This window comes from Stenella coeruleoalba (genome assembly GCF_951394435.1).
Source record: "Stenella coeruleoalba genome assembly, chromosome: 19".
NCBI classification, from domain to species: Eukaryota; Metazoa; Chordata; class Mammalia; order Artiodactyla; family Delphinidae; genus Stenella; species Stenella coeruleoalba.
In genome coordinates this window covers 47,578,378-48,011,763 of record NC_137165.1, presented here as the reverse complement: position 1 = coordinate 48,011,763, position 433,386 = coordinate 47,578,378, and the positions used below count along the sequence as shown (strand labels likewise).

Genomic DNA, 433,386 nt, shown 5'->3' with positions numbered 1-433,386 from the left:
CTCACAGCTAGAGCCAAGGTCCCTGAGATGAGAAGCCGCCAGGCGCTGGGAGCACCACACAGACTGCAGCAGGAGCTGGGGGTCCCCCTGGGGCACCCGAGAACCCCCCTCGGGGGACAGCACTCCCATTGATTCAACCTGCCCTCTTAAATATGGTGACCCTAATTAGATCAATCATCCTTCCTAATGGGCATCAGGAGATTTAAGAAGGATGATTGATTTAATGGGGGTCAGGCTATTTAACTGGGCTGATTGAATCTGTGGAAATCACGTGATTTGAGGGGCTGGTTTAATATATGGGAGTCACATGATACGAGGGTGCTGATTGAATCAATGGGAGTCACCTCATTTATGGGGACTGATTGAACAATAGGAGTCACGTGATCCAAGGGACTGATTGAATCAGCCCGAGCGCCGAACCCCCTCCAAGGAGGACAGCACCTATGTACACAACTGTGTACATACTATGTGTCCACAAAGGAACTTTGGCTATACAATGCACACACACAGCTGTGTACATAGCCCTCGCTCCCGCCATGCCCTCACTAGGCACTCACGGCTGCCGTCTCACAACCCTTGTTAAGGACAAATTATTCACCGGACACTTGTTAGAAAGTGCAAGAGAGACTTTATTCAAGACTGGCAAATGTGGGAAGAAACTGATTTCAACTCCCAGTGTAACAGGGACGAGTGAAGAGTGAAGGACGAGACAGCCCACAGCCAGGTGAGGATGCGAATGCAAATTACTAAGAGGAACCTAATTAGCTTCAAGCGTGGGGAATTCTTTGCTAAGACCGGGCTCAGGAGGCCAAGGATGAAGCCCGGGGAAGAAGAGGCGCCAGCCAGGGAGCCTCCAGAAGGGAGTCTCTACCGCCCTCACAACAGCCCCTTCCCTCCAAGTGGAGATTCACACAGGTAAGGAACCAGTTCAGGAACCTGCCAAGGAAAGGCCACGCCGTGGCCAACGGATCCAAAGCTGGAGACTGACGCCAAGTCGAATGGGCCAAGACTCGAAGGCGTGTCTCCTCCCTTGTGTGTCCCTTTGCGCCTCAGCCTCTGGATTTCCCTTTATCCCAGGCCCTGCGTCCCTCTCTCTCGGACTCTCACTGGCCTCTGCTCTGACGTTCTCGGCCGGTGTGAGCTGCTATCTTCCCAGGCCCTCTCCACTACCACATTCTCCATCTGCCTCCCTTCCCGTTGCCTGCATGGAATTTCCAACCATGAGTCCCACTCTCTGCCCTGACTGGCCACAGCCCAGAACAGATCTGCTGATTAGGTTGTGTGCCTTGTGTAACACACTTATGTGCTGTGTGCCTGTTTCTAAAGGCGATGAGTACAATGTTTCATGTCTTCTTCTTTCTTAAAAGAAAAATCCAAACAGCAAAATTAATTTGCCCTTCATGGACTGTGCCCTGCTGGAAGCTTTCCACAGGTGCCCCGAGAGGAAGGGGTTCTTGGAGGAGGCTGAGCCCCGCCGGACTGTCTCTGCCACTGCAGAGGGAGGCTCTCAGATAACAGGTGGGGGATAGTTTCCTGGAGGCCACACCTGAAACTGTCCTGCTTCCCAGAGGGATGGCCCATGAGCCCCCTCCTCAAAGCCCAGAAGCCAAGTTGAAACTGGTGTCCCCAGGACAGGGCCAGTTTTTCCTGTTTGTCCTGTTTGGGTACCCCAGGCAGCAGCCAGAAACCCAATATGCCAGAGCAGAGGGGGAGAGCAGAGGAGGGAAGGTAAACAGGAGACCCCAGGCAATACCATTCTGGGAGAATGTGGGGGCAGGGACACTGGAGGGGGCTGCAGACAAGAGCTGGATGGCCCAGCGCTAAGACCCTAAACACGTCCTCACCTGGTTCCAGAACCCTGCTCCCGCCTCCTACTCGGCGTCCTGTGCTGGAGGTACCTACCGCCACCTTTGGATGCTGGGTGCCCCAGGGCTCACCTCCTTGGGCGGTCTCTCCCCTCACAGTTAATGCTGTCCCCACACAGAGCTCATCTTCCAGCTCCAGCTGCTTCCTCTGCTGAAGACTCTCTCCATGGTCACCTGTCACGTGTCATGTGCAAATAAAGGCCCTCCATCGACCCCCGAAACCTCGTGCTTCCCATTCAGTAACAGGCAGTGTCGTTCTTCCAGATGCTCAGGCCAAACTGCAGTGTCACGCTCCACCTGGCTCTTTCTCACAAACCCCACATCCATCCTTGATTTCTTGCTGCTCTAATTTTATGATGTTTCCAAATCCACCACTCCTGTCATACGGCAGCACCACCCGGCCTCCTGCTGGTCTAAGCTACTTCACCAGGGCCCGGATTACGGTAAAGAGCCTCCCAACCTCCCCTGCTGTCTTCCTGCTGCCCACAGTCTTGTTCTTCACCCTCAGCCACCGAAAGACCTAGTCATAACCTTCTTCTCTCATCTCATTTAGAATGAAATCCAAAGTCTTCATGACACTCAGGAGGTCGGCATGCCGTAACCCCATTGTCCCCTCTATCCTCATTGCCCTGCAGATACTCTGGACTCTGGTTCCCCTCAGACAAGCACCCCTACCTCAGGGCCTTTGCACATCCCACCCATCTGCTAGAAAGCTCTTCCCCTAGGCATGTGCACGGCTGGCCTCACTTCATTCACACCAAAGCTCATCTTACTTGCTTGCCTATGATCTGTCTCCTTGCAAGAACCAAAGCTCCCAGGACACAGGGGCCTCATTTTCCTCCTGCTTCCCCAGCACCTGGGGTGATGGCTGGCACATAGTAGGTGTTCAGTAACATGAGTTATGAATAAATTAGTGAGTGGGGATGCTGCCGGCCACGACGTCTGGAGACTGTGTCCTGGCTGGAGGGGTGTGTCCTGAGCCACACCCTCTGTTCTGGACAGGTCCCCAGTGAGCCCCTGCCCCCACCCAACTACACAGACCACCCAGCTGCTTTCTCTGACCTTGGTACATGAAGCCCCCCCTGGCTTCTTCACAGACCCTCTTTTCTTCCATTCAAACCCTTCTTCTACCTCCCGGCCAAGCTCACTTAATTGTCCAAGCGGCTGGAGGACACTGCGTCACTGCTGTGTCTAGGGGGAGTATGGGGGAGCTCTGCAAAGGGGCTAGTGTTAGACAAGTACCAGCTCAGGGTAGAGTTCCATGCACCAGCGCCCTTTTCCAAAGGGTAGGGGGTCTTCCCTGTTGCACCTGGTGGGTGGTGGGTGGTGGATATTGACCAGGCAACAGCGAAGTTCCTCATTTGTCCTGGCCTCACTGGTGGAGATGGGACCCCCGTGGAACTGACTGCCTCAGGTGTTCTGTGCGCCCCCCACCCCTTGCCCTGGTGACTTGCTGTATCCAGCAAGCAGGAAGCAGCTGCCCTGTGCACAAAGAGCAGAGCTTTCCTCTGCAGTGAATCCTGGCGGGCAAATGCCAAGGGGGCACTCCTGCCAGCCTGGGTGCTCAAGGGTGATGAGCTGAGTCCGGCCGCCCCAAGGACACTGTGTGCTACTTAGGCCACTGACACTGGCTTCTGCACAAACAGCACATCGTGGGCATTTCATTACTGTCCAGTGGGTGCATTACTGTCCACTGCACCCCAAAGTGCCAAGTTCCTGGAGCCTGTTGGAGAGTTTGTCCTCTTCCGTGTGTGCCAGCCATAGTTCCAGGAGGAATACCGTGCAGCCTGGCGGGTACAATGTAGGGAAAGGGATTTGCATTTCCAGCCAATCACCCACCGTGCACCAGGCCCTGTGTGTGTGAATGATCTTGTGTGTCAGAGACCCCAGTGCCCCAAACGGAGCCCCAAGGCACTAAGTCCTCAGCCAGAATCCTACACACAGCCGCTGGCCACACCCCAGTGGTTGGCTGCCCCTGTTAAAACCACTTCTAGCTCCAGGCTCAGAGCACCTCGCTAAAGCCAGGGGTTGGGGTCCAAAGCCATCCCTGTTGAAGCTCATAGCAGGAGGAAGAAGAGAGCAAGAACCAATAAACCAAAGGAGCAGCCAAACACTACTAAGAGCTGTAGCACAGAGGGAGCGCACGGGCCCACCCGGCTTTGGCGTGATTCAGAGACCGGCTTTGCTCTTCCCTCTGCTGCCACCCAGCCCCCCCAAAGAGAGGCCGACCTGCAGCCAATCGGTTCCCTTCGACCTCAGCTCAACATTGGGGTGGGGGGAGGCAAGCAGCCCTTTGAGAATCTGCTTAAACGTGGGAAAAGCTTTCTTCTCAGGAAAATGCACGTGCCCAAGTTTGTGAAAACACCTGTAGGGGTACTCCAGGGATGCTAGGTAAAGAACTCCCTTTCAGAATCTAAATTTTAGATGAGGAGTGGTGTTGTTTGTACTCTATGGCCATCGAATCCTTGATTTCCTGAGGCCCAGGCGTGAAGAGCAAAACCTCCCAACTGAAGGCACCTGGAACCAGGATGTGGTCAGAGGGTGACAAAGCTTCCTGGGCTGGGACCAAAACAGAAATCCCAGAACAGACCCCTGATTCTATAAAAGCATATTTGATGTACTGGGGGCACTTCAAATCCATGGAAGAAAGGGCAGACGACTTTAGAAACAGTGTTGGGATGAGTGCTTGCTAGTTCAGCTTTTCCTCCTTAACGAACCACCGCAAATCTTAGTGGCTTAATGCAATCAGTTATTTGCTCGTGATTCTGTGGGTGGACAATTTGGGCTTTGCTCAAATAGGACGGTGACTTTGCTGGCTTCACCTGAGCTCCCCCGACCCTCTTAGTAATTGACACATTCCTCAAGCATGCAGCAGGTTAATGCATGTTCAACAAGCATGCAGCAGTTTGTCTCAGGCGCCTTCAAGCGACAGCTACTCTCCAAAGAGAGATCAAGCAGCCAGGGAGATCAAGTCCCATTGCACAAACACTTCTGTGCATCACATTTGTACCATTGCCTAAAGCAAGTCACGTGGCCAATCCCAGATCCAGGAGTGAAAAGATGGACCCCATCTCTTCATGAGAGGGGAGGCAAAAAGGCACGTGAGAGGGTCTCGAGCAATTTGTGGTCACGTGTTGTTTGCAATCTACCATACTTAGCCTTTTGAGGAAAGAATTAACTTAGAAACTTGCCTCAAATAGGACATTCACCAAAATGTACTCCCAATTGGAGTAAAATTTAAATATAAAAAATGAAACTGTGACAGTATTTGAGGACAGTATTGGTGAATATTTCTATGTCCTTGGAGGAGAAAAAACCCTTATGGTGAAAAAGTAAAAGTCAGAAACCATAAAGATAAAGTTATTTTGGCATGCATTCTTTTTTTTTTTTTTTTTTTTTGGCTGCATTGGGTCTTCGTTGCTGTGTGCAGGCTTTTACTAGTTGCAGTGAGCCGGGGCTGCTCTTTGTTGTGGTGTGCGGGCTTCTCATTGCGGTGGCTTCTCTCCGCTGTGGAACACTAGCTCTAGGCGCGTGGGCCTCAGCAGTTGTGGCACACGGGCCCAGTAGCTGTGGCTCGTGGGCTCCAGAGCGCAGGCTCAGCAGTTGTGGCACACCGGCTTAGTTGCTCCATGGCATGTGGGATCTTCCCGGACCAGGGCTCGAACCCTTGTCCCCTGCATTGGCAGGTGGATTCTTAACCACTGTGCCACCAGGGAAGTCCCAGGTGTGCCTTCTTAACAATTAAAATTATTCTTTTAAAACATCATGAACAAAATTAAAAGCCAAAATATAAATTGGAAAATTATTTGCAACACAAGTTTCAGAAAGAAAGATTTAATACTCTTTATATTTTGAGAGTTTATATCAGAAAGAAACGGCAAATGACATGATCAAATCTTGATAGAGGACACGGAAAATAATCACCAGCATTTTGTATGTTTTCTAAATGAATAAACAGCCAACAACACATGAAATATGCTCAACCCACTCTTAATTAAAGAAATACAAATTAAAACAAGGTGCCATTTTCACTTACTGAGTTGGCAAAGAGTTTTGTTTTGTTATTATTTTTTGTTAATAGGCAGTGCCCAGTATTATCAGTAAGTGATAGTGAGTAAAGAGGAGCTCCTGAACTAGGTCCCTCTGAGGATAGAGATCTCCTTGGTCCAACTCACAGATTCATTCCTTCAACCAATGTTATTGAGCACCTACCATGTGCTGGGCACAGCTTAGACTATAGAGCCTCCACTCAGAAGGTGACATTTGTGCAAAGATCTGAAAGTGAGAAGTGAGCCATGTGGCTATCTGTGGAAAAGGTCTCCCAGGCAGAGGAAACAGCGACATGAGCCCTGAAGATCCAACACATCCAGGGATCAGCCAGGGCCCAAGGGGCTCACGTGGAGCAGCTGAGGGAGAAGGTTAGGAGGACGTCAGAGGAGGTGGGGCATGGTGGGGCCTCTGCACGTCTTGAGGGACCTCACGAGCACCACATTGGCTTTTATTCTGAGTGCTGTGGGAGCAGAAGGGGAACAGGTTGACTTGGGTGTTAGCAGATCCCTCTGGCTAGTGCGTTGAGAATAGACTGGGGTGCCAGAGTAAAGTTTCTGCAACAACCCAGGTGAGAAGGGGTGGTGGGCCCTGAGTAACTGGTGAGATGCAAATAAGTGATCAATTCTGTACGTGTATTGGAGCTTACCAGGTAGGATTTCCTGATAAACTGGATGTGGGGTGGAGGGAAAGAGAAGATGACTCCAAGGTTCTGGCCTGAACAACTAAAAGGATGGAGCTGCCCTCCATGGAGATGAGAAAGCTTGGAGGAGCAGGTCTGGGGAGAGTATTGGAGCTCAGTCCTTGTCACGGATGTTGGAGTGGCGATGTTGAGTGGCAGGTGGACCCATGAGCCTGAGGTCACCTTAGCTGTGGTAACTTGATCTTGGAATTCCCAGCCTCCAGGATTAGGAGAAATAAATTTCTGTTGTTTCTAAGCTCTTTGATATCCAATTTTTTGTCTTCTTGATTTGACAAGGACTGAAAATGATGGAGTGACGCTTCCCCTCCTATTATTTTTTTGATTTCTTTTCATCGTTTTGCCTTCAGTTTTGGAATATATATATACGTATATGTATATATATACAAATTGATGAATATTGTATCCATATTACATATAGTAAATGTTAATCATTAAGAAATTAATTATTTATGGACTTCCCTGGTGGCACAGTGGTTAAGAATCCGCCTGTTAATGCAGGGGACACGGGTTTGAGCCCTGGTCTGGGAAGATCCCACATGCCACGGAGCAAATAAGCCGGTGCACCACAACTACTGAGCCTGCGCTCTAGAGCCCGCGAGCCACAACTACTGAGCCCACGTGCCACAACTACTGAAGCCCGTGCTCCGCAACAAGAGAAGCCACTGCAATGAGAAGCCTGTGCACCTCAAAGAGTAGCCCCCACTCACCACAACTAGAGAAAGCCTGTGTGCAGCAATGAAGACCCAACACAGCCAAAAATAAATAAATTTTAAAAATAATAAATTTATTTTTAAAAAAGAAATTAATTATTTGGAATTATATTTTGACCCTTTTATTTAACAAATATTTCTAGAGCACCACCACATTTTGGGGCATTGTCCTAGGCCCTTTGTCTCATCAGCAAAGTGCCACAGCATTGACTCTGCACTGCACTCTCCCATTTTTTTCATCGTGATAGTGTCACTGATGGCATACTTTCTCCATATTCTGTACCTTATGCCAGTTTTGCTATTTACGAAGCTATTTGTGATCAACTCTGAGGTATCATCTGCTTCTATGCCCTATGTCTAACTTTATGTGAGAGTATGTGATGCTTGCCATGTAACCTTCCTATAAATCGCAAAATATGTATTTTTAAAACTTTTTATGATAAAGCAGTAATTCTAATTCATGGTAGAAATTTTGGGAAATATGGAAAAACATGTAAGATAAAAAAAATTTTTAAAGCCTATGATCCCTGCAGCCCAAAATAGTATTCCCTCCTGGTATTTTTTTCTATATATACTTTAGTGCATTTTCCAACTTTTGCATAATGGACAGGCTGTCGCATTTGAAACCAGAAAACAAACATTTGCAGTTACAGTAGGGTTCTGTCATGCTCTTTGCAGGCTTGGCCAGAGAGAGGAAATGAGAAGATAAACAGCAGGATAGGTCTCCCCATTGTCACTGCTGCAGTGGCTCTGAGACGGAGACTTGATTGTTCTCAGGGGCTGCAGTACTTGGTGGGTCTGCTCCGCTGCACGTTTTCACCCTGCATTCCAGGCTGCCTGAGCTCTTGGCAGATTAAAAACAAACATAGCTGACATCTGGATGGTTTTGAAGTGTCTGCAGAGAAATGCCAAATGTGACGTTCACTCAGAATAATTCCTTAATGTTTTCTAATACCTAGTTCCTCGTTCCATTTTCCCCCGAATCTCAAATATATCTTTTTACAATTTGTTAGAAACAGTATCCAAAGAACCACAGCGTCCTCTAATGTCTGTGACATTTTACACTGTCTTTCCTTCCCAGGGCCTGTACGGTCCGGCGCGGGGAGCCCTCTGTCCTGCGCACACCAGTCCCCAGAATCTAAGCGCCGGCCAGCGCCCCTAACCTCGGAAGCAAGCTTCAGCCTCCATCAAGAGCACCGCAGAAGGGAGCAAGCGTCGGTGGTTACCATGGAATTCCAGCGTGCGGCTCTGATTAGCTGAGACACCTCCCGCTCGCCCACTCCGCTCCGCGCCGGGGGAGGGATACCCAGAGGCAGAGATTTCTCGGGGACTTCTGGGAAAAAGTAAGTCCTTGAGAACGAAAGCGGAAGCGGCGCGGCCCGAGGCCTTCTGGGAGTCGCAGTTCGTCGTCGTCAGGCGCTTTCGGACCCGCAGGCGGAGCCGCTCGGTTTCACGTGAGGTCCGTGCGGACTGGGGCCCTGCTGCCCCACCTCGTCTCCTGCCGGGAGCAGCGGGCGCTCGGCGCTGGGGCCTGGCGGGGAGCGGGACCCCGGGTTCCCTAGAGGCCGCGGGGGCCCAGGGCATTCCCTGTGCCGAGGAAGAGCGGAGGTGGAAGGAGAAAGAAATGTCAAGAAGAGAACTGCTTAAAGGGAAACTAAACCGAGCCAGAGTTTCCTTGCTGTGACAGCACATTTGGTGCAGTGGGCCAAAATTTTAATCTCCGGACTGCAGCCTGCGACCCCTAGACGGTGAGCCTTTGCTAAAATGTTTGCTTGAAGACCCGAAATTTGACTTGAAACAATTGTTTTTTGGGAGGACTTGTGGAGGACTTGCATTTATCCATATACTATAATCTACACCTTTCCAAGATTTTCTATTCTTAACACTTGCTGAAAATTATTTGAGTATGCAAACCTTGATTTAATTAAGAAAGCAAAGTATTGGCTTCCACAGTTTAAGTGACCATTCATTTGGGATTCTCAGAGGTTTGTATTTGTGAAAAAGAAAAAGGAACAGTTCTCTAGTGCCTTACCTCTCTTTGTACCACAACATCTCTTATGTTTATGATTGGTGAAAATGCTGTTGCCTCTAGTTAGTGATTCTACCCAAACGTTGACTGTGATCTTAGATCACCTTATCATACTGCCCTTCTGTTTTCAGCCAGTCTGATAACACCTCCCTCTAAGGCTCTGTGTGTCTTCTCTAGTTTTGTGTCTTGTTGTTTGTGTTGACTGGAGGACAGTAAGTCTTTGTCCTTCGACACAGACTTTTGGGAGACTCAGATTATATGCTTTTAAAAACTGATAGTGCTAGTGCTTTAAAATTTTCAAAATATTTAGGTGATGACAGTTTTGATTTTGTTGCATATTTTCTTTCCCCATGAGCAGAATTCTCAGTTTCTAAAATGTGTCTCAGCCCAGGAAAGAATTGTGGAGATCCTGTGAGATGCTGAGGTCTCCAGAGGCACTTATTCAGATGAGGGATAAATCTGTGCACTTTAGGGGTGAATGTTTAGGAGGAGTGGAATCTCTAAAATGTTGTCCAAGGAGCTCTCCTTAATGCCTTAAATTCTGCTATTCTGTTCAGAGTTGGACCTTCTCTCTTTTTTTTTTTTTGACATGGAAATATGTTTTTTGTTTTTTTTTTACCACAGTGAGAAACCTTACATTTATAAGGTTTCTCCCCAGTATGAATTCTCAGATGTTGAACAAGAGATGAATTTACAGTGAATGCTTTTCCACAAACTTTACATTTATAGGGTTTTTCTCCAGTATGAGTTCTCTGATGTTCAGTAAGAGATGAACTCTGGATAAATGCTTTTCCACAGTCATCACACATATAAGGTTTCTCACCGGTATGAATTCGTGTACGGATAAATGCTGTTATTCCTTTGTACATTGCTTTATCAGTTGCTGTTTTTACATTCCTCAGTGGCTTCTCTCCATGTGCTGTAGCTCTGCCATTTCTTCTTGTCACACTTTCTTTTTTTCTTTTTAAATTTATTTTATTTATTTATCCTTGACTGTGTTGGGTCTTCATTGCTGCCTGTGGGCTTGCGGGTTTTCTCTAGTTGCGGCGAGTGGGGGCCACTCTTCGTTGCGGTGCGTGGGCTTCTCATTGCAGCGGCTTCTCTTGTTGCAGAGCACGGGCTCTAGGGGCGTGGGAGTCAGTAGTTGTGGCATGCGGGCTCAGTGGTTGTGGCTCGCGGGCTCCAGAACGCAGGCTCAGCAATTGTGGTGCATGGGCCTAGCTGTTCCGTGGCATGTGGGATCTTCCCAGACCAGGGCCTGAACCTGTGTCCCCTGCATTGGCACGCAGATTCTTAACCACTGCGCCACCAGGGAAACCCCTTTTTTTCTTTTTTTTAATATGTATTTATTTGGCTGTGCCGGGTCTTAGTTGTGGCAGATGGGATCTTCAGTGCAGCACGCGGGATTTTTTTTTTTTTTTAGTTGTGGCATGCGGGCTCTTAGTTGAGGCATGCAGTATCTAGTTCCCCAACAAGAGATTGAACCCAGGCGCCCTGCATTGGGAGTGTGGAGTCTTAACTGCTGGACCACCAGGGAAATCCCTGTCGCACATTTTCTAATACTGCTATACATCCCCTTCATTATTTGTCTTTTGACTAGGTACCTGTCCATTCTCTCATTTAAGCTCTGTTTAGTCTCCAGATTACTGTGGTAGTATAGTGGACAAAGCCTAAATTCTATTTCTGACCATCTCATTAATAACTTCTGTATCTTTAGGTTATAATCACATAACCTCTCTAGTTCTAAACTTGTTTATCTTTAAATGAGAAGGTTAAACTTTTACATCTTTAAAACATTTTTTTCAGCTTTCAGACTCTTTGTGACATTGCCTATTGGGCCAACTTCTTTCCTACCACTTCTGCCTTTACTTAACTCTACTCCATTGACTTATTATTTTCCCAGATTACGAGACTGTAAATATGCATTCTAATTTTTAGTAAGGTTATTTATTTCCTCCTGAGTTCAGTTCCTGTAATCCCAACACAGAATATATGTTTTTATAAATGTTTTATTCCCCTCGGATTTGAAGAGCAGAGCAGATACCAAAGAGAAGACCATTAGAATATACTTTTGAGTGAGCAGTTCCATCACTGTCATCATGGAAAGGCTCAGAGGGGATGTGTTCAAAGAGTATTTATTTGAAGAAACCTGTGAATATGAGGCCAAGGTAGAAAAGCAAAAGGAGCACTCTGTAGACAAAATTTCAAAAAAATCTGTTGCCCAAACCACTGGTTTTCAGCAAATAATAGTTGGCCATGAAGAAATATCTTGTGAGGAAAATGGGCATACTTTTAATGAGTTTGAGAGAGGTTTTGATCTAAGATCTAAACTTATCCCACGGAATGTTACTCATTCAGAAAAGAAACTACATATATTTGATCCATTTGGGGAAAGTGTCAAATGGAACTTATCTCCAATTAAAAGTCAAAGAGCTTCTAAAAAGAAAACTTATAATTGTAGTGACTGTGGAAAAAATTTCAGTGACCGTTCAAACTTTTTTCGTCATGAGAGAATTCATACTGGTGAGAAACCTTATAAGTGTGATGACTGTGGAAAAGCATTTATCCAAAGTTCATCTCTTACTGAACATCAGAGAACTCATACTGGAGAAAAACCCTATAAATGTAAAGTTTGTGGAAAAGCATTCACTGTAAATTCATCACTTGTTCAACATCTGAGAATTCATACTGGGGAGAAACCTTATAAATGTAATGAATGTGGGAAAGCCTTCAGTGACTACTCATCCTTTATTCAACATCAAAGAATTCACAGTGGAGAGAAACCCTATGAATGTATTAACTGTTGGAAGTCCTTCACTGATATCTCAACTCTTACACAACATCAGAGAATTCACACTGGAGTGAAACCCTATAAGTGTAATGATTGTGGGAAGGCATTTAGATGAAGTACACACCTTACCCAACACCAGAGGACTCATACTGGGGAAAAGCCTTATAACTGTAATGAATGTGGAAAAGCATTCAGTGCCCACTCAACCTTTACACAACACCAAAGGATTCACACTGGAGAAAAACCCTATACATGCAGTGAATGTGGGAAGGGCTTCCCTGAAAACTCATCCCTTACTAAACATCATCGAATTCATACTGGAGAGAAACCTTATGAATGTTGTGAATGTGGTAAAGCTTTTAGCCAGAGCACTCATCTTATTCAACATCAGAGACGTCATACTGGAGAGAAACACTTTAAATGTGATAAATGTGGAAAAGCATTTGGTAACAGTTCAATCCTGATCAGACATCAGCAGCTTCACACTTTAGAGTCATCCTAACGATACTACAGTTTTGTGGACTACTTCATCCTTTCATGAGCCACTCTTACTTTTTGGTCATATGTCTCTTACCCATGCCACCCACTCTTGCTTACAATTAGAATTTCTAGGAATATTGTATTCCTGGGATAAAGTAAAACATTACATAATATTTTAAATTTAAGTTTCCCGTACTGACGCTGTTTTGTTAGGTGCATAGAGATTTAGATTGTTATGTGTTCTTGGAGAATTGGCCCTTTTTTCATACTTTAATGCCCCTTCTTATCCCGTAGTATCCTCCCTGTTCTGAAGTCTGCTCTGTCTGAAATTAATAAAAGTTACATCAGCTTACTTTTGATTAGTGTTAGCATGACATATCTTTCTCCATCTCTTTACTTTTAACATAATGTTTGTTACTGTTTTCTATTCTTTGTGTTTTTGTTTCCTTTCTTCCATCTTTTCTGCCTTCTCCCTCCACAATTTTCATCAAAAGTAGGCTATGACATCCCAAAGCACAAGGACCATCGGATGCTGCATGCGGTGGGGTGTGGGGGTCAGAAGGCACCTGAAGGTAAGAGTACCTCCAAACCTCACATTTGAAGTGTAGACTCTTTTCACAGTGGCTGTCCTGTGGCAGGATATTTTGCTATTAATTATAAACAAATACATAATTGAGCATTTTATGATTCCATTGTATCTCTTGTAGTACATTAATTATATGTCTTTTAAAAACATTTTATTGGTTGCCTTAGAGCTTGCAATATGTATTTTAAACTAAGTGCACCTTTAAATAAAATGACACTGCCTCACATGTAATGCAGGTACCTTATATCAGAAGTATTCCCATCCTTTGTGGCATTGCTGTCATTTGCTTCACTTGTGCATATACTATCACCCAATCACCCAATATGTTGTCATTATTATTGCTTTAAATAAACAATTATCTTTGAGATTTAAGAATAAGAAAATATGTTTATTTTACCTTCCTAAAATTTCCTCACTGACGCTTTTCATGTCTTTTTTTTTTTTTTTTGCGGTACGTGGGCCTCTCACTGCTGTGGCCTCTCCCATTGCAGAGCACAGGCTCCGGACGGGCAGGCTCAGTGGCCATGGCTCACGGGCCCAGCCGCCCCGCGGCATGTGGGATCTTCCCGGACCAGGGCACAAACCCGTGTCCCCTGCATCAGCAGGCGGACTCTCAACCACTGCACCACCAGCGAAGCCCTTCATGTCTTAATATAGATCTAAGTTTCTGAATAAATAAATTTTCTTCTGCCTGAAGAACTTCTTTTAACATTTTTAAGGACGGGTCTGCTAGCAATTAATTCCATTGGTTTTTGTTTGTCTGAGGAAGTATTTCTCCATTACCTTTGAAGGATAATTTCACTGTATGTAGAATTCTAAGCTGGTGAGGGTTTTTCTTTCAGCACTTTGAATATGTCATTCCACTACTTGCTTGCTTGCAGGTTTTCTGATGTGAGGTCCATTGTGATTCTTATCTTTGTTCGTCTATAGGTGTATTGTATTTCTCTGGCTTCTTTCAAGATGTTCTCTTTGTCTTTTTTTTTTTTTTAAAAGGTTGAATATATGCCTAGGAGTAGTTTGTTTGTGTTTTATCCTGCTTGGTATTCTCTGAGTTTCTTGTATATAAGAGTTGGTATTTGTCATTCATTTTGGAAAGTTCTCAGTCATTATTACTTCAAATATTTGTTCTCAGTTCTCAGTTTTTGTGCTCAGTTTTCCCTTTCTTCTCCTGGTATTCCAAGTACATATGTATTTCTTTTTTTATATATATAAAAATCTCCTTTCTAGGGCTTCCCTGGTGGCGCAGTGGTTGAGAGTCCGCCTGCCGACGCAGGGGACACGGGTTCGTGCCCTGGTCCAGGAAGATCCCACGTGCCGCAGAGCGGCTGGGCCCGTGAGCCATGGCCGCTGAGCCTGCGCGTCCGGAGCCTGTGCTCTGCAACGGGAGAGGTCACAGCAGTGAGCGGCCCGCGTACCGCAAAAAAAAAAAAAAAAAAAAAAAATCTCCTTTTTATTCTTTTTCAATTAAATATTCCTATAAATGCCAAGCAGTACATACACACAGAGCCAAGTTCTAAAGAACCAAAGAGTCATCCCTAGGTGCCAGAAAATAAGAAAAAACTCAAAGTCACAGCTGTAAGGGGGAAAGGTGGTACCAATAACCACAATACTATGTTGTCCCATGGGGTGCCATATCAGCTCTAGACCAGCGTGATGGAGACTGAACTTTTAACGACACAAGGATTAGGTATGTTCTAGTGCTGCACAGGTACAAAGCTAGAAATTTCCCCATAAAAACGATTTGTTCTTTGAATCTGTCATCCCTCTTATGGCCTCCATTGTTTGTGATGAGAAGTCAGATGTTAGTCTTATTGGGGTTTCTTAGTATCTGACAGGTCATACTTCTCTTGCTGTTTTCAAGATTTTGTCTTTGTGTTTCAGTACATATGTATTTCGTCTTTAATTTTGGCCCACAGTTCTTGGATGTTCTGGGTTTTTTCCTTCTTTATTTCTTTTTGCATCTCAGCCTGGAGATTTCTATTGACCTATTGACATTGATTCTTTCCGTGGCCAAGTTGAGTGTACTGATGAGCTCATTGAAAGATCTCTTCATTTCTGTCACTGTATTTTTTTCCTAGCATTTCTTTTTGATATTTTCCAGAGGCTCCATCTCTGCTAACATTACCCGTCTGTTCTTGCACATTGTCTCATTTTTCCACTAGTGCTCTTATTGTATTAATCATACTTACTTTAAATTCTCTGTCTGAAAATGCCAGTATCTGTACCCTATCTTAAGTCTGGTTCTGATGCTGGCTTGGTCTCTCCACAGTGTGCTCTTGCCTTTGGCGTACCTTGTAATTTTTTTGTTGAAAGCTGGACATGTTGTGTTGGGTAATAGGAACTGAGGTAAATGGGTCTTCAGTGTGAGGTTTCATTAACTCTACTAGGAGTTGGGCTGTGTTTAATGTTTGCTGTAGCCGTAAGTGTTGGAGGCTTCAGTGTCCTCTGGTGTCCTTATTTTTGCCTCTTGTTGTCTTTAGGTTTCTCTAGAAACTTTTCTTACATAGAGTCTGAGTCCTGGCATTCTCCCCGTTGTAATCCATTGTTCGTATACTGGAGCCTGTTGATGTGGTGGTAAGCTATTGGGTAGGGAAAGCATTCTGTAATCTAATAATTAAATCTCAGTTGTTTATAGTGAGTCTGAGTCCCTGGGCTTTGAATTTCAGAAGAATTTCTTAGCATTTTTCCCCCTTACCTTCCAAAACTAGGGCTTATAACAACAACATCTGGTTTCTTCTTCCCCACCCCTTGTCCACCTTCTAAACCGTCACTGTGTGGCAGGGCAGCGGTGGGGGCTCAGAGAGGAGGGAGAAGGTCTCAGAGTCCTGAGCTAGCTCATACTGGTGTGTGTGTGTGTGTGTGTGTGTGTGTGTGTGTGTGTGTACATGAGTGGGGGAGTAGCAGCACCCAGGAGAGCAGCCTGGCCACTCCCTCCCCCTTCAGGCTACAGATGGAAGACTAAGGCCCAGGGAGTGTTCAGCTTCATCTACCCCCGCCCACATCCCTTAAATTCCCCAAACCTCAACTGTGGGGGGGGGGGGAGGGGCCAGAGATATTAGCAGATACAAATGCAAGTCATTAATATGTCTACAATATATTTCATTTCTTGGTAATTCTAGCCTTTTCCCTTCTGTATTATAAATTTGGGAGCTTTTACTTTAGGTAGACTGAAGCGTTCCAGCACTTGGCCTTGCTGCTGAAAGAAATCTCAGCAAGAGGAGAAAAGATTCTCTCTTCTCCCTGTAGCTGCAGGGAGTCCGATTCTCTTCAGTCTGATAATAATGTCTTGTTTAGGTCATGTCTTGCAAAGGAGTCCTGTGAGATGTCTGGACTTCAAGGTGATGGATACATCCCATGAACAAAACCCTCACCCTCCCGACCCACTGTCGTTCTGCTGGTCATCTTACTTGCCAGCTCAAAACCCTAGTAATACAATTTAAATTAACATCTGAGGTTTTGGGGCTTCCCTGGTGGCGCAGTGGTTAAGAATCCACCTGCCAATGCAGGGGACATGGGTTTGAGCCCTGGTCTGGGAAGATCCACATGCCACAGAGCAACTAAGCCCATGCGCCTCAACTACTGAGCCTGCGCTCTAGAGTCTGTGACACACAACTACTGAAGCCCTCATGCCTAGAGCCTGTGCTCTGCAACAAGAGAATCCACCGCAATGAGAAGCCCGTATTTCGCAACGAAGAGTAGCCCCTACTCACCGCAACTAGAGAAAGCCTGCATGCAGCAACGAAGACCCAATACAGCCAAAAAATAAATAAATAAATAAAATTTTTTAAAAGAATCTGAGTTTCAAAAGATAAATACTTTTCTTATCTCCCACATGCAGAGAGGTAAAACTAAACCCAGCTGTGCTAGCTTTTAAAATTTAAGCAGAATTTGGAGAGCTGCCAAATTGTAATGTGATTGCTGGGTTGCAGCAGAGATTTGCCGCCTTGCTCAGATCACCCAGGGAAAGGCGCACGGGAACAAGAGGAGGTTCCAGGGCTTACTAAGCATGATCGTTACACTTCACGCCCTTCCAGAGTTACTCAACAGGACTGTGAATGCTGCCTTGCTGGGTGTGCCTGGGGAGCAAGGGGGGACAAAAATGCTGACAAGGATCTCCTCCTCCCTTTGGGGGCCTTCTGTCAGTCTTCAGCTCTGTTGACAAATACCTGCGACTGCACTTTAGAAGCAGATGGCACAGGACCTTTTGGATTCACTTGTGCCTTTACTGCCCAATTAGCCTACAAACAGTTGGGGAGGAGCTACCAGAATGGAACTCTTAGAAAATCAAATGGGCAAAGTTTGTGCAGAGATCAGACTGAAGTGACAACACTGCTCACAGCTAAGGACCTGTGACCTCAGACCCACAACAGATGGAGAGTTGGCTCTTCCCCAGGGAATGGCAGCCCTAGGAGACCTCAGGTACCCTGTTCCACTTCCCCTTGAACAGTTACTGCCCAGACATCTACCTTCTGCCTGGAACAGGCATGATACCTTCCTGTTGGGAGTCAAGTCCATCCGGAGTTGGCTGCTCTGAACACTAATATGGGCAGGGGGCAAACCCTCGTGCCTGCTGCCCCTGGAGCAGGGTGGCACTCCAGAGCTTGCACATGACCACTGTTGACCTATCAGTTATTTGTCCAGCAAAAATGGGTTTATTCACAATCAGCAAAGAATTACAACCACTTCAAGGGTCTGCAACCATGGTGAGCCACGTGAAGGTCCCAAGCAAAATGGAGAGGGGAAATCGTATAGCGGAGGGAAAGGAAGTTGAGAGGACCATAGTAAACAAAGAGTCATGGCTTTTCTTTGGCTGAGTTGTGATGGTCTCTCATTGGCTAAGCTCTTGCTAGAAAAGAAGAGGAAGTCTTTCTTCCTCCTGTTAGGCTCTGCTGTTGACATAGAGCATGAGAAGACATTATAATTTAATCCACAGGCCCACTTCAACTTGTACCAGCTGTCCCAACTGTTTGAAAACATCTTTTTCCATTGTGATCCAGTTTTCTTTTTCTGGAACTGTTACTGAGTTTTTTACTTATTTTTGCAACCTTGATGGATTTAAAGCACACAAGATGAGTATGATCTGGATGGCCTTTTCCGTATGGCTTTTTAAACTAAGGATGTTTTCAATGTCCATTTGTGTTGTAACATGTATCAGTACTTCAGTTTTTTCATTGTGATTAAAATTCATAACATGACATTTACCATGTAAACATTTTAAGTGTATAGGTCTGTGGCATTAACTACCTTCATATTGTAAAAATATTCTCACCATCCATCTCTAGAACTTTTTCATTTCCCCCAAGTATCCATTAACTAACTGCCCTCAGCCCCCGACAACCACATTCTTTTTGTCACTGAATTTGACATCTCTGGATACCTTATATGAGTAGAATTGTACAATACTTGTCCTTCTGTAACCAATTTATTTCACTTAGCATGGTGACTTCAAGGTTCATCCACATGTACCGTGTGTGAGAATTACCTTAGTTTTAAAGGCTGAATCATGTCCCGTTGTGTATATACTACACTTTGTTTATATGTTCATCCATTGATGGATACTTGGGTTGCTTCCACCTTTTGGCTATTGTGAATAATGCTGCTATGTGTATGGTTGTACAAATATCTGTTCCACTTCCTCCTTTCAAATATTTTGAGTATATACCCTGAAGTGGAATTGACAGATCATACACTAACTGTTTAAGTGTTTGAGGACATGCCATATTATTTTCCATAGTGGCAGCACCATTTTACTTTTTCCTTTATATGGCAGAATAATAGGGTAGTTTATGGATCTACCCATTTTGTTTATCCATTCACCCTTTGATAGACGTTTCAGTCATTTCTATCTTCTGGCTATTGTGAACGGTGCTGCTATGAATATTAATGTACAGGTTTTTGTTTGAACACCTGTTTTCAATTCTTCAGGGTCTATATCTAGGAGTGGGTTTGTTGAAGCTTATGGTAATTGTATTTTTTTTTATCTTTTTGAGGAAATGCCAAACTAGTGTACACATATGCTGCAGTATTTTCCATTTCCACAAGCAATATTTGAGGGTTCTGATTTCTCTACATTGTTGCTAACATTTGATACTTTCAGTTTTCTTGATTATAACCATTCTAGTGTTTGTGAAGGGTGATCACATTATGGTATTAATTTGCATTTCCACCATGACTATTGATGTTTGACATCTTTTATGTGCTTGTTGACCATTTGTATTTCTTGTCTGGAGACGAGTCTGTTCAAGTTCTTTTCCATTTTAAAACTTGAGTTGTCTTTTTGTTGATGATTTGTAAAAGTTCTTGATATATTCTGAAGAACAGACTCTTATCAGATATATCATGTGAAATACTTTCTTCTATTCTGTGAGCTGTGTTTTCACTTTCTGGATAGCACCTTTTGATGCAGAAAAGTATTTAAAATTGAGGAAATCTAATCTATCCATTATTACATGGATGTTATAAACTTCTGCCTTTGTTTATCTGTAACTTCCCACTCCAATGATAAGAAACCTGGCTTTTTGTCATTCATTGAATTCATTTCTTGTTCCATTCCAGATTACAGATATAGTAGTTTCACTATTAGCTAATACCCCCATGGGAAAGAACTTACAGAGTCCAGTATTTGTGTATGCTACATTTTGCCTTTGTTCCATGGATTCCGTTCTTTTCCGTAGTTACTTAGGTCAGTACCTTTTGCCCCACCACCGACAGTGAGTTTTTTTTTTCATACATTTCTAAATCAGTTAGATTCTTTGTCATATTCTCTATTCCATCCTGTGACACTCCCATATCATAAAAAAGCTAAATTTAAATATATTATGATTTACTTGTTAGGTTGTAAAAATCCATTAGAAAAGACTAATGCATAGTGGCAGGTGTCCATCACTAAAGTATCATATGTAATATTTCAACCCCCCACCCCATAACCTGTTTACCTTCTCTGTTTTACCTGTTCCAGAATGTTATATAAATGGAGTCATACAGTGTGTAGCCTCCTTAGACTGAATTCTTTCACTTAGCAATATACATGTAAGATTCATCCACGTTTTTTGCATGGATTGATAGTTTATTTCCTCCTATTTCTGAATAGTATTCGAAAACGTGTATGGGAGGAAAAATAATTTTCCCTTTACCCTCATAGGTTCTTGGTTGAGGAGCACCCCCTGCTGTGATAAAAGTCGTCCATAATCATACAGACAAATGCAAATAGATATAGTATCTTTTTTTCTTGCAAAATTTTAGCCGTGAGTCAGTAAAACTGAGTAATATAATCATCAGTTTATATAAAATAATAGGCTCTGAATTGTGTTTCTGGCAGATGAAACAAGAAAGATTACTTGCTTAGTGAGAACTAAAGCTTTTTACTAATATTTGTGGAGAAGACTTTTAAGATTTGGATTTGCCCTGATATGTAACCTTATGGAGGCTGTGGACCAAAGTCTGTAACAAAGGAACTTCTGGAAATACCATGTGTCCATCTTGGTGTTTTTTAAAGCCAATCTGAGTGGATAAAATATCCAGTTTGTCTACAGTTAGCCTTTTCCTTTTCAGTCTCAGATAGTGCTTTTAGTGAACTAGGTTACTTTCCAATGGTTGGGCATGCAAAGGAAGAAAGCATTGCACTTTTTGGGGGGGGGAGGGAGTGTTAATTGCACTTCAGGTGAAGAAATAAATGGCTCATACTTTATGACAGGAAGCAAGAAGCACAATTAAAAGAAAGGCACCCTCAAGTTACACTTATATCCTTGGATGTTTGCATTTAAAGACATGGTTCTCCTACCTCAACATAATAAAGGCCATATACGACAAACCCACAGCAAACATCATTCTCAATGGTGAAAAACTGAAAGCATTTCCTCTAAGATCAGGAACAAGTCAAGGATGTCCACTCTCACCACTGTTATTCAACATAGTTTTGGAAGTCCTAACCACGGCAATTAGAGAAGAAAAAGAAATAAAAGGAATACAAATTGGAAAAGAAGAAGTAAAACTGTCACTGTTTGCAAATGACATGATACTATACATAGATAATCCTAAAGATGCCACCAGAAAACTACTAGAGCTAATCAATGAATTTGGTAAAGTTGCAGGATACAAAATCAATGCACAGAAATCTCTTGCATTCCTAGACACTAATGATGAAAAATCTGAAAGAGAAATTAAGAAAACACTCCCATTTACCATTGCAGCAAAAAGAATAAAATACCTAGGAATAAACCTACCTAGGGAGACAAAAGACCTGTATGCAGAAAACTATAAGACACTGATGAAAGAAATTAAAGATGATACCAACAGATAGAGAGATATACCATGTTCTTGGATTGGAAGAATCAATAGTGTGAAAATGACTATACTACCCAAAGCAATCTACAGATTCAGTGCAATCCCTATCAAATTACCAATGGTATTTTTTACAGAATTAGAACAAAAAAATCTTAAAATTTGTATGGAGACACAAAAGACCTCAAATAGCCAAAGCAGTCTTGAGGGAAAAAAACGGAGCTGGAGGAATCAGACTCCCTGACTTCAGACTATACTACAAAGCTACAGTAATCAAGACAATATGGTACTGGCACAAAAACAGAAGATCAATAGAACAAGATAGAAAGCCCAGAGATAAACCCACATACCTATGGTCAACTGATCTATGACAGAGGAAGCAAGGATATACAATGGAGAAAAGACAGTCTCTTCAATAAGTGGTGCTGGGAAAACTGGACAGCTACATGTAAAAGAATGAAATTAGAACACTCCCTAACACCATACACAAAAATAAAATGGATTGGAGACCTAAATGTAAGACTGGACACTATAAAACTCTTAGAGGAAAACATAGGAAGAACACTCTTTGACATAAATCACAGCAAGATCTTTTTTGATCCATCTCCTAGAGTAAGGGAAATAAAACCAAAAATAAACAAATGGGATCTAATGAAACTTCAGAGCTTTTGCACAGCAAAGGAAACCATAAACAAGATGAAAAGACAACCCTCAGAATAGGAGAAAATATTTGCAAATGAATCAACAGACAAAGGATTAATCTCCAAAATATATAAACAGCTCATGCAGCTCAATATTAAAAAAACAAACAACCCAATCCAAAAATGGGCAGAAGACCTAAATAGACATTTCTCCAAAGAAGACATACAGATGGCCAAGAAGCACTTGAGAAAGCTGCTCAACATCACTAATAATTAGAGAAATGCAAATCAAAACTACAATCAAAAAAAAAAAAACTACAATGAGGTATCACCTCACACCAGTTAGAATGGGCATCATCAGAAAATCTACAAACAACAAATGCTGGAGAGGGTGTGGAGAAAAGGGAACCCTCTTAAACCGTTGGTGGGAATGTAAATTGATACAGCCACTATGGAGAACAGTATGGAGTTTCCTTAAAAAACTAAAAATAGAATTACCTTTTGATCCAGCAATCCCACTACTGGGCATATACCCAGAGAAAACTATAATTCAAAAAGACACGTGCACCCCAGTGTTCATTGCAGCACTATTTACAATAGCCAGGTCATGGAAGCAACCTAAATGCCCATCGACAGATGAATGGATAAAGAAGATATGGTACATATATACAATGGAATATTACTCGGCCATAAAAAGGAATGAAATTGGGTCATTTGTTGAGACGTGGATGGATCTAGAGCCTGTCATACAGAGTGAAGTTAAGTCAGAAAGAGAAAAACAAATATCGTATATTAACGCATATATGTGGAACCTAGAAAAATGGTACAGATGAACCAGTTTGCAGGGCAGAAATTGAGACACAGATGTAAAGAACAAACGTATGGACGCCAAGAGGGGAAAGTGGCAGGGGGTGGGTGTGGGGGTGTGATGAATTGGGTGATTGGGATTGACATGTATACACTGATATGTATAAAATTGTTGACTAATAAGAACGTGCTGTATAAAAAAGTAAATTTAATTTAAAAAAAGAAATAATAAAGACATGGTTCGCAGGACCTGGAGAACACAGCTCTTGCTGGTAGAAGGGCCTGAGGAGGGATGTAAGCATTTTAAAGAAGGAATTCTGGGGGCATATTATTATCAGAGGTGTAGGGCAATTTTTCTTCTTTCTTGAGTGTAGGACAGTTCATTTTCTAATGACCTGACATGAGAAGGAAGTAGAGGCTTTGATATCGGTGAGATGGGTGGGTGGGCTTTGAATTCCTCCTAGAACCACAGTTCTGTTTCTGTATCGATGAGATTAGTAAAGCAAGGATGGCTGCTTTTAATTCTTCAAAGAATTGCATATCCCACTCAATGATAACATCAAGAGGCTGACGTGCCCATTCAACTTCTTTTTTTTTGTTTTTTTGCGGTACGCGGGCCTCTCACTGCTGTGGCCTCTCCCGTTGCGGAGCACAGGCTCTGGACGCGCAGGCTCAGCGGCCATCGCTCACGGGCCCAGCCGCTCCACGGCATGTGGGATCTTCCCGGACCGGGGCACGAACCCGTGTCCCCTGCATCGGCAGGTGGACTCTCAACCACTGCACCACCAGGGAAGCCCTGTTCTTTTGTTTTGTTAAAGAAGTGTTCTTAGGCTCACCATGATCTTCCTTTGTCTTTCTTTTAATTTGATCATCTGGGAGGTTTCAACAGGATATTTGTTTTAGGGTGAGAACCTTTTAAAAAAATCCTTGCAAATATCGTCTTATCAGGTATTTGGCCAAAGCAACCAGTAAATTCTCCTGGCAGTATTGAACTCTCTTTTTCCTCCCAGGGAGTCTCCAAATGTATATTCCAAACATGACACAAATCCAGTAAGCCATTTTATTGCTTAACCATGGACAAAAAGTTGTCACTAAAGAGGGTAAAAAAGGCATCCCCCATGATCTAGTGAGTCACTCCCAAAGACAGCCAAAAGAAATAGACTAGATGAACCCCTAAGAGCTGGCAGCCTCCATAGGTAGGACATCAGCCTCAAGTGGGATGCAGCCCACATTTCTGGTCAGCCAGCTACAAATTCTGAGGCCCCAAATGTGACTATTGGCTGTCTACGGATGCAGGGTACACAAGCGGTGTTCCCCGCAGGAGGAAAGCCATAGAGAGAACATACTGGATCCAAGCCAAGCTCCCAGGACACCAAATAGAGCAAAAGGGAAAGCAGTGCTGTGCCTGGAGGGAAGGGACCCCAAAACTGAGGGTCATGCAAGATTACAACACCCAGGGAAGTAGTCCCTCCAAGTGTTTCCTCCTACCAGTCTAAATTTGGAAAGGAGACAAGGAGAGACTGTTACTGCCCTAAGTTGACCCGTTCAGAGCAGATATCTGGGAGGCTGACTTGGTCAGAATTTTTACCTTTTCTTAGTTCTTTCAGACATCCTGAGGTCCTGTCACAGCCTCTGGAGTGAGTGGTGTGTCCCAGCCTTCCCTTTGTTTTCGCCAAAACTGTGAGGGAGCAGAAAATTTTCCTCCGCCTTCTCAGGATTAGTGGCTAGGGCTTGTAAATTAAAGTTACAGAAGACAGCCAACCAAAAAAGTAACTAACGTGATAAATGGTGAAACTTAAAGGCTTATAAACCTAACTTAATAGGGGAAACAGAGAGGGTAGAATTGGCTTCTATGGGAAGAACAGATAGGTTTCTCCAGGAATACAAACGGGTATTTTGGAAAACAACGAGAAAGTTTGTGACAGTGTTTGTCTGTACAAGGATGCGTGATCTTTGTATCTTCTTCAGGGTCATAAAACACCCTGCAGAAGGATTTATGGTAGGTTTACTCTTGGTCTCTCTTTTGGGAAGAGAAGCCACTCTGAAGAGGGAATTTATGGCCATGGTCATTCTAAGAAGTTTCAGCTTTTATTCCGATAAGGGGAGTTTCAAGAAGGCTTTTTTCTTGCATGTGTTGAATCTCACGTATCTTCAGCTTAAACTGTTTTTATACCAACCATAGGGTTCCGCCTGGCTCTCCATACCTCCAACTTTGTTCTTCTTTTTCAAGATTCCTTGATCTATTCTGAGTCCGTTACATTTTCCACATGAATTTTAGATTGTCAATTTCTGCAAAACACAACCTGGGAATTTGGTAGGGATTCTTTGAATCTTTTGGTCTATTTATGGAGTATTGCCATCTTAATAGACTTAAGCCTACTGATCCATGAATATGGGATTATTTTGCATTAATTTAGATCTTTTTTAAAAATTTTATTTATTTTTGGCTGTGTTGGGTCTTTGTTTCTGCATGCGGGCTTTCTTTAGTTGTGGTGAGCAGGGGCTACTCTTCGTTGCAGTGTGCGGGCTTCTCATTGTGGAGGCTTCTCTTGTTGCAGAGCACGGGCCCTAGGCAGGCTCAGTAGTTGTGACTCGTGGGCTCTAGAGCGCAGGCTCAGTAGTTGTGGCGCACGGGCTTCGTTGCTCCGCAGCATGTGGGATCTTCCCAGACCAGGGCTCGAACCTGTGTCGCCTGCATTGGCAGGTGGATTCTTAACCTCTGCGGCACCAGGGAAGTCCCTAGGTCTTTCTTAATTTGTTTCAACAAGCTATTGTAGTTTTCAGTGTACAGGTCTTGTACTTCCTTCCTCACTTCCAGTGGATGCTGATTCAGAACATACATAACCTCCTGGAGAAACTTGCCCCCACCCTGCCATGTCCTGCCACCTAGCTGGCCTGAAACTGAGTCACCAAAAGATTTTGTTCTTTACTTGATTCTTAATTCCTTTAGAATTCATTATTTTACTCTCATAAATGTTTATTATCCTTGTAGTAAATCTTTGAAAAATAAAAATGAAATAATGTAATTTAGTTACTACATAGATGAGTGATGAATGGAGCACATATGATTATAATCTTTTTGGAATTATAAAGGTAATACACACACATTATAAGAAATTGAAATATCACCTAAGGAGAAGATATTTGCAAATCCCACCCCCAGAGGTGACTGTCATGAGTGGTTTGGTGCATATCTCTCAGGCTCTGTCTCATTCTGTCTCTATCTCTGTCTCTCTCACTCTCACAAAAGCAGATTCATTTACATCTACGTTGATTTCAGATGTATGTAGTCTTACAGATGGGATCCTGGATGCAGACGGTTGGTCTACGTGCATCCCACATAAAGAACCCTGAAGTCCCCTCTCTCCTCTGTCATCAGGTAGAGACCCTGCACCCACTTTCCCCAACTGCACAGCATTCATTCATCTATGTGGACCAGAACTGATAGATCATTTCCCCCTCCATGAACATTAGTGTTGCTTACAATTCCCCACTATTTCAACCAGTGCTGTGATGAATACTCTTGAAAAGCCATCTTTGAAAAGTTGTGCAGGAATTTCAGTGGGATCAACTCTAAGGATTAGCACTGGTAGTAAAGGGATATACCTGTGGAACTTTGATGGGTCTTGCACACTGTTCTCCCCTAGAGGACTGTGCATTCACTCTTCCCTCTAGGGGATCTGCTGGGGCCTTTGCTTCCCCACGTTGTCACCAGGGCTGGTGGTCACCAGACTAAAAACCTGCCAGTGTGATGGTGACCAACACTCTCTCCATAGAATTTATGTTTGCATGTGTCCTGACCTGAGTGGTCAAGCATCTCTAAGATATATTGGCCGTATGCATGGCCTCTTGTTGAAATTATGTGTGTTTGCTCTGTTTCTTTTTAGAACATTGATTTTTGAGAGATTTTTGGACTACAGGGATGTTCAACCTTTCTCTGGGCTTGGATCATGGGGAATGCTTTTCCAGTTTGTGATTCGTCTTTCCAGGCGTCTTTCTTGGTCGGTTGGTTGGTTTGCTTTTGCCACATGAGAAGCTAAGCATTTCCCTTCTGTCTTCTGGCTCCGGTGTCACACTTAGAACAGCAGTGTCTACCCCGAAATTATGCACATATTTACTAAAATCTTGTACATCTCATCTTTAATCCATCTAGACTTCCCTTTCAAATAACAAAAATGCTATTTCAAATAAAAACAAAAATTCACCAGTCCCCTCTTAAAATATGTGGGCAGACACCAAAACCCACCTTTTGTATGATTTCATTTATAGGAACCATCCAGAATAGGTAAAGAAACAGAGAAATAAAGAGGATTAGGGGTTGTGAGAGGGTGGAGGAGGGAAGAATGGGGAGTGCATGCGTTGGATACAGGATTTTATTTTGGGGAATGAAACAGTCTGGAACTAGACAGTGGTGGTGGTTGCACAGGATTGTGAATGTACTTAAGGCCCCTGAATCGCACAGTTTAAAATTAAAAAAGTTTAAATTTTATTATTTTACACTTAAAACACTTAAAGTACAGGGTGTCATAAATAATGTGAAAGAAAACAATAAAATTACAAAACACCCAAACACAAACAACGACACGGGAAGTAAAGTAAATTTCAGGTCGGGGGAGGGTTGATGGTATAAATCTGGAGCTGACAGTGATGGTGGTTGCAGATCTGGCTCTACCCATGGGGCTGGTGATTTCGGAAATGGCGCTGGGTCTCCTGAAGGTTCTCCCTGCAGGGGTGGTAAATTAACATCTGGATCTGGGACTCCTGCAAAAGCAGCTGCAGGTTCTCCCTGCCCAGGTGGTGGATCCTCATCTGGCTCTCGGTCTCCTGCTGGAGCTGTGAGAAGAGAAAAGATTACCCACAGACCTGCCTTTTCACGAGCCTTTCCAAGGACAGAAATCTTCCCAGAGCCTTCCAGAGAAGTCCCAGCCCAGGAACCCATAGCAGGATGTCTTCTTTGACTGCAGTCCACCAGATGGGTGGTCTGATGCCAGTCTTTGCTCCTGGCCCAACACCAGCCTGTAGGGACTCCTCCCTATGTAGCCCAGCACTCACCCCTCCCCACACACTCACACGCACCCAACCCCTTCTCTCCTTTGCGCTCTGCCACAGTGAGAGGCTCTAGGGCCTCCAGCTGACTCAGGCGAAGGTTGACACGGTGCTCCAGGTCAGAGCCAGATATGCTGAGCTGCATGTAAGCCGGGGACAGGACCCTGGGGAGTGGCCTGGGTGGTGTCTGGGCAGGAGGCCTTCATCTCTGGGTCCTGGTTCTGGAGAACCCTCCATGGCCACACTCAATGGGAGCCTGCGTTGGCCCTCGTTGGCAGTGTGGCGCACGGCCCCCTCTCTTGGGGAGATGGATTGGGAGTCCCCGTCGACCAGTCCTCGCTTATCTCCAGAGTGGGGCTCTGCAATGACAGTGACCAGCAGCCGGCCCGGCCCGGCCCAGCCCAGAGGTATCAGAGCCCTGTCCAGCCATAATCACTGATTCTTCTGCCCACTTGACCTCTGCTCCCCGATCAGGCACAGACATGTGTCCGCTCAGATATCCACCCAGGAGGAAAGACATACATTTGGAGGGCTTAGGGTAAATTTTGGGCAGAAGGGTGCTGCCCCAGCTCTCCACATCCTACCCAGCCAGCTTTAACCTGGGGTGTGGACATGACCGGCCCACCAGGCTTCTGACCCCTCATCAGCCTGCTCTTGCTGAGGCAGACCTACCCCACGTAAATCCCCCACCTCCACACATACAGGGAGGGGACACAGGGCTACCTGGGTGGGATCAGAGTGGTGGCCTGGCCTAGGCTGGCCTGCCCTGGGCCTCCGTTTGTTACCTTTGGGTCCCTCTGGGCAAATGGCCAAAGGCATCTGGGGTGAGACCTGACCTAATGTCTGGAGCGTCAGTAAAGGCTCTCACTGTGGACTTTCCTGAGACCATGTCCTCAGGATATTGGGACGCAGCAGAACATATCCGTTTGAGCATCTCCAACCAAGTGAACCGGGTAGGGGCTTCTCTAGAATGTGGGTGCCTAGTTACTCAGGTTCCAAGTTGTGTTGGGCTCTATTGCCAGGGAAGTGAGGTCGCTTCCTAGGGTCCCTTTACCCAGATTTCTTCCTTACACAGAGCTCCCCAAGGGCACCTCTGGGCTGCTGAGTGCTCACCGGCCCCCCATGCCATGTCCATGCACAGTGACACCAACACAGCCCACTCCACAGCCCTGGGGAGGCCAGGGTGCAGCCAGGACCCCAGCTGAGGACACAGCTGCTTTCAGACCTGGCTCCTCCTCCTCCCCAGTGATGTGGCCCTGACAAGCCATGTGCCGCTCAGGAACTCCCCAATCTCCCACCTGCACAGTGGAGGTCATTCTAGCAGCTACTTCCTAGGGAGTCCATCACGTGTATAGAACTATAAACACCTACAGTGCCTGTAAAACCCCTGGGTGGTATCACATGTAGCTCATGCAGAGACTTAGCAAAGGAAGGATTACGTAAAGGGCTGGCATAGCACAGAATACAACTGAAACAGGCCTGGGTCTGCTCTGGGATCTAGGGAAGGTCACTCCCCTTCCTGCCTGTTTCCCATCCCTCCTCCACCGTGGGAGGGTTGAAATTAAATAAAATTCAGACATCGTCCCCTTTGGCATACAACCTTCCAGGTTCTCCTGTTTTTTTTAAATTAATTTATTTATTATTTTTGTCTGCGTTGGGTCTTCGTTGCTGTGCGCCAGCTTTCTCTAGTTGTGGTGAGCAGAGGCTACTCTTCATTGTGGTGCGCGGGCTTCTCATCGTGGTGGCTTCTCGTTGCGGAGCACAGGCTCTAGGCGTGTGGGCTTCAGTAATTGCAGCATGCAGGCTCAGTAGTTGTGGCTCATGGGCTCTAGAGTGCAGGTTCAGTAGTTGTGGCACACGGGCTTAGTTGCTTCACGGCATGTGGGATCTTCCCGGACCAGGGATCAAACCGGCGTCCCCTGCATTGGCAGGAGGATTCTTAACCACTGCACCACCAGGGAAGCCCTCCTGTTATGTTTAGATTCAGGAACCAGTGTCTCATCTCAGCCTCTGTGGTGCCTCCTGGTCAAACGTCCTTGTGTAATCCCCACCCCTCCAGGGTGCATGGACATTGTGACTGGGTTCTAACATGAAGACTGATTTATGAAAAGTCTGTGACTTCTACTCAATCCCTCTCCCTTGCGTTCATTCTCTTTCTCTGTCTGTCAGTGCCTCTCTCTCTCTCTGTTTCTCTGTCTCTCTCTTTCTTATATGTATGTATGTATGTATATATTGTTAGGGCCCAGAGCAGGTCACTTCTAAATATGTCTTAATGACATATTAATTCTTTTGAATTAATGTTACTTAAGAAAAGACCCATGCAAGAGAGACACTTTGCATATTCTCTGTGTCTCCTGGAAAGCAGGAAATAAATCTCTCCTATGAAAGGTGCACCACCTGGGGGCTGAGGGCTGAGGGCTGCAGGCATGCTGCCTCCTGCAAATCAGTTCATTCTGGGAATCGTCTGTTGTGATTCCTGAGGTGTGAGGTAGCTTTGTGATGACAGAGGTCCTTATTTTTCTTTGTGGATTGCCTTTTTGTGTTGTGTGTTAAAACTCAAAGCTCATGATCTACATGACCAAACCCAAGCTCCTATTGATTTTCTTCTGTTTTCTTCTATAATTTTGAATAGTTTTGCATTTTAAGTTTGTCTATGAATAATTTTGAATGAATTTGGTGTAAGTTGTGAAGTTTGCGTCATTTCATGCCATATGGTGTCCAATGAATTGTTCCTTAACTAGTTTTAGAAAAGTTTTAGGACACTGTCTCCATTTCAGTTTGAATTTCTGCAGTTTAGTGGGTTCAGCCGTTCTACCAGCAGGGTGCGCTGTCTCCAGTGAACTGTGAGTCAGGTGCAGCCTGCCTGTCCCGCACTGACCACAGAGGAGACTGAGCCCGCCTCTCTGACTCACGGCGCACGCGCCCACCGCCGGTCTTGGCTCTGCGCGCAGCTGACAGAAGTTTGTCTCAGGCGCCGCCAGAGCTTGTGCAGGGGTGGCCGGGTCAGCGTCCCTGCTGACAGGAGCTGAGTCTCCTTTAGACTCGCCAGGGCTTGGGCTTCAGGACAACACGGGGCTGTGTCCATGCTGACAGGAGCTGCGTTTCCTGACGACCCAGGAGACGCCAGGAGGAAAAGGTGAGGAGAAGTGAGGAGAAGCTTCCTGTGTGTGTGACTGACTGCTGAGGGAGAGGTGTCCGTCTTCACGCCCCCCAGGAAGGGCTTAACGTGGAAAACTGCGTTTTATGTCAGGTTTTTTGTTTGTTTGTTTTTGTTTGGTTGGTTTTGGGTTTTTTTTGCGGTATGCGGGCCTCTCACCGTTGTGGCCTCTCCCGTTGCGGAGCACAGGCTCCGGACGCGCAGGCTCAGCGGCCATGGCTCACGGCCCAGCCGCTCCGCGGCATGTGGGATCTTCCCGGACCGGGGCACGAACCCGTGTCCCCTGCATCGGCAGGCGGACTCTCAACCACTGCGCCACCAGGGAAGCCGTGTTAGGATGATTTGTTTTATTTCTGTGAAAAATACCATTGGAAATTTGGTAGGGATGGCATTCACTGTGTACGTTGCTTTGGGCAGAATGGAAATTTTAACAATATTAATTCTTCCATTCCTTGAGAAGGGGCTATCTTTCCATTTATTTATGTCTTTTTCAATTTCTTCATCGATGTCTTAAAGTTTTCAGTGTGTAGGTCTTTCAAGTCCTTGGTTAAATTTATTCCTAGGTATTTTGTTCTTTTTGATGCAATTGTAATAGGGTTGTTTTCTTTCTCTTTCTGATGGTTCATTACTAGTGTTTAGAAATGCAATCGACGTGTGTGTATTGATTTTGTAACTTTACTGAATTCATGTATTAGTTCTAATAGTTTTTTTGGTGTGATGATGTAGAAAATTGAAACTTGAAAATCCCACTGTTTCTATTGCATCCAGATCATCCACAACACCAAAGACATAGTGGCTCCTAATCTAATCTTCCCACAGTGCCTGTAAATTCCATGTGGACTTTGGGTGAACTGGATCTGGGTAAGGCTTGGCCTCTATATGGAAGTTTGATGTTTTCTCTGCTCTTCTGGCATGGTAATGACAGGGCGTTTTGAAAAGTAACTTACTTCCCAGTAATTTCGAACATACAAACAACTTTACATACATAAAAACAAGTCATAGCTTGATCACGTATATTCCTAAATATTAACATTGACATTATTTAAAATGGAATTGTTTTCATAAATTGTTTTTCAGATCACTTATTGCTAGTGTACACATATAAGATAGATTTTCGTGAATTGATAATTTGTCCTATAATTTTGCTGAATTAGTTGATAGCTCAAATAATTTTTTGTTGATATAGGAAGTTTTATATACAAGATGTGATCTGTGTTCTGTGAATAGACACAGCTTTAATTTTTCCATTCACACGTGGATGCCTTTTATTTCTTACCTCAAGACTCTGGTTAGAACTTCCAGTACACTATTGAGTAACAGCAGTGAAGGCCAGCTTCCTGGCCTTGTTCCTGATTTCAGGAGTAAATCTTTCAGGCTTTAACATTGAGTATGATGTTTTCTGTGGCTTTGTGTACTACTCTTTTCCATACTGAACAAATATCCTTTTATAACTACTTTTTAAAAAAAACTTTATTGGAGTATAGTTGATTTTCAATGTTGTTACTTTCTGCTGTACAGCAAAGTGAATCAGTTATACATATACATATATTCACTCTTTTTTAGATTCTTTTCACATGTAGGTCATTACTGAGTATTGAGTAGAGTTCCCTGTGCTCTACAGTAGGTCCTTATTAGTTATCTGTTTTATATATAGTAGTGTGTATATGTCAATCCCAATCTCCCAATTTATCCTTCCCCCTCTTTTCCCCTCTGGTAACCATAAGACTGTTATCTATATACCAATACATCTGTGACTCTATTTCTGTTTTGTAAATAAGTTCATTTGTACCATTTTTTTGGATTCCACATATAAGCGATATCATACAATGTTTGTCCTTCTTTGACTTACTTCACTCAGTATGACAATCTCTTGGTCCATCCATGTGGCTGCAAATGGCATTATTTCATTCTCTTTTACAGGTGGGTAATATCCCATTGTTTATATGTACACATCTTCTTTATCCATTCCTCTATCAATGGACATTTAGGTTGTTATTCCTACTTTTGAGTGTTTGTATCATGAAATAGCACTGGATTTTGATTATAGCTTTTTCTGCAATAATTGATAGGATCATGTGGGGGGTTTTTTGTTTTTTTGTTTGTTTTTGCGGTACGCGGGCCTCTCTGTTGTGGCCTCTCCCGTTGCGGAGCACAGGCTCTGGACGCGCAGGCTCAGCGGCCATGACTCACGGGCCCAGCCGCTCCGCGGCATGTGGGATCTCCCCAGACTGGGGCACGAACCTGTGTCCCCTGCATCGGCAGGCGGACTCTCAACCACTGCACCACCAGGGAAGCCCTGATCATGTGTTTTTACTTCACACCTTTATTGTGGTTTAAATACGTTGCTTAGCTTTAATATGTTGAACAAGCTGAAATTTCTGGTGTAGAGACGCTTATGGCATTATCCGTTTAATATTCTTTTGCTTTCATGTTGCTCTTATTTTGTGGAGGATTCTTACATTCCTAAGTTATACTGATGTAGTTTTCTTTTTTTTTGATGTATTTGTATGATGTGGTTAGATTCGGCTTGGTGTTAGTGGTTTGGAGGGTTAGTGTTAGGGCTGAGACTTGCGGGGGCTGGGGCTGGGTTATGGTTTACGGTTATGACATATGTATGGTTAATGACTATTTTATGGTTTTGGTCACGGTTGTAGTTTTCTTTATTAAGGTTTATGGTTTTGGTCTCATTGTGTTAGGGTATGGGTTAGGATTGGGATACAGGTGGGATACGGGTATGGGTATGGGTTAGGTTTAGGGTATGGGCTAGGGTTAAGGTTAGGTCAGGGTTTAGGGTCAGGGTCCGAGTTTAGGATTGGGATCAGTGTCAGGGTGAGGATCAAGGTTGAGCTAGGCCATTGTTTTTCTGCCCCTCCAGCCCTGGGCCCTGATAGATGAATGTAATGTCTGCTCTGGTCACTCAACTGATTCAAATTGAACTCAGCTCAGTCAAGGGTACTTAGGGTCTCAGAGGTCATGCAGGGTTTCCCTCTACCCTCCCACCTGGGAAGGGATGCTGGCCCCACTCTGTCTGAGCAGCCACAGTCCAGCGCAGCCCTGACATGCAAGGTACTCTCTAGACATGTGTGGATTTATACAGGACTGGGTGCATCAAGCTGCCGGCCCATCGGTGCTACCTTGTTGAGGGCTGGTGGGGCCCTCTTGGGACTGGATGGACCCTCTGTTCCATCTGCATGAGTGTAAAAACAGTCAAGTCTCAGAACAGCCCTTGGCCTCTGAGCATCCAGGGAGGCATCCGTGGTCCTCCAGCTCAGGTCAGCCTTTGCCCCTCAAGCCCCTGTGGCCAATTACTGAGCCAGTTGTGCTGCTGGGTAATTGAACAGCTACCTGGTTATCCTAGACAGTTCCTTGGGATGTTTCAGTTCCCAGTATCCATGTGGTTGAAACAAATGCCTCCTCCCTCATTGCCTCTTAGCCTGCCAAGAGAGGTAATAACCCTCCAAACATTGAGTGTGGCCCTGGTCATGACAACCATACACAGACTGTGGCCCTGCAATCCTTCAACCTTCTGGTTGTAACCAAGATTGATATTCATATCCATTGAGAATCAAAGGTATTGAAGCACCACCTAGAGGGGTGGGATAGGGAGGGTTGGAAGGAGACGCAAGAGGGAGGAGATATGGGGATGTATGTATAGCTGATTCACTTTGTTATACAGCAGAAACTAACACACCATTGTAAAGCAATTATACTCCAGTAAAGGTGTTAAAAAAAAAAAAAAAGGTATTGAAGCATCTGGGACCCAGACAGTTTCACATTGAGGCCATATTGTTGGGGAGACATGTGCATCCCCGTCCCATACCCTGTGGTCTCTGGAAAGCCACCAACTGTGTTAGCGTGGTATAAAATAATCCTTGAGACTCCCACTGTTTCATTGAGTAATAATTTCTCTACTTTTTGTAGAGAGAAGAGACTGGAAAATGAGCAAATTTGTTCTTCATGGGTGGGTGATTAACGTGAACATGGGGCATGATGCCTGGGCTCCCACCTCCCAGGGACAGGAATGAGATCTCTGTGCCTTCCGAGGACACACAGGCTATTCTTGACCAATCTCTGAGATGTGTGGACCCGATGCCCAAGGCAGGAGCCCTGAGTTTCCCAACAACAACAAAGTTGCTTTTTCAGCAAGTGGGAGAGCTTCTTGCCATCCTGGGAGGACAGCAAGAGCACTGGAAGGGTGGCCACAGCCCCTGACCCTAAGTGAACCGTTTCCCTCCTTGGACTTCAGATTCTGTGCTGTGCAGTGGGCTGTCGGTGATGTGGAATCTGCTGCTTCCCCCAACCCAGCATCTATTCTCAGCATCTCAGCTTTTGGGAGTTACATCCCACCTGCTTCCAGTCCACACTTTTGCAGAGGGTTGATCCCATGTTCCACTCACCTCAAAAATGGGTATATGGTCCATGTCTAGCCAGTCCCATGTTCCATCCTGTTGTTCAAGGATGAGAATGTGACCCAAGCTGAGCAAAGGTCTTTAAAGCTGTGACTTTTCATGGAACCTAAAGAAGGAGAGACCCTTCCCAGTAGAATGGACATGAGTGGGTGTCAGCCTGGAGTTGCTGGAGGCCCCTGATGCAGAGATAGACACTGTAGCTGTGGATGGGGCCACCACAAAGTCACTTAGTAGGACAAAGGGACCAGGTCACACTATGAGAGTGTGAGCCCCTGTCCCACCAGGCCCAAAACCACTGCCATAACTGCCTCTTGCAAGTAGAAATACATATTTCTATCATTAAGAAATTTATTATTTTTACATCAGTAAGTGTGTCCTTGGAATCAGAAAAGTCCTAGCTTACACATCAGAATCAGTAATCCCTGAGACTCCCTCTCGCAGGGTGTTCTCATTCAGGGCGTCATGGTGGGTGGAGGTGAAGACACTGGGTGGGGTCAGATCGTAGGGGAGCTGCTGGACATCTCTGTTCCTGTTCCTTCCCTGTCCAGGAGAGGGAAACCCCAGCATAATGAGAGGAGAAACAGCAGGGGAAAGAGGTCCCTGGGTGGCTAATTGGTATGTTTGTATTTTCCTAATTTTAGAATCATTTTGTTAATGTGTTTTTATTACAAAATCACCCATTTCCTCTATATTTCCAGTTTGATACAATAGGTTTTTTTCTTATTTGACTTTTAATTTTCCCTCCCTTTTAGCTTCCTACAGACCTGTCACAATTAATGAACACATATTAATACCTTTTTATTAACTGAAGTCCATATTTTATTCTGGTTCCCTTTGTTCTACCTTTTTCTGTTCCAGATCCCATCCAGAGCACCACATGACATATAGTCATCATGTCTGTTCAGGCTCTTCTGGGTTTTGACAGTTTCTCAGACTATCCTTGTTTCTATGCCCTCGACAGGGTTGAGGAGGACTAGTCAGGTATTTTGTAGACTGTTCCGCATTGGGATTTACTTGGTGTTTTTCTCATGATTAGATTGGGTTTATGCGTTTTGAGGAAGTTAGGTCAGAGAGGTCAAGTGCATTCTCATCATTTTATGTCAAGGGAGCAGGCTCTCAAGGCAACTTATCACCGTTCATGTTAACTTTGGTCACATGGCTGAGGTCGTGTTTATCAGTTTTCCCTGTGAAGTTATTTTTCCCGTGTCCATACTGTATGTCTTATTTAGGAAGAACCCACACTTCAGAAGAGGGTTGGGTTACCTCCTTGATGGATGGCTGTGTGTCTACATCAGTTATTTGGAATTCTTCTGCATAGGACATTTCTATTCAACCCAATTCATAAGAATGTTTGTAATCATTTATTTTACTAGTGTGGGCACCTGAATAGTTATTTTATACTTGTGGTTATAATTCATCATTACAGTATTTGGGTGCTTAATTCATTCTTGCTTTGGATATTGAGAGCTTTTTTCATTGTCTTGTGGAATTATGTCAAATGAAAACATCTTGTAGGTTTTTTTTTTCTTGGTACTTCTTTACTTTCTGATAATTCAACATTATCCTGGCTCATATATTTAGTGTCTCAGTCCTAGTAGCAGCCATTTCTTCAAAGAGCCCTGATTCCTTTTATTAGAGGATGGTATTAAAAAACTTACCTTTGGGGACTTCCCTGGTGGTCCAGTGGGTAAGACTCTGCACTCCCAATGCAGGGGGCCCGGGTTCGATCCCTGGTCAGGGAACTAGATCCCACATGCGTGCCACAACTAGGAAGTCCTCAACCCCATGTGCCGCAACTAAGACCCGGCACAGCCAAAATAAGTAAATATTTAACAACAACAAAAGATCTCCCATTAAAAAAAAAAAAAAAAACTTACATTTGGAAGCTAAATGTACCCAGCTGATAATGCACTGAAATATGTATTCCAACTTATGTGTATACACCTAAGTATAAACATTTTTTTAAAATTTATTTTTGGCTGCATTGGGTCTTCATTGCTGCACGCGGGCTTTCTCTAGTTGCGGCGAGCGGGGGCTACTCTTCATTGCGGTGCACAGGCTTCTCATTGCGGTGGCTTCTCTTGTTGCAGAGCACGAGCTCTAGAGCACGTGGGCTTCAGTAGTTGCGACACGCGGGCTCAGTAGTTATGGCTCACGGGCTCTAGAGCGTAGGCTCAGTAGTTGTGGTGCATGGGCTTAGCTGCTCCACAGCATGTGGGATCTTCCTGGACCAGGGCTTGAACCTGTGTCCCCTGCATTGGCAGGCAGATTCTTAACCACTGCGCCATCAGGGAAGATCTATAAACATTTCTATATGGAACTGTTTGTATCCATGTTAAGCTAAAGATGAGTTTACATAAATGCCACCAACCTGATCCATTATTACATGGATATTGTAACCTTCTCCCTTTCCTTATCTGTAACTTCCTACTCCAGTGGTGAGAAACCTGGCTTCCACCATCTGTCATTTTTTGAATTCATCGCTTGCTCCATTCCAGATTACAAATACAGTGGTCTCAGCATTCTTAGCTCCTACCCCCAGGGAAATAACTTTATAAAATAGAGTCTAGGGACTTCCCTAGTAGTGCAGTGGTTAAGAATCTGCCTGCCAATGCAGGAGACACGTGTTCGATCCCTGGTCGGGGAAGATCCCATATGCCGCGGAGCAACTAAGCCCGTGCGCCACAACTACTGAGCCTGCGTGCTGCAACTACGGAAGCCCGCGCACCTAGAGGGCATGCTCTGCAACAAGAGAAGCCACTGCAATGAGAAGCCCGTGCACTGCAACAAAGAGTAGCCCTTGCTCGCCGCAACTAGAGAAAGCCCGCGCACAGCAACGAAGACCCAACACAGCCAAAAATAAATAAAATTTTTTTAAAAAGAAACAAAAACATAAAATAGAGTCCACTGTTAAGGTAGAGTCCACTGTTACCTTTATTCTACAGATTCCATTTATTTCCAAAGTTACCGAGGTCAGCACTTTTTGTCCCACCACCAAGAGTGAGGTTATTTTTTAATACATTTCTAAATCAGTTTTTGTTAAATTCTGTAATGCATCCTGTGGCACTCTCATATCCTAAATAACTAAAATTAAATATATTATGATTTATTTGTTGGGCTGTAAAAATTTATGGGTTTAGACAAATGCATAGTGGCAGGTATTCATCACTAAAGTATCATATGGAATATTTCAGTCTCCCACCCATAACCCGTTTACCATCTCTCTGTTTTACTTGTTGCAGAATGTCATAAATGGGGCCATACAGTGTATAGCACTTCAGACTGGATTTTTTCACTTAGCAATATATGTGTAAGACTCATGTTTTTTGCATGGGTTGATGGTTCATTCCTTTATATTTCTGAATGCTATTCCACTGCATGTATATGGGAGGGAAAATAATTTTCCCTCTATCTTTCTTTGTTCTTCATTGAGATCCCCCATGTAGTAATGAAAATGAAAGGCAGATGAACTGGAGAAAAACATTCAGAAGTTTAATAACGTGTGTACCTCCTATATGCATAAGAGATATTCAGGAAAACTGAGTAACGCCCTGAAATGGCCCAAGCCATCACCTTAAATACCATCTTCATCTAAAGATAAAAAAATGAAGGAAGGGTATGGTTGTTGTGCAGATTTAAGTCTTACCTTCTCCACTGATACGAGTTTCTTGAGATTTATTCATCCTTCCATTCTTGGTATGGAGAGAGAGAGCTTTCAAATGGAGACTTCCTTTATAAATGTCAACTTCCTTCACAAAAGGGCAATCTTGACTTGATTTTCAGAGATTCTTATGTGTCTTCTTTTTTAAAAAAAAGAAATCAGCTCAAAGTAATCCTTATGCCAACAGGCATATTTTGGGGTGGCATATTCTGCTCCCCTTGAAATGAATGTACCCCAATTTGCTTATGCATTCTTCTACTGAAGGACATCCTGGTTTCTTTAAGTTTATAGCCATTATGAATAGAGTTGCTGTGCTTAATTACATCCTTGTTTGCATTTGGACATAGTTCTTAAAAGCAGTTGTCTAAATACTGGACGCACGATGTTGGATCCTCACGTGAGCCTTATTAAGCTTTGGAAAAAACTTCTAAAATGTCTTTTAAAGTAGCTGTATATGCATTTCACCAGCAGTGAAGGAGAGCTCTTGTTTTTCCTCACCCTCCATCAATCAGTAGTAGTTTTTTTTTTTTCCTGAGTTTATTAGTTCTAATAGGTGTGCAGTGCTATCTCATTGTTGTTTTAATTTGCAATTCCCTAATGGTATATGATGTTATTTACTATCTGTATATCTTCTTTGGCCAGGTGTCTGTTCCAGTCTTTACCCATTTTTAATGGGGTTTGTTCTAGAATCCTTGGTGTAATTTGAGTACATATCTTTTATCAGTTATGTATTTTGAAAATATTTTTCTTTCAGTTTGTAGCTTGTCTTTTGGTTTTCTGAATAAGATATTTCATAGAGTTTAAAATTTTTTAAATCCATGTGCAAAATTTTATTTCTGGGCTTCCCTGGTGGCGCAGTGGTTGAGGGTCCGCCTGCCTATGAAGGGGACACAGGTTCGTGCCCCAGTCCGGGAGGGTCCCACATGGCGCGGAGCGGCTGGGCCCGTGGGCCATGGCCACTGGGCCTGCGCATCCGGAGCCTGTGCTCTGCAATGGGAGGGGCCACGGCAGTGAGAGGCCCGCGTGCCACACACACAAAAATATATATATATATTATTTCTTAGGCTTTTGAGACTCTGTGTTAAAATTCATCACCAAACCCAAGGTTATGTAGATTTCCTTCTATGTTTTCACCTATAATTTTTATAGTTTTACATTTTAAATGTCTATGGACAATTTTGAGTGAATTTTGGTGTAAGTTGTAAAGTTTGTGTCTACAGTCTTTTGATTGCATATGGTTTCCAATTTATTATTCTATAACTATTTTTGGAGAAGTCATGGGATATTTGGCTCCATCTCAGTTTGAATTTCCAAATTTAGTGGTTCTGCAGGCTCGCCAGTTGTGAGCGTGGGCTCCAGGGAACTGAGAGGTTGAGGTCTGCACTTCCCAGCTGGCCAGCAGGCGGCACCAAGCCCACCTCTCTGATACTTGAGGTGCATGTGTGTTCCACTGGTGGACTTGGCTCATGAAGGAACTTGGCTACTTGTGCCACTGATAGAAGCTCGGTCTCTTCAGGATCCACCATGGTTTCAGCTTTGGGACAACACTTGGCTGAGTCCATGCAGACAGATCTGAACCCAGTGTCTTCAGGAACCACCAGGAGGCACCACTTTGGGAGTAAAAGGTGAGGAAAAATGGGAGGAGAAGCTTCCTGTGTGTGCCTTACTGCTAAGGGCGGGGGTGGGGGGTTGGGTGTCTGTTTTCAGAGGACCCAGCAGAGGAAGGACTTGATGTGGAAAATTGTGGATTTTAGTTAGTTTTGTATGTGTTGTTGATGGTGTCCAGTTTTCTTGGCAACATTTATTGAGGGGACTGTCTTTTCCCCGTTTTGTGTTCTTAACTCCTTGTTCGTGAATTTACAGACAACATACAAATGGGTTTCTTTCTGTGCTCTCTATTCTGTTCCTCTGGCCCATGTGTTTGTTTGTTTTTGTGCCAGTACCATACTGTTTTGGTTACTGTAGCTTCGTAATGTAGTGTGAAGTCAGGGAGGGAGATGATTCCAGCAGTGCTCATCTTTCTCAGGATGGCTTAGGCTATTCAGAGTTCTTTGTTGTTCCATACATGTGGTAGCATTGTTTGTTCTGTTTCCATGAAAAATACCATTTGAACATTGGAGGGATTGCATTGAACATATACACTGCTTCTGTTGCTGAATTAAGTTGTATGGACCCCCCTCCTTGGAGGTCCATACGACTTGATTCTGTAACAAATTTTAGTGAGCCAGCCAGAGGGTGGCTTTGGATCTGCCATTCTATCCAGTAATTCAGCCAGGACTTGCTTGCTGACCTAGGATTGACAAAGCTGGCTAAATAACTGGGTAGTTTGCCCCAATCCTTGACCTCTGGGCCAGTGAGGGCTACTGAATCCAGTCTGAGATCAAAAAGCAGCCAAGGGTTAGGTAGAGTTCTCCCTAGGTAAAGACCGGTTCCCCACCCTTGCGTATCTATAGCAAGGATGCTTGCTACACATTGGGGTAGTATCCAGGGGACAGCTGGCACAGGGGGCCCTGACCCTACTTCAGCCAATAAAGCCAAGATTGGTTGTAGGGGTTGGCTGGTTGAAGGAAAGGATCCTGGCCTGGCTAGAGCCAGACCTCTGTCTAGAGGACTGGACTGGGCAACTGGTTATCTAAATATAGCCGATCCTCTAGTAGTGGGTGAGATTGGACAATAGGCTGTCTAGTTGGACTGGTTCCAAGCAAGGGGACTGGACTGGACGAGAAGCCCTCTGGAGGCCACCACATGGTAAGAACATCGCCTTGTTTTCTGTCTGTATCGTAAGTCCTAGTCTCTGTTCTTTATACAAGTGACGCTTCAGTCTCTGTTCTGTGTGGTCTTATCTGTCCTAATGCTCTTGGAAATCCTTGCTGCAACTGTGGGCACGGATCGAGCACATAAAAGCCACTAGGGCACTCACCACTGGAACACTCCTGTGAAAGGATAAGTCAGTCACAGACCAGGGTAGATGAGCACTGGGCACCCTGCTGACTGGAAACAAATGTCCGTGTAAGTAGCCACACTGTAAAACGCCCAAGCCACCCAGTCCCTGCTGTGTTCCCTATATCCTTTAGGATATAGTAAAATATCCAAGAGCACATCTTTTGTGTTGGTCTGTCTTACCCCAATTTGCCATCCCAGGGCAGGGTACCTGTCTCTGTCAGGTAGATCTCTCCCCACTACTGTCCATCACAGATCTCTTGGGATCCCTCCTCAGACGTGAACCCTTTAAAAATATTATTTTTGTCAGGTTTCAGGAAAATCGCTTTGCCTGGCTGGGGAAAGAAGAGGACCCCCAAATCATCCGAAGTCCTTGGGTCCTTGTAGCTGGTTGTATAGAGAACTGGACACATGCCAAATGAGTATTTGGCCTCCCTGCTCGATCACCTGTAACCAAGCATGGACAAGCCCTCTTTGAACAGTCTCCTGGAATGCTGGAGAGGCTCTCTGGGTAATTTATTTGGCTAGAGAACCCTTATTTCCCACTCCACCTTCACCCTATCTCCAGGGACTGCTTGCTGAAAGCACCCACCTATATCAGGTATCTCCTACAGCCCCACAGTGGGTCTGGGAATGTCTCATTGCTGACTTAAGAGGGGATCTGGGACTTCCCTGGTGGCACAGTGGTTAAGAATCTGCCTGCCAGTGCAGGGGACACGGGTTCAAGCCCTGGTCTGGGAAGATCCCACATGCCGCAGAGCAACTAAGCCCGTGTGCCACAACTACTGAGCCTGCACTCTAGAGCCCACAAGCCACAACTACTGAAGCCCGTGCACCTACAGCCCATGCTCCACAAGAGAAGCCACCACAATGAGAAGCTCGTGCACTGTAACGAAGCCCCCACTCGCCACAACTAGAGAAAGCCCGCGGGCAGCAACGAAGACCCAATGCAGCCAAAAAAAAAAGAGAGAGACAGAGAGGGGGGACCTTATAACTAAGGCCCTCTTAGACAGCATCTCCCCTCCCATACCCCACAAAGATTGGTTCACGTTTCAGAGCACCTAGATCACCTGGTGTGGGCTAATCTTGTGGGATCTGCATCGCCACCAACCCTAGAAGGAGGCCACTGGGAAGTTGGAAACAGACTAGAAATAAGGACTCCCCAGTAGGGGTAACCAAGCCTCTATCCCAGCGAAATCGCCACTAGGGTGCATCCTCTATAACTAGAAATTACCGCCCACTAACAGCTTCTTTTCTTTTGCAACACATGGCCCCAGTATAAACTGGTGGATGGAGAAAGTTGGCCAACTAATGGCTTTCTAAATTACAATACCATTTTTCAATTGGACCTCTGTTGCCAGCATTTGAAAAATATGGGATGAGATCCCCATGTCCAATTTTTCATGGTGCTTTGCAAAAACAAGGGCCTCCGTGAGAAATGCAACATTATCTCTAATGTCTCTCTCTCCTGGTACTGGAATCTCAGCCTGAAGATTCTTTTTTTTTTTTTTGCGGTACGCGGGCCTCTCACTGCCGTGGCCTCTCCCATTGCGGAGCACAGGCTCCGGATGCACAGGCTCAGCAGCCATGCCTCGCAGGCCCAGCCGCTCCGCGGCATGTGGGATCCTCCTGGACCGGGGCACGAACCCGTGTCCCCTGCATGGGCAGGCGGACTCTCAACCACTGCGCCACCAGGGAAGCCCCTGAATATTCTCTTGACTTCCTCTCTCTGCCAAGGGTAGCTTCTCCCCCTTCTGACAGTTCACCTGAGACTCCTGAGTCATCTACCCCTACCTGACCTGGTTCCCTGACACCTTCTACGCCCTCTAATTCACAACCACCCTACCTGGTGCCCTTGCCACCTCCCCGACTCTCCCACCTCCATCTCTCAGCATGCCTCCCTTGGGGACTAGTCCAGTTCACACCCATAGCAGCATTCAGTACCAGCCCCCTGGAAGCAATAGGCTATTCCCCCTTTCCGAGGTCCTTAATGGAGAGGGCAGACTGACCACTGCATGTACCCTTATCTTCCTCAGATCTGTGTAACTGGAAGGATCAATCCAAGGGTTTGAAAGAAGATACCAAGGGGGTCCTTAATTTAGTCTGGGGAATATTCCACACTCCTTTCCACACTTGGGTGGATGTCCAAACCCTCCTGAACATCGTATTCTCTGTGGAAGAAAAGACACTGATTATAACTAATGCAACTGAAGAAGCTGATAAGACCAAGCAAGATAACGCAGGACAGGTTCTATACCAGCCTTGAATCCAGGCCATTCCCTACATGGACCCTTGGTGGGACCAGTAAGTGGAAAATGGTCAGCAGCACCTCACACATTTCAGGGATTTGATTCTTAAGAGCATTCAGTTGGCTGGGAAGAAACCCCTAAATTGGAGTAGGGTTCAGGGAGTCATCCAGGGACTGAAGGAAACCCCCTTGGCTTTCCTGGAATGCCTAAGGGAGTGCCTTTGTGGGTACACGAAGGTGAACCTGGAGTCGGTGGAAGGGTAGGCCATTCTTAAGTCCCATTTCACTTCCCAGAGCGCCCCAGACATTAGGAGAAAATTACAGAAGTTGGAGATAGGGCGCACTACACCTTCTTCCTGGGGTGGAGTCAGCATTTCGGGTGTTCAACAACCAGGATCTGGAGGCAGATGCCAAGGAAACTAGACCAGCGGAACCCAACTGCCAGTATTCTGGCTTCAGTAATTCAGGGTCAGTCAACCTCCCAGTGATGATGGGGCCTCCCGCAGAGGGACCCTGTGACATCAGTGAGTCACCCCAGGTATTGAAGACCACACCCACAGTGGAGAGAAGGGCTCAAAGCCAGTCCGTAGGGAGGAGGGCCACGGGGAGGGGGATGCCCCAGACGTCTCAGAAGGAAGCTAAAGGGACCACTGTGTCCAGGCTCATCCTTGCCGGTCTCACACGTGAAAGAAGAAGAGGACTGAAGGGGCCCAGGGGCTCCTTGGAGAAGCCTTGGCTGACCCTGACTGTGGGGGTAAAACACACTTTCTAGTTCACTTTCTAGTCGACACAGGGGCCATCTACTCAGTCTTGAACACCCGACAAGGCAGAATGACCAAGGATAAATGTAAGATAATGGGAGTGGAAGGGAAGCCACAGGAACATAATTTTATAGAGCCCCTTGAGTGCGATTTGAAAGGGAGAATGTTATCTCACTCTTATATGTACCAGAATGCCCAATTCCCCTAATAGGAAAAGACTTACTATACAAATTGGGAGCTACAATTTATCTCTGAGACAAAAACCTTACCACTGAAAAGCCCAGAATACCCAAGGTGGATGACTAACAGTCATGGGCAGCTGTTCCTCATCAGCCACTGCACTGCAGGCCATCCTGGAAGCTCACCAGAGGACACATTATGAGCAGGAGGCCCTATATCAACGGTTCATCAGGGATTTCCCTGGTGGGCCACTGGCTAAGACTCTGTGCTCCCAGTGCAGGGGGCCTGGGTTTGATCCCTGTCAGGGAACTAGATCCCACATGCTGCAACTAAGAGTTCTCATGCTGCAGCTAAAGATCCTGCACGTTGCAAAGAAGATCCCACGTGCCACAACTAAGTCCCAGCACAGCCAAATAAATATATATATTTTTTAATGGCTCATCAAATCCATGACTGCCCCCAATTTCCGTAGTCTCCTTAAACAGGCGGTTGAAGCTTGCCCTATCTGCCTCCAGAATAAGGCCAACACAAACCCCCAACCAAGGTCAAGGGAGTGACCCCCACCCAGCATAGAGGCATATATCCAGGTCAAGACTGGCAACCTGATTTTACAGTAACGCCCTGGACACAAGGAAGTTTTAGATACTTGCTGGTTTTGACTGACACCTTCTCCGGCTGGATGGAAGCATTCCCCACCTGAACTGAGATTGCCTGGGAGGTCTCTAAGGCCCTGTTCAAGGAAATAATCCCTCAGTTTGGGCTCCCTAAGTCCATCCAGAATGACAGTGGGCCTGCCTTTGTTTCCCAAATGACTAAGGGAGTCGCTAGAGCTCTAGGAATTAAATGGGGTTTACACTCCACTTGGAGATGACAATCCTCAAGAAAAGCAGAATAGGTCTTCCCTGGTGGCACAGTGGTTGGGAGTCTGCCTGCTAATGCAAGGGACACAGGTTCGAGCCCTGGTCTGGGAGGGTCCCACATGCCACAGAGCGGCTGGGCCCGTGGGCCACAGCTACTGAGCCTGCGCGTCTTCAATGGGTGAGGCTGCGATAGTGAGAGGCCTGCGCACCACGATGAAGAGTGGCCCCCACTTGCCACAACTTGGGAGGGCCCTCGCACAGAGACAAAGACCCAACACAGCAAAAATAGTAAATTAATAAACTCCTACCCCCAGCATCTTAAAAAAAAAAAAAAAAGAAAAGCAGAATAAATCAAACCCTCAAAAGAAACTTAGCCAAACTATGTCAAGACAGTCATCAACCCTGGATCTCCCTTCTCCCCACAGCACTTTTGAGACTGCGAATAGCCCCTAAAGGAAAGCTCAGGTTAAGTCCATATGAGCCCATGTACATGAGGCCCATTCCTGAAGGACCCGGCTCCAAGACCAATCTTAAGGATATGGACCGGCAGAAATATACCTTACAGACAGGGGAAATAATCAAAGCTTTACATGCCTACGGGAATCCGGAACTGCCTTCCCCTTTAGACAGGGTTTTACATCCTTTCTCCCCTGGAAATTGATTTATTTGAAAACCTGGAAGGCTGGAAATCCACAAGACCAGTTAGACCCCAAGTGGACAGGACCTTATCTAGTAATCTGGACTACTTATTCTGCTTTACAGTTACAGGGTATAACTCCATGGGCCCACCATACCAGAGTGAAAACAGCACCTACACCGAAGGAAGAAGTTAGAGCCATCCACTCAAAGCGCCTATGAACCTGTCACAGACCTTAAGTTACTTTTCAAAAGGCCTAACTTACCAATAGATAAGTAATGCGGTGGGCAGGCTTAGTAGTTGGCCTTGTCATTGCTATTGCCTTACTTGGCTCCTGCTGTTCTGCCAAACTCCCTCCCTCTGGCAGAAATCTCCTCTGTCCATGCTGGATATCAGGGACATTAACGTTGGAAGCAGGATGAGTAGCCATTATTGTCTATTCTTTCTTATCTTCTCTGCTCTCTTACAACTGTCCACATGGAATGGGAACTCAGTGCAGTAGTAAATTTCTCACGGATTATAGCCTGTGGACAAAGTCTATCCCAGTGCTGGTCTGTCACCCCCAACCACAAAGTGATGCCTATGGATTAAAGGTATTACATTTTACCCCTAAGAATGACAGCCTAACTCTCACCTTGGCTAACGAGTCTGCTGAACCTTCCCCACTTGAAGTTCGTATCCCATCCATAATGCAGCTTCCCTGCTTGGACCTCACCCCTTGCACTAACATCTCTAACAAATACAAAGCCCTCGCTCTGAAGTGCCATCACTCTAACCAGTCTCTGTCTCGCTGCCACTGCCCGTCAGCAGCCCTTACCAAAGGGAGGGACTTGCGATAACACCGGGGGCTGCTCTGGACTCTGATCACTGCTTCTTCCATTACCCCACAATTTAAGTGCCCCGGGACTGACTCCTATGGAAATCTCACCCATTGGTGCCCTCTGCACTGACTCAATGAATACACACAGGGACCAGATGGGAGATGTATTTACTGGGGAGGGAAGACACCAGTTGTCTGGGGTTTAGTAAGTGGCCCTCCTGAGGTCTGAGGAAAAGCCATTAGGTCCAGAATCCCCCAGTGACCCCTGCTATGCAGGTGGGCTTCTCTCCCCAGACTGCAAGGGCACCCCCTCTTGGGCTACCCACTTACAGAGGTGGTTCAGTTCCTCAGAGGTGCACCAGGCATGCATGCCCCCTGGGTACCTGTTCCTTCGTGGCCCAAGAGTAAACCAGCTGCCGCATCAGAACAACCCCAACACCTTCCCTTTTCCAGGGTGGGCTCTAGCCTGCCCTTGCTTAGATAATGCCCAATTTGTGCACAATGCATGCTAGGCCAGCTAAGTTCGAGGAACCTAGGTATAACCATTCATAATGTCACCCAGCCCCCAGATACAAGGGCAATAGAACTCACTCTGGCAGGAGTAGGGATTGCTCTTGGACTGGCGGCCTCCTGAGGAGGTTTCGCATACCATGAAATCACGCTACAAAATCTCACACGGGCCCTTGAGGACTTGTCTAAAAATACAGGGGATGCCTTACAAGGACTCTGTACTTCTCTGGACTCACTAGCAAATGTTGTTCTCGACAATAGGCAAGCCCTTGACGACCTCCTGGCTGAGCAAGGGGGAGTCTGTGCAGTTATGAATGAAACCTGCTGCATGTATCTCAATAACTCTGGTCAGATTGAGGTCAACATAAGAGAGATATATGAGCAAGCTCAGTGGTAACACAGATATAACGCACAAAGTCCAGATCCAAGCTCCATCTGGAATACGGTCAAACAGAGCCTCCCCAGCTTAACCTGGTTTCCTTCATTTCCTGGCCCACTAACTGCTATCATCCTCCTGTTCATCTTCAGGCCTTGCCTCCTTAACTGCCTTGTCAACTTTGTTAGCAAAGGGCTTGAAGCCAGCAAACTTCAGATGACACAAACACAAGGGTACAAGCAACTGGGACTACAGCCTGGTGACCACCAGACATGTTTTAGGCAACACAGGGAACAGTTCTGCCCCTCTAATCCAGGGGAAAACTATGCCCATGTTCAGCAGGAAGCAGCTTCAGAAGGCAGAGCATTGCCCTTCAGCACCCCTCAAGAATGAGGAGCAGTAACAGAAAAGGGGGGCTTTTGTTGTCAGAGCTGTGCCAGTTCTTTGCTCAAAACCCACCAACCCCCGCTTGAACAGGAATTAACATGTATCTTTAAGTCACAGGGTCTGGAGACAGAAGAAGGAAGCTATAGGAAGAGATAAACACCAGACAGAACCAGCTGGAACAAAGGTGGCAACGAATCTGACCCCAACAGACCCTCAGTCTCATTCTGCTGAGTTTACTACATTGGCTACTAGATGACACACCTACTGGTGGCCCTAACTGGAAGATACGGACCAAGAAAGGATAAAAAGGGTGTGGCTCCCCTTTCCAGGGAAGTGCTGCCCCTTCCCTAGACTAATGCATGTGCTCCCCATCATTAGCCTCACTCCTCCTGCCTTTGTCTTTACTCTTTAAAATCAAATCCCTCTCACCACATGGGCAAGATGATCTGTGAACTAAGTTCCCACTTCTCCATTCCTTGGCCACAGAATAAAACTTGAGCTGCGTCAATCTCAGCTTCGGTTTCGTTCTTTGGCTATACAAACCCGAACTAGCATCTATTCTATACTTTCTTTTAATTCTTGTCCTTACACCAATAACAAGCATTATTGAAAACAGTCTCCTAAAAAGAAGACTCTTTGGGGAGTTTCCTGGTGGCCTAGTGGTTAGGAGTCCCAGCTTTCACTGCTGTGGCCCAGGGTTCAATCCCTGGTCAGGGAGCTGAGATCCCGCAAGCCACGTGGTGCAGCCAAAAGAAAAAAAAGACTCTTTGCAGTCTATTTATTACCCTGGTTTTGTAAATCAGAGGAGAGGGAATTCCCTGGCAGTGCAGTGGTTAGGACTCAGTGCTTTCACTGCTGGGGCCCAGGTTCAATCCCTGGTTGGGGAACTAAGATCCTGCAAGTCGTGCAGTGTGGGAAAGAAAGGAAGGAAGGAAGAAAGAAAGGGTTTTTTTTGCTGTTTTTTTTTTAGAAACAAAGTTTTTAAAAATAAAATACAATAAGGAAGGAAGGAATTGAATCCTTGTCAACTGGTGTCAAGCCAATACCACAACCATTATGTCTTTCTCAATAAGTGAAATACCATTAAAATAAATTACATAACGTTGTAAAAGTTAAGTCATAGGCAAAACTCCTGTGTAACACTATGGCATATCCATTTCATCTAGGCTCTCAGGATGCAACATCACCTATTATGGAAGAACTTTTACATCTTCATGATCACATGTTAATAATCAGTTTTTGGATAAGTTCTCTAGTCCTCTATATGATTTTACTAATATTGACAACTAAACTGACTCATACACGTACACTAGATGCACAAGTAGAGATAACCATTTACCAGCCACCATTCTAATCTTAACTGCCTTATCATCATTACGAATCCTTTACGTGATACGTGAAATCAATAACTCTTCCCTAACATAAAATCTACAAGTCATGAATGATACTGAAGCTACAAATACACAGATTATGAAGATTTAAATTTAGACTCCTCAGGACTTCCCTGGTGGCGCAGTGGTTAAGAATCCACCTGCCAATTCAGGGGACGCGGATTTGATCCCTGGTCTGGGAAGATCCCACAAGCTGCAGAGCAGCTAAGCCTGTGCACCACAACTACTGAGCCCACATGCTGCAACTACTGAAGCCCCCATACCTAGAGCCCATGCTCTGCAACGAGAAGCCACCACAATGAGAAGCCTGTGCACCGCAACGAAGAGTAGCTCCCGCTCTCCACAACTAGAGAAAGTCCGCGCACAGCAACAAAGACGCAACACAGCCATAAAAATAAAATTTTAAAAAGTTAGGGCTTCCCTGGTGGTGCAGCGGTTGAGAGTCCGCTTGCCCATGCAGGGGACGCGGGTTTGTGCCCCGGTCTGGGAGGATCCCACATGCCGCGGAGCGGCTGGGCCTGTGAGCCATGGCCGCTGGGCCTGCACGTCCGGAGCCTGTGCTCCGCAACGGGAGAGGCCGCAACAGTGAGAGGCCCGCGTACAGCAAAAAATAAATAAATAAAATAAATTTTTTTGACTCCTCTATAATCCCCACATCAGATCTAAAATCAGAATTATGACTAAGAGAACTCAACTAAGAGCTGAGTCATCTCAACTAAGATGACTAAGAGATAGTCATCGAATATTAGTTTCATCTGAAAATGTTTTACACTCATGAGCTGTTCCTTCTTTAGGCCTATAAAGCTATCCCAGGACGCCTAAATTAAAGAACGCTAATATTGACAGGACCAGGCCTATGTAGTGGAAAATGATCAGTAGAAGTCATTTTCCTGCATTCAAAGGCAGGACATAGGGAGATGGCTGAGGCTCGGGGTAAATCTGGAGCCTAAGGTGGACGTACTCAGCTCCAGAATAGGAACTGGGCCTCTGGGGTCCCAGACCACCCACTACTCCCTCCTGAGCGGGGTCTCGGGAACACCCCATGTCAGTGATGAGGCAGCCTGAGCACCTGTCACGACCTCGACGCTGTGTTCTGTGAGGGCCCCATGCTCTTGGGATCACACCCCACACTCTGCGGGTCGGCCCTGCAGGGTCCCTCTTGCCGCAGGAGCAGAGACCACCTAACAAGCAGCCCCCTCCCCAACCGGCAGGAAGAGGGGAGGGGAGCAGGGGCACCAGAGGAATCTCACTCAGACACCAGCATCCTAGGGGCGCCAGCAGGGACAGGGATGACACAGAAGGGCAGCCTGGGACCAGAAGGCACCACAGGCAGCTGGTCAGGTCCTGGCTCATCTGCACCCCCAGGTGCGCTGTCCCTTGTACACCCTCTCCCGAAATGCAGGTTCTTCAGATGCAAACAGGCAGAGCTTCAGACTGAAAGTCAGCTCTTCCAAACCTGACCTCTTCACAGCAAACTGCAGGATTGCACTCAAACAGGTGCCTTGGAGTCGACAACTCATGGACCAAAGTGGACGTCAGTGCCAGGGCTGTGGGAGGGGGTGCGGGGTGAGACTTTCGTGGTTATGGGATTTTGGTTTTACAAGATGAAAAGTTCTAGGGATGGTGTGATGGCCCCACGACAAGGTGAATGCACCTGATGCCTCAGAAACGTGCCCTTAGAATGGTGACGATGGTAAAGGGTATGTGATGTGTGTTTTATTTTTTCCTGATTCTTGACCTTTAAAAGTTCTTTGTATGTTTTTTTAAATTAATTAATTAATTAGGTTGTGCTGGGTCTTAGTTGTGGCAGGCGGGCTCCTTAGTTGTGGCTTGTGGCTCCTTAGTTGCAGCATGCTTATGGGATCTAGTTCCCTGACCAGGGATCAAATCCGGGCCCCCTGCATTGGGAGCACGGAGTCTCAACCACTGTGCCACCAGGGAAGTCCCTGATGTGTATTTTAGTTCACTTAAAAATAAAATAAATTTTTTAAATGATGTCTTGTTAATTGAGATTCCAATTCAACTCCCCTATCACAAATGTGTGAGGCCCAAGCACCATCCCCCACCTCGGGGGCCATCATGGTACCCTCCCATGGCACGTGACGGACCATTCTTAGGGGGGCTCATCTGTGCTACCTGAGCTCTGTCCAGAGGAACCCAGACAGTGTGACCCCCATGGATTAGATATGCTATGTGATATGCTGTGATATTAATATGATACCACCAAGGGTTACTGATCACTCAGCAGAACACAGAGCAGCAACCGGCTCACAGGTGCCTGTCCTCATATGAACATGACAAGATTAAGAGAAGAAAAGGGACCACAGGTTAATCAGGGCAACACCCTCAATTCAGATGTTGGAAATCTCAGAGGGGACAAGACACACTGCAGGCAAAGAGCAGATATGGCGTCTCCCCCTACATGTGAACCTGACCCATGTAGATGGGGTGAGACCCACACAAGCCCCAGACCCTCACCTGGGGTCACACATCCACACTCACCAGGGTTACCCCACCATCCAAGACCCTACACCTGGGGTCACACATCCACACACGAGAGTGACCCCACCTTCCCAGACCCTGCACCCAGGGTCACACATCCACACACGAGAGTGACCCCACCTTCCCAGACCCCGCACCCAGGGTCACACATCCACCTCGGTCAGGACACCATGGCTGTGTTGGGTGGACCCCCAATGTGTGAACAAGCCGGGTCCGCAGGACCTCCTAGGGCTGTAGAAAGAAGTGTAGGGTCTGTCTCCTCTCCCAACACTTGTCCCAAGAAGTCAGTCCCCTCCTGTTTTAACTTCGGTCCTGTGCTATTTTAATTGTTTTTCAAACTTTCATGCTGGGCTTCCCTGGTGGCGCAGTGGTTGAGAGTCCGCCTGCCGATGCAGGGGACACGGGTTTGTGCCCTGGTCCGGGAAGATCCCACATGCCGCGGAGCCGCTGGGCCCATGAGCCACGGCCGCTGAGCCTGCGCGTCTAGAGCCTGTGCCCCGCAACGGGAGAGGCCACACAGTGAGAGGCCCGCATACCGCAAAAAAAAAAAAAAAAAAAAGTTAACGGTAAATGATTTTTGATTCATAGGACTTTCTGAAGTTATTCCACAAATATTATAAGACATGAGAAATTAATGTAGGTATTACATGTGTCCTTTGAGGGATGAATGGAGAAGCAAAACACGGTCCATCCATTCCATGGAATGTTATTCAGCCTAAAAAGGAAGGCAATTCTGACACGGGCTACAGCATGGATGAACCTTGACAGCATTATTCTCAGTGACATAAGCCAGACACAAAAGAACAAATAATGTTTGATCCACTCACACAAGGCCCCTAGAACAGTCAGGTCCATAGAGACAGAAAGTAGGATGGTGGGTGCCAGGGGCTGAGGGAGGGGGAATGGGGAGTCAGTGTTTAATGGGGACAGTTTCAGTTTTGCAAGATTAAAAAGTTCTGGAGGTAGATGGCAGTCGTGGTTGCACAGCAGTGTGAATTACTTCCCTGAAATGTGCATTTAAAAATGGTTAAGATGGTAAATTCTATGTTATGTGCATTTGACCACAATTTTTAAAACTTAAAAAAATAAAAAAACAGGGCTTCCCTGGTGGCGCAGTTGTTGGGAATCCGCCTGCCAATGCAGGGGACACGGGTTCGAGCCCTGGTCCAGGAAGATCCCACATGCCGTGGAGCAACTAAGCCCATGCGCGATGGCTACTGACACCTGCACTCTAGAGCCTGCGAGCCACAACTACTGAGCCCACGTGCCACAACTGCTGAAGCCCGTGTGCCAAAAGCCCGTGCTCCGCAACAAGAGAGGCCACTGCAATGAGAAGCCCACGTAATGCAAAGCGAAGAGTAGCCCCCGCTCGCCGCAACTAGAGAGAGCCCGGGTGCAGCAACAAAGACCTAACTCAGACAAAAATAAATAAATAAAATTTATATTTTAAAAAAAACAGTAAATAGTCCATGAATGCAACAAGATGCACACTTTACTAATAACCCAGGGAATTAAAACCATAAGAAAAAATTATGCATAGACCTACCAGACTGGCAGACATTAAAAACACGGTATCAAATATCAGCAGGATGTGGAGCAATGGAAAGCCTGGTACATGCAACCAGTGGTGGGCATGCAACCACTGCTAAAACAATCTGGCCTCAGCGAAGTCCCTACACACAGACCCACACTGCTGTTCCCAGTTAAACACAAACCCATAAGCACTGCACCAGGACACACTGTCATGGACTCTGCAGCCCCAGGAGCCAAAACCAACCTGAAGGACATCACAAGCAGATGTAGAAATGAACTATGCACACTCCTACGAAGCATGCTCGTGTTCACCACTGTTTTCCAGCTGCCTTCCCATAACTTACTCCCCTCAAAAGAAACCCAAAACCCTTTGCTTTGTACAGCCCCAGATGGGTGACAAGCCGGAGTTCTATTCACTCTTGGGGTGACCATCAGTGGGTGCCCCCCTGCATATGTGCGACATCATGAATGCGTCTGTGAACTAACATGATCCTAATGAACTTGTGTGTGCCTTTCTCTTGTTGATCTGTCCTTGGCCCGTCTTGTGTATGGGGCCCCCGCCAGAGAACCCAAGATGGGCAGAGAAAAAGATGTTCTCTTCTCCTCTGCAGCGAGACCCTCCCTCGATATGTGGTCACCCCAGAAACCTGGTCACCCTGGATATCTGATTGGTTCCTCATCCTCCACCCCGCCCCCCCAGGTGATGTCTGATTGCAAGGATCCCGGTAGATCAGTTTAGCCAGAATCCCCGCTGACCCCCAATGTATACTCTTAGCAAGAGTCCATCTCTGCCCTCTCATTCTGCTCATTGGCTGTAAACCCCTTGCCCATGCTGAATTCAGAATGGAGCCTGGTTCTATACAGAGGCTTCTTTTCCCCCATTGCAGTAGCTCCTGAATAAAATCTGCTCTTGCTGTCTTCATCACCATCTGGCTCTAGTTCTCTCTGAGAGAGGACACAGCCGGAAGAGAAGACAGCGGTCTACACACCAAAGAGGGAGCCGCAGGAGAAACCAACCCTGCCAACACCTTGAACTCGGAGCTCCAGCCTCTGGAACCCATGAGACAATAAATGTCTGTCGTTTAACCACTCAGTATGTGGTGTTTGTTACAGCAGCCCCAGGAAACAGACACCATCCTCTGAGAGAAGTGGTGAAGAGCTGGTTTTGCACCTGAGCTCCACCACCAGCAAGCCACCCTTGGACCAGTTACCCCATCATCCATGCCTTGGTTTCTCATCTGTAAAATAGGATTGGTAATAGTGCCCATCTCAGAGCGTTGTAGGGTGGATTCCGTGAGCTAAAGTGTATGAGGTACTCAGAACTGGGGCCCACAATAACCATGCAGCGTGTTGGCCATCACCCCAACATTTTGGACCCTCTCCTCTGGTGAGGAAGTGTTCCCTCTAGTCTGGGGGAGGCCCACCCACCGGTACCATTTCCAGCTGTTAGAAACTCTTTGTTTACAGCTGTGGGGGATCAGAACTTGCCACCCCAAATATGCCACTTTGGCATAAGGGTTACTTTGAGTTGAGATGATTGAAAAGCAGCAAAAAAAAAAAGTCTGCCCTCCTCCATATGCCTGATCCCTTTGTGAGGATGTGCCCCTCCCTTTCCTGTAGCAGGAAGGGGAGAAAGAATCTTACCATCTGAGAAGGTACTGGCTTCAGTCTGCATGACGTCACTAAATGAGCTCTGTCTTCCATGATTTTCCCCTGTTTATTTACCTTCCCAAAACTTCCTGTCCCTAGAAACTGAAACCTGTTTGCCTTTGTCCCGTCAGTTCTCCAGAAACTTATCACCCTCTGTTAACAGGCACACAAGTCCCTAAGTCTGTCTTTTTGTGTCTCTGCTTCCTTTTTATGAAGGGCTCTGTAAACAGACATAATAAACCTTTTGCTCCTGTTAACCTGTTGTTCGTCAGTTTAATTTGCAGATCCCAGGTACAGAACATAAGAGGGTAGAGGAAAAGTTTTTCATGTCCTACACATCAGGTACACCAAGAGCCAACCCCCCAATGTTCTTGTTCTGCCTCAGCAGCAACAGAGACCAACCCTCTACCCATCTATGAGACACTCAGCTAGCACCCCTGCCTACATCTTCTCTCACAGCCTGTCCCGAGGCTCTCTCAGCTCATGCCTTGTCTTATAAATGTCCCCCCAGGTGTGAGCGTGGGACCACAGGCCACCTGGGGGGCATGTGACATTCAGGCAGCAAGTGTCCAGGTGGCTGGAGCTGGACTCTGCCACGCAGCACACACGGGAGTGATTCCATCCCTGTGCCATCAGCTACAATGGCCCGCCCATCCCCCATGCAGATTTCTGAAATGCTTGTGGATCAGGGCCAGGGCTCAGACCCCAAAACCCCACCCTCAGGACTCTGCAGTGTGGGATGGCTGCATCCTAGGGACCCCAAGTAGGAGTGTGGTCAGCCCCGATGCAGGGACACACACCTCTGCTGTCCATATTAGGAGAACAGGGGAGGTCTGCACCCCTCTAGACCACCCACCCCACTGGGCCCCCTTCACAGCCAACTGGAGAACTGACTGGCATCTGTGTCCTTCTGTATCCTGAGTTGGGCCAGGTCTCAGTGATCCCAGACGCAGGGGCTCAGGTAACTCCCGGGATCTCATGGGGATTCCCCATTTGCTTTTAAGGGAAAACCACTAGGTTTCAAATGAAGGGAACCAGAATTCACCAACCCAAAAAGTGCCCGTTTGGCATAAGCATTATTCTGAGGGGAAGGCCACTGAGAACCAGGAGACTCAGGAAACGCTCTAAGAACAGGGCACAAGCATTGTGTATGTAAAGGAAATTCACATTGATAAAGAAAATGCTCGGGATTCGCTGGTGGCGCAGTGGTTAAGAATCTGCCTGCCAACGCAGGGGACTCGGGTTTGAGCCCTGGTCCAGGAAGATCCCACATGCTACGGAGCAACTAAGCCTGTGAGCCAGAACTACTGAGCCCGCGCACCACAACTACTGAAGCCTGCGCACCTAGAGCCCGTGCTCCACAAGAGAAGCCACCGCAATGAGAAGCCCACACACCACAACGAAGAGTGGCCCCTGCTCGCCACAACTAGAGAAAGCCCATGCGTAGCAACAAAGACCCAACGCAGCCAAAAATAAAGAAAGAAAGAAAGAAAGAAAAGAAAAGAAAAAGAAAATGCCCATTTGTAGGGCCCTCTCCTTCTCCCACACCTAGACGAGGAGGCCGCTTAACAACGCTCATCAATAAAAGTCACCAACTTGAATCTGCATCACAAACCCCACTAAACACCCTTGTTCACTGTGCTTTCCTGGCCGCCTTCCCATTAAATACTCCCCCCGAATCCCTTCCTTCTGTCCAGCCCATGATAGTATTTAACTCCCCGGTTCTCACTGCCTCCTTGAGTAACACTGCTTTATAAACTCCCACACCTACATACGTCATTCAAAAAAAAATTTTTTTTTCTCTTGGGTCTTCCCTGGTGGCGCAGTGGTTGAGAGTCCGCCTGCCAATGCAGGGGACACGGGTTTGCGCCCCGGTCCGGGAAAATCCCACATGCCGCGGAGCGGCTGGGCCCGTGAGCCATGGCCGCTGAGCCTGCGCCTCCGGAGCCTGTGCTCCGCAACGGGAGAGGCCACAACAGTGAGAGGCCTGCGTACCACAAAAAAAAAAAAAAAAAAAAAAAAATTTTTTTCTCTTGTTAGTCTGTCTTTTCTCATTTTAACTTCTGGGTTCCAGATACTGGACCTGGAAGGGGAGAGGGCACCGGAGATGGCTGCCATCCATTGTGAAAGCCATATTGGCATCTTCAGGAATGGCGTGAGCCATTGGTAACCACGGCTACTGTTAGAAGTTAACTTACAACCTTACACTGCATAAACTATATTCACAATAAAGGCAGCAAATTCTCAAAACTCACCACTACTACTGTAGACCTCACTGGTTATCGTACTCCATGTACCACCGTCCCTGCTTGCTCTTACCCCTCCCACCCACAGTGCATGTGGTGGAAACGCTCTCTGGGGTTCTTCCTGACTCCAAGTTCAGGAACATCACATTGGAAACCTGAAACTGGCCACTGTGGAAATACCTGGGAACATCTACACCACAGAAACGGCAATGCCACAACCCAGCCTTGGTTGATTGTTTTGTTGATGGTCTAGACTTAGAAAGTGATGGGGAAAGTGTGACTCGTGCGACCAGGTGCACAGGTATGTGTCTGCGGTGCTGCACTGTAAAGACAGAACACTCTTCCGCATCTGAAACCCATGATGCAATTCAGCAGAGGCTGCTGACGTCAAGGAGGAAGGAGGGAGCTTCTACACACGTGGAGTTCGTAGTCTGACTCCTTAATTACAAGAAAATACCAGGCAATGTCAGAACCGCTCTCGTGTATCGACTAGGGGACCATGGGTGATGGGGAAACAGGAGCCGGGCAAACAACCACAGAAGCATCCCAGGAGGCCCTGGGCTCTCTGGAATCTATACCAGCGTCCTGTCCATTAGCATTTGTTGTGAATTGTGTGCTACGCATCCTGTATATCAGTTTACCTAATAAACGTATGTGCCCATACATGCACCTTTTTGGGGAAGACCATTGATAATAACTGTGTGTTACCTGTTATTACATGATATCCGCATATTATCATCTCTGTTATCTGTGTACCACTCTCCTTCACATCATCTTATTTCATAAACCGCGCACGCATGCTGCCTCTTCTTTCCTTGGAGAGCGGGGTCCTGAACATTGGCCAGCACACTCCTGCCCCCGACCCCATCACCAGCCCCTGGCAGAACCTGGACCCTCAAACATCTGCTGGACTCACACCCAAAACCCAGGTGTCCAGGGGTTTGGATTTTCCAGACTTTTACCTCGATTTCACAACTTGCCAAATTGGATAAACACGGCCACTTTGCACACTCAAGATGTCAGCGGGGGCAGTGGGCAGAGCTCCTGTGAGACGGAGGAAGAGGAACACAGTGTGTCCGACCAGCAGGTCCACAGTTACGACCACGGTGAAGCTGGGCACCCTCACGCGAGAACAAGACAAGGATGCTGCTGCTCCAGGATGTCTGCGTCCGGGCACCGTCACCACAGGAGAAAGGGTCACCCCAACAGACCTCAGCCTCACTCATGCCTGAGTAAAGGAAGGAATAAAGGAAGGAAGGAAGGAATGGGTGGTGACCCAGCAGGGTGTCCACAGGGACCCAAGCCCCTCCCCCAGAGAAATTCCAGAGTCCCTCCCAACAGGGAGCTTGCCTGACACCTGCACTGCAGGCCCTCCACACACTCCTTGACCCCAAACACAGGTTTGTTGAGTGAATGAACAAACGTCACCCCCACGTACAGTCACTAGAGCCCCTACGTTTTAAGACTGCCCCTGCACCTTAGAGGCACACAGACATTTCTATCTACAGGGTCCAGTGTTCCTCCAGGAGAATCCAGCTAAAATGTGAACTTGAAAGTGGAAAGGTCACCCCTTCCCTGTACCTGTCTTGTACCTCCCTCAGGCCTGCCCACCTGCTCGGCATCCTCAAGTGCACACACCGGATTGATTTGCCTGTGACTAATATTAGCGGCAGTGGTTCCAGAAGCGGGGGTGGTGGTGACTGTTCTATCACTAGCACGTTGCTTTGCAATTTTAATCCTCGACTGAGTGAAATAATTCCTGGGGCCTCATCTACCTTGAGACAGAACAGAAAACATCCATCCACAGTGCAGACAGATTTGCAAAGTAGGCAGGAGAACTCGGTTTCTACACAGCCCACCTGGGACTCACACTGGGCAGCATAAGAGCAAATCTAAATTCAAACCTCCGGCCTTAATTCTCCGAGAATAAAGGGCGACTTCCCCCTTTCCTTTCCTTAGGACATTTATTTTAGAAAACATGGGAATTCCTTCTCTGTCTCTTTGAAGTGTGTGCACATCTTTTAAAGACGGACATGCCTCTGACACTCTCACATCTCAGAATGTTTCCTGCAGAACTGGGCGTGTCTCAGAAATGTAATGGAGGAAAAAACCCTGACTCCCAGCTCCTGGAAGGAGAACCTGATTCCAGCGGGGCCTGGCTCCAAACACAAACTCGCCTCCATCATGAAGAAATCAGGGATTGTTTTATCTGGGAACATGGATGGAGCAGGTGGTCTCCGGTAAGACTCTTCCTTCTCTGCAGCCTCTCAGCGGGTCTGCCCCTGATGCCACCTGTGAGGCACACCCCACTGTGGTTTCATGCAGGTTCCAGAATAAACAGGGTCTTCTCTCCTGTGTTTGTGGAATGTCCTCTCCCTCCTGGCACAGGTCAGGGTCTGAGTGACCCGCCCCCCCCACTCCTGTCACAGCCTAGGATCTGAGTGTCCCCTTCCTCCTGTCACAGCCCATTGCCTTTCGACAATGTTGAAGCTGACCTGAGGTCCAGAAATCCCCTCACCCTCTGTGTCCAGGAAACAGCTTTCCGCAAAGACCCTTCCCCACAAAGGCTCAGCTGAGACTCAGGATCCCCCCTTTTCTGACCAGCCACACAGACCCAGTCCCTCCCTGGGCTCATCAGCCAGGAACTGACCCACTCCTTCCGAGGGTCAGTCAGAACAAGGGCTGGTTACACACACGATCCCATCCTCCCCATCCCAGCCTGCAGCCAACCACCGTCCTCTGCCTGGCAGAAGCCCTTCTCAGAGCACCTCCTGCGTCGGGGTCTCTGATCCACGTGCCATCAGGCTACCTTTCAAGCCAACCTCACACCCGGGCCTTTATAGCTGTGTTTGCACCCCTCCATGGAGAAACCTCCTTTGTCCCAACTATCCAGACGCTTGCAATCCTTGTTGGGAGTTATCCCTGTTGTCACAGTCCCTGCTCGACAGCAACAGTCCTCTAGTTTTATATTCCCCCTCTACAGTAATAATCCTCCTCTATTGTTATATCCCACCTCTATGGTAACAACCCCTCCCCAGAGAGTAATAATCCTCCTCTATTGTCATAGTCCCCCCTCTACAGTAACAGTCCCCCCTCTAGACTAACAGTCCCCCCTCTAGAGTAATAGTCTTCCTCTACTGTAATAGTCCCCCTCTATTGCCATAGTCCCCCCTCTACACTAGTAGCTCCACTCTAGTGTCACAGACCTCACTCTACAGTAATAGTCCCCTCTGTATTGTCATAGTTCCCCCTCTGCAGTAACAGTCCTCTATTGTAAAAGTCCTGCTTCTTTTGTAATAGTCCCCTCTGTACAGTAATAGTCCCCCCTCTACAGCAATAGACCTCCATCTATTGTAACAGTCTCACCTATACTACAATAGTCCCCTCTCGACAGGAATAGTTCTCCACTATTATAATAGTCCCCCCTCTGGTAAAAGTCCACTCTCTACAGAAACAGTGTTGCCTCTACTGTAATAGTCCCCCTCTACAGAATGGTCCCCCTCTATTTAATAGTTCCCTTTATTATAAGTCCCCCCTCTATTGTCACAGTCCCTCCTCTATTTTAACAGCTCCCCACATTATCATAGTCCCCCCCATTGTAAGATTCCCCCTCTACAGTAAGAGTCCCCCCACTACAGTAGTAGTCTTCCTTTATTGTAAGAGTCCCCTCTTCACAGTAATATCCCCCCACGTGGTCATAGCCCCCATTGATTGTCATATTCCCCCCTCTATCATATTAGTCATCTCTTTACAGTAATATTGCCCCTTGTACAGATATAGTCCTTCCTCTGCAGTAAGAGTCCCCCCTCTATTGGGATAGTCCCTCCCCCACTCTCACCCCCTTGTAATGGTCCCCCCTCCTCCTCACAATAATCCTTTTGAAATAAAAGTCTCCTTTCTAACCCAGATTTGATTTTATTTCATAGGCCTCAAGGGACTGCAAGGGTGACATACAGCAAGACACTTATTGCAGGGTCCAGGCGTGAGTGGTGTACAGGCACCTGTGGATGTATGTCCCCCATCATGTAGGGCACCTGTTGGTATGCCTGTGTCACCATTGCGGGGGCACCTGTGTGTGTGTCTGTCACCATTGTGGGGACACCTGTGGGTGTGTGTCTGCATCCCCATCACAGAGGAGACCTCTCCCCAAACACAAGTCACATGACACTAAGCGTGTCCTGTCCACTCCTGTCCCCATGTCCCCAGGCCTCTCCCCATAACTCAGGTCACCTGACCACTGAGTCTCCTGTCCCATCCTGTCCCACATCCCCCAGACCTCTGTTTCATCAGAATCTGGGTCACTTTGTAACAAGTCCCTCATCCTCCCATTTGCTCCCTCCTGAGGTCATGGGTTTATCCAGGGTGGGAGGAAAATCATCCCATCCCCGGGGACACCAGTCCTGCACTTGCCAGGCACTCACCACCTCCCAGGTACACAGATGTGGGTCACCCGTCCACTCCCTTGACTGCAGACCCCAGCTCTCTGGTTTCCAAATACAGATTCAGGTGTGCTCAGCACTACTGTAAACCCAGAACCGCCCAGGCAATCCCCACTCCCCAGCTGCAGCTCAACCTCCAGCCCTGGGCCAGTACCCCTGGGAGTAAGCTGGGTGCACCTGTGCACCCTGACGCCTTCCCCACCCAGCGCTTCCTCAGCTGCATCCACTCCATTCTTTGCCTTCTCAGTCAACATGGGACTCAGATGAGCACCAGGAGAGGATTTCACAAAATGCAGCAGCTGCAAGATGAGTTAAGGTTCCAGCCCCAGTGACCCGCCTGGAGTTCTCAGGCGAAGGAACGCATGGACGTGCACACAGCCGGCAAACCCGCCCGACGTTCCCGTCCTCCTCCTCACCTGGCCTCCCCGCGAATGCTCAGCGGGCTCCTCAAACGCTTGCTAGGCTCCCCAAATGCTCACGGGGCCTCCTGACCGCTCACCGGGGACCCCAACTGCTCGCCAGTCTCCCCAAACGCTCAGCGGGCTCCCCAAATGCTCACCCACACCGACCTGCCCGATGGCCCTGTCCCCGCAGCATAAGGACAGGGCAGGAGACCTCAGCCAGGAAGTTCTTCCCCGACCCCGACCTGACCTACCGACTCGGTTGGCGGCACAGGAGACGGTGGACTTGTCGCAGCCCCAGTGAGCCGCAGCCCCGGGGCTCCTGCGGGCTTAGCGGCTCTGACCCAGCAGGGTGCCCACCTGCCCACCCCACCCCAGCCCCGACTCCCCCGCCACCCCGGCGCTGGCAACAACGAAGCCGGCGAGTGGACGCCTCCCCACTGCGGGCCCCAGCCCTCCAGCCCCTCCTGCTGCCCCTCCAGCCCCGGCGTCCCAGGAAAGAAAGAGGAGCCGAGGCCTGAGGGGAGCGCGGACCACCCTCGACCCCCGCCCCACCTCGAGACTCAGTTCAGCCGTGCAGGCGGTACCCACAGCGCGGTCCAGCAGCAGCTCCTGCCTCCTCGCTCCGTCTCTCACCGCTGGAGCCTCCGGCGCTTCCGCAAACGCTCTGGGCCGTGATTGGATGTGAAACACCCACTCCTGTGAGGGCGTGGGCGGGGCTGCCTCCCGCAGCTGACCTATCCCAACCCCAGCGCGGGCAGCAAACCCCCCCCCCCCCGCAACTCTGGAGGAGACCCGCTGTGGGAGCAGCGCTGCCCCCAGCTGGTGGGGGGGGTCCCCAGATTCTCACGCCAGACAGTATGGAGGGACCAGACCCTCACAAGGGACGTGAGCGCTTTCTGAGTGTGACCATGGCGTCCAGTAGTCAGATGGCGGCATGTGAGGACGTCCTGGGTGTGACCTCGGGGTCCAATGGAATGTTCCCAAGATTATAGTTGATTATGTTGGTAAATAATATTCCATTTAAGCTCAGCTACAAGTTGCTTGACTTGTGTTCAGGCCTCTGATGGCCATAGCTGACATACAGCATCCCCCAGAATTAAAAAATACCAAATGCATGAAACCAGTTATGTATGAGCATAAGCTGATCTGATAGTCCATCCAGATGTCTTATTTAGGGGGAAAGAGTGGGCAATTTTAGGTGAGATGGCCCAGAAGTAAGAACCAGATGCCAGATATCATTCATTTATAGAAATCCCCATTGTTCTTGGGCCCAGAAAAGGGGAGAGGCACGTTTGTGGATGAGTTGATGGTTTATCAAAGTTTTCTGATTAAGCTCTCTGGTTATCGGTTATGATAAGCATGTAGACTGGAAATGTTTGGACAAATTGTGGTATGTACAATTAATAGACATATGTTGGGAATTCCCTGTCAGTCCAGGGCTTAGGACTCCGCGTTTTCACTGCTGAGGACCAGGGTTCAAGCCGTGGTTGGGGAAGTAAGATCCCACAAGCCGCACAGCGCGGCAAAAAAATAATAATAATAATTTTTAAAATAGGGGCTTCCCTGGTGGCACAGTGGTTAAGAATCCGCCTGCCAATGCAGGGGATACGGGTTCGACCCCTGGCCTGGGAAGATCCCACATGCTGTGGAGCAACTGAGCCCGTGTGCTACAACTACTGAGCCTGCGCTCTAGAGCCCGTGAGCCACAACTACTGAGCCTGCGTGCCACAACTACTGAAACCCACACGCCTAGAGCCTGTGCTCCACAACAAGAGAAGCCACCGCAATGAGAAGGCTGCTCACCGCAACAAAGAGTAACCCCTGCTCGCCGCAACTAGAGAAAGCCCACTCACAGCAACAAAGACCCAACACAGCCCAAAATAAAAACAAATAAATAAATTTATTTAAAAATAAATATATAAAATTTAATTTAATTTAATTTAAAAAATAAGCATATGTCTTATATCAATCACTTCAATTAGCCCTGTGAATATTCCATAGGGACTGGAATCTAATATGGATTAAACTGTTTAATGTGTCCTGTAATATCGATAGGCTGAAGTACATGCTTATACACATGAGGTAGATAATTAATACATGATTACATGATCATGTATTATGATAAAGCATAGGTATTGTACTTATATATGTGGAAGGGCATGTAATGCACAAAGTACAGTATAATATCTGTTTTTATAATGTCATTTTTAACACTTACACAGTACTTAAAGATAGTGTTAATGTCCCATAAGCAAATTGTTCAGGGAATAGTTTCAGTAGAATTTCAACTTTGGGAGCTGAAGGTGGAGCTGGAGCCTCTTCCTTGAGTCTTAGGGAGATATGTTGTTCTCCTTTTCTGATTTACAAAACCAGGGTAATAAACAGACTACAAAGAATCTTCTTGGGCTTCCTTGGTGGTGCAGTGGTTGAGAGTCCGCCTGCCGATGCAGGGGACACGGGTTCGTGCCCCGGTCCGGGAAGATCACACATGCCACAGAGCGGCTAGGCCCGTGAGCCATGGCCGCTAAGCCTGCGCGTCCGGAGCCTGTGCTCCGCGACAGGAGAGGCCACAACAGTGAGAGGCCCGCGTACTGCAAAAAAAAAAAGAGTCTTCTTTTTAGGAGGTTATTTTCAATAATGCTTGTTATTGGTATAAGGACAAGAATTAAAAGAATTAATAGAAGCTATAGAATAGATGCTAGTTCGGGTTTGTGCAGCCAAAAAATGAAACTGAAGCTCAGATTGATGCAGGCCAAGTTTTATTCTGTGGCCAAGGAATGGAGAAGTGAGAACTTAGTTCACAGATCATCTTGCCCATGTGGTGAGAGGGATTTGATTTTAAAGAGTAAAGACAAAGGCAGGAGGAGTGAGGCTAATGATGGGGAGCACATGCATTAGTCTAGGGAAGGGGCAGCACTTCCCTGGAAAGGGGAGCCACACCCTTTTTATCCTTTCTTGGTCCGTATCTTCCAGTTAGGGCCACCAGTAGGTGTGTCATCTAGTAGCCAATGTAGTAAACTCAGCAGAATGAGACTGAGGGTCTGTTGGGGTCAGATTCGTTGCCACCTTTGTTCCAGCTGGTTCTATCTGGTGTTTATCTCTTCCTATAGCTTCCTTCTTCTGTCTCCAGACCCTGTGACTTAAAGATACATGTTAATTCCTGTTCAAGCGGGGGTTGGTGGGTTTTGAGCAAAGAACTGGCACAGCTCTGACAACAAAAGCCCCCCTTTTCTGTTACTGCTCCTCATTCTTGAGGGGTGCTGAAGGGCAATGCTCTGCCTTCTGAAGCTGCTTCCTGCTGAACATGGGCATAGTTTTCCCCTGGATTAGAGGAGCAGAACTGTTCCCTGTGTTGCCTAAAACATGTCTGGTGGTCACCAGGCTGTAGTCCCAGTTGCTTGTACCCTTGTGTTTGTGTCATCTGAAGTCTGCTGGCTTCAAGCCCTTTGCTAACAAAGTTGACAAGGCAGTTAAGGAGGCAAGGCCTGAAGATGAACAGGAGGATGATAGCAGTTAGTGGGCCAGGAAATGAAGGAAACCAGGTTAAGCTGGGGAGGCTCTGTTTGACCGTATTCCAGATGGAGCTTGGATCTGGACTTTGTGCGTTATATCTGTGTTACCATTGAGCTTGCTCATATATCTCTCTTATGTTGACCTCAATCTGACCAGAGTTATTGAGAGACATGCAGCAGGTTTCATTCATAACTGCACAGACTCCCCCTTGCTCAGCCAGGAGGTCGTCAAGGGCTTGCCTATTGTTAAGAACAACATTTGCTAGTGAGTCCAGAGAAGTACAGAGTCCTTGTAAAGCATCCCCTGTATTTTTAGACAAGTCCTCAAGGGCCCGTACGTTGATTACAACATCGATCACTAGGAAGATTTACAGATGGCTTAAACTCTGTGTAATCATGTGGAAAATGCCAACTGTCTTAGTCTGGATTCCCCAGAAAACACAGCCTGAGGCAAAAGCTTATGGGCTACTAAAGTATTAGGGAGTGTGATTTCGGGGGGCAGGAATGAGGTACCAGGGGAGGGAGGCCAGGAAGGAGAGAGAGGCACTACTGGAGGACGATGCATCATTAAACCTGCTGCCGCTCAGTGTGGCTGGCTGCTCAGTCCTGGGGGACTGTCCTCCAAGAAGTCATATAACCAGCACCTTCCTCCCTTTTGGCAGCACAGGCTCACCTGCGTGTCAAGCTGGAGGTCCTGCTGTGTCAACAGGGAAGCCTAAGGGTAGGAGGAGGGAAGTGGTGAAGCAGACCCAGGGCAGGACCTGGTGTGGCCACATCAGCTTGAAATCATTTGCATCTACACAGAGATGATCAGTGAGTTTGTGGCTGGAAAGTGACAGATGAAACCCAGAAATTCTCAAGTGGTGCATGAGTGGTATCTGATAGGCCATCTGAATACTAATCCAAACTGCGACCCTAAAGAATATAAGAAGCAAAATGTCAGTGAGGCCTTAGAGCCTCAAGACAACAGCCCATCCAGAATGTGTTCAAGGATATTTACAACAGTAGTGTTTGTAAAGGGGAAAAAATAAAAATCAAGAACAAAAACTAGGGGAATTCCCTGCTGGTCCAGTGGTTAAGACTTCACCTTCCAATGCGGAGGATGAGGGTTTGATCCCTGGTCGGGGAGCTAAGATCCCACATGCCTTGGGGCCAAAAAACCAAAACATAAAACGGAAGCAATATTGTAACAAATTCAATAAAGACTTTAAAAAATGGTCCGCATTCCCAAAAAAAATTCTTAAAAAAAAAAAAGAAAAACCATTCAAACAAAATGGAGACTGGTTAATAAATGATGATATCTAAGACAATAAAAATCTACGGCTTATTAAAAAGAATGATGACGGGGGATAGTGGGGGGAGACAGGAAGAAAGGATTACAGAGGGACAGCAGGAAAGTTTTGGAGGTTGGTGACACATATGTCCACTATTTGCTATTGGTGAGAGTTGGCAGGATGAATACAGATCTAAAAACTGATCAAGGGGACTTCCCTGGTGGCGCAGTGGTTAAGAATCTGCCTGCCAATGCAGGGGACGTGTGTTCGAGCCCTGGTCCGGGAAGATCCCACATGCCACTGAGCAACTAAGCCCCTGTGCCACAACTACTGAGCCTGCGTGCCACAACTACTGAGCCTGCGTGCCACAACTACTGAAGCCAGCACACCTAGAGCCCATGCTCTGCAAAGAGAAGCCACCACAATGAGAAGCCCGCGCACCACCACAAAAGCTCCTGCTTGCCGCAACTAGAGAAAGCCCACGTGCAGCAATGAAGACCCAACACAGCCAAAAATAAATTTATTAAAAAACAAAACAAAAAAACTGATCAAGGGACTTCCCTGGTGGCGCATGGTTAAGACTCCATGCTCCCAATGCAGGGGGCCCGGGTTCAATCCCTGGTCCGGGAACCAGATCCCGCATGCATGCCGCAGTTAAGAGTTCGCATGCCGCAACTAAGGAGCTGGCGAGCCGCAACTAAGGAGCCTGCCTGCCACAACTAAGACCCCACGCAACCAAATAAATAAATTTTAAAAAAACCTGATCGAAATGTACCCTTCAAATATGTGAGGTTTAAGGAATTCCCTGGCAGTCCAGGGGTTAGGACTCCACACTTCCACTGCAGGGGGCACGGGTTCAATCCCTGGTCGGGGACTTAACATCCCGCATGTCGCGTGGACAAAAAAAAAAAAAAGTGAAGTTTATTGTATGTCAATAAAGCTGTTAAAAATAAAAAAAACTGAGAGTGGGGTGGGGGAAATGGAGAGATGTTGGTCAAAGGGTACAAATTTTCAGTTATAACATGAATCAGTTCTGGGGAGCTAAGGTACAGCATGGTGACTGCAGTTAATAATATATAATAATGTGTTATATAGTTGAAATTTCCTGAGAATAGTTATTAAATGTTCTCACCATACACACACACACACACGCACACACACACAAGATAACTATGTGAGGTGATGGATGTGTTAATTAGCTCGATTGCGGTCATCATTTCACAATGTATACATATATCAAAACATATTGTACACGAGCTATAGGACAGGGACTTCCCTGTTAGTCCAGTGGTTACGAATCTGCCTTCCAATGCAGGAAACGCGGTTCGATACCTGGTGGGGGAACTAAGATCCCACATGCCATGGGGCAACTAAGCCCTTGCGCTACAACTAGAGAGAAGCCAGGGCACTGCAACTACAGAGCCCACGCGCTCTGGAGCCCATGCACCACAACCAGAGAGAAGCCCGTGCGCGGCAACGGAAGATCCCACATGCCTCAACTAAGACCTGATGCAGCCAAAAATAAATAAATAAATATTTTAAAAAAATCTATAGGACATAAATTTTGAAAACAACCTTGAGACTCAGTGCTTCCAGATGCATCTAAAAGAAGAAAATGAAAACAGCTCTCAGCAATTCTCCTAGTTTAATTCGTTTTGAGTAGCAGAACTGGATGATTTTGATCCAAACCCCAGGATTCCAAGGAAACTGTTTTGACAGTCAGTTTACCATTTAGAGAAGCCGGTAATTCATAAACATACACACGTCATGATGATACCATCTCAAAAGACACAGCATCTAATGCGGCTCTACCAAGCTGTAGTGTAACTCCTGTGACCAGTAAAGAGTTTGAAAATGCTTTGACAGAAAGAGCACTTGAATGTAATATCGGCCAATGTTTTCCTGAACATAAAACGCTGCCATAAACATTCACAAAGAGCATGGGAATTGAAAAACCAGAAAGGAAATGAGTGATAGGTATCTCATGGGAAGGAGCATAAATTCCTTGCAAAGGCATAAGTGTTCTATAGGCACTTGTATCCCATCCAACTTTTACCTGACAACTGAGTTTACTTTGAATGACTTCAAGTAGTGAGCAATTTGCCTATCTCAGCAAGCATTCCATAATAATTGGAGTTTAGCTAACTTATTTCAACAATATGGTATATCTCAAAAGCCAGGGAAGTATATAAATGGTTGAACATTCAAGATTTAAAAAAAAAAAAAAAGCTTCAGGCCCAAAATGAAGTTGTTGAAGTTCAAGATAAGAAAAGGACACTCTTGTCTCTTTGACCAGGGAGAGTACAAAAACTGTCTCTCAAGAAAGACTTCACTGTATCACATTTATTACCTTGGTGAATTTTCTACAGGCCAGGTCTGACCTCTGAACTTGTAGACACAGAAACCTAGTGTTTCCAGCTCAAAGAGCAGATCCATCTTTCAGAGGAAAATATACACCATCTACTCATTGCATTCTGGCGTATAACACCAGAATGATCACTTACTTATCGCTAATGAGAATTTAACTGTCATCCTCATGATCAACTCTTCCTCTCCTGGTAGGCAAATATATATGTTATCAGAAAAAGTTATGTATGTAAAAACAAAATTAAAAATAATAAAAAGTATGTATGTATGTATTATTTCTCGTTTGATTTTTATTATAGTAAAATATAATACCATAAAATGTACCATTTAAACCACTTGTAAGTATAGAAAAAGTATTTAAAACTTGGAAATAGGTAGAAGAGATTGCTGGGTTTTCTTTCAGTGCAGTGTTGATCTTGACTTTGGGCTATTTTAAAATTCTGTAGGAGCAGAGATTAATTTACAGATTTCTGTCCATTAGTGATGCAAAGTGTCTGGCAAAATAGGAAACCTCAAAACATTACAATGCATGGCCCTGTTGGACATTAACCAATTTTGTATCTAGCAGTTTTATTCTTATATAAATATTCCTTTGAACTGGTTTTAACATCTTACTGGTTCCCTTATTAATTGTAAGTTGAATAAAATCTTTTTTTAAACATCTTTATTAGAGTATAATTGCTTTACAATGGTGTGTCAGTTTCTGCTTTATAACAAAGTGAATCAGTTATACATATACATATGTCCCCATATCTCCTCCCTCTTGCGTCTCCCTCCCACCCTCCCTATCCCACCCCTCTAGGTGGTCACAAAGCACCGAGCTGATCTCCCTGTGCTATGTGACTGCTTCACACTAGCTATCTATTTTACGTTTGGTAGTGTATATATGTCCATGCCACTCTCTCACTTTGTCCCAGCTTACCCTTCCCCCTCCCCATATCCTCAAGTCCATTCTCTAGTAGGTCTGCGTCTTTAGTCCCGTCTTGCCCCTAGGTTCTTCTGACCATTTTTTTTTTTTTAAGATTCCATATATATGTATTAGCACACGGTATTTGTTTTTCTCTTTCTGACTTACTTCACTCTGTATGACAGTCTCTATGTATGACAGTCTCTAGGTCCATCCACCTCACTACAGATAACTCAGTTTCGTTCCTTTATATGGCTGAGTAATATTCCATTGAATAAAATCTTTGATAAGCATATTTTATATTTACATGAGTCATGATCTTACCTTGTTATAAAAAAAAAAAACCTAAGGTGAAATTCACATAAAATTAACCATTTTAAAGTGAAAAACTCAGTGGAAAATAATATATTCACAATGTTGTACAACCATCACATGGATCTAGTTCCATAATTTTTTTTCTTTTTAATTTGGCTGCCTTGGGTCTTCATTGCTGCACGTGGGCTTTCTCTAGTTGCAGCAAGCGGGGGCTACTCTTCGTTGCAGTGACTTCTCTTGTTGGGGAGCACGGGCTCTAGGCACGCGGGCTTCAGTAGTTGTGGCACGTGGGCCCAGTAGCTGTGGCTCCCAGGCTCTAGAGCGCAGGCTCAGTAGTTGTGGCACACGGGTTTAGTTTCTCCGCAGCATGTGGGATCTTCCCAGACCAGGGCTCAAACCCCTGCATTGGCAGGCAGATTCTTAACCACTGCACCACCAGGGAAGTCCCTCCATAACATTTTTATCACCGCAAAATAAAATGCCTGATCCATTCAACAGTAACTTTCACTCCCTCCTCCCCCAAGTCCCTGACAAGTACCAATTTGCTTTTTTCTCTTGGATTTACCTATTCTGGATGTTTCATAGAAATGGAATCACACAATATGTGGTCTTTTGTGTCTGACTTCTTTATATTTGGCATGTTTCAGGATTCATCATCACCATAGCATATATCAGCATTCCTGACTTTCCTTTTCCTGGCTAAATAATATTCTATTGTATGGACATACCACAATGTATCCATTCATCCTCTGATGACCAGTTGGGTAATTTCTGTCTTTTGGTTATTTTGAAAAGTGCTGTTATGAACATTTATGTACAAGTATTTGTTTGAATACTGTTTTCAGTTCTCTTTGGTATATACCTAGGAGTGGAATTGCTGGGTCATATGGTAATTCTAAGTTTATGTTTCTGAGAATCCACTGAACATGTTTTCCACATGACTGAATCATTTTACAGTAGGTTTTATCTTTTTGAAAATAATACTTGGTAAGTTGCCAAATAATACTTCATAAGTTATCATGAACTTAAGTTAAATCATTACCTTAAGTTTGCTTATTGAGTATTAAGTCAGATCAGGTGAGCTTATTATACGACTTTAGGCTATTTTTGCATGCTGCCTCAATTTCTTGAGAACTGTTTCCCAAAATGGGACTATGGGCTTTGGGCTGTAATTCCTGTCCCCATTTCCATAGTTAGGATGGCCCAACCTAAAAGTCCAGAACACTTGGATTCGGTGAGCTAAGCATGTCTCTCCCCCACACACACCCCCATGTACTTCTATGACTAATTTTTCTAGCTTGCAATGGCCACCTCCTTGATTGACATTTTAGATATAAATCTTAGAGTAAAGTTAGAGTTATCTGGTTATTCTTCAAAGTCCACGCATTTTGCAACTATGAGCTAGGCACTATTCTGGATGTTGAGAATTTAGTTGTCAACTAGTTGTGAAAGTTGGTCTCTAGAAGCTTACCTCCTTAGAGTCAGATTTTGTCAGCCAGGAAGCCATTACATATCTGCTTCTCTGCTTTGGTCCAGAATATGTTGCTATTATCATCTAAATCTTAGAGGAAGAGTTTACTTCCAAACTCTTACTACAATCCCTAAGTACTGATGGCAGAAGAAAATTACATTATCCTTTCTTTCAAGATTTGCATGCTAAAAGGTGAAGGGGATGCGGTCTTGTATAGCATTTCCATTAAGTGGGAACACTTTGAATAAAATAACGGCCCTGCATTCTACACACAATGGAAATCGATGTGGAAGCACCAGGAAGCCAGTTGTTTAGTATTCTGTAGCGAGGCATCACATCGTACATTTGGCAGCAGCAGACAAGATACGCATTTTAAGAAACATCTATTCTTTCCCAGCATTCTCTTTGCTATTTCTTGAAGGTTAGTTAGCTCTTTTAAACTCATCTAATTCTTCAAAATCCTTAAATGAATATGAAAATCTTGATCAAGTAAAATTAGTTTACATATTTAACCTTTTTACTTTCTGTGCTTTCAAGTGACATTTAAGCATAAAAAAAAAAAAAAAGGCATTATGAAACCAGAAAGTTTTCTTTCACATTTCAAGGAAAATGTCCAAAGTTCAAATTAAGATATGAAATTAAACAGGGCACTAAATTTAGAAATATTAAAGATGAAGATTTTTTACTGCAGGGTTGGTACTCATTACATATTAAATAATGAGGCTGTATGTATGGGAATATAGAAAAATTAAGAAAAGGTGTTACCTGTGACACCCACTTTTTTCCTTGTAGATAAAGCTTCTTGCATTCAGAACATTATTTCTACAGCCTGAAGTTTCTGAAAACTTGGCCCAGATATTTCGTGTCTGTGTGAATGTGTAAATAATATTTAGCAACTTTTATTATTCATATTAAATAATACTTTTATTTGTCCCAGAGATGCCAAATATGCTTTAGACTTTTTGGTACTAAAACCCTAAAACATTCTTAATGGGTTTCAGATACAAGACCACCTATTATAAAGACAGGAGGGCCCTATTTGATGCTAATCGCTCTACTGGGACTTATGCACATGATACACAACCAACATGGCTGACACTTGGTCTTATAACTCTGATGTGGTTCCTATTCCATTGACCCCCTTGAGAGTAGATCCAACAACACAGTTCTTTTGGAATTTGTCTTTATGGTTAATGAGAAAATAGTAACAGCTTTACCGGGAATTGGTCCTTCTGGTCTACCACATCATTCCCTTGTACATAAATATTCTTTTGGTTTTAAAAGCCAATGTGCAAATTGAGTGAAGGGTACAAAGGACCTCTCTGCACTATCTTTACAATTGCCTCTGAATAATTTTTTGTTGTTGTTTTTAAGCCAATATACCTAAAAGAACTGAAAAAGGACTTCAGATAGTTGTATACCCATGTTCACAGCAGCACTAGTCACAACAGCCAAAAGGTAGAAAAAATCCAAGTGACCATCAAAAGATGAAGACACAGAAGTGGTCTATCCATACAGTGGAAATCTATTCAGCCATAAAATGGAATGAAGTCCTGAAACATGCTACAACATGGATGAACCTTGAAAACATTATGCTAAGCAAAATAAACCAGTGACGAAATGGAAAAATATTGTATGATCCCACTTACACGAAATATCTGGAGTAGGCAAAGTCATACAAACAGAAAGGAGACCATAAGTTACCAGGGGCTGGGGAAGGGGGCAGGTGGGGAACTACTGCTAATGGTTACAGAGCTTCTGTTTGGGATAACGAAGTTTTGGAAATAGTGGTGATGGTTGTACAATACTGTGCATGTAATTAATACCACTGAATTGCACACTTATAGGGTAATTAGAAGTTGGAAGCTGAGGATCAAAATTCCAGTGATATGCTGGTGAAGGGTTAAAAAAGATTAATTGGGGGCTTCCCTGGTGGCGCAGTGGTTGGGAGTCCGCCTGCCGAAGCAGGGGACATGGGTTTGTGCCCCCGTCCGGGAGGATCCCACATGCCGCAGAGCGGCTGGGCCCGTGGGCCATGGCCACTGAGCCTGCGTGTCGGGAGCCTGTGCTCCGCGGCAGGAGAGGCCACAGCAGTGAGAGGCCTGCGTACCGCAAAAAAAAAAAAAAAGAAAAAAAAGATTAATTGGTTAAAACAATTTAACTCAACAAGTGTTTAGGTTTCTATTATGTAACAAAATGATGGATACAACGATAAACATGGTTCCCAATCTTATAGAGAGAAGATAGCAAGATGATGAAACTTTTGCAATCTTCAAAGAGATGTCATTCAATTCTTTCAACATAGGAAATATTAAGCTCCAAATTAGGGACACTTTTATATCCACTCAAAAAGTGAGAACATTACATCTCAGGGGGCAGGATAAAACTAGACTTTCCAATCGCCAGGCTCAAAAACAAATGAAAATGGATAAGCATCACCCTGCAGCACAATCCTAACTTTACTGATATTCATGTTCACTCAATATTTTTTTCTCACCAAAATATCTTTTACAAACTTAACATGGTTCTTTTCTTGCATTTACTGCAAGTATCCTCAAGGAGTGGTTCTCAAAGTGTGGTGCATGGATCAGCAGCATCCGTGTCACCTGAGAACTTGTTAGAAATTAAAACTGAATCAGAAACTCTGGGGGTGGGGCCAGTAATCCGTGTTGGAACAAGCCCTGCAGGTGATTCGCATGTGTGCTAAGTGAGAGAACCATTGGTCAAAGCACAATAAGGCACAGCCTGTCACCAACCCCAAATCAGAAAGAATCCAGGGGAAAAAGCCAACCTGTTGCAATGTACAAAATGTTTTCTCACTGCTTAAAAACAGGATTAGAGGGCTTCCCTGGTGTTGCAGTGGTTGAGAGTCTGCCTGCCGATGTAGGGGACACGGGTTCGTGCCCCGGTCCGGGAAGATCCCACATGCCGCGGAGCGGCTGGGCCCGTGAGCCACGGCCGCTGAGCCTGCGCGTCTGGAGCCTGTGCTCCGCAACGGAAGAGGCCACAACAATGAGAGGCCCGCGTACCGGGAAAAAAAAAAAAAAAAAAACAGGATTAGAGAGGTAACATGACTTAGAAAGAAAAATGAAAAGTATCTGTGGCTTTTTGTTACAAACAGTAAAAGAACTGAAAAAAGTGATCTTTTAAAGTATGAGTTTATTCTCCAGGTTTTCTTAAATATCCACAAATTAGTGCTTTTATTGCAGCTATATCCAGAAGCTGGAAACAATTTAAAATATGTTCTTTTATCATACATTTAACACTTAAGAGATAGAATGGAACAGTATGAATTTTAGAGATGTTTTTCAATGATTCAACAAAAAGCATATGGAAATTGATAATTACAGAAATAATGATTAAACTCTAAAATAAAAACATAAATTATATAGAAATGAAAGGGTAAAAGGTGTTTCATTAAAAACAAACAAACAAAAAAAACAGTGGCTCATCACCTCTCCTGCTGGTTAGTAACCTAATGAAAACAATGAGTCAAGTATTCACTTCTCCATATTAAAACCAAGTGGTTCTAACCTTTTCATGCATGCCAGCTTTAGGTCAGAAATGCGAGCCAGGATTTTAGGTTCAGAACATCTCAAATATTTTACTGCCTTAAGCTAATGGATTCTTCTTTGTAACACGAGAAATTGGTAATAAATCTTAAGTTTGCTTGGACAGAAAAAACAATGGATGAGCAGTTAATCAAGTCAAGTGGGATTTGGTCACTGGGACACAGTTACAAATGGCGCCAAATCAGAACACACAAAAAGCTTAGTTTGAGGGTGAGCATGTTAAAATAAAAAACAAAGAAGAGGAGCATTTGAGATCTTTACAGAAACATATTTGGCCAAACAGTCTAGGTTTGGCAAGTACAAGGGGAATGAGTCCCTAGAAAGATGAAGTTAATGAGAAGCTAGATTCAAATTAGTTCCAACTCAATTTACAAATTAACAATGCAAAATGATTTTATTTTCCATCCTTTTCATTCAATAGAAAATTAAAAACTATATTCTTACTGCTAATGTAAACTTCTGATGTTTCTTACCTTGCCATATTTTTCGTTAGTTTTTAAAGATAAGTGATAGCAGATATTATTATTAATGTGACCAATACATTAAATTTCCAAAGAATAAAATTAGATTAATACTACGTTATTCCCCCCCCCCCCCAAAAAAATACTACGTTATTATTCACAATAGAGGTTCTACAACTGTCCCCAGCCCTGGGATCACGAAGTAGGACGATTTAGTGATCATTAAATGGAAAATGAATTGTGAAAACTGTTGTTTCCAGAATACCTTTCCCTCTCTATTTGTATTTAAAAAAAAAGATCTTATACTTTCTTCATTTAAACATATTTTAAATAACCTAACATTGTTTCCTTTTTCCATCTTCTCTGAAATCAAATTTTAAAACTTCTAAAATTTGCTCATAGTAAGTGATCTCAGATGTTTCTTTTAACAGTAAAACTACTTTAATTCTGTTTAAAAAAAAGTGTCAACACTATACCATTTGCCAAGAGGGTGGCCTGAAGTCTCTTTTTTTTGGTCATTTTTAATGCATTTTAGGTTGTTATCTAGCATGCATATAATGGAATTAAAGTTCCTATAGGAGAGAATGAAGTTGGAGCATTAATGATGTAATTACACATGGAAGTTAAAGCCACAAAGGAGTTATAAAAATGACCTTGTGTATTAACCTCTGTCAACACAATTAGTTCAACACCTGGTCAAGTCAGGGAAAGGGGGTAACAATAAGCTACTGTGACTGAAACTAGCTTGACACCAAAAAAAAAAAAAAAGTCTATAGCCTACCAGATAGCTCTGTACACACTCAATCTAGAGACTTTCTACCACAATACTAAAATACAAATTCTTCACAAGTCACAACTTTATTCCAAATGTTCTTATAGGTTCTATGCTGCTTTTTAAATTCTACTAAATAATCAATAGCTTTACAACAAAATTAATTTTATTTAAAAAACACTTAAATCACTATCCCACAAAATGTTTAGAAACACAGGTAACCATGGAAGGTAAACGTGCATATACTGCTTTTATTATTATAGTTATGGTTGTTAGCTGAATGAAAACGAATAGTAGCTAAAAAGGTTTCAAATGATAGAATAACGTATTTAGGTAAGTTATGACAATTTTTTGAGTACTCAGACAATAGAAATGTATTATATATTTTTGCACCAACTGCACATGCAAAGTTAACAATGAAATCGAGGAACTGAAGATCAAAAGGGGCCTCAAATATGTTCACTAGCTTTTAAATTTTAGACAAAAGAGCTGAGAATAGAAAAAAAAAAAACCCAACATATACCCCATAAAAGTCTTTTTCTTTTTTAATGACTTCCAATTTTAACTCTCTTCTAAAAGCATTAAGGGCATGGAGACACTTATTGTAGATTATGTATCATCTCCTCTTTGGCTATGAGGTGTGTGGTTTTGTTAACTAGAGACATCAATGAGTTCAGTTTCTGAGACCAGTCATTTAATAAATTATTTGGATCCTTGGGTCTCTGGAAGTTGATAATTCCTGCCAACCTGTCTACTTTAGCAAAGATGGTCTTGTTAACTACTAGATTCGAGAGAAAAGCCTCTGACTCCTGCAAGAGAGAGACAAACTGGATTAAGACAAGATAATTTTAATTATCAATAAACAAAATTTAAGGAAAGCATTCTCTACACTCTTCACTCAAGAATATGCTAAAATTCATTAATAGTTAGAAACTGCTGATTTCCTGCAATGATGTACTTATTTTACTAAGAGTCTAGGGAATGATTAGAATGAGTACACTCAAAGTCAGCATTCAGTTTGAACCTCCCGGCAAACTTAATGCTGTGGGTACTGCCCAAGAACCTGTTGCCACCAGCAATTTGGTCTACCTTCTACGTTTCCCCCTAAAAGGCAGTATTATACAGTTAGTTTCAGTTAGAAATGGTGGGTTAGAATATATGCTCTGCCACTTGCCAACTCTGTAGCCAAAGAGAAGGCACTTTACTTCTAAGGACCCAGGCACCCTCGTCCAGAAACGAGAAGAGCTAATGAACTAACTGAGGATCAAGCCCTCTAACCCCAACATTACACAATTCCTCCTTTTCAGCTAAACTGTCAGACTCCTTCTGGTGACAGAAATGGTTTTTCAGACCATTACTATACACTTTGCTTAACTCCTATCTCTTTGTTATTGTACATTTTACCAACATGAAAACCAGACCTGAAGATGATATCCCTCTAACATGTCCTGGGTCCTTTTCAGGTGAACTGCAGTCACGTCTCCCTCATATGTTTTATTTGTACAGTTCACTTTTGGGAACCTAGACATATTTATTACAGAAATATATACTTTATCTTCAAATTAATCACTGTAAAACTGCCATATTTAAGTGAAGATTTTAACTAGTATAAATAATAATAATGTAGCTATAAACTTGTTATTTAGGCTACTCTTTGGTATTCAAGATAGCTTGGGGAAACTTTCTATCACCTAAACTTAAAATTAAGTAATAAAACAAAATTGATTTTCTTGCTCAATTTTTACAAGTCAGTTGATTTTCAAAATGAACGGTTACAAACAACGTTTACTACTTACATCAACAGACAGATCCAGAAGTTGTGCCATCCTCTTCATCGTTATCCTCGTGTAATACTTGGCCATTATTCTAATATTCTGAGGAGAGAATATAGGGCACAGAGGACACAGCTGTCAGTAAGGCCAAAAGCCCATCCCATTTGTTTTCATATCCAAATAGGTTTAGTTAAAATGTCAAATGCTCAGAGCTTTTATTTTGCTATAGTCCACCACTGGAATGAAGCTGGTTCTAAATGTCAATAACGAAACTAAATATTTAGATATTTTGGCTTCTGCAGTTATTTTTAGTTATTCTGAGTACACTCTACAACTCTTCTAAAATATATATAGTCAAAATATAGGCTTAACTAAATTAGTTGTTAAAAGTTGTAACCGTACTAAAATATGTTTGCTAAATGCAAGAATCTAAAGTTAAGTTTTTCTAATTATGACACAAATGTTTAAAAGGCTAAAATTTTTAAAAGATCAAAATCATCTCAAAACGCTACCTTATCATCATTATAACTATGTAAAGATAACTCAGAATTAAACTCTTAATTTTCACTGGAAGTGGTGCTGAAGTTAGAGAGACGCCCCTTTGTTATTCTTAATGTTAATGTTATTAACAAAGCAGCAGCACTCACAAGGAAAAAGGGGGATGGTGGGGAGAAAAATGAGCTCATCTCTGAAGAAGCTGCACCTCCTCCCATCTCTAATCAGGGCTGAGGGCAACTCCAACCTCTCAGAAAGCATAAGAATCACTCAAGACTCCCCGCTTTTCCTTCATCCTTTAAATTTAACCAATGACCAAATTCTATTACTTTTCTTCTTTAAAACAGTTAATTCCATTCCACCCACTCTTCCTCAATACCTTGGCTACTGCCTTAATTCAAGCCCATAAAGCCACTTAGCTAGTCTCATCTCCAGTCTTTTCTCTCTCCAAATCCACTCTTCACACTTCCTCCCAGAGGAATCTTTATAAAATACAAGCCTGGTCATTATCCTCTCAGCTTTGTTACGACCCAGCCCTTTTCCGTACCTCCAACTTCCTTTCTCACTGAGCCCTTTCCTTGGAGGTCCTCAAGTTCCCCTGGTTTGCTGCCTCCATGCCCCAGCGCAGACCATCCCATCTGCCTACCGGGACTGCCCTCCCTTGTCTGCCTGCTGACTACATACTCTTCTCACAAATCTTACCTCCCACATCGATTCCTATGTATCCAGCCTGACCATTCTTCATGGTGGAACCAATCAACTCTCTCGTTGTGCTCCCCTCTAGTACATGTATACTTGTACCATAATACATAATTTATAAATGCATCTTCCACTGTGATTTATTTTTAAGCATTTTGAAGGTAGGGACCATGTCTTATTCTCCCATGTGTCCCAGCACCTTGTACAGTGTGTGGCATATAGAAGGCTCACAATAAATGTTTGTTAATGAATGAATGTTGACATAATTCAATTTGTAGTGACACCAAGAAGATCAAAGGTCAGGTTTAAGACATGCTACCCATTTCCAAAACTACCCAGCGAGTACCAGAAAGAAAACACTCCCTCCACCCCCATCCATCCCTCACATTCTTAAGAAATTCCTTCTGATTTATATGCTATAAAACTGGATTCTTGAGAGGTCCTCTCAAAATGCAGCATGCTAACACAGTTATCTTTTCTGAAAAGCTAAAAAGAGGTGGGGAAAAAAAGACAAGAGGGGTAAGATAAATTCTGATATGCTTTGGGAAATAAGACAATAAACATCTGAACAACAAAGTTACGTCACTACTACATTGGGCATAGAAAAAAAAGTCCTAAAGTGAAGAATTAAAGACATAACATCCAAAAGAAACATTTGAGGAATAAAAGTTTATGCTCAAATTTGCCAAAGTTTACTTCTAAATTGTCATCTCCATCATGCCAGATCCTTACATGTTCAACAACTCTGTTTTTCAAGTCTTTCCACCTTTTTTCACCTTCCTCTGTATAACCAAAAACATCAGTTGCAGGACTCTCCAGAGAACCTTTTCTTAATTCCATTCCATAGTCTTCAACAAGTGTGGACCAACGCATCAACTCCATTGTGGTAAAAAGCTTTAAAAGATCCCTGTAAATTAAATAAAACTTAATATATTCCAAATCTGTAAAAATTAAGTTGCGTCTAATAGCAAATTTTAAAATATCAACAAAGAGGATTTTTACAGTTTTGTTTGTAGAACAAGATACAAGTTATTACTTATTTTACCAACTTTACTACCATTTTTTCCACAGTAATTGTGAAAAGCACATTCCCCTACTTATCATTTTGCTATCTCCTCTATTGTATTTGCCAATCTCTGGACTAATTGTAAACTTACTAATGAAACAGATAAAAGAAAAATAGCTTAAAAAAAAAAGCACAATGGGCTTATGATAAAGCCTATGTCTGTTTTATTATTTATTTATTTATGGCTGCATTGGGTCTTCGCTGCACGCGCGGGCTTTCTCTAGTTGTGGCGAGCGGGGGCTACTCTTTGTTGCGGTGCGCAGGCTTCTCATTGCGGTGGCTTCTTTTGTTGTGGAGCACAGGCTTTAGGCGCGTGGGCTTCAGTAGTTGTGACACGCGGGCTCAGGAGCTGTGGCTCGTGGGCTCTAGAGCACAGGCTCAGTAGTTGTGGCGCATGGGCTTAGTTGCTCTGTGTCATGTGGGATCTTCCCGGACCAGGGCTCGAAACTGTGTCCCCTGCACTGGCAGACGGATTCTTAACCACTGTGCCACCAGCGAAGCCCATGTTGTATATAATGGATTTTCAGAAGCATCTACTTCTGAAAATCACAAAGTCGCAAACATTTATAAATGATAAAATTTATCAGATGATTAATTAAACAAAAGTGAGTTTGAAATAAGACTTCTACTTGATAAGTGGCTTAGAATGGAGTGTTATAACCTCACTGCATTAATTTCAAATGTAGTCCTAAAAAAACACTTTATTTTCTCTAGTTTCATTCTCTAATACAATCTATCAGTAACCAATTAAGAAGGATACACTTAGGTTAACCAATTTTCTTTCAAAACGGTGCTTCTACTGAGACATACTATACTAATTATAAAAGTACTTACTTGTATTTAGGAATTTCTTCTAACTTCTTGTCACCACTTATTCGGTGAACCAAATCTGACTGTTCATTGTCAAAAGGAGCCAAGATAACATAAAGGACAACACTTTTCAGGGCCTAAAAAGGTTGTACAATGCAACAGTTTACATACAAGACTAGAAACAAAATGGAAACTTTGGCAGAAAGTGAAAATTCATGGCATAATTGTATATACTCATTTTTAATACTGTATTCAAAAGTCAGGGGAAAAACCTTATCAGATTGCTCTTCATAGTGCTTTTCTTTAATGTTGACTTTTCATAAAACTATTATAAAACAAATGCAGCGAATCTTTGCTAATTTTTTTTCCTTTCTGGCTGTGCTGCACGGCTTGTGGAAATCTTAGTTCCCCGACCAGGGATTGAACCTGCACCCTCGGCAGTGAAAAAACAAAGTCCTAACCACTGGACCACCAGGGAATTCCCGAATCTTTGCTAATTTGAATTACTACCTGGGTTGGCTTTTTTTTTTAAACTGAAGTATAGTTGATTTACTTAGTGTTAGCTTCAGGTGTACAGCAAAGTGACTCAGTTTCTTATATATATATACACACACACACATATATATGTATATATATATATATTCTTTTTCAGATTCCTTTCCATTACAGGTTATTACAAGATATCGACTATAGTTCCCTGTGCTATAGGGTAACTCCTTGCTGTTTATTTTATATAATACATAGTGGTATGTATCTGTTAATCCCATACTCCTAATTTATTCCTCCCCCAAACTTGTTTTTTAAATAAATGTATAAAAAAAGGTTCTTATAACAAGTTAGCAGCAAAAATGTGGAATCCACATATAATCTATTCACAAACTTTGCAAAATAATTTTCCAAAGTAATGCTAGGTCTTTATCTGTGACCTTTGTTAGAAGGTAACCTGCTGTACATGTCTTAAATAGTAAGCCTACATTTCTTCAAAGGCCATAAATAATTCATCTGAATCAGTAAGGATAAAGTGAACTATCAACAGACTGAACAGAAAGCAGTACCACACAATTGCGTGTAATTACTGAAGTTAAAATTATTTCAAAAAATGCAAATTCTTCCTAATAAGTATCAATGTCAAGTTTAAGACTATATTCTTACCTGTTGCCACTTTTCACTTTCTGCCTGTATACAGGGAGTATCATAGATTGCTCTGTAGTGCTTACAAATAGACAAATAAGATCCTTCATGTTGATCCAGCTGAATCATTAAGTTATAGTATTTCAACTTTAATTTCTGAAAAAAGTTGACAAAATAAATCGGGGTTTACAGGGTTTCCCCCCAACATTTTCAAAGTAAACTTATAGTAAGAGATAGGCTTACCTCTGTATTTTCTTCCTGGAAAAATTTGGTGTTAATTTTCTTGCTGATGATTTGTGTACGAATGTAATCCTTCACAGCTAGGCAGAGCCGCATTTGCTCCAAAATAAACTCCACTCGCTCTTTCTTTTCCATTGACCCATACGTTTCTACCTAGCAGAGTAAGCCCCCAACCAAGATTATAATCTTTAGTAATACTTTTAAATTGCAACAAAATTAAATAGACATTAAAAATTCACACTTGATAAATAATATGAACCTTCACGCATATTGAGTGTTGATGGTGATATAAAAAGCTAGTTTCCTCCAGGAAATTACAATTTAAAAAAATTATTATATAGTAAAACGGATATTTTTCTTTTGGTGTAAAGTTCTATGAATTGTAACACATGCACAGATTTCTGCAACCACCATCACAATCAAGACACAGAACAGTTCCATCACCCGCATAACTCCCTCACATGCCCCCTTTACAGTCACACTCATAACCCCTGAAAACCAATGATCTGTCCTCTAATACCACAGAACTGTGTTTTCTTTATTATTATTCATTCATTCATTCATTCATTTTTGGCTGCATCGGGTCTTAGTTGCAGCACGCTGGACGTTCCATTGCGGCACGCGGGCTTCTCTCTGGTTGTGACGCACAGGCTCCAGAGTGTGTGGGCTCTGTAGTTGCAGCACACAGGCTTAGTTGCCCCACAGCATGTGGGATCTTAGTTCCCCGACCAGGGGTCAAACCCACATCCCCTGCATTGGAAGGTGAATTCTTAACCACTGGACCACTGGGGAAGTCCCCCAGAACTGTCTTTTCAAGAATGTCAAATATGCAACCTTTTGAGACTGTGTTTACTCAGCATAATGCTTTGAATAAGATTCATTCAAGTTGTTGTATAAATCAAACAGTTCGTTCCTTTTTATGGCTAAGTAGTATTCCATGCATGGATGAACCCCAGTTTATCCATTCACCTGCTGAAGAACAACTGGGTTGATTCAATCTTTTGCCTATCACAAATAAAGCTACTCTGAACATTAGTGGACAAGTTTTGTGTGAACATAAATTTTCCTGTCTCTTGGGTACCCAGGGATGGGATTGCTGGGTTATACAGTAAGCATATGTTTAACTTTATAAGAAACTGCCAACCTGTTTTCCAGAGTGGCTGCACCATTTTGCATACCGATCAGCAATCTATGAGAGTTCCAGCTGCTTTGCATCCCTGCCAGCTCTTGGTATTGTCAGTATTTTAAAAAACTTTTAGGTATTCTAATAGGCATGTAGTAGTATCTCATCATGGTTTTAATTTGCATTTTCCTAATGGCTAATAAGGAAATGACAATTCTAAAAATGAAAAAAGATATCAGTTGCAATGCTAACTATATAATAGTTGAAACCGTTATACAAAAAAGAGGCACAGGTCTTTTGAAAATTCAGATGACAAGGCTGATATGACCCTTCATGGGTGCAGAATGTAGAGTTACAGTAGATACCCACAAATATAACACAGAATCAATTATATCAAACACTATGAAAAAGTTTCTAATATAATATTTGGCATACATATGTTATAAATGATTTATAACATCTAGAATGACACTTTTACAAAGTAGAATGAAGTAAGGCTATTATTACTACAATTTGGTCTGAAATGTTTTTATTTCACTGTCTTGTCCTTCGTTATTTTTTTTAATAGTTAGTCAACATATTGTGTGCCAGGCACTGTGCTAAGCACTCTATGTACACTAATTCTCCTTTGTAATTTCTTAAGGAAAATAAAAACACACACAATGAACCATCAATGTTTCATTTTGACATGTTCACTCACTCTCCATGTGTCAATTACTTTGAAGCAAATCTCAGACAAGATATTATAAATATTTCAATATGTATCTCTAAAAGATAAACTGAAAAAAATATCATACCTAAAAGTTCTTTATATCACGAAATATCTACTCACTCCTCAATAGTCTCATTTATTTTTTTAATCAACTCAGGATCCAAATAAGGTTCATATTCTGCAATTTGTAGCTATGTTTCTTATGTCTCTTTTTTCCTTGCCATTTATTCATTGAAGAAATCAAGTCAATCATCCTATAGTTTTCTAGAGTCTGAAGTTTGCAGACTGCGTCCCTGTGGTATCATTTAACAGGCTCCTCTGTCCCTGGTATACCTTAAAAACTGGCAGTTAAACCTAGAGGCATTATATAACTGAGATTAATTTTTTGGCAAGAATACTTCACAGGGGATGTTGAATCGTGAGGCATATAGTCCTCCTGGTTGGCAAATAGAGTTGGGAGGCAAAACTGTGGAGCAAATAAAAAGATCAGTGGTTGCCAAGGGTTAGGGAGAGGAAGGGATAAATAGGCAGAGCCCAAAGGGTTTTCATAAGCAGTGAAACTATTCTTTATGATACTACAGTGCTGGAGACACGTCATTATATGTTTGTCAAAATCCGTAGAGTGTACAACACCGCGAGTGAACCCTAATGTAAAACTCTGTACTTTGGGTGATAACGATGTGTCAGTGCAGGCTCACTGACTGTAACTAACGCACCACGCTGGTTCGGGATGCTGATAGTAGGGGAGGTTGTGTGTTGTGGCAGCAGTGGGTAGTACTTCCCACTCAATTTGCTGTGAACCTAAAAATATTTTTTTTAAAAAGTCTTTTAATTGAAAAGAAAAAAAAAAAGGTGTGTGTTTGGCGGGGTGGGGAGCCTGAAGCCAAACAGAACTAGTGGTAATCCAACAAGTTACTTAACTCCTTTGAGTCACAATTTCCTTGGCTGAAAAGTGGGGATAAAAACAGTGTTGCATGTGAACATTAAATGAGATCAAGTATATAGAGAACATGTTTTAAAAAATGACAACAAACACAATGCATGCCATACAAGTTCCTTCCAGTATTATTTTTTTCCTTTCCTTTATCTAAAATGGATAAGGTACATAATTGAAAAGTTAAAATAATCGATTTAACTTAATGGGGAGCCTTTGATGAACTAAAATTATAAGCAAAAATTTGAGCATAGGGCTTTCCTGGTGGCACAGTGGTTAAGAATCCGTCTGCCAACGCAGGGGACACAGGTTCAAGCCCTGGTCCGGGAAGATCCCACATGACGTACAGCAACTAAGCCCACGAGCCACAACTACTGAGCCTGCGCTCTAGAGCCTGTGAGCCACAACTAGTGAGCCCACGTGCCACAAATACTGAAGCCTGCGCGCCTAGAGCCCGTGCTCCGCAACAAAAGAAGCCACCACAAGGAGAAGCCAGCACACCACAACGAAGAGTAACCCCGGCTCACCACAACTAGAGAAAGCCCGCGCAGCAATGAAGACCCAACGCAGCCAAAAATAAATAAATAAATAAATTTATTTAAAAAAAAATTTTGAGCATAGTTTACGTACATTTTTCTGATAGGAGAAATGGCTTTTCTCAGATTTCTTAGCACTCTATCTCATTTTAAGGCCTCTCTTAAAAACTGTCCTGAAACACAGCAAACTATGAAGGAGTTTTTCTTTGTTAAACCAATATAGACTAGAAGTTGACCACCAATCAAATATTCATTAAGAATGAAGCCAACGATGAACAGTAAATTCCTAAGGCATAAGTAAATGAACGTGAATTACTGGTTTTATTTAAATTCTAAAGAGAATTAAAATGTTCAAATAAGGGCACAAAGTTAAGACTAATTTGTTGAACCTACTTTTCTTCAAAACGTTTTTAGCAGTTAAATTTGGTTGGGACCATAATTACACAACTTCCAGCTACTTAAACAACCTCACACTCTACAGTACTCACTCTTAATCCTGGTGGTTCAGAAGAAAGTGATAAGGTGCCAAAATAAGCAATTACAAGAAAATATTGCTGACTGTTTTTTTTTTCTTTGCTGCGCCACACGGCTTGTGGGATCTTAGTTCCCCAACCAGGGACTGAACCTGAGCCTTCGGCAGTGAAAGCGCCAAGACCTAACCACTGGACTGCCAGGAAATTCCCAAAATACTGCTGACTGAATGTAAAATTTTACATACTCTAAAATGCAGCACCTTACCTGTAACTCTTGTAAAATGGAAGCTGCCTCTTTGACGTCACCGTTTTGCTCTTTTATAGTTGCTAATGTTTTAGTCAGCCGAGCACGCTCAATTTCAACATAAATCTACAAATACAAGAGGTTTATATTATCTAAATTCCTACAGAAACGTGTTAAAATTGAAAAGGTAGAACTGAACTATTATTCAAACAAGGTATTTCTCTTGCAGCTGTCATGCACTTTATCCTCCACATACCAACAGCATTGTGTGACATTTTACATTTCACAATCACATAATTTTTAAAGAAAATATCTCTATAAAATGTTATCCATATTTTGCACTTTGCTTTGAGAACTTCAGTATGAAATCACTGTGCTTAACAACTAACAGGACCAAAAACTAAATAAATGGCACAGAAAGTGCCTTTAAAAGAACTGATTATTTGAAAAATAACACTTTGCAAAGAGCGTATGCAGTCTATTATCTATAATTCAACCAATACTCTCATTCTGATTTCTCTTTAAATGCAAGGCTACTTTCTCTAAAGACATCTGATCTTGCTAAGTTAAAGTTACTAGCATTTTTGTAGCCATTCGTAATGCTAGTAGATTTATAATTTCCAACAAATTAAACATTAAAAATATAACTATAGCCTAACAAAGTCTAGGGAACTAATTTTCATGCTTGGGCTTGCTGACCCATTTAGCCTTTGCTCTGCAGCAACCCCTTTTCCCCACTCCAGTCCCAAATCCTTAATCTCCAATGATAACAAACTGCTTACACTTTCCTAAATGTACTAAGTGTTTCTCACTCTGATATCTCTGCATATAATTTCCCCTATGTCTTAAATGCCCTTCTCCCTATGCTCTGGCCCAGTAGAATTTCTATTCATTCTTAAAAAGCCAGCTGAGCCACCATAAACTCTCTGAGGCTTTCCTGGGGTCCTCAGCCAGTCAACCCCTACCTCTGTGCTGCAGGGAACAGCAAGCACATTGCTACTGTCATGACCAGCACAGTAACTATTTCCATGATTGATCTCTTTTGAGGTTAAAAATAGCGTCCTGCCCATTTTGGACCTCGCACAACACAGGTAGGTGCTCAATAAACGTTTAATGAACTAAACTATCAAAAGAGGCAGTAAGTTATATATAAACTAAGTTTTTGTCTTCAAACCACAAAAATCTACCTAGAAAGAAACGTATCTACCATAGCCACCATTTCATACTTGCCGTGTTTAGAGAAACACTAGATTGGGGGTGGGGATGGGGCACAGGCATCAAAAGAAATACAGATCGTTTCTGGCAAGACAGTCAAAGTTTGAAAGCTAACCTCACACTGTAAACGCTCTAAGAAACCTTAGCTATCCCAAACATAGACTTCTTGAGCAGGTCTAGGCCACGTGAAGAAATAACCTTATGTTTAATTATTACCAAATGTAAATTTGGGATAAGATCACTAATTTCTAGAAAAATCTGGATATACTAAGACTGTCACTATTTCAGTATATTCACTGGCATATGGGAAGACACTAGAAGGAGATGTATTTACAAAGATATGGGTTAAATTAAGATGACGACATTCTGTGTATTCCATCTTATAAACACATACATATGTACCTATATAAAATGTTTAAACACATAAGTATCTCTGAGTACTTACTGTGAGTTCTGCTAATAGAAAACTTACCTTTCCTTCTGTAACCATTCGTAGAGTATCAATTAATCGAAGTTTGATTGGAAGGTCTGTGATTTCCTCAACGTAAGTACAGCACTGTTGAACCATTTTTGCAACAGCCTAAAATAATAAAAACCATTCATAAGTTAAATTCATTCCTCATACAGGAAAAGGAACTATTTTATTGATGGAAGTGCTGTGGTCAAATCTGGTCTTCCCAAGCAACTCTAGATACTGAATTGCCGATTAAAAAAAAATATAAGAAATCAATTCCCCCAGCCCCACCCCTGCAACCCTTAGCTAAGAAGTACTGAATACTCAGTGACAAAGCAGTAAAGGTTAGGAAAACCTCAGGTGTAAAGACCTTACCCCTCTCCACTACAACTGGTGGGTGAGCTGATTACACAACAGGAAAGGTGGAAGAGGCATGTCTGGCAATGTCTGTTAGAAGGCTGGCTGGCTAGCTTTTTTACAGTCAAGAAGGAAAGTATGGAAGAAGTGGCAACAGATTAAGGGCAGGGAAAGGTGGGGGGAGAGAAAAGCAGAGTTTAACAGTGGCTGTGACAGTGGTGAAGCCATAAAAAAGAGTCGGTGGCAGAAGCAGAAGGTAAGACAGTTCCACCATCTGGGCGGGGAGCAGGAGCCACAGCCAGCCACGCCCACCTCAATAAAATGCGACACTGAAAAGCTCAGCATCTCTTGCCCACAGTTCCCTGACAGGTAGCACAAGCAGCTTGTACTACATTTCTTCCAGCACTAACAGTCTATGATCTAGGTCAGGGGTCAGCTGACCTTTTCTATATATGTTTATAAATATTTACACAGTAAGTATTTTAGAGCTTGTGAGCCATAGGATCCTCTGTGGCAACTACTCATTTTTATTTTATAAATAAATTTATTTATTTATTTTTGTCTGCTTTGGGTCTTTGTTGCTGCACGCAGACTTTCTCTAATTGCTGCGAGCGGGGGCTGCTCTTCATTGGTGCGTGGGCTTCTCATTGCGGTGCACGGGCTTCTCATTGCGGTGGCTTCTCTTGTTGCAGAGCATGGGCTCTAGATGCGTGGGCTTCCCTACTTGTGGCTCACGGGCTCTAGAGTGCAGGCTCAGTAGTTGTGACGCACGGGCTTAGTTGCTCCGTGGCATGTGGGATCTTCCCAGACCAGGGCTTGAACCCGTGTCTCCTGCATTGGCAGGTGGATTCTTAACCACTGCGCCACTAGGGAAGACCTGTGGCAACTATCCGGCTCTGCCTTTGTAACTCCACAGATATGCCATACATGACAAATGGGTGTGGCTCTGTCCCCCCAAAATTTTATTTACAAAGGTGGCAGGTAGGATTTGGTCCTTGGCCCATAGTTCACCAACCCCTAATCTAGATTCTAAACAGCATATCATAATCATTGATAATAATAATTAGGACTCTGTCATCAGGAAAATGTTAAATTACATTAAGCATATTTTAAGATAGCAGAAAAGTAAACAGAATATCTTGCTGTCAATTATATCTCAGTAAAGCTTTAAAAATAAATCCCATGGTATATCTTGCAAAGATTTCCTTGAAAAACATTTAATGTTCACATAGCTCAGATCAGACTTAATTATCTGAAAATTAGCTGTTTAGAGACTCCCAGGAGTCCCAGAAGGCGAAGGTTTTATTGTAAAATATAACTCCTTCAGTAAGTGCAAAGCTCTGGAACACCTAGTCTCTCACAAAACAGATGATCCCTCTAAAACTAATTATAATAATGATTTCTAGAAGGGCATACAACTTGATCATTCTAAAAGCTGTGCAAAAAATACATTAACAGAAACCAGATGGGGAAAAGAAAAGGAAACAAATCAATATTCTAATGATAAGTGAACATCCTGCTGCTCCCTGAAAAAACTGTAGGGAAGTCATTAGTGAAGTTACAGTTGGCGTGATGCTGACCCTCTGCACTGAAGTGATAGTGAGTTAGAAAACGTTAATCTTAAGCAATCTAGAAAAGGTTATTTTAAGAAGATTACTAATTTCTAACCCTGATAAAGCAAAAATGAAAAGTTTGAGGTAAAACATAATTATGAGAAAAGGAAAGAGATATTTGGAGTCCCTAAGTACTTTCCAGCTGTGAAGACATAACATATTAAGGCACAAAGAGCAGCTCTGGTTCCAGTTCTGGGGATGTCACTAGCCAGCTGTAACACTGACTCCAACTCTTTCCCCAAGAAGCCTTCCCTAATAAACTTAATTAAAACCTTTCTCTTCCTCTTTTCATACATCTTAGCATTTTTACTATTCTAATGTCACTTACTATATGTTGCCATGTATGCAAGTAATTTTTAAAAAATTTAAAAATCAATCTTGGGACATGTTAAAGATTGCTATGATTACTTGCGATTTATGTTCTGTACTAAGCTATAGGTTACTTACACATTTCTTCACATTCCAAAAGGCTTACATATAAAATTCAGTTTCTCTATTAGAAAAGTAACAGAGTAAACAGTCCCTCGACTAGTTCTAAAATGTTATGACTCTATGAAATTAAATCTGTATTTTAGGATATGTGCTTTGAACTTTATATTAATACTATATAAAACACATATTTTTGTTTATTTTAACCCAGGTTGCCCCAAGACTTCTAATTAAGTAGCCCTTTCAAAACTGTCCCATAGAAAGCAAGTCTCTTAGAAAATCAGAGGAGGATGATGGTTTATCCATGTTAGTCTCTCAAACCACAGAAATGAGCAGCAAAAATCATATTTAAATGAATTTCACATTCACATGTACTAGAGAGCCTCAATTAAATCTATGTTAATTCTTAACAGTGAATTTTATATGCATGTAAACTTATCTAAGAAAAAGGAAAAAAACCAATCACAGTAACTTTGCTTTTTGCAAAAAATAATTTAACCCACTCTAATATCAAGCTCACTCTCACAGCAGACTAATTAATAAAATAAGGGCTTTGGACAAGAACCCTGTACTTCTATTTTTTGGTTCTACTACTACCTTGTTTTACAATGTCATTACCTTTACCATTTGAAAGCAAAAAATAAAAACCCATAAGCTACTCGGAACAGCATTTTAAAGATGAAATATAAATGTAAAAAGTGGAGTCTATTTCTAAAGAGGATCATTTAAATACATCTCAAGCAGAACAGGAAAGCAGTAAAGAAAATCCAGCTTCACAAAAACACCAAAAGAGAACATATATAATCTTTAAACAAAATGAGTAGTCTGAAATTTTTAACAAAATGATGTCTGAAAATGGCCTCAAAAATAAGTTAAATAGGGGCTTCCCTGGTGGCTCAGTGGTTGAGAATCTGCCTGTCAATGCAGGGGACATGGGTTCGATCCCTGGTCCGGGAAGATCCAACATGCCGTGGAGCAACTAAGCCCGTGCACCACAACTACTGAGCCCACGTGCCACAACTACTGAAGCCCGTGCGCCTATAGCCTCTGCTCCGCAACAAGAGAAGTCACCGCACTAGAAAGCCCACGGGCGGCAACGAAGACCCAAGGCAGCAATCAATCAATCAATCAATCAATAAGAGAGAGTAGCCCCCGCTCACCACAACTATAGAAAGCCCACGCGCAGCAACTAAGACCCAACGCAGCCAAAAAAAAAAAAGTTAAATATTAAGTGTTTAATAAAGGCATGATTAAGTAAATTACGGATTATCGACTTGACAGATTATAACACAACCATTTAAAATAATAAATATGAAGGAGCGACATGGAAATAGAAGCTGCATCAACACTCTCAGAACAATTTTGTAAAAATATGCAAATATATAAAGATTAGAAGACAAAAATAAAAGCAGTTGTCATGAGAATATGGATAGAATTTTTTAAAACTCTCTAAATGTTGTGATGTTGATTTAACAGTAGATTTAAAACAGATTCATAGAAAGGTTTTTTTTTCTGAAAGTCCTTATTTAAATTTGAATGTATTTGTTTTTGATCAATCATGAACTCACTTGTTTTAACTGACTCCGTCTTTTTGACAAAAGCATAATATTTTCATTAAGTAAATCCCATTCTTTAGCCTCATAGCACATCTTCACTACTGCAACTAAGATACGGGATGTAGACACCATATCAGAAGCCTGTAAGAATGAAAATATATTGAAAGTTAATGGAAACAGTGTCAAATGAAATTAATGGCAATTGAGGTTTTCATTATAATCTACTCACAGTTCGGGTCTGTTTTTCCAAAGAGAGAAGGGTTTCAATGACTTCTTGAAGTCTTCCTTCCTAAAACAAAAGGTAAATGAACAATGAAAACACCAACAACACAAAACCAAATAACAGTCTAACATGAGATGTTTCTGACACAGAAAGACAAAATCAATAGCCTATTTTAGAGGAAAGAGACTACTGTTGTCTTTTTCTCCTTTTCATGATACTGCCTGCTTCTCCAGAGGATTCCAGAAGTCAGTGGTTCCCAACTTGGGGCCCACAAGCTACTTTTTTTTTTTAATAGATCTTTATTGGAGTATAATTGCTTCACAATGCTGTGTTAGTTTCTGTTGTACAACAAAGTGAATCAGCCATATGCATACATTTATCCCCATATCCCCTCCCTCTTGAGCATCCCTCCCACCCTCCCTATCCCACCCCTCTACGTCATCGCAAAGCACTGAGCTGATCTCCCTGTGCTATGTTGCTGCTTCCCATTAGCTATTTTACATTCAGTAGTGTATATATGTCAATGCCCTAACCCACTACTGGGCATATACCCTGAGAAAACCATAATTCAAAAAGAGACATGTACCCACAATGTTCATTGCAGCACTATTTACAATAGGCAGGACATGGACCCAACCTAAGTGTCCATCAACAGATGAATGGGTAAAGATGTGGCACATATATACAATGGAATATTACTCAGCCATAAAAGGAAATGAAATTGAGTTATTTGTAGTGAGGTGTATGAACCTAGAGTCTGTCATACAGAGTGAAGTAAGTCAGAAAGAGAAAAACAAATACCACAAGGTTTTTTTTTTTTTTTTTTTGCGGTACGTGGGCCTCTTACTGTTGTGGCCTGTCCCGGTACGGAGCTCCGGACATGCAGGCTCAATGGCCATGGCTCACAGGCCCAGCCACTCCGCGGCATGTGGGATCTTCCCGGACCGGGGCATGAACCCGTGTCCCCTGCATTGGCAGGCAGACTCTCAACCACTGCTCCACCAGGGAAGCCCCACAAGCTATTTTTAACATTTCAAAATGCCTAGGAGAAACTGACTCTAGAACAACAATGATTTAACACTCAAGAAAAACATCCAGTCTTTGTTTTGGATTCTAATTCATCACCTCAGTGTGGGAACACCTGTTTATCTTGTTCTGAAGAGACTCTTAACTGGCTGTCACCCGTGTCTTTGAAGAATAAAAATGGGAAAATAATGATTTCTTTATAAATTCACCAAAAGTATTTTAAAACATGAAGTTCTGAGGAGAAATAAAAAGGATATTTGGTGGTAAAAAGATAGGAAACCCTGGTTTAATTTTTCAATGACTTTAGAAATAAATTATAATTGTGCTTAAAGAAAACAAAGCCTACCTGAGATTACCCACGCATGCTATACCAAGTCATCAATTGACAATAATCTCCATCTCGTACGTAAAAACAAAACATTCTCCCTGGGGCATACATTAAGAAATGGGAATAACAAAATTCAAATAATATAAACCTAGATGATAATACACCAGGACTAAAATAAGCCATATTAGGAACCACACATTTTGATAAAAACAAAACCACCCCACAGCACAAAGATTGCATTAATTTAAGATATTGATATTACTAACATTGAATGAATTGGAAGTGATGAGGAGGGTTTCATTTATAAATCGCTTTTCTAACCCTAAAGGAAATTTATTTTTATTTTAATGACATTCATAGATGGTACATGAGTACTACTCTTTTACTGATGAGAGAAACTAAACAGCTTTTGAATTAAGGGCACAAATAATGTTTAGACTTTTCAAAATACTGTTCCCATATTTTCCAAGATAACTTTTAAGCTATGAATTTTCTAGGCAGCACAGAAAATGCACTGTATAGGCATTGTTTGAATTTATTTTAATTAAATCTAAAACATACAATTACTAACATTTTAACAATGTTTCCCATGCAAAGGGGAGCACCAGTTCTGAAAGCTGTATAGGTTTACGTGTACAATAAATGTTGGCTAAATGTCCATCAGAGCAGAAGAACAAAGAACAAATCTATAAATTCTCCAAAGTTAAAGGTTAATAAATCATAAAAATCAAAGAATCAAAACCTGTGTTGTTCAAAGGTCAACTGTAATTTCCATAGGGAAATGGTTACTACTTGGCAACAAAATATAGTGCAAAAATTGCTAAAATGCAAAATACTGTTTACTGATGGTCCCCTCTTGTCACTTTTGTAATTACTATTAGTCACATGATTGTGATCAACAGCATGTAGTTTACTGTATGGTATTTTAATTCAGAAATATGCATTTTAAAGAATTGCACCCTCCAATGAAGGAATCACATACCACTCTAGAGCTGGGGTCTACCAGTATCAACAAAACATTAAATGTCACCATCACCTTCTCAGAAAGGCGTTCTTGGAAAATGCTCTCTAAAGTCAGTAGTCACTCAGCACCTCCTTTAACACTCCAGCCCACTGACTTTCTGCTTTGCAATGACCCTGTGGACAAAGAATGTCACCTGCCATTTCAGTAAACAAAGGACGTTGCGGCTGTAAAACAGGATACTGGTCCTAGATAGTTACGATGCATGTCAAAGAAATGATTTCAGTAAGCCCAGGCTCCTGCATCTTCCCCTACAGAGAAAAACACTAAAATCATTAACTTCAGATGTCTGTTTTTGTGATTAGCAGTAATCTTTTGATGTTTAACTACATGTTTGTTTTTTTTCAGCCAAAACTCCTATGTATTCTGGCTCCTCCATCACCTCTTTGGAACAGTCCCTCAGAGCTATCTGAGTGGCTGCCTTTTTGGGCTATAGTTCTCAGTAATGCCCCAAATAAGACATAATTCTCCACTTTTAGGTTGTGTATTTTTTTTCAGTCGACAACCCCAAACTCTTTTCCATTTTAATGTTCACTGTCTTTCTAATCTCACTAGAATGTACTCTGTAAGAGCTGGGGCCATGTCTATACTGTTCATCACTGTAGTTCAGTGCTCTGCACCTGCCCAAGCATATAATGGTGTTTTGTAGATACTGTGTACCAGTATCTTTATACCTTTATACCTTGTACCACAGTTATTAATGTGCATGTCTTGCCTCCTAAGTGGTCTATAAGTTCTTTAGGGCTGGACATTGTTTGATTGTTTCCCTTACACCAACCTGCACACAGTATGTGTTCAATGGATTGACATTGACCTGAACTATTCACTTGATCTTGGCTTACAATTCCTGATTCTTACTGTTACAGTAAGTAGGATGTGACAAATTATATGGCTGACAATTCAGTGCTATCTGAAAAACGTTACCATCAATTTCATTAAATACAACTCCCAATTCTCTAATCATCCCACTTTTCCACCCAATCTTCCATGTACAAGCTCATGGCTAAACATCTTCCTCGTTCCTTTCCTATCTATTCACGTATCTTCCTTGAAATTCTACCTCCTCAATGCTGCCTTTCAATTCAGAGGAACAAGGTGGTCAGAGCTATCAAAACCAAGTTGTTAGAACATGTGACTTTTGTGACTCCTTTTTCTCATTAAAATAATCCTTGTCGGGGCTTCCCTGGTGGCACAGTGGTTGAGAGTCCGCCTGCCAATGCAGGGGACATGGGTTCGTGCCCCGGTCCGGGAGGATCCCACATGCCGCAGAGCGGCTGGGCCCGTGAGCCATGGCCGCTGAGCCTGCGCGTCCGGAGCCTGTGCTCCGCAACGGGAGACGCCACAACAGTGAGAGGCCTGTGTACCAGGGGGAAAAAAAAAAATCCTTGTCAATGAGGTAACTGACTAAGGAGTTTATTCAACATCAATACATGTTGGGTATCTGTATATTCTGTATGTTTGTGTCCTTTAACTCCTAAATGATCCAATCTTTTAATGATTTCTTAAACAACCTCAACAAGTAAGAAAAGGCCCATAAAAAGTTAACCACAAACAGTTGAAATGTAATGCCAATCCAATACTTTTAAATGACCTATTTCTTGAAGGGGTCTTTTGTCCAAGCTACTAACAATCAGTAAACTGTTTTACATTTCACCTCCTCTTTATTTTTAGTGTTAACCATGAGAAGAGGTTGCAGGTGACCAAATGAAATGAAAAGACATTAAGAGGAGGGAGAGGGACTTCCCTGTGGCGCAGTGGTTAAGAATCCTCCTGCCAATGCAGGGAACACGGGTTCGAGCCCTGGTCCAGGAAGATCCCACATGCCGCGGGGCAATTAAGCCCGTGCGCCACAACTACTGAAGCCCGCGCGCCTAGAGCCCATGTTCTGCAACAAGAGAAGCCACCACAATGAGAAGGCCGCGCACCGCAACAAAGAGTAGCCCCCACTCGCCACAACTAGAGAGAGTCCGCGTGCAGCAATGAAGACCCAACGCAGCCAAAGATAAATAAATGAAATAAATTTAAAAAAAAAAAAGAGAAGGGAGAAACGAAGGATATATTTGATTTAAGAATGCAAGTAGGGCTTCCCTGGTGGTGCAATGGTTGAGAGTCCGCCTGCCGATGCAGGGGACACGGGTTCGTGCCCCGGTCTGGGAAGATCCCACGTGCTGCGGAGCGGCTGGGCCTGTGAGCCATGGCCACTGAGTCTGCACGTCCGGAGCCTGTGCTCCGCAACGGGAGAGGCCACAACAGTGAGGCCCGCGTACCGCAAAAAAAAAAAAAAAAAAGGAATGCAAGTAGTCCCTAAATAACCATATGCCAAATATACACGGTAATCCAAAAGCAGGCGGTGGGGGTAGGGGTTGGAGGGGAACCTTCTGTGCATTAGAGCTGTTAAATACTACATCTTTACAGTTCAGAAAAGGCCCTCATTAGATTAATTTTTAACTCCCTAATGCCAGGGTGAAATAACAACTATTATCTAGAACTAGTATCACTTTTATTATCTCACCAATCTGATACAGGGTCCTCAAATACCAATCACAGAGGCAGTAGAATGTAATGGTTAAAAACAGGCTCTGCAGCCAGAATGCTTGAGTCTAAATTCCAGATCTACCACTGTGTTACTTTAAGAAAGACACTTACCCTCTCTGACCCTCAATTTTCTCTTCAGTGATATGGGCATAATAATATCTATAGTTCCTGCTGCATAGAGTTGGTGTTAGGATTAAGGCGATGATGGCTAACATTATTAGTCACTGTTGTTATTTGCTAGGTGAGTGTTAGGACACAGAAACAGAATTGTACTAGGTCAGGGACTTCCCTGGTGGTCCAGTGGGTAGGGCTCTGCGCTCCCAATGTGGGAGGCCCAGGTTTGATCCCTGGTAGGGGAACTAGATCCCGATTGCACGCCACAACTAAGAAGTTCGCATGCTGCAATGAAAAGATCCCGCATGCTGCAACTAAGACCAGGAGCAGCATGCATGCATGCATAAATAAATAAATAAATAGATAGATAGATAGATAGAACTGTACTAGGTCACAACTGTAGGAGATTCAAATGGCCTAGATTTGGCAAGTATACCACGTGGGGTTAGACTTCGGTCTGACTTTTGAAGGCTTCTGCTATATGTGGTATTCTCACCTGATACATTCTTATTAATTCTCTATACATATAATTTTTATCTTCGAGTGTCTTTCACATTAAAAATAAAAAATGTCTTAAGGAAAGTAAGCACAGAAGTGATAGTCTCTTAAAGAAGCCATGGGATGTAGCAAAAAGAACACTATACCTATTGCCAGGAGACCTCAGCTTGATCTGATTCTTCTATAGACCTTGGATAACTACTGAAGCTGCCTGAACCTTAGTTTTCTCACAAGCAAAGTGAAGGTAACAAAACTTCCTTCAGTTTTATTGATGGGCTCAAAATAAAAAACTAAAGAATGTATGCTAAAGTGTTCCATGCATTCCAATGTAGAAATGCAATGCTTTAAATATATTTTTATGATTGGCAGAATGGCTATAAAATAATATAAAATGAGGGATAGAAAGCAAAACAGGGAAACATACCCTAAAAAACCCTAAGACAGCTATCTAATCCAGAAGTTGAAAACTGCGGGTCTGTATTAAAAAATCCTTCTACCTTCCCATGCCCCAGCCCTCTTCCCCCTGCCCCGCCTCCCCACAAAGACAATCCATATCTACACCTTGTTTTGTTCGACAGGCACAGTGGCTTAAGAGAAAAATCAGGGCTTCCCTGGTGGCGCAGTGGTTAAGAATCCGCCTGCCAATGCAGGGGACACGGGTTTGAGCCCTGGTCCAGGAAGATCCCACATGCCGTGAAGCAACTAAGCCCGTGCGCCACAACTACTGAGCCTGTGCTCCAGGGCCCGCAAGCCACAACTACTGAAGTCCGCGCACCTAGAGCCCATGCTCCACAACAAGAGAAGCCACGGCAATGAGAAGCCTGCGCACCGCAAGGAAGAGTAGCCCCCGCTCGCCACAACTAGAGAAAAGCCCATGCGCAGCAACGAAGACCCAACGCAGCCAAAAATAAATAAATTAAATAAATAAATTTAAAAAAAGAAAAATCAAATGGCTTTAATTTTACATAGTTTAGCAGGCCCCAACATTCCCTGCTTCAAACATTTCCATCACCCACTTGACACCCAAAAAATCATTTGGCATTTGAGTTTGCAAATCTTCTCAACTGTCTTGAACGTAACAGCGATGTTCTAAATAAATGCCATACATTGACTGCTAGAACAATTGTAGCAGCGAAATATTTTTTTCTTACTGGCCTATAAGCTATTTGAAAGCAAGAGCTCTGTCCACTAATTTTATACCCCCATAAAGTCTAGCACTGACTGGGTCTTACACACAGTAGGCTATCAGAAGAAATTGGTAAGGGGAAGATTTTTTTTCACCCTAGTCTCAGTTCTTGGAACAACTGTACTCCTTTAAAGCAATTAGTTTCCTCCTTATGGCAACTATCAATCTATTAATTCCAAAGAGGTGGTTTGGGGCTGACTTTGACCTGTACATATGTTTTGTTTGATCTACATGGTATTGGCTCAAACAGTGCTTTAAAACAGATTAGTGTCCAGTTTCTAAATGTAAAGGCAATTCATATAAAAATCCATATTCCTGGTCTCTCCCTCAAATTAGAGGAGTTCATAAAGTGTGGCCTTCATTCGCAATTGGCAAAGATTAACCTAAGGTGCAGAGTTCCTACTCTCTTTCCTTGAGCAGGTGCTCAGAAGTTCAGGTTTCATTACACTTTGCTCACTGGGCAGGACACTTGGTGAGAGCAGAAGCTCTAGAATCAGTATGCCTGGGTTTGCATCCTGGCTCCACCACTTTACTAGCTGTATGACTTTGGAGCATGTGACTCAACTTCTCTTAGACTGTTTTCCTATCATAAAATAAGAATGATAATAATACCTACCTCACAGGGCTAAGGTGAGGATCAAATGAGTTAATACATGAGTGCCTGGCACTGCAGAAAGCACTCAATAAATGTCAGAGATTGTTTATCTGCCCTGCGCTGGAGGTGTTTGAGTTTTCCAACCTCTATGTAACAGGTGATGTTTCTTTTATGTAACTGGTGATGTTTCTTTATAGTAGCAGCTAGAAAGCTCAGAGATGAATTGATGGCTACCCTCCACTTAGGGTACTGAACCTAAGAAATACAAGTGTATCAACTTCATCATCTTTCCCTAACCTTGTCTTTTGTAAAGCCCCACTAAATTCTTTTTTGGAAAAAAAGGGAAGCATTGAAAGGGTTCCTTCTGAGAATTAAATGTGAAGTATTACTTGACACTCCTCCTGCCCCTGAATTTAGTATGTTTTAATGTACTTAGGTAGTAAGCTCCTTAAGAGACAAAAACAACCCTATTAGTGAATGCATCCCAGATGAATAGCAATACATGTTTGTGGCTGGATTGATCAAGGAATTTAAAGAGGCCTGAGCACAACCCTTAACAACGTTCCCTGATGAAGGTGATGCAACAACTATCCAAACCCTAGTCAGGCACCTAGGTTTAAATCCCTGGTTCTACCTATTGCTAATGTTAGGATGGACAGACAACTCTAAGCCTTGGTTCCTTTACATGTAAAATGATACACAAAGTTGCCTGACACACAGCATCCCATGTTGCACGATAAATGTTCAGATCAAGTAAAATTTCTATTTCATGGAAGATATGCAGCTGGGCTAAACTACTGTTAACGACCTCCATTAATTATGTTACTTTGTACTTCTGTGCCTGTTTGTCTTTACTCGTGCAGTTCCTGCTCCCAGGGATGACTCCTCCCCAGCCCAATCTTACTCTGCAAGGCCTGATACAAACGTCAGCTTCTCTGTAAAACCCTCCCTTAACCGACCAGTAAAAACGAACGGCTTCCTTCTGTGTTCCAGTAAGACTTTCATACTTGTATGGCACTCACTACCACGCGTAACTTGTGTAATTTGTTGTGTACACGGACTCCTTAGGGACAGGGGTCCTGTGTTAATCACCTTCGTCCCTATCCCTTTCCTGTCCCTTCTCCTGGCCAAAGGCCAAGCACATCGCCACGATGCGTACGCAACTTAACCAGAGAAACTGATTCGACAAGAGCAAGAGAACTAAACTCTCTGATCTAGCGTGAATGCTGACGCGGCCTTAATCCCTGAGAAACTACTCAAGTAAACGTGAAACAGTATCCAAGAAAAGGTAAAAAGTACTAATGGAGCCCCAACTCCTAAGGGAATGAAGTGACCATCTGTCCTGGGGAGGTTCTGGGAAGCTGTATGCACTAGCGTACTCCGGCTGCGGGGTCTCCCTGGTCAGGCCGACCTGAGATCTCCTACTTCTGCAGGCCTAGCTCGGGCCGGGCAGGCAACAGCGGGATGCGCGCTCCAGCCCGCAGGCCCCCTGAGGCCTAAGCAAGCTCGGCGCCGTGACTCAGCCCCTGGCTCCCGCCAACACCCAGCCGGCCTCCCCTCACCTTGGCCAGCTTCTCGCACTCCGGCAATCGCTGATCCACCGTGGCGCTGTAGTCCACCTCCATCTTGACGATGCGCCCATCTGCCCGCTCCAAGTCGCCGTCCGCCATGGTCCCTACCTGAGCGTCCGTTGATGTCCCCCTAATTCGGCACCACTAGTCACCCACACCGGAAGCTGCCGGCGCACCCCCTCAGGCAGTGCGTCGGCGGCCCGCGCGAAGGACCCCACGAGGCCCCTTGCGCTGGCCGCCAGGCAGGCAGCGCCGCGGACAGCCCTGGGGGGCGGAGCTGGGGCGCGAGGCTCGCTCGTGCACCCTACGTCCGGTTTTGTCTTTGCTGACAGACTTCTCATCTACAGTTTGCGGTGAGAAAAGCTAGTGTAATCGAATAGGCTATGATACATATTCTTACACCTCTGCTTTGAAATATTATGATTTCTCAGAGCCGTGGGCAAGCCGCTTAACTTTTCTTAGATCTCGGTTTTCTCCTGTCTATAGGAGCAGGCTGAAATAAACGCCGAAGAAAAGAGTTCTCAGGTTTCATCTGGTTGAGAATCTTGGCATAATCTGTGGGATCTCTTAAAGTTAATAAGAGAAGGTATGGCAGTGGCTGAGTAGTATAATAGGTAAATATTATGTTGCTAAGAAGAATCTTTAGAAGTTTTATTTGCTTTCCCTTTCCAAACTCTTATGAGCATCAAAAGAGATCACGTATATCCGAGCCGATTTTCCAGTTAGGGACCATACAAGTTTTCTTTATTATCATCCACACTATCTGGGTCCCTTTTTTTAAAAAAAGCTTAAGATCCTTGAACGTGAGAATGAGGCTGTGTGTGGTGTGGTCCAAGTGTCAACAGTAGCCTGGGAAGCAAATGGGAAATCTTGGAGCGGTCTACTGTTATGTTAGTGATTCTCAGTTTAATCAGCACCAACCTCCCTTTATATATGCTGAATAGACCTTTTTTTTTAAAAAAAAAACTGTTCTGGGGACTTCCCTGGCCGTCCAGTGGTTAAGACTCTGCTTCCCATGCAGGGTGTGTGGGTTCAATCCCTGGTCTGGGAACTAATATTCCACATGCTGCATGGCTTGGACAAAAAAATTAAAAAGAAAAAACAAACAAACTATTCTGGAATGAAAATCATGGATAATATAACCCATCTACACACATAACTAAAAAACAAACACGAAACAAGAAAACATCCTAGCTGTAAAGGAGAAACATTGCAAAATAGCAAAATAATAATATATTTCAAAATATAAAGGCTAAAACATATCTACAGTAGAAATACAAAGAAGTAGCCATTTGCTTGTACACATATACAATACAATAACTATAAATGCAAACATTACAGCTGCCACAGGTGTGTTCTTTTGGTTCCTCAAGCATAAGGGTGGCATGATTTTTCCAATATGGTGTACAACTTCTTGGTAAAGTTCTGACTATATTGAAGTATAATTTTCCATTGTTTTTCACATAGAAGAAGTCTTAGAAAATTTAGTGTGTATTAAAACTTCAAAAAAAAAAAAGCTTGGCATATGTTTAATGGAGTTAGGCCTCAGACACATAAGGAGGTGTCTGGCAGGACATTGAAAAGTCTGATGGAATGTGAGACGATATTTTATTGTGTAGGTTTGTTGCATTGCAGTTGTTCGGCATCCCAATTACATATTGATACCTTCCTCATCCACCGTGACTGTGACAACCCCAAATTCCCTTACAAGTTTCGAAAACACACTCTAACAGCTCGTTGAGACACACTAGGGTAAGATGTTTTCTGGCTCTACATTTGGTGGGCAGTTGCTTTGACTAGAGTAGACGAAAGGATTTGGAGTTCTACACTTTGTGCGAAAAGTTTGAAAAAACAAAAAGTAACAAAGGTGTGATCGACTAAACAGATTTATGGTTTACGGAACTCAAAAAATAAGAGTGTAAAGAAGGCAAATAGGTGGAGAAAAGTCAGCTCCACAGCAAACTGAAGGCCTTCCTCTCTAGGCTTGGAGGTAACAATAATGAAAGCCAACTGAAATCTAAGAAAGTGCTTGCAAAGGAAACAAAAATTTAAAGTGAAGTAAATAAAGAAGGAAACCAGTAAAAGTCCGAGCAATGGGCAGAGAAAATAGGTAAAATTCCTGTATTATAGACAGATTCTTTATAAATCTATTATTTGAGTGAGTCTGAGATTAAATATGTGGCTTTGTAAGAAAGAAATTGGTTTCAGAAGAGAAAAATTGGCAGTGGAAGAATAAGGAATCTAGGAATTCCCTGGCTGCCCAGTGGTTAGGGCTCCAAGCTTCCACTGCAGGGGGCACAGGTTCCATCCCTGGTTAGGGAAACTGCGTGCCACGCCGCATGGCCAAAAAAAAAAAAAAAAAGAATAAGGAATCTAAAATGAAGGGAGAAGTACTGATTGGAAAAAGTTTATTCAGAAAGAACCATGGTAATATATATTATGATACTAATTATTGAAAATAGTGTGCCTATATATTAATTGCTACATTGGTATATATATTTTTTCATATTTGGCATTTCTGGCACTTTCAGCTTATTGGCTGTGCACATATCTGACCCAAAGTTCCTGCCTTTGTGAAGTGAACATTCTAATGGGGAGGAAGACAGAAAATCAACATGTAAATATGTGCCAGGGATGATAGTGCTTGGGAGGTGGTCGAAGAGGGCATCGCCAGTGAGCTAAGACCTGAAGTAAGGGAGTCTTGCAGGTTGCTGGGGGATGAAGATTCCAGGCAGAGGCAGGAGCAAGAACCCTGAGCTGAGAGCAATCAGATCATGCCTGGCTTGTTTGAAAAACAGAATGAGTAAGGGCGAGAGTTGTAGGAGATGAGATTTAAGGCAATTTGACCATTAGAAGGACTTGGTTTTTAATCTGAGTGAGATGGAGAGCCAATGGGAGTTTGGGGCAAAGGAGTGGCAGGACCTGATTTACATAGTAAAAGAATCACTCTATTTCCTAAGAGACAGAAGCTGTTTTCTGCTGGGCAGAAGCTGGGAGACTAGTTAGAAAGTTTTTGCAATAATGCAGGGGGAAAATGATGGTGTCTTGGACGAGGGTGCAGGCAGTAGAAGTGGTAAGAAGTGGCTAGATCCTGGATATAATCTGAAAATAGAGCCAAGATAGGACTTGTGGTTGGTTATGAGAGGAAAGGGGTCAAACATGTCTGCAAGATTTTTGAGCTTAATCTCTGAAAAGATGGAGTTGCCATTTGCCAAGATGGAGCAGACTAGGGACAAGAAAGTCAGAAGGAAAAGGACAGGAGTCAGTTTTGGATATGTTAATTTGAGGTGCCTATTGGGTATCCAAGTGACAATGCTGAGAAGGCAAGTGGATATACAAATGTCAAATTAAAGGGAGTAATTTGGGCTAGAGGTTTGAAGTTAGGAGGCATTAACATACTGATGGTATTGAAAGTCGCGGGGCTTACATTACAGAACACTTCCTGAAATGTGTGTAAAATATTTGTTTGTAAAATATTTGTTTTTATTTATTTACTTATATATTTTTTTGGCTGCACCGCTTGCGGGATCTTAGTTCCCTGACCAGGGATTGAACCCGGGCAGTGAAAGCGCCGAGTCCTAACCACTGGACCACCAGGGAATTTCCAAAATATTTGTTTTTATAAATTGCTTATTTTAAAGGCAATGGGAGAACTTGATATTTTCAAGTCTGTTATGAATCATTTTGTAAAGAAAAATATTTTATCTTTTGGGTAAATGTCAGGTGAGTAAAGGCATACCTAAGTCATTGTATCCATTTACTCTTGCTGCTGTAACAAATAACCATGAATTTGGTGGCTTGAAACAAAAGCAACTGATGTTCTCACAGTCTGGAATCCAGAAGTCTGAAGTCAGTGTCAGTGGGCTGAAATCGAGGTATGGCAGGGCCATGTTCTCTCTGGAGGCTCTAGGGGACAGTCTGTTCCTTGCCTCTTCCAGCTTCTGGTGGCTGTGGGCATCCCTTGGCTTGCGGGGATCTCATCACTCCAGTCTCTGCTTTCATGGTCACAGTGCCTTCTCCTCTTCTGTGTGTGTGTGTGTCAGATGTCCACCTGCCTTTCTCTTACACAGATACTTGTGACTATATTTAGGGACATCCAGATAATCCACGGTAGTCTCATCTCAAAGTCTTTAACGTAACCACATCTGCCAAGACCCTTTTTCCAATACGGTAACATTTTCAGTTTCCAGGGCTTAGGGCCTGATGTCTTTGGGGGGCCATTATTCAGCTGCACTGTAGTCACCTACGCAATTTCTAAACTGGGGTTTTGATATAAATGGTTACATACTCTTAATAGCAAACATAATTCCTTCTTCTCTCTGGGGACATTTAAAATGTTCCACAAAAAGTCAAATTCCATGACGTCTCTATGGCACTACATAGCTAAGAAATACTATTTCTGGATCTGTGTTGACATCATTTGATGATACTAGGTCAAATATAATTTGGCATTAAAGAGTTACCGTAAGTTATGGTTGCACAGTTACTTCCTCTTAAAGGATACTCAGGGTCAAGGACAACGTCTTCTTTCATCACTAAAATTTCTCTCCAGTGAGTATAGGTTACAGATCCTCTCATAATTCATCTCAAAATATTCCAGTGTTTGCCAACTTCTGTAAAAACAGGTAATGCAATAAAAAGTGAAACCTTCATAAAATTTATTACTAGCTTATTTATTAAAAAAAAAGAAGACAAAACCATACGTTTGGCCACGGATCCTCCAGGGTTTTTTCCCATGTGAAGCAATTTGTACCACATCATTGTCAATTAATCTTTATTTTATGAGCATTTACTGCACAGCTGTAAGCAATTCCACATCAAAGGCATTCTCCGTATTTAATAGAGGACTGATAAATGGGTCTACACATAAGAATTGCTTTGGGACTTGCTTTGTGTAGTTTTATTAAGAATGAATTTAACATTTGCATAGGACCTAACAAGGTTAGACATACAAGTGTTTAAAACACACACACACACACACACACACACACACACACACACACACACAGGAATATATAGACATAGCCTCCTCTGGAATTAAATAATGTTTAATAAAACAAAAATTAATTGCAAAGTATAACTTTGGTTTTCAAAAATCGCCCTTAAAGAGGGGGAGGGGCATGTCAAAAGGACGCAGGAACCGACCTGGAAGAGCTACCAATGGCCAAAGCTGGACCAGTGTGAACAACAAAAATAACGTCGTATTGAATTATAACTCAAAGTAGAGAGGAAAAATGCCTGAGTCCACACTGATATAAGTAAATAATTGAATGAACACACAAATGAGGGAGAAAGGACACATCTCGCAGGATACCATATTGTGTGTGTAGATACCCTCCCCTTGAGGGGGTGGGGCTTAGCTCTGCTCCCTTGAGTGTAGGCTGCACTTCAAGACTGCCTTCCAAAGAATAGAGTATGGAAAGGGAAAACTAGTCACTTTACAATAGAAAAACTTGGTAGACATTACCGTAACCAAATGATCAAGGTTAAAGTTAAGTCCTTTATAAGGGCTACTTGGCTAATAGAAAGCAGAGCATGGGAATGAGAAGGGGACATCTTTATAGAACTGTGATATAACAGTTTTGTTCTGTTCCTTCTCTCCTTAGCTCTAAAACAAGTTGAAGTTCAGTCTCTTCAAAAGCTTCTTTGGAGTAGCTACACATTTAGATAAGATTAATGAATGTTACATAATGCAGTGATTCTCCACTGCAGCAGTTCCCCCCCTCCACACCCATCCCCATATTTGGCAATGTACGTGGGTGTGTGGGTGGGATTGCTACTGATACTCAGTGTGTAGAGACCAGGGATGCTGCTGAATCCTACAGTGATTCCCCCAGCAAAGAATTATCTGTTATCAAATGTCAATAGTGCCAAGGTCGAGAATCCTGAACTCATATGCATACACCTAATAGACCTTGATTGGGTACCCACAATATCCCTCAAACCAGGCTACACTTTACAGATGACACAATAGGACATGGCCCATCTCCTCAGGAAGGTTACCATCATGTTGGGGAATTGGAGAACAAGTGAAACACTTCAAGTAAAGGATATGACATTATATATATAAAGGCCACACTGGCATACAAACCAGAACCAAAATGAATAGTCCAGATCAGTGATCTGGGTTGTCTAGAAAGGTAAAGAGTTATCTAGAATGGCTCCACGTGAGAGATAGGATTCTCATTGGGCCTTGATTAACCCAGAGACTTTAGTGAGGAGGAAATAGGAAGATGGAAAGAACCACAATAGCTTACTTTACAAGTACCAGGGGATATTCCTGGAATAAAATAGGAAGTCACAAAGTCTGTTGATACACTCTTCTTTCAGATCCTAGTTACAGAACTAGAACTAGAGCCCTACAGTTTTTTTTTCCCACACAAACTGGGAAGAGGTTTCAATGTGGGGGAGGGGGTGAATCAACAGAATTCGGGTGAACACAATGGGTTGAACAGCTCCCCAGATGATTGATTGAGATGCACACCTCCCCCATCTCGCGTTCTGACACCCCCTGCCTTCAGAGGGTGTCACCCATCTGAGAATATATGCTGTCATAGACATGAGTAGGCTAATACTCTCTTCCTTTTGGTCGCATCATTCCTCACTGGTAACTTTACTCTTGGTTCTTCTCTTTGCCCTCTGCTCCCCATCCACACTTTTTAATATGTGATGATCCGTAACTGTAGAGTGTACGTTGTTAATGGAACATCGCTACCATCCATAGTGATGATAGCAACACCTTCAAGGCTCTTTGGAAATGGATATTGCAAACTCCGTCTGTTGAAAAGAAAACAAAGATACAGTTCTCGCCAGACTCTTGCTGACGAGGTGACTTAAAACATTTTAAAGCAAGGTGTCTGACCAGTAGATGGCGCCCTCCTCCCTTGTGTGAATGAGTTATGAATGAATACGCTCTCTCTTTGCCCTCCCCTCTCCCAAGCACTGCTGTGGAGAAAACCCATCGGTTCCCAAGTCCTATCCATATCTTTTAAATTCATTGTCTTTTCTTCATTCGCTGTCTAATTCAGACCCTCCCCGTTGTCTCCTTTAGAATTACAGTCATATAAACCTCTGGCCTCTGGTATCCTTCTGTCCCAACCCATCCAACACACTACCATCAGAATCACTTTCCAACAACACAGATTGTCAGTGCCCTGCTGCTTAATTGTGTCCTGAGGGAGGGAGTGGGAGAGGATTCTCTGTGAAGGCAGTGGCAAGAGCAGAAGGATCGAAGTAAGTGGAGCCCTTCTCTGAACAACAGAGTTTTTTCATTTGGCTGGAGCAGGGCCGGGGAAGGGTGATGGGGCTCTGTGGGAAAGGTAGATTCAGAGCCTCGATCCTCCCGCCAGGGAATTTTAACTTGCTCAGTTAGACCACAGAGAATCACTAAGAGGTGTTGAAGGCAGAAGGATTAGAGCTGTGCCTGAACAAGGGTCATGTGACCAGGCGTGCGGACTGACTGAAAAGGAAAAGTTCAGGAAAGAAGTCAGCTTAGCAGAGGGGAAAGGACAGAAGCATATATGTGGTAATTTGCAGTTTGCGAGATTCGGAGAAGTAGTTCCTCAACCGTAATATTCATCAGTAAAATACTTCATTATACAGAATCAATGTCAGGAAACATCTAGGAAAGCCAGGAATTTGTCCACCTACCCTGATGTCGTGTGTGCATATGCATGTGTGGCTAGCCAATACATCCCCTAGCTGCCTCTGGGAAGAGTTTTAAGTGCCAGAAGTGAAGCCACTACGCCGTGTTTTAGTGAGAAGCAGGAAAAAGAAAAACAGCTTGAGCATCCTCTGCGTATCACAGGCTTTCATGTGTTATTATTCAGCAGTACAGTGTCAGATTTAGATTTTCCACCTCGAGGAATTTGGTTTAGCTTCAATTAGTTGCTGTGAATCTTTCTGAGCCAACTCTGGGAAGCATTTATCTAGAAAATAGTTTTTTCCCTAGAATATAAGCTGGATAGAGGGTGTCATTTTTCTATCAGCCTTTGTATTATATTCACACAGTTATAATTTCTCTCCAGCCATCTGGATGATTTTAGCCACAGCCCACCATAGTTATATTGGTTAATTACTTATTACTTACAATTTTAAATACTATAAGATTGAGGCCATCAGTATCGCCATCCAAAGCCCTGTGAGGAGCTGCAGGATCTTAGAGCACGAATATTTTTTCTGAGGAAAGATGATGCTTGCAGGTTATTCTGCAGAGAGGCAACTGATGCATTTTTCATCCAGCAACTTTTCAGAAAAACAAGCTTAAAAACACCAGACAAATGAAAAACAGACTTCAGCAGTTACATGCAGCTTCCTGAGTAACTGAAGAATGTGCCTCTTGTGGTTAAAATGAGGGATCTGTTTAATATGGATGAAATACCAACACTCCAGGCATTTTCACTGACATTTCACTGTGACTTTTTGAACTTGGGAATGCTGACAGGAAAACCTATTCTTGCTGCTCTGCGAAGCCTGCAGTCAGACTGCAGAGCAGGGCCAGGAGAGGTAAAAGGCTATGCCTGGTTCATGTTCCCCGTGGTTTGTGTGTCTTTCTGTTTGGATTTCATTTTCATTCACATTGTTGGACTTTCCAGTTTCTGGATTCCTGCTCTGAAACCAGTTAGGAAACCAGGCAAGGGTTTGCTCTCCTGCTCCCAAATCCCATCGCCTCTCCAGCGCTGGACTTGCTTACTGGACCAAAGTGAAAACACTCTCGGTGGGCATTTGTAAAAACCTTCTCTAAAGGTCAAGGGGCACTTCTGTACCTTGGACCCAGAAACTACCCAGAGTGGCTGGACAGAGCACTGTGGCACCCGGGGTACATTTGAGAACAGATTCAAAGGGTAAAGGAGCCGAAGGGAGCCCCCTTTTCCGATCCTCCCCATCGCCGGCCGGCCTCGGCTCTCCGCGGCAGCCCTGCCGTCTGGCAGCAGCCGGGGAGAGACATGCTGTTTTGTTTAAATCCTCCACATTCTTTGCCATTTCCCCATTGGCCGGATGGGGCTACCCTCCCCGCCGAGGCGGCTGCTGATGTCAGCTTCGCTCGCGCTCGCTCCTCCCGCACCCACCTCCCCGGCCCGAGGCACACTGCAGCTCGGCGCCGACTCTCCGGCCCCGGCGAGGTGGCTGCAAACTCTCGGGCACGCACGGCGCTCGGGGATCCGGACTCGGGGGAGGGGACGCGCACGGAAGGCGCCAGCTTCCTCCCGCCCGCCCCTCGCAGCCGCGAGCTGAGGTCGGAGGAACCCGGAGCCCCAGCCCGGCAGAGCTGAGCGGCGGCGGCGGCTTCCCTTTTCTCCCCCAGCGAGCCCTGAAGCGCCTCGGGGACCGGCCCTAAAAAGAGCAGGAAATCTTGTTTACCGCCCAAGGAGCACAGCCGATCGAGCCTTTGTCTGGAAAGTCAGCATCTCTGGCTCCGTCAGCAATGTGTGCCTGGTGACATTAGCCTTGGGCAGACCGGCCGGAAAAGGGGGGTCGCCAGGTTCAGATCTGGTTTCAGAGGCGGATCGAGCGGGTGACTTTTGTGCATTCGTTTTAATTTTTGGAAATCTCTCTTATTTTTCCTCCCTCGCCCGCTGCCGGGCATGTCCTGATCTGGCGCCCGCTACTACTGCCCCGGGCTGCCGATCAGAGCGGTTTCCAGTGGGTCTCCCTCCCTCCCTGGCTGACTTTGCAACACCGCGTTCCAGGCGGATCGACCTCGGCGAGGAAGGAGGCGGGGGAGCCGCGAACACCAGGACCCAAGCCTTGACATGCTCTCGGGCGGAGAGGAGGAAGCCAGGACCTGAGCGCACCGCCGGGGCTAATTCGCCGCCCGGGTCCGAGCACGGGGCTCCGGGCGCTTTGCCCTGAGCCTGGGCGGCAGCCTTGTTGGTCTGGGGGAGCCCCCCTCTTCCCGCCTCGGGGGTCCGCGGCCGGCAGGACCATGCTGCTGAAGGAGTACCGGATCTGCATGCCGCTCACCGTAGCCGAGGTAAGCGCCGCGCCGGGCCCGGCCTCGCCCACTCCCCGTCCCCGGCTCCGGGGCGCCGCGCCTCCCGGCCGGCGGGTCCACTACGGGCGGCGGGGAAACCCTGGTGGAAAACTGCCTTCCAAACCGGGAGGCTGGAGGGGGAGGAGGAAGTGGAATTACTGCTTCCACTTGTCACCCCAGCAAGGAGGGCGGCGTTGGGTGGGGCGGTGGACTGCAGGTGGGTTTGGGGGGGGGGCTACCAGAATCCAGATTGCTGGGGATCAGAATGCGCCAAAGGGATTTGGTCGCCCCCTCCTTCCAATTAAGAAAATGAATAAAGCAAACCCAAGAGCCCCAAGCATGCCCTGGTAGCTGGGGGGGCAATCCGACCTGGCGTGGGCCCAGGTTCCCCTCCCGCCCTTCGCTGGAAGGTTGGGGTAAGGGAGAAGCCCTTCGCCCTCGGGATTTGGAGGGCCCGGGCCCCGCCTCGGGGCACCTCGGAACCCTCGGGGGGTCCGTTTGGGCTCGGACCCCTTGCCATCGCCGCCAAACTGGGCGCCTCTCCCGCCACGCCCGCGCTTCGAGGCCCCCGGACCTGGCTTCGACCTTTCTCTAACCGCCTGGGTCGGAAACTTTCTGCTTGTCTTGTTTCTTGGGCCGTGGGGAGAGCTCTCTGCGGGCGAGCGGGGAACGGCGGGGGCTGCGGAGCGGCCACAGGGGGGCGCTCCAGCACGTGGGTGCGGGCCCGGTCCGGGTTCCCGGGTCCCGCAGCTTCAGGGCGAGGGGAGGGTGCTTGTCCTGGGCTCGTCCTCCGCGCGCTGCTCAGGTTCCTTTCTCCCGAACCCCTCCCTCCCCACCCCCTTCCCCCACCCCAAGCCTCAAGCTCGATCTTTCAGGAAACGATGACTCAGTGAGGATTATTCAGGCCCCGGCTTTCCTTTATTCCCGCTCTGCCTCCTTATCTTTGGTGATTTCACAATTGCTTAGCGCTTGTCCAGGGACATCGTGGGAGCTTGAAGCCAATCAAGGCAATTTGAAACTTACCAGTGTGGTTTGGTGTGGCAACACACATGACACCAGCGACCCAAACCGTGTTTATGTTTAAATACAGTGCACTTAATCTGTCAGACATGTTACTGAGCCACTATTTGGGGAAGGGGCGAGGTGCTTCGGGAGAGAAAAAGGTGGGGACTTGTCTACATTTGTTGTCTGGAGCAAGTGTTAAGGAAGAGCCAAGTACAATCCAAGGCAAGATCAAAGTATGGTTCCGAGTTTACAAAATGTATTCTAGGGACGCTGGCTGCCAAAGAGATCAGCCCCCACCCCAATGATCAACCGAGCGGTGCAGTTCGTTGGCTTTGGAGGAGATAACATTTGAGCAAGTTCTTGAAGGAGGGATGCCATGTGGGTAGGCAGACCGTGTAAATCACGTGGAAAAGCAGCACACAATGCTATGTGGACGATGGGAGAGGCAAATGAATGAAACTGGTTAACCGGAGTTTTTCTAGAAAAGGTTATCGAGATCTTCTCACCCCTGAGCAGATGAGCTGGAGTAGTTCAGCTTGGAGGTGTGTCTGCTTCCACTCCATCTCCTCCTAATGCCTTTATTTATTGAGAGGAGTTTGGGATCTAGGGGCAATGCTGGTACTGCATGAAATGCCCCCCATTGCAGGTGATAGTCAAGAAAGTAACCAGCTCTAGAATCTTCTGTACTACCTACAAAATCTCTTTATTCTGTTATTTTCCCTCCTCAGGCTTTCTTGAACCCTCAGACACTGCTCTTTCTCCACATTTATTTTTGTACTGAAATAACTACAACTTTGGGGAGAAGTAATCATATTTGAGTGGTATAGGTGGAGACCCTTCCTTTCTTGATTGGCAAATGAAATGAGACTCGGCCTGTAATATAATGTATAATTATAACTTAATTAATGTGTAATTCATTTGGACCAAAGCATGATTCAGTGTCTGTAAGGTCATATTCGGAAGTAGTTTTCTTCTTTGTTAGTGAAGCAGAGGGGCAGTTTAGATTGAGCAGGGTTTCAAAGCGGAAGGATTCAGATTAACCAAGTCAGATGATGGATGAGGACGCGAGGCCCAGCTTGCCAGAGGTTAGACCCCTAGAGTCTGACTGGTAGTGAACCCCACAATCCACCATCCATCTTAGCACTGTGTCCTCCCAACCTTAACTCTGAAAACTGGGAAGGCATTATCTTCAAAGAAGACAACTACCATCCACTTTAGTAGACTTTTAGAAACCTCACTTTTGCTACAACTCTTGATTTGCTCTGGGCCTGATTCAGCCTACATGAAACTTCTAGGATTTGTCCCTGTTCTGACAACCACAGTTAATTAGTAGCAATGTCCATACTTTTAAAAACGAGACAAATGCCCTTGTTTTGGAGAGTCATCAAAAGGACCAACACTGTATGTCTATTCTTTTTCCCTGGTCTTATCTAGTTTAACTCTTCTTGGAGGGGAGTGTAAGGGAGACTGGTGTGTTATCCACATTTTGCAGATGAGTGAACAGAGATTCAGAAAGGTTAAGTAATGTGCGCCAGGCCACACAACTAGTTAATAGCCAAGCCAGAACCATGGTAAAACCATTAGTATTTGTTTCTCCTTACTCTGCTTGCCCGTTACTCATGTTTAATCTAGAAAAAAAAAAAATTCTTGAAAACAGAAAAAGTCAGCACTATCAACTAAATGAAAAATCAAAGACCTTTTGATTTGGTATAGAGTGTGCTAGTTTCTACTATTTCTCTCGCCTTATTTTAACTCATAAAATATTCCTTAGTTCCAGGAAAGAAGAACAGGTCTGGGAGATAAAGCAAGTAAAGCTGAATTACAGTCTAGATCAGTGTTGGTGTTTTGTTTTTCAGACATTCATATCAGAGTAAAGAATTATAAGTAACATCCCATGGATTTATTTTTTTTATTATTATTATTTTTTGCGGTACGCGGGCCTCTCACAGCTGTGGCGTTTCCCGTTGTGGAGCACAGGCTCCAGATGCACAGGCTCAGCAGCCATGGCTCACGGGCCCAGCCGCTCCGCAGCATGTGGGATCCTCCCGGACCGGGGCACGAACCCATGTCCCCTGCATCGGCAGGCGGACTCTCAACCACTGTGCCACAAGGGAAGCCCCCATGGATTTATTTTAATTTAAAAAACCCCACTTCATTGGAATAGTCTCCTCATTTATTTTCAATGTTGTTGTCTCTGAACTAAATATAAGCCCATTGGAAAGTTCTAAACAACAAAGGTCCCTGGGGGCCAATAGTTGCCTATGAAGAGACAGTTGTCATTGTCTTCATTTGAAACATTTGGTGATATAGATTCTAGAATTTCAGACTTGGAAGGACCATTAGAGATGGTCTAGAGTTGAAGCATTTCACTTTGTGGAGGAGAAGACTAGAGCTATAGAAGGTGCAGTTAGTTGCCCATCTCATAGCCAAGGGCAAGGTCTAGGCCAGAACCCGGGGCAAAGCTCTTTTGCTGGGATTCCTTGTTGGAAGGAAATATCCCTAAGCCGAATGTGCAAAGCAGGAGACTAAATCAGTCTCTAGTTGGAAGGTGGGTTGGAGACTCTGACCTTGTCTTCTTAGGGGAATTTTAGGGGTTGTCAGCTGCCCCTAAAGGTGGCCAGGAGCCTCTCTTTGAAGCTGCTCTTGTATAACAAGTCCACTGGTTTTCCTTAGATTGTATTTTTTTGGGGGGGTAGCTTTTGGATGTGTGGCTCAATGCAGATTATGGTGGAGTTCAAGGCCCTTCCCTCCTAAGCCACTCCTTGGTGCTGCCACTGGTCCCAGCATCCTGGTCCCAAACTGCATCTTCAGGGCTCCGTGGAGCACAGTCTGATCACTCCTCCCTGGCAGGTCCTTATCGGTAAGATAAGCATCTTCCAAGAGCTGAGCACAGCCCAGTATGATCTAAGGTGGGAATCTTTTCAACTTCATTGCTTGCTTTGGTGTTTAATACTTCCTTTTCTGACTGCATCAACATTAATGTCTGGGATTTACTTGTGATCTTCAGGGATTTTTTTTTTTTTTTGCTGTACGCGGGCCTCTCACTGTTGTGGCCTCTTCTGTTGTGGAGCACAGGCTCCGGACACGCAGGCTCAGCGGCCATGGCTCACGGGCCCAGCCGCTCTGCGGCACGTGGGATCTTCCCAGACCGGGGCACGAACCCGTGTCCCCTGCATCGGCAAGTGAACTCTCAACCGCTGTGCCACCAGGGAAGCCCGATCTTCAGGGATTTGACGCACGATGGAAAACAGAAACACTCCCCTCCAAGAAAAGAAGAAAGAGAGAGAAAAGAAAAAAAAAAACCCAACTTTTTAACAGAATATTATTTTATTCTTTGTCCTGGCAGGGAGCCAGCGCACTTTATTCAGGCCCCCCTGAGTCCCCAGAGAATTTTCTTGCGCACATTTCTGAGAACAGATTTGGGATGGGGTGATGCCATCTCTGGAATGACATAAATGAAGATGCCAAAATGCCCAACAGTGTTCCTTTTTGCTCCGTTTTAAAGCATTTTCATGAAATGCATCTGCAAACCTATTGGGACAGAAATTCTTTAAGGAAAGAGGGTTTTTTTCATATATAAATTTATTTATTTATTTTTTGGCTGCGTTTGGTCTTTGCTGCTGCGCGCAGGCTTTCTCTAGTTGCGGCGAGCGGGGCCTACTCTTCGTTGCGGTGCGCAGGCTTTTCATTGCGGTGGCTTCTCTTGTTGCAGAGCATGGGCTCTAGGTGCATGGGCTTCAGTAGTTGTGACGTGTGGGCTCAGTAGTTGTGGCTCACGGGCTCTAGAGCGCAGGCTCAGTAGTTGTGACGCACAGGCTAGTTGCTCTGAGGCATGTGGGATATTCCCGGACCAGGGCTCCAACCTTTGTGTCCCCTGCATTGGCAGGCAGATTCTTAACCACTGTGCCACCAGGGAAGGCCAGGAAAGAGGTTTTAAATTTGATATTTTCATCAACACTTTGTTTTCGGTACAAAGTGATATCCTTGAATGTAAAGGAGAAAAGACTCCTTGGATTAATCTCATAGACCTGCTCCAGGGTTCCTCATAAACATAATTTTGGAATTTTTTTTTTTAAGAATGAGCACTATTTTGACTTTTGTTTTTCCTAATTGTTAGCTTAGTTGGGAGGGACAAAGGCTGGGGTTGTGAGTGATCTCTGGGTGATCCCGTTAGCTTCTCTGGCCTGTTTCACAGTCATCAGGGAACAGTGTTGCTCATTGCTGCCCAGCTGTCTCCCAAAGCTCCCTTCTTGGTCGTGAGGGGCACCCGGGAAGTGGGGGGCGGGTTAATGGATCAGTGCAAACCTTTCACCACTAATAGAACAGACAAGGAGGAGCAGATGCTGTCTTCCTGGCTGGTCAGTGAAAGTGACTTTGTGGAGAAAGGACACTGCATTTTCCCTGTGATTTGGGTGTGAATGCCTGTCACATGAAACAGATTCTAGGCCTTGGGAGAAAAAAAAAACAAAAACACTATTGTTAACAAAACCCTAGTTAAAAGTGGGTAGTAATTAACTTTTGCTTTTCATTACAAAGGCAGGGGGTGAATTCCCAAGGCCCTTAAAAATCAACTTCAAAACACTGTATCTGATTGACTATAACTGATATTCAGGGAAAGTGAGGCATCTTCCTTTCAGAAAGGCTCTCATTTTGGTGAATGGAGAATACTATTTTTTATAGGTAGTTTTTTTTTAAAAAAATAATCTATTTTCAACACTTAACCTCTTTAAGATCTCTTCCTTGCCCCAGTGTCAATCAGGGAAGTGTGCGTGTGTGTGTGTGTGTGTGTGTGTAGGGCAGAGGGTTCACAAAGATGTTTTGTTTTGTTTTTTTAAATATAAAAGTGTGTGCACAGTGACAGGCAGTAAGTGTGTTTTTCAGGGGCAGCGATTACTGGAAAAGTACGTCGAGGTTCATTGCTTTGGCCGCCTCAGTGAGGGCGCAGCTGCCCTGGCTGGCCTCTGTGGATTCTGGCCTGCTTTCTGTCGCCTGGAGGTCTGTATGGTCAAGTAACTCTGAAAACTTTTTTGAAAACTAGCAAACGTGTCTGCCTCTGTTCAGAGAAGAAGACAAATACAGAAACCAGCTGATTTGTAGCAAGAAGTCAGGAAGGTTTTACAAATCTTTAGCAAATTGCTGGGAGACAAAATTTAGCAAATCGCTGGGAGACGGAAAAAAGAATTTCAGGTTGCAGACTGCCAGCTGCCTGCCCTGTGTCTCATGCTTGAAATCAGGAATTTTGTTGTATTCCCAAGTAGAGATTTTTTGTAGGCTACATGGCAGATGAAGTTGAAGTGTGTTATAACTATTAAAACTGGAAAACAAATTGTATCTGGAAAATGTAAAGTTTGAAAGAAGTATCTTATGAAAACTTAGAAGCAATTCATACAAACAGGATCTCGGGGTGCACACCTCCAGGGGGCGCCATTTACATGGAACCCAAACGGAACGGTGCAACGTGATAGCCCTGCAGCTGACCAACTGCCTTTGTCAGTCCTCTCAAGCTCCCCAGCCCCTGGTGCTGTCATGTGTTAAAACTTGAGAGTTAATAGCAGTCTTGCAGGTTTATAAGTGGATATGTTAACTCCTCAGCGACATCTTTCCTGACCACTCCATATAAAATAGTTTTCCCCTATTATTCTCTATCTTTGCACTTATTTCCTTCATAGCATTTATCTTTTTAAAAAATTTTTATTGGAGTATAGTTGATTTCCAATGGTGTGTTAGTTTCTGCTGTACAGCAAAGTGAATCAGTTATACATATACATATATACTCTCTTTTTAAGATTCTATCCCCATATAGGTCATTACAGAGTACTGAGTAGAGTTCCCTGTGCTATACAGTAGGTTCTTATTAGCTATCTATTTTATACACAGTAGTGTGTATATGTCAATCCCAGTCTCCCAATTTATCCCTCCCCTCCTTTTGCATTTATCTTAATCTGTACTTATTTACTTGTTTGTCATCCATCTCCATCACTATCTTTTCAACGTGTAATCCACATAAGAAAACACTAACAAGATCTTTTAACTTATTTTTTCTTTCATACGAAGTCTTTGAAATCCAGTGTGTATTTTCCATTTGCAGCACATTTCTTTTTTTTTTTATTAAATTTTTTTTTATATTGGAGCATAGTTGATTAACAATGTTGTGTTAGTTTCAGGTATATAGCAAAGTGATTCAGTTATACATATACATGTATCTTTTCTTTTTCAAATTGTTTTCTTTTAGGTTATTACAGAATATGGAGAAGAGTTCCCTGTGCTAGCACATTTCAATTCCCATTGGCCACTTTGCAGGGTTCAAGGGTCACATGTGGCTGGTGGCTGCCATATTGGATAGGGCAGCTCTAGTGCTTAAACCTTGGGTCTGGCACACAGTAAATGCTTGCTGAATGAATGGATGAGAAGAAGCTGAGAAAAATAGGAACCTTTTAGGAAAGCTGTCCCTAGATGTTTTCCTTCACACTGTTTAAGTTTTTCACTTAAGCTTTATACCTCTTGAAATTTTGCAAACTAGAGATTCTTTTTTATTAAAAACCTCCTCATTTTAAAATTCCACAGCAGTACCTCTGAGAAGTTTGAGGCCATTCACTCCTGGGAGTTAATGTAATCAGTCTGCCTTCCTCCAGATTCCTGGAGGAGTATATTCAATATCTATTGTTATATAAGAAATTTTCACAAACTTAGCAGCTCCATGTTCTTCTGGAGCTTGGAGTACTCTTCCAAGTTCACGTGGTTGTTGGCAGAATTCAATTCCTTGTGGCTGTAGGACTAAGTCTCCCCTTTCTTGCTGGCCATCAGCTAGGGGCCAGCTCTTAGAGGCCACCTGCTATTTCCTGCCATGTGGCCCTCGCCACAATGTGGCCGTTTGCCCCTTGGCCAACAGGAAAGCATTTGCTCCAACTTTGAACCTCTGACTTGTCTCTGACCTCTACTCTTTTTCAAAAAGAATGGTCTGATTAGGCCCACCCCCATTCAAGGTGAAGGAATTGTACATATACAGGGTGTGCACACTGGGAACCTCAGGGATCATTCTGCTTACCGTAGGGAGATGAGCTGAATTGAAAGTTTCTGTTGGAGGAAAGAAGTAGTTATTTCTCGTATCTAGGAAACTTAGGGATCTGGAAGGTTCAGGCTGGCCCTGGGGCAGCATGAAAGTGTTTATCACAAATACTTACTGAACTCTTACTCTGTGCCAGGTGCTAGGCCAGGTGCTAGACCTGGTGCCAGGGATGGAGCAGCAAACAAGGCAGACATGATCCCTACCCTCTTAGAGCTTACAGTCCAGAGAACATTGGAGAAGTTTCCTTGCGATCTTAAGATAGATTATGGTGATGGTTGCACAACTCTGTGTAAAAATATTAAAAACCATTGAGTTGGTATGTAAAATACATCTCAATAAAGCTGTGTTTTTTTTTTTTAAGAGGTATCTATGGATTTTTCCAGCAGAATAGACATCTATGTTCAGAGAGAGAGCCATTGACAGAAAGCACGGAAATTGAATTATGAGTACGAACACTGAAAAGTTATGGTCCCTGTTCTCAAGAAGATGACTCTGATTGTCCTGAATTTAGACAGCTTTCCAAAGGAGGTTGTTCTCTTCTGCAGCAGTGTGGGAAAAAAAAAATCTGCCAGATTTGGACTAGAATGACCACAGTTTAGGTCAGAATTTGATACTTAGCAGAAAAAACATAATCACAACTTGGAACAGCTACAGGGCTTTAGGGTACCAGGCGGTGGAGCGGGGGGACGGACATTCATTGACAGATTTCACAATCTTCAGGAACAGCCCCCCTCCCCACCCCTAATCGGGGACAGAGGCTGGCACCAGCCATCATTAATGGAAGGAACAGTAAGTACCTGGTGACCTTTCTGGCTGTGGTTCCAGGTGCAGTCCTCTGCTTTCTCTGCACATTGAGTGGGAAATGATGTGTTGGCAGAATGAATCCTGGAATATGTGTTCTGGAGGAGATGATTCTACATGGGAGTTGAGTCCTCTGCTTTATTCATCTCTGGCAGATGTCCTTGAGACTTTCTATCACAGGCTTCATTATAAAATAGACTAAATGACTATTTAAACTGTGTGTCAATAGTCTCTGTCTAGGATGGCAAAATCACGCCGCATTAGGCTGGGCAAGTCTCCCAGGATGACACAGAGTTAGAAGGAACCCCCCCCTGTGCCCAGGACACACTGTCTTGGCCACTAGCTTTACCCGTGACAGAGAAAGGAGTATAGGGTCACTGGCCACTTCCTGGCTTATGGCCTGAGCAACATTATACAATGCTGTTTGTTGATTTAGAAACACGAAAGCCAGTGCTCACCAAGATTTTGACATCAAGTATAAAGTGAGTCATTCTTTCATTTCCCAGCACTCTGACAAAGGGGCCAGCTCTTAAAACTCCTTTTTAGACTTTAGTGGAAGTCGACTTATCCACCTAAACAAGTAGCTAATGTAAGTTCTTGATCAGATTTATCCAGTGGTTCTTCACTTTTTTTTAATCTTTCTTTTTTTTTTTGCTTCTTTTAAGTTTGGGTGAAGCACGGCCTTCTAGAATTCCTATTGTTCCCAAGCAAAGAAAAAACATCATCATCCTTTAATTTCTTTAGAATTAATCTGACAATCTTTAGGGTGTTGTTTCTTTCCCAGGATGAATCACCTAGAGAAGTGAGATTGGCCAAACAAATGTAATTTGATGACAACCTGTAATAATGTTGCTTAAGCACCTAATCTAAGCAACTAATCTCCAAAGACTGCGCCCTGTCCCATGTCAGCTACACACACACACCACTTAGGTCTGATTATATTTGCCGTATTAAGGTCAGATCCAGATGTTTCTGAGCATTAGTTTGTGTATTTTTATACCCCAATTAACTGATCTGTGTATTTATTCAGAAGAAAATTTGTCAGCTGGGGTTAGAGAAGTCACCATGAACTTGGATGCTAATATAATTAAGTGATTGAAGCCTTCAAATGCATTAGGTCTTATTTGCTGGATTAGGAGTTCCCCAAAACTCTCCAATATTTTCTAGTTTTAACCGTCATGGTGGGATTTATTTATTTATTTATTTATTTATTTATTTATTCTTAAAACGACCAAGTTTCACTTATCTCTTGGCTCTCTGGCAAGAGTGTTTCCAACTGGCATTGACCGTTTATAGAAATGGTGTAGGACCTTTTAATAATTACTGTGCCCACGCTTCCTGAAAGGTATCGTGGAGGACTGAATAGTCCCTAGGAAGTGCAGGGTTACACTGTTCATTATGCTTACCTGAGCCATCTCTGTCTTCGTGTCTTACACAGATTGTGAAAGTTGCTTGCCCTGATTCTCTCTTTTTTAAACAATAAATTTATTTATTTTTTTTTTTGGGCTGCTTTGGGTCTTTTTTGCTGTGCGCAGGCTTTCTCTAGTTGCAGCGAGCAGGGGCTGCGGTGCACGGGCTTCTCACTGCGGTGGCTTCTCTTGCTGCAGAGCACCGGCTCTAGGTGCGCGGGCTTCAGTAATTGTGGCACATGGGCTCAGTAGTTGTGGCTCACGGGCTCTAGAGCACAGGCTCAGTAGTTGTGGCGCACGGGCTTAGTTGTTCCACGGCATGTGGGATCTTCCCAGATCAGGGCTTGAACCCATGTCCCCTGCATTGGCAGGTGGATTCTTAACCACTGCGCCACCAGGGAAGTCCTCACTTTGCTTTTCTGTACATAATAAAATAGCACTATGTGCCTCAGCGACGCATCCCATGAAACCTGCTTGGAAAGTAAGAGTTTTAAAAATTCAGTTTCTGTTTTGTATGCTTGGATTGCAAGCAGTCACATTCCGCATGCAAAGGAGGCAAAGAGAAATTACATTTGTCCAGCGCTTTCTTGTTTATTTAATCCTTGTAATGGTCCTGTGAGTTGCATATTAGCATCCCATTTTACAGATGTGGATCACAGGTGCTTGCATGGCTATTCAATGGTAGACCTGGATTCATGCCCATGCTGGTCAGACTTCCGAGCCCAGGCTCTTTGCTTTCCCAGTTCTGCCTTCCCTAGAATCCCAAAGCTGGAAGGAGCATTAGAGATTATTTAGTTCTATCCCAATACACACACACACACACACACACACACACACACACACACACCCCTTAAAGATTAAATAACTTGTTCAGGATTATCAAAGGAAATAGTTGGGGGGAGGTAGTTCTTCTGTTCCAGTTAAGCTAAGAGAGTGGTCCATAAGCTTTATCTCCTACTGAAGAATCAGTTTTATTCAAGTATTAAACCAAGTGACGTTCCTCAGTTTAACTTTGATAAATGAATCATACTCCTCTTTGAAAAGAAGTTTTGTAGTTCATGCTCTAAAAAGAGAACCACCCCTACACTTTGAGAAATTATTCCTTTTAATGGCAGTGACAGCCTTTGGCTTTCATAGACATCTTTAGCCGAGATGTTCACTGATAAGCACCTGTAGGTTTCTGAAAATTAGTATCTGGAAATAACAATGGGAACAGACAAGTGACACCATGTTTCTGGCACATTTCGTTGAAAACTTAAACCTCTTTCACATGGAGGTAAGCAAACTGGAGGGTATGAAAAATGATCAAAATGTATTAGTCAGCACTGTGTACTTTCCCTTCCTGCTGAGAAGGCGGCTCCTTGGAAACTTGTGTCTCACCTTTACTAGCATTGCCTCACAGGCAGTTTACAAACCACATGCACAAGTTCATATTGCTCCTGTAGAGTCACACCTCATGTGGGCTAAAATAAAATTTTTAACTTGATAAGATTATTATTCTGAAAATGGAGCTATAAAAGGCTTTTTTAAAATTAAAAATTGTCCTCCAAAGACATTTACCGTTATCAGGAATGTTCAAAACAATGAAAAAAATCCAAACAAACCTGTCTTAAATTTTACGGCAGAGATTCAGAGATGTTTTGCTCTGTGTCAACACTATGGAAATAAACATGTAATGCCCTAAAATGAACTATTTGAAGGGGAGAACACTTAATTGGATGTGTAATTCAGGTCAGTTTTTTAAAATAATTTTTAAAAAATTATGGTAAAACATATTACATAAAATTGCCATCTCAACTTTTTGGTTTTCTTCCCACACTGCGCGGCACGCGGGATCTTAGTTCCCTGACCAGGGATCGAACCCTCGCCCCCTGCAGGGGAAGTGTAGAGTCTGGACCGCCAGGGAAGTCCCCGTAACTATTTTTCTTAAACTTATTATTTTTAATTTTTATTTTATTTTATTTATTTATTTAGTTAGTTTTGGCTGTGTTGGGTCTTCGTTGCTGCACGTGGGCTTTCTCTAGCTGCTACTTTTTGTGCGGTGCACGGGCTTCTCATTGCGGTGGCTTCTCTTGTTGTGGAGCACAGGCTCTAGGTGCACGGTCTTCAGTAGTTGTGGCACGAGGGCTCAGTAGTTGTGGCACACGGGCTTAGTTGCCCCGCGGCATGTGGGATCTTCCCAGACCAGGGATCAAATCTGTGTCCCCTGAATTGGCAGGCGGGTTCTTAACTACTGAGCCACCAAGGAAGTTCTTAACTATTTTTTAAGTGTAGAATTCGGTGACATGAAGGGCATTCACATTTTTGGCCAGCCATCACCACCATCCATCTTCAGAACTCTTTTCATCTTGTAAAACTGAAACTCTGTACCCATAAACAATAACTCCCTATCCACCTCCCTGCAGCCCATGGCAACCACCATTCTACATTCTATGAGTTTTCTGTTCTAGGTGTCTGGTCAGCATTTTTTTCTTTCCTTTAAAGCATTGGTTATATTACTTTATCATTAAACTCATACATCATTTCCTGAAGCAAACTTAATAAAACTTGAATTAACAGAAGGTAACTAGAAATATTTTCTGAATTCTGCCTTCTTTCAAAGGAGGAAAATGACAAGATGGACCTGTATCCATATTTTGGGTGGCATTAATGACTCAATTTAGTGACCTATACCTTTGTAGCAACAGCTGGAGTGCCTGACAGTTTTAATTCAGGAGTCCTACTATATTGTCATTTAAGACAAAAAGTGCATTTTTGCTTGGAATACTTACTAAGACAGGAAGAAGTACCAGTGCATTTTAGAAGTATTTCCAACAACGTTGTCACTGACAAGTGTTCTTCAATTAAAGTAGAAGACAGAATATTTGATTAATGATAATGCTTTATTCCTGTACCAGGTGGAAACAGACATCAATTGGACTCTTTTTCTAAATAAAGAAGTACAGTTAAAATGTTAGCTTTTTTTTTTTTTTTTTTTAGGATTTGATAAATATTTAACTCAGGAGAAAAAACTAATTTATTATTATGATGGCTTATTAACAAGTTAACTTTGCAACATTTTCATTGTTGTCAATTCTCTTAGTGATGTCTGTAGGTAGAGTTTTCAACTCACTAGCCAACAACCTGGATTTCATTAGATTTTTTAGGATTATAGTCCTGCCGCTCTCAAGGAGCAGTTTGTGTCCTGCACTGTCCAAGAAAGTAGTGGGTTGTAGAAAAATGTTGGTCTCCAGTCTGAGAACTTTCCAGTGTGCCTGGGCCACCTTACAGATGTCTGTTTAATCTCTAATGCACCCGAAATAGTAGACATCTGCAAAACAAAGTCACAGAAAACAACACTCTTGTTAAAGTAGTAATTAGCAGTTTAACCAAATAGAAAAACAACACTGGATAGATGTTTAAGAAAACAAGACTTGTAATCACCTCCTTGTATGGACAGGTAGTTCTGAAGACAGGGGTTATCACTAAAGTTTGTATTTGAATCCCTGGACATGTCTTCTGAGATGTGTGAGTTCCCTGTGGTTTGTACCCTCTTGACATGGGCCTTCATCAGGAAAATTTTGCTGAGTTTACCCTGACCTGAAATAATGATGATGAAGATGCTGGAGCCGATGAAAAGACAAATAAAGCCATTCATGTCACCTAACATTTATCATCATTTTGGGCTATTTCAGCCTCCATTAAAGTGACATGGTGGATAAAAGTGGTTTTCTCAATGCTTGAAAAATGCTGTGAAAATAGATGGTTCTTTTGCTCAATGAGACAGGTTTAAAGATACGAAATAGAGTTATTTAATCCCCCCCCAAGTGCAAAGAGTTTGGTAACTAGAATTGTCTTTAATCATTGGGGTACAGACTGTACTGTGTACACTGGAGACCCGAATCCTGGACTATTGAAGGCTATGACGAATGCTTCTTTTTTGGATGTTGTGTTTTTGTTGCTCATAAAGAGGCATCGTGCTCAAAATGAAAAACCTTTAGATTCAGGCTTCAATAGTTCACCTCTTTGGGATTGTGTCTGATGGAAACTTGGATGCAGCTGACTGTAATTATGTTTTTTTCAGCACTATGACATATAGTGCTGCAGAGATGGGTGTTCTTAGAGATTTCTTGCCAAGACTGGCTGAAAAGGAGTTTGGTTATTGTTTTCTTAAAAAATAGTAATTAGGCTATTAGTTGTCCAAATGGAATAACCCCCTAAAGCCTTTTCAAGAAACACACTTCCAAAAGGGTCAAGTATATTTAAAATTAGCCATTATTTACATAGTGTTCAGCCTTCTGCCTTAGCTCTTTTAGGAGGTTTTTGTTTGTTTGTTTGTTTTAATGTTGGTTATATCTGTCAGAAACCATCTTTTTTTTTTTTTTTTTTTTGCGGTACACGGGCCTCACACTGTTGTGGCCTCTCCCATTGTGGAACATAGGCTCCGGACGCGCAGGCTCAGCGGCCATGGCTCACGGGCCAAGCCGCTCCGCGGCATGTGGGATCTTCGCGGACTGGGGCACGAACCCGCGTCCCCTGCATCGGTAGGCGGGCTCTCAACCACTGCACCACCAGGGAAGCCCAACCATCTTATTTTTTAAAGGGGTTCAGGAATGGTTCTCATATCAAAAACAGCCAAATCCCTGGCATCATAGGAAGCTTCATCATAGATTCATCTGTTTTTCATCTGCAGAACGGCTGCATTCAGTGTTGTCCTGGCCTTTGGACAGTCTCTTCTGTGGATCTGGAGAAGGAACTGCGCACGGGTCTTGCAGGCCTCTATCTTTGAGAATACTCAAGAGCAAAGGAAAAAGAAGCAGTTAGAAATGGTGGCCAGGGCTAATGGACTGTGCTTCTGGGATGGAGCCCAGGCCTATGTTTGTGACCACTGGGCTCAGGATTTGCCTTGGTGTCTCTCAGATCCCCAGATGAGGTAGAACCTGTTCACCCGGATGCAGACTCACTCGGCCCTGCCACATGCCACCCCACGACACACCTTTTGGGTGTGTCTCATCTTAAAGCTGGGTGATCAGCTTTCTTTCCCGTTGGTTGGGTCTTTTTGAATGGCAAATCAGCCGTACCTTACAAAGTTCATCTTTTAAGTCCTGGTAATCAGCCCACCTCTCACGGGGAGTATCATGCCTGAAAAGAGGCCTCATCACTTTCAAACATGATTTTCCTTTCATTTTCCTCCACCCTTTCCTTGGCATTTTATCTCCTGGAGCTAAAGTACCTATATTGCCCTAACTCGAGGTTTCTGGCTTAGGGTGGTGCAGTATGGTGAGGCCTTGCTGATTGATAGCCATGAATTGATTTAGGAAGACTGGATTTTCTTGTGCCTCAGTTTCCTCAACTTTCAATACCCCTCTTTTTAAATTTTTTATTTCTCATACAAGTTTAAAGGTTACAGTTATTTATAGTTATTACAAAATATTGGCTATATTCCCCGTGTCGTACAATACATCCTTGAGCCTATCTTATATCCAGTGGTTTGTACCTCCCACTCCCCCACCCCTATATTTCCCCTCCCCGCTTCCCTCTCCCCACTGGTAACCACTAGTTTGTTCTCTATATCTGTGAGTCTGCTTCTTTTTTGTTATATTCACTAGTTTGTTGTATTTTTAGATTCCACATATAAGTGATATCATACAGTATTTGTCTTTCTCTGTCTGACTTATTTCACTTAGCATAATGCCCTCCAAGTCCATCCATGTTGCTGCAAATGTCAAATTTTCATTCTTTTTTATGGCTGAGTAGTATTCCAGTACCCTTCTTTTTGCCTCCATGAGGGGCTGATCACATGACATACAAGCCCATTCAGCAAATGTAAGGGACAGTGATAATTGTCCAAGTGTGGATGCTGTGTGAATACCTGGTAATCATGCATTCCCTGAGCTGTGCATGAAATCACACGGTCTCACACCTTTAAATACCTTTATTTTAGAAGTCCATCTAGTACAATATTCATTTTTGGAGTCTGTACTTTCCAAATGCCCCGTGGGAAGGAATCCTGAGGTGTCCAGAGGATCTGAGTTTGTCCTGTGGGAACGTTATGTCATAGTAACACATGCTTAAGGATTAGTTTATTTCCAGCCCTGCAGAAGCTATAAATTGCTTCCTAAAATTTTATTCTCCAACACCGTGATGTTTATGTTGCTATGGTGGTATGTCTCTTGCTTGGGTGTGAAGGTTACCATTGGAAATAGATAGGCCAAAATAACAGCTTAACAGGTGGCTGTGCTTTGTGAAGTTGTTTGTAAAACTATTTTATGAAGTCCAGTGCAAGTAAATCACCCGACTGTGCCCTTTACTGTATTTTGTATTTGAGCACATTCTTTTTTTTTTCTTAACGCATTCTTCCTCTTTCCATTTTAAATATATATAGACTATTCCCCTTTTTCAAGCAGCACCAAGCTGATTTCCTGTAGTAACACAAGGCAAGATTCCAGCTCATTTTATTTAGCAGTGGACGTCCTTTCCTTATTTTCTGTAGTTGGAACCCTCCTCCTAAAAATAACCCTTCTTGTTTTTACTGTGCTTCTTTTTGTACCTCCTGTGCTCTTTATTTAAATAAACCTCTTTTTAATATGCCACTTGCATATATATGTACCTACACACATATATGTATACACATACATATAGGTATATATATTTCCCTGTAAGTATAATCCTTAGTGAATGTGGTAATAGAAATTGTTTCCATTGACCTGTCATTAAGCTGTCACCTGTTATTTATGATCATTTTCTTTGGAGATAAAATTTAGAGAGAACCTGAGTGTTAAACCAGTTCAGCTTCCTACCCACTGTAAGAATCTTCTATAATAATCTCGCATGGCAATCATCTTGCCTTTTAGCTTAAATACCAGCATGGCAGGGTGCTTGCTCTTCTGTGATATAACATCTATGATTGTCCACTTTGATGTGTTAGAAGATGCTTTTTTTTTTGGCTGAGCGGCTTGTGGGATCTTAGTTCCCTGACCAGGGATCAAACCCAGGCCACCAGCAGAGGAACTGGGGAGTCCTAACCACTGAACCACCAGGGGATTCCCAGAAGATGCTCTCTTATGTTTAATTGATGTCTGCCTCCCTAGAACTTTCATTTTCCTGTCTATGGTGACACAAACACAAGCCACTTCCACATGCTGGCTCTTTAAATATTTAGAGAAAACTATAATGTTGTCCTTTGGTTTTCTCTTTTGCTGGCTTAATATCCACAATTCCCTTAACAATTCGCCTTAGGAAATGGTTTCAGACTCCCTCCCCAATCTGTTGGACCTCCTCTGTTATTGCCCTTTCAAAAATATTGAATGCGGTGCTCTAGAGCAAGGGTCAGTAAGCTTTTTCTGTAAAAAGGCCAGATAGAAATATTTTAGAATTGCAGGCTATAAGATTGCAACAACTCAACTCTGACCTTGCGACATGAAATCAGGAGGAGACAATACGTAAATGAATGGGCATGGCTGTGTCTGGTAAAATTTTATTTATGGACCCTGAAATTTGAATTTCATATAATTTTCAAATGTCATGAAATATTATCCTTTTGCCTTTTTTCAACCCACGCATAGCTAGCTCGTGGGCCGTACAAAAAGAGGTGTGGGCCAGGTTGGGCTCAAGATATTATCGGAGGACCAGTACTGAAAATATGGGAACTGTTACTTCAGCACCTTATGCTATGTTGATGCTTTAGTATTAGCATTGTCATTTTTGGAAGCTGCATCAGACTGCTGGCTGACACGGTTATCAGTTCACCTTCGTCTTATCCACGTGATTCTTCGGGCAAAGCTAAGTGTCTCCATCCGGTGTGTCTGAGGCCTACAACAACAAGCAGCCTTAGAGTGATAACAACCATTACCGTAGGACTTTGAAATGTAAATGTGATGAATGGCATCTGCTGATTTCAAGTTTGACAAAACGGTTTTGGTTCTTGCTTTTGTTATTTACCGTATTAGCTACTCCTCTTAATTTAGTGCTAGGTGTGATAAGCATGCCTTTCTGTCTTCATCCAACAACACAGCGACTTTTCAGTCCAATCCAAATCCTAAAATATAGGTCATAGCTGCTCACCTTGGTTGCAGAAACCAGTAAGCACTTGGGTAGAGAGATGAAGCCTTCAGTTATATTAATAAGCTTAAGAATGGATGATTCTCCACTTCCTCATTAGTTTTAATTTTAAAAATAAGGTTCTCATGAAATTTTTTTGAAACAGTTTAACCAAGATTATAATTTACCATGCAGAGGAGAAAATTCAGTAAATGGCGAAGCCGATTTTTTTTTTTAGTGCCTAAATGTTTAATTAAAATTATATATTTCTCTATGTGGACATTTACTTAAGAAGGCTTTGCTTTTTCACAAGAAAGGGGAAAACACAGAGGGCAAATGTTTGTGGAACATTCTAGTGTGGCAGGATCACTGTGTTAATTATCTCATTTCATCTTTGCAGTCATCCTCCAAGGTGGATCCTAATATCTTCATTTTACAGATGTCAGAGAATCAGTGGCAGATTTGGATTCCAATCCAGGGCTCTTTGGCTACAAATTTCCATTTGCTTTCTCCAACACCATTGCTTTCCACAGCCAAAGAGAAGTTGACATTCATTCATCATCAAGTTACTTGTATTAATTTAGACAGTTGATTCTAAAATGGATATATGTTCCTGAATTAATTACTGGAATGATACATTTCTAGAGTATATATCCCAGAAACTGTGATATAAAATAAAAATATTGATTTCCTTAGTGGAAAAAGAGTGTTCAAGTTAAAACTATTTGCTTTTGCCGATCTTTGGTAAAACTGGAAACATAGATACAATTTTCGATGACCTACAGCGATTATAAATCTTGAGGGTAACCTTAATTGTTTTTAGAAAGCTTGTCTGTTTATCTAGACCGTATCTTGCAAAAAAGGCACTTCAAGATGTCATTATATGAATATTCAGAAACTAATAGAGTCTAGATGAGAATGTGTGATAATCTAAAGATATCATTTAAGTCGGGGCTTTAAAAATATATTACTTCGGGCTTCCCTGGTGGCGCAGTGGTTGAGAGTCCGCCTGCCGATGCAGGGGATACGGGTTCGTGCCCCCGTCCGGGAAGATCCCACATGCCGCGGAGCGGCTGGGCCCGTGAGCCATGGCCGCTGAGCCTGCGCGTCTGGAGCCTGTGCTCCGCAACGGGAGAGGCCACAACAGTGAGAGGCCCGCGTACCATAAAAAATATATATATATATATATATATATATAACTTCAAGTGAAGAACAAGCCTCATAAACAAGTTCCTTACAATTTCCTATGGTCTAATTCCACCTTATCCCAAGTCCTTAAAAGCAGATTTATAAAAGGGAGAGGAAACAACTTTTCAGAATAAAAATTTGAAGCTCTCAAAGTAAAATATATTGATATTTTAATTGTATGAAATTGTTATGTATGAAATTGTATGAAATGGATTCTTTAATAATAGCTGGTGCTGGGACTGTCAAAACCTTTGCTGAAATTATTCCATGAGGAAGCTGGTTTATGGCTTTCTGGAGCTGGTGGCCGCTCATGCTTTAGTTTATAAGTTCCTTGGAGGGTTGTGATTGTCATTGCCTCTATTTTAACTCCCCATAATTTTCTGTAATGGTATTTTGCACACTGAGGTTGCTTAGTTAAGGTTGACTACCAACTTATGGTCATTTAAATTCAAATCCAATTTTTGTGTTGATTGTGGTTTGAAAAACAGAAAGAAAAGTATATTTATTGCTCTTGTAAATGTTTTGTTTTTTTATTGAATATTGAATAGATATGAAGCAATACACCCACGAACCTATTGCCCAGCTTAATAAGTAGAATGATACAAGTTCATTGAACACTGTACATGCCCCCAGTGATCCCAGGCTCTCTATACATGTGGCATCCCAGAGGAGGTAGTCTTCAACAGCTTGCTGGGTTCTTTTCTATTAACTTTTTGTATTGAGATATAATTCACATAACATAAAGTTCATTCTTTTAAATAAGTATACAGATCACTGGTTTTAGTATATTCACAAGATTGTGCAACCATCACCGCTTTCTTATTCTAGAACATTTCTATCACTCGGAAAGAAATCCTGTCCCCATTGTCAGTCACCCCTCACTCCCCACTTTGCCTAGCCCTTGGCAACCATTGATCTACTTTCTATATTTATGGGTTTCCGTATTCCAGATATTTCATATAGATGGAATCATACAATATATGGTTTTCTGTGTCAGCTTCTTTCCCTTAGCATAGTGTTTTCAAGATTCATCCATGTAGCATGAATCAGTACTTCATTCTTTTTTATGGCCGAATAATATTTCATTGTATGGATATATCACATTGTGTTCATACAGTTATCAGTTGTTATCAATTGTTTCCACTGTTGGGCTATTATGAATAATGCTGCTATGAATATTCGTGTCTGGGCTTTTGTTTGAACAACTTTCACTTCTGTTGGATATATACCTAAAGGTGGAATTACTGGGTTGTATGGAAATTCTGTTTAACTTATTGAGGAACTGCCAGAATGTTTTCCACAGTTGATGCACTGTTTTATATTCCTACTAGCTGTGTATTAGTGTTCTAGATTCTCTGCATCCTAGCCAATACTTGTTACTTTCTGTCTTTTTGATTCTAGTCATCCTTAGTGGGTGTGCAGTAGGATCTCAGCATGGTTTTGATTTGCATTTCCTTAATGACAATCATAATGTTGGACATCTTTTCATGTGCTTATTAGCTATTTCTCTATCTTTGGAGAAATTTCTATTCAAGTTATGTGTCTTTTTATTGTTGGGTTCTAAGAGTTCTTTCTGTATTTTGGATGTTAGACCCTTATCAGATAACATGATTTGCACAAATTTTCTCACATTCTGTGGGCTCTTGTTTCACTTTCTTGATAGTGTCCTTTGAAGCACAACAGTTTTAAATTTTTATTAAGTCCAAGGTACTTTTTCTTTTGCTTTTGGTGTAATATCTAAGAAATCGTTCCCTAAGCCAATGATCCAGTGCCACAAAGATTTATACTTATGTTTTCTTCTAAGAGTTTTACCACTTAAGCTCTTACATTCACGTCTTTGGTCCATTTTGAGTAGATTTTTGAGTATGGTATCGGGTAGTGGTCCAAATTTATTCTTTTGCATGTGGATATCCACTTTGTCCTAGCACCATTTTTTTTTTTTTTAGCTGTGCTGCACAGCTTGCAGATCTTAGTTCCCCGACCAGGGACTGAACCCAGGCCCCAGCAGTGAAAGCGCCAAGTTCTAACTACTTGACCGCCAGGGAATTCCCAGCACCACTTTTTTTTTTTTTTAAAGCCTGCAGTACCTTGTATTCACATTTGGTCTCCCATCCAAGTACTAACCAGGCTGACCCTGCTTAGCTTCCGAGATCAGACGAGATCAGGTACATTAAGGGCGGTATGGCCATAGATTCCACATCATTTCTGAAAAGACTGTGTTTCCCCATTGTATTGCAGAGCTTGATCTTTTTATTTATTTATTTTTTTTGAGGTACGCGGGCCTCTCACTGTTATGGCTTCTCCCGTTGTGGAGCACAGGCTCCGGACGCGCAGGCTCAGCGGCCATGGCTCACGGGCCCAGCTGCTCCGCGGCATGTGGGATCTTCCCAGATCGGGGCACGAACCCCTGTCCCCTGCATCGGCAGGCGGACTCTCAACCACTGCGCCACCAGGGAAGCCCAAGCTTGATCTTTTTTACTGAACATTTTGATCTTGAGATTGATGCATATAATTCATTCACTTTTATGGCTGTAGAGTATGCTTTATATGAATCTGCCGTAATGTATTTAATTCATTCTTTGACCCATAGTGGGTTGTTCCCAGAGTTTTGCTTTTCTACACACTGTTGCTGGGAACATACTTAAACATGTTTTTTATTACCCACATGTGAGAGTGTCTTTCTAGGGAATATGACTAGGGGTGTAGAGTTATGCACATGTTTCCCAAAGTGATTGTAATATTTATGCTCCTATCAGCAATGTATAAGAGTTTATATCCAGGAAAACTCAGCTTTTAAACGTTCTCTTTGTTAGTGTCTCCTTGAATAGTTACTACCGAAAGGAAAGAAGTAGTATTTGCAAGTGAAATTTGCCTCTTAGGCTTCTACTATTTTATTAGCAAGAATTATTATTATTTTAAAATTTTTTATTTATTTATTTATGGCTGAGTTGGGTCTTCGTTGCTGCGCGCGGGCTTCTCTCTAGTTTGTCTAGTGGGGGCTACGCTTCCTTGAGGTGCGCGGGCTTCTCATTGCGGTGGCTTCTCTTGTTGTGGAGCACGGGCTCTAGGCGCACGGGCTCAGTAATTGTGGCTCGCGGGCTCTAGAGCACAGGCTCAGTAGTTGTGGCACACAGGCTTAGTTGCTTTGCGACAAGTGGGATCTTCCTGGACCAGGGCTTGAACCCGTGTCCCCTGCATTGGCAGGCAGATTCTTAACCACTGCACCACCAGGGAAGTCCAGCAAGAATTATTGTAAGCAAGCAAAAGGCCAGTAGTCGGAGAACCCAGTATCCAGTTAGTATCTCTTTAAATTTGTAAATATCAGTGTGAGGCTTAAACAGATCTTTGGCTCGTTGAGGTGGTGAAGCTTTTGCTAATAGTGAATAAGGGTGTGTGTTCATTAAAGCAACATCACACCAGCCTATTATTACTCTCTTACATAGGGTCTGGGACTAGTATAGTGTAGCAGTTGGCAGAATCAGGGTATCAAGGGGTGAGGAGAGCTGCTTCACTTTCTTGGAACCCGCATATTATAGTTATGCTAAGACAAAATTGTGTCCATGATGATGAGAAACATACCCTATCACATCCTATAGCATCATGTGGAAGGGTTGGCTGACACAAAGTTGGGTAGATGGTACTCAGAACATTGAAGGAGATGGAAATGCTCTCTGCTTGTGATTACAGGGAGTTACACCTGGAAAACACAACAGCTCTATGCTGGACCACCAGTGTGGTCCAGATAGGTGGGTGTCAACAGGGATGGCCATGAGAAGGTGAAGAAAGACCTCTAGAAGGCAGGTGGCTGGGGGGTGAAGGAAGCCTGCCTAGCAGCATCAGAAAAGCATGTGGGGAAGTGCTCCAGCTCAGAGTGGGACTCAGGGACAGGATGTCAGTTACAAAGCAGGAGTGAGGGTTGGGGGAAGAAGAGATGGGCAAGATGCCCCAGCCCTAGGGGCACTTGAGTAGCTCATCAGTTGCTGTATTCAAGAAACTGAAACTCAAATCCAAGAGAAATGGCAACTCAGTCTCAGGAACAAATTGATGTTATGACTAGTGGTATATAGACTGAATGTTTATGGTCTCCCCCACCCCTCACCTTGACGTTAGCCCCAGGATGCCTGGAATTAACCAAGTCCTCCAACTCAACTAGATACTAAAGTCTTGATGACTCCTCACTCATTTGCATCCCTGTAATTATGCTCCTGATCTCTCGTGACCTAGGGAAAGAGAAGAAATTGGAAGATAATAAGTACTGGTATTCCATTTCCTCAAATATTTATCTTTTCACTTAAATTTCTTTTCCCTTTTATTGTATTGTTTCCCGTTTACATATTTCTTTTTGGTTCCTATCTATTGTTTCTCCATTATAGTTTTCCTCTGCAGTTAGTTGGTTCCTGGATGTAATTTCAGAGTATTTGAGAAGTCGAGAATGATGGAGGAGAAATTGAAAGTGTAGGTACAGAAAGAGATGACAGTGGGGGAATGAAATTTATTGTTCCTTTTGTCCAATGTGAAGCCAAAGCTGGAGGCTAGATCATTCAGAAAGAGAATTCAGTGTTTTCTAAACTACCTGCATATAAGAATGACTTGGTGGCGTGACCTGATTCAGTACTTCTGAGGAGAGGATAAAGAATTTATTTTTTGTTTGTTTGTTTGTTTTTTGCGATACGCGGGCCTCTCACTGTTGTGGCCTCTCCCGTTGCGGAGCACAGGCTCCGGACGCGCAGGTTCAGTGGCCATGGCTCACGGGCCCAGCCGCTCCGCGGCATGTGGGATCTTCCCGGACCGGGGCACGAACCTGTGTCCCCTGCATCGGCAGGCGGACTCTCAACCACTGCGCCACCAGGGAAACCCAAGAATTTGTTTTTTTAGCAAACACTCCCCATGACTATAATAAACCAAATATGGGAATCAAACTTAAACCTTTTTAAAATAAAGCACCCAAATTGGACCCATTAGTTCGACTATAGAATTACTGAATATTTTTAGTATTGACAGAGAAAAACACTTTATAAAGTGCTTAAATTTATTTATTTATTTATTTATTTATTTTTGCGGTACACGGGCCTCTCACTCTTGTGGCCTCTCCCGTTGCGGAGCACAGGCTCCGGACGCGCAGGCCCAGCGGCCATGGCTCACGGGCCCAGCCGCTCCGAGGTATGTGGGATATTCCCGGACTGGGGCGCGTAACCATGTCCCCTGCATCGGTAGGCGGACTCTCAACCACTGCGCCACCAGGGAAGCCCATAGATTGTAAGTTTCTTAATAACAAGACCCATGTCGCATTCTTCTCCGAATCCCTAGGGTCAGCGCACCCTCTTTTACAGTGAGTCTAAGCCTTTCAGTGTGACATTTAAAAAAAATAATAAATTTATTTATTTATTTATTTTTGACTGCGTTGGGTCTTCGTTGCTGCGCACGGGCTTTCTCTGGTTGCGGTGTGCAGGCTTCTCATTGCGGTGGCTTCTCTTGTTGTGGAGCATGGGCTGTAGGTGCGCGGGCTTCAGTAGTTGTGGCAGATGGGCTCAGTAGTTGTGGCTTGCGGACTCTAGAGTGCAGGCTCAGTAGTTGTGGCACATGGGCTTAGTTGCTCCGCGGCATGTGGGATCTGCCCGGACCAGGGCTCGAACCCGTGTCCCCTGCATTGGCAGGTGGATTCTTACCACTGTGCCACTAGGGAAGTCCCTTGTGTGACATTTAAAGTCCTCCAGGACAGACTTCCCCCAGCCTCATCTTCTGCCCCTCCCTTGTATCCCATGCTTGGCCAAATGAAGTTAATTGCATTCCCCCAATGTATTATGTAGTTAACTTTTAATATCTCTTCTTTTTATTGCCTTGGCTCTCTTGAAAATAGAGCTAACGAGATTGTTGGCTATTAGAGTTACATGGGCATGGTTATATAATGGCTTCACAATGCCCTTAATAAATGAAATCTAAAATGTTACATCTTTTTGAACCCAGAAGCTCATTCTGACTTTTTTCTCTCTGAAGAATTATAACATTTTCTGAAGATCATGTTGTCCTCTTCCTTCTTCTGGATGTTATGCAAGGAACTTTGGTTGAAAATGATGAAGTCCCGACTTAGATAGGATAAATATGCAATAGTCACGTCTTTCGGAAGGAAAACATTGACTTTTAAAAATCATGCTTGCCTGAAAAACAAACCTGAGTGTTTTTTATATTTATGTGTAAAAATGTGCTGCCATTCTTTGCCCTCATTTGTATGTTGAAAAACGATTGCAAAATTGAAGGTACACCAACATCAGTGTCATGTGTGTTTAATATGGAAAATAGCATGGCAACGACTGGACTCTTTATGAACACAGGTACGAACTCTGAAAAACTCACTTAATTTTCCAAATAACGCTTTGTCCTTTTTTGTATGTAAATGTGCACCCCTTTTCATTATTCATATGTATTGCTATTTTATTTACAGTGGAGTTTTGCATAATTTCACCCACTGTCAAATTAGGTTAAGATCCTATATTTTCAGCTACAGATGCATAAACCTAGCGAAAACGAGACGGTCATGGGGAGCTGGGACAGATGCAGTGTATTTCTGCCTAGATTCTTTGGCCCCCAGCCTCTTGTTGAGGTTCTCAGGGTACAGGGATGCTGATGTACCTTGATAGGGTCCTGCCATATTTGAGAAGTAAGGATTTATAAATAGTCCCAACATCCAGGACCCCTCCTGGTTCCTAAGCTCAAAGTGGTGTCGGCAACGAAAGCAGAGGCAGAGTTAACAGGATCTGCGTATAGTCTCTTGGTTGCCAGCCTTCCTGATCTTCTAAAAGGCCCGTTGCTCCACAAATCTAGAGTACTGAAAGGCCTGGGTTGAATCTCTTCTATTTTCTATAAAATTCTGCGTGTCTTTTGAGGTGGGTCATATATCTTTGCACACTTTTAAAATAATTTCTCATCAGTTGTCCCCCTGAGAGCATACTTTTGTACTTGGCACCGTGGAAAAGGTCTCTCTAGTTTCCCGCAGACATGGGGACCCTGACTGCTTAGTCAATGGAATACGACAATGTATTAGGGGTATCCTTCCCTTGGGAAGTGCATGTCATAAATCTCACTGACAGATGATTCAGGTCTTAAGGCTCCTAAGCACATAACCTCATTATCAGGAGATGATTGTGTAGTAGACTAAGATCTGCTTATAGCCTTGCAGATTATTATAAAGCACCCCCCCAATACCTTTTTTTTTTTTTTTTTTTTGTGGTATGCGGGCCTCTCACTGTTGTGGCCTCTCCCATTGCGGAGCACAGGCTCCGGACGTGCAGGCTTAGCGGCCATGGCTCATGGGCCCAGCCGCTCCGCAGCATGTGGGATCTTCCCAGACCGGGGTACGAACCCGTGTCCCCTGCATCGGCAGGCAGACTCTCAACCACTGCGCCACCAGGGAAGCCCCCCATACCTATTTTTATTAGAGACTAAATTTCTAACTTGCTCAATTTGTTTGTTTATGGCAGCGCTGCTCTGCCAGTCCTAGGAGAAGACAATTTTACATTTAAATGGAATATTCTAACTTTGCTTAGTAAGTAATGACCTAGAAATTACAGTGCAGGGAAATGGGATTTCAGTGTTTCATGAAAAAAGTTCCTATCAGAAGAGCATCATGTTTTTCATTTTTTGGATAGGTAGGCAGATTTCTACCTGTTCCGTGAAACAGTCTTGTTAGAGGGGGAGGAAACGAAAAAGAAAGGCATTAGCGACCAAGGATGACAGTCATTTTAGGTTTTCTGCTTAATATAATCATGATGAAAATGAATGCCCTAGACCAGAGAAAACATACAGTACTGATGCCTTGGGTTGTGTTCAGAGATCTCTCAGCCTGTGAGAACTTCATGTTACTTGGGTCTAGCTTGGCATTGCAAAGTAACTAGCTCTTTTTATGCCAGCTGATCTGTAAGGGACAGAGGACCACACCTTCTTTGCCCAGATTAACACTGGGTTGAGAATTCAGTGAATTTAAGCGGAGATGGTGGCTTGCAACCACAACTAAAAGCTTGCTTAGAGGGAGAAGGAGAAAAGGAGAGGAAAAATGTGGAAGCAAGAAAGATGGCAATAGGAGGTTGGAAAAGGCTGGCAGCAGGTGCAGGGGATGGAGGGGTACTTGTGGTACATGTGGCGGAGAAGTAGAAGCTCTCTCCGAATTGTTCAATCAGCTCTGTTTCATTGGCACAGATTCTAGAAGTTTCCTAATTCTTGGGTAGAGCATAGATAGGGTGTATTTCGTACGAAGCCAGATTTATATCCAGCAAACATTATCTCAAGTCGCTGTGCCAGACTCATGCATCCTTCTCTGTGTCTTTGTCTCAAGTTTTGTGGATTCGGTACATGCTTTAGATCTCAGAGCTAGCCAGGCTTTCATGCTTGTTTGGGATACTTTCTAGTTTTGACTTTAAAATGGGATCAGGAAAATTCTGAGAAAGGGAAGTCCCTCTTTTTCTCTGAATTACAGAGTAAATGGACTCATGTTAAAAAATCCTTTTATTCCAGAATGATCCACCTCTGGCTGTACATAAAGCACAAAGTTATCAGAGACATTTTCCTTTGTGCTCTGTGGGCCTGACATGAGTCTGCCTTTGATTCCCAAGGGGGTGTCAGGAAAGCACTGCTTTTCAGATTGGAGGTATAAAAAGGTACTCCATGGAAGGGAATATATTTTATTGATCCATGATTAGTGAGTCTTTTTTATGACATGCTTTGTATTAAATGCGATTTGAAAACCTTCAAAGGAAGATGCGCAGGAATTACTAAGTCACGGCCTGTCGGCATGCCTCCGAACGCAGCCAGAAGCAGGGGAGCAAAAATCTCAGTGTGTAGCAAGATCTCCAAATTCTTGGAGGCACATGACGTGAATCCGTTCAATTTTCTGCTTGTGTTTTTATTTCCAGTGCATTTCCTGACATTTATGTATTTTCTCCTCATAGAAGCACTTATAGTGCCTTGGTACTCAGGCTTATTTTCCAGTATTTCTTCTGATCAAATCAGTAGTCCTCTACTTACATAGTCTGTATGCAGTGGAAGGAAAATCAGAAATGCCTAATGTGGGTCCTAATTCATAAAGAGCCTACTAAGAATCTCACCATCCATGAATAATGCATTGTCCATGAAGTTAACTAGAACATACTCAGCTCCAGTCCATTTGTGGGGAGGGGGCTCTTTTCGGGTCCTTCTGGGTGCACGGGGGAAGGTGGTACTTTGGGAGACCTCTGCACACCTCTCCCTGGCTTCTTCCCTTCCAGGTAGGCTGAGCCTAGGCTTTCTTCTTTATGGTGCTTGTGAGAACTTGGTAGGTGGAAAAAGAACTGCTAGTTTTTCACCCTGTGTTGGATTCATTCACACGTACAGCATAGGATCAATGTCTTTTATCTTGGTGCCAAAGACTTGGGGAAAGCAGATGGTAAATTTCAAAACCCATTTATGTTGTTCCTAACCCCTTTGTATAGCATGGCATTAGGGAAAGAACCAGGTTGCTCTATCAGATGACACCTTATCCAGGTTATGGCTGTTCTTAAATGGCTTTATGTGAAGTCCCACTCTTTTTGTGGTCTTAGAGAAGTTATCTTAAATCTTCCTGTGGCTTAGTTTCCCTACCTCCTTGAAATGTGGCAAAAGTACAGTGTCCATTGGTCTAGTCAGTATTTATCAGGTTCTGGGAATACAGTGGTGAGTGAGCCAGCAAATCCTTCCTTGATGGGGCCTACAGTCTAGAAGGGCCAAGGCAATTAGAGACCTTCCAGAGATAATAACGAGAGGCGAATTCCACATGTAGATGATACATGAGGCCCACAGGAAATGACCTCAAATTGAAGTTAAGATTCACAGTATGAGAGCTTAATATCTGTGAACGCTTGGAACCCAGCAAGGTGAGCTGGTATAACTTGCAGGAAGTATGACTCACTTGTGACTGTAACGAAGAAGGCTTAAACCTAATCATCTGAAGTACCTATATATACTTCGAAAGACTGAAAGGAGAGGCAAGGAAAAATAAAATAAAAATAAAAGGAGAGGCAGAGAGCAAAACAAAACAGCACGTCCCCAGGGCTGTCCCAGGAAGTGAGGAGGTCGTAGACCTTTGACATTGTCCAGCTATCATTACATAGAGTTGGGGGGAGAAAACAAAACAAAATAGGGTTTTGGGGATAGAATGAATTTGAATCCCAGTTTTGCCACTTCTTACTAGGTGCTTGACCTTGGACAAGTCACGTCAACCCTCTGAGCTTCAGTGTGCTCATCTTTTAAAGTGTGCCGAGACAGGGAACTATATTCAATATCTTGTAGTAACCTATAATGGAAAAGAATCTGAAAAAGAATAGAGATATATATACATGTATAACTGAATCACTTTGCTGTACACCAGAAACTAACACAACATTGTAAATCAACTATACTGCAATAAAAAAATAAATAAAAGTGGGCTGAGAAAGAGTGGTCGTGTGGTCGTGCCTCAGTGCCTTCTGTGGCCTGTGCACTTAGCAAATGTGGCTCTTCCCTAAGGGATGAAGCTCAGATTTGAACCCAGCAGCTAGGTCTTAATTCTGTTACTCCCAAGACTTCAGCATCCTTGCCTTTTTTTTTTTCTTTTTAAATATGGGAAAGAGTACAAGGAAGAGCTGCATTTTAATTGTATTACTGCTTAACTGCTAATTGTTTTGATAGATTGAAAAAAGTCCATTGATTCTTCGTGGAGGAGTGCTTGCTGGAGAGTGAGTCAGGCGTCTGCGTTAACTCGTTCAGAAGCTTTTTGTGGCATATTGATTTAAAAACCTCCCAACAAGATGGGAGGATTTTATTTAATAGAAATATTGTCAGGATGGCATTGAGATTTGGGTGTGGCTTTCAAATCAAGCAATACAAGTTGAATAAAGGTCTTTTCCCTAACAGACAGAAGAATCTTGATGGACTGGGGAAATACTCACCATCATCTTGCAGGGCTTTGCCTGGGGGAGGTAATATTTGCCTGGAGCACCCTCACCCCCACCAGCAGGCCTGCTGGGGAGAGCTGGTGAAATATGGTCACTAGTACTTTCAACCTACAGGGTTACGTGGTTTACCTGCGTTGAAAGAAATGGGTGTGCTCCCAACTGTATCTATGTGGGTTTCCATCCTGGGTTCTGGGGTCAAGGGCAAATAGGAGAAGGTTGCTAAAGAAAAGAAGAGAGTTTCTGTTGCTCCTTCAAAAGCAGGCTCCAGATTTGTATTCTCCAGCCTGGAAGGAATATGTGGTCTGAGTCTCACATGAAGAGAGTCGCAGTGTTCCTTCTTGAGTGTCTTGGTCCTTATTTGGATTCAGTGCTGAAACATCCGGATCAGTTTCACAGAAGAGGTTTTGAGTAGATTCTTTGCAGATCTGAAAGTCACACTTCTGTGAAACTGGTTTTAACACCAATCCAAACCCCACTGGTGTTCCTGTTACATTTTACAGCTATTCATATGCCCCTGTATAAATGACCTCTGCAGAGAAAGAAGAATCACTAGTTCATTGTGCAGGAAGGTGGGGCCCTCAGAAATAGCTACAGCTTCTTCAAGACCTGCCACCCGTTCAGAAGGTGCATTGCTTCACCAGAAATCCAGTTTACTTTAGGCAAAATTTTTCTTAAAGGGCCAGCTAGTGACTGTTTTTGGCTTGGCAGGCTACAAGGTCTCTGGCACAATCATTCAATGCTGCCACTGAAGCTCAAAAACAGCCATAGACAATAGGTTAGAGGGATGAGTATGAGACTGAATTTCAATAAAACTCTATTTACCAAATAGGCCATTGGTCCTCAACCTCTGGTTTGCTGACACCTGCATAGATCATCATAAACTTCCTGTACTCTTCGAAGTATGAAAATTATACTTTGGAGTAAGAAACTCATTTGAATATAAATACATGTTTAGAGTTTCTATATTGAAGTATCACAATGTTTTCTTACAACTTATTTAATTTTTATATAAATGTTCCACATTTATTTCCTGAAAATTGGATTTCTCATTTGCATTGCTTGGTAAGGGCACCCATGTTTGATATGAAACAAATTAATTGATAATGTTGGAATTCCTATGCACGTTGAAGTTCACTTTCGCTTGCCAACGACGTTCTCAGCACCGTGTTCCGTGCTTCTCTCCTTTGTAGCAAATGCAAGTGTGAGGTCCCTTTGACTCCTTAATACCATGGAGGTGCCATTCCAGGCCACTCTCTCCTAGTCCCAATTCCCCCCAGGAGAAGTTCTCCTGGTTGTCTGGAATGAGTTCACATTAATACGCAGGGCTTTGTGGCACTGTGAGATGCTGGCTACTTTACTCCTTTCCCACCATTTACAGTTTCTCACTATTAAAACCTCCTCCGACTCCTCTCACAGGAGCGTGTGATCCGGATTTGCCGGATTTTCAAAGTCTTCCTTCATTGCACGTGAACATTGGCTGCACCCGGAGCTTGGCTGCGAACTGATTATTCTCACCAGGACCTGTTAACACAAATTCCATCACTCCCAAGGCTAAAAATAAACCGTATTTAACACTTGGAAGCAAAATTCCAAGCAAATATATAATCTGATTTGATTGAATCTTTGTTGAAAATGTTCATGGTGGAATCAAATGCTTACTTTTAAGGTGGAAGATGGCATTCCTTCTGTGAACAGGTAGATAGAAATCAATTCCATCTATCAACTGATGTAATCACAGAGATTGATGGATGCCTCAGCATCTGAAATGGCACTATTTCATCTTGTTTAAGAGTGTTCCCCCTTAGGGGCTTCCTTGGTGGCACAACGGTTAAGAATCCGCCTGCCAATGCGGGGACACGGGTTCAAGCCCTGGTCCGGGAAGATCCCACATGCCGCGGAGCAGCTAGGCCCATGCGCCACAACTACCGAGCCTGTTGTCTAGAGCCCGCGTGCCACAGCTACTGAAGCCTGCGCGCCTAGAGCCGGTACTCCGCAAGAGAAGCCACCGCAATGAAAAGCACGCGCACAGTAACGAAGAGTAGTCTCCACTCGCTGCAACTGAGAAAGCCTGCGTGCAGCAATGAAGACCCAACGCAGCCAAAAATAAATAAATTAATTTAAAAAAAAAAAAGAGAGAGAGAGAGTTGTCCCCCGCCCCCCCCCCCGGGAATTCCCGGGCCTTCCAGTGGTTAGGACTCAGTGGTTAGTACTATGATCCCACAAGCCGCGTGGCCAAAAGAAAAACAAAAAAAATAAGAGGGTTCCCCCCAGTTGTGGCACACAGCCATTGAGGATCAGTCTTCTATTTAAATCATGGTGCTACATTAGAGGACTTAGGAATATTTAGTGTTTGTGTGTCCAGCTAGTGTCTGTGTAATATAAAAACATACTATGGGGCTTCCCTGGTGGCGCAGTGGTTGAGAGTCCGCCTGCCGATGCAGGGGACACGGGTTCGTGCCCCCGTCTGGGAAGATCCCACATGCCGCGGAGCGGCTGGGCCCGTGAGCCATGGCCGCTGAGCCTGTGCGTCCGGAGCCTGTGCTCCGCAACGGGAGAGGCCACAACAGTGAGAGGCCCGCATACCGCAAAAACAAACAAACAAACAAACAAACAAAAAAAAATACTATGCTTAGGAGATAAAAATATTAATATAGTCATTTGTGACAGAATTATAGATGATTTTAAACTTTCTTATAATTTGTTTTACAAATGCTCAATTATGAATATGTATTACTCTAAGAAAAACAGTACAAAAGTTTTCGAAGTTTTTTTTGTCTGTGACCCACAGTAAGAAATATTGTACAATTTACATCCCAACCCAGTACAAACATGCATTTATGTATTTATACAATTAAAACAAGCGTTTCATGAAGTATTAGTTAACCTTTGTGCTACCTGTCCTTATCTCCTGATGTTTTCTATTTTTCTATTTTATTTTATTGAAGAAAAAGAAAGGAAGAAGAGAATGAAGGTATTTACCAACTAAAATGACCTCATGAACCCCTGATGTGTAAATTGAAAAATACTGACTATTGTGCAATGGTGCCAGTCTTGTATTTCATGGGTCAGTAAAATTTCAAAAGAAATTTTGGCACTTGATGTAAGATTAACTCCCTGCTGCTGCTCTGTGCCATAAAAAACTTGGAACGTTGAAAGACCTTTATTAGGTGTTTCTACTTTTGATGAACTGTCCCTTTAAGGATCATTGACGTAAACAATGCTTCTTCTAAAAAAAACTTTCCTGTATTGTCTCACCCTGGAGATTTACCCTTCTTACATTTTCTCCCATCTTTTAACCTCCTGTCAGCCTCTTTATACCTTTATTCATGACGGGAACACAGTTGTTTGGCAGTTTTAGGGGACAGTTAGAAAATATTCCTTGACAGTGCCATGAGTCTGCAGTTTTTAAGTTGTGGTTTTGGCTAGAGAGGACTTAGATGGGTGAGCGGAATACTAAGAATAGGGGAAAGACGTGCTTCTGTTTAATTACATGGTAATTTGTAAAACAGACCGGATTCTGTGGCCCTTGAATGCTAATGTAGATTTGTCCTTACTTAAAAGCATAAAGCCGGAGGAATGCATAACTCACACATTTCCACACATTTTAGATCTCCAGGGGCTCCACGTGCATCAGTCTGAAAACCTTTTCTTCGTTTATCTTCGAAGTGGTGACTTTTTTGGACAACGGGTTGTATGTCTATTTCATCAGCAACACCTGTATTTACAATGTCCTCTCTTTGGCTCCCTCCGATATTTTCAGTTTCAGATGGCACTGGCCACACCCCTGTATTTCCTCAGTGGATTAACCCTCCAGGAAAGTTCCAGCCATCTGAAACTCTCAGGAAACAAGCTGGGTGTGCCTGATAAGGAAGGTTGAACAAAATCATGTAAATTTTTCTAGGATGTTTTCTGTCATAATAGCTAACGTTTTGCTGGGCTTGCTATGTTCTAGAAACTTTGTTACAGGCTTTCTGAACATCAAAGAAAAAAATTTAACTCTAAGAAAAAAATAAATACTCCTCTGCCTTGATCTCTTGAGAGATCTTTGTAAATATCAGCTATTATAGTGTATCCTACCTATGGATTTCGGCTCTGTGGGACTATTGTTCTCATTTAGCCTATCACTATTTATTGAGTGATTATTATGTGCTAGACACTGCTCTGGGCACTAGGGATGTGCAGCCACATGTCAAGGAACACCTGGGGCCACCAGAAACTTCCTGCTTTCTGCATGGGGGGACCCAGACGATAACGTATAAACATAAAAATATAATGTAATGTCAGGTAGAGATTTTAAAAAGGCAGGATAAAGGAGCAGGGAGTAGGGATGGGAGAAGCAATGGGGAGGGCTTTGATGAAATGACATTTGAGCTGAGACCTGCATGAATCATGGGAATAAGCCTTGCAGATATTTGGCAAAAGAGCCAATTGCTTCTGTGCTAAATGGTTCTCCCTCTTCTGCTTTTTATAGTTTTCCTGTCTTCTCCTTGCTTGAGCCAGACCAACGGAAGCCAGATCTAGAGAGGAGACAGAGCTACAAGTGTGCCTTAGGGAAGGCAAAGGGCTTAGCTGCAGCTGCAGGGGCAGGTCTGGACACGTGGGTGACGCCGCATAGGGAGAGTGCGGTGGCTGCTATGATCGGCCAAGCTTGCAGGCAGTTGCATCAGAGGACCACCCAGCCGGGGGAGAAGAGGCATCCAAAGAATAGTCCGGCGGCCAGCAGGCCAGCAGAAGTACAGTACGGGCTGAATGGGGGTGTTGTCAGCAGAGACCACAGGTGGCACTGCTACTCGGGCTCAGAACAGAACCTGGCTCTCCAAGGGCATGGAGCAGAGCAAGGCTGGAGCACAGAAGCAGAAACTCTGGTTTGAGAGAGCACCTTGATTACATATGTTAAGGAGGTCAAGCGTTTAGTGCTTAGAACCAGGGCTGCAGCTTGGGAATGAGTCTTGCAGCAACTGACTTAATGCTGACACTTCAGCTATGGAGCCAGGGTCCTGTGTCCCCTCCTCCTGCTCATATAGGATGACCAGAAACTTCTTTGCATCCCTTTGAATGCCATCGGCTGTCTGCCGCTCTCTGTTATACTGCCTGTCCATTTGCACATGTTGATTGCCTCCTCTGCCCAGGAACTCATTAGCTTACCAGCAAAGGGATGCTCTCAACCCTGTTCAGACAGTTTCCTCTTCTGGCTCTCACAGGCCTATAACATAACCTTTACATTCCCCTTGGCAAAATGCTGTCATCTTTTTTGGGGAGGTAGGCTAGAAGCCAAAAGCACAAGATCTAGACTCAGACCACCTGGTTTGAGCCCTGGCTCCCCTTGGCAAGTGACTCAACCTCAGTTACCTCATCTGTAAAATGGGAATAATAATAGCACCTACCTTGTAGGATTTTTGTGAAGACGAAATCCCCCCACAGTGTCTGGACCCATGAGTGTCACTGCTTTTTACATGTCTTTGTGCCCTCACTAAACTGGGAAGCCCTCCAGGCACGTCCCTGTCCTCATGGGGCTGACATTCTACTGGTGGAGACAGACCATAAGTAAGCGAACACAGAAATAAATAATATAATTTCAGATGGTATTGAGTGTAATAAAGAAAAATCAAATTAGAGTAATATAATCAAGTGACCTAAGGTACCTGTGGGTGTGCGTATGGGTGCTATTTTATTTTATTTTATTTTCATAAATAAGATCTTTAATTTGTCACCATTAAAAGTCTGAATTTTAAACAGATTCTTGGACTGGTGGCTCATATCCATCAGCTTGTTCAACTTTAGCACCTGTCTCATCCCCAGTAGCTTTTCTAGAACTACTACCTTTACCATGTAGCTCCATGAGTTTTCCCAATTCAAACTTGGGCTTCTTCAGCTTTTTACTTTTCTAACAAAGACATCATGGAGCAGACAAATAGATTGACAAGCCTTTTCTATGTCTTTTCCAGTGCTGTCTGGAATCCTGCAAACCAGTAATGATATATTAGAATAAACCTACACTTCATTTAATATGGGTGCTATTTTATTTTTTAAATTAATTAATTAATTTATTTATTTTGCTGCGTTTGGTCTTCGTTGCTGCACGCGGGCTTTCTCTAGTTGTGGCGAGCGGAGGCTACTCTTTGTTGCAGTGCGTGGGCTTCTCATTGCGGTGGCTTCTCTTGTTGCGGAGCACAGGCTCTAGGCGTGCAGGCTTCAGTAGTTGTGGTGTATGGGCTCAGTAGTTGTGGCTCACGTGCTCTAGAGCACAGGCTCAGTAGTTGTGGTGCACGGGCTTAGTTGCTCCACGGCATGTGGGATCTTCCCGGACCAGGGCTTGAACCCATGTCCCCTGCATTCTGAACACTGTGCCACCAGGGAAGTCCCTATGGGTGCTATTTTGAATAAGATGGATGGAGAAGGCTTTTCTGAGGATTTGACATTTGAACAATGGTAGGATCCAAGTGACAATCTGGAGGACAGCCGTCCAGGTAGAGGGAGACAGAGGGGTCAGCAAGTGCTGGAGTGACCTTGGTGTGTTTGAACGAGGAGGAGAGTAAGGGTAGAGCTGGGTGAACAGGAGGAGCACAGACAGGGTGAAGCGAGGGCAGGGGGAGGAGAGGGGACGGAGGGATGAAGAGGGCAGACTGTGAAGGGCTTCCAGGAGTTTGGGGTGTGGCCTTCTTACAGCAGGAGCCACTGAGAGTTATAAGCAGGGGAGTGACATGATTTTTTTTTATATATAAATTTATTTATTATTTATTTATTTATTTTTGGCTGCGTTGGGTCTTCGTTGCTGTACGCAGACTTTCTCTAGTTGCAGCGAGCAGGGGCTACTCTTCCTTGCGGTGCGCGGGCTTCTCATTGCAGTGGCTTCTCTTGTTGTGGAGTATGGGCTGTAGGCGTGCAGGCTTCAGTAGTCGCAGCACGCGGGCTCAGTAGCTGTGGCTCACGGGCTTAGATGTTCCACGGCATGTGGGATCTTCCCAGACCAGGGCTCAAACCTGTGTCCCCTGCATTGGCAGGTGGATTCTTAACCACTGCGCCACCAGGGAAGCCCACAGTGGTTGTTTTTGATACGCTTGTTTTGGAGGTGGGAAGGTTCTCACTCTGGACATTCACTGATAGACCTGCAAGATTATGAATTTTGACATGTAGTCTGAAACCATGCACCTCAGATTGGGACCTGAACCCAGGCGTCCAGGAGTTGAACCCGGCCAAACCCCACAGTCTTCCAACTGAGATCACAGCTGGTTTCAGGACTTAATGAAGCTCAGGTTCTTGACGTCTCATCGCAGAAAGAATTCAGTGAGAGACAAAGTGATAGGTAAGAAGTGGACTTATTTAGAGAGAAACACACTCCACAGACAGAGTGTGGGCCACCTCAGAAGGTTAGAAAGGCCGAGTGCCATGATTTGATTTCTGTCTCTTTGCTGTATGGAAAGTTGAGGCAAGAGGAAGAGCAGGGATAGAAGGGCACCAGGGATTCTTGTACTTCAGGGATGTTGAGGTTCAGGGATTTGTTCTGGTGGCCTTTCGGGGGAGGTGGGGTGCTCAGTTAGTTTGATGATAGCCTTCTGTGGTAGGTCTGATAGTGTCCCCTCAAAATTCATGTCCACCCAGAACCTCAGAATGTGACCTTAATTGGAAATAGGGTTTTTGCAGATGTAGTCAGTTAAGAACCTCGAGATGAAATCATCCTGGATATAGGGTGACTGGGATCCTTACATGAAGAGAGGACACAGACACAGAGAAGATGGCCTTGTGAAGGCGGAGGCAGAGGTTGGGGACATGCAGCTGTAAGTCAAGGAATGTCTGGGGCCACCGGAAGCTGGAAGAGGCAGGAAGGATTCTTCCCTAGGGCCTTCAGGGGGAGTGTGGCCCTGCTGACACCTTGATTTTGGACTTCTAGCTTCCAGAGCTGTGAGAGAATAACATTTCTGTTGCTTTAAGTGACTCAGGTGGTATTATTACTCTGTTATTGCAGCCACAGGAAACTAATGCAGTTCCTAAGGGTCTTTGGTCTCCTAGGAGATTGCACTGGGGTGGAGGGTGGGAGTCTTTTCAGGAGCTTTGACAGCTCTTTAGACCTCCCTTAACATCAGGGAGGGTGGTCTTAACCAGGAACTTGAAGGAGCATTAGTAGCCCAGAGGAGGCATCTGATGAATGTTGGTTGAATGAATGAATGAATGCATGAATGAGTGAGTGAGTGAATGAATAGGCCTGTCTGTGAATGAATAGGGCCATGATCTGCCCTGACCATCATTAAATAGCCCCAATTGTGATAATTATAAGCTGCCATCTACAGTGGCATGGATGCCCCTTCTGCCATGTGCCTTCTAAGCTCCTGCAGGTTGAGAAACCAGATTAATTAAGATCTTTGGTAGAATTTGGATGAGAAGGATGGAGTTCCTGAGTGAGAGCCTAAGTGACTTTCGAATGCATAGAATGTGTGGATTTTAGAATCTGGACTTTTAACACTGATTTTCTGAGCTCAGAGGTAATTTTTTTCTTCCTTCCTTTTACATGTTCATTTAGCTGGGTCAAATTAGGAGAACTGGAGAAGCAATCCAGACATATAATCCTCTGCCTCAGCAACAAAAAGCAGTCCTGCTGATGGTTTATTGCTACTAATTTTTTTGTTTTGTTTTGTTTAGAGGTTGAAACTGCTGAACAGTGAGAGGAAACTCCAGGCCACAAAAACTTTATTTTATCGTAATCCTGCCAGGGGCCCACCCCCTCTGCTACTATAAATTTCTCTTGGCCTGTCCTGTAGAAAGTGTACATGGCCTGAGATCAAGCTTTTTTTTTTTTTTTTTAATTAAACTAATGGACTGCACTCTCCTCCATAAAACACGGGTCCAGGTGGTGATGCCCTGCTGAGCATCGGTCTCTCCCAGGAAGCCTGGCCCTTTGTCTTAGTGATACAAATTCCTGATCACGTCTGGACACACAGTAGGTACTGAATGAATGCTTCTTTAATTGAAATCAGGGCTGAAATGCAAAACTGGTTGGGCATGTGTACCTGGACAGTGTCCATTTCTATGTCAGTTTCTCTCCTGTGTAGTTGATGAGCTTCCTAATGTTGATTTTTAAAAGAACCAAGAACTGTATTTAGTTAATTTAAAAAAATGCAGACTAGGATTCAGAACAGCTGTGTTTGCTGTTGGCATGGCTGTTATCCTCCTCATGCTAGTGTTTTGTCACAACAGTACCACATTGTAGAAACAAAAGTTTAGAAAGAGGGGCGGAAGGAGGGGGTGGGATGAATTGGGAGATTGGGATTGACATATATACACTAATATGTATAAAATAGATAATAATAAGAACCTGCTGTATGAAAAATAAATAAATAAAATAAAATTCAAGGAAAAAAAAAAGGAAAAAGGATGACTTTTCATCCTCCAGCTACCAGTACAACCTGCAGCCTCAGCTCACAGTACTTAATTTTGTATCTGGTAATAGGGCGCAGAGACAATTCTTTTTTTTTTTTTTTTAACATCTTTATTGGAGTATAATTGCTTTACAATATTGTGTTAGTTTCTGCTGTATAACAAAGTTAATCAGCTCTGCATATGCACATCCCCACATCCCCTCCCTCTTGTGCCTCCCTTCCACCCTCTTTTTCCCACCCCTCTAGGTGGTCACAAAGCACCGAGCTGATCTCCCTGTGCTATGCGGCTGCTTCCCACTAGCTATCTTACATTTAGTAGTGTATATATGTCAATGCTACTCTTTCACTTCTTCCCAGCTTACCCTTCCCCCTCCCTGTGTCCTCAAGTCCATTCTCTACGTCTGTGCCTTTATTCCTGTCCTGCCCCTAGGTTCATCAGAACCTTTTTTTTTTAATTTAGATTCCATATATATGTGTTAGCATACGGTATTTGTTTTTCTCAGAGATAATTCTGTGAAGCAGATGTGTGAAGGGCTGATCCTTATGGAAGCTAACTTTTTTTGTTTTTTTAATTTATTTTTATTTATTTTTGGCTGCATTGGGTCTTTGTTCCTGTGTGCGGGCTTTCTTTAGTTGCAGTGAGCTAGGGCTACTCTTTTGTTGCAGTGCGCTTCTCTTGTTGCGGAGCATAGGTTCTAGGCGCGCAGGCTTCAGTAGTTGTGGCACACGGGCTCAGTAATTGTTGCTTGCGGGCTCTAGAGCGTAGGCTCAGTAGTTGTGGCGCATGGGTTTAGTTGCTCCGTGGCATGTGGGATCTTCCTGGACCGGGGCTCAAACCCATGTCCGCTGCATTGGCAGGCGGATTCTTAACCACTGCGCCACCAGGGAAGCCCTGGAAGCTAATTTCTTATAGAAATAAATATATTCTGCAGCCCTGGGAAGGGGGCATGAAATTATTCTAAGACGCTTCCTTTTTGAGTGCGTTTGAATATGTTCATGGGTTGTGTAGAATTTTTTGCATCCCGTTATCCAATGTATCACCTTTTGACACATTTCTTGTTTATAAGTATCCCAGCCAGTGATGAATAGAGAAAGAAGATAAAGGAAAAAAATAAAATGAGCAGGAAAACTAAAGAAGCAAACAAGCAAGTCAAAAAAAAAGGAGGGGGGGGAACTTCCCTGGTGGCACAGTGGTTGAGAATCCGCCTGCCAATGCAGGGGACACGGGTTCCATCCCTGGTCAACATGCCGTGGAGCAACTAAGCCCATGAGCCACAACTACTGAGCCTTCACTCTAGAGCCTGCGAGCCACAACTACTTACTGAAGCCCGTGCGCCTAGAGCCCGTGTTCACAACAAAAGAAGCCCTCACACCGCAATGAAGAGTAGCCGCCGGTCACCGCAACTACAGAAAACCCGCGTGCAGCAATGAAGACCCAACTCAGACCAAAAAAACCCAAAATCCCCACAAAACCCAAAACCTCTTTCCCAGTAGGTAATAACTTTGGATGTAAAACTTATCAGGCAGGCAGGAGGAGAGTGAAAAGTCTGCCTAAAATGAGAGCTGTCTGTAGGCTGCATTCAGGTTATCACAGGTCACCTGCAGGCTGGAACACAGCCAAAACTAGGGTGAGGCTAGTGAGACACGCCCCTGGGGACCCAAATTGAAGGGGCATCCCCCAAACTCAATAATCGCAATGAATAATATTTTTAATCCATTGTATTTTAAAAATCATCATTAATGCAAAATATTCCCATGCTGAATAACATATCAAAATGTCGAGTGCAGGATCTGACACTGCACTGGCAAACTCAAACTCATTCACCTCTCTCTAACCAGAATGTCACTGAGCTCTCAAAAGGAAAAGTTTCTCCTTACTCTAAGCCTGGCTTTGCTCTGGGTTTGAATTCTAGCTCCTTTAGGACCAGCTCTATGAACTCAGGCTCACGACTCAACCTTTCTGAGCTTCCTTTTGTAAAATAAAGATAGCGCTTTCCGTTGCAGGGCTCTGGGGTGGTTTAAAAAATATGCCTGTGATATACTGGGCACATAGTAGATGCCCAATAAACCATAGCATTGAATAATTCATAGTTACTCACAGAGAATTCAGTTCTTCAGGAGACCCAAGCAGGTCCTGCCTCTTACACGAGTCTCTTACACATCTGTCAGGGTTAACACAGCTCTGCTTTCACTTTATAGAATGTCTCAGAGTATAGCCTGCTGCCTGCGCTTTGAACACTCATACATCCGTTCAACTGCTCAGTAACCGATTTCCTGTTTAGTCGTAGCTCCTTGCCTGGGCCGGGCCATGGATGGCAAGTTGATATCTCTGTACCTCCCTCTCAGAGCAACTCAGCCTTCTGAAGCCATCCAAAAGTTAGGTCTGGTAGCAGCTTTTATTTATTAAGGCCTCCTCCATCATTGTGATCTCTCTTGAGTGCATTTCCACACCTGATGGTTCATCAGGATGACGCCTCACCCTTATTGTCACTTAAACTGTCCACAATCCTGAACTGGCCTCTGATTTGCTCCGCAGAGATGGGGCCATATTCCATGACACAGGACTGAAGCTGGGGGCCGAGTGGAAATCACATGGGCAGGAGGGTCGAGTGGGAATCCGGTTACTATTTGATACAGAAAACTGCAAAGCCCCCCCACTTCATGACACAGGACTGAAGCTGGGGGCCGAGTGGAAATCACATGGGCAGGAGGGTCGAGTGGGAATCCGGTTACTATTTGATACAGAAAACTGCAAAGCCCCCCACCCATTTTCTCCTATTGTCCAAGGCTGGTGGGACCAACCGTTTTTTTCAGCCTTTCTTCTAATCTGATCATAGCTTCAGAGATGACAAAGCAGAGCCCTCACTTCAGTTATTCTCCTCCTTAGTTCTAAGGATGCAAAATGAGATGGGAGAATGACAGGAGAGTGTCACTCAAACAACTTATTAGATTTTGGGGAGGGGGGTCTTAGTTATCATGAATGGGTCGTACGTTTTGAACATTCATCACTGCGTCCTGCTCTTCAGCGAGAGACAGTTTGTAAAATAGGAACGACATACTTCTGGCTTCAGTTGTGTGTGCTTTGGACTTAAGCTCTTATTTTCCACTTAATTAGTTAATAGGAATGTATCGAGCTAGGCGCAAAATGATACAAAAGATTAGGAGAACGGGATTTTTGACCCTGAAGGTTTATGACGTAGTTGGGGAGAATAAATTGTGCTCGAGCTGAGCCTTTAGGCTGATACTCCTACTGCATTTATATATTCTCTCATTTCTGCCCTAGAAATGTTGCTCGAGTTTGGCCTCTTCCTCTTTCACACTCTTGTTTTAGGGCTGTCGGCCCTCACTTACTGCCCGGGCTATGGCAGGGCCCTACCAAGCTCTATGGGGGCCTTGAGGCAAAGAAAACTGTGCACCCCTATGTCCACTTATCAAAATATCCTCCCGTGTTGACAACCAAGTGGGAAAAGTTAATAAAAGCTCTACAACAAAAAAATACAACTCTATGGAAAGCCTCATGTTGTCCAATCTGTTCCTATATCATTGCCCACCCTTGTAAACCCACCCAGCATGGTGAGGGCTGGGGGGTGGACAGGTGGGGTGGTGCTTGCAGTTTCATAATAAAGCAGGGTGGTAAACCAAAGGGTAACATCTGTCTTTACTTACATAATTTTTTTTTTCCATTGTGGACTTTCCTGGCTTTAATTTTGATTTCTAAAAAAATATTGCATTAAAATAATATGCATCCGAATCGCTGAGTTCTTTGGCGTCCCCGTAAATTTTGTACCTCACTCTCTCCGTACCTAATCCTGGCTATGACCTGCTGCAAAAGCCCATTCCAGGCTGTTAGGTGCACAGCTGACAGTGACCTTGCTAACAGACCAACAGTGATCATGTCACTTCCGCATTTGCTCCTGATTGTCTAAGAGGTAAAATTCAGCCCTGTTGGCCTGGCTGCAAGCCTCTTCACAGTCTGGGCCTCCACTTACCTCACCAGGGCATCTGCCCCACCTGGCCCTGTTCCTTCCTCATCACGCCTCTTCAGGACTGCGTCTTTGCCCACACCACAACTTCTGCCCGAGTTTCGCTCCTGTCCCCAAACTCCTTCACCTTGGACGTCCCTGCTTAGCTCTTGAGTTCTACCTGGGATAACAGCTCCCGGCTGGGCTGCCTTTTTGAGTTCCCCAAGTAGGCTTAATTGCTGTTTTCCCATAGAAATTTATTTGTTTCCACTCGATTCCTATCCTGGCTGTTACACTCACGATTCCACTGTGATTTATCTGTTTACCTGTGTCCCCAGTTACACTGCCTGCTCTCCTTGAGGAGAGCAACCGGGCTTTTCATGTCAAATGAATAATGAATACAGCTGGATACAGTGAAAAAAAGCAGTAACAGCAACTATGAAATAATCCATGGAAAACAATAGAACAGCCTAGCGGGCTCTGCTTTTAATGTCAGGTAATTCTGAGTTCAAATGTTGGTTGTCCTTAGCTAGCTTTGTGACACTAAAGTTTTCAGATTTTTACTATGGAAACTTTCAAACATAAGCAAAAGTAGAGAGACCCAGGACTTCCCTGGTGGGCCAGTGCTTAAGACTTTGCCTTCTAATGCAGCGGGTGCAGGTTCAGTACCTGGTCAGGGAGCTAAGATCCCACATGCCAAAAAACCAAAACATAAAACACAAGCAATATTGTAACAAATTCAATAAAGACTTCTTTTTTTTTTTTTGCGGTACACGGGCCTCTCACTGTTGTGGCCTCTCCCGTTGCGGAGCACAGGCTCTGGACGCGCAGGCTCAGCGGCCATGGCTCACGGGCCCAGCCGCTCGCGGCATGTGGGATACTCCCGGACTGGGGCACAAACCCGTGTCCCCTGCATCGGCAGGCGGACCCTCAACCACTGCGCAACCAGGGAAGCCCAAGACTTATTTTTTTTGAGATTTATTTATTTATTTGTTTGTTTTTTGGAGGCGTTGGGTCTTTGTTGCTGCACGCGGACTTTCTCTTGTTGCAGCGAGCGGGGGCTACTCTTCGTTGCGGTGTACGGGCTTCTCATTGTGGTGGCTTGTCTTGTTGCGGAGTACAGGCTCTAGGCGCGCGGGCTCAGTAGTTGCGGCACATGGGCTCAGTAGTTGTGGCATGCGGGCTCAGTAGTTGTGGCACGCAGGCTCAGTAGTTGTGGCTCGTGGGCTCTAGAGCGCAGGCTCAGTAGTTGTGGTGCACAGGCTTAGTTGCTCCGCGGCATGTGGGATCTTCCTGGACCAGGGCTCAAACCCGTGTCCCCTGCATTGGCAGACGGATCTTAACCACTGCGCCACCAGGGAAGCCCAATAAAGACTTTTTAAAAAAAGTAGAGAGACCCCCTCTGATGAACCCACATGGGGCCCACCCCGAATGCCCCACCCTCCACTCCTATCCTTGGATTGTTTTTGAAGCAAATTCCAGACAACATATTATTCCAAATAGAATTATTTCGATAAGAACATTTAACTTTTAATTGATTGCAAACTCAATATGAACCACGTGCAAAAAAGAGCTGTCAGGGGGTTTGGGTCATGGGGAGGCCCTTTTAAAGCAAGTCTTGAAGGATGAATACGGATTTTGGCAAAGAAAGGTTGTAAGTCGGCAGCTGTAAGTCATGTGTGCGCAAGGGGTCAACAGATTGTTTTTGCTGGAACAGGGGTCAGGGCAGGGAGAGGGAATGGGAAGGAAAACCTAGGTGTGGAACAGATGGGGGGCCAGGCCCTTGATGCTTTAGAGGCAGCCTTTTAGGTGTGTGGGGGGGCTGGGGGAATCTTAGTTTGTGTTCCTTTGAAGGTCTGCACTCAATTGTGACAGGGGGCTGAGGACAGTAGTAATATTGATTCAGTGCCCTTCAACTGTCTCTCAGAGCATTTTCCTTGTTTACTGATTTCTCCTTTAACAGCAAAAGCAATCGTCGCTGGACATTTAAAGAACTGACTCCTCTACCAACCACCAGGCTTTAGTGGAGGAGAAATGAGGACTCAGTTTTCCATGCTGAGCCCTACACTAAGATGACCTGGCAACTGTGTATTTTATCCCACTGGGTTTAATCCTTATTATGAATAACAGAGCGAAGCTTTGTTATTCACAGGAGTTGCATTTCTGCTGCTGGGAGAATTAGCTGCAATCTTATTCGCAAGGTGCCTTCTGATGCAATGAGGCCTTTTGAAGTGTGCATAAATAGAGGCTATTGTTTAGGCATTCGGAGGTAAGGCTTAGATTGCTCCAGAAGTTCCAGTCTGACTCTAGGTATCTTTGTTTGGCTGATTCTTTTTTTTTTCTCCCTGGGGCCACAAGTAGTAGTTTTCTCCATATGGCTTTAGCGACTTGCCTCTTCATCACCTCCTGAAACTAGGGCACAACCAACACTTTTTCTGTAGGTTTTTCTGCTTAGAGGGGGAGGAAATTGTTCTGGGTCCAAAAAACAGAATGGAGAAAAAAATGTGCAAGTTTAACTAGGATATCACACAGAAATGGAGCCTTTGGTAAAGAAATAATTTTGTTTCTGATTAAGTTTTTTTTTTTAAGCTAGGAGAAATAGAAGCATAGTAAAGAGTGAGCCTATTAATTTATTGCCACCTGGAATCTCTTAGGAGACTTTAGGATCTCTGAAGGAGAGAACTGATCATTTGTTTAAGTCTTCGAAGCTCGCACACCCCAGTTCCCCAGCACAATAAGCCTTTCTGGGCCTTTGGAGCAGCGGATGTGAAACTTCGTCTTCAAAACCGCAGAGAGAAGTCTCCTTTCTTTGAAGGTGTTTATTTTCTGAAGTTTTTACCTGGGATCCCAGCTAACACACATGGCTGTTTTTTGGTTTTTTAATTTTTTTCTTGCAATGAGAAATTTTAAGATCTACTCTCTCAGCAGCTTTCAAACGTACAATCGAGTATTGTTACCCACGGTCTCCACACCAATACATCACATCCCCAGGACTTCTCTCACCACACTGCTTTTCTGGAAAGGCTTATTGAAAATGATTTGTGGGTTTAATCTGGGTGTTTTCTTTTGATCACCTCGGTCTGCATGTGTCCCTAATTGTATGGCTGTCTGAGGTTCTTCCACCCAGAGTGAAGTGATTTTCTCATCTGGAACCAGATGCTTCCAGAATCGGGGCAGCTTCCTCGACTTGCGGGAGGGGGTACCAGGCTTCTCCAGGACCCAGGAAGCTGCCCTTTGTAGGTGCTTCACACTTGCTTTATTCACGACTCCGTCTTCATAATGTTACCTCCGTTTCTCCCCTCCACTGGATCTGTTTAGAGCCACCGGGCCATTCTCTCCTCTTTTGTGACTCTGTGAATCTAAGACTAGAATCTAGTCCTTCCCAAGGGATAAGATCTTCTGCTGCAAAGTCCTTTCTCACCATCCACAGACAAAATCACCATTAGGCCATGTTTACTGAACTGCAAAGGTGGGTGCCTCATCTCCTTCAAGCATTAACACTTTTATCTCTTTGCTCTTCCCCCTGCCACCTGTGCGTTGTCACCCAAGCGATTAAAACCATTTGGTTGTAATTCTTCGATTTGCACTGACCTTCTAAGGGGTGTCCATGTTGACACAGCAAAGTCCCTTCTCTTGCCTTTTCTCCTCCGCCATGTTTGAGCTTGGCTTAAAGGCTTGGTATTTGGAAGAAGTTAAAAGTGATCCAGTGACTTGCTTTGGACGATGCTGATACACACATCTTTGGAAGCCTTAGACTGGGGAGTGTCAACTTAATTTGGATTCTGTCAGCTTGTTGCATTCTCATCACCCGTTTTGAGGGCTTGCTGAGAACCTGAGATTATTTGTTAAACTGCCATTGGAATAAACACAACACTTTTCTTGAAAGGGAAAAGGACTTTTTAAAGAAAGTAATAAGCATACCTCTATATTTTCTTGACAGATATCAAAGAAAAAAAAATCTTCCTGTTTTTACCTTGACAAGACATCTAACATCGCTGGGAGGTTTTGCTTGCATGAGAACTTCAACATTATAATCTAGAAATCTCAAGCTCAACAACTTTCTCTGTCTGGGGATGGGGAAAAGGGATGATAAAATAGTTCTCTATATAGCTGGTTACCAAAATAGTCAAATATGAAAGCTATTTCATCTCCTTTTAAAAGGTTAGTCTTTTGATATATGAATCACAATTGATGCTAAAAGGAAAGTGTTAGAAACATAAACTTTTTTTTCTCTGCTAGTTCAGGTTTTGAATGTTTTAATTACTTAACTTTATTTTTCTGGCAGTGAGGTTAGTACTGGTAGCCAGTGATTACCAACAATTAAAAAAACAAGTCATCTAAGACAACACTTACACACCCAGAAAACCCAACTAAAATCACACTTCGTTTTTTGCTTTTATGGTTTCCAAGTAAATTCTGAATCAGTTTCATGATTCTTGTGGTATTTTTCCAAATTAATGACTTTGGACATTTGGACGCTGAGCTGTGTGAATGCTGAATGTGTTTTCTTCCCTTTGCTATCAATTAGGTATTTAAGAATGCATCTTATGAAGAAATAGCCACCTAAAAATACGCCAAAGGCCACAGTCCTGTATCCTTCCTCAGACGGAATACTGCAAGGGAGACTTAAAAAAATTGCGGTTATATGTGTCATAAAATTTACATTTTAAACTTTTTTAAGTGTACAGTTCAGTGGCATTAAGTACATTCATAATGCTGTGCAACCATCACCACTATGCATCTCCAGCACTTTTTCGTCAACCCAAACAGAAACTCATTAAACACTAACTCCTTGTGCCCCTTTTAAACAGATTGTTATATACATTAAACACTAACCCATTAAACACTAACTCCTTGTTAAACCCATTAAACACTAACTCCTTGTGCCCCCTTTCCCCAGCCCCTGGCAGCCACCATTCTATTGTACTTTCTGTTTCTATGAATTTGACTATTCAAGGTACCTCATATAAGAGGCATCATGTGTCTGGATTATTTCACTGAGCATAATGCTTTGTAGGTTCATCCATGTGGTAGCATCTGTCAGAATCTCCTTCCTTTACAAGGCTGGATAATATTCCATTGTATGTAGGTACCACATTCTGTTTATCCACTCATCTGTCAGTCAATGCACAGGAGACTTTTAAATTTAATTTTTGCTCTCATCACACACATACACAAAAAGGTAACCACGAGAAGAAATATGTTAATTAGCTTGACTGTAGTAATCATTTCATTGTGTATATGTATCTGAAATCATCATCTCAAATGCCTTAAGTACATATAATTTTTATTTAAAAAATAGAATAGTATAAAAATTTTACTTTTTTTTTTTTTTTTTTTTTTTTTTTGCGGTATGCGGGCCTCTCACTGTTGTGGCCTCTCCCGTTGCGGAGCACAGGCTCCGAACACTCACGCTCAGTGGCCATGGCTCACAGGCTCAGCCGCTCCGCGGCATGTGGGATCCTCCCGGACCGGGACACGAACCCGTATCCCCTGCATCGGCAGGCAGACTCTCAACCACTGTGCCACCAGGGAAGCCCAAATTTTACTTTTAATATGTGCCATTTGGCATCTTTCCCCCTAATTTCCTGGCATTCTTTCACTTGGGGGTCATTTTTTGAGCCTTACATGCTGACAGGTGTTGAGAACACAGAAATGAATGAGCTCTACCCTGCATGCAGGGAATTTCTTTTCTGGTTGGGTAGACAGACCAGGAAATAGGGTCCAAGGCTTGGTGGTGGCCATCCAAGCAGAAAGCAGAGGGGAAGGTGGGTGACTCACTGTTGGAGAAGGGCTACATCCATTGTGGCTGGGAGTGTGGGGGCCTGATGAATGAAGGCCTCTAGGTCATGTTCTAAGTTCTCCTACTCAAAGGCTAGAAATAGAGGTCAGCAGAATTAAAGGTCATGTATAGAAGGAGAATCTGATATACTGCAGTACTCCACCTGTAGGCATGATTTCTTGTAAATTATATTCACGTTTTACCGTCAAAGACACTTCTCTCCCCTAAAATAATAGAGCACAACTTTAACTCATTTGGCCCCTATATAGACAGGAGGTTGTGTGGGATGACAAACTTTCAAGCAGTATTACCATACACTGTGCAACACCTTAAATTTTCAAAATCTGATCCGTGCATTCTATTCCCATTTGTACATACAAAGAATATAATTAACTTGTCCATGGTGGAAGAATATAGAATCTGGATCTTCTGGTATTTAGCCTACTGTTCTTTTGTCTATATTTCCTAGTACCCTGTATATAACAATCTGTGAAATTTTTTGTCCTCTCCATGTGTCAGCCATATGGGGGCTTTGGGAAGGTCCAAGAAGGTAGATCTCCAGGGTGCCAATTTGCACAGTATATTATTGACAAGATGGTAGAACTGATGTGCATTTGGATGGTTGTGGATGAGCTGAGGGCAATAGATGGACTCTGACCCATGTACCCTTAACTTGAAAGAGCAGACTAGTACCCACATTCACAATATGAGAGTTTCAAAGGCAGCGAAAGCATGCGCCTTGCTTTCTAGATAGCAGATTCTATATAGTCTCAGTTGCCTCTGTTATGTTCTGCATTCTGCTCTCCCATCTATGTATTTGTCCCCAGTTTGATCATCATCTTTGGCATGTTTGTTTTGTAATCTGTATCTCTTTATATAATCTATTGGAGGTCTGCTAGGAACAAACTGACAAGAAAAGCAACATGGCGCCCGCGAACCTGCGGCAGCGCGCAGTGGCGCGTGCGTGAGCTGACGCGCGAGCAGTGCCCGGTCGCGCCGCCGGCGCTCGGGCGCCCGCCGCCATTTTGTAGGGTTCTCTGAGACGCCAGAGCCGCCTCCGCCGCCGCCGCCGCCGCAAAGCGGCGGCTCTTGTCAGGACGGTGACGCCATTCATCGGACACCTGCCCCAGGAGGGCACAGAGCAGGCGATCCGCTGACTCCTTGAGCAGTGTGGGAAGGTGCGGGAATGTGACATCATTAAGAACTACAGCTTTGGGAATTCCCTGGCGCTCCAGTGGTTAGGACTCCTTGCTTTCACCAGGGAGGGCTCTGGTTTGATCCCTGGTCGGGGCACTAAGGTCCCGCAAGCTGCACCGAAAAACAAACAACAACAACAGAAGCCACAAAACTACGGCTTTGTGCACATAGAGGACCAACCAGGTGGCGGCCGAGGATGCCATCCACTACAAGTCGCACAGGGTGAACATCACCATGGAAGCCGCAAGGATAAGAGCAGAGCTTCAGGGACTTCCCTGTTGGCGTAGTGGTTAAGAATCCGCCTGCCCATGCAGGGGACACGGGTTCAAGCCCTGGTCCACATGCTGCGGAGCAACTAAGCCTATAAGCCTGTGCGCCACAACTATTGAAGCCCGTGTGCCTGGAGCCCGTGCTTTGCAACAAGAGAAGCCACCGCAATAAGAAGCCTGCGCACCACAAAGAAGAGTAACCCCCTCTCAGTGCAACTAGAGACGCAACTAGAGAAAGCCTGCGCGCAGCAATGAAGACCCAATGCAGCCATAAATAAATAAATTTATTTAAAAAAGAAAAAGAGCAAAGCTTCAGCCAAGTTGCACATAGGCAACATCAGTCCTACTTGTACCAACCAGGAGCTTTGGGCCAGGTTGGAGGAGCATGGTTCAGTCATCGAATGTGACATTATGAAAGATTATGCCTTCGTACACGTGGAGCGGGCAGAGGATGCAGTAGGGCTGTCAGGGGCCTTGACAGCACAGAGTTTCAAGGCACACGAACATACGTGCAGTTGTCCACCAGCCAGCTTCGGACTGCCCCTGGGATGGGAGACCAGAGTGGCAGCTGTCAGTGTGGGAAGGAGGGGCACTGGTCAGAAGAGTGCCCCGTGGATTGTACGGGTAGTGTGGCGGACTTTACCGAGCACCGTAACAAACGGTGTGGAGCTGCGTGCACACCTGACACCGTTGGCTACGGGGAATCCGTGTGTAACAAGGATGCATAGGGCGCACTCCACCACCAGCCTTACCGAGTCCGCTCTTAGGAGGCAGTGGCAGCAGCAGCTTCCGTGTCCAACTACCTGCAACTATTACTTGTCCCATCTGCTTCAAGACCACAGCACAGCCCCAGGTGAGGATTATGCTAGTAGCTTCTCTTTCCTGTACAGTGGAATCCCTCCTACCTTGCTTTCCTTAGGAGTTGACCCCTCTCCCTGTCTACCTGCAACATCTCCTTTCCCTTTATTTTTATTTATTTTCAAATTTAATTTTCTTTAAAAATTTTTTTCAATTGGCTGCACCTCGTGGCATGCGGGATCTTAGTTCCCTGACCAGGGGATGAACCTTCTTCCCCCCACCCCCAAAGCGCTGCTGGGTCATGACCACTGGACCACCAGGGAATTCCCCTCCTTTTCCTTTAAAATGACCATATGTAGTGACAGGCAACCTTCTACTCTTCTCTGTTAACTCTGGACTTTGACACTGAAGCTAATCTTCTGAAATTGCTAGGACCATTGGGATTTTGTTTGTTGTTGTTTTGTTTTGTCTTTTTATGGCTGATCGTGGTACAACATTAACTGAAATTTAGCCTTGCTTTACTCCACTTCTCTCACTTGTTTTTTAATAAAATATTTTGGCAAATAAACGTTTCTAACGCTTAAAAAAAAAAAGAACAGCAACTGAAGGAAAAGCACTTTCTTAATGTCGTTGCGTGGATGACTGGGTAGACTCTGTAATTAGCCTTTTTTTTTTTTTTTTTTGGCTGCACGCTTGCAGGTATCTTAGTTCCCTGACCAGGGATCAAACCCAGGCCCCCAGCAGCGGAAGCGAGGAGTCCTAACCACTGGACTGCCAGGGAGTTCCCTATAATGAGCCTTTTTGATCTTGAGCCCTAAGTTCTTGCTGTTTATGTGAGTCCATAGCAATCTTAACAGTTCAGTGGTTTCAGTGACTATTTCTTTGCTAAGAATTCCCCAAGCCACAGCGTCAACCCCAGACTCTTTCCAGTTTTGCAACTCTTTGCTGGATATTTGTACCTGAATATCTTGACAGCACCTCACAATCAACCTAAAACAGTATTTATGTCACCACCTTCCCCCAAAACTGCTTCTGCTCCTGTCGTCCTTATTTGTTTTAGTGACACCACCATCTTAGCTGCTAAGATTAGAAACTGTCTTCTTTCCCACCACCTCATTAGAAACTAAATAGTTGGTTCTGTGTCTTTTACCTGGACACGGCCTCTTGCTTTTTTCCCCTCATCTCTAAGTCATCTTCTTTTTACACTGCCTCCAGAGTTAGCTTTCTAAAACTCAAATGTGATAGTCACTCAGCCCCCTTCAGATTCTGTAGTGACTCCCATGACCTATGAGATGAAGTACCGACTTCTTACCAACTTGTTTTCTCACTTACCCCGTCTCTAAGTGCAGCTTGCCCTTTAGTATCACCTATTTCTTTTCCCTCCCCAAATCCTACTTGAGTTTTCATGCCTTCCTGCCTCTGCCCACTGTTAAATCCCTGCCTCAGCTAAATGTCCGTTATCAGGATATTATCTCAAAATTTCCCTCTTCTAAAGGCTTCCCTACCCTTTCTTCTACCTCGAGCAGATATCTGCCCCTTCGCTCCTGTAGTTTTGTTTTAAAACAGCTTTATTGAGGTCTAATTTGCATACCATAAATTCACACGTAAGTATACTGATGAGTTTTAGTAAATCCATGTATTTGTGCAATTCAGTTTTAGTACTTTCTGTCACCCCACAAAGTTCTCTCTTGCCTGTTTGTAGACAGTCCTTGCTCTCACCCCAATCTCAGGCAACCACTGATCCGCTTCTGCATCTATAGTTTGTCTTTTCTAGAAATGTCATATAAAATCATACAAGGGCTTCCCTGGTGGCTCAGTGGTTGAGAGTCCGCCTGCCGATGCAGGGGACACAGGTTCGTGCCCCGGTCCGGGAGGATCCCACATGCCACAGAGCGGCTGGGCCCGTGAGCCATGGCCGCTGAGCCTGCGCGTCCGGAGCCTGTGCTCCGCAACGGGAGAGGCCACAACAGTGAGAGGCCCGCGTAAAAAAAATAAAAAAATAAATAAATCGTGCTACTTTAAAATCATACAATATGCAGTCTTTTGAGACTGGCCTCCCTCAGCATGCAGTTTTTGAGTCCATCCATATTGTTGAGTGTATCATAGTTGGTTCTTTTTTATTGCTGAGTAGTATTCCATTGTGTGGATATACCACATTTTGTTTATCCAGTTACCAGTTGATGGACGTTTGGGTTGTTTCCAGTTTGGGGCTATTATGAAAATACTGCTATGATCATCTGTATATAAGTCTTGGTATGGATGCATGTTTCCATTCCTCTCAGGTAGATACTTAAGAGTTGAATGTCTGGGTCATATGTTTAACTTTAACAGAAACCACCAGGCTGTTTTCCAAAGTGGCTGTTGCATTTTATATTTTACGTTCTGCTTTCTCCACATCCTTGCCAATATTTGGTATTATCTGTCCTTTTGATTTTAGATATTTTACTGGGTGTGGTGGTATCTCATTGTGGTTTTAATTTACATTTTCTGTAGTCATTTAAAACTGCTTTCTATTATAGAATGTTGTATTGATATATATCTTCTGATCTGTGCGCTATGCTAGGGTTTGGTAAGTGGATGAATGAACAATCCCATACTTAGGATGAGTGGCCAAATTCTCAGTTATTTTTGGAACAGAAAACACTGATAAGTTAACTTCAGAAATGATATAAAAGTCAAGTCTCTTTCCCTGAACAAATTTTTGCCAGAGTTTCTAAGAAGCAATAACCTTGACTGAACTAAGTTTTACTTTCTTTTTTTTGCTCACCCCTTGGTGGGAGGTAATAGATAAAAAATATAGACATAGCAGGAGAAGGAGAAAAAAAACAGTCTCTAAACGACTAAGAGCTTGTGGAATAGCTTGGGAGAGAGAACCATTTGGGTTCTTGGTTACTCCATGGTTCCAGGTGTGGGGACTCCATTAATACTGTGACCTCTGCTTCTCCCCACTTGCTTTTCTCTGTCAATTCAAACAGGAGTCTGCAGACATTTTCAGTAAAGGGTCACATAGTAAATATTTTAGGCTTTTTGGGCCAATACACAACATCAAGGACATTATGTAGGTGCTTATATAATGAGAGACTAAACAAATTTCCACAAATTTTATTGATGAAATTCAAAACAGAATAATAATAATAAAAGGGTACAATTTTCTATTATACAGGTCTACTAATAAAAAGAATGGAATTCTTTTTTTTTTTAAATTAATTTATTTGTTTTCATTTTTGGCTGCGTTGGGTCTTTGTTGCTGTGCGTGGGCTTTCTCTAGTCACGGCGAGCGGGGGCTACTCTTTGTTGCGGTGTGCGGGCTTCTCATTGCGGTGGCTTCTCTTGTTGCGGAGCACGGGCTGTAGGCACGCGGGCTCTAGAGCGCAGGCTCAGTAGTTGTGGTGCACGGGCTTAGTTGCTCCGTGTCATGTGGCATCTTCCTGGGCTAGGGATTGAACCCATGTCCCTTGCGTTGACAGGTGGATTCTTAACCACTGTGCCATCAGGGAAGCCCAAGAATGGAATTCTTTTGAGGAGGATAATACTTTGGTTAATTGGAGTTCAGAATTAGTGTTTCCTATCATCATGGTAGAAACAGGGCCTCATTCTCCAATGACGCTTCACTGAAACATTGTGGTCTTCCATTCTGAGAATTCACCAGACTGTGCTGGCTGCATTTGCCCTTATAGTGGTGGAGAACTTTTCACATGGAGGAAGCAGCTTAAGAGGATGAGGTCTGGGGTAAGACTCCTTGGGTGTGAATTTCAGCAAAGACTCAGTAACTAGGAGATCTTTGACTACTTACCTGACCAATCTAGGAGCTTCTGTTCCTTCATCTGTAAAATGGGTCATAGTACCTACTTCACAGGGTTGTTGTAAAGATTAAATACAAAGATTAGATTAGAATGGCAGTTTATAAATACTATTCTTCTTTTGATTTTTTTTTTCAACGATTTAAAAATGTAAAACCATTCCTAACTCACAGGCAGGGTGGCAGGCTGGATTTGGCCTGCGGGATATAATTTGTGGACCCCTGCATTAGAGTATAAACTGGAATTATTGCCACTTACTTTAGAAGTAATGATTGCTTTTCCCCCCTAATTGCAGAGCACCATATGCTCACTGCAGAAAACTTGGAAAACAGAGAAAAGCACAATAAAAAAAAGTCATTCAGAATCTTTACCATCCAGAAGTGCTTCACTGGAGGTCCCTTGTCTTTGTATATATATATATACACATATTTTTTAAAATTAAAACAAACTCATACTATGCATACTGCTTTGTATCTTTTTTCACTTACTAATATATACTTGTCACTAATAATCTTCTATAACCTTAACCTGAATTTTAATGACTGCATACTGTTCTGTTATACAGATGCATTACAGTTTACTAAAACAGTTCCCAACAACATTAAAGTTGTTTTGAACTTTTCACCATTTGACATAACTCAGGTGTAAACGAATACACAAATGTTTGTACACATTTCTGATTACTTCCTTGGGATAAATTACAAGAATTCAGTCCCTGGGTTAAAGAGTATCTACAGTTTTTTAAAAAGATTTTTTGATGTGGACCTTTTTTGTAGTCTTTATTGAATTTGTTACAATATTGCTTCTGTTTTATGTTTCGGTTTTTGGCCCAGAGGCATGTGGGATCTTAGCTCCTTGATCAGGGATCGAACCTGCACCCCCTGCATAGGAAGACGAAGTCTTAACCACTGGACTGCCAGGGAAGTCCCAAGAGTATCTATATCTTTTAAGTTTTGGTGTATCTTGCAAAATTGTTCCCTAGGGAAGGTGTATAGTTCTATACCCTCCCAAGTGATGTATAAGAACATTGTCATTTACTGTGGTCTTATATTTTTACTTGGTTATTGGGCTTATGGATTTAAACAGTGAAAACATTTTTATTTTTGAAACAATTCAAATAGATTAAAATGTACAGACAGTAATGAAACTCGCACCCACGTACATACCAGAAAGATTACGCAAGTGTTAACATTTTGCTGTACTTGCTTGTGTTATTTTAAGAAAAACATGTTACAGATTAAAAACTAAGTCTGTCGGGGCTTCCCTGGTGGCGCAGTGGTTTAGAGTCTGCCTGCCGATGCAGGGGACACGGGTTCGTGCCCCAGTCTGGCAGGATCCCGCATGCCGCGGAGCGGCTAGGCCCGTGAGCCATGGCCGCTGGGCCTGCGCGTCCGGAGCCTGTGCTCCGCAATGGGGGAGGCCACGACAGTGAGAGGCCCGCGTACCGCAAAAAAAAAAAAAAAAAGTCTGTCATTATCATCCCATTCTACAGATGAGAATGGGAATCTCATATCATTGATGAGAGCAATCAATCTGCAAAAGGTTAAGAAATTGTGTAAGTAGTAAGAACAGGTAAGTGGTTTTACTTACTGGTAAAGTAAGTAAGAGGTTCTTATTTACAAGAACCTCTTGTAAATAGCATATGGCTAAATTTTAAAAAAAAATCCAGTCTGAGTGTTTTTTTTTTTTCAGTCTGAGTTTTTTAACCAGCTATTTTAATCTGTTTGCATTTATAGTAACAGTTGATATTTTAAATTATTTCTCTTATTTCATGTTTTCTATTTTCCATACTTTTCCTTTGCTTTCTTTTTCTCATTTCCTGTCTCTTACTGAATTGAGTTTTATTGGTTCCTCCCTTTTTTCCTCTACTGGCTTTATTATCCTTAAATGTGTGTTCTTAGAAAGCAGTCTAAAATTAACTCCAGTCATTCCCCCCTACCAGTTTCTTTTCTTTTCATTTAACTTAAATTTCTCCTTGTTTTTGGTATTTTATAGCCTTTGATATTCTGCCATTTAACTATAGCATGTGTAGATTTGTTTTGGTTTATTCTGCTCAGAACTTGCTGTTATTCTCTACATGGGAGATTTATGGTTTTTACAATTCTGGAAAATCCTTAACTATTATCTTTAAAAATATTGCTCCCCTTCATGTCAGCAGCCATGAAAATGTGCCTCTCAGATCTCCTGCTGTGGGAAGCCTAGTTGACTGACCCCAGATGCCATGTCTCAGGATTCACTCAAAAGCCACACTTCCCCTGGGCTGTTACTGGTTGCTGGCTTAGTAAGATGTGGCTACTAGTGCTAGCCCATCCTGTAGGATATAGGACTCTTCTAATGGGGAGTCCTTGAGCCATGACTTTCTGGTCTGAGGTTTCTCCTTGCCCACTCCTTCTCTTCCCAACATCCTTTCTTGGCATCTGCTTATTGGAGGACCCAAACTAACACAGTCTCTCTATTTGCATCATCTGGATCTTGCATTAAATGCGTCGGAATAGTCTCATTGTACTCCCTATTCCAGGAGCTATTCTTTCATGCCCCTTTTATCTCTGTGATGCCCCTTGGTAATTTCTTCAAATCTGTCTTCCATTTTACTTAATTCTCTCTTTACTTGTGTCTAATCTATTTAACGTATCTGTTGACTTTTTAATTTCAGTGATTATAATATTTATTTCTAGAAGTTCTATTTGGCTTATTTTCATACCTGGCTGTTTTTGGTATTTTTTCCCTCAGGGTTTTATTTCCTACTTTTATGTCTTTCATAGTTTTAAGCATATTTATTTCTTATTCTCTTTTTCAAATTTTAATTTTATTATCCCAAGTTCCTGGAATTCTTTTTTTTTTAATTAATTTATTTTTTTGCTGCTCTGGGTCTTCATTGCTGCATGGGGGCTTTCTCTAGTTGTGGAGAGCGGGGGCTACTCTTTGTTGAGGTGCATGGGCTTCTCATTGCAGTGGCTTCTCTTGTGGAGCATGGGCTCTAGGCACACAGGATTCAGTAGTTGCAGCATGTGGGCTCAGTAGTTGTGGCTCATGGACTCTAGAGCACGGGCTCAGTAGTTGTGGTACACAGGCTTAGTTGCTCCGTGGCATGTGGGATCTTCCCGGACCAAGGATTGAACCTGTGTCCCCTGCATTGGCAGGTGGATTCTTAACCACTGGACTACCAGGAAAGTACCCAAGTTCCTGGAATTCTAACAATCTTGTTTGTTGTGTTTGCTGTTTTCTTCTCATGATATGTTGTAATTTTAAATTTTCTTATAAGCTGATCTTGAGTGGGGATTACTTTTTCTGTGACCTGATAACAGGCCCCCTCCAGAACAATTTGCATTGCTTCTTCTAGAGATCTCAGGAGTATCACTGGCTTGGGGCCAGTGTTTCTGCTAATTTCTTAGGTTGGAACTTCCTGGATTACTCTGCTCAAGGCTCAGATCTGGATATCCATATTTCAGAGGAGAGGTTTCTTTTTTTCACTCAAAATTGTCCTCTTGGACCCCTTTTGGACCCCTTTTCTAGGGTATGAGTTCTCCCCCGCCCCCAGTCTTCACTGAGGAAGCCCCTCTTTGAGGATCCTGCCTCTCCTCAAGTGTTTTAGTTCCAACTCTGTGCCTCATGGCAGCCCATGGTTCCACCTCCTTTGTCCACTTGGGTTTTAAAATGCAAGTCTGTAAGTTACAAAAGCAGTCTCAGAATCCACGTGCTTTCACTCAGTTTTTCCCTTTCTTTTTCAGGTCATATTTTACCCAGCATTCTTAAGTATTTGTAGTAGGAGGGTTTTTTCCACATTGTCTTAATCTGCCACCCTCTTGCTGCACCTGAAGTCCCATTTACCATATTCAGTTCTGTGCTGCAAGGCTTCTCAGGGTACCAGTTTCTAAGCAGTATCATTAGTGAAACCCATAAACTCACCCATTGTTAGAAAAGCCAAGTGCTTGAGATCCTGTTGAGACTGTAGATATATAGTATGTCCTAAGGGATCTGGAAAAAAAGCTACCTTTGTTTTCCAACCCATGGTCACTTCATTGGTAAATCCAGGAAGTGCCGTAAGATTTTACAGATGGAACTGATGCTTAGAAAACAATGAAATTGAATCATCATCATCATCATCATCATTTCTTTTACGATACGGCCTAGGAACAGAGCTCTTCTGTTTACCTCCCTTCTTTCTCCCAGCTTTCCCACCATCCTTCTCAATTTGTCCTTTGTCAACAGGGCAGAAAAGAAGGGCTGAAGTGATGTATGGGTATAATCCACTGTGCACTGCTAAAAAGATAAACTTAAATGAAGTGATTTATTACCTGGTGACAGGTATTCTGCCCCCAGAATTGTCTGTCAAAGTGAATGCTCATTGATTTTCCATACTTTCTCTGTCAGCCTCTGGATAGCCATTGTTCATTACACGTGGATAAGATGCCAGCGTATTCTCGCAGCCTCCGCACCGTGCTGCAGGGGTTAGCCTTTATTTCTGTTCTAGGGCTCAGAACTCTTTGATTCTCTTGCTTTAAACTGTGTATATGAGAAGAGCAAATGCCACTGGTTTCTCAAATTACTCAAGTTAGAAGTAAAACATATTCTGTATTCCCATTTTGAAAAAGCTTCTAGAATCTTCCTACATGAGTCAAATAGATAATAGGTCCCAATACAACAGCACAGGATAATATATAGCTGTCAGGGCAGTGCCTGAGTCAGTCTGGTCTGTCTTAGAATAAAGATACTCCATATCCTTTGGGAACTAATGAAATAGGTAATTTTCTTTCACTTAAGGGGACCACATGCATACCATATAGGACATGTCTTTCCTGTTTTGCTCCAAACCCATCCCATTGTGTTGGAGAGTGACAAGCAAAATCTTTTCAGCAACCACAGTGCAGCCTTGGGAGTCGGGATCAGTGTTGTGGAGTCTCAGCAATGACCAGGTGTTGAGGTGGTCTTAAAAATCTGAGAATTTTGACCTGGCATGAACCTTAGACCATTTAATCCAGTGTTTTAACTGTAGATGAGGAATCTGAAGCTTCAAAGTATGTTATAACTTGCTCATCATCACAGAATCAGTCACACAGCCAGCACTCAACCTGGTCTTTGGACTTCCTGCCCATCACTGTTCCCTGGGGAACTTCTCTTCCACTTCTCACCTGGGTAGCAGTTCCATTTGCTTTCACAATGTACTGCTTGAATTTAAAGATGACTGTTGTCAACGGCTCGCATCATTGAAGTTCATGTGTTTGGTCCTTTGATAAGGAGAGTTCTGCTGATTCTGAGTTGGGAGGAGGGAGCTTAGCTACAATTTTGATTTTTCCTTTTTTTCTATCGTGTGCTTAAGTATGGTGACCTGGACAAGAACACCACAAAGCAGGCACTTTCCAAATACACGTTGCACTGGAAAAAAGACTGCTTTTATGCAGTTGGGGTGGAGCCAGGGAAATTATTTACATGATGTAATGGTATTTTCTAAATGGCATATTTCAAGGAAAAAGACTAGTTGGATCACTAAATAATTATAGGCAAATACATAGATTGTATTTATATATACACACGTATATATAGTAATATACTAATCGTATATAGCATTTGTATTTTTTAAAACCATAAGCATCCTGTAGTAATTTGGACTTGTAAATGCCTTTGCATAGCAAGTAACAGTTTATAATAGCTAAGGAGAGATGAACACTGATAGTATTTTTCTTTTTGTATCTCTGATTGGCAGGTAGGGGGAATTGAAAGCTTGATTTGGGTTACTTTTTTGTTTATTTATTTATCTATCTATTTATTTATTTATTTATGGCTGCGTTGGGTCTTCATTGCTGCAGGCGGGCTTTCTCTAGTAGCGGCGAGCGGGGGCTACTCTTCGTTGTGGTGCTCGGGCTTCTCATCGCAGTGGCTTCTCTTGTTGCAGAGCACGGGCTCTAGGCGTGTGGGCTTCAGTAGTTGTGGCTTGTGGGCTCCAGAGAGCAGGCTCAGTAGTTGTGGCGCACGGGCTCAGCTGCTCTGTGGCATGTGGGATCTTCCCGGACCAGGGATCGAACCCGTGTCCCCCGCACCGGCACGCAGATTCCCAACCACTGCGCCACCAGGGAAGCCCAGTTTTGATTTTTTTCAATACTTAGTTACAATACTGATGAATCACTTTCTTAATTGAATATGTGGCATGTATTTCCACAGTATGCATTTGTGGCAGCATCAGCTTTCCCTGAGCCCTTACTAATAGTTCTTACAAGTTAGGCAGGATGTTGCCTTCATGGTGTAATGATTTGGTACTTCACATAGTGCTCTGGAGGCTGGAGGAAGCAAATTCAGCCCCCAGAAGTCCTTAACTTAGAGTCGAGAAGCATCACTGATACCAGGAGAAGCTACCTGAATGTGTATTTGGTGGTAAAAGTAAAAAGATATTTTATGTGTCCAGACAAGCAGAGGAAAAAAATATATAGACCTGCATTATATTCATTTTCTTCCCTGTGTTCCCTAGTGGCCTGATTATTCATCTGGCTGAGATGTAAGATCTTTTGAGCTTGTAACATAATAGTTATTCATAAAGGCGTTTAGGCTGATGGCTTTCTCAGAACGTCCTGCTGTTCAGGATGGACTTCATCTATATTTCAATGAATTTCTAAACGGGAGAAACAGAACATTTTCCCTTTGATTAATTCATTGGTTTTTTTAGTCCTTAAGGACCCATATGCTGGTGAACTCCAAAAGGAAGTCAGTAAAGGAAAAATGGTAAATTGGAACTGAAACCGTGAACTGGCCCCATAAAAATCTTTGAACACTGTCCTAAATTCAACATCTGAAATATAATGGGCCAGGCAAAGATCTATGAAAGCTAATTTTAAAAGCTAACGTAAAATTGCACCAAAGAAGGACATTGTTATGAGTTGTATAAAGTTCTTAGGCTGTTTCAGACCACTCTTTTACAACTCTCTGGCTTTTAACCTACTTTGCCCAAGAATCAAGTACTTTAGCAAATTATAACTAGTTAGGTCATAGACACATGCTTTGCGTTCTTGGGCTATTCACTGGGAGTATGCCCTCTGGAACTATGATTTTAAGATTTTACATTATTGGATGTATACCTGTCTTAGAGTGGTCCCCAGAGATCAACCCTAAGATGAGAAATGGGGGAGGTGATCCTAGGAAGCCCAAAGAGGAGCACAGGGCAGTGAGAAAGGGGAAGGAGGGAAGGCAGTAGAGTGTAAAGGAGAGAGTTTCCTACTGATCCGGTATAGAGGAAAAGGCCTTGAAAAACACCAAGGAAGATCATCTGTGCCTCAATTCTAGCACCAGTGTGAAATCCCATTTTAAATACCTTGTTGAAAAAGACTTGATAGCTGACATAACTCTTTTTTTGCCTTATAAGTGATCTGTGAGATTGGATTTGCCAGTGTTGAGTTTTTCCCAACTTGAGTACACAGTGTCCAGGAACTAGCAAAATCAGCCTTTTGTAGTAGGATCTTTTTAGGACATGGCTCTGTCACCCAGGTATGAGGGGGGCACCTCCTTCTGACGTCCTTTCTCCAATCTGAGTAAGGGAGAACCAGGACATGAGCTTTCTCTCTGGTGCTTGGGGCGTCGGTGGGCTTGGGTCTGAACCTTCTCTGCCTAGTTGTCCTCAAGGGAGCACTGGAGTCCTTGAACTGGAAATTCTCTTCCCAGGATCTACCAGAAACCTCTAAAACTTCAAGGAAGCTTAATTCCCAATGTCTTGGGTCAGATTGTTTAGAAGTTGAGGGATTCTCATGGAGATGATGTATGGGCCTAGGAGGTGGAGGTGAGGAGAGTGGCAGGGCAGTGGGGGAAAGGGGAGTTTTAGCTGGGTTTCTGGGGAGCTCTGTCTCCCCTTGCCCAGGGGTCAGCCTTTTGTTTCCCTTTCCCATGTCAGCCATTGATTGGTTATGGGCCTCCCTCAGGGCAGGTATAACCTTCTAGGTGGAGATGCTCCCATAGGCCAAAGGCAATTTTACAGACTAGGGGGCCAGATGGGACCCATTAGCAGTCAACACTTACAGCAAACCTTACGTGGTATAAAGGGGTACAGGCAGGGCACTCTGGCCTTACCCAGCAGAGAATAGGGCCAGGCATTCACCTTTTCTTACTCATTCCCTTTAACACAATTCACCGCTCCTCCAAGTGTCCCTCTTCACAGCAGTCCTTTGCCCTTCCAAATTCAGTGTCCTCGGCCCCCTCCCTTGAAAAACTTACTCCTGGACACAGGAGGGGAGAATCAGATGCCCCTGCCTTCTGGCTGAGCTGGACCCCACTGGGGGTTCGCTGGCTCTGGGAGGAGTGGTGGTCCCCTGGTGTTGGTGGGAGGTAGGATGGGAGATGATGAAGGCTTTCATCCTGATCCATCTTTCAACCATTTGCTTCCAGAGTCAACCCATGGCAAATAGGTCTCAGCAGTGAATATTAATTTTCTGCCCCAAACTATTTTCCTCCTATATACAGGGCTTTTACCCTACTGTTTGCAAAATAACAAGCTGGCGTTCTTGTGCTGAGGTCCGCTTGATTCCTTCTTGAGCCTGCTTTTGTTCCCATTTTAGCTGAAAAGGGCTTTGAGGCATCCAGATTTTTTTTCCTGACCTCAGATTTCTTTCCAGATACAAGATGGGGAGAGGGAGCTGTGGACGAGTGAGAAAGGTTTCAGGTGTACCTGTTTCATATTTACTCTGACCCAGAGTGACTGGGGTATTAATTTAATGGATGTTGTCACCAAGGCTTTTGAAGTGGCCGTAGTCGGTGACTGAATGGCAGTTACACAATTTTGAATTTGGGAACCAGGTATTGTTCTTTCGCTACACCAACCTGTCGCTTTAGGCATGTTATAAGGTTTGCTTTGCCCACACCCCAACCAGATTTGCTCTACAAGTTAATGTCACTCAGGGTAAACGCTACACTATCTCTGCATCAAAGCCACCTGCCAGCCACAGCCAGGTGTGTAGTGCATTTGGATATTGTGTTAAAATATCTCCATGACCTCTAAGAATAGAACTGCCATAGGTCAGCCTGATATTCTAGAAAGCTGTCCCTGGGACCTACTCCATCCATTAGAAGTGAGTCACTAAATCCAGCCCACATTCAAGGTGGGGGGGATTAAGCTCTACCTAGTAGAGGGAGGAGCATGAAAAAAAGGTTGTTTAGGGGTGCTAAAACCACCACAGTGATTAATAAATGCTTTTGGAGAGATGCTTTGAGGCTATGCCAGAAACTTGTTTCTCCTTTAAAAACTTTCAACATTTACCAGCGGATCTCACCGGCAGCCATTATTACCATCATGTTCTGTTAATGGTTTTCCATTTCTTTCATTCCTTCTATGTTTATTTCTTGGAATTCTTCTGTGAGGTTGTTTTGTCCCTTCTGTTCCATTTATTTATTTATCCACTTATTTTTTATATCAGTATAGACTCAACAGGTATTTGTGTATTCTCTAGGTGAGAGATGTTTTTAAAAGGGGAAAACAGCCTCTCTGAACCAGGTAGAGGGAGGTGGTGAGGGAGGGTGTGGATGCTGAGGAGGAGGACGTGGTGGAGGAAGACAAGTTCCTGAGAAGGCCGGTGAGAATGAGGTCCAAAAGAGGGGGGGCCTTGGCAAAAATGAGGGACACTCTGTTCTCAAAAACAGGGACAAAGAAAGCTTGGGAAGGTTGCTTTTTTTCTCAGGAAGGAGTTCCCATTAATTATCTTTTGTCTTCTCGGTCAGGATGTTTTTTGGTGACGACAGTAGGAAATTGGCTTTTGGAATTTAAATTTTCTTGGCGGAAATTCCTGGCCTCTGGAGGAGGCTTTCTTGAACCACAGCACTATTGACATCTGGACTGGCTCATTCTTTGTTGTGAGGGGCTGTCCTGTGCACTGTAGGGTGTTTAGTGGCATCCCTGGCCTCCACTCACCGGATGCCAGTGGCATCCTCCCCTGCTCTCCCAGTGTGATCACCAGAATGTATCCTGTGCCACCAAGTTGGAGGCAGTGCCACCAAATGTCCCCTGGAGAATAAAATGGCTTTTGGCTGAGAACCAGTGATCTGAAATAGCATACACCATGCTGGCCATGCACAGAACTCCTGAGTGTTACTTTTGAAAGACTAAGACGATGGCATTTACCTGAGCTCCTGCACAGAGAACTCTGCTGCCCTGGCGTGAACATCAGTGTGGCCGCAGTTGATAAGTGGGTGGGGGGGTTCTGGGGAACAGCTGATGATGTTCTCAGCACACAAGAGGAAATGGAGCTCTGGTTCTCAGAGGGTCTTTGTTCTGGCGAGTGTTGCTGTGGTTATAGCCTTGCCTTCTGGTGGTGGGTTGTTTTGCTTTCTCTGTGGTTTCTGTGTGCGTTTGAGAATCAGCTTCAATGTGATGTCAGCTGGGGACAAGAAGCTCTTCTCACCGATGAGTTTCTGAAAGCCCATTTGTTCTAACTGCAACATGACACTAACCTAGCTTGGGTGCACGTCGGTTGCTGGTAAAGTTGTTTCCTGAGCGAGCCGGGGATGGCGGGGACTCCTAGTCCTTTACAACTCTCGTTTTATTATCCAGAGACACTTCTGCATTTTGACTTTTTTTTTTAAACCTTTTTTACCTTCAGTTAGTTTTTAACGAGACACTGCATTTCAAACATAGCAAACATGACAGAGATTGAGGAACGAGGGGGAGGCTGAAACGACCTTGCACGACCGCTGATGCCATCTATTGGTGGTTGGCAGAACTGATGCCCTTCGAAGCTGTTCATTGCACAGAAAGTTGAAAATTGGCAGCAGAGAACCTTCCTTGCACCCAGGGAGCTTGGGATTGGCAGGACAGGGGAAGAGTGGGGGGGGGGGCGGTAATGTGGGTTTGCTTCGTAGATCAGCACCAGTCATCGGTGGGTGCCGGGAATCCATATTTAAAGTAATTTTAGGAGGATTTTTCAAGGTACTGGCTAGGTTGCCATTGGGACCTAAAATCCATTGATGAGTCAGTTGTCATTTAAGAAAGAATCCCAGTGCATTGGGCTTTGGGGTGTTAACAGAACAGCCAGGAGATCTCAGCTAAAAACAGTCTCTTCCATAGAATTAACACGGAGCTGGTATTTGTGAAATTTGATTAGTCGGGGACACTATGAACTCATTCTAACCAAGGAAACTAAGACTCGATGAGTAAAATAACTATTGTATTTTATCTTCTTTCAAAGTGCTTTCAAATACTGCACACTTGTTTCTATACCAATCCATTTCGGCCAGCATATCCCCTTTTTCTGATACCAAACTGAGATTCCTAGAGATTAAGTTTCCTGGGTCCACATATCTAGTTGATAGTGAGAGCCAGAATTAGTCCAGCCAGTGGATCCTCAACCCTGGTTGCACATAAGACTCACCTGGGGTACTTAAGAAAAAGAATTAGTCCAGCCAGTGGATCCTCAACCCTGGTTGCACATAAGACTCACCTGGGGTACTTAAGAAAAAGCCCAGTGATTGGCATCACTGCCACATATACTGATTTAATTGAGCAGGGGAAGGACTGGGTCAGGGGGTTCCCTTTCAGAACTATAGTGATTCTAATGTGTTGCCTGGATTGAACTGCTACAACTCAGAGTATGGTCTATAGGCCAGCAGCAGAGCATCATTTGGAAACTTGTTAGAAATGCAGAATCTCAGGCCCCATCCCAGAACTTCTGAATCAGAATCTGCACTGTAACAAGATTCCCAGGTGAAGTTTGGAAATACTGGGTGTTGCCTCTGAGGCAAGATTTTCTGAGCTGTCCATTGGTATCTCCATTGGGCACTCCAGCTTTTTTTTTTTTACCATTCAGACAGCATTCGAGGGTTGGGTGGCCTCCACTGAGGGTTCCAGCTTCCCCCTGCCCTATGAGTTCTCCTAGACTGAGAACACAGGTGCTCCCCTCCTCCCCCTAAAAGTCTTGTTCAGTGCTCGCAGGTAGAGTGTGTTTTCACAGGCCCCAGTTTCCGGGTGCATCGTAGCATTGTCACCAAACCAAGACTCCAGTCTAGGTGCCTCCAGGCTCTGCCTGTTAAGAGTGATGGCACCCTGATCAGCCGGTGATGAAAGGGTCACCTTGTGTTCAGCCCCTAAGACTCTCACTTTACCTCTAGCTTAGAGACCGCTTGGATTGGAAAGGAAGGAGGTACTATGCCTTTTTCTTTCTCCCTAAAGAGAAAGTACTCTGGGTCAGTGTTTGTTTTTTGAATATTTGAATGAAATGAAGCCTGTGAGGGCATCTGGGAAACTTTTTGACATTACAGACAGGCTTCATCCAACCCCAGCTGGGTTTCGGTGGAGGGACCTCTTACCCAGCAAACGCATCCATTGTCTTTCTCAAAGAGATCTTTTTTAGTTCATTTCTTCAAATCCAGTGCTCTACGAGTGATCTTTTCTAAATCTGTAGCTGCATGTTGGGTAGTGCCTGAAAGAGACACAGAAGTCCCTGTTCAGCCTCTTTTTGGGAAACTGAGAGCCTTGGCTTCTTTTCCACCCGTCCTCTGCTGTTTTTAACAACAAACCCCCTTTGATGAAGGGCCAGTCTGAGCTGGGCAGAGCCAACCATTTCTCCTCACTTCCAAGCTCCCCTCCACCATCTCCTCTCCCTCTTCCAACCTTCCTCCCCGCAGGAACAAAACAATAACAAACGAAACTGGGAAAAAACAAGGGAGGTTTGTCCCCATTTCTGAAATCCTTTGAAAGGATGTTACTGAAAGAGGATTCAGAAGTGCATGGAGGGTTTCTATGTCTCTTTTTCTGGAAGCGTTGGGAGGTCTCTGTGCACCCGATCTGGAGAGACTGGAATGATCATTTCTGCACGGAAGCCACTCATTAGTGGCTACCAACAAGAAGACCTTGCCAGGTGCTTGTCATGCCTCTGAATTCAGAGGTTTTGAAAAGACCCCAAATGGGGCTTGTGGCTTTCTTCAGTCTTGTTGGGTTTCATTTTTTTCCCCTTCCTCTTCCAACCACTCTGTTCTCTGTCCAGCGTTTCTCCTCTGTTGCCCACAGCAACCCCAGCAGTTGGTACCGGAGTAGGGGGAGCTGGAGGCCAGGTTACCTCGGAGTCGAGAAATCCTTAACTGATCAAGTCACCAGAGTCATACACAGGAATAGGTTTTCCGGAAAATCTCCCGATTCAAACCACCCTCCACAGCTCCCCCCCACCTTGCCTTTCCAGAGAGGCTTGTTTCTTCTGGTCCCCGAGAAGCCAGTTACTGAGACACCCGGGCCCCACCTCTGGAGGCATCTGTTTACAAACAGTGCTGCGTAAACTCTCTAACGCGTTTCTTTTCAGCTCACACTTTCCCTCCACACAGACAGAGTCCGTAGGCTCTTTTACAGTGGAGGGTGTTACAGAATATAGTATCACTCTCCCTGTGCAGAGAGACAGACTGGGGGAAGAATCAGCCCACGGCCAGTGGTGTAGAATAGTCAGCCAGGCTGTAAGGTTTTTTCTCTTTTGCTCTTTACCACAGGAAAGCGCTTTGTCAGGAGGAAGTGCCAGTGTCGTCATGGAAATAAATGATCAGGCGGTAGCAGCCAGATGAATTGAGCCGTCCTCGATTTCGGAGACCTCTACCATTAATATATCTAAAATTCAGTGTACAAATGAGCATAGGACGACTTGATCTGGGATACCTCTTGCAATTCTTTTGCAGCTCAATTAGTAAATTTCCTTTCCCTTTGAATACCACAACACTCTCTGAAACTCAGAGAACCTAGCAGGTAGAACGTTGAAGGAGTTTTCTGAAGGAGAAAAAACAAAGCAAGTTTGGAAACATGAAATAGTGATCCTCATTTGGATCATGCCTTCTGGTATCTAAGCGTACCAGTTCCTTTAAATTCCAAGGACGGGCAGGCTCTTTGGATATTTGTCAATGACAAGTGAGTATGGGTTGAGTAAAGGCATTTTCTTCTGCAGTGTTCGTTTCTATTTCCATGGTTTGCCTCAGTCCTTTTCTTTAATTAATGCTGTTTATGCTCACTGATGAATAATTCAGAGTCATTACAAGCAACAGATGTCAGAGGATTCAAAATGACTTTCTCTGAATTATTTATTATTTCCAAAAAAGTAACAGGTTTGTTGAACAAGTAATTGGCAACACAGATGTAGATCAAGGTTTGTCAGCAGGAAACAAGGTCTACTACTGCTTTCCCTTTTGTGCATGTTACTAGCCAGGACTGCATTGTACAGGGGGAGTTTGCCTGACACTGCATAGGGAGTCAGTTACTTATTCCGGGTGCTGAGTGGGGAGCTGGACCTTGTTTGGTTTTTCCGGTTGACAAAACATAAATAGGAGTTCGTTCAAAAATATAATGAATGAAGGCAGCCTTGCAAACACCTATCAGACATAATGACTTAATGCAGGTCCCCAGAAAGAGGGAACATCTTTGTCTGCAAAGATATGCCGAGAATAGAGACCTGGGGGGAAAAAAACCTGATGGATGTGTAAAGGTTTGTATATAAAAATGTTCTCTGCAGGGTTGTTTATAACAGAATTTTTAAAAGGAAAAAATGCGGGCTTCCTTGGTGGCACAGTGGTTGAGAGTCTGCTTGCCGATGCAGGGGACATGGGTTCGTGCCCCAGTCCAGGAAGATCCCGTATGCTGTGGAGCAGCTAGGCCCGTGAGCCATGGCCGCTGAGCCTGCGCGTCCAGAGCCTGTGCTCTGCAATGGGAAAGGCCACAACAATGAGAGCCCACGTACCACAAAAAAAAAAAAAAAAAGAAAGAAAAAACGCAAGTGGCCAACAATGAAAAATTAGTTGAATAAATTTTGATAAATCCAAGCAGTAGAATATTATATAGCCATTAAAATTAATTATATGTATTTTTGATACAGAAAAATATTAGAGAGTTCCCTTGCATCCAGTGGTTAGGGCTCAGTGTTTTCACTGCCAGGGCCCTGGGTTCGATCTCTGGTTGGGGAACTAAGACCCTGCAAAATGTGTGGCACGGCCAAAAAAAAGAAAAAATACATTAATATATTAGATAGACGATGATATTAAGTGAGAGAGGCTATATTTCTGTAGAAAACTATGTGTATGTGGTTTTTCTATAGACATAGAGAAAAGTCGAGAAGGAACTACCCCAAAATGTTAATAATTATTTAGGTGGTGTAGGGCAGTGGTCCTCAGCCTTTTTGGCACCAGGGACCGGTTTTGTGGAAGACAGTTTTTCCCACAGATGGGGCGGGGGGGAGGGGGGAATATGGTTCAGGCAGTAATGTGACCAATGGGGAGCGATGGGGAGTGGCAGATGAAGCTTCGCTAGCTCCGCTCGCTTGCGGACTGCTCACCTTCTGCTGTACTGGTCTGCGGACCAGGGGTTGGGGACCCCTGGTGTAGGGTCCAGGTGACTTTTCTTCTGCTTCTTGTATTTTCTCATCCTTTCCACTATAAATATTCATGCATTAGTTAGAGTAAAAAGCCAAGCTGCTAAGAAATCCACAGTATTGAGGCTTAATGAATTTGTCTCTCATTTAACAATTTGAGGTAGCTGTTCCAGATATGCAGGGGGCTCTGTTCCGTTCAGATATTCACAATCCCGGGTTCCTTCCATCCTGTGGCTCCCCCCTTCCCCAGGGCCTTGTCATCTTTTTTTTTTTTTTTTTTTAATGTTTATTTATCTATTTGGCTGTGCCAGGTCTTAGTTGCGACACACAAGGATCTTCGTGGCTGCATGCGGGATCTTTAATTCCGGCATGTGATCTCTTAGTTGCGGCATGTGGGATCTAGTTCTCTGACCAGAGATTGAACCGGGGCCCCCTGCATTGGGAGCGTGGAGTCTTAGTGACTGGACCACCAGGGAAGTCCCAGGGCCTTGTCGTCTTGTACATGGTCAAGGCTGGGTGCTGTCACAAGGAAGAAGAGGGGGCATGGAAGAGACTCTGTTCCCAAAGTGGCACACATCACTTCAGCTCACATGCCTTTCCAGGGACACAGTCACATGACTAAACTCAACTGCCAACTACAAGGCAGGCAGGGAACAAAATCCTGATAGGCATCTATTGTGGCCTGCGACAACGCTATGCTACAGAGGAAGGAGAAAATGAATTTTGCTGGAAAGCTTTCAGTCTGTGCTAAATGTATTACCTGTATAAGAAAAAATAATATAAATTTTTTCTAAAGGGATAGAACTTTGGATTAGATGCCTTCCGAGGGCACTTCCTTTAGAAATTAAGCGTACAGAGGAAGTATAAAATTTGGATACCGCCTTCAAGGGATTTACAGTTTGATATAGTAACTAGACCAATAATAATTCAAAGTCTTATATGCAAAGGGCCAAAAGAGGAGCCAGATCAATACAGAAGAGAAAATTGGCTAGGATCGTGGAATAAGGCTTAGGTGATTTGAAAAGTTTGCAATTCTGCTTTGTTGAGCTACGAGGATTACTTGTATCTTTGGAAGAAGAAAAACTATTTATGTTTTGTGATATTTTACAGTAGTATGATCTCCTTTTACATCATCGAGGAACCGAATCATAATTTCCTACTGACCTAACAGTAAGACTCTGATTGACCTTCAGTTAGCTGTTGTTCATTGTAATTCCTTGTTAAATCTGTATTGATCTATTTTTTAAAATAAATTTATTTATTTTATTTATTTATTTTTGGCTGCGTTGGGTCTTTGTTGCTGCGCACGGGCTTTCTCTAGTTGTGGTGAATGGGGCTACTCTTCGTTGCGGTGCGCGGGCTTCTCCTTGCAGTGGCTTCTCTTGTTGTGGAGCACGGGCTCTAGGCGTGTGGGCTTCAGTAGTTGTAGCACACAGGCTCAGTAGTTGTGGCTCGCGGGTTCTAGAGTGCAGGCTCAGTACTTGTGGCACACTGGCTTAGTTGCTCCGCGACATGTGGGATCTTCCTGGACCAGGGCTCGAATCCGTGTCCCCTGCATTGGCAGGCGTATTCTTAACCACTGCACCACCAGTGTAGTGATCTTATCATAAAATATTTCAGAAGGGCTACAATTTGAATAAAGCTCTTAACAATAATTTATCAGTTACTTAAAGAATAAACTTAAAAGAATACAGTTTTAAAATTTTAAAATATGATTATCTAGAGGTATTTCTAGACCTGTTTGGAAGGCAAACCAGAAGTATAATATAGATAAAGGTTTTTTTTTCTCCTTTGGATAGAAATTTTTCTATCTTTGATATTTTTAGTAACCATACGATATATTACCTCCTTCACAATAGGATCAGATTTTGCATATCTTTTGCCTAGCGTCAGATTTTTCAAGTCTGTAGAGTTTAGGCTGTTAAAACCGAAAAATGTTCTGGTTTTATATATAAAACTTTGTAAAGTCAAATGGTGGGTTTTTCTCTCTTTTTTTTTTTTTCTTTTTTAAAGTATAGTTGATTTACAATGTTGTGTTAGTTTCAAGTGTACCTTTTTCAGATTCTTTTCCATTATAGGTTATTAAAAGATTGAATGTAGTTCCTTGTGCCATACAGTAGGTCCTTGTTGTTAGTCCCTTCTTTAATCCACCACAAATATCCCTTAAGACATGCTGGAATCCAATTGCCCTGTGATTTGGTATTTCCCTGATAGTTCATGAGGTGCAACAAAAATGTTTGAAGGAAGACAGTAAGAACTGTTTGGTGCTTTAGGTTTTTTTTGTTTTGTTTCATTTTCAGGAAATTCAGGTTGCAGAAGCCCCATAGGGCAAGAATCATTGCAAATGAGGCCCAGATTTGAACATTGCTGTTTTGTAAATTGTGCTTATTCTCATAATAAAGATTTCTACAGCTGGAAAGAACTTTAAAAATTGGGTGATCCAGTTGCCTTATTTTGCAGATGAGGAACCGAGATGCAGACAGGTCAAGTCACTTGCTGAGGTCACATTCATTCGTGGCAAAATTCAGAACCATGCTTTGACTTTCTGTCCTCAGGTCACTATACCACCCCATGCCTCCCTTTATCTTAGGCCTCTGGGGATTGCCAGCTTACTTTCCACCAGTGACAGGAACCTCAGATAGAAACTCCGATGAGGAGAGGGCAGTACTTTCACAGCTCCTGACCTGTGGGAGTGATGGGTTGGCATCGGGATGAAGTGGGAGTGAGGGCACCATCTTTATAACCCAGCTCTTCTTGCCCCTTTCTTTCTTTTTTTTTTTTTTACCTGCCCCTTTCTTGATGCTTTGTCTACTGAACATTTGCAGAGATGTTCTTGATTCATAGTAATAATAAACACGTTAGGGGGCAGAAATTGGACTTGCAGCCAATTTTGTAGGAAGTTTCATTGCCAACACATCTCAAGATACAGAATTTCAGTTTCTCTCTTTATTTTTTTTACCATTATTTAAGAGCGCTGAGAGTTGAAATCTCACAGTGACAACAAAAATATAGTATTTTCTTCTTATTGTAAAAGTGGTCAAAGAGCTGAAAAGCCATACCATTTTTTGTATGTGTGTGTGGTACGCAGGCCTCTCACTGTTGCGGCCTCTCCCATTGTGGAGCACAGGCTCCGGATGCGCAGGCTCAGTGGCCATGGCCCACGGGCCCAGCTGCTCCGCGGCACATGGGATCTTCCCGGATTGGGGCACGAACCCGTGTCCCCTGCATCGGCAGGCGGACTCTCAACCACTGTGCCACCAGGGAAGCCCAAGCCATACCATTTTTTAAAATATTTATTTACTTGGCTGCGCCGGGTCTCAGTTGCAGAATGCAGGATCTTTTTAGTTGCGGCATGTGGGATCTAGTTCCCTGACCAGGGATTGAACCCAGGCCCCCTGCATCCCTGCATTGGGAGCACGGAGTCTTAGACACTGGACCACCAGGGAAGTCCCCCATTTTTAAAAAATAATTTTATTCTCCTTTTTTGATCAACATTAAGATGAATTGTCTCTTTGGGGGTGTGATTCTGGTTTAATCGGTCCAAATGTTTTGGAAGATGTTTCATGACCTATAGGTTTATTGATTTCAAAGACTATAAATCCATCTGCCCATCTATCCATCACCTACCTACCCATCTGAGGGCAGAATGGGAGGATGGGAAGTTCCCAGGGAAGTACCAACTGCTTGGATTGGTGGGTAGCCTGGGCAGACTTAGTACTTTATACTTTGATTTTTCTACTTGAAAAGCACGTAGATCTTAATTTTCAAAATATAGCTCTGTTTATAATGGAAGAGAAGTAAAATGTAGCCAAGACTGTTGACTGTCATGGAATAGCCATTCTCCCTTCACCCCTATTAACCCATTTCTTTATTCAGTTTCCTTGCTTGTAACATGGGCATGATACCCAGCTCTGAAAGTGCCTGTGTGATAGATGCTTGTGTTAGTTTCCACTGTCTAGCTTCGCCTAATTAGATTTGTGTTAAGCTTGAGATCATTTATAGCCAACTTTTTCCAGATTAAAAACATAAGCCTTTGTTGAACTATCTCGTCATTCTAAATTGGAACCATCTTGACTTTATATCAAAGAATTCATCTTTAGTTCAGTTACCACATAAGCCGGCTTAATCCTCTAGGGGCTGCTGTCATTGTTAATTTACATCTGACCTTGTTCTGAAAAGAATATTTAAAGCAGTGGAACCCTAATTTAGAACTTGCTGGTGCTTGCTTTGCCTATTCGTCTGGACCTGTAAAAACGAGTCCATTTCCCTAAGAAATCAGACTGAAGGCTTTAATAAAAATTTCAGATGCCACCCTAAGAACTAGAACTTCTTTTGATTCTTGCTCATTGTGTCAATGAAGGTGGTTACGCTGAGTATTACCATCTTACAAATAGGGAAGCAGAGAGAGACCCAGTGACTTACCTAAGGTTGGTAGAACGTAGCCACTGGGTTCTCACTCCCAACCACTTGACCAGACACTGTGTGTGTGTGTGTGTGTGTGTGTGTGTGTGTGTGTGTGTGTGTGTCTGTGTGTGTGTGAGTTTGCTGGTTTCCTGGTGCTCAGGCTACTGGGAGCATCTGTCACAGGCACAGTGGGAATTATGTGGAGCATGCTGGGAAGCGTCTGGCTTTTCATCTGGATTTGTGGATTTATTTTGTAATAGGGTATCTGCCAGACCATGTGCCTGGGAGTCAGCAATAGCAGCAGCTGATGGGTGTTTCTTTGGGAGAAGAACAGACTTGCCAAGTCAGTCTGGCATATCAGGATTTGAGAGACATTGGAACTACAGAAAAAAAATCATTGAAGATGACTCTTAAGATGTCAAGAGAAAAAAAAATGACTTCTTAGGCCAGAAAAGCAAAAGCTATCATACTCTGTGAGCCCTGCGCTGAGAGATGGCTTTTCAAGGGCGGCTTAAACGCGTTAGATTAGTCTGCAATGTGGATTAAGGGACTGTGGGATTTAATAACTGATGTATTAAAGAATGGCCCTGCGAATGTTACTCTGCCATAAAAACGTAACCACTCTAATTGAATTTAGAGGCAATATTAAAATTGCTCTTTTGGTGATGCTTCCTAGATATATTAAATAAAATATCAAAAGTCACAGTTGATTAAGCTGAAACTTCAGCATGTGAGAGTTATTAAGCACTAAATTCTGTTGCTAGAGGTTTTTATTTTATTTTTTTCTGAAATGTAAGAAATTTCTCCCTTTACATAATTTATGGTCATTCCACTATTTCAGTGTGCCAGAAAATGTTCTCAGAGCCTTAACGGTGTTTTGGAACACAGTATATTATCTTATTGTTGGGCTGTTTATATAACGAACACTCAATATTTATTGATGGTGGTATTTCGTGAGCTGAATTCTCTCTTATGGGCAAAGAAAGCAATAGGCTATTAAGCTACATATGGTGCTTTGGGTGCTTTTAAGGAGTAATGGTGGAAAATACACCTTTTCTTCCTCCTCCCGTGGCAGTATGTAGTTTTGCTAGCCTTATGTCTGCACACAAAGACCTTCTGAGAAGATGGGCTTGATCTGCGGTGGTACCAACGTATAGCTGGGATGCTGCTGTGCACATACATACTCCATGGACCACTTCATGTTCCAGAGTTCCATGGACTCCAGAGAGCCTTGTGGAAATCACGAAGCTTCCATGGCAGTTATAAGCAGGGAGTATTTTCCTTTCCATCCAAACAAGGGGGGGATCTTTTCCTTTCCATCCATGGGGCAAACTTGAGACAGGGGGGCGGGGAGGCAAGGAGGTTACGTTTATGTGTCTGAATTCAGAAACATAATGAGGACTATAGTTGAAAAGTATCTATGCATTTGGAGCAGGGGGTAGCGATTAGAAGCACCCAGGAAACCAGATCCCTTCTTGCTCTTCAGGCTGTCTCCTGGAGTCCCGAAAGTGGCACGTCCTGTATTAAAGAGTATTGTGGAATTTATTTGTAAGTATCTATATGAAAAAAACCCATAAAATATGGACATTGGTTAGAACTTATCACAAATGAGTCATACCGTTTATGTTTCCTTTTCCCTCTGTGGACAAGAACCTCTCCCCTTTTCTGTTATTGCTTAGATTTAGAGAAATTTCTTTTATCTTGCAGAACCTTATGCCAAAGAAACAACTGTTTCACTGTGTCTGAGCTCAGTAGAAGGATGTTTGAGTACTTAATGCAACTCCTGTTGAGTGATTGGCTTCTGGCAGAAGTGTTAATATGCAATCTCTTAAAGCAGAAGGTTTACATTTTTCCAGCTGCCAAACTTTGGGCTTCCTGGTGAATCACTGGGACAGACTTTCTTGGTCAAGTGTGAGTGGTGCCCTGGGGCTGCTGGTCCGAGGCTGGGGAAGCATGACAAGTTGTTTTAGATGCCTGGCCAGAGCTCAAACACGTGGGCTTGGGGACCAGCCTCTAGGGCCCAGGTGACTTCCCCTAGAAAACATCTTCACAAGTCATCCCCTGAATAGGATCATCACAGACTGAAGGAAAGGGTTAGGACCATTGATCAGAGAAGAGCTGCAGGTTTTTTCCTTCTCTGTCTGTCGCAGAGGTGTTAGTCAAGAAGAAAGCTTACTCACTTGAAAGCTTTGGATTACAGAGCAGCTAAAAAAGAGCTGCTGCCAACGGAATTTTCTTCTTGTTGAAGTTGTTCTTTGCCCCTAGAATACTAAGCCAAAAGGAAGGAAAAGATGAAAAATAAGCCCCTCTTTCACAATACGTTTGAGTCAACCCATCAAAAAGGAAACCAGAGATTTCTCAACTAACAAATAAGTGGCATTTGGGAATTAGAAAAAGGCTCCTTGATAAAGTTATTTGGGAATTAATCATCAGTTGGCTCCTCGTAGGCGTGGAGCACATTGGAATTCACCTCGTCTTGTTTGGAAACTGGCAGCTTGGTGGTTATATAACGTGAAACACAAGGCCTGCCAGCCGGCCCTCATGTGCCCCCTGGGGAGTTGCAAAGCTCTATAACTCTTTCTTGAGTCAGCCAGTCCTGCCAAACAGATTTCAGTGGCCTGGGGTATGTCGTGCGCAGGCCTCAGACGTCAGAATTTTACAGATGACACATCTACCTTTGTGATTTTGCCCTCAGTAACCTCTGCCAACACCAGAGAGAAGTAAGTGAGAGGCACTCATTGGGTACCCCCCTACCTGTTAAAAAATTTACCATCCTAACCATTTTTGTGTCCCATTCAGTACATTCACATTGTTTGTGCTACTGTCATCACTGTCCATGCAAGTTTTCTTCTTGCAAAACTGAAACTGTGTACCCATTAAACAATAATTCTCTGTGTCCTCCCTCCCCCCAGCCCCCAGCGACCACCAATCGACTTTCTGTCTCTATTATTTGACTATTCCAGGGACCTCATATAAGTGGGATCATCCAGTATTTGTACTGTGACTGGCTTATTTCGTTTGCACCAACATCCTCAAGGTTCATCCATGTTGTAGCCTATGTCAGAATACCCCTTCCTTTTTCAGGCTGAATAATATTCCTCTGTGTGTATAGACCACATTTTGTTTATCCATTCCTCAGTCGATGGATGGATGGATTGCTTCGACTTTTTGGCTAGTGTGAATAATGTTGCTGTGAACACAGGTATACAGATATTTGTTTGAGTCCCTGCGTTTTAGTCTTTTGGATATATATCAAAATGTGGAATTGCTGGATCATATGGTAATGGGCTCCTCTTTTAAATAGGAAAAGTATCCTAAGAACCTGTGAGTACTTTAAGAGTACAGGACCTGAATGCTTGCTCTGTTCCTCCTTTCTCCAACTCTAGTCCACATGCCTCTGTGGTCACAGGCATGGTGGGGAAAGGTGACCTTGTCCCAGGCTGAGATCACCCATGTAGATCTTCTCAGTTTGACCACACATTCATTTAGCCCACTGAAGCAAAGAGGATGACAAATTGAAGATCACGTCATATAAATGACCCCTCCCTCCTCCTTTTCTTTTCTTTTCTTTCCTCTTTCTTCTTTCGAAAACTATGATTTTGGTCTCTACGCAGCTGTTTTGGCCTAAACTCCAGTAAACCAATGGCACTCCAGGTTGGCTACACATTGGAGTTACCTGGTTGCTTACTGCCATCCAAAACCCACCTCCAGAGATTGTGATTTAATTGGTTTGAGGTCTGACCTGGGCATGGGGGTTTGGGAAAGCTGAGTGAGTCTGCTGGGCAGCCAGCGTTCTGAAGCACCAGGTAAATGGCTAAATATAAATGAATATTTTCTCCATCCCTTTCTTTCTGTCTGCTTCTTGGTTATTTCTTTAGAACACATCTGCAGATTTGTAAATCTCAGCCCACATTTTAAAGACTTTTAATAGGCTTTTCTTTTTAAATTAATGAGCTGCATGATGTAATTTTGAAACAAAGAATGAGGAGACCTGGGTTGTATGCTTGTGTACATCATTATCTAACTGGGGAATGATGAATTACTTGTCAGGATCGCAGGTTTCTTGTGCTTTGGCTTTAAAACAATCTTGGCTTTAAAATTAGAATGAGGATTGGCAAACCAGTTAGAAGAATGAGATTAAAGATCATTTTTCTTAATTTTTTTTTTTTTTGCGGTATGCGGGCCTCTCACTGTTGTGGCCTCTCCCGTTGTGGAGCACAGGCTCCGGATGCGCAGGCTCAGTGGCCATGGCTCATGGGCCCGGCCGCTCTGCGGCATGTGGGATCTTCCCGGACCGGGGCACGAACCCGTGTCCCCTGCATCGGCAGGCGGACTCTCAACCACTGTGCCACCAGGGAAGCCCCTTAATTTTTATTTATTTATTTTTGGCTGCGTTGGGTCTTCGTTGCTGCCCGCGGGTATTCTCTAGTTGCGGCGAGCGGGGGCTACTCTTCGTTGTGGTGCGCAGGCTTTTCACTACGGTGGCTTCTCTTGTTGCGGAGCATGGGCTCCAGGTGCACGGGCTTCAGTAGTTGTGGCGTGCAGGCTCAGTAGTTGTGGTGCATGGGCTTAGTTGCTGCACGGCATGTGGGATGTTCCCTGACCAGGGCTCGAACCCGTGTCCCCTGCATTGGCAGGCAGATTCTTAACCACTGTGAAGAAGCCCGAGATTAAAGATTTTGTTTTAAAAAAAAAAAGTCCTCTCTGGCTTTAACATGCCATAACTCTGAATGAACAGGTGGAATTGATGGGGAGTGAGGCAGGCCTGTATTGTAGTTCCATGAGTGTGAATTACGTCATGTTCTAGCGATAATGAGCAGGAAGATAAAGAACCTTCCCACAGGGTGCTGCCGGGAGTTCTGTCCCAGAAGCAGCCTCGGGCAGTTCTGATCAGTTACTAAAAGGATACAAAATAAAGATCTCCAAAGCTCTGTAGTTAATCAGAAAGCAGGAATGTAGTGCCAGGTAGACTGTAAGAGTGTTCGGGCTTTTTATGTGATGGAGAGAACATAGCAGGACTCTGGTCCAACAGAGCAGAGCGTCAGAGGCCTCCCCATCTCCATGAAAATTGTCACCTCTTTACCACCATCCACCTTGTGCCACATGCTGTTTAAATCTGTATTTCTTCTTGGAAATTCTTTCAAAGTTTATACTTCTTTCTCTCCTCGGATCCTATTTGAGGAATGTGAATGGCTCAGGTTTTTTATGTTTGTTTTTTCCTCTCTCTAGATTAACACAGCTAATGTTGAATTATGGTGCCAGGAGCTATTAGTGTAGAAAAGCAGAGAATGCAGTCCTCCCCTGGATACCTCCAGGCATGGAATTTTACTTCCATGGTGACTTCTTAGGCCCATGGGAAAGTGAGAGGCGGTGGCCTCCTGGGGGGCGGCCGACTCAGCCTCTGGAACTGGGAGCCGGAGCCAGCCCCATAGTGTGTGACGGTCAGGATGACGCAGAGAGGCATGTGAATGCAGCCGGCTGCTGCAGCTGGTGCACTTGACTCTGGGCAGGGCGTTCCCAGGAACCCGCAGGACACTGAGGACCGAGAGTGATATAACCCAGATCTGCCAGATGTGGGAGCCAGTGTGAGTCCCGCTGGACAATTCATTAAGAAACATTTTCTGGTCATCTGGGCAGGGAACACTGGCTGCTTCCCCTGCCGTCTGGGGTTGGAGGCACCCAAGTCCACATACCAGGAATCCCCAAGTTTACGAACATCTGTCTAAAATTACAGCCTGATTCTCTGAGCTGACACAGTGCAGAGCCCAGACTGTCTGATGGCCCCTGGCTTGTAATTTGTTAAAGAATTTCAACACTTTGGGTAGTGGAGGATGGGGGGAAATCAGTTAATAAAAACATACATGGAAGTTGCTGTGAGGTTTCTGTACATTCTACTAAGAACAGAAGTGGGATGGGAGGTTGTGAAAAGCCAAAAACTCTGCAGGCATTACGGCCAGTGAAATACCAGAGATTGTGTTCTTCTTTTTTGTTAGATGCGTGCAGAATGTGTCATGGTGAATAACAAATGTATTTCTGAGAAGTTGTACTTTTTTTTTAATCCTTGTGGATATATACATACAATCAGAAAAGTGCATTCATGCGCCACTGTGTAAAATTTCACACCCAGGTAACTGTAGTGAGTTGAATGGTGGCTCCCAGAAAGAGATGTCCTCCAGAACCTGTGAATGTGATCTTTTTTGGAAAGGGGTCTTTGAGATTAAATTAGGGCTCTTGAGATAAGATCATCCTGGGTGGTCCCTAAATCCAATGACAGGTATCCTTACAAGAGACAGAAGAGGAGAAGAGACCATGGGAGAGAAGCCCACGTGAAGATAGAGACAGATTGGAGAGATACGGCCACAAGGAACAGTTGGAGACACCAGAAGCTGGAAAAGGCAAGGAACGGATTGTCCCTTAGAGCCTTCAGAGGGAGCCTGGCCTTGCCGACACCTTGATTTCTGACTTCGGCTTCCAGAACTGTGAGAGAATAAATTTGTGTTGGGTTAAGCCACCAAGTCTGTAGTAATTTGCTCTGAAAACTAAAACAATAACCAACACCCAGCTCAAGAAATAGGATCCTCATGCCTCATTCCTGTCTTCTCATCACCCCAGGATAACCACTGTCCTGACTTCCAACACCATAGATAGAATTTATGCCCTTGGAACTTATTTAAATGGAATCATATGGTATGTGGTCTTCTGTGGCATGCTTCTTCCACTCAGCACTGTGTGTGAGATGTGTCCTATTGTTGCGTGTTTGATCATTCCCATTGCTGCGTAGTGTTCCATGGTGTGAAGATGCCACAATTTATTTATTCTTCTCCTTCTGGGGACATTTGAGTAGTTTCCTGTTTGGAGTTATTACAAATCGTGCTTTTAGGGAACATATTGTATATTTTGTTGGCGATATTCTCAGGAGTTGAATTGTTAATATGTTCAGCTTTAGTAGATAGTGCCAAACAGTTTTCTAGTTAATTTTTAAAATATCCAGTCATATTTGGAATCCTTTTGTTAAAAGGAGAATCGAATGGTGAATTCAGTAGCTGTTCTTTAATGTGGATATTTTGTAAGACCCAAGTGTTGGACACAGGGTTTTCTAGGAGCAAGGACCCTCTTCCTTAGGTGGGAACTCTGCATTCTCAGTGAGGAGTACTCCATGTGTCAGAAGAACCCGTCACAGGGCCGGGCAATTGTTAGAGCCCTAACAGAGAGGCTGCTGAGCTACTGACTGTGAATTCTAAATATTCTTAACCCATCACTGGAAAGATGAATGGCACAGCTGCAGTATCCTCCACCTTGAGCGTCAGCAACAAATTTGCAGTCTCGTAAGAGCTCCAGTTTTAACTCTCCTTTCCAGCTTTCAGGTTTAGTTCTACACTCTATACCTGAGAAAGCGATCAAATGATGTGCAGCGTTTCTAAATATCCTGCTTTGATAGGCCTGTGGAAAAAGTACTGGTGTAGTGGAGTAAACTAGATTAAAATTCAAGGCCCCACCCGTCTAAAGTGGAGGCTGCTTCTCAGTTGCCTGATGCCTCTGGACCCTTGTGGGAATAGGGGAGAGTGGTTTGACCTTGAAGTACTGAAATGGGGCTTGGAAAGGGGAAGAAGGTGTGGTGGCAGCAACCTAGCAATCATTGTAAAAGATGTCTTTTTTTCTTACTTCAGTAGCAATGCATCTTCCTTTTAAGAATGAGAAAAATACAGGTCTGCCAGATAATACCCACGAATCTGACTCCCAGAGTTAACCACTGTTGAATATATTTGCATATACACTGCATGTATAAACCTTCCTTTCAATGCAGACATCTGTTTCTGCAGTTTACAAATATTTATTGAATGCCTGCCATGTGCCAGTCCCTAGGGATAAAGCATGAATAAACAGACAAAACCCCTGTCTGCATGGAGCTGACATTCCAGGGAGATTATGTATAAAATACTACTACCAAAATGAGATCATACGGCACACATTTATTATCAACTGCTTTCTTCTACTGAACAATACTTTTAACGTCTTTCCATGGAAACAGATATTCTGATATAATTTTTGTAGATTTATCAGTGAACAAAACCTGAACTAAGCCTCTGCCCTTAAGAAGACTGCCATTATCAGGAGTCAGCCAGCCTGCCCTATCCCTGGGCACGATTTGCTTTGTAACAAATCAAATTGTAGTAAATCAAAATTTGGAAAATAAAAGAGCCTTTGTCAGAGCAAAAGTTACCATTGGATGAAATTTGCCTGAGCACCTTTTATTATGGAACTTGTACTTTGGCATCATCTAGAAATGGGCCAGCCATTGGTAGCCACGTGAGATATTTTCTTTCTTTCTTTCTTTCTTTTTTGGTGGAAGACCAGACTCTTGTTTGTTTATTTATTTTTTCCAGGTTTATTGAGTTATAATTGACATACAACACTGTATAAATTTAAGGTGAGTAGTACAGTGATTTGACTTACATATATTGTGAATTCTTTCTGTTTCTTAAGGAGTGGTGTTTACCTCCTTCAGTCTCTTGAATTTCTAGGAGTGAATATTTCCCATCTCTCCTACAGTTCATTAACCATGTCATACTCACTAAAGTTATTCTCAATCTTGCTGGCTTTGTCATCTCTGGACTAGCATTTCTCAAACTTTGTTTCCAGGGAAAATTAATTTCCAGGATAAAAGGGTTCCATGGTTGGGAATTCCTTGGCGGTCTAGTGGTTAGGACTCCACGCTTTCACTGCCGAGGCCATGGGTTCAATCCCTGGTTGGGGAACTAAGATCCAAGCTGTGCAGCGTGGCCAGAAAACAAACAAACAAAAAAACCCCACGCACACAAGGGTTCCATAAACTTGAGACATGCTAGGGTAAATAAAGTCACTATGTCCTATGATAAAGGACTTTTCAGAGCCTATTCTATGCCCGTTGGCTTTGGTCTCTCTGGAAAGGCGATCTTTTATTCATTTAACTACTATTTATTGAGCATCCATGAGCCAGATGCTGGGGTTACACTAGTAAACAGGACAGACAAGGTCTCTCTTTGTTTTTTGTGTTTTTTTTTAATTTATTTTATTTTTATTTGGCTGTGCTGGGTCTTAGTTTCATCGTGTGGGATCTTCGTTGCAGAGTGCGGGATCTTTAGTTGTGGCATGCGGGCTCTTAGTTACGGCATGCAGGATCTAGTTCCCTGACCAGGGATGGAGCCTGGGCCCCCTGCATTGGGAGCATGCAGTCTTAACCACTGGACCACCATGGAAGTCCCAAGGTCTCTCTTTTCACATGCTAAGTGGTTGAAACAGCCGCAAACACGTAAATCCATACGTGAAATAAATGAATAAGTAACTTCTGATAGTGATAAAAGCTGAAAAGACAGTAAAACAAGATGACATTATAGAGTGGGGATAGAGTGTTTTCACTTTGGGAAATGTTGCTTTTGATGTGAAACTGTAGCTTTGTGCATTTTAAACTTTTCTTTCTGGTTTACCATTAGTTTTATTATTACTAAGTATATTTTAAAAATCTGCATCTTGGTCTGCCGCTGTTTTAATGCTACTAGTTGACTATTGGAAATGCAGTCATGTATGACACGATACTGATGCTCCTAGTGACCAATGACAGGCATTTGGCTGGAGTTAGAGCTGGTGGCCATTACCAGATGTGTTAATAGCTATAACAGATGCAGTTGGTACCCTGCCCATATTCCTTCATCTTTACCACTTCAATGCACATTGGCCTGACTTCTGACTTACAGCACCTGCATTTCTTTGCTTGAAGATTTTTCTGGCCTATAGGTCACTTTGCTGCCTATGAAGCAATGCTTCCTGGGAGCAGCCCAACCAATGACTGACATACCCCAGCTCCCTCACCCTTCGGGGTGGGTAATTCTAAGGGGTGTGTCTACATGGTTTTTGCAGGTTCCACCAGTGGGGTTCAGCTCAGTTGTGCAGGGTGGTAATTGGCTTGAAACACACCATTTATTTCATATCTTCCCTTCTCTATATCACTTCCTCATTCCTTTTACCTCCCAAATAAATTGCTTGCACTTGAGTTCTTTTCTTTATTTTTTTTTTTAAGAAGACTCAGGGCCCCCTGCGTATCCATGCTGTCACTTCTCACTCCTGATTTCTCTCCTGTTCCCTTTTCTCAGTTCTTTTCTGCTGGGGGAATCCACGTTAAGTGCTAGCCCATGTCAGAATCAAATCTATGACCTTGAATTCCACTCACAGTGATTAGTCACATAGATGACTGGTCATGTCATTTAGCTGATCATGACAAATGAAAAAAGAGAAGGCAATCTAATGACATCTGTCTACAGAATTACATGAGGGGAACGTGAGGGGAAAACACACTCAACTCTAGAATGATGTGGCCTGTTTTCAGTGGCTGTCTTGACCAATGACTTGGGCAACTGTACATTGCATACATTGACATGTAATTAAATGTGAGTTAGCAGTTTGTAACTATGTATTAGCCAACATAAACTCTGCTTTAAGAAAGTTGGAATGATGTCTTCGTTAACAGCTGCCTACTTTCCTTTTAGTCATTTGATTGAACTGGCAAATCACATTTCTTATTTTAAAAAAATTAATGGCTAAGTACATCTCGATTTTAGCTCAGGTTGTTTTAGAGAACCTGAAAAGCTAGACATTCCTCTTGCTTGGCATCCTGTTATGCCAAAATAATGAGATAAAATAGAAGAAGTTTGGCGCTATTACTAATGCAGCAGATCCTAATAATTAGTTACATTTCCTTTCCTGAAAAGCAAACATCTATCAAAAATCAAATAGTGAAAGTTTATTTTTTACTTCTTAGTTCTCAAGAAATGCTTACAAAGATAGAACGGTTTACGGATTTGGGCTGCAAACTTGAACTTGTTAAGACAACCTTGATGGATAAAGGTTTCTCAACCTAGAGGCTGACATCTTAGTATCGTCACACAGATAGAATTCCAGAATATTACATCCATTTTGACAACAAAATTACATTTAAAAAAACAGCCTAAAAAATTAACAAAAAAATCCAGCCTATTTTATAGTCTCATTTCTAGTGTTTTTGAAAAGCTATCAGTTATTGTTTCTTCTTGTTTCTCAAATATTTCTATTAATCTCTCATTCTGGACATACAAGAGAATTGTTTCCTGGTCTTCTGTAGCTGGATGAGGCCACATGACTAGTTCTGGCTAATGACCTGTAACACGAGTGACATAGTGCCACATTCAGCATTTTCTTGCTAGTGTGGGCCCTCCAAGAGTTCTCCCTTCCCCTTTTGTGTGGTGACCAGCAAAGTTCAAGGTGGTGACTGCTCTGTCAACCCGGGTGTCTGAGTGATGAGGAGGATCAGAGCAGTCCTGTTGACCTGCTTGAGCAAGGAGTAAACTTTGACTGTTCTGAGCCATGGAGATCTTGTAGTTCTTTGTTACCACAACATGACAGACCAACCCTGACTGATACAGCTATGGGCATAACATACAGCGGCTTACAGGGAGAGCACTTCTAGCTGATTCTATTATGTTGTCATTGCTAGAGAGTTTTTGTTGTTGATTATAAAAAACTGAACACATATAATCAGCATTGAGAAATAAATGTCTTTGTTTTTTATTTTATTTAAAAAATATATTTATTTATTTATTTGGTTGCGCTGTGTCTTAGTTGTGGTTCGTGGGCTCTTTAATTGCAGCAGGCCGCCTCCTTAGTTGTGGCATGCGAACTCTTAGTTGCCACACACATGTGGGATCTAGTTCCCTGGCCAGGGATCGACCCTGGGCCCCCTGCATTGGCAGCGCGGAGTCCTAACCACTGCGCCACCAGGAAAGTCCCTGTCTTCGTTTTTTTTTAAAAAAAATATTTATTTATTTTGGCTGGACTGGGTCTTAGTTGCGGCACACAGGAACCTTGTTGCAGCATGCAGACTTCTTAGTTGCAGCATGCAGACTCTTAGTTGCAGCATGTGGACTCTTAGTTGTGGCGTGCTTGCGGGATCCAGTTCCCCAACCAGGAATCAAACCCAGGCCCCCTGCATTGGGAGCATGGAGTCTTACCCACTGGACCACCAGGGAAGTCCCTAGAAATAAATGTCTTTGGATATGGGACAGTTTATATGTATTGGCCATCTTTTTTTGTGTGTGTGGAAGTATAGTTGATTGACAATGTTGTGTTAATTTCTGCTATACAGCAAAGTGATCCAGTTATACATGTATATACATACTCTTTTCAATTATGATTTATTACAGGATATTGAATGTAGTTCCCCTGCTATACAGTAGTACCTTGTTGTTTATCTGTTTTATATATAGTAGTTTGTATCTGCTAATCCTAAACTCCTGCTTTATCCCTCCCCCACCCCCTTTCACCTTTGGTAACCATAAGTTTGTTTTCTGTGTTTGTGAGTCTGTTTCTGTTTCATCAATAAGTTCATTTGCATCATATTTTAGATTCCACATGTGTGATACATATGGTATTTGTCTTTCTCTGACTTACTTCACTTAGTATGATAATCTCTAGGTCCATCCGTGTTGCTGCAAAAGGCATTATTTTATTCTTTCTTATGGCTGGGTAGTATTCCATTGAGTGTATATACCATATCTTCTTTATCCATTCATCTGTCTGCGGATTCCATGTCTTGGCTGTTGTAAATAGTGCTGCTATGAACATTGGGGTGCATGTATCTTTTAGAATTAGAGCTTTTGTCTTTTCCAGATATATGTCCAGGAGTGGGATTGCTGAATCATATGGCAGTTCTATTTTTAGTTTTTTGAGGAACCTCCGTACTGTTCTCCATAGTGACTGCACCGATTTACATTCCCACCAACAGTGTAGGAGGGTTCCCTTTTCTCCACATCCTCTCCAGCATTTGTTATTTGTAGACTTTTTTTTTTCTTCAATTTATTTTTGGCTGCGTTGGGTCTTCATTGCTGTGCGTGGGCTTTCTCTAGTTGCGGCGAGTGGAGGCTACTTTTCATTGCGGTGCGCGGGCTTCTCATTGCAGTGGCTTCTCTTGTTTCAGAGCACAGGCTCTAGGCGCATGGGCTTCAGTAGTTGTGGCTTGTAGGCTCTAGAGCACAGGCTCAGTAGTTGTGGCACACGGGCTTAGTTGTTCTGTGGTCTGTGGGATCTTCCTGGACCAGGGCTCGAACCCGTGTCCCCTGCATTGGCAGGCGGATTCTTTTTTTTTTTTTTTTTTTTTTGGCAGGTGGATTCTTAACCACTGCGCCACCAGGGAAGCCCAGTCCCTAGACTTTTTAATGATGCTCATTCTGACTGGTGTGAGGTGGTATCTCACTGTAGTTTTGATTTGTATTTCTCTAATAATCAGCGATGTTGAGCATCTTTTCATATGCCTGTTGGTGTATTGACCATCTTTCATTTGATTATTTTCCACTCCTTATGCTTAGAATTTGGAAATTCTGAAACACAAATGAATTTTTGGTGTTGCTGAGAATTGAATTCTGAGGAGAAAACGTTGCAGGAATTACAGAGAGCATTTTTGGAGTAGTGACAAGTGTAATACTTGTCCTTAGAGAAAAAAATGCGAGAGAGCACAACTTGAACTGGGGAGTGGAAAGAACACATTTTCAAAATACCGCCCCTCTAACAAACACTTTCGTGAGGGAGACATTTCCCCTTCCCCATAATTTTCTTCTCCATCTCCTCCTACTGTTGAACTATATAGATTCTTGCATGCGGTAATTTCCCCATGAAAATTATATGAAAAATATTTTCAGTCTTCTGAGCATAACCAAATATGCAGGTTTTTAACTAGTTCCGTGAGGCATCTAAGTCTCATTCCTGGCTTTCTTTGAGTTGAGCCATACAAAGGTTAGTGCTTGTCTTTCCTAAACCAAGTTAGGTTGGGTTCCTTTGTGACAAGTATTACACTAAACTTAAGCCTTAATCTCCCCTTGTTTACTATGGAATTACTGTGTCAGCCTTTGAATTCCAGTCCACTGAGACACATGGAAAGCACTTACTGTTCCCCTCTGGTTGAGCCCACCTGAGAGCATTAGGTGCAGTTCATTCTACAAAAAATGTTTTCATTTCTGTCAGACTTCTCAAGCGATTTTAACCCAGACTCATACATGGTGATTGAAAGAGTTAGTATTATCACAGATTAGCAGAATTATTTCTATTTAGACCAGAGGAGAGAAGGTTGAGGGTGATACTGTCAAAAGTGTATAAGTGGGTATTTTTTAATTCAGAAGTGATACACAGGGGCTTCCCTGGTGACGCAGTGGTTAAGAATCCGCCTGCCAATGCAGGGGACACGGGTTCAAGCCCTGGTCCGGGAAGATCCCACATTCCACAGAGCAACTAAGCCCAAGCGCCACAACTACTGAGCCCACGCACCATGACTACTGAAGCCCGCTCGCCTAGAGCCCCTGCTCTGTGACAAGAGAAGCCACCGCAATGAGAAGCCCGTGCACCGCAACGAAGAGTAGCCCCCGCTCCCTGCTCGTTCCAACTGGAGAAAGCTCTCACGCAGCAACGAAGACCCAACACAGCCAAAAATAAATAAATTCATTAAAAAAAAAAGTGATATACAAATAACCCATGTATATTTACAGTAAGAAGTACTCTTTCAACCTTCCCAATTCTGTCCTTCTCTGCAGAGCTTACCACCATCAAAAATGTGCTGTTTATCCTTTCAGACTTTATTCTGTGCATTTTACAAACATGAAAATAAGACTTACCTAGGTTGTTTTTTTTTTTTTAACATAAATGTCCACACAAGACATGTTGTGATAAACTCACCTTTTAAAAACTTTATATATAATGGAAGTCTCTCTCTGCAGGTACACTTATATCTACCACATTCTTTTTAGCAGCAGCTCATCAAGTAGATGAACAAAAATGTAACTATTCCCTTAATGATCAACATTCAGGAAGTTTCAATTTCTTGCTGTTGCAAATAAGATAAATCTCTATTTCCATAAACTCATTTGTGTGTTTCTTTATGTTTTCACACAGATGTGTATTTTCCCAGGATGGATTCTTAAGGTGGAATTACTGGTCCAAAATATGCACATCTTCAGGACTTCTCTGGCAGTCCAGTGGTTAAGACTCTGCTCTTCCAATGCAGGGGGGGCACGGGTTCGATCCCTGGTCAGGGGCCTAAGATCCCACATGCTGTTTGGCGTGGCCAAAAAAATAAAAATAAAATAAAAATATGCACATCTTCAATTTTGGCAGACGTTGCCATCATGCCTTCCCAAAAGCCATATCACTTCATAATCCTACCAGCAGTGTTCCATGATCTCTTTTTTGTCAGTTATTTCTGTTTCCTTCTCTTTCACCATATTTACTGGCTGTCTGTAGAGTTGTCAGATAAAATATAGGATGCCCAGTTAAATTTGAGTTACAGAGAAACAAAAAATAATTTTTTTAGTATAAGTATGTCCCAAGTATTGCATGGGAGATATTAATACTAAAAAAATTATTTGTTGTTTATCTGAAATTCAGATATAATTGGGTGTCCTGTATTTTTCTTCGTTGAACCTGGCAACTCTAGCTTACCCAATACCAGAGACAAGACCTCATTCGCTCCTCAAGGAACTTACCTTCTAGTGGTGGAGAAAGACTACTGCAAAACGCTGTTTTCCTTACTGCTGCCAGAGGGATCTTTCTGACAAGATCACAATCTCTCCTTATAAAGATGAGCCTTTTCCTTCGAGGTCTGCCCCCCTGCTGGGCGCTAGGCTCATTTTCCCCACCACTAACAGCCATGCCCTCTTCAGCCCTATACATCCTCTCCACTCTCAGCACTTATTTTGTTTGTTTGTTTTCATTTGTGGTAAAAAACACATGACATGAATTTACCCTCTTAAAAGTTTCTAAATATATAGTACAGTATTATGACCTTTATGCACATTGTTGTACAACAAATCTAGAGCTTTTTCATCTCACATGACTAAAACTCTGTACTCATTCTCTGGTAACCCTGGTGACCACTATTCTAGTTTCGTTTCTATGGGTTTGATTACTTCAGATACCTTATTTAAGTGGAATTATGCAATGTTTATCTAGTTTGTGATTGGCTTATTTCACTTAGCATAATGTCCTCAGGTTCATCCATGTTGTAGCATATGGCAGGATTTCTTTTTTTAAGGCTGAATAATATTCCATTGTATGCTTACAACACATTTTCTTTATCCATCCATTGATGGACAGATGCTTCCATGTCTTGACTATTGTGAATAATGCTGCAGTGAACATGGGTGTCAAATATTTCTTTGAGATTGTATTTTCAGTTCTTTTGGATATATACCCAGAAGCAAGATTGCTTCTGGATATGGTAGTTTTAATTTTTTGAGGAACCTCTCCTCCATACTGTTTCCCATAGCAGCTGCACTGTTTTACATTCCCACCACAAGTGTTCCAATTTCTCCAAATCCTCGTCAACACTTGTCATCTTCTGTTTTTCTGATAGTAGCTATCCTAAAGTATGTGAGGGGATGTCTCATTGTGGGTTTTTTTTTTTTTGCGGTACATGGGCCTCTCACAGGCTCTGGACGCGCAAGCTCAGCGGCCATGGCCCATGGGCCCAGCCGCTCCGCGGCATGTGGGATCTTCCCGGACCGGGGCACGAACCCATGTCTCCTGCATCGGCAAGCGGACTCTCAACCACTGCGCCACCAGGGAAGCCCTCATTGTGGTTTTGATTTGCATTTCCCTGATGATTAGTGATGTTGAGTACCTTTTCTCCCACTTTTACCTGTCAACATTCTAGATAAATAAATATGGCATATCCATATAATGGAATATTATTTGGCATAAAAAGGTATGGAGTGGGCCTTCCCTGGTGGAGCAGTAGTTAAGGATCCACCTGCCAATGCAGGGGACATGGGTTCGGTCACTGGTCCGGGAAGATCCCACATGCTGCAGAGCAACTAAGCCTGTGCGCCATACCTGCTGAGCCCACGTGCCACAACTCCTGAAGCCCACGTGCCCTAGAGCCTGCAAGACACTAATACTGAGCCCACGTGCCACAACTACTGAAGCCCGAGTGCCTAGAGCCTGTGCTCTGCAACAAGAGAAGCCTCTGCAATGAGAAGCCTGTGCACCGCAACGAAGAATAGCCCCCACTCACCACAAATAGAGAAAGCCCACGTGCAGCAACAAAGACCCAACGCAGCCAAAATAAAATTAAATTAAAAAAAAAAAGGTGTGAAGTACTGATACATGCTACAAGATGGATAAACCTTGAAAATATCATGCTAAGTGAAAGTATCCAGACACAAAAGGCCACATATTAAAAAAAAAAAAAAAAGCCACCTATTGTGTGATTCCATTTATATGAAATGTCTAGAACAGACACATCCATAGAGACAGAAAACTGATTACTGGTTGCCATAGGCTAGGGAGAATGGGAATTAAGTGCTCATGGGTATGGGACTTCTTTTGGGAGTAATGAGAATGTTCTGAAATTAGATACAGTAGTGGGCATGGTTATAGAACGTTGTGTGTATATATTAAAAACTAGTGAATATTATATTTTAAAGAGTTAGTTTGGGGAATTCCCTGGTGGTCCAGTGGTTAAGACTCTGAGCTTTCACTGCTGAGGGTGCAATTCAATCCCTGCTCGGGGAACTAAGATCCCACAAGCCATGTGGTGGGGGAAAAAAAGAGTTTTATGATCTATGAATTCTATCTCAATTAAAAAACTCTTAATTGCCATTCTCTAGTCTTAATGTCTTTAGGTTGTTTCTAAAAGTTGAACACCAAGGAACAACATTTATGTGATTGTTGCTGTGTAAACATTTTCACTGCAGGCCCAGGCACTAGGGTTATATTATCTTCTCTACAGGATTAACATCACAGACCACCTAAAAAACAGTATTTCATGCATCAAGGTCCAAATGAATTCTCTGTTTTGTACTATCAACTACAGCTGTTTTGTTTTCCTGGAGCTCCTACTTATCTTTCTTTTTCATGTGGACAAAAAATAATGTTCTTTCATCATCTAGTGTGATTACCATGCTCTTGGTTACAAGACATCCCCTCACTTCTCAGAGCCACCATCATCTTGTCCCAACCCACCAGCCACTGTCCTCAGTTTCACTGCCTTGGCTCAACATTTTATTGAATTTCTTGTCGTCTTCTTTTTGTGTTCTATTCCCTTATTTTGAAGCCTCTTGAATGGGTATACCCTCTTGGAAATTCCGAATAAGAAAAAGTACAGGAGAGAGAAACTTTCTGAATCCTAGCATGTCTGAAAATATCTTAATTTTGTTCTACTTTGCCTGTGCCTCAGTTTTCTCATCTGTGCGATGGGGGTGATCATAAATTGCGCCTACCTCAGGGTTGTTAATGAGGATTAAATGTGTTAGTGTGCGAAAAGCTGTTAGACAATCTTTGGCACATAGTAAATTTGTTCAGTAAACGTTAGACCTTAATGTTGTAATTGAAGCCCATTAGATGTACCATAGCGTTCAGCACTCTGAAAACGTTATATGGGCTAACAGTAAAGTAATAAGATGAAAGTTTGTGTGATTAAGTAAATAATCCTATTACCGTAGTTGCACCGTAGGCTTATGAATTATTCCTTAGTGTTTTTCTTCTCTTATTTCATGAAGTCATAATCAGTGTTGTAGGATTTACTTGTGCTTTTTTTTTTTTTTAGGTCACTAGGCTGTTCTCAGCTCTCTGGATTTTTAATAAAGCACAGTCTATTCCAGGAAATGGCTTTAAATTGTAATGCAAATTTGATTTAGATGTATGAAAGCAGCTTGGGAGGGTAACAATGCAAGCTACTTAAGGAGTTTGGAAAATTTAGGATATTGAAGATTTAAGGAGTAGTTTGGCTCAGGCATCAAAGCGCTAAAACGTAAAACTGTCAGGCTGATCAATCTGTAGGAGCTGTTCAAGAGGTTTCTCGGGGCATTTAGACTATTGACACTAAGTGATGTCTGCCAGGGGATAGTCGGTGCATTTGTCAGTCCTGGCCTCACCGTAACCTTTCTCAAGAAGGAAGGGACAAGGGGTTATGAGCAGGCTCTGACAGGGAGACTGGGTCTGGTCTCGGGTACTCAGGAATGTGCCTGGGGAAGTTTGAGTGAGCTCAGTCGGGTGATGCTAATTAGGTAAAGCGATAGAGGTTGAGAGAACTGTGCGTTCAAAAGATCCTAGGAGGAGGGGAGCAGGCCAGTGTATCTGTAACACAAAACTAGAAAGGAGAGGCGGGTACATGCTCCAGTTAGACGAGGTACCCAGTCAGTCAGGGCGTCCATCATGGGCCATGCTGAAGCCTGGGGCTTTATTCCAAGAGCAGTCGAAGGGCTTTGTCTTAGGAAGCAACAAAAACAGATTTATAGTGAGGAGAAGGAAATGGATAGGGACAAGAGTAGATTGGAGCACTCCTCTTTGGAAGCTATTATGGGGTCCAGCAGTGGTTGTATCTTTGACCAGGGCAACAGCTGTGGGATGGAGAGAATCAGTGGAGGTGAGAGTTATTGGGAAATAAATCTCCGGGATGTGCTGGGGGGTGGGGTAGGGAGGCATCCAGGATGATACTTTGGATTTCCCAATTGTAGAACTGGGCAGAAGGTGGGAGAAATTATCACATATAGAACCGCTTCCTCTCACAAATGAGTGTATGGAAGGGACTCAGATTTGAAAGGAAAAGGCTTTCTGGGTAAGTTCTTTGCAGCCCTGGTATTTTCTCCAACCTTCCAGGAGTCTGTGGAGCATCCTTCCCCAAAGGACCACTTGACCACTCTATTGAACATAAGTCGTTTTCATTTTCTTTTGTATCTGTCTGGAAGTTTAGAGAAATGAAAACACGCCAACATTGTATAAACAAAACAGTCACTCAGATCTTCCCATTTTCTCAGGTTGGTGCCAAACAGGTCTTATCTAAAAAGCAAAGCAGCTAAAAAGGCACAGAGGCAATAATTGCTTTGCTATTCCAGGAACTGGCAGCCACATGTGCAAAACTATTAAAGAGCACAATTTCAAACTTCTGCTGAAAAGTTATAAGGAAATGGCTAAAATCTCTCTAGAACCCATTCCTCGCTGGGGCAAAAGGACCTGGAAAACATATTTTAACAAAACAGTGTTTAACGATATTCGTAATTTGAGTCATCTGTCTTTTTTTCTTGGTCAGTCTAGCTAAAAGTTTGTCAATTTTGTTGATCTTTTCAAAGCACCAGCTTTTGGATTCATTGATTTTTCTCTGTTACTTTTCTCTGTTTTAGCTGCATCTCACAAGTTTTGATATGTTGTGTCTTAATTTTTATTCCTTTAAAAGTATTTACTAATTTCTCTTGTGATTTCTTCTTTGACCCATTGGTTATTTAAGAGTGAGTTGTTTTATTTACACCTATTTGTGAATTTCTCAAATTTCTTTTTCTTTAAATAAATTTTTTTTTTTATTTTTATTTTTGGCTGCATTGGGTCTTCGTTGCTGCGCGTGGGCTTTCTCTAGTTGTGGTGAGCAGGGGCTACTCTTCGTTGCAGTGGCTTCTCTTGGTGCGGAGCACAGACTCTAGGCATGCGGGCTTCAGTAGTTGTGGCACGCAGGCCCAGTAGTTGTGGCTTGCGGGCTCTAGAGCACAGGCTCAGTAGTTGTGGTGCACAGGCTTAGTTGCTCCGTGGCATATGGGATCTTCCGGGACCAGGGCTCGAACCCATGTCCCCTGCTTTGGCAGGCAGATTCTTAACCACTGGGCCACCAGGGAAGCCCTCAAATTTCTAATTTCATTCCATTGTTGTCAGAGAACATGCTTTGAGTGAATTCAGTCCTTTTAAATTTATTGAAGTTTGTTTTATGGTCTAGCAATTGGTCTATCCTGGAGACTGTTCTTCTGCACTGAAAAGAATGTATTCTGCTCTGTTGGGTGGAGTGTTCTGTTATGTTAGGTCTGGTTGGTTTATGGTGTTCATGTCTTTTGTCTCCTTGTTGATCTTCTGCCTAACTGTGCTATCCATTATTGAGAGTGGGGTTTTGAAGTCTCCAACTGTTATAGTTTAATAATCTATTTCTCCCATTAATTTTTGCTTTATGTACTTCAGGGCTCTCTTAGGAGCATACGTGTTTATAATTGTATCTTCCTGATGGGTTGACCTTTTTGTCATTATAAATTGTCCCTCTTCATGTGGAGAACAGGGAACCCTCCTACACTGTTGGTTGGGATGTAAATTGGTACAACCATTATGGAAAATAGTATGGAGGTTCCTTAAAAAACTAAAAATAGAACTACTGTATGATCCAGCAATCCCACTCCTGGACATATATCTGGAGAAAACTCTAATTCGAAAAGATACATGCACTCCATTGTTCATAGCAGCACTATTTACAATAGCCAAGACATGAAAGCAACCTAAATGTCCATTGACAGATGAAAGGATAAAGAAAAGGTGGAATATTACTCAGCCATAAAAAAGAATGGGATTGACATATATACACTAATATGTATAAAATGGATAGCTAATAAGAACCTGCTGTATAAAAAAATAAATAAAATAAAATTCAAAAAAAATGAAATAACGCCATTTGCATCCACATGGATGGACCCAGAGATTATCATAGTAAGTGAAGTAAGTCAGACAGAGAAAGACAAATATCAAATGATAATGCTTATATGTACAATCTAAAAAAATGATACAAATGACTTATTTACAAAACAGAAATAGAGTCACAGATGCGGAAAACAAAATTATGGTTACCGGGGGTGGGGGGAAAGGAGAGGAGGGATAAATTGGGAGATTGGGATTGACATATACCCACTACTATATATAAAATACATAACTAATAAGGACCTACTGTAGAGCACAGGGAACTCTACTCAGTACTCTGTAATGACCTATATGGGAAAAGAATCTAAAAAAGAGTGGATATATGTATATGTATAACTGATTCACTTTGCTGTACAGCAGAAACTAACACAACGTTGTAAATCAACTATACTCCAGTAAAAATTTTTTTTTTAATTCTCTGCTTCATAATAAAAAAAATGTCCCCTTTATTTCTGGTAGTGTTTTTGTTTTAAATTCTACTTTGTCTGATATTAATGCAGCTATTCCATCTTTCTTTATAGCTACTGTTTGCATGATTTTTTTCCCCATCTATACTTTCAACCAATTTGTAACTTTGCATCTAAATTCTCTTGTAGACAGCTTATAGATAGATCTTTTTTTAAAAAAATGTTTATTTATTTAGGCTGCACCGGGTCTTAGTTGTGGCATGCGAGATCTTCATTGCAGCATGTTTTAGTTGTGGCATGTGGACTCTTAGTTGAGGCATGAAAACTTGTAGTTGCAGCATGCATGTGGGATCTAGTTCCCTGACCAGAGATCGAACCCTGGCCCCCTGCATTGGGAGTGTGGATTCTTACCCACTGGACCACCAGGGAAGTCCCTCTTGTTGTTGTTTTTTTTTAATCAAGCCTGATTATCTCTGCTTTGGATTGCTTAATCAGCTCACATTTAGTATTATTGATATAGTTGGATTTGCATCTGCTGTTGTACCTTTTGCTTTCTATATCTCATGTCTTACGTCTTTTTATGTTCCTCTATCTCCCTTCACTGCTTTCTTTTGCATTGAGTGAATATTTTTTAGTGTAGCACTTACGTTATTTTAATGAGTTTTTTTTGTTTTTTTTTTGTTTTTTTGTTTTTTTGTAGTACACGGGCCTCTCACTGTTGTGGCCTCTTCCGTTGCGGAGCAAGGCTCCGGACACGCAGGCTCAGCAGCCATGGCTCACAGGCCCAGCTGCTCTGTGGCATGTGGGATCTTCCCGGACCGGGGCACGAACCCGTGTCCCCTGCATCGGCAGGCGGACTCTCAACCACTGCACCACCAGGGAAGCCCCTAATGAGTTTTTTAAAACTATTTAAAAAGTTATTTTCTTAGTATTTACTCTTAGGCTTGCCATATACATCATAATGTATCAGAATTTATTTCAGATTTATACTACAGTGACTTAATTCCAATGAGACATGGAAACTTTAGTCCTCCTCCCTCTTTTTGTTCTATTATTATTATATGTATCACAGCTGTGTGTGTTACAAAGCCCACAGTACATTGTTATAATTATTACTTTATATAATTTTAAGTCATTTGAAGAAGCTGAGAGAAGAAATGGAGAGTATGTATTTATAGAGTTTGTTATATTAACCTATTTATTTACCGTTTCTGGCTCTCTTCATTGGTGTTGGCGGATGTGAGTTACCATCTGGTACCATTCCCTTCCTCTAATATAGCTTTCTTCACACACATCTCCTCTGTGCAGTTATCGTCAAATATACTACATTTCTATCCATTATAGGCCCAACAGTACAATTCTAGACATACTGTTTTATACTGTTGCTTTTTAAATCAGTTAAGACAAGAAAGGATAAATATGTGCTTATACAATTTTTTTAGTTACATAATTACCTTTATTGGCACTCTTTTTTCATGTGGATTCAAGTTGCTGTCTGGGGTGGCTTGTGATATTTGAAATGCTATTTATATTAACTCCCACTTATTTGTTTTTAAAAAAACAAGAAACCAAAATAACATACAACAAAAGAGGAAATTCTCTTCAGCCATTCTCTTTTTTCCCCATCAATTCTGTAATGCAAATGCTGCTATATATGACACTGTTAACCCTAAAATAGCAGTCACCATACTGTCCGTGGTTCCCCACGTGTCTGAATGCTTGATTTTCCCTAAAAAGAGGTGATGATGCTTAGGAGTTGGCAGCCTCTGCACACCATACCTGACATCCAGGCACAAGACCAGAGGATGGAACTGTGCTGAAACAGTAAAAACAGGCTTGTAACAGCCGTCAACAGGCTAGAGCTTAAAAGTGTTAAAAGGAGAGAATTTTAATTGCCTTGATTACTTTGCCAAGATGGTGTTTTGTGTTGTTCCTGCCCTCTGATGACTGTAAATTATGTTTTGTTGAGCTTTTGTTTAATTTTGTTCTGATTATAAAAGTGGTACGTTCTCATTGAGAATATTTAGGAAATTCAAAAAAAAAAAGAAAAAGAAATTCACAACCCAGAGATAACTACTCAATATTTTTTTCTTACTCTTAATATTTTGGAGAGTCTTTTCTCCCTTCCTTCCTCCCTCCCTCCCTTCCTTCCTCCCTCTCTAATGTGTATATGTTTATATGTACATATAATATTTAAATGGCATCTAAATTTGGACTTAGTTTCCTTTAAGCCTAAGACTTATATAATAGTCATGTTCCTATCTGTTTATCTTGTTTCTGATAGCCACTTTGCCTATATCACCTAATATTTAATATATAGTGTTCCTATTGTTATTTTCTATTTTTTAATTGCTTATAGCTGTAGTTTCTATTTATACCATAACCAAAAGTTTATCAAAAAGTTCTTTTAAATTTCCAAGTGTGGGGGAATTTCCTGGTAGTCCAGTGGTTAGGACTCAGTGCTTTCACTGCTGGGTTCAATTCCTGGTTGGGGAACTAAGATCCCACAAGCTGCGCAGCATGGCAAAAAAAAAAAAATTCCAACTGTTGGGGTTTTGATCTAGACTTATGCTATTTTAAGTGAGGTTTTTTTGAGGGGTGAGGGAAGGTGTGACAGTGAGTCCTGTATAGTTTCATTTGGAATTTATTTAGGTTTTTATTGTGGTTTACTATATGATTAGTTTTTATAAATGTTCCATGAACACATAAAAAGAAATTATAGCCCTTGTTATCATGAATCAAGATCACTTCTTTTTGTTTGTTGTCTGCTAAATCTTTTTTTTTTTAATAAATTTATTTATTTATTTATTTTTGGCTGTGTTGGGTCTCTGTTTCTGTGCGAGGGCTTTCTCTAGTTGCGGCAAGCAGGGGCCACTCTTCATCGCCGTGCGCGGGCCTCTCACCATCATGGCCTCTCTTGTTGCGGAGCGCAGGCTCAGTAGCTGTGGCTCACGGGCCTAGTTGCTCCGCGGCATGTGGAATCCTCCCAGACCAGGGCTCGAACCCATGTCCCCTGCATTGGCAGGCAGACTCTCAACCACTGCGCCACCAGGGAAGCTCTGTTGTCTGCTAAATCTTTGATCATCCTTTTATTGTAACATTTCAGTCTCGTTTAGTTTAAGACTTGTCTCTTGTAAGCAAAAGTGTCACTGGGTTTTATTTTTTTCCACCCATTATGAAAGTTATTTCCTTTTAATATGGAAGTGTATATCTTTTAAAATTATAACTAATAGTATGATCTTGTTTCATCTTATTTTATTTTTACTTTTCCTTTAACATTTGCTATTTGCTATATGTACTATATCTTCTCTAGTGATTTGAAAATTCACATCCTGTTTTTTTTTTTTTTTTTTTTTTGCAATATACGGGCCTCTCACTGTTGTGGCCTCTCCCATTGCGGAGCACAGGCTCCGGTCGCTCAGGCTTAGCGGCCATGGCTCACGGGCCCAGCCGCTCCGCAGCATCACATCCTGTTTTAATCCTTCCTTTAAACTTTGCAAAAAGCATTCTCAACCTTCACTTTTTCTGATTATCGAGGTCAAAGTAATCAATACGTGGAACAATATTTTTTGTCTTCCCTCCCCTTCTTCATTTATGTTCCTTCAAGCCATCTCCACCTACAATAAAACATGTAGCTCTCAGAATGTTATTAATACTTTTTTTGCATTGAATATTATATTTTAAAATTTTAATTTTCAGTCAGTATTTCATATTTATAGTGATTATTTAGACATAACTATTTTGCTGGTTTCACTGTACACTACTAGACCTTTTCTGTCTTGAGCTCTTAATTTTGATACTTCTTAGACATCTAGAGGAGATCTTCAAATAGTTTCAGAGAAAGGGATGTGTTTGAACCTCTGCATGTGTACCTTCTTTTTTTTTTAAGTCTTTATTGAATTTGTTACAATATTGCTTCTTTTTTAATACAAATTTATTTGTTTATTTTATTTTTTTTATTTTTGGCTGTGTTGGGTCTTTCTTGCTGCAGGCGGGCTTTCTCTAGTTGTGGCAAGCGGGGGCTACCCTTCGTTGCGGTGTGTGGGCTTCTCATTGTGGTGGCTTCTCTTGTTGGGAGCATGGACTCTAGGCGCGTGGGCTTCAGTAGTTGTGGCTCGCGGGCTCTAGAGCACAGGCTCAGTAATTGTGGCGCACGGGCTTAGTTGCTCTGCGGCATGTGGGATCTTCCCGGACCAGAGCTCGAACCTGTGTCTCCTGCATTGGCAGGCGGATTCTTAACCACTGCGCCACCAGGGAAGCCACTTGCATGTGTACCTATTCACACAGATGCCAGCTGGGCCATACATAAAATTGTGGAGTAACTCTCTTTTCTTCCCAAATTTGTTTGCCGATGTTTCTTTCTATTCTGGCCAGCAGCTCTACCTCTTTACCTAATTTGCACTGGGGCTTCCATCATGGCTTTTTGGCTATATGCTTTTTCCAGTTGTTGGCCCTCTGTTGTTACCCCATCCTTGAAACCCCTTGCCTGCCCTCATGGGCACTGGGCTGATATCAGTCCCATTCAGTTCCTTTCCATTTTCTCTCCTTCCTTCCTTAAGTCGTCATGCTGGGGAGACACAACTGTGCGCCAGGTAGACCAGTTAGTGACAATGAAAGTTCACTTGATCGTGGGCAAGTGCATAAATCCTATTTAACTGGCTTTTACCAACTGAAAAAGTGCCAATATATTTTAATGTGAAGAGAAATACTGAAGAAAGGAGAAACAAAAAAAGATGAAGTAAGATTTTACACAAACTTCCAGATTAGATGATGCTAAAGATCTATAGAAGTTTTCTGAATATACAATCTCTCTATAGATTTACGATTTTGTTTGTTTTGTCCACATCACTGCCTTAATCATGGATTTCAGTCTTTGGAAGAAGATGTGGTGGCCCTCATGGGCTGGGGAAAGTAGTAGTTTCTTCAGTTTTAATAGGCTTTTCTGGCAAAAGTTTATAAATTCTGCAAGTCCATGTTATCATACAAGCTGAAAAAAACTTTTTTCCATTTAATAATTTATTTGTGGGAAGTCCCTGGCAGTCCAGTGGTTAGGACTCCACGTTTCACTGCCGAGGGCCCAGGTTCAGTCCCTGGTTGGGGAACTAAGATCCCACAAGCCACGTGGCGAGACCGAAATTAAATAAATAAACAAACAAATTATTTGCTATTTGAATGCTAGAGTAAATTCAGAACAGGAATTGGCAATTGCTGTTGTCTTCTATCAATGATAAAAATTCAATTCAACAAACATCTTCTCAATACTTACTATGTGTAATGCACTGGGGTAAACAAAAAATTTTTAAATTCTTATTTGGTAATTGGGTGCTCATTAAATTATGTCCATACAAGGGATATCTTGTGCAGCCATTAATAATTTTTGAAGAGTATTTAAAGATATGGGAAATGCTGATAATAATATATTCAGTTAGGAAAAGCACTTTACGAAGTGATATATTTAGTATAATTTCTAATTTAGCTTAAAAACATTTTGAAAGACTAAAAAGAATACGTACCTAAATGTTACTATTGTTTATTTCTGGATGAGTAAGAAAACTCTTTACCATATTCTAATTTTTCTATAAGGAAAACAAATCAATTTAATAACCAGATAATAGTATGATTTTGTTGTTTTTTAAGGATATAGTGCAGCTCTGTAGGATTATAGGGAATAGGCACAATCATCCCCATTTCAGGAATCCACTTTGACCTCTCAGAAAAGGTGAGATGGAAGCTGGGCCTTGAAATGAGGGCCAAATATTAATAGGCAAATACGCAGAAAGGATGATGCGTACACCAAGCAGAAGAGCCCATTGAAAAAATGTGCAGTATTGAGCGGGAGCACAGCAAATGAAGTGGGGTGGGTGGTGAGAGAGGCAGGGCTGAGAGGATCTTGAAACTTTGGTAAGGAGGCCAGATTTTGCTCTGCCTATTGGGGGAAAACATTGAAGGTTTTAAATTTGGGATGAGAGAATCAGATCAAGAGTAAATCTGTGCTCTAGACAGGTGATTCCAAAACGAATAGGTTGAATGCAAGGCCGGAGACCAGAGGCAGGGGAACCCTTAGGAGACATGCTCCTGGTTCCTTCTGTGTCTCTGGCTGAGCCTTCTCAGTTGTGTTCCCCAGGCTTTCTTCCTTCCTCTCCCGCTAATTGCTGGATGCTACTGGGTCCTGCCTCCCATCCCTATTCTGCCTTGGCTGTACCACCTTCAGGATGCTGTCCATTTCAGTGGTCCAGCCTAGGTCTTTTTTATAGACTCCAAACCAGTATGTGTTTAATTATGTCCGGGTCACCTTCACCTAGTTGTTTCCTGACTCCTCAACTTCACAGAAACTTCTGTCTTCCTTCTGAAGTCTGCTTCTCCTCCTCCTCTCTCGAGCCCCGGAACATAGTCCCTTTTCCCCATCCTACCAGTTAACCGAGACAGAAACTTCAGTGTCCTTACAAAACATACAAAGGGACAACTTTTGTATGATTCCACTTACATGAAGTACTTAGAATAGGCAAATTCATAGAGATAGGAAGTAGAATGGTGGTTGCCAGGGGTGGGGGGATGGGAGGGGGATGCCGAGTTAGTGTTTCATGGGTAAAGAGTTTCTGTTTGGGATGGTGAAAAAGTTCTGGTGATGGTTGCACCATTCTGTGGCAGTAATTAATGCCACTGAATGGTATACTTTAAAATGGTTAAAATGGTAAATTTTCTGTGATGTATATTTTACCACAGTTAAAAACTAAAATAAGATAAAATAAAACCTGTTCAACTTGGTTTGAACCAGTTTCTTTCAGACTTATTTGATTATGGAGCTCTCTGATCAAAAGGGGAAAAAAATGTTTTAAAGTGGAACATAATATTCACATCCTTTAGATGTAAGAGGAACATACTTTGGGGAACATTCCACTATTTGAGGGCAAGGAAGAGGAATTAAGTTCCTCATTTCCTCACACACTGCTGGAACTCAATGCATTTCTTTTTAAGAAACATTATTAGAAATGGTGATTGGGCTTTTATTTAGGAAAATTGTGGGTCAGTTAGCCTTCCTCAGGCTGACCTAATGATATTATTTCTATGGGAGCTTCAAAACACTTTAGCCTGAAAAGGAAATTCTAGGACACAATCCACTCAAATTGGAGGCAGATTTACTTCAACAGTTCTAAGTACATAGTCTCACTTTATGCAGAGCTTTGCAAATTACTTTGAAAAGATAGGAGTTTCTCCCTATTTTGGGTAACTTCTACCTCTCTTCTCTGGGCCACCTTTTGATAACCTCTTGTCCTGCATGGATGCCAAGACTCTTGCTTTGGTTACCTTTCTGAGTTCTTGTTTCAAGAGCCTATCTAATGCCCCAAGCCCTGTACAACTCAAGAGGGTGCTCTTGTGCAGTACACAACCTGTGCAACTGCCCATGTCAATAAACACCCTCAGGTCCCTTTCTTATTCTGTGTACCGTACACCCCAGGAATAGGAATCCTGCCTTGCAATTTCAGCATAGGGTCACCTTTTCCATACCAACTTATTTATTTTCTTTTCTTTTTTTTTTTTTGCGGTACACAGGCCTCTCACTGTTGTGGCCTCTCCTGTTGTGGAGCACAGGCTCCGGACGCGCGGACTCAGCGGCCATGGCCCACGGGCCCAGCCGCTCCGCGGCATGTGGGATCTTCCCGGACTGGGGCATAAACCCGTGTCCCCTGCATCGGCAGGCGAACTCTCAACCACTGCGCCACCAGGGAAGCCCCCAACTTATTTCTTTAATTGAAAAACACATGCTTTTTATAAAAGCTTCAAACCTTACAGAAGTACATTTCCCACAATCCTCTCTTAGGTAATTATCGTTAACAATTGACTATATAATTTTTTTTAGTTTTTTCCCCCATTCATATACTAGTACATGTGTGTGCACTTTACTGAAACTCCTGCTATACCTACTGTTTGCAGTGTACTTTTTTTTTTTTTCCACTTAACTATGCATCTGGGGCCTCTCTCCATTTTGGCAAGTAGAGATCTATTTCATGATTTAATAGCTGTATTGTATTTCATTATTTGGATGTACCTTGATTTATCTAGCTGGTCCCATTGATAGACAATTGGAGTTTTTCCAGCTTTGTGCTATTGCATATAATGAATAATCTGAAGCATATAAATCTTTGCACAATTGCAAAACAGTTTCTCTAGGAAAAATTCCTAGGTAGAGTAACTAGGTCAAATGATATAAACATCTTAAATTTTAATAGATAAAATCATCTTCCTAAAGGATTTAATCACTTCGCTCTCCCACCAGTGTGATCAAGGGTCTATTCCCTCCACCTCACCAACACTGGCAAACCTTTTTCATCTTTACTAATCTGATAGGTGAGAAGTTTTAGTTTGTGTTAAAAAGATTTTTTTTACATGTCTTCCCATTGTAAAATTCTGTAGTGATACTGAATACTTGAGGTTGAATATTTTTCATTTGTTTATCGGCCATTTGTATTTCTTTGAGTCCTTCCCCGGCTTCTACTTGGCTGTACACTTCAATTCCTCATTTCTGTGCTCTACCTGCCAGGATGGGAAATCTGTTCCCTCTCTTCAGACCCCTGTGCTGACTACCACTTCCTGCCTCAGAGCTGGAAGGAGTGATGTCCAGCCCAGGACTTTTGGTGGGAGAGACCTGGGGTGAGTCCCAGCTGCTCCACATATCTGTGTGACTTTTGATAATTTTCCTAACTTCTCTATGCCCCAGTTTCCTCATCTGAAAACTGAGATGGTAATTTTGCCTACAACAAAGGGTTGCCTTCAGGATTAAATGGGATAATTGTTATGTAAAGCATTTAGTCCTTGCTTCATACAGTGTAAACGTTTGGGAAACACTAACTATTGTTATTATTGCTATAATAAAGTGTACTCTTTGTTTTCTAAATTATGCTTCCTGGCCAGTGTCAGTGTTGAGATGGTGAGGATATGGAGAAAGCCTTTGAAAATGGAACGATGCTAAAACATTTACAGTGTTCTTATATCTTCTGCATTCCTATAATTGTCTTGGGGCTCAAACATTAATAAGGCAGCTTGGCTCCGAATATAACACTTTCCAGTATTATTCTGCTTGTGCACATCTGTTTTCTCTCTTTATTGTAACCGAGTTACATGTAATCAGAGGTTACAAACTAATGTGGCTAAATGTAGCTCATCAGTTTCTCATGTTTATAGAGTGTTATGAGTTGTTTTTTAATTTTGGCCAACATTTAGAAGTAGGATGTTCATATAAAAATCTACATTTCCAGCTTTTCTTGAGTAATAGGAAATGTTGACTAGCCTCCACTAGAGCTGGGTCGCTGCGCCCCCTTTAGACGGGGCGTGGGTTCTCCAGGTTCCTATTGCCCGCCCCGCCCCCACGCCGGTTCTTCCCCTTTCCCTCTCCCATGCAGCTGGTTATCATTTATAATTCATCATCATACCTGCCTTGTTGTTTTCCTTAAGGTAGAGGAATATATCCTGGTACCCGTGTCTCTACTAAAAGTGGGAAACTAAGACAAAAATTGTATATTGAACATATTTCTATGTATAAGTGAAGGATTGCCCCATGTGTTTAATTTGCCGAGAAAGTGAATCTGTTCATTTTATTTTATTTTTAAATTTATTTATTTATTTTTGGCTGAGTTGGGTCTTCGTTGCTGCGTGCAGGCTTTCTCTAGTTGCGGCGAGCGGGGTCTACTCTTCCTTGCAGTGCACGGGCATCTCATTGCGGTGGCCTCTTTTGTTGCAGAGCACGGACTCTAGGCACACGGGCTTCAGTAGTTGTGGCACGCAGGCTCAGTAGTTGTGGCTGGCGGGCTCTAGAGCGCAGGCTCAGTAGTTGTGGCGCACGGGCTTAGTTGCTCTGCAGCATGTGGGATCTTCCCGGACCAGGGCTCGAGCCCCTGTCCCCTGCATTGGCAGGTGGATTCTTAACCACTGTGCCACCAGGGAAACCCCAGTTTGTTCATTTTAGCCATGAGCTTCATTCATTGACCTAACCTGCCCCTGGAGACAATAGAGATGTGAATTCTATATGAATCAGTCCTAACAACCTGCCTCTACTGGGCGTTTAAGGGCCCTCTCTGCTCCTTTTCCCCAGTGGTTCTCAATCTTAACTTGGAAGTTTGAAAAGATACCGAGGCCTGGGTGTTCGGTTGTTCTACCCCCCACCCCCCCGCCCCTCCTCCTGCAAAGAGCAGGAGAGCCTTTTTGGATGGATCAAGGGGAGGAAAGTTTACTGGATTTGTGTCTAGGGACATGATCTGTCTTTCTTGGCATGCTGCCTCTTAGGATCCCCAGCTTTCCCCATAAAACTGAGGGTTATGAGTCCTGGCATTCGTGGGCTGAAAGGCCAAGAGGGCTAATGAGACCAGCCATGCCCTCCTTCTCAGGGAGGAGAGATGTGCTTCCATTCTTTTCCCTTGGTGTGTTCCTTTCTTTGGACTGCTCGTCCTTCACTCTCAAAGTGGTGAGACTTAGAGGGTCGAGCTTTGGCTGTGGACTTGAAGACAGTGAGGCCAGGCTGCCTGCCTGGCTGTCACCCCCAGGACAGCTCTCCCTGGGCAGCAGGCCCTGCCAGTTGCAGGCGGGGAGGGCCGCTCACTAGGCTTGGAACCCCTGTTGGGGCTGAGGACAGAGCAAGTGTGAATAATGCCTCAGCTTGAGCAGCATCTTGTCCAGTTTCCCCCCAAAGTGTGGCTTAGCATGGCCGGTTGAGGACCTGGGTGGTCAGGCCCCAGTGGCAGATCCCTCATCAAATCTCAGCATCATAGAGCACTGACCCCTTCCAGCTTCCACAAGCATACACGAGGGCTCTATCTTGTGTTCGCAGGCAGCCTGTTCTTCCTTTTCAAGTATTTATATTTTATCATCATTTTTTGTTTATATGTCTGTTTCCCTTACTAGAACCTAAGCTCCTTGACGGCAGGGACTGTACTTTATCATTTTAATAACCTTGGTACCCAGGGCATAATTGGTGTTTGATAAATATTCTCTAATGGATTTACATTTTCATAATTTTATTGACTCTTTTGCCATATGAAAAGCTGTTTTCTAGGTGCTATGGGAACATAGGAGGTTTAAAATGTAGTTTATGTTCTGAAGGAACTTGTCATCCAGTTGGGGAGATAAGCTCAATCATTCATTCCTTCAGTCATTCATTTGAACATATACTGAGCATCTAAGCCCTGGTCAGTTTGGCGTTGGGGATATGATATCAAGGTGTGTACTCCACTCTCAAGTGGCTTCCAGTTAGTAGGAGGGATAGATATAAAATGATATAAAATGAGCACAACGTAAGGTGATAAGTGCAATGATAGGATTCCTAACAATTGTTAAAAATATGGAGTAAAAAATAAATAGCTCAAAAGAGTAATGGAGGAACTAACACAAAGCAGTGCATGACTTGGTAGTTGTGATTAGAAGTAAAGCCCAGCTTTCCTAGGGGCCACCGAGGGGATATTGAGAAGTGTCTGCTGAGAAAGCGTCTCCCATGAAATCAGTGGTGCACAGTGCCCCTCCGTACAGCTAAGGTGTAGCAAAGGCCCACCTTGAAAACACCCGTCCTGGGCTTCCCTGGTGGCGCAGTGGTTGAGAGTCCGCCTGCCGATGCAGGGGACACGGGTTCGTGCCCCGGTCCAGGAAGATCCCACATGCCACGGAGCGGCTGGGCCCATGAGCCATGGCCACTGAGCCTGCACATCCGGAGCGTGTGCTCCGCAACGGGAGAGGCCACAACAGTGAGAGGCCCGCGTACCGCAAAAAAAACAAAAAAACACCCGTCCGACCTGCTTGACCTAGTGTTTCCCAAGCTTATGTGAGCGTGATGCTCTTTTCTCCCCACTATTTAACTAACATCCTATGGAACTGACATTCCTTAAAGTCATTTTAGGAAATGCCAGTGTAGATACCATCTGTAATTAGATAGCTGGTGGCTCTTAACATTTTGCGGGGAGGTGGATCTTTTGAGAAGTTAACAGTGGGGGGAATTGTGCACAATTCATGCATTCCTTGAAGCCCATCTGAGACCCTTGTCCATGGTCAGGGAAAGAAAAGAAGGGAGCAAATCCCAGGTAGGAGGGATCTGTGTGGGCCAAGACAAAAGAGGATGGAAAAGATGGGTCTTAGTGCCAAGCAGTTTGACTGTGAGGGAGGGAGAGATGGGGCAGAGAGACAGGGGACCATGGTGGAGTTGGAGATGGTCAACTGTGGAAGGCCTGAGATAGCTGGCATGGAATTACCAGTCGTTAATGGCCAATTGCCTGTGAAGGTTAAGGGAGATGCAAGGTCGAGAACACATCTACTAATGGACACTGGAGTCATAGAAGGATTATTCATAGAAACAGGAAAGTCACAGAGCCAAAATCTTCCACATGTCAAAACCTATTATTATTATCATGTTGAAATGCTCCAACTTGCCTTTTTTACCAACCCTGCCCTCCCCCCGCCAACTTGCCCTTATTAATTTGTGCTGAATCTCCCAATTGAAAAATTCACTTTCAGAATTGGATTTGCCATCTAACTGGGCCTCCTACCTTGAACAATTAAAAATCCGATTGGTCTGACTTCTAATTTTAGAAGGAATCAAGCTGACCTTCGTTGAGCTGTTGCCAACGGGAGCCTGTTACCTGGGTGACTAGATTTACAATATGTCAGTATGCAAATACCATCTGCCCAAGAGGAGGAAGGAAGGCCTTCCTCCTCTGAGAGTTGTCAGAAGTTCTGGAAATGTCTTCCTCTGGGAATGGGGAGGAGGCTTGCCAAAGAGGAGGAAAACCAGGAATGATGTGATTTTTCAAGGTTAGAGTCTTTTCCTCACTCTAGGAGTGAGGACAGGAGTTTGTGGTTTGCCTTACGGACTGTCCTGTAAGGTTGATCACTAGGGATATACATGTAAGTCAGATTTTACATTTCTTGGGGAGGGGGGGAGGGAACCAAAAGGGTAGCATCTATCACTTCAGTGTATTTAGATTCAGATGACTGCAGAAGTTTAATGAAGCCTTTGAGTATGCAATTCTTGTTTTCCACAATGCCTTCAGGAATCTAATTTCAATTGTTAAGAGCATCTGAGCCCGCTGCCTTGGGCTCTCAAGAAGGGTGAAGAGAAGTGGATATTTCATCTCACTTTCCCTCACATCAGCTTGACTGGGGAAGCTGAAGGGATTTTCTCCCCAGAATATCTGTATTCAGCTCCTGTCCTGCACATTGTTTCAGGCTAAGGTTTACAATCACATTTGGAAACATTCAAATCTGAAGGCAGGCAGGGAAGTTCTATTCCTTTTCATGAAATAACTGTCACATCAGCTGTCAGCTGCAGGAGTTTCTTCTACCCACGTGTTTTGTGAGTCCAAATTAGATGGACTCATTAATTTTAATTTTTACTTTAAAATCTCAAGGACTTGTATGGGTGGGTATGCTTCCTTTAATTGCCATGTGTCAGAATTTGTGTAGGAGGAAGAGTTTCCAGGAGCAGGGCCAAGAACCTTGGGCTCTTAGCTTCTAATTTTGTCCCCCCTGGTAACTTCCCGTGACCTCCTTCTCTGCTTGCTCTCGTTGGCACTGCCATCTCCCACCTCTTTAAAAAACTCCTAATATCCACCTAAAACTGTCAGCCGCATGAAAGAGTGAGGAAGGTCACTTTACTTCCCAGGGTACTTTCACCCAGCCTTATAAATAAATAGCTTTTCATGTCAAGCAAGTGGCTGAGGAGATGAATGCCAGAGACAAGGGATGGTAAATCCCGGAGCTCGACTGCCTGGTTTCAAATCCCAGCTCTGCTACTTTCTAGCTGGGTAAAGTTGGGCAAGTTACTCAACCTCTGTGTGCACCAGTTTCTTCATTTGTAAAACAGGGATAAAAATACTACTATCTCATAGAGTTGCTGTGAGGATTAAATAAGTATGAATGCTTTAGGACCATGCTGACCCCAGAAAAGTTAGCACCGTGTAGCAGCATTATTCTTCTTTGCTTTTTTTCCAAAACAAACAACTTTTTATTGAAGTATAGTTGATTTACAATGTTGTGTTTGTTTCTGGTGTACAGCAAAATGATTCAGTTTTTTCAGATTCTTTTCCATTATAGGTTATTACAAGATACTGAATATAATTCCCTCTGCTACACAATAAATCCTTGTTGCTTAGCTATTTTATATGTAGTAGTTGTGTATTTGTTAATCCCAAACTCCTAATTTATCCCCCCACCTTTCCCCTTTGGTAACCACAAGTGTGTTTTCTATGTGAGTTTATTTCTGTTTTGTAAATAAGTTTTGTAAATAAGTTCATTTGTATCGTTTTTTTAGATTTCACATATAAGTGATTTCATATATTTGTCTTTGTCTGACTTACTTTACTTAGTAGTAAGATAATCTCTAGGTCCATTCATGTTGCTGCAAATGGCATTATTTCATTCTTTTTTATGTCTGAGTAGTATTCCATTGTGTGTGTGTATATATATATATATATACACCACATCTTCTTAATCCATTCCTCTGTTGGTGAATATTTAGGTTGCTTCCATGTCTTGGCTATTGTAAATAGTGCTGCTATGAACATAAGGGTGCATGTATCTTTTTGAATTAGCATTTTTGTCTTTTCCAGATATATGCCCAGGAGTGGGATTGCTGGATCCCATGGTAACTCTATTTTTAGTTTTTTAAGGAACCTCCGTACTGTCCTCCATAGTTGCAGCACCGATTTACTTTCCCACCAACAGTGCAGGAGTGTTCCCTTTTCTCCACACCCTTTTGTGTGGCAGCTTTTATTATTATTTCTGTGTGCATCTTCAGAGGCCCTAGGAAGTAGTGAGGTTTTGCTGTGAGCAAGTAAATGTCCAGGATTTATTTGCAGGCTGTGACTTCCCGCTTCCTTCTTAACAGGCTAGTGCCTGTCCACACACAGGTCAAGCCTCATTTTCTGTGTGATGCCCTCCTGGACAACTGTAGTCTGTGCCGCTCCCTTTCTAACCCTCGCACACTTTCCGTGTGTGTTGTATAATTAGTACCTTTGGATCTGCTATCTTAGCTCCTAATTGTCTGTAGTGTCATACTTAGCTCTTTGTTGTCCCCGCAGATTAATGAAAAGACACCATGAGCCTGGACAGTTGCCCAGGATGTCTATTCATCAGACGTGCCCAAGTTTCAAATATGGTGACATGAGCAAGCAAGGCCACACTTGTCCCATAATTTATTCTTGGTTTTTGAAGTCACTTGTTTGACTTTCTACAAGTCACTTAAAATTATCAAAAGTAAGTATGAGACATTATTGGTGGGAATGTCAAATGGTGTACCAGCTGTGGAAAATGGTCTGGCAGTTCCTCAAAAGGTTAAACATAGTTATCATATGACCCAGCAATTCACCCCTAGATATCTACCCAAGAGACATGGACACAAGTCCACACAAAGATGCATACATATATGTTCATTGTGGTATTACTTGTAATAGCCAAAAAGTGGAAATAACCCAAATATTTATGAAGTGATAAATGAACAGACATGGGATAGCCATATAATGGAATATTATTTGGCAGTAAAAAAGGAAGGAAATACTGATACATGCTACAACATGGATGAATCTTAAAACTTTTTGCTAGCACTATTCACCGTAGCCAAGACATGGAAACAACCTAAATGTCCATTTAGGTTGACAGATGAATGGGTAAATAAGAGGTGGTATGTATATACAATGGAATACTATTCAGCCGTAAAAAAGAATGAAATAATGCCATTTGCAGCAACATGGATGGACCTAGAGGTGATCATACTAAGTGAAGTAAGTCAGAAAGATAAAGGCAAATATCATATGATATCACTTATATGTGGAATCTAAAATATGACACAAATGAACTTATCTACAAAACAGAAACAGACCGACAGACATAGAGAACAGACTTGTGGTTGCAGGGGTGGGTGGGGGTGGAGGAGAGATGGAGTGGGAGTTTGGGATTAGCAGGTGCAAACTATTATATACAGAATGGATAAACAACAAGGTCCTATTGTATAGCACAGGGAGCTATATTCAATATCCTGTGATAAACCATAATGGAAAAATATGATAAAGAATATATATGTATAACTGAATCACTTTTCTGTACACCAGAAATTAACACAACATTGTAAATCAACTATATTTCAATTTTAAAAAAACACACTATGCTAAGTGAAAGCAGTCAGTCACAAAAGGCCACATACTGTATGATTCCATTTATATGAAATGTCCAGAATGACCATATCCCTAGTGACTGAAGGTAGATTAGTGGTTGCCAGGGGCTGGGAGGAGGGGAGAACGGGGAGTTACCGCTAATGGGTGTGGAGTTTCTTTTGGGGATGATGAAAATATTCTGGAATTAGATAGTGGAGACAGTTGCATAGCCTTGTGAATATACTAAAAACTACTGAATTGTATACTTAAAAAAACACAACTAGCAAGCATGAGAAACTACTTAAATCCACTGCGGAGTCTAAAGTTATTTCCAAGATTACTTTTTCAAGAGTAGCTTCACCTAAAATAGAATAAAGAGTGACTTAAACCATAAGAAAAACATGAAAAAGGCAAATTACCCAGAGTGGCTTTTTTTACCTCAAATCTTTGAATATAAGTCATACACGTTTGATTCATAAGTAAATTCTGCAAGACTGTTTGCTGCCTTCTACATTGTGATTCTATAATTTACTACATTCCTGGCTGGGCCATCAAAATAATCCTGAAAGCAGCTTCTATAAGAGAAATAGAAGTGCCTTTTCAGGTCATGCCCACCACCACCCCTGGACTCCCTAAGGTAATAATTCATGGCTGTCTCTTTGTGGTGCCCTACACCATAGTCACTTAACTATTATGAATATGTTGGGGCCTTTTTACATAAAGGGATTTATTGCATTTTCATCTTCTATTTGCAGGCAGAGCATTTCAAAGGGATACCCTCCGATTCCCTGAAAAATAACCACCTCAGTTCATCAGTGCTTTATCAGAAAGGTCTTCTGATTTAAATAAATGGTAGAGTTGAAATCTCTCCCAGGGCAGTCGCAAGTACTTATTTGGAAGACAGATTTGACATGCCCAAGCACCACCTAAAGAGAGCCTTACAACAGTGAGATCCAAGAAAGAAATTAGCGTTGACTTTACAACATCATGTGACCACATCCCACCCATTAGGATGGCTATTATTGAAAAACAAACAAAAAATGGAAAGTAACCAGTGTTGGCAAGGATGTGGAACAACTGGAATCCTTGTGCATTGTTGCTGGGAATAAAATGGTGCAGCTGCTGTGGAAAACAGTTTGGTGGTTCCTTAAAAAGTTAAACATAGAATTATCATATGATCCAGCAAATCCACATCTAGGTGTGAACTCAAACAGATACTTGTATACCAACGTTCATAGCAGCATTAGTCACAATAATAGCCAGAGGGTGGAAGCCACCCAAATACCCATCAGCAGATGCATGAATAAGTATCCATGGTATACACATACAATGGAATGTTTTTCAGCCTTAAAAAGGAATGAAATTCTGACACATACTACAACATGGATGAACCTTGAAAACGTTATGCTAAAGTGAAAAAGCCCATCAAGAAAGGACGCACATTGTGTGATTTCACTTACATGACGTATCTAGAATAGACACGTTCATAGACAGGAAGTAGATTAGAGGTTACTAGGGAGGAGGAATGGAATTGCTATCTAATGGGGACAGAGTTTCTTTCTGAAATGATGAAAAAGTTCAGAAATGGAAGGTGGTGTTGGTTGCACAACAATTATGAATGAACTTAATGCAACTGAATTCTACATTTAAAAATGGCTAAAACGGGCTTCCCTGGTGGCACAGTGGTTGAGAGTCCGCCTGCCGAAGCAGGGGACACGGGTTCGTGCCCCGGTCCGGGAAGATCCCACGTGCCGCGGAGCGGCTGGGCCCGTGAGCCATGGCCGCTGAGCCTGCGCGTCTGGAGCCTGTGCTCTGCAACGGGAGAGGCGACAGCAGTGAGAGGCCCGTGTACCGCAAAAAAAAAAAAAAAAAAAAAAAAGGCTAAAATGGTAAATTTAATAACTATATTTTACCACAATTAAAAAATAAAAAAAGAATCCTGTGAGGAACAGCATTCCGATTCATCATTTTGTCTCTGTGTTCTTTTTTCTCCCCACTCTTTGAAAACACGGTGAATTGTATTTATTTCATCACGGCGTTGCCTCCCCTAGGAGAATGCACAGAGATGGAGGATTACTGACTGTTGACGGAGCAAGAACAGGGTCACCACTCGGCCTTAAAAGTACCATTTGATGGAATCTCTCTCTTGGTCATTAGAATAAGTCTGAGATGCATCAGAAAGTTATTTATTTATTTGTATTTTTATTGAAGTATAGTTGATTTATAATGTTGTATTAGTTTCTGATGTATAGCAGAGTGATTCAGTTACACGCACACACATATATTATACATATTCTTTTTCATATTCTTTTCCATACGGTTTATTATAGGATATTGAATATAGTCCCCTGTGCTGTACAGTAGGGCCTTGTCATTTATCCATCCTATACAATAGTTTGCATCTGCTAATCCCAAACTCCCACTCCATCCCTCCTCTACTCCCCCTTTAGCAACCACAGGTCTGTTGTCTATGTCTGTGAGTCCGTTTCTGTTTTGTAGATAAGTTCATTTGTGTCATACTTTAGATTCCACATATAAGTGATATCATATGATACTTGTCTTTCTGACTTACTTCACTTAGTATGATCATCTCTGGGTCCATCCATGTTGCTGCAGATGGCATTATTTCATTCTTTTTTATGGCTGAGTAGCAGTCCATCATGTGTGTGTATATATATATATAACACATATTCTTTATCCATTCATCTGTCGATGGACATTTAGGTTGCTTCCATGTCTTGGCTATTGTAAATAGTGTTGCTGTGAACATTGGGGTGCATGTATCTGAAAAAGATAGAATTTTTTGTTTTTTGTGGGTTTTTTTTTGCGGTACGCGGGCCTCTCACTGTTGTGGCCTCTCCCGTTGCGGAGCACAGGCTCCAGACGCGCAGGCTCAGCGGCCATGGCTCACGGGCCCAGCCGCTCTGCGGCATGTGGGATTCTCCCGGACCGGGGCACAAACCCGTGTCCCCTGCATCGGCAGGCGGACTCTCAACCACTGCACCACCAGGGGAGCCCCAAAGATAGATTTTTAAATGTAGCAATTCCTGGAAATGTACCCAGTTTACTCTATTTTGCCTGTCTTCATTAACTGTCTCAGGAGAGCAGGAGTTGACAACTGTATACTTTTCTCCATCAGTTATCTGCTTCTTTTTACCAAGGAAGAAACACCCATAGGCTGCTATTGCTTAGGAGAATGGTGCCTTCCCAGCCACGTACCCTACAGCTACCTATGGGCTACAGGTACCACTGCAGGCATGTGAAACCTGGGGCCACTCCTCCAAAGTGGGGTGAAAACAGATGCTGGAGTTTTCCAGACTTTGAACCACAGATATAACTTGGTCATAACTCTCATCATTGCTCTAGAGTTAGCAGAGCCCTGAAACCACTTGCCGTGTCAACTAGCACTTAAGCAAGCAAAGGGGTTCAGTGACCTTCAAATATTACTGAGATCTTCTTGTTCTAGGCATGAAGTGTCTTGAATAATTCTTTCAAAACATTAAGAACTCCCATTGTTCAATTGTACATGAAGCAGCACGTGCTTCTCTTTGCATTCAGTGTGCTCTTCTGCTCTCAGAAGTTCTCAAAGACACTAAAACTAATTGCTGTCATTCCTACGAGTATATTTCTAGCTTTAACCAGAACAACAGCATCTCTTGATGTCACCCATCATTTTCCTGAAGGATTGGTAGGTACAATAGGCTTCACAAACAGGGGCTTTTCTAATTCTGGAAAGAGCCTGTTACCCCCATAAAGCTAGAACTCTCTCCTAGAAACACCTCTGGTTATGAGGCCAAGGTTAAGGAGATGAGCATCGACACAGCAGGGTGTGGCAAGGAGACGGTGCAGGATATATTTCTGGGAAGGTTCTATCTTAGTTTTCTCCCTTTTTGGTCTTGTGATTGGCTGTGGGTTTCTGCTTTGTAGTAAACACAAGAGCCTTGATTGCTTTCTAAAAGTCAGCCCTGTTACCAAACCTCTCCATTTACTTGAGTTGCAGTTGGTTTCACATTTCTTGGCAAATGGTCCCATGGCTTTTACGTCAGCCTCAAGTTCCTTCAGCTCACAGCCTTGTGTCTTCGAGGTGGAACTCAGGAAACCCTCCTCTTCTCCAGAGACCAGGTCGACCTTGTTCATCGCTCTGCCTCCAGTATCTACAGAGCCTGATGTACTCTGTTTGTTCAGTGCACGAACGAGAAGGGACCAAGAGTGTCCCCCAACCAAAGTCTGGAGAAATCCTATGTTCTGCCTCAAGGGCCAACTACCCTTGTGGTTTTGAACTGAGTTCTGGCAGTTCCTGTCTTTGCTCTCTGTGGTTTTTCATGCTGCTCTCTAATGGCTAACGTGTTCAGATTCTCATTTATCAATACCAGGGGATGACACCTCTTGCCTGAGCCGATGCTTCTGTGTTATCATATTGGCTTTTCAATATGTGTATCAAATGAGTTCTCAGGGCTAGAATACCACCCCCAAGGATGAGTCAGTGTTGGAAGGAGCAGTTAAAATGTGCTCTCTTGGGACTTCCTTGGTGGTGCAGTGGTTAAGAATCCCCCTGCCAATGCAGGGGACACGGGTTCGAGCCGTGGTCCGGGAAGATCCCACATGCCGCGGAGCAGCTGAGCCCGTGCTCCGCAACAAGAGAAGCCACCGCAATGAGAAGCCCACACACTGCAACGAAGAGCAGCTCCCGCTCGCCGCAACTAGAGAAAGCCCATGTGCAGCAACGAAGACCCAATGCAGCCAAAAATAATAAATAAACTTATTTTTTTTTAATGTGCACTCTTACTTTTCATATACTATACCCTCCTGTACTCGGTCAAGTGGATTATGCTGCTGGACGGCTGAGTGTACTAGAAACAATTTACGGTTTTGTACAGTCACAGGCGTGTAGAGTTCTGCTTGCACCAGCACGAAGCATACCCTGAGCCCTTTCCTTGGCATTGAGTTGCTCTATTTCTATTCAGTTTAGTCCAAAACTTAGAATGGGTTAAGCACCAGCCTACAATGCTGTTTATATTAGTTTGTCACAGAAGGTGGATTTTTGAATTAAATGTCAATAACCCAGCTCCTGCTTAAATCTTTTTATCAGCTTTTTCATTCCTGCACCCTGGCATTATGACACAGTATTACGTAATAAACAAGGCACCTCTGATAGCTGCTTATAAAGATCCGGGAGAAAAGATAAATATGTGATGAAGCACTGATATCCTGAAATATGAGCTGCAGGTTTGTATTTTCTTTGTGGGATCGGATATTGGTTTTCGTGCTTTATTGACCTGGCAGAGAGAGAGCTGACGAAACACCAAGGAACTTTACACCTTCTTTTTTTTTTTAAACCTCACTTGTCTACATGGAGAAATCTGGACATTTGAGTCGCAGAGCCAGAAGGACTGATGGGGCTAGCCAGTCATGTCGTTGCAGAACCCAAATCAGATCCAGCCCTTAGAGGTAAAAATACACACCATACCTTCCCAATGGAATAAAGGAAATGGAATTGGGCTTGTTGTAGAGTTGCTCCCAGGCAGATGGAGGAGCTGGGCTGTGAACTGTGAGCTGGGGTTCTCAGTGACCCTAGTTAAGGTTGGCGGGGTCAGAATGCATTTGTATTCGGTTAATCACTCTTTCCCTTCTGTCAGGCTGTTTGTCCGTAACACTGTCACAGTCAGCACCATGTTGCTTGGGAACATCAGCAACAGGAATCCTCCAGATTGCTAATGTCAAAGACATTTAAGTTTAGGGCAGAGCGAGCCAGGCATCTCCCCCGGCATGGCAGGAATCGGGCGTCTCATGCAACATTGTCTCTGGGGGAAGTCATTTTATAGTTCTGTCCCCTTGGCTCAACACCTTCAAATAAGCTTCCAAACCAAAGGTCCATCCAAATATAGAAGTCCCTGTCCTAAAAAAAGTTTTTTCATAATCATAAAAATAGAATCACTGATAGATGGCCACCTTGAGGCGTGAAGTAAGTAAGCGACAGGGGAGAACGACATGTTCCAGGTTTTTTAAAGAATTGTGATGAAATATACATCACATAAAGTTTACCGTTCTAACCATTTTTAAGTGTACAGTTCAGTGGCATTGAGTGCATTCACATTGTTATGCAAACATCAACACCGTCCATCCATCCCCAGAACTTTTTCATCATCCCACACAGAAACTCTGTCCTATTAAGCGTTAACTCCCCACCCCTGCTGGCAACCACCAGTCTACTTTCTGTCTCTGTGAATTTGACTGCCCTAGGGACGTCATATAAATGGATGTTCCCAAGTTTTTTTATAACGTTTTGGGAAGTGTTTGATCTGACTACCATCTAATACAATTTTTGCAGAAGGAAATGACGGTCTTGGGCTGATGCTCAGGTTTTCCCCGATTTTTGCATTGTAGGGGTGTGTATGGCAGATGCCTTGTTCTCTTAGCCTGTATAGAACTGTAGCAAGGGACTTCTCTGGTGGCGCAGTAGTTAAGAATCCACCTGCCAATGCAGGGGACACGGGTTCGAGCCCTGGTCCGGGAAGATCCCACATGCCGTGGAGCAACTAAGCCCGTGCGCTACAACTACTGAGCCTGCGCTCTAGAGCCCGTGAGCCACAACTACTGAAGCCTGCGTGCCTAGAGCCCGTGCTCCGCAACAAGAGAAGCCACCGCAATGAGAAGCGCGTGTGCTGCAACAAAGAGTTGCCCCCGCTCGCTGCAACTAGAGGAAGCCCAGGCGCAGCAACGAAGACCCAATGCAGCCAAAAATAAATAAAGATTTGACCTTTTAAAAAAAGAACTGTAGCAAAATGGAAACAAATGAAACAGATCTTCACCTCCCAGTCAGATGTGTTGCCAAACAGAAGGAGCCATAGCTACAGCGTACAGTTTTACATTTTATAAAGCATATTAATTTGTAAGTTTTTTTCTCACTTGATTGTCACCATGTCCCATGAGGTGTTTCCTTAGTCCCATTTTAATGATAAGAAACTGTGGCTCAGTTAAGCAAATTGTCTAGGGTTACAAAACTCATCAAAGGCAGAATCAGGACTTTGGCTGCAGGTTTTCAATTTTAAAACTGCAGTGCTTTCCAACATAGCACACAGTGAACAATTATCACCTCTCTGGAGGTCCAGGTAATGCCAGTCCTCAGAAAGGGAGAGCTTCTCCAAATGTATGCCTTATTACCAGTGCCCTACCTCGCTAGCTTGGGGAAACACATGGAAACCCTTGACCTGACCAGCCAGCCTCTGAAGTCTTGGTATGGATTGATGGCCTGACTCTCCATCCCTGATGGTCAAGTTTAGGGCTTAGACCAGCACCATCCAATAGAAATATGTGAGCCACAAATGCCAACCACATATGTAAAGAAACAGGTGAAGTTATTTTTAAGAATATATTTTAGTTAACCCTGTATCTCTAAAATACTATCATTTCCATATGCAGTCAATTTAAAAATTATTAATGAGCTTTACTTTTTTTGTTGTTGTTACTAAGTTTTTTGCTGTTGTTACTAAGTGTGCGTTTTACACTTATAAGCAGTCTCAAGCCAGATGCTAAAATTTCATCAGAGGTACCTGATGTGAATTGAGATTTCATAAAAGTTTTCAGTTTAAACAGTAGATTTATGTCTACTGAATGGTGTGTCTCAGACGTATGTAAAAGTTTTCTTATAGCTGAATCGAGTATCAGTTTTAAAGTTTAAGTTAATTAAAAGGAAAGAAAATTTTAAATTCAGTCCCTCCATCGCACAGGCCCCATTTCCAATGCTCATAAGCTACATATGGCGAGTGGCCACCATCCCGGACAGCGCTGGTTAGTGCTGGACCCAGTAGCACTGCACTAGACAGGGGTCAGCAACCTTTTTCTGTAAAAGGCCTGATAGTAAATATTTTCAGCTCTTTGAACCACACAGTATCTGCTGTGGTATCGTGAGAGCAGTCACAGAATGAATGAGTACGGCTGTGTTCCAATGAAACTTTATTTTAAAAACACAGGCACCAGGCCACATAGTTTGCTGACTGCTGGACCAGAGCATTTGTCCCACTGCCTCAGCTGTGCTGTGAGATTCTAGAAAACAGCTGGCTCTAGCCTCTAGTTTTCTGATATGAGGTTGTTAAAATCTGGCCTCATCACATCCCCTTCCCCGAGTGGAATTACAATTTTGGCACCACTTGGCGTGAAGACTGCAATGCACTGGAGTCCTGGGTGATGTTTTATCTTTCAGGCACTCTCTGCAGGGGGCTCCTTGGGCATCGTGAGGCAATTGCTCCACTGTGCTTTGAGGTCCGTTTATTGAGAGTAGAGAAGACTGGGGGAAAAAATCCAAGAAATGCATTAAGGGTGATGTGAATAATGTGGCAAACTCCCAGCAATGCCACCTTGTATCACCCTCTGCTCTTTCCTCTCTCCACACAGCCAGAGTGAGAGAGGCAGGAATCATGCACATTTCAAAGATGGAAACATACATGATATCAGGTTAAGTCAGAGGGACAGGTATTTCTCCGTGGTTGTCATATTGTGTGGTATCTGTCTGCTTTGATGGTAGAAGTGGAAATAGTTGTAAATTCTGATTCCCAATCTGGGGCCTTGAAGACCTGAGTCATGACATCAGGGAATAACTCCATCCAGGCTGAATAATGTTTATTGCAAAACAGTGGTTCCCACCTTTCACATCGTGATGTTTGAAAAAGGTATTGGGACTAATGAAGGATGAGAAAGGGGGCAGGAAGGGAGGGATTGGAAGAAAGATGACACCCCCTTGGTTCTTCATGGAGGGGAATATGGGAGCCTGGCCTTGCAGAGATCTCTGAAGCTCAGCAATTGGGGGAAGGGGCAGTTAAGTGAAAGCTTAGGGTTCTACTGAACCTAAAACTTTGGGCCTAGTACTTCTAATGGCAAGGATGCTATTTAGGTGTTGGTGATGGTCAGTTAATAATCCCTTACCATAATCAGGAGTTTTGACTTGGGGTCACCTTTTCTAAAAATCAGGGTTTGAGGTGAACTGTATTAAGTACCTTGGTCGTGCCCAGTCACAGAGTTTGCAAAAGTACAAAGTGATGAAACCCCCTTGGCTTTTCCAGGCATGTTATGCAACTCTGCCTTCCCTCAAGTTCTGCAGCTTTATCAAACATGCAGTGCTGCATGCAAATGGGAAAGATCTGCGTCCCCATGGGTTTTTTTTTGACTACAGAGAGAATTATTTGGGGTAGCTGTTCTGATGATGGCTCTCATGGAGGCTCAGCCCTGCAGCGCAGAGCTGTCTCTAATCGTGATTGCCTGTAATGATGATTTCCCCAAACTCTGGAATTATAACAGTAGATTTTACAAAGTTAGAGCATAATTGCTCCACCATTCCATATATGCGCACAGTTTAAACAACTTTGATCTTTCAAATGATATCAGACTTTTGTTCTTCATCTTCTGAAATAGCAAAGTTCAAAGGCAGTGGCTCTGAACCATCCCTCTTTGTTCATCATAATGAGATCTAGGTTTGTTAAAGCAGTTCACCTGTTAGAGAAATAAGGGCTGAAGCTGAGTGGAGAAGAAAGAGTACAGACCCATGGTCTTCAAACCAGCTCTGCCACCTAGAAGCCACGTGGCAGGAGGAAGTCTCTAGCCTCTCGGAGACTCAGCTTCCTCATCTGTAAATATGTACCTGAATCATTGTGAGTCTTAGAAATGAATATAAAGCACTTAATTGGTGCCTCTCACTGATAGGCAATCAGTTAAGCTTTACTCTATCACCACCACCATCATCATTATCAATTCTGTTATCGACTCTCTGGCTTCAGTGTCTTCCGAATCCTTCTGAGTCTATGGATTTCGCAGCCTTCATTTCACATACAAGTTTGTTTGGAGTTGGTGATCTGTGATGTAGTATTCTCACTGAATTAGTGATAGAGCTTTGCAAGAATTCAGTGTTAAAAGACGAAAGAAGAAACAGGTCCCCTAAAGATGGAACCTTTTGGTCTTGGCACCGTCTGGTACTGAGCAAGTACTAATGAAGGCCTTCCCCACTCTCTGCCGCAGTGGTTCTCAGCTTTTAGCGTTGTATTTGGGTAAGATCCCCAACTTCCATCTACCTCAGAGTGTGAATGTAAAAGGGCTGGAATGGCCCAGGATTCAGCATTTTTAGGAGTATCTCTGGTGATTTTGAGACACGGTTGAAGGACTCTCTGTCCTGCCCTGTCCGCTCTAATTGAGAAGCTTCTCGATGCATGTGTCTTTGAGTCAGTTTGTGTTTTAAAACCTCTGCTTCTGGATGGCCCAGCTCAGATGGCCACAACCAGGAGAACAGGCCTGATTTGCTTGAGCGTGAATAAAGCGACAGCCGCAGGGCCCTTGACCACCTCAGTGTCTGGGCTTGAGTGTCCCGCCACCTCCCAACAATGTCACCCACGTTACTGCCTCCAGCGTCTGTCAGTCGCCCACGGCCTGACGCTATCTTAGTGAGCTAATGCTGGTGTCTGCCCTGCAATGGCTTTTTCAGGAGCCACCAGAATGATCAATGAGGCTGGGCAGCCAGGCCCTCCTCTGGCTGACGGTGAATCAGCCTCTGGCTGCCTCGGCCCTTTCCTTTCAACAGGGCAGGAAGCAATCGAGCTGAGCGCAGCCAGGCTGACTCGCGTCTGGCTAATGGCTTTTCTGTGTCATGCATCGCCCTTGGTCCCATACATTTTCATGCGTGAGTGAGTTGGAGCTCCTGGAGATGGTCCAGGGATAGGCATCCCTTCTGTCAAGTCCCCCCACCCCCGACTAAAGCCCTTGACAGCATTTTGGCTCAGGGGTATCTGCTTCAGAAGTGGGGTCAACACTTTTTTTAAAACAATTGAGGTTTTCAACTAAAGAAAAATGCACAACCTAAAAGACGCAAGTTAAGTTGTATTTGGGGAGCTTACTGAGTCCTAGAGCTCTGAGAAACTGCTCCAAGAGGTAAAGGAGGAGCCAGAATATATAGGAGTTTTTTTTGTCTTTCTTTATAAATTTATTTATTTATTATTTTTGGCTGTGTAGGGTCTTTGTTGCTGCGCGCGGGCTTTCTCTAGTTGTGGTGAGTGGGGGCTACTCTTCATTGCAGTGCGCGGGCTTCTCACTGCGGTGGCTTCTCTTGTTGCAGAGCACAGGCTCTAGAGCACGTGGGCTTCAGTAGATGCGGCGCATGGGCTCAGTAGTTGTGGCGCACGGGCTTAGTTGCTCCACGGCATGTGGGATCTTCCTGGACGAGGGCTCGAACCCGTGTCCCCTGCATTGGCAGGCGGATTCTTAACCACTGTGCCACCAGGGAAGGCCTGGAGTTTTTTTTGTGTGTGGGAAGATGCAAGAGTCTGGGCTCATTGAAATGATTCCTTAGATATACATCTTAACTATCTAGGGCCAGTATCCAAAGCACAGAATGTTACATTTTTGTCTCCATCCTGAATTCCCCTCAGGGCACGCCATTGGGGCTGGGTGGGGTGGGGGGACGTTGTGTGGCTACAGTGGCTAATGGCTTGATGGCCGGCAAACATTCATTGTTTACTGGAATGGTGGCAGCATTCCCTTTCCACAAGGTGGAAATCACATAACACAAAATTAACCATTTTAAAGTCAATTCAGCAGCATCTAGTACACTCACAATATTGTGCAACCACCACCTCTATCCAGATCCAGAACACTTTCATCACCCCAAAAGGAAGCCCCGTACCCATTGTATGGGTTTGCTCGGGCTGCCATAGCAAAGCACCACAGAATGGGTGGCTTAACCAACCAGAGTTGTAAGGGCTCACAGTTGTGAATGGTGGAAGTCAAAGATCAAGTGTCAGCAGGCAGGGCTGGTTCCTTCTGAAGGCTGGGAGGGAAGGATCTGTTCCAGGTCCATCCTTGGCTGGTAGATGGCCATCTTCGTGCATCGCTTCATCTCCTATTCTTCCTATGAGTGTCTCTATGTCCAACTTGCCCCTTTGTGTAAGGAAACCAGTCCTATTGGACTAGTGCCCATCCTAATGACCTCATTTTAATTTGATTACCTCTGTAAGGACCCTATCTCCAAATAAGGTCATATTCTGAGGTACTGGGACTTCAACATATGAATTTTGGGAAAACACAATTCAACTGGTAACACACATTAAGCAGTATCAGTATCAGTACTTCCTTCCTTTTTATGGCACAGTAATATTCCATTGTAAGTAAACACGTATTTTTTTGAACTCCAAGTACAAAGCAACTGCCAGTGAAATCTCCACCCCCTGGGCAGCTGGACATGCTGTTCCAGGCTTGTGTGCCCATCCGTATAAGGTAGAGTGTTGATCTCACATATCTCCAATCTGTAAACTTTTTCTCACTGTCTTCCTCCTTGAAACAGTATTAGTCAGTCTTTGTGAGCAAAGGGAAGAGGGGAAGCCAAGGCAAGTTTCTAATCCCAAAATTTGTTTAAAAATAAATTTTATCTTTGATTTTCCTCTCTCCTCTCCCTGCTCTTATCCTCAGCACACACACACAGTTACATTAAACGCATTTTAAATGCAGACCCTTCTGGGGGAGAGGCGTGGCACAGACAGGAAGCACTGCCCTTTGAGAAGAGCCAGAAGGCTGCAGTTCCCATTGTCATGGTTACTGGGCCTGGTCCCTCAGGCTGGCCTCACACCAGAGCCTTTCCCATTCTGTTCACACTCCCCTCCCGGCACCTGCCTCAGAATGGAAGAGGGACCTTTGGACGTGTGTGTCCTCTCAGCTTTGGAACTGACTGCACTGTTGACTTGTACATTATACATGCCCCCTTAATTTAAAATCTATTTCTCTCTCTTATGCACATAGACAGGGGACCTACATACCTGCTGGCCTGGGCTCTTTGGGAATAACCCGGAGCCGTGATTAGCCTGCTGCAGACTCAGGCCCCTTCCCCCCATCCCTCGGGCCTTGATGATGCTGACGCTGTGTGTTTTTTCACACCGAATCTGTGGAAGGACCACAGCAGTGTCTCATCGCCCTGCCTGCTGATTCTGAGCAGACTTCCTCGGTGCAAAAGTCATTTGACTCCCTCCTTCCTCTCTCTCTTCTTTTCCCCTCCGTCAAATTAGTTTTGTCACTTTGGAAGTTCACTGGGTGAAGAGATGCCTGCTGGCCCCAGGGTTTTCAGAGAGGAAAGAAAGAGAATGGAACAGCTCAAAGATACAGGTGGCACGGACAGTGTTCACATTACATGTTATTCCATTTTATCATTTTCGTGTAAGCACATGTAACTTCTGGCATCTCAGCCTGGAAGGCCCCGCACTAAAGCCCCAGGACTTAAAGATACTGTAGATTTTCCTCCTTGTGGACCAGCCTAAAGGTGGGTCCAGTTTCCACTCATAGTGGGGCCTGGGCATCTGGAGGGTTTTTTTTTTTAAAGCTTCCAGGTGACTCTAACGTCCAGCCACCTTTGAGAACCACCATTCTATGGGACAGAGGCCTCCAGGAGAGTTGAACACTTTGAGAGAGGCGATGGAAGAGACAGGTGACATCTAATTCTCTTGTGCCCAGCAATGCAGTTAATCAGGCAGAAAGAAGGGACAGAAATCACAAACCTTAGCCTGTCTGAGCCTGTCTTGAGCCAAGCAGGATAGGACTTCAGCGTCACTTAACCCTGTAGAGCCAGAGTGGAAAGGGAGACTCCAGCGTGCCCACCTCCCAGCTGCTACCCATGGGTTGGTTGATCGGCTGCCAAACCTTGAAGGCCATCGGCCACACCGGCAAGTATCTGCCAAGGTGATGCAGAGTGTTCATAGGAACAGGCCGTTTCTGCATTCTACTCACAGCTCGTTCTCCACCTTCTTCCTGGGGAAGAGTACCAGCAGGCCCACGTGCCTGCTTTCTTTTCTCAACAGGAAGTGCTGATGCTCTGAGTTGCTTGCGGCGCAGCGGCGGCGGTGGCGCGGGGGCAGTTTTCGGAGGCGAGCGATGGGTCTGACCCCTCTGTGTCTGTGTGTTTTGTAGTACAAAATTGGACAGCTGTACATGATCAGCAAGCACAGCCACGAACAGAGCGACCGAGGAGAAGGGGTGGAGGTCGTCCAGAACGAGCCCTTCGAGGACCCTCACCATGGGAACGGGCAGTTCACGGAGAAACGCGTGTATCTCAACAGGTAAGTCCTGGCAGCGGGTGCTCCGCCTCCGGGCGCCCACCCTGCCCAGGGGCTCCCACCCAGCCCCACTGCAAGACTGAGGTAGAGGCTGTGACTGTCTGGGATAAAAAGGTGACTTGGAAAGTCTTTACATCCGCCCTCCAAAACTGCCAGTCTAGTTGCTGCCAAAAACAGAAACCCCTGCGTTCTGCAAAATAGTCCTCAAGCGCGTTTTCATCAGGAGGAGCTTTCCTCTTACCTCTCCCAACCCTTCCACGACATGTTAAGATGAAATCTGATCTTAAGAGTGAAAGGGCTTTGTCTTCACCCGTGGTCCCGGGTTAGCAGAAGGAAGGAGGCAGCTTTGCCTGTAAGTTGTACAAAAGTAAGTGCTGAATGTGGCCGTGTGCTGTTGGGGTCTTGACTCAGTAAGATTTCCACTTCCTGCCGAGTGACCACTCGGGTGTCCGCAAAGGGAGATGACACAACCACCGGTCGCCTGTGACCAAAGTGATATGGAGTACTCGGGTGGTTTCTGTTTCTCAAGTAGACCCATCCTTCCCAAGGTAGAGGTTGTCATCTCTCCTCTGAAAGGGTAAAGATTCAAGGATGATCAACCAGCACTGATCAGGACTGCCATTTCTGTTTTGCAAAATACATTCTTTAATCTCTTCTGTTTTCTTATCACTAATGACATAATTGATTGTTGGGGCTTGTCTGATCTTCTCCCGACCTTACACCCCGCTTCCAGGTCATTTTCTTCCTTTCAGTTTTCTGGGTCAGAACATTTGTAGTCACGTGCCATATTTTCTCAAAAGTAACTGTCTATGTCAGTGAACCAGCATATGACCATTGTGGTCATTGCTAGCATCTCCATGAATACTCTTTACCACCATCTATGGCCTCTCCTATTGGCCTTTTCTCATCCAGAAAGCACTTCCAGCATAGTAGCTGGACTGTGTCCCCAGTTTAAACACTGACGCTTGTGAATATTTCTCCATGCTCAGTGCCACGGTCAGGTGTTTCTGAGAGGAGCCATATTTGGATTCCCTCATTCTTGTATGACCTCTACCCTTCGACAGGCTGAAGGGGACTATTTCTTCTTGATGGGAGGGTTTGTGTTCTGTCAGCGTGTTTGGAAATCTCTCAGACCAATATCCTGACCCTGGCTGATTTAATCTTCCCAGGGAAGCAGTACCAGGGAATTCCTGAGTCACGATGAAATGCAAATGAGATTGATCCTGTTCATCTCTCAGTAGCTGTGAATTCCCAGGATTTGGAACCCGTGCAGCCTGCAGCCAGCTGTTGATTTGCAGGAGTAGCTGAGCTCTGGGTCTAGCCTGAGGATGGCTTCCTTGCAGAGAGAGGTTTCTCAATATGCTGCTTTGGCATTTTTAGTGCAAAGGGTGTACTCGAAATCAAATATTGAGCATCGATCACCTCTGTAGAGCAAAGAGAAGTGGGGCAGGGGGGTGGTGCAAGAAAATAGATACAAACCTACACAAAATTCCATTTCTCAGCAGACGATTGCATTTTCCAAAGTTATTGCCTGGGGAATGTTCCCTGTGTACCAAATTCAAGAAATTAGAAAACTTTATAACTTTTCCTGAAACAGAACAAGAAGTGTCCAGCTGTCTCTGTCATGTCTGTTTTCTCTATCAAAATATATGACATTTATTTTAAAGGAGAATACTAAACATTAGTAAGAGGGAAATTTGTTATAAATAGAATATCTGGACTTCCAGTAATAATAACTAAAAGGATTAATACGGACCCTCCCCCCACCTCATATGACAGACACAGGATGAAATATAACAATATAAAGCTGAGTTCAAAGCAAAGAAAGGGAAATCCTCAGGTACTAGAAATAAAGAAGAAACTAACTGGAGTGGAAAGCAGATGAGTTAATGCTAAGTAAGCTGGGGGATGTCAGAACTGAGTGTGGGCCCTGACACCTAGGGGCTGTGGATGTCATTCCCATAAGGGGACAGGAAGTGTAGCCTCGGTGCATGTAAATGGGGTGTTGGGACTGAGAATGGTGCAAAAAAAATCATGTCTGACAATCAAGGGCTGAGAAAGGTTACTACTCAGAGACACAGATTGAAAGAACTACTAAAGGTTGTACTTGAAGTAAAAGGAAATTGAAACCAAGAAATAGGAGGAGGGAATCTAAAAATAATAGTAAACAAAGAAATTGGTAAACATCTGGACAAATCTGAATGAGCATAGAATGTTTCAAATATATGAATAGTTAGTAATTGGAAATATTTGTGGAATTTAAATAACAGACAATAATAACAGAAGATGAAAGGGTAGTAAGTATAGTTAAAAAAAAAGTACTCTAAGTTGCTAATATCATCTAGGAAGAAAAAAGAGATGTTTATTAATTAAAAAAAATTTAAGGCAGGGAATTCCCTGGTGGTCCAGTGGTTAAGACTCTGTGCTCCCAATGCAGGGGGCCTGGGTTCGATACTGCGTGCCATAGCTAAGAGCCTGCATGCCACAACTAAAAGATCCCACATGCTGCAACTAAGACCTGTCTCAGCCAAATAAATATTTTTTAAAAATTTAAGGCAAATATGTGTATTCAAAATGTAAAGGTAACCTCTAAAAGAATAGTAAAATAATATGTAACTTCCAAGAGAAAACTTGACCAATCCAATGGAAGGCAGAGGAAGAACAAAGAGAAGCCTACAAAAAGCACAGTAAATAGAAAACAAATTTTGTTTGTCAGATGATAAATTGAAATGTGTCAGTGATCACAATAATAATGTGTGTTACACCCTAAACCTGAACCTAGCTCAACAAAGATATGGCAACACTGACAAAATCACAAGTGGCCTAAAGTTATAATGGGAGATTTTAACCTACTTGTTTAATAAACTGATAGATCGAATAGACAAACAATTGAAGAAACATAGAGAAGATGTAAATGACAGAATTACAAGCTTGGTATAGTGGACATTAATAGACCCTGGAACCAACATGCCTTTCAAACACACATGAAAAAAACTGATTATACAAAGTAGGCCAGAAACCAGTCTCAAATACCAGAAAATCAATATTGTGTAGATCCTGTTGGCTGATTAAAGAGCATGACAATAAGAAATTGGTAGCAACAATAAATGAACTCCCTCATCATTTAGAAATGTAAAAATTTCTAAGTATTTCACGGGTTGAAAATGTCAGATACTTATTTTCCCAGCCACCTTTGCAACTAGGGATGGCAAGTGACCTAGTTCCAGCCAATGAGATGTGAGATTTTCCTCCCTGATTAAAAAAGGAAAGATGTTCAAGAGAGGCATGATCTGCTTCTAAGAAAGGAGGTGGGAAATACATGGTGATGGCTGGGCAGGCAACTAATAGTGCCTACCACATGAATCTTGATAACAAAACTGAACAGTAACAGTATAAAAGGGAAGCTTATAGACTGATTTCAGTTAAGAACATAGACAGGAAAATCCTATATGAAACTTTAGCAAATCAAATACCTCAGAGTATAATAATAGTAATTCATGACCTGATCAGATTTATGACTGATTGTTAACATCGATTTGAGAATTTGACAAGATTGCTGGGTATAAAATTCATAATACAAAAATCAGTAACACTATTATAGTGCAGGAGCAATAAATGGAAAAAATAATTTTAAAAAATTCCATTCATAAGAGAAAGGAAACCTAAAGGTAGCCAGTAAAGAATCCACAAGATATACAAAATCTTTTCGGAGGAAAATATAAAACATTAGCAGAGGACATTTTAAAAAACCTAGACAAATGAGAATATTCATGGATGGGAAAAGCTATGTAATAAAGTTGCCATCAATTCCCAAATCAATTATAAATTTAAGGCAAAACTAATTAAAATGCCAACCAGGTTGTTTTTAAACAGAATTTGAGAATATAATCCTAAAATTCCTAATTACTAAAGCTTTATAAGGAGTCTTGATGTCTGGTAAGGTGAGTCTCTCCTACTTACTGAACTTTTCCAGAATTGTTCATATGAATCTTAGGATTAGAAACCCAAGTGATATGAAGAATACCGGAAGAAACCAAGGACATTTAACCTAGAAAAGCTAGACTTGGGTGTATAATGGTTTGATCAGGTGGGAGAAGGATTAGGCGTATGTATTCTAGATGACCTCAAGAGGACCAATTAGACTAAGACCAATGGGTGAGAATGCCAGGAGAAAAATTTAGGCTCAGTTTAAGGAAGAAATCTAAGTATTTGAGCCATCAGAGAACAAAGTAAGGTGATTTATAGTCAATTATGCTGCTGCTGGGGGTGTTTGAGCATAAGCAGAACACACCCTTGTCAGGCTGTCCTTGAGTAGATTCAAACATCAAGTAGGTGGTTAAAATGGACAACCTTTCAGATCCTTTTCAACCCTAATTTTCTATACTTAAAGTCTGTTTCAGATATTGTCTCATCTCCTCTCCAGCATACATAAATGAATAACCAGTGAGGCACCGGAAAAAAATATACCTTTAGCTCCTTTTGCACAAATCTAAAGTAGGTCCATTATTTTATCTCAGAACCAGGGAGATTATGGTTTAGTAAGAGAGAAAGAAAGAAAAAATTGGTATGTGACATAGCTATAAAATAATAAGTATTTTCGTAATCATAAAAGTAAACCAAACCTACTACTTTGTAGTTACAAACTAGAGTTAACCCACCTCGAGTTAACCCATGTCCTGCATGCACAGGTCATGGGACTGCCATGTTGGTGAGGCTCCTTTGTAATTGTGATTCATTAAATGAGTGTGTATTGAAATTGACAATGTGTAACAAATTGCTCTGGTGTTGGAGAGAATCTCTTAATAATTAAGACATGGTTCTTGTATTCTGATCAAAGTAGGGCCGTAGGTCAACCGATTCCATTATTTGTAAGTTCATCTGTCCACCTTATGAGTGGTGTCAAGGAGGAAAAACTTTTCTTCAGTCTACTTAGTTATTGGTGATTCGGGTCCCAAGAATTAAATTGAAACTGACAGATAAACAGGAGAAAAGACAAGTTTTTATTCATGTACATAGGCAAGAGCATACAGAAAAATGTGACTCAAAGGGGTGGTTAGAATTTGGGGCTTATATACCATTTTTTAAAAATAAATTTTAATTTATTTATTTATGGCTGCGTTGGGTCTTTGTTGCTGAGCACTGGCTTTCTCTAGTTGCGGCAAGCAGGAGCTACTCCTGTTGCGGTGTGCAGGCTTCTCACTGCGGTGGCTTCTCTTGTTGCAGAGCACGGGCTCTAGGTGCGCGGGCCTCAGTAGTTGTGGCACGCGGGCTTCAGTAGTTGTGACTCACGGGCTTAGTTGCTCCGCAGCATGTGGGATCTCCCCGGACCAGGGCACGAACCCGTGTCACCTGCAATGGCAGGCGGATTCTTCACCTCTGTGCCACCAGGGAAGCCCTTATATACAATTTTTAATGAGGGAGAGAAAAGAGATTTATGGGAAAAGAAATGTATGAAAAATAAATGAGGCCTTAGGAGAATGGATGGGAGACAAGATGGACATTGTGACAAAGTCTATTTAGGTGATTTCTTATCCTGGTGCTTACTTCTTGTCTCTGGTGATCGGAGTCAATCTTCTCTGGTTGTGAAACTCACGGAGAGGGGATTTATGACAGTTGAATTCTTTTGGGAGGTTCTGTTTTTATGCAGATAAGGGGAGTTCAGAAAAAGTGTCTTTCTGCGACTGTTGGATTCTCAAATGTCTTCAGCTCAAAATAATCCTGATGTCACTGTAGCATGTTGTGGACCCCTTCACTGACCACAGGGAAGTGGGTCCTGAGAGTTGGACTGGAAGTAGCCAAGATGTTCCAGTGCCCACTTAATAATTTACACAGAGGGACTTCCCTGGTGGTCCAGTGGTTAAGACTCCACGCTTCCAATGCAGGGGGTGCGGGTTTAATCCCTGGTCGGGGAACTAAGATCCCACATGCCACACAGTGTGGCCAAATAAATAAATAACAACGCAAAGAAATATCAATGTCCTGTGGACCTGAATTCACGAGCTGGCAAAGGGAATGCATGCTCTTCCTTATGTCAATCTGTATGGGAAGACAAATCACATTCAGAAACTGCTTTATTGATTTATTACCCAAAGCAGCTATTTGGGGTATTGGAAGTACTCAGTCCCTGTGTCATCAGGGCCTCCTCTCTGAGTCTGTCTTGACCAGAAAGGACATTTTGTGTAAGGATGTTAGTGGTCCACACAATTATCTGGAGGCTTGAGAATGGACAGCTCTCAGGGCAGCTCCAAGAGGCCAAGAGCAGCAATGATGACAACCATCTTTAAGTGAAACTGACCTTTTCATTCTGCCATTACCATCGTGGCTGCTGTGGGTGGGTCTGAATTGTCCATTTTTTCTTTCTATCATTTGTTCTAAAATTTCAAACATGGGGAGTTCCCTGGTGGCCCAGTGGTTACGGTTACAGACTTGCACTGCTGTGGCCTGGGTTCAATCCCTGGCTGGGGAACTGAGATCCCGCCAGCTGCATGGCATGGCCCAAAAAATAAGTAAATAGAATAAAATAAAATTCCAAACATAAGCTTCCCATTGAGTTCCCAGGCCAAGCCAGGCTACTAGTGGGTGGGGAGAGGGACTTCCAGACTGTTTTCCAAAGCGGCTGCACCATTTTACACTCCCTCCAGCAATGTATGAGGGTTCCAATTTCTCTACATAATCACCGACACTTGTTATTGTTCGTCTTTTTGATTACAGCCATCCTAGTGGGTGTGAAGTGGTATCTTGCTTGGGTTTTTGATTGGCATTTCCCTAATGACTAATGACATTGAGCATCTTTTCATGTGCCCATGGGCCATTTATATGTCTTCTTCGGAGACATGTCTATTGAAATCCCTTGCCCATTTTTGAATTGAGCATAATGTCTTTTTCAAATGCCATTTATCCTTCTAGTACTTGCCTCTTATCTCCCAGTACTGTGGGGTTACTCCACTCTCTGGCCCTTCCTGTAGCGTCTGATACAGTTATGTGCAGTACATTTGGGTGGCTGCCTAATGCATTTAGAACATTACATTAGTTCTAATACATTAGTACATTTGGTGGTTGTCCTTGGGCCTTTGATCCAGTTCAGTTAACCAAATAAGTGGTATTTCTTGGCTTGTCTTCAAAAATCCTGGTTTCAACCGGCATCCAGGGGAAGGAGGCAAGATACTAATCAAACTCTGGAACAGCGATTCTAAATAAAACCTGTTGTCCAGAATCATGTGAGGGTGGGGCTTTTCTTTTGTTCCCTTTCATTTTCACTTCATCCCTAGCATCACTCCAATCCCCTCCCACTGAAGCTCATGAGGAGAGGGAATCTGATTGGGGGGAGGGGCATTGGAGAAAAGATGGAGCCTATTTTTAGGCTTGTTTATCAGTCATGAAGTGTCATGTTCTTCTCCACTACTGCTGCTGGATTAATTAGGCTGTGCTGGCAGCTGCCAGTCAGGGAGGGTTGCCAGCTTCTAACGGTGATTCCGCCTAATGCGTGAATCGATTTGCACAACGTGAACATTTCTCCCACTACATGGCTCTTGCCTTGCAGGGCAACCTCTCCTGGCTTCTCGTGGCTCTGGGTAGGAGAGAGTACAGCTTCCCTAAGCCATGAATCCTGTTTAACTGGATAAGCAAAGCCACCAGCTGGTCACTTTACCTTACCTCAGCTCATTGGTAGAGCCTTGTTGCTGTGGCTTGGGTCTTTCTTTCACATTTCTTCTTCCTGTTCTCCCAGATCTTCCCCACAGTATGAGCTAACTGCCCACAGCTCATGTGGCAGAGGGAGAGCCCACTACCCAGGCAACAAGTCAAAGAGGAAGTGTTGGGGCCAGAGACTCTGACCTAAGAGCTTATTTCCGCACTATTTTGAAAGACTCTTCATGGTTATTATTGACTTCTGAATATCCAGAGACGATCTTCATTCATTCAGAAAATATTTATTGAGCACCTGCTGTGTGCCAGGCATCATTCTAGGTGCTGGCTGGGTGAGCAGCAGTGGACAGGACAAAGATCCCTGCCCTGATGGGAACGCGTTCTAGTTATGAGTGACAGGAGTGAAACAATAGCCATGTATATAAGAACATTATATATTTTAGAATATTCAGTCATATATTCTATATATATATTCTATGTGTATAGAATATAATATTAAATAAATTAATAGTATTTTAAATATATACTGGATGTTACTTCCCTGGTGGTGCAGTGGTTAAGAATCTGCCTGCCAAGGCAGGGGACACGGGTTCAAGCCCTGGTCCGGGAAGATACTACGTGCCACGGAGCAGCTAAACCCGTGGGCCACAACTACTGAGCCTGCGCTCTAGAGCCTGTGAGCCACAACTACTGAAGCCCGCGTGTCTAGAGCCCATGCTCTGCAACGAGAAGCCACTGCAATGAGAAGCCCGCGCACCACAATGAAAAGTAGCCCCCGCTCTCCGCAACTAGAGAAAGGCTGTGCACAGCAATGAAGACCCAAGGCAGCCAAAAATAAATAAATAAATAAATTTATTTTAAAAAAATATATATATATATATACTGGAGAAAATAGAGCACGTAGAGCCTTCTTCCCAACATACCTTTCAGTCCATGCTCTTCTATTTGGTCCCCATCTCAGTCCTTAAGAACACGCCAAGGCGTCTCATGCTGCCGGGTCCCCTGCCTTCTGCCCCCTCAGCTACTCCCATGGAACATCACAGAAACAGAATGTTTTGGCCTGGTTGGGATCTTACAGGGCATCTCGTCAAGTGATTTCCACCTTGGTTGTGCCTCGCTCCTGCCTGATGATGTTGACACATGTGGCTGGCTCCCCTGGGTGCTCCCCACACCCCTGCCACATTACCCTAACACTCGCCACATGCAGAGCCTTCCAAGAACTGACACGAGGCAGGCTTCTTTTCCCAGAATCACAGCACAAACTGTCCTTTTTTTTTTTTTCCTCCTTGCGGTACGAGGGCCTCTCACTGCTGTGGCCTCCCCCTCTGCAGAGCACAGGCTCCGGACGCACAGGCTCAGCGACCATGGCTCACGGGCCCAGCTGCTCCGCGGCATGTGGGATCTTCCCGGAACAGGGCACGAACCCGTGTCCCCTGCATCGACAGGCGGACTCTCAACCACTGCGCCACCAGGGAAGCCCTAATCACATTTATTAAGTCCTTTGTGTCCTTCCTAGAGTTATCCCTCCCGAGCTACACATGCCTTAAATTCATTTTGGGTTCCATTGCCTAGATACAAGGCCATGAAAATTTGATGAAAATAGGGTACTTCACTCCATTTTAAATTTCCTAACTCATATTGTGACCAAACTTGATTACATAACGCACTAAGTTTTTTTCCTTTTAATTCCTGTTGTCCAAATCTTTCCCGACCCCAGAGTATATGGCCCAGAGGAGTATTGGTTGGGACTGATGCAGCCCTGACCCATTTCAGACAAGCCTGAGGTGACGTCTCTAACTCCTGAGCTATCCAAAATTCCACTCTTAAGTCAAAATCCACCACGCAATTTAGTCAAGATTTGCACTTAGTTTTAGATGCTATCCCTTCCAAGGTAGTCTCCCAACCAGGTGTTAGTTCCCCAGAAGTCGCAAAGAGATGGCACAGAAGACGTCCCCAATGGTGTTGATGATGAACAGGAGTTGGTCTAGCTATAAGCTGGGAATAAAGGGTCAGCACTTGTGAGTGTCAGAGGGAGGGGAGTAAAAACAATAAAAAGTACACCTTGGTGGTCACACAGGTCTTCTGGGGTTAACAGAAGAAAGAAAGAAATAGAGCAGGGATGAACAAGAATACAAGAATGTAGGAGAAAAACCTCAGGGTCAAGGAGAAGAGTATAGAGATTAATAATTCTGTCCTGGACCTGCTGTTGGATGTACATAAGTATACGGGGTTGACCCGCCAGTCAAAAATGAGCAGACAGGGCTTCCCTGGTGGCGCAGTGGTTGAGAGTCCACCTGCTGATGCAGGGAACACGGGTTCAAGCCCCGGTCCGGGAAGATCCCACATGCTGTGGAGCAGCTGGGCCCGTGAGCCATGGCCGCTGAGCCTGCGCGTCCGGAGCCTGTGCTTTGCAACGGGAGAGGCCACAACGGTGAGAGGCCCGCGTACCGCAAAAAAAAAAAAAAAAATGAGCAGACACTGGCAGAGCATCTTCCCCAGTATGCATGGCTTGTGGCATCCCACGGGCCTCTTTAGGACCAAGAGCTGACTCTCAACATTTTCTTACCTTATCACTGTCTCTTTGTGGTCACCAGCTGAAACTGTGCACGTCAAATACAGACTTGAACCCACGTGGCCGGGACTCAGACCCGGTCAAAACCCTGACTGGGACTCGAACCCACGTGGCTGGGGCTCGAACCTGGCCAAAACCCGGACTGGGACTCAAACCCAGCCAAAACCCTGATTGGGACTCCAACCCTCGTGGCTGGGACTCAGACCTGGCCAACACCCAGTCTTCCAACTGAGATCACACACCTGGTTTCAGGACTTAATGAAGCTCAGATTCTTGACATCTCATTGCAGAAAGAATTCAGTGAGAGACAAAGTGATAGGTAAGAAATGGATTTATTTAGAGAGAAACACACTCCACAGACAGAGTGTGGGCCACCTCAGAAGGTGAGAAAGGCACCAGGGTATGGGGTTGTCAGTTTTTATAGGGGTGGGTAATTTCATAGGCTAATGAGTGGGAGGAGTATTCCAGCTATTTCAGGAAGGGGCGGGGATTTCCAGTAATTGGGTCACCGCCCACTTTTTGATCCTTATGGTCGGTCTTGGAACTGTCACGGTGCCTGTGGGTGTGTCATTTAGCTTACTGATGTGAGCGTATACTAAGGCTCAAGGTCTAGTGCAGTCGACTTGTCCACCATCTTGGACCCATTTGGTTCTAATCAGTTTATGTCATGTTCTCGGGCTGTGTCATTCTTTCAGAGGTTGTACCCTGCCCCCTTCTCTCCTGTTTCAGAACCAGGACAGTCCCATTTAACCTGAGACAAGTTGACCAGCTGTCACTGATGTATGTTCTGTTCCATGTGAAGTAAAGAAGTAAGAAACAACACAATTTGAGAAGTTTATCTTTGGTAGGCATGGACAAAGGTTTTGGGGAAAGGTGGTAGCATTCCATGTCAGCACATTTCCTAATTCCTTAAAGGTTTTAGAATTTTGTCTTTTTCCTCAGTGTCCCTAAAGCCTGAGCCATGGTGAGATGGTCTTGGGAGGTTTAGTCTCGGCCACTGGACCAAGAGGACGTGATTCAAGTCATGCCACCTTTCCAGAAGAGAGGTTCTTGTTTGATGCCAGGTAGTGAGTTTGAATGACAGGCTTCTCCTTGGAATTGTAGGCAGTATACATCACAAAAGGGACAGCAGCAGTGGGGTCTAATTTAATTCCATTTTCCTTTGCAGCCCTGATAAATTATTGCTGCATGGAAAAACGAATTTTACTTTCTCAGACAAAAATGGTTTGAATGTTGAATGTGCTCTGGGGAAGTCAGGGGCTAGGAGAAGGTCTCTAGTGGACTTAAAAATATTTAAATGGCATATCACAGAATTTGTTCCAACACCTCCTGTGCCTGGCCTGGTAAATGGATTATACCAGAAGGGCCTCCTTTCCAGACTGCTTAGAAGTCACATAACATTGTATCAGCCATCTTGGCTAAATGTTATGTGTTTTCGGGCGTTTTGTTGGAAAAGGTATTTGATTATAGTTCTGCATACATTGGTGGATGGAGCAGCTAAGATAAAGATTCTAGAGCCTGGAGTCGTGACCACTTACAAATAGGACAAGTTTCAACATGAGTGGAAAATGGCCAGTGTTTGTCATCTTCCTTCCAGAAAATGATTGTTGCTTAGGGATGTGGTTCTGCTGGGAGACTTTTTAAATGACAGAGGGATTGAGTTATGGAGGGAGGAAGACTTGGGTCCCAAAGTGGTATGAAGAGGAGGCTGGTGAATCTGGGGAGGGGTGCAGTGTAGACGGAACACCCCCCGCACTAGAGAACAGTGGAGAAAGGGCTCTAATGCTCGTAAGGAGACATAAGTACTTTGTCTAAACTGAACAATGCCTAACTTACCTTGGGGAAATTCCACAATCCTGTTTCGGTCCCGTTAAAAGCACAAGAAAACCACTTGCCTGTGAGTAGCTCCACACCTCCCTGTATGACACTTTGGCATATCACTCTGGGGTGTGGTGGCAAACAGGAGGGCACCTGGGGGACGGTATGCTCGTGACCACTTCCCACAAGCCAGCCCAACGCGACTTTCCCACTCAGTGTTGACCCCAGTTACCCTCCAGCTTCAGTGACTGAAAGAATAAATCCTAGGCGAAAGCTGTAAAAACCCCTGTTGGGAAGCAGCCCCTTCCTTCTAAGGTAAATGAGCAGTTACTGCAGAGCTGATTTTATGGGAGTGAGACATTCTGCGTTAGATCAGCAAGAAGAATTGTCCTGTGAATCATAAAACTGCTCCGTGCGCCCCTCATAGCACACCTGAGAGCAGTGGCCTCCATCTGACACTCACCCGGCTTCGGGGGGGCGGGGCGGGGCGGGGGACGCAGCTCTGATTTCCCCATTTGTTTTAGCGCTGAGTATCGGCCTGGAGCTTTCTTTGGGTTAGGTCTGACCAGCCATCGAAAATACGTATTTGCCTTTTAGAAAGCAGGGACTGGATACTGTCAGAAATAAGAGAAACAATTTGGGAAGACATGCAAGGTGCACAGTATTTCACTGGCTCTGGTTGTCATTTAAACCCCATGTCCAAGAGGGGTTGGGGGTTTGGGGTTCTTTTACCTTGATGTCCCCCCTCTCTTAGCTAGATCAGCTTGCAACTCACAACCACTTCTTGATGTTCTTATTGCCAACACGCAACCCTCAGGAGCTGGGAGTCTGCGTCATCGCTCTGGGTGTGAGGTACTGCTAGACGTTGGTGTCCCAGACACTTAGCTGTAGGCACCAGCATAGGAAAGAAACAAAATGGTAGCATCTGGAAAGACAGAAAACGCCACAGTAGAGTGCTGGGTGGGGAATAAAATCATGCAGCCATGCTTCAGTAGTATATCATTCTATATATTTAAATATAATATTTAAAGGAATTCTCTGGGCCTGCAGTAAGCTGTAGAGTTTGCCTCAGAAGGAAAACAGAACAAAGCAAAGCAAAACTTAATTCGTCCTTGGTTTACCAAGGGTCTTGGGACCTGTGCCCTTGGGTTTTCCTTGTTTTGAGAATGTTTTCTGCAAATGGCTGCCCGGGTGCCTGTTCCAGAGGAATGACTCTGTCTTTGCATTAGTTTCCTGGGGCTGCAGCAACAAATGGCTGTGAACTGGGTGGCTTTAGACAACACACATTTATCTCCTCCCAAGGTGGAGGCCTGAAATCAGGGTATTGAAATACCTGAAATCAGGGTATTGGCTGTGTTGGTTCTTTCTGGGGAACCAATCCGTTCTCTGCCTCTCTCCTGCCTTCTAGTGTCTGTGGCCATCCTATGTGTCCTAAATATGAACTGAGGACGATTTAACTATGGTAAAGACCAGGGAGGTGGGGACCGAGTGGCTACAGAGAGAAGAGCGGAAATAGAAGTCCTCTGATTTCTCTAGCAGTCAGTTTCTCTGGAAAAATGTGGTAGCAGGGTGAGGCCCTGGACAGACTCTAATTGTCTTTTTTTCTTTCTTTCGTCTTAGCAAACTGCCTAGTTGGGCTAGAGCTGTTGTTCCCAAGATATTTTATGTTACAGAGAAGGCGTGGAACTATTATCCCTACACGATTACAGGTAAGTCCTTGTACACCCAGTATGTTGCATGTATCCATGCAAGGACATAGGAGGATTCAGATTTCACTGACTGAGGGTGGATTATCCAAGCAGGGACTGGTGGGAACGCTGTGATATCTCCCTGACCCTTTGCTCCATACTTTTAGGTCAGCACTCTTCCTAGCAGGGGGTTGGGGGGCTTAAGCTAAACTATTCCATCTTCCTTCTTAAAGTGATTGTAGTAAATAACATATGGAGAAGAAATGGGAAACTCTTTTTAGTGACATTTCTAGAGATTTCATGATTCTTATTTCTCCCTCTTTTCTCAGTAATCCCCAAATAATGTTGAGTTGGGGTTTGTTCATAAACAAGTTGTTTATTTTGACTTGTTTGCTTTGCAAATGCCCCCCCCCCCCCACAAAACAAAACCTGACTGTTTTTTATATAAAAGGTTCTGTTGGGTCTCTCTGCTCCAAAGCACTTCCTTTGCAATAGGATAATATGAAAATCACTTTCTTCCTCACTTGTAGTGGAGTGATAATAACACTCAGTGTTGGTACTGAACTAGACACTGTGGCCAAAAATTTAGAAGGTTTGGTTCCTGCCCTCGAACACATGAAAATTCAAGATCCTATTTGAATGTCATCCTGACAGGGTCTTATTGGTTTTAAAAGCTGCTTTTCCACTTAAAAGATTTCCTTTGTGGTTAATGAAATGCTCTACTGGAATTATTAGTCTTTAATTCTGCTTTTCTAAGGCCAACTCTTTGGTTTTTAATTAGCCACAAACCTATAGGCTAATTGAATCTTATCTTACACTCCTTATCTACCTAGCCACAGAAGTATGTGAAAGAGTTTCGAGAGCAAACATGGAGACACTTAGTATTTATGAAGGTTTAATCCTCGGAAGGTTTCTTTACCACAATTTTAATAATTATAATTCAGCAATATTTATTAGTTCTGTGGTTTTATATTGCATGTAAGTGTGGTCTAAATCATCCTTTTCTCTCTTTTTTCTTTTCCCTCTTGTCCAAATGAACATCTGGGACCAGAATACACAGTAAGTTTCACTTAATCATTTAAAAATATTCAGCCTAAGATCAGTGGAGTAATTGGAACTTCCCTTGTGCTTCTCATCTTATCGATGTAATAAAAAAAAATAGAGGAATAATTCAGAATCAGAAATATTTAAATGTAGGCTATTACATAGTTATATATAATGCAATAATTTGAATGTTCTCATTTGTTCAAGAGTATGAATGTTAATTTAAAATGCCTTTACATAATTAACTTTGGCTTGTATTTTTAAATAGCTTGACTGCTCTACTTGTGATAGTTCACTGTAATAGAACAGTTTCTAGCAATGTGGTATTAAAGAGATGGTGGTAGTTATCAATGGAAGGTGAGGCTTTTCCTTATAGTCTGTGACCTGATCCCTCATAGAAAGACCTTGAAACAAAAGGTCAAACTATTGAGGTACGTTCAAACTATTTTACTCAGATTGGACAGTCTCGGTGGCTTGATAAAGTCGTTTAATTTCTACCTGTCCTAAGAGCCTGTAGAGTCATTACTTACACTTAAAAAAAAAATGTCTGTAAGGTCATTGTGTTGTGGTATTTTCATTTGGATCATTTCCCCCAATGACAAACAGGTCAAACTGTCATAAGAAGAAAATGGTTAACTGAGCTGTGATGGAGTTGAGTTTTTAGTCTTAATCAAAACAGCCAAAGGGGAGAGAGATGGTGAGAACTACATGGAGAAAAATGATTCCTCATGTCCTTGGTATGAGCATGGTACATACATGGCACATAGTAGATTCTCAATGAATAGTTATTGAATGACAGAAGGAATGCATGGGTCAAAGGTAGATGGGTAGTCCCAACAGATACAAGAGTGTCACCTGCTTTGGAGTCAGGTAGGCCTGAATATCCTCTGGTTCTTACTAGCTAAAGTTCTTAAGTAAATGACCCACAACTGCCAGTTCTTGAACTCATGCTGGTCCATTACTGTGTTCTCACCCATCCTTCGCAAAATGAAAGAAAAAAAAAAGTTTTTCATAAAATTAAATTTATTCCACTTAAAGGACTGTTGATAATTAGAACCATCATTCTTGGGTATTAAAATGTCTTTTCTTTTATGAAATGAAGGAATATATATAGCACCCTCCCCGATGTCCCTATCTTTGGGGAAAAAAAGGCAGTTCTGTAGCAAAATACAATCTTTACAATTTAGAGGTCAGAGAAACACTGTTCTAGAACAAGGAACTTAACTTCTGTGAACCTAAATTTCTTCCTCTCTAAAATTGGGATAATCCCTTTTTCATAGAGCTACTAGTAGTAAGATTCAATGATCTAACACAGGGGTTAGGAGACTTTTTCTGTAAAGGGTCATCTAGTAAATATTTTCTGCTCTGTGGGCCAGTCTCTGTCTCTGAGAAAGCAGCCAGAGATGATATGTAGAGATATGGGCTTGGTCCTGTTTACCCAGGCAGTAGGCTGCATTTGGCCCCCAGGCTATAGTTTATCAACCCCTGATCTAATGTATGGAAAACTGTTAGCAAGTTGCCTATAAATAGCAGGCAATTAAGTGGTTCCCGGACAGCAGCACTCCCCAGCCCCATCAATTGCACCATCTTCAAGAGGAAGACTTCTCGGGATCTTTTGAATCCCGCCTCCATTAACAGTCATGCAGATTAATTCCTTTTAAGCCTCCATTTCCTCATCTGTAAGAGGGGAAAATATGATAACTTTCCCGTGAGGATGATATGAAGATTATATCAAATAATCCACATGAAATCTCAGCCTAGTCCTTGGTACATGGTAAATCCTCCGTTATTATTATATATCATACAGTGCTGGAAGCTGCCATCATTAAAATGGAAGTTCTATGGACAAATAAATGGCACTATATCTTGGTGCCCCTCAAGGCAGACTGGGCTCGTTAGACTGGACGGTACTAATTTTCTAGGATTTAATTTGATTTTATTGATAGCTGATGTGACCCCATTTCCCACAGTCTCCCTAAGCTTGTATGTGGACTTTTCATTTGAAACATAATCCGTAGTTGCAAGGCCAAGAGAATGCTTGTCCCTATAACTTTGCAAAGGCAGTTATTTGCTGCTTTAGAATTGGGTCACCTTGACTTGACCCAAAACTGATAGTACTTATTCTCCATAAATTCATGACACTGCTGTGAAATATGGGGGTGATTAACAGAGAAATGAAGTCTGAAAAATGTTTAGTGGTATTGTGCTCATTTTTTAAGGCTATGTATTAAAGTACTGAAAACAGAAGGCAACAGAATGGAAACCATGGTTCCTGACAAAGCCTTCCCCACAGGGACGCACCTCCCATGGAAGCCTTTCCCGCCAGTCTCCATCACCATGAACCCTGGTCTCTTGTGCCCACCTCTGTGCAGGCCATGGAGGATTTCTGAGGGGCTCATAGCCTTTACTTCTGCCCAGTCTCTGCCCCACAGTACTGCTGCAGTTCTAATCATACAGTTCAAACTTTTAAAGGGACACAAATTATTTCTGCTTGAGGAAATTTGGAGACAAAACATGAAGAAGTTAGAGTTGTATAGTCTCATACTCAGCCCCTTCTGACTCTTTAAGTATTACTTGATTTCTTCTAGGCCCTCATGTTTTTGGTCAATTCCTCCCTAATGTAATCCTTGGGATAGTTCCCCAGAGCTGCCGTAACAAAGTGTCACAAATTGGGTGGCTTAAAACAACAGAAATTTATTGTCTTACAGTTCTGGAAGCTAAAAGTCTAAATCAAGTTGTCGGCAGGGTAATGCTTTCTCTGCAACCTGTAGGGAAGGAATCCCTCTTTGCCTCTTTCTAGCTTCTGGTGGCCTCTGGCATTCCTTGGCTTGTGGGAGCACCACTGCAATCTCTGCCTCCGTTTTCACATAGCTGTCTTCCCTCTGTGTGTGTCTGTATCTTCACATGGCATCCTCTTCACTGTGTCTCTCTCTTCTTCTTATAAGGACATCAGTCATATTGGATTAAGGACCTGCTTTATGCCAGTTTGACCTCATCTTAACTAATTACATCTGTGATGACCCTAATTCCCAGTAAGATCACATTCTGAGGAACTGGGTTTAGGAATTCAACATATATTTAGTGGGGACCCAATTCAACCCATAACATCATCTTTCAATTTTAGGTTAACAGTAATTTATTACTGAGCACCAACAATGTGTAAAGCATCCTGCTAGATGCTAGGCTTCATTAAGCAATAACCCCTGCCCTTTAGGAAGTCACAGTCTGGTGGGAAATAGTTAGACATTCCAGTCAAAACCTGGGAGTCATCTGCAAGTCCTGGAGTTTTCTGGAGGCAAGGTGGGACAGGCCATCACACAGCTCAGGGGACAGGCTGGCACTCAGACCTGGATGAGCTCTGAGCTGGGCTAACAGCAGAGGTTCAGACCAGAGGGCAGAATGAACGGCACTGGGAATCTGGGCAGAATGAATGGCACTGGGCATCCAGCCAGAAAAATGATTGCAATGTGAGAGGGAAGGCCCTGGCCCCTGCACTGGGGCCGTGAGCTTCAGAGACAGGACTAGAGTCCTCAAAAAGCTGTACAGGTGAGAATAGGACACAGCCCTCTTACATAGGTTACTTGGTCATGAGATGCTGGGCTGATAAAGTTGCCAGCTTTAGCAAGTAAAAATACAGAATGTCCAGTTAAGTTTGAATTTTCAGATTAACAGCAAGTAATTTTTAGTATAAGTATGTCTCAAAAATTACATGGGCTATACTTATACTAAAAGAGGGCTCATCTCATGTTTTTTTCAATTTATTTTTTACTTATTTATTTTTGGCTGCACTGGGTCTTGTTGCTGCATGCAGGCTTTCTCTAGTTGCGGTGAGCAGGGACTACTCTTTGTTGCAGTGCACGTGCTTCTCATTATGGTGGCTTCTTTTGTTGCGGAGCACAGGCTCTAGGCACACAGGCTTCAGTAGTTGTAGCATGCAGGCTCAGCAGTTGTGGCACAGGGAAGTCACCTCATCTCATATTTTATCTGGCAAGCCTGTTAGGGGGAGGGGTGACAGTGGGGCAGAACTGGTCTCAGAGACTAATGAACAAAAATCAGGTTATAAGAACAGGGGCATATTGGCAGGCCAAGGGAAACGGAGGAGAGAGAATTGTATAACTCAGGAAACTGTCCTGCAGTTGACATGCCACATTAATGGTAGGGCCAATCACGTGATATGTCATAACAACGTAAGTACTTCCTGCCTCAGTTAGGATTAACTCAGGAAGTGAAATGGAATGAATGGGACAGAGTAGGGGAAAATAAAGTGAGAGCAGGTGAATACATAGCTGTCAGTAATTCAAGGAAGACCAGTGCTATGTGTTACAGTCAAAGTGCAAACAGAGGATTGTGCAAAGGAGAGAGAAATTCTGCCTGGGAGAATTGTGGGAAGATTTCTTGGAGCAGGTGGGGTTTGAGCTGGACCTTGGGGAGAGTAGAACTCCCACCTGTAGATACCTGTTCTATCTTAGTCTGCTTGGGCTGCGTCACAAAACACCATAAACTGGGTGGCTTAAACAATAGACATTTATTTTTCACAGTTTTGGAGTCTGGGAAGTTCGCAATCACGGTATCAGCTGGTTCATTTCCTGATGAAAGCTCTCTTCCTGGTTTGCTGACAGTCCTCTTGCTGTGTCCTCACATGGCAGAGAGAGAAGAAAAGCAAGGTCTCTGGTCTCTTCTTATAAGGGCACTAATCCCATCATGAGGGCCCCACCCTCATGACCTCATCTAAACCTCATGACCTCCCAAAGGCCCCATCTCCAAATACCATCACATTTGGGGGTTGGGGCTTCAGCATATGAATGGAGGGGAACAAACATTTAGTCCGCCATGTGGTCATTCCAGGCTCAGTGGGCATGTGATGTTGCTGGATCCTGGCTGCCCAGACATGTGGAGGCCAGGTGATGGTAGCTTTGAGTTTCAGGGCAAGGTCTGCATTTAATTCTCCATAGGGAAGGAACATTGTTCCCGGCTAGTCCACTTTTATTTTCCATCCCAAATATAGCACAGCTTTTCTTTCCATCTCCCCAGTGAGGACCTCTGCGTTTTTTTCTCTCTGGCTGCAGGTGCACACTTTCAGGCCTGCAGTGTTCATTTTGAAGCTGCCTGCCTCCTCCTGACTAGGACTCAGCCGTGTTCTCATGCTCTCTACCCGGGAGGAAGAGCCCACTCTTCTCTCTGACTACAGGGTCTGCTCCCAGGATTTAGGACAGAGGCTTTCAATTGTCTTCATCTTTTCCCCTCTTTTGAATGCTTTTTCACTGGGCTCTTTATCCACTGATCCTTTAATCCTAAATACCTCTTCTTGATGTCATTCCAAGCCCCATATTTCCTATCTGTGCCCCAAAGCAAAACTTCCCCAAAGCCAAATTCCCAACTGGGGTCACCATACTCCACCCTCCCTCAGGGAGGCAGAGGGGCTCAGTAATACTCCGGACAGGTGTCTTTTCTCATATGATTAGTCCAGAGCATTGTATGTCTATTCCTAGGATCCCCTGGGTCTTATTTCTGACTGCCCAGCTTATTACTGAGACCTCACGCTGCCCTCATTTGTGAGAAAATCCAGCTAAGGGAACTTTCTCTTCAGGGTCATCTAGGGCTTCGGTGTTATCACAGTTATTAAGACGTAAAAGCTTTTTCATCACCGTGAGTGACCGTGTGTGTTTAGGATTATGTGGAAATGCCATTTGCCCAGGAAGTGAAAAAAAATATCTTTAGCTCGGTTATAGGAAAAAAAATCTTAATTGTACAGTAAACAAAGAACAACACAACAGCTATTTTCCAGAGGACAGACCATCTAACCAGTTCTTCAAAACCTGCCGGTTCTTCTGAAGTTTATAAAGTCACAGAGGAAGGTGCCCAAAGAGACTGGCTGCTTTCCAAAGTCGCCGATTTTGTTTTTCTAGGGCTAAAAAAAGGCCTCACTGGAGTATGAACATAGCTCAGCAGCATCAATTCAACCTCAGTAGTAATGAAGGGGGGAAGAAAAGGCTTTTCTTCTCATTTGTAAGAAATTGAAAACTCAAGCTATTATAAGTCGATAGCAGTGACCTAGAATATACAGTTGCTGTATGTATTTTGCTGCCATGAGCACCCACTCCAGCAAAACATCTTTTAATTCGAATCCGCAGAAGAGGTGATGACAAATGGAGAGCACCCTTCTGTTAGTTGGAAGGGCTAGCTGTTCCCCAAAGATAGTAGTGGGCTGTCCAGTGCTACCCAACATTTTAATTATTTAGTTGAAAGAGGTAGAAAAAGTCAACTGTAAGAAACCAGGGGGTAGGAAATGACTCTTGCATGAGAACCTCAAATGGTACTGAGCCACAGTGAGAGATGCGTTTGTTCAGTGTTGGGTTAGTCCTGCTGGGGAAGAAAGTCAGGATGCTCACAATTGAGTCGTCAGTAACCCAAGGTGAACTCGGGTTATCTTCCCAGGAGTGGCACTAGGGAGACAGAGGTATTTTTCTGAAAGCAGCTAACTGTCCTGGATAGGAATTTCACTTTCAATCTTGACCTCATCAGCTTCCCCGATAATAGAAAGAGCTGATGGGTGCTGTGTGTACAGACCGACCTCCATTCCTCTCAGGCCTCTCGTCCTTCTTAAGCTCCCCCTCCCCCACCTTCCACTGACTCCCAGCCAAGGGCAGTAGAAACCCCTAAATTGCATAACCAGGAAATAGTTACAAGTCTAGGGCAAATACATTATTACACCTGAACTCTAGGAGTGGTCTTGTCTGGAAGGAAATTAGAAGACAATCTGGCCATCTCAGCTACTATGTGAGCTAAGATAGAATGGAGGTCCCTAAATATTCCTTTTTTGGCATCATGGAGATGGGGTAATGATGGGAGTTAAGTCTCTGCATCACAGTTAACCCTGAGTATCCGGGGCAGTATGTAATTTGGGGGTGGAGGGGGCAACGGAAGTATCCCTTCTTAGAAATGGGGCCGTATGAGCTGGGACCTGTTAGGGACCAGGCCATAGAAACAGTCTTCCAGCTGGGGATGCTGGATGAGCCAGGCACAGGCCATCCTCCCAGAGAGGGTGGTGAAGTCAGGTGAGTCATGGGTCATGGCATGAGGCTGGTGTCATAGAGTCAGAGCAGCCAAGTTCAGAAGTCTTCCAGGTTCAAGAAAACTTAGACAGAAACAGTCTGGAACCGTTTATAACTATCACTAAGATGGTTCATAGCCAGTTAAGTAAAGGAAACACCGGGTTATACTGATTTTACCACATTTTGTTATTGTAGAATAACAGTATCGTTGTGAATCTCCAAAAGGAGGCTGTAGTGTGCAACACTTCCCACACTCTGTTTGTCCGTGAGACCTCGGATTTTGCAAAGCCAGTCTTCTAAAACTTAGGGATGCTCCAGAAGCTTCTCTCAGGGTCAGAGCTATTACGTGCCCACTAAATAGGCCAGTGGACCAATTCTATTTCAGTAAATGTTACTTTTTCCCTAAATTTTAGTGGGCTAATGTGTTGCCTGAAGATTTCTATGACTCAAATACCAGAGTTTTTTTTGAAGAACTCCCAACTGTAATGATTTTTTTTTTTAAGAATCAGGTGACACAGAACCTGCAAGTTCTTTTCAAGCAAAGTCAATTCTGTTAGACCAAACAGCCAAGGCAGTAGTACATGGGGATGACAGTGAGCTTATGCATTCTGATTTATTTCACTTTAGAAAATGAACTTGGTTGCACGGGTGAACCAGTTACAAACAAGCTTATTCGCCGAAGTGCCTTTGTCCTTATGCAGGGCTAGGACTTGTCTCCACATCTCAGCAACCCAATTGATTGCTGCCTGGGGAAGACTTTGGAACAGACAGTGTTGTTTGTCCGATTTATCCCAGTTCCATTTGCTCTAGCTGTTCCCAAGCTCTTCTTTGTACATCAAAGAAAATTCATTCAGCCATTTTGGTGGGGGGGAGAGCAGAAGCTAAACTATGCTTCTCTACCATAATGTAGCTTTTAAAGTTATTTGCATTTTTTAAGAATTGAAATATAGTTGATTTACAATGTGTTAGTTTCAGGTGTACAGCAAAATGATTCAGTTATACACACATATGTATATTTGTTTTCAGATTCTTTTCCATTATAGGTTATTACAAGATATGGAATGTAGGTCCCTGTGCTATACAGTAGGACCTTGTTGTTTATCTTTTTTTTTTTTTTTTTTTTTGCGGTACACGGGCCTGTCACTGTCGCGGCCTCTCCCGTTGCGGAGCACAGGCTCCGGACGCGCAGGCTCAGCGGCCATGGCTCACGGGCCCAGCCGCTCCGCGGCATGTGGGATCTTCCCGGATCGGGGCACGAACCCGTGGCCCCTGCATCGGCAGGCGGACTCTCAACCACTGCGCCACCAGGGAAACCCTATCTATTTTATATATACTATTGTGTATCTGTTAATCCCAAACTCCTAATTTATCCTCCCCCGCCCCGCCTTTCCCTTTTGGTAACCTTAAGTTTGTTTTCTATGTCTGTGAGTCTGTTTCTGTTTTGTAAATAAGTTCATTTGTATCTTTTTTACATTCCACATATAAGCGATATCATATGATATTTGTCTTTCTCTGACTTACTTCACTTAGTATGGTAATCTCTAGGTCCATGTTTGCATCTTTTTAAACACCGCTAAGAATGACTTTGCAGAGGATAATCACCAAAGAAAAAAATATTTGTTTAAAGGTATTTTCAATAGAAGATTTCCCTAAGAAGTACTCCTTTCCTTCTTTTCTATTTTCTACTTGTACTGAAAATTAGATTTCTCTTCTACAATTTATTGATACCTATGAATTTGTGTTCAGTTCAAGTTGGTGAGATCAAAGTAATACAACCTGGAAGATTTTGTGGGACAGCTTTCTTTCTGCAAAAATAAAATAAAACACATATAAATATGGATATACTGAAATAGTACATTTCAGTGATTAAATAAAGTGAATGCAAGTTGCCCCCATGTCTTTCAACTTTTCTAGTCACTAAGATACTCAGAACTACATGATAGTATGTGTTTAAGTGAGGAATTTGCCCAGTTGGTTAAGAGGGGTGATTCTTACCATTTTTAACTGAGAAGGCTTGTAATCTGGAAGTTTCCTCCCTGGCCATATGCCAACCTATATTTGGGGAGTCACTGATTCGTTCCAATCTCTTACTTACATGCAGTTCCTTTTCATTTGATGTATTCCGCCTGCTCCTTCACTCGTCCTGCCTCTGTCGTGTGTAGCTATTGGTATTCACAAGCATCCTGGGCTTATTCCTGCCTTGGCAGGTCCAGCTCTAGATTGGATGAGCCTGAATTTAGTTTCCCTCCTCAATTTTCATAGAAGCGCCAGTAGCAAACATTGCCCCGTTGAGAAAACATACTTTCATTCATGCATTTGCTCCTTCTCCCTCCTGGCCTTGCTTCTCCAGTGAGTGGCTGTTACTCAGCATGTCAGAAGAGGGACGAGGCTTCATCAATGGAGGAACTAATGAATGAACAGAAGCCTCAGTGTAGGGTGCAGGCTGGTGAGAAGCAGCGGAGAGGCTGTCATTCATTTCCTCACTGTGGGCTGGAATACAAACAGCTGTTTCCTGCTGTATTTCCATGCTCTGCCTTCTACACACTGCCTTCCTCTCACCCTCCCCAACTTCTCTTTCAGGCCCCACCGCTCCTCTTGGCCCCATTTTTCTTCCGATGCAGCCTATATTTGGGAAATCACTCTCTGATTCATCCTCATCTTTATTATTTACATGTGATTCCTTTTTGCCTTCTCTTTGCTTTAAAATTCTTCCACTTTTTTTCTCCACTTGGGTTCCTCATCTCATTTTTCCGGACCGATCTTCTTTGCAATTTTTTCCCAACTATCCTGTCTCTAGGACCACCCACCCAGATGTATAAAATCATATGTGACCCTCGGAACCCAGAACAGCCAAGGAAGCCCAAATATCTCCCCTTCTTTCCTTTGCATCTTTCCCTGCAGGATGACTGAGATTCTGAGTAGATGTGGGACCACCAGACATACACCTTCTTGAAATTGTTGTGTCTATTGAAGATTTTCTATGCACAAAAGAGTATATATATATTACCTTCCAACTATGGGGCAAATTTTCTGTCCAAATGGAAGGATAAAATTTTTCTGATGAAGAATAAAGAAAGTCGAAAGGTACTTTAAAATCTAGGTTGTCTACTGCCTCTACATACAGATTCACCACCCACAGTCTCCTGTTTTACAAACAGCAGAGGCTCCAGCCCCAGATTCCTAGAAGGTAATAAATCCTAAACTCTACACCTATTTCACCAGGTTCACTGGAACATTCTGGATGTAAGTCTTCTGTTAGTGACAGGACGAAGCATTTGCAAATCCAGTTTTATTAAGGATCCCATCTCAAGCTGAAATTCCCTGTATGGCTTTGGAGTGCATTTAATATGATAATATAGAATATAGTACCAGGGAATCGATGTCTTCAGTGGGGTTCCATTAGAGAGAAGGTCAAGTCTATATAGAGTTTTATGTTCATTGATAGGAGGGAACACATGTTGCTTGCAGTCAGAACAAGATGGTCAGAGAGGAATGCATTGAATTCCAGATAAAAGCTAAAAGGAAATGATTTTTTTTAATGTTTATTTATTTATTTGGCCATGCTGGGTCTTAATTGTGGCATGCGGGATCTTCGTTGCCGCATGTGGGCTCTTAGTTGCGGCCTGCGGGATCTAGTTCCCTAACTAGGGATGGAACCCGGCCCCCCTGCATTGGGAGCATGGAGTCTTAATCACTGTACCATCAGGGAAGTCCTAAAAGGAAATGATCTTTTAAAAGCCTATAAATACTTCATGTACCCCAAGCCAGCTTCTCAACTCTTCCATTTAATTTTCTTGACTCCAAGCCTCCTTGTAAAGTGTTGCTCTCAGACATGGAAGGATTCCGGCTGCTAACCAGAAACAAGGCATTGAATTATTGGGCTCAATCAGTGGTTTTCAAACTTTTCTTCTTTGGTCCAGGAAGTTCCACGGACACGCCTCACTGGCCACCGCGACCCTGCATAACATTTTATTTGTTTTTTTTGTTTTGTTTTTTTAAAAACAAAACATTTTACCATTTTATTTTATTTTATTTATTTATTTTATAAATTTATTTATTCATTTATTTTTGGCTGCGTTGGGTCTTTGTTGCTGTGCGCAGGCTTTCTCTGGTTGCGGAGAACGGGAGCTACTCTTCGTTGCAGTGTGCGGGCTTCTCATTGTGGTGGCTTCTCTTGTTGCGGAGCATGGGCTCTAGGTGCGCGGGCTTCAGTAGTTGCGGCACGTGGGCTCCTTAGTTGCGGCACACGGGCTCCCCAGTTGTGGCACTCAGACTCCTCAGTTGTGGCATGAGAACTCTTAGTTGCGGCATGTATGTGAGATCTAGTTCCCTGACCAGGGATCAAACACCCGGGCCCCCTGCATTGGGAGTGCAGAGTCTTACCCTCTGCGCCACCAGGGAAGTCCCGTGAATTTCCTAAATGAATATTTCCCCAATTTATCTTTCGGGTACCTCCTGTTTTTCCTTCTTTGGGCTTGTTTAAAAGAGGCACATCTCTCATTGAATGGATGCACATGGACATATTTTCTTTGCTCTCAGTGGCCACAGGGCATGCTGAGGGGCCTTAGCCACCATCACCCCCAACTGAGCACTCAACTCCACTGGAAACACTCATGTGCTTTCCTAATACTCAACAGGCAGCAGGATGTGGAGTCATGAGCTTGAACTCAGAGCCAGACAGCCTGAGTTGAATCCATCCCAGCTCTATCATGTAAGTGTTATGATTTGGGGCATGCTACGCAACCTTTCCCTGCCTTTGTTTCCTTATCTGTAAAATGGGGGTAACAGTAGTATATCCCTCATAGAGTTATATGAGGGTTATGGAGTTAATAGATTAATTATTATATACCACGTACTTGGAAGAGTGCCTGATGATAGTTAGTATAGTATCCATACTGTTGTCATTTTTACCTCAGTACTGAGTCATGTCTGTGTGTCTCAGTTGGACATGAGGAATGGTTAGCTGGGATCATCATTTTGACCCAAAGGTATTTCAGAACTTTCTGGGATTAAGAAACACTGGGCACTTATAAGTGCTGCAAGGAGAGAACCTGGCACCCTCAGACACTACTGGTGGGGATGCAAAATGGTACAGCCATTTTGGAAAACCATCTGGCAGTTCCTCAAAAAGTTAAATGTAGAGGTACCATATGACTAGCAATTCCACTCTAAGTGTATACCCAAGAGAAATAAAAACATATGTTCACACAAAAACATGTACAAGAATGTCCATGGCAGCATTATTCATAATAGCCAAAAACTGGAAGCAAATGTCCATCAGTTGATGAATGGGTAAGTTAAATATGGTATATCCATACAATGGAATATTATTCTTCCATAAAAAAGGATGATAAGTGAGAGAATCCAAACACAAAAGACCACATATTATATGATTCCATTTGTATGTAATGTCCAGAATAGACAAGTCAGAGACAGAAAGTAGCTTAGTGGTTTCTTCAGGCATGGGGTAAGGGGGAGGTGGGAGTGACTGCTAACGGGCACAGGGCTTCTGTTTAGGGTGATGAAATGTTTTAAACTCAGATCATGGTGATGGTTGCACAACTCTGTGAACAGACTAAGAAACAGTGATCTATACACTTGAAATGGGTGAATAATATGGGATGTGAATAACGTTATTTTAAAAAGAAAAGAAAAATCAAGTTCTAGGTTCAGGTGTGGGCTCTGGGACTCCACCAACTTTCTGAAAGCAAGTCATTAGGAGAGGAGCCTGGGATCTGTTTTTAACAAGCCCACCAGATGAAGCATCATTAAGTAAGTTTTTGAAACACACTGTTAGAATATGATTGCTACTTTACTGGTATGGGGAGGGATTAGTACCCTTTAGCTTACAGTTTTCACCATGCGCTAGGTGCGATGGCGGGTATAGTGTGACAATAATGATGATCATCAAAGTGCATGGTGCAGTTCTTCCAGGAGTTTCGCCACTGCGTGTTTTTGAAGTGCAGAGCCCCCGGAGAGCCTCAGACTTGTCTCCCTGGCCCGTTCTCTGCAGCCACCATCCCCTCTCGCCCTAGGCAGGTGTGGAAACTGCAGCCAGCACCACCCAGAAACTGACTGTGAAATTCCCAGTGCACTTGCACCTTTCTCTTTAAGACTTGCTTACATTCAGTTTCCTTCTCTTAAGTGTTTCTTATTGCCATGGCAACCCTAATCAATCACTGGACTAAAAATATCTCTTTCACTTTTCCAAAGCATGGCTGTAGTGAATTGAAAATTCAGCTCTGCCATTTATTTTGCATATGCTACTTTCCTTTCCCAACACGGAACCTGGGTGTGCCTGTGTCTGGAAATTAGTCTTGCAGGGGCCCAGGTACTTCACTCGTCTTTCCTGGCATTCTTCTTCCCGACTGCAGATTCTCCCATCACTTCCAATACATACAAGTACACGTGTTTAATCTTCAACAGAGAACATTGCTTTTCTGCACATCGGTTTTAGGTGCTGGAGATTTCACAGGTACCCGATGATCACTTTGCAATAAGAGGTTCATTCCAGTGGATAACATTATGTTTGAAAGGCAAATTAAAGATGCTCAGATACTGGCTACAAAGGAAGTTGGTCCTGGTAGGGAGCAGATGAAAGCAGTACTAGTGAGACTCTTCTGGCTTGGGAAGATCTAAGCTAGAAAATCAAAGAGGATGATAGGAGATCTTTTGCCTTTTTTATCTGATTTCTCCATGATACCAGTGTTATTTTTAGAGGGTTAGGGACAAAATAAACCCTGGGTCTAATAAAGTGAATATTTGTTATGTTTCTCCTGGCCAAGCTGCTTTTCTAGTTAACAAGAGAGAGAAAAAGATTTTTCATGAGAGAGAAGGTTCCAGATCTTGAATGGGCCCAGGGGAGGAAGGAGGGCAGGGAGGGGCCGAAATGACTCATGACGTCCCCCAGGCTCCGGGGGAGTCACTGGCCCAACCCTCTGCCTGTAAGCAGGCTCATCTCATGGGACCCCCTGGGGTTCCCAAATGTTGTTTTTTGATGCTATTTCTTAACTTTTCTGAGCCTCGGTTTTTAAAATAAGGCTGAGTGAACCAACAGGCACAAAGCCTTTAGATCTAGGAAAGAAGAAAGTTCACTGAGATTCTGGTAGTATTCTTGTTTCCCTACATGTAGTTGGCAGGGGATCAAGGAAATCTGAGAAGAGGTGAGGGGAGAGGACCCCTGTGCAGAAAGAGGAGCTGCTAGGCCTTTAGGTAAAGGAGGACAGTAAGAGGATGGACCTGGAAGATGTGATGACATGTCCTCAAAACACAGCAGGTCAGGGGTCACAGCAAGGCTGGAGGAACCCAAGCCTGCTCTGTGGCTTGGCCACCATCCATGTCATGGGAAGAACCAATCAGGTGTTGTGTTGCTACCACTTCAGCAAACCCACAACCTCCCAAGACATCCTTGCACATACACAGTGGAAGGGTCCCCCTACAGGCATACCAGCTCTATTTACTCTCCATATAGTCTGTGGGATTCCATGGGGAGGGGTACAACAGGGTGGGCCAACATTTCTCTAGTATCTGTTCAGCCAGATACTGCCTGGCCTTGGACATTTGTTATCTCACCCCACAGCTGTGAGGTTGGTATTGTATCCATTTTACAGATGAGAAAACTGAAGCTCAGGGTGATTAAGGAATTTGCCCAAAGTCTCAGTTTGTGTGAAAAGACGCTGGCGTTTGAATTAAAGGCTGTCTCACTCCAAAACCTGCATTCTTTCTACTGAACAATCCTACTCGCTCCCTGTGGGCTAGGTGCACACTGCTGCGTCTGGACACCAGTCAATGGCAAGTTTTGTGGCATCAGTTCCTAGTAAATATCGCCCTGGGCAATAAGTAGTGGCCATTGACAAAGTGGATGACATCACAGGTGGAACAACTAAGAAAGAGTACAGATTTCCCATCCCATTTCCCTAGATATGTTCAAACCTCAAAGTCAGTGATACTTTCCTCACATAAGAACCAAATGGGTGATTTGGCAGGGAAGCAATGGTTGGATTCTTGAGGTTTGGTGTTATATTGGTTTTCTATTGCTATATAATAAATTTCCCACAAACTTAGTTACTTAAAACATCACACATACATTTTCTCAGAGTTTCCACTGGGGCTCAGGTTAGCTGGGTCCTTGGTTCAGAGTCTCAGTCAGATTGAAATCAAGGTCTCAGCCACGGTTCCAATCTCATCTGAGGCTCAGGGTCCTCTTCCAAGCTCTCTGGTTGTTGGCAGGATTCTGTTCCTTGCGGTTGTAGGACTGAAGTCTGGTTTTCTAGTTCGCTGGCCTCCAGGGGTCGCTCTTTGCTCCTAGAGGCTCCCTCAGGTTCTAGCCACGTGGCCCTCTCAGGATATGGCAGCTTACTTCCTCAAAATCAACCTGCTTCTTCTAAAAAGAAGTCTTATATAATGTAACATAATCTGATCACCTTTGTAATCTAATCAGAAGAGCAACTATCCCATCATATTCACAGGTCTTGTCTGCACTTAAGGGGAGGGATTATACAAAGTGTGCAAGATTATACCAGGGGCTGGGAATCTTGGAGACCATCTTAAAAGTCTGTCTACCTTGGGTATTTTAAATTTATTTATTTATTTTTGGCTGCATTGGGTCTTTGTTGCTGCACGAGCTTTCTCTAGTTGCGGCGAGCGGGGGCTACTCTTTGTTGCGGTGCGCAGCCTTCTCATTGCGGTGGCTTCTCTTGTTGCAGAGCACGGGCTCTAGGCACGTGAGCTTCAGTAGTTGTGGCACACGGGCTCAGTGGTTGTGGCTCTTGGCCTCTAGAGCGCAGGCTCAGTAGTTGTGGTGCACGGGCTTAGTTGCTCCGTGGCATGTGGGATCTTCCCAGACCAGGGATCAAACCCGTGACCCCCTGCATTGGCTGGCAGATTCTTAACTACTGAGCCACCAGGGAGGTCCCTACCTTAGGTATTTTAGCCTTTCCTCCATGTTGCTATGGGCCAAATGGAACTTTAAGCATTCAGTGTTCCCAAATGACATGGAGAGCATAAGAATCCTCTGAATCCCTTGGACATCTTACAGTTTTAGCCAGTTGGTGGCACTCCTGATGTCTCTCTTCTTGCATCATGTAACAGTTTGGTTGTGTCAGGATTCCCAACTTTTTTTCTGCTCCTACACTCTGACAGTTCCTTCAGTGATATGGAATCCCCCTCACCCTAGGAAATGTGTCAGAATCTTTAGGGGCTGGCATATATTTTGAGAAAGTCCAGGGTTGGAAGGTGGGGTGCTCCCTTCTCCACCCCCTGGATATTTGAGAATGACTAGGTTAGGTGGTATCTTCCCAGCTGGAGCAAAGCCCTTTGTCACAGAAAGCAGATTTAAGCAAATTGAAATTAAAGTAGATGCTCTGATGCCTGAATAACTGGAGGGAAAGTGACTTAAGCCATTCCTGATGGCAGTGGGGAGTAGGGGAGGGATCCTGGTGTTGGAATAGTATTGGAGCTTATCATCTCTTTGGTGAGCCAAACACATAGACAACTCATTGTGATGATGGAAAAGGAGACAGTGCTGTGACAAAGGAACAAAGAGAATGCTACGTGCGTACAAGGGATAATCATTCTGAAGTGGTTTGAGATGGCTGATGGGTAAAATTTAGGAAGGCAATGTCAGGCTGGGGGAACTGTAGGCATAAAAGCGTGGTAGCCAGAAGTGTTCCAGGGAATGGAAAGCGGTCTTCTGTGACTGGCCATGGGATGAATACAGGGCAAAGCCGGAAAGAAGATTCGGGTCAGATACAGAAGACTCCAGGTCTTCCCCTGAAGGAGAGAAACTGAGTCAGCAGAACTTGGGGGTTCACTGGATGTGACGGGTGAGTGTAGTGGATGGAATAATGTCCCCCTAAATATTCATGTCCACCGGAACCTCAAGTGTGACCTTATTTGGAAGTAGGGTCTTTGCAGGTGTAATTACTTAAGGACCTTGAGATGAGAGATGAAATCACACTGGATTTAAGGTGAGCTAAATCCAATAACTTATGTCTTACAAGAAGAGGACACAGAGACACACGGAGGGGAGAAGGTGAATGGAGACAGAAGCAGAGATTGGAGTTGAGCCACAGACCAAGGAGCGCCTGGGACCACCAGAAGCCGGAAGAGGCAAGGAAGGATGCTTCCCTAGAGCCTTCAGAGGGAGCACGACATTGCCAACACCTTGATTTCAGACTTATAGCCTCCAGGACTGTGAGAGGTTACATTTCTGTTGTTTTAAGCCACATTCGTGGTAATTTGACAGCCCTGGGAAACTCGTGCAGTGCAGAAGAACATTCGAGTTCAGTATGGACTATTCAAGTTTGGTGGGCCTAGAGGACCCTTGTTGGGGACAGCCAGTGGGCAACTGGACATGTGACAAGGGCAGTTGGGGTGAAAGATGTCAATTTGGGAGGATTCATAAAAAAGGGTCATGGAAAAGTCAGGAGCAGATGAGATCACTTGGTGCAAGAAAATAGGGTGGAGGGCAGAACCTAAGGGACCGCCTTCATTGAAGGAATGGAGGAGGGAAGAGAAGGCTGGGAAGGAGCTGCTATCATAGGAGGAATTGCTTCATCACATAGAACAGTGTAGAGAGCCCTACAGGGTGTGGATGCAGAATCAATTGCTGCTTTGGAAATTCTTTGATCATCAGTCATTTCCATACCATATTGCACTGGTTGAGAAAAAAATGGTAGGAGATGAAAAAGTAGAGCCAGCAAGCATCGACTGTTCTTTTAATAGAGTTTGATTGTGAAGACGAGGAGGAATGGGATTGGTTGTAGCTTGAGGAAGAAACATAACTGAGGGAACTTGATGCTTGTTTGTTTTTTTAAGAATATGACACTTTGGGGACTTCCCTGGTGGTCCAATGGTTAAGACTCCACGCTCCCATTGCAGGGGGCCCGGGTTTGATCCCTGGTCAGGGAACTAGGTCACGTGTGCCGCAACTAAAAAGATCCCACACGCTGCATCTAAGACCCGGCACAGCCAAAGAAAGAGAGAGAGAGAGAGAGAGGGAGGGAGGGAGGGAGGAGAGAAGGAAGGAAGAAAGGAAGAAAGAAAGAATGTGATACTTTTCATTATATTTTTAGATGGTAGAAAGGAAGCAGGGAGAAGATGCAAATAATCAATGAAACAAGTTTCTGGAGAAGAGACTTACATATATTTTTAACCCTGCACCTATTCTGTGCCAGGCATTGTGCTGGGTTTACCTGAATGATCTCATTGATCTTCTCAGCACGCCTACAGAGTAGAGAAGGAGAGTCCCCATTCTGTAAATGAGGAAACAGGCTGGGGATGGGAAAATAATTTGCCCCAGTTGATACATCTCAGGTCTGATGACTCCTATGTCTCAGTTCTGATCATTATATTATTTTTCCATTGGGATAAAGAAGGCAGCATCTTTCTCTGATTCATGAAGAATAAGAAGCATCATAAAGGAATAAGCAGGACTTCACTGGTGGCACAGTGGTTAAGAATCCGCCTGCCAGTGCAGGGGACACGGGTTCAAGCCCTGGTCCGGGAAGATCCCACGTGCCACAGAGCAACTAAGCCCGTGCGCCACAACTACTGAGCCTGAGCTCTAGAGCCCGCAAGTCACAACTACTGAGCCCGCGTGCGTAGAGCCTGTGCTTCGCAACAAGAGAAGCCATCACACTGAGAAGCTCGTGCACCGCGACAGAGTAGCACCCGTTCGCCACAACTAGAGAAAGTCCGCGTACAGCAACGAAGACCCAACACAGCCAAAAATAAAATAAATTAAATAAATAAATTTTAAAAAAAATAAAGGAGGGCTTCCCTGGTGGCGCAGTGGTTGAGAGTCCGCCTGCCGATGCAGGGAACACGGGTTCGTGCCCCGGTCCGGGAAGATCCCACAGCGCTGACCAGCCTGGAGCTGGCCTGGCTGACCCAGGTCTGCCCACTGCCTTGCGGAAACCAGGTGCACTTCTAGCCTCCGGCAGGGTTACCATTCTGACATGAAAATAACCTAAGTCCTTGACTCAAAAATAACAACATCTGTTACCTTGCATAAGAGTTTTGCATTTTGTATTTGGGTTTAATACCCAAATGCTAAAATTCATTTGTTTGACCTTAGTTAAGTGGTTTAGAGATTCAACCGATAAAAACTCCTTGCGGGGTTCCACTCTGACGCACCCAGACCCACCTCCCCACCCTGAACAGCTCTGTTCTCTCGCCACCTTGTACTGTGCACACGTTGGATTTAGCCTCATGAATTATGGGTTAAAAAGGACAAATCGGTTCACCTGAAGCTTGTTATTTTTAAAAGGGTCTCTGCAGGTGTGTGTCCTCAAGTTCACGTGTTGATTGAGAGCTCTGCCGTGGGGCTCTGAGCCGCTCCATCTCGATTCACTATGGGAGGCCCCTCCTTGGAGAACTCCCTGGGTCTGGGTGTGAGGGCAGCAGTTGTGCAGTGAGAGGTTTGAGAGGAGACAGCAAAGAAAGTGTTAATGAATGATCGCAGGGCTTCATTCTCCATAAAAGCAATTACTGGGATTGATTGTTTCCATGTTTCCTTAGTCACGTTCAGCTTGCTTGTTTCACTCAGATTAAGACAGATGAACACCGAATGCACACAGGCATGTGATGTCAGCAGAATTATCAATGGCACATCGAAGGCCTCTGCCTTCTTGCACAGGTGCCATTGTGGGGGGTCTCAGCTGGGCTGAAAGGGGATCAGGGTCATGGTGGGGTGACCGTATGGGGCAAGGGTGCATGTTGTGGACCTCGGGGTTTTAGATAATGCATTCTCTCTCTTTCCTTCCCATGCATGGTATAGTGAGGTGGTTTTCCAACTTAAGCCTGCATCAGCATCCCTGGAGGGCTTGTTAAACACAGATGCCTGGGCTCCATCCCCAGAGTTTCTGATTCACTGGGTCTGGCATTGGCCCCAAGAATTTGCCTTTCTGAGAAGTTCCAGGATCCTGCTGCTACTGGCTCAGAGATCCCATGCTGAGAACCAGTGGGGTAGTCATCAAGAGCATGGACTCGGGGACCAGGCCACAAGACTTTCAATCCCAACTCTACTGTTCACTACCTATGTGATCATGGGCCATTTACTTACCCTCTCTGTGCCTCCGTTTCCTCATCTTTAACACACGGCTGATGATAATAGTTCCTACTTCATAGGGTGGTGACAAGGAATAAAGGAATTAGAACTTGGAAGCTCTTAGACCAGTGCCAGGTGTAGAATATGTGCTCTGTGTACGTTGGATAAATAAATAAAGGAGCCAACCTCTTGGACTGTGAGCGTGTTGGCCCAAGCCTCACTCCTCCAACACCAGCAGCTCCCAGTGGAGTTGCTAGGTCATTTTAGCCGGTAGTCTTCAATCCCATCTCTGGTGGTAGAGAAGGTGAATGCCCTGCTCAGTGCCAGCAGGAGGAAGGCTACATCGACATCCATCAATATCCTCTTCTCGGGCTTCCCTGGTGGCGCAGTGGTTGAGAGTCCGCCTGCCGATGCAGGGGACACGGGTTCGTGCCCCGGTCCGGGAAGATCCCACATGCCGCGGAGCGGCTGGGCCCGTGAGCCATGGCCGCTGAGCCTGCGCGTCCGGAGCCTGTGCTCCGCAACGGGAGAGGACACAACAGTGAGAGGCCCGCGTACCACAAAAAACAAACAAACCAAAAAAATCCTCTTCTCAAGCTACGCTAACCCTTATAGTCTACTGAATACATAGAATGGGCTCAAGGAGACGGGGACTCCAGGATGGTGTGCATTTGGGGTTTTTCTCCCCTGTGCCGACAGAAAGAGAGGCCGCATTTCATGTCAAGTTCAGCTGCAGCCTCATACTGATTTGCTGCCCTCTGTGCAAAGTTGGCTTGATGCCCAGCACTGTTACATTTTATGCACATGATTTTATTTAACCCTCACAATGTCACTGTTAAGTAATCGTTATTTTACCTGTTTCAATATTGCTGGGGTTCGGACAAGTTCAATGACTTGTCCAAAGTCACATGGCTATCAAGTGATAAATCCAAAACTAAAACAAGTCTGTCTGACTTCAGTAATTTATAATCTTTTTTTTTTTACACCAAATTCTAGATATTTTATTCAAGAGTAAAAAGACAGAACACAAACACACACACATTCCACCCTGGGTTAGGCAGGATAATGGCTCCCTAAAGATGTATATGTTCAAATTGCTGGAACCTGAATTAAGATTGCACATGGAATGAGGGTTGCTAATTAACTGACTTTACCTTGGAAAGATTATCGTGGGTCACCTGGGTAGGCCTAAGTAACTTATAATCTTAAAGCTCTACGCTACCGCCTCTAGCTTTACATGAATATGTACATCATGGTTAAGGCTGGTTCCCAGGCATCCAGCAGTGGCAGCTACTCCCTGAAGTGAAGCACCCTGGAACTGGAATTGTCTCTGTTCCAGGGGGTTGCTCTTCTAAAGCCTGTGGTCGGACTCATAAAGCATATTCTTTTGGGAAATGTCCTCTTCGGCGACTTGCCTGATTGCTTAATTATTCTCTCCGGCCTGACTCCTGGATGAAATCGTGTTCACGTTGCCAAAAAGGTGGCTTTCCTTGCATACGGACATGGAACTAGTATCTTAACATTTCTGATCGTGGACAGTGCTCGCAACCAAACGGTCAGGAGAGCAGCCGGAGGCTAAACTGAAGATGTGAAGAGAGAAAGGACGGTGTGTTGATGAAACTTTTCTTTTTTTCCGTAGTGTTCCTTTCTGCCAAAATTCTCCATTCATATAGAAACCAAGTATGAGGACAACAAAGGAAGCAACAACAGCGTGAGTAGCCCCCTTGCCACCCCACCCCATGCCCCGCCCCAATCCATACCGCGCTCTCCCCTCACGGACTCTGAGAGCCCCTCACAGCTCCTGTGTGGCCAGGGCCAGCAGCACGATCTGTGCCTGGGACCTCAGAGAAGCTCTGGCTTTTCTTCTCATCATTCTGTACTTTCCATGGCCTCTGTGCAGAAATCTCTATCATCTGGAGTGATTGTCTCTGGGGATCAAGAAGGTTGATGGGGACCTTGGAACTCTAGATCATTGGATTGAACACAAATCTTCTCAATGACATTTGCTTAGAAGAATGAATGCAATCAGGTGTATGTGTGCACACATACATGGATACACATATTTTCTGGGCTGTGCATATGTTCACGTATTCACACACACACGCACACAAATCCCACCTTAAAAAATCAGCGTAACCCTCCAGCAGATGTTTACCTCGTGAGGCATTCTGACTCTCGCTAAATTTTAGCCAAGAACTTTGTTTATTAGTATTGCTTAAAATTCACTTCTGACCTGGCTTTTGCCCCACCTCTTTCTGTCGGGGTGATACATTTCTAAATCCCCATCCCCTTGGGAGTGGATGGTTTGACCTACAAGAACCTCACCCTGACATTGGGTTGTGGGTTCCATCAGGACGCATTGAGGGAAGAACCTGTATCTAGAAGCTGCAGGGCTTCACTTATTGATTTCTACTTCATTTTCATGTTTTGCATTTGTGGAGAAAGATGAAAATTGAGGCTGTGGCAAAATGAGTAAGAGAGTTCTGACAAGGTGACCCCTTTGGTGCCGTCATTGAGCCAAGGAGATGCAAAACAAGATGCAGGAGGCCAAGGAGATACCTAAGTGCCCAGAAGAACTATCTAAGGTCATAAACGTTGTCAATTTGAAAACCTTTTTTTGTGAAAACAGTCACTGAGATAAACTAAGAAACTCTCTAGAAGGGACAGCTTTGGCCAGGCTGACTCTGTTTCTTCACGTTGACATCTTCTAGAAATTTCCTGCCCTTGGCAAGAACAAATACTTCTAGAAAGTATGGGTGTGTTTGTGCAGAACTCAGGGTGTCCCATTCAAGGTGGAGTCTGCCTGGACAGAGCTTGAGTGGTTCCCAAGAGGAGTCACCCAAGAACTACATTTCATACCAGCATGGTAAGGGAGGACACTGGTTCATTCACTCAGTATTCAATAAGAGCACATCCAGCACTCTCTATTTAGATGTCACTGTGTGAGCTGCATGGATGGTGTTAAAAATTCAGACCTGTTTCTCAAATTCCAGGGACTCATGGTTTAGGTTGGGGGCGAACCAACATATTAAATGACTAAAAACATTAGCGCGTTAATGGGCGTCCCTTCCTTCGGCGTGAAGAGTCACCACTAGTCAACCCTTGGAATGGAAAGCGCTTGAGGAGTGACATTCCATAATGACCCATCTATTCACAGGGACTGCCATGGCTTGTGCCCGGTCACTTCAGCTTCTTGAACTAAGTTAGGAAACCTGAAGATTATCAGGGGTTGACAAACTACTTTATTTGTAAATAAAGTTATTTTGGAACACAGCTACATTCACTCATCTGTGGATATCTAAGCTGCTTTCATGCTACACCAGCAGAATGAGTACTTACAACAGAGCTCATGTGGTCTGCAAAGCCTAGAATATTTACTACATGGCCCTTTACAGAAAAAAGAGTTTGCTAACTCCTGGTCAGAGGGACTCAGATCAGAATGGCATGCACCACATCTCCAAATTTGACCCCTTGATAGATCCATCCCAGCTGAATGCCTTCTCTAGAGTTCCTGAAACTTTCCAGAGAAGAATGCAACCTGCAAGGGTGCTCTTCCCCCAGTAAGTTCAGGATCCTCAATGGTTAGCGTCCCCTGGTGGTGGGTGACCTAACAGAGCCGTTTAGTCCCGTGTCCTTGTCAACAGCCTGAAATCAGAGGTACTTTGCTGGCCAACTGCGTCAAAGCCTCATTGTCTAAAATAGTGTTGCACAGTGTACCTTGAACCCTTCTTTTCTGATTGGAAAATTAACATGGTTCTTAAAACTTGGAAAACACACACAAAGAAAGCAAACCCAGTAGTAATCCCATACTTCAGAGATAACTGCTGTTAGCATTTTGGTTCATCCTGCAAAGTGTTAATGAATTTACTTTTCAGCCAATTTCCCTAAAATTGACTCATACAACATCCTGTTTTTACCATGTCATGAAGTATCCTTCCCAGTAATATTTAATAGCTGTGCTGCATTCCCTACTTAAATGTACTTCTTTGAACAGTTGACAGTCACTGGATCTTGAAGTGGTCTTGACCATTTTGATGTAGCTGTAGACCATCAGGAAAAGGGTGATAGAGATCAGAGATGCCTGAATTGCTTTTCCTGTCACAATTTAAAAAATACGGGGTGCGGGGGAGGCAAAGGGGTTTAAAACATCTTTTAATCTTTCTAGACAAATCGCCTTGCTTTCTCTTTTCCTCTGTCGCTCTGTCCTGTCTTCATGAATAGTTAAAACCCGCTCCGTTTGTAGAGGTATGGAATGGATGTGCGGCCTCGCCTTGATCCTTATAGGACCAGCGTAATCTTCTGGTTTATCCTCAGCTCAGGTCTAATCTAAAAAAAAACAAATCACATGGTTATCATTTACTGTCTTGTATCCCCTTTTTTGGCAAGTGCTAGGGTCTTTTCACTACTCTCCTAGGAATTTAGCTTTGTCACTACTCTCTTAGGAATTTAAAATACCAGGTTAGTCACCCTAAAGTCAGGATCCGTGCTTACAGTCAGCACCCTCTACCCACGCCAAAGGCCAGTTCTCTCTGAGACTTAGGCTGGCCTGCAGGAGAAGCACTGAACCCCAGGGCACCTGTGGGCAGTCCATGTCAACACAATTTGCTTCCTCTGGGAGAAATGCCAGCTAGTGTACCCTGTGTGGCCTCCACCTCCACAACTGGCTGGCTCTGAGGCTGCCCGGGGGAGCCAGCTCCTTATCTCTCTGTCATGACACCCAACTTGCCCAAGTCCGAGTTCACTGAAGAGGCCCTGCATGTGTTTGCCCAGCCTCTGCCTGGCTCTGATCCATAAATCCCCAGGTCTTGCTTCTGAGCTATTGGACCAGACAGGCCAGCCCCAGCTTGATTAGACTTCTTCTTTGCCAATTCGTCTTCCTCTAATTTCCATATTCAGCAGCAGCTGTTGGTTACCCAGCTGGTTCAAGCTTGGTCCCTGGAGGCAGAAAAGGAAGACTCCATTGGTTTTCATTCACACTTGTTAATGTTTCCAAATCAGAACTTGAGAAATATATATTTATGTAATAATACTTCATTAAAAGATAGCTTTGTCCAGGGGTTCAAAACTGGAGCCTTAAGCAGATGGTGTGTGCTGGCATGCTCTTTTTCTGTCCAGGGATGAGTATGGAGTTTCTGGTGGGAGGCAGAATTGCTAAAGAAAGCAGTGCAGTGGTGGGTGTTTCTCTCGTCTCACTGCTTTGCCAAATTATTTAATAAACTCAGGCCACTTCTTTGCATTTTCTGGGTATATAGTCTTATCATTCAGCTACCATCCTTCATACTGCTATCTGCACCCTATTTCCTTCCCTACCTGCCAAAACTTTAATGAAATGGATGATGATAAGAAGCAGTAATTAAATTGAAAGACGCTAGTGATAATCATATTGATTACTGATCGAATAGAGTACATGCTGTTATCCTATTATCAATTACCACCTAAGTCATCTTTTTACATGACCCAATATCTAGTGTAAAAATTGGGATATCTAGATTTAAATATCTTCTCCTCCTTGTTAAAATAAAACTAGTATATTTATGATTGAGAAAACCTGTAAACTGTGATTACATTAACCAGGACACAATGGGGAAGTTGTCTTAAATCGAGACCCATTTGTTTTATGCACATACTGATGAGAATTCTTTAGGCCTTAATTAGTGCTGAGGAGGATGGCACCATGCCAAAAAGTAAGGCTCTGTTGTTTGTCCAAGGCCATAAATCTAGATCTGGGAGAGTCAGTGCTTATCATTCGAGTGTCAGCTGCTGCCAGGTTACTGTTGTTCATTGTGGTTAATGGGGGGCAGCCTTGCGTCCACTTCCTCTTCCAAACAAAGCAGGTACCACTTAAAAGCAGTGGTTCTCAGCCTTGGCTGCACGTTGGACTCATCTGAGAAGCTTTAACAATGGCTCCTGCTTGGGTTCCACCCATCCTGGGATCCTGATTTAATTGGTCTGGGGTGCAGACTGGTCTAGGGCAGTGCTTCTGACACTGTCCCTCTAGGAACACAGAATTTTCCAATCGGAAGTGTGTGGACTTTTTTTTTTTTTTTTTTTAGTGAAAACGTATGCATTTAGCTACAACATTTGAAATTAAATTGCAGGTATCATAACACTTTGCACCTAAATACTTCAGCACGTTATCTCCTATGAACAAAAGCGTTCTCTCGTTCTCTTGCATAATAATAATACCATATCACATCCAAGAAATGTAATATTGATAGAATAATATTATTCAATATGAGTCCATATCAAAATTTCTCAAATTATCTCCAAAACATCCTAGCTATTTGTGTTGATACAGGATTCAATCAAGAATCATGGATTTCATTTGATTATCTCTTCTTTTTAGTCTCTTTTAATCTAAATTCTAGAATAGTACCTTTGGCTTTTTTTCCTTAATGATAATGACATTTTTGAAGAGTCCAGGTCAGTTGTCTTGTTTACAATCTGGATTTGTCTGATTGTTTCCTCGCGATTAGATTCATAATAAACATCTTTGGCAAGAATACTACAGAAGTAATGTTGTTTACTTCCCATTGCGTCACATCAGGAGGTTCATATGCCATTGCCCTGTTATTGGTGATGCTAAATTTGATCACTTATTTAAGGTGGTGTCTTCTAGAACTCTTCATTGCAAAGGTACACTTTTCCTTTGAAATTAATAAGTAATCTGCAGAGTAATCAGGAATGAGCATATTTAACAAGCTCTTATGGTTATTTTTTTTTTAATTTTTATTGGAGTATAGTTGCTTTACAATGTTGTATTTGTTTCTTGCTGTACAGCAAAGTGATTCAGTTATACGTATACATATATCTGCTCTTTTTTGGATTTCCTTCCCATTTAGGTCACCACAGATCATTGAGTAGGGTTCCCTGTGCTAAACAGTAGGTTCTCATTAGTTATCTATCTTATACTTAGTAGTGTATGTATGTCAATCCCAATCTCCCAATTTGTCCCACCTCCTCCTTCCCCCCTTGGTAACCGTAAGTTTGTTCTCTACATCTGTGACTCCATTTCTGCTTTGTCAATAAGTTCATCTGTACCATTTTTCTAGATTCCACATAGAAGTGTGTGTGGCCTTTTAGAGTCTACCCTCCAGTCAAACCTGATATGTTCTTTTTGGAGGGCGTAGGATATGCCATCCCCACCCCATCTGAGGATCTAGACCAATGATTCTCAATCATGGCTGCATATTAAAGTGACGTGGGAAGCTTTAGACTCGCTGATGCCACCGTCCCACTCCGCAGGATTCTGATTTCATTTGTCTGGGATTGGGGTCCAGTCACTGGGATTTGTAGAGCTCCCTCAGGGGAACCTAAGAGCCATCAAGGCTGAGAACTACAGATTTAAACGAAATATTAAGTGCTATTTAAAACTAACAGTGAATACTTAGGAAATCAGGTTCTCCAAATTTCTTCACTTCTTCATACCCTTGCAAACAGAACAGTTTACAAAAAGCATATTTATAACCACCACCACCCCACACACACGATAAAGGGGCCGGGGGGCACTATATTTCTTCTCATTAGCCATTATTCCTCAGCAGTGAAACTTCTCTGACCAGATGGAAAACATGTCCAGTTTAGTTCCTGGAAGCATGAGGCTCTGTCCTTCACAGAGCTGTCCTTGGAAATTGCCTAGAAAAAGTTTTTGGATTTTTTTTTTATATAAATGTATTTATTTTATTTATTTATTTTTGGCTGTGTTGGGTCTTTTTTGCTGCGCGCAGGCTTTCTCTAGTTGCGGTGAGTGGGGCTACTCTTCGTTGCGGTGCACAGGCTTCTCATTGCGGTGGCCTCTCTCGTTGCGGAGCATGGGCTCTAGGTGCGCAGGCTTCAGGAGTTGTGGCGCACGGGCTTAGTTGCTCCGCGGCATGTGGGATCCTCCCGGACCAGGGCTCGAACCCGTGTCCCCTGCATTGGCAGGCGGATTCTTAACCACTTCATCACCAGGGAAGTCCCCAAGTTTGGGGAATTTATTTAGTTTCTAGTTCAGCTATGTCATAATGAAAAAACACAAAGTTGTTCTTTGTGAAACAAAAAGATATGTATTGAAACCCCAGCTCTATGACTTAAGCAATGGAGTCTTGGCTTCTTCATCGAGAAAATAGAATAAATAATGCTTGCATCACAGTGTGGAGGATTCGTCCAGGTTAATTTACCTGGAAGCACTTCATAAACTGTAAAGTGCTATACAAATATTAAGTATTGCTTCAGTTATGGTCCTACCTTGGGATTAACTACGTTACAGATGATTTTCTAATGAGACTCTGCTTTTGTCTGAATTGTCAATTAACCATTTCTTGTCAACAAATTTTGAGTACCTACTATGTGCCAGGCATTGTAAGAGGCAATGAGGATACAGCAATAAGACACACAAGGTCTCCACTACTCATGGAATGGGGGAAAGCACATAATAAGCAAGTAAACAAAGGATTCCAGTTGTAGGAAGTGCTAAGAAGGCGATAAATAGGATGGAGGGGAGCTCAGCTAGAAGCCATGTGGTCAGGAAACGCCTCTCAGAAGAGGTGACAAATCCATGTGAGACCTGAGGCTGGGAAGGAGCCGACCCTCTGAAGGGTTGTCCAGGCAAGGGGACTGTTGTAAGCTGAGTTTGTGTCCCCCCAGAATTCATGTTGGAGTACCTGAGACTATAACTGTGTTTGAAGATAAGGCTTTTAAAGAGGTGATTAAGTTAAAAGGAGGCCGTTAGGGTGGGCCCTAATCCAATCTGACTGTTATCCTTCAAAGAAGAGGAAACTTGGATACACGAAACCAGGGAAGTGCAAGCACAGAGGAAAGACCACATGAGGATGACCATGTGAGGACACAGCAGAAAGCTGGCCATACTAGACCAAGGAGAGAGGTCTCAGAAGAAACCAAACCTGCCAACACCTTGATCTTGGACTTCCAGCCTCCAGAACTCTGAGAAAATGGAATTGCGTTGTTTAAGCCACTCCATCTGTGGTATTTTGTTATAGCAACCCTAGCACACTAATACAGGGACAAGAAGGGCAAAGGCCCAAGCCCCTGATGCAGCCTGGCATAATCCAGGAACTGTCAGAAAACCAGCAGCCAGAGCACTAGGGATGAGAGCAGACTGGTAGGAAATGAGATGGAGGAAGTAACAGAAGCCAGATCGTGTAAAACCTATGAGGCCGTAGCTAGAGGTTGGATTTTAGCGCAGTGGGAAGTTATGCGGGGATTTTAAACAAAGGAGAGACATGATATTTAGGTTTTTTTTTTTTTTTAATAAATTTTTTAGTTTGGAATTGTCTTAAATTTACACTAATGTTGCAAAGATGGTGCAGAGAGTTCTCATATACCCTTTACCCAGCTTCCCCTAAATGTTAACATCTTATATAACCATGAATCATTTTTCAAAACTGCAGACTTGATTCAGATTTCACCAGTTTTCCCACTAATGTCCTTTTTCTGTTCCAGCATCCAGTTTAGGATGCCCAATTACAGTGTGTGATTTATGTCTTTCAACGTTTGTTCTGGCCACTCTGTGGAGGGTGGTGGGAGGACGACAGGAATAGAAGCAGGGATTCCAGTTGGCAGCAAGTGCAAGAATCCAGACCAAAGATGATGGTGGCTTGGGCTGGAGAGACAGCAGTGGATAAAGATAGGTGTATTTTGGAAACAGACTGACTTTCTTTGGGGGTTGATGCATCAGATGGGGGCAAAGTAAGGATGACCTCAGGATTTCTAGCTTTGTCTTTGGACCTTGAGTGGGTGGTAGGGAACAGTGCAGGAGAAGCAGGAAGTCAAGTGCCCCAGCAGGGACACAATCAGTTTGAGATACCAATGAGACTTCCAAGTGGAAATGGTAGGTAAGGAGTTGGATATATGAATCTGGAGTTCAGAGGGAGGTGTAAGGTCATGATTCAGAGATAGAAATAAGTGAGGTTATTTAGGAAGAGGAGTGACAGAAAAAGGAAAGTTCTGGTTGCTCCAGGATGGAGAGCACCCTGGCCCTGAGAAGGACTTTCCCATGGCTTTCAATCCAGCTTCTGACTATTTTCTTTTCTCCGTGGTTAAGACCAAGTCATTTTCAGTCACTGAGTTGTGCTTGATTTTAGGGAGCTAGATTATCTCATTTAGTCAACTACATAGGTCCACCTGAGAAATCTAGTTTCTTCCCCTGGATGGGTGTCTCCTTTGGATGAATTGAGGAAACATTTCAATATTTTGACTTGGCTCAATTTGCATTGCCTTGGAGAGATGGCCAAAAGAGTTCTCCTCCTGACCACAAATAGTTCCCACTGGAAGTTACCAACCGACAAAGAGGGAATTTCACCATCTAAGGAGAGCTCTATTTATTGAGGATTTGTTATTGCAATAGTCGTCATGAAGTTCATTTCATTAGTATTAGTATTTGTATTGATGTTAAAATCAAGAGGGCAGTATGGATGGATGTAGGGTAAAATAATTTATTTACCCATTTCAAAATGTACTAAAATTAATTTGTGAAGCAGGGGAGCCCGTGAGAACCGTAGAATCCATATTTACAAGCCTTCCTTAAATGGCTTCTAATTGAGGATTAGAGAAAGGAAAAAGCATTTGCTTTATTTTTAGACATGATGTCTTCAACTTAACCTTAGATTATTATAACCAGCCACCTACAAAATCTGCAGTTTTCTCTAATAAGTCATCAGAACATGCTGAAAAGAAGTTTGCACAAAACACCCCCATTTGCAGTTTTGAAGGATTATTATCCATTTTGGTACATGAAGTGGAAAAGTCAGTGTCCTTACTCAGTCTGTGTCTAATAGTATCATTCTGAGGACAATGGAAAACATTATATTTCATTCCTTAAGATGTTGCCTTTGCTCTTTGTGGTACAGTTTGCCATCTGAGAGCTAGATGTTAAAAAAACAAACAAACATGTGAGCCAAAAGTGCATCTATCCAGCATGAGGACTAGCTCTCTAATTGAGGAGAATCACGATGCAGGTTATCTCTGCCTTCAGGGAAGCTAGAGATTATTGGTAGTAATCATTATTGTTAATAGATACAGCTCAAAGTAGTATTCGCTTTCTGTGTAGGCCTGGCTCACTGGTGCTCTGGTAAATCTAAAAAAGACCTGACTGTGCTGACCAGTTAGTACTAAGGGTTAAGAAGACAGTTAACCAAACTGGTCAAAAGCAGCAACATCAAAGGGACGAGCCTGAATTCATGGTTAGGAAACCAGTGGACAGAGCCAGAGAAGCAATACCAAGTGTCAAGGTCTAGGTGACCATTTTACAGCTACCATAGTAATAATTGATTCAAGCACGAGTCACCAATGGATGCTAAAACCATTGAGTGAAACAGTATTTGGGAACAGGAATTTACACTGCCTCAAAGTATCATCCCAGAGATTATTTATTAATTATGAACAGTGGAGAAATCTAGTGGATGCCATCAAGTAAGCAAATTTTACATTGCCAATAATAGGACAGAATGACATAATGTGCCTCCCATTGTGATACACTGAGGACACAACGTCACAAATCATAATATGGATTATCCTTGCCAAAAATATTTAACCTGAATCCAATCAGGAGGAAGCAATCAGACAAATCCAAACTGAGGGACACTCCACAAAGCAACTAGCCCAAAATCCTCAAAACAGAATGTGTCATCAAAGACCAAAGACCAAAACAAAACAAAAGCCTGGGGGACTGCCCTAGATTAAAGGAGTCTAAAGGAATTCGACAAGTGAATTTAACACCTAATCCTTGATTAGATTCTGGATTAACAAAAGGGGTGGACTTGTGCAGGACACAGAAAAGATACTATAAGACAATTGGGAAATGAATCTGGACCCTATATTACCTAATAGTGTGGTATAGTATTGAGTCAATATTAAATTTCTTGCCTGTGATTATTATATTGTAGATATATAGGAGAATGTCCTTGTTCTTAGAAATACATGCTGACATATTTAGGAAGGAAGTACCATGCAACATACTTTTACTCTCATATGGTTCAGCCAAAAAAATTTATATGTGTATGTTTTTCCTTCTTTAAAAAAGTCTTGGGGGCTTCCCTGGTGGCGCAGTGCCTGAGAGCCCGCCTGCCGATGCAGGGGACACGGGTTCATGCCCCGGTCTGGGAAGATCCCACGTTCCACGGAGCGGCTGGGCCCGTGAGCCATGGCCGCTGAGCCTGCGCGTCCGGAGCCTGTGCTCCGCAAAGGGAGAGGCCACAACAGTGAGAGGCCCGCATACCGCAAAAAAAAAAAAAGTCTTATAAAAATAGAGGAACTATTCACGTGTTGCAATGAGATGTCAAATAACTTAAAGTTACACAGTGAGTTTTTCTTTTTTTGTAGTCACGAAGCAGAAGCTTTCAGTCTTCTCTCCCTTTTTGGTGATATCCTGATTTCATTAATGAAACAGCAAAATAATTAGCCTAATCATAAATATTATCAGCATCAACACTGATTCTATTCACCCAAAAGATGTTTACAAAGAGGAGATTTTTTGAATTGCAGAAGCCCTAGGTTCTCTCTTGTAATTTCACACTCTGGGCTGTGTCTTGAAGTTTTGAAAAGGCAGATGGAGATGATTCAGACTAGACTTCTAAGTGTACAACCCTCCTAAGGGTTAGAGCCCAGGTTATGTACCACCATAGATATTTGTATACTACCCTATTTGCTTCCCTCCAAGTACAGCCCTTATCAACCTATATAGTAATTGCTCATTTAACTGCCTCTCTAACCCATTCAAAGCTCTCTGAAGGCAGACACCATCATTAATACCAACACAGCCTTAAGGCACCTAGGAACAATCTAATTTTTATAGACAAAATTTTGTTGAAGGGCATAACAGAGACCTGAATACATGATAAATACTCCATGTTCATGGATGGAAAGACTAAATACAATAAAGAAGTAAATTATTTCCTAAATTAATCTCCAAATTAAATGTAATTCCAATCAAAACCCCAACAGGATTGTCATAAAATTGAATGTAAAATTCATATGGAGGAATAAAAGTCCAAAAACAGCCAGTATAATTTTTGAATAAAGAACAAGGAGGGAGATTCATCATACCAGATAGCATAACCATAGTTAAGTGTGGTATTGGCACAAAGATAGAAATAGACCCAAGCTGATAATGAGAGTTTGATACATAGTAGTTAAGGCAGCTTGGAAAGATAAATTTCTCAGGAAATGACATTGGGTCAATTGACATTTCATATGGAAAAAATAACATATTAGATCCCTACCTCTCGCCATGTTAAAACAAAAACAAAAAACTCCTAAAGGAATTTATAAACTTGAGTAAGGGAAGTCATTTAAGAATATACTGTTGGGACATAGAGAATGGACTTGAGGACACGGGGAGGGGGAAGGGTAAGCTGGGACGAAGTGAGAGAGTGGCATGGACATATATACACTACCAAATGTAAAATAGATAGCTAGTGGGAAGCAGCCACATAGCACAGGGAAATCAGCTCGGTGCTTTGTGACCACCTAGAGGGGTGAGATAGGGAGGGTGGGAGGGACATGTAAGAGGGAAGAGATATGGGGATATATGTATATGTATAGCTGATTCACTTTGTTATAAAGCAGAAACTAACACACCATTGTAAAACAATTATACTCCAATAAAGATGTTAATAAACAAATAAAACGCTAAAATAAATAAATAAATATATATATATATATATAGTTGGGACTTCCCTGGTGGCGCAGTGGTTAAGAATCCGCCTGCCAATGCAGGGGACATGGGTTCGAGCCCTGGTCCGGGACGATCCCACATACCGTGGTGCAGCTAAGCCTGTGTGCCACAACTGCTGAGCCTGTGCTTTAGAGCCCGTGAGCCACGACTACTGAAGCCCACCCACCTAGGGCCTGTGGTCCACAACAACAGAAACCACCGCAGTGAGAAGCCTGCACACTGCAATGAAGAATAATCCCCGCTCGTCACAACTAGAGAAAGCCCACATACAGCAACAAAGACCCAACACAGCTGAATATTAATTAATTAATTAATTTTTAAAAATATATTGTTTATGGATACATTTACATATTTTACAAAATATAAAGTTTATGAAAATATAGACCAGATTCACAACAAATTTATGATAGCTGTCAGCATGGAATAGAAAGGAAAAGGACTTTAACTTTAAATGTGAAACTTTCTTTGAATAAAGAAAGAAAGAAAAGAAGGGGCAGAATCAAATATGGCAAACCATTTACATGGGTTCATTTTGAGCGGTGAGTAGTGACTCTTTATTATATGATCCTTGGTATTCTTCTGGCCATTGGTCTTTTTTTTAAAAATTTTATTGAAATATAGTTGATTTACAATGTTGTGTTAATTTCTGCTGTAGAGCAAATTGATTCAGTTATACACATATATATTCTTTTTCATATTCTTTTCCATTATCGTTTATCAGAGGATTAAAAAAATTTTTTTTTGAATTTTATTTTATTTATTTGTTTATACAGCAGGTTCTTATTAGTTATCTATTTTCTACATATTAATGTATATATGTCAATCCCAATCTCCCAATTCATCACACCACCACCCCCCCACCCGCCGCTTTCCCCGTTTGGTGTCCATATGTTCTCTACATCTGTGTCTCTATTTCTGCCCTGCAAACCGGTTCATCTGTGCCATTTTTCTAGGTTCCACATATATGCGTTAATGTACGATATTTGTTTTTCTCTTTCTGATTTACCTCACTCTGTATGACAGTCTCTAGATCCATCCACGTCTCTACAAATGACCCAATTTTGTTCCTTTTTATGGCTGAGTAATATTCCAGTGTATATATGTACCACATGTTTATCCATTCATCTGTCGATGGGCATTTAGGTTGCTTCCATGACCTGGATATTGTAAATAGTGCTGCAATGAACATTGGGGTGCATGTGTCTTTTTGAATTATGGTTTTCTCTGCATATATATGCCCAGTAGTGGGATTTCTGGGTCATATGGTACTTCTATTTTTAGTTTTTTTAAGGACCCTCCATACTGTTCTCCATAGTGGCTGTATCAATTTACATTCCCACCAACAGTGCAAGAGGGCTCCCTTTTCTCCACACCCTCTCCAGCATTTGTTGTTTGTAGATTTTCTGATGATGCCCATTCTAACTGGTGTGAGGTGATACCTCACTGTAGTTTTGATTTGCATTTCTCTAATAATTAGTGATGTTGAGCAGCTTTTCATGTGCTTCTTGGCCATTGTATGTCTTCTTTGGAGAAATGTCTATTTAGGTCTTATGCCCATTTTTGGATTGGGTTGTTTGTTTTTTTAATATTGAACCGCATGAACTGTTTATATATTTTGGAGATTAATCCTTTGTCCGTTGATTTGTTTGCAGATATTTTCTCCCATTCTGAGGGTTGTCTTTTCGTCTTCTTTGTAGTTTCCTTTGCTTTGCAAAAGCTTTCAAGTTTCATCAGGTCCCAGTTGTTTATTTTTGTTTTTATTTCCATTACTCTAGGAGGTGGATCAAAAAAGATCTTACTGTGATTTATGTCAAAGAGTGTTCTTCCTGTGTTTTCCTCTAAGAGTTTTGTAGTGTCCGGTCTTACATTTAGGTCTCTAATCCATTTTGAGTTTATTTTTGTGTATTGTGTTAGGGAGTGTTCTAATTTCATTCTTTCACATGTAGCTGTCCAGTTTTCCCAGCACCACTTATTGAAGGGGCTGTCTTGTCTCTATTGAGTATCCTTGCCTCCTTTGTCATAGATTAGTTGACAATAGGTGCATGGGTTTATCTCTAGGCTTTCTATCCTGTTCCATTGATCTACATTTCTGTTTTTGTGCCAGTACCATATTGTCTTGATTACTGTAGCTTTGTAGTATAGTCTGAAGTCAGGGAGTCTGATTCCTCCGGCTCAGTCTTTTTCTTCCCAAAGACTGCTTTGGCGGGACTTCCCTGGTGGTGCAGTGGTTAAGAATCCGCCTGCCAATGCAGGGGACATGGGTTCAAGCCCTGGTCTGGGAAGATCCGACATGCCGCAGAGCAGCTAAGCCTGTACGCCACAACTACTGAGCCTGCGCTCTAGAGCCTGCGAGCCACAACTACTGAGCCCACGTGCCACAACTAGTGAAGCCCGCGCACCTAGAGCCTGTGCTCCGCAACAAGAGAAGGCACTGCAATGAGAAGCCCGTGCACCGCAACAAAGAGTAGCCCCCACTCACTGCAACTAGAGAAAGCCCACGCACAGCAATGAAGACCTAATGCAGACAAAAATAAATAAATAAAATAAATAAAAAATTAAAAAAAAAAAGACTGCTTTGGCTATTTGGGGTTTTTTGTGTCTCCATACAAATTTTAAGATTTTTTATTCTAGTTCTGTAAAAAATGCCACTGGTAATTTGATAGGGATTGCATTGAATCTGTAGATTGCTTTGAGTAGTATAGTTGTTTTCACAATATTTATTCTTCCAATCCAAGAACATGGTATATCTCTCCATCTGTTTGTGTCACCTTTGATTTCTTTCATGTGTCTTATAGTTTTCGGAGTACAGGTCTTTTACCTCCTTAGGTAGATTTATTCCTAGGTATTTTATTCTTTTTGTTGCAATGGTGAATGGGATTGTTTCCTTAATTTCTCTTTCTGATCTTTCGTTGTTAGTGTGTAGGAATGCAAGAGATTTCTATGCATTAATTTTCTATCCTGCAACCTTACCAAATTCATTGATGACCTCTAGTAGTTTTCTGGCGGCATCTTTAGGATTCTCTATGTATAGTATCATGTTGTCTGCAAACAGTGACAGTTTTCCTTCTTTTTTTTCTGATTTGTATTCCTTTTATTTCTTTTTCTTCTCTGATTGCCGTGGCTAGGACTTCCAAAACTTGTGTTGAATAATAGTGGCAAGAGTGGACATCCTTGCTGTGTTTCTGATCTTAGAGGAAATGTTCTCAGTTTTTCACCATTGAGAATGATGTTGGCTGTGAGTTTGTTGTATATGGCCTTTATTATGTTGAGGTAGATTCCCTCTATGCCCACTTTCTGGAGAGTTTTTATCATAAATGGGTGTTGAATTTTGTCAGAAGCTTTTTCTGCATCTATTGAGATGATCATATGGTTTTTATTCTTCAATTTGTTAATATGGTGTATCACATTGATTGATTTGCAGATATTGAAGAATCCTTGCATTCCTGGGATAAATCCCACTTGATCATGGTGTATGATCCTTTTAATGTGTTGTTGGATGCTGTTTGCTAGTATTTTGTTGAGGATTTTTGCATCTATATTCATCAGTGATATTGGTCTGTAATTTTCTTTCTTTGTAGTACCTTTGTCTGGTTTTGGTATCAGGGTGATGGTGGCCTCATAGAATGAGTTTGGGAGTGTTCCTTCCTCTGCAATTTTTTGGAAGAGTTTGAGAAGGATGGGTGTTAGCTCTTCTCTAAGTGTTTGATAGAATTCACCTGTGAAGCCATCTGGTCCTGGACTTTTGTTTGTTGGAAGATTTTTTTTTTTTTTTTTTTTTTTTGTGGTACGCGGGCCTCTCACCGCTGTGGCCTCTCTCGTTGCGGAGCACAGGCTCCGGACGCGCAGGCTCAGCGGCCACGGCTCATGGGCCCAGCTGCTCCGTGGCATGTGGGATCCTCCCAGACCGGGTCACGAACCCATGTCCCCTGCATTGGCAGGCAGACTCTCAACCACTGCACCACCAGGGAAGCCCTGTTGGAAGATTTTTAATCACAGTTTCAATTTCCTTACTTGTGATTGGTCTGTTCATATTTTCTATTTCTTCTTGGTTCAGTCTTGGAAGGTTATACCTTTCTAAGAATTTGTCCATTTCTTCCAGGTTGTCCATTTTATTGGCATAGAGTTGCTTGTAGTAGTCTCTTAGGATGCTTTGTATTTCTACTGTGTCTGTTGTAACTTCTCCTTTTTCATTTCTAATTTTATTGATTGGAGTCCTCTCCCTCTTTTTCTTGCTGAGACTGACTAAAGGTTTATCAATTTTGTTTATCTTCTCAAAGAACCAGCTTCTAGTTTTATTGATCTTTGCTATTTTTTTCTTTGTTTCTATTTCATTTATTTCTGCTCTTGACCTTTATGATTTCTTTCCTTCTACTAACTTTGGGTTTTGTTTGTTCTTCTCTTTTTCCTTTAGGTGTAAGGTTAGATGGTTTATTTGAGATTTTTCTTGTTTCCTGAGGTAGGCTTGTAGTGCTATAAACTTCCCTCTTAGAATTGCTTTTCTGCATCCCATAGGTTTTGGATCGTCGTGTTTTTGTAGTAATTTGTCTCTAGGTATTTTTTGATTTCCTCTTTGATTTCTTCAGTGATCTCTTGGTTATTTAGTAACCTATTGTTTAGCCTCCATGTGTTTGTGTTTTTTACGGGTTTGTTTTCCCTGTAATCGATTTCTAATCTCATAAGGTTGTGGTCGGAAAAGATGCTAGATATGATTTCAGTTTTCTTAAATTTACCGAGGCTTGATTTGTGACCCAAGATGTGATCTATCCTGGAGAATGTTCCGTGTGCACTTGAGAAGAAAGTGTAATCTGCTGTTTTTGGATGGAATGTCCTATATATATCAATTAAATCTATCTGGTCTATTGTGTCATTTAAAGCTTGTGTTTCCCTATTAATTTTGTTTGGATAATCTGTCCATTGGTGTAAGCGAGGTGTTAAAAGTCCCCCACTATTATTGTGTTACTGTCGATTTCCTCTTTTATAGCTGTTAGCAGTCGCCTTATGTATTGAGGTGCTCCTATGTTGGGTGCATAATTATTTATAGCTGTTATATCTTCTTCTTGGATTGATCCCTTGATCATTATGTAGTGTCCTTCCTTGTCTCTTGTAACATTCTTTATTTTAAAGTCTATTTTATCTGATATGAGTATTGCTATCCAGCTTTCTTTTGATTTCCATTTGCATGGAATATCTTTTTCCATCCCCTCACTTTCAGTCTGTATGTGTCCCTAGGTCTGAAGTGGGTCTCTTGTAGACAGCATATATATGGGTCTTGTTTTTGTATCCATTCAGCAAGCCTGTGTCTTTTGGTTGGAGCATTTAATCCATTCACATTTAAGGTAATTATCGATATGTATGTTCCTATTACCATTTTCTTAATTGTTAGGGGTTTGTTTTTGTAGGTCCTTTTCTTCTCTTGTGTTTCCCACGTAGAGAAGTTCCTTTAGCATTTGTTGTAGAGCTGGTTTGGTGGTGCTGACTTCTTTTAGCTTTTGCTTGTCTGTAAAGCTTTTGGTTTCTCCGTCAAATCTGAATGAGATCCTTGCCAGGTAGAGTAATCTTGGTTGTAGTTTATTCCCTTTCATCACTTTAAAAATATCATGCCACTCCCTTCTGGCCTACACAGTTTCTGCTGAGAAATCAGCTGTTAACCTTATAGGAGTTCCCTTGTGTGTTATTTGTTGTTTTTCCCTTGTTGCTTTCAGTAATTTTTCTTTGTGTTTAATTTTTATCAGTTTGATTACTGTGTGTCTTGGCGTGTTTCTCCTTGGTTTTATCCTACCTGGGACTCTCTGTGCTTCCTGGACTTGGGTGGCTATTTCCTTTCCCACGTTAGGGAAGTTTTCGACTATAATCTCTTCAAATATTTTCTCTGGTCCTTTCTCTCTCGCTTCTCCTTCTGGGACCCCTGTAATGCGAATGTTGTTGTGTTTAATGTCCCAGAAGTCTCTTAGGCTGTCTTCATTTCTTTTCCTTCTTTTCTCTTTATTCTGTTCTGCAGCAGTGAATTCCACCATTCTGTCTTCCAGGTCACTTATCCGTTCTTCTGCCTCAGTTATTCTGCTATTGATTCCTTCCAGTGTATTTTTCTTTCAGTTATTGTATTGTTCATCTCTGTTTGTTTGTTCTTTAATTCTTCTAGGTTTGTTCTTTAATTCTTCTAGGTCTTTGTTATACATTTCTTGCATCTTCTTGATCTTTGCCTCCATTTTTTTTCCGAGTTCCTGGATCATCTTCACTATCATTATTCTGAATTCTTTTTCTGGAAGATTGCCTATCTCCACTTCATTTAGTTGTTTTTCTGGGGTTTTATCTTGTTCCTTCATCTGGTACAAAGTCCTGTGCGTTTTCATTTTGTCTGTCTTTCTGTGAATGTGGTTTTCCTTCCACAGGCTGTAGAATTGTAATTCTTCATGCTTCTGCTGTCTGCCTTCTGGTGGATGAAGCAATCTAAGAGGCTTGTGCAAGCTTCCTGATGGGAGGGACTGGTGGTGGGTAGAGCTGGCTGTTGCTCTGGTGGGCAGAGCTCAGTAACACTTTAATCTGCTTGTCTGCTGATGGGTGGGGCTGGGTTCCCTCCCTGTTGGTTGTTTGGCTGAGGCAACCCACCACTGGAGCCTACCTGGCTCTTTGGTGGGGCTAATGGCAGACTCTGGGAGGGCTCAGCCAAGGAGTACTTCCCAGAACTTCTGCTGCCAGTGTCCTTGTCCCCACAGTGAGCCACAGCCACCCCCGCCTCTGCAGGAGACCCTCCAACACTAGCAGGTAGGTCTGGTTCAGTCTCCTGTGGGGTCACTGCTCCTTCCCCTGGGTCCCGATACACACACTGCTTTGTGTGTGCCCTCCAAGAGTGGAGTCTCTGTTTCCCCCAGTCCTGTCGAAGTCCTACAGTCAAATCCCACTAGCCTTCAAAATCTGATTCTCTAGGAATTTCTCCTCCCGTTGCCGGACCCCAGGTTGGGAAGCCTGACGTGGGGCTCAGAACCTTCACTCCAGTGGGTGGACTTCTGTGGTATAAGTGTTCTCCAGTTTGTGAGTCACCCACCCACCAGTTATGGTATTTGACTTTATTGTGATTGCACCCCTCCTACCATCTCATTGTGGCTTCTCTTTTCTCTGTCTTTGGATGTGGGGTACCTTTTTTGGTGAGTTCCAGTGTCTTCCTGTCGATGATTATTCAGCAGTTAGTTGTGATTCTGGTGCTCTTGCAAGAGGGAGTGAGCACACGTCCTTCTACTCCTCCATCTTGAACCAACCTCTATCATAGGGTATTGAATATAGTTCCCTGGATGTCGGTCTTTTGAGGTTTGAAAAAGATATTCATCCAACTCTTCTGTTCCATGAGACTCAAACCTCTTCTATTTTCTGTAAAATCCATCCTCAGTTCCTGTCACTTTGCAGTTGCTTCCCAAATATTTGGCTTTTTCTTTCCCCCTCAGAAAAGACCTAATTACTGTGGGAAAACAGTGCACTTCACTTAAAAAAAAAAGGCACAGCTTTCCTGTTTATTTACCTAGAGCTTTGTGTTTATGTTTGTTGAGCCCAGTTGTTGGTAGCTCAGTGAATGGATTGCTTAAAACAGATGGTGACCGACAACCTTTGGGTCTTGGAGCCATTTGAATGAGGACACTTTAGGAACCTGCCAAAAGCTCGCAGCTGGCCAGGCCCATTTAGTAGATAATATACTAGATTCAGAGAACTCACTGGCCTTGAACCAAACAGGATCCAAAGCAGAGCTCTGGAGCTCAGTGATAATGGGACTTCATTGTCCTGAACTTCCCCAGCAGTGAAAAGGGGAAAACAATGCCCACCTCAGAGGATGATTGGGAGGATTCAGTGAGAGGATGCATGTCATATACTCCAGAACAATTGTTCTTTTCTTCTCTCTAACTTCAGTTATGCTTTGTGGAAACCACTTCAGAGTTAGACCCTTGGCAAGTACGAGATCTGCAAGTGGGGAAATTAATCAGGTTAGTTCTTTTGGAGTGAAGGTGCTGAGTTCTCACATTTCCAAAGCCTGTAGTCCCTACTCCTTTTCTACCATCCAGGAAGGGGCATCCTCAGACATAAGTTGGGAAGTCACATGTTTCTGGGAGCTTTTGAGTTCACTTTTCCAAGGTGAAGGAGGGGAGTGGTCACTGGCCAGAGCCCTGGACCTGCGACCTGTTGGCCTCCTGCCTGGAAGTTCTGGTTTCAGAACCCATCCTTCCTCGGCTCTCAGTCACCTGGAGGGGATCCTGATTGGCACATCTTGACCCCAAGAGGTGACAAGCCACCTGTCCTACTGCTCCAAAGTAGTCATCAACAGCATAGAGGCTGAATGGTGAAGAGGTGAAGGCTGCAGGCACTGGAGTCAGACCAATTGGGTTTGATTCCTGGGTCAGCCACTTAGCAGCTAGTTAAGCATGTTATTCACCTCTTTGTACCCCTGTAAATGGATATAATAATAGTCCCTACTTATCAGGTACTTGTGAAGATTAAATGTGTTAATCATGAAAAGCACTCAGAACAGTGCGTGGTCCACCCCGTCGTACTCAACGTGTTATTGTTATTGGTGTTCCCATATTTCATCAAGTCCAAGGTGGCCATTGTTTTCGATCTTTAACAGCCCTAAAAATGAAACGTGTGTTAGTCGATGGCATCGTGCAGTGATCAGTGGCAACATTTTTCTTTTTTGGTGGTATAACTGGTAGTGTCTTGGGTTCAATGAATTGAGCATGAGACCTCCTTCTGCACAGGATGTTGAGACGTCTGAATAGTGAACTTAAGCCCAAAAGATTGTGTGCATATGAAGTGTGAACACTGTTCCGGATTCTGTTGAAGAAAAGGCATTGAATAAATAAGCTCTTCAGTCATCCAGGCCTGGAAGGTTGCTTAACTTTTTCCAGGGCACTGATCCGCTTCCTCATGACGCAAAGGACTTGATAGAGGTCCGAAAAAGGATCACTTGAATCTTCCCACTCTTAGATTCAGAGCCTTCATCTTTATAAAATGAATTTCTCTCTAAAATCCCTGGGTGTTATCTATCTGATTAACACCTCCAAGGACAAAAGTCTCCACTAGTATTTTAGTCTTTAAAAAACAAAAAGAGAGGCAAGGGGATGATGATAGCTGACCTTACAGAAAAGAAGTTAATGATTTCCAATGGACATGGTTTCAAAGCAATTTTTTCCTTTTGATGCACTGAAAGCATTGCTTCCATCTGCTCCTCTGCTTGTACACAGACTCTGTATTTGAACCAAGCAGCGTGTCAGCTGTTGCCCACCAAATTCTGTACTTGATCTTCTGAGACGGATAGTAATTCTGTCTGAACGATACTAAGCTATTAAATCAAATTTAAATCACATTTCCCCACTAATACCTATTGAAAACCTGTTTCTAGTCCATCAGGCTTTACAGCCTTTCGGTACATAAACTTAGTAAATACAAACTTCATGGAGCTGCATCTGAAAATCTTTCATCTTGTTTCCAGCCCTTTAAGGAGACAGTCATAGATACCTTTGGAATATGCAGACCATTATGTGGAGTAATAATTTTCTTTGGCTATGCCAATCAGATTATTAATAAATAGATGTTGAAAAGCATCAGCTAAATGCCGTCATGGAGTAGATACTCAGGGGTGAAACCGAATAATTGGCTTTTTGGTGCTGAAGAGTTTTATTATCACTCATACCTAAGTTCAAAGGAAATCAGAAATCTGTCATGAGTTTGAGTTTGTTATTAACTCAACTTCACCTTGGTTGGCTTGTCAAAACCAGAGTGAAGTATTGAAATAAAATATGAAGCGTATTAGGGAAGAACCTCAGCAATGAAGGACACTAGAAAGAATGAGTTTTCTAGTAACTTAATTTTTTTTTTTTTTGCGGTACGCGGGCCTCCCACTGTTGTGGCCTCTCCTGTTGCAGAGCACAGGCTCCGGAGGCACAGGCCCAGCAGCCATAGTTCACGGGCCCAGCCGCTCCGCGGCATGTGGGATCTTCCCGGACCGGGTCACGAACCCTTGTCCCCTGCATCGGCAGGCGGACTCTCAACCACTGCGCCACCAGGGAAGCCCTAGTAACTTAATTTTGATCTATGGGTGAAGCCTTGTTTTCAGCACCCAGCTAAATTTGCTTAGAACCATCTGGGTCTCTTGAAATAGATGATGTTAAACCAGCTACACCAGTTGCACACATGGTATGCCTTTGTTGAGACTTTTTGTAACAGTTTGAAATAGAAAAAATTACTTTAAAATAAAAAGTAGTTTCATGTGATACCCAGGGTGACTTAATATTCTGCTTTGGCTAAGAGTTCGTATCATTGCATTGCTTCTTCTTTCTAAGATTTCTAAGATACATATATATATAAATATGTATATATACACACACACACACACACACACACACACACACACACACACACAGAGATATTTTGGGGGGCGCACTGCGAGGCTTGTGGGATCTTAGTTCCCTGACCAGGGCCTGAACCCGCGCCCTCAGCAGTGAAAGCGCAGAGTCCTAACCACTGGACTGCCAGGGAATTCCCAAGATTTCTAAGATTTTATTCAAAAAATCTTACTATTGGGAAAAACATTCTTTCTTATACAATTAAGGATAAAAATTAGTTACTCCCTCTGGGTAGAGATTTTTGAGAGTTATGTTTTTGTGCCAGATTTGTTGTCTAGCTGCCCTGAAAACTGCCTTCTAGCACACACTTTGTAAGTTTACACCATGGGGTGTTGAGGAACAGAATGTACAATGGGTGACACTTATCGTTACTCAATGTACAAACAGGAATGTCCAATGTAAAGGACTTTTCCAACTCTGTTTGCTTTATCTTGTACCAAGCCAGTGCCCCTACAGATAACAGGTGTTTGTTACACTGGACAAAGTCAAGAAGTGGTTCTTTGGTCAAAAGATTCAGGGACTTTAACAGGTTTCTCCTGCTGCCAAGTTGTCGGAAGAGTCCGACAGTGTCTCAAGGGCAGTGAGCACCGGCGTTGAGAGATGGAGTTGTAACCATTTTCAACAGACCTAGATTTACTCGTGTTGTTCCCAATCATTATTCTAAACCGACAAGGCTGTAAAGTCTTCTGGTTTAAAGACTGTTCCCTTGGGTGTTCCTTATTCCCTAGAGCTGCAGTAAATTCTTATGTTTTAAAGATTCTTCCCCCTGGATTTTCCTTACCCCCTTGGATCAGTTTTAGAATGATAATGTTCTGAACCAAATAATTGATATAAACCACCTATCCCAGTTCCTACCAGTAACAGAGGTTTAGTAAATACCAATTTTCTTCATTGATCCCTTTGTCGTAACTTCCCAGTGGGAATCTGAGAAGTCCTTTATTTTGCATTGAAAGGAGAGGATGATCTCAATAATGCATTAATTCATTATACAGGAAATGTTTGTCGAGCATCTGTTTTGTACCAGGAGTTGTCAGTTTGGGGAGGCAAGTACTGTCATTGCAGCATGATGTGATAGGTATTCCAGAGAACACAGGGTGGAGGACAAGACTGAAAAGAAAGGCAGGGTGATCATGCAAGGAGGGACTAGCTGAGAAAACAGGAGACTTGCGGTAGATCAGATGAGAGAGAATGCAGCCCAAAATTTAAAGCACTGACAGAAGAAATGGGAGAGGATTAATTAGGAAGAGAGAGGAGCATCGGTGCCTAATTGGATTTGGGAATGGGTTGGGACGACTGGCTCAGGGGTCTGGGATGATTCAGAGTTTTGTTATGGATTGGTGGTAGTGCCACCAACTAAGACAAGGAATTGTTTTAAGTAGTTTAGGAGAGGTTGATGAGTTCAGTTTTGGTCCAACTGAGTTTGAAGTGCTTATGGAAATTTTAGTGAAAATAACCAGTAAGAAATTGGACCTATAAATCCAAAGCTGAGACCTAGAGATATAGATTTGAAAGTCATAAAGCAAAGGTAGTTTGAAGCCATAGGAACAGAGGATATTACCCAAACGGTATGTGAGGAGTAAAGAGAGAAGAGGGGTAAGAATGGCGCTTGTGGGAGTTTTGACATTTAAGGGGAAGGAAATGGAAGAGCATCCCATAAAGATGGATGAGAAAAGGGATCCTTCAGAGGTTAGGAGGAGAATTGGGAAGCTAGGAGGTTACAAAACCTCAGGAAAGAGAGAATGCCAAGAAAGAAAGTGTCACCAGCGACAGTAGCAACAGAGTTCAAGAAGATAGAACTTAAAGGTCATGTGAGATTGAGCAATAAGGAGGTCATTCGTGACCTTTATGAAAACGAGTGAAATGATAGTGGTGGAACCCAGCTTGCATTGTACCAAAGAGGAATTTTGAGATGGTTGGCTCTGAAAGGAAGAAAAGAAATTGAATCAGAATGGGATTCAGAGTTGAGGTGAGAAGCCTATGGAAAACTTCCCATCTTGGTGGAAAACAAGTTCATGTTCAAATGCCTCTCCTCTGTTCCAAACAGTTAGCAATAACAGATAAAATACAAAAAGAGAAAACAAAATGATATAGCTAGAGTTGTGGAAACAGGACAGAAACTCAGGAGGATTGGATGCATGGAGTGGCTGGTCTGTGATCCTGGGGGCAGGTGTTTGTGGGTCTTATGAGGCAATGGAACTAAAAGTGTTTCATGCAAAACAAGGGACCAGGGCTTCCCTGGTGGCGCAGTGGTTGAGAGTACGCCTGCCGATGCAGGGGGCGCGGGTTCGTGCCCCGGTCCGGGAAGATCCCACGTGCCGCGGAGCGGCTGGGCCCGTGAGCCATGGCCGCTGAGCCTGCGCGTCCGGAGCCTGTGCTCTGCAACGGGAGAGGCCACAACAGTGAGAGGCCCGCGTACCGCAAAAAAACCCCCAAAAAACTAAAAATAGAATTACCATATGACCCAACAATCGCAGCTACTGGGCATATACCCATAGAAAACCATAATTTAAAAAGACACATGCACCCCAATGTTCATTGCAGCACTATTTACAATATCCAGGTCATGGAAGCAACCTAAATGCCCATCAGCAGATGAATGGATAAAGAAGATGTGGTACATATATACAGTGGAATATTACTCAGCCATAAAAAGGAACAAAATTGGGTCATTTGTAGAGACGTGGATGGATCTAGAGACTGTCATACAGAGTGAAGTAAGTCAGAAAGAGAAAAACAAATACCGTATATTAACGCATATATGGGAAATCTAGAAAAATGGTACAGATGAACCGGTTTGCAAGGCAGAAATAGAGACACAGATGTAGAGAACAAATGTATGGACACCAAGGGGGGAGGGGGTGGTGGTGGGATGAATTGGGAGATTGGGATTGACATATATACACTAATATGTATAAAATAGATAACTAATAAGAACCTGCTGTATAAAAAAAATAAAATAAAATTCAAAAAAAACCCAAAAACCAAAAAATAGAGTTACCATATGACCCAGCAATCCCACTCCTGGGCATATATACGTAAAAGACAAAAACTCTAATTCGAAGAGATACACGCACCCCAGTGTTCCTGGCAGCCCTATTTACAATAGCCAAGACATGGAAGCAGCCTAAATGTCCATCAGTAGATGAATGGATAAAGAAGATGTGGTATATATATACAATGGTATATTATTCAGCCATAGAAAAATGAAGTATTTCCATTTGCAGCAACATGGATGGATTTAGAGATTATTATACTAATGAAGTAAGTCAGACAGAAAAGATAAATTATCATATGATATCACTTCTATGTGGAATCTTTAAAAATGATACAAATGAACTTATTTACACAACAGAAACAACTCACAGACATAGAAAACAAACTTATGGTTACCAAAGGCGCAACGGGAGTGGGGAATAAATTAGGAGTTTGAAATGAACAGGTACACACTACTATATGTAAAAATGTAGGTAATCAACAAGGACCTACCATATAGCGCAGGGGACTCTACTCAATATTCTGCAACAACTTATATGGGAAAAGCATCTGAAAAAGAATGGATATATATGTGTATCTATAACGGAATCACTGTGCTGTACACCTGAAAGTAACACAACATTATAAAGTGACTATACCCCAGTATAAAATAAAAATTAAATTAAAAAAAATTTTAAAAAGAAGTTAATGAGGGGCTATATTTAAAAAGTGAACCCAGGGAAAGGCATGCGATACAAGAAACAAACATGGGCCCACTGATTGATAAAACATTGTAAATCAGCTCTTGACTGAAGTACCGAGAGGAAGGAGCCAGCAGGCAAGTGAGAGTTTAGAAGTAGAAGAGCAAGGGCCTGTTCCCAGAAGTCAGGGGGTGAGTGGTCTTCATGAGCCCCTTAAAAAAAAAAAAAAAAAGAGAGGGCAGAGAGCTGGGCAGGTAAGGTTATGTCTATGGGGAAGGGAAAGTCACCGGCCTCACACCTGATGGCTTCTAGTTTCCAGTAATGTGAGAAGAAAGGTCATCTACTGAAAGGGAAGGAGACAGGGAAGAGGGCTTAAAGAAGAGGATCAAGGTCAAAGATAACCTGAATGGGAAATGGATGAAGGAACCAACTCCAGAAGGGGAAAAGGGTTACTTGAAAGCTTTGGCAGTCTGGTGATTTGGGAAATTTTGAATAAGTTGTGCCACCAGCCTTACTATGTGTTGGTGTCATTTTCCCAGCTGTGCTCTGCAGCCTGCCTGTCGGAGCAGAAGAGGAAACGGTGGAATTGATTTCAGTGTGGGTTCAGCAGGGTATGGAAAAGTGGAGTGAGAAAGTGAAGGTCATCGTGAGCCTTGAGTCCAGTGGAGGCTCTCAGGGATCAGAGAGCTCAACCAGGTCAAGGAGAAGCGGTACCAGGAGTGAGAGGATTGAGTTGGACGTTGGAAAAAAAGTACCTAGAGTTTTCAGATTTCAAAAGTGGACTAATTCCAGGAGATTCAAGACCAGGGTGGGGTTTGGGGAGGGAGAGGAAGTGGGGAGGAGGTGAAATGGAGGTAAAGGTCATTGGAGGAGAAGTAAAAAAGGAGTTAGGAGGCTGAGCCTGTGGCATTGCCTGGGCTGTCCATATGGACACTGAGATCACAGAGACGTGGACATGAGTTGGGATAAAGCAGAACCTGGAATGCGGTCCACGGTGTTCCGGGAAGTGAAGCACCAGGGGTGTCCAGATCACTGGTCTGTAACTAACACCAGTCAGCATGACCATGTGGCTAGAAAGCATGAGCCTGAAAGGAAGAGGGTCCCCCAAAGTGCCAATGATTCTACAAGTGACCACTAACCTCTAGGAATTTTAATGGGCTTTTGACTTTTCTCCCAAGCATTGTCTGGAAGTGGATTGATTAGTGATTCTGAATATGCTGCCTCTTCAATACTGAGCTCTGTATCCTAAGGGAGGACATCTCTTGTGCTTCATGCCCAGCTTATCACAGATGTGTGCCAACCCACGGGGGCTGTGGTGTTTGCTACGTGACAGACCCTGGGCCACCTCTTAACCAGAGCCAGTAATCTGAGCAGTAATCACAGAATTCAGTAGTCCTCTCACACCTTTTCCCCAGGCTCCAAAGTCCAGAATCAGAGTCAAAAGTAACTTCTTCAAGAGTGGAGGGTCATAGTGATAATAGTAATCATCATCACCACCACCATCATCATCATGAAAGTGATGTGGATAATGGCTAGCGATGATGATGATAGTTCTGTGGCTATTTGCCGGAATATTTACTGAGCATGAGCCCAGCATCCTGCTAACCTGTTGTAGCTATGGTCGTATTAAATTCTCACAACTATCATCATCCCCATTTTACAGCTGAGAACTTAGGCTTCACGAGAGCAAGTGGTCTGCCCATGATCAGAACTAGCAAGTGTCAGACCTGGAACTTGATTCTGGGTTAGTTTAGCCTCAAAGCACCAACTCTCATATAACGAATATGCTCTCTTTGGCTCTAAAAATAGAGTTATAAGACTGTATGTGGAATCTGCTGCCTGGGTTTTTTAAGCCTGGTTGAAGGTTTAAATTTTCATAGTGAGGAAAGGGAAATAGTCCCTCCCATGTTATAGAAGCAATGTCCAAAAACACTTTTCTTTTTCTCCTTCGAAGTTTTGCAGGGCAGCAAATATTCCTAAAAGGAATTGTCATGGTAATGATATCCTTTGTCCTCTTGGCTTGTTAAAAAACTCTATTAGTAGGAATTTTCTCAGAGGTTTAGAGCCTTATAAGGAAAGTTTATCAACTGGAAGAGTCAGGGAAATTGCTTTCCAACCATGTGTTCAGTTTTTGTATATCTGCCAGTATGAGTGGTGGGACAGAGCTGGGTCATCTTGAGTCTGGCTCCAATCAGATACCTTGGGATTAGAAGGTGAGGATGTTCAGCCGGTAGCGGGATGCTGGTGGCACACGGAGAAGGGGATAAAAATGATCAGATTCTGAGAAAAAGAAGATCTAGGTGGGAAAGAGAGAATGTCCTCAGAGATAAAGGCAAAGGAAATAAGTTAAAAATAAATTGAGGCCAATGATAAACCAAAGGGCTCCTTGAAGGAACAGAGTTGAACCGAGAACTCTATTCCTAGAGCCCAATGTCTGAACAGTTTATTTTCCCTACCTTTTAAGTCCCCACGTGCCTTTCTCAGCTGAGATCCAGTGCCAAAGGACATCTCAAAATACCCACAGCCAAAACTACTCAGCATATCTCGCCACGCAGAGAGAGAGCTCTGCAAAAGCCTTTGTCCTGAACTGTTTATGGATTTTCCATAGTCTGGGCGAGACCTTGGATATATGCCACCTACCAACTGGCAGCCGCCTTCCAGCCTGGGGACAGACCTTGTCCTCGAGACTGGGGAGTCTTCACTGGGTTTGTTGTGACTTTCCTCTGTTTTGCACATTCATCCTGAAAACCTCCCAGACTTTTCTTAATGAAGATTTTAGTTAGGAGAAATTGCATTAGTGGGCTCATGTATTTCTGTCATTCCTTCCCAATTATGTTAGTGGTAAGTGAAGGTAGTACAGTAAACTCCTGTATCTGTTATGGGCTGTGCCTGGGAGTCATAATGGACAATAAAATAATAAGTAATGGGCAGGACGACAGCTCTTAAAACCAGGTCGGAAAACCCCTCCAGCGCCAGACAGGAAAATGGCTCCTGCAGTTACCAGGAAATCTAGTGAATTCAGCTGGCATTCACAGGGCTCCTGTTAGGTACCAGCACTCAAGCCTGACACCTAACATTTCAACTTGAGAGCATTGTGCTGTGTATTAATCTCAGTCAACATTCACAACATCTCAAGGTAGATATGGTTATAATCAGTTTGCAGATGAGGGCACTGCTGCTGAGAGATGTTTAAATAAATTGCCCAAGGCCACACAATTAATAACAGACAAAACTGAGGTCCTCAGTCTTTTGATTGTGTGTTCTTTGTTCTTTCCACACTCCACCTCAGCTGCCAAGAAGCAGATCCTGTGGCCAGAGTGGACCTCAGTGGGAAGGCATCAGATGGAAGCTTTCTGCCTAAACTGGCTATCTGAATTAATGGAACAGTGGGTGGTGGGGGATAAATGAGGGAATTATTCAGTAGTTTGGTTGAACAAGTCTTCAATGTGTAAACAAGTCTTACATAAGTCATGAAAAATGGGATGGAGAGAAATGAGAGAAGAGAGTAACAGATAAAAATGTTTTCTTTATCAAGCCTTGGGGGAAAACACTCTTTCCTCAAACACCCAACATGGTATTTCTCTCTCTCTCTCTCTTTTTTTTTTTATTACTAAGACAAGTGACCCTTTTTTTACCCAAACCCAAATTCGGATGCCTTCAAAGAGATGTTTGGAGAATGAAGCATTGCATTGACAACCACCTTTTCTAAAAAGCTCAAAGGAACACCCTTATATTCAGCCAAGTGGCCCTGAAGAGGAAAGGTATGTAAACGCAGGCTGGGGGCCCCTGGCCCACGCTTGAATGACCAGGTGTAGAATAAGGACCCTTTGCCTGGAAGACTGTACATCCATCTCAGAAACATCTTTGAAGCTGAGCTTCATAATGGAAACGCTGACACAACCTGCTCTCAGCAGCCACGATATTAAACAGGCACGGAGCCAGCAGAAGTGGCTTGGAGCCAGGGAGGAGAGATTAGCATCACAAGTAAGAGATTTTAGGCTCTGAGCCAGGAGACGTTTTCTTTTCTTTTCTTTTCATTAAAAAAAAAGAATAAAAAGAAAGAAAGAACCAAAAAAAAAAAAGGAAAGGTGCAAGAGAACTTATTTAGCAACCCTTTTTCAGGTGGTTCTCCTGCGAATACAGATAAGCATAGAAACAAACTGCTGTCTGTCTGAAAATTCGGCAGTTGTTTGACCTTAAAATGGTCTTGGCAGAAACCCTTGCAACCGGCACCCCCTCGGCTGTCCTTGGTTGGCCCCTGTGCAGAATGGGGTATGTTATCTGCATCAGGGAAATAGTGGCCAGCAAGGTCCATTTTTCACTTGGAGTTGGAGGAAGCTCCATTTGAGCAAAAATTGGGTTTGCTACCTTCTTGCCCTACGGAGCTCTAGGAGCTCTAGGAAAGAAACGTGCAGCGGGTGGAAGCTTGTGGAAGCGGCTCCCCGGAAGGGTGAGCGTCAGTCATAGGGCCCAGTAGGACCTCTTTCAAGACAGCTTTTTTCTCACAAGGTGCTCCCTGTGGGATGCAGCCTTTTGAGATTTCGGGAGAGGGAGCCAGCCCCGGGATTTCATGATGCCGCAGAGCCGAGGTAGCATTTTCTAAGAGAGCCATGGGACCAGCCAGCCCCATTCCAGGGCACGCACCAAGCACTGCTCAGAGCTGGACCACTGCAGACAGGTGGAGGTTTTTTGTTGCAGGTAATTCTTGAGACTGGACACCATACCCGGTTTTCCCGTTAACAGTTTCTTCTGGCATTTTAGCTGCTTTCTCCAAAGCAGCGAAACTATTGATTGGTTGTGACTTTTTTTTAAACTTTTAACTTAAAAAAATGTCAGACCTACAGAGAAGTTGCAAGAATAACACAGCGATTCTAGATTCACCCATGGTTAACATTTTTCTACATCTGCTTTGTCTCTCTCCCTAAATATTAACACATTATTATTTTTTCCAGAACTCTTTGAGAGTAAGTTGCAGACGTCATGACCCTTCACTCTTAAAGACTTCAGTGTGCATGTCCTAAGAACAGGGACTTCTCTTATGTAACCACAGTGCAGTGATTAAATTCTGGAAATTTAACATTGATACAATACTATTATCTGATATAGAGTCATATTTACATTCTGCCAATTGTCTTTTCTAGTGAACAACCATAAAAACCTTCATGACTTGTGTTTTCATCCAGGCACATACGTTACATTTAGTTGTTACTTTCTTTGGACTTCTTTAATCTGAAGCAATTTCTCAACTTTTCTGTCTTTCATGACACTGACATCTTGAAAAGCACAGGCCATTTTGGGGGATGTCCCTTTTTCTTGTGATTTCCTAACTGTGTTCTCATGATTAGATTCGGACTGGCATCTTTGGTAGAAATTCTATAGAAGTGACACTGGGTCTTGGTGGACTTTCAAAATGCCCTTCCCCAACATGTGTGTCTTCCCTGTGTTTTATTTTCTGGCCTTTGAGAAGACTGTGGCCTCCTTTGGTTTTCCCAGCTGTGTTTATCACAGAGCTGGAGTTGGCGGCCCAGTGTGAGGGCTCTGTGTGGGCTGAGGGTTCAGGCTGACGTGTTCTAGGACTGAAGAAGGAATAGTGGCTCCCTGATCTGAAGTCCCCCTGGGAGAGAGCACAGGGAAAATCCCGAAGCAGGAGTGGCAGGACTTCTAAGGTGGCCTCTAACTTCTGCAAACTGCTGATGGAGCCCTAACAGACTCACTTAGAGCAGAAGTGGGTCTGATGGGATTTGAGGGAAAAGAGGCCAAATTCCCTCCATCCATTTACCTTTTGTACCCAAGTTGCTGAGCTAGAGAATTCCATTTGGACGGTTTTCCTCCTAAATATCACGTCCATCCTATCTTCTTCTTTTCAACTGCTTATCTCTTTTCTAGAACCATCTCTCACTAAACCCATCTCCCACAAAGCTGCCTGAGGGGATCCATTTAGACCCCAAATTTGATTATTTCACAGTGGCTTCCATTGCCAGGGTGGAATCCATCTGACCACTACTTCCCTCTACAGTTTCTTGATTTCATACTCCCTGCCTCAAACATATTCCCCAAATACCACATGTTTATAGAATCTTAAGCATCACCTGGAGGTTTATTAGAACCTCAGGCCCTACCCTAGACCCACTGAACCAGACCTGCATTTTAGCAAGTTTCCCCAGGTGATTTATGTGCACATTAAAGTATAGGAAGTGCTATTTAGAACATGCTGGAAAGTTCTTAAGTTGCCCCTCAGGCTCTTGCTGTCGTTGGTTTTGAGGCATGAGTCTCTAACTATTCTTTGACCTAGGGATTCAGCGTCTAAAGTTTTGCAGTTATTTTTCCTAATTTGCAGGAAGAAGGAAATTTCACGGATGGGATTTTTCTCAATTTTTCTTTTTCCTCGCACAATTTTTTTTCTAAACTTTGACATCTGTTACTACTTGTTGGCTAACAAGATGTCATCTGCTGGCGGTCAACAAAATGAACCAACTACCAGCAAACAAATGCTAATGTTAAAACTCAAAGTTGGGGGCTTCCCTGGTGGCGCAGTGGTTGAGAGCCCACCTGCCGATGCAGGGGACACGGGTTCGTGCCCCGATCCAGGAAGATCCCACGTGCCGCGAAGCGGCTGGGCCCGTGGGCCATGGCCGCTAAGCCTGCGCGTCCGGAGCCTGTGCTCTGTAATGGGAGAGGCCACAACAATGAGAGCCCACGTACCGCAAAAAAATAAACAAAACAAAACTCAAAGTTGGTGGTATTTAGTGCAACAGTTCAGTTCCAAAACAGCAAAATATAAGAAAACAAAAAAATTAACTGTTGAGCTTTGATTATATATGAGACATTAAAAGATTGAAGAACACACAGATGAATGAGATAACATTTGTTACAGCCTTTTGCCCACTACCTTGGGGACCACATGGGCTCATAGTGCTGGGGCACTTAATGGGACCCAAGCAGTGGCCATCCTCTTACTAGAGCCCTTGGGGTGCTACCAGTCCTGATTTGCAGAATTCAGTGAAATAAAAGACTTTTGCTGTCACCTGTCAAGTTTATTTCATCTTCCATGTCCAGACGGCTATCCAAACCAGAACATTTCCTCTGGATTCCCCAGTTTGATAGTTTTTAAAACAAAAATCACAATGAGTCTGTTGCCACTTGCTTGATTTGGCTTTACTTGGAGAGATTTCAAAAGCCTGGAGCTGAAAGATAATTGTTCAAGGAAAGATAATTATAAATATCTTTATATCTTTATATCTAAATATAAAAAGATAATATAAATATAAATATCAAGGAAAGATAATTGTTTCCTTGAGTGTTAATGACTTATAAGCCTCTAATTTAACCAACGTAGCAACAGCTGAGACAAACCACTTACTATAGGTAGTGTTTCCCCTGGCAAGTCCATCAGGGAGATATGCATTGGGATTTCTGGGAGGCCAGGGATTTAACCATAACCAAATGTTACCCAACATAATGAATTATACACATTGTTGCTTTACTAAAAGGTGATCAAGAAGGGCTTGGCACAGCTTGGCATGACCTTGAAAGATGAGTTGGTGTGAGCCAGGCAAATAGGGTGGGGAAGAGCCTTTAAGGCAAAGGGATGAGCAAGAGCCAGGGTGTGGAAAGTTGAAAGGGTGAGTTGTTAGGAAGCTTGATGCTCAGAGGGGTGAGTGGGGCCTGCCTGGAGCAAGGAAGAGAGAAAGGAGGAATTCTAGGCAGTGTGAGTTGACAGGTAGAAGCAGGTATACTAATTCCATGCATTTGTGTAGCATTTTGGAGTTTGCAAAGCCCCTTCACACCTGGTTATCTCACCTGGCCCTGACTGGTCCTGCTTACTTCTGGATGATGAAATGGAGGCATGGAGGAGTTTCTAGGCACACACAACTCATGAAACCAGGATTAGACCCAGATTTTTATTTTTATTTTTATTTTTATTTTTTGAGGTACACGGGCCTCTCACCACTGTGGCCTCTTCCATTGCGGAGCACAGGATCCGGACGCGCAGGCTCAGTGGCCATGGCTCACGGGCCCCGCTGCTCCGCGGCATGTGGGATCTTCCTGGACCGGGGCACGAACCCGTGTCCCCTGCATCGGCAGGCAGACTCTCAACCACTGCGCCACCAGGGAAGCCCTAGACCCAGATATTCTGACTCCTAGGCCCATTCCACCATAAACTATGTTCCAGGGGCAGTGAAGAAACCATGCTAGCATATTGGGAAGAAAACTCACGGGTGGGTGTATATAGGTGGATGGATGAATGGGTGGATGGATAGACGGATGGATGCATGATGGAAACCAGAATCTCAAGAGAAAGGGTATTAAGGATTCTGCAGTTGTCCAGATGAGATAGAGAATAGAAGGTCTGTCAGGGAGATGGATTGGTGAGATATGGAGGTAGACATAGAGGGATTCATAGGACTTACTGCCTGCCCTGATGTAAGAATACAAAAGAAAGAAGAGCCTAGGGTGACACCCAAGTTTCTACCTTGGACCACAAGAGGAAGGGTAGGCTCAAACCTTAGAGCCCAAAGGGGTAGCGATGAAGACGATGAATGTAATTTTGAATACATTGATTTTTAAAAATTTTAATTTCATTGGAATACAGTTGATTTACAATGTTGTGTTAGTTTCAGGTGTACAGCAAAGTGATTCAGTTATACATATAAATATATCCATTCTTTTTAAGATTCTTTTCTGATATAGGTTATCCCAGAATATTGAGTAGAGTTCCCTGTGCTATACAGTAGGTCCTTGTTGGTTACCAATATCATATATAGTAGTGTGTGTATGTTCATCCCAAGCTCCTGATTTATCCCTCCCCCCAACGTTTTCCCTTTGGTAACCATAAGTTTTTAACCAGGTCCAAATGAAGTGGGCTTTACCTTCCATTAACCAAAATTCCAGAAACAGAGACCTAGGTGAAATAAAAAGGTGTTTATTGGATATTTGTTAACACTGTGGCCTGGGAGGCACAGATTCAAAGAAGCATTTGAATTGTGTTCCACTGGACTACAAAATGGGGGAGGCTTATGAAGGCAGAAAAACGCAAGGTTACGGTCAGCTACATGAATTGTTCCTCAAGAATTATAATTGGAGCTGGCAAGGACTAAGGGTGTTTGTTAAGTAAGGATTGGTTGGGGTCTGAAATGGTTGCATGGGGACAAAGGGAGACCTTGAGACCATAAGGTTGCAGCTGGCAGGTGGTGTTTTGAATATGGCTGGAGGTGTCCTTGGGTCAGGTACAGTTCAAAGAAAGTTCAAGTTTTCAGGGTGCAGAGACGTGTCTGAGACCAGATTCTCAATGGCCACCCGACTCATTTTTGTGCGCCTGAACTGTGATTACTCCATTTTCATTTCCATTTGTCATCACTGCTTTATGTCATCGTGTCCTCGCTGCTACCGGATGAGGGAGGAACTAATACTGCTCTTTACAGATGAGGAAAAGTGAGGTCTACTTGTCCTCAGTAGCAACCCCAGGTCACCCAGCCGAGCAGCAGAGCCCAGGTCTGCTGACTCTGCAGTCTGGGCTCATCACCACTGCACTATATTTCCTCTCTCTACAATTTTCTGACTCTGTTTTACATAATAAAGAAGTAAACAGAAACGGGGGCCTAATTACACCATGACCTTGGGTAGCACTCAGGAAGCAGCCCCCTCCCATCTCCTGGCCCATGTCTGTCTTACCCACGCCTGGAGAGCTCCTTCTGGAGCCTTCCGGTCGGCTGCCTGGGGCAGGTCTATGGAGCTCAGCCAGAAGCCTTGCCTAGTTCCCCGACTTTGCCTTGGGAGGTATTTAGAACCAGTCCACACAAAAGGAAAAACCAAACAAAACACAACCTACCAGGAAAATGTAACCATTTGTTCCTTGATTTTGTTTTTTCTGACAGTAGATGCAATCTATCACGAATCCTAAGTGGGTTTGGGCCGGTGTCCATTCCATTGTGTTGCCCAGAGAGGCACGCCAGGAATGAGCTAGAAGGAGACACAAGGCCCTGAAGCACCTCAGGCCGCTTGTTTGGTGAACCAGAGGAGGAACCTCTGTGGCCTCTGAGAGTAAGGCTACTGGCAGCCTTCTTCCAGGACTCTCCGCGTTGTTTTTTGACTTCCCAGTGTGGCCGCCCCACCAGGCACAGGCCTCAGCAAGCCACCTACATCAGCATTTTAGTCCCTTCCCTTAAGGCTGAGTCAGTAGCTTCTCAGGGAAAAGAAAAGGACAGGTGTCAGGCACATTACTTCTTGTGCAAAGGATTCATTGTTTGGACTCAAAGAAGTTTTCGAGAAGGACAGAATCAACGTCGCCTTGACGTAGCAAACCTCACACACTGAGGCTATTGAGGGCTGGCCCGTCGCAAGCCCGTGAGCATTTCCAGGTGAAATAGCCATTCGTCAACTTGCAGGAAAACCAGCAGTTCTAGTTCCCAGAGGCCACCTTGTGAATTGAAATCAGAAGGAACAAGGAGAAATTGAAACTATTTTAAGCTCGGCTTCTGAGACTTACTTTAGGAAGCATTATTGATCATACTGCAGGGAAACTATACACATTCTTGGGTGTAAGGAGCCAGTACCCACATGTACCCATGTGACATGTTGGCTTGATCTCATGACACAGCCCATGGGTCCAAAGGGGGCTGCGGCCACAGGAAGAATTTGAATCGAGGCTGTTCTGTGCTGAAATCAGACCAAGCTTATGAAAAGAGCCTTGTTACAGCTGCCCTGGGAACCGTAACTTAGAAGCATTTTTGTGCCATGAAAGCCTTTTCAGTAAATGAATTGAGTCATAGCATTTGTGACCCTACTGGGTTGTTTTAATGTACTTTTCTGTTCCTTTCTTAATTAGTTACCATGATCAGAGCACCTTACAAGAACACTGTTTTGCCAGTCCGAATCTTTTTCTCCTCAGTCACCATGTCACTTTGATTACCCAAATGAATCAGGGTTCATCTTTGTTTTCCTGCATGGGACTTCAGGTCACAGCACGAAATGGTTGTCAACCCTCCACTGTTTTTGCCAGCGCTCTTTCTAGACACAAATCCGGGAATTGAAAGAAGTATTCTTTCCCTCACAGGGAGCACACTGTGAATTCATATCTACTGTGTTATGTATGCCCTTTGACCCTTAGGTCTCCTCCCTGCCCCTTCCCCAGGCATCCTTTCCTCTTATATCTCTCTGTGTTCTCAGCCCCAGGTATGTTTATCAGCAGCTTTTTATTTTAAACTTCACTGATGAGCAGTGCCCTGCGTTATTCCTGTCCTTCTGTCTCTACTGTTATCATCAGGTTCCTGCCTGTTTTTGAATTTTCTGCAAGCTTTAAGGTGGGTGGAGAAAGGAAAAGGACAAATCTCCAACACTGGCTGATGTTAAAGAAAAAGTTGTTCGTGACACTTGGTGAAGACAGGCTGACTTCAAGGTGCTGGCATGGTTGGGTTCTGAGTTGCAGACTGCCAACTTCTCCCTGTGTCCTCACATGGTAGAAGGGTCTAGGGAGCTCTATGGGGTCTTTTTTTGGGGGGGGTCTTTTTTATAGGGTACTAATCCCACTCTTGGGGGCTCCACCCTCATGACCTAATCACCTTCCAAAGGCCCCATCTCCTAATACTGTTGCACTGGGCATTTGTTTTCAACATACGAATTTGGGGGCCAGGGGCAGGGGATACAAACATTCAGTCCATAGCAATCCTTAACTAATTATATATGCAAAGGCCCTATTTCCAAATAAGGTCATATTCTGAGGTTCCCGGTGGGCATGAATTTGGGGGAGGCACTAGTCAATTCACTATGGGAGTATTGATTTCTCTTCTCATAAAGAAGAATCAACATAATACCCTATAACTCAGCCATCCCACTCCTGGGTATGAACCCTAAAGAAGTGAAAATTTGTGTACACACAAATGCTTTTAGCAGCTCTCTTCGTAATTGCCCTAGACTTTAATGGGGGAATAAACAAATTGCTGTACATTCATACAATGGAATACTACTTAGTAAGCAAAAGGAATGAGCTTCGATTTGCACAACCACAGGATAAATCTCAAAGGCATGGTCCTGAGTGAAAAGAGCCAGTCTCAAAGTGTTAAAATCTGTATGATTCCATTTGTAAGACGTTCTTGAAAAGACGAAAACTGTAGGAATGGAGGACGCGTGAGTGGTTGCCAGGGGTTGGGGTGTGGGGAAATTGTGATGATAAATTAGTTTCTTGGGGTGGTGAAACTGTTCTGAATCTTAATTGTAGTTGTGGTTGCAAGAATCTATACATGTGTTAAAATTCATAGAACTGTATACTCCCCCCAAAATCAATTTTAAAAAAGATTGTTTCAGGGGCAGGGAGTCCAAAATAAAAAACAAGGATCAACACCTTTCTAAAGGTGCTGAGTTATTTTATTTTTTGTGAATGACGAGATGGCACTAGCTTTCGTGTAAAGGTAATTTTTTTTTAACTTATTTTTTTGTCTGCGTTGGGTCTTCGTTGCTGCACGCAGCTTTCTCTAGTTGCAGTGAGCAGGGGGCTTCTTTTCATTGCGGTGCGCGGGCTTCACATTGCGGTGGCTTCTCTTGTGGAGCACGGGCTCTAGGCACGCAGGCTCAGCAGTTGTAGCTTGCGGGCTCCAGAGTGCAGGCTCAGTAGTTGTGGCGCACGGGCTTAGTTGCTCCGTGGCATGTGAGATCTTCCCAGACCAGGGCTTGAACCCGTGTCCCCTGCATTGGCAGGTGGATTCTTAACCACTGCACCACCAGGGAAGCCCCTAAAGTTAACTTCTAAACTTTTGTCTCTCCTCATAGAAAACAAACATATGGTTACCAAAGGGGAAGGGGAGAGAGGGATAAATTAGAAGTTTGGGATTAACATATACGTACTACTATATATAAAATAATCAACAAGGACCTACTATATAGCACAGGGAACTGTATTCACTATCTTATAATAACCTATAATAGAAAAGAATCTGAAAAAGAATATATATATATGTAATTCCTCCTTGCTGAATTTGGACTGGAGTACTTCTTGTCTGATACATACCTTTTAGTACTTATTACTTTATTTTATTTTTTATTTTTATTATTATTATTTTTTGTGTGTGTGGTACGCGGGCCTCTCACTGTTGTGGCCTCTCCTGTTGCGGAGCACAGGCTCCGGACGCGCAGGCTCAGCAGCCATGGCTCACGGGCCCAGCCGCTCCGTGGCATGTGGGATCTTCCCGGACGGGGGCACGAACCCGTATCCCCTGCATTGGCAGGCGGACTCTCAACCACTACGCCACCAGGGAAGCCCTAGTACTTATTACTTTAGTAACAGATTATATCTTATATGGTGCTGTTAATTAAATCTTGCATTGAATCAAGTCTTCTACAAAATCCTAAGGCCCCTTGAAAATGGAGCTTATCTCACACATTTTAAGAGGCACAGTGTTGACCACATAGCAGATGCTTAATAAGTATTTGCTGATTTATTGATTGCTGTAAGCCTAGTGTCTTCTCTTCAGAGCACTGTCGTTGAGTAGGTCCACCTTCAGAACAAATAAGTTACCCAACTCTATTCTGCGGATGGGGGTGGGAAAGAAGCAGAAATGTTTTTCAGGAGACCAAAGAAGACCATCCTTTTTTATCTCTATCATAATGGCGATGGAGAAGACAAGTCGCATATTCTTGGATTGGATCATATAGCTTACATATTTGTGAAACAGTCACGATTGTATTGTGTAGGCGTGAAAATGTTCTCGGTGGGAATACCAGTAGAGATGGGGTAATTAAATGATGGTTGTCTTTGTCAATAACTTGGACTATTTTTTTTCCCAGCCATAAGTGCTTTTCAGGCTCTCCTACCAGGTATGGTACTGTTAGAGAATAATCAATAGAACCATGAACCGACTCTAGCCCCATATGCTGAATGTATGAACCAGGGACCCGTATCCCCTGCCCTGCACCAAATCAGTTGTCCACTTTGCAAAGCAAGAGCGCTGAAATGAAAGCATTGTTAAAACAATAATTCTGCTTCCAGTGTTCCTTCTTGCTGAACCTATTCTTTGTTAGTCAGTTGCCTCCCCCTGAAACGTCCCAAGTACAGCGAAAAAAAGTTAGAGCAGAACAGCAGCTTAGCTGGGATTCTTTGTCCCCTTAATCATATGTGAAGCATAAAATGAGACGACTAATAGACTTTTCTCAAAATCCCTACTAATCAGCCACCTCTACCTTGCATCCTTGGTAGTTTGGACAGATGGCAGGAAGATAAAATCCACACAGCTACTAAGCTTGGATCTTCCTCCCCCCCCCCCCATTTTTTTTTTTAATAATAGAGTTTATTTTTTAGAGCAGTTTTGAGTTTATGGAAAAATCGCGCAGAAAGTACAGACAGTTCCCATCTAAACTTGGATCTTAAACCACAAACTTACTGTTATAGAGAAAGGGGTTGCAGAAGCCATGATTCCCAGGATTGTGGATTTCTGAAAAGCTGCTGTACACAGTGCTCTCCCTGGCTGGGCTATCACAAAATCCAGAAACGTCTAAAAGCAAAACGAGAGATTAAATAAAATCTAGAAAGGCACCCCTGTTCAAGGAAGAAATCTAGTGCGTCATTAAAACACATTCCATATTTATCAATGTACCTTTCCCTTCTGAGTTACAACCACATGACTCAGCATCTGTCTGTATTAAATATGGGGCATGTCCCCTTCTCCATCCTACCCACGCCCATGTTTACCCTCCTGGGAAAATCTTTTTTAAGAATGGAGTTATTAATGGCTACATAATAGTTCATCGAATGGATTTATCATAATTTCCTTGGCCATTCTCCCATACTGGGATATTTTGACTGTTTGCTTTTTTTTTTTTTCCCCCCTCTCTCTGTTTTTTCTTGCTGTTACATTAATGTTACAGTGAAAATCTTTGTACATAAAGCTTTTTGTTTATTTAATATTCTTAAGATGAATTCTCAAAGCTTAAATTTACCAGATCAAAGTATATGGAGATTTTAAAGATGCTTGATACTTAATGTTCATAGTGCTTTACAAAAAAGGGAAAATTACTCCCTTTTCATTTTGGAATCTTTAAGATAGTTTTTACTCAGGAGATTTGCCTTCTCATTATAATATTGCTTAGTTCATATTAAAAGGAGTTTGTTTATTGAGTGTTCATTGTGTAGTTGGGGGGTAGAGTTCAGAAGAGTCAACCAGATTGGCACTGAAATCCATTACAGATGATTCGTGGGTGGGTATGTCTCTGATAAATAACCACAGATGGGAACATTATTATAAGGGATATAGGGGAAGTACCATATTTGACTCCCAAACCCAACTCCCATCTCAAAAAGGGACAAATGCCGCCCAAGAAGCTCCCAAGAGCATGAAGGTACACAGCACCTGTGTCAGGTGAGATCCTGGTGGAGCTTTGGCTTAATGTATCAACATTAAGATGTGTCTCATCCTAAACTATCTCAGCAGATCTCATTCCACCTCAAAGAGCTGGTGGTTGGACCAGAGTTCCAGCAGCCGCTGCCGCTGCAGCTGCCACTGGGGAAGCCCCAATGAATAGTTAATCTTGCTGTTTTCCTTTGGGGCCTGGCTAATCCTCTGTTTGTAATAGTGTTGGCTTAATTCTGGATCATGCCCTAAACTAAGGATGAAGATGAGGCTGTTTTACCCCCGCTGTGGCCTCTGATTACGCTACGTCGTGACCACTGCCACTTCCTGTTTCCCTGCTGCAGCCCCTCTGTGCACCACCCACGTCAGCTGCATGTGGGTGAAGGGGCAAAGAACAGGATGTAGGAGCCTAACATGACCCGCAAGTCACTCACCATCACCGACATTTTAACTGGAAAGAATTCTAGTGGTCATGTGGGTCACTTGATCTCAGCCACACTGGGGCCATAGATCTCCCTGATAATCAGATGAAAGTGGTCAAACCCTCTCTCCGGAAAGAAAGCATCTCCTCAAACGTTGGGTACAATTCCAGGATATTTCACAGCTCCCTGCTACCCATCCATCTAGATGACGCCTTTTATTCTGCAGATAAGGATATGGAGACCCAAAAGAGGTGCTGGGTCCTGCCCAAGGTTACACAGAGGTGATAACTGAATTCAAACTCAGCTGTCCTGATTCCCATTGTGGGATCCATCAGCCAATACTACGAGGTTTCCACTCTATGTTGAGCCCTATATTGGGGATTATAGAAAGTTAGGGTGCTTACCAGCAAAGAAATAGAACTTGGGTTCATGAAAGGAATCTGAGATCAATCAGTAAGCAATATTCGTGCCATAGGTTCTTCTTTGGAAAGTAGAAGCTGATGTCTTCCGGTAATTCAGCAGTCATGTGTTGAGCACCTACGAGCATCTCCTAAAGGCTCTTAATCATTGGGAGATTTATTATTTATTGGAAATTAAGACTCTTTGTCATCTCCAGCCTGAAGAAGATGTTGAGGTCCTCAAACTGATTTTTTTGTAGCTTTTTTTTTCAGGTCCTCACCCTGAAACGTTGACTGTGAAGGTGCTTGGTATTTCATGGACTTGGATGCAAGAATTAAGTGTCATATTGAAGAAGGAGTCCAGAGTTGGAACTGAAAGCTACCTAGGTAGATTCTACTGCAGCCTCAGCAGAAAAGCTCCAAGTCGTTGGGGAGTTCCCAATAATAGCTACTCAGGACATACATTTTTTGGTAGCAGGAAGAGAATCAGAGTCCAGTTTCATCTTTCTGGAAAGAAATAGGAAGTACTCTTGATTGATATTTATCTTCTCGGTTGGGTGCCACGAGGCAGCCTTTTATCCCTGGAGGAGTCTGGTTGTGAAGCCTGGAGACTTGCCCTGAATCAGAGCTTCTCTACCGACGGGCTGTGTGACTGCAGGCAGCTCTTTTACTTCTCTGAGCCTTGGTTTTCTCATTTGAAAACTGGAAATAATAATACTATCCTGACCTTGTAGTTGTTGAGTCAACATAAATGACTCCTCTCCCTAGCTTGACAGTATATTCTTTCTTTTGTAGCAAATATTTTCTTCCATCTTGTATTTTGGGGAGTAGCTTCCCAGTCTTTCTCTCCCACTAGATGGTAACTCATTAAGGGCAGGAACTCAGCCTTTCTTTTTTTTTTTTACAATGTTTCTTCTAGCAATGTCAGATTCTGAGACACTTCAGTTAATTTTGGCTTTAGATTGAGTTTCTCTCCAACACTCCACTCTCTATGTGGTGTGTCTACATTTTTCAGTGTATCCAGTGACAATGTATGCCATAAATTATTGGCTTTGGGGCCCAAAACTCAGAGTAGAAAGGTAAAGCAATATAATGGAGAGAGTACATGAAGGAGATATGGATTTGATTTGATTTTCCATGGCTGATTTGCTCTGTGACATTGGGCAAACTGTGTAGCCTCCGTGGGCCTTCATCTGTGTCACCATTCCTGCCTATCTGCGATGGGGTCATGGCTGCCATATTACATCTGAGAGATTTTCTGGTGCAAAGTGGTGGGTTTGGTGGTAAGAGAACTCAGCCCTTCTTATCTTTGCAGCCCCCAAAGCCAAGGGCGCCGTTTTGTATGCAGTGGAGGTATTAGTTGGGGCCCAATTGGGAGGCATAAACCACACAGTAATTTGAACAGGAAGAGTATGTAAGTAATATAAGGAATTATTAAACTTTGATTGGAGTAACCGTAAAGATGTAAAGAGAAGTCAAAGGCTAAGGGAGTAGACGCAAGCAAGAACAAACTTGAAAGGGGTCCACCTCCATGGCTGGAGTTCAGACCTCCTTGCAGGAGTTGTGGTTGTAGCCCACTGGATGGCAGAGAAGTTTGCTGGGTTTCCTGGACCAGAGCTTGTCCACAGTTGCTGGGCAGCAGAAAACAGCCCTCTGGGTTCAGGTGAGATGAGACTGGTGGGAAGGTATATAGGGTCAGGGCACCACTGGCAGTGCGAGGCCTGGCACACATGGTGCCTAAATCAGGAGGGCCATGTTGAAGGCCAGGACTCCGAGGTCACCAGGCAACTGTGTACTCCGGGCATGCAGCTGGGACAGAGCAGCACCGCATGTCCCCCGTCCTCCCCCCCACCCCCACCCCAACAGATTCTGCAGCAGGAATAAGATTCAAACCAGGAAGAGAAGCACCCTTCTTCCTGCAGGGTCCCCCTAATAAATGACTTAGTGTCCTACTCGCTGTCAAGGAGAACTTCTTACAGGGTCCAGTCTGTTATCTCAGAGCAGAGACTTAAGGGTGAACTTGGAGCAGAAGGGCAATAATGTAATAATGTGATAATGGGTGATCCAAAAGTATTTGAATTAAATTAGGAAAAGCCACCTAATCTGTCAATAACTCCCTTAACCCCTGTTCATTTTCCCTTCTTTCAGTCCCATAAATTTTACCACCAATAAATGTCAAAGCTCTCTAACTTCTCTTGTAATTTACTCTCTAGCAGCTCATTTGCCTCTGGGGTGTTCCCTTCTGTTTTGTTTTCTTAATGAGGCACATGTCTTCCTTCTCTTGCACACACTTTAAAAGAGATTCATGGGAAGAGAGAGAAACACACAAACACCCTGAGACCCAGTGTTTCATTTCACAACTTATTTCTCCACTCAACCTTGAACTTACTTTCCTTCCGTCTCTCCATTCCATTTCAAAGCAATCAACCTGTCCCTCCCAAACACATTGAGAGTGTCCCCAAGCTCTTGACTTCAACTGGCCATGGAAGGAGTCAGAGCTGATCCAGGAACCAGTCTTTCTCTGCCTTTATGGAAAATGCAGTGGCCTCCTCAAGTCAGACTGGGGAGTTAATCTTGAATAAATCTGAAGAGTCCAGTATCTAATCATTATAGAAGAAAATTGGTGACAGAGCAAACAGCAGACTGGGCAGATAATAATCAGCACAGATATTATTCAGAAAGCATTTGGAAAGGACTAGGAGTTTCAACTTGTAAAGAGCCCTCCAGATGCTCTCCTGCGGGAGAGTGTGTTATTAATAGGCTCCAAATTTGTGTCAAGACAATGTTCTTCGGCGTCAACCACTCTGTTCTTTCAAAATATTTCATTCTCTTCTAGAGAGTCAGATTTAACTAGTGTTAGTGGATGATTCCCTTGTAGGAATTAGCTAAACAGAGAGGTAGGGCTACAGTTAAGACTTTCTCCAAGGATCAAGTGATTTGCAAACTTAATCTGTTTACTATCCTTCAGAAGTGTATCCCTTTAGATCAGAAAAAGTGGCAATGGGAAAAAGTAGAGGAACTTAATCTTTCCACTAGAGTGTACATCTATATATGTGGCTGTCTGACATATTTCTTTTTTTTTTTTTTTTTTTTTTTTTTTTGCGGTACGCGGGCCTCTCACTGTTGTGGCCTCTCCCATTGCAGAGCACAGGCTCCGGACGCGCAGGCTCAGCGGCCATGGCTCACGGGCCCAGCCACTCCGCAGCATGTGGGATCTTCCCGGACCGGGGCACAAACCCGCGTCCCCTGCATCAGCAGGCAGACTCTCAACCACTGCGCCACCAGGGAAACACTGTCTTACATATTTCTTTGCAAGTGTTGGACATTCTGGGCCAGTGGAATCAAGCGTAGCTTGGCAGGAAGCCATCTCAGTACTTTTTCAAGCTCCACCTTCTTACCACTGTGTGTACCAAGGAAATCATGCTCTTAAATGAACAAGAATAAGGCAGTGGGTAATGGGATTATGGACAATCTTTATTTTCTTCTTTTTCGTTTATCTGTATTTTCTTCAATGAGTGTGTGTTATTTCTGATATTAAATATATGTAAACATTGTAATGAAAAAAAAAACCCCACATTTTTCTTCTCTAAATCTCAGGCTGTATTACTGCTTTTTGTCTCCTATCTACCCAGAACCTTTTTAGCCTCTTCCCTCCCCCTGTTTAGATTAACTGCCAAAAATCAGCAGACTTCCTTTTTGGAAGAAACTTTTGGAAGAGATTTATGTCTTCACTCTTGAACTACTAAAAACAGCCTGTTTTTCTTCTTCCCCTAACCAAGTGGTGATTGATGCTACACCTGCCTCTGATGTGACAAAATGTAAGCGATGAATAAAACCTTTTCGTGATTCTTGCACATTCGGGGGCAGCGTAGAGCTCTCCCCGGGGGCACCGAGCCATGTGAAGATGCTCTGTGGGGAGTTATTCCGCCTCAGGCACCGTTGGGCCAACTTGCAGGCACCTTGAGGATCTCACCCACTGTCACTAACCTTTGATACTGTTGCTGTGCTCTTTCAGATTTTTGACAATGAAGCCAAAGATCTGGAGAGAGAAGTGTGCTTTATCGATATTGCCTGCGATGAAATTCCAGAACGTTACTACAAAGAATCTGAGGTGAGCAATAGATGGGGTGACATGTGGAAGAGAGTCATTCAATCATTCATTCAACAAACATTTATTAAGTCCACACTGACCTGGGACACTTCCATCTGTCTTTGTGTTGATTCAATTTGCTTTCACATCTTGCTGGACTCTTTACTGCGGGTCTCAAAATGAAGTCCCTACTGCTTGGGGCCCGTGGTTAACCCCGGCTGCCACTCAATTTCAATGTAGTCTCCTATCTCCCCAGCTCTGCCATCAATCTGGGCAGCAAAATACTCACAAGGCTGAACCACCCAACGATAACTGGCCTATAAAATGCAGCAGCCACCTCTGGCTTCCTGTTTGGCCAGGCCTGGGCCCAGCCTGTCTCCCCCGCTCTGCAGGAGCTGTGTTTTATTTGTACCTTTGGGGTCTAACACAAAGAAAATGCTCCATCAATCCTCCCTGAGTGCATATTGAAACTTGGACAGCTCATCTCTGCACAGAACCTTTCTCTCAAAACCAGAAGTGCCTTCATGCAGCCCTCTCTTTTTTTCATCTTGACTAAGAATAAATTTAAGAGAATATGTGTCTGTATGACTCCCACCTACCAGAATCCATTGTGTGCTTCAGTGCGAACTTGCTATTTTACTGTTAGTGCAAGTCCCCATTTGTATCCTGTTAGTATTTTATTAATGGCTGCTGACGGAACTTGGGTGACCCCCTTGGAAATAACGTCCCAGCCCTGCAATGACAACAGATGCTGGGCTATTTTTGTTGTTTAGCAACATTCAGCCAATCACAATATGTTTGGAGTTGGGGCCCCAGTCTCGTCCTTGAGCTGTAACACATGGACCTTGAAACTCTTCCCTCAGCTTGGTTAGGGCTGATTTAAGACATAATAAATAAACCCGGTAAAAATGAATTCTACCGTGACACACACTGGGATCCCAATGTAGTTCAGATTTTTTTTGCTTCCACCTTTTGGGATTCGTTTGGATATCAGAGTCTAACCCAATGTTAGCAAATGCTTAGCTGCTTAATTGCAGGCATGGGCTCTGCAGCTGCTGTCTCTTTAAAGTCGGGGAGAGGCTGATGTGAATTACTCTTGGTGGGACTCAAGGATGAGCTTTTGAACGTCATCCATTTACATTACATTCTGCAGCCAACCACACTTGTGAATTTTCAGAAGAACAAAATGAAATGCTCTCTGTATAACTGTGGACCTGCTCAAGAGGAGAAGCTTGGCCTCCCCTTGTCTTAGAGGAGGTACTTCTGTGGTTTCATCTCAAGGCCACCAGTACTTATGGGGCTTCAGTGATGTGCAAAGCATCATGCAGTGCATTGGGTGAAGCTGTTGCCCCGTCGCTTCTGTGGCTCCTTGGGCCTGGGGGGCTGCTGTCTTACCTGGACGTCCTGGCCTCTTTGGTAGCTCAAGCCTTCTAGAAAGGCAGCGTTGCCAGAAAACTCTGAACTGATTTCAGCTCTTCCTCTTAGATAGCTTTGGTGTGGTCCTGCCTGGCACTCAGGGAGTTCCCTTCTGATTCGGAGGAAAGTCTTAGGACAGATATGGAACACTAATGACAAAATCAACACGTCTCATTTCTAGTCATCGTGTACCTGACTCATCTCCCTGTGCATTGTGCTCCCAAGAACCACCACTGGAAAGCTTTTTCTCATTGACACAGATGTTCAAGGACCATTTTTTCATGTTTCACAGTCATTCATTTTCCTGGGTCATAAAATATTCTTTTCTAGATGCAGTTTGACCAAGGAAATGAGAGGGGAATAGTCATTCATCCAGTAAATATGTACTGAGTACTCACTGAGTGTCACAGACAATATTTAGATGGGGACGTGGCAATGAACAGAAGAGACACTGAGGGTGTCTAGCAGGGGAGCCAAACAACAAAGAAATAACTACATGAGCACATATGGAGTAAAAGTCACAGGTGCCATAAGGAAGCTTGCAGGGAGAGACCACGATAGGGAAACTGAATTTAAGAGGATGGGATCAGGAATGATGCTCAGGGAGAAATGGCCTGCTGGGACCCGCAGGATGAAAAGAGCTGGGGGACAGTGCTCCAGGGGGAGGTGACAGCATGCATGGGAGTCCCAAGGTGTTACCTATAAGGAAACAAAAGAAGGCCAGTGTGGTTGCAGCAGCAGAAACAGAAGGAAGAATGGCACAAAGGGAGGTTGGGAAAGAGGGTGGGATCATGTTAAGACGCTTAGATTTTATTTACATGCAGTAGGATGCCTTCGAAGAAATTAAAGCTGGGACATCATATGATCCGATTTGTGCTTTTAAAAGATTGCTCTGGATGGAGAAGGGACCGGCCGGGAGCAGAGTGGAAGTCAGGAAACCACTGAGGTCATCGGAGTTGTCTACCTTGTTGATTATTGAAGTTATATGGCAACTTGAAGTGGAGGGCTGGGAGCAGATGGCTTGGAGGTATATTTTAAAGAGAGACTTGACAGGGATTGGTCGTGGACTGGGTGTGAAGGTGAGAGAAGAGGAAGAGTCAGGGTGACCTTAAGGTTTACAGCTTGGGCAACAGATAGATGGGGGTGAGAAGAGGAGTGGATTTTGGAGAAAGATGGATGGATTTTGTGATGACAGTGAGACATCTAGAACAAATAGAAGTGGGTCTGGAGCTTAAATGAGAGATCTGGGCTGGAGACAAATTGGAGAGTATTTGGGAAATAGAAGAATTTAAAGTCCTGAGGATGGATGAGAGTGAGCAAGCGTACAGTATAATGGGAAAGGGGTTCGGGTCCGAGCATTAAATTTAGGACAGCAATATTTGGAGATCAGGAAGAGGATGAGGAGGCCCCAGGGATCTACAAAGAATTGGCCAGAGAATTAGAAGGAAAACAAGGAGAGAGCACCAAGGAATGCAAGTTTCAAGAGAGGAGAGGGATTGGTTATGCTTAATGCTGGTGAGAGAGCAAATAAGATGAGAATGGAAAACTGTCTCTAAGAGCAGTGGTTTTCCACTGGGGGCGATCTTGCCCCACAAGGATGCTTACAATGTCTGGAGACATTTTTTTTTAAGATTTTTATTTATTTATTTATTTATTTTTGGCTGTGTCAGATCTTAGTTGTGGCACGCGGGATCTTCATTGAGGCACGCAGGATCTTTTGTTGTGGCGTGTGGGCTCCTCTCTAGTTGTGGTGCACAGGCTCCAGGGCGTGAGGGCTCTGTACTTGTGGTGCACGGGTTCCAGAGCACCTGGGCTCTGTAGTTTGTGGCATGCAGGCTCTCTAGTTGAGGCGTAGAGCTCAGTAGTTGTGGCGCTCGGGCTTAGTTGCCCCGCGGCATGTAGGATCTTAGTTCCCTGACCAGGGATCGACCCCGGCATTGTAAGGTGGATTCTTTACCACTGGACCAACAGGGAAGTCCCTGGAGACATTTTTGGTTGTCACAACTTGGGAGTGCTACCAGCCACTAACCACATCCTATAATGAACAGGACAGCCCCCCACAACAAGAGTGATGGACCCTCAAATGTCAGTATGCCAAGGCTGGGAAATCCTGCCCTGAAAGTAAAGGTCGTTGGAGATGAATGGAGGTCTGGACTCAGCTCTCACACTCAGAGCCACCCCTGCCTGTCCTGGAGTCTTACTTAATGGATGTGGAGGAAGGGGGCCCCAGAGGGCTCAGCCCTGCACACTCTGTCAAGCCCTGCTTCCCAAACGATCGCCAGCCTACATTACAGGTAGAATTTTTTCTCACTCGCCCTGGCAATTAGACCACAGAGGAAAAGGCAGACTTGGGAGCCTGCAATAAAATAATAGGAAAAGTATGTTCCGTGGGACTCCCTTATGACCTAAACCCACCATCATTGGACTTCCAGAATCCACACTGCAGTGTGAGCCTACCAGAAGGGAGAGAAGTGAGTGTCCTAGGCTGTTTAGGTTGTGTGTCAGTAGCCAGGGACAGAGAATAAGGGAAACAACCGATTCAGAAGGCAAACCACTTCCAAATACATTTCTCCTCTGCACACTGTAAATAATTAACATCCTCCTCCCTGCCACAAGAATTTCCTTCTAAAATGAAATCTGACCTTGTCATTTTCTGCTTAAAAGCCTGGTCCCCTTAGCATGATCCTCTGCCTTCTCCCCTCCAGCCCTCCCCACCTCTGTTCCTCTCAATTTGGAAGCTTCTAGTCATTACTCTTTAGAGTTCAGCTCAAATGTGACTTCTCCTCTTTGGACTCTCCTGGGCACCCCACTCCCTACCCACTGGCAGCAAGGATTCTGGTCTGTGGCTTCTAGATCATGCTGGCTCGTGCTAGCTCACAGTTATACCCTGAGCTTCACGAAGACAAGGGTTGTCGTCTTCATCACCATTCCCCAGCAGCTAGGACAGAACCAGCACATAGCAGCCACTCACAAAACGGTTGTTGAATGAATGAGTGAAAGCCACGGGCTTTATTTTTTCCTTCTAGCAGTGACAATTTCGGAGCGGGCGCTATCAATGAAAATGCATTTGTGGCCATTAAGCTAACAGTAGTGAAGCAGAGTTCCTTATATATATATATTTTTTCTATGTCAGCGTCGTAAATAGGAACGCATTTTCTGCAGAGAAAGCTGAAATGCTGGTGGGCTCAGTCTATTCTGAGACTTTGAGGCTTATGCATTCAGACCAGGGTTATCTGGGTCACCACTCAGCTCCCGTCACACACACACACACACACACACACACGCACGCACGCACGCACGCACGCACACACACCCCTCCATCCAGGCCGAAGCAGGGGATTGAAGTAATTTCTTTTCTTTTTCCATTTGTCCCTGGAAACCTCCGAACCACATGAGGCAAGAATGCCTCTCTCACTAAGGTGACCAGAGCTGGAAGTTTTCCGCTGGGTGCCCTCTGCCTGGTGGCACAAGGGCCCCCACTAAGCAGAGTTTCAGAAGGACTCCGGAGACTCAGCATCGGCCGGTAGCTCAGCCCAGCGCTCTCTTTATTCTCATTTTGTGGTGCCGTTGTTTCCCAGCCACATCAGGGGCCTAAGCTGCAGCTCCCAAGAACCTCTTAATCTCAAGTTTTTCTCTCCTATCTGTGGCAGGACTCCACAGGGCAGCACTGTATTGTTTAAAAAAAAAGAAAACAGTGTGATTTCTCGGGCCCAGAGAGCACCTCCAGGTGCACCTCCACAGGGCCCCACCAAGGCCCTGCCCCCATTAGAATCATGAAGCTCTTTGCATCAAGTCACATCAGCACCACCCAAGCAGCAAAGACGAAGAGAAGCCAGTGTCTGAGCAGGTTGTACTTGTTATGTGGTCGATACGTGCGTTCTTTCTTCTGCCAAGGTGCCCATCCCTCTGATGCTCTGCCAGAATTTCAAGGTGAAAATCCCAACCCAGGAAGGAGGAACTCAGGCCGATCAGTTGTAGCATGCCCTCAGAGGACACGGGCAGTGAGCCCACACCTGCAAAGCTGAGTTGGCCATTTGCGATGCAGGAACAAATCTCAACACCCAGCCTCCAGGACTGGTCCAGCCTGGACAGTCTCCAAAAGTCAGGCTTAGGGAGCTCTAACTCAGAGGCCTTTGGTGTTGGCCCAAGTCCAGTGCTCTTCCTCCTGGATTCACTGCAGTCGTTTTTAAGGTTCAGCTTCCATTACAAGATCAAGAGGGACCAGAAAAAGTGGCATCTCTAGTGGCCTTCCAGGGGTCTGTCCCCGCAGCTCCCCCCCAGAGACACGAATGTGGAGTCATACGCAGTTTCTAAATGTTCAGCCTTGAGTAGAAAGGGGGAAAAAGAAAAAAGAAATGTCATTTTCTGGGAGAGGAAGTTTAGAAGTAGAGGATGTGTTGTGCTTTGTTTTTTAAAAATCTTCATTGATTTATGTAAAGCAAAGGGGAGTTTATAGACCAGTGGTTTCCAACTAAGGCCAGTTTTGCTCCCCAGGGGTCATCTGGCAACATCTGGAGGTATTTTCGATTGTCACCACTGGCAAGGGGTTGTTTGCTACGGCATCTAGTACGCAGAGACCAGGAATGCTGCTATAAACATCCTGCGATGCCCAGGACAGCCCCACAGCAGAGAATTACCCAGCCCGAAATGCCAACTGCGGCAAAGTCGAGAAACTCTGCTGTAGGCCAATCCAAGGACAGGAAATGCAGGAAAACCTATTAGAAGCAAGACTCATTAATTTCTTTCGTTTGCATTTATTAAGTGCTTACTGTGTACCAGGCTCTGTGCTAGGCACTGGGGCTACAAAGGCCATAATCGTGTCTAGTCTCCACTACCCTTTGAACTGGATCCTTTGTTTTTTTTTTAAGAAAAAAAGGAAATTCCTCTTTCTCTTCATTTTGCAAGATGTAAAAGAGGTCTCCATTTTACCAGTGTTAAATAAAGCATAATAATTCTAATGGAGAAATCAGGGAAATTTACAACGTTTTGAACTCGGGTAGCAATGAAGGAGAATGTGAGACTGTCTCAGAAGCAAGTACCCCTGAAGTGGTATGCTTGAAGGTAGGAGAGTACCAGGCAAGTTTTTAGGCAGGATTTGATTTAGAGCTTTCCCTTTGAGTTGGGTGACGAGGGGACTCTTTTGGAACTCAGCCTCCAGGCCCCCTGGATTATAGAGTTTTCCTGAACTAAGGAATCCTTACAAGCCAGTTCATTGGTCACACCCGATCTAAATATCTGCTGAATTCTCTCTTAAGGGAGAGAGAAGCGAACAAAGAGATACATCTAACTTTTCCAGTAACTGTCAAGGGTAAGAGATTAAATGCTGTTTGCTAAGTACAACAGGCCCCAGAAAGGGAACAGAGAGATGAAATGAGTAAATATTGTCATACTCAGCTGTACCCTTCAGTACAAAGTGCTTCATCCAAACCACTCTGTTCCCTCAAATTAAGAATATTTTCATGTTGGTCTATATCTTGATGGTTGAGGGTGGTCAAATTTTTCAATTATCAAAAAAAAAAAATTTTCAGTTATCTCCAAATGGCCAGATTTAACACAGCTGCCTCCTGCTAGGGTCCACTGTGGAGTTCAGTTTGTTGTTGTGCTGTTATTGTCATTTTTTTTCCCTTTTCCCTCCGTCCATCTGCTTCTTTCTGAGAATAACGCAGCTGTTTGGTGATGGGTTCCAATTTGGCGGCGCTGGGCACCTCTGGGATAATAAGAACTGTCTGCGCCCACTGGTGTGGGGCGAAGCCTCCACCACCAAAGTGCTCCCCAGTGATAGCCTCCAAAGCTGGCACAGAAAGCCTGCAAGGAGATAGTCAGTGGAAGGGTCTCCAGTAGCTGCTGCATCGCAGGGCCCTGCGCCTCTCCCTTCACAGGGTCTCCATGAGGCCAGTGCTATTAGAGAGGGAAGCACGTGGTGGCCTCTGGAAGTGGCCGGAGCAATAGATGAGAAGGAAAGCCATTGGAAGAAGAACTTTTTTTTTCTTGGCTGCATCGGGTCTTCATTGCTGCACACGGGCTTTCTCTAGTTGCGGTGAGTGGGGGGCTACTTTTCTTTGTGGTGCACGGGCTTCTCATTGCGGTGGCTTCTCTTTGTTGAGGAGCATGGGCTCTAGGCGCGTGGGCTTCAGTAGTTGTGGCTCGCGGGCTCAGTAGCTGTGGCTCGCGGGCTCAGTAGTTGTGGCGCATGGGTTTAGTTGCTCTGTGGCATGTGAGATCTTCCCGGACCAGGGCACGAACCCGTGTCCCCTGCATCGGCAGGCGGACTCTCAACCACTGTGCCACCAGGGAAGCCCAGCAGGCGGATTCTTAACCACTGCACCACCAGGGAAGTCCCAAGTTAGGCGTTGTTAAAGTTGGTGTTTATGGGGCTTATAATTAAACATAACGCATACATGACATTATTTTATAAAAATGAGCTCACACGATGCAACTTTGCAACATGCATTTTCTCAATAACGATATAAGCTTGCCGTCTTTCTGGGGCAGGACACGTCTCTCTAGCAGACTTCGTAATGACTGTATGATGTGCCCGTGTATGATTATGCCATTCTCCATTTGGTGGACGTTTAGAGTGTTTCCATTCTTTTGCTATTATAGTACTTCAGGCAACACCCTCATGCTATATATTTTTTTGGCATAGTTTTAATATTTCTGTAGAATAAGTTCTAAAAGTGAAATTGTTGTGTCAGTGGGCATGTGGGTTTAAATCTTTTTAGATATAGCCAAATTGCCCCCCACTCCAAAGCTATATTAAATGACTCTCTGATCCACACTTGTGTGGGAACACTCTGAATTTTGAAGAAGTGAGATTGGAAAGGCAGTGTACTGAGTGAGAGCAAAGGCGGTGAAAAGGTAGGGAATTCCGCTGCACGTTCAAGGGTCAGTGAGTAACCGGGGCAGAAAAGAAGAGCCTGCAATGTCAAGCCAAGGAATTTGTCTTTTATTCTGCAAGTAGCTGAGAACTTTCAAAGCAGGGTCACCAGCCACCTTGCAAGGCGTCTCAATTTGTGACCACACCAGAGAAACTGACTTTCTCAGGGGGCGGGGGGGGGGGGGGCGGTGGTGAGGGCAGACCGCTGGACACCAAGAGGTTTAGAACCCTGTAACTCATCAACTTACTTGTCTCCTTCTTCTGCTACCTCTTTTCGTGAACAAATCACCTTCAGCCATATTGGCAGCAATAAAACTTTGTTAATGAAAAGAAACTTTTGGAAGTAACAGGACACTAAACAGTAGTCCAGTCTTCAACAACCCTGGCTGCGTCATTTTTAGACCAATAACAAATAGGTACTCTCTTTCAGTTCTCATTTCTTCCAAGTAAAATAAAGCTGGGTCCCCAAGTCTTACTGAAATACCACGCCTAGTGCTGGTGTTTAAAACCACTACTGTTCTTTTGGCCTAATCACGTGGAGCTACTGCAATGTGTGAGCAAAGCCAATTTTTATTGGGAGTACTAGGAAAACGTTAGTGCCCAACTCCACCCTAGAGAAAGGATTTTTGTTTTTTTAATTTTTCAAGGGGAAAAATAACCAACTTAAACTGCTGCAATAGTTTTCATGAATGAGGTTCCCCAGAGCTCGGTGCCCAGAATAGCAGTTCCAAATCTTACCAATTGGATTGGGTAGTGAAATGCCAAACCATGTGAATCAAACAAAACTGAGGCAAATGAATTCCTAAATATCAGATCAAAACCAGAGATTCTAAGTCTCTGCCAGGAGTGGAGTTGCTGATTGTGGTGCTGGGTCATTGAGTCAATAGAAAGAGCCTTTGGGGAAATGGCCCCATGTCCCAAAAGGGAGGATTCAACCAAGCAAAACATCCATTGAAGGGAGAAACAATTGGGCTTATTGAAGAGGGATCTGTGCGAAAGATAACCTCTAGAACTCACGGATGGGGATTCCCAGCCCATGCTTTCCTTGAGTAGATGGAGCTCAACCCTAATGTACTAAGGGGCTCAGGCTTTGGGAGGCCTCCCAGGTGATCACAGCCATTGCACTTCATCAGCACCAATGATGATTCACCATCTTGAATCTCTTCCTCCGTTCAAATGAGTGGATGGATATGGAGAGATGAGATGAGATGCAATGAGACGATGTGATGAAAGGCAAAGCATTAAAATGCACAGTACTGGCACACAGTTAGCATTTAATAAATGTTCCCTTCTCCCTGCTTTGACACTGGCATTGAGATCTGCAGATGTGTCGCTGGGATGGTTGCTCAGTAGAAACCAAGTGTCTTTGTTTCTTAAGATTTTTTTTTTTTGATGTGGACCATTTTTTTTAAGTCTTTATTGAATTTGTTACAATATTGCTTCTGTTTTTTATGTTTTGGTTTTTTGGCCACGAGACATGTGGGATCTTAGCTCCCCGACCAGGGATCGAACCTGCATCCCCTGCATTGGAAGGCAAAGCCAGGGAAGTCCCCCAAGTGTCTTTGGAAAGTGGCTGCCATGAGTGGGGCTCTGGGAGTTTGTTTGCATATTGCTTTTTACTTGTTGGCATGAATGCAGAAGAGAAGCACAGGGTTGGTTTCAATCACTCCAGTCCACAAGATGACAGAATTTGCTGCAGGTACAGCAAGATCCTTCAGAAAATGGAGCCATTTGTACTGCTGAGACCTTTTAAAAAATGTGTTCGTATTGCTTCTGTTATTGTTTAACCTGAATTCAGACTGGCATGTGCCTCTTATACTTCACCCCTAAGAAACCTTAGAGGTTGCATTTACTGTTTGTTGTGCCAACCTGGGGCAGTCTGTAGCACTGGAGTCCCAGGATGCTACCCAAGGCAGTTTGGGCATTTTATCAGCTGTCTACCACAAGCCTTTTACCAGGTGTATTTTAGAAGAATAATAGTTAAGACTTTAAAAGAAGGAAGCGGGATCCAAAGGAAAGGCTTTCAGCCAGAAGTGAACAGATATAACCAAGCTCTTCTTCAGTCCCATCTCATGGAGAACCTCCATCTGTACGTTCAAGAAAACAGGCATTAAATCCACAGCTTGCCACCTACATCAGCCCCTGCTATTTTTTGCCTTATTAAAACACCAGGACTTCCTGTCCCTTAGAGCAGAGTTCCCAAATCAGATTAGAATCACCTTAGGAGCTTAAAAAAGTGCAGATGCCTGGGACCCTCTCTGGACCTACCAAACCAGATGCAGTAAGGTGGGACCCAAGGATCTGTGTATGAATGCATCACGTTTGGGGGAAAACCTCAGAGGAGAGCTTCCCAACATTTTTCATGCCATGATATGCACATAGAAAATGATCGGTTTTGATTGGCATGTCAGGGAGCTCCTGGTCACAGAGGACCACCCCCCAGGGTCAGGAGGCCCAGTCTGCTCACCCAGGGGCAAAGGGGACCCGGACCTTGTCACACCTGTTTATCCATTCAAGGTAGGGAAGCTCTGCCTAAGCAAGGTCGATTTACAGTGTTCACATTCTAAAACCATTTTATTGTTACTTAATTTTGTAGAGGCGAAAGGAAACAGCAATGTAAGCCTGGAAGACTGCCCAATCCCCTACCGAGGGAGGGGTCAATACCTTTGATTTTCATTCCATCTGTTGAGAATCTGATACCATCTGTCATCTGTAGAGTCATACTCAATGCCTTCCTTGCCAACCAACAGTATTTTTATAATATACATTTGTGCAGTTTTCTCCTAAGTTGCTGCTGAGTTGGGGGCTGGCTTAGGATCGACCCTCATCCAAATTTATTTTCTTTCATTGAAGACCGTAATCAGTGTCCGTCAGATCCTCTGGCTAGATCTTGCCCAAGCCCTTTCCCAACTAGCTCTAAGAATCTAGGGCTGTGACTCTGGGATGATGGAAGTGATATTTTTTTCTCTTGAGAAATAAGACCTGACCTAGTGATTCTCTCCTCCACTTCCATTGTTTCAGACTCCAAGTACAACTGTTCAGCTTCTGCTCCAAAAATATCCAGGAAAGAATAGGTGCTATTTAGTAGCTTGTCTTCATCTTTTTTTTAATTGTTAAGGGACCCAAAGAAAGACATAGAATTATCAGCTCATTAACTTGGGCCTTATACGTTTCAACAGATTTCTCACAGAATTGCTAAACCTGACTTTAGAGGGACAGGAACTAACTTTTGAGAAAAAGAAAGGTCATTGCTAAGTTATTTTATTCAGTTATATCATTTAATGCTAACCATTCAGTAGAATAGATATTGTTTCCATTTTATAGATAGGGAAACTGAGGCTCAGAGAGTCTTAAGTAGCTTGCTGACGTTTCAGGAAGACTTGATTCAAACCCCAAAGATTGTGCTTCTCCTCCCCCACCAAGCTGGCCCCTTCAGGCAAAGCTGAAGTTACAAACACTGTTGTCTGTCTTTATAAAGCACTCTAGGAAATTTGTTTCCTCCTAAAATGTAATTCGTTAACCCGGAGTCTCACTGACCATATGAATGGAGGATCTTAGGGAAAGACAGAGTAAGTAAGAGGAAGGGCCTTTCCAGTCCCTTGGTTACCCTCCTTAGGTTTAATGATCTGATGGAAGTCGACTCCCCATCTTTTAGGAAAGTTTTCCTCCTTGTGAACATTCTAGAAAATAGTGGATTGGCCAAAACAAACCTGGTCTGGAAAAAACAAAACGTGGCCATCCCACAGCAGAGTAATACAGGAACCCGTTAAAGAAAAAATAAAAGTCATAGCCCCCAAAGAATACACCCACAGACACCAGTTTAGGAAACATTCCTTTTCTCATTTTTATCATCCCCTCAGCAGTCTTGGAGTTAAATAACTTGCCCAGGTTCACACAGGTAGTAGTCGCTGGAGCAGAAATTCAAACCCACGCGTGTCTCATTGCAAAGCTTTTTTGGTCCCCCACTCAGTTCTGCTCCACAGAACCTCGGGCCCCACAGAGGTGCTTCTGAGCCCAGTAAACAGTGACATATATTGTGTCAAACAATGAAGATTGAAACAGTCCAAGGAATCCACTCATCATTTTTACCTTCTTTATATGTTGGGATTCCAAATAATAATTACATCTGGGAAAACAAAATGAGTTCTAAAGCTAAGATCAGTTTGAAATCTATTCCAGCTTTAAAAATGGAAATCCTTTATTGCCTTCAAATACAGAGTGATTGGCTTATTGACTATCTCTGTCCCAGTTTCTGTTCAACAAGTTGGAGGTCCAAGTTTCCCAAAACAATACCATACATGAGGGGCAAACTAGATTCAGGGACAGTTAATCCAGTGCTGATCACTGTTGCCATGTTGCAACTCATCGAGAATATTTCTTAGTCTGTTATCAGCTTTTTAAAAAAAATTTTTTTAATTGATTGATGGATTGATGGATTGGCTGCATTGGGTCTTCGTTGCTGCACACGGGCTTTCTCTAGTTGCCGCGAGGGGGGGGAGCTACTCTTCTTTGCGATGCGAGGGCTTCTCATTGCAGTGGCTTCTCTTGTTGCGGAGCATGGGCTCTAGGCGCGCAGGCTTCAGTAGTTGTGGCACATGAGCTTCCGTAGTTGTGGCTCGCAGGCTCTAGAGCGCAGGCTCAGTAGTTGTGGCGCACAGGCTTAGTTGCTGCGCAGCATGTGGGACCTTCCCGGAACAGGTCTCGAATCCATATCCCCTGCATTGGCAGGTGGATTCTTAACCACTGCGCCACCAGGGAAGCCCCTGTTATCAGCTTTTGATTTCAGAAACTTACACTATCTGTGGGCAAAATTGTATATCCTCAGTATGGATATATGATACGGTTATTAATGCTTCATAGCCTGTGTCCAAACAGCACAGCTAAGATCAGAGTGAGCAGGGACAGTCCACAACACGAAGTCCCAGCTCAGAGTCTGCCAATGGAGCCAGGTCCTAACTGCCCTCCTTTCTGGGAAGAGATTGGCTCCCTGGCTATTAGGATGCTGGTGCCTAGCCTCTCACTGTCACACAACATAAGGCGGGGTTCTCTCCAGTGGGTCTTTGAATAACTTTATTGGTTTCGATTAGAGGTGATCTTGAAAATATAGTCATATCTGTGCCAAAAGGAACAGAGTAGCTTCATGTAACAGGATATTAGGGAGCCGCCTCTTGTTGCTCTGAAATTGGGAACCAGGCCCAAAGCTGGGGACAAAGAGGAGTTACAACGCCACATTCCCTGGGCAGCCGCTCATCACTGAGGCCAGGGACTCCCCAGGGCTGGCCCAGACGGCCCAGCTGGCCCTTTCGCCATGGCACCCATCATCCATCTCCCCTCCATTCCTAGTCTGTATTTGAAGATGGGGGAGGGGAGTTCTCAGAATCATTGGGGGTACACTTATTGCCTAACCCCAAAGCCATGTGACGGGAGAATTCCAAGAGAATTAATTACAGAAACTGGAGCATCTGCAAAAGAAAAAAAAAAGGCTGACTATTTGCTGAGCTGGGAACCTGCAGGTCCACACGCAGCTCCGCCATCCAGGGAGACTGGGGCGAGGCTGCAAAGTGGCCCCAGGAGTTCGTAGGGGAACATAGAGATTGATTGATGCCTGCTGCCCATCTGGAGATTTCTGAAGGAGGAGGCTTGTGGAAGGAGCCCATGGCAAGGGCTCAGATGGAGCTGTGGAGAGTGAGTCTGGGAATAGGATGGGGACGTTCCTTTGGACATTATACGAAATGAAGATAATGTACTACTTTAGAGTTTTGTAGTCAGGAGAATTCCAGGGTGTTTGCCCTGAAACCCACAAATTCTCCAATTCTCTGATACCAACCCGGTGTCAACAATTCACTTCAGTTCTGACACTACCTGGCTTTAGCATCACATAGCACAAGTTCAAGGACTCAGTCCCACAAGACCACGCCCACTTCAGATGCCAGTCACAAGTCCAGGGCCACCACATTAACCAGTATTAACTAGTATTAACTCCTTCCCACAAAGTCAACCTCACGTTCGAGAATTTGCTGGGAAGGCTCACAGAAATCAGGAAACCACTTGACTTATGTTTAACAAACGAACATTTACTAGTTTTTTAGAAAGAGTGCAATTCAGGAACAGCCAAAAGGAAACGATGCACAGGGCAAAGGATGAGGGAGGGAGGTACAAGGTTGCACGTCCTCTCCAGGCATGCCCACTGCACCACCACCACCCCCCCCGCCCCAGCACAGTGATGTGTTCACCAACCTGGAAGCTCTCCAGATCTCACTGTCAAGAATTTGTATATTTCAATCGCCAGCCTCCCTCTTCTCCCTTCCCCAGAGGTCAGCGGTCTAAGCCCTTGATCTTTCTGGGAACCAGCCCCATCGTGAGGCTATCTAAGGGCTGCACCCTGAGTCACCTCACGTATATTTCTTATACCACAAAGATTAAATGAGAGAGCATATCTGAAGTGCTTGACCCGGGCTCTGGTACCCAGCAAGCATTTGATGAACATTAGCTAGTGTGGCGACTTCCCCCTCCTTCCATCCTCCACTTTCTCCTGACCACCTCTCTCAGGGTTCTCTTTTGCCTTCGTCTCCTCCCCGCCCCCCCCAAAAGGCATCACCAGTGGTCACCCTCAGGGCTAGAGGCTGCTGACTAGTCAATGGTTTTGTGGTTTGTACTCAAATTTTCCATTTTAATCTTCCTCTTCTTCAGGTAGAGTTTTGAGTTCTCCCGGCCCTGAATTAGAACCGAGAAGGGCTCAGAACACCCACCAAAACACTCCCCCTGCCCAGCCACCTTTCTCTCTGCCTTTCTACATGTCACACACACCTTCTGAGTCAAGCTCCTTTAAGAGTTGCTTTGCAGAGGACTAACAGATCACTCCGTGTTTGCAGTACACGCTAGTGCCAAGAGCGAATGCTTTAAAAATAGCACTTTAGGTATTAACTGCTAACAAAGCAAGAATTGGCTGCTTCTGGCTACAATTTGCATTTGGGATTTTTTTTTTTTTTTTTTAAGCTGATGCATAGCAGGTGACCTTTTAAGTAAAGTTTTTGGCCAGTTCTCAAGTGCACTGTGATGAAAGCTCCTTAGTGCTGTTGGCTTTTTTTTTTTTTAACACCTTTATGAGACCTACCTCACATACCATACAGTTCACCCACTTAAAGTGTAGAATTCAGTGGATTTTAGTACTTTCACAGATGTGCGTAACCATCACCACAGTCAAATTTAAAACATGTTCATCAACCCAGTAAAGAAACCCTGTATGAATTTTTTTTTTTTTTTTTTTTTTTTATTTTTGGCTGTGTTGGGTCTCCGTTGCTGCGCGCGGGCTTTCTCTAGTTGCTGAGAGCAGGGTTGTGGTGCGTGGGCTTCTCATTGCAGTGGCTTCTCTTGTTACGGATCACGGGCACTAAGTGAGCGGGCTCAGTAGTTGTGGCTCATGGGCTCTGGAGCGCAGGCTCAGTAGTTTTGGCGCACTGGCTTAGTTGCTCCACAGGCATGTGGGATCTTCCCGGACCAGGGCTCAAACCCGTGTCCCCTGCATTGGCAGGCGGATTCTTAACCTCTGCGCCACCAGGGAAGTCCCGGAGACCCTGTATGCGTTAGCTATCACACCCCCTAGTCTTTTATCCTCAATCCCACCCCAGCCCTAGGCAATCACTAATCTTCCTATCTCTGTAGATTTCCCTGTTCTAGACGCTTCATATGAATGGGATCCTTTAATATGTGGTCTGTTGGGACTAGCTTCTTTGAAAGCACTTTAATTTTTATGCGTATCCCTTTTAGGATTCAGGTTTAAGAAATGTTGGTCCAAATTTGCGGCTAAATTTTAGCTGGTTGAAACGGCCATTCATTGAAGGGGAATGAGAATAATACCACCTTGGAGTCATCAGGAAAAGTTCCTGAATGTAGGAAAAAATCTGATATTTTTCAGATTGGTTAGTTCATCTCTATTTGAGGGCTGAGCATTATGGTTACATAATATAGTAATTCCTAGCCAGTTACTGCTTAGCCCCTTTTCATTTAACATTTATCAAAGACTTCTAATTTCAGTTAACAGGGCACGCCCCTGTTGGCTATAGTCCTTTGTGGTTCAAATTGAAAGCGTAATTAATCACGGAGACTTTATATCTCAGTGAACGTTGGCTAATAATATTGCCTCTGAGATGCAAGCTGCGCTCCAGCCAGGTTGAGATCTCCTGCGGGTTTCTCCTGGCACCTCCCAGGTGTGAGACTGATCCTGACAAACCCAGGGACACAGTTTCACATGGGCTGCACTAATCAAAGCCCTTAGCATCACCTTTGTTCTGCTTTGTCCAAGTGCGAGATGGATGAAATTTGAAGGTGTGACTGACCCCGGGGAGAGGAAAGAGGAAGCCTTCTAAAGAAGATGCGCCCGCACGGAAGGAAGTGTGACCAGCGAGGTCCATCTGGCCCCGGGGAGAAGCCCTGGCACCAGTGCAGCTCCCTCCGTAAAGATGGGCTTTAATGACAAGGGTCCAAGTTGCCATCTGCCAAGCCTGGGGAGCACCGATAGGATCCAGAGCCAGAGCTCTCACTGGGGGTGAATTTAGAAGCCCCCCAGCTGGAGGAACTTGCAGCCTGGTGCGTTCCCAGCTAGCCAGCTGCTGGGCAGAGTCCTCAAGGCAAGAGCATTGACCGAGTAGGTGAACAAGCTGTGGAAGAGTTACAGGGTAATCTAGAAGACTTCCCTTGTGAAAACCTCTCTGACTTGGTGTTAGAGGTTGGCCTGGTTCCCCACAAAAAGATATGTTGAAGTCCTGACCCCCAGTACCTGAGAGTGTGACCTTACTTGGAAATATGGTCTTTACGGAGGTAATCAAATGAAAATGAGGTTCAGTGCTCTCTAATCCAATATGACTGTGTCCTTACGAAAGGGGGAAATTTAGAGACAGAGACAGACATGCACAGAAGGAAGACGATGTGAAGACACACGGGGAGGACGCCATGTGACCGGGGTGTACATCTACAAGTCAAGGAACACCAGAATTCCCAGCAAACCAAACCACCAGAATTAGCAAAGAGGCATGGAACAGATTCTCCTTTACAAGCCCCAGAAGGGACCTGCTCTACTGACACCTTGATCTGAGACTTCTAGCCTCCAGAACCGTGAGACAATAAATTTCTGTTAAGCCACCCAGTTTGTGGGTGGTTTACCACAAAGTGGCTGTTAAGTGGGTGGTACTTTGTTATGATAGCTCTAGCAGACTTACACAGCTAGGCTCCCCGTTAGGGAAACAAGCTCCACCCTAGCTTGGATGATTACTGGAAGGAAAGGATTGCATTTATCTCTGTGTCGTTCTCAACTCTTCAGGAGGAAGGCTTTTATATAACGCCTGAGATGCTCGAAGTTATCTGGTTTCAAGGCTGGCCCATCCTGACATGGGGAGATAGCTGCCCAGTGTGTCCACCTGCCAGGGAAGCTCCCAGCTTGGATGGACCAGCTCCTTTGTGTGCCCCTATGTGGTTCCAGAACCTTGGTGAAATCAGTAAAATCCCTTCCTTTAAGGGATCAGCCTACAGTAGGGCAATCTGCTTTGCTCTCTGCTTTGTCAACTTGGAACAGTGTTCCTGAAACATAAGAGAAAGAGGGAAAGGAATTGATTCTAAGATTGAAGACTATCATTTGTCCTTGGCCCAGAACCTAGTCATTAGAGTCCAATAAGCAAAAACCCTTTTCTTGGGATTTCTTCCACCACCATACTTAATGGACACTGACAGGTGACAGCTTCCAGAAAATGGAAATGCCCACCCTGCCTCTCACTGACACAAGAACACCAGCATTATGGTGGGCAGCCATATTTTTTGGCACTTATTTTTCTCTACACTCAACCACAGGATAACAATAAAGTAAAGATAATCCTGCAGCACTTAAGATATTCCTGCTGCCTTTCTTCTGAGGAGCTGAGATTTGAGGAAATTGAAATCTCTTAAGGATGTTTCAGTATCATGTGCTTCTTAAAGCCCTGGGATATCTCCTGTATATCATGCATCACCTGTTGGGTGTTGGGCTGGGGACTTCACCGACATTATCCAAGTTAAGCCTTGCAACAGTCCCACAAGGGAATTAGTATTAACACCATCCTGCAGATGAGGAGACTGAAGCCCCTTCTGACAGATTGTGCCAGAATTTCAGATGAGAATCCACATGGTCTAGGAGCAGGGAGCCCAGGTCTGGGAGTCAGGTTGACCTGAGCTTGAGGCCTGGAGAACTGTGGGTAAGTCAGCAATCGCCTCTGAGCTTCAGGCTCCTCGTGTGGAGCACAGAGATGACATTTGCACCTTACGGTAGTGGTTAAACCTTGGCTGTATGTGTGGATCACCTGGGGAGCTTTTGAAATCCTGGATGCATGGACCCCACCCAAGACTGATTTGATCAGAAACATTGGGGATTTAACCGTACTCCTCACCCCCAGAGGTTTCTTTCACAGTTCTGGAGGACAGAAGTTCTTAGTGACGGTGAGGCTCTAGGGAAGAATCCTTTCTTGCCTCTTCTGGCTTCTGGCGGCTCCAGGAGTTCTGTGGTTTGTGGCTGCATATCTCCAACCTCTGCCTCCAACTTCACATGGCCTCCTTTCTGTGTCTTCTTTTCTGTCCCTTATCAGGACACTTGTTATTGGATTTAGGGCCCACCCTCTTAATCTAGGATGAGCTCGTCTCTAGAGCCTTAGTTTCATTACATCTGCAAAGACCTTTTTTCCTAAAGAAGATCTCATTCATAGGTACTAGGGATGAAGACTTGGACATATCTTTTGGTGTGGGGGGGTCACCAACCCACTACAGAGAACTTTCACTGTGTTTTCTGATTGCACCGGGTTGGGATCCAGCAAGAGTTTGGAGATGCATAATCTCTCAGTCACACTAAAGTCAAATTTTATGTCCTTTTAAAATAGGCCAGGGCTTCCCTGGTGGCGCAAGTGGTTAAGAATCCGCCTGCCAATGCAGGGCACACGGGTTCGAGCCCTGGTCCGGGAAGATCCCACATGCTGCGGAGCAACTAAGCCTGTGCGCCACAACTACTGAAGCCTGCGCTCTAGAGCCCTCGAGCCACAACTACTGAGCCTGTGTGCCACAACTACTGAAGCCCACGCGCCTAGAGCCCGTGCTCTGCAACAAGAGAAACCAATGCAATGAGAAGACTGCGCACCGCAACAAAGAGTAGCCCCCGCTCACCGCAACTAGAGAAAGCCCGCACGCAGCAACAAAGACCCAATGCAGCCAAAAATAAATAAATAAATTTATTAAAAATTAAAAAATACTATAGCAGCTATAGAAAGAAATACAAACTAGAAAATTAAAAAATTTTTAAAAAAGTTGTAAGAAAGATCGAGTGCTGTATGAATGGGGCAATTTAGATATTTATGTTCATAAACTCAAGTGAGAGAATGAGAGTTGAAGATAATAATTTCCAGAAGAATGAGTATTTGGGGGGAAGGTGGGGAGGAGAAATAGAGGGGGAGGGGAAAAGGCAGAAAGTTTGTAGTGACCAGAATACTTCAGATAAGACCCAGTGGTTTGATTTTTTAAATTGTATTAGTTTATCTATTTATTTTGCTCATTGTCATTCAAAGGTATTCAGCTGGATGTTCGTTTCTGATCTTGAGTTTTGATTAAAGGAGTCCTTTGGTAAATCCCTCTCCCGTACTTCCCTCCAGCTCTCTGAAAGTGAATCCCTAATTATAGGCCATGGATGAGATTTACTAGATGAAATCAGCAGCTGTGGATATGACACCAGACTCGCAAAAAATCAACACACTGTTGCCATAAAAAGCCCAATTGTTAATTGCTTCTTTGGCATCTGGCTATAACAAAAACACCCTTTCGCTGTTTAATATTCAAAGTAAATGTACTGGAAAGAACATTGGGCTAGAATTAGGGGAGGCAGGGATTCTTATCCCAGCTCTGTTACCAAGTGCCCATGGTTTGGGGACAAAACATTTCATTTTCTCAGGCCTCAGTATCCTTATCCATAAAACCGAGGGTATGAAGTCAAATTACCACTTCCAGTTTAAAAATCCCTTTCCGCATCTTGAAAATACAGCACACTTCTCATACCCATCTAGCCTTTTCCCAAAGCTCTGTTTCACGAACGCCTGATATCATTCTATAATTTTGTGGTTCGATCGGGAGCCACATGTGAATTTAAGTGTCTGCATAGTTTTCACTTTGCAGGCAGTACTTTTCAGGTCTTATTCAGAAGTGAAGTTTGCTGTGAGGCCCCACAACTCTTAATTGCTTTGGAAATGCAATCTGCCGGTGTTCCACGTTTAATATTACAGAGTCTTAACGTCATTCTTGAGATGTCTGGAATCTACACGAAGATTCTAGGATAGGTATCACGTCAAGATCCACAGTGGCTGGCTGAAGGAACAAGCCGAGGCTAGTCCATGAATCAGGGACTCACATTGGGGAGGGGAGCGTGGGGTGCAGCCAGCTGACCCAGGGGCCTCCATCTTCAGGCTTCTCTCAGGCCCAGTGCACAGGACCTGAGACAAGTGAAAGCAGCTCGGGCCACGGCCACACTTCCTTTGTTGACTGGGTCCTTTGTCTCTTAAATGTCTGGGTTGCCAGGAACTTTGCCCTCTCGCTTTCAACTGCTCGCTGGCACTGCAACTGTCCTTTATTTACCCAGTTGCTAACCAGAGTAGGATAACCTCCACTCAGGTTCACGAGGGTTTGCCTGTGTGTATTCTGGTCGGCCACAGCCTGGAGGTCGTGTCTTTTGAGCCTCAAGATAGTTGTCCATGTGCTGATAATCATACTCGTCACTTTCCTCTTGCGGGAAAGTCAAAGGGCAGGTGGGAAAAGAAACCAGCTTCCCCTGTGTAACTCCAGCTCTTGTATTTTAAGTTTCAGGAACTGCTTGGCAGCCGTACATTTCCTTGTGTATAGTTTTCAAGGGTGTAGCTAATTGTATGAACTTTCGGTGAGCTCTGGGAAAAAAGCAAGCAGCATTCTTTCTCTTCATCTTTGGAGATCCAGTTATTGCATCTGTTTTGGAATCCATTTGATGCTCCTGTTTTGTTATCTCTTGCTGAGTAACAATGCATCCAAGAATTTAGTGGCTTAAAACAACAATGTATTAGTTCTCACAATTCTACCATCTCGATTGGGCTTAGCTGGGCAGGATCTTCTGTTCCTCGTGGTATATGCTTGGACTGAAACATCAAAGACGGCTCTTTCGCTCATGTGCTGGCTTCTCAGATGGAATGAGCGAGCTCTCTCCACATGGCCCTCCACATGGCAGGCTTGGGCTTCCTCACAGCATGGTGGTCTCAGGGTGATCAAGCTAGATTTTTTACATTGTGGCAGACTTCCCATTTTCAGCTTCTCTTAAAGACCTGAACTGACACAGTGTCTCTTCTGCCACATTCTTTTGGTCAAAGCAAGTCACAGACCAGTCTAGATTCAAGGGGAGGGGAAGTAGCCTCCACCTCTTACAGGCATAGTGAGGGAGGGAATTGATGGGGGCCATCTTTGGAGATTATCTCCCATAGTCTCCCTGGTGATATATCTCTTCATTTACTGGCCTTCTGTCTTTGTTCTTTTTTTTTAATTTTTTTGTCTCTGTTGGGTCTTCGTTGCTGCACGTGGGCTTTCTCTAGTTGTGGCGAGCAGGGGCTACTCTTTGCTGCAGTGTGCGGGCTTCTCATTGCGGTGGCTTCTCTCATTATGGAGCACAGGCTCTAGGCGTGCAGGCTTCAGTAGTTGTGCCACGTGGGCTTCAGTAGTTGTGGCTCGCAGACTCAAGAGCGCAGCCTCAGTAGTTGTGGCGCACGGGCCTAGTTGCTCCGCAGCATGTGGGGTCTTCCCGGACCAGGGCTCAAACCTGTGTCCCCTGCATTGGCAGGTGGATTCTTAACCACTGCACATTTTGTGGTGTAGGAATACAGGTCAGGCAGGAATTAGTCCCATGGTCTTAAACATCACATCTTTTACCAGCAATTCCAGGGTGCTTTGGAAAGGCATTGCTATCTCTGCCCTGGACTGTAGGGCTGAGCATCAGAGGCTTCACTGACTGCCTTGGGAAGTACAATAATGGCCAACATCAGTTGGGCACTTGCTATGGGCCAAACTCTGTGCTTATGCCTTTCTCATATATCATGTTATTATCATAATCTTTCTAGGCCTATGCACATAATTTCAGTAGCAGTTTCTGGGTTGGTCCAGGTGATAAAAATATAGCTTGGCAAAGTTGGTACTAAAGATTCAAAAATGCTGCCCACACTCAAGTCCCTCCCTCCCCAGAAGTACTTATTTCCTTGGGGTAGTTATTATGCATCCTTCTTTCCTTACTCCCTTCCAGAAACCCTTTTGTCAATTCTGTATTCCATTAATTATATATGTGTCCCACTCTGGTCCCTGTCTACCCCCAGACCCACCATCTTCCTGCCACTGATACAAGTAAGGAAGGACCCTGGAGGAAAGTCAGGGAACAGAGATCATCCAAGTAGAATTGAGTCCATTCTCTGAGTGGAGGGAAGTGCCCTGCAATCACACACAGGCCATACCTTTCAGACCACACATGCACCTGGTGCCCTCGCACAACCCCCAGGGCAAAGAAATCTGGTTGAGGGGAAGCATAATGTAATACCTGGTTCTGTGCCTGCCCACAGGGTACATTCAGTAAACACAGTTAGGACAATGATTTTTTTTTGGGGGGGGCTGCATTGGATCTTTGTTGCTGCGCGTGGGCTTTCTCTAGTTGCGGCGAGTGGGGCTACTCTTCATTGCAGTGAGTGGGCTTCTCATTGTAGTGGCTTCTCTTGTTGCGGAGCACGGGCTCTAGGCACGTGGGCTTCAGTAGTTGTGGCATGCGGGCTCAGTAGTTGTGGCTCACGGGCTCTAGAGCACAGGCTCAGTAGTTGTGGCGCATGGGCTTAGTTGCTCCGTGGCACGTGGGGTCTTCCCAGACCAGGGCCCGAACCCGTGTCCCCTGCATCAGCAGGCGGATTCTCAACCACTGCGCCACCAGGGAAGCCCCAGGATAATGATTATTATAGTATTACTTTATGCAAGAATATCAGCAGGGAAACTCCCTGGCGGTCCAGCGGTTAGGACTCTGCAATTTCACTGCCGAGGGCACGGGTTCAATCCCTGGTCGAGAAAGTAGGATCCCGCAAGCAGCGTGATATGGCCAAAAAAAAAAAGAATATCAGCAAACCCAGAGCCAGTGCACACCTGAAAAACCCTACTGAGGTAGTAGATAGCATTTTTTATATTTCATTTATGTATTTTCATAGCTTTATTGGCATCTAATCTATATACCATAAAGTTCATCCATTTAAAGCGTTCAGCTCATTGGTTTTTAGCATATTTACAGAGTTGTGAGCCATCACCTTAAATCTAATTTTAGGGCATTTTCATCACCTCAAAAATAACTTCGTTCCCATAGCAGTGATCCCCATACTATCTCCCTCCCCCGGCCTTAGGCCACTTATCTACGTTTTCCGTACATTTGCCTATTCTAGATATTTTACATACATGGAATTAGACACTGTGTCTTTGGGTGACTGGTTTCTTTCGCTTGGCTTCCCTTATTCACTTATTTCGTGTAAAAAGATGGTTGAACTTTTAAGTTATCATTTCTTTGATTTTTTTTTTTTTTTCTCCAGGATCCTAAACACTTCAAGTCAGAGAAGACAGGACGGGGCCAGTTAAGGGAAGGCTGGAGAGATAGTCATCAGCCCATCATGTGTTCCTACAAGCTGGTGACCGTGAAGTTCGAGGTCTGGGGGCTTCAGACCAGAGTGGAACAATTTGTACACAAGGTAAGTAAATGGACAGCAGTTCCTGGGCTATGGACAAAGTAATTGTCTTTGTTGTGAGCTGGAGTGCCCAATGCCCAACAGATGTATAAGCGCTGAGCCAACACGAGGTACCTGCATCTAGAAAACCTGGTTTTCATGAAAATGCATTTTGTCTACTGTTTAATTTTCTTCCACTAATAGATATCTTACACTTTATCTCTCATTCTGTGACCTCCATGTCTATTGGGTGAGTATGTTTAGGAAGTTGGGCTTTCAAAATATACTTCTCTCTTTGGCATCAGGCTAATCTAGTTCCAGAGAGAGGTACTTGTACTTGGTCCTTGGGTACTCAGGTTCAGACAGAAGCACAGGGTTTATCTGTATGTGCAGAGTCCCCCCAAGGACAGATCTCACTCAAAAGATCCTGCAAATGTAGACACCTGAGGTAGAAGTTGCCCCAAGAGACAGAACAGGAAATCCCAGTGGTCCCATTAGATGGTGTACCCCAGCATTTCTGCCCTTTTAATAATTCTGCTACCAAAGAATTATTAACAACCTCAAAACACAGATTTCAGTTGTATGCCTACTTTGACTAAACATGTTAATGTTGTAGCAGGAACCCATTTGGGGTGATGATTTAAGTTTGTTAGGGGCTTCTAACATAACTCTTATCCTTATGGAAATTAATGGGAAATACAGTGTTGAGCATTGCCCTTTGTAACTCCTATTTTCATGAAAATAAATACTATCCAAGTTGTCTCTACATTCCAGATAGGCTGGATATCTGTTTATTTTTCCACTTAAAAACTGATAAAGAATAGCTTTCTGAAATTCTTTTGGGGGCACTGGAATTTAACCTTAATGCACTGAGCTTTTTGTTACTTAGATGGATTTATCTACTGATCTTGGGGGCAGTTGACAATAAAATATGTAAATCTTGAATTTGGGTCCAAGAAAGAGATTGAACTTGGGCTCCTGATAATAGCAGACCCTGGAGCAAATTTGAAGCAGAGAAGTGTACTGATCTGCTGAGCTCCAGAATCCATTCTGCCCAGCCCGGGGTGGGAGCCAAGTGGCACACAGAGAAATCAAGTTCTGGGACCTGCTGTGTCCCAGGTATTAAGCAGGAAGACAGTCCGGGCTCTCAGAGTAAATATTTTCCAGCCTCAGCTCTGGGTCGAGCTCCAGCTATATATTCTTGACTTCCTACAACATCCCACCTTTTTTTTAAACCCCAAATGATCTCCTCTTATCAGGGCCACTACCATAGTATGTTTTATTATCTCCTCTTCTCACAAAGCATATTTAGATTGCCACAGGGCTCACTGCGTTTCTTTTCTAGTTTTGAGAATCCATTTCTTTAAAATACTTGCAAGAATTACGCTCTAGTAATAGGCATTCCCATTGCCCATTTCCAAATATAATGAAGTGTTATCAACACCCCCAAAACACACCTGCTGTGGCACATGAGCCACTAATGAGTATCTGAGGCTAGCATTTGCATGGGTTTTAAGTGCCAGGGATGCCTTTCTCTGAACACCTTTGTGTTTGAAGAATCTATTCACAGTTAAGGGGGAAAAATGTTCGAAAGGGAGCCATTAGCACATTATTGAATTCTTGTTTCCAGTAGACAGCTGTGCTGTGCTTAATGCAATAGGGTGTATTTACTGATGCCTCAATGCAGTTCTTTTGATTTCCATGAATTTGACACACTCAGCACTCAAGTGTGTATGGCTTCATGTTGTTTCTTATTTTCATTACATGTTTCCTCCTTCCGAATTACAAAAGCCTCACTAGATATCCAGAGGCCTGGAGTAATAAACACTTCATTATGAAAGCTTCCCTTGTTCCTGCAAATTCACTGAATTAAAATCCTTCATTTATTGAAACATGCTTGAACCTTCTGCAAGAGGTTTTTGACAATTGCTAGATTTGTTTGGCAGGAAGAAAGGAATGTTGGAGGGAGAGCGTTGAGTATCTAAGAAATGTAAAAAGGCATATTTACAGAAGAGAGAAAAAGAATACCGTGAAATAAAAGCACATAAATGGTATATAACACACAAACCCTCTAGAATTATTTTTCTTAGTCTTCTATTGCCGTTATATGTCACCGTAAGAAACAATTTCATTCCTTTTGTCTCCAGTTAAGTTCATTATTCCCATTACTTTCTACTCTGGTTCAGGTCTCTTATTTCATCTCTTTCAAGAATAGTTGACTAAACTGCTCCCCCCCCCTGCTTTTATTACATGAAAATCAAGCCTAGAAAGATATTTACTTCTCTTGAATCCCACACCTTCAATTATTTTTTAAAAAAATTTAGCAATATTTAGGATACTTCATTAGAAAAGAGAGAGTTTTAAGTGCTTTTGGCTTAGAAGTGACTTGCTACCTGGACAAATGTTCTTGATTTCCAACATTTATGACCTCCTGGCACCACTGAGACGCACCCTTCCACAAAAGAAAAGTAGAACCTGTTTTAGGTAAAAATAAATGAAGAGAAAAATCTTAAGGTGATCAGTCCTAGAGATTCAGTCCAGTCACTGCTGTGTGACTGCCAAGTCGTTGTCATTAGTGTGAACAACCTCCAGCCCAACTTTCAAATAAGATAAAGAGATTAATTTACAGCAAGTGTATGGACACCATGGAAAGGGCTGAGAGTAAGTATGTCAGCCCCTAATTGTCATCACATATGGCCAGAGGGATGGAGAAATTTGTAATTGCCAGGATTCCAAGAATTGGGAACCATCCCTTTTCCAGATAGTTTTCATCAAACCTCGTATTCTGTCAAACATCCTTCTTTTGCTTTTTTAGGTGGTCCGAGATATTCTTCTGATTGGACATAGACAGGCTTTTGCATGGGTTGATGAGTGGTATGGTAAGTCAACTTCCCCAAAATGACTCATAGAACAACTTCATAACATGTTGGCTTGGGCTTTCAGTCCATCTGGCTTCAACTGCTACCTAGAAAGACAACAACAAAGGCAGGGCTATTGCTTCCTGTATTGGAAACAGCACTGTCCATGGGACATAATGAAGAAGAATGTAGTGATAGAAGCTTGGTCTAAAATAACCACAACACTTAGTTATTGACTAAGTAGGACCTCAGCATGTTTGATGCTTACATACTTGATAATGCAGGGCTCCATAATTCTCTGTTGGATGGGCTTCAAACCCATCCTGATTTATCCCAAACTTCAAGATCAGTGCCGTGTGAAGCATCATATCAAGTGAAAGCAGTCCTTTGATTTAGAGACTATTGGAAACACTCCCTCACCAAAAACATAAGGACTCTGTAAGAATTCAAGGACAAAGACATTGGTACCACCTTATTTCTAACTGAGACTATTGTTCTGACTTGTTTTAAAATGCTTTGGGAAGAATTAAACAAGTTCTGTATATTTTCAGTAAATGGAAAGAAACAAGGTTTGTTTCATCCCATGATGGATGGAGGACCCTTCCCATATCCCCAGTGCTATCATTTTGTCCACATGAATCCTTGACATTCCCAGAATCAGTCATCGGAGGCTAGTGTCCTTGACTATAAAAAGAAACAAACTATAAAAAGAAACAAATGTGACTTGGGTCATATCTGATTGCCTAATGAAATGCCCTTCTCCTTGGCCTTTTCCTAAGTCACATTGAATTTGTTCTCAGTGTAACCTAGATTGCATTTGGGTGCCTTTCTGTCATTGTTCCACCAATCCCTTCCCTCCTCTTAGCAGAAGGTATCAAATTTGAAGTGAAAAGTTACATTGGACTGAATGGGCAAAGACAGTGATTGTTATTAATGTTGTTAGCTGTTTCTGACCACATTTCAAAAGAGAGGGTTCTGTAGGCTATGGGAGTGCTTTTTTTTTTTTTTTTTTTTTGCACAATTTTCCCAGATCCACATCTTTTGAAAAGCAAATGCATCTTTGCATCTTCCTGGGTTTGCTCAAATGCAGACCTCTGGAAGAGACTCTTTGGAAAGATCATCATTTGCTTTCTCTTATCACATACCCCGAGGACGCTGCTCACAGGCAGCCATATTGTCACACCTCCTGAACACATGTCTGTGGTTGTCTATTGAGAGACAGAGGGAGGGAGAGTCTCCTGTGATTAATTCCCCAGATCATTAAACAAATCTTTCTGGTTGTTTTTTTTCTGGAGAACTTTTCTCAGATCCTTAAGGGGAGTACAGACACCCCAAAGGTTAAGAACTGCTGGTCTCCCCCAACTTGCACTCCACCACGCTCCTGGCATCCTTGCCACCGACACTAAGGGAATTTCAAAAGGTTGTTCAAATAAGAGGCTCAAAACTGTTGAGAAGTTTGGCAAGTGAACGGAGGCCTGAAGGGCCAAAACTCTGCCACACTGAAGACCAAGAGACAGGGCACTTCAGTAGATTTCTCTTGAGTGCCAGGATGCCTTAGAGGACTTTTCGGAAAAGGCAGCATCAAAAAGGGTAGCCGTGGGCTTCCCTGGTGGCGCAGGGGTTGAGAGTCCGCCTGCCAATGCAAGGGACACGGGTTCGTGCCCCGGTCCGGGAGGATGCCGTGGAGCAGCTGGGCCCGTGAGCCATGGCTGCTGGGCCTGCGTGTCCGGAGCCTGTGCTGCGCAACGGGAGAGGCCACAGCAGTGAGAGGCCCGCGTACCGCAAAAAAAAAAAAAAAAAAAAAAGGGTAGCCGTACCCTGATTAAGAGGACAAAACACTGCAAGCCTGTTGATCAGAAAAGAGAATTTGAGTAGAGGCAAGATATAGAAAAAGAAAATGTGGGCAGGAGTCTAGTAAGGGAATGGCTGGAGTGCAGAGGATGGGGGCCGATTCTTTTCCATCTCACCTGAGCCTGAAGCAAGAAGAGACTTAAAAGACTTTTAGTCCAAAACAAAACAAAACAAAACTCAGACTATTACAGGGGCCCAAAGTTAGAATAATGCATCAAAGGAAGACCTTTAAGATGAGAACATCTACTTAAGATGGGTGAGGTGGAAACAGGAATTAACTCAGAGAGTCTACTGACAAAAAGCCCTTTCTGTATCTGAGTGCAGAAAAAAGCGTGTGGTTTAGCAGATATAGATGGTCAGGGCACCTTGTACTCCCCAGAGAAGGCATCCACCCATTATATATACAATCCTAGCCCCAACCAAAACAAGCAGCGTTTTCACTCAGCAAGGGGTCTGAGACCCACCCCATCAATTTCATTTAAATTACTGGCATCATTGCCCCCAGCTGAGCTGCTTGCCAGGAAAACAGTAGCTCCTTCATTACACAGATGCAGACACTCAGTCAAATAAATGAAAATAGCCCTGCTCACAGCCCCTTATTCAAGGTAATGCTGCAGACTGCGGGCCTTTCAGGTAAATGGCTGTGTCACCGCCCACCAGAACAGGCCTTCAGTTTTGGGTTCCTGAAGTTGCTTATTTCTCTTTGGTCTCTACAGGCTCAGTGAGGCTCTCATAGTAAACATGGAAAAGGTTCAAAGTAAAGAACTCCTTTCCTATAGCTTATGGCACTTATTCTGCAAGTGGGCCTGCCACATCAGCGTCCTTGGGGTACTTGTTACAAGTTCAGATTCTCAGACCCCACCCCAACCTGCTGAATCAGATACTCAAGGGGTACAGCCCAGCAATCTGTGTTTTAACAAGCCCTCCAGATGAATCCGATGCTCGCTAAAATTTTAAGAATGACTTTAAATCAGATTAGATTGAAGGGACAGTTTAATTAATTCAATCCAAATTTAATTATACTAGAGAGTGGTAGATGTCTTCAGGGCCAACTGCTAAACTCTGATGCCTTGTAAGCATTAGGAAAAAGGCGCCCCTTCTGGGCAGTTTCAGCAGGTGCCGTCAGCTTAGGGCTGAATTTTAGCTCCATTGACCTCCTGGGCTGTGTGTTCCTACAGTGCCCAAACTGGACACCCTTATGCACTGGCAGCCCAGGATGATTTCTTTCTCCCTGATTAGACTCACCACCTCCAGTGCTTAATTAAGAGTAAAAAGAAAAAAAAAGACACTGTAGATGATGGTGATCATTTCTTGCCCGAGGATTAATTTTGTATCTTTTCTGAATTTCAGCATTTGACTGTCACATAACTATTTCCTAAAACAGATTTTATTCTGCTCTTGCACATTGTAAAATATAACCATTTCCACTGCTGGAGGAATTGAGTTTGTCTTTCAAAGCCTTGATTGGTCTTTATCCATGAGCCTTGGGTGTCTCCTGCATGACTGCAACACTAATCAGAAGAAACAACTGCACATTTCAGAAGGTGGGGTGAAAGGGGAGGTGGATAAAAATAGGCAGCCCTGCTTCACCAAAGCATGGTTTTGCTTCACAAATCTGACAGTATTTTGAGAGAGGAACACAGAGGGTTTCCCAAGGGAGGTTGTGATTGAGTGGAACCTCGTGAATCCTGACCCTTCTAAAAAAGTAGAGGTGGTAGCTCTGGCTAGTATAGATGAAACTCCCTCATGAAAGTGACATAAAAATCATTCTGGAGTCCTTAGAGCAGCCTAACAACGAGAGAAGCAAGCTCAAGGTGGAGAAAGAAGCCAGCTTAGGGACTGGCATTAGCTGACTGAGTTCACCAAGCCAGCATTTCCCAATGGCCTCAGGTTTCCTGAAACATGAACTTGAGTGCTGTGGCCCTTATGCAACATTTTATGTGAGTGTGCTTACCTTCATTTTTCCGGGGAGAGAACCCATTGCTCTCCATCACATTCTCAAAGGGATCTGTGATGCGCCCTCCTCCACCTCCCCAAATTAAGAACTGTGGGAAAAAAAATCACAACTATAGATTACAATTCTAGATCTTAGTGGTCTGAATTACATGGAAAGGGCATGCACCAAGCCTTGAGGATTGGCTACTTTCACTACAAAAAAGTAAACTAGTTATAACAAGCATCTGTTGAATTTATAACCATTTTAAAGAGTTTAAAAAAAAGAAAAAAAGCACTTCCCAAAGCATGGCCACCATTCTGCTGGAGTCAAAGCTGTATCAAACCTAATTCATGATTGCTGGAGCTTCCTCTGACCAACCACTTGTTTAAGACTTCCATTTTGACTTAGAGAAAAAAAAAAAAATTACTTCAGTAGGCTGAGGAGCCTGGAAATAGAGAGAAAACATTTGTAGAAGGAAATAAAATATAATGTGCCATTGGACAGGCCACTGAATTAGGGTATATGGTGCTTTATTAAAATTGTCGCCACTGCAGCTGTGCAATACAATGAAGGAAAATCTCTGCTTGCAGACATTTTGCTCCATGTCATTTGCAGTTTCTCTGTACGTTCAAATGACCTCTATCCTGAAGCCTTTTCAAATATACAGTCTTGCCTTCACTTCCAGTGAAATAAACCTGCCTTCTTTAATAAAATGATTGAAAGAAAATTGCCACCAGAAACAAAGTTGAAAGACTAACAGAAGCTATCTGCAACATGTGCAGCCAACAGAGGACTAATATCTACAGTATATAAATCAAAAATCCAACAACTCAATAAAAAAAAAAGGTTAAGAACATAAATAGGTAAACCATGGAAGAAGAAATGCAAATGACCAATAACCTCACTACTAATCACAAGAAACGTAATGAGAACAGCAAGAAGATATGACATTTGCCCATCTGATAGCCAAAGTTTTAAAGAGCGATAATAATCCAGTTTTGGATAGGTGGGAGAACACACTGACAGTTTCTGTATAAAAAGTGATAGTGATAAGTACAAATAACCTGTGACCCAGTAATTCCACTTCTAGATATTTATTCTTGAGGAATACACATGTTCGTGAATATAAATACGAAGCTGTTCAGTGTAGTGTTGTTTATAAGAGCTAAAATCTAGTCTCCATGTAAATGTCCATTAGCAGAAATACGGTCAAGTAAACTATGGTAGACTCATACTATGAATATTGTGTGTAACAGTTAAAAAGAATAAGGTAGTTCTCTACATACTGGTATGGAAATATGTTTTTCCCATTAGTGGAAAAAGTCAGCCAGAATAATATGTATCATATGGTATACTATAGTATGATTCCATAAATGTGAAATTAAGTGAGACTGTGTGTAATAGTAACATACACGTGAATTCATAGGAAAAAATCTGGCAGTTATCTCCAGAAGGAACAGGGTTGATAAGGGAAGTTAAAAGGAATTACTCTGTTTTCTCTATGTAATCCAGTGCTACTTGAATTATTTCTATGGAAAATAATTCATGCATTACTTGAGTGATTCAATGAGTAAATAATAAGTGAAATCCGCATTTTATAACAAAGCAGAAAATAGTTGAAGCAGACCAAGACTCATACAGAGGTATATCTTGCTTAGTACATGGTTTAAGAAATTGAAGAAGCTTCTCAATTAACGAATCCCCTGAATCCAGAGCTTCTTTGACGAAGCTGAGCTGGTGGTAGAGAAAAGGGTTCTTTCTACCCAGGCCAATTCAGTGTGACCTCTACATGCTGGGACAGAAGTCTGGGGTCTGCTTACTCTCCTCACCGGAAGGAGGACGAGAAAGAGAAGGACAGAAATGGTCTTGCAAGAGGGCAAAGACAGAAAATCTTGCGATGAAGAGAGCATTTATACCCCCAGATTATCAGTCACACTCGTATAGCCAAGTGTCAAAGATACTAGGACATGCCTTCCTTATCAGAAGAAATTTGGTACTAGTTCCAATAGTCTCTTAAATCAGGGAGTTAGGCCAGTGTTATTTAAGAACACTTCATTTAAGAAACTTTACTTAAGAAAAGTAAATTATGACCTTTCAAATCTATAAAGTAAGGGGTGATTATTGATCAGTTTATTTGCAAAATAATTGACATACGATTCCTTTGAGTTTCCCTGATACGCATAAGCATTTGTTTGCTGGGAGCAAAGAGATCTGAACCTAAACTGTGAGAAGTCACTCTGATCATTGAAAATCAATCAGTAATGAAGATGAATCATCTCCAAAAGTGTAATCTGTCATTGTGTGTGTGTAATTGAATTTACTAAAAAATTGATTCATGTGTAGATTTTGAGGTAATATACTTTGCTGAAGCAAGACATAATGCATTCTACCAGATAACCTGAATAGGAACATTTTCACTTAATTAGGCTTTCCATAAATTATTGAGGAATATTGAAAATGTTGACATCATTTCCATAAGCGTGTATGGTATGCGGGGATAGTTCAGGATTTAGACAAAAGTACTGGGTTGGCCTAAAAGTTCATTTGGGTTTTTCCATAACATCTTATGGAAAAACCCAAATGAACTTTTAGGCCAGCCCAATATTTTCCTTCAGCATTGGCTGGGACCAAATTATCATCAGCTTTTAGAGAACTACTAGAAATGTTCTTCGGATTTTTTTGTTTTTGTTTTTTGGCCATGCTGCTCGGCTTGCAGGATCTGTTTCCTGACAAGGGATTGAACCCAGGCCACGGCAGTGAAAGCACTGAATCCTAACCACTAGGCCACAAGGGAACTCCCTAGAAATGTTCATTCTTATGTGGTCTAATTGAGAGATTTTTTTTTTCTTTTAGATGAAATTTTCTGCAACTTGGTTTCTTAACTCTTCATTTTAAGAAAAAAGGAATCATGTTTCTAGAATAGGCAAAAATTCTAGAAAAGTATATCTTACCTATTTGCAAATTGATGGTATCCATCTTCTAATGACCTCAAATAATCGATTTTAAAATAATGTTCTCTTTTTCTTTCTTACAGAAGTAATGCATATTTGATAGAGAAAACTTAGAAAATGTAGATAAACAAAAAGGAGAAAATGAAAATTACCTATAATTCCAACTCCTCAAAACAATCACTCTTTTAACATTTTGAAGTGTACCCTTTCAAAAGTCTTTTTTAAGTGTATATAATGCTTTTCTGGTAAAAGAAATGATTTCTTTTACCTCCAATTTTTTATTTAACAATATACCAAGGACATTTCTCTATAGTGTTAAATATCCTTCTGCATCATTTTTAACCACTGCATAATACCATCAGGCCCCTGAGTTGTTTTCAATTTTTCACTATTATGAACAAGATAATAATGAGTATCTTTGTTATTAAATCTTTCTTCACATCCATAAAAATTGAGATATCTTTGAAAGCCCATAGTCACACAGTTTAAGCCCCTCTCTTAACATTGAGCTAATTAAAAATAAAGAATGATTTCCTTTGAGATTCACTAGAACAAAGAAGTGAAACCGCCTTTGTTTTTGTTTTCAAAATTACTGGCATGCCAGCAAGGGGGGAAATAAAGTGTCTAATGAACATATGTATGAAGAAATTTTAAACTTTTAACTTAAAATGACCTAAGTATTCATTCCAGGTGTATTTGTGTTTAAGAATTTTGATCACCAGCCATTGAAATTAAAGTGATTGTATTGAAAGGATGTTATTATTGTTAACTAAGACGCATTTGTTCTAATCACAAAGCAGCATCTCTTTACTGCTTTCCATTTGCCTTGATTTTCTAAAAGAAAAGCATGCTCTTTGCTTGGCCAGACTGTTGCTTGGCTTTCTTGATACTTACATTGCTTATGGACAGCGTTTTTTGATTAACGGTTTCGGGGTGTGGAGGGGGACCATCAGCTAAATAAAATAGCCCAGGCGTGGATTTAGAGCTGCCCTCCATCTTGGCCGCAAGACTACCCTGAATTAATTCATAAACTTCTGGCAAGTCTACCCTTTAGAATTGAAGAGACTCTCACATGACACACATGGATTGATATAAAAAGACACCGGACCACATCATGCAGAAACGACTTAAGGAAAAATTCCAGCTGCACATAACCCGCTCTACATCCCCACCAAGCTAACTAGTGACCAAGGCAGTAGCTTGATTAACCAATTGTTGTGCATGTACCATTCATTGTAAAGAGTCATGAAGTTAAATTCTGCCGTGAGAGTCTCAGAAGAATGCCCACTGGGGAAATTGCAAATAAAATGTTGTAAAATAACCAAGGAGTGGAGTGGGGAGTGGAGGATAAAGCAACAGAAGTATTTAATGTGAGGCTAATTGTTATTTTTATGTTTCACCTATTGAAGATAACAGGTTCTTTGTTGAAGTTTTTTATCAGTTGGATTGAGACAAGGCTTCTCAACCTTGGCACCACTGACATTTTGGACCAAATCATTCTTTGCTGGGGAGGCGGGGAGGACTGTGCACTGTAGGATGTGCCACAGCATCCCTGGCCTCTACCCACTACATGCCAGTAGCACCTCCACCCCAGTTGTGACAACCAAAAATGTCACAAAACTGTCCCCTGTTGAGAACCACTGGATTAAGAAATGAGCATTCTGAAATACTGAAAAAGTGAAGACTCAGGCCAAACATCATCATGTCATGTGCCATTTTATTTAGAGATCAGTGTGGGTGGAAGTAGTGCCACCCATCTTTGTGCTATTATGCTAGACTTGAAGTTCAGTGCAGACCTGTACTCTCTGACACCATGTATTCTGTGCAAAAATACCTCTCTGTGTGAGCATCGCACCAAATCTCACTGGTAGCAGTGAGCATCATTTCTCTGCCCTCTACGTCATGTCTCTTACAATAGCAATGAAAGTGTTCTTTCTGTTGAATGCATTGTTGTAAAGAATCTCCAAATCTATTTTGAAAGGTATATGGAAGGTAAGTATTAGACCACACAGACCTGACCCTGTCCCTTAAAGGGATCTTCTAACCATGCTTTTAGGAGATCTCAGGCTACAGCCCTATCCACGAGCTAATACTTTCTACCCACCTAGCTCATTTTACAAGAATCACCCCTAAATAATTTCCACTCTTTTCAGTTCTAAGACTATTTTGACTTAACTTCCTTGTATTCACTCCCCCTTTGGCTGGTTTGCCTAACTTTATGATTGACTCTTCATAAAGTTAGTGAGTTCCCTGCTTTTTACTCCTCTCTCTGGCTTCTGCTAAGCTGCCATCTTCCCCTGAAGTCTCCCCCATTGAAAGTTTGGATTTAATAACGGAAGTTGCCAACATCTTGACCTTCTTTCAGATATGACAATGGATGATGTTCGGGAATACGAGAAAAACATGCATGAACAAACCAACATAAAAGTTTGCAATCAGCATTCCTCCACTGTGGATGACATAGAGAGCCAGGCCCAAACAAGTGTATGTAGAATTTTTAAAACATGTTGCCCACCCTTTACCAAACATACACATAAACTGATCTTTGAAAAGACTTCAAATGCATCAGTTCTCAAACTTCCACAAAAAAGCGTCATCACCCAGAGGCTGTTGGTGAAGAACCTGAGCTGGGTCTTAATTGGACAGTGTTACCTCTTGCTTCCAGACATTTCCATTCTTTAACGCCGCTTGACTCGGGGGTTATTTCGGTCGTAAAACCAAGAGCATGTAGAGTGGAAACATTGTGTGGCCTGCACCACAAAAGAACAGAGGGGTGAAAACAGACGTCCTAAGAAAGCTAGACCATCAATGCCAGTAACTTTTAAAGACATAGTTAACACTCATTCATTTAAGTCGTTCATTCTGGCTCATCTAGTATTTTAGGTTTCTTTACATTTGCTTTGAAATGCTTTCTAGGGCTCTTTATGGCTATCTGACCCAATCACTTCCTTTTTACTTAGGTTCATGTCCAGATGGGGCTGCCATCTGTGCATACATACTGGCTGAGCAGCGAAGGTGTGGTGAGCTAGCTCTAGCCCGGGACTTAAGCATCAGAGAACCTGAGGTTATTTAATGGCACATTGGTGATTGAGAGCTGACCGTACGGTGTATGCCAGCATCTTAAATATAGTTCTATCTCAATCATTCGTGCTAATGAAGAGGAGTGACAGATAACAAAGAAAAATGTAATCGCCAAGTCATTTAAATGTATCTTTGGCCAGAGCTGTGATCTCTTTGGGTGCCAGCTTGAGCCCACATGTCTGTTAGCCCCACAGTAATACACGTTAGATATTTAAGAAATTGACAGCGTAGTTACAGAAAATTGACAGATGGCTATCGTTGTAAATGCTTTAGATACGCAAAGACCTTTGGTTGCACTTTGGAAATTTCTAGTGAACTTTTGAGAGCATGTCTTTGGAATGTGCCCTGTAAAACCTATGTGCTGCTATTGGATGCATGTGACTGCCCTTGAGGTTGAAATGGACTTCCTCCCCATTTTGGATGCAGTGATTGGATTTGCAGAAAGCTCTTTGGATCAGGAGGTGTTCCTCTGTAGGCACCGACCAGTTCCTATAGGACTTCCCCTTTCCTCTCTCCCTGTTCTAAAGTTAGAAGTGCTCATTAAGGAAACTGTCCTTGAATTTCTATCACTTTCAATTACCTTTTCTTTAGGAACGTTAGACACCTGTTCCCTCTCAGCTGCTCTCTGAAAGCCACTCACTATATATAAGCACCACAAGACAAAGGAAGCCAGAGGAAAGGGGAAGATGCCAGGTAGCCAAAGGATACTAAACAGTGCTTTCCTCATTCTAAGTTCTTACACCTTATTGAATTTGTTACAATATTGCTTCTGTTTTATGTTTTGGTTTTTTGGCCTGGAGGCATGTGAGATCTTAGTTCCCCGGCCAGGGATGGAACCCTCACCCCCTGCATTGGAAGGCGAAGTCTTAACCACTGGACCACCAGGGAAGTCCCAACGTGGTTACCTTTAAATGCTTACCACCATTTCCCTTATTCTTTGAATTCCATCAAATTGGGGGTCATTTATTTTTCTATATTTTTCTTCTCTATCATAATGAAAAAGTTGAAATCAAGGGGCTGCTGTCCATCAGGAATAAAAACTGCATGGGTGCTCAGTAAATTTAAATCATTGACCTGAGTAGAGACAAACTAGATTGAAATTAGGCAAAATGAGCATCCATGGCCACGGGCAATAAGGAAAATAACAGTCTCCTATTCAATTGAGTAGGTTCAATACTTTCAAGGAAGAGAACTTCTAAGAGACTCTGAACGGGAGTGTAAAATCAAACTTCTGTACTTTGGATGATTTCTGCCCCCTGCTGGATGTGTGGAGTGGAGCACTATATTCAGCCACTTGTATAGAAAACCTGATTTTTCAAAGATGATATCATTTATTATAGCAGAAACATACTGCTGAGATTTTGCTGACGTTCGCTGAAATTTTTCTGAGTCTCAATTTGTTTTTATTTTTCTTATACTTTTTTTAAACATATTTATTGGAGTATAATTGCTTTACAATGGTGTGTTAGTTTCTGCTTTATAACAAAGTGAATCAGATATACATATACATATATCCCCATATCTCTTCCCTCTTGCGTCTCCCTCCCTCCCACCCTCCCTATCCCACCCCTCTGGTGGTCACAAAGCACGAGCTGATCTCCCTGTGCTATGCGACTGCTTCTCAATTTTGTTTTGAAATACCTCCTTTTAAAGAACTTAATCTTGTTTAATAGAGCTTGTTTAATAGTCTTAGTATTTTAATAGAGCTTGTTTAATAGTCTTAGTATTTTAATAGAGCTTGTTTAATAGTCTTAGTATTTTTTTAAAGTGGTAAGTTTACAGGTACAGTTCTTGCTATATTCTGAATTTCATATTCTGTCAACACAGGCATAATTTTTTATTTCCTTTGTAAGAACTTTTTCCTTTCAGAAAATTTTAATAATTGTTCCTAGGAAATCCTCTTAAGGATTTTGTTTTTTGCGCAATATTCCTGGTTTGCTCATATGTTATATGACTCTCTGTCTCTCTCTCTCTCTGTCTCTCTCTGTCTCTCTGTCTCTCGTCTCTCTTTCTCTCTCTCTCTCTCTCTATATATATATCCTAATGATTAATACTATATTAACTCCACAGTTAGTATTTCCAAAGGGGCTCTATGTTTCATACTATTTTATGTGGTATCATCTAATGTGGTATCACCTACTAAGTTCATGGGAGAGGCCACAGATGAAAAACGGGTCTCTGGAAGCTAAAACAGATGTAGAAATCCATGGGCAGCAGATTTCACATTTTACAAGCTTTTAGGCCTTCACTGAGCTTTTTCTAATATGCCCAGTTATCTGTTTTCCCTGTTACCAGTAATAAAATTGGCAAAAGATACCAGGGATAGCCAGACTGAGAGTAATTAATAATAACCATAATAGTAGTAGTAATAATAATAGAGTTTCTAAGAATGAGAGAAGAGATACTAAACTATATAAAGCAAACCGGCCCTAAGAAAGAAGGCATCACTGTATTGTAACACAGCGATATTCCTTCAGTGTATTATGTCTAAAATGTAGTAAGTGTATATAATACGTTATTCACTGTAGTTACATTAGGGAAGGATTTACATTTAAAGGAATTTTTCTTTTTTACTTTCTCACGTAATAACATTTCAGGTATTTGGAAAGTCTACACCATCTGACAATGCCTGTTAAATGAGGCGTCACTGAATTTATTTCTTGAATGCCAAATAATGCTCTTTTTTCTTTTAAATAAAATTCTCACCCATTATGTGATACTATCCTTTTGTTCTCTGCTCTTTTTCTTTTTATGTTTCCTTGAGAAATGGTTTCGTTTTTTTGGTTTGGGGATAGTTAGCAGAGTTTGTTGTTGTTGTTGTCATATCTTACTTATTTTTTAAGAAGAAATAATTAAAACACAGCGTCTGAAAAATCTCAGGGTGGATACACAGTCAGGAAACAAGTAACCCCTAGAATACATAAAGTATATTCATTGAATAAGAGGATAGCATGTTGAAAAATTCTGATGATCTGCCTATTTACCCTATAAAGGTGAACTTATATTTTCACGATCTAAAGTGGATAATAGTATGTATCATTTTGGGGCCATTGATTGCTTTAATAATCTTCCCTTTATAGAAAAGATGGCCAGGTCTAATAATAGCTCTGCATACCATACCATACGCACAACACAGACACACACAGCTCCGGTGTGCTTCTGTACTCTCCTGATAAGTTCTTTTTTCAGAATACTTAAAGTACTCACTGAAAAGTGCTTTGGACAACCTTGGATGGTTACTCATAAAGGAATTTTTTTTTTTCAGAGGTCTGCCTCAGTAAAAAGAAAAAAATTCAGGGCTTAGCATTTCGATGATAATTTGGGTTTATAATCTGGAGAGATCCCCTTATCATAGAGTTCTGATGGGTCCTTTAAAAACAGGCAGAGAGATGAATCCGTTTGCATCTCTTCTAAATACCTGCTCATTTTTTTCTTCTTTCTGTTTTTTTCCTTTAAGACATGACAATGGATGAAGTCCGAGAATTTGAACGAGCCACTCAGGAAGCCACCAACAAGAAAATTGGCGTTTTCCCCCCTGCCGTTTCTATCTCCAGCATTCCCCTGCTGCCGTCCTCAGTCCGCAGCGCCCCTTCCAGCGCTCCATCCACTCCTCTCTCCACAGATGCGCCAGAATTTCTGTCGGTTCCCAAAGATCGGCCCCGGAAAAAGTCTGCCCCAGAAACTCTCACGCTTCCAGACCCTGAGAAAAAAGCCACCCTGAATTTACCTGGCATACATTCTTCAGATAAGCCATGTCGGCCTAAAGCAGAGTAACTTCATAAGAATATTTCATGGGGTTTTATATTTTCGGTTTGGGGTCTTGTTTTTTTTGTTTGTTGTTTTTTTTTTAATAATCTGGTATAGAAAAAGACTGCTTTGTCCCTCAAACATGTCCCTTTGATCTTTTGAGTGTGCATGTTGTTAAGTAATTTCACATATGATTCCCTAAGTATGCCACACAGCGTCATATTAGATGTAAGATGTAAGACTTGCAAAGGACAGAAGGGATCTTCTGTAGCCACAGCTGGATGCCAGGGAGGAAGCCTTGTTTATTGGGCATTTGATGAGGTTGGCATGGACTTCAAGGGTAAATAAATGAAAACTTTGCACCACTGTGTTACAAGGTGTAGTGAAATAGTGAAGTCAGTTTCCTCCCATCAAACCTGAAATTCTCAAAAATATTCTCAGGCATAATATACCTAATTGTTAAATTTTGAACTGCTCCTTACCAATACTTGAATACCAGTAGTTACTGAGATTCCTATTTGCGTTAGTCTGACTCAGGATTTGGGGCCTAATTAACTCTTTAAATTTTTTGGAAATTTTAATTATCAACATGTAGAGGCTCCAAGGGCAATTAACAGTAACTTATTTATACCTTTCACAGAATTTAATAAAGATTCCACTTGTTTCTGTCTTTTAATAACTTTCCCCTTCGTGCCCTTGTGGCCTCAGAAATCTTTAAGAATTACATGGATGAATGTGACCATAACTGTCTGATTTGGGGATGGTTTGGTTTAGGAACCAATAGGCCCAGGTGAGGCAAACGTCTTTTTTTTTCTACAGGTACCAACGAACCTTGACCTATCACCTTCCGTCATCCTTTAAGATTCTCAGAATTTGCAATTAATTGAGTAGAATTCATTGACTCTTTACCCATTCAAAGAAGTTCAAGGATAGAGTAAACTACCTGGACTTTAACACTGTCAGAGTTGTCTCCCATCCCCTTCCTCATTTTACTCTTAATAACATCTAGACCTCCCTGAACGGATTGCCCATCACTAGACCTTAGAAAAGATTGTCATTCTCTTGCTCCTTACTTGAAATCCAAATATTGGGAATGTCACAAAAGTCGAGTGAATACAGTCGAGTGGGAGGAGAAAATGAGCAGAATGGCTGACTCCTATCTGTAGAGTAACAAGGAAAAGTGGTAAAAGATGCCCCTCTGTCTAGCTTTCTTTTCTGAGAGTATTGGTAATGCAAGATTAGACTCAAGGTTGATGGGAGACAAGATCACTCACCAAAGTGGCAGAAAGAGAACTCTCCTTTGATCTAAAGAGAAGACTGCCACCTTCGCACCTCACTGCCTTTAAACACAGAAAGAAGAGCAAACAGAATCTGGCATTTCCTTTTGTCCTCCAAGAGAGGAAGAGAACAAGGTAATTGGGCAACTCCAAGGCCCCAGCTAGCCTTCCTGACCATAACCTCCAACCTCAGGAAAGGGACCTTCCCCAAACACAGATTCCAAAGGACACTACATAGACCAAGGAGGGTATCCTCCTCCTCTTACACAGCCTCTCAGCCAGTGGACCCTGCCTGCTTCTCTCTCTCAGAGCACAGCACTCTGCCTAGTGTCCTTCCAGTTAACAGACTCTCCCAAGGTGCAGGTGCTGGTCCCATGAGCCCAGCACCAAGTGTTCTAAGTCATATGTCAGATTGTCAAGATCATTTCTTTATCTATAGGTTGACATTTAGCTTAATAAATAAATAAACCCAGAACTCAAAGGGAACCCATTGCAAATAGCTTAGATCAACAGTGCATCTCTTCCCTAAGAATGATAGCACCATAGTAAGACACCGCCTTTGCATGGTATGGTAGCATGATTTTTGCTTGTGGGAAAACTCAATCTTTTATCAAGACCTCTTGGACTTCTCAATGGCTCTCTTTCGACACAGTAGCACTTAACAAGAATGTTTCCCTTTGGAAGTAAAATTCTCCTTTCAGAAGACAGTGACATAGTGTGTATATTTGCTTACCATTTGCAAGCTGAAATCAGGAGGGGGTGGGATCGTGATTTTTGCATGGAATGAATTTATTTTGTGCGTGCTGTTCACACATCTAGACCTAGTTTTTCTGTTGATGCCATTGCTAATTTTCCATTTTTGTAAAGTAGCTTCTGCTATCAAGGTCAGCAATTCTATATGCTTTAGAAAGCTAATTTCTGGTTTCCTACTGTGAGTTTTCTTTCTCTTATAGCCAGTACAATACCACAGACATTACTTGCAAAACTACCACTGATAGTGTAATTCTTAGCCAACAAATATGTGTGCTCTTAAAGTATGTTCAGTTTTTCTGTCTACATGTGGTTTGTGTGCATTTTCACGGGGGTGGGGGGGAGACGGGTGCAGATATCCCTTTAGCTGCTTTGAATATTTAGTCCAGTCATCACAGGGCATAAATGACTTCAGTATTTTATTTGTCTTGATTGTCAAGTGTCATTTCACAGTCTCCATACATGAATTTGTTTATTGTGGGGTACAAGCCTGCGATGAATGTGTATATAGAACATTATTAATTCCTATAAGGCTGGAAATTAAGTGGCTGCATGATGGAAATTTAGAAGAAGAAAAAAGCAGGAACTTGAATTCATTAAGCATGTTTAGGGGAAGAATAGAATCTTAACTCAGTGCCTCTGTCTGCAATGTGGAAACCTTCAACCTTGTTCACCAAAATTGTACTATACCTGTATATATATAAATATAGTGAATCCGACACCACCAGTTTTAAGTCTCTGGTAGCCAACTTAAAATAAATAATCCACAGAATAACATGTATGTTCACCCGATCTTTGTCTCTCATGTTAGTGGAGACCATCAAAATGACCATAGATTTCATTACTTTGAATGGACTTCAAATTACGAAATGCCCTTGTGCTTTTCGTTGGCTATAGTACAGCACTGTTGCTTTAGCTGTGCTTTCCCAGGATAAGAAGCCCTTGGTGTTTTTACTGCATAAACTTTGTCAGAAGTCAGCTCTGAAGACCATTTCATTTTCCTACTTTTGGGCTGGAATAAGACAAAGCAAAGAGGAAGCATAACAACAAAGGAGTCCGTGACATTTTTGTTACTACATGATAACCAAAACAGTATGAGTCCACTGGTGAACGAATTTATAAACCCTTCTGTTTTGGTCTTGCATTTGTGTGAGGGAAAATGGCTTTAAGTTATTTGGAGGTATTTATTAGCCATGTTTTTGGTTGTGAAAATAAATCTCTAAATAGCACAATTGTGTGTGTCTAATGTAGACACTCAAAAAACACAAAAAGACCCCCAAAAGTTATGTGGTTTTCTTCCAAGACACTGTGATAAACAGTGACCTAAGAGAATAGATTCTGACACTTCTCAAAAAATCATTTTTCCATGAAAATTTCAAGGCTAATGGATTTATGCGTATTTTAAAATTCTACTCGCCTTAGCATCTTTTCAATGGCTCAGAGACGACACGTCACTGGCTGGCATAGGTCAACAACAATTTTACTTTTCAGAAGGGCCAGAGAATAATTTACTCCACGTGTAATACGTACTCAGATAATCCAATGGGAAAGATTGTTTAAATAGTTTTAGTCCCTTTCTGATCATCTGATTCAGTAGGCTGGGTGACGATATGCCATCTAAGCCATAATTCTTGAAATTAAAAAAAAACCAGTGACTGCACTTGATCATAAATCATTTAAAACTATTCTTTCCTGCTGAAACCGAGTGTTACACAAGAGCATGGCAATGGCATACAGAGGCAACACATACCAGATTCTTCTGTGTTCTACCTTCAAAACAATCTGTTTCATTTGAAATGTAAGTGTTTAAGCTTTTTAGGAGTTAGTGCAATAAGAGAATGTGAATCTGTTGAGACCTTTCCAGATGCTGTTATTGTTATTTTGTCGTTAAGTTAACAGGTGCTTCAGGGTAAGCCTCTCAATGTTTTTGCTTAAAATCGAAAGCCTGTCTGTTGAATTGCAAGTCTCCCTTCAGTCTGTGTGTGTCGCCAAGGAGAGGTTCTTTGAGTTGATGTTATACCTGTGCCACTTGTATGTAGCTTCAAGTGTAATTTTTAGCGTTTACATTTCGAGCTGAGATCTTGATTAAATGAGTCAATATACCACTGCCACAGCTGAGGGACCAAGTTTTGGGCTGCACAGTGTTATAGACAGCAAGCAAAGCAAACAAAATTGATCCTCACACGCCATCCTCCTGTGTCATTTTATGGCTGTTTTGTGGTTTTTTCCCCAGTTATTTATTATTGATAATAACTTACTTTTTCTTACATTCTGTTGTAAATAAAGTACAAAGCAATCTTCTTTCCAAGTGTAGCTTCCTCTCTCTCTTTCTCAGATCTTCCCAAGGGAATGTTAACTATTGGGAGCTTGGGGGTTGATGGGAAAGAAGCTATCAAGGGAGAAAGAACAAGCCAAAGGCCGGAACTTAGACCCAGTTCTAGGGGACTTGTGTGCAAAGAAGCCTGGCCTGCTAATAGGCGTATGGTGTCTTCAGGGCTGGGCCCTTGGTAAGAAATGCCTGGGTGCCAGCTCTAACTCTCCAGCCAAAAAATACCCAAAGTGAATATAACCCGGTGGGATACACATGCAGACTCATCCATCCACCCATCAGGTGCTTGGTTACCCCTCATCAAATGTGAGGCAAGAGTCTTGAGTGGTAACCAAGGTAAAGCATCCCCCAGGGAATCTGTAGGAACACCACCTTAGGGGGGACACCAGATCCTCTCCACCGCAGGGCAAGCCAGGTAAGCTGCGCTGAAATGGCTCTGACCTGACGGTGGTTTCTCCATCTCAAGTAGCTCCTGTTGTTCACAAAAGCGTCCTCTGGGGACGGGAGGAGGAGCACAGAAATGCTTCAGCACCCATCTTTCAATAGTCTCCTCGGAGCTTAAGCAGAGACACACCTCTCCCTCCTATTCAATCCTGTAATGCGTGTCAGTATCCATATTATGATTCTTTTTATTGAAGTACAGTTGATTTACAATGTTGTGTTACTTTCTGCTGTACAGCAAAGTGATTCAGTTATACATATGTACATTCTTTTTCATATTCTTTTCCTCTATGGTTTATCACAGGATACTGAATATAGTTCCCTGTGCTATGCAATACGACTTTGTTGTTTATCCATTCTATATATAATAGTTTGCATCTGCTAATCCCCAACTCCCAGTCCTCCCTCCCCCACCCCCCCCATCCCCCTTGGCAACCACAAGTCTATTCTCTATGTCTGTGAGTCTGTTTCTGATTTGTAGATACGTGCATTTGTATTATTTTTTAGATTCCACATATAAGTGATATCATACGGTATTTGTCTTTCTCTGTCCGACTTACTTAGTATGATCAACTCTAGGCCCATCCATGTTGCTGCAAATGGCATTATTTCATTCTTTCTGATGGCCGAGTAATATTCTGTTGTATATATGTACCACATCTTCTTTATCCATTCCTCTGTCGATGGACATTTAGGTTGCTTCCATGTCTTGGCTGTTGTGAATAGTGCTGCTGTGAACATAGGGGTGCGTGTATCTTTTCGAATTAGAGTTTTGTCCAGGTATATGCCGAGGAGCATCCACATTGTGTGCCTCAATCTCTGATTGCGCCAGGCCACAGCTTCCTCTGACAGTGCACCATGACACACTGAAGATGGTCGCCAGATTACGTACACTAATTCAGTTAATCAAAACATGCTTGAGTTTCGAGCTGCAAATTCACCATTACCACTCCTGCCCTGCCATTTTTAAAAATATTTATTTATTCATTTATGGCTGCATTGGGTCTTCGTTGCTGTGGCGCAGGCTTCAGCAGTTGTGGCACGTGTACCTTTTCATTTGTTCTTCAAAACACACGAACTTCCCACACGTAGTTGCTGGCTGAAAGCGAACTCGGTACAGCCAGGCTGGCTGTTTCTTCCTGGGGCCAAACTATATAGGTTGCCTGATGTTAAATGTATAGATATTTATCGCATCACCAGTTTCCCTGTACAGCTTTTAATCATGATGTTATCTCATTTGAGTGTTACTCTTAGATTTCTGCACACCCACGTTCTTTTCTAAAACTTCCCGTTTCCTTCACTATATTCACTTGGGATTTTTTGCCTCCAGCTTCCAACTGTACCTTGGCCTCTCAGGTTTAAGATCTGTCATGTATCGTTTCTCCTAGCCCTGCTCTGAAATATCCCTAAATGAAAATGTTAGTCTCAAGCCTGAAGCTTTGATGGCTTTGGAACAACTATCAACCTATGTGTACGTGTACATTCATGTGCATGTGCGTGCATGTGTGCATGTGTGTGTGTGTGTGTGTGGTGTGTGTGTGTGAGCCTGTAACTTGTGTGGCTGATCCAGACAAGCCCTGTTTACCAGTTTATTGACTTTCTCTGCTTAATTTTTAGCCCTCTAGTATTCCACACCTCCATAAATTCTCCCTTTTCTACAGCATCTAATCTAGTAGGATATCTCATTCAAGTCCAAACATTTAACTACTTCTCCTTCACTTGGGAAAATTGGAAATGGCCTGGAACTAACTTTGCCTTAATATTCTTGCCCGGTCCCAGCATGGAGGACTTGAGCTAATAAGTAGCCAAAGAAACTGGATATGGCCTCAGGTCCTTCTGAATCCAGCCATTCGGTACAGCAACATTAAACAGCTGAATTAAACACCTGGAATTTAGGGGATAATTATGTTTAAGTAGAAGTACCAGCTGTCTTCACTAAAGGCAGACACTAAGGACTGGGAATCATCATTTCCCCCTCCTTTAACTTATAGAAAGGAGATTTGGCCGTCTGTTACTCAAGGGTGTTTGAGGGCAGACAAATCTGGACCTTTGTGATTTTTTTTAAAAAATCGTATTCCAAAACAACTTTCCTGCTCCCAAGGGATTCTGCATGCATGCAAGATGCTGACAGTTTACTGCTCTTTAGCAACACTTGGGACTCACTCTGTGATCTTCAGCACACAAGTGATTATATTCAGAGCAGTCCAAAGATAGCTTGCTGCTCTCCATGTGCAGTCTGCTGTTAAAGACAGTCATCAGTATTAACGTGTGCTATACCTCTTCCCAGAACACAACTTGAAAATTTAGAAACGTGTCTACGAGTTTGAATTTTCCCACTCTTATCTTAGGGTTATTGCATTTCTTTGCATCTTGTTAAAATCTATTATACGGACCCAAGATCATGAATTTTCTTTTCACCTTCATTAAGTACTTTGGAATTTGCTCTTTCTTCTGCGGAAGGTAACTCATAGATGCATACCTTTCTACAAAACACTTCAAGGATCTTGAATTATTTTATATACACCTTTACGTTTGGTACATAACATGGCCATCATTTTCATAGCTGTGTAATATTCCATTGGGTTGGAAATCTATCATTTACTTAAACATTGCTTTAGTATTTGGCATATAGGTTATTTTCTGGATTTTGTTATCATATATAGGGTTGTTAGGAACATCTTTGTAATATAGTTTATGTCTTTTTTTAAGATTTTTTTGATGTGGACCATTTTTTAAAGTCTTTATTGAATTTGTTACAATGTTGCTTCTGTTTTATGTTTTGGTTTTCTGGCCACATGGCATGTGGGATCTTAGCTCCCCGACCAGGGATCGAACTCGCACCCCCTGCATGGGAAGGCAATGTCTTAACCACTGGACCACCAGGGAAGTCCCTATGTCTTCTTTCTAATTATTTGTTTTGGATAAATTCCCAGAAATTGAATTACTAGGTCAAAGGATATAAATATATATATATATATATATATTTTATATATATAAATTTATTTATTTTTGGCTTCATTAGGTCTTAGTTGCTGTGCTCAGGTTTTCTTTTTAGTTGCAGTGAGCAGGGGCTACTCTTCGTTGCGGTGCGCAGGCCTCTCATTAAGGTGGAAAGGATATAAATATTTTTATGACTTTGAGTGTTTACTGACAATATCTCTTCCATAGAAAATTGTACCAATTTACAATTCCACTGAGAGTGTATGAATAAGAACATTTGTCTTTTTTTTTTTTTTTGCGGTACGCGGGACTCTCACTGTTGTGGCCTCTCCCGTTGCAGAGCACAGGCTCCGGACGCGCAGGCTCAGCGGCCATGGCTCACAGGCCCAGCTGCTCCACGGCATGTGGGATCTTCCCGGACCGGGGCACGAACCTGTGTCCCCTGCATCGGCAGGCGGACTCTCAACCACTGCGCCACCAGGGAAGCCCCTAGAACATTTGTCTTTTTAAACAAGTATTTGTAGTTTTAAAAGTTCACTATTCTCAAGTTATTAAGCAATGGCTAGCATCCATTTCCCACGTTAAGTCCTTTGTTTGTTTAATGTCTTAATATTCTCTTTTGGGGTGTTCATATGATGAAGGGCAAGTCTAGACAAAGAAGTTCTCTGATTTATTTAAATGTTCCATGCCTTCCCTAGCTTAGAAATGTTGACTGGTTACTACAGAAAGAAAAGCATAAGGAATTCCATTTTATTGAATAAACAAACATCAATTTTTTTAATTTAATTTTTATTTTATGTAGGGGTATAGTTGATTTACAATGTTGTGTTAGTTTCAGGTGTACAGCAAAGTGGTTCAGTTATACATATGCATATATCCATTCTTTTTCAGGTTCTTTTCCCATACAGGTTATTACAGAACATTAAGTAGAGTTCCCTATGCTATACAGTAGGTCCTTGTTGATTATCTATTTTACATATTCTAGTGTGTATATGTTAATCCCAACCTCCTAATTTATCCCTCCCCACAGCCTTTCCCCTTTGGTAACCATAAGTTTGTTTCCAGAGTCTGTTTCTGAACAAATATCAATTTTAAGTGATTTTGTTTTCAAGCTTTCATTGATAACAAACATTTAATGCATTTTTACTTGAGTATTTCCTGAAAACTACCATATATGTGCCAACAAGTTTTGTTTGGTTGGTTTTTTTGCTTGTTTTTTTTAACCAAGAGAAAATCAAAGTAAAAACTCGAGAATTTTAGTTTAGAATCAGTGATTTCCTGGTTCTAATAGAACCTTGGTAAGGACAGAGCAGAGTCCTTTCAAAGTCTTTTCATTTAACTTCTTGGAAAGAATGCGATGATGGATTGCACACATGCTCCGAAAAAGGAAGGTAACAGTCTGTGTGTCATCCCCTCCTGAGCCACGTGAGAGTCATTCCTGGGGAATAGAGAATTTTTCTCAGGGAGAATGGCCGTTTCTCACTCATAATAAGGACAAGGTATCAGATTTACCTGCAAGTTAGTTCAGAATCTGACTGCAGTCTTTACTTTTTTGTTGTCAGTGTTGTGTGTGTGTGTTTAATATTTATTTATTTTATTTATTTTTTTGGCTGTGTCGGGTCTTAGTTGCAGCATGCGGGATCTTCATTGAGGCATGTGAGATCTTTCACTGTGGCGCGGGCTTCTCTCTAGTTGTGGCGTGCGGATTTTCTCTCTCTAATTGTGGCACGCAGGGTCCAGAGCTCGTGGGCTCTGTAGTTGAGGCACGTGGACTCAGTAGTTGTGGAGAGCGGGCTTAGTTGCCCCGCAGTGTGTGGGATCTTATTTCCCCGACCAGGGATCAAACCTGCGTCCCCTGCATTGGAAGGCAGATTCTTTACCACTGGACCACCAGGGAAGTCCCAGTTTGTGTGCTGATGTCAACTTTCTATTTTGAAATAATTATAGCTGCAAAGGAAGTTACAAAGAAATGTACATGGATGTCCTATGCACCCTTAACCCAGCCTCCCCCAATGATAACAGCTTGTATAACTACCATACAATATCACAACCAAGAAACTGACATGGGTACAATCCATAAAGCTTATTCAGATTTCACCAGTTTTACATGCACCCATTTGTGTGTGTGCAAGTGTGTATGTGTTTGGTTCTACGCAATTTTATCACCTGTTTAGCTTCATGTAACTACTGCCACATTCAATACATGGAACTATTCTATCACTGCAGAACTCTCGAATACTGTCCCTTTATAGCGAAGCCCCCTCACCCCACCCCCCTCACCTTGCCCCACAGAAACTTTACTTTTAAAAACAAACAAAGGGCTTCCCTGTTGGCACAGTGGTTAAGAACCCGCCTGCCAATGCAGGGGACACGGGTTCGAGCCCTGGTCTGAGAAGATCCCACATGCTGCAGAGCAACTAAGCCCATGTGCCACAACTACTGAGGCCGTGTGCCACGACTACTGAAGCCCGCGCGCCTAGAGCCTGTGCTCCACAACAAGAGAAGCCACTGCAATGAGAAGCCTGAGCACCACAGCGAAGCGTAGCCCCCGCTCGCCTCAACTAAAGAAAGCCCGCGTGCAGTGACGAAGATCCAACACAGCCAAAAATAAATTAAATAAATAAATTTATTAAATAAATAAAAACAAAGAAAATATATCATTGAGGCCGTATCAGTTTTTCTTTCTACTAAAACATACTACAGCTCTCAAACATTTTTTTTTTTTGGCTATTTTTAAATTGCGGTAAAATATACAAAGCATAAAATTTACCATTTTAACTGTTTGTAAGTGTACAATTCAGTGGCATTAAGTATATTCACAATGCTGTGCAATCATCACCACTCATTTCCATAAATTTTTCATCATCCCAAACAGAAACTCTACCCAATGAACAATAACGCCCTATCCTTCCCTCCCTCTAGCCCCCAATAGCCTCTGTTCTACTTTCTGTCTCTATAAATTTGCCTGTTATGGATATTTTCTGTAAATGGAGTCATATAATATTTGTCCTTGTGTATCTAGCTTATGTCACTTTGCATAATGTTTTCAAGTTTCATTCATTTTATAGCCTGTATCAGACATTTTAAAGGATTGTTTTGTGGGGGAAAAATATCTGATAAGCCGGTAAACATACTTTCCTGTGTATTGCATTTTTTAACAGAAGTGTTCTAAAGCTGTGTGATGTTGGCAAATCACTTCATCTTTCTGAGCGTTCATTTCTTCAAGTGTAACAGTAAGTGGCGTATTTTATATCTTAATGGCAGGTATGTAAAAATAAGATTGCTACTTGGTAGCAGAAGCTGCTGCTGAAGAATCATGAGAAGAAGAGAGGGTACAGGCAAATTCAGACAAAAGCTCCATGATAAAGAGCAGGTAGGGACTTCCCTGGTGGCGCAGTGGTTAAGAATCCGCCTGCCAATGCAGGAGACACGGGTTCAAGCCCTAGTCCAGGAAGATCCCACATGCCGTGGAGCAACTAAGCCCACTCTCAACAACTACTGAAGCCCGCGTGCCTAGAGCCTGTGCACCGCAACTACTGAGCCCGTGCACCACAACCACTGAGCCCATGTGCTGCAGCTACTGAAGCCTGTGCACATAGAGCCCGTGCTCCGCCACAAAAGCCATCGCAATGAGAAGCCCACGCACTGCAAGGAAGACCCACCACAGCCAAAAATAAATAAATAAATAAAATTTAAGAACTTAAAAAAAGAAAGAGCAGGTAGATCATGAGGAAGAGAGGATGGCTGTTCCCTAGAGCTCCATCATTATGTGAAGCTCCTTTCATTTTGAGTCTATTTTGCGTGAGTCTCTTCCTTTCAACCACACGAGGTAGCTAAAAGCAGTTGGGAAGTAGGTTGAAATGTCATTTCTAGAAACAAGTTTTCCAAAGGAAACATATGTAAGAAGTGCAAATTTGTATTCCTTTTCTAGGACTTAAACAAACATTAACAACACCTTAAGTAAAAAGAATGGTGTTTCAAGAATAAGGTGAAAGACGTTTCTGCTCGAAAAGAATGGTACCGATGAATCCAGACATGCAAAACCTGCCTCATTTCCATGCATGCAAGTTGTAAAATAATTATGTTTTACTCCAGTAAAGAGAATTAAATGAGGGTGCTTCGATTTTTAAAACAACAACAACAAACTGACTAATTCAGTTTATCTGGTGGGTCAATAGTGTGTTATATTCAGATTCTTTTGAGAAATATGATGTTATTGTCAGAATATAAAGATGTCCAAAAGTTCCCTTTTTTCTGATATGCTAGGTCTAATTTACATCTAGATGAAAAAGCTTTTTAGCATAATAAGATACCCTCCCCAACCTGATGAATAGCTTTTGAATCAGATCTGATTAATACACAGAAAAGTTTAAGAGAAAGGCCAAAACTTTGTTAATTTGTTTTGCTAAGTAATACCAGCACCTCAGCTGAAACTCTTCATTGATTCCTTTTAAATAAAATTAAACCAAATGTACCCAAAGAAGCGTCCATAGCTTAAACATTAGCCACTTCAAATCTGGATCCAAATATGAATCAGTTATTTTCATTGTTTTGGGTGAGTTCCTTTCCTTCCCCTCCTCACTGCATCTTCCTTGATTCTTCAAGTGAAAACCAAGGAAAGGTGGATTAAAAAGTAGAATACCTCAAAATCTTCCGAGGGGACAATCTGAGAGTCTTTCTTCTCAGAGGGACCGTTGGAACCTATAAAGGGGGCCCCTAAGATGTCACGTGGTATTCTCTTCCCTCCTATTTGGAGGCTTTTACTTTCCTCTAAAAGGTGCTCTCCAGCTCAAACATCTGGGTTATTCATAATGGCTGTACACATAATGGCTCTCTAACCCTAGTCCCAGCCTCTGTAATGCCTGCCACTGGGTCTCCAAGACCTTCCCTCAAATCCACCACCCCATCGCCTACCCCCACTGAGACAATGGAAGCCACCACCCTTGTCTAGATTCTAGCAGATAAAGATGTCTTTCTGGGACTTCCCTGGTGGCCCAGTGGTTGGGAGTCTGCCTGCCAATGCAGGGGACATGGGTTCGAGCCCTGGTCCGGGAGGATCCCACATGCTGTGGAGCAACTAAGCCCATGTGCCACAACTACTGAGCCTGTGCTCTAGAGCCTGAGAGCCACAACTACTGAGCCCACGTGCCAAAAAAAAAAAAAAAAAAAAAAAGATGTCTTTCTGACATCCCAAACTCTAGAAAACATTTTGCTATTGAACGATGCTCTCTGGGGTTTTGAACGCTAACATAAAGGTGATACTCATGGTCCTTCAGCTGCACTGAGGTTTGCCTGGTTTCCCTAAAGAGCGTGAGGAAATTTGGACTGAGTTCAAAACAACTGACTCTCAAACTAGCTTTGGGAACATAGCTCTTCTAGAGTTTGGGGATTCCTTGTGTGTGTGCATATTTTTAATAACACTTATAGATACTAATTAAATGTAATTCAGGGAAGAAGTCATCTGTTTTTTGAGATAATGAATTTAATTTTACTGGAATTAAATCTAATTTAGTTCCATAAAAAATAATTTATTGATACGAAAACTACATAAACTGCAAAATTCTAAGCATAAGTGGCCACTCTATTTCCAAACATTAAACTTTAGATGAGAAAAAAAACTAGGTATAGCTAACATTTGCCATGAAGACAGCCCCCCAAAAAAATGTTTAGCAGAAAAGTGGAAATGTTTGTGTCAAAAGCACCAACCCTCTTGCTCCTTTCCTACTGACTTCATTACTAAGAGAAAACGTAAGCAATTTATAAATCTGTATTTATACAAAAAAAGGTAGTCAACTAAAAGTTTAGGCTAAGAATAGAATGAAATTATTTTGGAGGGCTGGTTGAGAAGGAGGGGCTTAGTTGCATTGCTTGTCTTTAATCCATACACACCCTCATACTGACTCATGGGACATGGGAGTGGTGGGAAACAGTTCCCAGAGAGCTGAACAGGGGCCTAGCCCAGACCCACTTGACCTTTCCCTTAGCAGCAATTCCACAAATAAGCCCATCAGTACCCACCCTCAGGCTGCCCCATTTGCCAGACCAAATAGAGTTTAGGGGTAGAAAGAGTTTAAGCAGCCTCAAACCTCTTCTTTAGCCCCATCCCCAAAACACTGAGAAAAACTATTAAGTTACCCTCCTCCTAGGCTGACCTGGGTGCTTTATCTTCAGCCTGCATCCCCTCCTGGCCCTCCTTGTGAACTGGGTCACAGGGCCAATCTCTGCTTTGGTCCTCATTCCTCATTCTGGTCCTGATATAGTTTATTCTATAATCTAGTACAGTCTTTCATCCTTTTTTTCTTTTTCCTTTCCTTCCTTCCTTCCTTTTTTCCTTTCATGGTGCCTGTTATGTAGCAGACACTAGGAGAGCACAGGGGACAGAGAAGTGAGCAAAAATAAATCTGGTCTCTCACCTTATTGTTTAATGGAAAAGATATATAATACTTACATAATCACACAAATAAATGTGTAACTGCTACTTGATACAGGGTCAGTGAAGGAAAGTTACATCATACTAGGAGAGCATAGAACACAAGGAAAAGAGGGCTATTCAGTGGAGACTGAGATGTGAAAAGTATGCAGCAGTTAGTTGATTTAGGAGAAGCTAAAAGCATTCCCAGCAAAGGAAATAGCATGTACAAAGGCCCTGAGGTGGGAGAGGGCATAGCCTATTCCAAAACAATATAGCTTGAGTCAGGAAACAAGGGATATTTGATGAGAGATGAGGCAGGAAAGAGTAATAGGGGTCAGATCTTGCAAAGCCCTTGTGGAAAAGGTTGCCAGATTTACCAAATAAAAATACAGGATGGGGACTTCCTTGGTGGTCCAGTGGTTAAGACTGCATTTCCACTGCAGGGGGCGTGTGTTCGATCCCTGTTCGGGGAACTAAGATCCTGAGTACCGCATGGCATGGCCAAAAAAACAGGATGCCAGGTTGAATTTAATTTCGGATATGCAATGAATAATTGCATAGGATATATTTATACTAAACAATTATGTGTTATCTGAAATTCAGATTCAACTGGGCATCCTGTGTTTTGTTTGTCAGCCCTACTTGTGGGTCAGGTAAGGATTTGATCTTGTTCCTCCTGAGACCAAGGTATTAAAGTATTTTAAGCAGAGGTGGCATAATCTGATTAGAACTCTAAATAGATCATACTGGCTACAGATTGGAAGTGGGCAAGTGGAGAAACAGGGAGACGGGGAAGCAATTACAGTGGCCAAGTAAGAGGGGCTTGAACTTGAGGGGTGGCAGTAGAGAAGGAGAGAGGTGAGCCACTGGAGCGAATTTTAAAAGATAAAATCAACAGCACTTGGGATCTACTCGGGTCCCATTGCTTTAGACACCTTCCATGTGCCAATGAGGCCCAAACCTACATCTCCAACCTGAGCCTCTGCCAGGAATGCCAGGATCCGAGGAGCTACCCACTTATTTGGCATCTCAAACTGAACACAGTCAAAATAGAACTCTGGGTCTACCTCCTCAAACCACTCCCTGAGAAATCATCTCCTTCCCCGTGTCAGTAAAGAACATCCCAACCCACCTGGTCCCTCAAGGCAAAACATGCCCTTAATTCCTCTCTTCCTCTCACTGCCACACTCAATCCATCCGCCATCCTGTTGACCCTGCCCACCCTGAATTGGTGCATTTTTTTTCTATCTCCACTATTAGCACCTACCACAAACCACCATCTTTTGCATCTAGAAGAATGCCAGAGCCTCGAGACTGGTATATCTATTTCTACTTTTATTCACCTCTGAACCATTCTCCACTTGGGAGCAAGGATGATCTTTTCGAAACAGAAGTCAGACCTTAGCTTAAAACCCTTCAATGACTTCTTATTGCATTTAGAATATGCCAACTCCTCAGCCAGCTTACAGAGAGCCCTACAAAATTAAGGTCCCTGCCTGCCTCAGTCTCATCATCATCTAATCTCCCCCTCACCTGACCCCTTCTTGTCCATCAAATCTCAGTGGAAAGGTCTCATCTTTAGGGAGACTTTTCTTGAGCAGATTGTCTCCCACCACTGGATTGCGAGCTCTCTGAGATGAGGAGCTTCCCCTGTCTCCTTCGCTGCGGAGTTCACAGCTCCTAGGCCCTCATCAGTATTTGGGAAATGAACAAATGCATTGGTACAGTTTGGCTCTGGGAGACAAGGGAGAAGTTTCAGGGTTTTCCAACCAGATCTGAAGCCCTGTCCTGCTCTTGCTTCACCCTGATCCTCAGTCCAGTGACTGGAAACTACTTCCGGTGGCCAGACCTTTCTCAGGGTGTTTATTCATTCACCTGCCAGCACTCCCTTTTCCAGAGCTCTGGTCACTGTTCAGGGCTCCTCTGACTTCAACTTGGACCCCTGGTGATGACAAGTTGCCCAGCCCAAACTCTTCCTGAAGATTGTTGGGTTCTGTGAGCATTTGACTCTGCCCACCCATCTAAAACCCCTCAACCCAGGTCTTTTCTCCCATTTCCCTATCATCCTATTACAATTAAACTACAAATCCTTGCTTGACCTCAAATTCCAAACACAGCCATTGGGTTTTGGCATTCAGTGGGAGGGCACTAGCATTAGACTGAAATGTATACAGATTATGAAAAAAGAGCTTAGATTCTTCCTTTATCTCTGATATTTGCTGTGGGAAACATCTTCAGAGGTGTCTGCCTGAGTGCCAGTAATATTGTCCAGTTCATTTCTGTGGCCTCAAAGGCATTTTGAGATTCTAAAACTGGAAAACATAACTCAGAGTAACTTAAACCTTTATTTAAGCACCATTAAAACTTCCATACAGGGCTTCCCTGGTGGCGCAGTGGTTGAGAGTCCACCTGCCGATGCAGGGGACGCGGGTTCGTGCCCCGGTCTGGGAAGATCCCACATGCCGCGGAGCTGCTGGGACCGTGAGCCGTGGCCGCTGAGCCTGCGCATCCGGAGCCTGTGCTCCGCAACGGGAGAGGCCACAACAGTAAGAGGCCCGCGTACCGCAAAAAAAGAAAAGAAAAGAAAAGAAAACTTCCGTATAATGTGCAGATTTGGTAGAATATTTATATCTACCATCCATCCTGTTCTCAGAATGGTGCTTCTAGAAATGTTCCTTTGGCAAAGAATTTACTATATCCCATTCAAGCAATGCACAAGTCATCAACTGGCAACCTTCCATGAAGAATCTATAATGGGTAACATTCTCCCTTTTGAATATGGGCAGGCATCCCTACTATATAATTAGGCTTATTCATTGTATATTTATCACCTGATTCTATTCTAGGAATTGAATGTGAGAGGCAGTATCTTCCCCCAGCCTTCATAGCTAGGCAGCCAAGTGGCATAAACATGACAAACAATCCAGATAGAATGAACATCCACAGCTCACATTAAAATGTACAGGGTCACAGCTGCCTTTGAAGACCAGCCCTTAAACGTCTCTAACCAGTGATGGATAGCCAGGCCTTGCTCTTGCATCGATTCATCTTGGAAGTGGAACACTTTGACCCATTCTTATCTTAGGCTAGGTTGCAGAAGACTCCTAGTGCCCTCATTACAGCTGGTGTCCTTCCAAAAAGGACTGCGATCTTCTTAGACTCAAATTTATGGACAAACATGCCAGTGCAGTTCTGGGTTTCTCAATCTGTTAAGTCTTACTTTATCCTAATGGGTCAAGTGCGCTTCCCGTTTATTACAATGGCTTGCCATATAAGGGTGATTTATTCAACAAGCATGTATTAAACTCTATATGGATCAGATACAACTGCTGGTGCCATGAATACAAAGATGTAAAGTGATTCGTTCAATCAAATGGCACATTTTTTACTGAGTGCCTACGAAGTGCTTGGAAATGAGGATGCATAGGCAAGTAGGACAGATAGGGACCGGCTACCCTCAAGAAGCTTATGATACAGTGGAGGAGCCTAGGTAATGAGCAAATAAATAGATAAAATAGTTTAAAACTGTGATGAAAAGGAAACAGGTAAATTGAGTTGGGGGGTGGGGTGGGAGGATGGACACAATTTAGTTCATAACACTAATCCAAAAAGAGAAAGAAACAAAGAAAATTTAAAGATCTATCTCCAGTCGCATAATCTTTTCTAGGGCTAAAAATAAGAGTCAGAGTTGTTCCAATTAGCGTCTGTAAGAAGTTCAGTAGCCTTCCTAGAGCAGCTGTTCTTTTCCTTGCCCTAAGGTCTCTTGGGTACCAGGAAGGTGGGGCTTAGTTTTCACTTCCAAGGTGAAAGCCCTCCCACGTTTTCTTCCTATTTTGACTCCCTCAGGGTCTTTACACCTAGTCCAGACTCCAGAACTCAGGAAAGGTTGCTCTCTCTCTCTTTTCTGGAACAAGGAACTTTGATCTCACCCTTCCCAGGCAGGTAAACTTGATCCCTATACTTGCTCTTCAAGTGCAAGTCTGAGTACAACCCTTGGCAGTCCTGAGGCCCTTTCAGAGAGTCCATGAAGACAAACTCTTCAGATGTTATTTTCCTTTTGGGGAGTACTACGGAGCTCTTTTGGTATGGTATGACATGTGATACCACAATGGACTGATTGCAGAAGCAGATATGAGAATCTGGTTACCTTTTATTAAGCCAGACATTAAAGAGATTTGCAAAAATGTAAAACAATGCCACTCTTCTCACTAAATTGTTTCTCAAATTATTTTTTATAAAAATGTTATTTATGTTTATATAAAGTTATTTATTTTTTTGACTGTGTTCGGTCTTTGTTGCGGTGTGTGGGCTTGTCATTGCAGTGGCTTCTCTTGTTGCGGAGCAGGGGCTCTAGAACTCAGACTCAGTAATTATGGTACATGGGCTTAGTTGCTTCACGGCATGTGTGATCTTCCTGGACCAGGGCTTGAACCTGTGTCCCCTACATTGGCAGGCGGATTCTTAACCACTGCGCCACCAGGGAAGTCCTATTACTTATGTTAACGTGTTTACATTTATTATTTTCAAATGAATAAATACATATTTCTCAACTCCCCACTTTTAATTTCTAATACAGTTAATACCAATAGATATACCTCATAAAAACAGAAGCTTTTTGCAGTCATCAATAATTTTTAAGAGTGTAAAGGAATCCGGAAATCACAAAGTTTGAGAACCCCTGTTTTAAAATCTTCAAGCTGAAGAAGAGTGAAAGCACACGTGCAGAATTATGAGTGAACTTTCACTCTTTATTCATTAGTCCCCCAAATATTAATGGGACAGGCACTATGCGAGATACTAGTGATAAATCCAGTCCCTTCAAAGAAATAAACGTAATGGGGGAAATACATGAGTAACTGGGCTATTCCAGTACTGGATGTACCAATAACACAGGTGCCCTGAATCAGACATTTAATTCAGTCTCAGTCAGGGAAGACTTCCTGGAGGAGGAGGTGCCTAGCCCGGCATCTCAAACATGGGCAGTAGGTGCAAAACACGGTTCAGTAGAGACTGTGCTGAGAGAAGAAGAAAGGTTTCACAGAGGCCAGGATGTCTAGGCTGAATCACTGTATTTCTTTTCCAAATAACAAAGGGGCCACAAATTCAAAGTCAACCTCCTTAGGCACTTTGAAAAAAAAAAGACCTATTAGGGCTTCCTTGGTGGCGTAGTGGTTAAGAATCTGCCTGCCATTGCAGGGCACACGGGTTCGAGCCCTGGTCCAGGAAGATCCCACATGCCACGGAGCAACTAAGCCCGTGCACCACAACTACTAAGCCTGCGCTCTAGAGCCTGTGAGCCACAACTGCTGAAGCCCGTGTGCCTAGAGCCCACTCTCTGCAACAAGAGAAGCCACCGCAATGAGAAGACCGCAAACCGTGAGGAAGAGTAGCCCCCGCTCGCCGCAACTAGAGAAAAACCCGCGCACAGCAACAAAGACCCAACGCAGCCAAAAAAAAAATTAAAAAAAAAAAAACAAACCTATTAGCCTTATTAAGAATTTACAGTAGGGAATTCCCTGGCGGTCCAGTGTTTAGCACTCCATGCCTCCACTGCAGGGGGTACAGGTTCCATCCCTGTTCGGGGAATTAAGATCCCACATGCTGCATGGTGAGGCCAAAAAAAAAAAAAAGAATTTACTGTAGGCATTTGATTCTTTCATAATAGCTGCATAATCTCCTATCTCCTGTGTTATAATGCTGTGGCCACGAGCAAACACACACAAGGTGATCCGTGTGGATGCTTAATCTAAACTGATGTGGAGGCATTTTGCTTTGTGATGTAGCACATAGTACATATCTGTTAACAATTGCCTGTTTACGTGGTTTCGCCCTAAGAACATGCATAATTTATCTTTTTTGAGTTTTTCTATTATTGATGGAATCAGTCATGTTTATCTTAAAAATCTCTCCCAGAAATGGTCTTGCCAAAAATTGTCCAGAGGGATCTTGAACGTCACCTGCTTCATCAGACAAGTCTGAATTTCCTGTAACCTGGAGATATTTCCCCGCGGGTGCTCGGAGAGCCAGGGGGGACAGACAACCTGGGACTAGACCTTTGTGGCGGGTTCTGAGAAGCAGGGGGTATTAGGCATTTCAGTTAGGTACAGCACGTTATGAAGAGTTAATCTGAAGAGAGAAATATTTTTCCTTTGGGACACTGTTCTATGAAGCCATGTTAGTAATTCCCAGAGTTCGCTTCAAATTAAAAAATCTAGTTTATTTATATTGGGCCACTTGCCACGCTCATCCTTCAGCCTCTCAAGTCCGTAGCTGAATAAGGGGCAGCGGATGCAGTACCTAACAGGTAAGATCTCCCCCGCCCGCCCATTCTTTCCCGTCTAGAGCAGTACACCGGGACTCGGCGGTGTGGCCTGGGAAGCGGAGTCTAGACGCAAACTCCAGGCCCCGCCTACCCGACGGCGTCCGCGGCGCCGCTAGCTATCTCTACCCGCCAGAGGTCGCAGGCTCAACGAGCAGGTATCTCAGTTAGCGAGTGACTAATCCAGTCGGCGAGAACTAATCCAGTTCTCACGAGAGAAAGCGCGAAGCCTGCCGGGACGGACGCGCGGCCTTCCGTAAGTTGGACCAAAATGGCAGCCTTGGAGGAAGGCTTCACGTTGACTGCGGTACCGCTGGGTTCCGGGCCTGACGGACCCCTTGGAGTGGAGCAGGGCGACAAAACAGACCAGTTTCTAGTGACGGACAGCGGCAGGACCGTCATCCTCTATAAGGTGAGAGCAATAGGATCGGAGCGCCCCCGCTGCTGTCTCGCCCCTTTCTGAGTTCGGAGCCGGAACCTCAGGTTTCTCACAGCTTTGGAAAGAGGTCTTGCAGCGGGCTTAGCGGAGAGCCGTTGTGGCCTTTTGGGGACGCTGAATGAGGTCTAGAATCTGACTCGGTTGTTTTCCCGGAGAGGCATATTTCCGAATTGCAGGTGGCAGAGCGTCTAAGTGCACGTGGGCTAGATTCGGAAAGGAAAGGAAAGGAGAGGAAACCTGTGCTTTCGCTTCATATCTCCCGGAGATATCCTTGCTAAGATCCCCTTCTGGGGTCTCTGTCACCCCAGCTGCCCGCAGAAGGGTTGAACGGAGATTGGTGGGGTGGGAGAAGGTGTCACTGCCAGAAACAGTGCTTTAACCTTGTGTCCGTACGCTTCTTACTCACTCGTTAGGAGGGAAAGTTTTGTCGGTGTTTTGTTTTGGCTTTTTGCTTTCTTGGCAGTTTAGTAGGCATCTTGATTCCGAGTGACCTGTTTCCAGCTATGGTTCACCCTGTGAATCCTGGATTTGCGTCCCTTGAACTCTACACACCCCGCCCCCCGTTTAGCCTAAGGACTGCTTTAGCACATTTTCTAAACTTTGCTTTTAGTGGTTCCATAGAAAGTAATTCTTTCTATGTGAGCTGCTGAACAGTTTTCTGTGTCTTTAAGAAGTTGGGTATCTCAACATCGGTAATCATCAGGGAAATGAAAACCAAAACCACAATATCACCTCACACCTGTCAGAATGGCTGTCATCAAAAAGAACACAAAAAAATGTTGGTGAGGACATGGAGAAAAGAGAAGCCTTGTACCCTGTTGGTGGGAATGTAAAGTGGTGCAGTCACTATGGAAGACAGTATGGTGATTTCTCAAAAAACTAAAAATAGAGCAACCATGTGACCCAGCAGTTTCACTCCTGGGTATATATCCAAAAAAACCCCCAAAAAACAAAAACACTAATTCGAAAAGATACATGCACCCAGTGTTCATAGCAGCATGATTTATTATTATTTATTATCTTCCATTCCAAGATATGGAAGCAACCTAAGCGTGCATCAATAGATGAATGGATAAAGAAGTGGTGTACATCTATACAATGGAATACTACTCAGCCATTAAAAAAATAATGAAATTTTGCCGTTTGCAGCAACATGGAGGGCATTATGCTAAGTGAAGAGAGTCAGAGAAAGACGAATACTGTGATAGCACTTATGTATGGAATCTAAAAACTACAACAAACTAGTGATTATAACAAAAAAGAAGCAGACTCACAGATATAGAGAACAAACTAGTGGTTACCAGTGGTGACAGGGAAGGGGGGAGGGGCAAAATAGGGATACAGGAGTAAGAGGTATAAACAGTTATGTATAAAATAAGCTATGAGGATATATTGTACAACAGGGGGAATATAGCCAATATTTTATAATAACTATAAGTAGAGTATAGCCTTTAAAACTGAATCACTAGATGGTACACCTGTAACTTATATAATATTGTGCAACAACTATACTTCAATTAAAAAAAAAGCTAGCTGTCTGCTTTGAAGTTTGGGGAACAGGTTGCCAACAGTACACTATACTGTTTGCTTGTTTTGATGCTTCTGAAGACACCATTGGTTTTTACCTGGCTGTCAAGTGGACTTTTTGCAGTTCCTGCATAGGAATAGAGTGGCTGATTAGAATTGGCATGATGCCGGCTATCCTTATTCTGTTTCTCATGCCCCTGTTCAAGGGCACAACTGCATCAGTTTTTTAAATATACTAATATTGTTCATTATCAAAGTGCCGATACTAATTTACTTATTTTCACTTTAGGAACTTATATTTTCATTTTAACTACTCTTTTAAAGTTTTTTTTTTAATTGTAGTAAAGTACACATAACAAAATTTACTATCTTAATGACTATAAGTGTACAGTTCAGGGTATTAAGTACATATATTCACATTGTTGTGCAGTCATCACCACCATCCATCTCCAGAACTCTTTTCATCTGGTAAAACTGAAACTCTGTACTCATTAAATAATAACTCCCAATTTCCCCAACCCCAGGCAACCACCATTCTACTTTCTGTCTTCAGTGGAATCCACATAGTATTTGTCTTTTTGTGACTAGCTATTGTTTTAATTTAGGAGATTTGTTAAATGCTATCGTTTTAATGATTTCTTCCGAATGTAAATTTAATCGCTTTAATGTCTGAAACTGACTTTTTGAATATTGTATGTTCATTTCATTAGGTTTCTGATCAGAAACCCTTGGGGAGCTGGTCAGTGAAACAAGGTCAAATTATAACATGTCCAGCTGTGTGCAACTTTCAAACTGGAGAGTATATTGTTGTACATGATAATAAGGTGAGTTTTAAAACTTTTATATAATATATACAAAACAAATCAAATTTTATTAACTATTCATGTTGTATGTAAATGGAAATTGGAATGCTTTTTTAACTTGTATGTTTTTATTTCAGGTCTTGAGAATATGGAATAATGAAGACGTAAACCTGGATAAAGTATTTAAAGCGACAGTAAGTCTTTGGATTTTCCAACACATGTATTTAGTTTATTGGTGAGACGGAATAATTTGTAATGTAGCAGTTATTTATCTTAAAGTGTCTGTGAACATGACATAAAGGTTATAACCAGTTTTTCATTCTAGCTATCCTACAGTATGTCTTGGTAAAATGTCTCAACTTATGAGTTAATATGTTATAAAATGTTACACGATATGTTATTTTCATATGAGGTTGAGGATTTAAATAATTCATGAATGATACATTGATAGTTATTTCCATGAGTTTAAATGTTTGTGGTGTGTCCCTTGCAAGAGCAAATGAACTTCATTGTTCTCTTTCTTAAAATAGGTAGAACAGACCCTGCAAGTTTTATGCATTATACATTTTAAAAGTGGCACATACTGCAGTGAAAAAGAACCATGACTAACTGTGCCTTTTCTCCTAATGACCTAAAGTATGTTAATTAACTTTGTCTTATAAAATGAAGATCTCTAACTAGGTTAATCTTGAAAGTTCTTTATGGCTCTAAATGTCTAACTCTAAATACAATTGGCATATTTTAGAATTGGTTCACAACAGAGCTGATTCACATACAACCGCAGTTGTCACCCGGACCCTTGAAACCTCTAGCCAGCTACCTGTGCTGCCACCTGGCTCCAGTCATTTTGTTTACCCTGAAGTAACACGATCCTGAATTTTACACAATGGGTTTTTTTTGTTGTTTTTTTAATCCTACATATGGTGTTAACTTCTTTTCCTGGGCTTGCAGGCTACCTATACATACATACATAAATACACACACACACAAACATATATATATGTGTGTGTGGCTCATGTATTCATATATGGCATCTTTCTTTTTCTAATACCAGAACCGCTTATAACTCTGCATTAGTGCCTTTGTTTGTACCTCTCCTCACCTCCAGTTTTGAGAGACCCAGGTTATAGCCTAACCTCCAGTATTTACAGTGGAAAGATAAACCAAAAATGAATAAAAGTGATTACATATGGGGGTGAGCAGGGGAGAGGATAGAGAATAGGATCAAAAGTTAGACTTCTGAATGTATTTTATGTTAGATTTAACTTTGGAACCATACATAATTATGAAACAAAATTGAGTAAAAATGAAAGCAAATCAGTCCCTTAAAGATAAGCCTTCTCCGGGACTTCCCTGGTGGTGCAGTGGTTGGGAATCCGCCTGCCAATGCAGGGGACACGGGTTCGAGCCCTGGTCTGGGAAGATCCCACATGCCGTGGAGCAGCTAAGCCCGTGAGCCACAACTACTGAGCCTGCGCTCTAGAGCCCGTGCTCCGCAGCAAGAGAGGCCACCGCAATGAGAGGCCCGCGCACTGCAGCGAGGAGTATCCCCTGCTGGCTGCAGCTAGAGAGAGCCCGCGCGCGGCAATGAAGACCCAATACAGCCAAAAATAAACAAATAAGTTTATTTAAAAAAAAAAAAAAAGATAAGCCTTCTATAAATGTCCTGATTCTATTAGGTGGCAGTTCCTTTAGAATAAAAATTTAAATGTTTTTATGTTCTTCTAGTTGTCCGCTGAGGTATATAGGATACATTCAATACAGGGGACAGAACCCTTGGTGCTGTTCAAGGAAGGTGCCATTCGTGGTTTAGAGGCCTTGCTTGCAGAGCCCCAGCAGAAAATTGAAACTGTTATCTCTGATGAAGAAGTGATTAAGTAAGTTCTAATACTTGTAATTTTTACCAAAAAGAAAATGCACTCTGTGTTTTTTATATTCTTTGCCTTGTTCAAAAGTATTTTGATTATAAACATGATAAAAGTAAGCTGATTGAAAACCATCTAAAAGACAAGTAGCCAAAATCACATCCCTCAAAAGCCTCTGGCGTGATAAGTGATTGAGGAAACTGGGGCCAAATGAGTCCTATCCTAATAACAGAACTGGATAGTCAGTTATTTGAAAATTAAGTGAGTAATCCCACAAGACCGGAATCTTCTGTCATATAGCCCTGACTGCCAAGATCAGAACCCTTTCGCCTGAAGAAATATGCAGCTTGTTAGTGGAATCAGGATAATGCTTTGAGACCCCTTCTTTCCCAGATTCTGGAATAAAACTTGGGAAATGACTCGCACAAATGATAGAAGGAAATCTCACAGTTTTACATCTATCCAATCCCTATTCTTTCATCCCATTTCCTGTTTGGTTAACTTGCTGCCCCTCCCGGCCCACCTGGTGTAAACTAAATCTTTAAAGGTCCAAGCAAAGACTTGTACGTAGTCACTCAACAATGTGGACAGTGACCAGTTATATCTTAGACCCAATGAATGCCTCTAAAGTGTGAGCAACTGTATTTGGAGGAAATCTTTACGCAAAAAGATATAGGTAGAGAATCTGGGTTCTAATCCCCACTTTGCCAGAAAATGGCTGTGCAGCCTTGGTTACAGGCCCTTTACCCTCCCTATGCCTCAGTTCCCGCTGTCACTTGAAGAAGGCAGGTGAGACGCTAATGTTTTCCTGAGAACACTAGGCCCCAAAATGACTCTGAAAAAAGGAGGGGTGGGTCAATTAAGTTTGGGGAACACCGCATCTTGTCTTACATGCCCTTGGTACTTTATAGTTCACGTTATTGTCTTTAAAGTTCTGGGAAGCTCAGCAACTTGCATTTAATCCAGAGATGCATTTGACGGAGGAATGCCTTCTAGGTCCCTGTGGTAGATATTTTGAAACATTGAATTAAGTGTTCTCTGCTACCTCTCTGGCTCTAAAAAATATTTAATAAAAGGTAATCTCTTAAATTTAGATTGATGGTGTGTTTCAACTGGTGATTTTGCATTTTATAATTTTTCTTTTTCTTTTTTTAGGTGGACAAAGTTTTTTATGGTATTTAGGCATCCTGTGCTGATTTTTATTACTGAAAAAGTAAGCGATATCTTTAATTCCTGGCCCATTTTGTGACATTTCAGAGTCATCTGTATGATTTTTAAAACTAAAATTGGACTTTGGTATTTCTTTCAGAAAATTTTAATATATTTTTAAAATACTGAAAAATCTATTAGTTATAATTATTTCTATGCCTGAATTAAATATATTTTATAACTTTTTAAATTTAATTGGACAAGAGGTTTTTAAGCACTCATTAAAGTAATTACAGTGGGGCAACAGCTGGTCTCAACATTTAAATATAGTTGGTGGAAATGGGAATATTTTTAAAATAAAATAACTTTTTATTTTCCAGCATGGAAATTACTTTGCTTATGTACAAAAGTTTAACTCACGTATCCTAAGCAAATACACACTTTTACTTGGACAAGAAGAAAAATCGGTTACACAGAGTTTTAGTACATCTGTGCATCGGAAATTCATCTCTCTGATGTCATTAAGTAAGTATTTTTTTTAAACTTTCAGAGTTTATAAATAAAGGGGTATTACAGGATAGTGTTTTAAGTTCGAGTCTTCAGTTTTTACAGTTTTCTGTTGTAGTATTTCCCTTTCCATGCTTCCTTACAAGCATTTATACCTTCACTTTTTGCATTTTGCCATGTCTAGTCACGCAACAGGTCAGTAATTCTCTGCAGGTAAATTTTATGTCTTAAAATTTTATCATAAGCAGTAAATAATATAATACCAGTAAAAAAGGAAAAATCACTCTTTATTATGATAAGTCCAGTTTTTTTGATATTGTATTTAGTGAACCATGAAATACCTAAGGTTGGTACTGCATGGCCTCCCCATTCCTCTTTTCCAACCTATAGTTTGCCATTCTTTTGAGCAGTGACAGAGACAGGTGGGTAAAAGGACACTAACAGAGCAGTCTTGGACTCTTACTAGCCACCATTTTACAGATTATTTTTTAATTCCTTGGAGTTTACCTCTACTTAATGTTCTGAGGTTTAATCCCAGTCTTATGCATCTGGGGGAAAAAATGCCTTTGTGGTCTTCTCTCCCCCCAGCCCTTTATGGCTTCTTTTGAAGTTGTTTTGGAAAGGTTAAGGGAGGAAGAAACAGAGCAGTATTTAGGAAACATTTTCATGTTATCACAGTTTAAAATCTTTGTGAAGTTTTTCAATGTGCAAACATTTGCAGTGGCTGTTAAGAAAAAGGCTCCCTTCGTTCATCATGTCTAGAGTGTCATTGGAATCCGCTTAATATCTTTGCTTAAGAGGGACTGGTTTTCTTAAAGTTTAACCTATAGGACATATTAATTGTTACACAGAAGTTTGTGAGTTATGTTTTAGCTTTTGAACATTGAAGTAAGGGAATCTGAACCAAAGGGTCATAAAATCTTCATGTAACATAGCTAGAACCACATGAAATTGCCAAAAATACAATTGACCTACAAAACCCAGCAATTTAATAAGGTTTTAGGGTGCTGGAGTAACAAGAAATGTAATATTTAGACCAGAATGCTAATTAATTTCTAATAAGAGATACAGCCTTTTACCGATTGAATTGTCTGTATTCCTGGCAGTCCCCTCATATTTTAAGTTATTACAGATATTTACAATTTTTATTTCATGGTTATCATGACATTTCTTACTGAGATTTTTATTAATATTTCTCCTCCATCAACTTTAGGTTTGTAGTATATTCTTTATGGGAAAGCATAGAGTGATGTGATTATTACATTTGTTTATTTTTCTGGTTGGATTCTCTATCAAATTGGTAAAATCTTATTAACAACTTAGTACATTTAATTATAACCGATATAGAACTATCATTTATCCAATAAGGAACAATAAATACTTGTTTCCAACAGGCTCTGATGGATGTGTATATGAAACCTTGATACCAGTACATCCAAGTGACCCAGAAAAAAATCAGAGGGTAGTTCCATCACTGTTGCTCAAGTCCGTGGTGTCTGGCAATGCTCGAAGTGGTGTTGCACTCACCATCCTGGATCAAGATCACGTAGCAGTCCTGGGACCACCACTATCAGCTTCTAAGGGTAACTAAAATCCAATCAGTTAAGAAGTCCTTTGGATTTTTTCCATCAAAGTGTACTTTTAAGTCTCCTCTTTCTTTTTCATTTATTTATTACCACCCTAATTCATTCTCTTTTTCACTGTAGCTTCCTAATTCTTGAATAGGTCTTTGATTTCATCTTGCCTTGATCAGTTTCTCTAAAACATTTCCTATATCACTCACTACCTTGCTTGTCACCAGTGTCTTAAATAAAAACTGCAAATATCTGTGCCAGCCTGTAGGCATTGGAAACATTGGTAAGACTTGCAGTAGAGGATTGAATTCATACCTTGGTGACATTTTAGCAGAATATAAATTCATTAGTCTTAGACAGCTTGAAATTTGGGGACTACTAGTGTGCCTTTTTTTTTTTTTTTTTTTTTTTTTTTTTGCGGTACGCGGGCCTCTCACTGTTGTGGCCTCTCCCGTTGCGGAGCACAGGCTCCGGATGCGCAGGCTCAGCGGCCATGGCTCACGGGCCTAGCCGCTCCGCGGTATGTGGGATCTTCCCAGACTGGGGCACAAACCCGTGTCCCCTGCATCGGCAGGGGGACTCTCAACCACTGCGCCACCAGGGAAGCCCTAGTGTGCCTTTTGTCTCTGTGACTTCAGAGCAGGATTTTCATCATCACCTCACCTCCTCACCCCCAAACACCCCTCCACACAGACAATTGTAGTCTATCATGAAGGACACAGTTGTTCCTGGCTAGTGCAAGATTGGGGTCTCCCAGCCTACACTATAAAACTCCAAATCTATGGTTTAGCATTCAACTCTCGCCACAGTCTAGACCCTGTCCACGTTTTCCAGTCTCTTCTCCCAATTTCAAAGCAAGAACTCTCTGCTTTATTCAGGCCAGGCTCCCTATTGACTACAAACTTGATATGGCCATCCTTGTGTATTTTGTTTTGTTTCTTCTTTTTAAGATAGGAGCTACCACTTATGGTATACTGTCCTGTGCCAGGTGTTTTACTTGTATTATTTCATTATCTGTGTCATTTAATCCTCCAACAACCCTATGAGAGAAAGTCTAGTTATTATCACCCTTATTTTACAAATGAGAAACTGAGATGTTAGGTAACTAAGTAGTGGACCTAGGGTTCAACACAAGTAGGTTGACTCTTACGCCATATATCTTACCATTCTTAAGTCCTGGCTTTTAGCCACTTTACCAAGCTGTGCTTCTCCTCTCTCAACCCCCATCCTTCCTCTCTAGTTCCTGGTCTAACCCCAAAAAAACTCAGTAACCTCAGTAAAGTTTCCCATGTCTCTTTCCAGAGTTTTTTAAAATATATGCAAATACTACTACTTATTTTTCTTCCTCTTTTTACACAAATGGTAGCATACCTTATCCTCTGTTGTATACCTTAATTTATCCACTTACCTGAGATATCATAGAGAGCCTTCCATAGCAGCATCTGTATTGACTTCTTTTTTCTTTTTAAAATTTTATTTATTTATTTTTGGCTGTGTTGGGTCTTCATTGCTGCACGCGGGCTTTCTCTAGTTGCGGCGAGCGGGGGCTACTCTTCGTTGCGGTGTGTGGGCTTTTCATTGCAGTGGCTTCTCTCATTGTGGAGCACAGACTCCAGGCGTGCGGACTTCAGTAGTTGCAGCACGTGGGCTCAGTAGTTGTGGCACACAAGCTTAGTTGCTCCGCGGCATGTGGGATCTTCCCAGACCAGGGATCGAACCCGTGTCCACTGCATTGGCCGGCGGATTCTCAACCACTGTGCCACCAGGGAAGCCCGACTTTATTTTTTTAAGAGGAAAATATAGGCAGAACATTCCGACATAAATCACAGCAATAGTTTTTTGCATCTGTCTGCTAACAGAAGGGAAATAAAAATAAACAATTGGGGCCTAATTAAATTTTAAAAGCTTTTGCACAGCAAAAGAAACATTGATAAATCAAACAGACAGTCTACTGAATGGGAGAAAATATTTGCAAATGATATGACTGATAAGGGATTAATATCCAACATATATAAACAGCTCATACAACTCAAAGTCAAAAAAACAACCCAATTGAAAAATGGGCAGAAGAACTGGATAGACATTTTTTCAAAGAGGAAATGCAGATGGCCAACACACACATGAAGAGATGCTCAACATCGCTAATCATCAGGGGAATGCAAACCAAAACCACAATGAGCTATCACCTCACACCTGTCAGAGTGGCTGTCATCACAAAGAACACAAATAATAGGTGTTGGCGAGGATGTGGAGAAAAGGGAAGCCTCGTACTCTGTTGGTGGGAATGTAAATTGGTGCAGCCACTGTGGAAAACAGTATGGAGGTTTCTCAAAAAACTAAAAGTAGAACTACCATATGACCCAGCAGTTTCACTCCTGGGTATATATCTGAAAAAACAAACTAAGTCAGAAAGATACCTGGACCCCAATGTTCATAGCAGCATTATTTACAATTGCCAAGATAGGAAAGCATCCTAAGTGTCCATCAACAGATGAGTGGGTAAAGAAGTGGTGTGGGTGTGTAGATATGTATGTGTGTATATATATTTGTGTGTGTGTGTGTGTGTACATATATATACATATAATGGACTGCTACACAGCCATTAAAAAGAATGAAATTTTGCCATTGCAGCAACATGGATGAACTTGGAGGACATGCGAAGTGAAATAAGTCAGACAGAGAAAGGCAAATACTGTATGACATCACTTATATGTGGACTCTAAAAAGTACAACAAACTAGTGAATAAAACAAAAGGAGCAGACTCAGAGATACAGAGGACAAACTAGTTACCAGTGGGGAGAGAGAAGGGAGGAGGAGCAAGATAGGGGTAGTGGAGTAAGAGGTACAAACTATTATGTATAAAATAAGCTACAAGCATATGTGTACAACATGGAGAATAAGCCAGTATTTTATAATAACTATAAATTGTGAATCACTATATTGTACAACTGTAATTTATGTAATATTGTGCAGCAACTGTACTTCAATAGAAAATTCATTAATTTTTTTAAAAAATGCTTTATTTTTTTAGAGAAGTTTGAGGTTCACAGCAAAATCGAGGGGAAGGTACACAGATTCCCATATGCCCCCTGCCTGCATATGTGTCCACTTCTTGTCATGATATCGCATATCTGTGAATTTCTGTCTTCATTACTCATTTTTCTTCTTAATAAAGCAAGACCTATGTGTTTAACTATGACTTCCCTCCTCCCTCCCTCCCTTCTCCTCACCCCCAGCACCATATATTTATATTTGGCTGACTTCTGAACTTGGGACTTTTTTTTTTTTTTTTTTTTAATTTTTTGGCTGCACCACGAGGCATGCGGGATCTTTAGTTCCCCCACCAGGGGTCAGACCCGCACCCCCTGCAGTGGAAGCGCGGAGTCTTAACCACTGGACCTCCAGGGAAGTCCCAACTTCTGAATTTGTATGTCTTATTTTATAGAATGCCTCTCCATATGGAATACAAAATTTCAAACACTACAGACTTCAAAAGAGTTACCACAAGGGACCAGCGGTCAAGTAAGTTTTTGCACTTTGGGGTTTTTTTCAAATGTACTTATTTTTGTGTCTGACGAATAGACTGTAAGGGAAGAGACCTCTTCGGATCTAAATATTTTATCAGTTTTGATTAAAATAAATTAAGAAATATTTTCTACCTGCGAGATTATATTTAATTTGGTTATTTTTATAGTTTCTTTATGTTTGTCACTTTCAAAAGACTAAATTATAAGCTAATTATAGATCAGGAGAGAACAGTTAGCTAGTTAACAAAACTTTTTAATCTCACTTTGGTTTTATCTTTTTACTTTTGTATTTTGAACTATATCCAAGGGCTGTTACTTTGCCTAATAAATTAGTCTTTTAGGTTATATGTTAAATGTTATCATGGAATTACATAAGAATACTTAAAGAATTAAAATTTAAGGTGACCAGACTGTAAACTTCCTGAGGCAAGGGACCTTGTCTTTTTTTTTTCTCCATCATATCTTCAGTGCTTAACAAAGGTACTCAGTAAGTACTGGTTGTTTAGTGAATATAAGATATAAATAAATCAAGATATGGGATGTTGTTGATCATTGTACTTTAGAGGATAAGGAGACTATGTTTCTTAGCATAGAATTCTAATTTATATTTAAACAAGTAATTTTCACAAGATTAGCCGTTCACAATTCCACTGCTCTAACAAACTTCACTTTTGATTTCCGTGTTCCTTTGAGCTTTTTGTTCATATACCTGTCTCAGTTTTACAATTTTATAATTGAGATCATGAGACAGAAACTGTTAAATTCTGCTTTTTTCATTTCGTACATCAAAACAGTTTGCCTGTGTTACAGTAGCCTTTGTGAGTATCACGTTAATAGATGTGTAATACTGACAATATTTATTTTAAACAATTCATTTATTTTAAATATATGTGTTGATCAAATTTTTATGAGTCAAAAGAAATTATCTTTAAATTATGCTTTATTCAGACATGGGCAAAAATAAGAGCTTTGTAAACCTACCTCAATTAATAAATTGAACATATGAGATTATTCTGGAAAGTTGCTTAACTTCACCTTATCCTTTTCTGTTATATTAAGATTACTTCCACCACAAGTTATTGTTATAAGTTATATGGCTTTGTTGAATCAGATATTAGAAGAGAAAAAGGATTGCTTACATTTTTGATAACTTTTTTGTAGCTCTGGTATCATGGGGAAAATTTGTTTATGCTACATGGAAAATTTCTAACTGTAATCCCATACAAGTGTGAGGTGTCATCATTAGCAGGTGCTCTTGGAAAACTCAAGCATGGTCAAGATCCAGGTAGGAACTTAAATGTTTTATTACTAAAAACCAATTTATAAACTTCTAGTTTGATATGTAGATTTTCACAGCTATTGGTTTGCATAACCTGTTCTTAGTGTTGAAATTTGCCAGTGTTCATTCAGATTTTATTGGTCAGGAAGCTACCTTGGGAACAGTCCACATTGCAGATACTGCTGCAGGTTAAAGAGCTATGCTGCATTTTGAACGCCAGTGTTCTGACTTTAGGGGCAACGGGAAAGTCCTGCAGACAAAATCAGAAATGCTTTTTCCCTCCTTGGTTTACCAGTGGCCTCATCTGTTGGGCACATAGCCTTTTAGGATATTATGATTTACTGATCTGAGGTTATTGGTAGAATGAAATGGACTTTAAAGCCGCTTTTGAATTGTGCGTGAGTGGTTGTTGTTTTATTGTTCTTTGTTTGATTGATTGGCTGGGTAAATACCAATAGGTCAAAAAATTCCAGAAATTGTGTGTTCTGTGTTTTCTTAGACATTCATGCCATGACTCATTTTGTAAACTGGGAAACATCACAGGGATATGGACTTGGATCTCAGAACTCAGAGCAGTCAAAGAGAATCGTAAGTTTGGTAGTTGAAATAGAAATGTTACTACAGATGTTAAAAAACAGAAAAGGCTGAATTATTTTAATAATTCATATTTGTACAACTCTTACAACTTGCTCTTAATGATGGGGTGATTTGAAGCTTGAACCCAGTAACCTGACAGCCCTTATCCGAAAGTGATACATGTCGTCTAGTAGTTTTTATGGGCATGTGTGTAAGACCCAGGTGTAAAAATGGACCAGTTTGCAATTAGTAATAATAGAGTATAGAGATTTTATTTATGAAAAATGAAAACCTTAAAGATATTTAAGTTAAAAGTTGAAATAGACCCACTTTTCACTATAAGAAAACCAAACCCTAAAAAAGCTTGTGAATGGACTTCCCTGGTGGCGCAGTGGTTAAGATTCCCCACCTGCCAATGCAGGGGACACGGGTTCGAGTCCTGGTCTGTTCCCACATGCCCCGGAGCAGCTAAGCCCCTGTGCCACAACTACTGAGCCTGTGCTCTAGAGCCCGCAAGCCACAGCTACTGAGCCCACATGCCACAACTACTGAAGCCCACATTCCTAGAGCCCGTGCTCCGCAACAAGAGAAGCCACTGCAATGAGAAGCCCGCGCACCGCAATGAAGAGTAGCCCCCACTCGCCACAACTAGAGAAAGCCCACACGCAGCAACGAAGACCTAAAGCAGCCAAAAATAAATAAATTAAAAAAAAAAAAGTTTGTGATTAGAGCAAAAGTGTGCCAGTCTCTTTGGGACATTTTATATTCTTCTAAATGTCTATTGCATCTTTTGTGTTGTTTTGAGATCCTAATCAATTTACTGAATTCCAGTTAAGGAGAAGGAAAATTGAAGTGAGTGTACAGCCGGAGGTCCCACCATCCACACAACTCTTAGCAGCCGTACAGGTAAATTTTAAAATATTAGAAATACGAAAAATCAACTCATGGTTAAAATAAATCCTATGTACTTTTTATTCTGTCTTCCTCTTGTGATCATTTTTAGAGCTATGGCTAACATTTGTATAGTATATTGAGGTTGTCAGAGTGATGCTTTGGCTTATTTGACTCTCACTAAGCATTTTGTGAGATCAGTGTGATGGTGGTGGCCTCATATCTCATTCACCTTTGCATTGAGTGTTTGTAATTTAGCTTCTTAGAAATTTTGATTTCTAAATCCTTGAGTTTTTTTTTTCTTCTTTGTATTTTGTCTTTGTCCAGTAAATTGTAGTATCAACTCCAGTTTCACAGGAATGCATGAATGCTGTTAGTGATTTAAGACAATGTTAAGCTAGGAACTTTTAAGTGCAGAGCGACATTTATTAATGTACCACACTGAACTCTTTACTTCTGCCCTTTCAGAAAGATTCAGAAAAACATATTGAAGTAGAACTACGTAAATTTTTGGCTGTTAAGCGGACCCCGGACTTTCATACTATTATTGGGGATGTAGTAATAGGAATTCTGGGAAGATATAAAGCAGAACCATCGTTTTATCCTCGGAACTGTCTGATGCAGCTTATCCAAACGCGTGTGCTTTCTTACAGGTAAATGTTTCTATACAGGTAAATGTTTCTGTACACCAAACTTTATACACATAACTCTTCTGACCTTGTTTTTTGCAGTTCTGATTTTTATACTCTGTAAAAGCCTTATGAATTATTTGCAATTGAGAGTTTCTTAATATGTATAAATGATTCATGTTTTTGGTCTTAGCTTGTGCCCTGGCTTAATGGAGTCTGCCTTAGAAAAGACGGATGTGCAGATCCTACAGATCTGCCTACAGCAGTTCCCTGACATCCCTGAGTCAGTCACCTGCGCTTGCTTAAAAATTTTCTTGAGGTAAGTTAGAAGCTGATGGTACTTTACTTTCACTGCATTTTTAATCTATTGTTTTATTTTATTTCTAAAACTTTAAAGTCTTAGAAAATAAAAATTTTCCAGTAAGTTCAACTACTTGTAAGAATTATTTCCTGCTTTCAATTAACATGATAGCATTGGTGATGACAGTCTTCAAGAAACAGATATCAATATGGAGTCAGTTTCTGACTATACTGCTACTATACAAGATGGGGAAATAGAACAACAAACTGAAATTCTTCAAAATGGTTTCAATCCTGAAGAAGATAACTGTGAGAATTGTGCTCAGGAGTTGATTGAGAAGCCTCAGGCTGCAACAGAGGAGAGCACTTCATGCCCTGTTACAGGGAAAAGAGCAGCGCTACTGTATCCTTTGAAACCATTTCCCTTGTATTGTCTCTTTCCCAGGGATGTAGTCCAATGCCAAGCAAAAACTAAGGGGTAATTAGATAATTTAAGGTGGTTTTTTCCTTTTCTTTTTTTCAATTTTTTTCAGTTTCTGCTTGAAAATGGATTACATTCAATGCTGTGTTCAAACAACTTACTTAAACCTTATTTAAGAAGCTGTACTAAGATAGAAGCTCTATCACTTCTAAAAATTAGTATACTGAATAAACACCAATTATCTATAATAGCAAAATATTCCAGATGATCTCTAGTGACGAGGAGAATGTTCAGTGATAACACTCTTCTAGAAAAGTAGAACTTTTGTATAAATTTAGAAAAATGTTACTGGGGAAGGGAATTACTCATTATTTCGGTAGAAAAGTCTTTATTGGTTGAAATGAGATTTTCCTTTATTCCCAAGTAGAAATGCAATTCTTCATTCAGCATATAGCGAGACGTTTCTTCTGCCTCATTTGAAGGACATCCCAGCACAACACATCACTGTGAGTGTTCTTACGAATCCTACAGGATTTTATTTCTGGGTTAAGTGTTGCTCCTTAACTCTACGCAGCTTCTAGGGCATTCGAAAGGTTATAAAGTCCTTTCATCTGAGTAAAAGATTTCCCAGCCCTCAAGGTGAAAAATCGTGCCTGGGAGACTAGAGTGACCTGGAGGAGGCAGAGCTTGACGTGTTCCTGGTGCCAGACCCGAAGGCCGGGTTCATCCATCTAAGTTAGAAACGAGTAGGAACTAAAAAGAATTGCCCAGAGAAGGATTCTCTCTTCTCTACTTATTATTTACAAACAAAATAAACTCCTCACCCACCCCTCCCAAACCAAATGAACTCTCCTTTGATGGCAGGGAGTGCACTTGATTCATGTGTCCCCTGATGTCTAGCATATCTGTTTGATGTACAGTTAAATTCAGTAGCCTCTTAAAATTCTTTCCAGTCTCTTTGTTAGCTTCACATAGAGAAAATTTTCCTATCAAAGTGATTGTTCTTTTTCCCCCCCAACACCTAGCTATTTCTCCAGTATTTGTATTTCCTTTATCTGAAGTGTAGTGAAAATGCTACTATGACTCTTCCTGGAATACACCCTCCAACCCTGAACCAGGTGAGGTAATCTTTTTATTTTGATCTGATGCTGGGAAAGATATGTTAAATAAAAAAAAGGTGTTTTATATATATATATATATATATATATATATATATATATAGTATCAGAATCTGGAATCCAGGAACTGATTTCTCCCTGTCTCGTGGTTCCTACGACCCTCCTCCCTCACCAGTACACAAACCACTGGAGTGGATCACTCAATTTGGTAGATGGATTTTTTAGAGCCATAATTCTATACTAAGGAACTTAAATTCATCTTAAATTCCTGATTCTTTATTGTGACCCTTTTCAAGAATTTCCTCAGCTTCATTGGGAGAGAGCGATAATAAGTGTCCTCCTAATAACCTAATAATCCCAAGTCCCTCTTAGAGATAACCAATACTAAGAGTTGCATTTATGTCTAGAAATTTGCTTCTGTACCTTAACTTATCTTTCTCTTGTCTTCCTAATGCAAATTAGATCACGTGCATGCTATTCTGCAGCTTGTCTTTTTTTCACTCATTGCTACATTTTACACATTTTCTTTTTTTTTTTTTTTGTGGTACGCGGGCCTCTCACTGTTGTGGCCTCTCCCGTTACAGAGCACAGGCTCCGGACCCGCAGGCTCAGCGGCCATGGCTCATGGGCCCAGCCGCTCCGCAGCATGTGGGATCTTCCCAGACCGGGGCACGAACCTGTGTCCCCTGCATTGGCAGGCGGACTCTCAACCGCTGCGCCACCAGGGAAGCCCTTTACACATTTTCTGAATCAGGCTATATACATCTGCCACATTCTTTTTAACCACTGCATACTATTTGATTTTATAGAAAATCTTAATTTGTTAGTCCCCTATTGATTGGCATTTAAATTGCTTACAGTTTTTTGCTATTGTAAACAAACTTTCAGTGAGCATCTTTATAGAAATATTCTTGCATATTATGAGAGAACACCTCTTGGGTAAATTCCCATTAGTGAAATTGCTGGATAAAGGGTGCATGCATTTTTAGTTTCAAAAATGCCAGGCTAAAAAAAAAAAAAAAAAAAAAATGCCAGGCTACCTTTCCAAAGGGTTGTGACAAGAGGTACTATGGCCACCAAGATCTGAGACCTTACTCTCTGCTAGTCAAGTAGGTAACAAGTAAGTGTTTTATTTTAATTTGCATTTCTTTGATAATAAGAAAGGTGGACCATCATTTCTTGCCAATTTATATTCCTTTTTGTGTACTGCTTAATCAGGTTCTTTGTCCAATTTTTCTATTGCATTTCCTGTCTTTATCATTTTGCCTTATAAATTATTCTTCATATATTAAGAGAAATTAGTCTGTTTCTATGAAGTGTATTACAAATACTTTTTTCCTATCACTCTTTTTTACTTGCTTTAGTGTAATTTTTGCCATAGATGGGTTTTTAATTTTCATGCTGTCAAAATTATTAGGCTTTTCCTTTACTGCTTCTTTTTGGGTACGCCATGCTTAAGGCCCTTCCCACTCTAAGAGTGTAAAAATAGCAATCCTGTCTTCCCCTAGTACATTTCTTTTCCTTTTCTTTGTTTAACTCTTTGATACATATAAAGTTTATTTTGGTGTAGAGAGTTACATAGGTATCAGCTTTCCCCCCTCCCTGCAAATGGATAGTTGGTTTCCTTAATGCTTTTTCATGACACTGATATTTGCATGTTAACACCATTTGAAGGTGTAGACTACATAGGATACTTTAATAAATGGATAGTAATAATTTTATTTTAGTTCTTGGTACCTTATCTATAATACACGACACCTTATTCTTGGGTCATAGTGTATATTTCAGAATAGGAGATGAGTGGGTTCTTTTTTTTGTAGCTGCGAGTAGTTATCAAGAATTTTTTAAAATAAAAAGTGCTAGCTCTCCCTTGGATTAAATATCACTGTGGCTTTCTTTTTACTGATTAATCTGATGGAAAAGATCCAATTATGCTTGTAAAATGACAAGTAGAAAAGCAGAAAAGAGGCTTTTTCGATTGCTTAGAAATTCCTTCATCTCTAAAATGTTCAGACTTCTGTAAAGAAGACTTATTTTTTCTTATAACTGTTTGATACTATTATGGACTTTGTAAAGTGAATTAACCTAAAATTAAATTTAAAATCTTAACTCCTTTTCCTGTTTATCTTCAGATTATGGATTGGATATGTCTACTTCTAGATGCTAATTTTACTGTTGTGGTAATGATACCAGAAGCAAAAAGGCTACTGTTAAGTCTTTACAAGTTTGTGAAATCCCAGGTATGTAATTATTTGATTATACTGAATTCTGTTTGTAACCAAGAAGCACCAAAATTATAATTTATTAAAATTTTTCTTGGAATAGCCCTAAGTAATTGTGGAGGATTTATCCATATGTACAAGTTATGGTAAAAGTTATTTTGGAACTTTTTTCTTTAGATAAGCATTTGTTCTGAGCTCAACAAGATTGAAGTAAGTTTTCGTGAGCTACAGAAATTAAATCAAGAAAAGACTAATAGAGAATTATATTCAATTGAAGTGCTGGAACTCTTCTGATACTACCAGTTCTCCTTCATAGACGTTTTATGAAGCTCTTTTATGTGGATTCTTCCTACTCAACCAGGCAAGAGATGTGTTTTGTTTGTGACTGTCTCTTCGGTGACAAGAGAAATGTCTGAGCAAGTACCTAGACCATCACTTATTGATTCTCCTAGGTCAGACTGCAGGTTTCACGTGAAGCTATTCTAGCTTATGGACACTGGTGGGGAGAGATTCTGAAACTTTTAAAAATATGTAACGGAGGTGTTTTTAAGTAAACTTATTTGTGTATTGATACAAGCTGAATTTCTTACCATCCATTTGAATAGTTCTTCTTTTAATAAAAAACCACCATTGAAGAAACAGTGATTCTAGGAAAAACATGGTTTTATCACAGTCGGAAGCTGTCCCAGCTCATCTGTGTTCATGGGGAACAGAAGAGGGCGTTTCCACAGGCAGGGTGGGAAGGGGCCTTGTACACGCCTGTGCTTATCTCCTGCCATCCTCTCCGGTTCTTTACCTCCTTGCACTACCTTCTTACATACCCAGGGCTTGAACATTATCCCTCAGATTACCTCTGTGATTAGGATGTTAATTTCAGTTACAGAAATATATTTCTAGATAGTAAAAAAAAAAAAAGTCTCTTTTGACCGTAGAATTTCCTGTTTTAACTCGGGTTTAGGACAAACGAAAGGCTTTATGTAGAAGAAATGGATGCTTTTGTTTCTTAAAAATAAACTCAAATTTATTTTTGTTAAAAGTGAAATCACTTTTTCAGGTGATGAACTAAGTTTCCCAAGAGTAACTTGAAACATTTATGAGCTGTGAAAGTCTCTGTTGAATAAATCATTTTGAAACCTCTTTTAACCTGAAAGGTCACAATATATATATTTTTTAAATTCCAGTAAATTCTAGCGCATAATATAAGTTCAAGTGTGGTTCTAGAGCCCATGTTATACAGAATCCTGATGGCTCAACTTAATTTGCGTTAGAGAAAGGCTTCATTTAGGTCAGGCACTCTGTAAAGTTTAGTTACAACTGTTGCAGTTAACAAAGAGGTTCTCCCTTGTTATTCTTTTTTTTTTTTTTTTATTGAAGTATAGTTGATTTACAATGTTGTGTTAATTCCTTAGTCATTCTTAATCTCTCTTTAATCTGAGAGAAAAGAAATACCAAAGATAGCAGCATATATTAACAGTTATGCTCACTTTAAGTGGGACCTTTTGCTCAGACAATTTAAACTAAGTGATACAGTACTTCTCAGCAGAAATGAAAAATAGGAGTCTCCACGATGTTTATCGTCTTTTTATCTTTTTTGTGAACCATTTAAGAATTACTTACAGGCACCCAGACATAAAATTGTGTGTTCCTAAGCTTTTCTTAAAACTTTGAACGTTATGGGGCTTCCCTGGTGGTACAGTGGTTGAGAATCCGCCTGCCAAAGCAGGGGACACAGGTTTGAGCCCTGGTCCAGGAAGATCCCACATGCCACGGAGCATCTAAGCCCGTGTGCCATAACTACTGAGCCTGTGCTCTAGAGCCTGTGAGCCACGACTGCTGAGCCCGCGTGCCACAGCTACTGAAGCCCGTGCACCTAGAGCCCGTGCTCTGCAACAAGAGAAGCCACCGCAATGAGAAGCCCACGCACCACAACGAAGAGTAGCCCCCACTCGCCACAACTAGAGAAAGCCAGTGCACAGCAGCGAAGACCCAACGCAGCCAAAAATAAATAAATTAATTAATTAACAACAAACCAAACAAAAAAACTTTGAACTTTAGCATATCCTTTATGATTTACAGATCCTTTTACGGGGGTTAAGATTATTCAGGATTGTCACAGTTTTTAGATTCTGAGTTATTTATGATTTAATTTATAAGAACCCATAATAAGAGACGAATCTCAGATTGATTGATGAATTCTTTCAGCCAGAGCAAACAAGCAGACGAAATTCATAGATTGACAATAAGCTCTTCACGACTCCTGATTTAATTGTACTTGAAGACAGCTTCTTCAGTGAAACTTGCCCGGTCAGAGTTCAAACTAGCAGAGGCCTTTGACTGAGGAGAGGCCAGAGGAAGATTCCCTGTTCCCTCCAACTTTTGTCTGTTTGGAAGGAACTTCTGTGTAGGGTCCTAATAAAGTCTTTATTATAAAGTTTAATAATTCGGCCTGTAAATATTATGGAAGCAAATTACTGATTTTTAAAATAAGTAGAAAAGTGTAATTGCTTTTAAATACTAGTTGCAAATGATCTCTAGGTTGCCTACAGACTAAGTTAGACTAAATTTAGAAATTAAATAAGGATTTTATAAGGACATATAGAGGATTATTTTTTAATTAAGTTATAATTGATAAGAGACTTTTATAGGCTGAGTTCTTCAAGGCAAGGACTTTGTCTTACCCTTTATGCACTCTAAGTACAGGACCATGGGCACATAATCAGTGTTCAGTAATGGTTATTGAATAAAGTTACTGAATAGTAGATCTTATCTGCCCAATTATAGAGCAATAATTCTGAGGGTTTGCAACAGTTACTTTTTCTGGCAAGTAAATCCTCTGTTCACCACATATAGGCAGTGTATCTTCTGCCTCTGGACTTTTATTTTTTATAACTTAATTATAACTCAGGTTTGTTTCTGATTATATATACTACATCTATATAATAATAAAAGAATTCTTTTCTTTTTCTTTGCCACACCTCATGGCTTGTAGGATCTTAGTTCTCTGACAAGGGATTGAGCCCCTGCCCTGGCAGTGAAAGCACTGAGTCCTAACCACTGGACTACCAGGGAATTCCCAAGAATTCTTCTTTAAACTTCTTAAGTTCTCCATCTAGGAAATGGTTTCTTGCTGTGACCTTAATGGTTTTTGAGGGAAATGTGGACTAACAGGTTATCATTGCTACTTAAAAGTAGATGTTTTCTTTTTGCCTCTTTAGTCTTATTTGTAAATATTTGGTGACTCTAACTGTAGTGGAGTCCATTCTGGATCATGTAGAATTTTAAAACAAAGATGGATTTTTTGCCCTAGCTCTTTTAAAAATATTTTAATCCTAAAGTAATTGCAAGAAAAAACAATGAATACCCCTGTATCCTTAGCCTAAATTTATCTGTTCCTAACATCTTGCCATGTTAGTTTTACACTATATATTTTTTCTTTTTTCCTGAATCATTAGAGAGTTATTTACAAACATTCAGATTAATCTCATAATTCAGTTTAATCCAATAAATACTTACGTTTAATCCTGTAAAACAAGGGCATTAATTTCACATGACCACAATGCAATTATCAAATTCAGGAAATTAATGTTAATACAGTGATATTTAGAATGATTACAGTCCTTATTCAGATTTCCACAGTTGTCCCAGTAATGTCTGTTATAATTGGACTTCCTCCTTCCTAAAATCCATTCAAGCATCATGCATTGCATTTAGGTTTCATGTTTCTTTAATTTCCTTTAATGTAGAACAGTTCCCTAGAAAATTGCATTTCTGAAGAATCTAGGCCAGTTATTTTGCAGAATGTCCCTCAGTTTGCATTTGTCTCGTTTCCACATGATTAGATTCAGATTAAACATTTCTGACGAGAATACTACAGAGAAGGCACAGCATCAGGAGGCATTGCTGTGAGTTGTCCTATCATTGGTGATGCTAAATTGGATCACTTAGTTAAGGTAGGATTTACCAGATTGCCTCACTCTAAAGGTACCTTTTTCCCTTTGTACTTCATAAGTAACCTATGTATTTATTATTTATCTTTGAGACTGTGTGAATATCCTATTCTGGAATATTATTCTTCCCTAACAGTGAACCCATTGGTAATTTTTGCATGAATCGGTTATTGCTTTGGTGACAGTTATGGTTGCAAATGTAAAAATTGTTTTGGTATAAATCTCTATTTTTTATTTTTTTATAAATTTATTTATTTTATTTATTTATTTTTGGCTGTGTTGGGTCTTCGTTGCTGTGCGCCGGCTTTCTCTAGTTGCGGCGAGCAGGGGCTACTCTTTGTTGCGGTGCGTGAACTTCTCATTGCGGTGGCTTCTCTTGTTGCGGAGCACGGGCTCTAGGTGCACAGGCTTCAGCATTTGTGGCTCACAGGCTCTAGAGCGCAGGCTCAGTAGTTGTGGTGCATGGGCTTAGTTGCTCCGCGGCATGTGGGATCTTCCCGGACCAGGGCTCGAACCCATGTCCACTGCATTGGCAGGCAGATTCTTAACCACTGCGCCACCAGGGAAGCCCCCAAATCTCACTTTAAAATGGAATGCTGTGTGCCATGTAGCCGCCATTCTCATCTCTTAAGTCTGCTTTCTAATCTATAGATGGATGAGCAGATAAATGGATGGAGGTATTTCACAGATTTGAACAGTTATAATCACACTGAGCATACAATGTGTGGTCTACTTTTTTCACTTAATATTTTCATAAAACCATGTTTTTACATAGTTAACATGTTTTGATTCTTAAAAGTTTCAGACTCAGAAAACAAGAGCTGAGAAGGCTTACCAATAATTTATTCATAAATGTCAAGTGTCTTATCCTGTTCCCACAGCTTTATTTTAGCAAAGCTGAAATGTGATTTTAGATTATACTCTTCCACTTCCTTTAATCATCATCATTATAATTTGGGGATGCTTTTGAAAACATACCCACATCAGTGGAATTTTTGGAGTGCTTTTGTTTGCTTCAGACAAATTTCTCAAGGAAAAAACTACTCAAAATTCTGGACAACTTTTTTGAAGAGACTGGCATTATTTAAAATAACCTCCCCAGAGCCTTTTCATCTCTAAGAAAGCAGTGTACTGTTATTAAAGGGGTTTTAAATAGATGTCTCTCAAGGTTCCACTTTTAGTTTTAGATCACATACTATTACCTAGATTAACATAGCCAGTAATTAGGTGGAATTGTGCTTTTTGTGTGTTAGATGTTTAATGTATAGTACATGTCAGATCCCAGTTGCTGTGATATTCTAGCTCATTTTTAGACTTAGAATATCAAATAGTTTTTTAATTGTATTTTAACTAGTAAAACGTGTACATTTGTATACTTACCATTTAAGCTCATAATATGTTTATGATATATAAGCTACTATATAGTTGATTACATAGCACTTACTCTGTGCCAACCATTGTTCTAAATGCTTTAGAAATATTAATTGATTTAATACTCTTAAGTCTGCTTATCAATCCTGTAAAGTAAGATTTACTGTTGAGGAAATTGACACACAGACCTCAGTTTAGACTAATGGTAACCTTCCATTAGTCTGAGGATGAAAGAATGCTTTGAATCAGAGAGAGAAAAAAATGTAGTGGTGTTTATGCAGCAAAAGTTAGAGAACATGGACAACTTGTTAAGTGGGAAACCAAAAACTATGCTGCTCTGGAGGGACAGATGGGAGTCTGTGAGAGGTGCACATTGTTGCCAAAAAGAAATTTTTAAATTATTTTTCCTCTTTAATTCTGTACTCACCGAGCAATTCACACTGATTTGTTTTCCCAGAAACATAAATACCTTGGTATGAGAGGTGATGAGGTAATTATAGTTTCCTATAATCCTTATAAATTAACAAATTGAAATTCTTCTCTAAAACTGTAATTTCACGTTAACCTAATTATCCTTGGCTACTTTTCATTTCTGGATGAATTTGTTTGATTTGGGTTGTCAGTGCCAAATTTGTTATTCATTATTATGATATATTCAGACCACAGGGCTTACAACATTTATTTCTTCTGGTTTATTTGGATATTTTATTGCCTCATTGTTAAATGTCTTATATTTTACATTGTACATCAGATAAGGTGTAGTTAGATGTTTTATTTTACTTTACAGTGAACTTGGATACCGAGTACTTCAGGTACATACTTGAAGAAAGGCTCTTGGATTTGCACAGAACACATGCACCATCCTGTATCATTACTAGGTTGGACAGTAGCATGTAACGTGCAATAGCATACACTCCACAAAATGAAATTTGTACCATTTTCATCAGTTTGATTGGTGCATGATTCCCTTAAGAAAATTAGGAAGCTTAAGTCTTCTGTAACCTTTGGTGTAAAGCTTTTAATTTATTTATACGTTGCCTCTCAAAGAGAAATGTACCATTAAGAGGATATAATAGAAATGGAAAATTAGGCCCAGGAAAGGTGGCTACAACATATGGCAACTGCAAAAGTCAAGAAACTTTTAATTTAAGTTCACAAAGACTCTACCTGATTATATATTTTAAACTTTTATTTTATAGGTTCCTCCTCTTTTTTCTTTTTTTTCTTTGTATTGTGGAGAATTTCAAACATACAGTAGACAGATTCTGAGTATAATGAATCCCATGCATTGATCACCCAGATTCAACATTTATCAGTATTTTCCCAATCCTGTTTCATCTATACCTCCACTTACTTCCCAGACATCAGATATTTTCATCCCTGAACATTTCAGTCAGTCATATATTTTTACAAGTTATTTGAATCAAGAAAGTGAAGTTCACGTATTTGTGACTGATAAGTCTCATGACTTTCAGTCTATAGGTTTTCTTCCCATCTCTTGTTTTTTTCTTTTTTGTGAAATTAGGTCATTTGTCCTGTAGAATTTCCTGTCTGGGTTATGCTGGTTATTTCCTCATAGTATCATTTTTCACATTCTTCTGAGTTCATATTTCCTCTAAATTGATATTTGGATGTAGAAATTTTATGAGATGCTGGTTCCTTTGGACTGCAGAGTACAATTTTAAATAAGCTACTGAACCATTTCACGATACCGTAAGTAAGTATAAATTAATATGTTTACTTATATGATGGGTAAGTGTGTGTTTAAATTGATCATGTTTCAAAAACTATATGTTTATTCCCTAGGATTTCAAAGGAAGTTTTGTCTATACCTACACCTTTAATAGGTCGTACTGTTTGCTGTTGTGGTCTTTTTTTTTTTTAATTTATTTATTTTATTTATTTATTTTTGGCTGCGTTGGGTCTTCATTGCTGTGCGCGGGCTTTCTCTAGTTGCAGCAAGCGGGGGCTACTCTTTGTTGCGGTGCGCGGCTCTAGGCTCGTGAGCTTCAGTAGTTGTGGCTCGAGGGCTCCAGAGCACAGGCTCAGTAGTTGTGGCACACGGGCTTAGTTGCTCCGCGGCATGTGGGATCTTCCTGGACCCAGGCTCGAACCCGTGTCCCCTGCATTTGCTGGCAGATTCTTAACCACTGCGCCACCAGGGAAGCCCCCTGTTGTAGTCGTGATGCTGTGTATTTCTCTGACATACTTCTGTTGGCAATGCCTGATTGCATTTGCTATAGGGTGGAATGTCTCTGGAAATGTCTGAAGGATCAGTTTTCTTACCTGGTCTCTATTATAGATTTTATAGCCACTTTTGCTTCAAATGTCTGCCTTTTTTTCTTCTAATTCTGTAGTTTTCCTTTATATAGTATGACAGAGAAGGCCACGGGGAACTTTTAGATCTTTTAAAGAATCAATATTAATATTTTAGGTTTTGTGCAAATATACTGAGACCCTGAGGGAAACATCAATTAGGACCTTAGGTGTTTGGTTAAAAGGCTTAGGCCTTTCTTGCTGAGCCCCCCCGTGCCAGGGCAAATTGGATTATGTTCAGGAAGAGGCAAGGGATCAACCTGTGTTAGGAGCTGTTAGCAGATGAATAGGAAGATGACACAGAGGACATGTTCATTAAATAATTACTGAGTGATTGGAGAAGACAGCTTGAGTGGGAAATAACTACATGATGAAAGAAAAGTTCCCACAAACCAGAAGCTAAGTAAGGAACCAAGGTATTGGTTAGACACAAGCATAAAGTCAGGGGGGAAAAGATAAGGAACTTCACCTAAGAGAGGAGATTCCTCACCTGACCCCTCTGCCAGTGGGAAAACGAACTTCCATCCAAAGGAGATGCTCAGCCCATCTCCTTTCCCCACAGGCGTCATCAGCAAATGGACTGTATTGCAAACCCGCAACTCATAACACTATTAGGGAATTAGTAAACATAAAAAGCAGAAGGTTTTTTGTTTTGGGGGGGTTTTTTAGTCAGAAAAGTGGGGAGAGGTATTGCTTTTATTGTCTCCATAAATATTTATTGAGCACCTGCTAAGGGGAGTACAAAAAGTGGGAGAAAAATTTCTGCCTTTTATGTGCTTACTATCTGGCAGAGGAGACCTCAAAGCAAAAGCAAATAGCAATACAAGTTCCCCTTTGCACGCCACGTGAGTGTCACCAAGGAGCAGTGCTTCTGGAGTTCTATTCAAGAAATCTACAGCAGTGCTTCCCAAGCTTTAGGCTTCATGAATCAGTAAAATGTCCAGAAGATTTTGGGATCTGACATAAGGTTGCCAAGTTTTTCTGCTAATTAACTTATAAGAAGTACTCGTATGTTGTCCTAATTTTTCTCAGTTCACCTCAAACCTGTGCCAACAGTCATAGGGCATCTGTGTTTTACAGTCATGAAAATAAACAGGTGTGGGCAACAAAGGAAGGGCAATTGTTGGAAGTTTACATCTTCCATCCCTCCCCACTGCTGACCACCCAAAGGCGGGAATGGGGCCCAGTCACTGCTATTTGAGCAAAAGTGGCCCAGTCCTTGGTTTGGTTCCAGGACTTCTCCCAGAGTTTTTGTTAGCAGTTAGGAGAATCACCCACCTAGGAGTACAGGTTGTCCAGAGAAGGTTAAGAGTAAGTTTGGTTTCTTCAATTTAAGTGACCTCAATGCTCAAAGCATTCATTTTTAACCTGAGCTAAGACCCTGATCACACTTGGTTGGGGTTCTCATTGAAAGGCAAGCATCCTTTCACTTAACACCCTTAGTGGGAGTTACCAGTTGTTGGTGCTGACTGGGTGCAGTGGTGATAGAAATGCAAACAGGTCCGCTCAGTGAGGCTGGTGACTCTGAATACAGACCAGAGGACGCCAGCTTCTGTCTTTGTAAATGCTGAGCACTCATTCAAATGCAGAATATTCCACTTTAGCTAGGAGCTGAGAAGTATTAGATTTACAGACCTCTTATTCTTGGTCACCCTTGGGGGCGGAAATCACTCTGTTATAATGCACATAATTTAACACATATTCCCCTGGATTTAGCCTCAGTCTTCTGGCTGACGACCCTCAAATTTTTATCTCCAGCTCTGACTTTCCCACTAATTCCCAGATTCGCATTTCCATCGCCTAATTAACATCTCAGATTAGATATCTCAAGTTTAACATAGCCAAAATGGAACTCTTCATTTCCCCCCACATCTGTTTCCTCCTGCCTGGACTTCTGGGGACTTGGAACCACACTTCCCATCCGTCAGCAAGTGCCCTCAACCTTCCCTATAAAATATGTCAGCGCGCCTTGCCTCCGTGTCCACTGCAGCCGTCTTTCCGCATCTCCGTCATCTCTCACCCTCCCCACTGCAGCAGCCCCTGACTCATCTGCTCACTTGCCCTCTGCCTTTTCTCCTATCCGTTCTCTCCAGGGCAGTGAAAGTGATCCCAAAACGTAAGTCAGATTGCTGCACACTGCCCTTTAAAAAGCTTTTACTGATGTACTGATAAATGCTACACTGTGGATGAACCTAGAAAACGTTATGCTAAGTGAAAGAAGCCAGTCACAAAAGGTTATTTAATGTATGATTCCATTTATATGAAATGTCCAGAATAGTCAAATCCATGGAGACAGAAAGCAGATTAGTGGCGGCCAGAGGCTGTGGGTGGGCGGGTGGAGGGAGGAGGGAGGAATAGGAATTCACATTACAACGGTGAATTCTATGTTATGTGAATTCTACCCAGTTTTTTTTTTTAAAAAAAAGCTCCAATGGCTTCTTATTGCAGCCTTTAAACTCGGACTCCTTACCATAATCCGCAAAGCCCAGCACGGTGGCCCCTGGCCCATTCCTTACACTGTGAGCCTGGCCCACAGGCCTGCTCTGAGCAGCCCTGCCCCGCCTGCCTCCAGCCCTCTGTTCATGCTGGCCCCCCACCTGCTGTTGTGTCTCCAGCCCCACCACAGGGCAGGCTCCTTCTTAGCCTTTGGGTCTCTACGTTTGAGAAGCCTTTCCTGCCCATTCTACCTCTGCATCAGCTCTTTGCTTCCTCCTTGCACTGATCATGTTACCTACTTGTTTGCTTGGGTTTTCTGTTGCCCCCCATTAAACTACATGAGTTCGTGAGGGCAGGACCAAGTCTGTCCTGTATTTCCAGAATCTAGACAGCGCCTGGTTACTGCAGTCTAGAAATTCACAGAATGAATGGGAAAAAAACCTATTTTTTGAGTGTGGAGTAAATGAATGAATGAAGCTTCGAATGTTAAGAATACAGGACCCTTTCTTTGAACTTTGTAATAGGGAAAAACACACATACTACCTACATGAGGTCTTATGGGCAGGAATTGGAGAAAGTGTTCGTATGTCAAGCAGGTGTTTCTCAGGAGACTAATTGGTGCTCAGGACTTGGCTAAAAGCTGCTGGTGACAGAATGTAAAACTTGGCCTGCCTCTGAGGAATGCACAACTTCTTCAGCAGCGAGCCCTCTTTTAGCACAAATGCTAATTCAGGAAAAATACAAGTGTTTACAGGCTTCATTTTTTTTTCCTCTCAGTCAAGATGACATGAGCTTTACTGAATGCTATGAAAAGAGACCAGATATTCTTACAATGAGATAACCTAGTTTATTGACTAGAAGAATCTCATCAAAGAAAATTGTGCCCTGTTACCAGGAAAGCAATTGGGTCTGCACTGAGCAAGCAGCTTTCTAACCTTCTTACCTTATTTTTGGATTGGCTTTAGTTCATCCTATGACCTTCCATGCACTAGCTCATTTTTTCTTTTAATTAACTTCTCCAGGTGAGTATTCCCATTATTTCCACTTTGCAGATGAGGAAACTAAGGCTCAGAGAGACCAGATGACTTGGCCTAGAGTCGCGGCTTAGCTGAAGCACTAGAGCCAAATGTCTTCACACTCTGTTTAACTTTGAGCGAGTTACTCAGCCTTACTAAGCTCCCTTTTCTTGCTTTGCTCCAATCTTATCCTATCTACCTGGGGGATTGCAGTGCAAATTAAATGAAATAATTAATGCATAGAAAATGCCTGGCTATGGTCATAAGCCTTTAATCAGGTTTGCCATTATTACGATTTTTCTCCATTTAATGTCAGGTTGACACTGCCCTTCCAAGGTGGCCTGGAGGGGACTGAGGTCCCCTTCTGTCTGCTCTACGTCCAGGTTTCCTGAAAGACCAGAGACCTGGCCACTGGAGCTGAGCACTGGGATCCAAGGGCCAAGAAAGCCACAAACATGGGTCCTTCCAGCCTCTCCTTACGTGCTCTTCATACCACACACGTGCTCACACACACAGATGCTCAGTGCGATGGAATTTCCAGATTGGACAGGAGAAAGGAATGTATACTGAGACCTGCAATAGGCAGAAAACTAATTCAGCCTGGCTCCATTCCCAGGGCCAGGCATCCCTGGTGTCATCCAGACCAGAGTCCACACCCAGTCACCTCTGACCAACCCTCCAGCCGCTTGGCTCTTCTCCCAGAACCATCCTCTCTCGGGGCAGAGTGTATATTAGCAAGACTCAGAGGGCAGGGGGTGAAAGGGCCCAGAGAAGAGAGAAGGAAAGAAGGCCCTCTCCCCTCCACCACAACCTCCCTCAGGCCGATCCTCTGGGACCACAACACTTTAGCCAAGGCTGTTAGGAGGCAGAAGCTCTGCTCACCCCATCCCCACAATGGATAATGGAAAATTAAAGCAATTCTGGAGATAAAAGTAGTTCTTCAAACCCTCCTTCACATTTTAGGTGAATGAGGGTTGTCTCTGTTCTCTACTTTGTGCAGCCATGGCAACCAGGTATCTTTAAACTTTCATGTTTCTCGAAGCCTTGAGCCCCTTAATAAAGAGCAGCTAAGCTTTATGCACGTTCACGCTCTTACCCATGCAGAGCACTCTCCGCCCTGTGCCCTGGGTGTTGCCCTTTGCGGTGACCATATACCCTGTTGTTTCACATAAAATGAACTCAGCAGTTTTTGGGGTTTTTTTTTAATTTATTTTTGGCTGCATTGGGTCTTTGTTGCTGCGCGCGGGCTTTCTCTAGTTGCGGCGAGCAGGGGCTACTCTTTGTTGCTGTGCGCGGGCTTCTTATTGCGGTGGCTTCTCTTGTGCCGCACAGGCTCTAGGTGCGCGGGCTTCAGTAGTTGTAGCACACAGGCTAAGTAGTTGTGGCTCGCGGGCTCTAGAGCGCAGGCTCAGTAGTTGTGGCGCATGGGCTTAGTTGCTGTGCGGCATGTGGGAACTTCCCGGAGCAGGGCTCGAATCCATATCCCCTGCATTGGCAGGCGGATTCTTAACCACTGTGCCACCAGGGAAGCCCGAGCTCAGCAATTTTATTTTTACCTTTAGAAGTCTCCAATGAAGGGAGTAATTCTGTAGCGTTTTGATTGCTTAAAAACTGGTTTATAAAATTTAAAAAGTGTTTTAAAGAGGTACTCCTGTGCACCTTAATATTAAAATGTAGTGCTATCTTCTTATTGATTATTCCCTTGTAAATGAATCAGTGTTTAACTACAAAAGTGGGTGGAAAGTATGGATGATTGCCCCCTCCAAATTGATACTGTTTTGCTTTAAGACCAACGTATGATCTCAAGATAATTTTAATTTAGAATTTTAAAATATAATTTAGGCTTTCACTACAAAATACATTGCAAGGGTGTAATAGAGAGGGGGAAGGGTAACCTATAAACTTAGAGACATAAAAGATATGTCAATTTAAACAAACCTAGACAATGTATGACATATATAAACAAAGAGAAGGTTGGTCTCTGATTAGAGATACTTGATGATAAAAGGACTTATTCTTGATTTTGTTTTAGGTGCTTTATGTTTTCAGAAGGGAAGTTCCTGTCTTTTAGAGCTATATATACTAAAATATTTATGTAAGAAATTATATGATTTCTAGTATTTGTCTCAAAATAATATGGGAGAGGGGAAAGTGGGGGGTGTTGGATGAAACATACTTGGCCATGAGTTTGATGATTGTTGAGGCTACAGATGGGTTCGTGGGAATTCGTTATACTAGTCTCTCTACATTTGAAATTAATTTCCCATAATGATTTAAAGAAGAAATTAAATATACACACACATTCAGTCAATACAAAATACTTTCTAAAGATAGGGTTTTTCTGGCTTATTCTAGTCTGTTTGTAAAAAATGTGTTGAAATGGCCAATTGGTCCTGCCCACAGCAGAGAGGTTGGGACCTAATGAAATCCTGATTAGAGGTCAAGTCTTGAGAGCTATTTATTTTGTATTTTTAAGTGAATGAATCACACCTGAATTTCTAATTTTTATGAGTATATAAAACTTCACTATAAATAGTGCTTTAATTTAATCTTTTCTCCCCCCCCTCCCCTTTATGTTCACCATAACCCTTTGAGGAATGTGGACACTAAAAATTCAACGAAGAAGCAAACGGGATGAGCTGAGTGACCTGTGCAGGGTAACCAACCCAACTCCAGGGGTGCACTGGGCCTGGCTGCCTCCATGGGGCCCACCCAGTGAGAGGGGACTGAGAGAATGGAGTAAACCATTGGTAAAAGAATGTATCTGTAGGGCGATGATTGTTCTGTAATGTGTAGAAACATTGAATTGCTGTGTTGTGCCCAAGGAACTAACATAGTGTTGTAGGCCAATTATACTTCAAAAACAAACAGAAAAAGAGATCAGATTTGTGGTTACCAGAGGCGGGCAGGGTAGAAACATTGAATCGCTAGTAGAAACATAATCGCTAGTAGAAACGTTGAATCGCTATGTTGTGTGCAAGGAACTAACATAGTGTTATAGGCCAATTATACTTCAAAAACATACAGAAAAAGAGATCAGATTTGTGGTTACCAGAGGCAGGCAGGGGCTGGGGTGGGGAGGTGTTAGATGAAGGTGGTCAGAAGGTACAAACTTCCTGTTATAAGATAAATAAGTACTGTGTCTGTAATGTACACCATGATTAACATAATGAACACTGCTGTGTGTTATCTATGAAAGCTGTTAAGGGAGCAGATCCTAAGAGTTCTCATCACAAGGGGGAAAAAAAAGGATGTATCTGTAGGAACTGGACCAAGTTGTCTTCCAGGGCAGCATGTGTTAACAGAAAGGTATTATGGGATGCCTTAGCCCTTCTTTGCAAACCCCAGTTCTTAGTTGTTATGGAACTTGAGGCAAGTCACTTAAACTCTAAGACTCAGTTTCCACATCTGGAAATGGGATAACAAGATTTGCCTTGCAGGTTGCTTTGATGCTCTCTGCAGTGAATAAGCGCCTGGGGCGCTGTAGGCTCTGTGTGATTGCTGGCTGGCATCTGAATGTGATTAGGTGTTTGGGGTTCAGGCTGTTTTACAGCCAGTGTTTCAAACAAGTGGTTTTGATCCCAGGCTATTTCTCCTTTAGCACATATTAAGTGAGTGCCTACTCGTGCTAGGCATAATTCTGGGTGTTCGGGATACAACGATTGAATTAAATAAACATGGGTCGTGGCTCCCGCAGAGCTTACAGACTAGAGATTAGCCCACAAGAGCACCTGAAATAGAGTGTTGATAGTATAGGACTATCAGCTTGTCTTCGTCTTCACAGTTCTGTGGGAAAATGCAGGCCCCATTCCTACTTCAGTGATGGGAGAGCACATCTCACCTCACCCTGCACTGCAGAGGGCTACCTGTTGGCTCCTGGGAAGGTGAGATGGCCAGGGAGCTCCATGAAAGAGTTGGGACAAGTAGAGGGTGTCAGAATCAGGGCAAAGGAAGTTGCATGGGGGCAGGGCCACATTAGGCAGACTGATGGATACCCCTAGTTCCAATATTTGGAAGGGACTTGGTTTGAGAAGAATCCTTCATCTTGAAAACAGGCTCCCCCCCCCCCATGTGGATAGTGGGCAGGTTAGAAGTAAAATACAAGATAGCCACATCTCAGAGGTTTCCAGGGTTAAGAGAGAGCACTGGTCCCTTGAACCACTGTCCTCAGGATGTCCTTGGAACATCATTGGAATAGGATTGTCCTTGGAATTATGCTGGGTGTCATTCCTGCTGTTGGCGGGATGCAGAGGGTGATTGGCAATGTCAAAAATGGTGTCAACTTTGTCACAAAGGGGTCATCTGTGCTGCGGTGCCCTAGGGGTGCCCACCTTCATGCTACAGACCCTCTCTGAATTCACCAAGGAGTGAACTGCTGGAGGGACTGAGGGTCAAATGGTCCCAAAGTGTTCTGCATGGAGGACTCTCCCAGAGGGCATTCATCCCCAGACCCTTAGTCTGGAAGGAGTCATAGAACACATATAGAGGAATCTCTGAGAGGCTTCAGGCTGTAAATATCTTTTCTGGAATTGCGCTTCTCATAGGAATACGTTTCCCCCTCATTGCCAACAGTTTTCCTTCTGACTCTCACTGAGTTTGGAAAAGCTGGAGGTTGGGCCAGGAGAGAGAACCTACAGGTGTTGCTGATGCAAGTAAGGACTTAGGGCAGGTCCAGGATAGATGCTCAGAGGACACCCAATGTGAGGGTGCTGAGCTGGGCCAAGGGCTGGGACAGGAATGAGGTTAAGACCATTGCGATTCCATAAGGAAGACACAATTTTGTGTTCATTGGAGCTTGTGGTTGAAAACCAGAGAACTGGCCTAGGTGTAGAGGTCAGGACCAAAGTGGAGTCAGATGCAAGAAAGAAGGAATCGTAGAAGGTAAATTACATCAAAAGCACAAATGGATCCAGGATTTCTCCACCATCTTCACCTGGCGATAGTCTCCTTGGGGCCTTACCTGTCTTCTATTCAGCTGGATAAGCCATTCAAGTGCCTGTTGATTGGAATCTGCTAGTATTAAGAGACCACTTTTCATTTAATCTTCTTGTGTGATTTGGAAGTCCTCAAAATCCTTACTGCTCAAAGCATGGCAGCAGATCAGCAGTGGCAGTATCCCCTAGGGAGCTGGAAATCCAGAACTGCTTCACTCCTGATCTGTGTACAAGCTCAGAATCTGCATTTTTAACAAGACCCTCAGAATATAATGGACAGATTTCTTCAGGGAGACCCTATGTGATTTAGTGTTGGCATTTTCATACGCTGTTGTTGTATAGTCTTTCTGGAGGATAGTTTTTCAATATGCATCAAAAACCTTAAAATTTGCATATCTTTTAATACAACAATTGTATTTCTAGGAATTTATCAGAGATGGGTACAAAGATGTATGTGAAGAGGATGTTCATCATAGTGTGACTTTACAGTAGCAAAAAAGCATAAACAAGCTAAGTAGCCAGCTATAGAGCAGTAATAATTCATAAAAAGACATTCTATGCAGCCATTAAAATCACTTTGTTGGACTTCCCTGGTGACGCAGTGGTTAAGAATCTGCTTGCCAACACGGGACACAGGTTTGAGTCCTGGTCCACATGCCGTGGAGCAACTAAGCCCGTGCACCACAACTACTGAGCCTGCGCTCTAGACCCCGTGAGCCACAACTACTGAAGCCTGTGTGCCTAGAGGCTGTGCTCCGCAACAAGAGAAGCCACCGCAATGAGAAGCCCATGCACCGCAACGAAGAGTAGCCCCCACTTGCCATAACTAAAGAAAGCCTGTATGCAGCAATGAAGACCCAATGCAGTCAAAAATTTTTAAAATAAAATAATAATAATTTAAAAATAGAGATCGGGGAAGAAAAAGAGTAAGATCAGAGTCACTTATTCCCTCGGCTTTCCCTAAGAGCTTACCTTGCTTTGGCTGTCCCTCCATGGAAGGTGCCTTACAAGACAACTTTCTGCACACAGCTCTGCTTCCAGCTTCTGGGAATCTTTCCCTCCTCCTGTCCCTTCAGCCCGGAGGAAGTAACAGTTGGACTGTTACCAGCCCCAGGAGTACTGGGCTGCCCCTCGAGGTATCCCGACGCCATGCCCAGCCTTGGGTAGATAGTCCATTTTTCAAACCTCCTTGCCTGGTCCTAGTTTAAGCATGCCACCTGTTTCCAGCTAGAACTCGAGCACCGTGTTTTTTACCACCACACCGTTCTCAAGCTGCAGACAGGGTCACGTGAAGATTAACTGTATTGTGTGGGTTCCCACTTATGCCTGCTGTTGGGAAAGGACCTCCAGCTGCCTCAAAGTTTCAGTGGGATCTTTCCGAGCATCCCCCAGACAGTGTGCACACATGCTCGCCAGCAAGCTCTGCCTTCTTCTCGAGGCGTCTGCTGTTTCCTCCACCTTGGCTGCTTTCAGTGATACCTGCTGCCTGTGAAGAAGGTGTGGGATCTCCTCTTGCCATTTTGTCTGATACCCACAGTCAAGAAAGTGTCACACAGGCCCTGCCGTCTTCACAAGATGCTCCGCTGCGGCCTCCCTTGGATGCGGTCGCTCCCATGGTATATCCATCGGGTTTCTACCAGAGAAGCACAACCAGTAGAAAAGGTGTCTATATAAAGAAATCTGTTGCAAGGAATTGGCTCACGTGGTCGTGGGGGCTGACAAGTCTGAAATCTGTAGGGCAAGCCAGGCTGGAAACTCTTGGGCAGGAGCTGATGCTACAGTCCACAGCCACATTTCTTCTTCCTCAGGGAAATCTCAGTTATTAAGGCCTTTCAACCGATTAAATGAGGCCCACCCAGATTATCAAGGATAATCTCCTTTAGTTAAACTCAGTTGATGGTAGGTGTCAATAATCACATCTACAAAACACCAGCAACACTTAGGTGAGTGTTAGACTGAATAACTGGGTCCGATAGCTTAGCCAGGTTGATATGTGAAACTGTCACGCGTGAATACCACCCACGTCAGTGCGCAGGAGGCCAAAGTTGCATTAGTGTTCTCTGCAAACTCAGCAGGCTGAAGCGTGCTGTCTGCCATGGTAAATCCATGTAGACGTGGGGAGCGAGGCCACTCTCCCTACTTGACCAAAATACTTTGTCACATGGACAAAGTGAAAGGGAACATGATTGCTCCTGGTCCTATGTCTTATAGACTTCGTGCTGGAAACAGCTCTTCCAGATTTTGTTCATATATAGCCTAGAAACTGAGACAGTTCAGACCGAGGACGCTGGGTTCCAGGTGGCTGGGTCAGGGACCACACAGGTAAGAGTGACAAGCACCACCTCTACACTCTATCACCTGAAGCTCATTCAGGTGCCAGGTTTGCCTGCCTGAAGCCATCTTCCCCTAGGATGCATTCTTTCCCAGGAAATAACTCGTTCTGCAGGCGACTAGACTCCAGGGCTGCACGCCCTGGCGTGCCTGCATTCCAGGACCCCGGGGGCGCCCACCCCAAAGGGGAGGGGAAGCTGAAAAGGAACTCCAAATGAAAATATCACAGAAAAAGGAAGACTTGTGAAAAAGCATTAGCCAATGAGTATTTTTAATCAGAAAAGAAATAATAATGACAATAAGAAGGGCTATGCAACAATCCAGAATTTGTTGACAGAATTTCGTGACAAAATGGCAAAGGCTAAAGAGAACCTAAAACCAACACAGCGGCTGCAAAGAAAGAGCAGAATTCTTGCAAAATAACAATGAATCAATGGTTTGACCCGTTAAAATGTCCTCCTGCCCAACTCTCAGGCAGGGCTCCTCCTGGGAGGTGCCCCAGCCCCACCCTGTGCACCCTGCCTCTCTCCAGGTAAGGTGAATGCATTCTCTCCCATCTGCTTCGTGGCTTAAGGGGTTCAGGAGTGCCTCTCACACCTGGAATCTTCACTTAATGGAGAAGCATTAGAATCATTACACCTAAAAACAGGTATAAAAAGATGTATAATTAAGAGCTTGTGAAAACACACACAAAAAAAACACGCACATTAATCACATTCTTGCATATACAATTATTGTTTTTTTCTGGAAGAAAGCCCAAGAAGCTGTTTGCCTTTAGGGAGAGGGATAGGTGGTAGGGAAGAAAGATTTTACTTTTCACTTAGCTTTTATCTGTAACCTTTGAATTTTAAAACCTGTACATATACTGAATTTTTTTTTATTGGAGTATAGTTGGTTTACAATGTTGCGTTAGTTTCAGGTGTCCAGCAAAATGAATCTGTTATACATATATCCACTCTTTTTTAGATTCTTTTTGTATATTGAATTTTTGTAAAGTGTAAAACCAAGATGCCCTAACATAGTGTGGTTTGATTAATTTAATTAACAATTTAATTTGGTGCATACCATAGTAGAAGTGCTTGCCATAATATTCTAAGAAGGAAAAGTAAGATACATAAGAACTGGGAAGAAAGAAATACATATAAGTTATGAAAACAAAAATTGGGAAAACAAAAATGCCTTACACGATGTCTAAGTTATTTTAGAGAGTAATCTAGAAAAATGTTTCAAACACTAGTAAATCTTTTCATCCCTTGGCCTATGCATTATTGGTCAGGACTCCTTTGGTTGCAAGTGACGGAAATCCAATACAGACTGGCTCAAACAAAAGGAGTTTATCCAAACGAGCTGATTCTGGATCCAGGAGCTCAAAGCAGGACCCCAGGGGTCTGAGCTCCTCAGCAATCCCTGACTCTGGCTTTGTTCTCTGGCAGCCTTCCTCCCTCGCTCTGCTGGGGAAGAAGCCCTGCCAGTGCCATGCTAACAAGAGCTGCATAACTCTAGTCCTTAGATGGACTCTCAGAATCCACAACAGTTCCCCAGAAGGACTCTGATAGATCTGCCTAGGTCCTATGCCCATCACTGAGAAGCCTCATGTTCAGATATGGGGTGCTCTAATTGGCAAAGACAAGCTATGTGGTGACCAGACTGGTTTGTTTCTTCCCAGACACAGGAGGAGACTACATTTCCCAGGTGCCCTCATAACTACAGGAAGCATGTACCAATTCTAGCCAATGAAATGTGGCTGAAGAGAGACATACAACTTATGAGTTAACTCCTAAAATGTACCCCCTTCCCCTGCTCATCAATGGTGGATGCATGCACAGGGCTAACCAAGGGCTCCAAAGAAGCCCTACAGAACATTGAAGACACTAAAAGGAAGGCACTTGTATTTCTGAATTTCTGCTTATAGAAGAGCCTCCCATGTTCCACCCCCTCTGCCTTCCAAAACCCTCATCAAGCTATGATATCACCAAGAAAAAAACTCAGACTGTGTTAAACCACTGAAATTTGTGGCTTCTTGTTACCAGTCTACTATGAACAAGTTGGCTCAAACGCCCACCCCTGAGACAGGACAGGTGGGGACTTCTACTTAAAAGCACATAAGAACCATAAAGTGGAGGAGAGGGTGTTCCCAATGGAAAGGGATGCGTGTCAGACAAAAAAGGAATAGATGAACACCTCAACCCAATTATCTCAAGTTTGAGGATTCATCCCAAGGAAATAATCCAAGAGGAAACTAAAGTAATTTTGGAAAAAGAAAATGTTTATTGCAGAGCTTTTTTTTTTTTTTTTTGGCCACGCGACTTGCGAGATCTTAGTTCCCCAACTAGGGATTGAACCCAGACCCTGGCAGTGAAAGTACCGAGTCCTAACCACTGGACCACCAGGGAATTCCCTGCGGAGCTATTTATAATAGCATCAGATTGGCCATGTCCCCAGAGCTAAAAACCTGGAAGCAACAAAGCAAAATGTGGTCTGTCAGTATACTGGATCCCATTGATACATGGAACCGTTATAGGAAATAATGTTAAACAAATGCCAAGAACAAAAGGATTGAGTTCTCTCCTTATTCCTTGCAAGGGTGCTGCGGCTCAGACTCCCCTGGCAGCTGAATGGAGGAATTGAATCCTCAGAACCAGGGGTCTAAATCAGGGAGTCCTCCCTGAATCTGAAGGAGGAGGCTGAGCCAGAAATTGTACAGGAGCCCTGGGGCTCACATTCATGGGAAGAGCCTCCAGAAGGGACATGGGATCAAGGTTCAGAACCAGAGAGAGGAGAGAAAAGTTTGAGCAGATGAGGATCAAACTGGGGAAGGAGGGGAAGCAAGCATCCTGAGGGCATCAGGGGTGCCGTGCTGTCAGATGGTGTTTAGGGCTGACTTTTGGGGGTGGCTGGGCTTGCCCAGTCTTCTAAGTCCCCTTGATAAGGCAGGGCAGGGCATCCCTTCACTCACCCAGCAGAATGTCTTAGTCTTTCCAGAGCAGTGCTTGAAGGGGAGATGGGGGCCATAATCCTTCTGCCAGCTCATACCCTTTCGTTAGCACCAAACGTTGGAGCTGGTCCTGAGGCAGTTGGGGGTCAGTATTTCCTGCACCACATGTCACACTTGCCCCTCTTGACTTGTCTGGACTGCTAGTGTGGGTATGGAGGGTGGTCTGGGGTAGAAGAGAGTAGTTGAGGACAGAATGGATCTGCATGGATGGAGAGCAATGCCACGGCTCTGCAAGAAGTGGCATTTCCATCTTCAAGGCCAGGTGGCACGTATATGGCAGGAATCAGGTGGGCAGAGCCCTGTGGTAGGCAGAATAATGACTCCCCAAAGATGTCCATGTCCTGTAAATATGTTTGTTACATGGCAAGGGGGTATTAAGGTTGCAAATGGAATTAAGGTTGCTAAAGAGGTAACCTTAAAACAAGAGAAATTATACTGGGTTATCTGGGTGGGCTCCGTGGAATCACAAGGGTCCTTTAAATGTGGAAAAGGTGGGCAGAAAAGTCAGAGTCAGGGAGAGAAATTTAAGATGCTATGCTGACGACCTTGAAGATAGAGGAAGTGGCTGTGAGCCCAGGAATGCAGAAGCTGGCCTCTAAAAGCTGGAAAAGACAAGGAAATGGATTCTCCTCTAGAGCCTCCAGAGGGAACACAGTTCTGCCAGCACCTTGAGACCCATTTCCAACCTCTGATCTCCAGGACTATAAGATAATAATTTGTGTTGGGGCTTCCCTGGTGGCGCAGTGGTTGAGAGTCCGCCTGCCGATGCAGGGGACACGGGTTCGTGCCCCGGTCCGGGAAGATCCCACATGCCGCAGAGTGGCTGGGCCCGTGAGCCATGGCCGCTGAGCCTGCGCGTCCGGAGCCTGTGCTCCGCAACAGGAGAGGCCACAACAGTGAGAGGCCCACGTACTGCAAACAAACAAACAAACAAATAAATAAATAATTTGTGTTGTGGTTTGGTTTGGCCACGCAGCTTGTGCTGGGATCTTAGTTTCCCGACCAGGGCAGTGAAAGCGTGGAGTCCTAACCACTGGACCACCAGGGAATTCCTAGTAAATTTGTGTTGTTTTTTTAAAAAAATTATTTATTTATTTATTTTTGGCTGCGTTGGGTCTTCGTTGCTGCGCATGGGCTTTCTCTAGTTGCGGCAAGTGGGGGCTACTCTTCGTCGCGGTGCGCGGGCTTCTCATTGCGGTGGTTTCTCTTGTTGTGGAGCACGGGCTCTAGGCACACGGGCTTCAGTAGTTGTGGCTCACGGGCTCTAGAGCACAGGCTCAGTAGTTGTGGCGTACGGGCTTAGTTGCTCTGTGGCATGTGGGGTCTTCCCAGACCAGGGCTCGAACCCGTGTCCCCTGCATTGGCAGGCAGATTCTTAACCACTGCGCCACCAGGGAAGCCCAATTTGTGTTGTTTTAAACCATTAAATTTGTGGTGTTGCAGCAGCAATAGGAAACTCATCTCTTTCCCCCCAGGATAAGCGTCATGTAGCTCCTCAGCATGCTGCACAAGGAGATCTCTGAGCTCTCAGAGCCCAACAGTGGGTTTTTTCCCACCCAGGAGTGGGTGTCAGAATCACCTGGTAACTCTTATTTATGTGTTTGTTAATTAATTAATTTATTATGGACTATTTTGAGAACAAAAATATGACAAAAGTCGAACAAACATCCATGTATATTTACCACTTAAGAAACAAAAATCACCAATACAGCTTAGCGTTCCTACCACCCCCCAAAAAAACTGAAAAAAATTGTGCAATAATTACCAATATACCCAAGATAAGATTCTATAATTTATATTTTACTGTTTGATCATACATCTATCCATTTCCCACCTGTCTAGTCATCCATCAACCCATCTTATTTATTTATTTATTTATTTTTGCGATACGTGGACCTCTCACTGCTGTGGCCTCTCCCGTCGCGGAGCACAGACTCCGGACGCGCAGGCTCAGCGGCCATGGCTCACGGGCCCAGCCGCTCCGCGGCATGTGGGACCTTCCCAGACCGGGGCACGAACCCGCGTCCCCTGCATCGGCAGGCGGACTCTCAACCACTGCGCCACCGGGGAAGCTCAACCCGTCAAAGTAAGTTACAAACATCAGTATACTTCATCATACATATCATGTGTTTGTTTATGAGTTTTAAATTTTGTTTAGAGGACTTCCCTTGTGGCACAGTGGTTAAGAATCCGCCTGCCAGTTCAGGGGACAAGGGTTCGAGCCCTGGTGCCGGAAGATCCCACATGCCGCACGGAGCAACTAAGCCCGTGCACCACAACTACTGAAGCCCCCTAGAGCCCATGTGCTGCAACTACTGAAGCCTGCACGCCTAGAGCCTGTGCTCCCCAACAAGAGAAGCCACTGCGATGAGAAGCCTGTGCACCGCAACGAAGAATAGCCCCCGCTCAACGCATCTAGAGAAAGCCCTGTGTGCAGCACCGAAGACACAACGCAGCCAAAAAAAATTTTTTTTTGTTTAGGTCAGACTTATATACAAGGGAATGCACGGATATTAAATATACCCTTTGATGTATTTAACAAATGCATGCATCCGTATAACCCAAACCCCTCTGGAGATGCAGAATATCACCCCGTACTCTTTTCCATTCAATCCCTCCTCCACCTCCCCAGACGTAACAATCTATTGTGATTTCTTTTCCACCATAGATTTACCTGTTCTAGAACTTTACAAAAATAGAGTGAAATGGTATATCTTCTTTTGTGTCTGGCTTCCTTTACTTAACGTAATGTTTTGGGGATTTGTTTATGTTGTTACATGTATCAGTAGTTGTCCCTTTTTACTGTAAATAGTAATCCATTGTATGAAATACCAGGGTTTTTTTTTAAGCCATTCTCCTGGACACTTGAACTATTTTCAGTTTGGGGCTATTACAATTAAAGCTTCCATAAACGTTTTTGTACAACTGTGAGTCTGCGTGTGGTCACGTGTTTTTATTTCTCTTGGGTAAATACATAGGAATAGGTTTGCTGGGTTATAAGGTAGGGTGTATGTATGTTTAATTTTATGGGGAACTGTCACACATTTTCCCAATGTTGTGCTATGTTTAACTCCCACCAAAAATATACGGGAGCTCTGGTTACTCTACTACCCTCTTCAACATTTGCTATTTTCAGTCTTGAATTTTAGCCATTTCGGTGGGAGTATAGAAGTATCTCATTGTGATTTTAGCTTGCATTTCTCAGATGACTAAATGCTGGAGAGCACTTTTTCATGTATATATTGGCCATTCATATGTTTTCCCTTGTGGAATGCCTTTTTAAATCCTTTGCCTATTTTAAAGATTGAATTGCTTTTATTATTGAGTTTTAAGAGTTCTTTTTATGTCCAGGATATCTCTCCTTTGTGAAATATATATTTTGAGAATACTTGGGACTTCCCTGGTGGCACAGTGGGTAAGAGTCCGCCTGCCAATGCAGGGGATATGGGTTCAAGCCCTGGTCCGGGGAAGATCCCACATGACGCAGAGCAACTAAGCCCGTGCGCCACAACTACTGAGCCTGCACTCTAGAGCCCGTGCTCCGCAACAAGGCCCGTGCTCCGCAACAAGAGAAGCCACCGCAGTGAGAAGCCCACGCACTGCAACAAAGACCCAATGCAGCCAAAAAATAAAATTTATTTTAAAAAATTATAAAAGAAAAGAATATTTTCACTCAGTCTGTGCCTCATCTATTCCTTTTCTTAATGATGTCTTTTAATGAGCAAAAGTTTTAAATTTTGATGTCTAATGTATCAATGTTTCTTTTATGGTTATTGCTTTCTGTGTCCTAAGACACCTTAGTCTACACCCAAGTGATGAAGATATTCTCCTGTTTCCTTCTAGAAGCTTTATAGTTTCAGCTTTCATATTTAAGTCTAGGGTTCTTCTTGAATTAATTTTTGTGTATGGTGCCAGGTAAGGGGTCAGGGTTCATTTGTTTTTTCACCTGGTATGGGTATCCAGTTTTCCAGCAACCTTTGTTGGAAACATTTTCCTTTCCCCACAGGATTTCTTTGATACTTTTGTTGAAAATCAAATGACCTCATAAATATCTATTTATGGCAGGAATTCTGTTTTTTAAAAGCTCTTCCGGTGACTCTGATGTACACCCCTAGGTGCAAGCCCTTGAGGTCCTAACCATTTGCTGGTAAGGTGGTTGGTGATTTAGAACGTTCAAGAAATGGAAGCTGGACTTCCCTGGTGGTGCAGTGGTTTAGAGTCCGCCTGCCAATGCAGGGGACACGGGTTTGTGCCCTGGTCCGGGAAGATCCTACATACCACGGAGCGGCTAGGCCCGTGAGCCATGGCCGCTGAGCCTGCGCGTCCGGAGCCTGTGATCCGCAACGGGAGAGGCCACAACAATGAGAGGCCCGCGTACCGCAAAAAAAAACAAAAAAAGAAATGGAAGCCATGGTAAGTGTGTGTCAGTGTATTTTGGACATGGGAATGTGCTGAACTGTTAGCAGATTTTACAGTTAAGGTGGGTGGTGAAGCCATGTTTCCTGGTGGGCAGGGAGCAGAGAGAGTTCTCTATAGTTTGATGTATTCCATCAGGAACCCAGAAGAAAGGTCCAGTATAGAGGGTAGAGTCACCCGCTTAGTCAGGGTATCCCTTCCCCAACCATAATGATGTGATGCCTGTGGGCATCATGAGGGCCTGGAGAGGGTATATGAGCCCTTAGGACCCTTGCGGTCTATTCTTAGCCAGAGTACCTGTGATTCAAGGACTCATGGATTTTAGGGACAGTTTGGTGGCCGCAGGGCCACCAAAAGTTCTTTTAAGGGTTTTGAATGATCGATCGTTAGTGACATGCCAAGTAGTGTCTTATCTTATCCCTGCACTGCTGTGCAGGTTCCAGCTGCCCAGGCATTGATGCTTCAGGTGGAAGAGGATCCTGTGCATTCCTTACCTTACCTTTGGGGAAGCTTGGATTTCAGCTAACTGGATGATAGTCTTGCAGAGTTGTTTAGACCAGCAGCAACAAACCTAGCATGGCTGCAAAGTTCTCAGGCCATGGGGCTTTGGAGGTGGGACTTCCCTGCCATCCCCAGCTTTTGTGACAGGATATCTGCTAAACAGTTTTGCTCAGCTGGCAAATGTGAGAATCCCAGTCTTTGAAGACTGTGATGAGGCATGAGATGAGCTGAGTGTGTCACGGGCACGCCTGGCTGTCAGGTGAAGGACACCCCTTCTTGAAGGCCACCTTGTTCCCTAGCAAGTCTGTCTTCCCCACAAGGTCAACTTTAGCCATCTTAGGTTTCTTGACATGGAGTCGCAGGGGAGGAAGTCACTTAGGCTGGGGACTTCTTGAGACAGGCCGGAAGGGCTGGCTTTGAGGATGTCAGGCCGGGCTGATTTGGGGGAGGCCAAGGTCAAGTTAAAAAGAAAGAGTTGTTTATCCCTGACACAAAACACAGAGCGAGGCTGGTACCAGAGGAATCCCATTTCTTTTTGAGGTCACTCAGGGGAAACAGGTTGGCAAAGTAGGGGATGGACCACCCAGATTCTTGAGCCCCAAGAAACCCGATATTCCAGAATTGCATAGGGGAGGGTGTCCCCATCCCAGAAGACTGGATTCTTTGCCCTGCGTCTCAAGGATACACTGCCCAGAATGAACGAGACCCAGAATGTCAGTCTAGCTCACAAAATTACAGTTCTGGGGATTGGCCTGGAGGTGGCGTGCCTGTCGTTGATCTGGAACTGCTGGACCAAGGCTTAGCCAGGTCTGGCAGAAGGATTAGGATGTCACCTGTGGAAGACGATGCCCCGGAAGGCTTGGCTGGACCTTTTCATCAGCCCCTGGAGAGAGCGGGAGCATTGCCCAAGCCTAAGAGCACTGCCGTGTCTTCCAGCTTCTCAAGACTTATATTGAAATCTGTTTCTAACTCCCATTCCCTCAAATCCAGAGTGATCCAGATTTTAAGTACTATACCCCAGTTTCTTGGTAAACCGTTTCGAATCTAGCCTTACCACGAATCCTTCCATGACACAACTTAAACATTCTTCTGATCAAAATGCACTCCGAGGGTTTACAGGGCAAAGATACATCTGACCTCTTTAAGGAAAGTAATGCAAGTGGGGCTAGATGAAGGAGCCAGTAATACTTTTGTCACCCCATGCCCTGCCTCCTGGCTAGCCCCCCTCAGTGATGTTGAGCCCCAGGTCCCCTAGTGGAGGGATCAGGTAGAAGACCGAGCTGCAGGAGGTCTGAGGCCCCTTGCTAGATTTGGGACTCTGTTCATTCATTTCTGGGCCACAGCTCTGGCCAGGGGATTCCGTCTATACAAACAGGTTGAGGCACGTCTGCAAGACTACCTTTCATTCCGTGCCTCTGTGATCTGGGTCTAGTTTTCTAAACATGATAGAAGGTAGAGAATCAGCAAAGCAAGGTGCAGTCCTGGGTAGTGACAGCTTTAAGACTACAGTAGCCCTGGCTGAGGGCAGAGCCTCTGAAATTAGGTTCAGCCTGGCCATGGTGGCTCTCGAGGTCAATCCACTGTGTGTGTGTGTGTGTGTGTGTGTGTGTGTGTGTGTGTGTGCGCGCGCGCGCGCACGCGTGTGTGTGGTCCCAGAGCAGCAGATCCTTTCCTTCCAGCCTCAATCCATGGATACGCTATCCCAGCCAAGGTGTGGGAAGCTTCCCCACGCCCAGCCTCTTATTTATATTATCCCCTCAGCATCAGCTAGCAGATGAGTCCCATGTTTCATTTGCCACGTTCCTTCCCCTAAAAAAAAAGGTCATTCGTTTTATGATCAAGCTAACATACATTCACTTTTGAGTAAAGCAAATAAATGTTTAATAAAATTCTAAACCTCCTAAGACGTTGGCTTTATAGCTTCCTGGCTGAGAAGACGGCATTTGTGAGGGCGAGAAGATAATGAAATGGCTGAAGTTACTGAGGGTAGCTTGTAATTGATCAGGAAAGAAAACTATTCCATCCCTGTGTTGCTCAGTGAAAATGACATGGTAGGAAGACTAAATGGGGCTTTGAAAAACCTGTACCTCCTTCACTTCCTATTTGCCAGGGCTGTTAAGAGAGAAGTGAAGGGCAAAAGAAGTAACTCCATCACGATGGAAACCCAGTTTAGGAAAAAAGATCATGTGTAGCTTCCTCCTGCAAACTAAATTCATTTTCTACAGCCAGACCAGCAGGGGCTGTGAATTCTTGAATGAGATGCCTGTGGTAGGGAGAGGCAGAGGCCACTCTGGGTAACTGTCCTGACAAGCTAAGAAAAATGACATCGGGCGTGGTTGAAAGCTGGCGGCTGGCTGCTTCTAGGATAAATGTTCCCCATGAGTTTGGAGGACTCAGGAATGAAGGAATAAAAAATCACCCTGAATATTTGAACGAATAAAGGCTATTTTCAGGCAATGCAATACTAGCTTGAAACGTATGTCTCTTCCCAGTTTGTTTTATTCTTGCCGTTTTTGTTGTTATTACTTTTTTTAATCCTCTCATTCTCTTCATTCAGAACGAGGTAGGTAATTGATTTCTTTATCAAGATGCCGGGCGATACATTTTTCCCGGCTTTCAGGGAGCACAGAAAATCTAAAACCATTGTCTGGCAGATGAAGCTTTCAGCTGCAATCATCTTTATCTTTATCATCAGGTAAGCCTGCTGGCATATATTTTTATTCAGAAGCGTTTTCTTTTACTGGTCAAGTAACATTTTTGTGATTGCATTCTCCAAAAATAAAAAAAGAATTTTTTAACTATGATCGACATAAAGCTTGTTAGATCTTTTTTTTTTGTTTGCGGTACGCGGGCCTCTCAGTGTCGTGGCCTCTCCCGTTGCGAAACACAGGCTCTGGACGCGCAGGCTCAGCGGCCATGGCTCACGGGCCCAGCCGCTCCGCGGCATGTGGGATCTTCCCGGATCGGGGCACGAACCCGCGTCCCCTGCATTGGCAGGCGGACTCTCAACCACTGCGCCACCAGCGAAGCCATATATATATACATATATATATATATATATATATACATATATATATATATGTATATATATATATATGTGTATATATATATATATATATATATATGTATATATGTATATATATATAAACATCTTTATTGGGGTATAATTGCTCCACAATGGTGTGTTAGTTTCTGCTCTACCCATATTTTTTTAATTGTGGAAAAATAAGCATAAAATCCATTTACCATTTTAACCATTTTAAACTGTCTAGTTCAGTGGCATTAAGTACATTCACACTGTTGTGCAGTCATCATCCCTATCCCTCTCCAGAACTTTATCAACATCCCAAACTGAAACTCTGTACCCATTAAACAGTAACTAACCATTTCCCTCCTCTCACAGCCCCTGGCCACTACATCCTGCTTTCTGTCTCTATGAATTTAACTATTCTAGGGACCTCATATAAGTGGAATTGTATAGTATTTATCCTTTTGTGTCTGGCTTATTTCACTTGGCACGTCTTCAAGGTTCAACCTTGTCGAAGCATATGTCAGAATTTCCTTCCTTTAAAAGATTGAATAGGGGACTTCCCTGGCCGTCCAGCGGTTAATACTCCATGCTTTCACTGCAGGGAGCCCAGATTGGATCCCTGGTTGGGGAATTAAGATCCCACATGCTGCGGGGTGCGGCCAATAAATAAATAAAAGATTGAATAATGTTCCACTGTATGGATATATCCATTCATCAGTTGATGGACATTGGGTTTTCACTTTTCGGCAATTACGAATGATGCTACTATAAACATCTGTGTACAAGTTTTTGCATGAACATGTTTTCAATTCTCTTGGCTGTATACCTAGGAGTAGCATTGCTGGGTCATATGGCAACTCATGTTTAACCTTTTGAGGAGCTGCCAACGTATTTTCCACAGTGCTGCCCCATTTTACACTCTCACCGACAACATATAAGGGTTCTAATTTCTCCACATCCACCCACACTTGTTATTTTCCTTTTTAAAAAAATTACAGCCATCCTAGTGGATCTCATTTTGGCTTAGGTTTGAATTTATAATATTTTAATTGTTTAAATCAGGAGAATATATTAATTCTTTTCTTGTATAACTAGTAAAATAATTATTTTACAAAAGAAGTGCATCAAATGTAAAGGACAAAACATATCTAAGGTGCTGTCACTGCAAATAAATTATTCACTTAGCTAACAGAGTTTAAGGGTAAGTCAGAGAAGGGCTCAGGGCTGTTGTGAACTGCAGTGTTCTTCCCAGGGAGACGATGGGATGGTAGAGATTTAACCTCCAGATTTAACCTCCATTTAAATCTCTTAAGTTAAGAGATTTAACTTAAAAGATAATAATCAAAACACAAACTTTTTGAGAACTTCCCACGTTACCAGGCTCTGTGTTAAATGCTTTATGTGAATTTTTTTCAGTTAGTC

At 43.0% G+C, this 433,386-nt stretch overlaps 3 protein-coding genes, 1 long non-coding RNA gene and 1 pseudogene across 11 annotated transcripts; 4 read left to right on the top strand and 1 right to left on the bottom strand.

Moving 5' to 3' along the window:
- The first annotated feature begins 30,738 nt into the window (after positions 1-30,738).
- On the top strand, positions 30,739-52,198 carry LOC307178214. Its single transcript, XR_013825146.1, has 3 exons — positions 30,739-31,121; positions 40,533-40,837; positions 42,463-52,198. It is a non-coding gene; the product is annotated as an uncharacterized lncRNA (long non-coding RNA).
- A 23,831-nt stretch (positions 52,199-76,029) lies between these two features.
- PSMD12 (proteasome 26S subunit, non-ATPase 12) lies at positions 76,030-102,849 on the bottom strand. The gene is made up of 11 exons (XM_079905985.1): positions 102,695-102,849; positions 93,836-93,895; positions 93,619-93,747; positions 89,670-89,777; positions 88,004-88,108; positions 83,964-84,113; positions 83,742-83,876; positions 82,614-82,726; positions 81,446-81,620; positions 79,544-79,621; positions 76,030-78,556 (listed from the first exon to the last, which is right to left on the bottom strand). The coding sequence occupies exons 1-11, from the start codon at positions 102,800-102,802 to the stop codon at positions 78,347-78,349; spliced, it is 1,371 nt and encodes a 456-aa protein (XP_079762111.1). The 5' UTR covers positions 102,803-102,849; the 3' UTR covers positions 76,030-78,346.
- Positions 102,850-111,772: 8,923 nt separating this feature from the next.
- Positions 111,773-368,004, top strand: PITPNC1 (phosphatidylinositol transfer protein cytoplasmic 1). 6 transcript variants are annotated; one of them, XM_079904447.1, is made up of 10 exons: positions 111,773-112,676; positions 239,921-240,069; positions 253,721-253,809; positions 254,840-254,847; positions 276,575-276,646; positions 322,834-322,929; positions 346,819-346,974; positions 349,766-349,829; positions 358,912-359,030; positions 363,085-363,223. In XM_079904447.1, exons 1-10 carry the CDS (start codon positions 112,629-112,631, stop codon positions 363,088-363,090), a joined length of 807 nt encoding a protein of 268 aa, XP_079760573.1. In that variant the 5' UTR covers positions 111,773-112,628; the 3' UTR covers positions 363,091-363,223. The 6 variants fall into 6 exon arrangements, with proteins under 6 accessions (XP_079760573.1, XP_079760572.1, XP_079760568.1 ...); XM_079904446.1 differs by lacking the exon at positions 358,912-359,030 and having other exon boundaries at positions 363,085-368,004; XM_079904442.1 differs by lacking the exons at positions 254,840-254,847; positions 358,912-359,030 and having other exon boundaries at positions 363,085-368,004.
- On the top strand, positions 163,648-164,539 carry LOC307177371 (RNA-binding protein 4B-like; annotated as a pseudogene). Its single transcript has 2 exons — positions 163,648-163,656; positions 163,980-164,539. The product of its transcript is annotated as an RNA-binding protein 4B-like (transcript).
- Positions 368,005-384,107: 16,103 nt separating the features above from the next.
- On the top strand, positions 384,108-408,150 carry NOL11 (nucleolar protein 11). 2 transcript variants are annotated; one of them, XR_013825150.1, is made up of 19 exons: positions 384,108-384,254; positions 386,519-386,632; positions 386,749-386,805; positions 388,340-388,488; positions 389,632-389,689; positions 390,006-390,150; positions 391,527-391,715; positions 395,153-395,229; positions 396,396-396,519; positions 397,013-397,101; positions 397,921-397,995; positions 398,449-398,633; positions 398,803-398,928; positions 399,082-399,312; positions 399,758-399,836; positions 400,356-400,448; positions 402,581-402,688; positions 402,848-403,031; positions 406,510-408,150. XR_013825150.1 is itself a non-coding variant. In XM_079906209.1 (18 exons), exons 1-18 carry the CDS (start codon positions 384,114-384,116, stop codon positions 402,962-402,964), a joined length of 2,157 nt encoding a protein of 718 aa, XP_079762335.1. In that variant the 5' UTR covers positions 384,108-384,113; the 3' UTR covers positions 402,965-406,495. The 2 variants fall into 2 exon arrangements, 1 of the variants encoding a protein (XP_079762335.1); XM_079906209.1 differs by lacking the exon at positions 406,510-408,150 and having other exon boundaries at positions 402,848-406,495.
- Positions 408,151-433,386: the final 25,236 nt, after the last annotated feature.

Excerpts from the sequence above, each read along its gene's own strand:
- PITPNC1 (XM_079904446.1), top strand. The coding sequence starts at position 112,629 with ATGCTGCTGAAGGAGTACCGGATCTGCATGCCGCTCACCGTAGCCGAG. Across the intron at positions 112,677-239,920 it reads TGCCGCTCACCGTAGCCGAG|TACAAAATTGGACAGCTGTA; the intron begins GTAAGCGCCGCG and ends TGTGTTTTGTAG. Across the intron at positions 349,830-363,084 it reads ATGGGTTGATGAGTGGTATG|ACATGACAATGGATGAAGTC; the intron begins GTAAGTCAACTT and ends TTTTCCTTTAAG.
- NOL11 (XM_079906209.1), top strand. The coding sequence starts at position 384,114 with ATGGCAGCCTTGGAGGAAGGCTTCACGTTGACTGCGGTACCGCTGGGT. Across the intron at positions 384,255-386,518 it reads GGACCGTCATCCTCTATAAG|GTTTCTGATCAGAAACCCTT; the intron begins GTGAGAGCAATA and ends TCATTTCATTAG. Across the intron at positions 400,449-402,580 it reads ACCCTCCAACCCTGAACCAG|ATTATGGATTGGATATGTCT; the intron begins GTGAGGTAATCT and ends GTTTATCTTCAG.
- PSMD12 (XM_079905985.1), bottom strand. The coding sequence starts at position 102,802 with ATGGCGGACGGCGACTTGGAGCGGGCAGATGGGCGCATCGTCAAGATG. Across the intron at positions 93,896-102,694 it reads AGTGCGAGAAGCTGGCCAAG|GAAGGAAGACTTCAAGAAGT; the intron begins GTGAGGGGAGGC and ends CTTTTGTTTTAG. Across the intron at positions 79,622-81,445 it reads AAAACAGAGTTGTTGAACAT|AATATTAGAATAATGGCCAA; the intron begins GTAAGGATCTGG and ends TTCTCTCCTCAG.